Source organism: Anas acuta, chromosome 20 (genome assembly GCF_963932015.1).
Source record: "Anas acuta chromosome 20, bAnaAcu1.1, whole genome shotgun sequence".
NCBI lineage: Eukaryota > Metazoa > Chordata > Aves > Anseriformes > Anatidae > Anas > Anas acuta.
The window spans coordinates 3,276,537-3,738,656 of record NC_088998.1 but is presented as its reverse complement, the minus strand read 5'-3'; the positions used below and the strand labels follow the sequence as shown (position 1 = coordinate 3,738,656).

Below are 462,120 nucleotides of genomic sequence, written 5' to 3'. Positions count from 1 at the left end.
CCACCCACCCCAGCAGAGCTGGGGCGGGGAGGAGAAGGACCAAGCCCACCACGGGTGGCCCTTTTGCTGCAGCAGGTCCCACAGACGGCGATGGGAAGGAGACATCCAAGTCTGGCAGTTTCTGCTGGGAGCCAAACACAAGCAGCACAAGGCAGGGCTGGCTCCACGCTGCGGCTCCGTGCGCTGCACAGAGCGGGGGCTTCTTTCCTGCTGCTTACCTTGGAAAGCTGGGAAGCGCTTCCCTTTGCCCCCCTGCTGATGCTGGCTGCTGTGCAGGGCTGTGTGGCTGTGCAGACGGCAGGTGGCCGAGCCGGGCAGGCAGGCAGCTCCGTGTGGCAGCTATTAACCTGTCGAGCACGCACCTAGCGCACGGATCAAAGCCAGCAGAAGAGCCGCTGGCCAACGATGCTACCCGGCGCAGCCTACCCAAGCCAAACAAAACCGAGGAATTCGTCGAGGTTAGACATCCTCCCCCCTCGCAGCTGAAAGGAAGGTTCTGTATTTTCTCCCTGGAAACTTTGGGGAATGTAACCCTCAGGCTTTCAAGATAAACAGTTGTAGTCACAGCCTAGCAATGCTGGCAGATGGGCCCGTGGTCCGCAGCGTGCGTGCCCGCACGAGCGTGTGCACACACAGGGCCATTCCCCGGCTGTCTTTGCCATAGAGAAGAGGGAGCCTTGCTCCAAAGCCACTTGCTCTGAGCACCCCCCCACCCCGGGAGCTGCTTCCTCTCAGGCCCCTGTGCCCTGACCTTGCTGCACTTCGCCGTGCTGTTGTCTGGACTGTTGGAGGCTGCCCCAGCTGGGGAGAGCACCGAGGTATGGAGGCAACATTAAAAACGAGCAGGGAGAGGGGCAAAAAAAAACAATTGTCCAGGCTGAAGAGCTAAACAACCCAATTTTTTTAATTTATTTATTATTTTTTTTTCAAGCCTGAAGTTTTTAGCCTGTTGGCATGAAGCAGGGCAATGTCTCCTGGCTGCGGTCACCAGCTTTATGATGAGGGCAGGTCATAAAAACCACCAAACCTCCTCCATGCACATCTGCAGTGGGTGCCTGCAGGTACCCACATGGCAGCAAGGGCTGCACTGCCCTGGTCACACCACCCCTGCCCCTCTTTGTCCCCGAGCACCCCATAAACACCATCAGAGCAACATGGGGGAGGTTCCCTGCAGAAGCAGAGAAAGCAGCACCACGGGTCTGGCCACACTTCTAACATCCCTCTGCACCAGCCCTTGGCCATCCCAGTGGGCACCTCCTTACGGGCACCCCAGACCTGCCACAGGTTTGGGGCTCGTTGCTGGTGCCAACGGCCGCCCCCCGGGGCTGCCTCCTCCCACGGCGTGGTGTGGCCGGGAACAATCCCCATTGTTCCCCACGGCCATTGTTGTTCCCCAGCCACCATCCCCGGCCGGGCTGCAGCTGGCACGGTGCACAGAGGGGCCGATTGTTTGGGTTGCTGTGCCGCTGATGACACACCGCTTTGGGACAGCTTCTTCCCACGGCAAAAGGCCTCCTGAGTCAAGTGCTGCATTTGCGCCTTTATTTATTTGTTTGGTTTCTGTTTTTCCTCTTCTTTTTTAATTGCTTCATTGGCTGAGGCAGACTCTCCCGAGGCTGGGGAAGAGGCCAAGGGCACGCTGGAGGCTGCGCAGTGAGGGCTGCCCAGGTCCCTTCCAGGGGGTGCTGGGGACGGACAGAGCCTTGTGGTGACGCTAGTGGTTGCCAGTGGCTGTACCCGGCGATGTGACGGGTGCCTCGGTGGCCTGCAGGCTCACACCTTGTCGGGGGGGAGATGCAAACTGCACCTTGTACCTGCTGGGCCAGAGGCAGGATTCGCTCTCCAGAAGCTGAGCATCACTGATGTGAAGCAGTCTGTGCACTGAATGATGCAAAGGGGAAGGCTTCTGGTTTGTTTGTTTTGTGGTTGTTTTTTTTGTTTTGTTTGTTTGTTTCAAGCACACTTGGCCTTAGCTCATCCCTGTGATAAAGGGGAGCAGCCACCAGCTTAGAAGTGAGGCTCTTATGCCTCCTAAAAATATCTGGGGGAAGCACTCTGCATACAGGTAAACCGCAGGTAATGTTTTAGGAGTGGGGTCAGGTGGCCAGAGGTAACCACACTGATGTTTGGACCAGTCCCTCAGTCAGCTTAAATAAAATGATCGAAAAGTGGTGAATAAATTTTTAATCTGCAAAAAAATACTGAAATTTTGAATGCTCTTTTAGAGCACTGATCATCCCATCTAGAGAAAGTCACCTGGAAAGAGTCTTAGGACCTGTAAGACTGCTTTGACACAGTACTGCCTGTTGTACTCAAAAACCTCAAGCCCCCAGCCTTTGGCTGTGTTTTATCAGTGAATTAGACCAGTTGGAAATGAATGACTCAGCCTGGCTCACTTCACCTCCCTGGTTTGGGTCTTAGGAACCGAAAGGCTGAGGCTTTGTGATGAACAGCCCAGGAAAAGGTGGTGCAGGAGTTGCTGTGGCTGCTCCGTGTGTGTGTGTGTGGGCATGTGCGTGAGCAAGCGAGCAGGTAGGTGTGCACCTGGGTGTCCATTTGGTCTTCAGGTGCCCTCGTTACATGGAAAGATGTTTCTCTTGTACACTTGTGAGCAGTTTTTTTTACATGTCAGTCTCTGCATAGAGGGTTTTTGTAAGCTTCTACATCCTTTTGTCCAAATTGCTCAAAGTTGCTAACAGCTGCATTTTCCCATTACCACAATTACCAATGCCATACTTGTTTGAGAAGCTGTGGCTTTCAGCTGGGAGAGGACTTTGACGTATGAATCCAGAGCAATTTCCCTGGCTTTCATATATAATTAATGCAGTCAGCTCCTTTTGATTTAATGCAGCCAACAGGAACCGCATCTGGTGTCACAAGTGCCTAGCAGCCACTCCAGCGCGCGGGGCCCTCGGAGGGCAGTGTCGGAGCGGCTGGGCGGCACGGCCCGGGGGGCCTGGGGGGGTTTTAAGCCTCCCTGGGCTGGTCACCACACAGCAGGTAGGCTGGCATTATTGCTGCGGGGGGCTAAGGTAACAAAACTGCCTTCCTTGCTTGGTCTCGAGCAGCTTTAACATCTGCTGGTGGCCTGCTTGCAGGACACTGGCTTCAGCCCTTGCTCGATGCAGGTATCGATTTTTTTCCGCCCCTCCCTCACTATTTAGTGATTGATTTCCAGATAGACACATAAACTGGACATAGAAACTGTTGTTTTGATGGTGCCTTGCGATTGATTGTGCTCGTGTGGTTGTGCACAGGCAAGGCTCAGCGCTGGGCATCGCTCAGCAGCTGCAGCCCGGCCCAGCAGGAGCCAACTGCTGCTCGCTCTGCCCGTAGGTTGCTCCTGTCTTGAGGTCCTCATTAGTGCTTAATAGATAGTTCAACACACAGGCAATTGATTTATATATTGCTATAGACACAAACCATTTAATACACTGTTTATAGGCCTTTTTATCTACAGTGTGTTCTATTGACAGGGCTGTCTGATGTGCTTACACCCTATCAATAATGCATTGACCGCTGACAGCGATGGTATAGAAAGCACAAGGTGCTCTTGTTCTCTCTGTCTCGCACCCTGCTCGATACATAGAGAGAGGATTTTGACAGTTAAAAATGCAAAACGCTGTTTTACTGACTCACAGTATGACACCAACACTTAGGCCAGTGTAAAAAAAAAATAATTAATTTATCTCTGTCCTTCAGTCTATTGCCCCCAGATGTCCTATAGGCTGCGTGGTGTGGAATCCGTTTACTGTTCCCTGCACAGGCTCTTGATGCATGGCAGTATTACTGCCACACTTTTAAAGGTGGTGGCTGAGGTGATGCTTGCCAGCAGCATAACACCAAGATGTCCAACAGCACAATCGACCGTCGCAGCCCACCGCCAACAGAAGCAGATGCAAAAGGACAGGTGTAACAGCGACCGCAGCTGGCATTTAAGGCTCCTGCCCACATGCACCCGGCTCCTTGTCGTCTGCCCGTGCTCTCCGCCTCCCTGTCTTATCTGGGCGTCCCTGAGGAGTTAAATCATTAATGAGTCTGAGAGTTAACTGGGTTAAGGATGGCTCTCTTTAGGATCATGGGGTCAATAGCTGTCAGGGCTAAATGGCACCTATCCCGACTGTGCGTGCATCCCCAAAGTTTGGAGCTGTTGATGCTGAATCAATTCACATTTTAAATGCTGAATCAATACACACTTCTCAGCTACAGCAGCATGAGCCCTTCCCCTCGCAGCCGGCTGCTGCAGCTACAGGCTGGGGGCTGCACCACGGCCCCAGCCATGGCACAGAGGGTGGCAGCAAGCTCAGGCTCATGGCAATGGGAAATTGTGACCCTGGTGCCCCATGGCCTGGTGTGCCCAAACTGGGCACAAGGTTTTTATCACCACCAGTGTGGCGGTAGTGCTCAGTTCAGGCCTGGTCTTGGGGGGGAAGAGAGCACAGCTTAGGTATGCTCATGGGCTTGAATGCTTTCCTAAAGGCTCCCCAGTTGAGAAGACGTGGAATTCCTCAGGACAGATCCCATTTTGATGGCAAAATCAGACCCTCCAGTGGTGAAAGGAGCCCTTGGGCCAATACCATGGGCTCCAGCCCATGCTGCCTCCCTCCACCCAATGCTGCCACCTACTCCGGCTGCCACACCACCTCCTGCACTGCTGTCAAAACACAAACTTCAAAGACTCTGCCCCAAAACAAGGCATGGGACTCAGGAGGAGCACATGGACAGGGCGCCCCGAGCAGCCAGATGCGCTCACCCCCGGTACCCGGTGATGCTCGGGGCCGGCTCGACCGAAAGCAAACAAGACGTGGCAAAAGCAAGCGGTCCAGTTCAGAACTCTTTAATACAAGCTTATATTGTTTGTGTTTCTGATTCTCTGTTCTCCCAACATTTGGGGACATTAACCCTCATATGTGTGTGAGCATGTGTATGAAGATATATACAAAATCACACAGTTAAATATTTAAGCATACAAGGTATTATATATTTATATAATATAGAACTTTAGGGTATAGGAATCAACAATGGCAAAATATTTCTGATGAATCTGACATAACTTTTTTTTTGAGTGAAACATGACCTGTTTTTGAAAGACCAGAGGAAGTTGTTGTTTATTAAAAGAAAGAAAAAGACCTGTATAAAGAAATTCTGTGAAAATGATTTAAAAAACCTCATGAACCAAAAAAGGACAACTGTTAAAAACTGTATTGAAAAAAAAATAAATTAGATGAACAATTGTGTAAATATAAATTAAAAAAGATGACAATCTTAATAAATAAGCTTTACTATTTACATCTTTATATATTGCTTGGAGACTTAAATTAGATCCGTTAAAAAAAAAAAAAAACGAACGCAAAATAAAACCCAAAATCGGAGCAGCAAACGTACAGGCGTGAGGTACAGAATTAAGGGTTGAACTGTATTTTGCTTGTTTCTTTTTTTTTTTTTTTTTTTTTCTTTTCTCTTTTATACAGTAGACCAGTAGAATTCTTGTGAAAATAGATCCTCAGCACTTCATTGGAGTATTGGTTGACGTGGCTTCCAAAAGGTGCCAAGAAAGATTCCATAATAATAATAATAATAACCATAATAATCATAATAATTATAACAATAATAAAAAGATACAATATGATACATAAATATGGAAGAGCAGTTGGTAATATGAATACATTTTTCTCTAGACGAGATCACAGTTTTATTTGTAAATATTACATTGATATATATATATAATATTACACATATAATATTATATATATATCATATATATATTTATATATATATTTATATATATAGTACGGCTCAATCCTGCTCCCAGTGAAGTCAACAACAACAACAACAACAACAAAACCCCCCTGTTGACTCGATGGAAGCAAAATTCAGCCTATCATCTGCAGACAGGTACGTAATTACAGAGGCCGTACAATGCAAACTCCGCAATGGTTCCAATTCCCTCTTTAATTGCTGGTGAAATGTTTCGTTAAAGCCCTGGTTCTTTGCACTCAGAAGATGGAAACTGGTGGCTGAATTGTGGCCTCACCGAATGAATGAAAAACCAAAAGACCAAACCAGAATGGGAACCAAAGACAACTCCTGACTCGTTAGCTCTGCATCTCGACCTAACAGGACTAACAACACCAACAAGTAGCACCAAGACTCCTCATCTGTCACGTGAAGCCAACGCAAGCTCTTGTTACTGGCCTCAGAGGAAGCGATTATTCTTCTCATTGAATCTTGGATGTGTAGGTCCGGTGAAAAGGGGAAAAAAATCAGTTTGCCAAACTAAGACTTAAGCCCCACTTTGTTCTTCCTAAAGCAACCAGGGGTTTTCAACACTGGTTCCCCGGGTGGCAGGAGCAGCCCAACACCAAACCCTGACTGTCCAAATCAACCGTAGCTCCAAGAAAGTACAGCTTGGGCCACCTGGACCTGCTCCTGCCTTGGTCAAGCTCCCACTGAACTCAGTGGTCAAGGGCTTCCAGTGGAAAGGGGTCTATCCCTGGCAGGAGATGGCCTGACCTGGATGATGGGGTGGCATGGAAGAAACATGAAGGACATCAGCTCAAAGACCAAAATGGGGCCCACAACCATGAAGGTATCAAGAGCGTTGTCTAAACTGGGCACAGGGTACTCTCCCCGTGACACGACCATGCCCACCAGCTCTCACTGGGGCATCCAGGGATCGGGCAGGGGAGGGCAGGATGAGGCCGAAAGGCTGGTAAGCTCCACACCATCCAAAAACGTTAAAACAACAAACTTCCAGCTCTGAAACCCCCTTGGGCATCCCAGCCTTGGCTGATTTCACCCCGTGCCCTCCTGTCTTCTAGCTTGGCCTCGAATGGAAGCAACGGGCTGGAGCTGGGGAAGGGGATGTTGGCACCCTGCTTCCAGTGCTGGGGAGCATCTCCTGGCTGCTGACACAGCAGCGTGCTCCTTCCCCTCCTGCTCCCTCCCGCAGCTCTTCGGGATTCGGACTGTGCAGTGCTTCTGAGTGCAGTAATTAGAGCACAGTGAAATACTGGTTAAATGCGTACGTACAGTCGGATAATGTAAAAAATAAGCACAAATACACACTTAAAAAAATAATCTGGAAAAAAAAAAATAAACTCCCCCCCTCCCCCCCCAAACAACAATATACCAGGGGAAAAATACCTTAGCCTTAGTTCCTGGACTTATCACAAAGTACAAGGAAAACAAAACCAGACAATGTTATAAAACCTCACGGTACTTCTAGGGAAATCTACACTTAAGTATCTAGCTCTACTCAGCTGGCAGAATCAGTGTTTTCCTTTCAAACACACAAAAATAGGCTTTGTTCTTCTTGGATTTGGATTATGTGGGTTTTCTTTTCTCTTTTTTTTTTCTTTTTTTTTTTTTTCCATTTTCTTCCTCTCTGTAAAGCCTCACAATTGGTATTTTTTCCCCACTTGAATCAGTTGCAGCAAGAAACTTCTGTTGGCTATTGGGTTTTGTTTCTCTCTCTCTCTCTCTTTTTTTTTTTTTTTTGTCCTTTTTTTTTTTTTTTTTTTTTCTTAAACACAGGTAAAACCTAGAACAAACCGACAGTTACAACCAAGTGAAACCGGAAGGGAGGTAGCTGGAACCCGACTCCAAGAGTCCTCTGGTGCCATCCTCCTTTCTCAGCCTGGGGGGGACAGCGGAAGATGCAAGAAAAGCAGGAGGACACCAGCTCAGCCCATCTGCGAGAGGGTGGGGAGGGAGCGGGGTAGCAGCTGATAGGAGTTTCCCACCCCATCCCGCACCGTTCACCGCTTTCTGCTCCAGCTTGCCCTCCCGCTGGCCACGGAGCCCACCGGTGGCCAAGGAGGCCGGCTGGTGGCCCCGTGGGTGCAGCCTTGGCTCACAGTCTGTGGCAGAGATGCTCTTGGCACTGATGTGACCTGGACTTTGTAAGCAGCTAAATTGCATCAGCACGAGCACCCTCTCGTGTTGCCTCAAGCTTCTTGTTTGATTTCGCCCTGTGCCACCACCCGGGGGGAGGTTGTGCAGCATCCCTCTCACCTCCCACTCCATGTCCATCAGTCACAGAGGGTCTTCCCTCGGGACTCCACCAGGCAATCAAGTCCCTTACAGGGGGGAGATGCTGCAAGAACCCCTGTGGCCGTGCCCCAGGGAAGAGGCACAGGAGGTGGGCAGGCACCCGTGCCCCATGGTCCTCCTTCCTCACTCCCCTGGGAGCATGGTGCAGCCCCTAAACATGGAGGCCAAAGCTTTGCCTCAGTGCAATCTGTTCCTGGATTTAATAAGACTCAGAGCAGCGCTTCTGTTCATGGAGGAGATGGCCAGTGCTGACATGGCAATTGGAAAAAAAAAAATCAAATAGCAGCATGTTGAAGGCTTCCCCACGGGGAAGGGACTCGGCCATGAGCAGTTGCTCCCGGACTGTAGGAGTGAAGCTGAGGTGTGGAACTGGGAGAGGCCACCATCTCCCCCGAGCTGAGGAGTACTCCATCTCTGCGAGCAGAGGCTGGCTCTGGCCATGCAAAGTTGCTCAAAAGGGTCCTGAGCTCACAGGAGCCCACAGCAGCAAGTGGCACTAATGCTAACACCGACCTGTCTCCCGGGCAATGTGCTAGGTGGGAAAAGCAGATGGAAAACCTCCTCCATGCTGAGCTGCATAACGGAGAAAGGGACTTTGCAAACGGAGCTGCCAGCAGGATGCATGCAGCACCTGAACCAGGGCTCCCTGTGAGGGTGAAATGCAGGTGGTGTGGAGGGGCTGATCCTGCCAAGTGCCCCAGGCAGTGAGGACCTGATGAGTTGGCAGCCTGAAAGGCTTTTGAGGTTTGAGCTCTTCTGATGGGCTGGATGGCACCTGAAGCCAACTGCCTACAGAAAAGAGGAGGATGAGCAGATGAGAAGGAAGCAACCTTCTCACTAACACACTTCCATTATTAACCGGGGGGCAAGGGGCACGAGGGGAAGTTTTCCCAGGATCAGTTTTTGCTATTGCTCTCTGCTCCGGCGGACGTTTGACCTAACTCCGTGGAAGGAGCCCTGACGCCACTGTGCCTCCCTTCCCCTGCAGCCCTGCCTGGTGGGGACAGTCATCCACACAGCACCCATCGCCAGGCTGCCCTCAGGCATCACCAGGAGCTTTCCAGTGGAGAGCTCCTCGCCTTCTTTTGCCAACCGCCTCTCCAGGCCTCTAAATTTCAGCTTTTGAGATTCATCTCGGGTTTATTCCGACAGAGACAACCCCAAGGGTGGGTGAGAATAGCCTGGCTCTTTGCACCTACAACTCAGTCATTTTTCCATTTCCAGTTTTCCTACCTATTTTTACATCCATCTCCATGAGTTAACTGCTTCCCCTTACACTTATGTCTTGCTGTAGTGCCTAAATATTCAAACAAGCAAGAGTAGGAAAAAAATTTTCCATCCTGTCTTTAACCAGTAGATTGTACACGTCAGGAGAGTCCCAAGGAACAGACAGTATTAACACTTGGGGGGATGCCCTTTCGGAAACGTGCTCCTCCTAGCAGGAACCCGAAGCAGCAGGAGACAAGCTCAGGCCACGCTGGAGACATCTCTGGGATTTATGTGGGGTGGGTTGTAGCAGCAGCGACAGCACTAGATGCACTGGGCACCTCAGTGACTCAACGTGGTGAACCCTACGATGAAACGCGTCCCCAGGAGTCTGGCACAACGTGGGCCCCTCGGGGCTGAAACAGGAGGACGGAGCTATGAGAGAGGGAAGGATGAGGGCTGCTGCAGCTAATGCCCTTCCTGCTGGAAGATTACAAGCAGCTAAGCTCCTGGTCTACCAAAGGTGTCTGTCCCACAGGCCTGGAAGCTTAATACTGACAAATATGGCCAAAATTGTAATACTGTCTCCCCGTAGCACGTGCCTCCTCCTCTTCCCCCCTCCTAGGAAACCAGGAGCGTGAAGCAGTTGTTTGACAGACAGACCCCTAAGAGCGGGGTGGAGGAGGTTTGGAGAACCCCTTGATTGGGTGGAGATCAAAAAGCAGATTCCTTTGGCTGGCTGGTGTCCTGTTTTCTTGCCCCAATGCTGAGGAAGAGACCAGAGGGTTTGAAAGGCAGGTTGTAGGTAAGCTTTAAGGCAGACTGTTTGGTTGCATGGGGTTGTTTTCACCCTGTCCTGACACAGTAAGGAAACTAGTTGTATGGGACATAGCAGCAGGAGTAGCAGCAGCAGACATGCTCAAATGACAAGTGCGGGGGCGAGTTACCCTCTCTGCTCCTCAGAAGCAATCATCCACATTCCTCAATGCCAGTCCTTAGACTCCCCACTCCCTGGCTCCGCTGAGGGACCACCTGCCCGCCTCCACACAGAAACGTCCCCGCAGCCCTATGGCTTCCAGACAGGCTACAAAGGGGCTTTTTGTTTGCTTTTTGAGGGCAGGGGGAGAAGGAGGAGCTGTACAGAAAGGCCACTGCAGTCTGCTGAGCTCCCTGGCTGGAAGTAGCGTTCCTGTGAGGAGCAGATGCAACCCACGTCTCGAGCTGGCTGGGCGTCTGGCAAGTCACTTGCCAAAGGCACAGTCCTGTGGAGACCCCACCCCAACCTCAGTGCCCCGAGCATGAGATACCTTGGCATTCAGCATCAGAAAAGGCTCAGCCTGGAGTCCTCCAAGAGCACAGCCTCTTCCATGAACGGTCTGAGTTGTGAGTGCTGGAGAGGGGAAATTGTTTTTGCGTTGATCATAATCTCTCACTCTTTCTCTCTCTTTCTCTACTTATTTCTATAAATATGTGTACATAAATAGCTTGTTTCTCGCCTTAAATCTAGATATGAACTGTTCAAATTAGGTGGGCATAACATGCTGTTTTGATACATGAAAGTCTTCTCAACTTGACTCTTGGTTGTTTGTTTCTTGTCATCACTATTTAAGATATCGTTAATACATAAACCCCTACTTTGAGTTCTCCTTGGACAAAAATTAAAGGCAGACTGGTTGAATTCTAAGGGTCCCTGGTGCAGAAATGCCATCCAGTTGAGCAGCTAAATGTTAAAAACGATACCAAAAGGGATGTGGTGTCTCTCCTAGCCTGCCTTGAGCAGTGTGGTCCTCCATTCCATGTCGCTTGGCGTTACCCAAGACTGAAGCCACGGAGGTCTTTCTGGTTGTGCTCCTGGGCGTTGGGGTCCCGGCAAGCACACTCTCCTTGTAGGTCACAGGACATTGGGAAGGGAGTAACCTGAGGAAGGAAACCAAGGACACGTGAAGGAGGGGACACACAGCACCCTGGAGAACAAATGATACCTCTGGGGAGATCTTCAGAGATCAGCTGGAGCCTTCAGCTATGCTTACTTTGCATAGTGATTTATTTTAGTGCCGAGGCTTCAGACGAGCTACCTGTCCGTAAGAGAGAGTGCAAAAAGCATAGAGAAGAGCCTGCTCAGCTCATGCAGTCACTGGTCAGCAGATCCTCCCCTAACAGCTCATGTCAGGCACATGACCAGAGCTGTCTGGGAGACGTGTACTTCTCAGGCAGCCCTGGGGCTTTTGGGGTAGTTACCACAGTGGTAATTGCATTATGCTGCCAGCCTCTTCTAAGGAGGCTTCTTCCCCCCAACCCTACAAACATTAAATGACAGCAAAGTCACGAAAGCCTCATCACACATGACCAATTCAAATTATCACCAAACTCTAGGTTTAGTTGGTCCCAACTCCAGCCTCCCCTTGGCAATTCCCACCTCTGTCCCGGGGGGTTGGTGAACCCTACTCCTGGGCCATCGTCTCCCCTCCGTGAGGCCCCACTGAGCAGTATGGCCCTATGGCTTGGGTCCTGTTGCCATGACCGAGTTCATTTGTTCATTTAATTATGAATGTTCTTTATTTCAATTCCTCAGGGCATGAACTGAAGCAGGTCAGTGAAATGGCAGTCCAGCAAACAGACCTCCCTAAATACCTGTTGTGTTTAAGGTCAACAGATGCAGCTAACGGGCACTGAGGAACAGCAAAGGAATGCAAGTGAGAGACTGCTACGTGCAGATAAAATCTGGCCACGATCTCTCTGCAGAAGCGTGGGAAGGAGCTGAAACAATAGCCTGCAGTGCCTGGCTAGCGGAAGTTGATTTTGGCATATTGCATCACGGCATTTACATAAAGAAAAGGGGGTGGCAGGGGAACAGCATCTTGCTTGCCCTGAAGTGAATTCCCAAGAACTTCTCCCATCTGCGCAGGCTGAGCGAATGAATGACCTCATTCCCCTTCGTACACTCCTCCCAAGTCAGTGCCACAACCTGCTCAAATGTTCCCGGCGAGCGCCGCACGCGCGCTCAGCCTGCTCCCCTCGGCCCTGCTGCCACACGTTTGCTCTTTCATCAACACTTTTTTCTCCAGGCCATGAAGCCTGGGTATGCCTGCTCCCCGCGTGTCATCAGCGGCGCATCCAGGAACGCAGACCAAGCGCTGTGCATGAGCACAGAGCTGTCATTTCCCCCCAGACCTCAGCTGCGTGTCCCTGCATGTCCATCCGCAGCATGCCTTTCTCCTGACACACACCCGAGCGGGATGGCGGGGCGTGGGGCTTTATTTCACAACTGGGGAGCCTAAGGCAGGGACATGCTGACAGAGACATTAAATAGCCAACACTCATCACCAAATCAGGGTTTAGGGAGGCTCCTCCCGTTGCTTTTGCCTTCGTTCCCAGAAGACCTGACCCTCCAGGTAGAACGGGGTGATGACTCTTCATCAAGACGTGGCCTTGGTAACAGGAGCTAAAGAACCAACCTGTGAATAATCGGAATCTACCTTCCTGCAGATGTGGAGGTTGCAAAGAGCAGAGAGAGCCCAAAAGCTTAAAAACAAATGAATTCAAGTAACTGGATACTGAAGAAGTTTTAGAAATTGCAGAAAACAATAGGAGTTTAAGGGTCGCTTGATCCAACAGACGCCAGCCAAAGTAGGACTGTCCCATATCACAGCGTTATGAATATTCTTAGATAGGAAAATGGAGAAGTCTGTAAACAATGGGGTTTGGGGAGGAGGCTAAGGAGGGATTGTTTAATGACTGAATTAAAATACTGGAGAGAAAAAAAAATGATACATGAAAGAAAATGACTTTTTTTATTTTGTTCAGCTTAGAGGGAAACATTTTGGTTTAGATTATCTGCTACAGTTCAGGTTTGACCTTTCTCTCCAATACATAAAAATAAAAAAGGCTATTCAGAGCAAAAGTTATGTCTTGAAATAAAAAATTACTTCACTCAGAAAATGCCCAAACAAAACATGTAAATATGTCTTGAGTTTTCCCTTACTTTTATTTTTTATCCTGAATCACTCAGTTCAGCCTGGATTTGGCAATGCTTCTTACTTAAAAAATCCTTCCTGTTGTACAACGAAGCTACTGGTTGGAGGCAAGACCTGGGATCCTGGTTCTTTCATTTGTCTTGATCAAGCTTTTTCCTCTCCCTGGCCTAGATTCACTGCATTTGTCTCTAGCAGTCTAACAAAGGCAATTTAGCAGCTCCTGCGTTCAAAGGAGAAAGACAGGCGCACAGAGAAGGTGGATACGTATTTTGCATTGAACACAGGACAACAACACACCAGACTCAGGCATTTCAGTAAAGCGGCTAAAATTAGCCACGATTATCTTACTGCTCCTTGTCTCTGCTGCTCTCCATGCACGAGCAGGACAGTGCTATCTCTTGCTGGCACGGCGATCCCAGAAATGCTAACATTTTACTTGCAGGAACATCAGAGCCAAGAGCAAAAACCCTGCACGACTGTGTTTCCAGGCTGCCGGCTCTCATTCCCCTGACTTACTCTGTGGGCTGTGCTGAAAATGTGACCTTAAAATCCCAAACTGCCATAAGTCTGATGTTGCCTTGGAGCGCTCTACCTTCTTCGTTCCGTCTCCTCCCTACCCAAACAAAAGGTACATGTAGGAAAATAGATTGCTCCTACCTTGCAGCAAATTTCTGGGAAGAAGGAGCCACTAGAGAAGTGTCTTTCCATGTGGTGCCCTCTAAAACCCTCTGGCTTTCTGACTGCTCATGGACAGAAGCACAGAAGCTGTCTCTCTAGGGCAATACCACGGCCCCAAAAACAGGGCTGCAGCAGCAGTTGCAGCAGTGGGTAGCCTGATTGTAAGAGGGTTTCGTCCTGATCAGATTAGCCTTATTCACTTTATGTCCTTTACAGAATTTTGTACGAAATTTAATTTTTACAGTACTATTGTCCAGATAGATGAATTGTTTTGTCTTATGGCAGCAAGCTCTGGAGATCAGTTTTCTATTAATTGAAAAGTCAAAGATTTCTGTGGGCGATGAGCACATCCACAGTCACATTAGACAAGACAAAATTTGCCAAACACTTAGCAGTGACAGAGGGTTTCCACTTTAAATATCATCTACAACAAATACACATTTGAGGTCCCCAAGGATCTGATTTCCAGAGGTATTTAGGGACTCAAACCCACACATAGCATCTATTGGGATTGTCAGAAGTACCCAGTGCAGAGAAACCTTCAATCCCCTTTGAACAAGAACTGTCTTTTGTCTTGGGCTTGTTCAGCGATAGCCCTGTGGAGTACAGAGCCATGAACAAAGCTGCTGGATGTGCTAGAAATAATAAATACTGAGCCTTTTTCTGAATGATAGCCCATTTAGGTGTGGAACCCACATATACGTACTCCGAGACTAACTGCTGCTTTTCTTTTTAAATAGATCAGTGAAAGCCCAACTCATTAACAAAATGTATGACCTGCACTGAAATTTCCAGATATATCCATTGTAAAACACTATTAAAGAATCATCTCCTCTTCCTTTCACCTGCCAAGTCCTGCATTTCCCCTACACCTCCCCTTGTAGAAAACCTGGCTAGCACGTAGGAGGGCATGGAGGAAAAGCTGAAAATCAAGCTTAGGGCCTGGCTCGGTTATTTGATGAAGTACTGTAGGATATTGTCTCCACAGGCTACCTAAAATAATCTGAGAAAGACACAAGCGAAGAACAGAGCTCTGCATGCCTACACACTCTCCCTACACACGCACACATCTCCTGGAGGTGATCCAGAAACAAAGCCATGGCTTGGATCAACAGCACTCAGGAGAATGTGGGGCACACCTGAAGCACAGAGGACCACAGACCTATTTTTAAGACACAACAGGCAGAGCCTAAATCATGCCTGTCACCCTGGGAGCGTGCATGGTGCGGCACATCCTGCTCTGAACCTAAAGCAGCACCTGCAGCAGGCGCAGGCTCATGGGCTCAGCAGGAGGCTGGCAGGGATGATCCAGACCATCCCAGTCCTCTTATTTTTTGGCAGTGAATTGCTCCAGGAGCTCTGGCCACATTGCTGCAGGTGATGGGTCACCATGCCTGTGCCTAATTCACATGCCTGGGGTGTAACACTACCCGACTCCCAACTCGTCACCCACGTGGAGCAGAGTTTGACCCCATACCTCTGTCCTCCACCAGAGTATGGGAGCCCTGAGTGTCCTCAACCATGTCAGGTGACAAGACGATGGCCAGAAGTCAAGTTACTTTTGGAAATGGCAGCATTTGCCCTTGATGCCATGCTCTGTGGGAACAAAGGCAACGATGGAACATACCAGTGCCAAACTGGGATCCAGGTCATGAAAGGAGTCAAGGGCCACAAATCCTGGCTAAGCAGCACCTATCTAAAGAGGCTGGTGATATCCCAAGACAGATCCCTGCTGAGAAAGGCCAGTCTGTAGGAAACCTGTGGGAACACTGACAGGAGAAATCGCAGACAGGTACAGGGAGGGATGGGAAACACTTCTGCAGAGGTTCGGAGCTCATCCCTCACACATGCTCGTATCGCTTTGACCCGGCTGTACCTCCTGTCCGGGGTGGGCAGAATCAGGCCAGGGCTGGAGGCAGGGGGCTACCAGGGGAGGAGGGATGCGAAGTGTTGGGAAACAGCCTGTTGTTAGATTTCAGCTCTGAAGTGTTTGCGAAATCTCCCAGACAAGACGAACTGGAAATATGAAGACCCCGCAGCAGACACAGCCTCTGCGGCGAACGCGGCGTGTCAAGATAAGCGTGGCAGGCTGTGCTGAGTGTCGCGGCCCCGCGCCTCCCGAGACCCTCGGAGCTCAAACGCCGGGGAGTATTTTGTTCCCTGACAAGGCCCTTGTGGGACAAAAATGCATCTTGTAAGGTTCTTCCCAGGGGTTTTTGGCATTTAGGTCATAAGGGCTGTTTGGAGATAATGGAACAAGAAAGAGCCCCATTTAACTACAGGGAATGGTATGCAGGTTCACACCTAGGGCACCGCTTGAGAGGGCCTGGGAAAGGCAAAGATGAAGCTTGCGGGAAAAGCCCTAATTTTTTTTGTTTGTTTGTTTTCTGTTATTTGCAGCTCTATAAACCGGACTTTCCCATATGGAAGCCCCATAGAACAAGACATAGCTCAACCAAATCCAACAGACGCTCCTCTCCCTCCACCGGGTGCGAACCAGGAGCAGCTCCACCAGAACTGGAGCAACTGCAATGGCCTGAAGCCAGCTGGGAAGCTTGGGAAAGCCCTGCCGGCACGGGGAGCTGGGTGCCCGCTCCCTGCATCCCCGCCGAGCTCCAGCACCCGCCGGGGCTGAGCCGCGCGAGGGAGCCCACCACGTGCCAAACCACACGGAGCGCGAGCGCGGCTCAGTTGCGCAGTGATCAGCTGCGCTTCCTACCCTTGTGCTACTGATTGTGCAAACATGAATGTAATTAGTCTAAATAATCACCAAAGATTTAATAGCAGCCAGACCACCCAGCGGCCAAATAGCTGGCGGTGGAGCGGGGAAGGTTTGTTCGCTGGTTTTTGTAACACTTGCTAATGAAGTGAGGTCGGATGGCAAAGCAAACACCCTCCACGAGCGCTTCCCCTGGGAACGCTGTATGTTGTGGGAAGCCCCGCGTCCCTTGAAGCCAAGAATGTTCTCTCAGGATAGGCAGCATGTGCTACTACCATCCCTGCTTTTAATTTATCGCCGCCTGGAAAGCCTCCCCGAACAATTATGAAACCAGCCCTGAGCCCCAAAATAAGCTCCCATCACATCCAACCATGACTGAAAGCGCTCCTCACATGGCCAGCAGCGAGCCACTCACGCTGCGATCAAAAAGCTCCTGGGTAAGTGAGTTCACCCAAACGCCTGGGTGCTGCAGCATGCTTGGAGCACGCAGCAGCGCGGAGCCGCTTCCAGAGGCATGAAGCAACACTTCGCATTGTATCCGTCCTTCCTCCGAGCTCACCCGCCATTCATTGTATCTCTCCAGCTAATTATAGAGCTGACAAACACACCCAGCTGGGGACATGCAAGCAGTTGGGAGCAGCATCATGCCATGGACATCGATCCTTCTGGATAAGCTGACTTTCCTCGGCCAGGGTGGTCACTTAGGCTGCTAATTGTGCGAGCTGCCTCACAGCCACGTTCTGCCAGGGGAGCAGGACCTGTGATTCCCCAGGACAGGTCTGTGTTGCAGGGAGAGCTGGGCAAAGGCCCTGATTTCTCCAAAATACCAAGAGATGACTATTGCTGTTTTCTTAGGGGTGGGAAGGGGGCAGACCCCCCCTTTCCGGGGAGCCAGGGACAGGCTTGGGAAATCCCTGCTGGAGCCAGCAGCAGCCCTTCAGTTCAAAGCTCCTTTCTTTAGGCCTTGAATTCTCGGCCATAAAGTCTCTGAAGAGGTTTTGATAAGTTGCATATCTCGTAGATAAGCAAAGCTTTGGATGAATCCCACGCGGTTTTCTATCTACCGCAAGTCCTCATTTGTTTTCCGCCAAGGCACTTGCTGTTTTTCCTCTCCAAGGTGTTGGACAGAAATGTCAAGAGGCTGAAGGGGCGGCATTTGAGATGGGAATTTTTGCCAGGATGATTTTTCTTTTTCTTTTCTAAGTGCTACGGGCAAAGTGGTCGAGGGAAAACCTGAGCGATAACTGAATGAGACACGTTTTTCTCACGGGGGTTGCAGGTTTACCCCTTATGTGATGAAAAGAGAAAACAGAGAAGAAAGGCAGAAGAAAGTTTGCTTTTTCAGACAGTTTATGTTGGGGAAAATTTAAAGCGGCAAATTCCGTGTGTTTAAATTTGCAGGGACCAGACTGCCGGATCTTCAACTAAGCAAATCTGCAATTTGAGTCTGGAACAAAGTACGTAAGCAGAGCCTGAAGAGAAACATTTCGGATTTCTGTGAGGCCTTTCTAGACAGCCTTGCACAGGGAAAAGCTGTAGAAGGGAAGGAAAAGAGAAAAGAAGTGAAGGAGAACAGCGACTGGAGAGATTTCCTGAAACTAATCGGAAAGAAACAGCCATCTACTCTCCTTGGCACGCTGCACACCCCAGGAGCCGCCAGCCCAGAGGCAGCCAGCAATGCCCGGGTTATTTATTTTCCCCACTTCAGCACTGTCATGTATTTAATGTTTTAAAAAATAATATCTTCTTTTATCTGCGGCAGGGCACAAAGCAAGAAGCAGCTTCCTAGAGCAGCCAGGCAAGAAGGGAGCTGGCAACCTGTGCTGGGTCAGGAGGAGAGGAAGATGAAAAGGAGACGGGATTTTGTTTTGTCCTTCACGGAAGACTTTATCCCCTCCAGATACACAACAGAAGCTTTCTCTCCCTTGGAGGTTGGCCGGCAATGGCCTTCCTGTCTCTCAAAGCTGCTCCTGGGTCATACACAGGGCAAGCCATGCAGCCCTCTCCTCTGCCCCAACTGCAGACCGTGTCACCTCCCCACGCTCGGGGCTGCACCGTCAGGCACTGCAGGACGAGCGTCCCTGCTGCCCTGGGTGCTGCCCGCCGCTGAGCCAGCCCTGGCTTCTTGCCCGCTGCATGGGGACGCTGATCAATTAGCACATAACAAATAATTAAGCTGATGAATGTCTCTCTTTCCCGCATGCTGACTGCAGTTGCCTAGAATTTATGCACGGAATATGACTGAATTTATTCGCTGGTGTTTGCAGTGTTCAATAGAGGTCTTTAATGATTTCTTTTAAGCTCTCTGGACTGATTGGGAATAGTGCAGAGCAAATACTCATTATTTCCTATCTAAGCAACAGTGCTGATTAGCCAGTGGTTGGCCAGATAAGTCACACCGCTCTGCTCCCCTCTTGGTGCAGAAATGCACAAGGTCATTTGCTGCTAATGCTCAAATGCAAAGAGGAAACGTGGCCTAAGCAAACGCGGCATGGAAGCCTCTTGTGCATTTTCAGGCTGATAAAACCAGAGCAGAATCTGACATTAAATAAGAAGGCTTGAGATTAATGTGAATATGGGTTGAATCTTTGTGCTTTCAGACAACCCGGACTGCAGCACTGCGTGAGCCGAAAATGTTTTGGGGAGGGTGGTGGGAATGCAGTGTAACTTAAGTCTTGACAGTTTGCGGACATTAAAGATCTGAAGTCAGCTCTTACTTGACTGTTAGCTTCTGAATCTTCACATGATGCAATGTTAATCTTCAGCCCTTTCCTAAAATAACGTGCGGAGTTGCTATGTTCTGTTAAATGTGAACCATGTGTCACCTCAGCAATGGCTGCGACGGTGAAAAGATGATAAATCTCAAGCTTGTAAAATGTCCTGTGACATTTTGGGAGAAAAACAGGTGTTGCATAAATGTTAGACATTTATGGGTAAACTTGCAGGGGCTTTAAAAGACTGACACATCTGCCACATAGTATGTAACCCTGAAAGAAAAGGAGCAAAGCAGGCTCTTTCATGTGTTTCACTCTCTCTACAACCATATGAAAATACATCCTCATCTGGTATTGGAATTAACAGAGCTGGACTCGCCCCTCCCTATGTCTCCTCCAGGTTTTTGGCTTTTACACCCAATGTGTATTTTAAAACTGTGCCTGTTTAAGTAGGTGGCAAATTGTGCTGGAAGGATTTGGTATGCGGAGTATTTTTATTCAGCTCCCTTTTCTCTCACCTTTCATTGTTTTTCCCCTTGGAATATCTCCTGTAACGCTCCACTCATAAAGTTCTTCAAAGGCAGAGCTGTGTTTGAACAGCCTTGCCCAAAATCTGCTCTCCAGTCAAAGGCCTCAGACAGGAAAATAACTCATAGAGCCACGCTGCTGCCGCTGCAGGTGTCCCAGTCTGCCATGCAGTGCTGTTAGCCCCCTCTTTACCCAATAAATATAATACACTGAGACTTGGACTTCTTGCTTTTGGCCTGCAAGGCGCAAGGAGAAGGCAGTTTTCTCACTTCCAAGTGCCTTGTTTGGCCTCTGGGTCAAACGCTGGTGTTTTGGGAGAGAGGAGAAGCTTTGGAGAGCTGAATGCACGCCAAGGATGTGACAGGCTTCAGGAAGGGTTTCCCAGTGTAGTCAGTGAAAGTAGATTTACCCCCCAGAAAAACTCAAAACCTCCTTCTCCATGGGTGAAATGCACTAGAAGTGTGCCCAGCTGCCTGCCTCTGAACAATCTGCCCCTTGCGCCGGGCAGTTTTAGCACAGAAAACAGCAAACGACAGGGCTACAAAGCGCGTTCCCCTGCCTGGGTGGTCACCTCGTTTCTGGGTGGCAGCGAAGCAGCAGATATTTGCAGTGTGACTCGCCTGGCTGGTGAGTGCTCACGACTGCCTGGCCTGTGCAGACCCCACTCTGTCTCAGCTCCCTGTCCAGCAATAAATTTTGCTCCCAAACCTTACTCCTGCCCCTCTCCCCCTCGATTCAGCCCCACACCCTATGTGTTTCAGTCCTGTCTCTGCCCCAAGACACGTCCACTTCCCTTTCCCAGTGTCCCCAGATGGGCCAGATACAGCCCGCAGCACTGCACCAGCACAAGATCTTTGGCTGAACCAAGGAAAAGAACCCCCCCGTCAAAAGCTGTTTTAGAAAGGACAGTTCCCTACAAAGAGGTCTTCAGTCCCTCAGCTGCGGTAGAGAGAAGCTTCTTCCTCAGACTGGTAAAATGCATGATCTCATCGCTAAATCTAGGCTTCCTCTGTCTATTCTCAAGCTTTCAAATTTATTAATGTACATCAGATACTTAAAATAGCTGGATTTTCTTCATTCTGATCTACACTCAAATCTTGAAGATGAGGTAAAAATTGTTCATGCCAGAGGCTACAATTTTCTTCCCTTTCTTTGGGAAATAAGTTCAAAATCTATCCTGTTTAGAAATGTATGAAATATTGTAGTGTTTCAAACCACAAGCTTCATCACTCTCCTGTCTCTAACACTAGCCAGAAATGAGTATTAAAAAAAAAAAAAAGCATTAAAAATAAGGGGATGTGTAGAGGGATCCTTTTCTTGCTCAGGAATTGAGTGTTTTAGGTATTGCTGTGCCAGAAACTGCAACCAGATCACTGTGTTTAATAGCTACTGATGGACCTTACCTCTATGAATGTGCCTATTCTTGTTTTGACTTCAAATATATTTTGATCTTACTAATACTCTGTGGCAATGCATCCTGTCACTTAAATTCACACAGTGTGAACAAGCACTTTCTCTCATTTGTCTGGATCCTGCCTCCAGGTAACTACCAATTCACCCCTTAATTGCTAAGTGATAAGAAATGGAGGATTTTATTTACCTAAGCATCTTCTCTCCATTAAATTTTGATTTTATAAATTTCTGCCACTACTGATACTCATTGCTTCTTTTGCAAGTTTTTCATGTTCTAGTTGAGGTAGGTGGTTTCTCTTTGTGCAGAAGACATTTCCTACCTCTGACCAATCCTGCTGCTTTTCTCTGCACCTCTGTCTGTCCTACTCTATTGTTTTGGTGTGATGGTCAGAGAGCCATGTGCATGTGGGTGCACATGGAATGACGCACAGACTTGCAATGACATTTTTGGTTGTCTCTCTGCTCCTCTCTAAATTAATCTGAACTTTTAGTCTCCTTTTTAAGCAGTGATGGTGGATAGCAGGTTGGGCAAAAATACCCTTCTCAGTGTCTCTCTGTGAAGGTCTGTTGAGCACTAGATGCAAAATGGATGACCAACAGCTTTCCTGATGAACATACTCAAGAGTTTAGGAGGGAGATGGCCTTTGCCTATATCGCAGCTAGTGTTTATTTACAACAGAAATGAATGAACACCTCTAACTACTTTAAGGATGTGCCTTACATGGCATGGCATAAGGCAGGTTCTGCTGGGAAATGCACATACATATCAAGAGAGAACTTCAAAACAAACCAACAAGAATTGAATGTCAATAGTGAGGTGGTGCCTGGACTGAAGGTTCTTCTGAGACCTCAGATCACCTATTCTAGTAAAAATAAAATTTCTCTGGGCACAAAGCAACACTCCATGAGGAATTCCCAGGGAAAAAAAGAAAGGGGCATCCTTACCTTTTTGGTCTTGACTGTTGAGGCGCAGCAGTCCCCACCATCATAGTTGCAGAAGGCTCGGTTGTTGATGGAGTCACAGTAGTTGTCCCCCATGAAAGGCTGGAAAGTGAAAAAGCAGAGAGACTGAGGACATGGACAGGGATTAACAGTAATAGTTGCCAGAACAAGATGAAGCCTTGAAGGAGCCATATAGTTTGTAACATTACTGACTGCCCTGAAAAACAAGAGATAATTATTCCCCTCTCCTTTCAGAGCAGACAGAAAAAAAAGGACACTAGAGCCCTTGTTGGCTTTTCACATCCCACATAAGAAGATGCTTCGAGAATATTAATTTAACTAGGCCCAGAGAACAGCATCAAGGCATCTAAATTTGTGTCACCTTTTGATAATTTTAAGCTAACCTTCTGAAACTATGTGGGAAAAGAAGAAGGTTATGTATAGCAACAAAACTGGCTTGCTTTTAATAGTTGTACTTTCAACCACAGTTCTCCTAACTATGCAACAAGTGTCAGCAAGGAGGGTACAAACATATTTCAAAGAGAAATGGAAGCCATCAGAGCTGGGCACAGGGACTACATGCCCTCATCCTCTACCTAGCACTTACTGTGTGTGACCTTGGCCACGACATGTAATCTCCCTCCACTCCAAGTTTAGAGCTGGGATAATGGCAATTATTCAGAGGACTGTTGAGGAGAGCTATTAAGTAAAATTCATAAATCACCTTGAAAAAGAAAATGTGGTCACTAGTCTGTGCAACGTGATCGCCAGTCTATGCGCTGCACAGGCCCTGCATAATAATCATGATTTTTGAAGAAAAGGTTTGAAGTCTGGATCTTCATTACACATTGGAGTCCTCAAGAGACTTGCTTGGAAGTCAAGTCTGTGCCTGATGCTAAAAAACCACCATGCCATCTATGAGAAACTCAAGCAGCTCTGAAAGTTTGGAAAAATGGATGCTGATCAGAGAGCCCAGTCATATCTCCGTAACACTTCTTTCACTCGCAGGCTCATGGGGACATTCCCATTTTATTTGCTCTTTGGAAAATTCATTTGTTCTGCACCGAGAAAAACACACGAGGGACTTTCCTATAAGAAATCATCTTCACAGAGAGGCTGGGGAGGCTTGTGGAGGGTTCCTGGGAGGATTTAGCAGCAATTGCAGTACCAGAGATTTCCTGATGATAGACACCTGAGGAACTAGCAGCGAGAGCTCGCCATGCTCTCCCTAGAAAGAGCCACGGCCGTACTCGGATGTGTTGAAATGGACTCCGTGGAGTGGTGTGGATGCAAGCTTTTACTGCTGTTTTGCAGGTTTAAGGATCTCTATTATGGTATATGAAGTCCAGGCAATAATGGCAATATTGGACCAGGGCAGGACTACCAGGAAATGACTGACTAATTGAGTGTCACTTGTTTTGTTACAAGCAAATCCAGCAAATGCCAACAAAGAAAACAGAATTACAGGTTAAGAGTCCTATCCCTGCAAATTGGCTTAACTCTGCCAACTGCCACAGATTGACTCATTTGTATAGACAAAGACTTCAACTTGTAAAGGCCCTTCCAATTTAATTAATATACCATGAGTTACTAGGGAATTATTTATAAACAGATGGAGAGAGATTTTTATGCCAACCTGGTCATATTCAAAAAGGTGAACTTTGCTCAACCTCCCAAGACATTTCAATAGGCTTCTCCATGTTTCCCTCGTATTGCCTGGCCATGCCTGCTTGTTAAGAAAGTTTGCTTTAATTTTCCATGCTCACACCTGTAACCAACACCTACAAACACTGGAAAAGTACTGAGAGGAATTTATGGAAGAATTTGCCATTTATTCACACTGGCATAGAGTAGGCAAGTCCATACTTTGGAGGAAAACAATGGGACAAATAACATCTATTACGATTTGGTACCCAAATCCTCATTTGGGAGGCCCTGGAGGACTCGCTGTCGAGGGTGAGGTCTGTAGTGTAATGCATATCTCAGTGCTCCTACATTTTTGGAGGAGCCTTGTTCTCTCCACTAACTATATAGGTAGCCCAGGGGCACTACTTTTCCAATAAAACACCTAAGTTAGCTGCCTAGAAGTACGTGGCTGACTCATAAACCTCTATTCCTGCCACTAGGGAGCGACAAAAAATCACATTGCAGCAGTCTGGGTTACCACATTGATTGCCAAGAGCAAAATAACGCCCCGCTTGCAGCCTTCTATTCAGGGAACCCTCCGTAATGCTAAGGAAATTAATACATTAGGGATTGTATCAGCTTACTGGCCCAGTATCATTGACCTACTGGCATATTATTCCCTGTTTCCATAATCATGAAAAAGGCTTGGTGAAGACGGCATTTCTTCTGAAATCTTAATGCCAGAGAACAAGCTCTGGCCCATTCTTGGATCCTGGAAGCATCATGCTCTAAAAATGATGCTAGAGGCCATTATCAATTGTCTGGGCAAAGCCTTCCAAGATGATAGATTGTGATGCAGTGACACTGCTGAATGAATGATGAAAAGAAGGAAGTGTCTATTGATGCAGAGGGATCTGGCAATTAACAATGATGGAAGGAAGGAAAATGCTGAGAAAAAGCATGTCAGTAATAATGGCTTCTGGTAAATTATTACATCATTGCAAAGTTTGCCTCAGTAACAACTACCCTTAAACAGCAGGAGAACGGATACCCAATGGTGCATCAGCACCTGAATGGCATTTCTTAATGGTCGCTGGATGTTATTTTAGCTCTCTTTGGAGAATAGGGGCGCCCAGCCAGCCTGCATGAATGTAATGCGTGAGATGGCTTATGACATTCAAAGCACTGACAGCAGAATGCTTTTCATTTAGGGAGCAACTAGACAGAAACTATTACATTGTTGGAGAGTTATTACCCTCTTGGGCCCAACATTTGTATGCGAAGGAAACCTGTCTTTCACTTCAAGACAAATCATGCCGTACAGCAATGTGGTCTAGTGTTTTGTGTCAGATTTAGGAGTTCTGTGCCACGTTCCACCACTGTGGGCAAATAACTTCAATGCGCTTGTAAAACTGAGTGCGGGAGTCTAGTTGGTGCTGTATGAAGGCAGATCTGGGTTCAAGACACAGCTCTTCCAGAGCACGTCCATGCAACCAATGCCCCTGCCCGTGAGTTTTCCCACTTGCAAAATGAGCACAATGCTTCCTAGCCTTACAGAGATGCCCCAAGGATTGACTTCTTGAGGTGGGTGAGGCACTCAAGTTGTGGCATGATGGCAACCACGAGTGCCACGACCCAGAGAAAGGTGCTCCAGCCCCACTTAACCACTGGCAACATCTTAAGAGTTCTGACTTCACAAAGATTGCTGCCAGCAGAAACATCATTCTCCAAAGTAATCGCTTATTGCATATAAGAAGTAAGACTGTAAAAATATATAATAGCTAAAAATGCAACTACCTTTTTCAGATTTTTTTCTTGTTCAGATAGAGGCCCTTGGTGGAAGGATGCATGATTTGCTCACTGTCCAGCTGTTCTGTCCACCAAGTGGCATCACTTTTTCCTCTGTCATTCTTAAAGTTTATCTCCACACCAAAGCCTGAAGTCTAGCTTGCCTTGGAAAACATTGGTTCTTTAGCAAGATGTGGAAAACAAGTAAAAGCTTTTTGCAACTTCCCAGAAAGTCCCAAATCCTATGAATTTCTGAAAGTCTACCAATTTTCTTAAGCTACTTGATCATTCAGCTCCTGCAAGAGTCACCTCACCCAGCCATCGGTTCTAGGAAAATCACCAGTTTCAACACAGAGTGTCAGAACTGGTGCAGGAGATCTCAGTTTAATTGACAAGATGGTCAAAGCAAAAGTCTGTCTGCCCCACTTGAAAAACATTTCCAGCCCATGTGACTGCAGTGACCGCTACCATAACACTTAGAAGAGCTAGCAGGGACTGTATGAACTAATGCAAAAGCTCACCTCGCAGCCTTTGACACAATGAATCAGGGAAGGGTGAGGGTACCACTTGAGTCCTGCTGTGCAGACAACGCTCTGGAGGAGAGAAGGAAAAAAAAATCAAGTTAAGACAAAGAAATCAGTGTACAGAAAGTCAGCGTGCTGGTTCCTATGGCTCTCCTGTACCTAACCAATGAAGTTCAGTTCCTAACACCTCTTGTGTTCTCAGGACCTGGCTCTCCTCCAGGTATTTACAAGAAGTGTTGGACTTGACACTTGCAATAACAGAACATTTGAGAGTAAAATAATATTTAAGGTTTTCCTAAAATGTCATGTCCAATATTTTACTCATGGTGGGGGAACAAGGCAGAGAAAGGCAAAGGCACAGGTCCACTGTCCAGCTCCTGGGTAGGGAAGAGTCATTTTAGGAATTAATTTAGGGATTTCTTTGGTGCTGCAAAGCATTGCTGTTTCACTACCCATATCTGTGCTTCTTGAAGATGTAAACAGATAAAGGTGGACTTTTAGATACATTTTCGCACCATCCTTTAGCTCTTAAATAGAAGCACATCCCACTACACACCTTCAAAATAACCCCCAGAAAGGACAGCGTCATCTGTTTCACTCTATGAGCTTTATAATAATTTCTGCACTGACTATGTTTATAGATTTTCTGTAAGAAAAAAGTTGGAGTGCCTAGTTTTGGAGAAAAATGAGGTACCTGCCTACTCAAAGACACACCAAGGGCAGTCATTGTCTGCCTGCAGACATGGAAACTTAGATTTTAAGAGTGGATGAAACGTTTGGCCAGTCAGTGGAGATGGACGTCCAGTACCATGGACATCTAGGTGATGGGACTCCCATCCTTTCATCACGACAATGTTCCTTCTTGGGTTATCTTCCGCGGATGAAACACTACAACGGGCAAGATGAACATGCGGGTACTCATCAAAGGGCAGGGGCTGGGGTTGGATGAAGGCATGGGGAAGGAAGGAATTAACATTTGGGAAGACCTGACGCACAAGCCATCCCTTCCCCTGTTTATTTGAGGGCTAATTTAATCCATCTGCAGGGGAACCTCAGCATGTTTTCACAGTTTCTGTCATTTGAGGCTTACCTGGCGTGTGCTAGCAAAAGGACTTTTATACTATCTGACTGGGGCTGTTTATCTTTCCGATGCTCTCGGATTTTCCACTATTAGTCAAGCCCGGCTTGCCCCACCTGCCTCACAACAGGGCCCGTCTGTGTGAGTGCAGAAGCGGCTGGGAGAGGGGGGGACGCTGCTTGTCCCCCAGGAGGGAGGCTGCAAGGTGTAGGGGCCCTGCGGTGCTCCCCCAGTGTGCTCCTGACAGACAGCTGGAGATTTCCAGGCTGTTGCCTGCCACAAATGGTGAGATTTTTTTTCCCCCCTCTTCTGTTTATTTCACTTCAGAGGGAAAAGAAAGGAAACTTTTCTAGGTTTCAAAATAAACAAGGCCAGTCAACAGATCGGGAGGGGGGAGAGGAAAGGAAGCAGTTCAGGAGCCTTTGAACCAAAGTCTTAAACCAAAGTAGAAAAACTCAGGCATTTGCCTCCCGTATGTGAAGCCAGCCAATAAGGAGGAAAAGTGTACTTCCAACGGGCATCTCACATTCCCCTGGTAAGAAGCATCAATATCTACAAAACCTCTTGAACCACGTGGATGTGTATGAGCATTTGGAGCTAACAAAAGGAGTCGAATAGCTCTGAAACAGGCTCTTACAAAAGGAGGTTTCCAAGTGAGATCAATCCCTCAGAGAAGATGCACTGTTTCCCTGACCTTCCCAGCATCAAAAACCCAGCAGCTATTGCATTTTGTCCTTCCCCTTAGAGGAGCAGAAGGAAGGTGACACCTCTGCTAGGACGGTGCTCTCCTCAGAGCGCAGATCTCTGCTCTGCCTCAAGGTCATCTGAAGTCCCAGTGGCTAAAACAGCCTTTGGCTGGACGGCTTCCAGGGAAAGGGCGTGCAGCCCCAGGCTACAGCATAGGACAGCCAGTTGACCTTGCGTGAGATTAATCACTGGGTCAGTGGGACACTCACACAGCTCCTGGGAAAGGTTTCAGGTCCCAGCAGATAACCAGAGCATTTCACCACAATCACCACTCATCTCTTCCCCTCTCCGCGAGAGTCAGTGTCTGCCAAAAGGATTCAACTGGACAGTCATGCATGGGAATGTGGCCCAGTGGCTTAGTCCCAGTTACTTTGCCTTTTCCTCAGACGATTCTTTGCTAGCAGAGACTATTAGAGCTACTCCAGCTAGGTTCAATCCTGCTAAATTTCATGGAGCTGGAAGCAGAGTATGCTGGGGAATGGGCCTTGATCACAGTCCTGGCTCCCCTTGCTGATTTTCCAAACCTGAATTCACAGCACAAGGCCTGTTTGTACCCTCAGGCTTCTGCTGTGCTGTGTGCGGTGTGGCAGGGCAGGAAAGGGGGAGTGGGTAGAGGGCTGGAAATTTGAGAAATTGGGGAGGATTCGGGTTGCTGGGCATCACTTCTGCCTCCTGCAGTGCTAACAGACACAAAGGTGCAGGAGGGTGCTGTATCGGGCAATGAGATAGAGATAAATCAATGAACAAAAAGCAAGGAGGGGTGTAGGCAGTGCTGAGGCAGGAGCCTGTTAATGTGACCAGGATCCAACTGAAGGGAAGGCCACCAAAAGGTGCAGAAAGAGGATGGCAGGACCACCTCTGACACGTGTTGGGGGAAGCCCTTGGGGCCTCTCCCTCGGCGACAGTACAGGAGCCCCATCCCTCCACACACCGCCAGGCCACTGCAGCGACATGTGCAGGCCTCATGGCCCCCGCCTGCCCTCACACATCGGCTTCTGCAGCACAGCTGCCCTCCCGCTTGGCCATGGTGCCTTGTCTTTGCTCCTGTCCCCATCCCATAAACGCCATTCAGCTCCAGCTGTGGTTTGGTGGCTGTGACTCCATCTGCTGCAAAGGGAGAGGAAGCCGGGATGCGCTCCCACAGTAGGTAACAAAGAGCCAAGAAAGCAAATCAAGCTGTCATTTTCTCCTTGTGAGGGAAGACCTAGTGCCTCCGGTCACAGCGCTTCCCTCCCCATTGTGGGACTGACACAATGATGTCAACCATTTGTGGGCTGCGGAGGGGATTAGGTTTCCCCAGGAGAGGCCTTGGAGAGCTCTCCTCCACCTTAGATGGGCCATGTGTCCCCCGGGGCTGGAGCATGGGGACCGGCATCCGCTGGCCTCGGCTAACTCTCTCCTCAGGCACTAAATGAACGCGACAATTAACTGTGGGCTGAATGTCAGGGTGGTGAGGGGACCAGACGCTGCTGACAAGGGAGGGGAGATGTGGATCTTGGTGTCTGTGGCCTCCTGGAGCTCCACACAGTGCAGGAGCCCCTGTGTTCCTGAGCACTTGGTCCCCACACTGCCATAAATCACCTCACCGTGCTGTGACTCAGTTTCTCTGCCTGCAAAATGAGCCCCAAACTCACAGGAAGAGTTGAGGGGAAGCAAGGAGGAAAGCTGCAAAGCCTAAGATTCTGCAACAGATTCTGGTTGCTCTCGGTATTTAAAGAGAATTCCCCTTGATGTCTCCAGGACACCCACAATCCCAGGACTTCCAGTGTTTGGGTGCAAGACATAGGGGAAAACTTGGCCAGCAGTGGGGCAGCATCCCCTGTCAGCCACGCAGGTAGGCACAGCCGGGGCACGCAGACCCTTTTGAGGCTGCCCAGGCATGCACATGCTTGCAAAACATTTGACACAAAGGCAAGGACCCAAACTCAGACAACCTAGGAAATAAGGTGTCGGCAGTCACTGGGAAAGAGCTGTCAAGCTGTCCTTCTGAGACATTTCACTTTTTTCTCTCCACTGCCTTATAGTCAGTCTTGGCAGCTCTATCTGTAGGTGTCTTCAGCAGCTCACTGCCCCTTGCACGCACGCGGAAAATGGGAAATCACGGGCAGAGCAATGATTGCTCCGAACATGGCCTGCCACAGTGCAACAGACACACGAAAGATTTCAGGTGGCTTTTTGTTCCTGCTGAACATGTTGATTTGGAAAACACTGCAAATTTGCCCTGATTTCAGCAATCTGTTTCAGACCAAGCAAAGCAACCCAGCCTCAACCAATTCTGAAAAAAACACATTAATATTATGACACTTTTCTAAACAAAATATCTGCTGTTGTTGTTCCTTTGAGAGGACACTTAATTTCTAAGTTTATTTCATTTATTAAACAAAAAGATTAAAAATGCTTGGAAATTAAATATGAAGTTATGCTCAAACCAACATGGTTTTTCTCCAATTTTTTGGTTCACCAAAAATCACAGCAACAAAAAAAATCACTTTGGTTAGCAGAAAACATTTTTTTTTTTTAATTTGACAGAACTTCCAGCGAACCGAAAAATCAAGTGATTTGCACAGCTCTGCTCTAAACAACTCCCAGAGGAGGGATGGTTCCCTCTTCCCACTTTGCTTCCACAACAGCTGTTGCTTGAGCAGTCACACACAAATATATTTTTTTCTTGCCAGCTCTCCCTGTTTCATCTGTGCCTGTCCTCTCAAATATAGACCCCACAGACAGGTTCTGCCTTTATCTGCTGCTCATACTGCACTGATTTGTATGTTATTTGTGCCTGAAATTAAGTAACTAGAAGTGTTTCCTTTGTATTATTCAAGTACTTCAAGATCAACAAAGATTGCGTGTAAATGCAACCAGCTGGTCGCTTTGCTCATATGGCACAACAGCGAGCTGTCAGTGAACGTAAATAGAGACACATATTATTAATGATACATAGCATATTGCCATGGGGACCTTCCCCTAAGGCATCCCAGTCCCCATCTCCCCAGGGTCTCCACTGGCAGCAGCTTTTCCCCCAGCGTGGGCTCCCTGCGAGGCACGGCTCCCCGTGGGTGACATCCTCTTATCTGGGGAGCGGAACGTGATGGATGTCTTACAGCTTCAAAAAAAATCCCCTCCAGCATGTCTTAGCATCGCCCCGCCAGCCGCCTGCCCTTCAGGTCTGTCTTTCAGCCTGGTGCTGCTACTTGACAAGCAGAAAACCCTACACAACCCAGCCAGGCCCTGTCTGGGAGGACACAGCTCTGGGTCCCAAGGAGACAGAGCACGGAGCTGTTCTCTGCAGGCCCCAGAAGGTTCCTCTCCATCTCCCAGTGCAACTTTTCCAGCCCAAATCTCACCTACAAATTGCTTGTGGGTCAAACTTGTATCTACTCACAGCCTAAAGCTCCTGCAAGGTCCTCACCATCAGGGCAAACAAGGTCTTATTTACCACTGTACTCTTGGAAACTGTGATTTTGCCTCCATCCCTCACTCCCCTCATCTCCCCCTTTACTACTCTGTGTTTTCCCTGCTGCCTAATGAGCCCTCCAGAGACCTGCAGGTATAAAACTCGTTACAGCTCCCTCTGCGCACCCGCATCAATAAACGAAGGAGCACAGCAGAGAACGGGAGGGAAGCTGTCACTTTATTTCACCATGAATTACAAAACCACTTAAAAGTCTAGCACTCGGGAAAGGGCCAGTGAGAAATTGCCCCTAATACAGAGATAGGGGTTTTCTTTATGTTTCATGCCAGAAACTTGGCAAAGCCCAGGCTTAGGCAGTAATATAATCTCGGCGTCTGGAGTGAGTGGGAAGCTGGGACGGACACTATGAGCTTGTCGTATTCTCTGGACTTATGTTCCTCATCCCTTTCCAGGATTTATTCTATTGCTCCGTATGGCCCCGTATGAAATAGGGAAATATAAAGTGGTGGAGATTTTCAGAGCAGCTCGCTACCCACAGCCAAGGCCAGACTGAAAAAAATCCCAAGCCCTGGGTACACATTTAGGCATGTGGAGAAGCAAATAGATTGTCAAAGCTGCTCTGTATATACTGGGGCTGTGCTGGCTGCCTGCTCTCTTACTAAATCTAGCTCCAGCGTGCAAAGCACAGGCTGCGGCAAAGCTGGGGCCAACTACATAAAGGCAGACGGTGTTTGTACATGCACCACCAGCAACCTGTGCTCTGGTGGCAGGTGATGGATGGGCCAGCACCTTCTGACTTGCACCTGAGCACACCTGGGTAGGTGCCTACACCTGCAGAAACCCTGCACGTGCACAAGTGCCTGTTTGCAGGCATTTCAGAGCAGGAGGGCATGTTTATGTAGACGCATGAGGGTTTTCAGAAAGTGGTGGGTGTCTCCCACTGGTATCCCAGTGGAGACAGGAAACAAGCAGCTATTTGCTGCCAGTGGCATGCGTGTGTGTGGCTGAGTGTGTGTGCAAGGTGTTGTGCATGGGCTTGAGTGTCCCCACAGGGACAGGTGGCGCTGCCGTGTGCTGGAGGGTGCACAGGACAGTGCATTGCAAGTGGTGGATGTTGCCTATGCCTTTGCAGGGCAGGAGGAAGAAGTGGTGACCTCTGGAAGGGGCTGTGCTGAGCAGGCAGCTCTCGCATGTGGGCAAACGGGCAGGGGGAGGACCCAGCCAGCTCTGCTGCTTCAGGAAACAAAATATCCTCTGTATCAGCTTCTTTTGTCATCCTAAAGCAGTGTCGAAAAATCCAGCCCTGCCACCTAAACTGTACTGAAGAGGAAGAAGAGAATAAGGCCTGGCTAATGCGTGTTCTCTCATTTTCCATCACATTTTCCCGTGTAATGAATCACATTCCCACATCAGACCCTTGGAGGTGCTAGGTGGATCTGAGCACAGTGAACTGGGGCCTCTACCTTGAAGAGATTTTCACTGGCAAAGCACAGAAAGAAAACAACTTGGAGAAAAAGGCACCACGTTGCTAGAACAGCACACAAAGACACAATAAAAACCAGGAGTTCTTTTCCTGAAGGGCAGAAGAGCTTTCCCCTTATACTCCCCTCACTGGATGAACCACGAGTAACACTGTTTGCTCACTGCATGCAAACACGCAGCAAGGGATTAGTTAGTAAAATTGTCAGGCACTGACCTTCACTCTTTGAGGGTTCATCCAGTGTTGGATGTCTTGCACAGTCTCGTTCACACGCAGGAGGATGGGCTCATGACTGTGATCCAGACACGAGGTGGTACACTCTGCGCCTGCACACAAAATAGAGAGGATAAAGCTACAGCACCCAGCAAGCAGCTTCTTACCCTTCCAGCATCCTTCCAGCTGAAGGACAGGATTAGGGCTCGTTTTTCCTAAATTGCAATTAGCAGTCAACCATAACTATCACATATCTTCTAGCCACACACGAAATGCTGAGTACAAGCCTGCCTCTCTGCAGGAGACTGGGGGGGTGGGCAGATATTCCAGGGTCTTTTTATATGAGCTGCATATCTAGGTATTTCTCTGGCTATTAACTCCAGGAGGGGGGTCAGGTTTTGTTCTTTCAGATCATCAAGAAAATGTGAAAGTTTTTCCATTTCGACTGCTCTTTCAAGCAATGGGACTGATTAAGCTAAGGCTGCCGAACTCATCTCACCTATGACATGACATAATCCTCCCGCTTGATCTAGCAAATTTACAGACCTTCAATAATAATCTTTCAGATGGTGGCCAAGCCTAATGATACTGCAGGCGGGCTATCACCTAAGTCCCATAGTTGATAAGTACACAGAGAGGTAATGATGGCTTTGTTCACACATAAACCTGGTTTTTCTCTGATTAACTGTCATGCCCGGTGGGAATCATGTCCTTTCTTTATTAAAACATGCTGCGATACTCTGCGGCAATATCCCAGAGCCCTGTGGTGACACAACCGTAAGCCCTAGTGTGTTGGACCATTACCATTTCCCCCCTGGAAAATCACTCTTGAATGGCACAGCTGCTGCAAACATGTCATTAGGATTTCTGCACTCCAATCAGCGCTGGGGGAGGAATTAATCTCTGGGCTGGTTTGGAGAGCTGAACCTTTGGCTCAACGCACACCTCAGCCTGGAAGGGCAGATTAGGTGTCTGAGGAATTACCGAAGGTGTGTGGGATTCACAATGACCACGCCTGGATGCTATTATTTCCCGCACCTGCTTCTGCCTTCTCGCATCCTCCCTCGTGGAGGAGTCAGTGGGAGCAAAGCAGACCCTGTTTGGCCAGGGAGGCTCTGGTAGCGCCTGGGGTTTGTTTTGCTTCTCTAGTGCACGCGGTAGCAGCTCCATGGCCCCACTGGACAAGTGCCTGAAGACCTACTGCGAGCAAGTGGAAGGAGCACGCCTTCTTGGAAAGCCATCGATCAGGCTCCCGAAAACACCAAAAAGAGAAGAAAACCCCAACAACCTGATCCCGAAAGGTGGTGCTGGGTGAGCCTAACAAAGTGTGTGGTATGTCTCCATCTGCTGAGGATACAAGCCAACGGCCGCTGTGCCCTCTGCGAGCTGTTCCTTGTGCTCTCCAGGAGGATCCAGCCCATGATCCCCTTGCCTGCAGGACGGCTGCATGGCCTTGTCCCAGGACCAGGTCCTCCAGACCTCGCATCTGGGCATGGCACCTGCGGCCAAGCTGGTGGGGCTGGGAGAGGATGGAGGGAAGGCAGGAGCCCACTGCCTAGGCAGCTGCAGGCCCTCCTGCTCCCAGCTCCAAGCTCCTCTCTCCAGGCCAGAAATCCCAATTTCTCCCTTTGTAAAGCCCTGCCCGGCTCAGGCAGGTAACCTCATCTCAAGGGTAAAACGCCTTGCCACATTAAGAGTCGCCGCAGCCTGCTTGCTGCTCGCTCTGCCGCACTATTTACACTGACGGCGAGGAGCGGGTCGGAATTGTTTTGATATATGATCTGTAATTGGCATCGTTACAGAGCGGTGATCTCATCCAGGTTGTGTTCTCCTCCCCAGGGAGGGAACACAAGGCGGCTCGTGGTCCCTCACATGGCTGCGATATAATGAGGGAGCCACAAAACGAGGAAATTTCTCCAAGTTCAAAGGGGCAGACGGGGGTAGGGGGCCTGGTGGGGGGCTGCAGGAAGGGGTCTGGTGGGGCTGCAGCTTGTGCAGCTCCCATTGCAACCCATGCAGCAGGGAGACTTTAAAAATTGGGGCTGAAAATCCAGTTTTGTGTGTTTGCAGTATGGAAAGTATGCCTGGGTGACACAAAGTGAAGCTGAGCTCAGAAAGTACCCCAAAGCTCAACACTCCCTGCAGAGTGACCAGACACCCTAGGTGGAAGGGCAAAACATCCTTAAACAAGCTCCTAAAAAACAGCCATACCAAAGGGATTCTCAGCTGGTCTCATATTCTTTCTGGGGAGATGTGAATGATCCTGCTGCTGTGCTTCCCTGCCAGCATCCTGCCTTTTGGCAACTGAGGTGTGTGTGTGTACGTGGGATTGAAGGAGGGGGACATTACAAAACTGTAAGAGCAAACTGAGGTGCAAGATCTCCCCTTATTTTAGGACTGGATCTGTCTTTGGTGCAGTCTGGCTTGCTGGCTGCCCCTTAAAACCAGCTGGCCAAGAAAGGACACAGTGAAACTGGAAATGCCAGAAGGAGCAGGCAGTCAGCACGTTATGTGTCTCCCTGCCTCTACAGCATCATCCTTCCTAAAAGCAGCTCCCTATAAATCCACCCATAGCAGCCTCCCACTCAGGCAAACAGGTCCATAGGAGAAGGTGACTTGAAGGACTGCAGACTCCTTCCTTCCTCCCTCTCAATCCCATCCTCTTCCTCATCCCCTTCACTGCTGATGCTCACAGACCTATGCCGTAGCCGCCGGAGCACTGCAGCTTCAGGTGGCTGTTGAGCTGCGTGGGCAGGGCGCACTGGCCCTGCATTTCCCTGCAGAGATGAAAGGAGCCGCTCCAGGTGCCATCCTTCCGGCAATGAATCACGTTGCTTCCACGGCCCTGGGAACAAGAGAAGGAGATAGCGAGGGTGGTCACAAAAACGACAGCAAGGACAGCAAACAGGCTGGGGAGGGAGAAGCGGGCAGAGCCAAAGTGGGAGCAAAGCTCTGGAGCTGGGACAGGCCCCGGTTGGGACTGCCAGCCCTGGTGGGCAAGGAGGGGTTTTCTTCTAAGTAATAAATAAAAGGAAGCCTGTGCCACACACACATTCCTCTTCTGTGCAATGTGATGTCTTTACAAGGCTCTTTCATGGTCTCTACCTTAAAAAGAACACACTCCAGCTGCAATAAAGGTGCATGCACCCCATCTGCCCTCTTTCTTCCCGTTGAGAGGTCTGTGTTGACTGCAGACAACCTTTTCCCTCTTCCATTTTGTAACTAGTTGCATCATCTTTGTCTCAGAAAAGAAAGAATCCCCAATGGCCAGCTGAAGGAGGAAGGGAAGCGGGACACGAGCAGGGATGCTCAGCAGGGCAGAACATGCTCTTTAGAGCTTGGCTGCCTTGAATGACAGCGAATGAAGAGGCTGAGGCAGATATGCACAGAGGCAGGTGGAAAGGAGAAAAAAAAACCCTCTGGTGTGGGAATGGGCAAGGAATGGAATATGACATTTCTCTTATAGCAAAGATTTTCTGTACGATACTGAAGAGTGAATACCAAAGTCCAAGGGGAAATATCATGCCCTTTAGAAACAACAAAGGAGTGCACAGGCAATCTTTTGTCAGATCTATCCACATAGCATTGGGGATTTCTGCACAAGCTGTTCGGCAGGATCTGCGAGCCTAACTGCCATGGGGTGATGTGGGACAATCAACAGGAGGATGCCTGGGGTGGCTTGGCTCCAAGCCTCCCACGGTGACCCTGCTCAGTGGGAGAACCAGACAGGATCTCTGCTTCTCCTTGCCCATTACACATACCAGGCATGTTGCCTGCAACCTACCCACCCTGTTCTAGGAGACTGTGCTAGATATCTTTGGGGATATTTCAGTGTGCTGTCTATGCTGGGATCCCAATCCCAGCAGGGATGCTTGAGTCTTGGGAGCTCTTCCCTAGGTCCCACACTCCTTGTTGCAGAGGGATCTGCACAAGTCCCCGGTGCAGGTGTGCACAATTGCACAGCCTTTGGTGTTAGTGTTATATTTGATATCTTAATGCCTTTTTTTGCTCAGCTTTGTTGATGAACATAATATTTAGTGAGATACAAAGTGGTCTTATTGGCATACTGTGTGGGACCTGCATCCCCTTCTCTAGACATCTGGCCATTGCCAGGAGTAATAAGAAAATCATATGAAAGGATAATGGACCAGATGGACTCAGGGTGTGATCCAGTTTGGTGACTCAGCTAAGGGCCAGTTTTGCAGAAACTGATTAATTTAGATCTGACCGTTTACACGATTTGTGCGCAATATTCAGAAATGGAAGGCCCTTGCTCTGGGTGCTGGGGGAGGCACCTGCTTAAATGACCATTATGCTCCTGGTGATTAAGAGATGCCATATGCAGAGCTGAGTAATGATCTTTCAGCATGGTGACAAATTCAGGAAGAGATTGCTAAGTGATAATTGAGCACAATTTGCTGTTTTAGCAAGTGTGGTGCACTTCCATTGCAATTTGCATGCCAGTGTTCTAAAGGTGAGCCATGAAACCTGATTTATGTTGCCAGAGTTGGCTGTGTTTGAGGGTACTATTGTGTAGTTTCTGCAATGTACTCAGAGATCCCAGGATATCCATTGCTATAGTAACATCCTGTCCATCATTCCCTGACCTGCAAAATCTCTTGTGAAAATCCCTGCTGGGTTTCTTGCTTGGATGCAACGTGCATTATCACCTTATATAGCTGAGAGAGACTTAGTGGGGTTTAATCCTTAAATAATTAACACCTCTCAAGTGGTTTTGCCTTGTGCCAGGAGTTCTTCCTCTTTTTCTGTCTATTTTCTGGGATATCTGGAAATACCTTTCTCTGCAAATCCCCTTCTCAGGATGTTACCTGCTTCTTTGCTCAAGGAGCTTTAACAGCTGAAAAGTCACTACAATCTTCCCTTCAAAGAATGGAGACATAGCTGTATCTCTCACTTTGCACAGCTCACTTAATTGTTGCTGTAACCCTGATTCCACTGCCTGCCTCTCTTCACATCCAGCTCCTTTAAAAGCAAACATAAATCTCTCATACCTGTTGTCCCTCATGGCCCTGGTTTCCCTGCACTGGCACTGATGGTTTGACCAAGAGCACAAAGCCACAGATGCCATATCCCTGAGCTTCCCACCCAAACTGCACCCATGTGTGCATTTCACAAGTCTTGAAACTTCTCATAAGACTTATAAAAACACATCTTCAGGTGCTCTGATACAAAACCCCAGGCTCTACCTCCCATCTCCATGAAGTGGGCAGGACAACTTTGCAGGGAACAGGGGCAGCAAGTGCAGTTTTCCCATCTCAGAAGCCTCAGCGCTGTTTCTTCTGTAGTTGTGGATTTTAACATTTGGAGCAGGTATCAGAGGTGTTTTTCCGATCACTGGCACTATGGAAGGTCTGATCCCTTTTTCAGATGTTCTCAGAAATAGGACTAATATTAAAAGACCTTTGACAGAGTGCTCTGTTCTCTGCAGTGTGTACAGTAACAGCAGCTTCCACATCCCCACTTTCTCTTCCCAAATGTATTAAGCAGTAGCACTTCTGGGAGAAGTTACTCATCTCACAAACTATAATTACCTCTGGTGAGGTAAACTAAACATTTCAAACATGATATTAAAGACCAGACCTTCTCGTATCAGTGAACACAGCTCCTATGAAGTCAAAGGCAACACGCTGATTTATGCTGGATAAGGATCTGACCTCTGATGCCTTGTCACACCTTTGCAGCCACAAAAACCATGGAAGTTTACAGACAGTTCACTTGAATAGTGATAATCCCTATAAATGATCTATGGCATACACATGGTGATAAAGGGAAAAAGAAATGGAGAGAAAAGCAAGGTAAAACAGAAAGAGCAAACAGGATGAGCGGATGTAAGTCATATCCTTCTTTCATTCATTACTCTTTATTTCCTCCTGTACTAATATAAGACCAGAAACCATATTTGATAATGCCTACCTAGATCAGAGAGCCACTGACACAGATTTTTCAGCTACTTACTTGTCTAGAAAACAATGTCACTCATTGCTAGTCCTCTATGGGTAATAGTTAATACCACTACTATAGTCATAAAAATGATATTTCCAGGCTCTTCGAAGTCTCTCTCTTTTTCTACTTTAATTACGTATTTCCCTTCTCCATCTCTCTGTTTCTGGTCTCACAAGAGCTCAAGGGAGTTATGGCATTTGGTCCCTCCAAGATCAAAGTCCTTAGGGAACATAAGATAAAAACACACCTTTATGGGCTGAGATGGTCTGGATAAGAGACTCACCGACTGATTGTCATCATCTTCACACTTGATCCTGCACTCGCTGTTGAACTGGAAGCCATTGGAACACTGGTAGAGCCCGTGAAACTTGGATGGTGGAGGGTCGCAGGTAACGGGCACGCAAGCGCCTGGCAGCCACGTGCCGTCTTGTGTGCACTGGATCTTAAAGGCTCGCCTTTCCGTGCGGAAAAAAAAAAAAAGACCATTTAGTGAGTGGCTGAGTCAGCCAAGAGCCTCTGAGCTCTGCTAGCAGGTTGCAGGGGATGGGTGTGCTTGAGCTTTTAACACTTGGGGAACAAGTTGTGAATCTGCGTCATGAGGTCTCTGAGAAAAAATAACGATTATTTGCAAAGCTAACATTCAGCCATCCAGCCTAAACTCAACTCTTTCGGCCTTGGACATGTCTCCCCAAAATGCCACTTCCCAGGCTTGTGGACTGTGGTTGGTTTGAAGTGGGTTTGTGCAGAGTCAAAAGTATATAACAGCACTAACCCCTTCCCGCAGAGTTTCAAAGGGGACTCCCCAGGCTGCATATCAAAGGCTATTTCTAAGGTAAGGTCTGTTTTTTGAACATTGGCTACAATTTTCAAAGGAGCCTAAGGGAGTTAGGTGCCTATGTCCCCTTGATATGCACAGCTATCTGCATGAAGGCAGCATTCAGTGGTATTCTCTGTTAGAAACAGCCCATCCCTTTCCTAAAATCTTTTTAACCCATGCCTTTCTGAATCATGCTGACTGCATGGCATTACTATTGTACGTACTTCCTTGCTTTTCTGGAGGATCCAGGGACATGGTAACCTGGTTTGCATTTGTACTTGCAAAATGAGCCCACTTTGTGCTTATCTTCCCGGCAACGAGTAGTCTGGAGATCTGCATTAGGGACGATGGAGGGTGCTCGACACATCAGCTCGCACAGGGCTTCTGGAAAGGACCACAGCCCATCCTCCATGCAGGTCAAGTTGCTGTTGTTTCCTGAGAAGGACAGTGAGCAACATAACATTCAGCAGGACTGGTTGTTGTGGTGCTGTTTTTTTTTTCCACAAGTGTCATTACACCCATAATGTATCAACAACCACCTCAGTTGGCTTGACAAATTTAACTGTGTATGTCCTGTATATTTCCTTTTTCTAGATGATGGTGTTTGATGGTGTTAAATCATCAAGGACTCTTTTTTTTTTCTTTTATTTCTTTTCTTTTTTTTTTTTTTCAGGAGACAATAGGAAGACGGTGTTTATTTCAGGAAATGCTATAGCATAAGTGAAACCTCACTAGCTTTGCATTTTGTGTGTGTGTTTTATTTTTGTTTTTAATTTGTTCCTTATTTTGTTCTTCTCTGAAAGAAAGCTTGTTTCATACATCAATGCCCTCCTCTCTGAAGCCATAGAGATATCCACATTAAGACAGAGTGTTTGGTACCACTCCATTCTTCATACTGCTTCTGTGTTATATCCCTTCCCTGAATCTCTCCTTCTTACTTCAATTTTGAGCCTTTTGGAGCAGCATCTGTTAATATTAGAGTCACTACTCCAACACAATGAGGAGATGTTCTCAGCTGGGGACTCTCAGTCCGTGGGAACTACTGTGATAAATATGATTCATAATACTCATTAGAGACTCGTTTTCCTTAGGAAGCTTTCTTGACCAGCACCTCAAAGGTAAAAGGTACAATAGATCTATTTGCCTCTGCTATGACCTAGTTGACTTCAGAAGGGTAAGCTAAAAGTAGCCTACTCTCAGTGTATTTTGTATTCTTTGTTATTTTATACTGTATGTTAAAAAGGAATAAGCTTTTCCTAAGAAACAAAACACCGCTATGAGCCACTAACCCTTCAAAAATCCCTAATACTCTATTGAAATCCTTGAGCATTGCTGCAGGAACTCTTCTCAACCCACAAGGCATATTTTCAGCAGTCAGCCAACTTCAGTGTTATCCAAAATAATACCGACAAACTGCTAGCCCCAGAGCAATTCCATCTCTTTGAGAGAGAAGGAAGAGAGCTGGGACATTGACGCTGGAATTCAAAGAAGACGAAAACAAAAGGCTCTGGAGGGCTCAGGAAGGTATGTAGAGGAGCCCTCCTGCCCTATCCACAAAGATAAGAGAAGCTTCATTAAATCAGTCCTGGCTTTCTCCCTCCCCTCCCCAGTTGCAGATGATTGCAGAGGTATTTTGTGCAGAAGGGAGCTCTTTTTCTAGAGCACCAGCATGCTCCTCTGCTCTGACTCATGCAGCAGCTCTGCAGACCAGCCGTGGTGATATCATACCGCCACTGCAATGTGATAAGCTGTGACATTACCAACAGTGGCTGTCATGACGTCAGTGATTGAATTAGGCATGAGTCATCCGAACACCATTTTCCAGAAGTTTAGTGGCAATATCTATTAGTCATCACTGATGGCATACACCAAATGGTGCCTTTAGCTTACAACTCACAGTGTCTGGACAAAAGTGAAGTGATGCTAAACAAATGAGCTGCACCCCCTTACTTTGGGCTAGTCATAAGCTTTCCAGCTACCCCTGCCAGCATCACCAGCTGAAGCTCTTGTTGGTCATGGCTTGTTTTACTCTCTGATGCTCTGCATGAAAATTGCCATTCATCTGCTGGGGGTAATTTTACATTCCTCCAAATTGATTAGCATCAGTTAATCTAGTGGAAGGTGTCCCTGTCCATGACAGGGGGGTTGGAATTAGATGATCTTTAAGGTCTCTTCCAAACCAGACCATTCTATGATTCTATGATAATTGTTTTCACTCCCCTCTTATAAATAAATAAATAAATAAATATCAATCCAGCTATTTCCAATGAAAAACAGCATCCCTGTTGAAGATGACCCTCTGAGTGTATAAACAGAAAAAGGGAATTCTTTGATAAAAATCTTCCCTTTGAACAGCCTTAGCTTTCACTGTGGGCTGGCTACTTGTGGTTAACCTCCCAAGTCTGAATTAAAAGAATTGAGCAATTTGATTATATATGAAGAAATCAACATATCCTTTCACTGAAATGTGTAATACTTCACATGGCTCTTCTGAGATTTGCTGTGAATTTTAGCAGAAGATGTGATACCACATTTAGAAAATGAGTTTATACAGCAATTGTACCTGAGTCAACCACAGCTGTTAAGATTACTCCAGTGCGAGGTGACAGATTAATTTGGCTCTAATGTTCCTTCAAATTAACTATGATATCTTTTTGTGCTTCCTGAGGACCAGATTAAAAAGGGTAATGTGACAGTAAGAGAAAGAGTGGATGGTGCTGAGAAGATGATGGGGATGCTACCAGAAAAATAGCAGGGAAGAAGACGGAGGCGAAAAGGAAAGAATGCAGCAGAGTATGTTATTTTCAAGAAATAAAACTTGTAGAGACTCCTAAACAGGAAGAGAAGAGAAAGGTCAGAGGTAGAGCAAGACAAGTGTGGAAAAGGGGAGAGGTGATGGGTGGATTAGGAAAAGCAATGATGGGAGACTGCGACTGAGACATGGGATAGTCCAGTCTTCTCCCACCTTCCCAAATACATGGAGGAGGCATGGAAGGGAAACATGCACAGAAAACAGAGAAGGCATAAAAAAGGATGAGAGAGTTCAATATGATTTATCCCCATGACTTTTCCATGTTTTGGTTGTATGGAAGTAATATTCAGTATCGTTCCTGCCTAGCCAGCCGTGATCAAGCAAAGGTCAGAGGAAGGTAATAAGAGAGATGCAAAGGAACTTAGCTTCTAATATAAATAAACCTTCCCTAGACTCTCATAATTCTTCATAGTTAAAATATCATGAATAATTCTAAAACAACAGCAATAGTAACATGTATTACTCGTAGCAGTCTGTTAGCTGTGCAGCTATCCCCAGCTTGCTGCACGGACACCCCCGATACCTTTCAGAAGAGCAGGAGGTCGGCAAGTGAAGGAGCATTTCTTGCCAAAGGTGGTCCCCTCGCTGCAGTTGAAGGTGGCTGGGTAGACATGGTACTGGTCTGGGACACCACAGTCCACAGGCTCGCAGGTCACCTGCTTGTTCCACTTCCCATCTGTGCAAGTCATGGTGACGCTGGACTCCATCTGGAAGTAGACACAAGGCTACAGCCACCACAGCCAGCAAAGGAGAGATCAAAACTGCTTTAAACCTAGTAACAACCGTTATTTTTGTGTCTCACAAGTCAAGCAAACTGAAACCTGATGACCACCATCATGATGTGGACAGCAGCTACTAAAAACATTGAGGCCACACAAGAAACAGTGTCAGAGAACCAGTACGCATTTCTGCCACCAGCAGGGTGAAGGATCAGAGTGCCTCAATGTAAAAAGCACTACAAATAATCTGAACTCTTGTCTGCATCGCCTCCTGGGACGAGCCACGGAGCCTACTGCTCTGCCCCGTGACCGGAGAGGCGCGTGCGAGCCGGAGCCGTTTGGAGCTGACAGCTGTCCCCGATCCTCGCCGCCTTCGGCATGACACAGTCACCCCGAGCAGCCCCCGTGTATTTCTGAGATGTTGAATTCACCCTGGGGTTTGAAATGAAAGCCAAACTGGTGTGAACCCGGTTGGGACTCGTGTCTGAGGCCCTCCCCAGAGGTGTCAGCGGCCCCTGGGAGGAGGCCTGGGCCTCGGCCCGCAAAGGGAACCAGAGCCCTGCTGTGCTGGCACCAGGGACATGCACACTTGAGGGACAGACCTTTTCCTGGAGGATTTTTCAATGGCCAGACTCCAAAGCATCCTGCCCATACGTTCACCTGGCATTTGGTCCAGAAACTATGAGAGGTCAAATACAGAATTAGCACCTGTGCTCTGACTTCCCTAATGCCCTAATACTGGAATAGCTACACAGAAGCTACACTTCTCTGGATTTGAGGAATAATCCAAACAGTGCTGCAGACTGAAATCCTGACATGTTAGGAGGAGAGAAAGAGTCAGAAGTGGGGTAGGAGGGTGGGGAGCAAAGTAGCCACCTGTCCGAGGCTAAGACAAAGAATTTACTGGGTGACTGAAGGACAAACAGATGCTGGTAAAGAGAACAGAATAAATGACACATCCGCTTTCTGATTAAAAAGGGAAAAATGATTACGGTTTAGAGGTGAAGAATCTGAACACAGGACTCTTCCCCCCATACCAGAATAAAAAGAAAACAGAAAGCAGAAAAAGAAATGTGAGAAACCCAAACACAAGATATTGTGGAAGGGGAAGATACCGGCAAGGAATCTGACCAAGTCATACAGCAGCACTCCTCTGCCCCCAGGGAATATTTTATTCAGGGCTGGTACGCTCACAGGAGATTTGCACCGCCAACCATTGATCTAGCTTTATAAAAGGAAGGGGAATTTTTCTAGCACACATCAAAGGGACCTGGATTCCCTTTTTGCAAAAACACCCTAATGGTTTCAACAGAAGTTCAGACCTGTCTCCCTTTGATATATGGTTGCATTCAGAATGGAAAAAGCAGTCCCAGAGCTGAGAAACTGGACACTTCCCAAGTGGGCACAAAACCCCTTTTCTAGACCATGCAGTTTATTTAAACAGGGAGTACTGATGATGGAAAAAGTGTCTTTTCTACAAATTTAGAGTAGCGCATTTGGGGATTCACAGAGAGCTCAGGTGAAGTGACACTCCACATTCTCATTCCCAGCCATTTTGCTCCCCGCTGGCTACTAATTCTTTGTTCATCAGATCATTTGCACCATTAAAATATACGTATTCTGTAGATAGATGATGGCTTGAAGATGCCTGTGCTTTCAGGAAGTCACTGTGTAATTCTGATGGCCACAGGAGAAAGGGTGAGAGCATATTTCCATGTCTTCATAATTCATACACATAGCAGCATCACCACCACATTTGCACTCCAGGCTGGGCTGCTCCAGGATACAGCAAAGCCTCCATTTCCCTTAGCAGATGCTGTCATCAACCAGAGCTCCAGCACTGTGGCTGCTGGGTACCTCAACAGCAGGAGGTTAAAACATAACCAAGCTATTGATGACAGGGGCTATGCAAACACTAAGGAAAAGATGTGGGTCTTGCATTGTATCCTGCTGCATGCTGGCTCCACTCCGGGCACAGGAGCTTCAACTCCAAGAATTCACTTATTAGTCTTGGTGTGATCTAGTTTAGGAATAAATGATTGCTCCTTCTAGCTGATACCAGTTGCTGAAGCACAGTATGGTGCAGAAGGGAGTTTCCCTAATGACAGGGTTACACATCAGAGGCTGCTCTACAGCAAACCAAATAAACAGCTCAAGTTCAGAATCCAGAATATAATTCAAAAATTGAAACAGAAGCAATATCCGTGCATGACAGCCACACCTTACAGAAAATGGGCAAGAATGCTTAGCCCAAGCTAACACTTGGGAGGGCATGGTCTTTGTTAGCTGACAGCCTGCTGGAAATGCAGCGTGTCTGGGGCCACCCTCCTTGGAAGGGATCCCTTGTTACAGCTATACCACGCTGCACTTTATTTCTGCCACTGTTCTAGACCATGATGTGAAAAAAAATAAATTACTCTCCTCCACTCCATTTTCAACTTTTTTTTTTTTTTCCTCTCCACGGTACTTTCCCAATAAAACCACTAACCAGACTGGAAGAGTCACCTTCTTCCAGACCCACATGGCTTTTCCTCTTCCTGATACACCGGCAGGGCCATTCCCCCACAGAGACGCAGAGTCCATGTGGGTAAGACCCTGGCTTCTCAGCTTTTTCCGGTAATTTGCTCCACGCTTGTATGATGGAAGCTGAGGTTTTCAAGGTCAGACATAATAATGAAACATTTTAGAACACGTCTATCACTCAGCAGCACAACTTCAAGGAACAGGAGCGCATGCATTTCTGCAGGGGAACATAACAGAGCCGGCTTCCCCACAATGCAGAGGACTAAAGCCTTTAGTGCAGAGGACAACAGAAATTATTGCAGATCACACTGCCTTACAGCTTCTCCTTCTTGCAGTGTCCCACCTGAGGGTGGGCTCATTGCAGTGCCTGGATGCAGGGCCCCAGGCTGCTGTGCAGGACTCAGCTCACCCCAGCACCTCACCAGACCGTGGGGTATTTCCAATTAACTCAGTCTGAGCAGCTCTGCCTTCGGATCTAGCATCGGGTCTTTGTGGCAGCATCTGCGCCTGCCTTTGCAGATCTCCTATCCAAAGTCTGAGCGGGCACGTGCCTGTTTCGCCTGTCTGATCTGACAAGGTCACCCAGCTCACAGGAGTCCACACGAAGCACTTGGTTTTCTCATCTGGTTTATTAGCTGTCACTTTGGGCACTTTGTGCTGCTTTGACTGGCATCACAGTAACCGCTTCCCTTCATGTCCTGCCTTCCAAAAGAGGCTTACGCAAGGAGGGAGGGCGGACGAGAAGGAGAAAAGAAAAAAAAAAAAAAAGATAAAGTGAGCAATACAGTGAAGAGGATGCAAACTTTAACAAATCTGGTGTCAGAAAGATTTGTTTCTTGGGACTTTTAACAGCTTGGGAGAATTCATGTCTCCTTCCTGCTGCCCAAGATCCCAGTCGGCTCCTTCTTCAAGCGATGCTTCACGTGTGAAGTTTCCTCTCCTTAAAAATGAACAGCTGTGCCCTCCCCTCTAAGTATTCTTCCACTTCTGCCCACTACTGTGCCTCTAATTGAACCCACATGAGCCGTGCTTTCTTTTCCTGGCATGATTGATGATGCCTTTGCACAACATTAGGGAGCTGCTGGGTTTTAAATAACACCTCTTGACCAGAGCAGCAGTGGTGGTAGCTTCAAGGAGAGATGACAACAAGTAACTGAATGAGCAGGGCTTTCAGTGAAGGACAAGGGGGAGGAAGGCAATGAAAGACAAAGGGGGAATGGGGGAGAAAAGAAGAAAGAGCAATGGAGTTGTCAGGGGGGTGGGAGGACATTGGGAGAAAATGAAAACATCCCGAGATCTTCTTTGTGAAAAAGATACATGATGGCTTTGGCCCCATCAATATGCAAGCCCATTTTTTTTTGTTGCTTAAGTCCCTAAATGATGATGAGAGAGAGCCCAAGAGAGAGTAAACAGCTCTGCTTTTTTTTTTTTTTTTTTTTTTTTTCCAAAGAAAAAAAGAGCAAACAACTTCTTCTGCACATGGTGCTGATGTTTTTAGGGTTTGGTGATTTTATGGAGTTTAACAGGATTGGGAACAGGAACTTCTCAGAGAGCAAAGATGAATGAAGTTTTTGACCTAAGACTTATTAAAATGGTGGCTTCAAGAAGAGACAGAGGCCAAAAAGTGCAGGAACTGTCAGGATGATTTTCAAAAAAACCTTAGATGTAAAAGACTGATTTGAAATGTGACTTGTGCCCCTACATCTCTGAGGTGCTTTTGAAAAGTTTGCTTTTAATTCTCTGTTCATCTTTTTTCTCTGCCTTCCAGTGAAACACAAAAGACAAATGTGGTTCAGATGCTAAACCAGGGCATATTCACTGGTGTGTAAGTCATCCTCACCAACACGTAGTGGTCATGGGCCACTGATGTTCAGCCTGCTCTTTGAGACCTTGGTCCTCTCTTCAGTCCCCTTCCTACCCAAGAGTGTGAAACATCAGCATGTGCAAAGCCACTTTCCTTCATCCTCCTCGTGCAGCCCTCTGCACTGTAAGTTAAGTGAGAAAAAAGTAGCTCTAGTACTTCAAATAAGTCAATCAAGACAAATATCCACCAGAATGACAGCAGTGAAACAACCAACAGCTTTGTGCAAAGCTCCTCAATCACAGAATGAAGTCCCTCCGACCACAGATAACAATCTACATGTCCTAGCTCATCTCCAAACACTTCTGTTCAGAAGACCTGAAGCTGGGAAGCATTTGTGGAAGGAGCACAATGTAACTCAGTACTATGCAATACAAGGAATCCAAACCATGGATTCCAGACTTGCTCAGATAATTCATTTCCTGCATGCATGTTCCACAGGTTCTGGCTAAAAGCACCTGACACAAAGAAATTAAACTGGATGATATTGAAAGAAACTGTCCTTTCCTATTCAACAAATCTCTGAAGCACATGCATAAACTCCTAAAGCGCGTGTTTGAAGTGCTCTGCTGCCCATGGATATTTTTAAGACGCTTCGCTCCTTCCCTGCACAGCACAGAGCAAACAAATCCATAGGCCTCACAGTTTTTATTGGGAGAAAAAAAAAAAAAAAGTTGACAAGAAGTGCAATAGTAGATGAGGATGAGAGGAAGCATGCTGTAATAGGCAGTGAATCACATTAGCTGGGGGTGCTAAAATCCTCCACTCCTGTCATATGAATCTGATCAAGGCTCTGAAACCCAACTTCTCTGAGCAAAACCAAATACAGTTGGCTGAGCTTCCCCCAAAGGTACTTTTTGCGTTTAAATAACAGAGCGCTGGTGAAACATGTTTAGGCTGTTTTATTTGGGTTTGGATTCCTGTGTGCTCAATGTACAGCTCCCTTCCAACTATTTCCTGGTTCAGCCATTCAGGCTCGTTTGAGAACTTGTTTTCTGTTCTGTAAAAATGCTCAGCTGGAGCTGGGGTTCTGGTGCTGATGCCAATTAGGATGGAAGAGGCCCAGCTCGCGGGGTCCTGTATTTGTTTTGTAATTGAGTTGAAAGGGCTGACTCATTCCCCTCCTCTCTGTCTCCCCCCTCTGCGAGCTCATGAAGAACACAATATTTCACAAATACAGACAGGCTGCTGAGAGTGCCTGCCTGCCCCCAGCCCCAGATGTGCACGCTGCCCCGAAAACAGGCAGAAAGGTGCCGGTGGAGGCCACCACCACCCTGTCATGACACGAGCCAGCACTGCTAGAGCAGAAAGTACAAACTGGGGTGCCTTCATCACACCCCCATATCCCGTGCACTTCCCTCCAAGCAGCATGCTGAAGCTGGACCATGCTATGTGCACTCTCTGTCCACCTCTCCGAGGGCAAAGGACACACATTTTCTCAATGTTTAAGGAAATTTGTAGTTCTCCTGCATGTCCCACTCTCTGCAACAGGACAGGCTGCATTAGTGGGACTGATTATTATTGCATAGGGTAGGTAAGACAGGTAACACAACCCAAGTCATTGAGTGGGTTTTTGATGCTTTGGTTGGTAGAAAAAAAGTTTAGACTCTTCTCCCCCTGGGGATATCATGCATTTCTGCAGTGTCAGAGTATGGCTGGAAGCAGATGGACTGCAGTGCTGCAAAGGAGTTAAGATATCATTAGCCCAAACACTAGGAATAAACATGAGGAACTTTGCCCAGAAACTGGTTGTGTAAAAAACAAACACCACATCTCCAAAAAAACAACCCAAGAAACCCTGTTTGACTGGGTAGAGCCAGTGAGCTAGGAGAAGGCCTAAACACACATTTAAACATTTTGGGTTGAAAATCTTTAGGTTTGGGCAACAAGTAAGATTTTCTGACTATCAGTACCTCGTTCCATAGTCAGATGGCTCCTATTCTGAAATGAAACATTTGGATAAGGTCCTGTCCCAAGGCTGAGCTGAGATTTTGGGCTCTAGGCTGGGTTATTTCTCCACTTCTCCACCCCCATTTGCTCAACCCTCTTTTGTGGGTCATACAAAACCAGCAGGACAAACCTGGCTCTTGCTGAGATCATCGTCCCGCTGGACTTGCAAAATGTAGCCCGTCTTGCAGCTCACGTTGCACTGGGCACCATCGTACCACCCGCCACCAGTGCAGTTCAGCAGCGCATTCTCTATCTCCAGCTTCTGGCAGTCGGTGGCTTCGCAGGAGTAGTGGACACAGCTGGATGGGAGACAAGAAGTGGCATTTGAATTCAGTTCCTGTAATTCATTGAGAAAGAGAGCTGCTCTGACTGACAAAGCCGTCACTTGCCAGGCAGCAGGTAAAGGGATCGCACGCCGACTGCGGGTCAGCCAAGTGCTCGTCACCAATGAGCACACCCTTTAGCTATGTCTTGGGAAGAACTGGGACAGTGGTAACGGTGATGACAATGAAAGCAAATTACGGGTCTTGTGGCAAAAGGGAAGAGCCTGCCAAGTCTGCAGAATTACTTTCTGTTCTGCAATATTCACAGGGAGAAACAACACGAACAACAGCACTGTGGCCCTCCTACTCCTGTACCAACATGCATGTGTCCATCCCATGAGAGCAATCTCCCTCCAAGAGCAGTCCTTATGCCCCATCCAATTTAAAACCTCTGCTGAATTCAGGAGTGCCTGATATTGCTAGTGATAAGTGTGTGTGCATGTGTGTACGTGTGAGGACGGGTTTCTCTTATCTTTGAGAAATTCGATAGCAATCAACACATTCATTTTATTCCACTTCACGAGGAACACCAAACATCAGTTGTGTAGCTGTGTTGATAAGCTCTTATCAAGCTCAGCAGCATGCTGTCATTTCAGATCTCCCCGGCTGCTGTCCTGCCATCCATAAAATGTTTCCCTGGATAGAAACTCACTGCTCTCCCTACAGTGAATTATTCTAACGTTTAGCATAACTTGTAAAAAGAGGTTTTGGTTTTATTTTTGTAGACACAGAGATGTCTAGTAGACACAAAGTCTTTCACTGCTTCTGATGACCAGAGTCAAACATTATAGCACATGGTCAAATGTGAGTGTGGGGACAGTCCCCTAGCTAAAGGGCAATGAAAACACTGAGATGTGCAAAGATGTTTTGCTGGATTAGAGGCAAAGTTTCTGGGGCTAAAGATTCCTACAAAGTGATATGCCTCTGCTGAAAGGAAAACTAAATTTAAATTAAATACAGTTAAATTTGGAAGAGGGTCAACTTTGATTTAATTAACCATCGATGTGGGTAGGGAATAACCTGAAACACCAAAAGTTATAGAAGGAAGAGAAAGCAATGCATCACTAAACATATTTTGAAATGGATTTCAAGTAAGATATTCCTGTCTCCTAGAAAAAAAAAAGGTTAAAGCCACCAAAATCCCGTCCACCTTAACTAAGCACAGGACTTAGCATGTACCTGATGTTTTGCTGTGTTCAAAGCACTGTGCAGACATTATCTAATTAATTTTCATGACACCCTTGTGAGACACCTGGGCTGGTGTTGTTATTCCCATGTTACTGATCGAGAAGCACATCTGCACATGTCTCTGCCTGGCTGTATATCAGATTAAACGACAGTATTATGTCCTTCTACAACTCATTTCTGTCCCAGACTAGCACTCTAAGGGAAGTGCCCACTGCTTGTAATTTAAGGTTGCTTGTTCAGTGGCAGCCCTTCCCCAGAGTTCAATGGGCTATAAATAACTTCCACATTCAAACAGATCCTTATTTTCTCGTCTTGCACAAAATATTGCTGCTGATGGGACCGAGGAAGAAGAATTCTGCCTCTACATTGGCCAAATCAGCGTCATTGTATACAAGTAGCACACTGTCTACCAGCAGTACAACCGAAAAGTGATGCTCATCACAGAGCATGCTTATCCTGCCTACAGTAGGATCCCCCCCATGAAGATTTCATGCATGTTTTCCAGTCCCTGCAACTCACAGCCTGACCTACACATTTAAACTGCCATCGATTTCCCTTTTCACTGATCAATAGGCCCATCAACAAGGCAGGGGAAGAACAAGTGGAGGGTATATCCTAGTGCCCAGGTGGTTTCCTCTTGCAGAAAGATATTGAGGGTGAGCAGAAACAATGAATGATGCCACGTTGAATCCTCACTACATGTCCCAATTCCATCTGCACATGACGGCTCAGCACTATTTCATTCCCCTCCGTTTTTCAGACAGTGAAGCTGCCATATGAGTTCCTTCCATGCCAGCACTCCAGAGACAAGGAAGTTGACTCATTGAGGAAAAAAATGAACACCATTGCCAAGCCATTCTCAGAAGCACATATTGTGAACCTTGACTGCCATTGCAAAACATGAAAAATCTGAAAACTTTTTTTGCGCAAAACATGGAAAAATTAAATAATAGAAGATCTATTTCATTTAATATCTTACATGAACCAGCGTGCAACACATTGAAGTAGCACTGAATTCAGCCTTGAATGGCTTCAGAGGGAAGGATGAGCCTAGGAAAACCTGCGCAATTTGCACAAAGGGAAATCTGGAGCAACATCACGGCAATAAATGGCATTGCCTTTCATTTCCATCAACGTAAAGGAGAGAAAGAATCCGGTTTCTGGAGTTCAGATCAGGACACCAGATGAACAAGCCTGGGCTTAAAAGTCCTACACAACTGAAACGCCACAGACAAAGGCATTAAGAAACACTTATTGTGATGTTCTTCTTTCTGTTTACAAGTCCCCTTGTGGTCTTCTTAAATGGCCAGGGAACATTTTTAGCCACCCCCTCCAGGCTCCAGATTATGCCTCGGTTAGCAGATCATCTGGGCAGCTCTCTCTGTCTGTAACTCTATATGAATGACTTCAGTGACAAACAATACAACCATTCACTTTTTGTAAAAAAACAACCACTGCCACCAAATGTTTCCAATTTAAATATTTCTGGTTCTCTAGCTACTGGTTCCAATTTGGTATCAGCTACTGTCAGCCATAAATCCCAATGAATTTTGAAGTCACGATCCTGAATTGAGTTCTGCAAATGCAGAATTAAGGAGAAATGAATATCTCCAAGTAGGAAATTTAGACAAAGAACCCATCACATCCATATTACAGAACTGTGGGTTACAGAAGCTCTTGCATGGGTACTGCCACTTAACAGTGGTTAATCATCACATGTTCCAGAAACTATGCATTCCTTGGGACAGAAACAATATGGAGTATCTGAGAATGAAATCACTTCTATAACTTATGTTGCTTCCTGGCATGGGACAGCATATCCCACTTTTCTTGCAATCAAAATTGTGTGACTTCATCAAAACTGCCTAGTTGAAGTCTTCCTGACTCCCCAAACGCACCTGGGAATTGCTTGCAAGATTATGAGCTGGTCTGGATAAAAGCTAGGCAAGTGCATGTATCATTAATTGGGACAGATAAGAATCAAGTGTTGGTGCCTGGGATATTCTCCAACATTGCGTATTTTACTAGATCCACCTCATGATTCACCTGTTCCTCTTCTTGCTCTAGTAATGTATGATTCCCTAAAACAACATTTTTGCACCAAGCTGAGTGCAAGAAACAGAGAATTTCTTGCACGCTTTCCACTGCCTGCACTGTGTTAAAAACATAGATCAAGGCAGACCATTTCAATGATGCAAAAAGCCCTGAGCAGAGTTAGTTTCACATGTAGACTGAAGTTCTGAGCCAGTTCTTACTTTATTCAAATCCATTCTGCCCATCCCTAATCTAAATGAGCTCAGTCATTAGCCTCTAAATCTTTATTTCTCTGTGCCAATATTGGCCCCAGTTCAGCAAGGCACTTAAATATGTGCTTAACTTCAAAAGCACGGTTAAGTCCCACTGATAGATTTGACTACAGGGGGATGTAAGCAAATAGCTAAGGGCTTTGCTAAATTGGGGTCTTGGTGACACAATCCTAGAAACATTTGTATTTTAACATGTTTATAGAAAATTGTAACAATTAAGTGGAACTCTTCCTTCCTCACATAAAAACAAACCAGCACTTCCTCCTTCGAAAAGCTTACAGCAGCCAAACATTTTTTTTCTTAACCCTGGGGTCAAGCACTTTTCCAAGAACTCATCTTAACACAGTGCCCTAATTATTTGTTTCCTTAGCGACCGCCCTGACACATATATATGCATAGGTGAGCATAAAAACATACAGCATACACTTGTGGATGAGATGACTCCAACCATTGCCTAGTTTATATCAGAAAAACTTCCTTTTCCTCTGTTTAGGCCAGCCCAGGCTGCAGATCTGAAGCATCCTTAGGTTTTATTCTACGTTACCGTACAAACAATGCATGCACATGTGGCCTTCTGATGGTGTTTCTAACAGATGTATCCTTAGCGTGGGCTTATCCTCTCTGTCTGTAGGGAGGTCTGTAAAGACAAGAGCAGGTTCTCTCTCTCTAATCCACACACAGATGTACCATTCGGAAAAGCAAAGGCTGCCAGTCACATTACTTCTCGTAGCTTCAGAAGTAAAAAAGGTATGAACTGCAAACTTGGCAATGAACTTGTCTTCTTTGGATTTCAGATGAAATAAATTGGTCTTCTTGCAGTAACATGAAAACTCAAGAGAAATCTACACAAATCCCTGGGGCAAGGTGGGGACTGGTGAAGCCATGCCACTGGAAGAAGGATCAGGCCCTTTCATTTTGCATGCTTGCCTTCAAATCTGGTTCACAAGGGTGACCAAAAGAGTGGGCTCACCACCATTATGGTCCCCTCAGCGACCTCAGTGCAGTTACTATTGAATCCAACCTCAAGAGTGATCCCAAGAAAACTAAATCCAAACTGAGAGGGTCAGGAGTGCACGCAACCCTTGAGATTTACAGAAAACACCTGGTCCAACCCCAGGTGAGCTGTGGGGAAGGAGAGGCAGGGGCAGTGCTCCTGGGGGCACTGGCTCTGCCCTTGGCCCTGGGGGCTCCCAGTGTACCCCACTGCAGGAGCCATCCCAACCACAGGCCCAGGGGAGCCAGCAAGGCCTCAGAGCCCCACGCAGGCTCCCAACGTGGAGGCAGGGCCGGGTGCCGGTCCCCCTTCCAGAGAGCGTGGCGGCAAACAAAGAAATGGCATCGCGTTCCACTTTAATAAAAGCCAAATGATGCCGTTTGCCAATTACCAAAATGGGGCGAAGGTTAAAAACCCATTGAATTATAACACATGTCACGGACCAAAGCTTCTATGATTAACAGTTCTGTGAGAAATTCATTAATTTCACCAGAAGCAGGCTGACAGAGATTGTGCTTAATGACAGAACGCAGGGCAGGGGAAAGGCAGCCAAATCGGTAAAGAGAAAGCTGCATTAACTAACAAAAAAAGAGATGAGGAGACACGTTTTTTCAGTATAAAGAGGAAAAAAAATAACCCGACTTATAAAGGGTGGTTGCATTTGCTGCACTGCTGAAGATTTATCTTCATCATTTCTTGCTGGAGAAGCTGACAGCAGGAGACAAGAAGACAAAGAGAAGAGGCTGGAGTGGGCTCCCTCTCCCTGGGGCTTGTTTGGGGTGGCAAAGGGCGAAAACTCAGAGGCTGGAGCAAGGGCTGGCGATGGCGTGGGGCTGGGGCTGGTGCAGTGCTGGCCCCCCGCAGCTGTGAAACCCCCAGACAGACCCACTTACACTGTGCTATAGAGAGGCGAAGCCAAAACCTCTCCTGCAGAAGCCTTTTCTCAGCCGTAACAGTGGGTTTGTGCCGAGATTTAACAGAACAAAGAAAAGGAAAAGCTTCTCACTGCCACTAACTAGAAAGCACAAGGAGCTGCACAACGTGGGGTGTGCACGCTGGAGAGATGCAGGCAGAGAGACCCCACTCCTAGGGAAAGGAGGCTTACCTTACAGACACGGAGCTAATGGAGGATTAGAAAGCCAGAAACTCATGAAGTTGACAATTCTGGCAGCTGAACCAGGGTAGTCAGCACCAGGAGGCGTGGAGGAGGGGTCCAGTCCTGTGAAATGCCACCCAGGAGCAGCAGCCCTTGACAAGGACTGCCTTGCCAGCGATGGGGCACCCTGAGCACGTTTCCTGATTTCTGAGGAACAACTGTCAAAGGCAGCCCCGGTGCAACAGGTTTTCATGGTGCTCAAGTGACCATGGGGTGGGAAATTATACCTCTGCTTCTGCACACCCAGTTTCACTATCCACTCCACAAGCTAAATAGAAAAATAGTAAAAGTGTGAAACTAGTGCAAGAGAAGAACTAACTGGGCCACTATATGTGGTCTAAGGATGCAATGTGAAAATAAAAGTGTGTCATTTTTATAGCACATCTCCAGCAGTTAGGTAAACTTTTGCTGAAACAAAAAGAACTTGTTGTCAGCTGCAGCAGAAAAAAACAACAACTGGAAAAATACAACTGGAAAATACAGAGTATTTTTTTAAACTCTATAAACCTCTTCAGAAGGATGGAATGGATTTTCAAAAGAGCGAACGATGACTGAGGACAACTGCCTATAAAACTGAATGGGATTTTCACATTCAAGCTCCTTTTTCTCTTTTAAAATATTAGCTGTAATATATATTTTAAGAAAGAAGAATGAGTACATGTTTTATTTTCAGTTATTAAGTTGTCCCTAACTCATGGAAGTGATCCATTCACCCTCAAAATAAAAACTGTGCTAACATTTAAGGACTGACATATTTCTTTTCCCTCACATATTTAAAATCTGCACCCTTGCCTAGAAGTGCCTGTATCTGGCTGTAAATCCTCTCCAACCAAAATAATTCTCCTCGAAGAGAGAGAAATAATATCTCTTACAGAGAGAAGCCAAAAAGCAGGCAAAAATATCCATGTTTACCTAAGGAAAATGAAAGCGGTGAAGTTGATGCTTATACATAGGAAGGAAAGTTCCTTTAAAAATTAAATGAATAAAAAAGAAATCGTATTAAACAAACACAACCAGCATGAAAAAGGGAGTAGGGAGGGACGGGCAGTGTGGGACTGGTGCTGAGAGTGGGCCTGGTGGGCAGAACACAACCATGGGAGGCAGGAGAGGACCCAGCTGGACCTGGCTGGGGACAGTGGGGAGCCCTGATGTCCCCAGGGAGCAGGAAGTCCATACCCAGCTTCTGACCTGGTAAGGGTAAATGCAAAAAATCCCTCTCTCTATGTTCTACCTGGATAAAATTATGAAGGAAAAAGAAGGCAGGTGACAGCAAAGGGACCTGGCATTCGCCTGTTTCCTGGTTGCACAGCCTAACACACAACCTTCTCTGCGCCTTGCATACCCTTAGAGCTGCTTTTATAGAAGAAGACAGCACATGTGGTCACCCAAAATGATCCCACCACAAGGCCAGTTGGAAATTTTCCTCCCTATAGCACTGTAGTTGATGGAAAAAATCCCACTGATTTCAACTGGCTTTGGATCAGGGCTTTATTTCAGTCTCTAGTTCCTTGACTAACACAGGAAGCTCTATGTTCAATCCAGCATTGCAACCTGCAAGACCTAAAATGTTACTCTGAACGAGCGAGGCTCTGACTCAAGTTTCAGAGAGCAAGAGGCTGAGATGATTCAGTGTGTCATGAAAACAAAACACTACCAAGAGAAAAAAAAGAAAAAAAAGTTAAAAAAAAAAAGAAGCAAATGGCGGGTGATTCTTCAGATTGCTAAAGGTTGGTTTGCTGTGCTGCAGAGGCTTTCTGAAGCTTTGCCTAAGGGGAACACATTTTTTATTAAGGAAATAACTTTCTAAACACAGAGCACTTCTAATTTCATAAGTGAACAAATGGTTCAATTCCTACTGAAAACTTGAGAGGGAGGAATGTGGTCCTGTGTCGGAGCCCTCTCGAGCTCCCTGTTGCTTCTCACCATCTCCTTCCAGTGGGTCTTTCTTGCTCTGTTTCTGTCTCGCTCCTGCACTGGGATTTGGCCAAACTTGCACAACTAGACTTCTCATCTGAAACTTGATCCTGCTGTCTTTGGGCCTCTGAATTTATACAACCTATTGCACAGAACGATCAGACTCCTTGAATCTAGGTCAGAACACACGGACTGGATTGATTTAGCTATAGATATACTCCTTTTTTTTTTTATTATTTTCCCTTCCCTCTCCCCCTTCTCACCCTCCCCCCCTTTCCTGGAATAAAAGCAGGTCCTAAAAACATGCCAGAACATTATCAAAAAACCTGACAGCCTGCTTAGGAGGCTGAGCAGAGCTTTGCTGGGATATGCAACTTGTTTTTACTATTGCTGCTGCTATGGTATGACGACTGCTCACAACTTTGAATTCACAGCGGAAAAATAGATGATTCTTTCAGGGGTTTTGCTAAATTCTCCCCTCTTCTTTTCACTGCCTTGCTGAAAGGATCCATGAAGCTGCTGCACCAGAGGCCACGAAAGGTCACAATCTCTGTGGGATGCTGTAAAGCAGAGACTGAGAGGGGTTGGTGGTGATCTATTGATGTGTCTGTAATAACAACAAGAATAAAACGGTAGCCATAAACCTTTCATCCTGGGGGGTCCCACAGAGCTTTTCAGAACGGGGGCCGGATCCAGAGAGGTGCTGAGGGCCCTTCCCCAGCCGTAAAAGCACCACGAGCGCTGGCGGCCAGGCGCCCACAGCGCGGGGCTGAGCACCTTGCAGGACCCCATTGGGGCCCCATCGGGGCACAAGCATCACTTTGTCTCCCCACAAACGCTTCTGTGGGAGGTCCCCATAGCACTTCAGCAGCACAAAGCTGTTTAGATCCAGGCCGACGTGTGAGCGGCTGAAACGCTGCCGCATGGGGGAACGCACAGAGAGTTAACTGGCCCCAATTCCAAGCTTAGGATAAAGGAGGGAGGAGAAAGGAAGAGGAAATAATTCACTAGCAGTATCCTATGCGGGTTAAATGTCCCATCCATCCTGATCAATGAGAACAGTGCTGTTTTTTTTTTTTTTTTAAAACTGGCAACACAAAGGGGTCAGCAGGGTTCAGCCGCGGTGCCCCTCCTGCCTCCCCTGCAGCCCCGGCGCAGGCGGGCGGTGTGGGGGCGGTGGGTGGCGAGGCAGAAGGAAGCAGGCTGACAGGCTCACCTCTGCTCCGCCGGGCTGTAGGTCTGTCCTCGCTGGCAGCTGCTGATGGTGATGGGGTCGAAGTTGTGGAAGGAACGCAGGGCCACCCCGGAGATGGCCACAAACTGGGAGCTGAAGCTAATGAGGACAGCCTGGGTGTGATAAAAAGGGTGACTGAGGTCATGGATGACGGGGATAATCAGGGGATTGTTCCTGCAGCTCAGGACGTGGACACCTGCCAGAGGAGAGACAAGATCAGAGGAAGGGTCAGACTTAACACAATCGCTTCCCGAGGCCGTGGGCACTTCAGAAGCATTTCACCCATAGGAATGGCCCTATAGAGCTGAAAAGTTATGGTAAGCTGCCTGGAGGGGCTTCCCAAATCGCTCCAGAGAGCTTAGCAGAGAAGTATATCCCTCCAGACAGCTGAAGAAAGGCTGCCATTCTCTCTGCAAGCGCGGCAGGCTCTCAAAGCGGTTTCTTTAGACCACAGCTACATTTCTATTGTGCTCTGTTAAATCAGGAGCAACCATCACGGAGGAAGCGGAGTCGCGCTATTGTGAAACCAGCCTGAGAGGACAGTTGGAGCCTTTATCCCGTGCATCAAATGGTACCGGCAGGCTGGGTGGCTTTGTGCACCACGGGCAGCGCACCAGCGCCTTGTTTGTAGCTGTGCATGTCATTAGCACTCAACATAAAACTTTGTTTTTGCATCAGCTCTACGCCAAATGTGCCCAGTTTTGCTTTTCTTTAAAGGTTTTCAGCCTCGGGGTATCTTGCTCTTTCCTAAAAAGGGTAAAGATGGTCCTGGAGAGAGAAAAGAGGGTGATGGACCCTCTAAGGATTTTACAGGTGACCTTATTTGAGAATAAAATTATTGTGGCTCACGAAAACAAAAGTGTCTCAGGAGATCAAGGTACCCAGCAGCACCAGCAAGGTGCTGAGGAGACTTCGTAAATCCCCTTTCTTCAGCAGAGAAATGCTCAGTGACACTCAGGGAGAAATTCCCACCTTCAAGTAGAGGCAACGAGAATTCACAGGGGCCAAATCCATCTCAGGGGTAACTCAAAGGACAGACAGCTGTCGTTTGGCCTCAAAATCCGTTAATTCAGATCCACGGCTGGACTGCTGACTGCAAAGCCCTGCCTCGGCAGCTCCGTGGCACCGCTCCGAGGATCAGCTTGGCTCCAGCTCCGTTCGCTTCGCTGGAGCTCCCCCAGCAACGGCTTTGGCCCAGGCCCTTTGGCTACCCTGATACACTCACGAATTTGAAATAAAACAAATTCTATTTGCATGTTTAACTGGCTCAAGGATCTCTATTATTATTATTTTTTTCCAGTTCAGGTTTCTTGATTCAAAAGGGAAGGAATAAAAAAGTTTTCATTTTTCTCCTTAGAAAGTGATTTCCTGTGAATTAAGACAGACTTCTGACCACTCTCTTTAAACATCCATCTCCCACCCTCTACTTTAAAAAAATCTTGCTGTAATAATATAAAAAAATAAAACAAAAAAGTCAGCCTCTCTTTGTTTTGGTCTTTACCTGACCCTGAAATAACCTCCCTGTCTACTTGCCTCCCACAGGTCTTTTGATATCAGCTCCTTGTGGAACGGTGCACGTTTCTCACTTACAAACAGGTGCAGTTAATACTTGAAATCCCGGGTTCCCAAATTCCTTGGAAGTTTCTGCCTTCTCTGATGGAAAGCCAAAAAAGACCTTATGGTATGAGGCTGTTTATTCACTTCAATTTCATTCCTCGCACTCAGGTGGTGTCCACAACAAAACAGACCTCAGAGCTGCGCTGCAATTGCTGGTGCTTTCTGATCCTGACAAGGTGAACGTGAATGGGGGCTGAACAAGTCAGATTCGTTTAACTAAACTGCCTTCATTAGTAAAAAAAAAAACAACAACAACAACCAAGTACTTAAGATAGTACAAGAACCCCTGGCAGGGGTGTTAGAGCTGTCTTAGTGCTTGCTCCTGTAGCTCTGTATCTACATATTCAGTCCTCAATCCCTCTTGCAAAGCCTCCAGCAGCCAAAGCCCAGTATCTACAAATGCTCTGAATTAAGAGTACTGAGGTGTTTGGCATCCCAACCTCTCCATCTCCCACCAAGACACAAAAGAAGCTTCTCATTATTTTCTGGGAGTCCACATGGGAAAACGTTTCTCTGGCCAGGATGGGAAAGAAGTAATTCTGGATACACTGCGCTTTGCTCATGGGAGTGAGATTTAACACACCGAGGACCGATCAAGCTTTAAATTATTGCTTCTTCCTTTTGGCCGTACTTTCAGCTAGCCACTGACTTCTGCTTAAGGCTGGCCGACTGTCTACAGTCAGTTCTGCATCCGGTGCACGCCAAAGTTTGCATCTCAGCTGCAGTCTCTAGCTTGCCACGGTGATAATACAAAAACGTCAAATACAACATCCAGGAGAAGGGCTTAATGCTGCACCCAGAACTCAGACAAAACAGTGATCAGGAGCTCAGCCTGAGTGAGAACTGATGGGTACCCTACCTACACCTCTCCTCTGCTCCAGGAAAGCCTCCCCTGATGAGGTCAGAGAGGCTTTTCTATGATGAAGGCAGCATCTCAGCTGTGAAGATCTGCAGGCGTCGGTTTGAGCCATGCCAAACCCATGTTGCAACTTCGTCCAGGATTTCAAAACCTCGCCCTCAGTTTCCTCTTTGCTCCTCTTTCTTGTTCTCTTTCTCTCATAATCTGTCTGTCTGTCTCTTTGTAAAATGTCGCATTAAGTATTTGTTGGCATGCTCGTGACTCCGTCATTTATTTCTCAGAGGGAAAGAGCTATGTGCCACTGTTTTGCAAAAGGAGGAGCATAAGACCAACCCAGGGGCTCTGGCAAACTGGGAGCTATCCTGACTCAACCTGCACAACCGCTCTGAATTTCTCTTTGTTCTCTGACAGCAGACACCATACATACTTTCTTTCTTTTCTTCTACATCCCACGAACATTACGTATTACAGCGGACAGTCATCCAACACTGTCCACTGGTGTGTGTCTCTTCTTCTCATCACTAGGAGGAAGTTCATTTGCGTTTCAGCTTGTCAAAATTGCAAAGTTCTGGTAAAACAGAAAGCTGGGTGAGGGGGCTATCTTTCCTTAAAAAAACTGCTTTCAAGACGATGTGGTCAGCTTTCTTCCCAGTGGAAAAAAGGGCAAAGGAAGGCTAGAAAGGAATTATGCAAGCTGTGCCCTGACACAGAGCTGGGAGCTAGGGAGAACTCATTGATCCTGGATCTTAAATGCAGTTGTAACAATGCACCAGACACAATTTTCATGGGTCCAGGTACTTATGCCCAGTGTAGAAACCAAAATGTTCTGTCCCAGGACTTCACCATGACTAGCAGATCCGCGGCCTCTGCCAGGCATATTTGTCTGAGGCAATGAACCCTCCATCCAGCCCACAAGGGCCCTGGTGTTAGACTTCCATCAAACCTGCATTACTCTGTGTGAAAACTTCTGGCCTAGATGAACTGACATTTCTCATGAAGACTTTGTTATCCCAGAAAGAAAAAAAAAAATATCTCTGAGAGTAATAAAACCATCTCCTTGTAAGGCATCAAAGCATCTTGATGATGATTTTCTTACACTGGACAATGGCACTAGTGAATGGCCTTCTTCATACAGCTGGCTCAGCAGCCATCCCTGGAGCCCCTCCAGGCTTATGGGAGACATTACAATGAAGCTTTAGAAGATGCAGTTTCCAGGCCATTAAATAGCTGTGGAAACCTCCCTGCAAGCAGGACTAGATGTGGCCCCCTCTGACTGGGAAATCCAACCAACTACACCTTGTGAAACAGAAGTGTTTGCTGCTCCAGCTGGTACAGAACAGGGTTAATCTCTCACTCTCCACTACCAACAATTCATCTGTATCACTGTAAATGTCTCTCCAGGGGGGTTCTCTGCACGAAGCACTGAAATAGCCTTATTCTAATGGCTAAAGAGGAACTAAACACTTCTGAAAACAGCGAACAGGTGTGGAGAAATGTCTGGGAAAAATGATGCATCCTTTTCAACAGACTCCAGTCAAACTAAGGTCTTGGACAATTAAGCAAGCACTTTTTCTGTCTGATCCTGGAAAAACTAAGCAGGAGTATTGGTCACAGTTTGTGAATAGGGGTACCGTTAAACAAGCAATAAAAGGGGTGTGAATAAAATACTCTTACCAAGATCATGGCTTTGCTCTTTGGTGTCAAACAGCTGCACACCAATAGTCTCCTGCTTCTGATCCAGGTAGTAGGTGCCATCAGTGACCAAGTGAACGAGGACTGCCGCAGCTACCATTGGCTGGGAAAAATAAGCCTGGGGAAACAAAAGCCACATAGAGGTTAGGGTGAAGAACTGTGCTGCACTTAAAAAAAAAAGTAAGAGCAGGGCTTTTAAAGTATCGTGTCCTATCTCGAGTCACATACAAATCTTCTCTTCCATTTTCTCCTACATAAACTAGAGAAAATTTGAGTTAAACAGCCATGCAGCTGGAGCTGGAGCCTCTAAGAAACTCAACAGAACTGCCACAGAATGGGACTTCTCCACTTACTGTCTAGATCATGTTTAGAGACTGTTTTGCTATTTTGCACTAACCATACTTCAGAGAAAGGAGCCTCCTGGCCCTGGGAAGGCTGTCCAATGATATTTCACCTATTGGAGAAACTTTGTACATGCAGGCAAAGAGGAGACTTCTGAACAACATGTGTGCTTCTTACCTTCAGCCAGAAAATGGTCTGTGTCATGTGGGAGTACTGGAAGTTGGCTGTGCAGGGATACCAGGCATACTGAGAGACGCCATCGTTCAAGTCAATCACCTTCGTTCGACACGTCTGAAGGAGAAAAAAGAAACATCAAGACAGATGTAGATGACAGCAAGAAAAGAGTATGGCTGTTAAAAGTGGGGAAAAAACTCCAGGTGCACTACTAAAATAAAATAATACATGCTAATGACATTTCTAAACACCATGAGATTATTCAAAAGTGAAGTTTCCAGGTCTTCCACCTCAATGAGAAAAACTGAACCATAAAAAGGAGCAAAAGACTCACAGCAGTCGGATGGCAGCCAACAGTTTCCTCTTAATTTGGTACAACAAGGGCTTTGACAGCATTCAGCCCAACTGTGCTCCCACCCAAACGGACCGCAGCTCTTCCCACTGGAGTCGAAGTGACGATCACTTTTGAACATGCCAGCTCAAAGCACAGACAGTCTGCAGATGCTCTCCACAGTACTCAAGCAATGTCCTATTTAAACCTGCGTATTACTGTAACCCCAGGGAAGCCACAGATGGCCATATAAACTTGGAAATAAACGTAGCCAGGAAAGTCCTGTCTGTACAACCCAATTTAAGCAAACTTGTTTCTCGTTTTGTTAACTAGTTTCTGTAATTTGAATCATCTTCTTCCTACATCTACAGCACTTTCCATGGCAGGCGGCAATGGAATTATAAGCAAACTTCTCTTTTCAGTAAAGAACAAGCAGATGAATCCCAAATGCTGGCAGAGATGAAAAGCCCAAATTGAGAATGCCTGAATTTAAGTACCACGGAGTCTTGCAGGGCCATCACTATGTGAAAACAAAGCTGCAAGAAATGGTAGGATTTACCCTGAAACCGCAAAGCTCAGTGAAGCTGCTTCAAAAAAGGCATATGCATGACTATAGCTTTCAATCCCTGAGGAAGAACAAGGAAGGCAATGTCCACAACCCAAAAGGCTCCAGCTACACTAGAAGGATGCTTCCAGCTGAGGCTCTCAGAGCATCTGAAGAGTACCTGTTAAGATCCACACCACTTTGGTAACTCAGTGGCATGGAGAGAGAGGGAATTCCTCGTGGTCGTGACGCATATTGGCAAAGGAGCTATGAATGTAACTCAAGAGAGCAAACCTCCTCCAGCGGTTGTGCTAACCATGAGACCAGCCCACAGGGGAGCCCAGGGCTGATCACACAGACCACTTGCGTTAGGTGCTAAGTGAAGCCATATACTTTTGGGGACGTTATTAGATTTCTTTCCAAGACTGCAGAATAAACTGAGCAATCTGATGGTGATGGGCTGTCAGTACAGCTGCTCCCATAAGCAATTTCCCTCATTATTTAAACAAAAAGAAAACACTGAAGTGAAACAAGAGAATTAACGGAGGTGCTTTTAATCGGTCAAAATCCTATGCCCACTTGGTAACCGTGCAGGGAACTGCCCTCTTGGTCTCAGCAGGCAAAGTCAGGGCAATGCAAAGAGAGCCCGGGATGCCTCAGAACGAGAAACCAGATTGGCCAAAAGTGAGGTAATCACTTCTATAATCTGAGTCCCTCAAGATCCAGCACAGAGGAATCTATGGGCAAAACATAAATCAGCTTTAATGGGCTGGAAGAAGATTTTTAGTTTATTTATTTTTTAAAACAACTGGGACCGAGCTTCATTGAGGCTAGCCAGTGGATAGTGTTACATTTTACAGCAGAGCAAGGCTTTACATAAACTATCTTTGGCATTTGAAATCCAGTCCAGCAATTCGACATGTACTATTTCGCAATTCTCCCTTCTTGCATTTTCAGCAGCCTGTCTCTTGTTGGGAGCATGGTTTTTATTTTAATACCTCTCCAGCTAGGGAATTTATCTTACCCACATCTGCAATTTATATGGTCAGAGAGCTCTTTGACATGAACAAAGGTCTCATTACTTTTATATGATTTTGTTCTTATTCTTATATCTCCTCCTGCTCTATTGCTCCACAAAGGTGGTTGAAAGAAACAAGATTCCTGACAGTTGGTGCGTTTTAAGTGCCACATAATGGATGAGTGAAAACCCGTATTAAAAACTCACCCAGACCTTCACCAAAAGCTTGAATGAAACCCAAAATAAACCCCTGCTGAGGTGGGCTGGAAATCTCTGATAACTTTTAAATGCCTTGTTTGATTTGTATGTGTGTGTGTGTGAACTCTTCCACGTTCTGGTTCTGCCTCAGACCATTAGCAAAAATTTTAGCGTTGCATAAAGAGCCTGTGTTCAAGACTTGTGCAGTCGAGTTGTGCAGGCTTGGTAGAATGGTCTGGTTTCAGCAGGTTAGATAAGCTTCCTCCTGCTGAGGCTGATCCATTGCTGCTCAGGCAAGGAAATCAAAATAGCGACAAGGTAAAACAATCTTTTATGGGAAGAGTGCGTTTGAGAAGTATGTAGAAAGTCTACCAGGTGACATTAGGAGTGACTATGAGAGCCTCTTCTACACTAGATGCTACCCATCCAGCCTAGCTGGTGCAAAAACTTTCTCTGAGATTTTTTAATAACAACCTGATCGGATAAATGGTCCCAATAACCTACAGATTCCAGCACCTCAACAGTCTCAAAGACTTGTGGCAAATGCATCACCTTCTCAATTCTAAGCAGTTATTGAGTGCCACTCAACAACTGCAATGCCTGAGAATGACTTGCGAGGAGAGCAAGAGGTCTTTCATGCCTCTGCCTCCAAGGCATCTCTGGCAGATGTCGGCTGTGTGAGGGCACCTGGGGATGCAATAGCAGTTATTACAGTCGAGCAGTACAGGACAGCTGCGTTCAGAGGGAAGAGGAGGACACACACAAGAAAGGAACATCAGGGTACAAAAATATTAGAAAATGGCAACTAAATGCATTCCGATGGCCTGGAAGACAGAGCATCACCTCTCCTCACGGCTACAAATTCATGCTTATGAGAAATAAATTATTTCCTTAACTTCCTCCTGTTCGCTATAATGACGTAAAACAGCAGCTAAAGCACCTGACAGCTGCGGAGGGAAGAAGGGATAGCTGTACTTTTCATTTCAGGGTGTTACCAAATGCTAAAGTATTTGCTTTGAAGAATGATGGAATCAGGCAGGAGTTGAAACTTCACTCACTGGGGCTTGTCCAGGTTCTCAGTCCCACACAGCAGCTAGGAGCCATAGGAGCCTAATATCTGTTCCAAAGTATTTGGGGACTATTTGTGTCTACTTACTGGAAGCCCAAGTCATACCCCTCCCTAGAAAGCTGCTTTCAATTACAAAAGCTCATGTCTGTTCCTCTCAGAGGTTCTAATCCAGCTCGTCTCCCACCCACACATTTTGTACACAAACACTGAGAGACAGAATGAGCATGGCCAGAGAGCACTGTGGGATCTTCCCACAAGAGGGAATGCCTGGAGGATTCCCTTTGACTGATTTATACAGCCTCTTGTCAATCACAGGGACAACATGTTCTTCAAACCGCCTCTCCTGTTTTCCTTCTCTTACTCAAGGGGACCAAGGAATGTGTCAGCAGGAAGGGAAAAGTGATATATCAGGAGCGCTTAGTTCATTGCCACATCTAACACACATTTACAATTGCACTCAGCTCCATTTCCTCATAACATTTTCCTTTCAGGTAACATGGGAAAATTTGCTGACAAACAAATTTTGTAAGGCTTCCTTGCGAATGTCACCCAGCCATCCCACGAGCAGCGGCTCTGCACAGGTAAATCACAGGCAGCATCACGATATGTTCCACGGCCAGCCCCTACCATGCCAGAAGCGACGGTGGCTGCCTTTGACTTCATGCACTGCTGTGTTGAGTTGATGGGACCCTGTTGCCAGCAAACTACATGTGAGGGGTGGCTGATCATGAGGACTGGGCACTGGACAAGCTCTCAACACAATTGTGTCCAGTGCATGGCCCCATTACAGCCCAAATTGGCTTCTCCAGTCCTAGGCCACTGTCAGTAAGGTGAGCATGATACTGCCCCATGTCACAAACGTATCTTGAGGGTAAATGTTGGTAGTCACAAAAAGGTGCACAGAACTTAGAAGGAGATGGGACAAATAAGCACAAGCTCATGTGAAGGCCATGTTCCCACAGGAGTGGGTGAAATATGCAGAGATGACACCCAGCTGTGTCCTTCCCTTTGAGAGAGCACAGCCAGGCACCACAGGCTTTGCACACGCTGGTCCTTCTCATCTCTCACATTCCTCTATCCAAATAATCCTAAATGCAGACAGGCAAAGCTGCTATTCAAAGCAGGCTGCTGCCCTGCTCAGCTCTGGCATACGGCTGACTCTGCGGCTGGAGTGGACGTGCCTGTCTGCGTGCCCACAGGCGCCTGGAAACAGAGCAGATCTGCAGCGCGCAGAGCTGTCTGCTCCCCAAATCCCATCTGTTCCCCCATGGCGGGGCTTCCTCCAGACCATGTCTTCAAGCTAAGTACGGCTCTGAGGGCCATCGCAAGTGCTGGTCTGTCAGAGAGCAGAGAGCAACCTCCTTCTGGAGACAGAGCGGGGAGTGGATATTGTGTCCCAGACAATAGAAACATAGATTCACAGAATCATTAAGGTTGGAAAAGCCCTCCAAGATCATCTGGTCAGCCATCACCCTACTACTACTTTCACCCCCTAAACCATATCCCTAAGCACCACGTCCAACCTCTCCTTGAACACCCCCAGGGACGGTGACTCCACCACCTCCCTGGGCAACCCGTCCCAGTGCCTGACTGCTCTTTCCCTAATTTCCAACCTGAACCTCCCCTGGCACAACTTGAGGCCATTCCCTCTAATCCCATCACTAGTTATCTGTGAGAAGAGGCCGGCCCCCGGCTTCCCACCCCTCTGCAGTTGCAGAGGGCAATGAGGTCTCCCCTGAGCCTCCTCTTCTCCAGACCAAACACCCCCAGTTCCCTCAGCCGCTCCTCACAGGACTTGTGCTCCAGGCCCTTCACCAGCTTCGTTGCCCTTCTCTGGACACACTCTGGGGCCTCAGTGTTCTTCTTGTAGTGAGGGGCCCAGAACTGAACACAGCACTCGACGTGCGGCCTCACCAGAGCCAAGCACAGGGGGACAATCACCCTCCAGTCCTGTTGGCTGCACTATTCCTGATACAGGCCAGGATGCTGTTGGCCTTCTTGCCCACCTGGGCACGCTGCCTCTCCCCTCCTCTTATTGGGGACTTTGTCCCATTCACAAAACAGCAACCTCAAAACAAGCAGGAGCAGGATCCATTGGCGAAACCCACAGCACCACAGATTTGTGGTGCACACATCCTGCATGTGCAAGTGCATGGAAATACTCACACACTGGTATGAGACCTATGGAGGCACAAATGGGACATTCTGTTTGAAGATCCAGCTAAAGAACAGATTCCTATTATAATAATGAATCCTAATTAACCTACAATTTTTAGCTGGCTGTTCTGCAGAACGTTATTTATATGTAACTCAAGATATACCAGAGAATTCCAACCATGACATATGCATCATTTTAACATATCCCTTACAGATGAAAAGCTTCTCTCTCCACTGCCAGACATGGGGATGGACCATTACCCAATATTCTTAAATATTCTTGCATCCTAAGGTAAATTTACCCACGGATGAGAAGCTCCAGTGCAGTTGCTAAATATCAGAAAGGTTCCTGCCTGTTTATTGCCCAATATTATAAGGCAGCTTGACTGCCACATGGACACCACCCAGTTTGCCTACTGCAGCACAGACCTCCAATCTGTTCTGAAAGCTGTTGCACTGTTCTTCTCATTTAGGCTGGGAATTGGGTTGGAGTTACAGAAAAAATGAATTTGCCCATATTACTGAGCAGTGAACCATTAAAAAGGCCACCATTTGTGTTTCAACAAACACCTCGAAAATCAGCCAATTTCTAAGACCATTTCAAACTTCAGGAGGCCACAGAGCTCAGATGGAAATGGTAAACAACAGCCTTAGTTAAGGGACATCATAAATTTTGCTCAAGGTTTTCTTCTAGGTTCTGGTCAGAAATGCTGTAGGAATAACCTCTTTGCTAGTGCTCTGGATCTGGTATTTCAGTGTTCTGGATTTGTCCTGTCAGAAGGTTTGAGTCAACAGCTGATGACTAACTTAGAAAATCAGGTCATTCTGTGTTGGCCTCTTACATTTAAGGAAAACATTCCAAGTTACCTTTTCCAAACTCATCCATATTTTCTCTGTGCTTTAACCAAATTTACAACACTCCATTGTTGTAAAAACAAAATGAGAAAGAAATCCAAAGCCGAGATTCATCAGTACATGTTATAAGAATAAGATGATGGAACTGATGTCCTCCTTTTTTCAATAGCCTTCTTACCTTTTAATCTGCTTCGTCTTCCTCAACAACAACTCTCCCTTTCATCTGATGCTCATAAACTGCAGCTTCTACTCCAAACCTCTCTATATCCTCTGTGTCTGATTTGTTTGCAGTGAAATAATTTTTCTGTAGGGGTGCTTTTAAGGGGCAAGGAATGCATTTGAAAACACAGTTTTACTAAGTTTTGTGCTTTGTCTGTTTTTGCCTGTTTTCCTTGGTGTACTTAAAGGTCTGAAGGCAAAAGATGAAAAAGTACAGCACGGTTGCTTTTCTCCAGGACAAAAACATCCAGACAGGTGAGCAACAGAAAAGCATTGTCAACTGGAAGCTGATAAAACTCCTGGGGTAACACACTAATGCTATATTACTCCCAGACTCAGTTGGCTCAGAAATAAGAGGAAATCTCATCTGTCAATTTTACCTGTGTAATGAAGAACAGGATTTGGCTGTAGGATTGGGAAGCAGATTACGTCTGCTGCAGGATGAAGTAAAGCCCCATTGCCAGTTGCTGTGTCCAGCCTCAGCACAGCCCCTTCCCGTTTGAATCTGGAGTAGCTGATGGTGTCTGCAACTTGCAGACCTGGCATTCAATTAGCCTGCTACTATGGTTTTCTCAGCAAAGAACCATAACTTTCAGCTAAAACTTTGGCTGGATTTTTTATTAATTGAAAAGTGACCTTTCAGTGTGTGAAAATACCAAAGCTGATATGATGCTGGCATCACTAGTTTGCTTGCAGTGTGACACGATGATAAATGCCTCTACTCATACTGTAAAAATGATAGTGTATATTTCCAGAGAAATTTCCAGGGGTAGAGTGGTGGATGTGATGTAACACAGGGCTGTGGTACAGAAATGAGTAGGAGATGCAGAGACTATTTTGTTTTGTCATATAAATGGACTTAATTTCAGGAAAGCGAGTGAGAGCTACAGGGATGCTACATCAGATGATGGCCCAGATTGCATGTGTATCCAATGTGTGTTATTAACTTTAGCTTTCTCAGAAATGCAGTTATTTCACTTCCAAAGACTCTGTATGAACAATATATTTCAATTTTTAAATCATGCAGACCTGCACTCTTTGAGCTTTCCTTTGAATTTCTGTTATCTCCAAATTCAAAGCAAACTTCATTTAAAATGAGTGAGTTAAAATCAAAATCACATAATACCATAAACTTCACATGGTATACCCCAAAAAACCTGTAAATCAGTTCTGACTGGCCCTATCCCAAACCCACACTGGCTTTGACATCCAGCCAGGTGTAATCAAAATATCTAGGATGCTAGCTGGACCTGTGGAAAAAACAATATGGAGTTTTAATTTTACGGCAAAACCCTAACCAGATGATTTTCACATGGTTCAAAGGATCGTCCCAAAGACGTCAGTTGAGCTGGGGCCAGAAACTATACAACAAGAGCGAGAGAAGAAGAAATACTTGCGGTAACGGCATTTAATAATCGACTCATCTTTTGCACAAGCCCACAAGTACATGCTACTATCTGGGGCTCACGAGGGCAATTTGCACTTGCTGCCGCTTCCCTTGCCATTCAGCCATGCACACTGAGCGGTTGTGAAGCCAAGCGATGGCTCAAGGTCCAAAGCAGACAGAGCAGGGTCTTATACGAAGCACATGAAAACATAACCGAGCAATTTGCCTCCCATGTGCTGCCGTTTGTTTGTATCAGAGGTTTCCTTTCCTTCAGTACAGCAGCCTGACATACAGGTGCTGCTCTCCCACAACAGCATCTTCCCCCCAGCACTGCCAGGAGCTCACCAAGAAGGGCTATTTCTTTGAATTAGCCCCAGATTGCATTCTTCTGTTACATTCAAACTTACAAATACATCTACTGTTAGAAATAGCAGCCAAACGCAACCTGCTAGACAGACAGCACGAAGAAACAGCTCCCAAACGAGACCTCAAACCTCCAGTTTGCAAACATCACTCTCATTAAAGCTAAAAGACATTTCCAACCTGCAGCAAAAGCTCCTGTCTACAGCTTCCACATCGCTGCTCACCAAAGTGTGAAGGCATTATAGACTGATAAGTGCTTTAGCAGACTGTATATCCATCCACTGGAGAGCGAGGTTAAACAAATACAGTAGCCAGAACATTATTGTTGGCTGCACACTCGGGTTCCCGAACTGCCTGTCTCTAACTTGAACCAGCTAGGTCCACTACAGCAAAGCTCGCACATATCTGCGGGCCAAGGCTGGCCGTGGGGGGGCTGCGGCAAAGGAAAACAATCCCATCCCATAAGCTTTTGCCACTGATGACTAGAGCAAAGGCTTTTTTTCTTTTCTATTTTTTTTTTCTCCTTTGACTGGAGCTTTTCGTTTGGGAGCAGCTGGCACCAGGAAATCAAGCTGTCAAAGGCAGAATGTGCGCCACATATTGGGAGGATCTTAAGTGTATTTTTTTTTATTATTTTATTAGTGGATCCGACTGGATTCATTGTAGTTTTGCTGGTTTGGCACCCCTGCGAGGCAAAGCAGGATTGGGCTTGTTACAATCCACTTGGTAACATCCCCTCCTTCCTTCCCAGAGCTGGTCCTGTAAATTTGCTTGAATGAAGCAAGCACACAGCTCGTTAGAGAAAGACCAAAAGCAACAACAATGAATCCCTAAAGAATTGCAGCTTCATCCATTCAGAGTAACGTGCTGCTGGCTGGGGCGTACGGGGATGCTTGGGAGCACTCGGGCAACGCTTCGGACAGGGAGATGGGCAAACAGAAGGAAAATTAAGCCACACCTTTTTCAAGTAGCAAAGAGGAGAAAACCACAATGCTTGTTTTCATGCACCATAGGACAGACCCTACCTACCCCTGGTCCCACCTCCCCTGAGCTGCCCAAAGCGCATCTGGGGCCCAGCAGCAGCTTCCAAGGGATGTGAGACAATGCAGGTGCCACCAGGAGCTCAGAAGATGTCTCGCCAAGCTTTGCCTGTGGCTGGAGCAAGCAGCCCTGCAGTGGTTAATGTCAGCTGTGACCACATGATCGCCTTCAGGAAAGGTCAAAAGAGCGATTTTTCATTTGAAAACATCTGTGTGTTTAAAGAACAAAACTTTCTCATGTGCAGAAACCGAGGGGTTTCCAGCGCTTTTATTTCCAGAGTTAAAGTCATGCTTTTCAGCTTTGTTTAGGGTTATGTACCACGTAAACACACTGCAAAAACCGCACGCAACCCTCAACATGCTGCTCTTCCATGGGCAGGGAGAACTGGGGGTGCAAATTACCCTCTCCCCTTCCCTCCTGGAGCTGCTCAGCTTTCCACACCGCGCTCCCAGCAAGCCAGCCAGACACCCAGTTGCTGTCCTTCCCTATATGAAGATGTACATATGCCTCAACTCCTAAGGGGATAAGTCTGCTCCAGCCTGTCGACAGGCTTTAATTGGTTACATCCAGGGAGATGATGCATTGGGAAGAGGCTCTGAGTTTAACAGCGCCAGGGAAGGCTGCGGCAGCGCTCACAAGGAGTGCCGGTGCGGGAGCCCACTACAGTTCCATGTCAGTGGTCAGAAAGCCGTTTGGTTTCCTACCCAGCTCCTCAGCTCTACCTCAGCGTGTTTTAATTAAGGTTAAACCAGTCTGTGTTTTTTTTTTTTTTCTCAGTACCTGAAAACACAACTCATGGGATGTAAATCAGAAGGTGTCCCCATGCTGAGTAATGCCGCACCAGCAAATCCCTCAGAGTGTGCTGGACGCAGAGCAGCAGCCACTTGTTTCCTCCAGCCCACGCATGTCTGCATCCACCCAAAGTGTTGGTTGCAGGTGCCCGGGGAAGCCCACAGCCTTCCTCCAACCTCAAGGAGCCCTGGTTGCTCTGAAAAAAAACCAGCTCTAGCAGGGAGAACCCAAAGAGCACATGGAGCGTTTCCTCCTCGCGTGTGCCAGGCTGGCAGGGTTGGCAGAACCTCCTGGCTGCTCACAGGAGGAGCGGATGGGGGGACTGCAGCACGAGCACCACCTGTGAGAGCAAGCTCACAGCTTCTGCACCCTCACCATCACCACGGGGATGGAGGAACTCACCACGGCCAAGTCATAGAATAGAATCACAGAATTGTAAGGGCTGGAGAAGCCCTCCCAGATCATCTGGTCCAACCATCCCCCTACCACCACTGTCACCACCAAATCCTGTCCCCCAGCACCATGTCCAACCTCTCCTTGAACACCCCCAGGGATGGTGACTCCATCACCTCCCTGGGCAACCTGTCCCAATGTCTGACTGCTCTTTCTGAGAATAAATGTCTCCCAATTTCTAACCTAAACCACCCATGGCACAACTTGAGGCCATTCTTTCTAGTCCTTCCCACCACAGACAGCTACTGGGATAAAGCAGAGCTTCCACACAGTGAGGCTTTCCTTTTCCAGCAGATAAAGGTCACAGTGCACCAGGAAGAAATCTGCTTTGCAAGAAGGGCAGATTTTCAAAGATATTTAGATGGAGAAACGTGAAATGGAGGTCCAAATGGGGTCTTCAAAAGCACATGGCTCATTAGAAACCCAATGGCAGCTAGATGCTTAGGCACTTCTATAAATCCTAAACCCAAGGATTTGGATTAATTAGAAGTAAATGCCCAAACACATTGGAATTTGGCCTTCACTGCCTTCATAGGATGCTCATCATTGTTATTTTTTAAGAATCTAAGCTGCACAAAAGCACACCATTCACTGGGGTGGAACCCATGGAGGGGCTGGCCAGGGCTGTGGGCAAGTCACAGGGACACACCTGGTCACCAGATCAGCACCTCACAACCCTGGATAAATCATCTCCACCCCATGCTTCAGCTTCACTGTGTGAAAAGGGACTTGCTTGCAAGGGTTAATTACCAAAAATAGGAAAATAAAAATTAAAAAAAAAAAAAAGTGCCCAAAGTGCTAAGCATAAGGCTTAGCACAACGACCACCATGGCTAGCAGAGCTCTATGTTCTCCTGAAATGAAGGCTCCTCCCAGTCAGTAGGTACATGCATACGCAGATACCAGCACTGATCATGCAAATTACAATTTCCTGGAACCCATTAAAGCTTGCAACCAGACCTTGAGGCTACGGTGAAAAACCAGGGTTTCTGCTGGTACCGGGAGAAGCTGGGCACATTTGCCAAGCAGGGGAATCATGCCTGCTTAACGGAGTCACCGACCTCAAAGGAAAGAGTGATCCTTAAAATTTACAGACACTGTTTCCAAAAATGAGCACTAATTTGAGGTTCCTCAACAGCCATGGCTCTAACTAAGGCAGCACGGTCCAGGAAATTAGTGCAGCTCAAGAATTTATCCAAACGGTCCCTAAGTTTATTATTATTATTATTATTATTATTATTATTATTATTATTATTATTATTATTATTATAGTTATTTATTTGCAGGTGGGGACAGAGGGATTGACTAAAGAGACTTTCTGTTATGGTGTGCCTTCAGGATGGTGCTGGGTAAGCACTATCCTCTGAAAATCATTCCTTTTAGAGACATCTAGAGATGAACACCCCAAAATTGAGTGGCATTCAAAATATGAGGTCTCTTATGACAATGTGGGCTAAAATGCCTACAGTACTTCGAACAAGTAGTGCAGACAATCCTTCATTTAAAAGAAAAAATAAATTCTCTGCTACTGGCATGAGAAAGTTTACTTTCAGGCTTAAAGAAATGATCGTGTGGTTTTGAGGATGGCATTCCGTTCTGCTGAAGAATAGCACCCTGCCTGCCTGTATATCTGTGGCTTTGTAGCTACATTACAATCTTGGAGAGCTCTGTTTACATATTTTACATGTTTTCTTGTGCAGAACATGAAACCAAATTACATAGTAAAGGATGTTACGGTTTCACTCCTGCACCCTTTTCCGTTCTCTCCTTCCGATCATGTTTTAATTCTATCCAAAATAATTGTCTGGGTATTTTTAACCGTGCTCGATTGGCTGTCAATCCTTCGGGCAGGTTTATTCACTGTTGCACAGGGAAATCATGCAAAAGCTGGTGAAGCTACATGCCAGGGGGGTAGGGAGAAGACGGCCAGGGCGGGGGTGGGATGAGAAATGCCGAGAAGCCTTCATGCATGAACAAAGCAGACGTGTCGATGCATTTATGCAAAATCATTCGGCTCTGAATGGAGAGGGACCCAAGACAAACAACCCGGATGGGATGCAGGAGAGCTATCCCACGCTTATGGCTGGACATGCTCTGCATCTAAAGGATGGGGAGCAGCAGCAGCAGACAGAGAGACTGGCAGGTTGAGGGGCAAGGGCCGAGGAGGGGGGTCTCCTTTCAGAAGAGTGCATGCTAACGAGCACCGCCGTTGTCGCGGGGTCCGGCTTTCCAGCTCGCTGATGCTGGGGGGTCCAAGCTGTTTTCAATTACAGCGTGTAATCTGGGTGGGTGGCTGGGTGTACGGCAGATATGATCATAAAATGGTCAGTCACTTCCTAAAGAAGCACATAATCCTTCTTATTATCCAAGACAATATTCCTTTCTTGCCTTTCTTCTCCTCGCCTTCAGCAACAACAAACGGGATGGAATTCTGCTCTCGTTTCGTTAGCGGTGAGCGTCTCCTGGTCCTAGGAAGAGACAGGACCAATTTCCGGCACCTGAGGATTTTTGGTTTGACCTTCATCTCTGAAAAGGTCAGACCGAACCTCTCTGAGAGTACTGATGGCTGCTTTGCTCTCTGCATCATCCTTTGTTTCTTTTATCTATTTTCTGTACAGTACACAAAGGGAACACAGTGTACCAGCCCCTGGTACTCACTGTTCTGTTCCCCTTAGATGACTTGCATATGTGCTCTTGAAAAATTATTCTAAAAACTAGTGGGGGAGGGGAGTGGAAAGAAAAAAATCCCTTGAGTGCTTGGCAAAATTGCTTGGAATCTCCTCTGACATCTCATTGTGTTCTCTCTGTCCTCCCCATACACAAATCATCCAGAGGCTACGACATCAGGCATGGGGTCTGCTGGTTTACTACTGCCCTGAGCAGAGGAGCACTGAAAGGCATGGGGATGGGGGGCGAGAGGCAGGGAATCACTGAATCGCTGTTCTTCCTAGCAGGGAACAGGCAGCCAGGTGATGGGCAGCATCCCTTTTTCTCCAGCTGGCCCCGGAGCACCTTTAAGGTAATGCTCTTTCTCAATCAGCTCACTGCAACTAAGTCTTTTCAAGCCAGCCTAGCTAGAAATTTCATTTCTCTCTCTCTTTATATTCAGAACATTGGGATCATTTCTGAGCAGGAGGCGCAGCACAGATCTTTGGAGCATCCCTCACCTTGGTGCAAACCCTTTGTATGGACCACTTGCTCCAACAAGGCAAAGCAGCAATACAGACGTGAATAAAGACGAGAGGAAATCCCCAGGCAAATAACATCACCTCCTTTGACAAGAAGGTTGCAAAACCCAGCTTTCCCAACAACACAGGTGGGAAACAAGGTTTCTAGCTGTTAGAGCAAGGACTTGGTGGAATTGTTTTCCAGTCATTTTGCAATGGGAACAAGCCCGACTGCGTGAGGATAAAATCTGGTTAATTCACGCACCGGATGATGTGAGGAGGCTGACAAAGCTAACACACAGTGGATTTAACGACCCCGGAATCCATTCCAGATCTGTGTTCCCAGACACCGACTGTCAGCAGGCCCTGAACAGAGTTTTCTTCTTATACAAGATATGAACATTTCCCTTTTGAGATCTCCTGAGCTTCCTAGTCCTGGGGACACCTGGGCCCAATAATGCCCAGCGCCTGCAATGTCTCCGTGGGGAACTGAGGTTTAATTCTCAAACCGCAGCTTTATCTTTGTGTGCTCTGGTTTCCACCTCTATTAAATGGAACAGAAACCAGGCAATGTGGCTGTGATAAGGCTTAATTAATCCCTGTTCATTAAAGAGATATGAAAAATAGCATCATTTAAGACAAAGGGAGGCATGTTCCTCGGAGTTCCCCAGCCTGAATTTGCCTGGTGCCAGGCTCGTGGTGCAACTCCCAAGCCTTCAGGTGAAAGACCAGACTGTCTGGTCTGTAGTATCTGGGGGAAGACTAAAAGAGAGACTATGTTTTGGGCTCCCTTGTACTAATTTTAGACCTGGGGAATCTGTAAGCTAAGCTGAAGCCTTTTGGTGCACCAGCCGGTACTGGAAATGTGCTCAGACGAGTACAGCAAACCTACATTCCTCTTGCGGCGGCCTGTGCACGGTGTCCAGTTCATCTTTTTCCAGAACTGGTCTCTGATCACTCATGGTTCCTCCATTAACAGATTCTCTTAGTGGGATTTTGTACTCGACCTCCTGAGATTAGTGGTTCAAAGGCTGGCTAGGCTATAAATAACAGAGACATTTGCGAAGCAAATCATCTTATTAAAAATGGGGATTTTTTTATCCCTCTGACCACAACAAAACTCTTACCGTTGAAGAGCAACAGGACTTGGCTGTGAACTGGGAAGTTCAAAAAGGGCCACTTGCAGAGCTGACAGACACACACCCTCCCACTTCTCAGCAAGATCACCCCAAAGGAGAGGAATGGCTTCTCCATTAAAAGTTGCAGGTTTCCTCTCTTCCCACTCCTGTTCAAGATTACCCTATTTGTTGGCTTTGCTGGATCTTTGGGGAACTATCTTCAGAGTTATATTTATTAGTCAAAGTAAAACTGCGTGGCAGAGAACTTCATCATTTTCCTCTTCAATTTTGTCACAGTATTTTCTTACCAGCCTTGGAGCCCTCGCTCTGCCATGTTATTTCTTCCAGTACTCAGAATATTTTCGTGCTCTTGCCTTCTTCTTTTGTGGGAAATTTCAGACATGCTGCAATTCTAGACATCTTTCTATGGCCGGCTGAAGAATAGGTTTGTTGCAGTGAGTCTGGATGAGTGCAATTGTGGGAACTGTAATAGGGGCAGGAGGGGGCCTCAGTTTGTGGGAAAGATGTAATAAGAATCCTTTTCCACAGCTTCTTACTCCATGGCAGCCCCTGTGGGGTACCCAGGGGGAGAAGGGGGTGGGTTTGTCTGGGAACAAAAATGAATCCCAGGATCTGTGTGCCCAGCAGCCTTGAGGAAGAGTCCCCTTCTCATTAACTGTGCCTAAGCTGTGCAGCTTTTCCTGTACAGGAGAAAACCAGGAACTGGCAATGGCATAGGGAAGAAAAATAATAATAATAATAAAAATAATATATATATATATGGTGACTTAAACTAAATGGCTTCTGTGCGACTGGGAGGAAATACACTGAAAGACAGAGCTGCTGGGGGACTGCCCCTCTAAATTGCCAATGTAAACCCCAACTTCCAAGTTTTGAGCATGTGCTACTGTGACAGGAGGAACCAGGTCAGCAGTAAGCCACCTGCTGAGCTGTTAGTCCCTTCCTACACCTGTCTATTATAGAGGCCAAAAGTGAACTGTGGATGAATCCACTGGATTCCCACCAGCAAGAGGGAAGGAGAAATGGCACCTCCAGCCCCGCGGCCGGGCTGCACCCACCTCCCTCTCACCCAAACCATGGGGTCAGGGGTGAAGAGCCCTCCCCAAACAAGCCTAGCAGAGGCTTCCCACAAAGGCACATCTGTACAGATAAGACACGTAAAAAAATATCCAAAGCATTCATGCTCAGGACAACTTACTCCAGAAGGAAAGCGAGACTACCAAACATGTTAACACATCGGAACAAAATCAGTGCGCAGGGAGAGCACGGAGGCTGCCACTACATGACCTGAATCCATGAACCCTATGGGACAGCCACCCTCGTACCGTGACCTAATCCACACCATGCTCTCCTATTTAACTGTCCTCACCCACACATCTTCACCGGTGGCGACACAAGCGGGACTGCCCGTGGAGGCCATGAGATGGCTCCTTAAACTCACACGTTGCCAAGCCCAGGAGTGCTTATCTTGGTGGTAGGAGGCCACATCCTCCCCACCCCTGCTCGTAACAAGGTTGACCCTGACTGAGTATGAACTGGTCAGGGAAACAAGTCCCTGGGGACTTCCAGTGCAAAAAATAAAAATAAAATTTGCAGCTATTCACAAAACAGATTGGTCTGAGCGCCCTTTGTCTTTCTATTTATGCCTACTGGATCTGCCTGTCAGCTGGTATAAATCTGCCCAGCACTACTGCCTTTTTGTAGTCCTTGCCAGAGTACACCAGCTGATGACTTAATGCTAGCATCAATAATCTTTAGCACAAGAAAGGCCCTGAGAAATAAACAGTGCTGTAGAAAACCCCACACAACCAGTACATCAACACTGATAATATTTCACATGCAGCGGATGGCAAGGAGAGGCTGTTTACAAACTCACAGCAAGAGCAGTAAGGAAAAAAGTGGCCCAAGAGCATGCAAAGCCCTTATTGCTGAATTCCTCCTGCAGTCGATAACAGGTACTGAGCAGCGTCTGCTTCGAGACCTGCCAAGGATGCCAGATTAGAAATCAAACTGTAAAAATACCCTGTGATGGTGCTCGCATTTCCGTGCTGGTGTGATGCTGCTGACTGGTCCTCTTTGGCTTTAAATATGATGCTGTCAGTACTGTGAATATTTCTTAATCAGCACTGAAGAGTGGCTGCCAGGAAAGTAGAAGTGGCTGTCTATCAGTCTTGCTTCTGCAGAAAGAGCGATTGTTTAAAGGGGGGGGGGGCTGTGTGACCTTTCCATTTTTCAAATGTGTATCTGTTTGCCAAGACTGTGTCATTCTTTGTAAGCATTTTGTTGTTCAAAACAAATCTTATACTGTGTTGTGTTTTTTTTTTTTTTTCTGCTCCCTGAGTATGTTGCCATTCAGCAGCCTCATACTAACAAGTAACAAAGCCACATGTAAGATCCACCTCGCAATAACAAGCAAGTGCATACATCCTATTTCTAAGACACAAGCAACTCTGTGGAAACGGGCAACGTGTTAGCGAGCTCTGCAGACAGGCCTGGGGTGGTCAGTCTGCAGAAGGAGCCCTACAATAACAAGTGCACTCTGGCTTTTGCTCACAAACAATCCTCCAAGAGTAAACAAGTGCAGGCAGGCTGATATTGCTGAGCAGCACCGCAGCACCAAATGTGGTCCTCAGGAACAGCCTCTGCAGAACTACGGCAGAAATACAGGCATGCAGAGAAACAGGTCTTGAGATAGCTAAGGATGAGAAAACGTTTTAAATCGTGAAGGACATACTTAAAATGCTCTAAAGCACTTTGAGAATACCAGGGCAATTATGAGGAACAGGGATAGCTAACAAACAGGCAGCTTATGTATTCTGTATATTGCTGTGCACTGCACTCAAACATATCTTTCATGGCATTCCTGATGAGAAGCCAACACAAATGCCACTCTGATTAATCAGGAAACTACCCAGCAACAACATGAAAAGTTTGCACAACATCAGCAAGCACACAACCTACTCTGAAAGATATCTGGGTGAGGAAAGGTGCTCCTTTCATTAATACAAAAAACCCTAAGGCTCAGTGCTTGCACAGATAATGAAGCCAAACATGTTTACACACCAGTGATCATTACACATGGTGATTAGGGGAGATCTTAGGTTAATTTTCATCTCAAGCACTCTGCTAGCCAACAGAGTGATGACCTGCTGCCCCACCTAACCTCTCCAGAGTGACAAGTCAGGTGCTCTTCCACAACCTACAAGCCTGTCTTGTTCCTGGGGAAAACAAAGACTCTCAACATATATGATTAAAAAGGTCAATGAACCCCATACACTCAAACGGGTGTAATATGACCAGCTGAGCTAAAGCACAAATTCCTCTTGCTGGAAGTAAATAGCACACTGTTATCTCCCCAGGGGCCAGCCAATAACAGGAGGCATGTTCCCATTCACTCCACCAGTGTGTGATATGCTAGTGCTCTGCCTATAAATACAACAGCTTGGTTTTTGTTTTTGGTGTGCTTTTTTTTTTTTTTTTTTTCTTTTAACAAGGCTGTGACAACTTCATCTCATCTGGGTACAACAAACATGCTTGAATTGTGGCTACACAGCAGGGCTTTCTGTTGGGTGTGCACGTGGTGGTGTTTTCTCCACCACATGACCATATGTTGTATGGTCCTACTGCTCAGTGTGGCTGCATCTCTCCCAGTGCGTTAGGAGAAAATCAGGGCAGGAAATCCCAGTGGCAGCATGGGGACAGAGGACTTGGGGACATGCTCATTGAACTGCACCTGAACTGGAGACAGTGGGCTTTGGGCAGTACTACAGCCCAGGGAGCTCAAATGAGAAAGAAGCTAAGGCACTGGTAGGGGTGCAGAGGAAAGTTCCTTTTACAGTGTGAAATAATAAATATGACCATGACCAAAAGGCAATACTGGGCTCAGGATTCTGTCTTGGTACTATGCCAGCTAACCACGCTTTGTACGTTTAAAAATGACCTGGTCATTAATTTGTTACAGACTTGTGCTATGTGAACAAGGCCAAGTCTCTTGGATAAAGATGTTTTCTCTTGCAAGCCAACTGGAAATGCTTAGCGTTTACTATTCACGGAGAAATCTGCTTGTCATATCTGTGACATTGCATTCCTCTCTGCACTGCCCACTCAGGACACCTCCCTGACAGTTAGACTGCAAGAGCAACTTGGCTGCATCAAACCCAAAGTCCATCTGATCCACTGCTCTGTCTAGCGAGGGACATTGGTGGATGCTGAAGGTGGAATATACAATGTAGCTCTTGTATATGATGATCCTTTTCTTGCTGTATCCTCTAAAAAAACAACAAGCAATGCGGGCTTTCCTGAGTCAGAGTGTTGCATCTGGACTGTTGCTTCTGCATCGTGTACAGCCCTGTTTTCCAGGCATTTATCTAATGTCTTTTTGAACTCATTTGGATCTAATTCTCTCAGGGAGACAAAAGGTAAAGTTATGGTAACTGGAGCTATTTATGTTACAAAGGAGACATGTAAGAAAGGGGTTAAAGCTAATGAATGGCTTTGGGAATGGACGGGACCTTTCTCAGAATAGAACAATAGGGTGCTTTTATGAATCCGGGAGGCAGAAAACACAAAACTATTAAAAAAGAAAGAACACTCTTTTGTATTATTCTGCATTAGCCTTCAGAACTCATTGCCACAAGATAGCACCCTGTGCTGGCTATAGAGAGCCTGTCTAGTCTTTTAGGTGATGCTAGTTAGCCAGAGGTGACTCCTGCACAGCTTATTGAATCAAGCAGACCATGACTTCAGGCAGCGTTCAGATGGGTGACTGGAACTGAATTTCAACTCCATCACCACTAAACAGGCTCAGAAACAGGGAAATTGCTATCAGAAACCTCCTTTGGTGAAGTATCAGGATAACAGACAGGGGTAACATCACACATGAATGCTGACCATCTAGTTATGCTCATGACTGTCCTTGCTGGCCTCCACCTTCTAGGACAGGGAACAGCATCTGCTTCCCTTACCTGGGTTGCTGCTGGCTGACCGATGACCACCCATCCTGGACACTGCTGGTCACTGTGATGTGAGACGGAGACGTTGGAAGCCCATTGATCGAGGAAGCCTTTGGGAGTGTAAACGCCACAGTCTTTGATGCTGGTCATTTGCTCAAATTCCTCACATACTCCATCACCATCATGGAAATAGCACCTGCTGGGTTCATCTGCCAGGAGATACCAAAGAGAAATCAAAAAATGGCTACATGTCCATGGCCTAGTTGCTAGGATCTAGTAACACCAGCAGTGGTGCATCTGCCGGTCCAGATCACTGGGGAGTGAAAGCATCGGTCATTTCTGGCCAGCAGCAGGGCGCTTCTCAGAAAGTCAGTTTTTAGTCAGTTTTGTTATTGGGCAAAACCCTCAAAACATTTCTCAATGCGAAGGTTTTTCTGCTTATTTTTGTCTATCTCCATTTAAAAGGATGGAGACAGAAGAAAGCAGAGATCGAAAATATATGGAAAGACAATGTGGGTGTTGGCATAACTCCACTGCCTTGGGTGGAAGATAGCCAGCAGAGGGTCTGGTCTACAATGTTTCCCTTTTTGTTCTTAAAAGATATCTGCAAAACAACAACAGCAGCATCTGTGAATTTAGGGATGGCAAAAACTGCCAAGTTCACAGCCACGGGACCAAGGGCCAACCAGATCTGTTTATGCAAGGCACAGATACAGTCCACATAGTGTGAGGGTAAGCTTGCCACATCCACACACGGCTTCAACCAGCATAACTCAGATTTGACCTGAAAGGATCAAAAGCAGCAGGAGACTTTATTATCCTTGTCCATTTATTCTGTGGCTTCTCTAATGAGACTGCCAACAAAGATGCCAAATTTTTGAGGTTGTTTCTGTAACATTGGCCCATTAAAAACTGAACCAGGATCCATCTACTCTTTTCAAACAGACTGCATAGCAATAATGACTTTCAGTCATTAGAGTACTCTGTGAAATGGAAACCTTTGACCTGTTGGTATCCTATTTTGTATTGTATTATCATTGCCAGTCCCCAGAGGTATCCAGTTCTGACAGCCTGTTGTATTTTTGTCTGGCAAATAAGCCTGCTGAAAAAACGGTAGGAAATTAGCCAGAGCTGCGAGCTGGGCTGATGGAAACGATCCCTAAGGAGAGTCCTGCCGGTAGCATTGGACTATCTCGAGCTAGGTGTCAGAAAATCCAACGGCTGCTCAATTTTGAGCTACTTCCAAACTACTAAATCCCCTGTTTATTTTTCCTCCTAGTTTACACAGTGAAATACCATCATGAGCCAGAAAAAAAAATCAGTTTATTGCAATTCAATTATTTAATGACTTTCGCTCTTTTCCCCCCTCCCCTCCTCCCAATCCCCCGTGCAAAATTCTAGGTGCTTACGAGAGCGTGAACTTGAAAGAACGGAGAAGCCTATCAGGGAAGAAGGTCATTCTGCTTTCCTTTCATCACGACCTCTGCGGCCAACTCGTGTACGTGGATAACTGTGGGGAGCTGTGTGTTTGCCGGGCCAGCACTACGAGCTGGCGAAAATGAGCCAGCGTGAGCCTGGAAGCCATTCAGCCGTGTGAGCGCAGCACTGTGGCTGAGCTAATATTCCAGGGGTGGCCAAACTGCTTGACCCTACAAGTCACATCTTAAACTCTTCATATGGCCGGGAGCCACCAAACATATACCACACACCTCGAAGAGCTCGAAGAGCTCGGAGGAGCAGCGGTCGGGGGGAGAGCTTCACAGGCGAGGCTGACAATGGCTCCCCGGGGTGCCCCATTACTCCACGGTGGGAGAGGGCCGGGGTGGATGTGCAGATGGGCTCTAATGCAACCCAGCAGGGCCGGCCCCAGTGGCCCCGCTGCCCAGCCTCCTCCTGATGCCAGCAGGGCCCTGCTGCCCATCATCCGACACTGGCCCTGCTGGGAACACGGCACGGGAACTGCTCGTGAACCGTGTGTGCCCTCAGAGCCCCAGTTTGGGCATCCTCACTGCACACCTTATTGCTCCACAGGGTTTGTTGGTGCTGGCCCAGCGCCACAGCAGTGTGGGGTGGGAGAGACGCGGCCTGGGCCTGGTCAGCCCGAGGAAGATACAGAGCTCCGTGTAACGGAGGTTAGCTCTTGGTTCCCCTCACCTTATCCGTAAGCATCTCTTGCTCTGTGTGTCTCTGCAGAGAGCTGTCAAAGTGTAGGGCAGCTCTCTGCTGTGCCCAGGAACAGGGGGATGAAGCGAAGCAGCTCTCCCACCTCGCAGCTCTGTGTCCCACTTTGAGCGAGAGCCTCAGCAGAAATCTCTGGGAAACGCTCGGCTCTGGGAAGACTGCGGTCAGCAATCAAAAATCCTCAAAAACAAATCCCAAACATATGAAAATATCTATTTTTGGAAAAAGAGTTTCTTTGTCATTTAATGAAAAGAGGCTTATTTCCGTAAAAAGAAAAAAAAAAAAAAAAAGGAAAAGCAAAAGACCTACCATATTAAAAAGACCCAGCCTTCAGACCACGAACAGATGCACAGTCAGATAGACACTTCCAGTGACACACACTGGCACCCAAATACATCCTGCTACACACCCACACCGACAGAAGCACTGACACACAAACACATGTACGCTCTCTTTACACATCCCCGATGCAGCCACCCCACCGATGCAAACACATACCCAGAAACTCACAGCCTAATTTTAGGCACACATATTCAGACAGTGTTTCCCTTGCCTCCCTGAAGCATGGACTTATTTTCACGATAGGCACTGAAGTAAGCACAACATTTATATAGCCAACATACTCCTGCACTGGCTCCAAATGTTCCCTCCTAATGCGATGATAAACGTAATGGGCTTCTGATAAGATCATGTGTTTGGGATAAAAGAATACTCAAGACCTACTCCAATCAGATGACTTAATTCATGCGCACATGGATGGGAAGGCAGCCCTTGAATAGCTGTGATCCAGGCCAGTGTGTGATCCTAACAGAGGCTAATTTGTTCCTGATTATGCTTAAGACCCCAATAAATCTGTCTGCTCGGAGCCTGCAAAACCCGAGGGAGGAACCGAATGGAGAGACTGAGATGTCTGAATTAAATGGAGACTGCCTAAAAATGCTTAACAAAGCCTTACTGACCTGCATGGCCGCTCACCCTGCCGCCAGGTCTGCTGGCTGCATGGCCCCATGCCCAAAAACCGAGAGCAGATGAGGTACCTGCTCACCTCCGTGTGCTGTGAAAGATGGTGGGGGAAAGGGGACACGTCCCCTGCTCAGAGTCATGTCAAAGACGGGAACTTTTCCAAATCCTTCCCAGGCACTGACGAGGGGACTGAAGAGCCCACATACAGCCCACGGCAGCCAGCTCTTCCTCCCGCAGGTGCTGAGCACCAGCTCTGACTCCTGATCTGGGATGGGATGCTTGGTAGGTTAGAAGTCAGGCTTCACATTTTTATAAGCACAGTGAAAAGCAACCAGATTGTTTCTTCCAAAGACTGCCCTCACAAAACATAAACTAACAGGCTTCTTCCCTTTCCACCAGCAGTGTGAAAGATCAGTTGAATCTGAGAGTCCTACAGGCTCAGAGCTGTGGAGGGCAGTGTCAGGAGTGGTGTATCTGCAAGCATCTTTATTTCCACAGGGGTGCAGAAGGCCTTTTCTGATCTTTTGTTGCCTACTGTTACGTTAAATGCATCCAGGGCCTTGATAATACAATCTAATTCTTGTCTCCACAGAGCTCTATAGGATACAAAGACCTGATGAAGGCCATGGTGATGTGCTGGGCACTCACGCCATGGAATACGTTCATCAATACTGCGGACTTCTCACTTTAAAATCAAATCTGATTTGAGTAATGTATGGAGGAAGAGAATGTGAAGTAAATCTGATTTGTCCTCAAGGAGAAATGACTTCAAAAAATTAAAAAACAGTTGCCTGGAAATCCAGCTTAAACCTAGAACAGAAAAATGTCTGCAGGCGTAGCACCTGGCAGCAGGAGACAGCGTCCCTGGGGACTGACAACAGATGCTGGAGGATCCTGAGTTGAACTCGGGGAACGTGTATTCATTCAGGCAGTCAGAGCTCCTTTCCCCTGACAAAGCCATCACTGAAGGCACCAAAACGTCAGAGCCAAACCAAAGTCCCTCTCTTGCCCCTGTTTTAGGCTAGTGGAAGAAAGAAATCTCTGGTTTAGCAGAGAAATCTGTCACACCCGGGAATCTCTGAACACTACGTGGCAGCCATCAACCTGGAGAAGGGGGATTTGTGGGGGAAACATTGGCAAGACCTGGCTTGTTTCCTAAAATTGCCAATTGTAATTGGACTTCAAGATCTGGAACAACTGTGGGGCTATCGTGCATTGCACAGAAAATGATTCGAGCTCTGTTTGTCCTTGCCTCTTAAAGATGCTCAAGCCAGTGCAAAACACAGCGTTTTGCACCAAAATACAGCCCCTCCGGGGCTTAGAGATAAAAGAGGCACCAGGTAAGGAAGAGGACTGCGAGAGAGGCCAGGGAGCACCCACCAGACCCTGCTAGGGCCAGCAGGTAACTCCCCATCACCTGCCTAAAGCGAGGCCAGAAAAAAACAAGTGACACAAATCAAGTCTGAAACGCATCAGGAAGCAGACATGCAGGATATACACTTATCTGCGATAGGCAGCCTTCCACCTCATTAAAAAAAAAAAAAAAAAAAGAGAGAGAGAGAGATAAAGAGATCCACTTCATAGCACAGGGCACATCCTCCGATGAGGCTTTTAATGTCCGAGCTGCATGGTCAAAGTGCTGGGGACAGACACTCGGGGCGGCTTCCTGTTTTCAGCTAGGATGCAGTGATTGGCATCAGCATAGTCTTCTTTTGTGCAATAACTACAATTATTTTTTTTTAAAGGCCAGACAAAAAAAAAAAAAAAAAAAAGTATTTTTAAGCTCAGCTGTTTACTTAGGGATGCTTCCAACTATAACAAGCCTCATGCCACATAACTATTCGTCCGAGGGAAAAAGAAAAAAAAAAAAAGAAAAAAGGGGGGGACACAAAAATGCAGAAGCATTGTCTCAGAGTAACAAATTCTTGGAACAGAGTGAGCTTCACATTTTAACCCCTGAAAGGTCTGTCCAGACCTTGCAGGGAGGCAAAGGCATGCGGGCCCTTTTGGCTGTGGTGAGGGTCAGATCACAGGCTTGCCGAAGTCAGCAGCTTCTGTAGAAGTGGGATTTTACCCGTGTCACCTAATCAGCATCTCCAGCGCTGGTATTTGTGTCCACAGATGAGAAGAAAAGCACCCAGAGGTTTCTGTTGCAAAAGCAGGAATAACTCCAGCGCAGCTCACACGAGACCAGTGGCTGAGTGATCGCAGAACCTGCACCATTTGTTTCGGTGAGTGTTTCACCTTTGGCTTCAGTGGGAACAGGGTGAGTAACGTGGCCTGCTGCCAGGCTATCTGCTGATCTCTTCTCTAATACTGAAGAAGCCAGAGACAGAGATACTTCCTGCTGCATTAAAACAGTCGAGAGCTATTTTCCTTCCTGGATATCCTGATTTGCAAAGAGGAAAACCACCGTGCAGAGCTCGGGCAGACCTCTGCGAATAAAGTTGCGTATCAATAAATTGTGACGTTTTTCTTCAATGAAATAAAGCAGACACCTTGGAAATGAAGTAAACGTGGGTGTTGCAATCTACTGCGGAACATCCAGGGGCCTCGCATGAGGCTGTTTTCCGTACAATATGACAATCATGTCTGAGCATCTCCTGAACCTAGCGGGGCCGATATAACGCGCTTGCAGAGCACAGCTCCCTGGTAATTCAGCTGCTTTGTGGAAATACATTCCTGGGCTTGTCCTTTGTCTGGCGTGACTCGGCTCATCGGTATGATATAGCGGTCAGAGCACAATAATTATGCAATTGATCTGCGTGCTGCAGACAGATACAATTACAACTCGCTCACAGAGCCCGGCTCTGAAACTTGATATTTCACCTCCAAGAACACAAGCCTCTGTCACTTAAGAGAAAGGATATTTTGCATTGCTGGCAGTGGTAGGAAGACCTTATCTGCTCTGCGGATAGCCAACGGGAGCCAACACGGCCTTCCCCCCACGCCAGGCATGTTAGAGAAGCACTACAACGCGCCTCCTCTTCCACCTACCCTTGTTTCCCTCTCTGTGTGTTCGAATAAATCAGAAAAGCAGTGCTGATAATACTTCAGTATTTCCTCAGACTTGCACGGGCTTATTAGCTACGCTTGGAGACTGTTCAACTGAAAATCTTGAGATTTCTGTCGCACAAAGCAGCAACCGCTACAACCACAACAAGGCTGGCCGGAGCGGCCCTTTGCGACACCTGGCCCGCCTGCTTCAGAGGCTGGGAAGGAGCCCAGGAGAAAAACAAAACAAAACAAAACACAGCACACAACTTTGGTGCCACTCACTAAGGAAAACAAACATCTTGTTTGTGTGTGTGGTTGGATGTTATTGCAAAGGCAGGTCTTGTGCTCAGCATCATCCTCTGAGCACAGCAAGCCGCTGTTGAGTCACGGAGGATGCTCTAAGGAGGGAAGCATGACCAGCCGTGGAAGCCTCTTTGATCCGTAAAGAGAGTAATGCGAGAGGGATGCAACAAGCAGAGGAGCAATTCTCTGCTGGGCTCTCACTCTAGCCGTGTCCTAAACACCAAAGCTGGATTGAGCTGGGCTGGAGTCACTGGCCGAGAGAAAAATGTAGGCAAATGCCACCCCAGCCCACATTCTCCCCCACAAAAAAGCGTTTTGCTGCCTGAGATGCCTGCGCTCTCTTCTCTGTGGTTCAGCTGGCCCTGCTAAGACGGCACTATTAATGATGACAGTCTGAAAATCACTTTAAGAGACTTTATGACGATGCTGTTATTTGGCAAGTTACTAACTTGCCAAATGAGTGCTTAGACATTTTGGAACATGTAGCCACACTCCCATGAGCTGCAGGAAACAGTCAGCTTCAAAGTATTTGCCTTAAGCTGAAGGATTCACACAAATATTATCTGAATAGCTCCAGTCAGTAAATTAATTGCTATCCGTTATGAAATCCTGCTATAGATCCTCAGCTTCTTTATCGACAGCACTCCTTCCCAAGCTACTTGCTCAATGCTCTGCTCTTATTGATGTCCTGTGAGATGCTGAGCTTCCCTCGCCGGGCGGCTGGGTTTCTCCCATGCTGCTGTACTGCTGAGAGCCCTCTGTGGGGCCAGCCAGGGCCTATTTGGTGTTTGTGGGAGAAAACACCATTTGCTGCTGCGTGGGGCTGCGGTTTCAGCAGTCAAAGCCGTGTTCCCGTGCAGGGGTATGAGGAGGGGAGGGGGCCCGGCTGGGAGCGAGGCGCGCTCTCAAAGCATGCCCACAATGAATATGGATGGTCATCCATCAATTTATTTTAAGCACATTACTCCTCTGTCAGAAAGGGAAAAAAAGGAAAAAGAAAGAAAGGAAAGAAAAGACATATAAAATTAGGTTTGTGTCACTCATTTAACACTGCAATTTCCCCAGAGGATTATGCACCAAACAGAGATAGCAAGCTCATGAATATTAATCATTTCCCTGAATGCAATGCAGCCCTCCAAACAATAAGATTAGGGGAAAGTGCTATGCTTAATTTATGGATAATGGGAGAGGTAAAGGATAGAGCTCCCACAAAGGTAAGGCTCACAGCTGGAGGGAGAGGCCTCTGAGGAGGAGAACGACAGATCCAGATTTGTAAGGTAGCAGAAAAACATTTGGGGCCAAGCAGAAGCAAAAGAAAAGGTGCTAACAGAGCGTTGTCAAATTAAAATCATACTTCTCTCTGAACAACCACTGGTGACTAATGCTGCGAGCATGCCAGAAATCGGTGGTAAATTCAAGAGTTAGATATGTTTATTTTCTGTTTTCCTCTGCCCTGTGCCTTTATTTTGTGTTTCACATCCCAGAGGCCCCCGTCCAACAACCCACGGAAACATGTGCCTTGCTGGAAAGCTCGCCTTCCTCAGCGCGACTGCTCACACTTCGAAGGCAGAGGCAGTGCTGCCCTGCCTGGCTGCACAAAGCCTTTCGTGAGGAGTCCCTCATAAGCAAAGGAGATAAAGTACGGCAATAACAACACCAATAAGATGTGACTGAAAACCCCATAAATTACCAGGCAAACTTAAGGCGAGATAGAAGTTCTGCAGCTACTTTCCAGCCGGGTTTCAATGCGTCTATCAGTCTTTACTCATCTCTTTTCATATTAATCTCTCCCCCCCTCCCTTCTTTTACATTGATCTCTGCATCTTTTCTATTATATCCTTCTCTTTCTTCAGCACTGGAGAGCTAAATCAATGCATAATGCACATCACACTCAACAAAAGGAATGCAAATGAAAGCAGCGCTCTTTTTCAATGTCCGCACATATATCTGGGTGCATGTGTACGGTGTTTGTGTGTGGGAGAGTGCATACCAAGGACAAGGTGCTCAGCTGCTTGTTAGACACCCATTTCTCAACAGTCCACCGGGAACAGATCAAGTGCTAAAAAGCTCTGGGTTCACACAACTGCAAATCATAACTCTTGTGACCGGGGCCCGTTTTACATGGGATTCATCGGCTTGAACTTGGCTGGGATCCTCACTAATCACAAAAATCAGGTGTCCCGGGAGTGAATAAGAACAAGGTGGAAGGAAAGCAGCCAAGAGGTAGGAGAGGGGCGCATCCGTCACAGCGGACAAGACTCTGACTCGCTGCTCTCCTACGAATCAAAAGGCAAAGTGAGACTTCCCCGTGGGACCCAGGTCTGGGCAGAGGAGATAAAATATGGAAAATCTGCTAAGCAAGGGGAAAAAAAAGTAGAGATGATAAATTTCAGGATGGGAAGGGTGAGTGTACCACAGGACTTAAAAAAAAAAAAGAGAAAAGGAGCCCTGCCAGATGCTTTCATTAATTAATTAATTAATCTCACTGTCGCTCTTCAGCATGTTGCAGGAAGAAAACGCTATTAATCTTATCTGTTTTCTTTTACTCGGCTTTGTGTTCAGAGAAGGCCAGGACAGCCTGACAGTAAAGACCACACAGTTTTCTTCCCTGCCTCCCTCCTTCCTTCCCCCGCGCCCCTCCTCCCGTGGCAGAGCAGATTGATCCCCTGTTACCTGATTAGAGAGGAAAGGAGGAGGGAAAACAAAACCAAGGAAAAAAAGTCTAATTTTATTACAGGCACTAGCACAAAGTGTCTTGAGAGCCTTCTGCCATTTATTCAATGGAAAGTTGGACCAATAAAAAAAAAGCACATAAACCTCATGATCCTAAAAGGCAGACAGAGCAAGAGAGACAGAAGGACACCTGCAAACGGGCAGCCTCCATCCTTGGAGATAGCCAGCGCAGCTGGCCATGAGCCTGAGCGATGTGCTCCAACTTTGAAGCTGGATCTAGCTTTGAAGTTAGCCCTGCTTGGACCGGAGACCTCCAGAGACTCCTTCCAGCCGAAATTATTCTCTGATTCATGGCTCTAAATGTAAAGCTTTATGGTGATTGCTTGTTCTGTTGTATTTCTCTTCTATCAAAGGAGGTGACGTGAGGTCTCTGCTGTGGATGTGAGAAGCCCACTCGGGCTTTGCTATCAAACCTCCTGCTACGGGACCTCGGTGACGCCCCTTCGGTCCTGCCTTTGCAACCCAAATGTTTAGCGATTATTTTCTGCCATGTGGGACCCCATCCTGCAGACAATTTGTGACAAGCATTGCATTCACTATTGTGGTTAGATTTGCTGAAGTCTAAAGAATGCCTTGTGGTAGTTCAGAAACAAGCCTGGAAGGAAACATTTGCAAGATCAAACCCTGAGGCCCCAATTCAGCAAAGCCTCTGAACATGTGTTTGAGGCTCGCTGAATTCTTTGGTGAAGAGGAGTGATTCCTGGGGCTCTAAAACGCTACATAGTACAACTACAACATCACTGCAAAAATAACACTGTCTGAAATAATTACTTGTTGTCCTACAGGATTATAACATATGTCAGCCTCATAAACATGGAAATATATTACACTTATTTTTCTCTCCTCCTCAAACAGGGGCCCAAGCATTCTGTATTTTCCAAGAAAACATCCCACCAGTCTCAATGAAGGCTTTTGTTTGGCTAAAGACAGAGGACCCAGACTAATATTATTAGATTATGGAGAATGATGAATTTCTGTTCTTTATTATTATTATGTAATAAGTCCTGTCACTCACTTCCCCATTATTTTTATGCTTTTTCACAAGTCTTTAATGCTTGTTATGTTAAAACAGAATAAAAAGCTGTGCTCTTCATTTGCCCAAAAGATTCAGCAGCAGTTTCTCTCTATTTTTTACTGTCCTAATTCAAGACGGTCCAGCACCCATAGAGTCCAATAGGGCCTGTCTCACACGTATTTCCTTCTCTGCCTGCACCTTTCCCAGGGATTTGGTGAAGGCAACACCTCCCAACACAACAGCAGCCAGTCTGCTCCCACAGACCTGCCAGCACACGGAGGCCATCACCACCACAACAGTCACACTACCACAGTTGTACAGTCACACAATGAAACATTTTTGAAGACTGGGCCCATGCACCTTGCCACTGATTTAGTTAATTTGATTCGCCAACAGAAATCCTCACTTTTGGGATTTCACAAAGAACCGATTGGATTTCATTCACTTTTGTAATGCAGGACCTGTGCAAAACCACAGCCTCCTGAAGCTCATCAAACCCAAACAACTTGTTACCCCTGGGATTCCCCTTTCCTTTTCAACAGAAGCAAACCTGAAAAAAACTTTCCCTCTGTGATGACATAGAATTACCTGAGTTTATACGGCAATTACTCATTTTTTAAGTCACATTGCTGTCAGACAGGTTTTTTCCATACTCACAACCAGCTCTGCAGCTGGTACTGGAGATGAACACGCACACAGGGTCCTGCACTCACCTGTCACAACACCGCCGTGTGCTCCAAGGGTCAGGACTCCAGTGTGGGGACATGCTGGGAACACGATCAGCTCCTGCCCAGCCCACCCAGCCTGGTTTCCCTGAGAACCAGTGAGCACAGGGGAGGACCTGGCTGATGTCCTAACGTAAAGCTGGGATATGGCCAAAGCACCAACCTGGACCAGGCAACTCAGGCCTGCTGCTGAGCAGGGTGAGACACATGCAGCTGTACAACTACAACTCAAATCCTTGCCACAACCAGCCTTGGACTACGCCTGGCTTTTGGAGAATCCAAAACATTTGCTTTAGTGTTTATTTCACTTTCAAAATATTATGACTAATTTCTTTCAGTGTTTGAGGTCTAATTCAGCAAGTTACTTGAAACACAAACGTGACTTCAAGACCACCAATAGTCACAATTAGCCTTGACCATAAATATTCTCAAATTTCAATAGAGTGATTTACATATGGAAATAAGTACATCACCAAATCAGGCCTCAAGTCTCACTGCATGGGCTGCTGAAGTAAAAATGTAGTAGTTGAGACAAGCAGTCCCCAGCTTACCACCCAAGGGAAACGTGTTTCCTGTGAGATCCTTTATATGTTGCTCCAGCCACAAGAGATAATCATCAGATTGCCAAAAAGAGCAAATTTCCATCTTGCCAACATTGTATTATTTTGCTTAGGACCAATGCCCTGAGCTGCAGGCATGGGATCACTGTCTGTCCCATCTAGAGTATTTGCTTGGTTGATCTAGATAAGGAATCTGTTAAACCTCTTGGGAAAAGGCCAACCCTTCATAAACATTAACTTTGGTTTTAGAAGGTTTGCGTGCTTCATCCTTTTCCAGGCCTTGCTGAGTCCAGTTTGGGAAATGCAATCCCAAAACTCAAAACTGCCCCACACAAGGTGCTGCATAAATTGGTCTTTTCCCTTCTCTGCCCCCAGCATTCCTAGAGAGTTTAATAAATATGTAAAGCTCACAACTGCAGCCCTGCTATCCCAGATAGCTCGAGAATCTTCCGGCCATTGTGCTTACAGGTTTTGCTAATCAGAGCAAACCAGGCTTGCAAATGAAATCTGATTAAGTAGTTTTCACCTCTCAAAAAGGGGATTAGCCAGACCTTTGATCCTCAGATATTGATTTGCAACTCAAAGGAGGTGTGACCTCAGCTGGACTTGCTTCTGGTCTCAGTCCCTTCCCCTTTCACTCCTCCTCCTGTTTACCAGAAAAAATCAGTTCATGTCTTCTCACGTAGCCAGATCTAAAGCCTATTGAAACCAGTGGAAAGCCACCCACTGACTTCAATGGGCTTTGGATCAGTCCCACAATGGCTGACTTAGCCTTAAGTCCGAGGCTGTTTCAAAGCCAGCAGAACCAATTTCCCATCAAAATGACCAGAAGCTGGGAAGATATGTTCGCCTTTCAGACCTACAAATTCCACCTTTTTTCCCTCTTCCATGACAACTCTTCATCTGGAAATGCTGAAAATGCTGTTGATTTTTCCTTGCATTTTGCGTAGAGCTGTTGCCCACCGTGAGTGGAAAGGCTCTGAGACAGACTTACCGATGCAATTAAAGGATAACTCCTGCAGACAGAATAGGGAGCAGCCATCACCGTTGATCTTATTCATGTCATCACATTCTTCCCCCAGGTCTCTGCAGGCAGGGCACAAACGAGCAAAAAGGAGTCAGATGGCAAATGGCATCATCCCGATGATCACTGTAACCCCTCTGCAGAACCCCAAAGCCTTGAAATCCAGTACAGCAGCATTATGAGCCAACCCTGAAAACTCCTCTCCCTTCCTCCTCCAGCCCTGACTTTCATCATTCCTGGTTCACAAGCTTGCCTGGCCACTTCTCTCCTGCACATGTGGATACCACTTGCTGTTCTCTGATGAGGATATGAGCAACTTCCTTCATAGCTGGTGCGGCTGCAACTCAGCAGGTGGGGAGAAAGAGAACAGTAATCTCTGAAACCCTTTGTATTAAATCTGGAAAGGCCAGCCTGTGACCCCAGCACAGGAATAACAAGGTATGAAGCCCAGTGCTGGGCTATTCCAGGTGACAGCACTCAGAGGGGAGCAGTCAGCAGGGTGGTGTTGGGGATGGGGTCCTGCCTTGCTCCAGACCACACTGTTGCAGAGGCACGCGGGGAGAAGAGTGCGAACCAGATGAGAAAGGGGCTGCCACAGCTGCAAGTGGGGCCACAACCAACCAAGCTGTGACACAGTCTGGTTCCTGCTCGCTCCTGAGGCAGCTCAGCTATTGTTCGACGCTTGCTGCAAAGCCACAAGTGATGTTTTAGGAATGTGCAAACATAACAGTAGGAGAAAAGTTATGGAAAGCAAAATTAATCTGTCTTTCTCCACCTCTCTCTCCAAGACTGCCCTGGATTTATATGTTGTTTGATTGTTCTCTTTGATTTCCCTGCCTGTTGGGCCTCATCCTGCAAATACTCGCTGCCAGGTGTATCATCTGACAGAGTTGTGTTGTGTGATTGCTGATCAGCATTATTTAAGAAAATAATACTGTCTGGATTAAGTACTTGCTTGTTGTTACTTCCATCATGTAAATAATTAAATTATCTAATGCCAGGAAGCTTTGAAGCAGGTGGCCTTAAGGTCCAACATAGTAAAAGAATAAACCCTAACATAGTTGTGAATGATTGTTGTACATTTTCAGTGGTCTGGGGATTGGCAGCTGGTGAGAGGGAGGGGCTGACCGAGCACACGCAATTCCCAGCGCTCTCTCTCTAAGGCCAAGTCTATCACTTCCAAATGCATCCCAGCTCCAGTGATCGGTCGAAAAAGAGGATGTATCAGGAACCTGGCTGGCCAGATAGCAGGGGTTTTACCCTGCCCACCAGCTGCCAGGTACATGGGGCTTCATGTGTAACAACAGCGCCAAAGACAGTGTGAATTTTTCTAGCAATGCTCTACATAGGAAATATCATACAAATGTATATATATATGCAATATGCATACACAAACAGCATAAACAGCATATAGCGTACTTTCACATCGATCCTGCTGTCTGGACTCCATTATCTGTATCTCTGTCTGTATCTACTGGTGCCAGGATAGCAGGGCCTAAGTTCCAATTAAATGTCATCATCCTGGTAATCATCAAGCACATGAGTCATTATCTACAGATGAGAGCCGGCCTAAGCTAAGGAGACATCAGAGGTCATCACTTCCTTTCTAGTCTCGGATCCTGGCTGAGTAGATGTGCTCAGATTTATCTGTTTGCTCGCTCCAGACTTACGTTTGGATAATCCCGTCTCCGCAGTATCCACTTCCAGAGACATACACAAGCGCGGGGGAAGGCTCGCTCTCCTCTGCCCCGGAAACAATGACGACCTGGTACGTGTACGTGGTCCCGTCGCTCAGTTCCCTGCAACACAAGGGGAAACACTAAGTGATTGTACATCAAAGGCAGTAACAAAGGGTGGAGAAGGAGCTACTGAAATGGGGGCTGGCCACCAAAAAAGCAAGTCTTAGGTTGGCCAGGCCCTCAGAACATTCCTACCTCATTTTGATGGGAACAGTTTTTGTTGGGGTGCCTCTTTGCTGTGAGCACCGTCAGCACCCTGTATGTCCACGCTTGATTTAGGCCCGGCTCTGAGCACAAACAGGTGCAACTCGTGGCTATTTGACGTATAACTACTTGCTGATGACAACCATGCAAGTTGGGGCACTGGCGCCTATGCCTGGCCTTGTGCAGCGCCGAGTGGTGTGGTGCCAGAGTTACTGACCGGCAGCAGCGCCTCAGAAACCAGCCCCGGGCTTTGTGTGCTCGGCCTCAGGGCACTGCTGCTCCTGTCCCTCCACAGCCAGGATGGCATCACCTGCAAGTCGGTGCTGCTCAAGGAACTCCAGATACTCTGCAAACATTAATTACTTCCTCACCAGCCCCATGCTCAGTCCAACCTCAGCTGGGGCTAGTAGGAATTTACCTTTTGATTTAAGACAGAATTGGACCAGGGCTGTTTCAGTGACAGATAAATGTGTTATCTACTTTGTGAGGGTATTAGAACAGTAGAGTTTAAAAGGTTTCTTCATCTCCAGGACAGCGCAAATATAGGATCTGAACCATGGTACCAGATCACGGCATTACCATCTAAACATTCACATAAAAAATTATCAAACTGCTACGTATTTATGCAAAACCTTAATTGCTTAAATCCCGTGCATCAGTAAATGAGAAGTGATTTTATGTGTAATACAAAAATAATAAAAGCCTAATATAATAGTTTAGCTTGAACAATGTCTTTGACTTTATCAGAACTCAAAACGTTCCACAAAGAACCTCATTACTATCAGCCTCATTGTGCTGATTTGTAAAGCCACGGAGCAGGGAAGGCAACACGATTTGCCTGAAGTCATCCATCAGGCTGCTGGCAGAGCCCACACTGCAGCCCAGCTCCCTCCTAACCCATGCCAGGCCTCTACTCACTGCGCTCGTGTTGCCCCAATTACCGAGAGCAATATAGATGTCTTTCTGTCACAGGAGCTTGGGCAGAAGTGTGTATTAATGAAGTGTGTACTACGAAGAGATATATCTGCTACACAGAGCAACAAGCCGCTGAAGTAGGTATCAATGGACTGTAGTTACCGAAATACTCAAGTTCGCGAAATAACTACCTCCTTACAACATTCATTAAATTAACGAGCATGACTTAAGCTCCAGTACTACACACTACATTTTTCAACAATGCTGTTTCTGTGTGCTTACAACACAGGGATGCAATTCTTTGTTACCGCACTTTAAATTGGGGATAAAATGCAGTGGAACAAAACCACCTCACAAGTGTTTTCTTATTGCTTCTTCACCCGACTCCTGTCAGCAGTAGCCTGTAGTGCCTATTAGGTAAACTTGAGAGAATTCAGGCAGCACCAACAAGATCCTAGTTGCTGTACAGATCGGGGAGATATCTACCTAGATATTAGTATAAGTGTTTATTTAATTAAAGTGAAAATTCTCAATCTTCCACCCTAGTAATATCCTGAATAAAATGGTCCTAAGAGTCAACCAGAAAAAGAAATGACATGAACTAACTTCAGCGGCCAAACACACACTGATGCATAATACTGGGGGCTTCCTCTAGATTTCCCTCCTGGATAAAACCACTGATTAAGATGGGAAGCTTCTGATATATACTGATAAAGTGCAAGTAGAGGCAAGCTTTGATTATTAAAGGATGGCTATTTCTCAAGTTCTTTCTAAAAAACATAAAATATTTAAGATTAACAACTATATTTGCAAAAATTTAGATTTTGCCACTGAATATCTGCTAACCACAAAAACGTTCAATTCTTAGAAAAGACTTCATACAAATGAACAGTTCAGGCAGCTATAACAGCTACAAAATAAACAAACCAACAGTGCTTTCCGATGTACTGCGATGACATGCGCAAGTGTGAAACACTTGCAGAAGTTTTCGAATTCTGACTTTGTGTATGATTTCCACCAACAGGTGATGGACAGGCATTCAGCTCACAGCAGAAAGTGTGTCTCTGCGAGCGTGTTTTAGTGTGTGGGAGTGTTTGTGTATGCTTGTGTATACATGTAAGCAAACCGAAAACAGGAAAAGTTCACATTTGTTTATGTACAGGGTGGGAAGTTGGCAGAACATAATGGAAGAAGATATAGCACTAAATTAAGCACAGGGGAGAATATGGTGTTTATGAATTATTAGGTGATTGGAGATGAATGTGTATGTGGGTGAATAAGACAGAAAACTGGAAATGAATGCTATTAGGTGGGGAGAGCTCTGGCGTATTTACTTATATGGGCTGTGAACACACAACTCCATTTGCAGAGAGCATGCTACGCACGTCAGAGAAGAATGACTTCAAGCACTGTGGTCTAATCCTGTCACCTGCTCCCTGCTGGCGAGGGGAGATCCCAGCTGCAGCCTGCTGCGAACACAAAGCTCTTGGAGAAGTGCTACGCCTTCACAGGCTTGGGATCATTACAGTTTAGTGACAGAAAATAATTAAAAAACAAAAACAAAAACATACAGTGAGCAAAATATCCGATGCCTTACTCATACATTTCAGTATGTGTGCAGCCTGGCTTCCCTTACTTCTGCAAAACTCAGGTACAAAATAGCCACTTGCTGATTTGTGCTCACAATGCCCCATGAGCTCTGAATGTAATACCCTTGTCTTAGGCTGCAATACAGAGAAAGACGATGCCGAATGCTTAGGGACATACAGGCACTGCAAAACAAAGACAGGAATGGGAGACAGTGCCCCGTGCAGCCATGGCATGAACCATCACCGTCCTCATCCCTGTTCCCCTTCTGGACAGCCCAGCTGAGAGCAACCTCGCATTTCACAACCTCCAGGCTGTCACAGCCAGGGCAGGACCAACAAAGCGACCCGCCATGCCCAGAGAATGGCTGGCAGAGATAAGAAGGGGGAGCACGGCTGCTCCAGCATCACCACGCAGCCCCAGCTGGAGGTTTGCCTGGACTGGGGCAAGAAAGCCATGTCAGAAATTCAAACTCAAGCCACCGAGCTTTCAGCTCACCCTGGCCCAGTGCAACCAGCAGCAAAACCCTGATGGCAGCTGACTGTCTGACCTGGTAAATGTATGGCATCTGCAGCTACTCAGATTGTTAGCATTCCTTCACAGTACCCACATTTCAGAAAAATATACCTGCTAAAGGGAAGGTAGGTGCAATACTTAGGGCAGTAACCCAGTACCAGAGTGAGGAAGAAAGGAAGAAGCGCAGGAAGGAAGGGAAAAAAAAGAGAATTTATTCTCTCCTATATAGTTATGGAGCACCAAGGTCGATATTACAGACTCTATCTGGAGATGTCAGCAAGACAAGTGCTGCTCCAAGCGGTGATAAAAGCAAGATTTTGACCATTAATTTTCCCTCCCGCCTGCCCTCGCAGCCGATGGCACTGAGAGCGATAACACGCTCTTTCCACTCCGCTGTCAGCCAGGTCCGACACGCGCCGCCTTCACGCGATGCTGCTTAAGGAAGTGAGACAGAAGAACATCTTTAACATTAAGGATGTGAACAAACACTCTTTTAAATTTATATCTATGGTCTTTTAATGACCTTTTCGAGAACTGAGTAAGCCGCATTGATCGCTGCAGCTTCCGCCCGTGGGGAGGCAGTCTTATTAAAAAGCAATGACTCAAGCCCTCTGCTTAGAGGGGGAATTAGAGCGTGCCGTGCAAAATACCATGAGGGCTACTCTTCTGTCTGCTGTGGCAAGTGACAGATCCAGGGTCGGAAATATAAAACCTTCTAATTCTTTTCCTGTTTTCTCTGCAGAGGCCAGGCAGTTGAGTTCAACTTGCTGTGTCCTGTGGGTGAGGGACGTTTGCTTTCAGACTGCATGTTCCTGTAAACCAGGAACCTCTGGGAAGTAGTTTTGTACTCAGACCAAGGTGGGTTTAAAGGATGATTGAATTTACAGATGCAATATAGATGCCCTGCTGAACCTCAAGAGCCAGCAGACCTGCAAGGGCTGACACAGTCCCACCAGCTCTGTGCCCATGGTAGGGCTGCAGCACCCAAGGACATGGCATGGCTCTTGAGATGCAGTGAAAGCACTGGGGGAAAGCAAGAGGCTTGCTCCCTTCTCCCTACCATAGTGGCATACATGCTTTTCCTACTACAAATAAGAGCATAAAGTTTCTTTTTTTTTTTTTTTTTTTTTTTTTTTAACAGAACAGACTCCTGTTTCCAACAAAATTGAAAATATCCTTAGGGCTGATCCCAGTTTCTGCCCTATGAAAACATAAATGGCCATAAAGCAATGAAAGCAGACAGTGTTCCTGTTATTTAAGGACAAGATGACAAGGTCTTAGGCATCTCCAGCTAAATTATGTCTGTCAGAGGAACTGTTATGTGAAACATGCAAATCCTGCATCCCAACCATCCTCGCAAAGGACCCATCTTGCTTTGGTCTTAAATAGGCTCCAAAGCCTTGAGCCAAAAGACAGTGTTTCCTGAACAGCTCTCTGCAGCCAGTGTGAGCCCGGTCTGCCAACAATCCCCGTGTCCCTCTAACACCGTGTCCCTCTAACACCATGTCCCTCTAACACTGTGTCCCTCTAACACCGTTGCCTTTGCTCTTCTTCTCTAGCAAGGAAGCCTCCCTGAGCAAAACAGGAAATCTGCTGGCAGCAAATAGCCACAACTCCCATTGGCAGTGGTTGCAATGCTTTCGACCAGCTGCTCTAAGCGGGCTGAGTATGAGGATGCACAGCAAAGTTGAAGGTCTGCGTTGCCTCCAGTCCTGCTCTCCGCAGCCTGGAGCTGTCCAGTCGATTCTCCCTGTGCTGCTCACAGTCATGCACAGATACCCAAACACCCAAGGTCATCTACAGAGGTCCCGAATACCCCAAAAGTTCACTAATTCACCGCTCAGATATGGTTGGAGCCTCTCAGCCCCACGCAGTGACCTAGGCACCCTGCTTCTGGCTCCAAGGAGCTGAGCACTGCTCCCGTCACTGCTGCTCATGAACCTCTGCTGGGTTTTGCCTCTCAGTGATGCCACCGTGGTGTTTGCAGGATCCCCCGCCTTCAGGTGCTCCAAAAGCAACGGATAAAGAGCAACTCAGGGGAAGAGGTCATTTCAGGACAGATTCGCTCCCCGGCTGCCCTCCTTTTTCCTGCATTGCCATTGACTGTCTATATAGGACCATTCTTTCATCTTCTCCTCTCTCACACGCACTCCCCTCGCTTTGCCTTTCCTCCTTTTAATAAAAATGGCATGACAAGCACGGCAGAAGATAATGAAGAGAATTCCTGCCCGACTCTGCAGTTGGGAGAAAGGAGGGGTGGGATCCTGTAAACAAAAGAAGGACGGCAAAAATCCAGAGCTCTTGCACGGGCTGTTTTTTCAGCTGCACTCCGATCTCTGGCTGTTTGGATAAGCCCAGCAACACGGCAGGTGCAAAGGCCTCAGAACAAGGCTCCTGGCCCTCTCTGGCTGACTCAGAAGACATAAATACCTAGAAAGCAGCCTTGGAGAAGCTTTTCACTCTACCCCTGATAAGTTAGGTCCCAACAGAGGCAGTGGGTTTGCTCTGTGCCCTCTAGCTTTCTTTTATGATTTGCTCGTTTATGAGCAAACCGAAACAGCGCAGTGGAAGTATCAAGTGAGTGCCCATTGTCTGGATGTGAGGGTGGGGACTGAACAGTGGATTTCTGCTCCTAAGCCTTGCTTAAACATGGACTGGGCTTTTCCAGGGAAGAACAACAGGGCAGCATCGGGCCTGAACAGATAATCACAGGCAAACTCTTTCCGCTATGAGATTGCTTAGCTACCTGAAGGCCAGCATCTCAGGTGCATCAAGATGATGGCCAAATTCAATTTCTGCTTCCAGCTGTGTGAAGAAGGCATTTCCAGTAACACCTAACATAACCACCTCACCCGTTTCTGTGACACCAGAAAGACCTCATGCATTCAAGGTTGAAGTCAAAGGCTGACCAATCAAATCTGGTAGAAAAAGGACAATATCCTTTGCTCCACAAAATACTTCCACGAACCAAAGTCACCACCACCTCTCATAACTGCCACAAAATCCAAATAGCCACTTAACTATGTAGCCCTGCTCTTGCTTACACTGGTGTAAGTGAGAAAACTGAAGCAGCTTTAAAGACTGGAGTGAGACCCCTTGGGTTTAACCCCCAGCAGCTGAGCTGCAGGCCTGTTCCCCTGAGTTGTGCCCATGGGCACGTGCTGCCCCGAGCAGCTCCCCGCAGCACACAGCTCCCAAATCCCGGCTCTGGCTAGGACCTTGGGCACGCTGAACATTTGTCTTCAAACAGAACCCTTGCTTCTGTCCTTCATGCGAGAATCGTAAGTTTGTAAAGTAGCAAACATATAGATATACATGCAACTGATTAACTCCAGCAGGCTTTGATATAATCGTCCAAGTATTTGCCCTGGTACCAATTTAAAACACAGTAGCACATTTAATAAAAAACAAAGTTTGTGGCCAAGGCCTGAAAGATATTTCTTGATCATTGTTTTCTCTTCTTACAAGAAAAAAAAATAAACTTCAACAGTCAGTTTTCAACTTCCTTGGTTGAACAACAACAACACAAACAACCATGCGAATTTTTCAAGTGGATGATAGAGATGCAGGATCTAAATCAGATTGGGTTACAAACACCAGGGTAATGTAAATGCTAGGGGCCCGGGGCCTCACGTGGGTGTTTGCACCAGACAGGCAATTTCATGGCAGTACACAGGTTAAGTGTCGGAGCACCTGGTTGCTATTAGAAGCAGGGAAGGAGGGGGAAAATCTGTTTTGTTCAGTTCCTCACGGCTGCGATCAGACCCTAGGCTGAGACAGGAGCACTTCTCGATGGGCAGCTCAGGCCTGGCCGCTGCGGGAGGGAAGGCTCTGACGTTGGGACCGAGGAGGGAAAGATGTGGGCCCTGACCCACAGAAAACCCTCCTTCAGCGGCAGGAAATCAGCACATCGCTATTGATTTCCAGGGAACGGGGCCAGCATCCACCCCCCCAGGGCACTGTGCTCGGTGCACCGGCAGGCAGGTTAGGACAGGCTAATTGCTGTAAAGGCCATCATCGTCACCGACGAACCCTTGCCTGTTGCATCGTGCCTCTTGATGAGCAGCGCTTGATTACTCAGGCCCGTTAACGACGTCCGGGCCGCGCCGTGCAGCCGCCGTGAGCTCCCCACAGCAGCAGCAGCCCCGCAGGCTCCAGCAGCAGCACACACCACGTTGTTGCACAAGTGTCTGGAGCACAGCACGCACGGGGCTGGGAGCCCAGCAGCCACCCCTTGGCATGCCGATACCTCATGGCCGGACCTTGGGGTGTTTGGGCAGCTCCCTCAGCTCTGTGATGGTTCGCCAGGCTCAGCTCTCCTCACGGGAAGGTTTCTCCCAGCTTAGGGTCTTCAGCTTGGCAGGACAATGTCCTTCAGCTTCTCTGAAGCCAGAGTGACCTCCAGGACTTCTCAACAGGCCTGAGCCAAGACCTGCTTGTCAGGACTTACTACCCTCCTGTTCCTGTGCAATCCCCCCGAAAGGGTAAACCCAGCCGTGGGAGCAGCCGCTTGCAGTGCCTGCTCCAGAGGCTTCAGCAGCCAGGGGAAGTTATTGCGTCTATTTTCAGCAAGGCTTACATTGGGCCCCGAGCGAGCACAGATGTTTGCAGTTTTCTCGGCTTCCACCTCTACCAGTGCTCCTCACTGAAGCTCGGCCTCAGAGGGCACGGGCACAGAGGCTGCGTCCTCCCAAAACGCTGCTCCTTGGGACCAGGGAAGGGGCCTGTGCCTCCACGTGCGTATGTCAGAGACGTATGTGGTGCCACGCACGCCACAGAGCAGAGCCCACAGAGATGTGCGAGGAGATGAGGTGACTATTCCAAAGGAACATTTTGTCATTTCCCTCCTCAGGGGCTCTGTGTTTTGCTTTAAGCCACTTCAGATTATGAGAAATCCTACTAGCTGGTCTCCAGTGGGATCTTTAATGGTTTAATAACTGAACATTACTGAACATATTTCCACTAGCCTCTTTCTAAAATCCCATCATGAGCTAATTTCCTCTATTGTCATTACATCTGCAACTGGTCTTACATTTAAAAAAAAAATCTGTACCACTGTGAATAAATGATTTGGTTTATTGCACCAAGCTCTCAAGGCCAGTATTTTAAGTAGCGGCTGGTAATTTGGGGTGTCCAATTCCACACACCCTCAGTGGGGTACGATTTGCAAAGACTGAGCTTAATTTCCACTTTGCCTCTCATATCACAAGGAGATGTGGCAAAATTTTGGAATTGGGCGTCAGCGTGGAAATGCCCCACACCATTCCACATTTTAGAAGATCCTGGCCAAAAAGAGCAAGGTCAGGTTTGGGTGAAGCAACCATATCACGGATGCTTCGGGCTGGCACCGTGCTCAACGCTTTGCACACCATGCAATGAGGCACCCAAAGGGCTTTGCTTTGTCTGTCACTGTGTTATCCAATATGGTATTAAGGACAGCACAGATATGTCAGTATTACTTCCCATTTGAGGATAGCTTCAAGTTGAACAGAAACTTGAAATTTATTTCCTAGGAAAGTATTTTAAAATAAAGTGCCCAGGAAATGATCAGGCCAATAGGTCAGGAAAAGTAGCAGGAAAAAAAAAGCTGTACTGGCTGACGCTGCTGATAAAAAGGTAGGTAACACATTGCTGCTTCTTCTGCGGTATTTGAGGCTCACTCCAAGTTTTACAAGAGAGTTATTTTTAAATTGTTGCATAACACATGTCTGTCCAATATTTCTTTCCTCAATCAAGCAAAGAAAATGCATTTGTTATTCCTGGGAGATTTCTGGTACTTCTTATCTTATTCAGAGCCCAAAATAAAGATGCACACAAGGAGGCAAACATCAGAGAGAAATTATTATCCATGAGATAATGCACACCCTAATTTACCACATATCTGAGACCTGCAATAAATTATTTCACCCCGCAGGAAAAGTCTCATTTGACCTTCATTTTTTTTTTTTCCCTGCAGCTGAAAACTCTGCTACTACTTCTAGGTCGGGAGTTCAAATTCCAGCCTGGCTGGGAGCGATTAAGTATATCAATTTCTAATAGTATCTATTTGGTTAATAAGAGGACAGCAGTTAACATTTACTTTTTCAGGGACACAGGCACCTGGCTAGGTTGCAGTCTGCAGGTCTGATCTCTCTCAGGCTCTGTGCATCGCTCCAGCTCCGCTGCAGACATCAGTCCTACGCAGAGCAGTCCCCGGGGAGTCCCTGGAGGGAGCAGAGCTGTTCCGTGTCTCTCCTGAAGCAAAGTGTCACTCCCCAGACGGGGCAGCCGCTGTTTTCTGGCTATCCCCATGCTCTCGAGTCATTTCCTTGAGAGGCGACTGGGCGTCATTCAGAGCAATGGTGCATTTCGAAGTTAAACACAGCCTGAAAAATCACTCTGGCTGCCCCATTTCAAGATCGCAAAGCTGTGAAGATACAAACCGCCCTTACTACCTTATTCTTGCATCATGTGCAGCTGAGCCAGAACAGGAGCTACGGATTTTGCCAAGTGCCAGCTATAGCTACAGTGTTACATAAGAAACCGCAACAGCGAAGAATCACAAATCTATCACTACACTTGGCACCAAATGGCATCTTTGCACAGGCTTAGCAGAAAAACTGCCTACTGAATGGGCACAGACCATCAAATTGTTCTTTCTCTTCTCCAGGGCAGGGTTAAGGCAATTTGGCAGAGGGTGGTAAGGGAAAAAATTGCTGTATCTGTTCTGTGTGTGGGGTCAGGAAGCAGGTTTTATTTGTTCGCACAGATAACCTGGCACCTTTAATGAAGAAAGAAAGAAAGAAGGAAAGCCATCAGAATGTGGCTTCCAGCTGTCAAGTCACATCAGCCAAATGGAGATGTACAGTCCCTGAGAGCAGCAGCACTGCTAGCCTCTAACATTTAATTGTGAGCTCTTTGAAAGAATGCACCTGGTGTATTTTTTCTGCAAAGCACCCGGTGCACTACTGGCAGCTATAAATAATAACAGCCACTACCTCGGCATTTAGCAGCACAACATATGTGAAGGAAAGAGGCAGGAATAGTGGATGGAAAAGAAGAAGGTTTCTTCTCCCTGTTTTACCGGGCCCTCAGTGGACGAGCTGGGGTACGGCTCCTGCCTGGCACAGGGAGCAGAATGGGTCATCCCTGCTGCCTCCCTGGCCTGGAAGTCAGAGGTGAGGCCGCACTGTTTGGGGAGAGGAAAAAACTTCCCTAGGTGAGGATGCTGGAGGTGAGGATGCTGCTAGGGGAGGACTTGACTCCTACCAGCACTTTGCCTCTGTCAGCATCTTCGCCTCTGCAGGTAGACCAGCAGCCAGCTTCCTGCTGTTGGAAGGGAAGGTGTGGAGCAGGAAATCACCCACTATTTTTTTGTTTTTTCTTCTTGGGAAATTCTCAGGTTCATCAGGGAGAAGCACAGCGATCGATACCGGCTGCACGGGGCAGGAGCCAACAACGAACGCACCCAGCGCTGGCTGGGGAGCGCCGGGGAGGCGTTAAGAGGAGGATGCTCGCTGGCAATCTCCAGCACCTCTGCTGAACTCCGGGACTGCTGCGATGTCGTACACCAGCTGAAGATTAAACTTCACGACTTTGCCAAACTGACCACAAGCAGCTCCACTCCATTTGAAACTCTTCACTGACACGCGAAGGCTTACAGACAGCGAAAGCACGGCTGTTAGTCCAGCTGGAAAACTCAGGTCAGAGACGAATAACAAGGACTCTGGGTGAAAAACTAGGCAAGAACTAGAAGTGCTAGTACTGTACCTGAAACTGGATATTATAGGGGTAAGAGAAACCTGGCAGGGCACAGGGACAGAAGGCGGTTTGCTCCTTGGGAGATCCCAAAATAGTTTTGTCCATGCAGCACTGCACAGTAGTGACACAGTAGCTGCAAAGAAATGAGCAAGAAAGCATGAATAAAAGTCAATCTGTTCATGTTGAAGCTTGGTTAAGGCGTTTTTACTGGAAATGAGCAGTAGACTTTCATATGGATATAGACAGGGATCTCTTTAATACATTGCTAGAGAGAAAAAAAAACTGGAGAATTGTGTAATTATGGGAAAGAAACCTCCAAGATGAAGATTAGGGAATAAACACTTTTAATAACAGCAGGTCTTGTGAACTGCTAGAGGTGATAGAAGGCATCAAATACTTCTGGACCCAACGAGAAATGACACTATTTTGCACTTCTAGTAGCTGAAGTTGGTTGGATTGAAAGGAACACTGAAGTGTAATGGAAATTTATCTTTTAGTTACCACCTTGAGGTTAAATATTTGCAGGAATTAAATGTTTGTTAAAAATCCAAACCCCAAAATCCACTACCTGCAGATGACAGAGCTGGCACATAGACTCAGCCAACACAGAGAAGGATGGAGTTACAATGCAGGTATAAGTGATTTGCAGAACTGGATGTCTCAAAATGATGCATACGTTGGTTATAAGGAGGGTCGAGAAATTCAGAGTAAGTTCAGAGCTCTTCATTTCATGGAAGCAGTTGGTTGTATTTATTCAACTTCAAGATAACTCTGAACCACCAGTGGGGCATATCCACAAAAAAGCATATGAGGTTCTTGCACGCATCAAGGCAAGACACTTCCAGGATTGCTGGGTAAGTATTCACGCCGTTGCAGAAGGACATCTGGAATACCATATACAGTTCTAAAGCCTGTTGGGAATCCAGATGTGTAGCATGCCGGTATCGCACAGACAACCGAGCAGCTTTTGTAGATAAATCTGGGTGTGTAAAGTGCTTTCTTAACATTTCAGTCCTATCTTAGATACTCCCCAATATTTCCTGGCATATCAAGAGAGATTTGGCATGGTAACTGTGGAGGAGGGGTGAGCAGAAGATGATGATAATATGGGCTTCAGCTTTTGGTATCAGGAGAACATCCACCCAGTGATCTGTATCTTGTTTGGGTGGAAATATGGTGTTAATTATCTTCATGACAGATGGATCTGGCAATTCATTTCAGCTGCTTTAGATCATACATTCCTCTGGCTGGTAGAGCTTCAGAAAATAGAGAAATAGATCTTCAAGATGAATGTGAAGGAAGGAATGCCATAATAAGGACAGATGTTGCCATGAAATTTTAGTGTTGCATTCAGCAGGGCCTTAGCTTTACATATCATCTTTGTGATATTCATATTTTTTTAGACCTCTGTTCAGCTGGGCCTGTCTCATGTGAATGCAGCCTTCCTATTGAGTTGGGGGGCTAAAAGGCACACCACCAATAACTGGGTGCAGCGAATTCTCCCTCACCACAAATAGCCACTGCTGATTCTCCAGCCTCTCTGCCTGTTCGTATTTTAAGGAATTTAGCAAACATTTTACACACATTCAGACTAAGGAGTGTTTTCCATCTCCAACAACGCATCACCTAGGGTTTCTGACAAATCACATATCATACGGCCTCTTCTGATTGGATACCAAACAAGCACAAATGCCATCAATAACGCAAATTCTGAAACAAACAATGGTTTCAGATAAAGCGTGTGAAGTGCTAGGGACTCACGAACAATACCACAGCAAGCTCTCCAAATTCCTGCAATCTTGATGACGGTAATTTCCAAGTCATTCTGCAATCACTTCAAGAAGCCCTAGTGAGATCTGTATCCTACCGTCTTAGGTGCTGAGTTAAAACACAGAAAGTGGCATTGAGTTCGCAAGCTGAGCACTGAAGTGAACTCCTAACTCTAACAAAATATTTAAAAATACTTTAGTTGCTTAAACAGTAGCGGCACACAGTTGGTGACCAGTCCCCTCTATTATCAAGCAACTGAAAAGGAAGTAGGTGGACAAAAAGCTAAATCTGAGAAGAAATACATTTTCTCACACACTATATGAGAAAATACAGATTTCTCTCTCAGTCTCTTTGTCCTTTACTTTGAAGCATGAATGCAGCATCTCTAGGTGTCATTAGGTAAATAAAGCACTCATCAGTGTAGGAATAACTCGTAACAGGAGAGCATATTTGCTTCTCAGTGATGCTCAACTCTGCATAACCAAAACCAGCACCAGGGCTTTGTGACAGCACTCTAAGGCTACCTCAGTCAATGAAAAACCCTACAGGTGAACAGAGAAGGTTACAGAGATGACACGATCCACCATGTGTCCTCACATTTTGAGGTTTCCTATGAAGTCTGGGGCAGAAAAGTTGGAGAAATTTCCAATTCTCTGACACTGTAATTCTGACAACTTCCCAGAACTGCCCTGGGCCTCCCTCATCCTGGCCTGCCCAAGGGGAGAGCGCAGATCACTGCTGGCAACCTGGCTACCAGAAGGTGATGGGCTGTGCTCCCTGCTGCCAGACATGGTGATCCCTGGGGGCTGATGCCTCGCTGTGCCCGCGACATCCCTGGAGAGCCTCCCATCACGGGAGCTATCTTCTCACCGAGCTGTTAAAAGTCCATGGTGGCTCCAAATGAATGTGAGAGCACCTCGGTGACAGCAGAAGCCCTCCTGTAAGGCCAGAGGGAGGGCAAGGCGATTACCATGTTCACTGTTCCATCTTGCATGTTATTCCAAGAGAACCACCTCAGCGAGACCCTCTATGTAAGAGCACAACCCGAGCTTTGGATTACATCGTGAGCTGAGACTTGGAGACCTGCAGAAGAGGCTCCTTCCTTATCACGCGTGGCAGTGTGAAGACTCAGCAGTTCTGCGCTGCACCTGCCCTGACCTCTTTTTTCCCCCATTGATTTATTTCTCTTTCTGCTCTCTTCCTGGGCACTGCGTCTCATTTTGTATCACAAATACCAGCAATCCTGGCCCTCGGCTCTCGGTGGAAGCATGTGTACCTTGCCTGCTTTCTCTAGGTCCAAGGATAAGGCCCTGTTCCTTAGAAATGTTTGTTAGACTCTGCTCGAGCCAAGAGCAAAATTCAGCTTGAGAACAGAAGGTCTGGCATTATTTTGCATTTCTTAATAAAAGGTTTCCACTGTCGTAGTTATTTCCTCTCCTCTGCGGAGCACCCACTGCTGACTAGGCAAGGGCTATCCATTAAAGGCTGTCTCTCTCCTCACCTTAAAGAGAAGTTCCCTCTCTTTGACGGGAAAAAGGTAGGAGAAATTAATTTTTCTTTCAACATCACCACACCTGGGGAAAGGATCTTGCTCACAGATAACAGTGCAAGCAAATATTTTCTTTGGGAGAAAAAGAGAAAGTGAAGATCAAGGTCAGAGGAGGCAAGAGTAAAGATACTGACTGCCTTCAAAATAACCTTCCATAGAACATGTGGGGGTGTCATTTTATTTCATATGGAAAACACGCAAAGACATAAAAAGGAGGGGTAACTGGCTTGGGGCTTGCAGAGATAAAGGGGTTGCAACGTCTGGTTGCACAGATATGCCAAATTCCAGCTGTACAGAATGAGACAAACAGGCAGATGAGAAAGGCTGAGACACACTGTACTTAGCCCTACATATATGTGCAGGAGCACAGCCCAGCGCCCCTGTCCCTGCCTTTCCTGAAGCACCTTCCCCTCCTCCCTGCTTACAGAGCGTGTGGACGGCGGCAAGCCTATACACAAGATGCTCATGGAAAACTCATCTTGCTAAACTCATCTTGCTTTTGCCTCTTCCACAGATCCACCACCCCGTGCAGAGGTTCATGACTCTGCAGCTGTCGAGGAACGGCTGAGCAGCAGCCTGGACTCACAGCACCAGGCTACAGAGCTGCAGGAACCTCCAGCAGCGGAGGAGATGAACCAGCGCTGTGCACATATGGGTATTAGGATAAAAAAAACCATCACTCCGCTTTTCAAGATTTCAAACACACGCCAAAGTCCTGCATGAAAAACAGCTACAAGTGTTTAAAGAATCTGCATCTTTGACTCCTTACCCAGTGACTAAAGACTTCATTTTAGCTTTCCAAGTGTCTAGTCGGAGCTCACTGTCTGGATTTTCCCTGCAGTCCCTGGAAAGACGCAGGCACCCTGAGCCAGCTAGACTAGAGTGTTTGGTTAGGTTGGCTCTGCCAGCCTCCGGGAGCAGCTGTTTCTGTCTGCTGATCACAGGTAGAGCCCAGAAAGACAAACTTAAATTTTATGTCTGATTTTTAGCTGGCTATATAACTAGGTGCGACATGCAGACAGGTACAGTAACGTTACCCTACATGATTTATTCAATGCCACGCAGGAAAACTGCCATTTATCCCTGGCTACTGATTTAATCGTTAGAGCACCTTTTCCCTTCAGATGGCTAAAAACTAGAAGTCACCCACAAAATCATAATAAAAGACATGGGAATAGAGCTCAGAATACAAGTTGTGTTTTGGGCTTTTTTTTTTCATGTTTTATTATGAACTCAAAACTGGACCTGTTTCTGTGGGAACTTGTGCTAAGGTATGCAAATATTTCAAACCAAACCAGTCCCATTTTCCAATGTGAGTGGGCCAGGTTTCAGGCAAAGATGCTTTCACAGCAAAACCCTGGGAAAATTTACCATTTTCCACGTTTCCAATATGCCACTATTCATCTCATTTTAAGTGCCAGCAATTGTTGGAACAAGGCTACAACCCAAGAAAGCTCTTAAGCACATGCTTAACTTTCAGCACATGAGTAACCTCAGCAAGGTTAGGGGTTTTGCTTTTATATTCACTATTGTGAGCTACCTTGAATTTTGAAACCCATAGGGACAATTTGCATCTTCTGAGCTGTGTAATTGCACCATGAAAGGGATGGCAGCTCATGATTACTGAATTGTTAATTAATCATTTTTATTATATTTAAATATGCTTCAGAAGACCATAATGATGTATGCTTCCTTGATATTAGCTGTACTAATTAGATCATCTTTTCTAAATTAGAGTGCAGTTTTCTTAGCAGGTTTCCTTTTATCTGGTGTTCATTTTCAGAAGAGTTTCATGTTGTTCCCACAGATGAGTGAATCACTTCCAGGGAATCATGTTATGCAGAAGATGTTTTTCTTACTTCTGTAGAATGCCTATGGGTAGATCATGGATCTCCGCAAAATCATCAAATATTTTGAAAACAGGCTTTCCTCAACAATCATACATTCCTTGACTAGTTGAGCATAACTGCATCTGGGATGAAATTCAGTCCCTACAACAAACTGGCATATTTGACATGTTTACTGTGCAACACAGTCTGTGTTAGTGACACATGAAAGCAGAAAATGAAAGCAGCAGCTGAAATATGTTTATATACCTGAACATGCAATTGTATTTTTTGTATTCTCTTGTAAGGAGCGAATTTTTTGTATTCTCTTGTAAGGAGTCTCAATGCTCCAGCACAGCAATTCTGTCTCTGTCTCCACTGAAATATTACCTTGAGAAGATTTCTAAGGAAATTATGCCCATGTTACTCCTGAGGTTACATTAAATATTCAACTTATCAAAGCTCAGGTAGTTTGTGATATCCTTTCTGGTTAAGGAAAGACCAAATTTTACATTTCTGCACAACCAGCCAAGAAATTCCTTTAAAACTACCTAAGAAAAACCAGACTATTTCACCAGAATGTAATGTTCCTACCTTACAGAAAGAAACTATGACAATATCCTCTCTTGGTGATATTTGATATGTCTACCTAGTTTAAAATCTTAATATTCAATAGCAATACCAGACATCAACAGGCTGAGGAGAAGAAGCTATTATCTTTCTCTGAACAAGTCTCTGAAAGCAGTACTTACGTGTCGACAAATCTTCTGCTGAGGTTTGAGATGACAACTGGAGATCCGGACTGGAAAGGAGGATCCCGAACAACTTTGTACTGGATGGGTTTGCAGTCCGTGCACAGCGTGCTGTGGGGAACGGAGCTCAGCATGGCAGCATCGATTTCCAGATGCTCATCCAGCGTGTAGATCTGGATCCCGTACACCTCCTCGCCCACTTGCCTCACATCCAGCTTTATGGTCAATGGGATGTCGCAGAAGACGTTCTGCGGCCCAAGAGAAATGTTCTTCCCGCTGACAGTGAGCAACTTGATGTCATTCACCGCTCCGCTGGAGTCCCAGTCCGGGGAAACAAAGGTCACCCAGACTGTGAGGGACTCTGGAGTCAGGGGATAACGAAATTCCAGCTGCAGGTAGCAGCCCTGCGGCTCGGGACAGGCGGGGGGCACCGTGTGTTGGTTGACTGCCGAGTTGGGACTCCACGTTCGGACACTGGATTTACAAGGCTGCTCAACGTCAGGGTGCCCTGGAAAGAAAGAAGGAAACACAGAATGTGCATAACAGGACTGAGGGAACACGGCTTGTCATTGGCATTAGATTAATCTTGAAAGAAACTGGTGGTGTGAGAGCACATCTGTCCAGGGAGCTCATTATTTACTTGAGCAGAACAGGCACGGCCAGCATGTGGAGGAGGAACTTCATGCCAGCATCTTGTGGCTGGGACAGAGAGACACAAAGCCATTTGGAGTGCCCAGCAGAACCGACTCCAAACGACACAAACTGTGCCAGTGTGTCTGGTCCACTTGGTACCTTACCTTTATTTCACCTCAGTGCTCCTACATACCCCCCTTGTCTGTTACTCTAAAGTTTCACCTTTTTCTTGTCTTTAGCAAAGACAAAGAAAAGAGATTTTGCTGATTCCAAGAAGTTGTCGCGTTGTGTGGTTGAGAGGCAAAATATTCAGTTCACTCCTATGCCCTTTACAGGCTAATCCTGCACATTGTGTAAGACCCCTTTTTTTTTGGAGGCACAGGTTTGAGCTGGCTCTTTGCACTCGTCATGATGAAACAACAAGCACTTGTACTTTTACATTTCTCACCGTTGGCTATGTTCAACTACACGGGAGGTATTACTAAAAACTAATGAAAGCCACAATGCTTGCTGGGATCCCAAATACTATGGTAACATTACAATTTGGCACGGAGTCATGGACTGCAAGATCCAGAGAGGTCAGATGGGTGGAACAGTTGGTAACAGAATCCAGTGAGAGCTATAAATTCCCTCTTCCTTCCCAAATAATCACACAAAAAGGGAGCAAGCAGGACAGAGAGAAGACAAAGTATGGGAAAGAAGAAAGGGAAAAAAAAAAAGATAAAGAAAGGTAACAAGAGGAGAGAAATGCAGAAGGCAGAGAAAGAGAGCAAGAGAGAGAGCACAGCTGTTGGCAACTGAGGAAGAAAGCAAGATAAAGCACTGGGCAAACACGACCAAACAGGACATCACTACTAATTTAAAGAGAAAAGGGCAATGTGTGAAGGTTATTCTTATTGTCTGTGATCCAGTGAAGTGATAGAAATGTGCCTTTTCTGTCAAGGATACACAGCCCAGGGAATTCTCCTGTCCATACGAAATGAACCCAGGTGCAGAACGATTTCCTCGTGTCTCAGCCATCTCCTCAGAGAACCAACACAACTGTCCCACGGATGCACAGCTTTTATCGCTTCTCCCTCACCCGCACATACCCACAGCCCTCCTCTCCTCCTCACACACCACAGAGCTGTGGCGATGCCGCTCAGCCGAGCATCTGGACAGTCCGAAGCAGCGATACGCTCTGCAGGATGCCAGAACTCCATTTAACACCCTCGATTTTATTCCCCCTGGCAAGCTCGCGAGTACTCAGTGCGTAATCACTCAGAGCAGCGACAACCCCACTTAGCTCACGTCATCTCACAACGCTTGCTGCCATCCACGTGTGTTTGGCTGGGCCCGCCGATGACTTTCGCACAGATTCACAGCGAGCTGCTGACTGCAGCCCCCAGAAGGTGGGTTTTAACCCCACCATCTCGTAGCACTTTGGAAAAAATTGTGAGTGCTATTGTTGGCACCTTGCCGATAGGAAAATGGAGTTGATTAATAGCTCACGGCCTGGCAGGTTTTTAGATGTGGCCCCCCATTGGGCTCCTGCAAATTCACCTCTGCCAGTCCAAAATCTCTGCAAGGCTTAAACAGTGAATAATACTTTAGTAGACCAGGGAGTGATCTTCTGAGTTCAGGTGAGCTGAAGTCAACCACTGGTGCAGGGAACTGAGCGAGCACTCGTGCCTGCTGAGCGAGAACTGCTCTACCTGTCAAGAGTGGGAGCTTGACCATATTCTTGTACAGACAGAAAGCCTACATGAAATACTGTGGTTGAGATAAAGTCCTCTTCTTATATATTAGACACCTAGAGCTGAGTAAGAAATGCTTGTTTAATTGCAGGACAAGCTCAAAACGTTATTCCATGTAACTAGATTTCCCTACATGGCTGCATACTATGAAAATCATAAATATTTTTATTTAAAAGGAAATGATGGAGTGGTTCTTGTGCCCCTGTATACTTAAGTTCTGAAAACCCTTTAGCTTATGAGATTGTCAGCAGGATCAGTCATAAAAGAGCATTTCACACAGTCTCACATCTTGCCAAACACGAGCAAAATGCAAATGTGAGGTTTATGAGAATAAGCCAAATCCCATCTCCAGTCAGACAGCAGGGATGGCAGGTGGGGAAGGAGGTTTCACCCGAAACATCAGCCACATCCACAGCCTGGTGTGTCAGCACAAGTCTTCACCCATACCCCTGTGTTGCCCCTGCCATGGGGACAGAGACGTGAGATGCTTGCGTGGGGAGGTCAGCTGGGATCTGCAGCCTCTTGGCTGCCTGTTGCTGTCACAACTACAACTCGCCTGCCTCATTCCCTATTTGATCAAGACAAAGGGACCTCCAGACTCATCCTATTTTTAATCAATAGCAAGGCAGGCAGCGGGAATTCACTGAGAAATGCAGATACTGCACAGTAAGCAAGGGTATTTGCTTGGGTTTGAGTCAAAATCACAAACCCCTTTGCCTGATTTGTGGAGGTGCTCTAAGGTCGGTCTGTCTGTCTAGCTGGTGATGCTGCTGAGAATCCAAACAGCTTAGAGCTTTCTTGCTCTGAAGAAAAGGTAAAGAGTAAATCAGAACTGCCTGATCTCCTGTGCTTTCCCACAGTTGCTGCTGAGGAGTACGCAGCCTCTTAAGCAAGTGGCACAACTGGCTGGGAAAGAAGCACAAAATATCTCAGCCCGGGGGGCTGCACCCCACCGCACTCTGGCACCAGCAGGGCACTAGGAAGGACGCGTCCCCAGGGGAAGAGTTTTGTAGTGGGCACAGCCCAGGGGCTGTACAGAGCTGGGTAGCTGTGCAGAGTAACAATGCTGTGAGACCTCAGGGACATTAAATGAGAGCGACCAGGTTCAGAGACGCTGCAGGGACACGTGAGAAATGTGGTTTTCTGGTAAGAGGCTGGATGAGTACTACAAACCATTTTCCATGAGTGTTGTCTCAGGTTTTCAAATGAGTTCATTTTGGCCATGCTTATGCCTCTTTTGTATTCACTTTCCATGAACGTTCAAGCAGTGGAGATTTACATACATGAACACTTGCAGAAAGTGAATTTAAAGCTTGCATGCTTGAGCACTCACAGATAGACAATTAAAGAAGCCAGACAATGACTTAACTGTGCTATTTGTAACTCAGACCAAGTGCAAACAGGCAGAGATCTTGAATGTCAGGGAGTGTGGTAGTGATGACAGAAAATTACAGAGCAACAAATACCATACACTTTGTGTATTTTCTACCCTAAAGTGGAGACAACTTGTTAATGCAGTAAGAGGACAGGATTCCCAAATTTTCTTTCCAGAGCAATGGCACTACAGCAATTGAATGAGACAGATAAGGATCAGACTTCACTCTTCATAGTTAAGAATATGCAGGAACACACTGTAAGAAGAGGAAATTAAATGCAAAATGCAGCTGAGTAATAAATCTTAGAGTAGCTTAGTTTCTCTAGGAATGACGCCGCTGGCAAGACGTGCGAGATCTAGAAGTTTTCAAATCAGAGCTCGTTGGAGAAATTTTGACGGAACTGAGTATCTCAATGGAATACGCAGTTCTTTCAAAATCAAAACACTTTGCAAAATTCGGTTTATTTGGCCAAAATTTTATTCTGGAAGAGAAAATGGGAAGAAAGTTCTAACAATATTAGAACATTGTGTTTTGACATTTTTGGAAGAAATCGTTTTGCTTTTGCACTTTTAAACACTTTTCATTTTGGTATTAAAAGTTGCTTTTGCCCTAGATTATATACTAAGAGGAGATTTTTTCAAATGTCATAATTGAACTGAAGTTCACGAAGGAGGAATTATATAAGCTAAACAAAACATTCTGGCCAGCCTCAAACACTTTTTGTTTTTAATTTTCCTTCACAAAGAATTTCAAAAGTTTCAGGTTTTGTTCCAAACAAAATCAGGTTTCAAAGCCTTGTAATCGTTGGCGAGGTGGAAATTCAGTCTTTCTACCCTGCACTACAACTGCAAGCGATCCAAACTTCGCTAATCCTGTTTACTTGGTAATCCGGTCACACTCGGAGCTGGAGCGCTGCTTCCCAGGATGGAGCTCTTCCACAACATCCACTCAAGGGACAGGTGCACTCTGTGCTGTGCCCGGCAGCCTGGCCCTTGGATGTCCAAACCGGGGTGAGCTGGGGTGAACCACGGCCCCTGAGGAGCCCCTGACCTCGGATCTGGGCATGCAGGGGAGGCGGCACTTTGTCCACACATCCCATCCCTTCACGCAGCAGGGACACAACCTGTTGCACATGCTGCTGCGAGGACCAGGGAGGGATCCCGCGTGCCAACATTAAATATGCCACCATACTAGTTTACAGATTATCTTCTTTATAGATTAACTCCCGTGCAGTCTAGCTGCAGGACAGAGAAGCCCTGAATACAAGAAGAAATGTGTATAATGAGTTTGCAAAGCCCAGGCATTGATGTTTGAGTTCAATGAGCCTGTCTGTGTGTTTTCAGTGAAGTTTGGGCCTGGCGTGTGCTGCATCTAAAGGAATAGCTCATGATGGACAGACTGAAATAATTCTCTGCTCTTCCCAAACCATAACTTGTGGTTACTGACCTCTGATTCATATAATCTTAAATATACTCTACTACACCCAACTCCGTACATTATGGAAGGTATGTAGAGAGCAGAGTTAATGATGGAGATCTAATGGCATTGTACGACGGTCTCTGCAGACCATTTTCCTTCCAAGTTGCTCTGGAGAGGAGCTGTAAGCTGTGACTTACACAGCACCCTGAACTAGACTGAGCTTGATGCAGTCACCGGCATTCCTGCAGGTGTCCTTGCCCAAAGGGCAGTCTCTGCTCCTTCCAGCACGTCTGCTGGTGCAGCTTGTTACATCGCAGTACAAGCAAAGGCAGCAGAAATCGGGTCCAAATAAATAACATGCAATTCTTCACTTTTGGAATTGGAGTAGAAGGAGTAAACAGCTCCCCTGAGGAATTCATCTGGCAGATGTGAATGGTCAGTGTTTCTTGGCACTCCGCTGCTTTCTGAAATTCAGGTTCAGCTCCCGGAATTCATTTAACTCATGGGCAGGGCCAGAACACGGGGGCCAAACACAGGTATTTCAGCCAGGGGCATTACTTCAGGGACGCAGTGTATTTATTTGTCCTCTAGTTCTGTTCTTGCTACACGCAGGTACAGCCAGCCACCCTCTCCCAGAGGTTTCCACCTGCTCCGTGGCGCTCTTTTTTCCTCTGGCCCAACCTCTCCCCTGCCATGACTTCGTCCCAGCCCGTGACTTACCTTCTGCTTCCCGCGGGCTCCAGTGCCCCGAGGGATCACAGGGCATCGGGGAGGAGGCGCTGAAGGCGTACTGCACCAGGACTCTTCCTTCCACACACAGATCACATGCTGATCCCACTTCTCTAGGAGGCCAGGAAAACAGGAAAACACACCACCTTAGTAACAGCCGACTGAGCTGCTTATTCAACTATAGTAAAAACAGTAAGACTTAGAATTCAGTTCTACTTAACCCTCTTTACTTACAGCACTGACAAGAGTGTTTTCTGACCCTGATCTTCTATAGATTTGGGCTAACTGCTTGTGAAGACAGCATCTGTGTGAGTCCACCAACAAATACAAATACAATGACATCAATCTGTGAAACCACTCAGCTGTGTCTTTTTTTTTTTTTTTTTTTTTCCCTACCTACACCTGGATCAAGCCCTGACAAAGGAAATATGTGTTGTTTAGTGAACAGAGCAGAGAAACGGGTCGCAGGAGTTTTCAGATCTATTCCTGCTCACACCATGGATTTATTGCATGAACCTGTGGCATCTTCAGGACTGTGAGGGCCTTGGGCTTACCAGTGATTAGAGGACACAGTAAAGTCCCAGACTCTGCAAGCACCAGACAGAGCTGCTCTGTGAAGCACGACTTTGCTAAATGTGCAAGGACCTGCTTTTGGAGGTGTCTCACTGCCCCGATCACTGGAAGTCTGGAAAGGGGTGGGTTATGATCATACAGACAAGAACATTCCCTTAATCCTTTCCACAGGGGAAACTGGATTCAGTACCTGGCAGCCTTGGTACCAGCAGATGGCTCTTTTTGAGCTGAAACATCTTATGGCCCCATGCCATCAGATGGCATGACGTGGCATTGGGAAAGGCACTTCACTGCCCAACAGCAGCATTGCTTCAACTAGACAACAGGTCTGATACCAGATGCTGTCAGTAAAGCCCTATCAGCAGAAGCTGATGAACAGGAAAGCCCAGTTAAACACTGACTCACAAATATTCTTGCTAATACATTCAGAAGGTGAGGGTTTAAGCTGATGTAGACTAGTGTAACTCTAATACCTTCCCTAACATTAAACTGATTTATATCAGTTGAGGACGTGGCTCACACAGTTCATCCCTAAGGTTCTTTGGAGTCTCACAGTTTGGCACCAGTATGACCCTGAACGTGTGTTTTGATCCCAGAAACTTGTTTATTATTCTTAATTCACTGTTCTGCTTTAACGAATGATGCCCACCCAAAACAAACAAAAGAATTAGTGATCTTAAGAGAACAAATGCATCTAGGAAAGAACAGAAGTTTTAGGCAAACAATCTGTGCACTACATAGTGCACTCTCTAAACACCCCAAGTAAGGATGGAGTCAGCAATTATTATAATCAGACACACAAATTTCAATCATCTCCCATTGTGATTTATTTCAGCACAGCTTTGCAAAGGGCACTCTGATCCTCAGGCAGAAGAGGACAGCAAAGTTACCCCCCCAGCCCTCCCAGGCTGTGCATCCTTGTTTCCCTTTGGTGCTAGGGACGACACATGCTCAGCTGCTCTATGGCTTAGTATCTCCTATTTGTTGACAGGGATCTATTTGAAAGACAACGTTCAGTTGGCTTAATTAGGCGGAAGCGGGGATTGTCGACAGGGGAGACTTGGAATGAAATCAGTGGTAAAATTCGTATCCATTTCAGTATGGCTCGCCGCCACCCCTGCAAAGAGACAGTAAATGATTGAACCAGCAGACATCGCAGAGAGGGATGCACCTGCTGAAAACATCTGACGGGATGAAGTGTGGCAATGGGGTAGAACAGAGGAAAGGGAGGCAAAGATCTTCCTTGTATGATCTGTACCAGTCATAATGAACAAACCTGGGCATGCCGTGAGTAACTTCTCTGCTCTCTGTCTCACTTCACCCACCTGTATTATTGGTATGATGCCACCTCCCTATTTCACCTCTCAACCATCCATTTAGCAGTGGTTTAAGTGTTTAATTCAGCATGCCTAAACAGTATATCCAAAAAAAAAGAAGATCAAGAATCTGGAAAAAATGGGACCGAGAAATCAAAATGTAGGATTATTATCGTGCAGTTGTTTTTCAGACACATCCACCAACAGTAAGGATAGAAATCCCTGCAATAATAATATTTCAGTTTCTCTACAAAGAGACTCCTGCATTAGTGCTTGGTCCTGGATGAGGACAGGGCTTTGAAAGCCAAGTTTCCACAATTAGGACTGCTTTTTACTCAAATTAGCAGCTATACAATTTCATCACAGGCTGCCATGGTGGAAAAAACTGTAGGCTTATGGACAAACATTTCCTTTTACCAGCAAGGACTTGGAGGTAAGAGAAATCACAAGGAGCATCATGTGGGAAAGGCTATGAGCAAACTTTCTCTTTTTACTTTTCCAGTTTAGGAGCCAAACTCAACCCTGATGTAACTCCACTGGCTGAAAGGAGTTACACAGGGGATGACTCCTGGGTTAAAGATTTTGGTCTGCAGACTCTTGCACACAAATCCTGCAAACAGCCATGGATGTCAAAACTAATTATGGAATTGTATTTACAGGCTTATGAAAAGCTAAGCCAGATCCTTACACCTTATGTAGCCACTGACAGCAAGACAAAATGAGCATAAAATGGTTCAGAACGCTGTTAATTAGGAATGATAGCATATCTGACACCTTATACACCGGTACACATGATTTCCCAAAGTGCAGGGTAATGGAAAATCTAGACTTTGCTGTTTTCTAATAAACCAAGTACTGGGGAAATTCCAGCTTCTGAAGTTCAGAGCACAGGAGGAATTAATTCCTACAGCATGATATTCCAGGGAGGTGGATTCAAAACACAAAGATTACTAGTGAAAAACAAGCAATTCTCATCAGGGCTGGCATCAGTTTAGTGGGCAACCCCAAACCAGTAAAAATCTGTCATTCCTTTCAGTAACCAATGCCTGTTTTTGGACTAAATTATACCTGCTTGCTTGGAATTCAGTATCAGTGCCCTCCCCCCCCTCAAGGCACTGAAACTTTCCAGCAAGATTTAAGCAAGCAATTATCAAGCCCAGCCATCTAGATCTGGGAAACATACTGGCCAAAATATTTGCTTGCTAAGAATGAGATAGCATCAGATTCATGGAAATTAATACAGTCACCTCAATGAAAACTTGGAAGAGCAGATGCATTCAAAGTTTTCTGTCCAAGCAGAATCTGCTGCAGAGCCCTATTACAATAACTGTTTACATCCCGCCTACGCATATCAAACAGGAGGCGCATGAATGGATGCTTAGCGACAGCAGATGAACGCATCTAATACATGCAGTCAGGAAATGAATAGAGTTTTCTTCTTCTCACTTGTTTTCACTTGTTTTGTTGGCTCTATTATTATTTCATTATCACATATTATTATATGCGCATGTGACATTTTCATGCTTTTTTTTTTTTTGGTGTGTGGTTGTATGGGGAATGGCAACTATTCCAATCCCATAGGTAGCAACAATAAGAATAAATGCCTGGGTTTGATGTATTTTATTACTAAAGATGTGTAGAAGTCCAACCAGCTGCTGGAATTTAGGGTCAAACACATGCTGGCAAATTTATATGCAGGTAAATGACTCTCTGGAGCAATACAGCACCCATCAGCTGTATACAAGAACTAGGTAAGGAGAGTCTGCCAGGGAGATTTTACTTCTGCGCACAGCCAAGGCATGAGGACACAGGATGGGCACCCCTAGACCCACAAGAACTGTGACTTAGCAGTATTCTCTGTCCCCAGAGCCACATAATCACAGAATCACAGAAACACCTAGGTTGGAAAAGACCTTCAAGATCGCCACATCCAACCACAATATTCAGGGACATCACGTAACTTCTAGAACTGAGGCCTTAAGAGAAAAGCACCAAATGCTGTGGCAATGTGACACTTGCATTTAAGTAGGGAAGAGGCATGGGGCCCCTTACCCCCATGCTTCATCCCCCTGCAGCCACAGAGCTGTCGGGACCTCACCCACACGTACAGCCAGCCCAGGGTTACATTTTTAAACACAAGGCTAAGTTTTTCCTTCCTGACTTTCATTAAGCAGAGGTCACTGCCTATGCACAGCTCCAGAGAACAAAAGGGACTTCAATTGCACGGAGTGCACCTCCAGTAGCCTTGTAGTTTAGATCGGGAGAGGGCTTTTGAAGTGAAACTCTTCATCTTCCCCACCTGCAGTGCTCGGAGCAGTCCCAGAGCTCGGAAGCTGGACCCTGTTCTGCTGGGAGCCGCAGTGGAAGACGTGTCCCTGGACCACACCTGATGTGCTTCAACCCATGACATCCCAGCCACAGGACCAGGCTCGAGCTAGGCTGAGGCAAACACCCCTGAAGCCCCTACTGGGTTGACGTCAGGTCTTCATTAACGACTGTTTTGCGCTAGAGATCTACTTATATTGGGCCACAATGCTTGCTAATGTAGCCAGAGCCATTCAGCCTTTTAAGGCCCTTTTACGCTGTCAAAACAGCATGGAAGGGGCCTCCGAGCATTAGAAACCAGGCCCAAGGCACTCAGCAGTTGAGTATCAGTCTTCTGTTTTATACATGAATAGTCCCATTGAAGTGAATGAGTTTATTCATTCAAGTGAGGCAAGTAAAATTTGGGCCATGGTGTGCACTTTGTGTAAAAATATCTGCGAAGATTTACAGTATTCCCACACACAGATAAGATTATACTTGGCCAATTTTACCTCCTACTTGTCTTGCACAGTGACCCAATTTTGCGAATTGATACAGGCACGTATCTATCCCCGCACTGCCGGACACACGGGTACTGGGAGTTCAGCACATGGGCTGCGTTAGTCACTACAACACTCCCATCACACGTGTTTTGATTAATACATCAGAAGTTTGGGCTTGTTTTAGACAGGGCAATTTATAGATTTCAGTGACATTTTACAGTGGTCACAGCAACATTTCTCTATCTGTTAGTACTCAGAATCCCATTTTAACAAGGAATTGGATGCAAAGTATTTGGAACTGTCTCTTTAAATCTGTTCAGTAAAACAGCACACGGATTTGAAAACCCAAAGGATATTTTTTCTAGAAAATCACTACTTAACATATAACTCTGTTATGAAATTTTAGATTTAGCAGGCTATCCACTGTATGTCATTTAAGAAGCAACTAACTCGGGGTTATTAAGAACATATTGATTGAGTTATAAGAAATATGTAATAAAGACATATTTGGTTACATAACAATTAACTCTGCATCAGTGTGCTTTAAGAGGCAGATGGTATTTATTTAACGCACAGTCAGTATCTTCTGAAATCTAAATTAAATTGGAGAAACTTAATTTACCTAAAAATGATTATGGGCCAAAAAATTCTGAATTAATTTTCAGAACTTCACATAAGTCCTTTTCACCACATAGGGAATAAAAGGATTCAGATGCAAAACTGCAATTAAAACAAATACTGTTCAGAGCACAAGCCCCGTCTTTATCAACTCCTAATATAATTTGATTCCCCCACCCCCCATATTCATTTGCCATAAAAGTGGAAAATCTCCTCTGAGCAGAAAATGACAGCTATCTGCCTACTCCCATAAAGTGCAGGCTGGACACCGAAATGGCCACGTCGTCCTATCAGGGCTGGAAGGAGTTTCACCCGTGCTTAAGGTAGTGGCTTTCAAGGTGCTCTCTCCGAACAAAGCAGCAGTGCTGAGACAGCTGTTTGGGTGCTAATATGCTTGTAAATTTGGCCTCCTGCAGCATGCACTGCTACAGTCCTGAAGGACACTCAAAGTTTGTTCTCTGTAAAATAACAGAGCAAGATGTGGAGAGGAAAGGCAAACACCCAAGGTGAGTTAATGGCAATGCAAGATGGTTGATTATTTAGGAAGGGCTGTTACTACAGCACATCCAGCTCTGTGCTGGACACCCTTGTGTTTTGAAGACTGCCCAGTTGCTCAGCTTATGCCTGAGGCAGGGTGGCTTTGGCTGTGAACTGTTGTGTGGTCACCTCTTGCGCACAGCCGTGCATTCATTTTAATTCCTCTGTATTGGTACAATGGAGCTGCGAGCCATGAGCATGTGCACATACACATGCTGTGACATACACGCTCTGCTCATGGTGCAGCACAATGACTCTGGTAGGATATTCAGGGCTTTAAGGATTTGATTGTGCCTTGCTCAATTCCCTTCTCGGACCTGCAGCTCAGGGAAGGAAGCAGCATTTGTCCTCTCCCAGGTCCTGCACCTCCTGCCCTTGGGAAACTCCACTGCCCCCGAGCTCTGTGCTGTCATGGCAGTAGAAACAAGATTCCCCTTGTCCTTGGAAAGGAAACGTGTGAGAGGAGAAGGGGGAACATGCAAACAGAGCTGAAGCCCACAGGTACTCGTGAGCAGCAGTAACTGCAGGAATCGCAAGGCCAGAATTGCTGATTGAAAATTCCTCCCATAACATATGGAAAAAGATTTGCCTTTTACATGGCAAATCAATGGCTCTCAACAGAGTGCTACAGGCTGAGAAAGGCAGAGCAGAAAACAGATCAATAACCTCCTCAATATGAACCAATTTAAGAAAGAGCCTTAACCCAGGCTGAGTGTAGCACATGTTAAAGCTGCTCTGTAGGAGTGGGGCCCCAGGCTGCTCCCCTGCCTCCCCTTCCCCTTCAGTGGAGTGCAGGAGTACAGAGCAGCGTGTGATCACCTTTCAAAGAAGTGTCCATCGATGGGAGGAAACCACTCCAGGGTGACAGAGGCGGAGGTCCGAGCCACAATCTGGGGGGCAATTGCAATAGGAGCCGGCTTCTTCGCAGGCTGCCAGCTCTGGTAGACGAGGTCCAAGTAGCAGTGCATCCTGGCCACTTGGTTGGGCGTGAAGGAGTCGGTGCAGTCATCGTCTGGAATTAAAACAGAAACCGTATCAACCACACAGGAGTCACGGTGGGAGCAAGAGAGAGAATTACAGCCTGGTGAACGGGAGCTTCTCGCAGAGGGCAGGATGGGGCCTTGCAGCTTTCAAAAGTTAATGGCCTGTGAACAAATTAGCGCGGTCATCACTTGGGGAGGCAGGTGAAGGGAAAGAGAAGTTAAAAAGGAAAAAAATAAACCAATAAACGTTGCCTCCCTCTGGTTCGGGACACACATGAAGCACCTAGAGATCATCCCAAGAGAGGACAGACGCCTGGAGGTGATGAAACTCAAAGCCTCCATGCAGCACCTTCTGGTCAGGGCTGGGGCTACCAGTGGGCCTCTGGATTTAGAAGGATTTCACGTGTAAAAGAACATTGCTGAGTATCTCTGAGTGGATAAAAGGATAAAGGACAGCTAGTGCTAGGATAAACCAAATAAACCGGGGCTCATACAAACTGTGTGCAATGGACTTTTGCAGTTTTCTTAATTGAAAGAATCCAGAATTAAAAAAAAATAATAGTTAACTAACTCTTAAAAGTTCTCAAAGTTTCTAATGAACAAATAAAAATATTCTCAAAGATCAGTTTAAGAAAATAATTTATAATCACTGATTAACAAGGGAAAATTTTGGTGCAGTTGAATAACTTCCATCACCATTATGATTTTAATCTATTTCTGAAAACTGCAAAAACATTTTTGATATTTCAGATTTCTTATTCATTCAAAATGGAGAAATAAGTTGCTGCAGAATTTCCCATAAATATCCATTTCTCATTTCTTACTTCATCTGTTTTTCTCAAACATGGTTTGGCAACAAAAACACATCTAGTACTATCTGAACATCACACGATTTTACAACTGCAATGCCCTGGAGAAGTAGAAAATTACCAGTTCTCCATTGTGCAAATCACAGAAGGAATAAATATGTTATGCAAAGTCACCCAGCAAAGCTACGCTGAAGAACTTGATGCTAGCGCTTTAACCATTTTTCTGGTACTCTTCCCATCAGATGAACAGCTCTTGAAAACACAGTGTTTCTCCACGTATGCCTGCAGAGTTCCCAGCCCAGTAAATCTCAGTCCCAGATGGGACCGCTGCATGCTGCCGCGACACAAACAACAATGACAGTTTTGCACAGGTCAAGTACTGCGCTCTTCTGGGAAGACGCAGGTCACCGAAGGCTGCTCGAAGAGCTGCCTGCCTGCATGTAAGTCGGCGGTTTGATGTAATACCACTGCTAGATGCTCTGATGTCTTCAAGTCCATGCCCTGTAAAACTCAAAAAATATGAATTTGTTCTAGAGAGAAGTGTGAATCTGCTGGCTAATTTAAAAGCTTACCACATCTTCCCTGAGCCACAAGTAAAAGGAGTCAGCTTCGCTTGGGATCCTGCTCAAACGCCAGCCCCAAATGCAGTCCTGCTGCCACTGAAGGTGTAAGGACACCCCAGCTTATAGGCTCCCCTGTCTCTCACCTAATTTCACCGAGAGGTGAACCTCCCCTCATCAAACATGCATGAAAGTATCCACAAAATGCCGTGGTTTTGCAAAAAGCCGCTTTAATATGACATCTCTGGATTTCCTCAATAATTGTCAATGGCCTATCCCTAAGCATGCTGTAAAAACCATAAATATTCTTCACGGAAGCCCAGAAGGAGACAAAGGCCCTTAATAGCCATCATAAAGGAACAATAAAATATATATAGGACAAAGCAGTGAGACAATGGCACGGGAGAAAGATGACCTGCATTCTCAATCTGCTTAAACATCGGCACAGGCTGGGGGCAGGAGGGGGTGAGGGGGAGAGATGTTTCACTTACCACTCGATTTCAAGAAAGGTTCGAGATCCTCAAATGAAATTATAATTAGAGAAATTCAACACACTTTGCTGGGACGATTATTCCACCAGAATTCAGAAGCAGAATTCCTGCTGTTTTCATACAGAGTGGTCTAAAAGACTAGCCTTCCTTTTATTTGGGAACACCACAGCTAGGTGGACTTGTAAAAATAATAAAAAGCTTTTCTCACACTTCTTGATCTCCTAGATATTCTCACTTGCTATTTTGGGGAAAGAGAAGTTACCCTTTAAGTTGGTGCTTTGCTACAAAGTTGGGGGTGACTGGACAGGTGGATGTTGGATAGGCAGGAACAATGGGATCAAGTTGTATACGAGCAGCAAAAGAGGAAGGCAAGAAAGGCAATGTTTAGAGCTGCATGACCTCAACCTAGATGTTTCAAAGGTATTTCTACAGCGATTTGATATCCTGATATGATTTTTATTCCACTGGCAACAACAGAAAAGCAAACAGATTCATGCATGAGCTCTAGAGATACCTATCATGTCGCTTCACTTAATTTTTCAAGAAAAAAAAAAAGGTTTCTGCTCAGCACACCAGCACATACTTAGCTCCCAATAGCAGATATGCATCTCTGTGCTCTGCCTCTCCATCTCAACTCTCGAGACAATTGGCAAGGCAACTTCTCTTTGCAAGACGAGACCTCAGGGTTCTGAGACATGCACGCACCACCCCTTTTCACATACACACAGGCAGACTTGGTGGAGGGATATTGTAAATCTCAAGTGGCACCGAGTTATTTGTGTGAAATGACCAGCAGACTGTTAGCAGGCATGAGACTTTCTGCCCTGCCACATGCACAGAAGTACATAACACATTTAGGAGCTGACTCAGTGCTTGCATGCTTCCCCCTGAAAACACCTTCTAAACGAACAGAAAAATAAAAAGAAAACTAAACATCACGTTTAGCTAGTGCCATGAAGGGCATGAAAGCATTTATGTTATAAATCATTTCAATCTGTGCCTCAGATGACATTAAACATTTTGCTTCCCCACAGTTTTATTACAGAATAAGCACTCTTGTGACCTTTTGAGTGGGCAATCTGTGTTTCTGCCTGTAGTATTAAGGTGCCCTTCAGTGGCTATGATTGTATTGGTCCCCGTTAAAATGCTGTCGATACTGTCAGCTCAGTGTCACAGACCTTCAGCACAGCTAGACCCTGCGACCTGAGATAAAAAACACAAGCCCAGGTATTCCCTGTTCCTTCTGAGAAATAACAGGGGATCCTTCAGCTCCCCCTGAACTTCCTGGGGAGAAGCAAGGAGCCCACCCTGCCCTTGTCTGATGGGCAGGGGGTCACAGGAGCTCATGTCCTCTTTGTATTATGTTCTCATGGTAGAAGTGGTCCCTTCTAACTCAGGATATTCTGTGATCCTGTAAGTGCTACAAACCAGCGTCCCCAAGCAACAGAGCTGTGCCAACAGAAGCCTGCAAAACTGTAGCTACAAAATCAGGGGGTTGCTTAAAAAGCTTTTTCCCCTCTAAGCGTTGGTTTTACCACACTGGCACAGAGCTGTTTGCACTTCTAGAACAAATCAGCACACCATGCTGGTAGGCTTTGACCAGCAGAGCAATCCCGATCCAGGTGCTGTCCCAGTATTCACACCCTGATGAGGAAACTCAGGTGTGAGTGATGGCAGCTCAACTGCAGTGAATCTGCATCAAACAACAAACATGGTATTTGAACGGACAGAATGCACAGAGGCACGAGCTGCGTCTCATTAGATGTCATTCCCACAGTCTTGGTGGTATCAATATTCATCTGACACGTACTGTCTCCTGAGGAGAGGATAAACAACCTCTGAATTTGAGTTGTGCAAAGATTCAGATCAGGCGTCAAGGTTCCAGGAAAATAGGGTGTCAAATTTGCTGTAAAGCCTTCAAGAGCTCTTTTTTAATGCTTGCCTCATTTCTGTCCTCCCCCAAGCCTTCTACCTGATAATCACATGAAACTATGTAAAGTTGGAGAAAACTCAGAGAAGAAAAACAACAGAACTGGAAGGATTTCCTGAGGCCATCACATTTGGTCCCCATCAAGACCGGTCCTATACCAATGGACACACATGTCAGCAAAAAATCCTATACGAAATGCACTGCAGAAATCAGAGCTGATATTGCTGTTCTCAGTTCCCACCCAACCACAGACACCAGCAGCAAACTGAGGAAGCCCACGTACCTGCATAGCTCATGAAGTTACTGAAGGGCGTGTTTAGGAAGCTGTGAAAACCACACGTATCGTTGCCAGGTCCCGGATCCCCGCACAGCTTGTGCTTAGGAGCGGGGTTGGTGTCACTGCAGAGGTCTCCAGTCTCGAAGGAGGGCTCCGTTTCCATGCATGGATCGCTGCAGGAGAGGATCTCTGAGATCCCCCGGAAGACATGGTAGAGCCCCAGGCTGTGCCCGATTTCATGGATCATCGTGTGAGTGTGGCCAGGAATCCCATAGAAGGAAGGATTCAGCACGATGCCACCTGCAAGGGGAAAAGAAAAGAGCTTCTACATTTGTCTTGACTTCCTCAGAACAGCGAGAGGAAGATTCACCAGCAGCTCATGGGATCCTCTATAGGATGTCTTTGCACAATCAAGCGCATTGCCTGCTCAGAGGAACTGCACAGCAAGGTCTGACCTCATCCGTAATCTGGGACCCCAAGGATGAGGAATCATGGGACAAAGACCAACGTCCTAAACCAAAACCACGGTGAATATTGGTCTGGGCAGAATCATTCCACTTCAGCACACTAAATGATCTGAAAATGCACAGTATGAAATAATTGTACATATGATTTTTTGAGTTAAAAACCTACACACAAAATTGAGCATAACCAGTGGAAAGACCAATATTCACCGTGGTTTTGGTGCATTTCAAACCATGCAACACATTTGAATCAAGCATCAAACAGACTGTACCTGGAGCACTCTCAGTGTGTTATTACGCAGGGTAAATGTAAAATACAAACCCACTAACTTCTGAAACACCCTAAAATTGCACTAAGTTGCACCAATATTTGCAAACTAATACCTGGACAAAGAAAATGGAAAACACCCAATGCTGGGAAGGGGGAGATATCTGTGGGGTGTGCTCTGATCCTGTAGACAGCTTTGAAGTATCTGTCAGAAATACACTCTGCTCATATACTCAGGCAAGCCTAGTTTGATCTGAACTGCACAGTCCGCTAATGAATATGCATAAGTCTAATGTGTCAAAAAAAAGAAATCCTGGAATGTGATAATTCTGAAAAAAAAAATAAAAAATGCATGGTTGTTAAATATGTGCAAAGAAAGCCAATGGTGATTTTTTTTTTGTTGTGTGAATTATGGGATGTGTAGATAAGCAAATAGTAAATTTGTGAGGATTTATAGTATATTGAATTAATCATAAGCATTATATTTTTAGCTCTGTTAGATGTACCTTTGGATTTATTATATGCTTCATATTTTCTTTATTTAGCTTATTGACCTCAACTTTTCCAAGCCTTTTATTTAAAACTATTTGTATATATTACCTACCATGAGAACAGGAGACTGCTTTGTAAAACTAATAGCAGGAAAATAAATCTTGGGTATGGTACACTAATAATTTAGTGACAATGAGGAGAGAAAAGGCTTTGGCAGGAGGAACTTTATCAGTGTCTATAGCACAGGGAAGATGAGATCACCAGCTTCTGATGCACCATAGATTCTTCATTCTCATCTGCCTGGAGTCTTTTGTTGCAATAACCATGGAATTACAGGAAAATAAAACTGAGAAGACTCAAGAAACCACCTAATCCAGCTCTCAAAACAACACTGGACCAACGAGGTCTATGCCATCCCTCACATATATTGGCCTAAATGTCTCTTTATAACCTCTGATGATATGACTGCCCCAGCAATCAATTTCAGCACTCGTTATCCTTACAGCTGCAAGGACTTAACTCACATCTAATCTGAATTGATTTTTTTGGCAATTTAAGTTCATGACTTCGAGTCCCGCTTCACACCAATACAGAGAGCAGACCGTTCTCCTCCCCTTTCACCAGCTTTTGTGAGATCATCACCTTCCTCACTCCAGGCTTTTTTCCTTGAGGCCAAATAGCCCTAATCCAGTCAACTTTTCCTTGTAGCTCAGTTATTCTTGACCTCCCTGTTTGTTCTCCTTTGCTTTTCCCAGTTGTCTCATGTTTCCTTCAAGTATGGGTCCAAACATGACCCAGTGCTCCAGCTTTAATATTACCAATGCTGAAGGGAGAGGAAGGACCACTTTGTATGTCTTGCAAGGACACAGGCACAGACAGCAAGAGAGAAAAGACTTCCCCTTTGCACCTAGGCACATGTGAACACATGCACACAGTGGAGTCACAGGTGCATGCATAAATATACGGTTAGTGTAAAGAGTTGAACAGCAAATTTAGATAGACACAAAAGAGTGAACAACATTACTCACACTGCAACATCATGCCTACTATGCCACATTCAGAGCATGGGTGTCCTTTTCACAACACTGAGCTGCCTCTCACACTGGTTCTCCACAAGCCTCATCAGCTGTATACAGACCTCCAAGTGTGCAGCTACTGAGCTCCCCATGTTCCCAATGTCCTTATCTCCCCTTGATCTGATTCATACTCTGATTCCTCCACAGCTTGGGCTCTACCCAGCTGGAGCCACTCACACCCAGAGAGCACCTTGGTGCATTGTGCTGTGGGGGTCTCACTCCCCAAGACCCTTCCAGAGTTTGTTTTTAAATGTTGGGAGTACTGGTGAAATTCCCCAGCAGGATGTGCCTTCATAATAAAGGCTGGCTAAACAGTTCTGGCATTGGACAGCCCTGAGGCAGCTGGAGAGGGAGATTTTATTTTTGCCTTTGTTGAAAATTTATATTTTTCACAGCTGTCAAGAATCTAAATCAATTGCAGTTTTACAGAAAAGATAAACTCCCTCACCCAGACAATCTCTATCCCAGCCTTTAGATCTGCACCACAGGACATATTTCATATTTTTTATTAAGTACATATTGGATTTATAGAAGAGAGTAAAAAAGATTAAAGATGAATTCTTACAGACCAAGCACAGGTCTGGGAGGGCTATTATGACAGGAAATTATGGCCATTATTTATTTATTTTTACTTTTTTTCCACTGCAAGTCAACTTCAAACTGTTGGCTAACGTCTTTTTTTTCTCTCTTTGGTCAATGAATTCTGTCAATACACTGTAGGAGCTGAATTTAAATTGTTTTGCTCAGGCATGATGTTGACAATTAGCTTAACGAAGTGACAGAAGAACTCATCAGGGCTTTGGGCAAGCCCCAGCCCTCTTGCAGAAGGTTCTTCTTGGTGCTCTGGAGTTCTTCCCTTGTTCTCTGCTCCCTCCCATGGCGATACCAAGGGAAGCTATGAAAATACTCATTTAGGGGTGAATCAGATCTATTCCTGCCTTATTTCACTCCAGTAGGAACAGCAGGGATGGTGTTTCCCAACAGCAACCAGAGTTGCTGTGGGGCTGGGACAGGAGTAGAGGGTTGCGGTACTACAGAGAGAAATCACAGAGGCATGGGGGTTGGTTGACACTGGGGTTAATATATTTCTTTGTTTTTGCCAAAAGATGTTGCCATGGAGAAAGCTCACCAGTGGGCATTCACAGCTCCTTCTGTTTCGGGTGCTCCCAGCAGGAGCCCGTGGAGATGGGGCTGGAGGCAAGGCAGAGTGGAAGTGGCTTCACTTCCAGTCCTGCTCAGCAGGAGATTTTGTCTGGATGTGTGTCAGTGCGGCTCCTGGGAAGGGAAGTTTGCTCACACTTCTTCCAGAGCAGCTGCAGAGCTGGATTTCATAATAAAATGCTGACTAACAGAAGTAGGGCAGCCAGCTCCAACTGCTTGGTCTGACCATGGAGCCTCTTGGCTACAGAGATAGGTGACTATAAAGAGGTGTTAACGTCGGGGTTTGGGGTAATGCACTTCTGAATACAGAAAAGTTGTAGTTCAGCCTTCATAGCTTTAGAATATATGTTTAGTATGCTTTAGAATAATAAACACCATATTTGCTGTCCTCTTCTGGGCTTTATATTTGCCACATCTTTTTTTGTTTTGCTCAGTGTGGGCTTGGATAAGGAAAAAAGTGGCTCAGCCTTTCACAAAGACTGAACATGGCTGAGGCTGGACTTCATCCCCAGCCTAGGAAGGTCTAGACAGGGTGGAGAATCATCTGGAAAACTTGTAAGAATCCTTGCTCTTGTAAAGATGACCAGATCAGGTTTGCAGCCTGAGGGAGGTTGGTGCAGTTCAGATAAGTACACACAGACTCAGACGGTGCCTTCTGAACCTTTTGAGGTTTGCATGACATTTTGCAAGGAAGACAGATCCAGAACCACTGGAGGTGTTAAGGCCACGGGTCATTTGCTAGGTTGCATAGCTTTGTCTGGACTCCTGGGTTCCAACAGCCATGGCCAGCAAACTACGTATGAAGCATGTAGGCCAATCTGCAGAGTAGCAAACTCTTCCCAGTTCTACTCAAGCACGTTAGAAATACAATCTCTCAGCAGTTTGCTCTTTTGCACATTGGTGGAAAAAAATAGTAACAAATGTTAACTGTAATCTGAAAAGAAAATTAATTGGACACTTACTAAGTGATGAACTAAGGATCATAACACAACAGGTTAAGGTTAAAAATTCACCTTTGTCTGTGTTCCCTCACCTATCCCCCCAAGTCTTCTTTGCAAAGTGCTCTCATGGAGTGAATGCCCTGTAAAGTAGCTTCACTTAAAAGGTGAAATACTTTCAGCTTGACATCATCTACAAATACCATAATATGCTTTGGGTTTATAACCTAATATTTTCCTGGTTGTGAGCCAGTATCTGGGAATCGTGAAATACTTTTTTTCCCCTGACTATATATTAGAGGAATGATAAGAAATCAGAACAGAGCTTAGCGCATATTTGTCTTTCCTTCTTAGCGCCTCAAAAGAATGCTTTACAAAGAAGAAACATCTTTATCACTCACCTAGATGCATCAAGGCTTCCTTGTCCCAGGGCCAAGTTGCCACTCCAGCCAGCTCTTCCTCGGAGGAGTTGGCAAAGAAGATGTTGAGGTGTGTGGATCCATCCAGCTTGAGTATGTTCTTCAGTTCATTGACATCTAAGTATGCTCTGTAAAAAAAAAAAAATAAAATATATATATATATATATAATAAATTTTTTTCTAAAGGTAGCACAAAAAGCAACAAAGTATTGAAGAAGTTCTGCAATCCAGGCAAAGATCTTATAATATCCTGTGTATCAGTCACCCAAAATATTTTAATAACCCACTCCCAAACTTCAATTACTTTGCATTCATATGGTGAATCTCATCTGAGGACTTCCAGCCATTGCTTAACCACAGCCACAAAATCCAAGGTAAATACATAAAGCTGTCCATATTCCTAAGATAAGTATAGGAATCTATTTATCATGAGTGTAATTAACCACGTATTATGGTCAGTAAATCTTTTTATATCAGCAGTTACCTTGTGCATTTTCTCTAAGCTGTTCCGTGTTTTTACCTATAATTCTCCTCCACAATAACAAGCTTCAGGTCTTTAGTCTGGCACCAGCTCGTGACACTACTCCTTTGGCACCAGCAGCATTATTTGTGCTGAGATGCACCAGGTCTAACCCTGACACAGGATGCTTCTTAGGGAATTGCTATTTTAATTAGTTTGCTATTTCCAGCAAACAAAGTTGTAACAAGGAGAAGGGAATAAGCAACACAAGGTTAGATCTGCTGTATTTGAGTCTTGCAAACTAATAACGTAAACCAACCAAGCCTAAAAACAGGCAAAAATATTACAGGCAGGCAACATGCTTCCATCCCAAATTCCCAATTACACAGCGTTAAAAATGTGGAAAAATACAGATAAAAATTAGTCTCATTAGAAATCCCTTAAGGCAGAACAAGTGGGTCATGCCTGTGTTCAAAGACACACTGGTACGTTCATCAGCTTCTGGCCTCAGACCAGGAGGAGAGCTGACCAACAGAGGGGGAATTTCTTTCTTCTGCTGCCCCCCCCAAAAAAAAAGAGCCCTGGGAGAAATACTCTGAATCGTAGCACTGCTTCAGGATCAGCCTCTCTTCCTAATAATGTGTCTCCCTTCTGCCTTGGGAGACGGACCTAGTGTGCCTTGCAAGAGATTTCCCATGGAGTGGCTGGTCCCCTACCATGACATTCCAAAGGCTCCTTAGGTGCCTCAAGATAAGCACAGTTTCTTAGCTTTTGGGACATCAGGAGGTTACAATCTGCTTGTGGGCAAGCAAAGCCAGTCTCTTAAGCCACTAGACAGCCACTAGAATTACTTTTGGCACTCCGCGAAAGAAGTAGACATTGTCGATGCCTACAGGAAGAGCGACTCGCCGAAGCGCATGCCCTGGTGCTGCGCTGGCTTCAGTGGCACTGCGAGGATCTAACTTGGAGCAGAGCTTCAGAAAGCCATTAGAGGAAACCGCTAAGTTCTCTGTCTCCAGCTCACATTGCCTCTTGATACTAGGTGCTGTAGTGAGACCTAAAACATGGATGAGTTGTGCTGTCTTCACTTGACAGGTGGAAATAATGGAAAGAAAGACCACACTGTGTCATGCATGGTTGACCAGCTTGTTAGGGAAGGACACTGTTACCGTTTTGAGCAGTTTGTCCCTTCTTCCTTAAGTCCCCCTTTCCATCTGTGCATGGGTACAGATTCACGGAGCTTGTACAAACCAAATGCACTTGCCTTCAGTAAGGTTCCTCGCATACTTTGCAAGGCTTTCGTTCCCAGAAGGGTGAAAAAAAAAACAGGGGAGTTGGATCGGCACCAAGATCTTTCTGTCCTTCCCTGGAGGACTCCCCAATGGAAAACACATTCATATTTCCACAATAGCTTCCCCTGCCACTTGCTGAAGTCATTGCCTCCAAAATAGTTCATGGTTGGGTGTCCCCAGGCCCTCGCTGACTCATGGAGGAAGACGTACTCTTTGGGGACACCAATGGAAGGGTATGTTTCCATTCCATACAGTGTTTATCTTCCAATCAATGCGGATGACATCCTGAAGGACAGGTCAGCTCTGTGACCCTTTACAGATTTCTCATCTCTCCACTGTTCCCAACACATCTTCTTAAAATACACAGATCTTTCCCTCCAGCTTGTTCTGCAAGTATCTGTATAATGATCTGTGGCCGTGCTTAATCTATTTCCAGGATCTTCTTTGTGCCTTTGAAAACATCTTTTCCAAACATGGGCTCGTAGTTAAGTGTGTCCATGAGCAACAGTTTGAAATTACACGAGAGCTAATGAGCATTTCCAAATGAAAGTGTAAGCGTATCGGGGGGGTAAGTGTGACGGAAGACGTGTGCACGTGCAGGGACAATGTGCATGTTTGCACACATGTCAGCATCGGGGAGAGAGAGCAAAAGTGTAAGAGAACGTGAGAGCAATGTGATACTTTGTGCAAGAGAGAAAAGCACAGAAGCAGAAGCATTGCGTGCCCCTGAGTAGAAAAATGTTTGTGTTTTGTATCACTGTGGGAAGGAAGGGCTCGCCGTATGTATTTGAGGCTGCAGTTGTTGACTCTGGATACAGATGCTTTATTGCCTATGCAAATCCCTGTAGCAGTAACTACAATCACACTCCCCTCCTGAGATTACCAGTTTTATCCTCGCTCTTCTCTTATGGTTTCAAATTATTTAAACTGATATTTCTTTATTCTCAGCTGTCGTTTTGCTTATTTTTAAACAATCCAATCCCCACTTAAATCCTCGACGCACGGCCACAATCGCTCTCTCAGTCAGCTACACGCAGGCTGTGTGCTCCAGCTCTAGGGCTGTTCTGTATACGGGTTATTACTGCAGACAGCATTTAACTAATTGGCCGGTGATGTCAGTGCATCACCCAGGCTGGATTCATGTCTTATGTAAAGCCACTGTAATATGTCACTTGGACTTTACGGTATTTCTCTGACCACTACTTCTCCGCTAGAAGGCAGAAGTCTGCGAAGGAGCAGAATATGTTCAGATGGTGTAAGGGCAGAAGGCTATGAGGGTTTTTTTAGGAAGGGCTCTGCACAGGAGTAGGTGTAAACAGGCCATGCTTGGAAGAAAGTAAATGCAACCCCCTTTGTAACAGCACTCTGCAACCCCCAACACATAAACATGCTAAAGCATTTAGCTCAGGCAAATCCCTTGTAAGCATGTGAACATGTGCGTGCATGAACGGAGGTGTGAGTGTAAGCAAGGGTTTGGGCTGTGCACACATGCGAGCCAGCCAAGAGTATGTATGCAAAGGAACGTGTGTGTGTAAGAGATAAAAACATGAGCTGGAATTCCATCCTCTCCTTCCTCCCCATGTTTCTAATAACCTCCCATCCCTATCCATCATCACCACATTCCTACACTCAAGGAGGCATAAATTAACTACTTTTGCAGTTCATGTCCAACTCCGTAGCCGCAGGCAGCAGACCCAACAGTTACCAGGTCAAAATAGTTTTCGGTTATTGCGTTGGACTGGGCTGACTCCCCCCTGCTGCTGCGGCTGCTTTGTTATCAGCCCAGGCTATCTGACCCAACGCAATCTGCGAGCATTGCTTACACTTCTCAAGGTTATGTGGGTCCCCTGACAGAGGACATAATGTCTGTCACATGGGCTGGTGCCAAAGAGAGCCAAAGAGCCCAGCCTTTCCAGCACTGCCAAACTCGCATTTCAAAGACATGAGTGCAGTCTTGGAAAGGGATCAAAGCCTTTCCAACTGTCATTAGAATATTTCCTTTATGCATCTCTCCGTGAGTGCCAGCAACATATTTCATAAAATTCATTGGCTCGAGATGGTACCTCCAATATAAACCTGAATGGGGAACTGTCAGGGCAAGTCTATGTGGAAAACAAAACAAAACCCAAAGCACAACAAAACACGTGTAATTCCTGTAATGGAAAAAACATACGATGCTGTGAGCGTGCCTAGCTCAAGAAAGCCTAATGAGCCTATTAGTGCATCATAAAAGGTCTCCTTCGCTGGAATCTGGTTTAGACATAGAAATTCTATGGTCTGTTTAAGGCCATTTGGGACATCGTATCAGGCAACATGCACATTCCCACCCAGATCTTTTCCCTGACCTATTTGTCCAATGCAAAGCTCGGGTTTGTTTTTTTCCTGCGCTCTGAAAGCTGTGCTGTACGGCAGCTCGTTCTTACCCAGGAAGCCCCAGCCCTCAGTCAGGAACAGGCATCCCCTCCAGCGCTCCAGTTTCAGCCTAATGGAGCCTGTAGCTCACCCCGCAGCGCCTTGCCACCGCCCCATCCGTCACACGAGCCATTATCCCCGCGCCTGTCTCATCTGTCAAGCCCATTTCCTGGCCATTCGGGCAGGGGCTTCTACATGGCAGGACGTGTTTTCAGGTAGCGAGGCGAAGTCCCTGGCCAGCAGGCTTGTCCCCCATACCCATAGCCCCATCCGGCCAGGGGGAGCACTGTGAGGAGCTCCCTTCTGCTGGCCCTCAGCTCCAGAGCCAAACCCAGCGTCAAACCTCTGCCCTTAGCTACACATACGTCTGACAACAGCTTTTTAGCTCGGTCGGTATCACGTATCAGGTCCAATCATATTAAATCCGGCCCTGGTCACTGGCGTGGAGCAGTTCTGTACATGGCTGGGAGCTCTCCCTCCTCCCCCAGGTTCAGCGCCGCAGAGCAGCTTGCCCTGACGCAGCCACGGTGCAGCCTCTGCACTCGTGGCTGGTTTTGCGTGGAAGCCCTTATTGTTAGGAAATGTTTCCTACTGTTTGCTCTGAGTTATTCTCTATTTGACTTTGTTTTGTTTTTATTCCTTCAAAGACAAGTGTCACTTTACAGCAAAAACACAAAAGTACTTAGGACATTATTTGCAAGACCCCACACAAACAAGGAGTAGGAACTTAGTTATCTGCTCACCGTGGAGTTAACTTCTGTGTTTTTTTTTGTTTTGTTTTGTTTTTTGTGTTTCTTAGGAATAAAAGGCATTGCATTTCACTATCTAAAACAAAACAACAACAAAGCAAACCAGCACTTTCTTGGGAAGCCAGCCTCAGCCTCCCTTTCTGCCTCCTTACATACAGCGTCCCGTCCCTCACCTAGCGGGTTCAGCACATGGCAGGGCACAGCAAATCTCCTCACGAGGACCCCGTACATCACTCTCCTTCCCAAGACCTCGTGTTCCTTCTTTCATTTGGTGCTCTCAGAGAACTGGCAGCCCTTAAAGCACGACATGTAATTTAGCAGGCATGGAGGAAGCTTTCCTGGGCAGCGCTGGCGGCACTCACAGGCTGCCCGTGACAGACCTAGGGGTGGCTCCCAGCACGGTGTGCCCAATGCTTCTCAGCTGTGTCCCCTTGGTCCTTCTGGCTCTGAGCTCGGCCCAAGGACGGATGCTAGCGCACTCATTAAGGCAGCAAAAACCACAGCAGTTGGTGTGTCGGGGGCAGTCATCAAGCCATGTGGTCAAGCAACACGGGGGACCCAAGGTTTTAGGGTGCAGTGTCCACCTAGAGATTATTCAGTATCTGCAGTGAGCAGCAAGGACAGTTCTGAGATAAATGATGTGCTTCCTGAAGATAATGGCAAGAGCCATGGCTTAACAGCACTGAAAGCTGACCTTGAAATGGGGCCATTTGGCAGACGCACGCAATTACAATTTAGCTTTTCCCCCTGTGATTTCTGAGTCTCGGGTAGTCAGACACGGGGCTCGTCCTTTGGAGATGCAGTGTTGGTGCCAGCGTATGAGCTGCCTTTTGCCTTCTGTCATGGAATCACCGAAAAACAAGTCCAGAAGGGATGTCCAGAGCCCACCACTGTTAGCCCAGCATCCCACAGCAGGAGCATCTCCACCAAATTTGTTGTTATCTAGCTCAGACCTAGAACTGCACGTGACAAGGACTCTGCAACTGCCCCAGCACCCAGCATCCCAGCCAGCACCCAGGTCTCAATACCTCTACTGTCAGGAAGTTTTTCTCAAGGTCTACCTGAGTCTTTTTTGCTGCAACAGAAGTGACAAGTAACTGTGCCATTCTCCACCGAAAGGGAGATACGATGATTCCCTTCTGCTTTACCAAATTACTTATTTCAAAGCTCTTTACATCTATTGCAAATCACCTTGGTTTTAAGCTAAACCCACCGTATGTCTTCAGTCTGTCCCCACTGGCCATATTTTTAAGACCTCTGGTCATTTCTGATTTTCTCAGCTGCACTCTCCATATCCTTCTTAAAGGCTGATCATCAAAGGTAGACAGTCCTCAAGCTGAGAGCTTACTAGTGCCATACAACTGCTACGTTCCTCCTGTCTATCAGCTCCATCCTGACATAAAATACCCAATAGAGCTTTCAGACCTACAAGTGTTCCTACTGCTTGTTTGTTTTCATCTAAAGTGCTACAGCTTTATCAAAAACCTGAATAAGAAAGGACAACCCACAAACCTCCTTTAGCAGTGGACTTCCAAAATTTTTGTCTGACCTCATGTTAAAGATCTGCCTTTGTTGGCAAATTTAATTTTACTCCTCATTTCAGATGGATTGTCATAAATCATGTGAAGCAGGAAGTGTGCCTCATCTACATTTAGTTTAGTGTTAATTTAAGACACTGGTGTAAGTGTAGTAAAAGTCATGATAATTTATTGATAAAGGTATAAATCTTTCAGTGATTGGGAAAGAGCCTGAAATAGAGTGGAGCCAGAATATTACAAGCGAAAGGTTTTCGGTTCCCGCTTAGATCCAGATCGCTGCCTGTATTCACACTGACATCCAAATGTCTAACTGTAATCCTGACCGCATCCAAACCAGGCAGTCAGTAGGTCATGTCCAAAAGCATAAATCGCAGGCACTGTCAGCACATGTAGGCTTGGCAGCTTGTAAAGAATTTTGGTTTATCTGCTGCAGCAAAATGTCCTCTAGAGCCCCCAAATCTGATCTCCCGTCACAAAGAAAAAGGATGTTTGTGCAAAAGGAAAAATAGCAATAAGGATCCAAGAAAGGTCTTGGCATAATTGCTGAAATAGAGAACTAGCTTCTCGGGTAAATTTGGTAGCCAGTGCTGAACTCTGTATCGCTGCAGCGATGCTGTTAGCATGCTCCCAGAGCTGCCTAGAGCTGGACCAGGGGTTTGGACACCAGTGGCATGTCCTACACAGAGAGCCATCCCTGAGTAAGACACATCACAAAATAAAAGCCGACATGGTTACAAAAGTCTGGGTGTTTGTTGATCCTAGGTTGTCCTCTTTTCCAAACTGAATTAATTCCATCATTATGTTGGTGACTCAGGCTTTACTCACCCCATGAAAAAAAAAAAAAAAAAACAGGAAAAATATAGAAAAAGATTTTTACTGTCTAAAATATGGGACTCATTTGGGTCTGGGTTTTCTTTATCCTGGAACAGAGACTGAGAGCAGCTCCTTGGTCTAAAGTAGCAATTTTTTACAATTGTGAAGTCATCAGTTTAATTTTATTTGCCTTGAAATGCTGGCTTTCCAACAGCACTTCTAGACAATCCTAGAAATAAGCACATTTCTACTGCATGCTAAATCTATAGGACTGCAAGGAAAAAAAACGAACAAACAAATGTATACATAAAGGAAGTGATTGGCTACCAAATTCTAAAAATCAATATTATCATCCATACAACCCCAACGCTGCACCCCTGCTCAGCCCTAGCAGACTTTCTGACCCAAAGACGGCTAATAAATAAATGATAGGGCTGCATTTCATCCAGCTGCCTATAGATAACTCCTGGATGTTGTAAATGCAGCATCTGCTTCGTGGCCTGAAGCACAGCAACAGGTTGGAACAAACCTGCCGGCTGGACTGCTCCGAGCCTTGCTCTGGGTCCTCTTTCGTTTCGGTTCAAGTGCGCTCGCACTTTGAGCCAACTCCTGTTCTCGCTGGGCTGTGCACGAAGCATCAGCGCTGACTGCGATGTATTTGCTCCAGTAAATCTAGAGTTAGTCAGAGCAAAATTTGATTCTCAAAGTGCAGCTTCAGGTTCAAATCCAAAATCTCAAAGGAAACCTCAGTTGAAACAACCAATTTTTGCCCAATTTCTGGCCAACGCAACTTGCTTTTTTAAGGAGGGAGGCGGGTTTCCTCAGATCTCCACACGGATTCTCTCAAAGGTTTGTAAACCCTTGCCAAATCCTTCACAAACCTGGGCTCAGATTCAGAAATACAGTGAAAACAGATTTTTTTTCCCCGGCACTTTTGCTGCTGGTTCTGGCCAGGATAAGAAAGAGTAGAGGCTCAGGGAAAAAGAATGGGGAAAAAGATGATGCAAAAAATTTTCAAATGTCAAACATGTTCTGTCTGGGCTCTGGGCGAAACTTTGGGGTGGCTGTCAATGCACTTATCCCCCTCTTCCTTTTATCTTCCCTGGCTTCAATGCCTGTTGCTTGTACCAGAGCCCCCCACCCTTATATAACCTTTATATAGTGTTATATAGAGTTGCAGCGCTACAGACCATAAATATGTGATCCCTGAGCCTTCTTCCTTCGCGAGGTTTACATCCAAGAACAGAGGAACATTTGAGTTCACTCGTGCAGCAAGAACCGAAAACCCCTGTTTCCTTGCACAACTATAAAAAATAATTAAGCTAACCAGCTCCCCAGACCTAGGAAAAGATATGCTGGCCAGCCAACTTGCAGGAGGAGAAAAAAAGAAAACAAAGGGAAAGCCTTGGCAAAGAGAATTGCGATCTTACTGTACAATTAACTTCTGAGACAGTGAGTAGGATTAAAGCGTGGAACATTTCAAGAAACATAGCTTTAAAACAGCAAAGCATTATGAAGCATATATGCACATTTCACAGACCTTTGAAATCAGCAACACTGGCAGGTTTATTTGTTTTGATTGTCTCTTTTTGTTTCTTTTACTACTTTGGGATTTTTCTCTCTCTCCTTTTCAAGCCTAAAGCCAAATGACCCATGAGAAATGTACTGTAATTTGTCTCTTATCCATCCCTCATCTCCATCTGATATTCCCTCTGCCCTGGTTACCCTGATGTTTTTCCAGACTCTACAGGCTGAACCATTGCAACAAGGAGAAAAGTCAAACGATAAAGAAAGAAGTGGCGTAAGGATATTTTCAGGAACCAGTTGTTAAAACAGATTTCCTTTGCCGCTTTTCCGAAAGCCCTTTTGGCTGCAGCAAGCCTCATTCATGTATACTCGAGACTTTAAATCAGTATAGGAAGGTACATATACTTCGGGCTATTTTAACCATCAGTTATACCGCTTGGCACTTCCACAGTGCTTCCCCTCTGGGCCTCAAAACGCTTCCTAAACATGAAGAGAGAAATTCCACTCTGGTCAAAGCCCTGACACAAGCCCTCTGCACCGCTCCAAATCCCGTCCAAGGGCTTAAGTGGTGCTAAAGTGGGACAAGAACCCTTGCGCTGGGCCTCCCCTCAAGAAATGTCACCAGGGCTGAAGAAGCTATGAAACGGGCAAGCAGAAGAATTTCCTTTGTCATGCAAACACCAAAACAGGGGTACAGAAATGCAATAATTTTCTCAAAGGAACGTAACCGTTCAGCGTGGCAGCTGGGATTAGAAACTCCATCTCGTGTCTATGCTCTTTGATACCGTGGATCATCTTTCTTTTATGGAAGCGGTGATTTGTGTTACTGATCCTTCAGGTTTTCTGCTGGTGGCCACTAATCATATTTTACAATCCTTCCCTCTTATTTTACAATCTTTTACTGATATTTTACGATCTCCAAGAAGTCCTAAAGGTCTGGTGCTCAGCAGATGGAAAGTCGGAGTTCCCTCCGATAAGCCGGTCCTTCCTGAATCCCTTGGCTTTGCTGTTTCGAAGACGATGTAGCACATTCAGTTCATAAACAGATTTTCTCGTGGAACCAGGGCTCTGCTTTCAATGAGTGAGCAGCCACCGTTCTAATAATATTTGGCATTTACATACCACCTCTCATCCCACAGAGCTTCCAAGAACAACCAACAGATACGTGCATAGCACACTGCACAATAGTTCAAGTAAAGGACATTTTGGTTTCAGTCACCAGAACAAACCTGATTTTTTATGAAAAGCACCAGAGACCAGGAATGCAGCCTGTCATCACTCTCTTGAATCAGGTCAAGAGTTAGGTAGAGGCTCTGTTAATCAGACTGGAAGCCAGAGATCAAGAGGAAACTTGAAGCTTTGACACAGAATTTCCTTTAATTATAGGAGCAGATCATAGCAACTCTCTATATTAGAGATGTCTAAGGATTTCCACTGTTAATATTCAGCTCCAGCCTTGTCTCTCTCCTCCCTACCCTTGTGGCTCTAGGGTCAGGCTTGAAGTCACCTTTTCAGCCAAGAGCTTTGCTGGCATGACCCTTAGGACTCCAGGCTGGAGCAACCCACGTTTGGTGCTTTTGAAGCACAGGGGAGCTCCACATGCCCCCTCTTTAGGGTACACCCAAAGCATGGGGTTACCCTGCTGCACCGATCCTGCCTGCGCTGGGCTCAGCAGCACCCACCTACACTGACTACACATGGAAGGGCAAAGACCATGCTGGGGTGAACCCCCAACCAAGGAACATGGGTGATTTGGGGGAGCCAAGCACAGGTCAGGCTGCGGAGTGCTGTGGTCTCAGGGTACTTGCAGTTAGCTCACCGTGAGTCACAGCCCCTTTGGAAAGGGGCACCTCACGCCATCCCTGCAGGGTGTGCAGCTGGGACCTCGAGGGGTCCGGATGCCGAGCTGCTCCTTTAGCATCTCCTCTAATTAACATGCAGCAAAAAATGCAGGATGAAAAAAGAACAAGATCAAATTCTTTGCTCCTTTCATCTCCCTTTCTGACATTAATCCTCCCTGCGCATAAACCCCGTGCCACGAAGTGAGATATACATTGCTATTGGAACAAAAAGAAACTTGGACTCAGGCCGACATCATCAAAAAAAAAATAATAAAATCATATATAACCACAAAGGACCCAGCATGTTTATTACAGATACTTCTGGAAATGATGGGCCAAAATAATCAGCCCAAATATGCATCTTGCAAAACATCACTTTTTCTTTGGAGATGCCGCTTCTTTTCTGTTTTTGTTTTTATAACTCATGAACTTCCAAATCTCATTTCTTAACCTTCTGGCAGGGCTGTGCACAAAGTTGGTCCTGCTGCAGTGGGCAGACCATCAATGGCTTATATTTAGGATAATCCCAATTTTCCTCTTTTCTGAGAAAGAAATGAAAACCCGACTCGAGTGAGACTGGTTGAAGTTTCCTCGTTTCATCTTATGCAGGAAAGAGCAGGAGACACCAAAGTGAGATTGCAAAGAACATCGTCTGGTGTTGGAGACTTCACTCCAGGGAAACCAAGAAAACCTTACACCCTGGCACTAAGAGCCTCAAGTTTGTGAGATTTTTTTCTCCCTGTTTGAATGAAGAACTCACCAGCTCTTTTTATTTTCTCTTTTTTTGTGGGGGCTACTGGCAAGTCCTACCCGTAAGTCTCTCTCTCCAACAGCAAAGTCCTTAACATGTTTTTTAAGAAAAAATAAAAAATGAATAGTCAGATTCAAATATTATGAGATCCGTGAAAGCTGGTTACACTTGTTCTTTCCCAGCAATGAAGAGATTACAAGGAAACAGAAAATGTCAGTCACTGAAACAGAAATTTCACAGAAGAACATTTAGCTTTGAAGTTCCCAGAATCCACAGTAAATTGCCAGGTGATCTGGCAGAAACACCAACACACCTGCAACTGAAATAGTTCAGAGCTGCAGAAAGAAAATACTGCGGACAGTATGTTTTCTAAATCCAACTTTTTATTTTTAATTTTTTTTTTCATTTTGTATTCCTGTTCAGTTGGAAGACAGAAAGAAAGGAAAAGAAGGTGAGGGAGAGAGGACTAAGTAGATGATGACTTCGTCAAGCGACTACTGTTGGGAGATGGAACATGAGGTAGCAGTGGCTGTAACAGCCTTCGCTAAGATAATTAACTCATTAACATCAAAACCCTGCCCCTCATTTCTCTCTGCTGAGCCCCTGACAAGCAGCAGCAGGAAAGATGTAAATGTGCCTTTTCCAAGCGCTCGGGAATTATCAGTCTTCCTTGAATTTAAACCTCCCCAGGACCTGCATCTTCTGCAAAGATACAGGGTAAAGAAAAAGGCATGGTGTATGTGTGCTTCTGAGACTGGACATTTCTTGAACTGAAGGATATGTCAAGCAGACAAGGTCCTCTACCCCTTAAGGAAATGGGGCAGCAGACGCATCAAAAGCTGAGGTTATTGGGTGGATGGGAGGACATTTATGTTGTCTCACATATGGATCTGCTAACACGTACAGCACAACACAGGCTCTATCAGACCAAAGCCTAAGACTGATTGTAAGCATTCCCTGGAGGACACATTTCCCAAGACCCTACAAAATTGGACTGGCAGATTATGAAAGGTACAATACTGATCCAGCATGTAACAGTAAACTAGAGGAAATCATACCCATATATTTGGCCTACAGACATGAGTGCAGAAATTGCCTGTTTTGGCACCACAAGTCTGTGGATCCACTTGAATCAAATACAGACCCCTAACAAAGGGCTACGAGAAGGCAAAGATCTGTTATCCATTGTCAGATAGTAAGACGAAAGAGGGAAAACTGATTTTCCTTCACTTCTATACCAACATTTGCCACGAGTATCCCCACGGTAGGCAGGCCATGCCATGCAGTCTGACTTCCTCATGACACTTCACCCTCCGTCACTCAACTTGCACATTTCAACCAACTCCCACCCTGGCTTACTGCAATAATTTATCAGTAACGTGTCGCTAACAACTACTGCAGGACTTAAGATCTTGATGACTGCTAACCTAGCTCCACAAAGGATCCAGCAAAAATTGCAGGTTGTCATTTTTGTCCACTGATTCCCAAACACAGACCCCTAATTATACAAACCTGAGTTTATAAAATGTATTTCAGCATGAAATCTCTTGTGTCTACTTGTCAGAGGCCGAGAGGGAGAATTCCCTCACTTCTGCAGCTCCTCTACAGCCAGCTCAAGCACATCTCAAGAACTTTGCAAAGTCTGAGATGTTGCCTCCTTCACTTGGGCTGGGGGCAGAGGGAGCCCCTGCTATCTCCTGCTGACCATTTTTTTGATCAAAAACTGGAAGTTATCTGGTAATCATTCCCAGACAACTCTAAAAAGAATTTTTTGTCTGATGAAGACAAAGGTGAGCCTGCATTTTTAAGGCAAAACTAGACATTCTGAGGCAAAAAATACATGAATGAGTCTATCCCCAGAAGTAAAACTATCACAGGAACTCTGAGCAGATGAGGAGGAAGCCAGGAACTTCTGTCCCTTATCTGAATCCAAGTGGGAGCAGAGGGGATGTTAAACAGCATAGGTATCTTCAGGCAAATTGGGAGAAACACTGTGATGTGTCTGACAGAAGCATTTTACTCTGTGTTTGGAAGTTTATCATGACCGATCAATTCTGGAAGAATTAGTGAGTGAGTTCTGGTTTTTGGCACTGACACAGCAGTGGTAAAAAGGCTGGAGGCAAAAGGGAAGTAATTTTCATAATGCTGTGAACTGTTGCCATCAATCCTTACCCAAAACATTTCTTCCACTTACTCTAGCGCAGTGCAGTTCTGTAGGAGCTCCCCTCTCAGCTATTGCCCTTCGTCTCGGGAAGGCTCTCGACCTCACTCGTGCTCTGGATGTGGAGACCCAAGCCAAAGACCGAAGTCTGTTGGAGTTCAATCTTTCTACGGACTTCAAAGAGCCTGGGATGCGTAACTTACTCCAGACAGAAAGCATAACACACATTTGGAACAATATTATACATGTAAAAATAGAGATGATTGAATGACTGCTAAGGAATGCAGTGTGATGGGGAAGCCTGATGTAAATCGTGCGTGGCATTTACATACCTATTTTCAGCCTCTAGCCTCGGCGCTCTGCATCCTAGTGGAAGCACCTACCTCCGTCCTTCCATTATAAAGACTTTAAGATTTAATTCTCTGAATCGTGCCTCTGCTGTGTGTCTATCCCTGCTGCGAGCAGATGGCATGACTGCTCCCCTAAGGAACTAACTGAGCAACAGCCACAAATAGCCAAAGCTTCGCCTCAGCAGTAAAGGAAAGTTGCAACTACACGTTTTGGGAGGAATCAGCAACACACAGAATTAGTCCTTACCAGAAACCAAGCCATACATGAAACTAAAATAAAAGCCCTTAACCAGAAATACCAAGTGCAAACACAGTAAGGTATTTTGCATAATGTCAATGCCATTTCATAATACATCTCAGGCGTTCTTCTGTTTGTCTCCATTCGTGCCCACTGGGATTGAGGACAGGAATAGAGCATCACCAAGCTCATGGAAATCAGATCACAGAAAAATGCTCTTTTCTAAGTGTTCTCAGCCAGCTTTGCAAACAGAAGCGGTTCAGGCAGTTTGGAAACATCTTCACATCTTCACGCTCCACAGTGCTCACTTGAAACAAACTGCGCTCTGGTCTTTTGGAGGTCTACCTCTCCTCCTCAACAAACAAATGCAACATATTTCTTTATTTACTTAGAATTTCTCACCAATTAATCTTTCCCTATCTCATTTTAATTAAACAAAACAAATAAACAAATCAAGTAAATGCGGAATAACTTAAAGCAACGCTTTTCAAATGCAAAGGGCAATTTTTGATACCCACACACTGCTGATAGTCAGTGGGTCTTGTTTTGGGCATAAAATTCCTTTTTGTGCCTTTGGAAAGTGCACAGAAATTGAATAGAAGATGACAGTAACGGGTCTATTAATTGATATCCTCTGGATTTTCTGTTATTTAATCAATGTCTGAGCTCTGACTGCAAAAGAAGCTTAAATTGACAACCTCATTCCTTTCTCTCAGTGCTCCCTAGCCTGTTTTCTTCAATACACAGCTACTGTTTGTGAGCCTGACAGGGGCACAAGTCTCATTACATCGTATCACAGAAATTATAAATGACCCGATAAACAAAGAGGCAAGTTCCCAATCAGCTTGTTCCTACCACACAATGTGGAATTCTGCACATTTTACCCCTAATCCCGCATCTGATCAAACTGCAATGTCTTCAGGGTCAGGAATGCCTCTGCTTCCTTTTGGCATTTCTTTCGCAGCCTAATCAAATCTCAGAAAAGCCGATATTTTCACTCCGTGTGTCTTATCTTTATCCTTACTATAATTTGTGCTGCTCAGCTCTGAAGAAGTAATTCAGCAACATACTTCATGTGATGGAGCAAATCATTAAGGGAGCAGAAACGCTGGCAAGGCCCGAGTAACAGATTAAATCCCCTTCTTGGCATATTCACTTTTACTGTGTCTTTCAGTGTAATTTCGACATGGAATTTTCCTAGCATAAATCACACAGGTTTCCCTCTTCCCCTCCACACCACGCTGCGTAGCTCTGTGTTTTGGTAAATCTCATCTATTAATAGTTGCCCTCTGTGGCTATAAAAAAATACCTCAGTAGTCAAAAGCCAACCCTTGCTAGGGAGCAGCTGTGGATGCCTGAACGCACACAGGACCCAGCATCGCACAGCAAAGCCCTTTCTTGGCTCCCTGTCAGAGCAAACTGATTAAATAAGGCCATAGTCAAGCTAACGGAAAAGGAGCCCCTTCCCTGCAAGAGGAGGGAGAGACCGACTCCAGCACCAGGCTGGAGAAACATCAGGGTATTTCCATTTTCTCGCTGACATTTTCTTGTTCTTTTTTTTAACTTAGCAAACCCCCCTCGCGTGTCTTCCTCGCTCCACCCTTCTGCCAAGTCCCAATAAAACTCTCGCACTTAAAGAAGTAGAACAAAAACGTCATCGCACTAGCACCAAAGGTCGCGGGGTAAATTTTAAGGTCTAGTCTACTTTTTTCTGTTTGATTGATTTAACTGATTAAAGCATTTCTGCTCTTCCTGTGCTTTCAGCAGCATCCTGGGTAACTCTGGGGAAATTCAAACCAACCAGCTGTGATCCGTATTACAAAGTCAGGGCTGGAAATACACACGAGGATGTTGATGGGGCCATGCTGCAAAGCGTGAAAGGAGAGGAATATTGTCTCCTGGTAAAGCAAGAACAGGCTTTTACATGTCGGATTGAGACGTATTCAGCTCAGCAGAGGATGCAGGGAATTTCTCGTCATCTCAGCACCATAGGGTATCTGTCCCATCGCAGCGGAGCTCCTGGTGACAAAGCACCTGGTGGCAACAGCTTTGCTCCCCAATTTTTCCTTCGAATTTTAAGTTCTTGCAAATCCCTGGGAACTGCCAGTTTCCAAGGACTTCCACACAAAGTCTGCACGATGCCAGAGCCATGGGGTAAGGAGCTGCAGGGAGTACGGGAGCCTCAGCTCTTCTGGAAAGCAGGCTCGAGCTCTCAGCACTTACGCCACACCTGGTCTGAAGCTGCAGGCACTTACAAAGCCAATGCCACGTAACTTCAGTGCTTTTTTCAGATTTCCCAAGGGATGTTTCACTAAGATAAATTCTCCCTGCAAAGCTGATGGGAATGATTTGAAAAACGAAGTCTTGCGCTGGGGAAAACGACTACCACAGCTTCTCATTGAAGTCCTCAATTTATTGACACTACAAGGACGTAGCATGAGAAGCAAATTTATTCCATATTATCTACTGTCAGTACAGCTCAAAAGATGAATTTTGAGGCAGCAGAAAGAATTTTATTTTCTAAAGCCTCGTAATTCAACTCTGCCGAAGCTGCCCTCACACAAATCTGCGATGACACATCTTTTCAATGTCTAGGGCCCAAATTATTTTTAAAAGCACTGCAGGTAATTGCCATTGCTGTTATTCCAAACCACTGCTATTTCCACTGTTTTACTATCACTGATGTAACCTAACAACTGGGTTTATTCTGCAATTATTGAATTAAGGGAAATAATATATCTCATAACAAACAGCTCATGCCTCAATGGCTGTTAGCAGATCTCTAGGTAGAATCTTCATGAGACATCCACTGTTCCCAAGCTCTGTTATACACTACTCAAACATCTGGGTACCTTCCAAAATAATTGGTCTGCAGGGTGCAGATTTTATCAGTATTTTGCACTAGGGTGGATTGGCCACAGGAGTCTTTAAAACAATGGTAGAAATAAAAAATGCTGAACCCTAGTTCTCCTGAAGAATTTTAGAAAGATCAAATTAGGCCAAAATCTCTAATCTTGATTTCAGTGAGGTCCCTTTTTAGCAGGGGTCCCTTTAGCAGGGTCCCTTCTTTAAAAGAAAAAGGAAATTAAAAATGAAAAACAGCACTAGGGAAAAGTTAAGCATGTACTTCAAATTCACACATGCCAGGAAATTTAGAGTTAAAGGTGAAACCCCACCCTAAAGAGCCCCATACTGGAGGTATTTTAGCGAACAAACACAACGTGTTCTGAAATACAAAGACCCGGTAGGGTGCACTAGGTATGGAGTTTCAGCCTTCACTCCAAATTTCCTGGCTTTTTGGAGGTTTATTAGACTTTCATACCCCAAACTTTTAAGTACTCCAAGAAGTTTCCTCAGCACAGCTCTCCCTGATCCCTTTGGAAACCGGGAACAAGCGCTCTGATGGTGTAGCCACCCACCCATTATTAATGAACCGGAAAGCCCTTTCTTGCAAATTTATGCTAATTTGGGGTGCTGAAATTGTGTGCAAACTGGGTAGTTTCAGTTGAATTGCTCTGAGAAACTCCAGAACCGCAAATGTGCAAATGTACTCAGAACAAAACTGAAGGACAGGATGCCAGTGACCCCAGCAGAGCAAGTGCTCCTGATCTTCCTCTGCCGTGTGTGGGTCCCATACCTCCACTTCAGCCGGCACACACGGAATTGTTTCTGACAGCGGCGTTTTGTGTTCCTGGCGAAAGCACCCTGCCAGGTTGTGGGATGGGGACTTCTCAGTGATCTTTGCACAAGCACATCTTGGTGGTGGTTAGTGGCAAGGTGACAGAACAGCTCCACAGTGCCCTGGCCCTGGGGTGTCTGAAGGGCCATCAGTTCTTCGTGCTGCAGGTACGAGGAGATAAACTGTGAAATTCCCTTCTTGCCCTGGGTGGGCAGAGGAGAAAGCCTGTACTTCAGGACCGAACTGCCTTGGGGAAGAAAGGAAAAGAGAATAGGGAGGAGGCAAACAGGGACTTAAAGCATCAGGAGCCGGTGCCAAAGAAGTTCAAGCAAGGGGCAATAGACACTGACTGTTCCTCGCGCTATTGCCTACAGATCTGCCTCTGCCTCCTTCAATCTTGTCCAGGACCTTCCTCTTTTCCCTCACCTTTCCATTTACTTAATCCCCTCTTCACTCAGTTCCAGCTATCAAATTTAAACATACACACACACACAAATCCCCTGCCACACACACTCCTTCTCATACCTCTGAAATCCTCCAACAGGCCAACAAACTCAGAGCGGAAAGCCCACAAGAAATCATAAGCAATAATTTACCGAGACAAACCTTATTTTATAGATTAACTGATTAATTTGGGAAAAAAAGGAAAAGACTTTAAACTCGTAAACCCTTCTTTTTAGTCTTATCTTTTGTCCTTACACTATTAATTGGCTGAAAAAGGAGACATCCTGCCTTCCTCCCACAAAACCTGCCTTACTTGCGAGCTGCAGCTCTCCCAGCTATGTCAAGAACATCATCGCTCTGCACATCACAGCACAGCGTTATCTGTTCTGCTTGGAACATGCATCCCTTTTCCCAGTCCTTCTACCATATCTCCTGAGGCTACAAACAAGTCCTCTGTGGCATAAAGGCTATCTTTCTACCCCAAAACATAGACTACTTGTAGCAACTGCTACTTTCTGAGTAACCACACTTTTGGGTTGGCTTTCTCCCCCAGCACTGAGTTCAAATACTGGGCAAAGGCAGAGCTGCTTGGCCAGTATCAATGCCTGCACTCACATCAACATTTTCAGCTGAGACTATATAAAGAAAAATCACCTTATTCTTCTCACCCCTTCTCCTGAACCCTGCGAAGCCCCCACGTGAAGGCAGCAGAGATGCCGAGAGTCTCAAGTGTGGCTGCACAGAGCGAAGTCCCCCAGGACACAGCACAAGTCAGCATCCTCTCTCCTAAAACATTTCTGTACATTTCCACAGGCAGCAACAGTGAAGAGATCATTAGGAAAAACAAACAAACAGCTGAAGTACTGTTTGTCCAAATGCAGCAACCCACGTGAGGGGCAAAGTCAAATGCATTGTGCTCTCGGATGGTATAAATGAGCACTGTGGAGGTTGCTGCTCCGAATTTCCTCAAAGGGCAGCTATGGATTGCATGAAATGGATTTAAATTCCTATCAGGAAAGAACTCTGAAAGATAGGATTGGAATTGCAAATGGAAGTATTGCACCTGGTTAAGCTCGGCACAGAAATAGCCTGTACTTTGCATCTTTCTGCGTGAAAGGTGCAACCTCCTGAATTTACAGAAGGCTTTGGTTGCCGCTAATTAAAAACGCAAGGGGCACCTCACACCTACTGCTGACGAGAGCTTGCACCCAAAGGGATACAGGAGAAAAATGGGGTGATTAAGCACAGCCTCACAGCACTTAAAGAGGCATTTTGGACATGATCAAACTGAGGGGGGGGTGTGAGAGACGGTGTAATGTGCATTGATCAGCAAAGAGCATAAAGCAGCCTTATGCAGACTGCTGCTTCTCAGAACACGCAAGGGGATGAACTCCACCTTGTTTGTTTAAACTGAGGCTGGCGAGGAGTTATGGGGAGCATCGGCGGTGTCTGCCGGGCAGCCAGGTCTGCAAGACGCAGTGCTGCAGAGTCCTTGCTGAATCCGCAGACTCTGTGCTTGCAAATCTTCCAGGTGGGGTTCCAGAGCCAAATGGGTCTGCATTAGCACTGGAGAGTATAATAATACTTTAATCTATTGTCTCCCACAAGGATTCTTAATGATCTCTGATAGTTTACTCCATAGATTTTATAGGCTGTCTCTATTCCAAGCATCCTGCAGTTTGACCAGACAATGATCTTTTTAAATAATGGATAATGTCCATGAAAGAAACCATGAGTCCTATGAGTCTTGGGGAAAAAATGTTTCTTGAAAAATACCATTGGAAAAGATGACTGTGGGTCAAGCTAAATCGAGCAAACTCCTAGTGTTTCTAGGGTGTGCAGTTGTAGATGTAGGAATAGTTTCTTTAGCACTGAAGTCCTGTCTATATCAGAATTCAATACTAGACTTATAAATGTCAGTTGCTAGCATGGGAACAGATGCAACTCCTCCCAGCTGATTAACATCCCTGACATCTGGAATAGAGGACAGAATAAACAGAGAGAACAGAGGATTTCCTGTTGGGACTTGGCTTTTGGGTGCAAACTACCAAGATACAGCAACTCTGTCCTTGACAGTGTTATCTCTCCACCTTTCAAACAGCCCTGGGGCTGGTAACTAAAGAACTGGACATATAGCACTGAATCCCTAGACAAAAACTCGTATATTTGCTATATGTCTCTCTGATACCTGTGTGAATGCAGGAGTCCTTGATGTCAAGAGCTGCACAATGGCCTCTTTAAGGCAGGGGATTAAGTCCTCAAGCTTCCTGAATTGAACAGCTTTGATGAATTTCTTCTGTTCTTTTTAGCGTTTTGGATTAGGCTGAAATTAATTCTTCCTTGGGAATCAAGGAGTATTTCTTATAACTCTCTTAGCTCCTCAAAAAGGGCATTGCGAGTGCCTCCCTCCTCCAGAGTAAATTGACCGTGTTTTGCAAAGAAGCCTTGTGAAAAGGTTTTCAGTGGAAGAGAAGGAACAAACAGCAAAGAAGTTAGTGTGATCAGAAGCTCACGGAGGAGCGATGCAGTTAGTTACCTGCCTGAGGCTGCGGCTTAGCCAGACCCCTCTGGCTGTTAACAGTGTGCCCTCCACACAAGGCCCTGCCATAGCCACTGCTGCCCGAAACTACGGCAGAAGCTTCTATGGATTGTTCAGATGTCCAGTTCAAGCCTATTTCACGTATGCCCAGAATGTGCCACTGTCCTTAATCTGGAGTGAGCTGACGTGATGCAGCGTGGAGCTGTGCTGAGCTGTGTGATAGCAGAGCTGGAGGGGCCACAGAGAGGGGTGGCAGCAGCACAGCACCAGACCCCAGCTCTCTGCTCCGTGTTGCTCCGAGCCCACAGGCAGGTAATGCAGACAAACTCAGGGCCCATACAGCTCCTCTCTGCCCCTTGTTTTGGCGAGCAGAAGGGCTGTGTGAGCCTCAAGGGCACACGTGGGGATGTTGAGAAAGCTCATCCCCAAGGTCACTTCTTCTGGGAGGGATTTCCAGCAAGCATTCAGTACTTTGTCTGAATCGAGGGAGTTTGAAGACACTCCAGTAGCTTCTACTGTTTCAGGAATTTCATCAGCATTTTCCTAAGAAGTCATCAAGACGAAGGCTTTCTTATCTGGATATGCAATCCTGTGGTGAAGTCTGATGTACAAACCCAGTATTACATAAAAGGAATGGTTCAGTTAACCATAGTATGGTGCAAGAATTTGCCACATCAAATGGCACTTACAGGGGATGATTTCCTATGATCCCTTGCTGTTTGTTTCAAGTTGTTTTTTTTTTTTTTTTTTTTGAAAAAGAGCCATGGTAGGTGTCATGAGCTAAAAGTCTTCCCTATTTTGTAACCAGCAGTATCCCAAACAACAAAAGGAATGTGCCTTTCTGGCAAGTATGTCTATCCTTGCTCCTTCCTTTTGTACTGGGACACGATGTATGATCTTAGCATGTTCTCATCTTCCCAGAACTACAGAAACAAAGGAAAGTGGAACAATTTTTGCAAATCTTGTGCTGGGACTAAATACATTCTGTCCCACTCTCATGTAATTAGTAAAAAGAAGTTAAGCAGATGTCTCAGATAAAGCCTGCTGTGTGAATAATGATAACCAGTCTTGTTTTTCTTCCCGTAGGCTATTAAAGAAGACGAGGGATGATCTAGCTGGTACCACAATGCTTACAGCTTTCTGCTCTGCAGCTCCCAGAGCAGAGTCCCCATCCATCAGCACTGTCCCTCTAAACTGTCCCTCCGGCAAACTTTGCAGATGTGTCACAGTACTTACATTTCTATGCACCAACACTCCAGCTACCCGACTGTGGCACAACATCTCAGCTTTGGAGGTGCCAGAAGGAGAGGTTGGACAGAAAAAATGCCTGAGAGCTGCACCACAACAGTGGCTGAAGGACAACACCAAAGTACCTGAGCACTTTGTCCAAGGTGCCAAAGAGATCGCAAGAAACTTCTAATGCAGATTGGAGTTGTCTCAAAATTACTCTGGTACCATCATGTCTGTGATTGCAATTAGTCAAGAAGCACGCACAGAGTATTTTGCTCCAAGGCTCATAGCAACTCTAGGAGATCCCAGGATGGAGGCTTGAAGGACTGGAACTGAGACAGCCACACTGAGACTGATACACCAAGGAAAGCGACAGGAAATGAATCCATCTCCTTTCGGGGATGAAGAGGCACTGAAGAGGGTTCCTGTTTATAACAGCATTAATCAAGCATTAGCGCTTTTTGGTTGATTCCAAAGAGCAGAATTACTTCAGGAATAAACTCCACATGGTGAACAGCTGGCCACAACTGCAGACACTAAGAATACAGAAGGAACAAAACCCAGTCACATCTAAAGATCCCCCGGTACCAGGGAAGACTGAAGAGTCTTTATAGCACAAAGCTCAGGGAACTTTTTCCTGGTACCATTTCATCTATTTCACCTTACCTCCCCCTTACCCCCCCCACTTTATTTGATGCCTCACCAGACTGAGGGTTAGTTTCCTTTCCTTCTCCTATTGTTAGATTGAGCTTTGGCAGAGGAAACACCTGGAATTAGATGTGAGCTCTCAGTGGCTGTGGAGATGTCTTCATTGATGTGGTGCAAGGCCTGCACTAGAGGGGACTGAGGCCTCTGCCAAAGAAAGTGATGACAAGAGGGGCTGGTGATGCAAAATGGGCCCAGATGGTGCCAACTGAGTCACACATTTTGACTGAGTCAGTAATTGGCACAGAAATTGCTCTCAGGGGATGGTGCTGAGGGCAATGCCAAAGCCAAACACAGGGTTTGAATCTTCCCCCTTTTAGTCAATGAAGGCTTTGCTGACAAAACCACTGCCCTAAACCTGTATTCATTAGCCCAAATGCTCAGAGGTCAGCCTTTCAAACCTCATTGATCATGTCTACAGACCCAACTGCTATATTTTGCCATACTGAGTGTGAACACCCATCACAGTGATGGGTATGAGCTCAGGCTGAGCACGTTGGCCAGCAAGGAAAGGCTCCAGAGAGATGGACTACCTTCTGCTGACCTTGGCTTCACTGCCAATGATCGAAGCTGCGTTACAACTTCTACGCAAAGACAAATAAATGAAATCTAAATGTTGCAAAAAAAAATCTTTGGAGGAACTACAGATTTTCTCAGGCTCTATGTTGTGGAAAAAGATGTTTAGGCCTCCCTCACCGACTTAGGCGTGTCACAGAGGAGATGCTTCTCAAGCCAACGTGAACATACAGAAGATCTGTGAGCTTAACACCATGAATGCGACTTCTCCAGACAAGTTCAGCAAGGTGGTTGCCTCCAAAAAGAACATACAAATGCGTATGAAAAGCAGGTATGCTATGTTAAGGTAACTTCAAATTTTTGAATTAAATTCCTTGCCTGGGCTTGTGCAAGACCAATCTGTGCAGCAAAGAAATTTCATTTGGAATAGAAATATCTCTGCATGTCAGAATAACAATAAGGCACAGTCTTAAATCTGAAAACTAGAATTTAAAAGGCTTTTCTTGTTTCATTTTGTATGGGTATTATGCTGGTCACAGTACAAGTGATAAAAGGGTACTATCAGATTAAAAATAATGTATTTTTCTAAAAATTGTCATAGCTGTTATAACTAACACCTCGAGTTCTCAGTGTTAAAACAATCCAATTTGCATTATGCCTTTGATGATATTTGCTCAGTTGTGTTCCTCTCCAGTTGAACAGTATTAAAAGACTGGTATTTTTCCTTTCAATATTTTCAATAATTAGTGTTTAAAGTAGCTCCTCATTTGAGCTTTGTTCACTGGTAACTGAAGTCCAGCTGAGCTATAGGGATGTTTTTTAAAAAAAGCTCACTGCAGTTTTTAAAAAAGAAGAATGGAAGCATTTCTTTGCAGCTTAATTATGTGTATTTTAAGCTCCAGTTGAGATGACAATGTTGTTTAAAAACTTCTTTCTACTAAGGAAGTTACAAATATAGCCTGAATTGATATAATTAAAGCAACTCCAGAACAGCTCATACTTTCCTTCTTAACCTGAATTTCAATGTTGACAACACAGGGTGTTCTGACTGTCTTATGGTTTTCCACCATGACTCCAGAAATTTCCCCCAAAAGCTTTAACATGGGATACAGATGACAGAATTTCTGCAGAGTTCTGCAGAATTTCTGACAGAATCTTCTGTGTGTTTATATCACTAACTCATCCACAGGAAACATTTTTTTTTTAATTGAAACATACTGACTCTTCTCTGAAAATACCCAAAAGCACATTGAAGTAATTGTAGCTATGATCTTCTCAACTGATTGAAGTTACTCGGGGATGACCCTCTTCAGACTACAACACGAAGAGGCCATTAGCTAAGCACCTCATGATTTTATAAACTCACATCCATCCACAGAAATCTCCTCTCCCACTTGTGATAAAGTGGCATTACATTAAAGGTTGGACTAGATGATCTTAGAGGTCTTTTCCAACCTGAATGATTCTATGATTCTACCCCTGCTTTCATATCTACATAGAGGAACACAGAAGAATTCAGTCACCCACCCAACATGTGCAACAGCACTCCCAAGAATCTGGTACCCACCTCCCTCCTCATAACCCCTGGACTCAGCAGCCCCTCCACAGCAGTGCTTATTGAAATCAGTACTCACATAGCATCCAGAATATAGAATAACCTACCTACCTCCAAAGGTACCTATAAAATTAAAGTATACCTAAGAGTATTTGTGTTCCGTGCCTGAAGGGCTCTTCACTCTCCAAATACATATGAGCTTCCCATGGCATATAATCTTCATTCTTAAGAGTCTCTGGTTAAAATTATCTGTGCAATACCTCAACATACTGCTCATAACCAACAACTGATGGGTCTTCTGACAATGTCTGTTTCAGTCTTTAGTGCTAGCTTTGTTTAGTCTAGATAGGGAAAACCAATTCAACGGCAAGACACTGTCAAGACCATTACTGAGATTGCATACAGGTAATTGCAATGTGAGCCAAATACTATGGAAAAAAATAAATGAAGAAAAAATGCCAAAGCCTGTAATGTCAATAACATAATGGTTCAGCAGCCAGCAGGCTGATCAATACCTAGACAGATATTCATTAATATGAACATAAAAATCTCATTTAAGAAATTGCCTACCTGTAAGGAGAATATGGGTCAAAGCATGTCTTGGTAACTTCTGTTATCTCCGGGTTACAGCATTCCCCACCATCAAAGTTGTATCTCTCGTAATTACAATCCATGTCACACACACCGTTCTGCTTCTTCTTGTTGAAGAGCGTGTGGCGCACGTGTCGGCAGTCTCCCCCGTCATAGCCAGTCAAGGTGTGGTTGCACTCGGGATCACAGTTCTCATCCCCGATCTTGCTGATATCGCAGTTGGCCAGGATGAGTCGGTGGCGAAGGGAAGAGTTCTTCACCTCCAGCACCTCCAGCTCCCAGGTGATGTTGTAGCGGCTGAAAGCCTCATTTAAATGCTGATGCTGGAACTCGATCTGCTGCTGGCTGACAGTGGGGTTCTGGTGCTTGTCATCGTAGAGGTTTACCACACGGTAGCGAACTATTTTGTTACGGCGGAAGCTGGGGAGCTTGTTGTAGCTGGCAATGACGTCCGTGTTGTCACAGACTGTCTGTCCGCAGAGAGGAGGCTCTAGGCTGGTATCCAGCAAATAGCCATGATGGTAGCTGTACTTGTTCTGAGGACTGCTGCCATCCTTCATGGGAGACCAGGTGTTTTTCACATTCAGTAAACTGTCTTGAAGAACTAGCTGAGGTAGAGGCGTGTCTTGTCTGTGAATTGCCTGGCCCATGTCCAACAAGATCTCCTTCTGAGACCGGGCTGTCCTCCAGAGGCTGAAGTGCTCTACATAGCCCCGATAGTTCTGGTTCAGGGCATTTCCTCCAACCATGAGCACCTTGCACTTCAAGGTCAGAAGACTGAAGATGCTGCCCACTTGCTCTCCACTTGTGGCTACCTGGGCACCATTCACATAGAGTTTCATCAGGTGCCCATCGTACGTGGCAGCCAGATGCACCCACTGGTTGGGGAGGTAGCTGCGATGTGCTGCAATGGTGGTAACTTTGCGAGCACGGTCCGTCTTCAGAGAGAAGAAATAGCGGGGGTCTCTATTCCCCTGGTCACTGACGGTGTTAATCCCCAGGACCCATCCTCGGTCACGGGAGGTGTAAGAACATTTGTCATAAAGTCCTATGTGCCCCCAAAAAAGAAATATGAATAAATAAGGATGACAGAATAAATAAAGAATTTCGTCTTTAAATTGTATAAATCTCTCTCTCTCTATGTATAAACACACACTCACCTATGTACATTACAAAGTCAGCATACACGAAAGGCATTAAATCATCCAGAACGTGACTGTGGGAGGTCATGTTAAGACTTGCTATTAAAAGTCAAGATTTGCCAGTGGCATGTATGAATGGGATTCCCCTCGCCTGAGCGAAGACCAAAACCCTTTTGCAAACTCTTATCGGCACAAAGCTGTACTGTGCATTCTGTCTTGCCTTCATTCGAGCCATACTTCACTGGCTGAAAATGCTCTCAAGAGGCAGTCCTTGGTGGCCTCACTGACAGCACTGCACCTTCCATCTAGCCAAGGCCCACCAGGGGCAATAAGCATGACATCTAACCACCACACAGCTCCAGAGACACCGAATGGCTAGGATAACCTTGGTAGGATCAAGTGACCAAATCTTGCAGAGAGCAAAGGCATCGCATTCAGGCTGCCTTCAAATTCATGCCCATTAAAAACCAGTAAAGAATCAGCCTGCACTGGTACGCACCAATGTACCTAACGGTGCTTTGTGCACCCTTGAGCACAAAGCACAGATCTACACCCAGAGAGCTCTCCACTGGTCCTCAATTCCAAAAGATAAGAGCCCACTCCTTCCCAGCCTGGGATATGAGGTCTGGCAAGTCAAAGACATACATTTCCATCCTTTGGTTCTCAAAGGCCATGGGCTGCAGAGACCCCTTGACTGAAAAAATAATCGTTAGAGCCTTCAGCGCCAATGGCCTTCCTACTATCAGCACGTAGAACGCGCTCCTTCCCCCAAGCCTTCCCTTCCAAAAGCCTAAGCGAAAATCATAAATCTCTGACAGTTCAGTCCTCATGAAAAGACTAAATATCCCCTTACCTCACCCCTGCACCCTAACCCTCCCAGCACTACAAGCAAATAACATCTTCTGCTTCTGACTAAGTTGCTCAACAGCCATCTGTTAACAATCACTCATTAACAGTGCAGTCTTGTCTAGTATCAACAGAGCAAAGGTTACAGGAGCATTCACTGTATTTTTCCTCCCCTCTCCCAGCACCCACCTTCCCCCTCGCTCCTCACACCCTTCCCCTTTCCTCCTCCTCCCCCCCGCAAAAAAGTCTTCTGATGGGAAAGTTAAAAAAAATTTAAACAGGGCTTTTTTCTGCACGCTGGTATTTTGCTAGGGACTCTGAGCTCCCCCTTTTCCTGTTGCCTTTGGAAGAGAGATCCCAGGGTTCGGAAGGTAATGTGTTTATTCATCTGTAGGGCGCACTCAGTTCAAAACCTTCTTGAGACCAGCTTCTAGTTTATACTGCTACTTCTGATCACGGGAAAGGAGAGGAGGAGGAACAGGGAAGGAAAAAAACAAATATGCTAAAAAAAAAAAAACGACATTTGCTGGGATGGATGTTTACCTGAGAAATTCATTATATGAAAGCCAAGCTACCAGTGACCTTCTAGAGTCAGGGATCTCCTGTTTTTTGAGGGTTTTTACATCTTCTTTATGGAATAAATACTTTTAGCAAGCATTCATTTTTGAGATGTATTAGAGCCCATAAATGTCTGCATTTTTATGAATCTCAAATGAAGGTATTTTCCAATGATAGTTTCCAAAGACAGTTGGCAAATTCCAAATAAGCCATAAACAAAGAAGTTATAAAAATGAGACATAAAAAGTTGCCATCCCAGTATAGCAGGCAGGGGTCTCTGGCAACTGGGCGAGGATGGAAACAGTTGTCTCTGGGTGTGAAGAGAAACCAGCGGCATTACAGGAGAGACACAAAGCTTTCCTCTTCTGGGACACTGCCTTCTATTGATTCTCCCCCCTGCCCCAGAGAAACATTTGGACGTGCCCTATATATAGGTATGGCATCCATGCGAGCCAGGGCACAAAAGTGAGGACATGGGATGTTCCAAAATATACCCAACTCTGGAAAATTAAAATTCTGTGGGAGTCCATATTCTGTTTCAATAACTTTCTCTTATTGAATATCTTTTGTTTCCAGTGTGGGAAATACTGAAGAAAGAGAGTAAAAGCGTATCCTATAAATGGAACCCAGCATGAAATGAAGCCACCTCTCCTGAAAGGAGACCTTTTTATAGGTACACTATGATCTCATCTTATCATAATAAGACCATCAGAGCTGGTCAGACGTTTTTTAACAGAGCTTTCTCCTGCCACCTTTGCAGCCCAGCATCCGAATTCTCCAGGCCTGCAGGCCCAGGGCAGCTGCACACGCAATAGCTGCTCCACCTGTGTCTTACGGCATCCAAGCTCCCTGCTGTCGGACGGAGGGCTGGAAGTCCTGGAACAGGCTTCTGGGGTCTCCAGCTCTGAGGAAGTCCACCATACAGTCTTTAAGGGTCAAGTTTTTTGGCTTTTTGTACTGACCGGGGCTGGAAATATTCCCCTAAAGAACTAATAAATTATTGTGGAATGGAAATTCAGTTTCCTAGCCAGGATTAAAGAACATCTTCCTCTCTCTCTGAAGTGCTGCATGATGCTAGTGATTGACCTCAGCTGAACAGATGGAGCTGCTGGAGGAATACTACAGAATAGTAGCAATCCTCCCTTGCCTTTGAGCATTTAAACCCTGATGTGATGCAACGTGTCTTGAGTTTGGCTCAAACAGCTGCCATCAATTCAAGATTTACAGGGAGCCAAAGGAGGGCAGAAAAAGAAAAAAAACAGCGACAATAGGGACACCACTGAACATGCCAGTATGAAAGCTGCTGAACTAAAACAGTCTACTATTCCAGTTCCTTACATTTTCTAGTTTAGGGCAAAGGTCATTACTGAATCCATATGTCGCATGCAGTATTCTTTTCTCAAACTTTTACTATTACATACATCCAACTCTTGATGAAAAGATGGATTGATCACAATACCTTCAGCAGGAAGACTTGTTTTATTCTTAAGAGAAAGGAAAAAGAATACGAAAAGGGATGAGAAACCCGCACTCCCTATAACTTGCACAGTCGTGCCATTTCTTTATGACCTTCTTTTGCTTGTATATGCTGTACCTACTTTCCCAGTCCTTCGCTTACTTTTGGCTTTAGACTACGAATCCTCCGGCTAAGGGAGTGTCACTTTTCCGTTTTGTCCCCAGCACAATGAAACTAATTTCAGCTGGGACTTTGGATGTCATAATAAAAGAATTTATTACTTCTTCTATGACAACTAATAAGGGCAAAACCATTGGATGAGGGACATGTGAAATAATTGCCAGAACTTCTGAAAACTGAATAATTTGATGTTTTCACAATTTATTTCAATTTAGTAAAAGGTTCCATAGCCATGAGTTATTTCTTAGACATAATTAAGAACATTTCAAACAAGAAGAGGCCTCTTTTACCCCAAACAAGGCTGTTTTTGAGTAAAATCACCCCCTCACAATGGTTGACACTGAATTTCAAAATTCAGCTGTGACCACAACCAACATTTACATGAAAAACATACAGAGTTTAGATGCTCATTTACACGGGGAATTCTTTACAATAATGTGTCAAAGGACATTTTTAGCTACTTGGTGTCCCTTAAGAAACCAAGAGTGGTGTAAAGAGGCCTCATGGTAAATGAGACTCAAGCCAACGACTGCAAAACCACAATTTGGCGAATATGCCTCAAGTTTCCGAGCCAAGAAATGGTGCGAAATAAAACTGATGTTTGTTTTCCCCACAGCAATTAGATTAAAAAAATATGTACAAGTCTCATACAGCAGCAAACAGTTTTCCTCACTTCTGCTTGCCTTGAGTTGCTAGAAAGGGATGGAGCTGCAGCTGAGAAGAATACTGACAGCCCTTCTCACCCCTCAGTCTGAGTGATTTTTTTCCCTGTAAAGTTCCTATTCCTGAAGCCCGGAGGATTAAAACAGAATTTATCTTTTATTAAAAAAAGAAGAGGCACTAGTTCAGCTTTCCAGTAAGAGTCATCGGTAACCGTCCTTCCGCACAGAAGTGAGTCACTTTTCAGATGGCTCCGGAGGAGCGCGAACACATCGGGATGCCACGTTCCCGTGGGCTGAGACAGGGGGGGCCTCCAATGGCCCATCGGGCTCCTTCCACCCCATCGTGTTTGTCCCATGCCGGAACAGTAAATTCCTAAGGCACCGAGGTACTGAGGACTGCTGGAAGATTAAACCCTAAAGGCCTGGTGCCAAAAAGCAAATAGGGAAAACCAGAAGTACAGTCTCTCTGCCTTTTTTTTCTTGCAAGTGAAATATCAACTGCTCCAGAATACAACTGCTCATCACACCTGAGCTCCCCCAGGGAGCCCCAGCCATGATTTATACCTCAGTTTGTTCCCAGGCCTTCACCGGGACTGCAGAAGAGGGGCCTCCGCGCGCAGGACCCGTGCTCTGGGCTCATGAACAGCCACCCTGGGAACAACGTCCTGGGTGAGGACACGAGGCTTTGCCATAACTGAGCTCTGTAACCGAGCTCACGATGCCGAGGTTGGAGTAAAGGATTATCGGGAGCAGCCCCAGAGAAACAGGGACGCACTGCTAGAGGCTGTAGCTGCTGGAGGCGTAAGAAGCTCTCTCTGTGGGCACAGCTTGAAAGAAGAGGCCGAAGTAGCCCAAGCAAGCTGCTGTAATCCATTTTAATATTATCAATAACAGACTCCAGACCTCCCCTGGTTGCCTCAGTGCTGTTTCTTACATCTTGCAAACAGCAATCTTTCCACTAATCAGCCCAGCCATTACCTAAGAATTTATTTCTTTACGCAGAACAAAGTTTCGCCCCTTTGCTGAGCAATAGGAAGGGAAGGAAAAAAAAAAAAAAAAAAAAGAGAGAGAGACTTGTTATGCTTTATTTTCCAGGAGCTGAGGCTGGGGGAAGGGGAAGAAGGAGGTCAGTTCGACTTTGAACACATCAGGTGTGCTGTGGAGCCCGTCACAGCCGTGCAAGGCAGAACGGAAAATAGTGCCCCGCACTTCTGAAAGTTGGCCGTGCCTGTTTTGCTGGGAGACTACAACCAGAGGTGACAGGACTCAGTTATGAAAGGGGAATTTAGGTCAACAATCAAAGCTGCAGTCAGGGGGCCCAAGAACAGGGAGCTAAAGGTTGGGGCTGTTTTTTTCTTTAGCATGCTTTAATCGTTTAGTATCAAAGCACAGAGGAACGCTTGAAAGAGCAAATATTCTACAGGAACCTATAGAAAGCTTTTATCTGGCCAGAGGAAAATAATTAAAACCGACAGATTTGGGTTAAGTATCCCCATGTTCCATGCAATTGGATAAGTCAGCGAAGATCCACTGGAGCAGTTCTTGAGTTCTGCACTGGATATTTCATGGTATGATGTTGAACCCAATATAGTTTTACAAAGGGGAGAAATAATCTCTCCTTTCCTTTGCCGTGCTTCTCCCAGCCCCCAGCTTCCTTCCATAATAGTTAAATAATTCAAAGTCCAGAGTACTTAAGGCAACATCTCTGTCTATACCATTTCCAACGCAGCTAAGAGGCCTCCTGAGGTCACCCCCTGAGATGAGTTGTGTCTCAGGCAAACCACCTGAGACTTGCTCAGGTGGCAATATACTACTTAAGTGAGGAAGAAGGGGATGTTTGCTGCTGCTATCAATCTAGCTAAATTCAGACCAGATATTACCATTTACAAGCTATGCAGTAGGATTCAGATCCAAGACGGAAGGATGGAGTTCTTTTCATTTTAACATGAAAGGCAGGAACCTCATCCTGTAGAAAGAGAAAGCCTAATACAGCTATGACTGTCTAATGTTGAGAATGTGGTACAAGGCTCTTTGCAATACCAGAACCTTTATATCATTGCCATATAGCATTAAGTTAAGCACATATTCCGTACCATTTCTCAAACTCCCAGCCACTCGCACACTCAGCAAGACACCTTGAAGCCTGGAAGCAGGGAGGTGAGAAAGGCTAAAACAGCAAACATGAATTTGTAGTGGCTTGTTAGTTACAAACATTACACAAATCCCTCCCTTCTGATAAGAAAAACATGTAGGCTGCAACAGAGCAGCCACTGGCATGGACAATCATATTAGTGACACTTCACTGAGCCTATTGTGAGAATATACCCGCTAATAGTATATAAGAGCTTACTGCAAACAGATCTGCTAGGCTGGGGTTAGTGAGAAATTATTAGATTGTGAGGGATTTTGAGGTGTAAGTGAACATACTATGCTGCCTAACCAGATGGCACAGAGCAGTGAGCTTCAGCCCTTGCGGTAGTGTAACAGGGTCATCCTTGGACCGGGTACTGCTTTTGCAAGGGCTTCTTTGTATACAGTATCAGCATAAACAAGTATTAGTGGGAAGGTTGGCTTCTTATCTAGATCTCCCTAAGCATTTCACAATAAAGCTGCAGAACCAGTGGAGACTGGTACTTGGTTAACAAACTGTGGCTGTTTATGATCCAATAACTACGTTTGGGTGGGCTTTCTGATGGATAGAAAAAAGCACATCCTTCACAAGGGTCAAACTTCAGGCCCTGCTGTAAAGTCTAGGAGCCCAGGAACATTTCACAGAACAAGGGTAAGAATTTTCTAATATCTGCAGAACAATTTATTTCTCCTGCCTTGTTCTCAGAAACAACCAAATATTTTGGGCTGAAGCTTGGAAAACCAGTATGTGTCCATGTTATTAGAGATACGCATAACACATGCACACACAGGGACAGTATTAAGGTAGTATGGGCAGTCCTTGCTGGGATTGTACTTTAAGTGATCAACTCTGCAGCCACCAGTATGCTCCTTCTGGGAATCACTGGTGTATGCCATAAACACGGAAGGCTTTTCATCAGGTTTGATTCAGACAAGAATCAGGTTGGTGGCTGCCAGTTTTAGACAATTTAGTGTGGTCCACTGATAATAAAGCAGTTTGGTGTTCATGAAAACCCAGATTTCCTTCAAAATGGGAATGGAAAGCGCTCAGTAAGTTTGTTGGTCTGGCTTAAAGTTACCTGAACACCTTTCAGCTTTAAAGCTTACCTATGTTCACTGGTCAGCAGACCCAGGTTACGAATTAACCATCCTATTGTAGCTCAGGCAGCGTGTTCACCTTTAGGGAAGTTCAGCTTTAACATCATTCCCACGTTAAAAGCAGATGTTGCAAAACATATGGATGGATACGTATCAAGAGGCATGAATGAAAATCATCCATCTCTCACAGGCACATGCAAGTAACACTTGCAGAACTGGAGGCACACACAAACCTACAAAGAGGACAAAACACAACAGCACACCGGTGGAAGGGACGCTCTATGCACACAAAGGACCCAACAACGTGCTTGGTGGCACATACATTACTCTGCTTCCAGGTCTCCTCCTCCTCCCTGTGCTATTAGCCAAATACTGATTAGCTATCAAAGCTCTACTGACAAATTTACTTTTGTGCATGCTAACACAGAGTGGCTTTCCTCCCTTTTCTAAGATATAATGCTTGAGAGCAAACAGAGAATCTTCTATGGAAGGGACAGACACGTAACACCATAACTTCCAGGCAATCTAAATGATAAAGTGGTATTTCTGGGCTCCTTTTAGAAAACAGCAGAGAGAATTGATCATAAACTGGGTCAAGATAGGTCAGCATACCTCAGAGCAGATCAGATGGCCAGAGCATCCCAGGAGGAAATGTTCTCCTGGAAGGATTATTAGGGGCACATCTGTGCCATCAGATGACCGTGCACAATACCCATCGGCTCACTGGGAGTTCAATATGGCATTTCCTTTCACAATGTGCTTTGTGCCTGACGAGCACTGCGAGTCAATCAGCGGCAGCAGTGGCCAAGCCCGTAGCTGTGCTGGAAGACCTCCCGACGTGCTGCCCCACCGAACCCTCGCGACGGCCAGAAATGCAGAGAGGCGAGGAGCGGAGGTCTAGCGCGAGATTGCTTGCGGTGCTGCTCAAAGTACACGGCCAGAGTGGAAGGGGGGACAACAACACAGCTTGTTTTGCTTTTTAGAATTCCCTTGTCACTGACCTTTACAGCAGCTTTAGGGCAGCACTGGAACCAGCTGAGCAGTTACTACTCCCAGCTGCAGAGAGAAGAGCTTTTACACCATTGCACAATGCATGTGTGTTTGGGGGGAGGAGGTTAGGGCGAGAGAACAAAGAAGGAAATCTAGTGGCACCTAAATCAAACATTATGATCAATGAGGGAGTGGGAAGAGAACCTGGGGAGTGGGAACAACCTTACAACCTTTCTGGGATCAGACAGATGGCCAACATCCACATTATTACAAAAACAAAACAAAAACAAAAAATTCCATGAATGCAAACTAGGGCACCCTGCAAGGAGACTGTAAAAATCACATCATGATAGCTTAGGCTTGTCTTTGTAATTGAGGGGCATTTCCACATGAAACAGTTCTAGTTATTTAATTGGATTTTGAGAACATTCTTGGGCAGATACTTTGTGAGTGCAAAACTGAGTAGTTCCAGTGCATTTACACTGATTTATACCATGCAAGATCTTGGCCTCTGTGAGAATTAAATCTCTTATTGCAAAAGTATCTCAGACCTTATCCAGACTCAAATATCTTATTGCATCTGGCTTTCCCATATGACTGCATCTTTCCTATACTTAATAGAAGCAACCGAGGAATATGCCAACCTTAACAGAAGTGTTTCAGATGCAGCACACAGAACAGCGTGCAGTAACAGCAGACAGAACAGAGCTCCCTGTGCCTGTTTTCTGCTGTCGCTTTTAAAAGGGATCCGGGCCCTCTCTAATCATGACTATTTCATGCCTCAAATTCCCCGCTCCATACTTGCATACAAGTTCCAAACCCATACACAAACCACAGAGATATTTTTGCTTTCTAGGAAACATCCTGCTGAAAAAAACCTGCCTCTCTAACATGATATAACTACTATAGTATGCATTCCAGATAGGCTGTAGTCACCACATACTAACTTGAGTATATAATCTTAGAGCTCCATTTTTCTGCTCAGTTTGAATCCAATGCCATTTGTTTGGGCATGATTTTCCTCCTGGAAATACCTGAGCCTGTATTTCTGCAATACAAATATCAGTGATCACTTGATCTGTGAGCACAAATAAACAGACATCTGAAAGAAAAACCTCACACAAATACTAGCAGTGTCTTAGAAGTGTACAGAAACAAATTCACACCTATTAAACCGAAGGCTGGAGCTGAAAATTCAGCCCTTAATTCTTAAAGGACAAGATGGGACAGCGACAGGCAAACCTCCAAAAGGTCATAATTCTAGCTCACTTTCCATGAGCGTTGCCAAAGTCAAATGCTTCTCAAAAGTAATTGACCTTCTCAAGCCTGCAGAAATGGGAGAAAAATGTAAAAGAAACAAGCTACCTTGGAAGATTTTTGGCAATTCTTGTGTTTAGCTGAGCAGCAGGAAATATCGTATGTCCAACCTTTCTTGTGTTATTTCAGCCCCTTCCACTTTGGGTTAAATCTGGAACCAAAGAAATGAAGACTAACAAAGAAGTATGTACATGGACTATGTTCTCTGCTCATGTGCTACACATCCATGTGCATGTGGGTTTGAGCGAGCAGGCTGGGACATTTGGAGCTTTTGATTTTCAGGAAAGGTCTCCAGCTGCGGATGGCTTGTGTGAAATTAGCGTTCTGGAGCAGACTGTCATTAACGTAGGTCTGTGTCTGCAACTTGGCCAAAGTCACAGGAACAGGTCGCTTCAGCATACAGCCAACAAACCTGAACAGGATTCAGCACTGCTGCTCTGCCCCAAGACATGGACAGACCACGCAACAAGGAGATGACAAACTAAAGTCACCCCAAGTGTATTCCCTGCCTTCTCATTCACTTCTTTGTTTTCAACGGCTGTTGCTGTGTTAGCTCCACAGCCCTGACATTGTCAGGAACTGTGCTCCAGCTTCTGTGCCCAGGAATCCCTACAAAGAGCTAGAGGTGAAATAGTGATTAGAAATGTAATTTAGAAATACTCTACCGGTTTCAAGGAGAACCCATGGATATACTGGAAAATTAAAGGATTAGAAGTCAGCATGCTACTGTTTGCTTCAATTATTTAAAATCATGGAATATCCCAAGTCAGATGGGACCCGCAAAGATTATTGGGTCCAATTCCTGGCTCCACACAGGACTCCCTAAACATTTAGCCACATCTGAGATCATTGCCCAAGTGCTCCTTGAGCTCTGGCAGGCTCGGTGCTGTGACCATGTCCCTGGGGATCCTGTTCCAGGGCCCAACCACCCTTTCAGAACCTTTTCCTGATACCCAGTCTGAACCTCTCCTGACACAGTTTCATGTCATTCCCATTTTTGGGGTATTAACTGAAACCCCCAAAGTGATATGACATTAGAAGCAGTCAGACAAAAATATGGCTCAGGACAGAATTAACTCCTCTTTAAAGAAGAACTTGCAATTTAGTAAAACACTGCTTTTATGATTTAAAAGAACCTAGTGACAATATTCCACCATCCTACTTGGAAAGGCTTTTCAATGCTGACTGCTTTCATGGCTAAAAGAGGGCATCTTCTCTCTGCTCTGAAGCTGCTTAGTCCCCGTGTGCATTCATTGGATTTTTCATATCCTCTATTATTAGATTTCCAAACTCCAATCATCAGATTACTGTTTCCTAACCATATACTTAAAGATCACGATGATCAAGTCACCTCTTAATCTTCTTGAGTCAAATACTTTAAGACTTGTTACAAATCCTATAATTACTCTCAAGATTGTTTTTTCCTCTAAATCCTCTCTCATACAATATCCTTCTTAAGCTGTGGACACCAGAACTGGACAAACTACTCCAGCAGCAGCTTCCCCATTGTCAGCACCAGGATAACACAACCTCCCCGTCCTGTTCAATGCTTCTGTGTTTACAAAGCAAACGATGACTCTAAACCTTTGGCCGCAGCATCACATCGACAGTTCACATTCAGATGCTTTATCTACTCCGACACGGCGCTACTCCTACCCAGTTAGCTTCCAGGTGAAGGATCCTTCCCCCGGCAGCCAGCCTTTCTGTACGACCTGCCTCCTTTCTATATGTATGACTTCACATTTGGCTTTACTCTGATGCATACTGTTTGCATGTTCTCAATTTATGAAAACACCCAAATGAGAGTCCTGTGTTGGTCATTGTTTACCACTCCCTGAACTCTGCAACATCTGCAAAATTTATCAGCCCTGATTTTATGTTTTCTTGCAGGTTGTTGACAGAAAATATTAACTAGTAAAGAGCCAAGATTGCATTGTGCTGAATAGGAGGGAATGGGGCCAGAGTCACACTGTTCAGGCAACAGCTCTGTTTTTCAGTAGGGGAAAACAAATACCTGTGATAATCACGAATACGAGCTTACACAAGTCAAGAGAAAAAGATTGGACAAATAGATAAGGATGAGATTGGCAAGATCTGCCTCTTTTTCTCTCTTCGGCACTCTACAACCTCAGTTCTCTCTTTCGAGCTGCACAAGGCTGCAGGGACCTGGTGTGACCCGGGCCAAGGGGACTGCTGGGCTGAGCATTTCTTTCTTTCAGTATAGCGGCGTGGCATTTGCCGTTTACCACATCATACATGATCAAAGAGCTGCGCGGGTGTTATTACCTCTTCCTTACACACAGTGTCCCTCTGAGGACTGCTGAGAGCCATTATCCCACCTTCGCAGATGCAAAGGACAGAGCTGAAGGCACCTCAGAGCAGCTGCAGAGTAACTAAAATCCCAGAGCAATCTGTGCACCTCCAAGCGCTCTGGCCCAGAATAAGAAGCCTGAATTAACAGAAGAGGGAGCCTACTTCTCTCAACACAGCAGTTTCACCACTGTCTAACCAAACACCCTTTCTTTCTCCCAAAGCATCTAATTTATTGCTAAAGGAAATTGCTGTTCTCTTCCCGAAACCACCAGCAAAAAAAAAAAAAGGGAACCTTTTGCAACTGCCTTTGTTTTCCTCTCTGCCAGCGAGTCTCTGCCTCGCCTCTCCTTACAGAACATCTTGTTGCAGTGCCCATAACATCCCCATAAAAACGTGTGCCTCGTCAAGCCTGCCCTGTCACCAGTGTTTGACAAGTGTCAGAGAAACCCCATAAAAGCCAGGCTGCAAGCTCATCAGCGCAAAGGACACCATGTGTTGAACACATTGACAACTCTCAATAAACAACGTCTCTGCCGAACAGCTGGTTGGGCTGCTTGGGTTTGGAAGAATGTCGTCCACATTGCCTACTTACGTGCGTGCTCCTCGGTGATGCACTGAGGATCCTGTGCATGGGGAGCGGAAATACGTCACTTCCAGAAGATACCAAAATGTTTTTTTTTTTTTTTTTTTGTTTTTTTTTTAATGTATCTGAACAGAAGTTTAGATCCCGATTCAAGGTTTCTGGCCCACTTCAGTACTACAGATGTGCAATAAAGTGGTGGCTTCTTGATACAGGCGCAAGAGACGTTTATCCCGAGGGAGGGGATATGAGAGGTGATGGTAGGAAGAGCTGCTCTAATCTCGTTTCCTTCTTCCCTCTCTCTCATGAGATACACAGATCCCATTTCATATAGTGCTTTCTTAAGTACCAGAGCACAGAAATGGTTAGAGGGCATGCTCGCCAAAACAGTTTGGCCATCACAGTGGGTCAGACACCACACGGCTGGGGCAGAAGGGCCCCTGCCTCTCTGCCTCTGCCTTCAGCACTTGAGACAGAGGAAAGTTCGGTCCAGGGCTCACCTCCCTACTGCTGGGACGTGTGTCCTCCGCGAGTGCAAGGGCTCCTGGCCCACCTTTGCTGCCAAATCCCAACCCTGCAGACACCAGGCCAGAGAAGAAACACAGATCCCCGTGCAGCTCATTTGGCCTCTGAGATGCAGCTGCTGTTGCTTCTCTCTCTGGCTTGTTCCATGGAGCCTGCAGGTGTTTGGATACGGCCATTTCCCAGTAAAACTGGTGGTATGCTGATGTTTAAAATAAAATAAAATAAACCCCTAGTATTACGGCGTATAGCTGAAGACCACCCCAGATTTAGCATTGCCTCTGGTGAGACACAGAATGTAAACAGTCTGTTTGATTAAACCATCCCGAGCAAGAGGACTTTGGGGAATTCCAATCTTTCCCAGCTCAAAGAAGAGCAGAAGATACGCTGGTACTCTGCTCTTCATTAATTCAGAGCTCTTCAAAGGGCAAGAACGAAGCACACAACTTTCCTCCTAGGACAAACTGTTGATAGTTATCCTGGAATTCTTGGAGGAAGCTCACCAGTATAAATCAGGTCCATTTTCCCCCCTTCTCTTTTTAATCTGTTCACAGGCAACGAGATTGTGCAACAACTGATAAACTCTGCCCATGCTGCGATGCAAAATGCTCGGTTCTGATTGTCTCCCCCCTGCATTAGGGTGGGAGGTGGAGAGACCACACTGGAACAGTCTTACAGATAAGGCTATTAATTACATGCCAGAAAATATTTGTACAATAAGAGAAACTGCTCTTCCAACAAAAAGCAACAGATAAGACTACTTGAAACCATCACATTTTAAGGTAAAGAGATTCTGCCAGCACTGGAGACCTTTTGTAATACATCTAAACTTTCGAGGCTCCTAGAACTAAAGGCAGGACCACAGCTTTCACGTCTAGAATACCTGGGAAGGCTCGCGCATCCCCACTTGCCAAAGGCACTCACTCCTTTTAGAGGAGGAAGAGGGGGAGCCTGGGGCAGGAGCACTGCGCTGATAGCACAGCTCTGGGTGAGCAAGGAACCACAACCCTACCAGTGCAGCCTCCCCCACTCCCACAGCTTTTCTTTATCTCATCGTTTTCCCATGCATCTTGAATAGCCAGAGAGGCTTTCAAAGGAGGATTCCAGTGTCTCCTGGAGGGAACCAACCCCCTAATTCCCTTACCTCCCATCTGAGACCACCAAGGTTCAATCCGAAAAGCACAAGCCAGGAGAAGTCACAAGAAAATGATCTTTTGCTTGGGTTCCCCCTGTGCTGGGGGGGGGGGGTTTAGGGGGCCTCTGGAGCAAGCGAAAGCATTTTGTGTTTTCCAGCTGACAGCACCATTACCATGCCTGTCTGTCCTTGCTGCAGAGCTCACGGTGAGTGCACAGCCCCGTGTTAGCTACTTCCTCGGCCCCTGCTCACCCCTAGCTCCTTACACCGGTGGCCCAGTGAGAGAGATGCGTGACACCAGATATATCAGCCATGTGCTCGGACTACAGAGCAGGATAATTGTCCTTTGGGCTATTTTAGTCCTTTTACAGCCTTTGCACAACTCCCAAGCAACAAACAGTATTGCCAGGAGCCAGAATCTAGATTTCAGTGGGGAGAAAGGTAGAAGAGAAGAGAGAATTGGTGGATTTATCAACAAGGAATCCTACAAGTTCATTCAAGCTCATCCCCCTGCTTGGGGTTCCCAAAAACTGCCCAGGCTGTTCATTATTCTGAAGCAGATTGACGATAGAATTTGACTCCCTCTTTTTTTTTTTCCCCCATTTTCCACGACAGAGGGAAAAGAAGAGAAAGACACACAGTCAGACAGGCTGACATCTCATCAAAGCAATTCCTACAAGCAGATGTAGAGTAGGAAACATTCAGCAACCCTGCTGGCTCCAACCCACAGCCTGGACCTGAGTGCCTGGTTGATTTTCATTAACTAACTTTTCTTCCTGTGAACTTCCTCTGAGGGTGTTTGTTTATAAACAGAGGAGGGGATATTATTGCTGGAGATGGGGCAGTAATGGGAAGGGGTGAAGGAGTTTACAGCCACAAGACTGGAGAGCAGGGTTTAGAAGTGTTTGTTGCTGGAAACACAAAGGGCTCACTGTAAAAGTGGTATATTGCCTAATGTTACAGCCTGGAGGGAATATGATAGGTATATGCAGAACATGCTCCAAAAAGTAAAAACAACCCCGCATTGTACAAAGACATCCCACTGCATCACCGCGACCGTTACACACCCAAACTAAACCATCCACGGCAGCGACGGTGGCTGGAGGCTGCTCTCCATGATATCCATTTCTCTCTCAGCTGGTTCCTTTTCCCCGTGGCACGCTCCCTGTCTCGGCCCCAGGTCCTACACGTTCACCCGCCTGGAGCAGCCCCCTGACTTCCTCGCCAAAGGAGTAACTTTAGGTTTACACTGGTGCGCTCAACAGCACAATCTGGCTTGGACTCCTTACCCTTCCCTCTGCCAAGTACATGTTTCAAAACTGTGTGCGTAATGCATTTAGTTAACATTTGCTTTTTCTCCCAGTACTCCTTTTCTCCCTGAACATCTCCATTCATGAGCTACAGCACGGGAGGCTTCCAATTCTTGTCTAGCTCATGCCGAAAATGATTCCCATTAAATTATCACTGGTGAAAGGTGCTGTTTTGACCTCGGAGAGGCTGCTCTGTTTATCCACAAGACAGATGCAATGTAAGACAGTAGTAATGCAAGCTCCTGATCTCAACCTTAGCACCTCAGTCTTTACAAGTGCAGATGCTGCTGAATTCAGAGCAAAACACCGTTCCTGTGGATCATACAATGCACAGCTTCCCTGCTGGAGCTTCCAGCAGAACTCCTGGTTGTCCAGCCAAGCACTAGATGATGCCCCCCCAAAACAGTTACTGGGCACTAAAGTACAAAGCCCCTTTCTGCAACCATTCATCTCATCCATATTTAACTTTGGGGAAAATCAGTTGGTTTTGCCCTTAATTAATACCTTTGGCAATATAGTGCCAGGTTTTCAGCAATTCTCAGGAAATGCTTAGCAGCTACAACTTACATGTTTTACAAGCAGTTTCAGCAAGTCGTCATATTAATCAATGTGAAGATGTTATCAAAAATAGCACAGTATTCCAACTCAAACTGACGTACCCTGAGCTGAGGGGCTCTGGTGATACTTGCTCTCCTCTCCCACTTTTGGCTGCATACACGGCTCCCCTTGAGAAACGCAGTAACTCACACTGACTCGCATCGCCAGCAGGTCTGGATCAGAGAGCTTAATTCAAGACCATCTCATTTTCTGCCATGTCCAAAGAGCTCCTGTCACAAGTGCCAGCTGGTCTCCCTTCCTCACCCACCCTCATGTTGGCAGTGTTTTCAATGGTCTGACGCCTGGTGAAGGACTTCATCACCACCACCATCAGCTCAGCACAGTAATAACCCACCGAAGAACCATCGAAAGCTACAACAGCCTACATAAATTAAAGAGAGTCCACTTCACATGGAGGACAAGCCAGGCTGAGGAATAACCAGCATCACCACTAAAAATGGGCTTAACAAATAGCCAAGTCTGCTGGGATCCGTTTCCAGCTCCATCTCAGACACATCAGAGCATCCTGCTGTACCTCAGTTTCCCTGGCTTTAAGGACAACGCTCTCTCACGCCTGAGAAATGTATCACCACCATCAGCAGGATGTTTGGAGGCAGTTACCAGGACTACAAAACTGCAATCGTACTGCAATGATAAAGGAAAACAACAGCGCTAGAATACATTAGGACAGAAGAAAAACAACCTACATTCAAAACTAAGCAACACTGGTAACAGCAAAGGTCTGTCCTTTCCATTTCTTTCCCTCACAGTCTTAAATAAAACAAACAAAACAACGGTGATAAGATCTTTCCTCAATCCAGTGGATGATCTTTGCGAATATGCTTCCAACACTAACAGCAGAGAACAGGCATGGAAGGAGAGGCAGGAGGAGAGGAGCCTGCAGCTGATGCTTGGTGTCGGGAACAGGCCTGCTCTTCTTTCTCCCAGTTCCATGACGACAGAAGACTCCAGGGAATCAGATGAGGGAGGGGAAGATGGGTCAGAGGAGAGAAATCCATATGGGAAAGTGATTTAAAGCAAGTAAAGAGACAATAAATTACATAAGGAGATGGAGGAAAAACACAGCAGAGGGGATGAAGGAGAAGAGATAAAAGGGCCCTGAGTATCACTCAAAAGGAAGACTCAAGGAAAGCCTACCAGACCCCAGGAGTTAATCAGCAAAGAACAGAGTGGTTTTCTTCTCTAACACAGCAATTCTTTTGCTTTCTTGAGCTGGTATCATATCTCTCAGATGCTGCTTCACCAGGCCAATTCCAGATGCTTCTCAGTTTCACTTCACCCTCACTCCCTCTTTGTGAGAACAACTGCTCGCTCCTTGTTTGTGCACGGCTAGGATGGATATTAAACAGAACAATATCAATAATTCCCAGAAAATATGCATGAGCATATGCCTGACTCAGCACACAAACACACAACTTGCTTACCCTCCGTTCCCACAGCATTTCCAACACCAGTTGGCTGCAGCTACCAACCTGGGAGCCACCCTTGGTCTGCAGGGAGGGGACAGCACCCTTGGATGGTGAAAGAAAAGGAGAACTACGGAGAGTGTGGGGTTATCCATGGCATGCGCGTGCTAGGGAGGAAGAAAACTGCAATTGTGCAGAGCAGGAAAAAGGGAAAGACGGGGGAATCAAGGACACCAGATAGTAGAGAATAAGCCGAGACTATGATGGTGATAAGAGAGGGTGGAGGGATTGGACGGGAACGTTACACACTTACATCACCCAGCAAAACAGAAAACCGGACAGCGTGTTTTCAATAAGTGCTCGTTTTAACACTGAAAAAAAAAAGGAGAAAGGTTGAAAGAGACAGAGGCCAAAGTGGGATTTGGAGTATAGCAAAAACAACTAAAATAAACATGTCCCCTTCCCCTGGCCAATTTCTCTGACGTTAAGGCTTTGCAATTTTTCTTCTCTTGTATCCAAAGCAAGAAACTACAGCAAAATAAAGGATGTTAATGCAAGGACCACAGAAGGGTCTGGGACACAGAGGAGGGATGCAAAAGACACTCTGAAATCAGCGCCTAAGCCAGAGTCAGCCAAGGTCAATGGCATTTTTAATGATCTTGAATAGGTTTAGGATCAAATCCATGCATAAATCTAACAACATGAACCCATTCCCATTCTCACCAAGGGATAATCAGAGTTGTGTCTATGTTTGTTCACATTTTTAACTACGACACATACTGAACCTACACTTGGTGCTGCCAACTTCATGGATATTGAATGTTCTTAACTAAGCAAATTGTTCAGATTGCTATGAACAAGGATAGGATGAAGAAAAAATCTGGGATAAGATGTTCACTTTTAGTCTCTTTTTAACTCCTTTTACTTGTTTTCCAGAGTTCTGCTCTGCTCGTGTTCAGAGTAAGAGCGCTTTGACTTTATGGATGGCTGTGGGGAGAGCAAACTTTATAAAAGGCACTAACATCAAATCAAAGCAGTTTACAAGAACTGCCACTTGTGTCAGAATATGTAGGGAAATAAACAAGCTGTTTTTCCTTGATCATTGGAGTTTAAATGCTCTATTGATCTGGGAAAAAAATCAAAGGTGCTTTTGGAAATTGTGTGTGTATGTGCATGCATGCTCACACCAGAGAAAACGAAGAGAAGGTTAGGGACAAGCAGAAATTAGCAGAAGACCAAGCAAGCATTTCTTCTGCACAGAAAGCTCAATTAAAACTAAGAATCACACCCAGGCGCCAGCTACTATAAGGTAGAGAAATGTTCATAAAGCAACATAAGGTCAGAAGAAAGGTACACCTTCATTTTTAGAAGTCTCACTTTTGGACAAAATAAAAATAAAAAAAGGACAGCACATGCCTTGTTCTGTGCCTAGAACACACGAACCAAATGCTCAAAACCAAGGAAATGGAAGAGTCCAGGACACTTTCCATATATGAAATAGAAGAATTAATATATAATGAAAGATTAATATATAATACATAATGGTTAAATGAAGGAAAAGGTGATGTTAGACTAGCTGATACAGTTGGGAGAAAAGTGTAGAGGTTTTTGATCAAACAAGACTTTTCTGATCAACTTTCAAAATAATCTGGAAGAAGCAAAAATGCAATGATGTGAATGTGTTCTTTCTTCCTACAATGGGATGGAGGAACTGCCACACAGATGAAGATCAGAGAAGGGTGGGAAATATTTGATATAATATTTTTCTCAGGAAAACGGGAAATTAATCAAAACAGACTATCTGTGGGAAAGGATCAGTTTTGGCAAATATTCTAACTTAAAATTTCAATAGAAGTTTTGTAATTGTCAAAACACCTGATTCTTTTTTAACCTTCCGAAAATAAGAAAGCTGATATCTTTTACCAGAAAATGTTTTCCTTTCTCATAGTTAACACTTTTCTAAATCAATGCTTTGGATTTCTAGGTACTTAAGATGTTGTCAATCTGTCCTTCTCTCTTCCTGTCTTACATTATAGTGGTGACTCTGGGTCTTAGCTAAAGGTCTTTGGTTTATAGTAGAGTGCTGGGAAATTTTCTGTGGCCTGTGCTGTATCAGAACCTACAAAGTGGATATTCTGTGAATGTTTGGACTAATTATCTACTGTTATATCCCCGACACTGCAGGGGACTAAATTTGGCAACCCAGGTGGTCCCTTCTCTGCTTGTGCTCCTATAATTTCTTTCAGAGAAAAGAAAAGAGGAGCTGAAAAAACAACAGCTAAAATTGGAAGCAAAACTATTATACGGGAACATTTCAGCTGACCCCAGCCACGGAAGGGTTTATTTTTGTTTTTTCAGTGTGTCTTTTTGAAAAAAGCCACTATAATTTGGCTCTCAATTCTGGCTCAGGCCAGCCTGAGCAATGGAAATCCAAGGTGAAAGTGCCCAGTTAATCCCCTGGTCCTGAGAGCACCTAACACCCACTGGTCCTGCAGTATTTTTATGCTGAAGCTGCTCAGGCTGGCATCCCTCTTGCGACAGACCTGAGGAGCTCGGCACCTCTGTGTGGGCCAAGCCAGAGCGGGCTCCAGAAGACATTTCTCCACCAGGGCTCTCTGCTCCATGCTGCTGGCACGTCCCGACCACACAGAACTGGGGTCTGTCCCAGAGGCCAGGGAAGTGCCCACCAGCATTTCGGCTCTTCGCTGGTTGAGGCACCCAGCTGGGGATCGCCCTCAGCAGAGGCTAGTGAACACAAGAGTCTCAAGGGTACAGCGCCAGCAGACTCCTGCACCTGCTTTGGAAGCAGAGACCTGTCCCGATCTTCATGAGAAAGGTGAGAGGCACCTACCTTTGTGAAAGGGTTTGGGGTAGGGGCCCCATGCAGCCCACATCATCCCTTCCAGCTACTCCAGCATTCGGTGAGACCTCTGGGATTTGGGATTTAGCACATCCCTCACTATGCCTCACGTGACCAGGTTGGTCGGTGGTCTCCTCCGCATCCCTTGGTGTGTCAGTGGCCTTGGGACCTCCTCAGCCACCTGCAGCGTTCCCCCAGCATCATGTGAGGAGGTGACATGGGGACCTGGAGAGCAGCTTCAACCCGAGGCGATAACTTCTGGGCATCTGGGTCCATCTTTCTGCGATTCTTCAGTGTTCGAAGGCTCTCTGAGGGCTTCCTCTCACTCTCGCCACTGAGGCCCTCCCACTGCTCTGTGCTTCTCCAGACGTCTTCCCCAAATCCCTGCAGAGAGCCCCGCTCCCGCAGTCCCTCCGAACACCGGCCCCTCAGCCGGCTTTCTGCCTCTTGCAAGCTCTTCTAACTGGAATAGGCTGGCTTGAAATAAATCAGGACAAAATGAAGTTTGGGGAGTCGAGCTCAGCCTGGGACACAGCTCCGTGCCTACAGGAGGCAGCCATACATCATTTAGGAATCTAAATTTACCATCCTTCACACATAAAGAGGCAAACTTCCCTCTTTTTTTTTTTTTTCTTTCCTTTAATTACCATTTAATTGAATAGAGCAGCCCACGAGTAAGTGCTTTAAGAAAATAAAACATGTTCGTCAGACTGTTCTGAATCTGGTGTGCAGCCGGTTGAATGCGACCAGTTGAAATTGGAAGTCTTACGGAAAGAAAAATCCTTTTTCCAGTTCCCGTTTCTGACTCTTGTCCCAGCTTCTGCAGGCTGGAGGAAATGAGCTGCTCAAACGCAAATATTTAGCAAATGACAAGCTACGCCGTATTTTTTCAGTGGCCTATTAGTCACGGCTTACCCGGATCCGTAGGCACGAAGTGGCTGATCGTCTGAACCCGGCTGCCGGGAAGCTGGAGGCACGGGGCTACCTCTATCCCTGGGGGCTGGGGACTGGGGGCTTGTCACCCATCGCAGCGGCCGTGCAGATGTGTGAGACCCAGCCCTGAGGCCCAGCCGGCGTTGTGCTCCTGCCCCTGGCCCATGCTAATTAAATCACAGGCCTTGCATTTGGCTCATTCCGTAGTCCTTCATCTCAGTACTTCGTAACAGATCAAAACAAGCGAATCCGTGTAAGGAGGCAACAGGCTGTTGTAGATGAGAACGTGCTGCATTTTCTGCCTGCCTATTATTTTGATGCCAGTGAAACTGTGTGTAAACTCTGTGTGAAGAGCCCCTCGAGCTCCCAGCGCACCTGCTACGGGCATCGGCCCTGGGGACAGGCCCCGGCTCCCTGCTTCCACCTGAGCTGTATTAATGCAGCACCAGACTCCAAAACTCCAGAAGTGAACCAAATGAAACCAAAACCCAAACGTATATTCCTAAACCCTGCAGAGGGAACGGACTTATGCAGTGTCAATTACATATCTGTATAATTGCCCAATTATTGGCCCCCGACACAGATGTTTCTCAGTCTCTCACACGCAAGAGCTGCGGCTTTAAGTGAGCTCCACTGTGCTGATTTTGGCGTTTCTTTCCCTTTGGATTCTGCTGCAGTTTTATGTTCACCAAGGACTGAAGTTGGGAAAACATAGGCACTCCCTTACATACGAAGCTTTATTAAGTTGGGATCATGCTCTCTGTTGGCAGGCAGAGGAATAGAGAGACAGAGGAGAATGAAACTGGGAAGGGAAAAAAAAACAAAACAAAACACAAATAACTTTCACTCTTCAGAGCAGGCACGCCTTCTTACTCCAGCTCCCGCTGCCGATCATTCATCCCGCTCCTCTCAGCTCCCAGCCAGTAAAGAGTCAACATCTCCTTCCTATGAAAACATGAGCTCTCCTGCTCCTGAGCCATACACCAGAAAACACACTGACAGGGACTCTGGAGGATCCTGTTTCTCAGGATGGGGTCGCATTTCCACGGTAGAACTGAAATATCTTTGATTACAACAGAAGCAAGGTCAACGGGGCTTTGAAGCGTCTTATTTTTGCATGGCACGCGTATTATCTAACTTGATTACAGTCCGGACCTTAACTCCTTCGTTCACAACTAGGGATGCATGCAAAGGCTCGTTGGGGGAAAGCGCGCAACCTTGCATGATTAATACCATGTGCACACGCGTGTATTTATAAGAGGGATGTACTGTGCTGTGTGGTAGGTACGCACATCCAAGGAGTGTTTGTCCAAGAACTATGTGGCCCAGGGAGGGACCCAAGTACGCACGAGCTGAGAGCTGCCGCCGCTGGAGCCGCACCGCAGGAGCCGCACAAACGAAGCCCAGCCCAGCTCCGAAAATGCTGCTGAGCTTTTGCGTAACACAGATCAATGGGTCAGACTTCTAGTTTCCCAACAGCTTTCCCTGACAAATGCCAGAACAGATATCAGTGAAGTCAAACAGGGCAGCAATAACATCACTGCCAACCAGCGTGAAAATTGGCAGAGCCTGGCACCAAGGACTGCCTATCATCAGAGACAGGGCATGGCCCGGCGCAATGACGAACCCACTTAACAGCACTGTAAAATTAGCCATTTATGAAAACAAATTGAATACTGCAGCAGAGGGTGACGTAAGGAGAGTTGGCTCCAGACAGAAACAGAAACTCCTGTAGCCTGGATTAGCAGAAGAGCTCCTTTCTATCAGGGCTCAGGCGCAGGAGCTGATAACAACTCGGGTCCTACATGAGATTTTTAACAGACGGGCAGGCTTCCCCCACAGGCACGCGTGGGGCTCCTACACAACTCGCAGTGACTACTTGCACGCCAGGCAGGAACGAAGAGCAGCAGGGAGCAGAGGCAGAGGGTGGGGGGCAGAAGGCAGACGAGGGTACAAGAAGGGCTCTGGCAATGAGGTGTCCTCCAGTCGGTCCTGCCCTCCCCACCAGATCTGCAGTCCCACCACGTCCCACTTTTCAGAAGTTGGGGAGAAACTCGCTCCTGGCAGCGTCTGCAGACTGACCTGCTCCCTGCCCGCCCCCAGCACCCAGAAGGGCTCTGGGTGTCGGCGGGGTCCTACAGATGCGGCGTCAACAGCAGAACAGGGCTCCTGCGTCTGTCACATCCCAAAACAGTGAAAATGAGAAAGCCAAGCGTTTTGGCAGCCAGAACCCTTGATTTCCTCATTGAGGGAAGCGTAATCTCTCCCTAAGCTTGCTGCAGGTCTGGGAGGCTGTGGTGTGCGGAGGATACTCCGAGTGAGTTCCTCTTGGACCCCTTCCAGGTGTTTACACACAGAGCCAAACCTGGCTCCTCTTCAAGAGTGTGTGCGAGGGGGGAAGGGGGAGTTTAAAAATAAAATAAAAATCACAAAGTCCTCCCGAGCTGAGCTGCAAGCTCAACAGTGCTAAACTGGGACATTTATTTTCATTTTTCACAGTGGAATGTTATTTCCATGCATAAAATGGGTCAAGTGTTTTACACAGGCAACAAACCAACCTCCCCCATCCAATTAAAGTATTTTACTACAAATGATCTTTGTGTGTGTTTGTCCAGGTCCCCTATTGTATGAATTACAGATACTTGCACCTAAGACGGACACGGGGTCCCAGGTGCTGGATTAAACACAAACAAACACACGGAGCGCATTGTGCCACTGGCGAGATCTGTGCAAACCCCAGTGCTGCCCGCCCTAAGTTGAAAGGGAAGCACTTCGAGCCCTGGGGTTTAAGTTAAGATTGGGAAACAGAAGAGTGGAGCATGAGAAAGCCAGGGGAAATAATGCAAGTAATAAACTATTTCTCCTATGAAATTGCTCGCCTGGCTGTCCTACTACAAGCAAAGGGGAGCAGCCCTTGCCCGGCACCTCCTGCCCACACACTGCGTCCCCCTCCCCACCAGCGAGCCGAGCAGCTGGGACTGGGGAAAGTTAAGGAGCCGCGCTGCCGAGTTCATCTCCCTTTCTGTTTTCCCCAGGACAAAGCAACTTTGCCGAGAGGCGACAGTGGCGTGGGTCGGGGACGGGGCAGAGGAGGCGGAGGAGATGGCAGGGGGCCGGTGGCAGGGCAGCGAGCGGGGCTGGTGGCCACGGTACCCGCGGCACAAGCATCCGCCGCCTTCTCGTAGGAAGTGACTCCGGTTAAAGGGAAAGGGGAAATCCTCCCTGTCTCTTTAAGGCATCCTAGGACATGGAAACTTCGTACTTTCAGGGAATCTCCTTGCCAAAAGAACTGTAAAACATGTCTTCCTCCCCCCCCACCCCACCCCTGCCCGCTCCTCTTTCTGACTTGTTTTCCTTTTTTTTTTTTTTTTTTTTTTTAAGGGCATTTCCATTTTCTATGACTTCCTTCAGAGCAAAGATGGATGTGGCGACATTTATAAGGGTTTGTAACCCTCCGAAAAGTATCCGATTTCACGACAACTTCGCTGCACTTTATCACTAAAGCGGGGAGAGGGAGGGAGGCGGCGGGAGGGAGGGGGAGAGGGAGCGACCGCACGGGAAAAGGACCCAAATTCATGATGGGCTCATAAAATTTAAATAAGAAAAGTGCAATATCCCTCATTATTGTTCAGCTCAGACAGCTTAGACTGGTAGCTGCTTTTAGTACTAAATGGTTTTATAGGGCTATTTGACCTTACAATCATTTGTGTTACACTTGCCGTTTCTAAGGGGAGACAAAAATACTCGACATCCTCTAGCTGCAGCGCTAGTCCCAGCCCTAGCTGAGTGTCGAGGGGTTGGGAACTTTATAAACTCATTTGATTCATTTGAGGTTTCACAATAGCCAAAAGTTCCTTTATAGCTTTTTGGAAACCACATGCTAACATAGCATCTAAAAAGGTAACAGTGAAAGTACACTAAAGAGCTAATAAAACTAAGGAAATCGTAGAGGGACCTTCCACATACATTTCTTTGCAGCCACACACCAGACATACATTTCTTTTCATACATGCATACAAGCTACTTTTAAAAGCTCTACTTACAGTTTTCTGACCTGCAAATGAGTTAAAAACCCACCGTAAGAGCTCTCTCCCCTGTCTGCATCTCAATCCAGACAGACAGAAATACAGAAACTACCCAGGATACTGCCATTTCCCTATGCAAAAGTTTACATAACTTTTTCTGCGAGCATATACTTTCAGCCAGTTTGCCGAGCTCCACTATTCCCCCGAATATATATATAATAAACACAGCCGTGCATGTTTACACATGCACTCCCGTACGCACGTATGTTGCAAGGCACACGCACATTTAAATGCACACACACACACACTACACACACGCACGCCTACAGCTGGCTGCTCTGCCGGCTCCCGGAACGTAAAAGGGATGCTGCAGCCCCAGGCACGACGAACTACCTACCTGCAATGACAGCCGGAGATCTCTGTCCTCCTTCAGCTTTCAGCCACACTTGCAAAGTGAAGGCATCTCGGGGCAGCTCAATATCTGCCTTCAGCCGCAGCTGATCACCTTGTCCACTGAAATAGAGCGCCCTGCTCGGGGTAAGGGACTCCTCTTCGTCCTTTACCTCCCGCTGTTGCCTCCTGCGGGGGACATGCCCAGGCTCCAGCCCAGCAGTGGAGCGCCTTCCTCGGGCTAACCTGGTGGCACAGGTGCCCGGGGCAGTGTAGAGGAGCTGGCGGCTGTGCCTGGTGTCCCTTCTTGCCCTGCGGGAGCGCTCGTCCATCCCACATTCGGGTCCACTGGCTAGGGCTGTACAGAGAAGCGCAAGAGGCAGCAGCAAACTCCAGAGCTGCATTTCCAATCTTCCCCCCCCTTCTCCCCTGCAAATCCTCCCGATCTGCCAGCTTTGGGCTCCTCCTTGCCTTGACTTTCTTCTCTTGTTCACCCTTCTTGGTATTTGCTCTTTTTATAACCCTTCTCAGTTGCTTTTTCTTTTCTTTTTTTCTTTTTCTTTCTTTCTTTTTCCTGCTTATAGATTTTTTTTTCCTTAAAACAAATAAAAATAAAATAAATCAAAACTCCTTCTTGGTTGAAATGTATTTCTCTGTTCTTCCTCCTCTATCTGTCTTCTTCTCCTCTATTCCTCCACAGCTGGAATTCCTCTCTCTCTTCTTTTCTCTGCTGGATTTTCTTCCCTTTATTTTTTTTTTCTTCTTAAAAAAAACACACACACACACTCACACACACACAAAACAAAACAAAAAAAAAACAAAACAACCCCCCCAGCTTTCTCCAAGACTCAGACCCACTGATTTCCCTCCCCCCAAAAGATGCTCTAATCTATTTATTTTTTTGGCCTCCTTTATAACATAAGCCACAACCCCCTCCTTCCCCCCAACCTCCCCCCCTCCCTTCTTCTCCACAAAATGAAAGAAAAGAGAAAAAGCCCCTCAGAAGATGAGTAAACAAGAATATGCTAATCTACTCTAGGGTGCTCCACCTTCCCAATTGAATGATTCCCATTAAAACTGCAGGGATCATGACTAATCAATCAGCTTGAAGGAGCAGATAGCTCCAGAGGTTCAAACACTTTTGCTGTTTTCTTTTTTCCCCCTTCTTCTCTCCTCTTCCTCTTTCCCCCTATCACTTTCCCCTCTCTTATTTATTTTTTTTAAAGAAGACAATCAAGATGAATGGATCAATGTGATAAAAATCCTGCACCCCCCTTTTTGCAATCTCCCCAGCTTTCTTTCTCAGTCCAGTCCAAAACACACATTCCTATTTTTTTTTCTTGGCAAAAGAGAAAGCTATTTCTCCTCTCAGACTCCCCGTTGCACTTTGCTGGTAAACCTTATGCTCCTCTGCAGCACATAAAGAGTCTTGAAACTTGAGTCTCAGATATTTTTTTAATTGCTTTCTTTCTTTCTTTCTTTTTCACTCTCTCTCTCTCTTTTCCTAATTCTTTCTTTTCCTCTTATTATTTTCTTAAAGTTATGCAATCAGCCAGGCTCCCCCTTTTGTGGTCCCCCTCAGTGCAGTTGTGTGCAGCTAATCCAAATGTTGCATCAAAAGGTCCCCATCGAATCATCAGGAGCTAAAAGGAGAGAAGCTTTTTGAAGAGCATTTGCCTTCCAGAAGCTGTAGCAACAGAGCAGGATTTGGCTTTTGAGTGCTCCCAAAGACTCCTGTTTTGTTTTTGAAATAATAATAATAAAAAAAAATAATATTAATTTTATTGGTGGATTGAGTCAAAAAATCCTCTCTCAATATTGCTAATTTTTCAGTCTAAAGAATTCAGCTCCCCTGGTTTCCTTGGCTTAGTTGTAGCCACAGGTAAGATTCTGGCTGCTTGCTGGTTTGTAGATCTCTGTTTCTGAGCTGGGACGTTTCTTTTTTTTTCTCCTTTTTTTTTTTTTTTTTAATATTTTTTTTTTCACTCTTGAAAGATCTCAAAAGCTCCCCCTGATGGCAACAAAAAGGATTTTTCTAAGTACTTAATAAGTGGAAATGACTTAGCAGTAGCACAGGCTGAATCTACTGGCCACAATTCCATTCAGAAGAAGTGCAGCAGAACTGAGTGAAGTTGCAGTCTCAAACCCAAGAATTCACGTCGCCCTCTTCCTCCACCTCAAACATGACGATGGCCACACCATCCTGCGGGCTTCGAACAGAACTCACTCCGGAGTTTTCCTGGGACTGTAACCTTACTGCTTTTGCAGATTACCCTGTTAGGATGAGCTTGTTACGGCTACTTACACTTCAAATATATGTGATAAAATTAATGAATGCAAATAGTGAAATGAGAAAGAATTGTTGCATACTCTCAAGGCTTCTGGGAGAGGGCTTTTCAGCTCCTTACTAATTTGCAAACACTCAGGAATGTACAATTGGCATCTGATTTTCAGAGATGTTGCACATATCCACAGAGCCCCACAGAAGTCAACAAGAAGCGCAGCGGATCGGCCCCACAGACCTTCCCTCCACAACAGCTCGACTTGCAATAAAGATACACAACACTGGCAACATCTACAAAGTTTGGAATACAAGACCTCAAAGCAATTAAGCCTCTCAACAATCAAGAGGAAATTGTTAGGTAGCAAACAAACTACACCACGGCATAAACTCCCATAAACGTCCTGAAGATCTCAGAGGGATGCAAAAAAGCCACTTATGCATGCGTGCCTGCTCAGCAGAAACAACTTAAGATCAGAGCCTGTGTATTCCACTTTGCTATTATAATTTAACACATAGAGGATACTGCAAATCAAACGAAAAATCACAAAGTCGAAGTGAATGGGCTCAGCTTCAAATAAGAACTAAACCAGGAAGAGTCTTGATGCCCAGGACACTGCTTGCTCCAGCTGAAAACTCCCCCAACATCGATGGGAACTCTGCCCATGCCTGGAAGAGCAGGCTCTCTAGCTTAAATAACACAGCTTCCAGTTTTTCCAGTGGAAAAAGTTAATTCTGCAAAATCCAAATTTTTCTTAGGGGCATTATGATTTGGCTGCAATCATTAAAGAAAACAATTGAAACATTTCAATTCGATGGCACTGCAGCATTTCGTTTTGAACATATTTGACCTTATACTCTTAAAATAGCGATGGCAAAAGCAAGTGCTTCACTGTTACCAAAACACAACACGTCAATGCCATGGGTTATAATTCCATTAACAAACTCAAGAGTATTCCAGCTACAGAGGAAAGGACCAAATCTTTACTTTCAGTATTTACGGTAGACAGAAGAAAGTAGGAAAAGATGAGATTTACCTCTTGAGCACAAATTAAATGTTCAATCAGTTTTACTTCCAAGACATTGCAAAAGCATGAAGGAAATGTGGTGCTTAAACGCTTGAGTCCTGAACGATAAAGAACAGAGAGTGGAAGAGTGATGTGATTTTCGGAATAGGGAGTAAATCTGGGATTCCTTAAGTCCATGGGTCAGATCTAACTTCCCTGACAACAGATGAAATTCTACCCTGCACAGATGGACATTTATTTTCTGCTTAAGCCAGTACTTAAGTGATGTACGGGCCTTCTGGCAGGGGGGTTTCTACCCAAGGAGAATAATCCTCCTGTTGAACTCGAGTGGAGTATTCTCCTAAGTAAAGGGAGCAGGATATTGTCCTGCATCTAGAGATATTTTCACTAGAACACGAAAAAAAGCACCAAACCCTAGATACATGTATAGAGACAAGAATTAAAATAGATATTTATGATATTATGCCAAAAAAATAGCATTGAGCTACATGCTGCATGCAGTCATTATAAGTAGAAATACTCAGCAGGAATCTTAGCTGAAGCTGCCAATAACTCCCAGGTTCAAGACTAGAGCTGAGTGAATAAATCATAACAAATAATGGTTTTGTCAAATTTTGACTTTTTTTTTCCTCCTATTTGCAAGCAGCCTGCAAAACTTCTCAAATATGTTTGAAATTATATGCCCATTTCTCCCTCATATTTAGTCTTTCTCCAAGGCCAATTAGCACACGATTTGCTGTAATGTACACATTTTCACATTTGTTCTGCGGTAATTAGGCGAGGAAGTCACACAGCATTATTTTTGGCTCCCTGGGGGTCAGGTTTAATCACTCATGATATAGTAAAATTACTAATTCTACATACGATGGGAGATTCCATAGTTTGCAATACTTTTCTTAAGAAATGGTGTTGGATCTTCAAATACTCACGCAAAGGTCAATTAAAAACAACGTTTCTTGAAAGGCAAGCTGAACAGTCTGCCAGTTACGGCTGAATTGAGGCCCTACTATTTTGAGCAAGTATTTGTACATAGTTCTCCTCGCTGTGCACAACTCCATCAATCACAGCAGAGGTTTATATGGTTTTTACCCCTCACCGATATCCCAATCAAGTCTCTCCGAACTTGGCCTGGGTTGACGATGGCTGAAACGCAATCCAACAGCGGCTCTGTTCAGAATCAGACAGGGCCCAGACACCAGATTTTAATGCAACGTGTTGGATTCAGGGAATATTTTATGCAATCAACAATGGTATGATAGGAATCACGCTGCCTCCACAGAATAGCGAGGAATGAAACCCAAAGAGCTGAGAACGGCTTCAAAGCAACAGGGATTTGGGCATTCCAGGTTGTGGATCCCATAAAACCCAACACCTCACTGGAGACAGAGCCACGCGCTCGGTGTCCAAAGGGCGAGACAGGAACTACGTGGAACGTGGCCACAGCCCCTCGTGAGCCCAGGAAAAGGCAGGAACACTACTAACTGAAGAAACAACAATAAAAAAATGCCAAATATGTTCAATCCTGGAAAAGATTTAACAGAAGACCTAATTTGGACTCAGTGTAAATTTGCCAATTTTTTTTTTTGTAAATGTTTTCACTATCTGTTCTTCCTCCTCATATTTTCAAAAGGACAAACAATTAAAAGCCTGTGCTCTGCCTTTATCCTCGCACTCCATGCTAATGAAAATCCTGAGTTTCTGGGTGCTTTGCTAACTATCGCCTGCATGTTCATAATGCCACATAACTATGCTAACTTGAGCAGGAATCAAAACACCAGTACTACATTTCCTTTATTAGTGGGTAAGAGACTCTCCTGCTGCTGCTCTCCCAGTTGTCCCATGTGTGAAACACACACTCTGGTACTTTACGTCAATGAAACAGCCTCATGTCAATTTGAAATATACCATTTAATCCAGAAAAGTTTACTGAACAATTAAAAACTGCAATAAATGACAATCAAGACTAAACACATAATTGATGGCTTTATGAAGGTATCAGTAATTTTATAAAGTAATTTGCAGTCAGTGGCTATAAATTTCTATTTAAACCTGGCATACCACTCTTTTTTGCCCTGCAGAGAGCTGTATTACCTAACAATAGTGATGCCTGTTCGCCTGGAATTCAGTTACTTTATCCTTCAAATTTCCCACATGAAATATCGTATTTCCAGAAAACTTACATATTCTTTGTATTTTTTTTTTCACCGCATTCTTGAAATACATTCTCGGGGGTTGGGCTCTAATCTCTACCCTACAACATTGTGGTGAGAGCAAAAAGAGATGCTGCTCACCGTGGAGGACGTAAACAAAGGGGCAAAACCTTCCTCCTCAATTAAACCACGCAAATATTGCTTATTGCTGTGGTCCCACCTGAATTTGGACTGCGTACTTCATTTCTGGGCATTGGAGACTGGCTGTGCAGATTAAACCCTCACTCAGGTGTGAAGAGGGAACCACCAGCACCTGGGCTTGCTTGTCCACACCACAGCCCCACGGCCCCACACACACTTTGGGGACACACCGAGCCTCCAAGAGCAGCCCCAGAGGGTCCCTGTGGGGTGACTCCAGGATCAAGCCCCTCGCCTCCCACCCTACAGGGCCACATCCCGACAGGGAGAGGGAGGCCGCTTCCTAACCCAGCAGACTGATGGGGGCAGCAAAATCACAGCCTAAAGGAAGAGATGCTGAGCGGAGGAAGGACCTCCTGGGCCTCAGGAGTGCCCACAGGCCCGTGCCCACCCCTGGGGCTCCCCCGCGCACCCTTGGTGGGGCCGAGCTCCCCGCACCCTCCTGGCATCGCCCTTGGATCCGAAGTCCTCCTCCTCTCGCAGGGGTTTAGAAACCCAAGGAGGACACAAATGCTCTTTGCCTCACCTTCCCCTCCGGTTTCGGGAGGCTGACAGACAGAATGCCTCTGTTAGAAGTCTGTTTGCCCACGGATTTAAGATTCTCAGCTGAAATCGCGGTGTTGAAGCCCAGAACTGCAGAACACTCTTTTTATCGCTTCTCTACTTTTTCCCCAACGAGAAATTTCTGAGGGGCCACGAAGAGGGAATATTTCATGCTGCCCTTGAAAAAAACAGGTAAAACCCAGGACAGTACCTAAGCTTTTCCAGGTTTTCCAGAATGAGATGTGAGTTTCCAAACTGTCTCACTCAAAAGCTATGGATCCTCCACTGCTTCTGGAGCTGGCTCAAATGCTGCTGAAATTCTGGTAAATACCTATTCTGCCTGAAATCCTGCTCACGTTAGCATTTTAATACATGAGTTTCTATGAGCTACTTGGGGAACCTGGCTGGGAAGGAAAGGGGAACAAGACAAGCAGCTGACTGCCCATGAGGGGAAAAATTCCCCACAATTCGCACTTCCCAGTAATTCGCAAATACTGGTAGCTGGTTTTTGAGATCAGCCAGAGAACTGCACAGCACCATATCTTTATTCACCCTTGAACATTTTCAGCTTGCTCAGGAGAAGAGATTGTTTCACTGAACTAAAGACCTACCAGACAGCGCTGCACAGCCAAAATGCTGTACGAGGGGAAGATGGGGGCTGGCTTCTTACAGCAGGGTCCCCTGCTTTTGTAAGCATGTGGGGCATTAGCAGAAATGTCCCACCAAACCGGCACATGCCCGCAAAACAAAGCACACCGCTGCAGTTGCTGCTCATTAGTCACCGCCCCATTGGCAAGTCTCAGCCAAGAGGTCAAGGACTGGGCGAGCTGTGGAGCCTAAACTATCCTCTTAGACCTACTGATGTTTTCCCCACGAGATAAATAATGTGCATGGGTGCAGTGAGGGATGGGGGGAGGCCGCTTTGGGAAGGCAAACGGGGCCTCTGCTAGCTGGGTACCTGTTCAGAAGATACATGGAGGTCATCAGTCTTCCAGCGCTCTGCTTTGACATCTTCCTCTAGCCATACATCACTTTTAAAGCATTAAAGAGAGAGAGAGGTCACTTCCAGGTGTCCTGGGGAAGCAGAGGGCGGCTCTCCAGCACCTCATGCCGGGTGGGCAGGGGCACCGGTGGCTGGGTGGGCCCAGGGGTGCAGACAGGGACTCTGCCCGCGGCCCCCTCAGCTCCCCCAGCTTGCAGTCAGCACATTGTGGTGCTTTATAGAGGAGCCTGAACTGCTGTGACAGCCAGAAGGGAAGCATGGTGCTGGCACACAAGTACATGTCCTGAGAAACAAGGAGCAGGACTCAGACAGATGGGAATACATGGCCCAGGAATAGTCTAGAAAATCCAAACATATCAAGCCATGTTTTGGTATTCACAGGCATCGTCTACGGGAAAGTTTAACATATCTAAATGTTTTTCCTAAACTGAATTTCTGCTCCAATGCCAGTACTAACAGGATTAACAAGAGAAACCTGTCGTGTCTTGCTATTGAAAAAGATAATCAAGCAAGTGATAAACAAATTGATCAGGAGAAAGACACCGTGTGCCATTCTACAACGAGACAGCCAGAAGACAGAATTCAGAGGAAAAACTTCTCTCTGCAGTTGAGAGCAATTCACAGCAAAATGGGATTTCCCCTCCCTGCTTTCATTTGAATGGCATTTGAAAAACACAGCTGCGAAGTGCCATGCACACAAGGTATGAAGCCAAGCGGGGAGCCCTCCCAGCCAGGCGCTCGCAGCCTTCAGCCTTGTCTTCGCAGCACACGGAGCCCAAAGTCAAGCCTTCAACTCAAATGCTCCCAAACCTCCACAGGCATCCATCCTGTCCCACCTTGGGCTTTTAAGGTGACCTGTAAATTGGCGCTGAGAGGCAAGCTTCTGCCCCAAACTGACCCAGGAGGCTACAGCAACACACACATGATGTGTGCAGTGTCCGAGCCCACCTCTGCCAGCATTACACCCAAGCCCTGAGCGCAGAGCAAGGCGACCACCCACCTGCCTGGGAGATATAACCACTCCTTTCTAAACATGCTTAGCTCCAGACTTTGCAATGCTGCACCACTTTGTCACACCCCTGCACCTGAATCAAGCCCTTGAGAGTCCTCCTGCAGCTTCCTCACCATGCATCCGGCTGCCTCATCTTCCTGCGCCCCCCCCCCCCCACAGTGCTCTGCCACCAGAATCCACAAATATTAATCGATCTGTCAAAAGAAAGTTCAGGCAAGGATGTATTAAATCAAAACATTCCAGTCATACCTCCCAGGCTTCTCAGTACAACCGAGATTCCTCAAATACGGTTAAAAAAAAAAAAAAAAAAGACAAAACAAAACCAAGAAGGAAAGAGCAGAAAGGGTGGAAATAGAAACCAGACAGATGAAAAGCAGAAGGAAAAAGAAAACCAACAACAAAACACAAATAATTTGGAGGACAGCCCTCACTAAAAGCTGCAGTATTTTTTTTGTTGTTGTTAAAAATTTGGCATAGGTGGCTTTCTGTGATATGTCACTGCATGACATAAATACTATATAGCGAGCATTATAGGAAACGATTGCCATATGTGCGGGTGGTGGCAGCCTGTGCTTTCCCCGCCACCCCCTATTGCTTTTGTCTGCACTAAAACTGCATTTAAACTAGTGAAATCCATCTCTATCTGTCTTAATGTATAAATACATTTTCGGCCAAGACCCACCACTGGCTACAGTTGTATGGCAACTCTCAATCGAAATGTCTAAGCAAGGTTTTGACTTCATCGTGAGTTCATTGTTAATGCATTTAACAGGATTTTCAAAAATTCCCTTTGCTCTTTGAGGTGATACCCGGTTCTCCAGTGATAGGTAGCAGACCCCGCTGCTGCAGTGCTGCTTGCTAGTGAGTGTCAAACCCTGTTTGCCCACTAGCACAGAAAACAGAAAACATTGTATGGACAGCTATAAAAGCTGCAGAGAAGTGGATCTGAGGAAAGCATAACCTGGTTTGTACTGGAGGGTATTTCATGTATCCTCCTCTTAGGACTGCTTGCTGTTGTGTGAGGACATCGGCATACAGAACGGGCACACTATAGGGACCGGGCTCTTGTGACCCACAGCAGTGGCAGCTCAGATACTCTGCCTAGGCAGGTAGCTCAACCTACGAGTATGTGAATGACCTGGTTAAGAATCTCAAGAAAATAGAAAATTCCTCAGGAGGCAAAAACTAGAATTGAAATATCAAAATTTATCCTGTAGCGAAAAATAGCCTCCTTTCATTCCTTTGCTACCAGGGCTTTAAAAAAGAACGAGGAAAAAGAAAAGTGTATCAAATGGAAACCCAAATAATACATGAAAACATTCTCCAAAACTAAATAGGCATAGAATCACAAAGCCCTGTATAAATTCAATAATATTCATAGAAAACATTTAAACCTACAGACTTAAACTTAATTTTCTAGAGTACATTTCTATAGTGCAATACAAATCTCATTAAATTCCGTAGTTCATGATATTTATACAAAAAGGTACCCGCTGCTATTAAATGCTATATGACCCACCCAGAAAGGTTAGAAACTCTTTCTGGGTTACAAAAAAAAAAGTTTAGACTGATTTTAATTTGATCAGACTTGTTTTCAGAATAGTGCACTGAATAGTTACTATGAAAAATAGGGCGGCTTTTTGTCCACAAATGAAATCAACTTTGTTAGGAGTATTCACAATGTTTCAGCCCTAAAATATCATATGCTCCAAAACAGTGCACGCTTTGTGCCAAATAATGTCTTGCCAGGTTTTAATAGGAAATGATGTATGTGGAGTCTACTGCAATTACTTCATGGGGAATGTGGGCAGTTCTCCTGCTCAAGGTGCGGGGTTGGTGAGTCCCGTTGTACAGGTTTTGGGGCAAACTCAACAAAATCAAGAACTATACGGGCATATTGGTGCCTACTTTTAAAATTATTTCGGTACAAGCAAAGGATTTAAATAAGAATTGATACTCAACTGTTTTCCAACCTTGTTGAGTATGACCAAGGCCGTTAAGTTGATCTGATATTCTGAAAGCCTTCTGCGATGTGATCTGTTGGAAGTCATCACGACTCAAAAGCTTACCCAGAAAACTCCCAGGAGGTAGCAGAGGGACCAGGACAGCAGTGAAGCACACAGAACTTTTGCTGACATTTGTCACACAAGCTGAAGCCTTTGGTGTTAGTATCTTTTGCCAACACTGAAGTCACCAAGACTGCCATCAGAAAAATGCAGTTGAAAACTGAGATTGATTATCAGGCTCAACAAGCAGTACTTTAAACCACATCCTACATTGGGTTTTTGTTTCCTTGTTCCACTAACTTGTTCCACTAACTTTTAATAAGGATGATTTTAACAATGGCACAAAATTAAGAGAGAGAGGGAAGAAGAAAAAATGCACAACTGTTTATTTAGATTGGGCCACTTTGTGAATTTTTCTCTTAATTTTGTGCAAAGATTGGCTTTAAGAAGAAACACATTTCTGGAATTGGGAACCTACAGCATGGTACTGTGTTCAGGACACCATGCCAAAGTGTCTCTTTAATTATTTTTTAGATGAATTTTCCTTGTTCTCAGCTAATGGGTAACAGATCATGTCGCAAAAATATTCCACATCCCTATTTATCCAGCAGAAGAGAACTTTCTCTAAAAGTTTTCAAGGAGCTTAAAGTGTACAGTCAGAGAGTTTTCAGAACCAACACCTGTTTGCTGTAGACATCTAGTTCAGGCTCGCTGGAGCCACATTCAGCCAATGCAGATGCAATTTAACGCTAAATCCAGGGACAGAATAAACCTGCTCGGGCGATCAAGGTGTTCTTGATCCTTAAGACTACTGAATGCATAAGAATCAGCTGATACTCCTGAGTCATCGTCACGCAGAAGATCTACAAGAACCCCCAACACAATCCACTTTCAGCTCTAAAGGGCATTGAGGTCCCTGGCAGGAGTCACAGTGGGAAGCTGGCAGAGGAACCCAGCTCTCGAAGCTCTCGGCTCCCCCAGGTTCAGCCTGGTGCTTCAGAAACCACTGCCAGAGCAGCACGTGGGCAAGGGAGAAGGACAGACCCAGTACAAGGGGCTGACCACTGCCCCAGCCAGCCCAGATCCTGGGGACAGGACGGGATCCCCTCCCCGCAGGGAATTGCACTTTTCTCGAACACGAGTCCTTCCCAAAAGGGCTGCTGAAGCCAGCCTGCTTTTTGTTCTCAGTAATCACTTTACCAATATTTCAAAGGCATTATGTAACTGAAACGGTGTAAAGTTATTGCTACCGACATTGTCAATAAATCATTAACATTTCTTAACAGGAACAGCACAACTGTTCATGTCACGGCTGTCTCATTCACTTTCAAATCAAAGCTTTCAAATTAAATATTCATTTAATATTAAAATATTAATGCAGTCCCACTGTTTCTGTAACAAATATTAATTTCTTATGGCATTTCCAGGCAAATGCATATATTATAAACTTCATCTCCCACAGGAAGGCCCTCAGCCTTCCCCTTCCCTCTCTCAGCATTATCCTGATCCTGGGCCAGGAAGGGACTTTGAGAGAACGAGGAGGGGCTGCCTGAGGAAGGGGAAGTAAGGTGGATAATTTAACTTAAAGTGTACCCCATTCCTCCCCTCCCACACAGCCTCCCCGCCCTTAGATCAGGATATCGAAGGCTGCCATTATATCTCCCGCCTACAGGATGAGTCATTCATACATTCAGCGATTCCTGTTGGAAAAAAACAGTGAATGCCTCTGTCACCAGAGCCCATTACAGAAATTAAACTTTGCAAATCATCAGGGAGGGGCAAGATGCAAAGCCTTTCAGGGTGCATGCCTGTCTCCCAGGCCTCCGTAGAGGCAGAACTGAGCTGACCATCGGCTTTTCCAGCCCTATGCCTACGGCAGGCAGCATGCACATACCCGGTAGGAAGCAAGTCAGAGGAACTGAGCACTCCTCTCTTCTTTTCCCCCAGTGGCTGGTTCACCTGAGGCAAAAAGGCACCGATGGCAGTCGGTAGTAGCTCTCCCATTGCTGTACCACAGGCCAACACCTGAGGGTTGCCTGAAGAGCTCCCCTCATCTAACACCTCCAGCTCCTGCCGGCTGTCCCTGCACGCTGTGGGGCTCCCTGGGCTGCAAAGAGCCTGGAGCACCATGAGGAAAGCCTCAGGCTTCCAAGGCCCTCACTCCAGGGGAAGCAGAGATCCCGAGCAAAAGCTAACATTACTCACTGAGAAACGGCCATGATATATCCCCATTCAGAGCGGCTAATTTTCTACACAGTTTACTATAATTACTTCTGGTGCTTGTAGCTTCCTTATCCCTCCTCCTGGGACCATTAAGTCTAAGTTACTCTTGTACAGAGTGTGGAATAAAAGCTCTTCAGCCTTCAGGCTCTTTGGTATTTTCTCTCACTATTTCCTTCTCCAGTTATGAGGAATCTCTTTCTGTTTTTGTTTTTACAAAGTACCTCATCTGCATAAAATTCATTCACACGCACTGTTCAGGGGAGGGGAAATCGTTCCTCGTCTCAGTTTGCCAAGGGCTCCAGACCTCCCTTTCTCCATGTATCAGCCCAGGAGCTCTTTGGATGGGATTAGCATGGACAACAAGCTTCTGACAGGAGTGGACACAGGTTTCAACAGAAACACTCTGGCAATGGACACCATCAATTGTTTCAGATTGGTAGTCGGACACGTTTTCCCCTCAGTAAGAGGGGCAGGAGGTGCTTCCCTGGAGGTACCACGTCTCCTTATGCCCTTCTCACCCCTGGTGCTCATGGCCTGAGTGCTCAATGGGCTGCTGTCTCCATTAATTCTGAAGACTACAGGGCAGAGAGCTTAGATTAAAATCTGTTAGCGCAAAGGAGATCTCACCTTTTTTGTGACTTGCTGTCACAGGGCAACATGCAGGAGCCATATAATCACCTACAGATTAAAATAATGGAGGACTTTGACAGGGCTAACCTCTTACCACTGACAGAGGAGTTTGGATGTGTGGCCTGCCTGAGGTGGGGTTAGGGTGTTCGTGCTTGGCAATCTTTCTTTCAGTGCCAATGCCATACAGAGACAATATTTTTTCTGAAAAGCCTGCTCTTGTGCAGAAACCAGTTTCCCATAGGTGGCCTATGAACCCCTGGCTACTCACAGGCATGCCTGATGAACCCGATGTTGGAAACAGGTTTCCTGGAAGTCCCAGAAATCTGGTACCAGGGTACAACCATCACCTCCAGAACCATGGGGACCCACTGATTCGGTCAGGCAAAAACCTCAGCCACCCACCACCCCTCCTCTCACAGCCTCACCATTCTCCTTTCCTTCTCAGCAGCCATCTCCTGCTAAACCTCTCCTGCTAAAACTTGTTCCTTTGCTTCTAGCCCCAAATGTAATGTTCACCTCCCCTCTTCTTTCCCCATCTGTAATTGCATCCTTCTCCTCTCTTACTGTCCAACTCCTTCAAGTTCATTTTCTTTCTCCCATTACTCTCACTTTCCATTCTCTCCCCTCATCCTTCCCACTTCTAAATAGTACCTGCCCTTCTTTATCTACCACTTCATCCTTTCTCCTTCTAAAGAAGCATCCAGCTCCTGGAAGCATTCATTGCCTATTTTACCTCCTCTCTGTAAAATACTTCCTGAAAAAAAAAAAAAAAAAAAAAAAAAAAGACGCTACATAAAAATAAACTATATTCATTTTTGAAAATCCCTGTGCCCATTAAACCACTGCACTCAGCTGAGTTTTTTTTTACAGCATAAAGCCTCCTGCAGTCCCATTATAGTTGACTAAGAATAAAACATGGTTTGAAAATAATCCCAACAAGTCTACCATTGCTGATTTCCTCCTGTGCTTCTTAACCCACTACAGAAATCAACATATTAGAAGAAGCACTCCACCCCCAGGTTTTAAGGACAGCGCCCAAAGGGGAAAGGGGAAGAGAAGGCATATGGGATGGATCCTGCTGATCCCACCAAGCTGCTCCCAGCCCTTGAGCAATGCAGAGAGCAGATGCAGTGCTGCCAACCGCACACCTTGCCCTGTGCCACAGCACCCAGCTGCACATCTGCTGCTGCTGAGGACACCTCTGAGTGACAGCAGTCAACCAGAGATTAGGGAGGGTGTATCCAGGCCTCCAGAAGAGACACAAGAAACTGAAACAGAAGAAGTACAGGAGCAGCCTCAGTAGCAGACAGCAGTGGTGGAATGGGCCCCAGGCCTGGCAACAGGGACATGTGGCCAAAGGCCCAGCGGGGCCTGGCTCCACGGCCGTGCCTTGGGGTGGGTGTGCAGGAGGAAGCAGCATGGACGTGAGGCATGAGTCAGGGCCACACCTCGCCGGGGGCTGTCACCAGCCTCTGACACTGGCATGCAGGAGGACTCCGGAGACAGTGGGAAGGTTTTCTGGGCTCTGGCCAATGAAGAGAATGCCGCGGAGGATATTAGGGTGTTTTTCTAGAAAAGGCTGAAGGCAGAAGCAAGGTCTTTGCTCTGGCTTCCCTTCTTCCACACCCCCAAAATGGATCAAAATGGATCCCAAGGTGGAGGAAAAACTTTGAATGTGCAGTCAGTAACTCCCTCTCCCTCCTTCTGAACAAGTTATTTTAAAATACTAATAATTGCGTTAGGGATGAGCACATTTTCCAGCTATCCAGCTTGCTCTCCTTCCCTAATGCTGACACTTCAAATAGGCTGTTATAGAGTTATACCATTACTAGATTAAAAGGATGTTGCAGGCAGCCTCAATTATGGATTCAAGTGATTGCATTAAGTGAAAAAATCTCCTGAAAATATTAACATTACCTAACATAATTCTCCGCAGTCATGGCATGCTGTACCTGCAGGAAGGAGAATTAGAAAAGCCCTACATCCTGTATCAGGAGGTGGAAAGTGTTGTCCCAAAGTTTGCTTTACCCCTATTTGATGATGCTCAAAAAATTTCATACAAGAGAAACTCGAGATGCCCAGCAAAACCAATAGTAGCAGAGACTTGGACCCTTTTCAGCTGATGTACTTCTATTCCTTGAAAAACAAACATTAAAAAAAAAAAAAAAGCCACCAAAACAACAAGGCCCTAAAGAACTACCAGCAGCATAAAAAGTCCATAGGTTCACACTACATCATAGCAGAGAGCCAAGCAGGGCAGGTATGGGGGTATTTAGGTTTTCCCTTATTTTGTCTTTCACCAAAGCTTCTCTTGCTACCCACACCAGCTCTCAACCTGTCACTATCTTGAGATCAGACGAGGTAAAACTTTTCCCCTGCCTCCCCCCAGATGCCGAGCAGATCAGCACGTCATGTCAGTGTCACCGGCTCTGCTCACATTCTGCGGACAGCTCTGCTGCTTTCAGCATCAGTAATCCTCTCCTCCAGCTATTAAATGTATAGAGGCACTCTTCCCTGTGTTCTGCTATCCAAATCGGTGCCTACCTAGAAGCCTTTAGGATATCGGGGCACTAATACCAGATCAATTAACAAGAAGCAAAATGTACAATCTTTAACCAAAGCTCACTTCCAGGCAAGGCTAAAACGTAGCCCCGCTCTGCATAATGTGCACAGTGTACTGTTCCCTACCTTCATTCTCCAGCTTTTGTTCTCTAGTTTTCTCTACTTTGCTCATTTCATGTCAAATTAGGTATATACTGACATTTTCCTTGGGAGATCACTTATGACCACCAAAAAGTTCAGAAGTTTGTGTTAAGGTCTCTTTCAGATGTTCAGGTGTTTTGCTGCCTCTGCTCTCAAATTCTTCAAAATTCTTCAGCATTCAGAGGAGAACTGGAAATCTTTCCTAAGATTTACCTTTGCTTCCTATATCTTACATACGATGCCATCAGAACAGCCTCTGACATGACACTTTGACACTCCTGGTGCTGTGAAGACAGGAATCACAGAGGTCTACAGAATCTAAAGCTTTCTGAAAAGATAACTCGGATCTCCTTCAAAACACTGGGGTCACAATGTGTAGTGAGTTAAGCCAAAGAACTGAGGGAAAATCTACTTTTTGTTTCTCCAAAATTGTGTCACTTGTCCTTAGCCTGCAGCCTGCAAGATGGACAGAATTATATATTCCTATCATTTGTGCTCTGTCTCAGATCAGACAGGCTGAGGATGATGATGCATCCTCAAGAAGCTGCCATGGCAGAGCTGTAAGAGTTATTACAGTGACAAGTGGCTACTGCCTGGCCACTACCCAGGAGAAAGTTTGTGCACTGTAAGCTATCTAATAAACTAAGCAGGATTTTTCTTAAAATTAATCAGGGCTACTGTATTTTATAGCCAGGTAAGTGCCAAATATATATTCATATCAGAACCTGACACTTCACACAGTATACAAAGTCCTAGGCCCTAAGTCTTTCAAATTTTTACTATTTTAGTTTTTGCCTTATCATGTTTTCTTTAAAAAAAAAAAAAAAAAAAGCCATCTGTTGCAATTATAGCAATGAATTACACCACCACAGATGGAAGAAAATTCATAAGGTTGCAGAGTCAAGATTTCAGTGATTAGGAAATCCCTGAATTATGCTTGATTGTGCAATCAAAATTTGTTCCCCATGTGCACACACACTAACAACAACCTCCTGAACGCCGTGATCACATGCTCTTCCATCACATGTTGCTTACCTCTGCCTCACTCAAGGCACAGATCTTTGCTCCAGGAATGAACCGGGGTGGAGAGAAAATGAAGCTTTATTTTTTGCATGTGAGCACAGCACAGCAGAGAGGTCTCTTCTTCTGCTGTGTGTTGGTAGCTCAGGTGCAGGAGCTCCAACACCATGCTACATGCACACCTGGAGACAGAATTAGCTGCAAATGTAGCAACAGCAAAATGCACATCAGCAGTACTGCAGGGAGGCCCCCACTATCAACAAATGTCAAGTCTTTTTCTGTGGAAGTTTGAGAGTTTCACGTTGAAACAGCTGTGAGTTTGTTTGTTTTGTTTTTTGGCTTTTTTTTTTTTTTTTAATGGGCAATACAACATGATTTCCTCCCAATTTGTTCCTGGAAAGAGAAGACTAGCTTGGCTCAAATGTTTTAGGAGATGAACCAGCAGGGAAAATTTCAGCCTGAATGAGTAACTGAAAAAAAAAAAAAAAAAAGTCAAGGTTTTATGTAAAAAGCATTAGAAAACCGTAACCTTGGTTGTTACTTCTCATATGGCCTAGATGCAGAAGTAGCTACACCTGAGGGCGTTCCTTTTTAAGTAGGTCTGGGGTTTACATTGTTTGTTTTTAAGCCCTAAGTGAAATGCTGGACTAATCACATTTTCTCTTGAAGCTATACAAAATTAAGCAAACAGTTTTGGCCAAAAGAGATGGAAAAGAACAGAAAACAAAGCTTTTGAGAGTCTGAACGTTTCGGTTCCAACTTTTCAAAATGATGGGATTCAGTTTTTCACTCCATGTGAAGTTTTGAGACCAATTTTACCTCCATTTACTTTTAAAGCACTGAGCACCTACATTCAAAGCTTTATTTTGAGCTGCACAAAAATTGTTGTCTAATCTGAAGCCCTCCACTTCTCGAGGAGAAGGCACTTCATGAGGTGGTAGTGACAAGAGGCCACGAGACATATGTCAGCAGAGCTTTTCTGCAGGCTGAAATCTCTTCTGCGCAACATCCGCAGGAGTCTCTTTCCAGGAGTTTTTGGACCCGAGCAAGGCAGAGCAAAGTACTTCCAGGGCTCTAGTTATATGACACTGCTTTATAGCTCTGTATGGTTTGGAAGATGCTTTCCAGAGATGTCCTCCTCAAACATGCAATCACTGTTGACTGCATTAACACGTCTACATTTGGCTAAATGGTTGGTCCTAGGTTCCTTCCTGTGGTTGTTGCATTTCCTAGAATCATTAAGGTTGGAAAAGACCTTTAAGATCATCTGGTCCAACCATCCCCCTACTACCAATGTGACCCACTAAAGCATGTCCCTAAGCACCATGTCCAACCTTTCCTTGAACACCCCCAGAGACAACGCCAACCAAAGCCAACCTCCATTTGCAGCGTTCACTTTGTAGGACAGTGCTCGGCAAGGACATTTTGGATTTTGGTTTACGTCTGCAAAGCGGCAGAAGACTGGGGAAAGGCATTGTTGAACCTGTTTTTTAAAATCATACAAGTTCAAAGAAGCATGGAGGTGTTTTCCCTGCCCTTGGAGCAGCCCAGGGACCACTTCTTCCAAGGGTAACTTATTGCTCCATAAGTTATTTCAGAAAATGCATTTCTTCACTCTGGGAGGAGGCAAATTTCCCAAATTCATTGCCCAGCTCTACCATCTAGTTTCTAACTGGGCCTGTTGAAAGCATTTCTCACGTTGCAGAAGAGAGGTCAGCTCTAGACCAAGGGAGGATGCTCATTCCCTTTGCCACGCAGGAAACACAAGTCAGATTGTGCTATGCTATCAATAAACTCAGTCTATTTTTTCAGGAACAAACTATAAATTTTTCCAGCAAGTGCACTTATTATAAGTTTGTTTGCCAAGTGGAGTGGCGTTGCCTCCCTCCTTGATTACGGATAAGTAGAAGTGTTTTTGTTTTAAATGGGAGAACAAATGGAACAGATTCTCCGGCCATCCAACCCTCACAGGCACCTCTGGTATGAGGTTTATCACTCAGCATAGGTGAGGGGGAGGAATTAACACTTTTGGACGCCCCTTGTTACAATATGGGCAGCTGATCATTATACAAGATAATCCACAATGAATTATCTTTGACAATGTTTTACAAAACCGTCACAATGGTATGCAAGTCAGAGAAAAAAGCTTTAGGCCAAATCCCTAGAAAACATAAATTGATTTATACTGGAGGATATGCCCCTTTGTCTCGAGCATACAGAATTATTCATGCCAAATCGCTTCATAGAGAAGTTTGGGCTTTTTTCCTGGTGCTGGACAAGTTACTTAGAGACATGGGTTTGCTGGGTCCTGCATAAGAATAAGCTCTTGATCAGAGCCAGCCCCCATCTAGCTCAGTATCCTGCTCCTAACTGCGTCCAGGGGGCAAAAGGGAGCGCCTGAGCCAGATGAGCCTTCATCTACAGGACAGAACTACAACAGAGGAGGCCTGAAGGTAAACCAAAACCCTCAGCTTCATCCCACAGGGAACGGGAGCAAAGTACCTGCATCGTTATGTGGGTTTCTGTATCGCTAGTCCAGAGATAACTGATTTCATAGTTCCCTAAGAATTGTTTGCCATGCATTCATTTCTACCTGCCACCTCTCCTAGGTCAGTACTAAAAGCACGTGTGCACGTGACATGCAGAGCTGTGGGCAACCCCTTCTGGGATTTTAGATGAAATACCTGTACTTCCCTGGCAGAGTTGAAAGAAAGCATTACCTGTTTCTCTGGTCTGGGACTGTAAGAAACATTCAGAGTGGGATTCCTTATCTACTAAAGTTTCTGAAGCCGGCCTGAAGGACGCGGGCTCAGTTTCCTTGAAATAGCACACAGCGTATTACATCAGGCTTGTGTCTGTCCCAAGCTGAACTACAGAGTAACTGGAGAATGGAAAAATGCTGCCAGCACCCAAGTTACATGTTGCCACCTCCCACTGTAAGCTCCTTATCTGGGAAACGCCTTGTCAGTCAGATGGCAGAGCCTCAGCCAAAGAGCCCGCATCTCCCCCGGGGCCCGAGGTGCTCGGAGCACCCCAAAAGCACCCCAGCGTGGCTGCAGAGCGGATCCAGGGCACAGCAGCCCTTGCACCATGCTCAATGACTGAGTGCACTGATGAGGATCACCCGTCGCAGGCATTGGTTGCGTTGCGTATAATGCAACAGGACTCTGATAAGCAGGGAGGGGGAGCGAGCGATTTTGCCATCAGAGGGAGTAAAATTAGCTTAGGTGAGCACGTAAGGGTGTCTGGCTGGCAGACGGCCTGTTGCAAATACAGCCCAGTGAGCTCGGCTCCGCGGCCAAGAAAACAGTGGGATTTGTATTTTAAAGTGCCTCGTTAGATCAAGTGCTCGTAGCCAAAGCTGAGAGCAAGTTGTAGGGGGAGGAATGGGGTGGTGGCAGCTGGGAATCTGGCAGCTGTGTGATCTCTGGGGGCTACAAATGAACATGTAAATTTCTATATTAAGCAGCAAAAGCATCTATTAGAGTAAAATTGCTCCAGCTTAATTGTTAGATAGGCATGTTTGTTAAAATACAATTTAAGCAAGATCATATCGTTCTTCCTCACTCAAGGGTGTACGCTCGATAACGTCGTTTGTCAGCAACTGCCTATTATGTTAAATAGCTGAGGAATTGCTGGATATCTTTCTGCTTAGATAATAACATTAAAGTTTCTTGAAGCATTTTAGAAGTCTGACTAATCTCCCTGTCTCTCTATTTTATTTTTCTAAAGTGAATTTAGTGCTGGTGAAAGGTTCCAGATTGACAGCCCTGGAGACAGGAGCTGATTGCTTACCCACGTACTAGGTACAGCCCCGACAGCTGCAGCACGCATCCCGCTGCCTCCCAGCCACCGGCTCCTGCACCTTTCACTGTCACCTGGAGCATGGCCTTGCTGCACGTGTGATGGCGAGGGGCAGTTACACATCCACGGGTTTGTCAGGCTAAGCTTCCAGTTAATCATCTGCTGGAAAAGGCAGCAAGAGCCGAACTTAGGCTTACCTCCAGCCTTTTGACTGCTAAGAGGGCCTCGGGACTTCAGGCCCACAAAGTGATAGGAGAGAGCTGCTCTGTGTGGCTCACTGATCTCCTGAGAAGTGATGGCCTTTGACCAGTCCTTCGCTCCATGCAAAGCAAACGTCCACAGCCTCAAACCAGTCTTGAAGTCCAGGCCTTGAGAAATGCCCGCAGCCGAGAACTGGAAAAGGCGCACAAAGTAGTCTTTGACTGAAACCGCCCCAAAGCACAGCTGGAGCCAGCCAAGCAGCAGAGGCTGGGTTTGCTTGCCACATATGGCAGAAAGCACCTGGCTGCCTGGACCATCATCAGCTGGCAACAACGTTCAGAAACCACCAAATCGAGCTGCACCGGAATGACAACAGGTACAGGAAAGGTGATGATACGTGGCACTAAAGCTCTCCAAGTCCCTGACTCACAACTTGCTGTTCAGCTCTCGTTACCAAGCATTCCCCCTTACTGGAAGAGGTATCAATTTGTAGGAAGAACATCATATTGCAGGAGACACGGCAACGTGGAGGTAGACACTATGCTGAGGATGTAAGGTAGAAATGGCACCTCTGAAAAAGTTCACTGAGCTAGAAAAGTCTTCTGAGTGCTCCTCATACTGCACCGTCAGATTTTCTCCTGGTAGCACTCTAAAGGTCTACTTTGGCATATGTGTGCAAAAATCAATGGAGTCATCAGTAAATCAGTGCAGTGCATGGGGCAAACAGACAAAGAAGCAGAAAATCTAACCAAAGTGGGTAGATCTGCCTGCCAGCTTAAATGAATGAGGATCTTTTCTTTGGCTGTCATTCCTGTGCTCATTTGTAGGAATGTTATTGGTCTTTGGATACAATCGTGGCAAGCAAGGAGGTAAGAAACTAGCAGGGGCTGTTACTTCTTCAGAGAGGACAAGGCCTTTCCTGTCTCCAGCTAACGGCCTCCAAACATCCACGTTCAAGCTTGGCTTAAGCAAGCTTCCTACTGTATTGTATTGGGGTAATTTCCAGCATCAACTCTTCCTGACAGCCAGAGTGAAAAGCCATCTATACTAGATAAATGACCTTTAGTCAACAATTCTGAATTTGCTCTTGAGAAACTCTGTAATTGTTGGAGGAGGGAGGAGGATAAACCACAAGCCTCAACAAGGAGGAAGGTTTTACACAATAGTTCCTTGTTTTCCAAAATTTCCCCAAACAAATATCACACTGGCAAATTCCATTCTGTTTTGGCTCTCAGAACAACATCTACATCCCCAGCCCTGTGAAGACATAAGTGCATTCTTAATATATATATTATGATTGCTGTTCCATGCAGCTCCCAGGATGTGAAGTTTTGTTTGTATGCAAAACCATTTACAAAATTGTTTTTTTGTCCTCTTATATGCTTATTCAAATGAGCTCAGACATTATCAGTTCGATTTCCTACCATGGGAATATTACAATTGCAAATATTTTCTCTTTTACTCCAAATATTGACTATTCCAGGACACAAAGTGAAACTGCAGACATTTTGGTTATAGCTCTAAGCAATGCACATATCCTAAGTACAATGAGCTGAGCTCCCTCCAGTCTCAAAACTGATTTGGCTCCCACACCTCTGCAAATTAGGCTGCATATTTCCATGCTCAAATAAAAAATAAAGTGTAACTTTAATGCTTAATGTTTAAACAAAGTGTTTAATGTTTACACAATAAGTTCTTTTTTCTAAATTTAAACTCTTGCCTAAGTAAGACAGAATATAGTAATGGGTGAACCTCAAACCATTGGAAGGTCAGGTCCAGTTCAGAAGCTTATCCAAAACTCTTTTGTGTTTAAAGAAATTGGCTTAGAGACTTGCAAGAACATGAGTCATCTGGATGCAACTGTGACTTATAGGCCATCAAACTTTGAGTGATGGTCCCCAAGTTCTCTTTCTGATCACCAATTTTGCTATTGCTTTCAAATTTAATGATGCTGAGTCACACCGATGATAAAATCTTTGGAAAACCAGTTTCATCTGCCTGCAGAGCCAGAGCCAAATGTAGGTCTGTCTGAGCAATGCCCCGATTTGCTCCCATCTCAGCCTATGCCAGTCCACCCTGGAACATTCCCTGAGGCCTGGGCTGATGCAAAGGTGATACAAAATTAATAGATTTGCATCTGACTCCCCAGTCCTCCCATTACCAGTGGTATTCCATAAAGGCCCTAAAATTTCACCTGCAGCACCTCTCTGTCAGCTCGGTTTATGCTAAGAGCCACAGGAAAACGTCAAATCAAACCTTGTGGCTAAGGCAAGATGTAAGCAGTTGATGCAGCAGAATTATATAAACTCCTGACAAGTACATTCACCCAACCTGCACCCCAGGGCTGGGTAATGCACCCTAGCAAGAGCATTTTTTTTTCTCATGACTGAATGTATGTCCACAGTAAGGAGAAAGGATGCTCTGCAGCCATCCTTAGGGACTTATCTCTAGAGAATGCAACATCCAGAGCCTTAAAAGGCAGCCGTGGGCAGCTCTGGGTGATCTCAGGGGCCTTCGGAACACCAAATGCCACTCTAGTTCTGTTAAAACTCACATTATTCACCATTAATCAACCAGGTTGAGGCATCCCATCTCATTTTATCTGTTTATTGTGGGATGAAATGATCCACCACAAAATCACATCAGCCTTTATACACTAATAAACAATTTAAATAGTCTTAGCTCAATAGTCCAGAAATAATAACCATTCCTATCATTGAGGGATAAAGGAAGACAAGAGAAGTTAATAAAAAGGGAATAACCAAGCTTTCTGGAGCCTAAGCAGAACTTGATACAGCTCAGAGTTTCAGTTAAGTCATGGTCTTCAGCTTAATTCTTAGTGGAAATAAACCTAAATAGTTAACTGGTGCCACTGAGTCGTCAAAACCAAAAAAAAAAAGGAAAAAAAGGATTTTGCAGCTGAAGCATGAGTCCGTAAACAAACACGTTTTTTAATTTTTAATAATAATTAAAAAAAAAAAATCAAAAATTAAAAACCCAACTGTTTAAACAACAAGGCTGTATTCAAGGTCACTGATGCTCATAGGACTCTTGACTGACACGATCGTCTCCATCGTCATTGCTCTGCCTGAATGGAATCAGAGTTCCACCGGCGCAGCCTCACTCCCCTGCAGCCGTTGAGCTGGGGGCACAGGGCTGCGATCACTCGCACGCCTGCAGACGTGGTGAACCGGCTGGGGACAAAGTCTGCTGCAGTGGAAATTTGTCCTTAGGTACTCGTGTTTTCAGTGATATCACTCCAAACAGAAAAAGACCAACAGAGAGACAGAATTTCAGAAAAAAATGACTGCCTTTAAGTAACAGCAGTAACTTACACCCAAATCATCCATCATTTATGACACTTCTTCAGGAATTTCTGGACTCATTCCTGTCACAACTTCAGAAGAGAAACCTGGGCTATGAAAGGACATAAGCTGCGTCCTCTGATGGCAACGCCACAGGGATCAAATTCAATCAAGGGAACCCAAATAACCTATTTTTATTCCTGCAACTTCTGGTAAATTTTATTTCTGTGACTTGAGGTGATTATTTTTCCCTTTTGATACCATTTTCAGTGCATGCCCTTCATCTCCCCTGTGGAGCCAGCCCAAATGTCACAGAGACTATTAATGGTGTGTACTTAACACACATACTTACAGTATGTTCATTCTCGGGGAGACTAAACATTATTGAAAGGTTACAGCATTTATTTTGATGTGTGTCTGTTTAACCAATTCAAGCAAATGTTACACAAACACAAAATGGGCTTTCCTTCCCTGTCCCTCACCAGCCGTCCCAAGCCATTGATTTTTAAACAGAAATCCTTCCTCAAATCAATGGGGAATTTAAAACCTGATGTCCCAATATGGCACATGGGGACAGCTCAGATGTACAACAAACAAATATATGAAGAAAGAAACATTTCATCCTTACTCCCTTTAGCCCTACCAAAGCCAGTTGCCAGTTCAGTTTCTACCAACTTCTGATTGATTTCAGGGGCCACCTCTCCAGCTGTAACAGGAGGAAGAACCAGGAGCTGGGTTCCTCACCATTTTGCTTCTCATGTCATGGATGAGATTTGGATGGATTTCTTGCGATTCCTAAGGATTTCCTGCTTTCATGGGGACTGGACAAAACAGTCAATAAATACAGCCCTTCCTGTGGCTGTCCCTATCAAGGAGAACAAGCACGGAGGCAACAACAAAGCTGGATATACAACACTGGTTAGAATTTAAATGTTCACATCATCCCAGCAGCAGGAGATAGCTGCAGCAGGGACCTACCCGTGCATCCAGCCTTTCCAGTCACCACTCACCTGCACACGTGGGATTAATTGTCTCTGCTATAGCTACTAAAAACAGTATTGATTCTTACATGGTATCTCAAGAGAGCTAGACCTTCAGGAAAAAACAAACAAACAAACAAACAGACAAAACAAACAAGCATCCCCCTCCCCCCCCCCCTTCATTTCAAACTCTATAAAATCACAAAGATTTAGTTCCAGGGAGCCCCCCAGCACACCTCAATTGACTGCAAAGACAGTCCAGGGCATATGAGGCTGTAATGAAGTCCGGCAGCTCTATTTATCATGTGGCCCCGTTCCACCTTGTTTTTACCTTACCTCAGGAGCTGCTGTGGGAGAAAACATCCAGTGCCATCCAAACACAGCGCTAGCGTGAGCACTGGTCACACCAAGCCCGAATCATTAAGCAGCAGCAGCAGCAGCTGATATTCAGAGAATTAGGAAAGCTAACGAGGAGGTGCCCTCAGCATACATCCCCGGTCCAAAAATACAACCTTCCACTGTCAGCCACCAATTAAAGTCCGTGTCTTGTCTTTATGCCGGGAGAAATCAGTCTGACTGGACTTCTTCACCAAAAGGTCAAATGTGAAAATAAACCAAGGCGAACGGGGCTGTCCTTTCCTCAAGCATCGCACTGCTCTGACACCTCGTCCTTGGGCTCCAAGCTGCCCTTTTTGCTCAGAAACTCATCTTCTAGGACACCTACCACTCGCCCCTGGCTTCCTACCCACCTTCTAGCTGCTGGCCGGCGCAGGCATCTGCCCAGGCTCCCCCCTGACCCGGAGAAGCTGGAGCAGCAGGAAGGTTTGCAGCTGCGGGCAACCTGGAAGTGGTGTCAGAGGCCTCGTGGCTGGCCTCTTAATTGCTCCCAGCGAGCCCTGTAATCCTACCTGTGCCTTCCCCAGATGGAGCAAGCTGAATCCTGGGAGATGTTATGGGGTGAAGGAGGAGCCTGGAGTGAGGGCAGTAGAAGCAGAACAAGAGAGCAGCCGGTTCTCCATCTCAGTCACTCTTCCTGCTCCCTGCAGTGTCCTCACGTTCACACCCGTCACATCCCAGCCCTCCCAGTCAGTCAGACTGGGAAGCTCCCAGTGCGCTGCTTCCAGCCGAGCAATGGTGGAGGAGGGAAGAGGAGAGGTTTTGTGCCTCGTCTGAGCACAGCAATCCTTGGTCCTCAGGAGACGACCTTGAAAAGAAATGCCCTTCCCGGGGCAGGCAGCCCAGTGATGCTATGGAAGGGAGCTTAGCAGCACTCGCACAAATAGCCATTGGCATTTTCCTATTGCCAAGACTGCAGCCTTAAAAATAAGTAAATAAAATAGACACCTTAGACTGGGCAATATCATCACTCCTTTGCCAATCCTGAGTGGTATCAGACAAGGCTGCATCCTCTGCTACCAGAGAAGAGGTCACTGGGGCAGTGGTCTCTCCCACCACTTCCACATGGAAACACCATTTCAGAGTCCTGCTGGGACACAGGAGTCTTGTTGGGGGATCAGTGGGTTTCACAGCAACCCTTTCCTGCCACAGCATTTCATGCTGTCCTTACTCAAGGGCATATGAGGTGGGCCTGTGGGGACACCCCCAGCATAAAGAAATGCCCTCCTCTCACCCTAATGATGAATGAACCACGAAGCATAAATTCTTCAACCAAGCTGGAATGAAACAGGAACTATTCCCAAATGTGACACCAAAGCTCTTACTGAAAGTTTAAAGTTAAATATTTTCATAATTCATTTTTCAATGTCATGCCACCTCTGCACTAATTACTTGTGGCTGGGATCCCGCCTGCCCAAATGTTCCAGAAAGCCACCAAGACTACAAGAGAAATCTTGGGGGGGATTCTCACACGGCAGGCCCACCGGCACAAGACACAACAGAGGCAGATGTGCTCCTGTAGAGGCAGCCGGGGCACGTCCTGGACCTTTCCCAAGGCAGATCCCCAGCCCGTGGGGCTGTGCCCCCTGCCCTGCACCCCCGTTCGCAGCAGGGTTGGCCCCGGGCAGAGCCTGCGTCGTGCGGCGCGCAGGGCCCTGCGGGGTGCTGTGAGGCCGTACGTGTGCGCAGCTATTTCGGCAGAGGCCTCAAACAGCTGCATAGTTTCTGACCATCTCAGCACAACAACCCCATGTCAATACGCGGAGAGGAATGCGGAGACCTCAACGGTGCCTCTCGACACCCATCTGTTTTTTAGAGTCAACTTCCCTGAACTCCTCTGCAAACTATTAGCATGCCGAATGTCCAGTTGAGGGCTATGTTTTGTGTGTGTGCTGTAATTCCAAAGTAAACTCTTTTGCCTCGAGAAACATGCAACACAATAAACTAATTTGAGTTGAGCTTAGTTTAATCTTTCTGGGCTTTTTGTTGTTTTGATCTGATCCCAGAAGTGGAAGTCTGGTTTAGGTATCGTGTTTTTGTTTTGTTTTGGGGTTGAGGGTTTTTTTTCCTCTTTCTGGGATTTGCTCTCCACAAGCCAGATTCCTGGATTTGACAAGTTCTGTTTTATGCTACTTACACTACCACCTGCGCAGCCGGAGAGAGATTTAAAAGGCCGACTTCCCTGTTGGTAAAAGCAACAACAAGCAAACACAGAGCTGCGTTCAGGACAGGCTGAAAAGAAATTTGCTTCCTTTCTTCATATTAATTCACAGATGTGTCCTTCCCCATTTTTCTATACCCTACCCTTGTACCTGCCAAATCCTTTTCCTCTTCATAATGTGCTTGTTTCAACCCACAGAAGCTCTCCTGTCATATTAGTTTTGTTTAATAATCCTCTTTTGTACGCTTACTAATTAGCTCCTGCCTGAAGACGAGGTGACAGGGAGCTACAGTTGCCCAGGCTGCTTCAGGGACACTGCAGTGGCCGTTTCTGCTGAGCATCATCTCTGTTCAATCTCTTCTCTCGCCAGGCCAGGAAGATCTAGAGACCACAGCTGTCCCGTCAAGAGCCCAGTGATGTAATTTGCCCGATATTCAGGCAAAAAGAGGCCAAACTCCACTGACCGGCGAGGTGACTCACGTTGTACGCGACATCCTGCGCAGGGTCGAGAGGAGGTTCAGGAGGCCTGATTCAAAATCACTTGTGTGGCTCAACAGACCACAGCTGAAACAGGAAGGGTGGAGAGCTGAAGCGACAGAGCAGAGCAAGGTTTCGCTACATGCAGCAGCACCAGCCTGGATATTTAGGAGATAAGCCTAATGTACACACTTCTGCTGCAAATTTTAATTTTGGAAAACCAAAGGTCAAAGGATTGGAAGTTTTTCTCTGTTCCAAGGAAGGTCTGCCAAGCACTACTGTAACAGCCCAGCTTTTGAGTACATTACAGGCACATTAACGGAAAAGGAAAAGTAATAATAATAAAAAAGGAACAAGTAATCCCTTTGTATAAAAATAAAAGCAAATAATGCACTGTAAATATAAAAGTTATTTGGAGAGGTGAGATCTGACGTTACAACTCAATGGGATTCTCCAATAGTGTACAACTCAGAGAGCTTAGAAAAAACAGTGTTTTCTTGACTTCTCATTCTTTCAAAGTTGTATCATTCTTTGGTCAGTAAGGCAAAAATAAATACAAATTAAGAGGCCAACCATTTCCAAAAGGTAACTGGGACCCTTCCTTCGATCTGTGTACCCTTCCCTTCCCACTACCTCCAGGTTTTCTCCCTCCCCATGCAGAGAAATCAAAGTGAGTAAAGCACACCGAGATGCAAGAGAACGAGGTGACTAAGACCTGTAATGTGTAATAATGCATCTGTGCTGTAACCAGACATAAACCTTTTAAAATTCAAATAGGTGACTCAAAGCTATGGAGACCTTTCCATACAGCAGACAGAACAAAATAATAATAATAATAATTAAAAAAAAAAAAAAGACACTAGGATATTTCAGTAAAAGTATTTCCATTTAAATAAAGCTGCTTATTATTGTAATTGCAAAACGGCTCTGCAGTTCAGTTTGGCTTTGATAATGAGGCATTGAGTTAGAAGCATCCTGGACACATGCTGCCTTGATTTGACATTTGTCTCCATCCAAATCACTCCATCTTCACCCACTGGAGTAGAAGAACAGACTGTTACTTCAAGCCACTGCAAATTAGACACCATTTCCAAAGAGCCTCAATTTTATACATAAATCACAATTTCTTGTAGATATTATCTTGCTGGTTGGTCTGCAGAGGGGGAAGTGCCACAAGGTAGGAGGAGATGTGGTGACTCCTGCACAGCAGGTAGTGCATAAACCAGGTACTAAGTATGACTTGCTCACGTCTGAGCTCTCTGTAGGACAGAAACCCATAACTTGTGCACTCAGTAGACTCCAGCATAGCTCATACAGCAGTGAGTGGCAACTGGTGCCACAGTGACAGTTTCACAAACCAGATTCTTCTCCAAATATCAACTCTCAGCTAACATGGCTGTATGAAGACCCACACCCACTAAAAGCAGAGGGAAGAATAATTGCATTCAGTATCAGTTGATCAAATAGGCCCTAAAATACCTTAAAAAAGCAGTATAATTGAATATTCAGTCTACGGTTGACAATGGATAATTCTACATCAAGGTACTCCTGGAACGCAAGAATGTAAAATATTCTGCTCCAGGCCTAATCTTCATTAGGTGCCTTGGGCTAAAAGGAAATACTTTTTAGTTCTGTTACAAAACATGAATAAACAGAAGCCATGGGTTACAAAAAGTGAAAACTGAGTAGGAATTCCAAGATTTACTCCATTAATCATAAATTACTAAGAAAAACAAAACATGAAAGAGCTCGCTCTGTTTCCTTCGTTTTTTTCAGAGCAGTAGCAGCCACAAAACCTAGGAGCCAGTGACAAAATAGCAATGATCGTGTAAGAAATTGCGTCTAGGATGTTCATGGTTAGTTGTTCATTGGGATGGCTCACTTCCTAATGGAAGGGCCAGGTTGTGCAACAGCTTCCTAGCCAGGGAGGGGTTCCTGACGCAGTGGCCCCGCTGGTTTTGGTGGAGCTGGCAGACGCCCATCATGAGGATGAGGGGCCCTGGATCTGACCCATCGGCTGTGATTCAGGCAGTTCGGCTTCAGCTGTCCTCCTGGGAAGCTGCGCTCAGATTGTCTGAGCTGGAGGTGGAAAAGTCCAGTGAGATTGTCCAGCTCGTCTTCCTGCCAGTGCAGGTTTGTCTCCAAAGACGTTTTCTAGGATTTTGTCCAGACAGCTTTAAAAAAGCCCTAAAAAGTGGGATTCCACCATCACACTGCAGTGAATATTTAATAGCCCGGCGCCCTTTGCTTGTAAGCTTTCCCTGATAGCCACATTTATTTCATGTTGTTCCTATGTTACTCTGCTATTTGTAACCCCAGACTGCTCCCTCTCTGGCAAAGAGATGGCACAGAAGAAAAACTCAGTGGGATTCACCTTGTGCAGTGGCTTGTCCTATGGTGACAAGGTTTATCCCCAAAGGAAATAAGAACAGAATTTCACTCACCGAAACTGAATGCCCCCTGGATCTTTATGTTCATAGCAGCATTTGGTCATCAGCTCAGCAGATCAGGAAAGGTTCCCCACAATTGTTTTTTCAGTATTTTTCTATTTATTGTCCCTTGATTTAGGAACATTTGGGAGATTCTGTCCTGTTCTTGCTCCCTCTTTTCCATATTTGCAGATTCTGTATTCCAGTTATATTACACACTCACCTTATACATCTATTTCTTCTTCCCTTTACTCCATAGGCTTTCATTTGGCTATGTCAACTACTCTTTTTTTGTTTTTTTTTTTCTTTCTTTTTGTTCTAGACTTAAGGTTTGCTCCCAAGAAACCAGTACTCACAGAGTAGTGGACTCAGTCTATTTAGGATCTCGTTATCACGTTTCTCACCACAGCACTGTAAGAATCTTAAAATTCTTTCTGATAAATAATGCATTCTAGCAAAATATAAATCCATTTCCTTCTATTAGCTACAATTACAGCCTAAAATAGTAATGGAGGTATTGGATTACTAAAGCAGCCGTGCTTTCATTAAGAGCATTCACCATTCATGTCACACTTTGAGCCCAAATAGGATAATTTCATGTTCACCTTTGCTTTGGTCATCATCTCCCTCCACTTATTGGCACTGAGAGGTTTACCCGATTTGCTCCTGCACTCCTTCCAGATCCTCACAGGGGCTAATGACTGAATGAAGCCTTCCTTTGCTGGGTTATTTAATACCACCTGGGCATAATAAATGGGAAATCCCAGCACTCTTTACAATATTTGCAGCACTGGGCCACTTTTACGACATTATTACAACTAGAGCATTGTTGTACCTTGGGATTTTTAGAGAGGTCTCACTACTAGGAATTTTCTCATGATACTCAGACTGAGTTTTACTTATTTTCCTCCCTCTGCCTATAGGTTTGCCTCTGTTGGCTCAAACTAGACATTTCTGTTTTGCTCTAGTATTTATGTGTTTGAAGATAGTTATCATATACCTACTTAGTCATTTTAAACCAAGCGGCCATATTTAGCTCTTTTTAATCTTCTAGTCATAAATCATCCTGCCCTGGTCTCCTTTGCCAATGTCAGGAATGTTTTTCTATAGTTTCAAAAGTGAAATATGCCTCTGTTAGAAAATAGCTGCAGAGAGAAGAAAAAATGGATTCAGAAATAAATAAAAAAAAAGAAAAACCAAGTATCCTCCAGCAGGTAAAACTCCTATAAGTCCAGAGCCTCATGCCTTAGGTTCCCCACTGCAAAATCCTTTAAGAACCTCAGAATTAAGCAACAGCATATCAAAATACCCAATAACGCACCTAATCATTCATGTCACTTCTGACCCTTGCCACTTGGGATCAGGGCATTTCCTTCCTTGCACTTTGTTAAACGTGTTTTTAATCTGCTAAATTGCACAACAACATGGCACAACGTAAATGGGCGCATGACCCAAGCGATTTTTAAAGGACTTTATTACAAAAATGGTTCTTTCCCATTTGGCCAGTGAAAAGGGCTGGGCCACAACTTGTACTGACCTCGTGTAGGCTATGAGAAAGGGAAGGAAGTCCCCAAACCCTATTCTCACATTGCTGACCATGCACCCCCCTCCAACTGCCTTCAATCACCCGCTGCAGGAGCAATGACACGTCTGTCCTGTGTTTCCCCAAGGCAAGGCACCCTTCGCACGACGTGCACAACGTGTCTCTCTGGGAGGCAGAGATGCTTCTGCATCGCTCTGCCCAAGCCTGGCCTGGCCCCCAGGATGCACAAATCCATACTGCACACATGCCTGTCTGCTCCTCAGCTCCTCTTCCAACTTTTCATCCTCACTTTTCCAATGGGATGGCAGTTAGGGAGCAGAGTTCCCAGGTAATTACCCTGTAAAAGAAACCACTTTGTTTCCCTTTTTTTATTATTATTATTTTTTTAAGAGTTAATGCAGAGGACTTCCGTATGCAGTCAGCCAAACACTGCAGAACAACTCTAAAAGACAAAACAAGGGGTTTCTTTTCTTAATACATTTCTCCCGCTGTTCACTTGTTTATAGGATTCAGTCACTCTCATCAAGCCAAACCTGGCACGACTAACTCCAATCCCACGTTCAACAAAATCGCTGCTGTGTTTATATATCCAAGGGGACTTTTCAGAGAGGGAGAAAAGCACCTCCAGTATGTTAATTCCTAAGGACTCAACAATTAATGAACTAATCTTATTACACGTGCTGGGGGCAGAATCCTGGTAGATGAAACCTGAGCCAATGAATTAAAGTCTCAAAACTCCTTTGGCTGCATAAACGTGCTTTTAATTTCAGCTAACCTTTCAATAATAATCCTTCAGGATTTTTTTCCATGATGTTTATACTTTCTGAAGATATGTGACTCCTCTTGGATACAAGCTCCTTTGTTATTTTATTTCTTGGAAATATTTAGCAATGTCCCAATAACTTCTTGTTAAAAGTGTATTTGCTTTTCCTGTCCTGAAGGTTGTAGCTGAGTTTTCCTCTCTCTATGGAAGGCCCTTGGCTTTTTACTGATTTTTTACTGCTGGGAGTAAACAAATAGGAGAAATGTTTGCCATATGTTGACATAATGGTCACTTTGTGGGAGGGGAGTCGAGAGGAAGGTTGCCCCCCTGACATCATGGTAGAAGTGCCCTTTTTCCATGGTTAAAGGTGGGTAAATAAATTATGGTAAATAAAAACCAACTTGAACTTTCACTAAGGACTTCAAAGGAAACCTATAACCCGTATGGTTACAGAAGCTGAAAAAAGTTGAAAAAAGACCCATTAGCATTCCACACGTTTAGGGACATTGGTCAGAAAGACACTCTAATTATGAGCAGCTTATGCTCACACAGGGACAACTCCCACACAGACTCTCCATAAAAGTCACTTTTTCCTGTGAGTACCTTAGATGCCACAGTGGTCAGTAGTAGAGGAAACACAGGGGTAGAGAACCCGGGCAAACTCTCAAATCTACTCCTACCTCTGCACTTTCCGTTCAGTTTAGATCCTTAATAGTCTCCTTTTATTTACTGTTTGTATTTCGCCCATGAAAATGGACACAATCCTGTCTTTTTCTGTCATTTTCATAGATTTACATAATAAATGATGACTGAGCTAAGAACTTGTACCAGAACATATTGGTTGAGTCACCAATTAGTCTGCAGCCATGGTCTTTATTTGAAACAGTTTGGAAGTTTACTCTGGAAGCATCAAAGAGATTTTAGTGTCTTATTATTCAAAGTAAGTTACGGATGAATAGTAAACATGAACAACTCACTGCCTTGACAGTCCATTAAAAATCAAAAAAATTCCTTTGCAATTTTATACTGAGACAATTACTGCCATGTACAAGCCAGTATGATGGGAAGGATCACCGCTTTCTGGGCCACCTAGTTGGCTATGAAAAACCTGCTGGGGAAGAATCTGTGGAGAGATCTTGTCAAACTTTTCCTTATGTTCTCTAGGTTCTCATTGAGATACCCAACAAAATGTAAAATGCTTCCTTTTTCTTTTTCAAAGACAAAGCCTATTGCAAATTCAGAACATGGCTGCAATTAAGTGGATTGGTTTGCAAAAGATAAGCAACTTCCCCTACTAACTGAGAAACACCAAAACCCTCAGGCAAAAAAATGCCCCTTTCGAATCCCTGCTCTGATGAGATAGATGCACGCACACACCATTTTTGTTTCATTTTGGTTTGGTCAATACCTTTAGATAGCCTACATTTACTTTACAGTTCCTGGCCCTAACTCTTCCGAATGTGAATTTTAAACATTTTTTGAGTTCTGCTGTTCCATTTTTCAACACTGGTAGATAAGTACGCAACTTTTGGACACAGCCATGAGAGAATCTAAACACCAATCATTCGGAAATAGTTAAATCCTAGGATAACAGAGAAGCACCTGACAGAGGGAGGGGGAGGAGTGCCAGGGCAACAGACATGCAAGTGATCATCCATTGAAATTCTGTTGACATACCCATATGGGCACCTTGCCTGCTTTGATGTGGTTTAAGGCCCTAAAATATAAACTTTCATGAAGAAAAATGCCATGCCTTTTGCAGAACAAAGCCCTCTTCATCGTGAGAATGGAGAAAATACAGCCGTACAGAAAAGGTCAGGTGCATGGAGCTCTAGAGCAGTCCCCAGGCACATCACAGGCAGCAGAAGGGACCTGGACCCTCTTGACGGCCAGCATGGCTCAACACAACCCCCAGAAAGCCACAGCCGTGTCTGCCTCCCCACATGCCGTTTGTCTTTCTTGCCTACGTAGACCCAAGTATCAGTGCAGAACTAAGGAGCTGGACTCGATGATCCTTGTGGGTCCCTCCCAACTTGGGATATTCTACTTGGGATATTCTATGACTAGATAAACAAGGCCCAGATTTCTACAGAGACTCCAAGATTCCATTGCGATATGCGTTTTAATAGCTTAAAAAGCCTTGCTTTGGACTAAACACTACCCCACAGGTGCATTCAAGATTTGCTTGACAATTAACGAGACTTGTGTCTTCTTCACAACTTATAACTTTTCCACAATAACTTCTTCACCGTCTTTGGTCAAGTACTAAAATCATGCTAAAGGGAAACGGAAGAGATTCCACTGACATACGTGACACCAACACGCTGCTACCTCAACCGGCCAGGGCAACAGCAGCAGGGCAAAACTCGCCACCACACATCACAACCACACTGGCAGCTGCAAGGAGACTGCCTCGTGTACTAGCTATCCTCCCCTCGCCACGCTTCTTTTCCCAGCCATCTAGAAAATATCCCATCCAATAACACGCCTCGCCAACAACGTTTACAAATAATTCTTTCAGGCGGGATGGCGGGGGTGCCCGTGCTGAGCCCCACTGCGGGGGGAGCGGTGGTTTTTGTTGGCAGCCCCAGGCCTGAGCCCCTCGTGCCGGGAAGCCCCGGGGGGGTTGTGGGCTAACGTGAAAGCAAGCACAAGCCTTGGCAGGCTCGCGGCTGTCGATCTTCCTCCCAAGGCGCGTGCACGCAGGTTTATTCCACACGCCGCTGTTGGCTATTTCAGCTATTTTTTCCCCTCTGACTCCCCCTCTGTCAGCTCTATAAAATAATACGCAAGTATGTGATACCTCAGAAATTGGACAGAGTGGTTGCAAGAAAAAGAAAAAAAAAAAAAGGAAAAAGAAAACCCGCTATTTTACATTCTCTGGAAAAACGGGTTATAGATTCTATATTTAAATAAAGGTTAGAACAATAAAGCAGCAGGGTTTTTCCACAGTAACTCTCACCTTCTCAGACAGCAAATGCTGAGTAACTCCATGGCCCTCCTCGCCCTCCCGCATCCCACACCCGGCCCAGGGGCTCCGGCTCCCCTCCTGTTTACTGAGTGTCTGCAGCCACGCTGGGGCAAGCCACAAGGCCGCTGTTTTTTGGAGATCGTTCCGCTTGTCACTGGGCTAAAATAAAAAAAGGGGAGGGAGGCAGGAGCTGTTGCCTGAGCGTGGGCCAGAGGCTGAGGAGGGCCTCTGCAGGGCCATGGCCGCCATCTCCAGCCTGGCCCGGCCGGGTGCCGCCGTGCTGACAGCCGGGAGCACGGCAAAGCTTTGCTGCGTGTGCTTGAGAGGGGTGCTGCCTATTTTTAGGCAGCTGGAGTTTCCACGAGGATTCCTAAATCTCTAGTTTCATTAGGGCGTGTGTGCTTTTTTAAGAACAGGTCATTTGAAATTGCGGTCACATCGCTCTGCTTCTTTCCCTTCCAGCGCGAGGCTTGCGATATAAATAACAAGCCTATTAAATAAACGTGCGAGCCTGTCGTACGATGCAAATAAGACCTGGCCAAGAGGCTGAAGCCGGGGTGATAAATGAGGGCAATGGTGGGGTATGGCCTGGCGAGTGCTGCTGCCAAGCGGCCCACGTGGGCCAGCATGGTCCCTGGCGGTGGCCAACAGGTTCAGCGATGGGTCCGTGCCTGCTCAGGGCAGTTTTTCCCAGGCTGCAACAAAGTCAGATTTAACCACTCGAGCCACTCACGGTCCAAGCCTGTTTCCCATATGCACACAATTCCTATACGCTTTGAAATAAACAATATACATTAAAGCCAAGCTCTCACGCCAAGCCCTGTGACGCTCTCGCTGCGGTCTCCCAGTTGTAAGCCTCTCAGCACTCCCAACTGCCCAGCGGCTTGGCCTGACAGCTCACTGGCGTAGGCACTTGTACACATCACCCTCCCGACCTCATGATGGCAATCCGCCCCCTTCCCACCCTCTCAAGAAATAACTTTTTTTTTTTTAACCCTGCCTGACAAGGCTAAACTGTCTACTTACCGTTCCCCACACAGCAGCAGCAGCTGGGAGCATCTGGCATGGGACATATGGAATTTAATTTCCCGATATTTACATAGATTGAAACAATTCCGACTCCAGACTTCAGAAGGCCTGTTGCACCAGACCTCAAGGCAAAAGCTTTCAGTTCATTTCATTTTCCTCCTCTTCTTTTGGCGAATGAGCTGGGAATACCAGTTTAAAGTCTGCACGGGCTTTAGGATGTTGAAAGATACTCAAGTCCTTGATCTACAAGGCTTACAGGGTAAATGCTGCTTTTTTGCTTCTGGGGAATCCAAAAGGACTTTTAAGAGCCCTAGCCACTTTAAAAATATCTTTTTTCAATGACCTTGACTAGATTTGAAACAGCCCATTTGAGAGTTCTGCACATGTGGCTATAGATAAAAGTTTCTTTGTAAAAATAAAATAGCTAAAGGCAAATATTCAGTCATATGGAGGAGAATGAAAAGGGACATGTCTAGTGCTGACTGCAGGGCCAGCACTGCTGCTCTGCTGCTGTAGAGCAGAGAGTTAAACCAGGACATGCTCCTGAGCAGGACAGATGCTATAAGAAAATGGCAAAGCGAAATGTGGCTAAAACTCTGTACTCCTCCAAAGCAGTTGGTTGTCTTTGCTTTGCTGGTCAGTTACTATCCATGACATTTCCAATAATTGCAGAAACAGAGACTTTAAAGGTGATGGAGTCCATTATCAACAAAGAATTGCCAGGGATGGCAGCACACCAGTCCAGCTTTGCAAAATCCCTCTCGTAACAACACTTGAAGAGAATGGCTTAAAAAATCCCACCTCGTTTTAAGGAAGCCTACAACAGATCCATCAATTAGAAAAACAGATAGGATGCTTGTCTTCTTTATGGCTGCAAGTGACCAGATTTTTCAAATGGCACTGATGCAAATGTGAATACCAGCACTATCAGTCACAAAGCTCCTCCACTGTACAGCATCTGAGGACCTCACACATAGCTGTGCAATTTGCCAGTAAAATCCCAGTGGCTGAGCTAGAAAGATACTATGGTTTCCTGGGAGAGTTCATCCAACAGAAAATATGTCTCTTACTTGGTGTATATGCATTTTTTAGGACAAAGGTAATTTTTTTTTTTTTATAGAGTGCATCAGGATGAAGCCAAAATGGGACTGGGATCTTCAGGCATTATTTAGATTCCTAAGCTCAAAACGGCAACATGAAAACTCCCTAAAGGTACCTCACTTGGTTCCTTTGAACTCCCCGAGCTCCTCCGGTTTTTGCTTTGCTTGCTCAGCTGTTCCATGAAAAACGCTTAAACAACCCTGGAGTTGTGGCTGGAACTCAGGTCTCCTACCACTGGCAAAGACACTTTTTACAAGGCCCCAGATTTTTTTCCTCCTCCTCATCCAATGACTCTTATATTCTTATTAGGAGACCAGTAAAACTAACTCCAGCACTGGAAAATGCACCCACTGCAGAGCAACCAGTTCCCTGGGCAGACATCTTTCTTGGAAAGAAGGAGACTTGGGTTTGAGTCCTCCCAGGCAGAAGGGAAAACTCAATCTGGGTCTCCCAACACCCTGGCTGAGCGCTTGGACATAAGGCTGCTATGTAGGAAGGGGTTACATTGGGCAATCTGACCTACAGTGAAAACCAAGTCTTCAGTCTTTCTCTCAAAATGACCTTCTCTTTGATAGCACCATTGTTCAGATGCGGCCATCATCAGAGACGATTTGCAATGCACAAGGCAGATCTCTGCTTATACTAAATTAGAGCAATTGAGACTGGAAAGTTTAAAATCCCTACTCCTAATTGCTTATTTAACTCGCTTGTTAAATTTGATTTTATACTTGTGTGCCAAAGGATCTCCTTGTTATAGACTTCTAAAAAAATCTAATAATATATAGTGTTTTAATATTGGGTTCATTCAACTTTTGTTACTCTATTTAGAGGACCTTATTATACTTTTATTGCTATTAAATAACTTTATTCTCCTTATGATTATTTTACAGGGCTCTAGATAGCTGATCTGGATGCTGTCTTATTAACTGTACCAGGTGGTAGAAATGCCAATTATCCTCTTTAATATCCGTAATTCAGACTACATCGCAAGGCTGACCTCAGCATCTCTGATGCCCCAGGAGGAACTACATTATATCACTGAGTAAGGGGTCAGAGATGAGAGAGCTTTTGGCAAGGGACTTTCACTGTGCAGATGAAAGCATACTGATTAAAAATGGTGCTTCCTGCATAACATTGCTTTTCTCACACTTTCCAAACCCACAAGAGGCTGCTTTCTAAAGATGGGTAAAATGATCCCTGTATGGTTTATGTAATATTTGCTGCGTAGTTTTAGGATTTGTCAGGACGAAAGATACTGTAGTATAGTTAGGCTTCAGGACAGGTTGTTCAGCATCCAAAAGTAATTGGTACTGAGAAAGAATAAAAAGATGGTGAGATGCCTCCAGGCTGCTCTAAATTGGGCTTCAGAATCTGTATATGGGATTTACACAGTCTCTATCAGCTTAGTTCCCAAACACTTTTTATAGTGTTAATACATTTGTTCTCACAAATCCCCAGGAGGTAAGAATTTTAAAAAGCAAACAAATCAAGAAGTCAGAGCACACTGGCTGAGAATGAAACCCTAAGCACTGTGAGAGCCTCTGCTCTCCCCACCTCATTTGGGGTGTTTCAAAGAGCAGAGGTAGGTCTGAAAATCAGGTCCCTTCAAAGCATCTTATTTGTAAGTCTCAGCAGCTGAACCACTTCCCTTTGTCCCTCACACATCCATAAACAGATGAAAATCCCAGCCAAAGACCCTACAGGCCATCTGTGGTAGGGCGGGGAATGAAATATCTGTGTCCCAAGCCAGAGGCCCCTTACCCCTTCCTCCCATAGCTCCATGCAGGATGTCCTGGCAGCCCGGCCACTCGCTCTGGAAGGTGTCACACCACTGGGAAACCCCAGGGCAAGTGAGGCAGAATCATCCCCCAGGTGTCCCCAACACCCGCTGCTTGTCCAAGAACAAGGAGATATATAAGACATATATACGAGGACATACGTAGGACATATATGTAAGGACAGCTTTCTGAAAGTTCTCAGCCCCAGTGTAGACATGAAATGTAGACTATTTTCACAAGTGTTCAGCATGCAATCTATTGAGCTCTTTTGAAAATCTGGACCTTATTTAGGTGAGTAAATGAGAGCCAAGCTCTTTTCAGAAAAGAGGGTTTAATAGGAAAGTCTGCCGCCTCCTATTCTTAGGCCCCCGAGTAAGTGGTGTGGGTTGCGGTGGGAGCGGCTGGTGCAAGGCCGGTGACTCGTTCTGTCATCCCAGGAGATCCTATGGGTTGCTAGAATGGCCATGAAAAGCCAACAAAAAATTGTGCACAAACAGAGCAGACAGCAACAAATCAGCTTCACACTAGAGCAAACGCTCAGGGAAAATGTTTGCATGGTTCTAGTGTGAACTGGTTAAAAGTCAAACCCGAGTGCTGGTCTCCTGGCAGCTAAATCCATATTACAAAATCCCATTGCCTTAGTTCACTTCAGAATTGTCTCAGCTACTCATTCCTATATCAGTGGGAAATTTGGAAGTGACTTTGGATTTGCAGTTTCCTTTTGATAAATGTATTAAAAATACCAATATAACAGCTTTTTATATCATAATAAAAATACATGGAGGATTAAATCCTGCCTAACTCTTGCTGACTTGGAAGCAAGTTTGCATGCTTTCCTCACATCCAGATTCGATTACACTAACTCTTAATGTACAACTTTGCCAGAAATGTTTTTATTAGAAGAAATTGCACTTAGTCCAGAATGTGGCAGAAGGAATGATCTCTGGCATGCGCGGTAACAGGCCCTTTACACCAATCTGAGATCTCTACATGGGTTTCTAATTTCAGCTGGAATTGAGTTGAAAAATTGGGTTTTGGATCTGCAAGAAATTGGACATGATTATAGGTAATGCTGGACTTTGGAAGTCTTGGACAAAATCTTTGGCCAATAGGCTTTTTGCATTATATCCCTCAGCTGAGAAGCTCTCTGCCAGACTGTACTCACATTCACTCTTGATTTGCCTCCTCTTGTTCCTAGTGTGTATTTTATTCCTTAAAACAACTTCTCAAAACCCTTTCTTTCCCAAAATAATTTAACTGCATCTGGAATTGTACTATCCTAAACCATTTTAAAAAGTATTGATAATTTTGAGAAGGACTTTAAAATAGCAGCTGTGAAAGATAATGAATAGATGAAAAGGGATTGAACACTTGATGGTCTTGTTTCTTTTTTATTGGCTCACTTTGTAGTACTACTACTGATTGACTACTTAATCAATCAGCCTGACATATTTCCAGTGTCTTTTTTTATGCCAGTACCATTGGTATTATTAATAGCCAACATAAAGTGAACTAATAATGGTTTCAACAGTAAATGATGATTAGTGCATTCACCCTTCTGTCAGGTTTATAACTTTAAATAAAAAGTACTTGAATCATTCCCGTTGCCTTGCTGGAAGTCAGCAAAAGCCGAGGGATTTTATCTCCATGCATCTGCGTAGTGACTCCCCATGTGTTCCCTGGGGCCCATGGACAGATGTACACTACCACTAAAAGGAGAGAGCTGTGATGCGAGACTAGAATTAATGCGGGCAGGACTGACAGCCATCCAGTTCTGGTGGTTTGACTCAGTTCTACACCACTGAAGACTCTGAGGAGCACAGGCTGTAGGATCTGTAAGTAATTTCAAGAATCAGGCTGGGAGTTGAGATTAAAGTGAAGGACAGACTGAGGTTTCTGAAACCAGCCAAGAAAGCCTAGGTCTCAATCTTGCGAGATTCCCAAGGCGGTCAGAAGACACTTCAATTACGTGATCAATACAGTTTCAAAGAAAGCGCAGAAGCCAATATGACTCTGAGAGCAAAAACATTATTTGAAGGGTAAAATGAAATCCTGTTGAAGAACATGAGATCCCTGCTCTACAGAAACCAGTCAATGCCTCCTCAGTCTCCTACTTGTTAAGTTTAGAAACATTTGAAGACATTTGAAATAGAAGTGCAAAGACAATAAGCAAACATTCCGCAGTTTCCCAGGTCCCTCGGAAACTATACAGCAGGACAGAGAATCACCTGCAATGAATTCATCCTGGTGAGGCAAAGCAGGTGTCTGAAACATTGCACTGCTTGCTGCAAAATCACGGGACTCCCGTCACACAGAACAACACTGGCAAATGTTTTGTACCCTCCCTTCACAGGCTGTTGTTTCCTTGGACAAATTAAGGAAGGTTTTCTTTTTCAGTAAGAAAACTCTGGAGCCAGTATGAGAGAGACATTAGAATGAGATGGCTGCAGGGATAAGTACATAACCTATCCTGTCTTTACCAATTAAGGTAATATTTCATAATTACAGCCTAACCATCAGAGAAGATGAAGGAGCAAGAGCAATGAACCCTATTGATATTTATTTGCTTTTCAGAGAAAAAGCTGATTTATTGAAGCAAACATTTCAGTGGTAAGTTTTAGCCATGCTGTTGTTTTAGAAGAAAATCAAGATAGGATTCATGAATATATTCTAGAATGCCCTCTAATGTGATTAAGCTACATGTGGAAAGCCTACACTTGATTCAAGGCTTGAATAAAGAAGGACCCTGACTTTGAATCATCTCAATCCAAGCCACTGGACAGTGATAGTTTGGGAGGGTTGTGATTACATCCCTCCCAACTCCCCTGTCCTGAAAATGTTAAAGTTTTAAATCAGCGAAAAAAGGAAAACAAACAGAAACTAAAAAAAAGAAAAACACTTTTTTTTTTCTTCTTTTTGTTGAATTGAGTTCTTATTTTCTGGCCAACTGTAACAAAAACATTGTAGAAGTACATGAGCAAAGCCCAGACTTTCCAGGCTGGAACACGGAGCTGGGCCATCACAAATCAAGGCTATCACAGTTGTGTCCCTCCTGCAGCAGACAACTGCAGTCATTTAATCACTTGCAGACATCTGTCACTCTCCATCCTAAAAATACTGTGATTTTCAGCAATTAGGTAATGTCATTGTGGTATAATGCAGAAGGGTGCTATCAGCAGGAACAACTCCTGAGAGTAAATACAAGCTTGAGAGGGAGGGGAAATTTAGTTGATAAGGTTGGAAAAAGACAAACTGGTAAAGAAGGGCTTTTCTCTGGTGTGCAAAGTCCTCTGGCTCTGGATTCCTTATTCTACATTTTTTTCTGTTCTGTCTACCAGAAAAGTAGTCTTTATGACAGACCTTACATCTAGAACAACCAGCTCCATCAGACACACTGTTCTAAACCAGTCCCACCAAGTCCTTGCACAGCAGAACAGCCAAAAAGAGGGAGACACACAGCCCCCGAGGGTGTTGCTCAGGTTTTGAACAAAGCAAGAGTCTGTGGAACTTCCACCAAAATTCAACAATGTCGGGGTGCCAGCTTTTCCAGGTTCCTTGAAATACTCCTACTAATATATTTCACAGTACTCTTCCCTTCACATTTAATTTCTCTTGCCCAGAGTAAGTCCCCAGCTACATTTTATGGACTAGAGGTTTAAGGGTAGACACATCCAACGGAATGATAAAACACGTCCCTCCCAAGGTGTCCCTAATTCCCTGCATTTACAGAATGAGGACACTGCAGGTTTTTATTGCTGATGAACTCCAAGAGCAAGAAATTTTCTCTGTACTTATTGAGAATGATAAAGATGCAAGTGTGATTATTAATGTGCATCTCATGCATTTGCAATTATGCAAATGCACATGCAAATGAAGCACAACCTTTGGGCTCCTGTCATGTTGCCAATGCTTCCCTCTGTGGCACAAATTTTGGGTAACACTCCTCACTTTAATAGCAGGTCTTACACTCAGGGCCCTGATGCTGTAGAATTTTGAGCATCTCTCCACCAGCCATTAATGCCAAGGGGCTCCCTTAGGCTTCAGCGCATCCTCGAGGCTTTTCAGACCATTCCCAAGTCTCAAAACTTCTCTGGGGCAGGTCAGGAGGTACCAACCTCACCGCTTGCAGTGGAGTCTTTGAAGTAAACCACAGATACGTGAAGAAAGGCAGTGAGCAGTGCCCCAGTTTGCTGGGTCTGTAATCATTCAACTGACTGTTTAACACCGTGGCTCACAGCGGAGCTAGAGAGTTTCCCCACCTTTCTGTTTAATTAAAGCACAAAATGTAATTGGTAATTTGTTTGGAGGTTCTCTTGGGATGCTGAACTGCAGACCTGCTAAGGGAGCCAAGGCGACGCAGTGTGTGCACCGAGGTGGATCTCATCCGAATGCACCTCGCGGCGTGCTGCCTGGGGCGCTCAGACGCAGCTCTCCTTCCTGGCTACCTGGCCCCACCAGACCTGCTGCAACAGAATTAACCCATCTCTGAAAGGAAGGAAGGAATCCGTGGCTTTCATTCCTCACCAGCCGTGCACACCCTGAAAATCTTGATAAATGAAGGGGTTATGGACTGCCTACAAGACTGCTGACTGTACATCCAAGTTACCGTACTTCCACCACCCCGGTGAGGGGAACCCTGCAGGGACAGACCATGACCCCACAACATCTGAGCAGCAACAGGGCCGGGAGCACGTCCCAGGCCACATTTCTCAGCCCCTGAGGGAGATGGGTGCCCTAAGGGATGTGGGCTGAGCCTGGAGCTGCACCCTGCCCTCTCTTCCACTCTTTAATCAGGAGCCCAGGTAGACCTAACGAAGGCATCCCATGGCATCACACTGCAGGTACAATAGACTTGGAAGCCCACTGTTTCTTCCAGAAGTTGTGCAATGCACAAAGAAGGTAATGACCATCTCTTGTTAGGCAGAAACAAGAACTCCTCTGACTTACAGCCACCCCTCTGGCTTGGTGGCTGCTCCTGAACAGGGGCAAATAGAGAATGCCAGGAACAAAGGGAAAGTAAGGAGCAAGGAGGCACATGATGTGCTGGGTATTTTTCCCTGCAATGCAGTCTGTGCCCTGCATTCCCTCTCCTCAAGAGATGTTGAAATCCAACCTTGATTTGAATCCCATCAAAAAGTGCTAAATAAAACTCCCAGATCACAAATGTGCGCAAAGAAAAGCATTGCATGGGAGTACTTGCAAGGCAAGGTGACTACTGCCAAGCAGTCTCTGTATGAGTCTCCTACACATCCAGCTCCTGAGGATCATCCCCCAGAAGATAAACTTTTTTTTTTAATTAAAGGAAGACAGGGAAAAAAAAAATCAAGAATCAAAACAGGGGTTAAATACAAAAAGGCCTAAAAAATTTAACTGAGCAAACATTTGGCAGAATATTTTTAAACTTTCTTTGGTGACTCTGGGACTGCAAGTGTGGGTGGAGGTGGAGTGTAAGCCCTGAAGAAATCCTTTCCCAGCCAGTTATCTGCAAGGCAATGTCAGTGTGCAGAGTTTTCTACTGTGCTCAGGACAGCAAGGGACTTCAAGTCCTGGCCAGGGCCAGGAAGGATTGTGCAAGCGTCTTCCGGACTGCTCTTGTTGCCCCTCTCAGCACAGCAGTGGTGGACCAGTCCCCCAAATCTGTGGGATCAGAAGCATGCAAAAAGTTTCTTTTTAAAGGGACCTGCATCTGTGAGGAGCTCAGCTCCCAAAATATCCTCCACACTCATGCCTAGTTCCCAACTCATGCATTTCCCAGAGGTGGGAATCTCGCTTTGCTTCTTTCAAGCCTGTAAAGCCATTCCTCCCCTCACAGTGCTGGGGTGTCTGGAAGGAATCTGCCCTGCTCCCCCCATCACACCAGCTCAGGTAAGAAAACCAAATCAGCAGTGGCAAACAGAAGGAGAGGAGCTAATCCACATCCTTTGTACAATCCTCCCAATCCTCTCAATCACCTTCTATTCCACTCTGCAATTCAGAGCGAGGGCAGTGTAATCCCTGCTTGATCACAACTCCTTTCTCCTGCTCTCCACTGGGCCTGGCATGCTGGGTGATGCACAGGCTTGGGGGAAGGAGAAAAATGGAGAAAAACGAGCCAAGACTAAAGCAGTCCTTCTCACAGCAAAGACCAGACACGCTGCTGCAAACTGCTCTCATTTAGCCAGGATGGTGTCTTCCTCAGCTATGCAAAAGAGTTGAAAGGAGAACACCGTGCACCAGCCAAAATTCTTCATGTAACAGGATGTCATCACAAAAGCAAAAGACATCAGAAATGTGCCAGATGACACCAGAATTTGAACTCTGAAGTGCTGCTGCATTGGAACGCATCCCTCAAGATAGCCCCTTGGATCGACGTAGACCAGTGTGCGTTGAGAAAGTTGTTGTAGGTTGAAATTCAGAAGAAACTGGCTCCGTCTGCTGATATACTTTGTTGAGTCTACACTTCACAAAAAATGCAGTGGCACCATTCAAAGCATGAGCAGCATAATTCATCATCAGCAAGATACCGTATATGCTCAAGTAATGGACACAATTTTACCCTCAACAGCCCAGGTGCAGCAGTTGTGCATGCCTGCTTAAAAATGTCAGAAATCTATTGCTTGCTATAAATCAGGACTGACGATTCTGTAGAGGAAAATATCTTACTATTACCCTGACCATCTGGGTACCCAAGTCTATTCCAACTCCTGTTTTGCCTGGGTCTCTTAGAAATATATCACAATTAGTAGGGAAAAAATAGGACCAAAACAAAACAAAACAACAAAAAATAAACACCGCAGATTTTCAAAGCAATTACAGGTCTAATTCTCAAGCACTTACAAGTCATTGTCTGAACTGGGTTTTGAAACAATTTCAGCAACAGAACCATCAGGAAGCAGATTTTTAGCCCGTGCAACTAACTCCACTAGTTGAAGCATTTTTCTTGTCTGAACAAATAGGAGAGAGTGCTGAAACCATGAAGAAATACAGATGGTTTCAAAATCTGGGTCTGGGAAATGCTGAACGTCTTTTCATCAAAGTTGTCCTTTTATAATATTTGATAGAAAAAGTCAGAGCATTGCGCTGAAATGATCTTTGTTGTGTTTGAGACATGTTTGATCCCCCCCGAGCCCCAGCATGCTCTCAGGAGACAGGTTGGAGGGATGCTCACTCACACACCACCCAAGGGGGGTGTTTGGCTCCCCACTGGGACGGCGCCTCGCCTAACCGGCACCGCCTCGAGGACGTTGCCGGAGCAAGGAAAAACTTCAGCAAGTGGCACAATGGCAACTCCAGCTCTGCAGCTCTTCCACGTCCACTTTCAGAAAGGAAAAGTAACGAGCCTGGGAGGATGCATTACCGCAGGCACCGGTTCCTCCATATGCATGTGAACTCAAGTAACCTCTTATTCATCCAGGCCCTAAAATAGGAAGGCACAGTTCTGGACAAGCATATTGATCTAGATTCCTGTAACTATCCCTTTGAAACACAAATAAACTATTGTTAAAAAAAAGCCAACAGATCTCAGTGTGTGCTCTGGTTCCTTTGCAATGTGTACTATCTGACTACAATCCATCTTGGCAGTGGAACAGCTACGCAGACGTTCTTCTGAGCCAGCTCTAATGCAAAGGGATGCCAAGTATGTCTTCCCTTTTGTATTTACAGTAACAGCTTCAGCTTTCCCCACCGCTGGGAGTGCTGTTGTGGATCAGCTGGCAAAAATACACTTATCTGAAAGGACCACTGCAATTCCACTTGAAGCTGAACTGTTTCGCAGGGGTTGTCGGCGGGGACCTTCTCCCACATTAATCTACAGCGAGCGATGCCGCGGTGCCGCGGCCGGCATGAGCCTGTCTCTGCCTCCTCCCAGGCTGGACGACCTGCTGACAGACCGCTGGCCTCCTCCGCTCGGCTCTCACACCGCTCGGCTTTTGCAGGGAGGCTCCCTCGGGTCTGCCTGAGGCGTGCCAGGAACAGCGGGGCGATGCGTGACGGAAGCGGGGCCGCAGACGTACTGGTGTGCGGACGTCCCGGTGTGCGGACATACCAGTGTGTGGACGTACTGCTGTGTGGATGTACTGGTGTGTGGACGCACCAGTGTGCGGACATACTGGTGTGCAGACGGTTGTGTTGAGCAGCGCTGAAGGCCCGGCAACACTACACTGCTTTCAGGAGCCACTGAGGAGTGGGAGAGGACAGGGGATGCCCACACAGCATCCCTTCCTGGGGGAGCAGGATAAGGCACAGGAAGGATTTAGCAAGCAACCCACACACAGGGCTGGTCCATGGCAGTAATATTTGCCAATTGTAGGGTTGCTTCATATTGCAAAGCCAAACCAAGGTGTCTCCGACTGCCTTCACCCTCAGAGCTGCCAGTGCAGCACTGGGAGAGAGACAGACAGGCCATGCGCTTCCATGAAGACTGCCGGTATCTGAGTAACAGAAAGTTTTGCTGCTGCTGAGCTTAACTACACTCAAAACAAGAGCTAGAGACCACTTTTCCACTGCCTTGCACTGTGGTAGACCCCCAGGTGTCAGCACTGCCCTAAGCAAAGCATCTAACAGGGCGCAGAGGACAGGCCGAATGAGTGGGGTGCTGAGCAGGACTACAATTGCCATTTCTCACTCAACAGAGACAAGCAAATCTGCTCTGGATTTTGAGGGCACCCACCACTCCACGTATCTTTTCTGAGGTCTTACACGTCCACGACAGCCTGGATGCCAAGGCCTGACCATCCATGTCCTTTTTGGCACTTATACGAAGGAATGAGACAAATCCTACAACAGCATGAGCAAGGCTTACTGCAGCCCTGTTGTATTCTTCCTCTTTGCCACATCTGCCCAGTTTAGTTTTACATTCTCTCTTAACAAAATAGACAGGGAATGCATTGATTCATAGAACCAGACTCATGTAGGTTGGAAAAAACCTCTAAGATCACCTGGTCCAACCTCTAACTGAGCACTACCAAGTCCTCCTTGACACAGGAGCTGAAGGAAGGAGAAATCTTTTTGTCTTTCTCGGAAATATTCCTGGGTGTCAAAGCTCTGACAGGTCGGATGGGGCTTTGAGCAACCTGGCCTAGTGGCAGGTGTCCCTGACCATGGCAGGGGGTTGGAATTGGATGATCTTTAAGGGTGCTTCCAACCCAAACCATTCCATGATTCTGTGACTGTGTGACACGAGGCAATCACTGAAGTCTGTGCAAAGAATTTGCAGGGAGCAACTTCCCAGTGGTAACAGTGAGCACAGCTTAGAGAAGTTTGGAGCAGTGTAAATATGAGACCAGAGCCCATGTCCTCTCCCTTGATACAAGGCACAGCCACCCCACGGCTGCCCTGTTGTATAGAATAATGCCCAGATTTTGACACAAAGCAAAAAGCCTCACCAGGAGTTCAGAGGGCTTTTTGTTGTTGTTGTTTTAAGGTGATAATTCATGTAAACAAACCACCCCCCACAACCATTTAACATATAACATATTATGCCATTATCCTAATTTATATTTTGTTAAGCCTTAGGGGATTTAGCTGAGAACGCAGATCCATTGCAGCAAGTGCTGTAACAAGCCACAGTAGAAAGCAGTCCCCGCTTCAATGAATTTACAGTCTGAACAGACAAAAGACAGGAGAAAGGAAGAATTATTCTCCAGGCCCCACCAAAACAGCCAATAAACTTGCCCCCACTTCCTGCTGACTTGTGCTCCAGAACGTCAGCTTTCATTAAAAAAAGCAACAACAACAAAAGACATTTCTAGCTCCTGTGGTTGTAAAAAGACTCTTGAAGACATGCTAAATCAATGCAATCACATTTACCCAGCTATGCAGATGACTCTGGAAAGAGACATAGCCATTCATCTCTGACAGGGCCCAAATAATTACAAGTTTCTGCAGCCACAGAGTTCTCCGTTTCAGTGCAGCTTCTTTCAATCCTTACAGCCCTGCCTTCCTTTGTCCTACCTGAAATTGTGACTTATCCTCCTGCTTTCGGACCCCAAAACCACGTTACTGTGCACCTTTCTGATGCTATTACAGTCGGCTACAAGTTCTGGGCTCCTGAACTGGCATCCTTCTCCCATTCAGCACTGCACGGTTATGAGAGGGGAGTCTGAAGGGAACTGGAGCCCAGGCCCAGAGGAACAGGCCAAGGTGAACGTACAGAGGAAGAAACAAACCAAAACCAACCACCACCATCCACAGCAATGCCTCCTCCCCAAAGCGTATGCCCATGAAACAGCCAAAGCCTGGGGGACACAGGGAATTTCACAGAAAGGCAACAAAGCCACCTTTACTGCATCATTTATGTTTGTACTACCAAACACATGAATCACCCATAAGCATCCTCGCTGCCAGAAAACTTTTGGTGTGACTTTGAACAGGATGCCTATGAGCATCCTCCCTGCACAGACAGAAAGAGCTCACGCGACTTCAGAGTTAGTGTTTGACCAAAACCAGATCTTCCTGAGTGGAACCAGCAGTGTATCCACTACGCTATCCCTCTCCCACAGGACATGGTGCGTGCTGGTAAACCTTCCCACCGATATGGTTACACACAGGGAAAGCACAACAGGTCTTCAATAACAACAACAAAACAGACCTGTCTTCTCCCCTCGTCTTGAAAGGACACAGCCAGTCAAGGTGATGATGGGAACACTGCATACTTGGGAACATGCTGGAGCTTTCACCACCTGCTGGCATTCTCAAGACAGATCTAGCTCTGAAAACTGCACCTCCCCTGCCAGCAGGAAATAAATCTTGTGGTTTTAGAGTTGGAGAGTGAATCCATATTCAGTTAGGAATTTATGGTGACTTTATGGATCCCACAAATGCTTCACTACCACCATTTTCTGGAAACTGTACAATTCCTGCAGTTCATTCACTGCATTCAATTGCCTTTTTTCAGGGAAGCACTTCTAATTGCTTTTTTACAGATATGGGTTTCTGTAAAGAATAGAACATGGTTCATATCGTATAAAATGTTACCATAGCCTTTTCAACTATATATAGCTTTTATAGCTAGTTTTAATTTCCCCAGAGTATTCATCCCAAAGGGTTAAATCCATCCCTCATGTAACTCCAATGGCTTCACACCAGAGTGTATTTTACGCAACAATCACAGCGCTACAATTCAAGCAACGTTTTCTTGTACCATTTCTTCCATCTCACAAGGGCCCTTTCCTTTCAGCTGCAATGAAATGTATGGCAGTAAGCAAATACCTGTGCAGTCTGCACTGATTTACAGATATCCAAGCACTGTTACCATCCCTTACGTCCCCATGGCTGTTTGTTTGTTGTTGGGTGGGTATATTTTGTTTTTAATATCGCATTGGATTGTTCCACTCTTTCCCTGGGAAACAGTTGTACACATTTCTGCAACACAGACACTGCAAAGCCAGTATCAATTTTCTTCCTTTATATTAGCCCCTCTGGTACCTTTACATTAACCCGGAATGAATCACTGGCCTCCCAGTCATTTCTTGCTACACGCAGTTTTGAGAAATGGCATAACTCACATTTCAGAGAAGGCCTGGTTTCCGCAGACGTGCTCCTCAACTGCCAAATAGCTGGTGCAATGGCTCATGCTTCCTCTGCACACACATCCACCGGACTCCCAGACAGCCCCTGGCAACTTCTCTGTTGTTTCTCTGAGCTCTGCTCTCATGTGCCGGCGCAGAAACCCCACAACAGCTGGTGCAGCACACCCAGGGAAGAGTGAGGTGGCTCCAGTTGTCCCACCAGTATTATCTGTCCCACCAAACAGGGGCAGCTCGTGCTATCAGTTTTCGTGGCCAGCTCCATGTCCTTCTATCCAAACTGTTCATCTTTTTCCTGAACCGACTCCGTTACCCTGTACAGAAAGAGAAAACGCGCATGCTTACTCTGAATGCTTTGCAATGCCCTGAGCAGAAATAAGCTCCGTACCAAAACCGAAACAGACAAAAAAAAGCACACACAAGCAGAGCCAACATTTAACTGTCCATCCATGGCAAACTCTATGTGAGCTAATAATATAAAGGAGCCTGTAAGTATGTGTTGGACCGGTGAAATGTGAGTTGTGTTCAAGGCTGGGCCAGACTCAGATGGATGAGAGAGTCTTTAACCCATCGGAAAATCCAGTGCTCAGCGTACCCTTCACAGTGTTTAGGGAAATAGGGGAATACAAGGGACATGTTTGTGACCTGGGGGTTTGAGTCCTGCCTGATACAGCAATGTACCCTCTTCTCACAGGAGACCTGGAGCAGACAAAAGTACTTGACGGTCAAGCCTGAATATTTGTCTTATTCCTCTGCATTGCCACTCTGGAAAGACCCATGTCAGATTTGCTGACTTCAGCATCTCTGCTGAGTCCTTCAAACCCCCAAAATTCTTCCAAGATACCTTATTCCCTCCCTAAGGGAACAGTAGCAGCACTGGAGAGAGACCAAGAGACCCTAAGGCTGAGAGGCGTCTAAAAGGTGCGCTGCTGTGGTCCAGAAAAAAAAAAAAAAAAAAAAAAAAAAAAAAAGAAAGAAAACTAAAGTGATTATTTAAGGAGCAATAAAAACAGTGAAAAGAATTAATTTTAAATAATAGGGCCTAGAAGGGAAAAGACACTTTTTTTTTTTTTTTTACATCTTCCCAGTCAGAATTATCCTGTTTTCATCAGTCATGCCCTCCATCCTCAGAAGTGTTGTTGTCCTCAGTTTATTCATGAGAAACTGGGGCATAATAGAAGTTGTTTTTGAGAGGTCATGCAAGGTTTGTATGGCAGAGCAAGAATAAAATATTTACAGCATTAAACATCCAGTCCTTTTCTCCTTAAGGCACCAGCAGGCTGAGAGGTATTGACTTCTTACAGCAAATCTGTCTTGACAACTACAGTAAATCTGTCTCACGACAAGGGTGTTAGGATCAGCCCACTACAGTACATGACATAAATCTATCCCTTATAGTTTGAGGAACAGGTGTAGATTTGGGTATTAAAAGCATGGAAATCTCCTGTTACAAAACCCCAAACCTCATGAAACACATCTGTTTCATTTAGGGTTTGAGGTCCAGATAGCTGAGGTTCACAAAAACTTCGGTTGGGGTTAGTTCCGTTCGGAAAAGTCAGTTTGGAAAATACAAGATTGAGATTCACAAAGTGCAGTTTTGGTCTGTACACTAACATGAATTTTTTGTTGCCTTTGGACAACTGATCCCTTGACCATCACACCCGAATAGGTGCCGTCTGGTCTCCTTAGCTTGTAGGTTCTTCATGGGGAGGACCATCTCGACCATCTCTACAGGAATATGCAGTGCCTGCAGATTTCAAGCCCTGAATAACATCTGGAAGTCAGATCACTTAAAATACAGCTTAAAATGCCATCAGACACACTCTGATAGCCTGCACAACTCCAGTATTAGCTAAGGTTTGATTTGTTGTTTGCTTTCTCCGTGACAATTCTGGCTGGGATCCCATGGAATACGCCCGAGGTCTGCCGATGATGGGGAGCCAGCATGAAGTGCAAAACCCCAAATCCCTCCATCCGTGCTGGTGCCACAGCTCCCCATAGCCACACTCTTCATGAGCCCACCTCGCCTACACCGCTCACGGCCACAGGCGATGCACGTCCAGGGGGTGGCTACGAAACAAAGCCCAGCATACTTGAAAACGAACGTGTTAACCAGTAATTCAAGCCGCATTAAAGGGCCAGTGTGAGCTCTCCATTGGCAATACACTGCATACATTTGTCAACCAAACACAAATCCATTTGAATAGATTTCTTGTGGCCTGTTATTTATGAGGGGAAAATATCCCCTGGTCTCTGGGCTGATGAGAGCCCATGCTTTCCTTTCTAATCTTAACTGCCTATTATTAGCAGCCCCAGTTATAGAATGCCCCTCTGCCTTGTATATATTCCAAGTACCCCCAGTTTTCCACTCGGCATGGGTATGAGGCAGGGGAAGACACAGAGCACTCAATTACTGGCATTTCAATGTGCCTTTTGCAGTTCACTCCTACACTTGGGATAATCTAATTACACAGGGCAGAAACCTCACCCAACCATATATTTTCCTTAGACCCTGTTGCCACCAGTTACTTTTACTCCTCATTGAAACAGAGTCCCCCTCTTTTTTTATTTCCTTCTTTCTTTTTTTTTTTCCACATCGTTAAAAATTTATTATTTAGACTGATGATGACATCATCTGGAAAGGGACCCAGGCTGTGGTCATCAGGGCCTTTTTCTGCATTACAGAGAAGCAGTTTCTCCTCTCTCCCTTGCAGATCATTAATTTTTAAAATAGAGCTTTGCTTTAAATATATACAGCTCATTTTGCTTTCGGCTGATGAGTCAGAGGAGCTGTCTTTCACCCAGGTTGGGTGCCCCCCGTGCCATGCTTCCTGCCCTAACCAGCAGCATGTCCCCTGATGGAGCCCCGGCTCCAGGCCTCTTCAAGGAACAGAGAGGGTGTTTCTGTGTAAATAACCAAATAATTGCATTTGCATCCACCCAGCTTTGTTCCCCGGTCCATCTGGAAATGGCCTGGCCCTGAGGTCCTCCTCCGGGCTAGAAGCTCATGGGCTTTGCCCTCAGATGTTTAAGGGAAGGCTTTATAATATGGCTTAGCAGTAGTATGGGCACAATTCACCTCACCATGCTGAGCTTTTGTGGTAACTACACCATGAATCCTGCACCACTCCTGTGCAAGCTGTGGTCTCCTCTCCAGAGAGGACCAGAAGTTAGGTGTCTGGGTTGTCTGCAGGATTACTCAAGGGATTAACAAAGTAAACACTAACCGTGGGCACTCACTGCTTCTGTCCTAGACCGTTTAGGTGGAGAGAGCAGGTACGTGTGTGGGAGCAGCAGGGCTCTGCAGGCTGGCTGGCAGCGGTACCAGCACCCGAGGTGGCACCCAGAGCCCTCAGAGAGACGTCGATGCATCAAGAGATGTAGAACAATGGGACAGGCACCTCGCTGCAGGATCCCAGATGGAGCAGGCAGAGCCTGGCAAGGAGGAAGCTGCAGAGAATGTGCCTGAGGAATCCTTGCTGGGAACACCTCTGTCCCTGCAGACCCCTTCGCCCAGACCTCACCTCGTCAGGAGCAGATCTGGGTAGCGCAGTTCTGCATTCACCCACTTGAACTTTAATCCATCCCTAAATCAAAGGGCAGTAGTTGCAAAATGTATTACCTGAGGGCAGGACCACGGTTTTCATCAGCTGAATGTATTTCTTCATCCCTGAGCATGCACAAACATTTGCAAGTATTTCTCTTACTGAAGGCAGTATCTTTCTGCTTGCTAGATCCCTCAGATAAAATAGGTTTTATCACCCCCATACACATCTGGGTATTCACAGAAGCATATGGGAGCACGATGGATGTGCCACCTTGGAAACATTTTGACATTGTAATTTAGGAGGAAGGGACAAGGCATGTCTTATCTGAATGAAGATGCAGGACACATTCAGAGAATGGGGATGTAAACACCACTTAGATACCCATCTTAGCCTAAATTACTAGACTAATCTCTTGAGACTTCTTGTATATTTGTAGGAGAAAAAAAAAAAAAAAAGTACTTTCAGATGGCAAGTTAGAGAAGAAACTTAATTTAGAGGCACTCTCCCTCCATTGACTGAATGGAGAAAGAAAGTGATGGAGGGAGCCTCCTAAATAGGCTGCAATCCTTATAAATAGCTGCAATCAGCACAGAGGAGAGTCACTCAAATAAGTGTCTGACCAGGGCAAGGTGTTGCTCATCCAGCACAGCGAGAGCTGCCGTGGGTTCTTTAATGAGCACAAGTGGCTTCAGCTTTGGTTTTACATTTACTCCAAGCACAACAGCAGTCCTCCAACTGGGCTGGGGCACAAGTTCAGGACAGGTCCATGAAGAACAGTGCTCACCATTCAATGGTCTCCAGCTATTACTTTCTTTAATGCCTTGTTTTTCACTGAATTTTCCACATCCTAGGACAAGCCCGTCCCTTAGCTTATGAGCTCTCAGAAGCTACTGAAATCCTAGCATGGTATGCATGGATTCAGATTTAAGAAAAAGAATATGACAGTCCTTTATAATGTCATTATATTTTCTGTAGCTGTTTAGTCAACAGGAGGGCTGTCAAAGTTTGTACACGGAAAACAGTGTCATGCAAAGCTTGTCAGAAGGATGTGAAAATTCAGAAGGATAAACTGGCTGTTATGTGGACTTGTGCTATAACATTTACTTGGACTCAGTGATCCAGTAACACAGTTCACCAAAATCCATCAGAACAATCCACAGTGCCTTGCTCCCTCTCAAAATCATTGCTCTCCCCTCCAGCTCCTCGACCTGACCACTTGCAGGTCCAAAGCTCCTCCTTACCCTTCAAGATAATCTATGGAGCACTGAGGAATCCTTCCTTTAGGGCTGAAACAAACATAACAGACAAGAGGAGATGGAACAAAGAACAGAAGTAGGCATCACAAATACATTTCACTGCACCTACATGGATTTGTAACTCTAAGAAGTATTCTTCTGACACAATTTCTCTAAGGAATGGCGAGGGCTGAGAAAGAAGGGTAAAATGCTGTGTGGTCATAAATGGAAAAAAGCAGCCTGGAAGACAACCTCGGGGTGCAAGCAGGCTCTATGCTATGGAAATATTTGAGGGGGGGAAAATCTCAATTTCAAATTACAGCGGGGAGCTTGCTTCAGAAATCACTGCTTTATCTCCACCTTTCATTCTCCCGCTCACTTCCCAAGCTCCAACCCTTTCCTAGCCCTCCCGTTGCCCCCATGGAGGGCGGCCGTGCCTCCCCACCACTTCTCCTGGTCCGGCCCTACCGTGGCCACCTCCTCTCCTCGGCCAGTGGCCTCCCAGCGGGCCTCAGCGTGCTGCTGGAGGACAGGACGGCTCTATACACAGCAAAAAAAAAAAAAAAAAAGAAGTTAAAATGAATTAGATTATGGTCATATTAATTCAGGGCAGCCGCCCAATCCTTTCATTAGCTTGATTCTCCGGCTACTGTAGCAATCTATAAATGTTATAAGCTTTAAATGCTTTCTGTACTTTAAGCTTCATAGGAGACTACTACTATTAACAGTTACACAAGTCGGGAGGAAAGGGGGATGCTATACGGGGTTATATATGAGCCTGTCACGGCCGTGAATACACAACCTTATGCTAAACATTCCCAGAACTCGGGAGGAGGCTTCCAAACACTTCACAGCGAACAGCTCCCAAGGTGACACCTCAGGTTGCGTTTCGAGAGCAGTCAAGACCCCCAGTGGTGTGTGAAGCCCCCCCACCTTCCTGGCCATTTTCTGCCTCAGAAGGAAGCCCTGCAGGACGGTGACCAGGCCTGGCACACCGAGCGACTCAGCCTAACCCTTCACGGCGCAGCCCAGACAACCACAGGCGTGCGGTTTGCACAAAGTCCCTTGAACTTCTGAACTCTACTTTTTTTTTCTGTTAGGTGGGGAATTAAGTGGACTTAGTCACACAGAGCTTCAGTCAAGGGTCTTTGAAGCCCTGAGCTGGCAGTGATAACGCTTTGTGTGTATGTGCGGGGAGGCATTTCTGCCTCTCAGCCCTGAATACCACGTCCTGTTTCTCAATGAGGAACAAAAAAATAATAACAGGACTGAGGGCAGCAGCCTTCGTATGGCAATGAAATCACTTCTTCCTAATCACCATTGGAGCCTCAGCAGCAGGAGACCATCAGGTCACAACCTAATACCTTTTCCAGTCATAAATTTCCAGATATCTCCAGTAACAGGTCTGATCTCCGTTTACTGGAGCTGGGCTTTTTTTGTTCATTTTTCTCAGAACAGCCTTATGGAAGAGCGGCTTCTTTACAGGCAGTACCCCGAATTTATAGAGCTTTATCCCTGCCACTGACTGACCATTAAATTCCGTATTTACATCTATAGCCAAATGGGTAAACAAGCACATACAGTAATTTCAAAAGTCAAATCTCCATTAACTTTTATGTAACTGAAGATGAGATGAAAGCACATAGGCATCGAGCCTAGCTTCGGCGTGCTTTCCAGGAATGAAACTATGCTGCTTTGTTACCTTCCATAAAGAGGATCAGGAGGAAAATTAGCATTAGTTTTGCTCCCTTTTTATAAATGAAGAGTGTTTTTCTAAGCCAATGTTTTCTCTCTACCCATGCCTGTGTTACCTGCCTGTGCCCGCTCTCAGCCTTCCACCTGCGCAACAGAAAGTTTCACAAAACCAGAATAGGATACGTTTCGTAACCAAAACACACAAGAGCAAAAGGGGAAAAAACAGAAGCACTTGCTCACAGTAATAGCTATTTTCCTTTCCTCTTAAAGCAACACAATGAAGCAATTACTGCACGCTATACTTCCCCGGGCTGCTGCAGCCAAAGCAATTGGCTGGGCGGCGTGGAGGGGGCTGGAGGTGTGGCAGAAGGAAAAGAAACAACTCCTACCAGATATGATTCACTAACAACAAAAACATCCCCATGGTACCTCTTACTTTTCGTAGGATGAGGACAGGTTTTCCACCAGCAGGCTTTTCCGATTAGAGGAATTTTTCTGTAATGGGATTGATGACATAGGTGTCAGTATGAAAATAGGAAGGATCTCAAAGGTTACAGCTAAGCTGGGAGTCTCCTTCCACCTGAACCGCTGCAGATTCTCAGAAAACTCCTTGTGGTCTCAGGAGGATGCACCAGATGGGAAACCCTCTAATTTACTTGAGAAAGGAGAACGTGTTCATGGGCAATTATCTCTCTGGAATTAAACCGAATGGAGGATATATGAATAAACACAGAACGGCCCCCGTCAGGCGAGCCACCGTGTCTCGCACGCACACGCACCGTCTATTGCCGGACACGTGGAACGAGGAACTGACGGATGAGACCAAGGAACACAACATAAATTAGAAATAGATTAAAGAACATCATGTAACTGTGCTCTGTCTCCAGGCTTCAAACTGTGTGAATCATCAGACCCACTTTATACATGTATATTCTAAAACATGGTTTTAGTTCTGATGGCCTTTGGCACACAGCTTTGGTATGAATGTGCCTGTAAATTTGCATTTGTTTTAACAGTATTAAAGGGGGAATTGGCAGCAACTTCTACATTTAGCTAGCTTGGCACTTTCTTTTATAAAGATTCTTTAAGTCTTTTTTTAGAAACTTAAAAAAATTATATGAGACACCCTCTATAAAATTAAATTGAAGGACAGGCATGTGGGAGAGAAATACTATTACGATTTTTCTCCATGTCAGCAGGCTCTAATAGCTCCATGTTTTGCATTATAACACACGAGCGTTTGTAATTGTCTCTCGCAGAGATGAGCATTTGATGAGACGTAGCGCTGAGGTTAGGGGTGTCAGAGATGCCTGTCTGTTATCCTGGGGAAGCTTTCATAATAGGCAGGTTGTTGTACCTCGGTAGGGAGCCTAATGCCACAACACTGAATGCAGTTAAAGCTCATGTTGGTCTGACAAATGACTAAATTACAGTATAATACATTTGAAGCACTATTTCAATATAAAGTTACATGTTTGTGCGACTTTGACTTGCTCATGCTCCTTGCAGCTCGCAGTGTGCACAACCAGAGATGTGAGTGGTACGTCTCAGAGCCAGATTTTTTCAACCATCAACCAGTGGGTAGCATTCCTGTAAACAATTAAGCAGATGACTTCTTCCCAACCAAAGCTGTACTACCACAGCAAGTGGAATGATCGTTTTACACCCAAAATGTGCTTTGGATGAATAAACAAAGAGAAGCATGAAACTAAAATACAAAATGTTAATATTGCCTGACTTTTTTTTTTCCTTTTAATAGATAACAGAACAATGTCAAAAAGCATGAATAACAATTTAACTGCCCTTTCAAATGAATGAATCAGCCATAGGATAAGGGTCTATTAATTCCAGATTTCTAGTAATGCATAAAACCAGATCTAGATAGAATAATTCATAAAGGAGAAACAACACCCATGGCATTGGCAGGAACAGTGCATGTTGTCAAAAATGGCAGGAAATTTCATAAAACTGCTACAATAAAATAGCTCATAATAAAGACTTTTATCTTATAAAAATACAAGAAAATACACTGAAACACAGAATTTAAAACTAAAAAATATCTTTTATGCCTACATTTATTTTCTATCCCATCTGAAATTGTTTCCAAACTTGTTATAGTGAGGAGTTTGAGAGCGGAGGAAACAGGAAAACATTTTCTTACTTTTTTCCTTTCTCCAAATCTCATACACTTGATGGTATTTAGAGAAGAATGAGGAATTTGTATCAGCTCAGTCCATCAATTACAGACCAGTCAGTCTAACCTAAACTTGACATTTATCATTTGTGGCTATTCCACCCCAAAGCAAGTGTGAAAGACATGAAAGCTTCTCATTCAAACGAGTAGACATCTTATATACACTTGTTACTGCAAATGTGGTACCTCAACTGAGCAGCAAGAGTCACACTCGCCTGTTAAAGCCATTTAAGAGCACGTTACCCACTAACATCGTATTGAAATGTAGCAATATTCAGTTCTGTCTTAAAAGATGTGCTGATTCATTGATGCTTATGCTTTCACTTCAATAACAAATAGCTGGGTTTTTCTCAAATAAACACATACAAATAAAGCCACCCTTTATGTCAATATATTATGTTTTGTGTACTTAATTTTCATGCCAATGGGAAAGATGTTATAAGAAAAGTAGTTCGAGGATGGTCAAAGAGAATTGTAATTAATCTGCCAGAAAGAGTTATGGTAAATATTATTATTATGATTATTAATGATTTGTAAAGCACTGTAAATCTCCATGACAGTAATTATGATGCTTTGTATATATAAATTTGGCATTCCGCATATACAAGCACTTGGGCTTGAACTCTTCCTAGATCATTAGGAAATCAGAGGTCATATCATCGGTCACTTGAAAAGTAATTTCCTGCAGATTTGCAGGCAATGCTCAGATTTGCCCTCTCTGTAAAAAAGGTATTAATGATTTCTCCCCAGGCAAACAAGCTGAGATGGAAGCTGCGATTAGCAGCCTTTTAAGTACAGCGACCCAGAGCTGCAGGAGAGCAAGTGAGGCCGGAGCCCCTTCTGGGTCACCATCAGGAAAACGGGCTGGGTACAGTCTGCGGGACGGGGAAGTGGCGGGTGGAGGGCCCACGTTCTGAACATGCTGGTGGAGTTTCCAAAGATAAACTGAATCTGTAGAAAACATTAATCTTTAGGGGCCTCCTCTCAGCTTCGTGTCACTTAATGTATTGAGAAAGGCGGTGGGATTGAAATGATCTGTCGTTCTCATGCTAATCCTCCGTGCGGAGGAAACTCTCCAAGAGTGGGGGTCTGCTCCTTCCCAACCCCCCGTTCTCAAGGCAATGGCTCAGGTTTTTGGAAATCTGTGACTCCAGGTAGGGAATTCCCACAAAGCACAACTTGTTATTAAAAGAGGAGAGAGGCAGGTTCCTATCTCCTCTTGCAGGGGATCAATAACCTTTCTGCTGGCAGCGGTTCAGCTGCACTTGGTGCTCTGCCCTCTTTTTCGGTAGATTCTTCCTCTGGTGATAAGCAAAAAGGACATTACAAGTCAATTCCATCGAAGATTAAATCCAAGTCTCCTCTGCTCAGCCAAATAAGCAGTTTCTGCAGTCTAAATGCCAGACAGAAGCAATTCACCCATTCCGCCTCCCCTGTCTTTCATCCCAGCCAGGAGCACTGCTCCCTGCGTGCTGGTGGGAGCACCCATGGGAGCAGGGTGTGCTCAGGGGCCAGCAGCTTGCAGTCACCCAAGTGAGAACTGCTCCTGCAAAGCCATGCACACTCGCAGGTTCATCCACCAGTGGTGTCTGTGAAACCAAGTAGCAGGATGGACACTGAATCTCCCTGCTCTACACTGGCTAAACCAGGAGTGCCCACTCAGGCTGGGCTCTGACATGACGCTATTTCTTGATCAAAAAAAATACAAATCCTAAAACCGCTAGGTGGGCTTTATCCACCATATTATGACTAAGTTCAATAGCCTTGCAAGTCCAAGCCTTGGAGTGATGGCTTTATGGGAACATCAAAAGCAGCGAGGGCCAGACCAACCCTCCTGGATGCGTGCACACTTCTCCTACAAGGAGCCGAAAGCGGCTGCAGGCGGTGTCCATTGGGAGCTTCCCAAAAGAGAACCCTTCCTGAATTATGAGCGGGCCCACACACGCACACACTCAACTTCACAGTCCATTGCTTTCCCAGGAGCGGAGTCTGTGCTGTCTGCACCAAGGCAATATATCTCTTTATGGCCTGCCAGTGACTTTACAGAGAGATAAACAAAGCTTTTAAATCAAAAGGAGACGGAGCAGAAGAAAAAAGTTTGGCACCCCAGAACACGGGCTGCTATTTATTTTTTAACCCTTCACAACAAACAGGAAAGCAAAGAGTTTCTTGTGCAGAATCTGCCAGCTGACTGCCACGGGAGAAACTGGAAACCCAAGGGTGGAAATTAAAAGAATTCTCTTAAATTTTAAAATGTATGGCAAAATCTCTGTTCAGAGAAGCATAGGCCTATGTCCATTCAAATTAATCTGAGAAATGGATATGCCACTGAATTGAGCTGTAGGACAAGCAGTCTTAAAGTACAACGTTTCTTGCTCTGCTAACCAAGGATGTGATGTGAGACTTCTTTGCCTCACCTACACAGATTGTCAGCTGCTGGGGACGGAACAAGGAGGAACATCTGCTTTAAGCATGTAGCACCACCACCAAGAACCTCATAAGAATAACCACCAAATCATCACATATTGTCCTGAGCTGCTTTTAAACTGTGGAGCCTTTTGGTCAGATAATAGCAAGCAGGACCTTAGCTCCATCAACGTCTGGATTTAATCACCTCAGAGTTGAGTGGAAAGTTGAGTTTTCAAAGGAATAAAAATGCAGAGCTGCTGTGAGTAGGGATGCACCAGGAGGACCCCAAAGCATTCTGGTGACTCTTTTCATATGAAAGTTTCATCTTTTCTCCACACCATAACCTGTTTCATGGATCTGGGTCATGGTTTGTATACGTGGTACTGGAAGAAGGACTAAACAACATCACTCCCTCTTCACAGAGAATCTGAAAACTCCTCCACCTTTTCACTGAATGTGAATGTGTTCAAGGCTTCCCTCCATTCCCTCCCAGAAAACTTCTGTTTGTACAGACATAAACTGCTTGCATCTCAAGAACAAACCCAAATCTTGCCCAGAAGCTACTGCTGTACTACATTGAAAAGAAAGCTTGTGGGGACAGATTTCACAGGATCAGGTCATTCAACTTCAAGCAAAAAAAAAAGAGGGTAAGAAAGGGCTTGGGGCTACCCATGCATTCACATAAGCCAGGATCTGCTTTTTTCATATCCACTAGACCAAGCTAGATACTTTCAAGTGTCAACACAAATGTTTTGAAAATCCACACATTTGTACATGCAGAAGGGCTATCTGTGTGAGCATGCACAGGCCAGTACCTTGTCTCCAACTCCCTGTTTGCAGCCAGAGGCCTTGCAGCTACACGAAGGGATATTTTCTAAGAAGGCAAATTCTTTCACTAAATTGCGGGCCCATACCAACCAACGTTACATCCACCTTCTGAATCCTAGTCCAAGCCAAACTGCTTAAAAAGGCTCACTTCAGGTCAGCCTCTTGCACAAGGTGATGTGCAAGAACTAGAACAGGAATGAAAAATTACAAATTCTTTCCCACCTGCCCCGATGCTCAGAACTTTCTCTTGCTCCAACTGCACAGCAGCTGAGCCCACCAGCTTCAGCAGAGCTATTCCTGATTTACACCTACGTGGAAGTCAGAGGCCAGAAGCCCAAACTCAGTATAAAGCAGTATAAAGCTCCCTTGGCCATGGCCCTGAATCTCACCACAGCAATCACAGCATCTCAGCACAAAAAGACACATTTCAGTACTTCTGGCTGCTTTCACAATTCTCCTCACCCATGACTCTGAGTGCATGAAAGCAACTACATATTCTTCTGATTTTTTTTAATTATTATTTCTACCATTTGGGTTTTTTTTCCTTGTGATCACAGCTGAACTTCCTACTGGCCCAGAGGGAGCAGAGAGCAATAACTTTAAACGGCCTCGTAGATGCAGCCATGGCCTGAAGCCAGCACTAATTTCCAATCTTGCTATGCTGAAGAAAGAGGGTGAAAAAAAAAAAAGAAAAAAGAATGAAAACCAGAAAAACCAGAAATATCACTTAATGTTAGTGAGAATTGGAAAGTCCTGTTAGTAGTTTCAGCGACAGGTTTAAATTTCTATTAAAAAGAGAAGAAGAATTTGGAATATCTGTTTAAAATGAGAGTGAATATTTTTCCTTAGACACAGAACATCCTTGTGACATTCAGGTCTTTGCGTACAGCAGGCAGGATGGAATTTTACTGACCAAATAAAGCATCGTCACTACTTGAGTACAGCAAACATTTGTAAAAACATATTAAACATGTCATAAATTAACTGAATTTGGGAGCCTGTAAACACTCACTTGAACTCGCAGTTCTTTGATTTCACCAGCATATTCATTTATCTGGATACTCAGAGGATCCCGTGTTCATCCCTTAACCCACAAAAGCATTGGTTTTTAACTCCTTTTGTATTTTCTAAATTCCTTTGAGCATATTTGGACTACTTGCCATTCCCCTCTGTGACCATGGATGAAAATTAAGAGCACCCAGCAAAAACCAACATTTGGCAACAGCCCGTTAACCCATCTAATGCTTTTACCTCTATCAGGGAAAAAACACATTTACAGCAAGCGCCTGTCCAGACTGAGCCAAACTTTAAGCCACACAAGGAACAGACGCAAATAAAAATAAAACTCCAAGAGGAACCTTGCAGGGAAGCACAGCATTACCCACGGCAACACCCGGCCCAGGGGACGCAGACACACTTGCAGGGAGCGCTGTGGCCACAGCCTCCGCCAGGCGAAGCCTGCAGCAACGATGTGCTTGGAGTTTATTGCCACTGAGGCCTCAGTGCACCCTATCCAAAGAGAAACTTCTTGACAAATTTTTGGGGTACAGACTCTGAAATGTGGGTCTGTAGCATGAGCTCCCTGCTGACGGAGAGGAGAAATGATGTTTCCTAACACGCTGGTCTATGCTATGGTCAGGCCATGCTGTGGGCCGCACTGCACAGTAACATCCCCTCAGCACAAGGCAACAGGACTAGAAGGTGCTGGAAATCTTATCTCCACATGTTCAACCTTCCCATCCAGCAAATTGGATTTGGTGTATGGCCCTGCCTGCACCGTGGCCAGGATTTCTGTGTGAGCTGAAGGAAGGGCTGAAGCATGACCTGTCAGAGTTCAGCAGAATACTGTAAACATAACACAAACTTAAAGATAAACTGATGGGGAGGGGTTGGTAGTCCAGGTTTGGTCTAAAGGGAGTTACACAAAAAAATGTAAAATGCCCAAAGGTGTGAGGAAATGAAGAATTTGAAAAATAACAATTAATCCTGTAATGTCAAACAAGGGGATGAAGAAAAGAGATCCCGTGCCCTTACACTTTGGTTTCATCCTGTGTTGCTTTCAGGCTTTCCAAGTTCACTAGAGACCTCTACAATAATTGACTTTTTGTTTAGAGGTTGCTTGTCTTGCATTCCCTGGAGAAGGCAGCAATGCCACACTATCTATTTTAATCTCAATAGCTGGTCCTCAAGGCTGCAAGGCATCCTAGTGCCTTAGGTGATACAGAGATGAATCAAGATTCTTAAACCAGAGCCATTAGACCCAATGTCTAATTTTAGGTGAAATCATCGGTATTAGGTCCCAAAAGGCTGCCACTAAAGCCAAGGAAACTGCTGCTACTGCTTTCATTGCAAAGTCTTCCTATTTGCTTATGGGTAATCCTGGTGAGCATTAGATACAGAGCCAGAACAGCAAACCAGTAAAAACATAGCCAGAAATACCCAAGGAATTCCTTGGAACACAGCCGTAGGGGCTATGGGGACAATTAACGTTGGGTGACAAAGCGCAGCTTCATTGTCAAACACACAAGCTTTGCTCCACCCTCCATTTCAAGTCCTCAATAGGAGACCTATTTCCAGACATCTAACTCCTACTGAGTTTTCATTGATTTGAATTCAAACTAGTGCCCAGACAGCAGTGGAAGAATACAGTGCCTTAAAAATTTAAGTGCTTAAGTATCATTTAAAAACAGGGTGAACAATTTCTCAGGCACCCCAGGTCCCTCTGAAATTGAGCTTTCATTGCCTGCTTCCCTTGTTCTTGACCTAATTGACAGAAAAATGACTAAAAATCTGGGTCAGAATGCCTAAACCTCCCACACGGACACCTCACCCCAAATCCCATAGCACGAAGGTAGACAATGCTGCCTGTAGAAGCCACACTCTGTGGCAGCAGGCTCATGGCCAGCATGTGAAGATGTGCCCATAGGAGCAGATGTCTCCTCCTAACGTGCACATGCATCTCTTCCCCAGGACGCTGACTGCTCCTGTTGGTCTGATGCCAAAGATCCCCTCTCGTGACACCCCCCCTCTTTTTTCACCTCCCTGCACTTGGGGTAAGTTGGGAGTAATTTTTGTGACTTCGGAACTGCCTGGGTACAATTCTAAGTAGAATCTAGGTCATTATGTCAAAATGAACTGCAGGTTTAAAAAAAAAAAAAAAAAGGCACAACAACAAGCAAAACACCCAAACAACAAAAATAGTCATAATTTCTCAGCATTTTATATCAGCTGTGGGCCCATGCAGAAACTGAGGCGATTTGGTCAAAAACCAGATGTTAACTGAGGAGACGCATCCTGCACTGCAGGTCCTTGGCAGTAATGAACAAGCTGTGCTAAGAGTTTTGTGGATCTAAATTACCTTCAGAGGAAAATTGTCCCTGAGAGCAAAGACTGGAAGGGATTTGGGGCAGGGACCAACTCAATTGCTCTTTGTATAGGGTGCCAATGCCCAGACACGCAATTCTTAACTGCTAACAGTATGTGGAACAAAAGAAATAGAGTAAGGAAAGATCACACAACAGAGAGATTTTACATAGGAGGGTTGGAGTTAGTCAGACTCCATTCCCAGTCCTGCCAGGCACCCTTTAAACATCACTTGAACACTCTGAAAGGTCTGGTTCTGCATTTAGCAAGGGGAGTCTCATCAGATGGCCTCACCTCACCGGAAAGCTTGCAAGCCTCTTGCTTTGACTGTGCTTTGAGATCCCCAAATGAAGATGCTCAGCAAGAACAGGCAAGATGACAGACTACAGATCATCCAGCATCAAGCTTCTACTTGAAAAACAACACTGAGAAATACGAGAGATGCTGCCCTATAAAAGTGTGAATGAGCAGAGCCGTACCTATCGCACAGCCCTGTTCAACCAGAAGCTCACCCAAAGACAGCAATGTTTTTTGGGGAGACACCTCTGGTTTTTTGGAAAGCAGCCCATGCAGGTCTGTGTTGTGCCAGGCTGATCTGAGGCCTGAGGGGAAAAACGGTAATTGTTTCTTTTATTTTTCATCTCCCCCCTACATCTCACTAACAGCTTCGGCTGCAGCCACATTCTATTTTTTCCCCTTACAATTGTTTCAATAGATTCTTTATGGTTTATGGGTTGGTTGGTTTGTTGGTGTTTTTTCTTGTGTGTGTGTGTGTGTTGTTTTTTTTTTTTTTTTTTCCCCTTAAACCAAAGCCTGAAATATGCTCTGAATTAAGAAAAAGCTCCATGTCACTTGGGATTGGACTGCTGCTGAACTGTTCCGTGTGTGTGTGCGCGTGTGTGTGCGCGCAACCTCCTGGCCAAAAATGCCTCAGGGGCTCTCCCTAACTGTTGGGGTCCTAAAAAGGGTCCGCTTTTCCTGATTGGCCTCCCTCCGACACGGCTGGGGGGAGAGCTTGGGGGGAGCGCTCTCCACCCCCACTAGCACCACGCTCCCTCTCTAGCACATCTGTCCAAGCTTGCTCACTGCTGGCCCTTTCCTTCCCCATATGCTACAGGCATTTTTGGCCTGACTGAATCCTTAGTGCATTAAGCAGGAGGCCCCTGGTTCAAGAAATCTCCCCCACTTATAACATGGAGAGCAGAAGAAATGGTGTGTGCAGCAGAGGGGTGAGAAGAAGGGATCAGCGAGGGGGAAAGAAAAAAAAAAAAAGTGTGCGTGGGGAGGGGGAACATCTCGCCTGTTATCTTTATCGGAAAAGAAGTCCATTCACTGCGGGAACATAACACGTAGCTTTGGCTTTTAACCTTTCCTGTTCCCCAGGCAAAGTGTGAAGGTGGGATCACACAGGCTCGCTGTGTGGAAGCACCGATCCAGAGGCAGAGGTCTCCTTGGTCCACGCAGGCTCTGTCTCCAGTTAGGGCAGTTTATTCTGGGATGGTGCAGCTGTGCAGCAAAACAACACACTTAACACACACACACACACACACACCAAACAAGAAACCTTCTGGATATTGCTTTGTTTGGTCCCAGGTTTAAGACTGGAATTTGGGAACTGGTCGGTGCAGCTGGAAATCGTCTTGTCTGGCTTGCGCTGGGCCAGCCCCAGCGAGGGTCAGGCGCAGGGGCAGCCAGCAACGCTGCGCAGCCGCCCTCACACCTACGTTCATGCTACCTAACAGCATCTCAGCCCCCATGGCGTGAAAAACAGCAACCCCAATGCTAAACGTTCAGATCGGTGGTGCCTTTCCCGAGGCGAGGACCAGCTCTTGACATTCGGACTATTGCCTCCTGCTGCCCAGATGCACAGAGCAGCACCTCGGGAGGGAGGACGGGGTGCTGGGAGTGCAGGATGGCTGCCAGCCTCCACTTCTCTGCTTCTCACTAGGGTGATCACCAGCAAAAACACTGAACTTCCAGTACCCAAGTATCCTGCACGCTTTGTGCTGCTGTTCCAAAGTGACTGTGGGCATTGGGTTGTAACCGCAGCCATACTGTAGCTCGTTCTGTTGTACTGAGCTAGCTGGGCTTCACAGGGGCCGTGGCATCCCCAGGGAGAGGCAAGCCCGAGCAGGGTAACACAGCGCCAGCCCTGCACTGTGCCAGCTGGCCCTCACCTGGAGAAGACTTCCCATCAAGTCAGTACAGACTAGTCCTGAGGAAATGCTCAAAAGGCACTTTGGGGTGAAAGAGCAGCAGTGTTTGGGACTTTTTTGTGGTTTGTTTTTGGAAGCACCATGAAATACCAAATGTGGCCCGCTATAGGTATTTGGCCTTTCTGGAGGCCACTCCCATTTACGCAAAACCTGTGTGCTACTACTGCAATTATGTTACCTTCACATCTCTTTTACATTTCTGTAGTCATGCATGAAAAAACAAACAGCATATTATACCATTTATGCCCTTGCAGTTGCAATCTAGAAAGAAAGAGGAAAAAAGGAAGCACACCCTAAATTATCCCTAGTTTCATCAAGTAGATGTTCATCAGTCTCAGGAAGCTGTAAGTCTCTGGGGCTCATAGACACTTTGACAATCCCAACCTCTATGGACCTATGTATCAAAAAGTCACCTGTGATTTAAACAGGGAGGGCTCCATTTCCATTCACCTGTTAGCAGTGAGCTTGGGAATGGAAGGGTGCATCTGCACCAAGGCATCACTTCCACCTGGTCACAGTTCCCTCACAGTCAGCTGTAAATAACAAACCATCAGTTTAAAAAAAAATGCATTAATCACTAATCATGGCACAATAAGGAAGAAAAACCAAACAAAGGCAGAGAACTGTATGAGCACCACCAAGGAACTGCTGAGGAAGACTAAGATCATATGGAACAATTACTCCCCATTGTCTGCTGTCCAAATAACCACAGATGAGACAGGCACAATGCCTCTCCCAGAACATGAAGGATATTTCAGTTAAAGGACACTTGGCCTGGAGATTTCAGTTTATATAATATATGAACTAGAATAGCCTTGATGAAACTTCATCTACTTTGTTCCTCACCTACTGTAAACCATGCACGAGTGTTGAATGAATAAAATCTTTCATGTTTATAAGAACTTTGATGCTTCTAAAGCCTAATCCCTCTGAAAAAAACAGGGTAGGTAAACTATCAACACTCCATCCACCTGCCAGTTCCTAACATTTTATCCAGTCTAATCTTGAAATGCATTTACCCTTACATACTAAGAAGTAAGGGCCAGAAGACACCCAAAGCTGCAATCTAACTTTTTCCCTCACAGAGGGCAATATAAAGTACTCCTAGACCATTCCTCACAGATGATCAACTTTTTTTTTTTAAGACCTCCAAAGAAGCAGGCCCAGTAACCTTCTCACACAGCTTATTTTAGCACTGAACTTGAAGCTAGAAAGCTTTTCTTAATATCTCAACTCACACCAATTATTTTTCTCCTACTCATTGCTGCTATGAAGAACAATTCATCACCATTCTCTTTCTAGCAATGTTTTACATATTGGAGGAATGTTATCACATCCCATCAGTCTTCCCTCCTCTAGACTAAACAAATCCAATTCTTTCAATCTTTCCTCATAGGTTGCGTTTTCCAAACCTCTTATCATTCCTATGGCTCTCCTTTAGTCTCTCTCCAATTTGTCAAGATTTTTCTTAAACTGCACAACCAAAGCGGAACACAGCCAAGGCTGTACGAAGGTTGCCTGAAAAGCAAAGTTTACCCCTCGTCTTTTACCCACAAGTCTCACTAAAGCTCTCCATAGCATGAGTTGTCTTTTCTGAAGCAGTTTTATCACATTATACCATATTCAGCTTATGATCTTCCAGTGCCCTGCATCCTTAATTGTCTTAATTTGTAAATACTGCTTCCCTTGCGAAGTATTTTCTGTTTCTCATTCTGTTCTGCACTTGATTTATTTCATCAACCATTAAGATTTTTCTTTTTCCTTTTTTTTTTTTTCCTGGCATTTCAGGTTGCTAATTTCAAATTACCAGGTACTAAAATCATTTGCGTTCTGTTTCTCCTTTCCAAAATGCTGCAGTTCTACCCAACATGACCTCTGCAAATTGTATCAGCATGCCTTCTCTATTATCATCCAAAAGAGTGAAGTACTGAGCACTACCCAGCCCTGTGGGCAGAGCCTAGAGAGACCCCATTTGACATCCCCTCCCACCTTGACAGGAAACTGCCCCTATTTACTTTTTGAGCCTTAATTTACAGGTTAGTCATACACCCACATTGTAGCAATTTGAAATAGAGGACATTTTTCTACTTCTTCAACTACGAGTACACCACAAATGACAGCATGCAAAGCTGTACTAAAAATCAACACACATCCTATCTACTGCTTGGTTTTTATTTACTAGTTCATCTGTCCTGCAAAGAAATTGTACTGGTTTGACATGATTTGCTCTTGACAAATCCATATTTGCTGTTTCTTATTAACTTCTTATTCTCTGAGTGCTTGTAACAGCTAATTCTAGAAACTTTTGGGGTATTGAAGTGGGTTTTACTGTTCCATAATCCCCCTGGTTCTCATTTCCCCCTATGTAAAAATAGGCTCTATGTTTACCCTTCCCCGGGCCTCTGACTCTACCTTGGTCATCTGCGAACTCTGAAAGATAATCTCTGATCGCTCTGGGATTGTTTCAGCTAGATCCCAAAGTACTCCAGGGTAGATTTCATCAGGCCCTGCTGAATTGCTGAACATCTAAATTATCTACATTTTAGCCAGCACAGTCTTCTGCTATTTTAGATGATCCCCTTGTTAAAACTTACTGCATTATTATACAATCACAATCAACCTTTTTTTGAAGAAGCAACCAAAAAAGGCATTGAATACTTCATTCTCTGTATCATTTGTTATTTCCTCTCCTTCCTTTTTAAGTAACAGACTAACTATCCTATCATTTGCAGTTTTTATGTTTGCACTTATGTTTTTAAGGGGGTTTGATTCAGGGACTGATTTATGGGGAGTAAAGTAATGCAAAAGCAGGATCTGTATTATCTAGAAACTGAGATACCATGAGCACGAGTCGATGCATAATTTTTGGCTTCAAAAATAGCTCAGAGACCATTTAAAAAAGACAACATTTTCTTGGATATTAACAACGTCTAAATAATATTAAAAAAATGTGCAAAAGCTTCTGCTTTCCTTTAGGAAAGTTTATCATGCAACTGGCCTACTCACGACCATGTGTGCATGCTTGTGCATTTGTGTATGAGCTGATGACCAAAAGCATTTTGAAAAGCAAATTTAAATGCTAATATGTTCAATAGATAATTTCTCATCTGACCAAATTAACTCCAAAGACGTTTTCTCCACAGATATCAAAGAAAGAAAAGAAAGATGATGACAAAAGCACACAATGCACTTTGAAAGCAAAATAACTCAAAGTACTTTTTTTTTTTTTCCCCCTAAGTGTGGCCATTAACAAGAGATCCTTGGAAACCCTGCGGGTTTTATGGAGTTTGATGAGCTCTTAATTAGAAATGGCTGAAATTTAAGCTGAGGACTTCTGAAAGCTGTGGCTGGAAGGAAACAGGAGACTTGCTTCTGCCTGATTTCCTACTTAAAAATGGGCTTATGCACAACTTCTAATAAAGCAGCTAAAGATGATAATGCTGTATTGGACTGGTAGCATAGGGCCAAATGTTTCTGATAAAACACTGACTAAAGAGAATTTCTTCCCAAACTCAGACCAAAACAGACTTTGATCAGAGAAAAGGGTAAATGGTTCAGAAGAAGGTTGGAAGCATCAAGAAAGGAAAGAAGGGTAAGGCTGGGTCAGAGGAGGCCAAGAAAAAAAAATAAAAAGGAATTTGAGAAATGGAAAGAGTCAGGCAATCACAAAAGCTCTGAAAAGTATCTGGGAAAAATTCCCAGAGTTTCAAAAGACATCTAGGTGCCTAACTCTCTTTGGAGGTCTCAGCTAAACCCTTAACTGGTGTAAATGAATGTTGCTAGAGTGAAGGCATTGGAGACACTACTGGTTTCAAAGGCAGTTTTGCTAATTCCTTCAGACATCTTATAAGCAGGAAAGAAATCTGACTACTGAACTTTGCTTGCCCGTAGTGGGATGATTGAACATCCTCTGTCTCCTCTTTATTAACTCGTAGATACAGAAACCAAGCTGCAGCACACCTGGAATCGCTGCGATCCTCTGCACACTCACAGGACCTACTGCATACGCTTTCAGGAGCTTTGAGAAAGTGCCCTGAAAGAGCTGAGGCTTTTTATCTATTTCCAAGTTGTACCTGAAAGCAATACATTTATCTCTTGCATATACATCTTAACTGTTTGCCTGTTCTTTGAATTTCAGGCTGCATTTGATTAACTCTGCAAAATATTTTGGGATGCAGTCAGGCTGGAACAACATATGCAGAATAGATTATGATTATGCAGGGTGAACCAGATCACTGAACATGAGACAGATTAGCAGCTATACTAGACAGACAATCTATTTAAGTCTTCTGCTTTTCATTGTGATTTAATTGAATTAAAATTTTCTGTGTTTTTTTTCTTTTTCTTTTTTTTTTTTTCCCAGTGTATTACTTGGAAATAGGATTTCTTTTCTATGTGGAAGATTAGTATTAGTATTTAAGGATGTTCTGGACAAAAGCCCATTTGTACAAATCGTTGAAGAGCTGCACTTGGTACTGTTCGGGTCTTTCTTTATCTTCTGATCTTCTTCACTCTTCCTATAAAACAATTGGACACTCGAGCTGACTGCGGCATCTCCCTCTAATCAGGAAGTGTGATGCTAAGGAACAGGACTCCAGATCTGTATCCAAACACCGGTGTGCCAGGGGTTTGCAGGAGGAGAGGGTCTGTTCACTGCCCTTACCAAGCCCTGTCCCATGCTGAGCTCCTGGACATGGCTCTGGGAAACGCCGTGGCTGCAGGCAGGCTGATGCGGAGCAAGCTGGGGGGAGCCATATGAATTGCATGACAACAGCAGAAGCGTTCTCCTGAAGCTTTTGATTTTAATTGTTTACTTCAGAAAAGTGGAGATAAGTATCAGCAGCTGGACACGGGGTAAATCGCAGCCACAGAGCTTGTGTAAATACTGAGGTTTCGGAAGAATGAGCTTATGTCAAGCAGCTTCGGGCAGGGAGCAGGCCAGGAAAGCCCTGGCTCGCTGGGGAAACTCCTGCTTCTCGTGCCTGTGGACATGTCCGAGCAGGCCCCATCTCACTGAGGTTAAAGCCAAACACATTTCTGCCTTCCAAAAGCCTGGCCCCTGGCTTGAAATCGGCGTGATGAATCAGAGGGAAGGAAGGATTAAAGATGGGAGGGACTCTTAGGGGATGGTGACCTGCTCACTGCAGGACCTGAGCCCACACCTCGGCCTCAGCTTGCCCACACACCGGCCTCTTGGCCAAGGCTGAGCGAGGAACCAGCCCCACGCTCAGCCCGTGCAAGGAACAGCCGAGTGGTGTGGTTAGTGAGTGTAGACACACATGTGAGGGGAGGGATGGGAAGAAAAGAGATGAGAAAGTGCTCTCTGGAGTCCCCATTTTAATTAAAGAGTACTCTCTAATGAAATAACCATCAACAAAGCTGTCTTCCAATTATGAGGCCTCCCCTAACACTTCCAGCATCTCTCGTGGACGCTCCTGGAGTTTTCTGCACTGAGCGAGCCAAAGCCCCTTGCTCCCTCCTGTCCCCATGGCCTCCACCTAGCAAGAGAAGGTTCCACAGGAGCCCAGCACAGTTCGACAAAAGCAGGGTGGGTACATTCATTGGAAACCAGGGGGCAAAAAGTAGAGAAAAATGGGAGTCGGACTCCCAGTAAAAATCAGTGGGAACTGGGGAGTCGGTGTAGCTGCCCTCCACACCATGGGGGTTCACCTAGGGAAGACTGGGGCATTGCGAGGTAAAGCCAGATTATATGAGCTATCGGTTATTGGTTTTCTCTCTGCTACAAAAGACCTTTAAGCCTCCTTTACAACTTCATACATGTGAGTACACCCCTACACCTGGCTACAACTCCTCTCTGAAATCCAGAGGCGTTCATATGAGAGTAGGGTCTCCCAAACGGATCCTGTTTCAGGTCTTCCCCAGTCTAACATTAAAAAAAGCTTACTTAATTGTTTCAATTTCATAAAATCTCATTTTATTAGAATTTCCAACATCCCCTGAGATCATGGTGGAATTAAGCTTTACCTGTCTGGCAACACTGATTCCAGTATCGTGCAATGTACTGGGTATTGCAACATGAGGGGAAATAAATCGGCTCCTTTTATATTTCCGATCAGAAGACAACAGATAAAAACTGCTCTGTGTACTTTTGGGTACTGCAAGACAAATCATACCCCTTCATTCAGAATACACTTTCTGAAAAAGTTACTTTGGCCTGAAAGGTTGCTTTTTTTTTTCAACATTATTTTACTCAAGAGCTTTATACTAATTGTTCTGATCAGCAATAACATCTTCTGTTTTCCCATTTTATGGACATTATGTAAAGTAAAAGGACAATGAAGTAAAATGGATTTTGTCAAAGCCACCAAACCATTACAAAAGAAGATTCATTGCATAATGGATGCCCTTTTCCCCATAGGGACAGAAAAATACCCTGGCTTCAGCCTAATTTTTTTGTTTTGTCTGTTTGATATCTGATGCCTACCAGAAGGATTTGTAAAGAAACCTAAGGCATTTAGACTCCAATTTAACGGGATTTAAGCATTTACTTCTGTTGGAAATGTTGAAAACAATATACTAAAGACGAAACGAACTACTGAGTTTTAATCACCTCCAAACTTGATACCTTCAACAACAACGCATTGAAAAACAGAAGAAAATTATGGGGCTGGAAGCAACAGAATGCAAATGAACCCTTCCATGCCCTGACTTTCCAAAACATTTCAGACTATTAGTTCTCAATAATTTCAACTGGTGCTGCAATTACTAAAGACTTCTGAAAGTCAGCTGTCAACTTTTAAAGTGTTTTCTTTTTCCTATAATCACAGATGGTTTGGAGATATGGCGGTTCTAAATGCTCACTTGAGGAACCTGAAAATTTCAGAAATAGATTTTAAAACTGACAGTCAAATGGTAAGTTTTTAAACTATTCTGTAAGGCTAGGAGATGGCAAAAAGAAGAGATCAGGGGAGACAATAAAAGAGAAAATATGAACAGGCTTTCTCAAAATAACCAGAGCTCGGTGGCAGTAACTGGGGAATAACAGAACCTACTTGGTGTCTGCATCCGCTACTTTTGCCTTTACTCTTGTTGAGTAGTAGCATTAGTTTCACTGAAATCAATCAGCCTGCCTCTGGAGTCAGCTGTTATTTAATTTCACTGAAGGGAAAGGGCAGAATCAAGCCAGCAAATACTATCACGCTTATAGATATGTTTTGTTATGTTACATGAGAAATAGTAGCGTGGGACTGTTGGGAGTTTTCAGACCGATAAAGCTGTTATCGTATTTCTATTTTTCACTGGGGAACTGCAGCACCAAGAGATCAAGGTCATATTTAGTAGAGAGAGCTTAAGGGGTGTTTTACATATGAATAACTTTAAGCATATGTTTAAATGTTTATCTGCAGTAGAGTATCTATAAATGGCCTAAGACAAGACGGATCAAGCAAAGTCCACAGCAGTGATCACCCGTGAGCCCCAAGTAGCAGCTCAGGGCTGTAATTACAGAACCATCAATTTTTTGCAATGATAGCTCTATTAATGTCTTCATTTTCTCATCCTGAAAGATCATTTTTACCCCTTATAGTCCATCTATCAAAGGAAAATAAGGGGATATGAGTTGCAAGTCCCTCTCTACTTCTTACCTAAATACAGCCTCTTAGCTCATTAAGAGCATCACACAGTCCTAAGCTCCTCATTTTAACAAGAGATGAGAGTTCTACCTGAAGTGCTTCAGTGACTCTCTCAGACAAGTCTGAAGCTCTCGAGACTAGTGTTAAATGCACCGGGTGTTTCTTTTGCATTACTCAGGTCCTTCAAGAAGTCAGGGGGAGAAATGAATATGTATTCTATATGTCAGCTAGTTATATCAAAGCCTATCGGTGTCTAATTATGGAAAACAATCTGCCTATGTGAAGTTAACGGGGAAAGCTCTAAACGGATGTTGATTAGAGAGTGCCTCTGTAGAGTACTTTTTGAGAGGTCATTTTGCTGAGTTTAGATTGAGATGGATGAAGGTGAGGTATTTGGCAGTGAATTGCATCTTTGAAGTGAATGACGAGATCAGGTTCTAGCATGGAAGCACAGAGGTTGCAGTGACATTCATCCGCAAGGGAGGCAAGTGGAATTATTAAGAGAATGAACAAACTAATTTGCAGGAGCAAGAAGCCCTTCTGAAGTGAGTGGCTGTGTTTACTTTAAAGGTGCATATGAACTTAAAGGTTAGTCCAAGTCAAGCAAGAGAAAATTAGTGAATATTTTGCTGAAGGTAATGGCACAGAGGGGATACTTAATAATTTTCAATATAACTCTTTTTACGATGAGCTTTTACTTCAGATTAAATTTTTCTTTACCTCAAACAATATTCATTATGGTGGATATGTTCCATTAAAAGTTCTGCGCAGCCCTGAAGGTATGATCCAAACTCAACCAGTTTGACCAAAAGAGAGGGTGTTGCTTTTTTCTTCATCTGCCCCAAAACACTGACTGAAAATAAAGCATGGCATTACGCAAAAAGATGTGCACATGATGGGCCCAGACCATTGCTGCTCAAAAATGACAGACTTGCCAAGCAGAGAATATGACCCGTGTATTCAAGCCTTCGTGGAGATTGAGCCTGAGATTGAGCAAAGGAAATGCCACTAGTTCCTCTTTCTCAAATGGTGTTGGCACTCCTCGTGACAATCCCACCAGATTTATTACATCTCTGAAAACATCCTACTGTGCTTTATACCTCCTTGTGGAATAGCCACAATTTACTGGTAGCCATAAGCCATTAGGTGGATATGGTCCTTCCTCTTTCTCTTTGATTTCAACAAACAAAAATCCAATGTACAACAAAAAGCTGCAGCTAGGAACTCCACTGAGCGTTTGACTGTAAATGAAACCCTCAGTAGCTGATTGCTTGGAAGTGAGAGCAGAGGTTGAAAAGTAAATGCACTTTGTCCAGTGCACAGCATTGCTAAAATAATTTCTGACAGCCTGTGCCAAAGCACTGAAGTCAACAGACTTGGCTAATCCACTGTGATAAATGCAACAGTTATAAAAATAAATACCTTCAAAAAGCAACTGGGAGTTGGCCAACACAAACAATCAGAAGAAAGCCACACTTGTCGCCCCTAAACCTTCAAATAGCAGAAAAACTTATCCTTCTAGTGACATTTTCTAACAAAATGTCACGGACAGGCCCTGCTTGACATCCGCCACGGACACCTCACTTCCAAATAGCCTTGTTCTGCTCCGAAGGACCATCATAGGGTACCAGCTGTACAGATTTGTCTTATTTCCGTGGTTTGCTTTAGCCAACCGTCACCAGCTCTAAAAAGCACCCAATACTCAAACTGTTCTATAGGACCTTCTGTTTTCTTTCTTTGTTGCTTGGCATTGTTGTCACTTCATCACTTATAGAAAGATGGGCAGAACAATTTGAGTTGACTTCTGAGCCCAATGCATCAACACCAGGAGAAATAATGACTCCCATACTTACAACTTCTGCTCTATTATTTCATACAGAATGGGGAATGAAAATATAGCTTAACTAATTTTTGGCAATTTAACTTTTAAAAAAAAAAAAATTAATGCATTTTTTTGACCATTTAACTTACATCAAAGCATGTTTCATTAAGGACAGAGGAAGAATTGCCATGGAGAGAAATGTATAAGGGAGAATAGTGAAATGCAAAATATATCTAAGAAGTGTCCTTTCCTTTGGCCCACTTCCCATGGAGCCTTTCAGTCTAATTTATTTGGTACTGCAAATCTCAGAGAAGTCAATGGTCTTCTTTGCAACTTCTAGAATACGCCAGGAAAGAAAGATGCAAGTACTTGTAAGGAAATCCTTGAATTTCCTATAGCTTTTTATGCAGTGGTTTAATGTCTAGACTCTTTCTTGGAATGAAGGCTCTGGATCATTTTCTTTTTTTCCCCCAAGTACTGCCCTGCATGACTGCAAGGCAGGAAAAGCCAGCATCTCAAACTATTCCATTGCTTTCATTACATTTGTACCTCGCTTTCAAACTTTGTATAGCAGGGTTATGTTGTAAACATAAATGCATAAATGGAAAGCTAAAAGGCAATTTTAATCAGCATCGATTTTACATTTTTTTCACTAATTCTGCATTTAGTAAACCTTCACCATCTCACAGTTAGGCCTTCCATTTCTGAAGTTAGGTTATAAATCTTTTCATACAGATTAGGCTGCAGCTCTCCATACAGATGAGCGTTGCTCATCTCACACTCATTCTGCTTTCAGAGCAGGTACACCCAGATTTTGCTCCATTACAACCATTCCAGTTCAGTCTATGACATTCTGTTGCCATCTGTGTATCACTGTGCATCACTGGCCTTGCTGCAGTCCTACTAACACAAAGCTTTAGCTGTGCTGGTTTTGTAGGTCCATCTCCGTTCTTTAAGAAGGTAATAATTTACTACATTTTTCATTAAAGAGAATTCACTCTTGAGTGCTAGCAACGCCTGCTTTAATATTTCAGAAACAAGCAGCCTCTGCACTTTAATCCATTCCTGGACAAGGTGCAGTCTGCCACCAACAAAGTTATGTGATTGACAGCACAGCCAGTTGCCTTTGTGCTCCAGCTCAAATGTGCTCCCTTCTGAACTTTAACCATTGCTTCCAACTTCGAAGCCAGAACAGAAGGGCTTGGTGATGCTAGCAGGTAGCACATTATACCAACAGTGTCCATTGAAGTTAGAGCTGAAAAAATCACCTCCCATCGCAGACCTAGAGTGAATTCTCCATAACCCTGAACTCCATCTCCGTAACCTCAGCACTGTTACCCAAACCAGTCGCTTCTGCACACCACGGTCCCCATCCTGTCTGCAGGAGGATTAACACACTGCGCTTACACCAGAGTAACTTCGTCCTGTAAAGCAGTTTTATAGACATCAGCAGCTCTGGTGTGACTGCACATCCACAATAGGAGCTTGCAGTGATTTAACTACCGGAGGTTCCAAACTATTCTTTAATTTAACCACAGCTTCCAAGTTTAAAGTAGAGAGCAAAGTCATGGTGGCAATGGCAGAACAGTGCTTGTCAGGCAGCCCTAAATCTGCAATGCATTAACCGTGGTTGGAGAGAGCCTGTTTATTAATTCATAGCATAGGTTCACAGAGTTATTGTGTATTAATCTATTAAGACGTAGAGTCACTGGTCTAAACTTCAAGGAGCGTGGGATCAGCTAGAGAGCGAGTCCAGTACCTAAGGCAGGGATGAAAATGAGAAGCTTAAATTTGAGCAAATTTGGGTCAACTTTGGTGGAGGTACACACGCTTTGGCACTGCTGCTTTACTCTGTTTTAGATCAGCAGCAGCAGAGCCAAAACTTTGCAGAGGTTTTTCAGACATTTAGTCTCCCTTTAGTCATGGATCGTTATCGTAGGTATTAACACTGAAATAGGATAATGAAGTTATGAAAGGCCAGCTCAAGTTATCTGCCGTCCATAATGCGCTCCATCAGATGAGCCAAAGTGACAGGACAGAGCCTCAGAGCACTTCATGCATTATGGATCGCTGCTTGCATCTCGCAGGCACTGCATTCTTACATCACTGCTTTACAGGAGGCATGAGACAGGAACTAATGTATGCGTGTCTTAGCACAGTATGTAATGCAGTGAAGTCCTGACCTTGTTCAAAGTTACTAAGTGCTATTAATATATATAATGGAAATAAATATTAGCCTTGCTTTGCAGATCGAGCAACCTGAGACACAAGGCCCCTAAGCGATTTGTCAGGACCAACAGGGTGCCAGGTATCCTGACAATTTCTTTTATTCTAAGCACCAGACTAGTTCATTCCCATCCATCCTAGCGCTCCTGCAGGGAGGAGGAGAGGAAGAAAAAAAAAAAAAAAAAGCATCCCCTCTAAAAATGCTCCTGCTTTATCAGCAAAAAGAGGGTGATAACAAAACCAGCGCAGGCCAGACAAAAGCTAATTGAAGCATATGGGCTCAAGCAGATACTTAGAAGCACAGCCTTAAAATAGCCCAGCAGGACTAAGGGATGAATCTTCTTCGAGCACTGCAACAAGGAACTGGCAGTCAGCAGTAAGGCTTGAAATGAAGCACGATAAAGCATTTCCAGGCAGGTCAGGCACCTGCTTCGGACTTTCTGAAAGGACAATGTGGTCCACTGTGCTGAAAGCAGCAGAGGCAAAGAGAACATATCCCTAAATCACTCTCCTACATGAGATGGCTGCCTGAACTTTCCAGTGGGCACTCTGAGTCCTACCATAGCCTTGCCTTAGAGCCAGCCTCAAATATATGTATGAGATCATGGGTATGGAGGTGCTATTGATGCTGCACTGAAGTGACCTTCTCTAGAACTTTGAATTTAAATGGAAAACACCATAGGCAACCAGACAAGAATTTGACACACTGCCTGGAGAGAGAACAGACTGTTTCAGTGCACGCAAGAGGAATGCTGTATGGCAGTAAGTAATAGGTAGCATCCATTAGGCAGGATCTCTTTGGACACAGAGCTGGGGGATAAGTTTTCAGTGTGACATTGAATTCTTCAGACACTGTAGTAGGCTTAGCATCTTTAAAGGAAATTTGCTCAGAGGAATATAAGCCATTTCCAAGCATGAACAGAGTACATTAAAGCACTGACTCAGGCTTTGATTCAGAAAAGCACTTAAGCACCCTTCTTGTAAAGGGATACTTTTCGGTGCTCGGACCTTGGAAGGGAAGGTGTATTGTGGTCTCTTTGGCTCAACGCCACACATCAGGGCATAAAATAAAGCTCAAACTAATGCAATTAAGGAGGAATCCTTCACAGTGGACATACTTAATCCATTACTGCATGCTGCAGCAGTTCTTGCACCTAAGACTGGCCATTCCCCGGAGCAGCACACTGATTAGACAGGGGAATGACCCATTTTGATGAAGGCATTGTCTGAGATATTTAGTAAAATACTTTTGCTTTGTTCTGTGAATTTGAAAGTGATGACACTGTTCTTCAGCTGTGATAGGCTAGCATGCGTTTATAATCTGTCACAAGGAACACTGCACATGAAAACAACTTCCATGGGCTGGCAAGCTTCTTGCCACAGCACTGATGCGCAGGAGCCTCAGGGGACCGAATTTTGCATGTGAGAACAGCGGTGTGGGAGGGGGAAACACACAGGTAGAAAAGGCTTGACTTCATAAAGAAAATGTCTGGACTTGAAGAAGGAAAATAAGCAAACCAGAAAGGGGAGGAGGACCAAACATCACACTATTTCACAGCTGGCTGAACGGTTTTGGGAAAGAGATTAAAAATAATCTCACCAAAATTTATCTTTTTTAAATTGTGCCAAAACTTCAAAATAAATAAATAAATAACTACAACAACCTTTTGATGCTATTCATCTTTACCATGAAAACATCACTGATACTGATACCAAAGACTCTAAATCACAGACTCATTCATCTTGCAAGAAGCATTCATTTGTAATTCTACAGCATTTTATTTCATGATGCACTAGTAAGTGTTTGGTAGTGCATTTTGCAATAATAATAAACTAAAAGCAACATGAGACTAAACTAAAAGCAACTGTAACTTGGCTGTTAAATCTTTTCTTGAAAATGCTGTGAGCTTGCCAGAATATTTGGTGAGAGATGTCAGGCTTGCAAACTGACATAGAAAGAATTAACCAGGTTCTATTATATACTGCAGATTTTGCTTGTAGCTATTCCTTATGATCCATCTGCCTAACTTTTTGCAAATGTTTTTACTATAAATATTATTGCCATAATATTCTTATTGTGGGACACCTATAGTTTTAGTTCAAATCCCAGACTGGATTAGATCCTCATCTTTCATGCTGTAGACACAACTTTTGCACGTACCTTCGAACTACTACGTAGACTTAGAGATATTATTCAGTGCAAGAAAATACAATGGGTAAGCCAGGAGAATTGCTTCCTTTTAGATGAGAAAACTGATCTTCGGTGTCATGGCCAGGTTACATCAGGAGTTAACAGCGGAATTAGTTATTCCTATTTCAGTCCCTTAATGACGCAATCATCCTTCTTGCCAGTTAGCTCTCCTTATAATTACAGTGTACAATGACGCATGTTTTAAGATTACAGACAAGCACAGAGCTAATATCATGTGAAGTGATCTGCTGAGTAACTGCATCAGCTCTCTCGAAGGCAGTCCATCTAGGGATGTACTCAGAAGTGCATGGCCAGGCTGGGTGTAGGTGAACAACCAGCAGAACTCCTAAAAGGTATTTGCAGCCTAATCCATGCAGCTTCCTTCCCGGTCACAGCTCCCCAGGAAGCAGATAAGGCCCTCTCTGAAGGGTGAGATGGGTAGTGCAGCACTTCCCCTTGGAGCACTGGTGTAAAGTCAATGGATATTTTTCCATTGAAATTAAGAAATTCAGATTTAACCATGTCCTGGAAAGCATTCAGAATGAGCTTGCTCGTCTGTCATCACGAGCTGATCCGCCTCTCTGGCTCATTTCACATCTCTGTCTTCATACTTGTGTGACTGAAATTGCTTCTGGCCCTGGCTGCAGGAGGAGGACAGTTTGGCTTTGAGTTCCTGATGCTCCATCCCCTGCTTTTGAGCATACATGAAAAGAGAGAGCAGCACAGCCAAAAGCGATGCACTGTTCTGTGAGCAGGGGGACCTTCTTACACTAGTGAGAACATGCCTAGGCTCAATCTACCTGCTGGCAAGAAGCATCAGCTTAACAGTTTTTCCAAAGTCAAGAAAACAGGTAATCCTTCCTTACTGTCGGCATCGGCCTTCAGCTTCCTGAAATACTGTGCAAAAATATTAGCACTAATTTTTTAGATATTGGAGCAGAACAAGGGGTTGGCTAGACAACATCTTGAATTCTTTTTCATCCCCCCAGTGCGAGGACTGCACGCCACAGAAAATGGCTCAAGCTCTCACCCTCACTGCCCTCTGATACTTTCTTCAGCCTCCAGACACAGACCTCCTTGCAACTTAAATTTACAGCTCCTTGTCCTATTCTTCTCCACGGATAACATTTTTGCCTTGCAAACACAAGACTTCTGCGCATTTGAAGACTTATATCCCCCTCTTGCTCTTTTCATCTCAAATGGAATGAGTTTAGTTGTTTGGGATTTCCACAGCAGCCACAAATTCTCTTTGACCACCCTGCTGACTCCTAACCCAGCTTAACTGGGAAAACTGGAAAGAAAACTTTTCATAGCATTGCCGTGTTATTAAGGGCTTGTCTTTTAAGGGCAATGTATTTGTTGTCACTCAAGATGCTGCCAAGGGTCTCTGCAGAACAGTTTCTTTCTGACTGAACTTTAAAAAAAAAATCTTCATTTTTCCCAGTTGGTCACCTGATGATTAATGGCTATTTGTCTCCTTCTGTAAACACAATGAGCAAACATTCATTGGCAGTACTGCTTACTGGAACTACTTGATGTGCAGAAAACAAGAGATCACAGTATTGCTAGAGGATGTAGATACCATAATAAAGGCTGAGCCAAAATCTATTGAGTGCTGCAGGAACACAGGGAAAGGAGAGCTCCTTACTAAAATATCCAAACGAGATACCCGAGTCAGAAAAGACAGGATATGTAAATATCACCATTATTGCCATTTTACAAGTGAAGAATGGAATATAGAAGTGTAACACTTAAAAGGCAAGCAGGGTATCAGGCAATTTCCTAAAAGGACCTCAGCCTCAATGAGTTGCTCCAGAGGTCTGCAGAGTCTCAGATCAACACTTCAGCCATGCTCCTCACAACCATTTACCACTCCAAGGGAAAATCTATTTCATACTTCATGAAAAAGCCTCTATTTTCAAAGACCAGAGGGGCTGTGAAGGCCATAAAATATATGAGGACTACAATGATGACAAAACGCTTTTGAAGCAGTGAAAGGTATGAAGGCCATCTTGGGAAAGACCTGAGCTAGGATCATGCTCCTTGTGTCAAAGAAAACTCTTGGTTTACCTGCCAATTCTCATGTCCCCAGTTATTTGTACTTTCCAAAGCTCTGCAAAGCAAGTCCAGAGTTTCATTATTTATTTATTTGGGATGCTGCATGTCACAGTGACACATTGAGAAACTGGCATCTGCAATTTTCACATGTCAGAGTGACTGTAACTTGAACTGACAAAATAAATTGCAGTTCACACACTCCCACTGACTTTGTTATGTCCCTGAAGCCCTAGGCCTATTTTTTCAATTAAGATCCCCCCTTCTGCCATCCCCCCTCTTCCTACTGCAGAAGCACAATGAGCAGTGGGCAGGAGGGAACGTGACTTCCACAGCTGGCAGCAGTTGACTGGGAAAGGCAATGGCATTTCTGATACAGAGAGCAAGCAATTCTCCTTGGCTTTTTAGGAAAAGGGACACGTCCTTATTCAATCAACTACTGCCACCAAACCTTTCAGACTGCACCACGTCCAGGTGTGCAAAGGATGACAGGCTTGTATCGGCTTTGCTTTAGTATTTTGGCTCTCAACTTTGTGAAAGGAGTTGGGTACTTCTACCAGGATACATCAGTTCTCAATTAAAATCAATGGAAGATTTCTTAATCAGGAGATTTACTTGATCTCCTGGTCAAGGGAATGCCAGACGTCTGGGCAAGTAAGAAACTATATTAATCTCCCTGAAGCTGAAATGAGCATGCCATATGCTGGAAGGGTGGGCAATGAAATCTTACACATGGGAATATCTCATCCCCTGCATTGCCCAGCATGGGAAAATACTTTTAAATAGCTGACAGCCCCCCTAAGTTTGTGCTCTCCCAGCTCTCCTTTGCCCCATTCCACGTCAGTAAGCCTGAGCCATCACCTCACTTCCGACTGCGACCTTCCTTCTTTCTTGTCCTGTCACCATGGGCATGGAAAACATTCCCTTCCCTTCTCTGCAGTGGCGCAAGCCAAATAAAGCAAGCAGCAACTATTTCAAGCAGCAGAACTAGTACAGCTCATGAGGCAATGCTGCCTGACTTTCTTAGTCCTGTGACAATTATACCTTGCCTGAGCCCCTGACTTGGATTCCACGTCGTCTTCATTTGGTAAAATGCATCACACACTCCTAGGTGCTACCGAAGGAAAACATATTTTGTTTAACAGTCCAGGTTGACCCAAGTTGTTCCTTCATTTTGTAATCCTTTCCATCTATTTGAGCTGTATTTGGAGCAACAAAACCACATGTGGCTTGCATGACATTTAATTGCAAGTACTTCACACACTTCTAAATTCCTTCCTTTCGTGTGCAGCACTACATATTTAGTCAAGGACGTGTTGGGGAAGGTCAGTAGGAGGGGAGAGAGGGAAGAGAAAACCATCTTCTAATGCATTGGCCATTCCAGAAAGAGCACTGCTCAACCACAAGAGCTAGTCATATGTATGAACAATTCTATATTCCTGCTGGCAGAGCTGCAGGGGTGAACTCAGTTATCTAACGACTGCACTTACCAGGCAGTCATCAGCTCGGGGACGTATCTGGATGTCTCGTGGCCTAGGAAGTTATGAGAACACAACATAATTGGATTACAAATGGGGTTATTCGGAGGCTTCAAGGTTTGCGGGAGTGACTACCTCACCAAAAATTCTCCTCCTGGGCTACGAGACTACAAAGAACAACACGGTTCTGCCTGTCCCAGATGAGCTGTGAACAGTACAGCAATGAAGGGAGTGAGGGAAGGAAAGAAGAAGGGAGCCCAAAGTCTCTGTAGAAAGGCACTCTAAAGCAGTGGAATATAAAGTACAAAACTAATTAGTGGTATTTAGCTAATGCAATTATTCAGTCAAGTATATGAGAATAGTTATTGTGTTTCCTAATTGAATGATATGGTCAAAAACACAGTAAAGAACAACAGAATCCATGTTCCTCCACAGCTGTGCCCACACCTCAGTACAGCTCAGTTTCCAGCTGAGGAGTACTTGCTTTTCATCTCCAGCTCAGCTATCACCCCAAGATTTCTGTGCTGTCCACTCTCCTGGTTAGCTTTTTAGGGGCTGGTCAGGAGCCTGCAAACTTGCTTCTATTTCACTCCTATATTTAAATGGACTGGGCAAGGCAGAGGATGCTGAAGTAAAATGGGAACAATTCCTTTCTATAGCAGATTTCAAACTTACACTTGGTCCAAAATATTCAACCCCCCTCCCCCCCGGCATTCCCCTAGAACATAGATATTAACCTCAGAGTAACTCCTCTCTATACCCCTTAATCTCACATTCCCAGAACCTGCATCTACCCAAAGAGAGCTGCTTACACGCTCCTCTAAATCCCACTCCTGGATGCTCTCACAGCCAGATGTGTCCACACACATATGGATCTGCTCTGGTCTGATTCTGCCCTAATTTCCACAAGACAAAATGGGAATAAAGCCTTTTCAGTCAACTGAATCTTGCACAGAAAAAGATGAGCATTAAGAACGATGTGTTCTGCTCTCCAAAGGCATTAAGCACGAACTCTCTAACAGCAGATAAATTGGGTGTTTAACAGGGAGAAGAGTGCATGAGCAGAGACAACTCTGAAGTGTCAATGGGAGCTCAGCACCCCTTGGGCATAGATGCCCACATCTCCTGGCATCATTTCAAGCCATGGAAATGAAGCTTTCTTCTTAAGAGGGCATCGGCAGGGCCTTTGAGACTTTTGGTTTCATGCTAAGGAAATCAAGGGTAGCAGTTGCTCTGCCTTTAACCCTGAAGTCAATCTACTGAAAGCAGAAATTAGTAGCTTGACAGCTGATGAGAGTGCATTCCTCTGCATTTACACAGCAGGTAGAACAAAAATAGCAATAGTATAAACTTCTTCCCATTGAGTCACTGCTCCTCAGCACCCTCCTGCCAAACACCTGTGGGCTCTCCCTCTGATGAGCAAGGCTTCTCTAAGCTTTCATCCACCCCCTGGCAGGGATGGTGGATCTGTTGGGGGTCTACAAAGGAGAACCAGAGGAATAACAAAAGCCCAGGGTGAATGCACACAAACTTCCATATGGGCAGCTTGAGGCTCTTGAAAATTTCAATAGAGCTTTTGGGGTCAGTGTACCACTGTTTACTTACCCACTGCTCCCTGAAGCACACAAAAAAACAACCTCTCTTTCCTCTAAAGCCCTTGCTCCTATAAGACAGTGTGAACTGCAAACACACAATACCGAGAAACCAAAACAAATCTCCTCTTCAGGACTTTCCAAGAAAGAGTGGTCCAATTCACGCAATTTCACTATTACTACAGCCGCTGTGTTTCGAAAATGTGCTTAGGTGTTGGCAGCCATCTCAGCTCTTTGTAGTTTGTCAGCAGGTTAAGGATTTGAAGACCAAATTGAACCTTTCAAAGTCGATGACATTCCAGATGAAGGCCTTTGCATCTGAACTCAGCAACACACACTAGAAACATTTCAAGGAAAAAAATGATTTGTCAAAAACAAACATTTTTCAGAGGTATATGTGTATCAGCAAAGGCACAGAGTTTCCTCCTGCCCTCTAATTCAAACTAAGCAGCAGTAGCTGAGTGATTACAATACTCAGATTTGTGCAGGTTGAAGACCTGTCTTGCTTTAAAGAAAGCACACAAATTTAAGTACTTGCCATGGGATGTGAATGCCCTGACAACCAGAAAACACAGCTTATTGGGCTGGAGAGCCCGGGGAAATAGCAAAATCCCTTCCAGGGAATAGAAGAAGTAAGGAGGAAAAAAAAAAAAAAAGAGAGAGAGAGAGAGAAAGAGAGAAATCGAATTTGCAATGCTACATGTTTGAACCTCTGTGTCACCAGGCTAGACCTTGTGCTGTTCAGCAGGAGGACGGTGCTCCCATTAAGAGAGGGTTCAGTAAGAACTCAGCAGGGCTGAGACGGCCCCAAGGAGCTGATCAGTAAGCAGCGACACGCACAAGAGAGATCCGGTCTTTACTAGACTATATCTACCAAACAGCCTCACATGTATTTTTCCAAGGTAAAGGAATTTTTGTTTTTCCACCCTAATACAGTCCCCATTTTTTGTCCATCTCCTCTGGAATATTAACAACAGCCATCACTACAATATAGGTCTCTATTCTGGAGAGCTGGGCTTGTGTCCACTGGTCTCCAGAGATCCTGCTAGAGCATATTATTCCTTCCCCCACTTTTCTTCTGGAGCAGAACTGATTGAAGAGTGAAAGAGAATTTCAAGGTGAATAAAAACCCTGTGTTAAGCATGAGGTTATACACAGGGGTTGTAGTATCACAGCAGCCTTGGAAATGCCCACGAATCCCCAAAGCTTTGATTTCAGCATTAAGTAATGCTGGCCTGAACATTCATCCGGAAATGTGCACTGCACAGAATTTTTTATGTCTAACTTTTCTTTTTCAAAAGGTTCGCTTCTCCCTTCAGGTTGTGAGACTAAAAAAAAATGCCAAGAACATCGGATTCACTATTCGGGTCAGTCCAGTAATACATCTCTTCTGGCACCCTGCTGACAGATGAGTCGAGCCAGCACCAGCTGCTCCCGCGGTAAATACGAAACTCTGCAGTAGGCAGTTATGAAATAACCTTGGTAAGAGGAAGTTTCTTCCTAGCCTTATCCTAACCCCTATTATTTAGTAGTTGGCTTACACCCAGAAGCACATAGCACCCAGGCGGATGCATAGACCCTTTTCTAAATTATCCTAACATAATTAGATGTTCTCATTAGCCTTACATACTTCTGCCATGGTCAGTCATCCCATAAATCAAAATGCCAGCTGTTTATTTACATGTCAGGGGCAGAATATTCACAATATTTAACAAATACTTGATGTTTATACTCCATCAGGCCTCCCAGTCCAAGTCTGACCATGTTTTGAACACAGCAAGAAGCAGTTTCTGCTAGAGCAGGAAAATAAACTGGCCACTCTGAATTCCAGAGCAGCATCGCCCCTGCTGAGAAAAGAGGCAGGTGAATATTTTGGGCAAGGGTAGCTGCAAAGACAAGCAACTGGAGCAGGGTTGGTGTTTCCCACACTTCCTGGACTGACAACATTTCTGTACACCTTCGTGGCCACCTCACCATGGTCTTGGAAATTAGTTTCACAGCCTGGGATGGCTGAGCTATGGGAGAGGCTCCACTCAGCACAATAACCTCAAGGCAGATACTCACGGAAAACAAAGATAAGTTTATGGACAACTGGTCAAGCAAACATGGCTGAAGACACTAGGAATATTTTTAATAAATGTTTCTGAAAAAAGATGGTCACAGAAGAAATCAGACATCCAAAATATTAAGAACTCCTATGCATATGTGTGCGTATCTGTATGTATGTGCCCTGGCTTTCTCATCCAGGTGAAAATAATCTAAGCAAAACCTCAGGATGTTTTTCTCCACTGTCACGTACGTGTTAATGCTGATGAAAACTTCTCGTTGCTTTCCTCCTTCTCAGAAAAGAGTTAGGACAAGGGTATTTCTCTTGCCTGGGGAAATACACTGTGATTAATCTTCCATTTATCTGCAAAACTCATAACAAACACTTTTAGAAGCTTTTGAGCAAAAGCTAGCCTTTTCTGTGTAATCTGTCTTTCATTTCTGTTCCAAACCAAAGGCAAAAATAAAACTATTTTCACTTTCTTCCCCCCAAAAGATAAGATTTTCCTTTTCTGGCCTGGTGCTCCCCCACTCCATTTAGCACTTGTTTCCACTGCTGGGGAGATCTGCCTTTCAGCAGAGCTACTTTTCCTGGTTTACATGGAAAGTATATACAAAGGCAATGAGCGCTGATAAGAACGGTTAGGACAAGAAAGGATTCACGCAAATCTCCCAAATGCTTTCTTACTTCATCTGGACTCAGCAGAGAAGCAAACACCTTTGAAAGCCCTGCTCCATATCTTCCCACCCCTAACATAAAAGACAGAACCCTGAATCACAGTAAAAGCTGGGAAGTCCAGGGAAAATCCAGATACAGCACACTCAATTCACCTTCCTCGTTATAAGCAAACAAATAACATGTAAGTCTTTGTTTAGCTTCCAACCTTTGCTCGAGGGTTTAGCTTCATTTCCTACTGCCTACAATCCCTTCAGAGTGCCCAAAGTTTATCCAAATTTGAATCTGCTCAGAAATCAAGGGAGATGTGACTGGGGGAGGGCAGAAAAGGAGAAGAAAGAAACAAGCTTTCTTCAGGATCCAAACATGCAAGCTGAAACAAAAGAGCCTGCGAGGTGACACCATCACCTTTCTCACAGCTCAGAGAACTACCTTACATCCCAAAGGCAGGAGGGGAGCAAAGCAGCAGCTCTGAACAGCTCAAATGTATTTGCAGATGCTGAACCAGTTTAAACTCTTTGTATATATTGTGATCATAATACAGCAAATGTCATGCTTTCTCCCTCAAAAGTGGAGGCCTGTGAATTGAAAGAAAAAGCCTCCTTGCATCTCCGGGTCCTACAAACAATTTCAGGGTGGCAGTACAGTTTTATTTTCCAGGTCTCCCACCTTCCTCAATTCACTGAACAACAAGAGATGTTTTCCCTTTAATCTGCAATGCCACCTTGTGGCTATAAACAATGAGAACATTTGAAAGACATCAACATTTAAACAAAATTCTAGGTCACTTTGACCAGGGATGAAAACACCACATCTGGAAGAGAAACACCTGCTGCAGAAGGACAGAGGTCATCTGTAGATGCCTGCGTTTTCTTGAAGCTGGTGTCTGATCTGCATGGGCTTCTGCTGTCCAAATTCGTAGTGTAATACAGACAAATAATTCATTGCACAGGCCCATTAGTTGCAGTGGCAGCTAATTTCATTGTCCCATGACCCTATGCACTGCTAGGAGGCAGGTGGACAGACTGTCTCCCTGGAAGAGGGATGGAGACCGATCCTTTCTCCAGATCCTTTCTTTCTTATTTCCTGTGAACCTCTCATGTCAGATGTCCAGTGCGGCAGCAGCAACTGAAGCCCACACCCAGGTTTAAGCTAAGGCACAACGCTCCCAGCCCAGAGCAGACATCTTCTACAAGCATCTGGAGATGGCCTGAACACCTCCAGCATGTGCTGATACCTTCCAACTTGCACGTTCATCGCTTCTAACAGCGGGGCTCCCTCCCACCATCAGAGGATATCCCACCTGCATAAGCAGCAGTCACAGACACAGCAGCTTTCAGCTGCAGGCTACAAAATGCCTCAAGCTCCTCTCCTCACAGCCCTCCTAGGTGCAGGCTGTGCCCACAGCCCAGGTGGGCTCTGGCTTCCTCCCATTCCCTTTAAGACAGGCTGAGGGACACCCATTTCTTTAGGGATGTGTGCCTTCCTAAATAGCTCCTTCAATCCAAGATGGAAACGTCCACAATCTTTACCTTCTTGTACTACGCTGAGATCCCTCTGGACTGGAAAACCTGGCTAAATTCAAGTTGGTCACTGTTAACCTGAAGCAGGTCTCAGTATCTAAAAGCCTAGCACGATCAGCAGATTTTGGCTGAAGACCTCAAAGACTTGAAATAATTTAGCACGTCTCAAAGTCCCCCTTTGAGCAGACAAGTATTCTTCCCATCTCACAGCTGGCAGGCCAAGGCACACAAATACTAAACCCTTCTGGGTAGGGAGTAGCTGCCCTGCTATGCACAAAAATTATTGTATTTTTAAGCTTTAAAATACGATTCTCTCAGGCAAATTAGGAGCAGCTGTCCCTCCCTGGGACAAGTTGGCTTCTCACAAATATTTGGCATTTATCATGCTCTTGTCCTTCGGCCACTGGGCTTGGTTTGCAATTAGGCCTGATTTTAAGACTGAAAAACCAGGCGATTGCTTTGGGTTGCTGGGGCAGGAGAGGTAGTGCACACCGAGGCATTTGCAGAAGCCAGATGGAGTGGCTCCCACCTCGATTTCACCCCAGATCCCAGGCCAGTGGTGTTTTCACTGCCTATTCCTGGCATCCTGTGGAAGGATGCCTCAGGGCAGAAGCCAGAACAGACCACATACACACACACACCTCACCCAACAAGGGCCTGCCTTCACCTGCTTTCAACAAGGCACACATGAATCACCTGCAGAGGGGTTCCCTTCTCCTTGGGGGGCAATCTGCAAGTTAACTTGTGGGACTGAGCATGAAGAAATCTCTCCTCATGTTCTGCTATCAACTCTATGGAGCCAACAGAAGACAAGATAGAACTAAATACTGGCCTAGATTTATCCCACCATACTTCATGCATTTACAGAAGCCTTTAAGTAGGAAGTCCAGGAGGTAAAGCCTAAGGTAAGCCTTGTAGATCCCCACTCCAATCAATAAAAAGAAAATAGCCCTCCTGAAAGTAATTAAGATCTTAGATGGGCTAAGACAATGTTTCCATAACTTACATATGATGTCACTGAGATGCTGCCAAAGACCATCAGTCTTGATGCATAAATCTGCTGCTGCTTCTGCATCCACAGGACCCATTGCCATGTTGCACAAAGAAATTAGATAGCTTTGATGAGATTTTTGGCATGTTATTCTCACACTTGTTATCTCATAGGTGTTTAAAAAAGGTTGTTATATAACTTGTTCATACACTTTTCCAGAAATTGATGTTAAGTTTGTGGATCTGCAGCTGCACAACTCTTCCTTTTTCTTTGTTTCAGAATACTCGCTGGACTAGCCTTTTTCCCAGGCTTCTGAGTCTCTCCTTTGTAAGTTAACCCCACTTTCAGCACTGAAATATCTTGGTTTTTTAAGTGTTCTAAAATTAAATTATTAATTCCAACCTATTTGAAAACACCTGAATTATCTAAGTTGGCCCTAGCCCCTTTTCACAGATGTAGGTTGGGACCTTGCTGCTTTACAACTATTCCTAATTACAGAAATCATGTAATTAGCGTTGAACTTCATATGAAGAAGAGACATTAAACAATTATCTTCAGTGCTGATGTATGCTGATAGCTTTCTTTCCCGATTGTACAGCAGGACAGCCGCTTGTAACAGTGATACAGAATGATATCTAGTTTCTGCCAATGGCTCTTAAATTATCTCTTTATTTAGTTCTTTGGCCTTTCTGATTTTGTCTGTGCTCCCACTACACTTGTGTTCTCATTCTTGGGAGCCTGACCTAGTTTCCTTTTTGCATGTTTCTTTCTTGCATTTGAGGTCGATGATGAACTCATGATTAAACCAATTTAGTCTCCTACTACACTTTCTGAATGGGATAGCTTGAACATGTGGCCTTATGACTCCCTACAGGTCTGCCAGCTTTTCCCTTTGCCCAGTCTCTCAAGTGATCTTTTCTCCCAATTCTTAGAGTACTAATCAAGTTAGCTTGCTTTCCTGAAAGCTTTTCTTTTAATTTTATTTTGTGCTGTGATTTTTCACTAATTAAAATTAGTGAAAAATTGCCTTTAAACCCCATGTAAAAGGCACGTAATATATCAATAAACATTTTATCAGGACTTTATTTACATTTACATATAATATATGCTTAATAAAAAGCAGCAAGTAGAAGAAAAATACTGGCTGTTCATCAACAATAAGAACAGATTCTATGGACGCCCAAGTACTTCAGTTTACCATTAGATTATACTGTACAAACACAGTATTTGCCAAATCCATTAGTTAGGCAGTATGAATTGAACAAATAGCTTCAAGTTGACAATGTGTAGTGTTTTGGCTAGAAGAGATGTCTACCCAGAAAAGTAATCATTTATGCATCTAACTCAGTGCAATTTTGAACACTGGTGTTTGAAGCAAACTGTGCAAGCACAGAGGGGAAAAATCCTAAGTAATTGATCTAATTAATCAATTTACCAATGCTGGTTTTGCTGAGCATCTTAACTGGAGGTGCGGTGAATTTTAACGATGCATGTAGTGCACATTTGTTCACCTTCAGGATACAATGAAAACACAGATCGCCATCCACAGCAGTGAAAAAAGCCAGAAACATGAATAAATGATTCTGTACCACGTTCTCACCTTGTGAATTGAAACTAAAGCATGGCCTTTCGCAAACTATTCACTGTCAATTAAAAACTGAAACACGAGGATCCATGTTACTGGTCTCGCTTGAGTGCTTATTACCTTGTCATCCTGCTATAAAGCAAATAATCTCATGAGCTGTAACGTATTCAGTAATCACACGCTACCTGGAACCTGCCATAATGCTGTAAAGAAAGAAAAAAAAAAAAAAAAAAAACCACGAAAGAAAAGAAAACCAAAGCTAGGTGAATTCTAGCAAACAAGGCAAGGATTAGGGAGGCTGTGGTCTCAACGTGGCCCTCTCTGCCCCCTCAATTTTCCTTCCCGCTGGTCTCCCAGGCTTTCACCCCCTCCTGGCGCTGAAGCATTTGCCTCTCCAAGAAAGGAACACTTCATCTCTCCGGGAATTAATAATCAGCAAGATGCTGATTTTAGATATTTCTCATTTACTGTGATTTTAGGCCTAACTCCCAGGTTGAGTTCCCAGTTTTTTGAGACCCTGAATTAAAAGACAGCGAACAACCCATTCTTCCTCTACCTCCTTGTCTCCCCTCCTAAACTTCTGACTTAACAAGTGGCCTGATTGCCACAAGCTAACTTCACAAATAAAAACATCGCTTCCACGTGGTATTTTCATGTTTTCCCTGCTTTCTGACAGAATGCCCTCACACCTTATTCATGGTTTCCCTCACCTCTGGCCATATCACCCTTGTCTTCTTTTTCCTTAGGGAGAGGGGCAGCCAGTTATCATCCCCAGGTTTGGTGGAGCCCCAGACAAGGATCCAGCTTCACAATTTAGGTAGCCTGTGTCACCACCGAACTGGAAGATTTCCCATCTTCCTACAATGCACTTCAACAGCTTAATAGTTCAGGTGGAAAATATCACAGAAGCAGGAAGAGCAACTGCTTTTTCTCACTTATTCTGTGATTAAATGTGGGTGCCAAATCCTGGACAAATAAACGAGGTCTTTGGATAAAGAAAAATGGAGGGCCACTCAGCTTGGCTGAAATACAGATGTTGTCAATGGAACATCGAAAAAGTTCATCTGGGGATAATATACAAAAGTCTGTGCACTTCACAGTCACTGAACGTCCTTTAGCCTCCCCGAAGAGGTCAAGATGAGATCGACAAATAATGCCATTCCAGCAAATGAGTGTGTGTATTTTTCCCCGTGTTCTGTTGTTGTTGGGTTTTTATTTTTTTTAAAGGAGAAAAAAAAAGTCTTGGATCAAGCTAGTAAGCTCTCTTGTGCTTAGTACCACTATGCCCCTATTCATGCAAAGCTTGATTGGGCTCAGCCTCCCAGAGACACCTGAAGGGGATGCTGAGATAAGACTGCCTTGCCATCCCCCTGCCTCCCTTACAGTGAAATACAGAGGAAAACGAAGCATTAATTTTGAAACCTTCAGGAGAATGAAGCAAAATAGATTCACTTGTCAGTAATGTCCGTACTGATTAATATAAATGCATGTGGTAGCTGATATCACAGAGCACTATGTGGATTTATTTACATAATTATTTGAGAACTCACCCTCCTCCTTGACTTTGATGCTTGGTACATATTTATTTACACAACACTGCACTGCCAAACAAGCCAAATGCTTTCCAGAAAGACATCAGAAGAATTACAATTGTTTGAACAGTGGTTATTTCAGGATGATAAAAAACAAACTCGACTCAAATCCATTTAGCAACTGAAGCGCTTTCCCCAGATCACAAACAACGCTGCCGCTGTCCTTGCGTGGTCACTGACCTTGAGTGGCTCTGCAGTCACCGACACCGCTCGGGAGGAGCTGTCACAGGTAGAGCTCAGGAGGAAGACGGCCACGGTGCTAGCAGCGACGTGGGAGGGAGGGGGCTACGGACAAACCCTGACTCCAGCAGGGGTTACGGATGTGCAGGAAAGGATGAGAGATGTTCCCTCACATTACAGAGGATAAAGAGATGAGATAAAGAGATGCAGGCTGCCTGGCTCATGTGAGCATGTCCTTACCACAGCTGATTTGCAGACATTCAGGACCCAGCCAGGTGCACCCAAACCCTGATTTCCATCAGTGCTCAGGGTGCTGCGAGTCACCCACTGGGCTCCTGCTACCCTGACAGCCATCACTGCCACCTTTTGGGGCTCGGCACCTTAAGCAAGTCAGCCCACAAGCATCCCCAACCAATGAGGGGTCACAGCACACCCCGAGCACCCCAACATCCCTCACCAACGAGGGACACAGCACACCCTGTACATCCTCCAGCACAACTCAGTGCCCTTGCTGTGCATGCAGCACACACCCCAATGGGCCACAACGCCACATGAGCACCACGTCAAGCCTGGGCCCCTCCTTGCCAACCAAAATGGGATGGGTGAAGCTCACAGGGCTTCTGTCCAGACATCGTGACCACCACCCTATTGCGTCCCTGTCGTGAGGCAGTGAGAGCAGCAGCTAGTCCAGCGGTCACCTGATAAGTCACTATTTTTATAACTTTTCTCATTAGTTTGCTAAAAAAAATAAAAACTACTCTCAGATGTTGAATCAAGCAGAGGAAAACAAATGTTAGCTAAACTTTCCAAAGCTTCGAAAGGTATCAGTTGGAGTTTTTGGCAGGAAAGGCTCTGGTTTTACATTCATCTGGACACAACATGTTTTTTTTCCAGATCCTAATTGATCACTAGAGTTACTCAGCACACAAACAATGCCTGTTGTTTTGGAGCTGATTTCTCAACCTATTATGCGTATTCCTGTTTACAAACAGTGGCTGCAGCATGCAGAAAATCTGCAGGGGACTTGACTGCACCCACTTAACTCTTATGCCTGCCTGCATGCAGGCAACCCTGAAGAAATTTTCCATGTCCACACTGAGTGTCTGCAGCAGAAGCAGAAACCAAACTCAAAATACCCCAATTGCTGCTCCCCAAATGGCATCGGGTTTCTGTAGGGGGTAAGTGGAGGAAGGAGCTAAGGCGAGGAGGGGAGGTAATACTGCAGTGCTTTCAGTAATCATAACTTCATTGTCATAACAACAGGAGATAGCAACATGTGTTTTAAACATGTTCCCCAGTTTACATTCTGGAGCATACGTGACTCCCAGCGTGCTCCTCTGGGGACAAGACAACCAAGCAGGAGACATCAAGAAACACAACCTGGAGCTAGAGAGACGTTAAGCAGCAGGGAACAGAGTGGTACCTACTTGTGAGAGCGTGAGGTTTTGGCTTACACAGAATCACGTGCCCACGGTTTTATCTTCAGTTCGGATTTGAACAGAAGTGTTCGAAAGTAGAGTGTGAAAAATCAGCCAGAATCATGAAGTTTTGCCTGGCTCAGGAGAGGGATCAAATTCATGTAAAATTATAGTTCAAATTGGTTTCCACCCAAGATCATAAATCCACCTAGGTTTGCCAATAGGATTGTGACTGTCAGCAAATCCTTTCTTTTGGCAATGCTGGACAATTTCAAAAGCTTCAGAGTAAAACTCTGAGGGTTTGCCTGAACCATTGGTCTTTGTGTGAAGAGAAAGGTTGAAGGCCAAGGAGACCCCTCAGAACCCTGTGCGCCCCCATAACGCGCCCACGTTGCCATTACCATGGCCGGGAGGTGGTCTCTGGGGCACTTCTTCATTCTCATGGCAGTAAGCTGTGAGCACGCTCTGCTGCAAGATGGGACTCAGTTTGGGGATGTCTGACATTTGCACTAGAGCTTCATCCATCTCTGCTTCGCCACTGGCGTCTCACCTGAGCCAGCTATTCAGGTACGTCAGCAACTGACTTCACACCAGAATAGAAAGGCACATTTTTTAACCTCTCTGAGGTCCCGTGGCTGTAAATAGCATCCTCTAAACCCCAGGTACTGACTTCCACCTAGGTTAGAAAAAAGCACCTTCCCCCACCATGCCAACCAGGCCTTACGAATTTAGCCGGTGGCAGAAGCCAGTCCCTCAGTGAGGGAAACACAGACTGGGTCAGTGGGGAAAAGGTGTCTGGAAATGAAGGGATGATGAAACAAAATCATTTCTTAGAGCTGCAGGGACTTGCTATTTTGCATGCACCATACGGTGGCCCAGGGAAGCAGCGTTCACAGTAGTGTTCTTCCTGATAAGTGGAAAGGGCCCCTCGTATTTCCACTTCTTTCTGCAGTTTAGTACATGGGGGCTGAGGCTGTGACCATGACCTCAGCTGTCTTACAATGTTCCCCCCATGGGGTAGCCCCACGCTTATCATTTAAGCGAGCATTAAGTCTGCACGCAGCTCTGTGCATTGAGAAAAATCCCAGCACACATTTCTCCTCTTCCACCCAATGCAAAACGGGGATTGATTTTGCTCCAAGCAAGGAGGAACACTTGGAATATAATGAAGTTGGAAAGGGTGGAGTGGGAGTACAAAGAGATGAGTCCAAGCTCAGCATGACAAATGGTATACAGGATCACTTGGTTTTATTATACACTATCAAATATCTGTAACTTAAACAGCAGAGCTAATAAGCATGCCAATGTATATATTTACATTGCCTGAAATGTGCACAACCCTGTACAAAAATTAGAGTGCAACTGTTATGATCAAGCCATTAGAGAAAACAAAATCAATCCAAAGCATAGACCAGCTCTGCTAACAAGCTCTCTGCTTTGCTGGCTCCCCTCTCCTTACTAGAAACTTTTCAGCAGAGCAAAGCTTTTCTGATCTCAGAATGAAGGAACTTCCTCAGGAAGCCTTAAGAACTAATTGTAATGGAACTTCATCTAGCTAAAATACAAATAAAATAGCAGTTGTGAGAAATACAGACCGCAAACCAGCATCTGGGGTATGAAGGAAGTTAATTCCGTTCGTATTGATGTAAGGGTGATGAGACTTTGAGGAGTGCTCTCAGCAGTGGGCATGCTGTAGCTACCTCCTCTCGGTCACCTGGAGCGATTTCTCGCTCTTGCTGTTAGATCTGGGCAAAAAAGGTTTTCAGGATTTTGAAGATTCTCCCTCTCTTCCCACCCCCATCCTGAACCAGACAAAAAAAAAGTTGGAATTGCAGAAAGTTTGTATGAGTCAAAGAGCTAATGAGGAAATGGAGAAAAAGATGGTTTGGGTAAAGTGAAATGCTCTCCTTTTAAACTTTAAAAATATCCTGTTTTGTTTTAGATCACTTTTACTTGCAATTTCTTTCTCTAAAATTAGCTTAATTTCAAGCTATTATATAATTTAGAATTCGTTATTGTTGGATAAAAGAATATCTATTAAAAAAACAAAGCCTTTCTCATGAGAAGTTTGTAATGACCCAGATTATTCCTGTCCATGAAGATATTAATATTTTTACTGAATATTTTCCAAAAAAACAGTTCTGCCCATTTTGTTGGAGAGCTCTTCACAAGCTTCAGATGCTCAGTTGTGCAGCCTACGTGACCGTTCCATTCTTGCAGATTTTTATCTGCATTAAGTTATTCCTACAGTGTGAACCAGCAGCCTACCAATACACCACTCATAAAAAGGATTTTAGGGGACTGTGTGTTTGGAGGCTGACCTGTTGGAGATCTGCCGTAGCCAGGGAAGTTCAGGACAGCCAGCACTTCCCTCAGCAATGCTGCTCTCTCCTACTTCAGCCCTGTGAGGATGACCACAGCCCTGCTGTTGGACGCTGCCAGGCTGCCTGACACTGCTTGAGCACCGGGGATAGCAATGATGCCTAATACCAACGTGCAAGTGCAAATTCAAATCCATGGGGAAGAACGTGCTACTTTAAAGGTGACTGCCTCTTAGGCCAGTCAAGAAAAATTCTTCCAGGCTCAGAAGATGGTTTAAATGAAGCACCAAGTACTTGACAAAGAGACCTTGGAAGACTGAGACGTGCCCCTGTCTGATTGCAGTTTGAGCAGTACGACTGAAGACATCCTGGACAGATACTTGGCAGACAGAAACATGCATCCAATAATTTACATCTCCTGAGGATCCACTTCTCCTCTACTGTCATATCAGCTGGGGTAGAAATAAATTTAATGTAAAGAATAAATTTGCATGGTATTTTTATCTGGAAAGACCCCAGCGGAACTTGTTTAGCACTCTGCCATCAAAATGTAGTCACCTCAAAGGTCAAACGCAACAGCTCCTCACGTACACCGACAGGAGATGAAGTTTATCAGGTCCACTACAAAATTGCATGGAAAAGTCACGGTAGGAAGAAAGTTTCTGCTTTCTGGAACTTAACCAATATGCTGGGACTAAGTCCGCACCATTTGTAAAAACATTTTTGCTACCCGGAGGAAGAATTTTGTTGATATAGTTTCCCAGGACAATTCCAACCACCAGATATGTCCTGAACAATACTATAACATGCTCTTGATACAACATCAAACCACGAAGACTGTCTTGCTGCTCGGTAACTCTTGCTCCTATCACCGGGTCCACAGTTCATTCTGCAGACACCTTCCATCCAAGTTCTCCACCAACCATGTTTCAGGTTCAACTGCAAGGCAGGCAAAACTCCACACACTTCCCCTGGCTGCATACATATGCCAGCAGGTGCTGGAGCTGAGATTTTCAAGATGCATAAGATGTTTTTTTGGGTAATGTAAAACCTCACGTGAAAATCTCCAGCTTCACCAGCAAGCTTTAGAGCCCTCAAATCACATTGTCCAAAAAGAGGCATCCAGTGCATTTTAAGGACAAGGTGTTTTTACCTGAAACATTGAGTGATCTTTCCACCACATTGAATTATTAAAAGGCTTATTGCGCAGTTCCTGAAATGAAACAGATGACTGACCTCTACAGCATCTCCAACTAACGTGGATTCAGACCAGTGAGGTCAACTAAAAATCGCTCACGCCCTTTACATTCTCACAGCTCATTAGGAAACGCTACTGAAAGAACCCCACAATGTGTCAATGAATGGTAAAGGAATTCACACACAGAAAAGAAGAATATTAGGTAATTTCATGTGACCATTATCCTCGAGAAGTGCAATTACTAGGAAAGGGCATATGCTGGCTGCCTGCTGACATGTACTGTTCCTTCCTGCTTAGCATTAACATATCCATTGCTTTTATTAGGCAAATAACCAGAGATGCAATTCAAACGTGGAACTCCATTTTGTTAGATATTACACGTACGGATATCTGGGTATCTGTAATAGTCCAGCAATTCAGAGACACACTGAGAAGCACTGCAGGGCTCCCACCCCCATAGCAGTAGTGCCTACTGGTCACTTAAAACACAGCTTTGTTTCCACAGATTCATTTCCTTCGACTTCATGGGTCATATCCACCTATTCCTCTATTACTGAACTACCTATTGTCTCTCTGATACAACAACATTAAACTCTACAAAGAATTTTGCTTTATCTTGATGTTTAATGACAATGAGTAGGAGATGAATAAAATGAATATCTGCAGAAAGGTTAATTTGCCAAGTAAAGAAGAAGTTAGGTTTATATTTTTGCAGAGAAAAATGTTCAGTGTCTGCAAAAACAGAATTGTATTTTCAGCAGATTCATAAATGTAAACACTTGACATGTTTGACTCTCATTTTTTTGGCATTTCCCTTGGATTTTTCACAGATTTAGAGTCAAGAACCAAATTAGTCACTAAGCCATCCATTCTGAGCAGCTGCCATGTAGATCTTGCCCATGAAGAATTTCATGAGAGCTGGATTAGGTCAAAATGAAAATGTCCTGATATAACCTTAGTGTAGACATCATTTAGATAACTGTAGTTCTAGTTTGAAAGTTTAACTTTCTCACAAGTATCTGAGAGTCTGGTATACCAAAGCCCCCACTGCAAGATATATAGCTCTTTGAAATATTGCAAATATGGTTTCCTAAAACTTGTTTTCACAGTAATCTGAGTCCCCTGGTGATACATCTAACAAAAGAATAAGCACTAATAGCCCGTACTTCCATCCAGCCTAGCCATTATTATAGCTTTTTAGCTATAGGGTACTTATGAAGTTAAAGTTTAATAAATGTTTGTTAATGTTTAAAATTAAGCTAAAATGTCTATTCAACAGCTATCAGCTGCTACTGATACCAATTCCAGAGCTTCGTGATTAATGCATACAGGGTTTTTATGACCTTTAATTCAGATTCTGAATCGCTGTTTGATTTGGCCATTGTTACCATACATTTTTGTTGGCTACTCACAGATCATTTTACAGTTTTGAAAGCATTTGAGAAACACCAGTTCTCTATGCAGAGCAACTCTACTTAATTTTCATATTAACCCTCTTTTAAGAATCTAGTCTACTTAAATTTTGAAGTGCCTGAAAGGCAACAAGGGACAATGATTGTTATTACATAACATTTCTTTTGCCCAAGTGCTAGAAATCAATCAGATCAGGATTTCCACAATGCTAAGTACTGTATAAATACATAATAAATGAAAGTCCGCATCACAAAGAACACATCTTCTGAAAAGACGACACATGCATAAAGTCTGCTGAGGCAGCTCTGCCTTGGGCTAGTCTCGGCAGAGGTGAAGGACCAGAAATACATTTAGCTCAAACCAGAAATTGTCCGCGAGAACACATGCAGGTTTATAAATATGCTAATACATTAAATTGTTTCACTATCATACCAGAAACTGGAGAACCTATTGAGAACAAATGAAAAACTGCCTTTCTTCAAGAAAGAATAACCTAGCAATCATATACTGCACTCTTATCGCATTACTTAGGACTGATTTTACAAATGTCATGAAAGAATATATTGGGATAGTCAGTATGGAATTACACGATCAATATCTTGAGTGCTATGTATTTGGTATGCAAATGTGCATTCGAATATACACTTGTGCAGCACTCGTGGTTCCTTATGGATGCACAAGCCCCTTTGGCCACAAATCTGTATTTCTTCACAGATCAGCCACGTAATGACCTTTAGTCAAACTTTGTGCTCGTCTCACTGCTGGTAACGGCACCACAGCCGCATCCCACCAGACACAAACTCTGCCCTCCTGGTCAGAACCTCTCTGAGCTGGCTTCCAAAAACACCTGAAAGGAAAGCTGCTCGGGACAGCTGCACAGGTGAGGGCACTCCACAGCCAAGCCAGGCAAGCCACAGAGGGATTATGCCATGCTGGCACCACAGTGACCTGCAGACACCCAAGAGCTTTCCTCCAGCTCACTCACGCACATGTACAGGGCAAAGTCAAGAGAAGATAAGCTCCTGGTGGCTCTAGAAGAGGCTCTATGTCAAGCCGTGACATGGAGCCTGAGGCCATCCAACCCTTACATTAGGGCACGGAGCATTTTTTGCAAAAGCTACGCTGGATTATCCACTTCACCAATTCCTAAATCCACATTGGACTCCCACTACCCCTCACCTCTCCCCAGGATTTGTCCCTGACCACGGAGCGTCACCTCACAGAGCTACTGCAGCACATGCTAGAGATCGGAACTGACTTTACTGTGATGCTTTTGGCTTTTTGAGCCTTGACTTGTTTATACCACAATACAACATGCAAGTTATCCAGGGAAATACATAAATAATCCTCCCCAAATAGTGTTTTTGCAAGAGGGAACATAGATGCCAGGATCTCTATGAAAAATAAGTTACTGAGACACAAAGCAGTGCACTTGTAGGAGCAGTGTAGGAGAAACTCTGAGAAACTATGTCACCGCATTGCTCTTTGGTTTTGGGCAGGTCCAAGTTCCCCTCCCAGTTCTTGTTTCACTTCTAAGCATTTTAAGGCTCTCTTGCACTAGATGGAAACAATAGTCAACATACCAAAGTCCAGATTCCCAGCTGGGACTTAATGATATTGTAATAATCATCTTAATACTAAGCGATGTTATAACACAGAAATTCAGCACCGTGGCTCTTTCCCCATCCCTCGAGGTACCCAGGCTTACAGATAAGAGGAATGTGGGAATTCAGCTCTTCAAACGTCATGTGTCTCATTAAAGTAATAATTTATAGTCTCTCATTAGAGAAAGTGATTTTGTTTTAAATTGTTGTGCACGAGAAAAAGCCAACTATGACCAAGGGAATTACCAAAGGTTACGTTCGCTCCTTTATGCACCAACTCCAAGCGGGATTAAATTGCCTTGATACAGATTCAAATTTAATTTCAGAACAATGCATCATATTTCTCTGTGCAATATCAATCTGAAGAAAATAAATTATAATAAGCAAAAAGGATATAAAAATATGGTATCAGATATGACTTGTCTCCACTTCAGCTGAATGACTTTATTGTTAGTCAAAGAAGCAGTGAGTCATTTCTTTCTCTCTCCCCTGAACTTCTGACTCTGACACATTTCAGTCGCTGATGCAGGCGGATGGAGCTCTGGGTAAGTCCATCTGCCTCTCCTGGACAACCTGGGGGCTTTGATCAGGATTACAATGACGGCAAGCTTGCTGGTGCTATTTAGTCATCAAGTCACGCACTCTCCCTATAGCCATAAATCTGACCGGAGACACTCTGTGAAGAGTTGACTTGACTAGTTCCGCATACAATTGGTACTTTTCCCCCACTAAACAAAAAATACATGCTGCCAAAGTATGCCATCTGTTTACTACTGCTGAAGAGAATAATAATTTGAAAATGTGAAGAAGTACGTTATTCTTTCCTAACATTTCTTCAGGCTCAGACTTTATTCCCGACGCCGTTCAGCACCCTCTGAGAACTACGCCTGATCACCCTACAGTGCAGCGACCTGCTTGCAGTACCCGCAGTGTGACCCTCGTGTCATTGAGCTAAGAAAACCAAGCAAAACCAAGGCTGGTTTTGTTTCAGACAGTACTGTTTAGTTCACCTGAGGACAGGAGTGATTCCTGTGCAGCCACCTACCAGAAGCCACCTTTGCTCTGAAAGCTACCCGAGTGAAACTTGTCTGTCCCAAAGAAAATGCAGCTCTGCTCCTGTTCTCTGCTACAGGGTATTAGTTTAAGCCCAGTAATTCCTGCTTTTAGTTTTCCTTTCAGCCACAGTTTCGAGCTTTTAGCTATGGCTTCGATTTCTACTAACAGCTGAAATTGTGTCCATCAGAAGTGGAGCTGCTTCAGACAGAATTGCTGTGGGATTCAGTCAATTAGGATGAATTTCTCTTGCCTAAGAGAAGCAAGAATTTCACCAGACGGTGTCTGAGACATGCTCATTCCCACCCCCACAAGCCATGTGCCATGGAAAAAGTCACTCGGCACAAGTTGCCTCCTAAATCAGGGTTTACACAAATGTTGGTGCTGGATCCCACTATTCAAAAGCAGCATTCTCACATCGTTGATGGCTTTTTCATGCAGGTGAAAGAGCAAGGCTCACAAAAGAGCAAAACTAACAATTTGCACCCTGCGAGGGTCATGTAAACACCCCTGCTGCAGGGATGGCACTCAGCTAACGTCCTTGTTGCCTGCACCTGCCTAACAGCCCTCTGCTTATTTTTCAGCAAACATGCACTATCTCAAGGAAGAAAGAATAATTATTTTTATTTTTAGTTCCCTGTATACTCAGGTTACTATAGGTTATTGCAGAGTGAAGCTCACATCATACCAGAGATGGCTGAAATTGTTTTTCAGAATAAATAGTTTTCTTCTGGGGAAATAAAGTGCTTTTCCAAACACAGCTTTTTTATTTTGTGGAAAATTGTTGACACCATTTAATTCTTCCATTGGGAAGAAGAATTACAACCTCAACTCCTTGAAATGAAAGTGCAAAACTCTGCAACGGTCTTGTGATGCTTATTTTGGATTGTTTTGCTTTTACATGCTCTGACTCCTCCTTGGGTTTTGTTGCAGGTGTCACACGCAGATCCCCGCACAACCTGTGGTCCCTGCTGACAGACACTGCCCTATCTACAGAAAGGGCACACGGAAGAGAAGGATTAACCTTCAAGGACAGGCATGATGTGGCATGTGTGTTTGGAAGTAACAAGAATGTGTGTCCAGCTCTAACACACCTCTGAAGCAATTTGCTGGGTCAGGACATGGAAAGCTGAGACTCTTGGAAAGACAGGAATGACCGGGTGATGAATTGGAGCCCCGTACACGACAATTATGTGCATTAAAAAGCAGCGAGGTTTTGACTGGCTTGCCAGGGTCTGACCCTCAGCTCAGGATCCTCCAGAATAAAGTTTCACATCACACACAGACCCCATACAGCTCTCAGCACAGTCTAGCACTTGAAATGGCTTCTCAGTTTTGGTGCATTTTACAACAAAGCACGTGGAGAAGCTCCTGTGCTGACTGCTGCTCAGCTCGGGAAGGCCCTGGAGCACCGGAGCAGCAGCGATGCAAGGTGCTGGGAGCCAGGCTGGGTCTGCTCTGGCCCATCAGTGGATAATCAGCATTACAATGGAGGAGATGGTCACATTTTAAAGCGAAACAGAGAATCGCAGAGCAAGCTTGCAAGGGAAACAAATATTTTAACTAACCACACACTGCAGTGCCAAGGTGCAAATGGAAGGGGCCTGACACACATTCCAGCAAGATGCAGCAGGTCGGGCAACAGGGGAAAAAACTGCAAAAGCACTAAGCCTGACAAGATACAGAATGTCTGCTTCTTCCCAACAAAGCAGGGACCTGCCCTTTGGAGCCTTACCTCAAACCCTCTTTGACTCAGCAGACTGCTGGGTTTGGCACCAAGTCACACGCGGTAGGGATGGCAGCTCGCAGGCAGGATGACGTGCCTCACTCAGCTCTTTGCTCATGGCTGAGGAAGAATTTGAGCAAAACATCCAGAAGGAACAAACCTGCACGATGCTCAGAGTAGGATTTCCCTCCCTCTTGCTGCTGTGTTCTTTCTTCTTCCCTTTCTTGCATTCAGAAATACCGAATATGTATATTTAATAAGAATACAGATTTCTAAAGAACTGAGCGTGCAACCATTTTTTTTTTTTCCACCTAGGAACACAGCAACTGCTGTACTAGCACTGACACAAAGGAGAATGCTTTTGAAATCCAGCTGCTGGGAGAGTCAAATCAGTACTACTTTGACCATAAACGCTGCAATTACGTCTTTGGGTTGAGCATTAGTGCTCACCTGAAAAGCCTGGGCATGGCGGGGATAGCGTGACTGCATAAAAAATCCACTGCTGCAGCTAGCTGAGCTTGGGGGCCAAGAAGACATGAATGTTTCATCTCCCCACAGCCCTGGAGGACAGGAACCACACGTAGGAGTGCCGAGGTGGAACTTGCGCTGTGCATCTGTAAATGAACATCGTGTTCAAACCTTCCGCTGCTCTGGAGGGATCTGCAGGAAACCAGAGCGAGTCACAATACGGGGGGAGATGTGCTGTTGCTGAGCTTCTAAGCTTATGAGATGGCTTCCCAGTGTATAGAGGGATGCCAAAGAAATAAATTTCATCTTACAAGCCTGAAGCTTGACCTGAAGCTTATTAAGGTCAGTGGGAAACTTTCCACTGATCTCTGAATTTTGATCCAGGTACAGAACACACTAGTCTCAAGCAGCCTTGCTATCGTTCGTTTTTGCAGTTACAACTACACATTTAGAATTATAAGTTGTATTTGTTGGTTCCTTTTGATCTTCCTCCACCAGAATGCCACATTCTTTTGGTAGAAAAGATGGCTTCCAGATTTTTCAAACACTTTGTTCAAAGGAAAAGAAAAATTTGAAAGTTTTGACTTGAAGGGAAAAAAGCTGAAAAAAATAAAAGTTTATGTTCCTTTTTAAAATGCCCAAGCATTTGCCTGAAAGGTCCTCCTAAAACATTCTTGTACTTTGAAGCGTCATGTTGGAGATACTGGTTCAATGCTTAAGTACCAGAAAAATAGACTAAAGCATTGTTTAACACATCATTAATTCTGATCAGAAAAGGAAGAATTAGTCGAGCTGCTGGGGAAGATTCCAGTAAGCAAATTGAAGAACTTCACTCTGCTGAGATTTCAACCCAGCCACTTGGGTATCACTGCAAAACATGCACCACTTGCTTGGCATACAAATAAATATTTTTTCTTTAGAAAAAAAATCAGAAAAATAGATTCAGTCTGTGCATAATGAAACCCTAAATCTGGAAAGACAGGAAGGGGAAATGGGTGGGAAGAGAGATAATTCTATGCAAACAAAAATATACATCAAGTAGCCAGGAAAATGTTCTGAGTTTCGAGAAGAACAGAGGGCCAGATCCTCAGCAGAGATAAACCAGCCCCATTCCATCAAAATCAGGGCAGAAAGTGAGCTATTTGCACCAGCTGCCAATCACATCCACCAACCAAGCTCTCAACCAACTTGTATTTTGGGTCCTACGAAAAGTTTCCTCTTGGAGTATAAAGCCTGTATTTATCCATTGGCCTTAGAAAGTATGCACAGCTGTGACATAAGTAACCCCTGCTCTGTTTTTAAATGTATGCAAACATAAAACGAAGAAGAAAAACGACATTAAAATAATGTTAAGGATTTGGCTTGGGGCCATCAAAGCTAGGACATTCCAAGTTAAAGCTGAAACGACATCCTTAACCTTAACTCACCCCATTGTGCCTGGGTATTGCAGCTGCTGAAAGGGGAAAATCAGAGCGGTTACAGTCTGGCGTGTGAATGAGTGCTGAGGGACTCTTAAATCCATGATTATTTGGCTGCTGCACACCACGCACTGGATCCACGTGCTAGCAATCCTTATGCAATCTTTGCTGGGAGAGGAAAAGAAATATCCCTCAGGCTGCATTTGCACAGTGACGGGACTTCTGGAGAAAGTAAAAGGGCCACTTGTTTTAATTAATGCAAGATCTATACCTGGAGGATGTGAGGAGCAGCAAGAGTTTGAAGAGCTCACCCAGAATACATGTGATCAATGCATGGACCAGAGAACCTCCAGGCAGGAGGTGAGGGTTCTGAAGCAGGTGAATACTTCACCGTTCTGTGGTTTCTCATTCAAAAACTTCTCGGTAGAAGGTCTTCTTGACAAGAAAGGTATGCCTTAACAGAATACAGATTATTTTTTTTTGTCATTCAAGGTTCAGTGCAGCAACCCGAAATCTATTGAAAGTCAAAACTGGCTTTGTTTTTGGATGTAAAGTTGAGGCACTGGATAAATTGAGAATTTGGTTGAACTAGATTTTTCTTTTTACAAAGTTGCTAGGTTGGACACAGGTTCCTTCCTCTCCTCCTGTCTTCCCTCTCTCACCCTTTTTTTTAATCCTTCCGTCCACCTCTTCCTTTTCTCTCTAGTCCTAAAATACTAGAAATAAGGATAGAACACAGAAAAGAGAAGTAAGAATAGAAGAAAGACTTGCAACACAGAAATCCTTCAAGTCCATATTTAGCCAATGCCACAGGACTGCCTGGAAGCTGTAGGTAAAAGGAATGATAAAAGCCTCCCGTACATGAACATCTGCATGCACACAAATAACAACACACAAATATTTAAAACTTAGCCTAATATTTGCTTGACTTGAATGATAAACAACAGTAACAAAGCTGGTCAAGACAGTCACTTAGGTTAAAATAGCAGCACATCATCAGGCTGGGGGGCTACCAAGGCTCTCTCTGGCATATTTCTTTAATTTACCACTGGCCACACATACAGACATGCCTGGCGATTTAGCACATCCAAAAAGCACTCAAGTTATTTGAGACAGTGACCAAGAGTTGGTAGCAAAAGTGCAAAGTGTTACTGTGATAATCTCCAGGAACTTATTTCTACATTCAGCTGTGCCATTGTTTCAAGCAGACCAACAGCACTATTGCAGTGTGCTACACCCCCTGGTAGAACCCTTGGCCCCATTCTCTCTTTTGCTTTGAGATAGAAGAGATCTCTTCCCAAAGACTGTATTTTCCAACTGCATTTTATTTTGCAAGAGAGTGCAAAATAAAACGTACAAGCATTATTTTTATAGAATGTACTACTGAGCCTCCCTGCTCCACCAGGGAAAGAAAATAGCTGACTTGGTACAACAACCTCTTCGTACTTCTCTGCTTGCACAGAACCAGGAGATTTATGCCTGGGTAAACTCAGCCCTGATCTTGGGGGTGAGAAGAGACAGGGAGAAATGGAAAGGCCTAAGAGCTTGGGTGTTTTGCTTTGCCACGGCCTCCACATGGATCATGTCCCTCTGAACACTGCAGCAAACTGGAGTAAATTAGAGTGAACTACAGAACGGGGAGAGCCCAGGTACCTCCATTGTGGTCCTGCAAAGAGCAAACCATGCTTCAAATGGCTTTTAAGTGACTAAAACCAGAGATCTAGCAAACTTCTATAACAAGGCTAGTGAAATGGAACTGAAATGCTCACAGACAGCTTCAGAACATCTTACCACCATGGCTTAGTTTGTTCACTAAGGCAGCCTCCACCATCTCAACCTCCCAGTCTTTCTCAGCTGCTGCTGAGTACACTTCATTTCTATATGGAAGCAGTGGAATGTCACGAGGATGGATTGCAATAACAATTTATTCACAAAAAAATAAGGCCCATTGGAAAATACTGATGAGTAGTCATATTTAACAGCCTGGCTATTATGTTTGATTAAAATACTGTGCAAAAATATTAATTGGGCTAGTTACATAGACAGCTTTATGTCCTGCAGCAATTCATGTAATAACAAATTGATTTTTAGCTATGCAAGACACTGAACTGAAAAAAGGAGAAAGTGGAAATAGCGCCTGAATGCATTATGTATCCTCAGTCTGAAGCCATAATGTATGTGTGGCATAAATGCTGCAGAGGAACACAGAACGGTTCCTTCAATGGGAGAACGAAGCCTAATTCATTTACTGCCCTTTGAATATTTAAACTCCTCCATTTCACATTCACGTCATTTCACTCTCACTAATACTAAATGCTGGGCAGACTTTAATATTAAAACCCCCAAAACTAAATTTACAATACAGCTACAAGTTAAAGGAGCTTTTATAAGAAATGCCTCCAGCTAAAATAAGAGACAGTTGTATTTCAGCTCCTAACAGACAACTCCACACAACCAAAGTCACTTCCAAAGATAACAGCACCTTCTACCACTCTTCACAAGCAAAGCCAGAAAAAAGGTTATACAGATAGAAGTTTGATTCGGGTCCCTAAATCAAGTCTAATAGGAGTTTTGTACTATGGTTTCAGTAGGATCCTGCCAGTTGTGTGTCAGGGGGTGGCTGCCATGCAGAGACCCGGCAGATTGCTGGTGGGGAGCTTGCAAATGTTGTTTAACGTGCCCATGGGATGCGGGTCGCCTATGCTGCAATGTTGGCCAGGCTGTGCCCAGAGCCACACACACCAGACTGACCTCTTGGGGTAGCAGTGCACACTCACAGATCAGGGCATCACAACATTTACACCCCGATGCAAGTCCTTTATCTGCTGGGGAACCCAGCATCAGCAAGACTGCTCCAGACCTTAACCCCTGAGAGCAGCTTAGTGACAAACCCACCACATCCCAAGGGTGGGAGATGGATGAGGAGCAACAAAAAAAGCTCCAGGATTCTGCAGCATTGGTATTACAGGAAGAAACAAGATGAAAGAACAAAATGGCATGTCCTGGGTAGAAGACAGATGCCTTCCCACCTCACCAATACACATACCCCAAAAGTGTCTGCGCTTCTGATGATGATATGGTTCTGGGAGGGGAAACAATGAGACTTGAAAGGTAAAGAGAAGAACAAGGGCATTCAGACAAAAGTGAGCACTCGTGAAAGCTGTCACAGCTACTTAAGAAATTGAAAATATTTTCCATCTTTGTCTGAATGATTTCCATATTTTAATTTTTTCCCCAATTGTCTCTGAGAAGGATACATAGCCACTGACTTCATTTGGGCCTGAGGAAATAAGAAGATGGTCAACTGTACAGCATAGCTCTGATCTGATTAAGACATACTTGGGATACTGAGTATAAGAATTTGACAAGAAAGTCTGAACACGATGTTTGGATACATTCACATGCTCAGAGTACTTCTGCAAGCTCCTGGCTTCACTTTGATGCTTGCACTGAGTTCTGAGAATGACCAGCTTGTTTAAGTACCTTTATACTCATTATTTCCACTTCCAACTTCTGCATAAAGCAAGAGACAGGTTCAAATAATCAGAGTAGTGCTACAATTCATTTCAGCAAAATAGAAAGTACAGGAGAGAGCCTTAAGACAGTTATATTAACCTAAAAATGGGATTCAGGCACAAATATACACTAAGGGAAACCCAAGGTCAGTAAAATGGGGGTCTTGACAAACTGGAGCAAAGGCAGCAGAGTAAATAAAAGAGCGGGTGAGTACTAGAGCAGATTAGCCAGAGGGACTACACAGTCTCCATCTTTAAAGACACTCAGACCACAGTGGTACGAGGTCCTGAGCAATCCCACCTAACCCCAAGCTTAGCCCTGCTGTGAGTGAGGGGCTGGACCAGAAACCTTCTGATGCTCCCCCTCACAGCCAACCTAAGCTATTCTACAGTACTACATTTCATCTTCTATTGAGACAGCATTTTTTCCTGTGATAAGATAGAGTCAGTCTATTATTCACAAGTGAATAAAAAATTGCTATGCCTTGAATATGAACATGATTAAATCCCCCAAACCAAGTCCTTCACTATGTCACTTAGCATAAAGCAGTGCATCTGACAGTGAGTATGTTTAACAATTGCCTGTGGAATAAGAATAGTCCTCATCGTGGAATTTGATGTCTTTGGTGATGCAGACAGAACACACAAAAGGGATTGAGAAGAAATTGGCAGAAAAACTCAACTTTAACACATTCTTCCCAATGGCACAGTGGTTAGTTCAGATCCTCCCTGAACGGTGATTGCCCAAAGTCTTACCAGAATGGGCAGCCACTGGTTTAACTTCAACAGCAAGCAGACACAAAGGTAGAGAGTTTACCCAGCAGGTAGATGTTTCTGGTGGTTCAGCATCTGAAGAGTTTGGTCAGAAAGCAAATGGTAAAACTTCTAGCATTAACACTGACCTGCGGTAAGCCTTCGCATACAGCTATATGTGTAACGCACTGTGCAGAAAAGGAATGTGGTGCTCAGCGCTTGTTGCACAACCTCTGTTTCCTACACCCTCCTCCTCAAGTAATGCATTCATTCCCCTGAGGAATTTTCCAGTCTGAGGAGCAAAACAAGCCAAGAATGTGTTAAAACAGGTGTTTCAATCAGCTCTGGGTACAATCCTAGTACAACTGAGGTTAAAAATATTTGGGAATGATGTAATAAAAAGATAATAAGTTTTTGCTGTATATTCCCCTCCACCCACGTAGTAAGTCAGACTAAGAAGGGGTTGTCAGTTGTTCTCTCTTTTCATAAAGCACATGCTTGGGTTCAAGGGCCAGATTCAGCTCTGACTTTTGCCAAATTAAGCTAGAGCAGCCCAGGATGATGAGGACTCAGCAATGGCAAGTCCAGGCTTTGAAAGAAGAAGGAAGTTCGCGATAACACAGCACTGTTTGTGTCCACTCCCACGGTGGATGTTCACTCCAAAAGCAGTAAGCAATAACCAAAAAAGCATATGCAGTTGGGAAGCTGTTTCATTAGCAGAATGAGGAGGCAACCAGGCAAACATACCATGCCATTCATTTCCAGCCCCTGCACGCTTTAGCCTCACCAGTGATGCACATCCCTTAAATGAAAGCTGATCCTCTCCCTCTAGTTCTATTTGTCATGCTACAGAAGAGAGGTGCTGCAAACTGGCCTGCTTAACACAGGAACGTGCTGCAACACACATCACTACAGCTGCTATAAAAATCCTAATAGCGCCTGACTGATGATCTCTGTAGATGCAACTTGGGAAGAATAAGAGCTTTTCATATTCTCTCTACCTGTCACTAGAGATTAAACCCTTCTGGGCTTGCAGTCAATTTTCCTGGGGTGTGAAGTTTGCTAGCAAGTAAAAGTGTACCCCAAGATCAATACAGAGGTATTACATGCATTATTACTGCTCTATTTGTTGCCTCCGTCAACTGTACTATTATGTGGTTTGTCATGGCAAACTGCTTAGGGAGACTGAGCAAAAAAACAAAACACAAAAGCCTATCCCAGCTGAAATGAAGGCTGTTAATAGACAACTCAGATCATTGCTATCCTGTATCTTGATCTTAAGAAAGACCAGACTGCTTCACTTGGAAAATATCACATCACCTTACATTCCGCTCTCCCCAGCTATAAATCATTGTTTAAGACCTACCTGATTTACATTTGGAGAGCATCCATCTGTCAGACTCCACATCTCCAGCACCTTTTATGCCAAACACCCCCAGGTGTTCTTATCAAATACTCACATTAACAGCTCAATTAATTATGAGTTAGCCAGATCTAACAGGCCAGCCTCTAGCTTGGCAGGCATCCGATGTTCAGATATCCTACCTATGCAAACTCTACAAAGTCAAGTAAATTCAAATTCCAGAGGGCTCAGATCAATAGCACATTAGGATGCTGAGCTTATCTCTTCACTTGGAAAACTCATGAGAAAGGGAGGAGAATCTGCTGTTTGTCAATTCATCGATGGAATTAAAATAGAAAAACAATTCACTAGATCTTAACTGTTTGGTATGTTCACAAAGGATGGAAACTGGGAGGCAGAGAAGTGCTGAAGTCCACAGAGCAGCAAGCAGTGCCTGCTACATACACATGTTAGAACCACCACATGGATGTAGCCTTTTCCAGCTGCTCAGTATCTCAGAGGACAAGATACTTCCCGGCAAGCATGGAATCTGCAAAGAAGTTTGGCCACCCAGCTCAGCTGCTCTCTTTGCAAATCTCAGCCTAGCTACACAGGGAGTCCCATGAGGAGACTGATGATAAGGCACCTTCACCAGCCTTTGTCACCTAAGACATGTTCCTAGAGGCATTTCTATGTTCACCAAAGCTTCATTAACCAAAGAAAACCATGTGCCGCCTTCTGAGCCTTTCCCATTTGTTCTCTAGGCTAATGATGCTGGGGGGGATGTAACACAACTCTCCTCCAAATGTGAGCTCTGTACGTGGGATGACATACGAGTTTCTGCAGATACCTACTGCTTGTTGTTTTGGGACCCTTAGAAACCTTTCATGTTCACATGGTTTCAGATACCCTGTGTATCTGAAGGTCAGATAGGAGGAGGTCAGATAAAAGCCAAAATATTAATCCTGGCTGCAAGGAAAGGGGAGGAAAAACACACATTCTGATATAATCCTAAAGGTCCTCAGCAGTGCAGAGTTCCAAATCTCAGATGTCTTTTGAAGTTTTAGGATCTTTTCCAGCTACTGCTTATAATTACTTGAACTTTGACTAATCAAATGTGTCAACTACAAATTTGTAGTTCAGTAAGCCCATGTGATTTTTGATTTTGTTGTTCTTAATGCAATAGGCTTTTACTTATTTAAACCTATATGAAGAACTGAGTCACAGATGCCTCTGTAAGTGTAATACTTAGCATTTATGGCAAATAACACTTCCCAGCACATTGCAGGCAAAGACTAATCAATCTTCCCAGCATACGTATGAGATAAGAAAGCATTATCTTAGTAATGCATTATTGGTCAGATCTCACCCGCCTACAAGTACTAAGCAATATTCCTTCATGCTAGTCATTCCATCTAATTGCACTCAGAAAATGTCAGAGAAAATCACAACTGTTTATGCATTTGCATAATCAGTTAATTTATTTGTATTGTACCTCTCAATTTGCACAAACTAAAGATAGGATTCTTGTGGGAGCTTAAGGGACAGAAGAAGGCACTACCTATGACCGCAGCTGATGAGCAGCCACAGCAGCAGCTGTCCTGGGACCTGCACAGGCTTTGAATCCCTCATGGGCAGCCTACAGCCTGCTTATCTGGGAACCACACTTCGCATCCCAGGGCACCAAGCAGCTGAGCGTATTCAAGCTAACGTGATCTGCTGCTGCCCAAAGAGCACCCCTTGACCTCAGCTGAAGCTGATGGACCTTGTGCAAACCATGAGTCCAGGCCCTGTGTGGCCTTCAGGCCTGACCGGAGGCAGCCTGGGCTGCCGTGCTTCCATCTCTCCCTGGGATGGAAGCGCCAGCCTCAGACACACTCTAGTTCCCAAACTCCTCTATTTCAAGGCAGAGACCAACTTCCATAAATTACCCATCTGTCCAGAAATCTGGAGAGGTTGAGGAAGTCTGCAGGCAAACAATCATGTGCTTTGTTACAGTTTGAAACGTCTCACCAGGCCCCTCCAAACTCTCTCAAGGTCCTCAGAACAAAGAAAACACAGCTCTTAACCAGCACGCACAGCAAGTGAGGGACGTTCCAAGGTCAAAGAAGGATGCTGTGACAGCCCCACCATCTGAATCCAAGGCACTGGGCTTTGCTGCTTTGACCACATCATCCTTATTTCCTATGTTTTGAAGACATTGATATTTACTCTTTAAAAGAAATCATACACCAGTGTACTTTGTTGGATCTGCCCTTCTGACTCACCCTTGCCATCACCAGCTGCAGGCTGAGATAACAGAATGAAAGATGTAAAGACTGGAAACATCCAGTGGGTCTAAGGTATTTTTATGGCCAAGTCTTGCCAAAATCCCCAATGGGTGACTCAAAAATATCAGCTCTACCATCGCAAAGCAGGGCACAACAGAGGCATCACACCCGCCTTGCCCTGAGAAAGCTTCCCTGCCTTAGAGGCAACAGGGAGAAAGAAGATCCTCCACAGGGTGATCCAGAGCTCCAGTGGGTTCTTAAATCTCTTTGAAAAAGTGCATTTCTGATAGCAGAAGATATGGTGTGTCACAAACATGCTGATTCCACCAGAAGTATCAATTTTGACTGCAACAGGAAAATACGTCAAGTGAAATGAAAATGAAAGGGAAAAAAATTGTTAAGTTTAGCTTTTCCTCATTCTTGGTTGTTTGTTTTATGATGCATCGTCTGTTATGATCTTTCACTAAGAACCTCCACTTCATCCACAAAGCCTTTCGTCATGGTTGAAAGTACTATGGTAATTGTTTTCCTCTTCCATTATCATTTATCTTTTATAAAGAGGTGTTAACTATGACACTTGCATTTGAAAGGCAGTTTTTCTTATTGAAAGCTTAGCTTCAGAATAATGGGAAAGATTAGCATGCCTTTAAATTGTCTCATTTCTTTACAAAAACATGACAGATAAAAGATTTCACACAGCCAATTCACTCATTCTAAGTACTATCTTTAATTAAACGAAGTAGAGCACCTATGATTCTTAATGGATACTTGAGTTTCTCATCTACAGATTCCTCTCAAGAGCCTCAAGTTTCAGTTTTCTGGTCTTAACACATCCTCTGGAAAACAGTCAGAGCTTTTTACAAAGCTTTGGAGTGACAAACCAAGTGATTTAAGGCCAAAAACCCTTTTTGAAATGAAAGAAATAGTCAGGAGCTTGTGTTTTTCTTCTCTTCAGAAGACTGTGGTGACCACCAGTGAGTCTTCCCTCCCCACCGCACCCTTTATTTAAATTCTTTTAACCAAAAACATCTGAGTAGAAATATTTCTAAATTACCTTTTTCTTTTCTTATTTGGGGTGTTTTGCTTTGTCTATGGGAGATGAAAATGGAGGCTGTGCCTCTTCAGAAGCAGCTCAGTGCAAACCCTAACTTGATATATGAGGTCTGTAGAAAAAGAGAGATGGGAATGTGATTCACCCATGTAGCTTCTCCAAGGCAAATGAGCAGCACACTTCTTTCGGCAATTTTGAAATCCCCAGGCCTACTCAACACAAAAAAACAGTGCAAAACTATTTGTCACAATGACTTGTAAACATAAGGAGACAAAGCGAATGATAGCCAGGAAAAATGTGATAAAGTGGAAGTTGTGAATTACTTTTATGAAAACAAGAAAACAAGCACGTTTTACATGCTTATAGACAGAGTGCACATGAATGGGAATCACTGTTTATATGGCAACAGACTTTAAAAGATGCTTCATGCATCAAAGCACAATGCCAATGCTTTTCTTCAATGGGCATCAGGAGGGTGAGATGCAAAAGCTCAGATGTAAAATTGCCTGCAAAATGATTTCAGATACAGAAAGCAAGCAAACAAAAAAGGCCATCCTTTTTCCCTACCCCTTCAAATTTATATCCACAACAATATCCTTGAAGGTCGTTTGTACAAAGTAGGTCAAGTGTTTCAGACAGACGTATGATGTTCAAGGGGGCTCTGTTTGTCTCAGTGCATCTTGGTTTCTGCTTCATGAACATTTTGTTATGCCGTTCTAAGGCATGATGCACTATATTTTTGTTAACAATAGGATTACAAAGCACTGGAACTGTAAATGCTTTGGAGCAGGGGACATCTCTTTTGAGTTCATACAGCACCAAGTACAAGAGGGGTTTTATCCACAGCAGAAGTTGGGCAGTGATACGACATTAACAAACCCTGATGTCCTATATGAGTCTGATTTCCAGAAGCAAACACCTGAAGCTGCCATTAGCATAATGGACCAGCATATTATTAATTTTTCTCATGCTTGCAGGGAGCAGAAAGGCCTCCACATCATTCGGGTGGCTGACCATGCCGCGAGGACAGACAACAGACCCAGGCCTGGAGCCGCATCATCCTGCTTGGAGAAATTTCAGAACAGCCAATGCACTGAAAGTACAGGGGGTTGATTTGTGACTGCTTAACAACTACAGAGGCATTATTCTGCTTGCTTCCACTTCTACAAGAGGGATTGGCATTCCTTCTGCTTCACTTAAAGCCTAGAAAATGACAAACCTACCCATTGCTGAGCTCTCAGTTGTTAAGCAAGCCACAGTTCCAGATAAATAATGTCCTTACAAGGGATTAGAAAGAATACATTAGAGCAAAATGAAAAAAAAAAAAAAAAAAAAAAAAGAGAGATCTGGAAGGGCGGTAAGGCAGGAGAATCATGGTAGGTTGGACTCCAGTGGATTGATGGTGATTCCTCTTTTAATTTTCTTCCATTCTTACACACTAAGAATTATTATCTATTAAAGCATGGGATTCTTTTGGTGAGCTCCCCAGTTTTATATGTATTTCTTGAAATTTCCTTCCAGTTTCTGTGGAACACACACAGCAAAGCAAGGAATCGTTCTTTGCATGGTGCTGGATAGTGGTGACAGCAGCAAACTGTGCTCCAGGACAGAAGCCACCCTTTGTGGCTCAGCTTTATGTTACTCTGCTGCCCCATGTGCTTACCTTTCAGCATAGCAAAGGGCTCGATACCCATCCTTAAACTGCAACAGCACAGGCTTACAGCAGGGAAAGGGAAAGAGTAAGAGCCCTCTGGATCTCTGCAGAGGTAGCTAAGTACAACAGGCTCACAAATCGCCAAAGGGCTGCAGCTAAGCCCCATGATTCACCTTGAGACAGTATACTCTCTACCATGGGCATCATATTCTGTTTCAGAGAGACCATCTCTGTTAACATATATATATATATATGTTAACTGTTATTAACACCATTATTACCTTAGGACATGCTTTGGATTGAAATCTCAAGAACAAATAAAGTCTTTGCTCAGATGGATGTTCCATACAGCTTGTGATTCAATTACACAGCACTGATCATTAGGCTCACAGACGTAAAGCATCTGAATATTCATCCAACCCTTATGCCAGTTTGTCTGCAAATGGCCTGGAAGACTTTCACATCCAGCCTTTAGGCTGCCTGTAGTGCCTGCCCTTCCCCTCGTACCAGGAATGCCACAAGAATGACGGCTGCTGGCAAAACTGAAAAGCAACAGAAGAAAGGAAAATAGAAATAACCACAGTTGTGTGAAACTCAAACAATCAGAACAAAATAATAATAATAATAATAATAATAAAAAAATTAAGCTTTGTATCAGTCTTACTCTGTAAGACACTGTAACTTTTTTTGTTATATGCATGCTGATTCTTCTACTCCATACACCCAGCCTGGTGCTACCCCTAACGCCAAGTCATCGCTGTTGCGGTTCAGTAGCAGAGCAAAGTCTCAGTTCTGGGAGCCTTGGGTATGGTAAGACTGAGGAAGCTGCCTAGCATAGTTTGAGCTCTGGATGAGAGAACAGGATGATTCCCAAGCCCCAGAGGAAAAATGTGAACCTTCACCCATGAAAAGGAATTCCCCTTCTTAATGTACAGTCTGTGGCGAGAGTCCTCCACCCTGATTCCTGGACACTGGCAGCAGGCTGAGGGCCAGCATCGTGCCTTGCCATGGCCTTTATATGGTCAACATGGGAAATGACTAATGGAAACCACCACTTCTGGCTTCTCTCAAAAGTAGCTAAGAATAACAAATAGCTATGTCAATCCCCAATTCTGACTGGAGTAACAAATACCCCCAGAGAATAAGAAAATATGAAAACTATAGGGACAGATCAAGCGGATTCCCCTAATGACATCCCAGTTCTCCTTGGAAATTCTTCTTTTTTTCCAGAAACAAGAGTCACAGGGTAAACATGACACTTGTTTCAATGGTGCCTTTCCCCACTGAAAATAGACACATTCCTGTAAGTCCCTGAAGGAAATAGAGAAAAAAATAAACACACACAAGACGTCAGCACTCAGGGACAAAGGGAATTTAACCAGAATGGGATATTTGTAAAGGAAAATATATAGGGAAAAGGACTTCGCCTCTGACCTACAGCATCTTGTTAAGAAAGATGGTAGCTAGAAAAGCACCATCATCTTCCTACAATGGAGTCAAGGATCACAGAAGACAAACAGAACAAATTCTATTGAAAATACATCTTCTGGAGAAGGTATCAGAGAGTCCTACAGATATTGGGAAAAATCCCCAACTGTGGCCAGTTGGCTGCTGAGATGTTCTCATCTCAGGGGTGTTTTAGGTTGGATATTAGGAAGAACTTCTTTACTGAGAGGATTGTTAGGCATTGGAACGGGCTGCCCAGGGAAGTGGTGGAGTCACCATCCCTGGAGGTCTTTAAAAGACGTTTAGGTGTTGAACTTAGCGATATGGTTTAATGGAGGTCTTGTTAGCATTAGGTCAGAGGTTGGACTCAATGATCTTGACAACCTAGACAATTCTGTGATTCTGTGTGCTATGTTTCTGCTCTTTTCTCCCCGTGTACCCAGGTGCCATTGTGGTGCTGCCGGCGTGCAAACCTCATGGGCTGCTGTGAGCCATAACCATAGTGGGGGCAAGGAGGAGATAAAGCCGTGCCTCTGCCCTCCCAAAAATCAAGGAGCACCTTGCACAATGCAGCTTTGTGCCAGCATGGCCCACCATCGTATCCTCCCCTGAGCAGTAAACTCTCAGTCCGGTTGTATTTATTCTACAAGGTTATCCCACCATGAGCAGCTCTGCATACATCACAAAAAGCACGTTTGTCACAGAGCCAGAAAACGAGCATCCCTTACATCAAAACAAGTATTTTAGAGAAGTAAACAAAAGCTGTGTGTATGAAAAGAGGCAAGATAGCCCCCTACAGCATCCCCAGGCAGAGGAAATGAAAAAGCAGAAGTAGGAGCTATTGTTGAGCCTCCAAGGGTACACACGGAGCACGGCCAGCTCTGCAGCAGGGCTGGCAGGGCAGGGACTGCAGCACGGGCACCACGGAGCAGCCTCCCCTCCTCATCCTGCGGATCCCGTTATGTTGCAAATATTACTATCTGATTTCAGCTTGGCCCAAGCTGCTAAAACAGGGATTCCAAATACATTAATCTTCTCTAATAATATGTTTTCCCCGTTAATTGCAGGGGATGACATTTTTATAAGCATTGTTCAATCGCGGCGCTTTTTCATAATGGAAAGCGTTTTTTTCTTTTCCTACTACGCACATCACCAAGCTTATCTGCTTTGCAAAGACGAATAGCTGAGTCAACCCTGCTGGGATTCAGCCCTCTAGGCTTAAACATCATGAGTGCTTCCGTCTCCCTCATTATCTAAAACAATTAGTAGAGAGAAGGAAAAGGCAGCATTAGAGCTGGCAGTTTCCTAGTCTCGTCCCTTGGTACGACGTCTCTCAGAAACCCCTGTATTGCTGTGAGCTGGTCTTAAGCCACGGATATTGGATCCAGACACTGATTCATATTGCTATCAATTCCCCAGCTCCAAGCTGGTCAGAACAAGTGATGCAGTTCAGACACATCAATAAAGTAGACCTGAAATGAAGTCCTTCATTTCAAATCTCTCTGGCAAGGTCCATGAAAAGTTCAGGGGAAGGGCTTTCTGATCCAGTGCACTGCATTTGTCTCTAACGTGTCTGCATCAGGACAGCTAAGAATTCAGTAATTTCAAATCCGAAAAGCACCCAGATTCCAGGGAGGTACAGCTGCAATTCAAATGCAGCTTATAGCCCAGAAAAATAACTGCAACAGCCAACATATTTCTGAGACTTTTGCCCTCTTCTGTTCAGCAACAACCAGGTTCACTTACAAAAGTCTGTATTCAAGTTAGGAATAAAATAACTTAGTCTACAGCCTAATAATCTTGATTAAGTGTATGTTTAGGGACCTTGATGCTTTGATAAAAAGTGAATTTTAAACCCATTTAGAGCAATAAAACCACTTACGTAGTATCTTTCTTGGAAGCCTGAATCATTGCTCAAGCTAAGGCTGATAAGTATATCGCTTAAAATTGCCTCTTTCTGCATTTAGAGTTGGTAAGTACAAAATAGCAGCTTCAATAAAGGATTTATGTCCAGGTATAATTTGCTACCTTGGCAACTATTGTCAGAAGAGCATCAAAGGGATGCCGCAAAGTTTGTCAAGAAAGGCCATCAATCCTGAGAACATATTTCATTAACCTCCCCGCTAGGGTTGGAACAACTGGGTTCCTTTGTAACTTATTCTGAGATTTCGGGGAAAAGGCTCTCAGGGTGGACCTTCAGCTGGAAGGTGGCAGGTTTTGGGGTCTTTCTGCTGGACTTGGGACCACTGGACAGTGTGTTACCTTTTCTTCAGAAAAGGGCTGATGAGGCAGTGAGCAGGATATGGAGTTGGCCTGTGGTTTGCTAATTCTCTGCAGATTCCCCAATCTCTTTTATTACCAGGACTTAAAGCTGCACTACACAGAGCCAACAGGGATTTGAACTTCACTCAGCAAACCAGCTGACTTTGATGGGAATTACTTAAAGTTCATGTAAGGGCTGTAGGACTGAACAGAAAGAGGGGAAAGAGTGGAGGAGGATATTACATTTTTGGATATAAATTGTTGGCTAAAGAACATATGAGATGTGAATAGCCACTAAAGAGCATATTCAGGCTGCCTAGATTTCTCTTGAGTCCCTTTGCCTCTTGGCTGGCTTCAAACTCAGGTCTTCTGATCTTCATTCAGGTCTCCAGAGGCTTTCAGTAGTGCCTGGATTTTGATATAGCCTAGGCAAAGATGTAGGTAAAGTCTAAATTCTGAATAAAAGCCACAGTTGATCACTGTTCCAGCCTCCCCAGGAAGAGCTGTTTACTCCCAAGGGAATGCATAAGGGTAGAACCTTTAGAGATTTAGCAGCACACCCTGCTTAGCAAGAAGATGAACATATTACCAGTCTGTGCAGCCTCTAATGTTTCGGGAGAAACTTCGTTATGGCCATCCTCATGCTAATTTTCACATGTATCTCTTTGCTTCTCATTAGAATTTTTATTTTTTTTTGATAAATGAGTAAAACAGCATTGATATCACCATCTGTTAGAGCATCAGAAGAGAGTGGATTTTGTGCTTGTGCTGATAAACTTCCACAGGAGCTTTGTTACGGTGGATCTAACCAGAAGGGCAGATCTGGAAGCCCTGATTCACATTGAGCCATGGAACGAGACTAGTTTAGGTGCAAGGTACTGCGGGTGCTCATCATTACCAGGTAGAAAGAGATCAGAACAGACGATGAACAAAGTACAGGAAAATATACCAATCAGAACATTTTAACTGTGGTGCTAACCTTCACATAAAGGCAGACTCAGGTTTCACATAAATGCACAGGCAGTGATCCTTAGCCTATGGGGGCCACAAGCAGCAGCACCAAAACACAAGACAACACGCAAGGAATATGCAACTCAGCATTCCTGGTCAGCATCAGCTCTCTCAAGGCTTTGTGAGTAACAGGAGGCTTGAGAGCCAGGAGTTCAGGGCCACTTTTCTGGAGCTTTGAAATAATATATTGCTTTAGGCAGTTTTACATTTCCCAGTTTTGATTCCCAGCCTGAGTAGAAAGCACTGAAAGTAAGGAAGACTAAAACAAGTGAAGCTTAGCACTGTGCGTACATTATTTGCCAGATGCTTTCCAATAGTTTAAGTAGATGAAACCCAGCTCTGAGGAACTCAGTGAAACAACAGATAGGCGTATGTTACAAAGAGAGGAGAAAAAGGTGAATGTATTGGCTTCACAGCAATCACCTTTGTATGAGTCTCTATAGGAATATATCCATCATAATCATAGGGGTGTTTGTACATCCTAGAGCAAAGATATAAAAGGTCTGCTTGAGTACAAAAAGCAGCAAAGCAGGACTCACCAAGATGAACCCTGCACAAAGACTCAGATTCACTTCGTGCACCTCACACTTACATCTGGACTACTAAGGTGTAGCTCTGCCAGCCCTGGAGCTACCAGGACAAACAGCTGTGCTGTTTGCATGTTTGCTTCCAGAGCAGAGTCCCTTTCAACACGGACAGAAAACATAGCTTGTAGGAACTGCACTAACCCAATTTTGCAAACTGTTTGGCTTACCTTGAAGTAACTTGTTTTTCCATCCATACTTCTCTATCTCAGCCTGCAAGATTTGGCTTTAAAACAAACAAAAAAAAAGACTGAACTCAAACTGTCTTTTCCTGCCCATTCTGATATATAAGAAGCCTCCGACATCATTGAAAGCCTGCCCAGCAGGTGGATTTAATGCTTAGCAACAAAGACATTTCCCTCTGGTGCTTGATGTGTCTGACACCTCTGCCAAGCAGCAGGTACAGAAGCATGTCTCTTCCCTGGACCCTGGAAGCTGTCCTCCTCGCCAAGAGGAAAAAGGCTGCTGAGAAGGGAGAGCTGAGCTGGCCCACTTCGGTAATCAATGCTACAATAGAAGTTCTGGCCTAGTTCCTGGCAGAGACACCGCATTGCACCTAGATGCCAGGGGCTGCTTTAACTGCTCGCGCTCACCGGGTCCTTCTTGGGATGTTTTAGGGGAACTATCAAGACATTTGTGCAAGACACAAGTGCATTTCCCCACAGGCAGTGCCACTGTAGAAATAGTCATTCTTCATCCCTTCTCCAGGACACGTGCCTTTAGAGGAGCCACATGTGGTGGAGTTGCCCTCTCTCAGATCTCTGGGCTTTCTCAGGGCAAACCAACTTCAGCCGACTGCCAGCACAGACTGTCAGTGCTCCCAGTGTGAGAACATACACAGATCTGCCACTGCTCTTCCTTTTATTTAATTACAATAATAATTATTTAGGAATAGCAGTACCAAAAGCAGGTTATGTAGCTACGCAGCCTGTTCGTGCTTGTTTTACTGCAGAGATCAGTTTCCCGGTTACCTTTTTGTCTCACAGGAGGCATTTTCATGTGGCTGGAATTAGTTCGGAAAAGTTATTAGAGGCTAAAACATAGCCTCCCTGGATCACCCAGGCACCTACCCCACCATCCCCACACAACTCCCTCACTTTGCCAGCTGAGCAGCCCAAACTCACATTTTCCTCACTGCACTGCTGAGGGGGAGGCACAAATGATCCTAAACAAAGCAAAAGATTACACCTCAGTTACAATGGGAACATGGAACCAACATTGGGCTGGTTGTTTTAAAAGATGATGGAGAAAGATAGAGGAAGCGTTTGCACAAATTTACATTAAGATTTGATCTTTTCATGCAGAAGCACACCAAGTTGCAAAGAGAACTACTGACATCCAGCACATTTTTTGTGTACAGGCTTTCTCATGAGCAAGAGGTGTGAAAATACACTCATTTCATCTCATTAGTGGTGGCGCTCTACTCCTTTCCTGAGGAGAGGATCATTATCAATAAAGTACTGCACCCGTCCTTATCGACAGAGTTATTCCCTTAGGCAAGTTTCTTTGAAGATGGAGGGGCTTCATGCTCCTGTTTGTTGTGGTGTGCAGCACAGCAGCGATGGGAAGGAAGAACCTGATCGGTAATAAGCTTCACCAACATTTTTCTCCAAACATCCAAATTAGAAGGATGCTCTTTGGAAGATGGGACATTTCTCAAATCCCAACCAAAGCTCACAAATAAACGTTGACATCTGCAAGAATGACCAACAAACGCACATCCAGCCAGCCCAGCAGGACGCCAGCTGTGCAAATACCACCCAAGCTACCTTCAGCAGACGAGACTGACGTTGTTCTGTGCAGGAACAGGAGGAGGGCAATGCAATTGGCCACCATCAGAAGTCACCAGAAATTCATTTTGTGCTGTAACCCAGCAGAGCCCAAGTCCGCCAGTCTTTATGAGCTGCTGCAAAGTTAAGGAAGATTCATCTGAGAAGACTGAGAAGGCCTGAGCAGCATTTGATGTCTGACATTTACAAGTCATTAGGTCTCTGTAGTCTGCTTATGGATTTTATAAGCCAAGCTGGAGCACAAATGGTTTTAACTGAGTTTTGTAATGTAGTCATACTAAAGCCAAAAGAAAGGGTCTGCATTTCAAATATTAGACTTCCAATGAAAAAGACATTTTCTCTTTTAAGCTTTCTTCCTCTCCGTTTTTAAAATCCAATAAATGAATATACACGAAATAAGGCTGATAGTGGGGAGCTATCGATTCTAAACAAGATCTGACTGAGAAAAGAGCTAAATGGGTTAGAGAATAAGAAAATTGATGTCTGAGGCCTCAGACAGGCACATTTCCCCAGAAATGTAGCTCAGGCAGGTAATGCTAGGACAGAGACAAGAGTGTCTGTTTTTCTCTACCTGCCTTGTCCTTACTGTGAGGTGAACAAAATTTAGTGCTGCCTCGCACTTCAGCTGCAGTGTCAGTTTTTTCAGGCTGGCCTCGTTCACATCAATTACAGCACTGTTCACGTATGCTCAGGAACCAGCACGATGAAGCCCTAGGATACTCACAAACTATTTATTATGCCTCACTCTCCTTCCTGAGCCCGCTTGTCAGTCAGTGTAAATCAGCACAGTTTCCCCAAAATCAGGGCTGGAATTTTACCCCAGAAGCAATATCCAGCCCTTGGTCCATGGTGGGTACACACAGCTCCTCATCATCACAGACACTTTCACAGGGACCAGTTCTGATCTCATTGGCATCACAGGAGGGCAAAAGCAACTCCCTTAAAGCTGGTGGCACAAGTTCTCAGCTGACACAAGTCACCTCCTTTGAGTTACATGAGCTATGTCTGCAGAGCAGCAGAACTACATCAGCATGAGGGTTGAAGCAGGGTTATAACACTTGAACTCCTTGCTTAAAAAAAAAAATCATCTGTATCCCTTTATCATTCTGTGTTTGACAAGTGGAAGGCTGGGGGGATAATATCTGCATTGCCTAAAGGCCCTCTTCTTCTACAAACTCTCCTAGGAAACTATCAGGTAGCCAAGAAAAATTTTAAGCTACCTAAATTACTTTCAGACCTGGTTTTGATATATGGTATGGAGGTCTCAATGCTGAAAGTTGTTCCACTTTGTTTCTCAGTGCAGAGAGCTGTTCCAGTTGTTTTTAATCAAACTGCTTAATTACAAAATGCTGGGGGACTTACTGCTTTCTTTTTAAGTTTGCTCATTAATCTGTGTTAGATTCTGCTCAAATGAATTATGGCACCAAGCCAGTTCGCTTCACAAAACTAACATTTAAAGAAGTAAATAACTGAAAATGGTTAAAAGGCATAATTATTTTTGTAATGCAACATCTAATTAATCCGTGAAGCTCACTGAAACAAGTGCTAATTGAAGAAAATACCTTAACAAGATTTTCAAAAGGAATGATTAGACATGGTTAGGAATAGGAATTTTGCCGTGCCAGTAACTGAAATCAAGCTGCAAAGTCACTTTCACATTTCTATATATAAGCTAACCGCAGGCTGGGGCTGAGAAAGGGCTCTGTCTCCCTTGCATGAGCAGCCTGATGCAACGCGTTGGTTGTTTGCATCTGTCCGAGGCATGACATGTTAGCCATTATCAAAGACAAGGTCCATCTAATCTTGTATCGTTCATCTGTTTTCTTGTGGCAGTTCCAATATTGCTGTGTAACGTCAGAGGAATGTGATAATGAATAACTGACTCATGATGAAGCCATCATCTCAAAAGCCTTCTATGCAACTAAATGAATTAGTGCTTGCTATGAGCAATATCTTGATGTGACTAAGCTCCCAAGATAACTCAACCGTTTACCCATTAGTGAAGCAAACTGGAACCAGCCCAGAATTAAGCCTCTGGCAGAACACCTTCAAGGTAATTTCCCCGTAGCAAGCGTGACAAGCATGCCCTCAAGAGATGGGATCTCTTAAAAGAAAAAAAAAAAAAAAAAAAAAAGAAAAAGAAAGAAAAAAACAGCAGTTACTGAAGACATGGTTGAAATTCTGGCTTCTCTGAAGCTCACAGAGTTCTACCATTTCACATAGGTCTTTAAAGCAGGTTACCTATACTGAGACTTGGGAAGATGTGATGCAGGAGTTTAGGAAACCTGTGTGCAAAGAAACATTACCTCTTTCCTTCACATCACCGTCAACTACCTTGGACATTTTTCTTGCCCAGGATATCTGCTTGTACAAGATACCCATTGCACCTTGCACACATTGCACATTCCACGGTGTAGAAGTGGATGTGGCCAGTCCTTCACCCTGTGCTTCTCCCATGACTCTGCAGACTTAGTGCCAACTCACTTTTCAAGGAGAAGAGGAAATCCTCAGTAATTCCTGAATATCTGAAAGCAAAATAACTATTGCTGGCTTCGAGGATTCATTTTTATTTTTTGCTCAGGAGATTTTCTCCATATTCAAATTCAACTAACTAATCAAATTTTTATAGTAACCATAACAGACAAAAGATCAAACCTGCCTCTGGTTCTGATTTCAGCCACATTCAGCCGATTACTACACTTCGTTGTTGCAAGCCAACTATTATGACACAGGAAAAAATATTGAAGTGAGTTCCAAAAAATCTTAGAATATGCACCCAAAGAATTAGCTATTTTCCAAAGGAGTAAACAGAAGACAATTTTTGTTTATATAGTAAATATTCTGGAAATAAATCCACAGAATTTATGCTATACTGTCTGAAAAAAAGGTTATGACAGATCCCCGGTATATGGTTTTATATGCATGTAAATGGATAGCTAGAGATGCTGCAAAACAGTTTTTCAAGAAAGATGAAGTAAATCCGCTGTCTGGACTTCTTATTGTCTTATTACATTTTTCAGTTCTTTTTTCCACATCTCTAAGAAATTTTTTCCTTATGATTTCTGTCCCTCAACTCATTTCGTCCAACGCCGAGTGCTAGAACAAGTGTTTTTGCAGACAGTGGTTTTCTCTTCCAGCACCTCTTATCGCCGCAGCGCTGCCTCCATGCGGGCCCCCCGCCAGCGCCGCTCGCCTCAGCCAAGGCTCAGCAGCCTCCAAGGGTGGCGCTCCCACAGCCTGTCTAGCCGGCCTGTCCTAGGCTTGAGCTTCCTTCCTGCTGAAAATTGTTTTCCTAATATTCAACTTGTGGCCACTGCCCCCTTGTTTTATCATCTGGCACTGCTGACATCTCCCTCATCTTCGAACCACTCTCCAAGTAGCTGTGGAGGCCGCTAGGGCGCTGAGCAGGCCCCTCTGCCCAGCTCTGCGTGCTCCTGGCCACCTACGTGCTGGGTGCTTGGTGCTGGCCTTCCCCCCTTATTCTTGGGGAAATGAATGGAGAAGAATGGGGCAAACTTGAAAATTAAGGAAGCAATTTTTTGTACTTCAACAGGCACCCCCATCCCAAAGCCGGTATGTCATAGCAGTTTCCTCACCTTGGATTTGGGCACACGCCTGATCCCCACAGCCTGTCCTCCAGCTGGCTGTACCTGACAGCTCTGCCAATTGTGTGTTATCACATTACAATTGGAAATTATGCTGCCATTGGATCACCAAGTACCCAATTCATTCAGAAAAAAAAACAATGCAATACAACTGAAGTAGAATAAATTAGCCTTTATCCCAGTTTTGTGAGATGGGCCTTTTACAGCTGTTACATTAACATCCATCTGGCTATGGTATTTCTAATGCCATTCACTGCTATCATTTTAACAGCGACGTTCTCCTTTCATCCAAATGAAGGATTTGTGTGGGAACAGCTGGACAGCCGCACGCCGCGCCCGCTGCAGAGCTCCCTCAAATCACAACACGCGCAGGAGGGTGTATGGCTTCGTGTGCCACTTGGAGACTGCAGAAAGAAACCCAGCCTCTGTCCAGAAAGCTTGTCGTGGTTTTGCCAAACCAAAAGGCTCGAAAGTCACAAAGCCAGCCCAAAACCATGAGATTGATTTATTCAGATGGTTCATTCAGCAACTGCTAAATAGGAACAAGATGCTGATGTACCTCAGTGGTCTGGGCTTTAATACCTCACAAGTGACACTGAAATCATCCTCTCAGCTCTGCCAGCGTTTAGAGGTGGTTTTAGTCTTACTTCATAGATGAAGGACTGGGTGACACATGAACAAGGCCCAGCAATGCTGGCAAAGCGGAACCTTTGCTGATTTTAAGCTGCCTGAATTCAGAGCTGTTTGCCACACAGCCCTTCCTCCTCACTGCCTCAGCTGCTGTTGATCCATGGCACAAAAGCCACAAGAATGAAACGGCAAGAGAAAGGCCTAGGCTGGATGGTAGCCTCACATACTTAAAGACCACAGAGCAGAAGATGCAGAGGTTGCTTTGATTTACAGAGAATGCTTTGCGCTAAACAGAAAGGTTTGAAGGGGCAGCTGCACCAAAGGTTTGTAAAAGGTTTTGTGAGACCTTCACCTCAACCCACCCACACAGAGCTCTGCCAGCTTTGTCTCAGCACAGTGACCCTCCTGGTCCCTGGCAACCTCATGCAGTGACCAATGCCCACATATCCCAGTGTGCCACCGCCTGATTCAATGCTGGGACTTCTGAGGCACCTCTTTTTTGGATTGCTTGCCAACCTCCTCTCCCTGATATAAAACAAGACATACTGTAGAGATTATTCCTATTAGCTGACCTTAAAGGCGCTAAAGCAGAATGAGGACAGCCCACATTCATGCTTATAGGAGAGCCAGTTCCCAAGACCAGACTGCTACTGGTTTCTGAGTTTTCACTTCTCACACAATGATTAGCATTCCCCTTTCTTCTGACAGCATACAGGATCTTCCCATGTTACCAGCACTTTGGGACTGGTTTGGAGTTATCAGCTCTGTTCCTTCCTCAGGTCATAAGACAGAGGAACTGAGGATTTGTTTTAGTTTGTTTTTTAAAAATTAACTTTTGATTTTTGGAGGTGTCTTCAACATTGTTTGAATACCTTATTTTCATTTGCATGGAGTTATTCTGCTTTTGCATCAGAATTCATGAGAGCTTAGGGAAACAAACTGCACCAAGCCAAGCTCTGGGTCCTGCTTTTCTCCTGAAAAAACACAGGCAAGTCAAGCCAACAGCTGTTCCAGAAGATTCACCCCCCATCATGCACAGGCTACATACTAGGAACCAGGTGTCCCCTCACCTGATCCCTAGCCACATGTTATTTGCAATCTGGTCAAAGGAGCCACACTCTCCCCAAACGGCAGCCCCATGGCAGACCCCACATTAGCAGGAGCACTGCTGACATACAGCACACAGCATTTTCAAGAGCACTGTGGACAACTACTGCTGCATTAATTATCATGTGAGAGCCCCTGTTCAAATCAATAAGGATTATAGCACAAGTCTTAAAACTGTAGTAACCAAAAACCTGTTTACTGTGCATTAAGTGATGGCATTTACCCCGTGTGGCTCCATCTCTCACCCTCTTCTGACCTCCAACACACTCACTCCATACATATCAGTTTGTTACTGAAGAATTAAAATTCAGTTAACATTCCTGGAGTCTTCAATCACAGTGCTCAAAAACCCTGCATATCTCAGCAAATGCACTCATCTTCCAGTGCTGTGATGATCATGATTTTTATTTTTATTATTTTAAATGTCCTTGCCAGTTTCCATTGCAAATCATGCAATGTCTGGTAAGCAAATGAAAGGGTAGAATGTTCTCATGCTTGGGAAACATTCAGTGTGGGAGAAAGTTTCTTAGAAGTAGCTGCACTCTTTTTCTAAAAAGAAAATACAGTACATACTTGGAAAAGAATGAATTGAATAGAAAAGACGACATTAAGACATGGGTGTATGGAATATTTTGATGGTGGCCTTCAGAGCTGAAGATGTTTCTCTGCTGCACTGGTAACGGAGAAACATCTGGACAGAGAAGGAAACAGAAAGGAGCCTTTATTACAAGCCCTGGTGTCGAAAGAGTGTTTACTTGCTAAAGAGAATACAGCGATGTTCTCTGCCCAGCTCATACAGAAAGTCCTTATTGATGCCCTTACATTATGTCTGCCGCAGGCAGATACACACAAGCTCCAAACTAAACTGAGCTGATAGAAATAAACTTCACCTTTCATGCATGGCTTTGCACAATACTCCAACTGTAGCCTCAGCAGATGACTCGGTTAGGGATCTTACAAGACTGGGAGCTGAATTCCTCAGCTGAACTAATGTTGGAGGCTAAGGCTACCAGATGAAAACCTTTCCCTTTTGACTACTTCAAGTGCATAACCCTAAGCAGTCCCTGAATTTTAGTAACCAGCAGTTGCTTTTTCACTTGGTAACCCTTAACTGCACTGAGCCTGGGACAGCAATGGTATGTGTCGGTACCTGCTACACCGGGCCCAGTGCTAAGGCTTTTACAAAACAAATCTGAGCTGAAAGATCTTTACGCAGCACACTGCAAATCAGGACTAGAATCTGCATCATAGTCATTTACATTAAACTGAGTGCAATCATCCACAGTCCAATTTAGCAACACTCCAAACTTCTGCTTTGATGGATGTGACTACGACACGCAGGGCAGCAGAGAATCATGTCTGAGCTTGTTTAGACACTCAGAACAGAACAGCATGGTACAGGTTTAATGATGATTGTATAGAGACCTATATCGCATCTCTCCAGTTCCTCCCTAATTATAACCAGCATATAGCTATCTCTATATATATAATCTATACCGTGAATGATAGGCTGACAAAGAAAAAACAGAAGACTTGAGATCTGTGGAAGTTTCAGTTTGGCATCTCTCATCTGCATGAAAAATCATATTTGAGACCATAAGCAGGGGGTGGGTGGGTGTTTTTTTTTTTCCCCCTATTCAAAGAACTTCTGAATAGGATCAGCTTTGGGAGCCAAGCACAGGCTAAGAACAATTTCACATAAATACAGGAAGAACCGATGACAACACTTGGGAATAATCACAATGAGTCAAAACTGCAGAAGTCTTCCCAATGCTGCAGGATCACTTGGAAAAACAATCTCTCATTTTCCAAAGACAGTAAGTGATGATAAACGAGGACACATTTATTAAGAGGGAACTTTGCATCTAGTTTTCTTCTCTCACATCACAGCAGAGGATGGGGTCTCTGGGTGCTGAACATTTCTAATGCAACAGTCCCAATGCATTCATGGGACTCAGATGTGACTAATGGCCTCGTTGACAGATTCGTTTAACACCTTGAAGGACTCTGCAGCTCCAGAAAGGAGAACAAGCAGAAGGATACTAACTGTAAAGGAAATTTGTCTTCTCATTCAACCTCAGCTTGCAGAGGTTCAAACAGGAGAGAATGTGTGTGCCTCAAGGGAAACTCTTAAGAAATGTGCAATTAAAACCGTATCTGTGTGAGTGCTGAAGGCTGCCCAGTGCCTCAGCCAGGGTGGGCACAAGCTTCAGGCAATCAAAAGATTTTCTCCTTTTAATCCAGTTAACAATGCATGGGCCAAACCAAAACCCAGTAGCACAAATGAACGAGGCAGTTGGCAGCCCCACGGAGCTTTTCTTCCTACCATGGATTGCCACTGTCTTTTTGCACAGCATTCATCTCTTCACCTTGGTTTGTCTCACTTACAGGACGATCACACTTGGTTCCCATACAAGACTACTGTGAATTGAAATTCATTCAGGCTGGCTGAGAGATGATATGGGAATGTAAAGCATTCTCCACGCCAGAGGAGCCTGCAGGCAGGCTTCAGCAGACAGCCATGTGCTAAGCCGGAGTAGAGTATGCACAGGAGAAGAATTACATTTGGGTGGTGGCACAGGGGAAATTATGAAAGCAATTCAGAAGCATTGTAATAAAGTACAATGCACTGTAGTGCTGCTCAAATTCAAAACAGGAATAAATTCTTTCATATGTTAAGTGCTCCCCGAAGTACAGAGCTGCCTAAAGCACGAGGCCCTGTATGGGGGCACCGTGGTACACGCTCAAAGCTGGGCTTGGGTGTATGACACACAACTGCAGCTGAAATTCAAACTGACATGCCCAGGGCTCCTTAGCTGTCTGAACCACAAAAGCCAAATTAAACATTGCTTCAGCTGGAACTTACCCTTTGTACCTTTAAAACCATTATATTAAAGAGCAATGTCATTTATGAGCTGGCCGTGGGGAAGGGCAGGTGTCTGACACTGAGAAATCATTTCAGCTAGGGGTGATAAATCCAATCTATAAACTGAAAGCCTCCAAAATGAGCTCCACATTCAATCCCACCCCTCTTTTTTTTTTTTCAGCTGCCTTCACTGGGACTGATGCTGAGCTCCAAACCCAAGCAACCTCCCTTAGTGGCAGTGGCACAGCTGTAACACAAGGTCACAGCAGCGTGTCACTGGCAGCCTGCTCCAATACCTGCTGAACTCAACAGAAACCTTTCTATAGGCTTCAGCAAGCTTTGGTTTACTCCCTAGGTGACACTGCATGTCTTTTTAAACCTTACAGTATCAGGCAGTTTAAAGTGTTATTTTATCTGCAGCCAGCTTGAGCTGACTTCTCAGCAGGAATCTCGATCCCACCAACAGACCTCAGAGCCTTCCACTGTGAAGCAGCAGAGATCACATCACCTGGGGGCTGTTTTAATAATCACATCCTTTGGGATGGTTCAGGGAGACTCCAACAGCTAAATGCCACAAAGATCACCAGGGCAGAGAGGATTATCTCCTTACCTCCTAGAGACCAGGTAGGTCACAAAAATATGCCCAGGCTGGTCCATCATTGTCACCTGGGCAATTAGGGGGTGGGAGGGCACATGGCCACTGAGCACTATGTCTTCATAAGATATGTTTAACTTAAAAAATAAATAAATAAATAAATAAACAAACTGTTTCCACATCCGAGTAGCTCACATCACCTTCAGTGTGTTCACATCCTGTAAATGCTCGTGTATTTCAGAATGAAGTCTGTTTCAAAGGCCTGACAACCACATATGGCACTGCCTGTTAGCTCACGTGTCCGAGTGCATTTATAGTGCAGTAAGTTTACTGCCTCAGAATGTCTTGTAGAAACAATGTGCATTTTCTCCCTTTCATTAACAGCCTAAGCCAAAGTTGACATGACAATGATACAGGAAAAAAACAAACCAACATTTCTGTCTAGAAACCTAGGGGAGCGATCTCTTAACTAGAACTGGTAGCAGGCGAGCAGCAATAGCAGTGATGTTTCAGAACATTTCATAGGAGGACACCACAGCAGCTCCAAGTTCCTCTCTCCACAGTGCTAAGGGAAGGCAGATGAGAGTGGCTGCCAGGCTCGCCTGATTGTGCAGGTGGCAGGGCCAGAGGGATCTGCCACAGCTCATCACATCCCTGCTGCCCCAGCAACAGCAGACCTTGCTCAGCTCTGAGAAGTGCCCAGCCTGTCATGTACCAAACCAGAACCCTTTTCCAGCAAGAACATCCCCTGCATGGAAGTTTTTTCAGAAAGATTTGGGCTTAATTTTTTCAACCAGAACTTTTTAATATCTATGCTTTGCTGTTAAATAGCTTTTCTGCAGCGATGTTTGCAAAACTACAGTCACTGTGACAACGTCACAGACAGTGTCACCCTGAGCACACTTGGTTTGTAAAACACAAACCACGTGTCAAACTATAATGTTGAAGGAGACTTCTGCCCACTGCTCTGAGCCTCCACACTTACAACTGAGTGGCATTTTTAGGTGTCATGCTGGGTGTACATTGTGCCCATCTGCAAATGAGTGGTCTCATTTCCTTACATTTACAACCTGCAAAAACCACAAATAAACTTCAACTTTATGATTTTCTTTCCAGTAAACTTCAGATTTGTAACTTGGCAGAGGGAGCCATTGTATTTAACCACCTGTGCAGACATTAACTAAACACTCAAGCTTAAAACTGGGAAAACACAAAGTGTTAACGCTGCTTAGATAGATGCTTGGGTACCTTCCAAATTCTCTTAGCGAGACAGGTTGTGAGTGTGGAGCACCTTCATAAAGGCTCTGCTCTCCCATACTGCAGGATGACGTGGGAGTGCTGCCTTGTGCAGGAAGATTTATGGTGTTAGAGCTGTCCCCAGGCAAGAGTCACTGCTAGGAAAGGTGCACACGGGGCTTTGGGGAGGTCACAGCCTCTCCCCGTGCTGTGCTTACTTGACAAAGGTTGCTCGCAAGCTGGAAGCCAGAGATTTCAGAGCTAACCCCAGCAGGGGTTTCCACTTGTGTTATTCTTAATATTTCATTGGAAAACACCACCAGGTCTGAACAAAGCAGCAGCCTTGTTCTGCCAGGTGCTTCACACGCTTTTAGTAAGTGGTTCTATCCCAAAGAGTTGTAGCTTGTACTGACAACGAACAGAGGAAAAGCTTTGTTAACCATATTTCATAGGTGGAAAATCGAAGCCCAGATGGAATGAAGTGACTTACTAATGGCCACACAAGTCACTGGCAGAACCAGGGTCTGAACCCAGGTACACCAGTTTCAAGATCCCTGCCTTTACAACACTATCCGTAGCTACGGCTGGAGAAATAAAAACAAGAACTGGCTGCAGGAAAACACTGAAATTCTTCCAAGCTAGAGACATAATACAGAGGAAAGCATTATAGCTGCAAGAAAGGCAAATCTATACCATACCCTGGCCCTCTTGGACTCTTCCCAAGCCCTTGCAGTTGAACACTCCGGGGACTTTGATTTCAGAGTTGTCATGTTTCAGTTAATTGTCTGTTTTGTTAGGCTCTGATCTGTCTCATTTCTTCCATAAAAACCACAGCAGTGTATGTTGTGCCCACCTAGGAACTGGGTACATGCAGCATTACCTTTAAGTCTGAGTCGCTTTTACAGGGGCAGCGTGAAGCCCCTAAGTGTCCTTGGCATCAACAGCACCAGGCTCTGGCTGGACCGCCCCAAACACAGCCCTGCTGCCCTCTGCATCACCAGGAAAGCTCCAGACCTGTACCAATACACAGGACTTCCCCATGAGCTGGGGCCGAGGCACAAGATGGGCCTCTGAGCAAGAAGCCCCCGCTAACTGGTCAGCTCAGAATCAGTACAAATAAACCAACATTGCTCGAAAGTGAGATCATTGGCAATTTATTCCTGCCCGAGCCCTACCAGAAAGAAAACAGTGTTTCATGTTGGGGCTTTTTTTCTCCTCTCTCCCGTTCTCATTTCTCATCTCTTTGCTATTTCCATGTGCTTCCCACCACACTGTGATTAATCTTTTCTAAGGCCTAGGGGACTGGAGTAAAGAGGTAAGTCAGACTGTATCAAAGACCCTACACAGAGGCAGCCAGGATCTGCCCCAGCCTTTGTGGGGCTGCAGCATTCCAAGAAACATTTTCCATCCTCAGAAGTTATAGAGAGTCAGAACTTTTACAGCTCATTAGTAAATCATTAATGAGATATTCCCTTTACCTCTCAACAAGCTCCTTGCTTCCCTCCCCCAAACCAATCCTAAAATCCTCCAGTGAAAAAGAGCATTTTGTTTTCAAGGCCCTGTAAACGCCAAACTCCTTTTCTTCCACTCCCCAGCGTGCTTTCCAAGAGCTGAATTCAAGCCCCACAAGACTTCTGCCAGGGAGTGGTGGAGCTGGAGCCAACCTGCTCGACGTGAGCAAGGACATCACCACCCCGTGCCACGCAGGCAATGTGCCTGCATCCCAGCTCGCCAAAACACACCAAACTGAAGACAAAGCCTCACTGAAAAAGCCTGTTGGATATCTGACTCCAGCAGGGAGCCTCAACCTACACGAGGAACCTGTCAGTGTGGCCATCGGTGCCAGAGTGAGAAACAGGTTCCCCTTCTGCAATGTGCCAGCAAACACTTGGCCAACACCACAAACATCAGTGAGAGGAGTTTCCAGCAGCACTGAGTGCACCTATGTGATGAAGGACCTGGAAGCACAAGTGTGTTAGAGAAACAGGCCTAGAACAGGGCTAGAGATCCTCCACTGAGAGATGTGTTTTCCAAAAAACAGATAAGAGTTTCTGTGCAGGGTTAGAACACTTGTCTGAACTGCTCGAAAAGAAATGGGGTCCTGCCAAGGGACCTGGTCCAAGTCTTCCACTTTATTTACAAAGATTCAGGCTCTCCATCATATCCAAACTTCACAAAACTGCACTTGGGTTTATGAAGCAAACGTTTAGAGAAGTTGTCACGTGGCTTCTAGTTTTCTTTTGACTTAAAAAGGAGTAAAAAAATCCCCCATATGTATCTCATGGCATGTTAGCACTTATTCCTACCCTCACCATGTTGGAGTAGACTTGGAGTATCTGCAAACATTTAGTGTTTTGGTATGCTCATTCTTCCAAAATTATCAATAATCTCGAGCTATTTGTCAGTATCCCTGAAGTCTGAGCTGCTGACACCTTCTGATTGAAAACAGAATTCCCTCATGAAGAAAAAAGTCTGTCCTCAGCCCGAGAGAGAAGTCAGAGTATAAGGTTGCTGAAAGATGAGAAATAAAAGCAAAGACCGCTAAATGTTATATATTTATATATATATATATATATATGTAATATCATAGGGACTATAGTACTTGGCCATGTTTTAATGTATCACTGATAATAACGGGGCACGTAAGCACTAATCACAAATTAAAAGGTATCAGTGCCTAGAAGATAACTGGAAATTGAGAGTACAATTTTAAAACGTTTTAAATTGAAATCCAAAACAATTGCATTCCACTTAGATATGTCTGAAAAAGTTAAACAAAATTTTAACAAAAATATCATTGTCAGTACCAGAATATTTCACACAGGACACTGCCTCCCTTGATGCTACCTCTCAAAGTCTTCCAGACATTCTCTCATGCCTGAGAGCCAGGGGAATACAAGGTTAGACCCTGCCTAGGACTTTAAGTTTTGCATGGGGCAGGCACCTTAACTTTGGTTATTTATAACAACCAACCTCCCAACAACAGTGCAGTAGCCACAGATGCCCCATAGACTAGGATCTTGCATTCGTTACATCACTTCTTAGATTCAAGGGGAAGTCAGCGTGACACATGGATGCTGTTGTGCACCCCAGGAAGGACTGCCTGGCACACAGGTCTGCTACTGAAGAGTGATGCTGATCTGAGGCCCAGCTTCAGTGACGGGACAACAACCTTCTTCTGCCCCTGCTTCTCCCATTTCTGCTTGTTTTCAGCCAGATCTGGGCCTCAGCGCAGGCAGTCAGGCCTTTTCTGTAATACTGGGTTATCAAGACCTTTAACAGCACAGGGGGCTGGAGATAAAGCCTGGAAGATGATGTCTCTTATGCATTCAACAAGGTCAAGGGCCGGGTCAGCCACCTGGGGCACAACCACCCCACACAGCACTACGGGCTGGGGGCAGAGAAGCTGGAAAGCAGCCTGGCAGAACGGGACCTGGGGGTGTTGGTCCACAGCTGGCTGAACATGTGCTGGCAGTGTGCTCAGGTGGCCAAGGAGACAAACAGCAATCCAGTATCAGAAATTGGGTAGGCAGCAGGGTTAGGGAGGTGATCCACCCCCTCGGCTCTGGTGAAGCCGCACCTCGAGTGCTGTGTTCAGTTTGGGCCCCTCACGACAAGAAGGGCATCAAGGCCCTGGAGTGTCCAGAGAAGGGCAATGAAGCTAGTGAGGGGTCTAGAAAACAAGACTTGTGAGGAGCAGTTGAGGGAGCTGGGGTTGTTTAGCTGCAGAAAAGAAGGCTTGGAGGAGACCTTACTGTGCTGTACAATTACCTTAAAGGAGGCTGTAGTGAGGTGGGGACTGGGCTCTTCTCTCAAGCACCAAGTGATAAGCCCAGGGAAAATGACCTCAAGTTGTGCCAGGGAAGGTTTAGGTTGGATATTAGAAGTTTCTTCACTGAAAGAGTTGTGCAGCACTGGAATAGGCTGCCCAGAGAAGCGGCTGAGTCACCATCCCTGGAGGTCTTCAAGAAACATGGAGATGAGGTGCTTAGTAGCATGGGTTAGTGGTGGACTTCAGTACTAGATTAACGTTGGACTAGCTCATCTTAGAGGTCTTTTCCAACTTCAACAATTCTGATCCTGGCAGTGTCCAGCATCCATGAAACAGACTTCCTAAATTTTACTTAAAGGCTGAACTCTGCAGATTCCCATAGTAATGAATGACCACAGACACTTCAAGTCAGAACAAAAATATCTTTGAGATATTTTACTTTTTGAAGAACATTAAGATGGCAGCTGCCAGCTTTTTTTTTTTTTAAAAAAAAAAAAAAGAGATGGACTGCAGAGGTGCCCTAGCTCTTGAATGGAAAACTACACAGAAAAGCAAAATACCTCTCTACTTGCCAAAGTGCAAAGAGGGAAACCAGACAAGATTGAAATCAGCAATTTTACCCTGACAGTAACATCAAATCTTTCCTAATGGAACCACATGCAACATAAAAGTGATCGATTGCCAGGATGCAAGTGTTCTGGTTGATTTCAAATCAGCTAATTCTAATATCAAGGTACAACTGGGGGAGCCCTTGTTTATGTACAGCACAAGTTACATCCTGAACAGCTACTTGGTGGAAATGGAGTTCTTACTCTTGCCCTCAACATTCTTTGGAGTTTTCCTGCTTTAATCTCCCTGCATTTTAATAGAGGTTGGATTCTGCAGTCATCACCCGTAAAGACAGGCTTAAACACTCCTGTGCCCAAAGAGTTGGCAGCAAGGGTGCAGCAACCCCACAGTGCTGGTGGAGGCATCGAGAGCAAAGCCTTTTCAGGTGGGTTGCAGGCTGAAAGGACAAGGTCCAGTCCCATCGCTCAATGTCTGTGGTGCTCTCCATGCCCAGCTCCCTGCCCAAGGGCCCAACACATCACCCTGAGACCTGTGCCCCTCATCCTGGCCAGGACAAGCTGCTCTGTGGTCCACGGCAGCAGTGGCAGAGGCCACGTGCTGAAGGCACAAACATCGATGCCACCCACACTGTATGAGCAGGCCAAGTAGAAAGGAGATATGAAGCTATCAAGGCAATCAGTAGATGCCAAAATATTAGCACAGAGGTAATAACAAAAGGGTACATTAGGAAAAAAGTTCTGAATTAGACCACGATTATGCAAACCAGATGAAGCAAGAACAGCTACAACTAGTTAACAGCCAAGCAAAACCTCCCCATTAAGAGAGATTTGCATTTTGCAAGGGCCCAGAGAGACCTATTTTTCTATTTTATTTCTTTAAGCATCTTTTTGAGGGAAAGGGTAATTTAGCTCAATTTTTCCTTGGATTTTTCTTTAGTGAGCACAGTCTTTTTTATTGGGAAAAGAATAATCTTTTCAGGAAAGTTATTAAAAAAGCAAGCCATGTATGCTCAATTAAAATTTTAAATAAGATATGAATTCATTTGCAAAATGTGAAGCGCTAATAACCTTGGCATATTTTAGTCAGCTGCACTTTAAGAACAATCCTCTTCTCCATGAAAAGCATTTTATATAAACAACTTAAATCAGCTCTATTAGCAGTTTTAGAAACAGGGATGTGGTTATGAAGACAATTCCAGCCAGAAAAGGGCAGACATTTGTAGAGGAAAATTAAGGGGAATGTAAATCATTTTCCAATAAATATTCCATACAGAATATTCAGTTCTGTGATATACAATACTGTCTTTTTCCAGAGATACTGCCTTCCCTCCCTTGTGGATGCTGAAAGTGATTGCAGTATTAAGTTTCAATTGATTGTTAACAAAACCCCAAGCCTGTTCCTACTTCTGATTCAATCCACTTAGAATAGCAGGCTGAGCTTTTCTAATCTTATTTTAATTTTCCATGGGGGACTGAGCATCCAAAATCCTTGAGAGGGGGCTGGAAGTTTCAGCTGTAGGATGCAACAACCTGATTCAAAGTCAATGGAAAAAGACTTTCATTTAAACTAGGTCCCTAATGGTCTCGGCGCACTCTGGAAATTGCCCCGAATTACCATCTTACTCATAAAGCAAAATATCATTCTGCCCATATCAGACCTCCAAATATAGTTAACGCTCAGCCTTTGGATGAAAAAGGATCACAAAAAACAGCCTTGGGAGCTGTGTCTCCCATTAGAGCTGCGTGTTAATGGGCAGCACTGCCTTTCTTCAGTTCATTGTTACTGATGCTGGTTTGGGGAGCCCCTGGGCCATGCCACCTTTTGAAACTTGAGTTCTGCATCTCCAGTAACTGCCTGAATCCTAACCTGGGGATGTTGTGCCTCCATGGACTGCAGGGAAAACACGACAACTGTTCCCTGCTCTGCCTTACCTTACCTGTTCACCTTGTACCTTCGCCTTTGTCCTGCTCTGCACCTAGTGGGACAACAGAGTTCCAATTTGGGCAGATTCACTATTCTTTCACTCATTTTCCCCTTCCAAAACATCCACAAAATCAAAATAACAAAACCAGGCATCCCAAGCACTTTGGTTTCTTGAGTGCCATCCACTCAGGCCTGTTCCTGTAGGTCTCATGCTGGCTGTTCAGCCCAAGCCCTTCCACAGTTGCAGGCATGCCACGTGGTGTGCAAGCAGGAATCTGGGGATGGGCAGATGTCTGGGGACAGCCTCAAAAGGCTTGTTCAAATAGCCCACATCCTCCTTTAAAATCAGCCCCTTAACCCGCAGTTTAACATGCCTCTCCTGCCCTACCTTCACTCCCTTCCTCTCTGCATGCCTTTTTTTCTCTGCAGCTTCGACATTTTCAACATTAATGGGATAAATACAGGAAATTCCTGCTGCATGTTAAAACAAAGTGGTATTATAGCAGTGTTTCAGACCAGCATATCGAGCTCAGGATAAGGATCCATTACAGCCTAGTGCTTGACCCTTTACGCAACTTGTGGTACACTACAAAATATACAATAAACACAGAAGTCACATTTCTTGAAATACGAGAAATTACTCAAGTAGACCAGCACCCTAACCACCCCACGGCCAGCACCATCCCGTACCTCTCCACTGCAGCTTTATTCTGCAGACTTCATGAGAAAGATGTAAACAGCAGGCACTTATTCTCTAACCAACCAATTTGGCCACTTTGTGATCATTAACCCAATGTTGCTGGGTCAAGATTGCACACAAATTATTTCTTCCTTCCCCATTCTCCCCTTTTCAGTCCAGATGTACGCCAGGCTCTGAAAGCAGACATTTCCCCCATTCCCCAGCCTCAGCTGAGTACAAACCAGCCCCGCTCACTTGCTGCAGCACCTCAACAAGATACATTCCCAAGATCTAAAAATAAGCTTGTTAGATTATTTGACAGTCCAAAATTAAATGAAATTGGAAGTAGTAATTATTTTCTTGATTATTTAATACAGTCCAGACTTTTATCAAAATATTTTGACATGAGACGATTTGTGAAAATAAATAGGCAATCAGCAAGTCATTGCTAACGGAAAAGTTTTTTTTTTTGCAAGGAAACAAGTATATATTACCTGTCACTGCCATGTGAAAGTCATGCTCTAAAAGATGATGTGTTAACAGCACTTGATCTAGAAGACAGCGTAACAGAGAGAGCAACAGTCAGTGTCACACCACGTACAGCAGTCGCTGCATTGTACCCAAAGGTTAGCAAACATTTAAGAGTTATTGGGGGTAGAGACTGGAGTACAAGTCTGCTTAGCTTGAAGAAAGCCCTTACCATTAGCCTAAAATCAGTGAAAGTCACATTCATCCTTCCCCCTCCTTTCTCAGCCCAGAAACTCTGGGCAACCTAACCAGGGGAGTTAGAGGGCACTTGCTTCTCAAAACATCTGCATCAAGCACAAACAGGGGGCTTGACCACACCGTGCCATCTACCAACTCAGCACTTCAAACTAAGCAAGTCTAGGCAACCTCAGTGCCCTCCTTCCTCCAGACAAGGCACAGGACATCCCCCCTCCAAGCCAGATGTCTGCCATAGCCAGCTGTGCTCATTCTGCCCTGCTATTCGTAACTTGGAGTCAGAGTGACATTAGTGCAGCATTTCTTGCTTCACATCCAGGTAAGCCATACCTTTCAAAATCCTACTAAGAAGGGTCTTTGGATCTGCAATAAATCAGCTGTTTAGTGTTAGCTCTGAAAACATCATACCAGTTTGTTACAGCACAAACAGCTGCTATACTTGCCTCCCCCTGCCTTTTTTTTTTTTTTTTTTTAAGAAGAGGAACAGCATATGAATTGGGTTTTATTTACTTTAGGGATAACATTAGCATCATTTTCCTATGCTTGCCTCTTTTTTGGAACTAGCTTGCATAACATTTCCTAGAAATATGCTCCATATGCACACCAGCTAGCTCCACCAACTGCACCAGGGCAGCTCAGAGGCAGGGGGAGGAGGGAAGCATCCACAAGCATTTGTTAACACCAACACACACCGAGATGGGCTGTGGCTGAGCCAGGTGAATTGTTCCAAAACAGCAGGACAACTCCCATCAGACTTACACAAACTAGGTCTGGAAAGATTACATTCAGCACAGAAAACACACACCTCAATTTGGAAAGGCCTCATTTAGCATCTGGTGTGGTGTGTCAGATTCCATTTGAGATACTGGGCTCCGGAGACCAGCGGGAGAAAACAACACACTCCAGAGTACATGTGTAACATGAGGAGTTAATCCCACACAGGCATTCATCTTTTCAAAGTATATATTTCTGACAGTTTTGGAAAGCACGCTTACAATTTCCATAATGTTTGAAAACATACAGACACTTTCTCTCCGTGTCACAGCGTCTTGAACTTCTGAGGCCCTTTTCGTGACACCATAAACTTCTCTTTGGAAGCACAGTATGATGTCAGAGGATGCAACAGTACAAGAGGTGAAGAGGAAAGCTGTGGGAGCATTCAAATAGCTTTTTCTGGCCTAAAAAAAAATAATAAAATAAAAAACTGGAGCTTGATCCAAGAACATTTTGTTCATTTGCTATACAGGGGTGCCTTTTGTATGAGCACAGACTGTTTTGTGGACTCTGGTCCTCTGTAGTCACCATGAAACAGAAAATATACAATGAAGCTAGTGATGTGTTATCATCTAAGACTTCTATGAATGCTATTTCTGTCTTATGTTCACAGTGACTGCTGGTCAAATGTTCATCGACAACTTGATAAAAATACAGAGTTTTAAAGAATTATCGTGGATATTTATAGGTTATTTTCTTCTCTTATCTTGTCTGCACAGTTGGCACAATAATGCTTATTAGCGTTCAGGTTTAAGTGCATCTTCCAAAACAAATAGCTGCCTTTTTTTTTTTTTTTTTTTTTTTGAAGCTGACGGTTTCTCACATTCATCAGGGTTAAAAATATCCATATTTTTAATAAACACATACACTTTGATATCATCCAGGTAAGCCAAACAAATTTTACGCAAGCATAAGTGAACTGCTGTATCCATCACCTTCAGAGTCGACTTGTGCTATAGTTCCAGCAAAGATTTAATGAACAAATCAAATTTGATGCAAGCTTTCAGAAGTTTTGCAGTTCTAATCAGCAAAAGAAGCGTGCTAGATAATTACTGGAGTGTTGAGCTGATACTTATCTCTGTAATCCCCCAGATGAAAGAACTAGATTTCACAAGAACAGTCTTTATATTTAATACCATACACAAAAAGAGACAACACTGATTGAAGGCAAACATCAAGATGTTAATGAACACCAGGCTATTTGCGCATTCAGCCCTGCGAAACATATCCTACGTGGCCATATTTGTGGTCACCAGGATCAGGCTCAGAGGTAGCAATGTTGATTTGTTCTTTTCCACCTCCTTTAGCACCATTTTGCCCCACCTTTTATTTATTCAACACTGTTCAGCGTCTTTTCTCCTTTCATCACAGCGTTTTCTGCTGGAAATCATCATTTCAGCAAGCAAGAGCTCACAAACAGCAGCACACACCTACACCACTGAAACAAGCCTAGGACCCACTCAGGGCACTAAGAAAACCGTGCCCATCAGATCAGCTGCCTTAAGGTTTCCTGAAAATATCAGTCTGCAGTTGGCAGATAGCTCTTACCCCAAATGACCACAGTTTCAGGAAGTTTACTAACCTGTGAACACAAGATACCTTAACATCAAACAGCCTTAGGAGACCATTATTTTTACTCATTTTTAATCAGTTTAGCCTGGCAGATTCAAAACCTCATTGAAATTAAACAGGTGCCTAAAGGTGCTGAATGTATTTTGGATATTTTAAACTTATTTGGAAACCCCAAGTAGAGCAGAGCACTTCAGCACATCAGGTTTAGCAGCCACCTTCCATTGTATTGTGACATTGATATTCACACCTACACAGGCACGCAAATGCTTCTGATTAAAAATTAAATATAAATGAAACAAAGCAGCTCAGGAAGAATACGTGGACTGTTAGCAGTAGAACATGCCTCCATATGCCAAAGGAAGAAAAGCAGAGAACAGATGGCTTTCTTGCTTTGTCTTCAAACCGCTATCGTACTTACACTACTTCATACTTTGGGTTAATATTTTTATCCAAACTCAGTGATTAAAAATAGAGACAGACGGAGGATTACGGAGGATTGTATTTCATTCTATAATTAGGCAGACACAATGAGGTGAGTTCTCAGCATGATACAAAGGAAAATAAAGCATCTGCAGCTCCATTAGTGATTTCCTATGCACATGGGAATAACTTTTACTCCAATGCATGCAATACAAATGAGAATTAAAAAAAAAAAAAAAAATCAAACCCACAAAAACATCCCGAATTCACTGTGTTATTAACGAAGAAATACCACAAGGCCTTCTTTCATGACAAGACTCTTCCATGACTTCAAGCACATTCTTGTGTGCTTGATGACTTGGAGAATGAAGAAATGGACATTATTTGAATGCTAGAAACAACTATGGACTTGCACTTTTTTAATGGTTTGGATAAAAGGCTGCCATATAACTAGTTTTAATCTGAGTTCAACTGAGTTTTTATAACAGCTCAACAACCTTCATGAATGTTTTGGGCAATGGGAGCATCACTGGATGAATGCTGACTCCATCAATGTCCATGGTGAGCCTGGGCCACTTCAATGGAAGACACAACCAAGAGGAAGACATGAGATCCAGAAGCTGACTTCTCAATAACTGCACAGAAAGCAAAGCAATGCAGTTCTCAGAAACACACAAGGCTCTGTAAACAAGGAGCAATCCAAGGGCTAATCTGCTGAGATTCACAATGCCAGGCACAGAGCAAGCACAGAAAGGGTCATTTTCTGGCAAAACACTTGAGACTAAATTGCATTGCAGTAATTTACTGCAGCAATTTTGATATTTGGAGTCTCAGACACAGAACACGTGCTTGTATGACCTGGTTCAAGGGGCACCTCCCACTACATCAGGTTGCCCAGGGCCAAATCCAACCTGGTCTTGAACACCTCCAGGGATGGGGCATCCAAAGCCTCTCCGGGCAACCTGTTCCAGTGCCTCACCACCCAGACTGAAGGATTTCCTCCTAACATTTAATGTAAATTTCCTCTCTTTTAGTTTAAAACCATTTCCTCTTGTCCTGTCATTATCTGACTGAGCATAAAGTTGCTCTCCATCATTTTTATAAGCCCCCTTTAAGTACTGAAAAGCTGCAATGAGGTCAGCCTGGAGCCTGCTCTTTTCCAGGCTGAACAGCCCCAGCTCTCTCAGCCTTTCTTCAGAGGAGAGCTGCTCCAGCCCCAATCATCTTTGTGACCCTCCTCTGGACACACTAACAGCTCCACATCCTTCTTGTGCTGGGGGCTCCAGACCTGGATGCAGGGCTCCAAGTGGGGCCTCAGAAGGGCAGAGCAGAGGGGTACAATCACCTCCCGCCCCTGCTCACCACCCCTCTGTTGATGCAGCTCAGGACTCAGTTGGCCTTCTGGGCTGCAAGCGCACATTGCTGGCTCACATTGAGTTTTTTGTCCACCAAAACCCCCAAGTCCTTCTCTGCAGGGCTGCTCTTAATGAGTTCTTCACCCAGTCTGTCCTCATGTCCAGGATTGCCCCAGCACAGGTGCAGCACCTTGCACTTGGACTTGTGGACCCTCATTAGGTTCAGGTGAGCCCAATTCTCAAGCTCTTCCAAGTCCCTTTGGATGGCATCCCTTCCTCCCATCATATCAACTACACCACTCAGCTTGATGTCATCTGCAAATTAGCTGAGGATGCACTCGATCCCACTATGTCATTGATACAGGTATTAAACAGTCCTGGTCCCAAGACAAACCCCTGAGGGACACCACTCATCACCAGCTTCCACCTGGACATGAAGCCATTGACCACCACTCTCTGGATGAAGCCTTCAAGCTTACGCACTGAATGGTCCACCCTTCAAATCCATCTCTCTCCAACTTGGAGATCAGGATGTCACATGGAACCACGTTGAAGGCCTTGCAGAAGTTCAGGTAGATGACATTGGTCAGTCTTCCCTTGTCAACCAATGCAGTCACTCAATGGTAGAAGGCCACCAGACTGGTCAGGCACAATTTTCCCCTGGTGAAGCTGTGCTGGCTGCCTCGGATCACCTCCTGGTCTTGCATGTGCCTTGACATTGCTTCCAGGAGGATCTGTTCCATGATCTTTCCAGGCACAGAAGTGATGCTTACCAGTCTGTAGTCCTTTTTTTGCTCTAAAACAACTTGTGTTTTGTGAATGATGGCAGAGTGATGGCAACTCATTATTGCCAAAACAAAAAATACAAATCAGGTGCCAAAAATAACACTAGGTCTGTTGTGCTCAGCATGAGTAGCAGGAACCCACGGCTGACGTCTAAACAGCCACGGCAGAGGGTGACAGCCAGCCCAGCAGCCCAGGCAGGGTGTGTGCATAGGACAGGACCTGATGATCTGGCTTTTCCGACACACTCACTCTGCTCTATTTACAGCGAAGTAAAACGGCCTCTCATGTCCCTTCCTCTCCCCTCTTAGAAGTGCAGGAATTGCCATGGTGACTGCCTAGTGGCCCAACAATTTAATATCCTGCCGTCAACAGTAGCTGGTACTCAGTGCTACAAAGGAAAAATACAACTCCGCAGCAGGCTGTTACAGAACAGCTAGTCAAGAGGGGAAGTTTCCTTCTAATCCCCTTGCCATTTGATATTGGCTTATGGCTTCAGTAGCAGCAGACTCAGACCTTGCCTGCGGAAGCATCTGAACACAAACACAGCATTAAACATGGGCTTACAGACACCAGCTCCAGTCTGACAGTGACGGGAGTGTTCCCACACAGGAGCTGTACTCCTGAACAGCAGCAGTGGGGTCCAAGTCACAGGGGCTTCTTTCCCTGCAAGAAACAGCTTCTGTTTGCTTCCCCACATCAACAAGAACAGGCCTGACACGACACAAATACAGGTGCAAACCTGAGCCTGCCTTAGTCGAAGGGGCCTAAATCTGCTCTGAACAGGCCCACAGATTTCCTGGGAGCTGCCGTACCCCAGATAACGGCTACCCGTGAAGCAGGCAGCGCCCCTCAAGATGACATTGAAAGCTGGAGTGGCTGGGGGTGGAATTTGGTGCAGTTACCCCAGGCCTCGGCCTGACTTCAAGGGCTCAGTGCCCACAGCAGGGCCCCATTCCCCAAAGCACCCAGCAGCACTACAAATTCTGATTTCTCCGGGAAACCTGGAATTGCCTCAGCACCAACACTGATGGCCCAAAAAGGCTTGAACAGTACCCGATAGCCTCGTACAGACGCTCTTCTGGAGCGAAACTGCTTTTCCAGTTGTGATGGAGGATTCTCTCAGAGAAATAAAGCAGCATATGGAAAACCCCCAGCACTGCATGTTCTCATAATTTTTGGAACACTGTAAATATTTGAGTCAGTAGATCTTAATCCATAAACACAGCTGGACTCAAGAAACAATGATGGTAACTTATTATAATTTAAACAATTGTGTAACAAAACAAACCAATGATAATCACTTTGGTTTTCTAAGGACAATAGGCGCAACCTTTTCACAAAGTTAACATGATGGTACATGTAATTACATAAAAATAAACTTACATATGCTAAGATAAATTATTCTCAGCTTTTAAAGAACACTGCAGACGAATGACAGTAGAGGGGAAAAAAGCTGTATGGTGCAAAGCCAGCATTTCATATAATGTACAGAGCTGGAATGGTAACTGCCAGCCAAAGGACATCCCTTTTCCCTTCTATCCTCTTCCAGAACATATTAGTTTAATTGCTTTATGACCAGGAACATCATTCCCCTAAGTTCACCCTCAATGTAAGCCCTTGTGCACACAGTTTACATACAAAGAACTGGTGGCTGATCTCTGCTGTGATTAAGGAGCAGAACATTTATCCAAACTACATAAGAACAGACCTGGGCAGTCAACTCACATTTTAAATAAATTAAGGGGGTTTTAAGTTCTTTCCTGAAAGTTCAAATAAGTTCAATTCCATCTTATTTCCATTGCCTCTTTGCATTTTCATGAGTGTTTGCATTCAGCAATATAACCTAGAAACAGAAGTAAACACAATGTGGTTCAAATCTACTTCAGAATTGTCCTGCGCTGGGTGCTATTCTGAAACTTTTACCAGGTCAGAGAGACATAAAGCAGATTCAAGTAAGACCAAAACACCCAGCCAAGATAAAACCTATGCAAAGAGAATAATCTGATTACAAACATTTTCTACAAGCAAAATACTGGTCACGGCTATAAACTCTATTATTTCTCTAACACCAATGTGAAAGAACTCCAGCCTTCATATTTTACATTCAGTTATCATGAACTAGTAAGATTACTACCTAAACTCCTAGAATCCACAGAGATCAAACGAAAACTGTGAATAAGGGCACAGCTTTGTCAAGTACTATAGATGTCTGATGGTCCAGAACCACAGGATTCATATTACCAGAATTTGGTCCCTTTGCATGCACCCCTTAGAAGTCACGGTGGATAAACCTGCAAACGAACTACATATATGCTATGAGCCCAACTCCTGGCTCTTGTTGAAGTCAGAGTCGTAAAATGAGAAAGTTGTCATCTGAACTAACTCCCTATACCAGGAAAAATTTTAGTCCCAAAATTTCTATTTCAAGAAGAGGCACATGAGCAAAGCAGCATATTTTCCAGCCCTCTCCCTTGCACCGAGAGACAGATGAGCCATATTAACTGAAACTTTCAGAAAATCAAGTATGGAAAACGTCAGCCCTACAGTACAAGTCTGGCAAAGTTATAATCAACAAAAATCAGAATCTTATAATAGGAACTGACAGGGAAATTCTAGCTACTTGTGCTGCTTATAAATGCTAACATTAGTTGGGAAAGGGATGAAGCCACAAAGCTGAGATCCAGTTCTGGTTTAAAACTTCCCCAAGTTTTCAGGGAATATGGATAAAGGAGTTCAGCGTTGTCTAGGTGTAAGTGCAAATCTTTCAGAAATAATGAGAACATCTATGAATGGTTAAAGGTTCAATGGAACTCTTCATTCAGATTAAAACTATTTTTTTCAATAAAGAAAACCACAATAGAGGAAGATGAGTTGAGTTCCTGACACATGACCCCCTTAAGTCAGCATGCTGCACTTCACTCTGGAAATACTGCTTCTGCTCCATTTGAATATTTAAGAGTACACTTTTTTAAAAAGAAATAATAAATCTAGGACAATGACCACATTAATCCAGACCCCATTTGGCAGGGTCTGCCAAACAAGCATTAACAGCCATTTATGCAAGTTCCTAAATGGGAGATCATTCATTGACTTGCAAATGATGTCACCATTTAACGATGGAATATTTCTTTCCTTTTGTGGCTTTGCCACCCTATTTCTGCAAGGCTGCCAGGTAGGTAAACAGAATTCCACTTAATCTGTCTGCAACTTAAAAAAACAACCTACAGCTTGTCCGTTGAGGCCAGCGTTTTCAAAGATGAGTGCCTAACATTGGCCAACTAAATCCAAATTTAGGAACATAAATGAGTACCCTATTTTTTTTTTTAAAGCCTTTAAATAAGTATCTTATGCTCCACAGTGGTCCTATTCCGTGCTGTTTTTCAGTAAGAGCCTCAGGGCAGGAGGGGAGAGAGAAGGGGGACATTGTGCTATCTGCATTTGTCACCTCCCAGTGTCTTCCAGACTCCAGTTTACCTACATACCAGGAGGACTGGCCGGAGAACGCTAATTCTGCTCCACTAAATCCTTCACCAGTTTGAAATTTAATTTCATTCCACATCACTGGTACAGCACAAGAACAGTTTTGCAAGAAATTTAGAGGGAGGTGAGATAGTGACTGACATGGCTGAGAACAGGCTCCAATCTGCTTTAATCAGAAAAGCAGCTCCACCTTATCCATCGTCCCCAGCCAACAGCTCTGTCACGGGGCTGCCCCAAACCTGAGGAAGCTTCCTGATGAGTATTTCAGGAAAACTTATTCTTCCAGCTGGCTTAATGCTTTCCACAAATGGGAGACTTCGAACAGTAAACAAACTTTTAATCAAACCATTCTTGGTTATCTCTATTTATAGGACAGAAGTAGTTTTCCTAGTAGATAAGTTTGCCAGTGCAATCTGGGATCTGACAACATGACAGCACGGCTCCAGCGCCACCACCATTAACAAGAAGTCAGACGCGGGAACATTTTCTCATCGTGTTCTTCACAACAGATCTGTGGTGAGGGCTCAGGGGAAAAGAAAGGAAGTTGCTTGAACTTTGAGAGTAGGAATGTCAGAAGTACTCACCCTACTCCCACTGGGGTCAGCAGCAAGAGAATAGGCCAAAACTTTCAACAAAATTTTGCCTTATATGTATCAATTTCAAGAGGCAAGAGACCGAGTAATCAAAAGATGTCTCCTCGCTGGGCAACTGTACCTAAGCCCTGGTAGAAACCCCTTCCCTATCACCCATCTAAGATAGGGATGGGCTGCAGATCACCCCCCAGCTTCTAACCACCTTGGCACGAGTCTCCATTCATCCCACCTCAAGCACCAGATGCAGCCGTCCAGCACCTTGGACCCCTTCAATTTGAAGGGTAGGGGCCAAACCTCTTCCAGTGTCAGGATACATGCACCTGTGTGCCTCTCAGCTATAGTAAGATCCCAAGGCAACCCTCACCCAGCACCAGCCAGGTCCCAAACAGTAAAAAGAATTAATGCAGATATTGAAGCATCTTTGCCCTCTGCCACATGGATTCTTTTAAATCAATACCATGAGCAGAATCTTGCAAGCACCAGCCCAATTTTATGCGCAGAGGCACACAGCAGAGGGGATAGTACTGCTGATTTCAGTAGGATCAAATGCAGTAAGAGACTAAAATTCAAGAAAGAGCTCATTGGGCTTCAAAGTTTGAGCCAAAGCACTCTTGAGCCAATTTTTTTCCTCACTTTCTGTGGTTTAAGTTACCTAAACCCAGAGACATTACAAACTGCACCAAACAGTTCCAGTTGAACCTAACTTTTCAATTCCTTCATTTCTTCTTTCATTTCTCCTTATTTAGTCTTCCCTCCCTACTATTTTTATCATTATTAGCATCAGAAAGAATGACTCACAAAAAAAGTGCATAAATAGCTACTTATGTTACAGGTCAGAATCTCTCAATATTTTCAATCTTCTAAATGACTGCTGGGTCTCAGTTTGTTATTTCCATGTAGTGCACCCAGCATACAAGGCAAAGCAAGTTTGGGCTGCGTTTTTTTTATTTTATTTTTCCCTGTTTGTTTTTCCACACTAAAATAATTAAAGGCAAAACAATCAAGGTTGCTCATGAAAAATTGTAAAAAGAAACAACTTGGGACAATACAAAATTACAGATTTTCAAGGAACTCATAGTAAGAGCCCGTTGAAAACAAAGTACCAAAGAATAATACTTGGAATAGAAATTTTCAAATACATTTTGAATACATTTCAAATACATTTGAAAATTTCAGGTTGGAAATCTGAAAATAAACCAGTTTCAGCTAATTTACTCCATAGCATCTATGCTCTAATTTTTGTTGTGGATCTTGAAGCACACAATCTGTAAAAATTTCTCAATATTTCTATGCTAAAATAGGTCACCAAAAGGCAGCAGGCGTTATAACCTATACCTCCGTATGCTCCAAATCCTGTGCTTTAGCAGTTCGACTCTGTTTAGCCAACCCTTAATCTCAAGCATAGCTTGTTTGTAAGCAAGATTTAACAAGGCTGAAGCTGACCACACATTTAGAGTTCATTTGTATCTTACGTTCCGAATGCATACACAAAGCATCTTGGCCCTGACGCAGAATTAGAAAGGCTGCTGTTCCTAACAGGATGGTCCAAAATGAGGCACGGGCAACCCAAACCCCAAGTAGGGGCTACTTCATCTCCTGCTTCTGTGGGGGCTGCAGTTACCTGACACAGTCACTGTCCCCTCTGAAGCTGGCTGAGCTCTCAGCTAACTCTTCTCCCACCTACTCCGAGGAGACTGCACTAGCTGGGACCACAAGGCTGAAACCAGGAAGGTGCAAGGTGGAGGGTAGGGGTGGGATAGGATCTCAGGGCAGCAGAAACCCCAGTACTCAACAGGACCGTGTTCCGATTTGTGAGAACTACCCCTTAATGCTTATTCCAAAATGATTTACAGAGGTACAGGGGAGATGAAAACTGAACATTAGTGAAGAAAAAAGGAAAAAATACATTTTCGGTTGATTTTTGAGAAGTCAATGAGAAGAAAATATGGAAAAGTTGTTCCATATGGCAGGAATTTACTTCAGGAATTTCATTTAATCACATTCTTAGCAAGATGTTTTGATTTGGATGACATACATCAACTGCATACTTAAATTAACAGTCCTTCCTACTGAAGCAAATGTAAAGCTCCCAGGAGTAGGAAAGGGTCTCGGTGCTTTTATTTTAAGTGCAAGTACAGCATGTATGGAGCTGACAGTCCTTTTGTTATTTCTCTTGAGAAAAAGCAATGATTCAAGACATGCTGCGAGAACGCATCCACTCTGACAGCAGCCTGCAAGGCCATTTGCCCGAGTCCTCAGTTCTCTGTGCAGAGCTACCACAGCAACCACCTACTCCCACAGCCTACCTGCAAGGTACAATGGCTGGATCCCAACTGCCTTGAAAATAAATGTGATAGGGTGAGAGAGAAGGAGAACCCCAGGAAAATACAAGTGTCCTAGCTCCTGTTATCTGATTTCAGTTCAGCAAGCCCCCGGGGCACTTGCCTCAAGATAATTCACCAAATCAGCACCCCACAGGAAGGTCAGTAGGATACCCCGGACCCTTCTCTCCAGGCTGAACAACCCCAGCTCCCTCAGCCTGTCTCCACAGCAGAGGTGCTCCAGCTTCTGCCCATCCTCATGGTTTCCTCTGGGCCTGCTCCAGCAGGTTCAAGTCCTTGTGCTGGGGGCCCTACGGCTGAACACAGGGCTCTGGGGAGGTCTCACAAGAGCAGAGGGGAGCCATCACCTCCCTCACCACCCTGCTGGCCAGGTGCAGCCCACACCATGGTTGGCTTTCTGGGCTGTAAGTGCACTTTGCTGGCTCACATTCAGTTTTTCCACCCAACAACACCCCCAAATCCTTCTCCTCACAGCTGCTCTCTGTCCATTCATTGCCCAGCCTGTATTTGAGCTCGGAGTGCCCTAACAAGGTGCAGGATTTTGCACTTGGCTTTGTTGAACTTCATGAGGTTGACACAGGCCCGCCTCTTCAGCCTGTCATGGTATCTCCTGGTGGCATCGTCTCCCCACAGCACGTTGGCTGGAGCTGTATTCCTATGGGCATGGCATGCGAGGCCCCCTCCAAAGTCTCAAAACAGTCAAACAGAAGTCTGAGGTTTTAGCAGTGTGGGAATTCCTCATTTCACCCAGCTTTCTCCCACACTACAACCATTTAACCCACCTCTCAGTAAAACCTGACAGTTCTGAGAAAGCAGTTTCATTAAATGCAGAAAGGCAGTACAAGACAAGCGAGGTTTGAGAGATCCTACCTGCCTTAATTTTATTTTAAAAGCCTGGGAGGGGAACACAGATGAAGAGACAGCGCACGAACAGGTCAGGATCAGAATTATAGCACAGATTTTCTACATTTCAAATAGACTTATCTTTAAGGCCATAGCACCTCTCAAATACAACATTAGAAGTGAAGTTCTGCAGAGGGGTTTATTAGGAGTTGAAACTCAGTTTACACCTAAAGCACACATCAAAGTTCTTAAAGACATTGAGATTTTCAGCCACCTCCAAAACACTGCAAATACAAACTATCTTCTCGCACAGCTTCTTCCTGCAGCTGTACTCTGAAGGGAGATATACATACACATACAGGTATGTATATTAGTTATTAGAATAACTGTAATAAGGCCTTTTGTTTGGCGACTGTCTATTTCTAAGAAGTGAAGCATGATGAGATTTAGCTTGCCAGCTGTGCGTTTCACTTTCCCATATCCCCAAACAGAGATTTAAAATAGCCTGTTTATCAGATGTGTATCTAACTCATATTCCACTGTGAGGTCTAAAAAGGAATTTCCATTCTTACAAATGTCCCCCTTGTGGGGCATTACCGTCTGTTCTGATCATTGTAAAGGGTCCCTGTTTCCTTCTAGTCCAAAACCCACTGAAGCATTTCTTTAATGACTATAAAAAAAGGCTAGAGGCTTTCTTGCCTTAATTTATATACAAATACATTACCAATTAAAAGGTAACTGTGAAAAATAAGGCTGATAATGGAATGCCTTCTGCAACCTGAACGGGAGCATTGCTACCATGACATTGAAATAATTAGTTAATCTACCCTCTAATTTGTCTCAATTTGCACTAGCAGAATAGAAGCTGCTGCCTACTTGATTTCTCATTGAAAACAGTGGTAGGAAAACAAAGAATTTTTCCACCACCCACCCATTTTGCGCATAAACTTTTTCCTTCTTTCCACTGCAACTGTAAATCTGGAATACAGCTCCATGAAAGCGAACGGAGTTAGACTCCAGGTTCCCTAATGAAAGCAGAATTTGGCTCAGCACCACCAAAGTACACCGAAGTCGTGCATTTGAAAATGCCTTGTGACCACTGCCAGCCTGCTGCCTGTGCTCTTGTTCCACTGCCAGGTTTAGCTCAGCGAACAGTTTACAGTAGACAACTTGTGTTGAATGGACACCTCTTTCTTTTTTTCCACCACCACGCTTTACTTGCAAAGGGTTTCTGATAACTTCATCATCTCCCTGATTACTGGCAGATAAAAGGCAGATCCCCCCTCACCCAAGGTGCAAGATGGAAGGGAACACACCTGCATTGGAAACACAAGGGGGGAAAAAAGAAGCTCAAGGCAAAAGCCTGTACCTCAGCAAGGCTCTTGGTATGACACAGATGCACATTTCTACCAGGGATCAGCTATTTTACTACCCCATACGTAGCCAGATACATGACTAATTCAGAACCATTAAGAGATGTTTTGGAATCTGCATGCTTAAAAAAGGTGGGAGAGAACAAACTGATGAAGATCTTATTTCCTGTTAGTTGCAAACTTTCACAAAGTACATCATGTCTTTTTCAGAAACTGTTTACCTGCATACATAAGACATGATAACTTATTTCCCGAATCGATCTCCATTTTGATTGCTTCCATGAGATGAAACATCATTACCCAAGAAAACAAGTACAAAGTGTACAGCTCAGAGCAAGCATTTGCCAAAATATTAGCCTTCAGCACTTTTTAAATAAACATAAGGGCATGAGATGACCTTTAAATTGCTTCTTGACACATACTAAATCTACAGAAGTAAGGGAGATTCTCTGGAAAGAGCTGTAAATTTTGGTATTCACAGTGTATTTTTAGCATATTCTAAGAATATTTTGTATACTAAAACAGTCCTGCATGCAGCAAAAATTCAGGGATCTCATCAGGCTTTGGAAGCCTAGGACCTAGGTTAAATGGCAATCAAAGGAGGATGGATGGATGGCTTGAAGCAAGCAAGAAATAACCACCAGAAACCACCAGAAGCTAATCAGAGTTTGCATCAATAGGGTGACACCCTTCTGTTACCCCCCCTACACACACACACCCCTCATACTTTAAAGCAATAATTGAGGATTAATTAACAAAGGTCCTTCTCCCAGACACCCTCCTCTACTTCTGAGACACAAAGCACAAGGGCCAGGTGACAGCAGTCTGAGGTGCAGACACTGAATTGGAGCAGTAAGCCAGGAGAAACCTCCCCGTGCTCCCCACAGGTGATTTCTGGATCCAAATGGATTGTGGGTGGCAGAAGGAATTATCACAGGAACCAGAAATGCCAAGAACAGCATAAGGAAAACAAGCAACACAGATGCTGTCTGGAGAGAATTCCAAGAGGCACTCTGCAGCTACAGGGTGCATCAGTTGGACCCCATGCACGCAGTGGGGGATCTGCTGAAGACTTCTGCTTAGCACACGGAGCTTGCCTCAAAATTAAGATTTGTTTAATTGGGAATGAAAGGGGAAAAAGGATTGCACATGGTATCTCCAGGATGAATACAAAGAGCATTCTTTCTTTCGTACCATGGGTGAAGTGCAATGAACAGCAAATTTCACAGGGCAAAGTTCAGCCTAGCAGAGCTCCATGTGGTTTGAGCTGCACCCACTTGCACCATCCATCATTGAATTTGGTCACAGCACCACGTAAACTGTTTGTGAGAGGTGCAAAGAGGCATCTCGTAACAGAGGTGTGATGGTGTAAAAACATCACGGGCTTACACACAAGGCAGATGGAAGCTGGATCCAGTAGGTACAGGTGACTGCAAGTATTTGCCAGCTCAGGCTAAACTAGATGGGCTGAACATCACATCTAAATGAAAGGGACATTAGCGCAAGCCTGAAGGAATGGCAGACAAGGACAGAGTAGAAATCAAGGAGAATTTGAACAAGGCTGCATTTCCTGGACCATGGCTACCAACTCTGGAGAAGTAAGGGGCACAATTAGCAACTTCCAAGCTATTAATTGTATCGCTTCAGAAACCAACCCAGCACTGTGAAAACCAAGGCAAAGTCAGCAGGGTTAGACACCACTCACTGAGTGCACAATTTTTAACAATAAAAGTGAACTGCCAACACACTTCTCCCTATTTCTCACTCACACGCGTTCCCTGCAAAACTCATACAAAGCTTTCAGAGCCTGGAGAGGCAGGCTGCTTTGTCACACGTTCCTGAATAAATCAAGAAGTTGTTCTGCTCTCATTTTTTCTGAGAGGAAAAGTGCTGACCAGAGATAATTGTGCATTCAGTGTTGCCCAATTCAGTCTGTAGCAGTGACAAGTTCAGCGTCTTCTCACCCTGTCATCTCCTAGGGGCAATTCCTGGTAGGGAGCACCAGCAGCTCCCTGTACCAGTTTCCATGGATCCTCCTCTGGAGTATCTCTTTCCCCGAGCACTACACTCGGCAATTTCATTTCACAGAATGATGCTTAAGAGTAGGTCACTGCAATATAGATACTGTGTGGGCATATTGGTAGTAGAAATGAACAATTGAAACCTGGACTTCGATTGCATACAACCCCAGCCTCCAGCCCTGTCATTTGTGACACTTTCAGTGGCACGGGGGAAGTAAATGCTTTAAGCAGAATGACAAAAAATTGTTTCACAGCTCTATTTCTGTCCTGTGTAGCAGACTCCATAGCAGGCAGGATGACAGAAAATCCCCTCCCAAGGACCTCGCTCAGTGCTGCCATTGCAGACCAGATCCAGCTCAGGGACCGCATAGCCTGCTAAGGGGGCATCAGTAACACACACAGCCATGAAGTTAAGGCAGAGAATGTTTTGATTGTTAATTCAAGATGCTCTCAGAGCTCTGTGGTGACCCAGCTGGTCATTCCTGCTCTTGTTTGTCTGAGCAGAACAGTCCACAGATCGCAGTGGTTATGAGTAAGCAAGCAAGCATGTGTGCATTTTTGTTGACAGCATCTTCCCAGAAATGATCACAGAACCCGACTGGTACTCACGAGGTCTCACCCTCTTTAGATTTTTTTTCAAATACATTATACATATGTATTTATAAGTCTCATTTCAGATGAAAGCTGTTCCTTCTTCGTCAGCCTTCGATAACTTCCTGCAGACAAAGACGTACAGAAGCTGCTGCTCAGCACGGGTGCACTTCTTGCACGTATTTACGGATTGCAAATAGTGTTCTCCTTGGCCACATATTTCCACCCATGGGGTGATGTGTTTACATACGCTGTGGTACATGATCAGGGATTACTTGGGATATACTGTACCTCTAATATTCCAAACCCAGCATGCCACATGCTGGGAACCAGGTAGCCTCAGCTGTTTGACTTCTGAGAAACAGCTCCAGATGTGAACATGTTATCTTCCCTTTTTAGAGATGACTCCCCCCATGATTCCCTTTTTTTCCCCAGAAATGCGAAAACTAAACTTAGCAGAGAAATAGAAAATAGAAGAAAATTACTGTTTGTGCAATATGAAATACATTCAGATAAACCAGGAAAAAAACTACCAAAATAACTACAAAATTTGTAGTTCTCTGGAAAGACCAGGGCCTGTTTATTGGAGAACGGACCAACACATTCCTCACACATCAGGATGCCTAAAGATGGAAGCAGGTAAATTTAGATGGTTTTCATCATTGCAGCCCCTGTATTTTTAAGCCTCTGGTAAGACACAGCTGGAGATATTCAGACTGCATCAGGGCTTAGGAGATCCAACAAGTGAGGCAGGAGGTATTTCAGAAACACCATCCTTGTGCTATGTAATTTTCTCCCACAGTAACGGTGCCCTTCCAACCATTGTGCTAATGTGTAGGCCACTCACATTGTGCCCGAAGTAATTCCTCATGGAAGATGGGACCTTCATGTCTGGGAAACTACAGAGCCTCAGATACTGAGCAATGCACTCATCAATACAGATCCTGAACACTGTTCAGTCGTGCTTTGTTTCCTAGATAACACTGACACAGATGCCAATGATTTGCCCAACCCTACAGAGCTCACCTGTCACCCTTCCCTGCCCCAGCACATTTCTGAGCAAGGCCACAGCTCTGCAACACCAACCGTCCTGCTGTGCACACAAAGGCAAAGACAGGCTGCCTTCAGAAGGCGTGCTACAGGGAGAGAATCAGGGTTTACTTGCCTTCTTGTCTCTATCACCTCTGTAAGTCCAGAAGACTTCTGCCTCCTTAATGAAGTTTTAGGGAGTTGAAGAACTTTGGAGGCCCGATGGTCCTTATTATCTCACCTGGAGGCCTGAAAAGCCAGTATCATGACTTCTGACTGATCCCACAGCACAGTTTAACTAATGGCTTACTGGAGACTTTATCGCACATCCTACACTTAAAATCATTGCTTACCTAGAAGCTGGAGTATGCTGTCTACCTCTCACCTTAATTGCTTAGAAATGCTGGTGTTTTCAGCCAAGTGAACTGGCAATAAGCACAAGAGAGGATTTAGAAATAAAAACCGATCCTTTGGGGAAGGCAGGAGCCTGGCCCACCCCCTGCAATTGTTGCTAAACACTCCGGGATCCTCAGAGGGCAGCTCAGTCACTGCCATGCTAAGGGAGAGCACAGCTACACCCTGCTCAGAGCTAATTAGGCTGAGAGGAGTCACTGCTGGTTCTGTACGAGACATGAGTGGAAGCAATAGATCAAACCCGGATCTTGAACTCCGGTAGTAAACACGAGGCATATCCAGGAGGAGTTGCTGGCAAGCCCAGCACCCGAGGAGCAGGGGAATGTTCTCGTGACCCCATCTGTAGGCATCCCAACAGCTCCTCTGAAATTTCACAAGCAAGGGGATGTCCTAGATAATGGATGGGAGCCCAGCTGCCCCCAGATGAGGGAGTTTCCTTTGTGCACAAGTCCCCGAGTTATTCCAGCAGCATCTGGCAGCGACGCTCTTGTTAGGGTTGCAGATCTATTTATAAAGCCTGATTGTTCGTTTGGGGACAGCTCTTGGCATACGAGGCCTCAGGAGAGCTGAAGCGATCTGGTTAACAAAACATCCAGCAAACTGGGAAATCAAGCCTGCTTTTGATTTATAATGCAGCAACTAAAATTATGATTTGCCAGGCTCATTTTGGCACTCTCATAATTCAGCTACAGTTCTGATTATTTTTAAAAAAATAATAATTAAAAACCCACCAAGTTTAATTACCATAATTATGGAAATACTGAGTGAAAAGGACTCAAAAATAATGAGACAAACTCACAGCTCCAACTCCGCCAATTAGCAGGATGTTAGGTTTGGGAGACAAGTCTCAGCAAGGCAAAAACTCCTGCTGCAATGGTGCCAGCAGAGAAGGAACAAACCCACCTAGCGTCTAGGTTATATCACAAACCTATTGCACCCTCTTGTGCTGAGGTGTCAGCATTACTTTGGCTTGGCTGCCTCAAAACTGATTGCTCTGCAGCACTTGACCTTCAAAAGCAGCTCTCCTGCAGCACACTACGGCACTGCACACAGCAGCAGCACGTTGAGGGCTCCTATGGACACCCAAGGAGCTCATTTTCAGGGCACGACTGAACATCGCCAATTTCCAGGCTTCTGTGGGGCCCTTGAAGCTCTCATAGGTGAGCTCAGATCTTTGTTGAATTCAGACAGTATTGGGAACTCTGTAAAAGTCACTTGGCGGATGTAACATCCCATAAATCTGCCTGGCCAGAGATAAACGGCACCTTTTCTGGGATTTCTAGAAGGGAAAATAAAGCTAAGCACCAATAAACACAAGGAGGATCCCTGTAAAACATGAGCAATTCTCCAGCACTAAGGCCTCGGGGGTAAGGGTATCACATCCAGTGCAGGTGCTGCATTTTAAGCAAAGTGCAGAACTGGAACAAGTTGAGAAGAAATCAGCAAGAATAAGATGTCTAAAAACTGAGAGACAAGGCCAAATGATCAGGCGGTGTCCTGCCTAAGAAGGACATTTTCAACTAGACAAGAGGGAACTAAGTTTCTCCTCTCCACTCCTGGATGACAGGATGAGGAATAACAATGCTAATTTGAACCATGGGAGACTATGGTGAAATATTAGAAAGACAAAAATCTCTCCAATCAGTCTGTGAAAGTACTCCCTCCCTGCAAATTGAGAACAGATTAGGCAGATATGTCAGGAACGACCCAGGTAGAGCCGATCCTGCCTTGAAGCAGAGGGCTCAATTACACGATTGCTCGAGGTTCCTCCCAGGCTTGTTCCTATTGCTTTCAGCTCTGGAATTGTTCCTCTCTGATTAACACCCAGGCTTGTTTTCAGAGTATTACACACAAGCTTGTCCAACAGCTAAACACAGAAGTCAGTCTCTGGCAGTCGCATACACAATCCCCAGCACGGTCTGCATCTCCTGCTGGTAACACCGGCGGCAGCACTAATTTGCAGTTTCTGATCACTGAAAACAAAGCCTTTCTAAACATTTTGCCATTTTCAATGCAAGTTTCAGGCTAGGTTAAAGCTGGTTTGCTGTGGTATGAAATATTATCAGACACAAAATCCACAGAGCGACCACCACACATGTCTGAATCAACAGAAAGCAGGACGCTGAGCTGCTGCTGGCAGCGTAGTGCCACAGCCTCCTTTAATCCTGGCCCATTCCTTCCCAAGGATGAAATCTAAATATCCTAAATAAAGCTCAAAAAAAGGGACAAGACCACCATAAATTCATCTCTGGAACAGAGATGACCTTTCCAACACCTCCTCTGTGAATGCAGGACTGCTGCAGGAGGCATGGGGGATCTGTTAGCGTTTGCTGTGCTGATTGGGAAGCTTCCAAAGCATCGTTCTGGGAGGGTAGGACGGGCCTGAAACAATTGAAACCAAATTGCATGAATCCATGAATCAAAGCACTTGCAATTACCATTTCAAGGCAGGTGAAACAATAACAAATAATGAACAAAGATGTTTCAAGTCTTTGCTGATGCACTCTGTGCTTACTAAAGAAACTGCTAACTGGACACATTTTCAATAGCGCCAAGGTGATTGCCTGCGATAGCCCCAGTTAATCAAGTCTTTGAGAAAAATGGGGATGTAATCTCCTGTATTGTAAAGTAGTATTTCAAATCCCCTCCAGCATCCAATGTAGCTTTTATGGTCTTTGCTTAGGTTTAGACCAGAGGCCACTTGAATTCTATGGCAGGGTGCAATCTGGCCCAAACAGCACAGCCCCTTTAACTCCTCAATATGGGTTAAAAACCACACAGGTCAGGAGCAATCCATGCAGGTCTCACTGTGTGGGTTTACAGCATCCTGCATGAAGCTCTCTGCATTGAAGACTTAAGGTCTTGACAGGATTTACATAAAATTTTATTACAGATCAAGACTCTTTAAGTGTTTTCTGTATTATTAGAGTTCCTAAAAACACAGGCTTCTCCCCCATAAGGAGGTATCTGCACGCTGATGACAGGTTCCTCTAAAACTCTCTCAGCAGCTCCTCAGAAGTGGTCACAAACCACAGGTTGAGCAAGTGGTTTCAGTAATTTCCGTGTATGCTTTTCTTTGGGTCTCAATCCATCTAACCCTGGCCACAATCCACCTAACCCTTGTAAGGGGGCATCTTTCAACCTTCCTTGGGGCATCTCAACAGGAAGAGCTGCCACCCACAGCCAGCACCACGGAGGCCTTTTGGGGTTAGGAGGAAACCTCTGACAAGGCTCTGAGGTCAGCAGAAAGGTGATATGGAGGGGAGGCTGAAGCACCAGCTGCAGGGCAATCAGCACTGCGCCCCACGCAGACACAGGGACTGCCACCCAGGAGGGCTGGGGGACAAAGTCTACCACCAGGCTGTGCTGAAGGCTCCAAGGTGTGAGCAGATGTCTTGGTGGCCTCCAGCTGCCAAAATGAATGGCTCTTTTGACTTCTCAAATGCGATATAAATGCAAAGGCTTGCTGCTTGCACTGTCGAGGTACTGCCGTTCCCTAACCCCTTGCAGAGGTTCGTTTGAGCAGTGCAAGCCATTTTGCAGCAATGATCTGTCCAAGCTGTTTTAGTATTGGGCTGAATAGAAAGCAGCAGCCTTAAGCTGCAGTGAGCTTTTGGCTCAACAGGTACAGAAACCCAGCAAGCACTGCTCATCCCCTAGTCCTCCCAGCTCAGCCTTGCTATTAAAGCATTTGCTAAATCCCCTATCAGCAGAACTGGAAGCCATATAGGTAAATGGAAAACAAAGCTGGCCTTTCCGGATGAGCTGATGGAATAGGAGCGCTTGCCTGCAGAAGAGAAAGGGGAGGGGAACTCGCTAAGCCTTTGGCTCCAGGGAATCCACGGCTGGATGATTTCTGGGCACCCATCCTGCTCTTGTTCTCCTGGAGTCATAGGGCATTAAGTTCACGTCCGTGTAGAGCTCACGCTACTCTGGATCTGGTGACAGCGACGCCCCGGCTAGCAGAGAGCTCCTCTGCTGACAGGCAGCTGGGTCGGGACCCAGCCACGTCCCTGCCGCAGCCCCTCAGCGCCTGTTTGCCTTGGCCAGGCCTGCAGCAGCAGCTGAGCTCGGCGAGGTGCACGTCGAGCTCAGCACCACTGCAGCCCAGGTTCATTGCTGGCAACACGACTCGTGCTCCAAAGATCGCTTGCTCCTCCGTCCCCTGAGCAGGGGGGAGGAAAGAGGGAGAGGAGGAGCGGACAGAAAAGGAAGCTGATTTTCACCGCAGCTGCAAGCTCCGGCTCTAAACTGCTAACCCCTTTGCTCCTTGGAAAGCTGACTCCCAAATCCCTAGGTGTTTCATTATCTCTTCTGCTCCCTCCCCGAGTTTCTCTCAGGTAATTGTTCCCACATAGCATCTGCTTCAATCCGAGCCAGCTTCCTCCTTCACTGAGGTTTTCCAGCACAAGCGAGGCGATGGCTTTGCTTCAGCTCCCTCGATCCCTGCATAGGCAGTAAAAAGCCTGAGAGGCAAATAAGCGAGTTTGTGCAGGGACCAAACCCATTCCCAGGTAGGCTGAGAACCAGCAGCCCCATGGGAAGCTCTCTGTGATACCAAGACACAGACTGTGCACACAAACAGACCGTACCAGCCGGAGAACGTGACCAGACGCAGCTGAACTTGCCTCGAGCCCCACTCACATGTTCTGCTGAGGGATTCCTCCAGGGCCAGGAAGAACCAGGGGATCGTCAGCCCTGCATGGCAGTGATACAGCGGTGGTCTCGGAGAAGGCACCGTTCTGCTACGAACAGCAGTCAAAAGGAGCTGCGAGAAGTTGCATCTTTGGTCCCAGTTAGGTCATCGCAACCCTCACAAGACAACAAGCGAGGGATCATGAGCTCATCCCTTGGCAGGAAGGGACTGACTGAAGCTTGCAATATTCATAGTAATTTGGGTAATTTAATGCAGAGGGTGAAGTTCTCAGCCAGGGTAAATCAGAGCAATGTCAATTTTGCACTACTGAAGCACCTGGGTTAGCCCATTAATAAGAGCTTAACTTATTTTTAAAAATGTATTCTGTTCACCTTGAAGATGACCCCTTTAAAATGTTTTTTTTTTTGTTGTTTTAGGCTGCCATAACTGTCAGCTAATTGCTAGCCGGTCAGTGTCACAGAAGGCAAAGTGCTCTCCATCATCACTTTGTCTGATAAGACCCAGGTAAGTGCAAAAAAGCACGGTTCAAAGCTATTTTAATCAAGTTGTTAGGATGCATGCAGATAATCATGAATCTCAACTGGCAACTAACACTAAAAATAACTGACTAGCTTTTTAAAGTGTAGTGCTGTTCGCTGGGCCAAATTCAATACTGCTATAAATTCCTGGAAGCACCACAGCAGGAGATGTATCAGGGATCTCAAGCCTTTCCCATGAAAGGGGATCACCGGGCAGGAACGCTTTCATTGCTCTTGGCATTAAGCGAAGGGTAACGCTGAAGGACAGGGCACTACAGCCGAGTACCCACACAGACCGGGTTATGAATACTGTGTATTCAAAAGGGCAAAGAGACAACAGAGCAGTGCAATACAGGCACTGCAATAAATATTCCCATTGATCTATTCAGGCAGCATTGTTCCTATTGAAAGGCAATAAGAGATCATACTCTGGTCATGGACGTGCCATGAACTTCCCAGAATCTGAGTGTACATCCCTGACTATGCCCTTTGGTCCCCATTTTCTTCCACAGCTCCTTCCCCAGAGGAACTACTGCTGAAGCCAGAAGGCTCGTTTCTTGATGCAGACCCAGGGAAGCCCAGCATCTTGTCCTAGGCTAGGTTCTGGGAAGACCATGCTCTGGATAGCTGTTGTAGCAGCTTCAGGATCACCTCCCTGAGGAGAGGAACACGGTTCTTCCCCCATTGCCACCAATCCTACATCAGCAGCACCCCATCTGGAGCAAAATCACCCCCCGATCACAAAAATATGAGGTCCAAAGATTTTATGCTGAGCCTGAGGCTTACAGCCATGACCTACAGCCACCACCGTGCCTGCGAGTGATTTGCTTTCCTAGGAGCAGGCTTTCGGACAGGCTTTTAACCTAAAGTCCAGCAGCTGAGTAGGTGGCCACTTAATATCTCTAGGTACTTTCAGAGAAGATTAGGTGAAAGTCCAAATCTAGGTTGACATTCCCTCTCTCTGAGAAACAGGCCTGCAATAAATAAGGCTGTGTGCAAGTTGTTGTTCCTGCTAGAGCGCTCTGCGCAGCCACTTACTGCCAATATGTTCCTCATTAGCACTCTGGGAAGCTGCGAGTGCACAAGGCACTCTGTGCAGCCCCATTTTTATTCTCTTCTCAAACACATGGAAACACTTTAAAAGTAAGAGCCTTGGGACCTGTGCAAGGGCGACAAGTGACAAGATGAGAAGAGGAGACCAGAGCCAGCCCCTTACAAATTTGAACCATCCAGTCTTTAATCCACAACAACCAAAAAATTGATGCTAAGCAAACCTAGACCTTTTTCAGAAAGTAGATTACATGTGTAATGGAAAAAATATAGGCACGGGGAGTCTGGCCTACAAAAATTGGTTAAAGTTAAGAGCCTTCACTTTGCTTTCCATGATTAATGGAACTACATGCAACTCAGTCAACATTTCCATCCCCTTCTGAGCCTATTGAGAGCTCTTTTTTTTTTTTGTAAAATGGAATTTTAAGACTACATAACATTTCCATAGCTTACAGTAATGAGGTGATCAGCAGTTTCCCTCTTCAAATACTATCTACCTCTCAAGAAGCAGGGAACAGAGCAGTATTGCCCTCATACCTCCCACTCTGGGCAACATTTCCCTGCAGTTCCATTTCAGCAAGAGGAAAGGCGGGATCCTTGCTTGAGCAGTGCCACAAGGCATAGCACAGAGCTGGCCTGGTCCTTGAAGAAGGGGAAGAAGGTGGCATCCCTCTTTTGTTAGGCCTGATGCATCACAGGGATGCCCAATCCTCTCCCTAAGTGAAAAGAGGCTCAACACAAGCAAATTCCTACTGGAACAGTTGAGCCCTAGCACTGAGCAAAACAGAAGCAGGCCATTAGTGCCAACCCCACAGGACTGTAAGAGTTAAAGCTGTTGGAAGAAATGTGTGTGTGCGCTTTCATGCCAGTGGAAACATAAGAAAAAGCCTAAATTCTCCACATTGGCACAGCAGGTTCAGCTTTGATCTCTCAGGAGGTTCATTTCCTTCATTAGGCTTTTCTTAAAATTCACTTTATGAACCCTTTTCATTTCCCTCCTGCTTTCCCTCACCCCCCCCCCAGGTCCCCAAAGCCTTTTTAGATTCATTTAACAAAGGGGCAGGGTGGGGGAGGAGAGCCTCATTTAATTGCCACTAACCATTACCTGAAGCTGCTGGTCATGCACAGGGACGCTGGAGTCATTCCTTGTGCAAGGCACAGGAACCAAAGGAGGGAAGAGCCACACCACGGCAATAATAAACCACTGACAGGAACAGAACCACAGAGCACTGATGAAGGGAAAGGTGAGGGAGCACAGGGAGATCTGCAGCACAACTTGGATGACCACTGCTGCAGAAGTACTTACAACACACACGCCCCACACTGTCCCCTCTGCTTCATCTCCACTCAGTGCTCAGTAGCTGATCAAAAACCAGAATCTCACCCCATTGTGTGTGTTGCACTGCACACAGAACACTCACTCACTTTTTTTAAATAGGGAAGCTATAAGGTCAAAAAATCCCTGCCATGAAGTTTAGAGAGGGGTTTTCTTTTTGGTTTGCACCCAACTATTCTCAAGGCTCAGTACCAAGGTGATGACAGCATTAGGGCACATCATTTACAGCTGCTCTTCCTGTTAGGGGAGGCAGGGGCACAGAGGGGCACCCTTTGAAATGCCTCCCCCTGCCAACCCCAGCCAGGAGAATTTCAGCACAGCTTCTATTCCTGATGGACTCCTTAAAAAAAAAAAATAAAGTTGTGTACACATCTCACGGCTGACCTGTGTGCAAGCTACAAGCCAGTGGGGAGATCACTTCTCCAAACAGAGGGCTGCATCCTTCCCAGCAGCACATCACCTTACACCACAAAAGCCTTCCTACAGCAGGGGATGGAAAGGTATTGCTGCTGCCTGGGCTGCTGAATCCAGTCCCCTGCTATTGTACTCAACTGGACTGTGTAATTCTATTCACAGGCAGCAGCTTCATTTTAACAGTAGTTTGTGGCTTTACCCCCACTATTCCTATTAAAAGCTTAACTTCTTATGATTATCCAGTTACTTGGAGTAATTTAAACAATGAAACAATCCAAGTAAATTGTAAGACTATTCACCAGCTCATTTGTGTAGATGAACTTGGTTAAAGGCCTTGGAAGCAGATATTGTTCTTAATGAGAAAACTGTGTCCTGATTCCTGCTGGGGCTGTAGCGAGCCCTCAGGGCTTGTCCTCTGACTTAGGAGGTAGCAATCCCCGTTTTGCTCTCATCCCACTTCTACTGGAAATAAAAAGCTGCAGTTTCTGCAGATTTTCCAAGGGACAGATTCTGACCTCAAAGGAGCATAAACATGAATTCATGCAAGGTTAGTCATTTTTTCTTGTTTTAAGCTAGAAAACTAGACACCAGTCTTGATGGTGCAGAGATGAGATTCTGCCCTGCCTTTTTTCTTCTGATGTTCACTTAATTCACTGTAACATGAACACAACTGGATTTAACAGGACTCAACAACTGCAATAGCTCACAGGGCATTTTTCAGTCCTGGAAACACAGCCCTCTACTTTTCTGCTACATCAACCCCGGGCCTCCCTCAAGCCCAAACTCAATTTCAATTACATTTAACAAAGCTAGGTGAATGGGCAGCACGAAGTCAGATGAAGTTCAGTGCAGACAAATGCAAGGTAATGCACTTAGGAAAGGATAATTTGAACTGCACGGGGAAAAAAAAAATCAGAATGCTTTTGAGAGATAATCATCTGCTGTGCACAGAGATGGAGGGAACTGAAAAGACTATAATGGGAAGAGATGGTGAGTCCTTCCTTGGGAAGCTGCTCACCACAGCTCACAGTAATCACACTCACCCTAACTCTTGCAGCACTGCAGCAACAGAAGAGCTCCGAGATCAGAGACTGCAGGCAAGTAAGGCTTGAATGGAGTTCGAGTCTGGCGAAGTACGGGCGGGGAGGCATGAAAGAGCAGCTCCTCGTGCACCTGCGTCGCAGCACGCCAGGGCGTTCTGGGTACCTGGCTGCAAACTCAGGGCATGGGGACTGCTCTCCCCTGGAAAAGATTCAGTTCAGACCTCTGAATTACAAAGCCTTGTACAGATTGCACATTAACCACTGCTGAACAGGAGCCATAGATGTGCTCACAGTGTCCAGGATAGGATGCTGTATCTAAGAGCTCAGTCTCTCTGCACCTGTGCTGCCTTACACACCAACTCTCCTCCCCCAACAGCACAGATCCGAGCCCCAAACCCCTCCTGTGCTGGGGAGACAAGCCACAGCAGACCCGACCACCCAGAATGGCCATCTCCAGCCAACAGCCAGTAGAACAAAAGCCAGCCAGAAGCACCATGAGCTCTCAGTGATGCCACCTAGATCTGTTTGAGCAGAAGTGCCTTGGCACACGATTTGTCCCGGAGAGCAGAACCACTGCTGCCAGCCCGTGCCCACACACCCAGCAGAAAAGCTCCCTCACCCGGCCTCTATTCCCATCCTGCAGGGCTGGGGACAGCAAGCTCTTGCCCTCACTCCCTGTCCAATGCCTTAAACACCAAGGTCTGTCCTTGCAAACACCTCAGGGGGTCAGGAAGCAGAGATTTAGGGAACGCAGAAACTTTCAGGAGCCTGCAGAGCTCCCGGATCAGACAGAACACCAATGCTCAATGCTCCGCTAGCCACCCCTGCCTCCTGCAAACTCCCAGCCCTCCAGGGGAAGCCGGGGCTGCAGCCCCCACGGAGATCTCCCCGGCTGGGAGCACATTTTGTGAAGTGTGGGGCCATCTGATGGCAGCAGCAGGCAGCACCGCTCCGAGCGTCCCGCCCGCTGCACTGCTGTGCTCCATTCATCTTCAGTAATTGAATGCATGCCCTAGGGGGGTGCGCTGTGCAGGGGCGAGAGGAAGGGAAGAACAGTATTTATATTTGTCTTCCCAGATTTAGTTTGTCTATCTCCAGCTATTTTGAATGTCATGGGGAGTTAATGAAGACATGTTGTGCATCTGCAATGCATGGAACAACTTCTCTCCTGTCTTAGCATATTAAATTCTTTCTTACTTACACCAGGAGTTTCAGGGAAAGAACAGAAGATAAAAGGAGAGCAGAAAGATGAGACTGTAGAAGAAAAGGAGGAAATTCCCTTTTTGAAGTTTCAGATCTCCAAGCTGCATCACACATTTTCTGGCCCCTTCTTTATCTTGGCCTTGATCAGAGATGTCAACCCTGGAAGAACTGTCACAGCCTATTCAGCAGGACACAGAAACACCCTCACAAGCACCCCATTAAAAATCAGCTTCCACTCCCCACAGCAAACTCAAGCCAGGGTGAGGGCACACAGCACAGGCACACCATGGGCAGCACTTTCACCCACAGTGAGTGGCACATCCCCAGCTCTGTGCAGCACATACCTGCAGCCACCAGAGCTCCCTCCAGACAAAGGCCAAAGCCACACAGCAAGACCTCAGAGCTGCCACCAGCTGCAGGTACCGCTCTACAGCTGCTGCTTGTGGGTGCTGTTCCTGTGCTACAGTCAGGGAGCTGAGGCAGACAGCAAGGGCAGGCTCAGATCTATCACTGCTTTCTACCCTCCAACCCCTGTCAGGAGACAATCCTTGGCTTAGACCTCACCAGCCATTTCCAAGAGAAGGGACAAGGCAGTGGCAGAGAAAAACCCTTTGCCTAGGACATCCCTTCCTCTGCTCTCCCCTCTCCCAGGAGGCAGAGGCAAGAGAACAGACTCGCCTTGATCATGGGGCTCTTCTCTTCAAAATTAAGATCTTCCCTTTCCTGGCACTTCCCATCCTCTTTCCCTGAGGCAAGATCTGGCACACCTTAGATGTTCTGGTTTGGCCTGAAGTTTTATTTAGACTGCTCCTTGCTTTGGGGATTCTCTGTTTATATCATCGGAGGGTGTTAATAAGGGCAGAATGGTTTCCAGATCCACACCAGCTGACTGGATTTCCTGAATCCACGCCATCTGTAAAAACAGAAATGTTCCCTTCTCCTTGTACACATAAATGCATTAAGGCTAAACCTCCTGGGGCAGGAGTACAGGAGAGGTTTGGACTTCTGGCCAAATGAAACCCAGCAAGCTCTGGAACGAGGTGCAGAACTACCATTTTGAACATGGAGGCACATCCAAAGGCACGCAGGATCCCATTGCTCAGTGGAGCGGGCAGAAGAGTTTGACATTTTAAAAAAGCACACGAAGGAATTTCTGGCACCTTTCTCAGACACATCTGGCACCGGCCACCCTCAGAGAGGCAGGAATATGCAAACTCAGGCCCTGGCTGGTATTACAGCACTTGCATATCCCCATCACACAGCTTTTCCATTTCAAGCCAAGCTTCTCTGGAGCCATTCTCTCACCAGCCACACGACAGCAGTGCCCTGACCAAATGCCTCAATTACACGGAAAGGCAGCAAGGCAAGAAGGGCCCTTTGGAGACAGGATGCATGGGGTGCAGTGCCTGAATGCGCAACCTGCTTGTTGATAGCCCAGGGTCCATCAGCAGGCAGATTATTCCTTGTGAACCTGATGACACCTGCTTGACACCGACTTTCCAGTCCAGAATGAGTTGCAGGCACCAAACTGGGAACCGGGAATCAGACGTGGCAGCCACAGGTGCCTTTCGCCCCAGCTCACCAGGTTCACACAGAACCCGTAACTTTATCTAGGCCCTGGCACGCGGAGGTGAACGCTGGGCTGAATCAACTTGCTGTTTCCACTACTTGTTCTCCACATCTGAACATTGCCCAGACTCTTCGGAAGGACGTGACAGCCAGCAGCACAGCCAAAAACTTCATTATTCTAATACACCAGTGCAGAGCTCAAGTGAGAGCAGGCTACAGCAGCGAAGCAGTGGGCTGAACTAACACCAAACAGTGCTGAAGCACCCACCAAGAGACAGGCAGAGGGGGGTCAAGGAGCAAAGCCCCCTAAATGGGACTTGCACACACAGGGGGTGTCAGGCACACTGACCCAGGGGCTGTGAAGGAGCCCCCAGGCCACATCGTTACACTGTGCTGTGATCCAGCCCCGCTGGGCAGTCCTGCAGAAGGGAAGGTCCCATCCTGCCACTGCTCCTCACCTCCACCCCATCACAGCCCCACTGACGCCCGCACCAGCCAGCTCCACTCCCTGACCTCAGGCTCAACCACAGTACATCCTCTCACCCCACATTGTTTGACAAAGCCAGTCCTGTCACAAGAAGGGATGAAGACAGCAGTTGAACTGTAACAGCAGTGAGTGGACAGCATACAACATCTAACGAGTGCTCCAGCTCACAGGGACTCCTCGTTGAGCAGAGGCACATGCTCATCCCATCCCCATCCCTCAGCATCCTAAAACACACATCTCATACAGCTACAGTAGTGCAGAGGATACACAAAACATTAGCAGTCCAATTAAGTCAGAGTTTGTTACAGCATAAAGCTACCCACACCCCACAAGCTGTGGGTGCTCCTGACACAGAAGCATCTTGCACACAGTATTGACAGCGATCACCTCATGGACATCGCTGCTGCACTTTGCAGGCATTACAGGAGTTGGAGGCAAAGCAAACAGAGCTCTCAAGTGCACAGAGCCCATGTATGTGCTCAGAACAAGCCCAGGCACCTGCTGGGTGTTTGAGGGATTTCACTGTGTGGCAGCATAAATGCTGCAGTACTGATATGTGCAAGGTCCTCAGTCCCAGAGGCTCTCAGAACTGCAGCTTGGCTCCTGAAATAGCAGAACTGAGCAGCATTACTTTAACAACTGGTTTAGCACTTAAGTATTTACCTCAGTTAAAAATAGCAGCTTGCTACATCTTACTTGTAGCATCAAACTCCAAAGTTTCACAACTAAAACCCATATTCTGTAGCTTCCAGAAGACTGAGTTCATAAATAAGACTGAGTTCACAAAGGCAGCTATTTCAAATTCCAATGCAATAGATGAACTTCATTATAACTGTATATTTTACCTTCATTAACAGAAAATCTGACAAAGCAGCTGGACTTCAAGGACTCTGAAATCCATGACATACCTAAAGGCAGTAAATTTGAGAATTCAGTGCAGTTTGCTACTCTGTATTTTGTGTTCCTTATAAAGGGCCTTGGAAGATTGTAAGTAATGAACTACATACAATAGCAATGGACCATCTAATCCCCAAATCCTCTCTCCAACAATAGCCAAGAACAAGTATTTTCATTTTCAGCTTCTTTATGCTTTAGCCAGCCTCCCAAAAGTCACTTTATATGGTTTATGGTTTAATTGAAGTTTAAGTATTCCCTTCTGGGGTTTGCTTTTTAAAGAAGCCTCCAACCTACTAGCTTCACTGCATGTGTAAAAAGCTTCCTCACCCTGTTCTTATGCTAAGCAGCTTACTATCAATTGCAGTATTGTGACTTCAGCCCTGCCTCAGTCTCACAGTATCATTTATGTAGGTGAGCACAGAAGTAACTGCTGTGATGGCAGAAGCAATGATCACTTTTCTATCCATTAAAGTATTTCACTGCTTCACACCACTGATTTCTTTAAAATAATTAAGGGCACGGAAGAGGGGAGTGAGCCTCTTTAGACCCCCACAAGTACAGGCATCTTCCAGCTCTTCCATGAACCCTTCCAAGGGGGGATCCCTCACAGCAGATTCAGACACATGACAGTCATCTGCTACAGATTATATTCCCAGCTCAGCCCTTCATGTGTCACAGAGCTCAACAAGCTTGTTGAGCTCTTTAATGGCTGTCTTATATGCAGCACCCAGCACAACAGGCATTTACATTATATTAAGCTCACTAGATGATATCCTAACAAAAATGTGTTCCAGCCCATACAAACTGGACAGATCAGGAGAGAACCACAGTGGAGAGCACTGCAGAGCTAGCTATCAGCTTTAACTTCTCTCCCTTCCCCTTAAAACCCACGGACAGACTCTCAGAATAAAGTAAGCCGTTTGCTGAATCTCCCTTATCTTATTGTACATCAATTTGCTGAAACATTCATGGGATCACTACGCATTTCATTTACCCTTAAGGCCAACCCCTCTGCTTATTAAATTAAGAAGATGAATGAGAGATTTGCTCTCTTGCTAGCAGCCCAGGGGATTCATTAGTCAAGTAAATGATTGCACTTGCCTCAAGTTATGCTACTGCAATGTTTGCAATGTGTCTTCTGATCTCAGCTCCCCATGCACTTTTTGGAAACAAGGTTGGCTTTCAGACAGGTCACATTTAATTCCGCTCATTTGACTTCAGCAAATGGAAATAAGGGCCTCAAACTCACTATCCTCTTCCCTACCTTCGCTCAGCCCTCCGAATTTTTCACAGAACAGACACACAAGGGGAATCAAGAGCTCCATGTAAGCTACCAATATTCATCCCATTTGTCTGTATCAAGTGCAATTAACGTTTTAGCATTGACAAAGTGCGGATTTGGGTACAGTGACACAATGCAGTAACAGAACCACAGTGGGCAGAAGGGAGCATTTCCACCCAGCATGTTAGACCATTAATTAAGCACTGAGTTAACAGTTAACAAGTTCCCTTTGCCACTCAGAGAAGAGCTAACTCTGAGCACCTGCATCCACAGGATATCAGCATTTCTACACATTATATCAGGAAAGCAGGAAGAGAAACAGCACTTCAGCAAAAGGTGAGAACTCACTCCACTGTTAGATTGCACCAAAGTGTTAAGGGTAAGAGGGACTGGACCCAAATGAGCTCCAGGGAATAGATGGCCCTGACTTTGTTGGACTGTTCCATGAAAGGCAAGCTCAGGGTGAGCAAGGCTTTCTCGCACAGCTGGGTAAGCACTTCAACAGCTTGATAAGTGGCTGATGGAAGAGATACCCTCTGGTGAGCTACATGAAGATAAGCAAATGGAATATCGAGACTCACATTTCTGCACATCTTCATTTACAGGTTGTGCTGTCTTGTATGCCAACTACTGGGAACAGCCTTCTGTCTTTGATATTAGAGAAACATTACAGCAGAAGGCAGCTTCAGGGTAACAGAAATGCAGCAAAGCATACTCCATTTTATAGGAACAACAATAGCAAGAGCCAGGGTACCTGTCACTCCACACAACTCAAACATGCCCAGGTGACCCTCCTGCACTCTGCTACAAAGCTGCACAAGGCAGAGACATCAGGCACTGGGAAAACTGCCCAGTTCTTGAAAGTTTCCCAGCAAATCTGTAACCAGAGACAAAAGACTTCGGGGCTGCTCTCTTTCCAGCACTGCACCTAAGTAAAGCACCAGGCAAACACTCAGAAAGGCACATTCCCATGAAATGCATTGCTGCTGCAGTAGAAGGGATGCTCCCCACAGCCAGGGGAAGAAGAGTGCGTGTACCACACAGATGTACAGGGCAGCAGGCAAAAGGCATGGACAGGCCTAATGGCAATGAAAAGGGAATTAAGATATCTGAGCTAACATCACAGTCCTCCCTCCCCTCCCCATCACCAGTGTGTTTATTTACTTCCCAGCTCTGCAACAACTTTCTCACCTGACCTTCATCAAGTCATTTATCCTGTGCCTATAAATAGAGTAACAAAGCAATTCTGCTGCATGTGCAGAGCATAAAGGTTTTAGCCAGGACTGATTTCACTCAATTAACACATCAAGTGCTAGCACAGCAAAAGGCACAATGTGAGGGTCCTGGTGTAAAGTAGAGAACAACAGCGAAGCTTGTTTCTGCTTTCTCACTAATTTCACCTCAAATTTTGTTCAAACTGTGTCTAGTCCAACAGCTACTAGTTAAATGAAACCACATATTAAGGCCTTACTGTGGGGTGAAGCTGCATTGGCCTGTACCAGCATCAGGGCACAGCCCATAACCAGGTGCCACTCCAGGCAAGGACAAGAGCTGGTCTGCCAAACCCTGACACGTTTCTCCCAGTGCCCAAGGAGCACACCCAGGACACACGGTAACCTCCGAGCAGCAGGCACCATGGGTGGCTGCAAACCTCCATCTCCTCTGCTTGCTGCAAAGCCAGTCACAAATCCTGCTCCCCCGTTTCTCTGGTGGTTGTGTTAGCTGCTAAGAGCTCAGGCACCCCCACACAGAAAAGGCTCCTAAACACAGGCAGGTGGATCCACAGGACAGGAAGCACAAGATGGGAGTTACACAGCCTGTGCAGGGTTAGGATGCAACATCCCTTGCCCTAAAAAGCTAACTGTGCTCTCACAAACCACAAAGCTGTCCCCAAACCTACTACCCGAAGCTAAGAGACACCTCCAAAGCCATGCTCCAGCCCCGAGAGAAGAAACACCCGGGGAGGTTAACGGGGGGCCGGCGGGAGGGCACATGGAGGCCTCCAGCCACCCCTAGCCCCCTCAGGAGCCCTTGGGGGTCCAGCAGCTCGTGGCTCCCCCCCAGCTCCATCCCTACCCCCCTCAGCCCGCAGCACACAGCCGCGAGGAGCTGCCGCCACCTAGCGGGCCCCGGCGCGGAGGAGCGGGGTGAGGGGACGGGGCCCAGCCCCACAACCCCCCCCCCGCCCCTCCGGGGCCTTACCTGGAGCTCCCCGCGCTGCCCGGCCTCCAGCCTCGTCGGGGATTTTCCCGAGGAAAAGCCGCAGTCCCCAGCACAGCAGGAGCACCTTGGGGCCAGGTCCCACGCTGGGTCGGGTGCCTGGTGCTCACCTCGTTGTGTCCCACATGGAGAAAGCTGAGCACATCCCAAGCCTGCCCTTAAATACTTACTGGGCCCACCTGGACCCACCCCGTGGCCCTTGTGATGTAACAAGAGTTGGACTTGATGAGCCTCGTGGGTCCCTGCCCCCTGCAGCTGTGCTGTGATGCTAAGAGGAGCCTAAATGCCATGGGGCACTCCTGGGCGTGTGGTTATCCCTGCTGAAATAGGGGACAAAACATTACACTCAAGTCTGTACAGGGAAATAAAAGGGAAAGGTCAGGTGCCATCACAAAAAAAAAAAAAAATAAAAGGATGAAAATAAAAGGAGGCTGCTCTTGATAGTAGGATCCTGAGAGAGCTATGTGGATGCAGACAGCGGAGGAAAAGTCAAAAACAGAAGATATAAATGTGCATAAATGTGTTACTTCTACAGAAGTACTTATGTGTTATTTCAAACGAGTCCATGTCTGCAGTTTTGTGCAGAGTACATTTGCAAGGGCTCTTCTGTGTTCCTCTGCATGAAATCTGCACGGCATGGGCTTATTCAAAAGGCTCTTGAGATTACTTTCTTATCCTGAGTGCATGGAAGGGATTTGTTCCAGGTACAGAGCATTAGCTACAAGTCTCAAAATTCAGTAGCTAATATCACTAGGAATCAAAGTACTTTTAACAGGACTAATGTTAGTAATTTTAGGGTGTCTTCTGAGGAGAGACATAGAAGGAACTGCATGGATTTAGACTAAAGTCTCCTCTGCAGCTAGTGGAAAATTACAAGAAATCTTCCATTATGTTGTGTTTAATGTCTGCAGTGTGATGCTTTGAACATGCCAGGACATCACTGTGCTCACAGCACCCAGTCAGATGATCACTTCTCTGACTGCGACTCAGTTGGGGCGCATTCAGGGAGTAAAGGAGATCTGCAGATTACGAGGTTGCTCTGCCGTGGTCTGCTACTGGCTCACATGTCCCTCCTGAGACACTGACACTGGCTGACAGAGGTGGTTTTGCTGCAGGCATCAGTGCAATATTGCAGTGCAGGGAGGTTCTTTTGCCTTAGCACCATCTCTGTGATGGAGTTTTGGAAGCAGTGACAGCAACGCCACTGGGTGTTTCAAGAGTAGCCCTGATAGTACTAGGTGTGAAGCCAACTTCAGGCTTGTGTTGTGGTGGTCTGACACAGCAAAGGGACACCCTAGTGCAAAGCCACTGCAGACAGCAAAGTTATGAGTAAAAGGAGTGAGGTTGCTCCAGGAGTTACATGGCTGCACTGACGTGCACTGTGTCCTGAGGCTGAAGCTTGTTTTGTGAGATAAAACCCACAAGCTGGCAGACTTTTTCCTGGGGTTGCATCCTACCTTTCACATCCCACTAAAGGATGAGTGCTAACAGAAACTGTCCGTGTGCTATTAGCCAGGCAACAATTTTGTGATGACAGTCAGAGACTGAGAACAGAACTTGGAGACAATTCCTGATTCCTCCAAAAAGAAAAGCAACCTAGACCTGGTGTAACCCAGTGTACAGCAACAGCAGCTGCTTACTTCTCCCTAATTCAGGTTGCCTTGAGAGTCTCAGGTGAGCTGTAACCAGATCACACACACATCTTTACTCCAGTTGCTCTTGGAATCTTCCAGTGTATTGCCAGCTGGCTAATGTGAAAGCCCAGCAAGGAGGGGGATGCTCAAATTGCCACCTTGCCTGGGGACTCAGTTTTTGGAAGCTGACACCACCTCAGTTCTCCAGATTGTCCTTGGAGTTCCCTCTCCTCACAGCTCTCCAAGCTCTGCCCGATGTGCCCTCGAGCTGTCTGCTCTGTTTTTGATAGGCAATCTGTACAGTCGAAAAGGTTGATCACACTGCTGTAATTAAGATGATGTCAATTTGGATGAAATGACTTTACTCATTTGCATGCCTGTTACAATCATCATCTCTGCTATGACAGCATTTGCCTCTGAAGCTAATGGAAAATCTCTGTTAATGCTGAGCTGTCCTGGAAGTGGTGGGAAATCAGGTTCCCACTATGGAGGCAGCGGTAGGGGTTTATGCAGTGTGCCATTTTGCCCACACTGACATGTCCTCACGTGGGCAAAAGCAGGAGGAAAGTATGTAATGAGCTTCAGGCAGCACTTGAAGGCAGCAGAAAGAGGTCAAAGCCTTTCCCTGCATCATGAAGGTGATGCAGGGCTCCTGCTCCCTGAGGACCCACAGCAGGCCTGTTCGCATAAAAGCTGTCTTCTGCTTCTCAAAGACAAACACGTGGTTGGTGTTTGCACAGCATGCGCCACGATGTGGCTCTCCTGTGTACAAAGTCAAGAGCCAAGCAGCAGCATTGCAAGGGGGAGAGGGGTGAAACATCCTTCTGACCTTGTGCTCTGGACGACAAATACACCATCTCTGCTATAATCTGAATGCAAACATCTAAAGCAATTGCTGCCAGTGCACCAGGCTGGGAGGGTGGCAGAGGGGGAACTGAATTAATGTGAGTGGGTTGAACTGAGTGTCAGGCATAATAGGGCCATGTAACAGAAAAGAAGTCAGTGGTTTGTAATGTTCAGCAGAATAAAATCATAATACATTACAGATGCTATTATAGATAGCCTCTATCTGCTTTTTATATAAATGTCTAGTTACTGATATTTTGGAGAGATGCTGGACTCAGCATGTATGGGCCTTTGCAATTTCCAGCTCCAACACAGTTCAGCAAGCAAGTCAAAGGAATATTCCTGGCAAAAATACAGCCATCTCCTTGGTCTGTTGATCCCTTTCTGTTGCAGTTGTCTTCCTCAATAAGAGCTGAAAAGCTTTCTGAAGCTTTCAAGTTTATGTATAGCTCCTCATGCAACCCTGAGCCCATTTTGGAATAATATCCACGTTTATAGCTCCTGTCACAGAAAGAATAGCCATGATTTCATCTTGTTAGGAATGTTTTAACAATCTTCAGTAATACACTGATGTTTAAATTGAGCCTTTGGTTTCATGTTGTATGTGTGAGAGTAGTGTCTATCTGGTAGGCATGTCACTGCTCCCCAGACCTGTAATCATCCAGTTCATGTACACAGCGTCACTGATATCTGACATAGCTACAGAAACAAAACCTCTCCGCCTGCCTGCAGGCTTTTTTCCTGTGTTGAGAGTTGAGCTACTGGTGACTGTTGTGAAATTTCAATGAACGGGTAGGACTGGAGAGCTGTACTGGTCCTGGGGATTTTGAGAGCTCTCATCCAGTCTCACCAGTAAGGCTGGACTGACTGAGACTGCACAAACGTCTGTCCAGATTTCCATCACACATGATGGAGTCACATGAAAAGTGAATACAATAAATAAAGAAAAGGAAAAAAAAATACTTTGTGTTTTGTTTTGCTTTGCTTTGGGGTAAAAACCTGGCAGGCTTCCATCATCTGAGCACTATTATTCATTACTAGGCGAAGGCTTTGTTTGTATCTAAGAGCTGGTCTGTGAAAACAGCTCACCCTGAGCTGCACAGAGCAACCTCTCCAGCTCCAGCACACAGTGCCTGGGGCTTAATCCCAGCTTCAAGCCCTATGGTGAGAGTTTACTACATTACCATGAGATTTCATTTTACTGTACCTATTTATTAGAAGATGAGAACCCAGGTTTCAGTCTGGATCACTAGGGCAGATGTATTCTTACCCAGATACAAACTCCACACCTGAGGACTGTGTGGCACGTGGCTGACGCAGACACAGTGACCTCCCATCCCCTGAGCCCTGAATTCAAACTCTCATAGATGAGGAATGAAAATGGGATTGTCTGTCCTTCATCATACAGCACAGGAGAACCACTTTGGTCTTCACGGGCAATATCACCATTCATCACCTTGGCCAAGGAGCGTGGCACAGAGGGGTATGGGTGCTGCAGCTGCAGAGGTTTGCAGTGGGATTAATGCCAGCATGTCACCGGCACTGTGTGAGTGGGGCTAGAGAAAGAGAGGACATCTGGTGCATGGACGGGTGGATGGATACTGGCACGTATTTTTATGCCATCCCTTATTTTCACAAGCTCAGCAACATGCACAAACATAGTGAGGGAATATGAGTGCTCTCACCTTTGTGAGGATGGGTTAGTGTGCTGCACTGTGCAACTCACATTCCTTCTCCATCCATCTATCCATCTTTTTCCATTTTCATCCCTAAAGTCGGTTCACACACACTGGCACTTGCTTATCTGCTTCCAGTTGCCACCTGGAGCCCCCCTTGTAAAATTACTTTTTTTTTTTTTTTTAATGAAAGACAGTGCTGTGCAATGTCCAGAAGGTGGCAAGCTTTCAATGCGTATTGCTCTGTGCTTCCACTCGTTCCCCCAAAGCAGAGGCAAGCCAGGATTATGGAAACCCTATTTGCTCATGGGCTGAGAGGCTGTGTCCAAGTATGTGTGTGTGAGACAGGGAGACTTGCCCGTGACTAATCGGCAGTGTCAGTGACAAAGGAAACAATGTCCTGCTACAGACAGTCCCAGATAACAGGCAACTCGGCCTGTTATCCTCCAGAGCAAGGCACTGGAAACAATAGTCAGAGAGACTTGGGCTGCAGCGTTTTCCCAGGCTTTCTGAACACACTGAGTTCGCAACAGCATCCTGCTCTAAGAGGTGAGTCAAATCCATCTCTATCAAAAGAAAGCAAAACCCAGATGGTCTTGAGAAAGTCATGTTCTCCCTCCGCAGACAAGCACACACGCTTTAACTTCCTCCATCCATTCTGTTTAGTGGAGGCTGTGTTTAGTCACACAGACGTATCCCTGCAGGATGACAGCAGAAATTATGTTTCTGGGCATATGCTGCACTAAAGCAGGCAATCGTGTGTTGTACACATAGAGCTGGGTGCCCAAGTACCCCGTTTTGTTTTACAGAGGACCTACTCTAGCCATCCTAATGATCGATGGGTTGTGGCTCTGGAGGGGGAGGTCAGGCAGCAAGCTTTGTGAGCAGCTGGCCCATTGACCTGCCAGGCTGTCTACATCAACTCGGGCAGCTGCTCCTCCGGCTCTTTGCCTGTTTAGGCTTTAAACTCCTTGGTTCAGGCACTGTCTCCTATGATATACTTGTCTGTCACAGAGCCTGTGACATTCTGGTTCTGTTTCAAGGTTCTGAACATCACTGGCAAGCCAGGGGGTCCTGGGATGGCAGCAGAGCTTCGTGGCAGGTTGCCCCAGAGCCATGCCAGTGCCATCTCCTGGATGAAGTCCTCCCCTGTAATGACTGAATGTGCTGCTAAGAAGAAAATCTTCAGAGCCATTTTTCAGGCTTTCCTAACACTGCAACACCAAAGGCAAAGGAGAGGAGTATATATATATATATATATAATATATATATAATATATATATAATATATATTATATATATATATATTATTATTTTTTTTCCAGACAAGCTTAAGTTTGGAATATGTGAAGTTAAAAAAAAAAAAGCAAATAACCTCAGTTACCCAGGTGACAGCAAGTAACACAGGGGCTGTTATTGCTGCTCGGGTCAGGTGCTAACTGTGATTTCGGATCAGCTTACAACAAAGCCTTGGCACTTGTTCTGTTGCTCTTACCTAGTGAATGCAACTTTCAGGGTAGACAGTTAGCAAGAGTAAGACAAGCATGACAGCATCCCTCCTCCAGCTCAGCTGGCACTGCAGCAAAATAAATTTCCCCTGAGTACCCAGATCACGTAGGTGTGGTGTTGTTTCAGAGCTTTTATGGATTCAAACATTTTTTTTGGCCACTTACAAGAAACACATGGAGTACAGTTCTGGTTACCTCAAACATCTTCAAAAAGCACCATGACAAGAATCCCTTTTATGCATCCCTGCTTCCTACATCACCCAAAATGAGGAATAAAATTATATCTCCTTCTCTATTCTGCCTCTAACCTAGTACAGGTTGCTAGTGACTTCACCAAATACAGAAATGGAGGTGGAGATGCTCAGACATATTATTACAGCCTTTATGAGTATTTGGGGGTTCATAACTGAGCATAATACAAAATTAATAAAACCTACACCGTGGTCTGTTATTCCCTTTGCAAAGCCCTTCCTGCAGCCACAGAATTCATTTTCTTTAGATGATCATCCTTTCTGTAAAACTTTGACCCTCACTCATTTCTATGAAATCTCTCCTAGGTGGAATATGTATTTAAATGCACTATTTGAAAGATTAGCAGGGCAGTCCAGAAGGAATAGCTGCAAAAGGGCAAAGAATTGCCCTTCAAATTACCATGAGGAAAAAAAAGAAAAAAAAGAAAAAAAAAGAAAAAAAAAAAAAAAAAAAAAAAACAACTTGAAACCAGCATGGACATCTTTGTAGGACAACTTTCACCAGAGCTACTTCCAACAGCCCCTTCCTGAGAGCGCTGTTAATCATGGCAGCGTCAGTCTTCTGTTAATTTTGCCAAACAGTGGTAAAACAGACAACACCTCCTACTCAAGAGCTCTCCTTTGTGGAGAAATCTCTCCCAGTTTTCAGGTTGTAGACGAGGCACATGGGAGCAGCCCTGACACCCCTTCAGCAGCTCACGAATTTCCTCCTGTGCCTGGAGGGCTTTGAACATCTCTTACTGCTACACAAAAGTGTGAGACACGGGGAACAGGATCACTGGAGGTGCTCTCAGTCTAGGGCAGGTGCTCTTCTACGTGTAACCAGGAGCAGGAGGTGGGAAGGAGCTGGGCTGGTGGGACTCTGGCCTCCTGTCACTTGAAAGTCTGCACTTTCATCTGTTATTTGGTCTGGCTCTCTGCCTGGGGAAATGAACTCTGAGCTTTTTCCTAATAAATACACAACTGATCCAAGTACCATCATCAATTACTGACAGACTCATCAGAGACATTAGCAGATGGGATTGCACTCAGAATTAATTGTCCTCACTGAGATAGCAGTCCATCCAAACCATCTGAGGGAAGTCAGCGCTGCCAATTTATAATGAAAAATGTAAACAGACCCAGACAGGGAACACTGAATATGTGGTTTAAATGTAGCAGCTCAAAGGTGTCTGGGAAAGCCCAGGTATCTATGCCTTCTCTGCATCAACATTTGTCCAGGCCCAAGGGTGCTAGCCAGCTCTCCAGGACTTCTGCAAAAGAAGCCAGGGTAGAGCAGTAGCTCAGACCAGTCTGTGAGTACCTGGGAATCCTGGAGGAATGCCCACAGTGCCTGTTTAGATCGACCGCAGCGTTTGTGCCAGGGGAGATCAGCACTCTGTGCTTACTGTACTCACTCTATTCAGATTAATCGTGCTGATTCTGTCTGGAAATCCCAGTGGGAATTAACTAGTGACCTCACTGCCTCGTCCCTTTGGTTACAGAAATCCAGGCCACTGACATCTGGTTTCCATGCTTCAGCCAAGAGGCTAGTAGGAACTTCCCTGTTCAAAGAATAAATAAAGAATAAATAAATAAAGTTAAAATGCCAAGGACACCTTACCACAAACTGGGATTACTGTCAACTGCTCTTACTGCACATTGCTGGGCCCAAATCCATAGGAATTTAGGGACTGAGAGACCAAATCCCGACAACCTCTGTTACGAGTGAAGGAAAAGCCCCATGTCTATTGGGCATGCAAATTTCTGACAGACATGAAACTTAAACTTGGAATTCTGTTCAAAATGGGTTTAAACCCACTTCATCTGATACACAACTATTTGCTAGTCTACAAATTGTATCCAGTAACTGAAATTTATTTCTGGAGTGCTCTGGATTTTATAGACTAAAAACAATGACTTCATGGTAAAGCAGTATTAGATATTAGATTCCTGCATGAAATATTACACGATGCCATTTTTGTAATTTCCTCCTTGCTTGATCTTGATAACATAGTCCCCCAGGCACTGGAAAGCCAGAGAATATATGCCAAGTGGAAGAGAGGGAAAAGTGAGAGTCGCCAGTAATACAAAACACAATGAGGGAAACAGTGTTTGGGTGACTGCTGTGTGATAGGGAACATTTTGTCTCCTTTCTTCATCAGTCATTCATAGTGGGGAAGAGATAATAGTTTTGAAAAGCTTGGAAGCAATTCTTAGAGCTGCTTTGAACCAGCTTCCAAGCAGAGCTTTACTCGTCTTGTAAATCCCTTCCTCTCTAGAGTTTTAAATTCAATAGCAATGACAACAGAAAAACAAGTACCTCCAACTAACCTTCATCATTCAAGAAGTGGACAGAAAGCAGGAAGCATGGCAATATGGATTATATTTAGGTTTAACCCTTTCTCTGCCAACAGTGAAGTGCACCAAGGGATTCTGCACTCATTTCTGCTCTGATAGTGGTATCAATTTATTCTTTTGCAGTGAGGCTATTCAGAAGAGAGAACTAAACCAAAAGCCGAGTGACTCAATAGTGCAAGATGTTGACTTACATCTTTTCTTTCCACAGACGTAATATGCTCAAGGAAATTACATCTGGTTAAAATGCAAAATTTCTGTCTATGAGGAAATTTATGCATGGTTCTAGCACGCTTCACAGAAGAAAAGGAGCAGTCACTGCCCTGCAGAGTACAGGCTTAATGCACACGCATTTCTAAGCAGCTATCTGGAAATACGTTTGGGGCTGGTGCAGTGTTTCTGCATAATTGTTTATACAAACCCAGTTAGCTGCTGGCATTTCATAGTGCTGCAAAGATACCTCTGGTGAATGCAGACTTATCTGCCGTAGAACAATCTTTAACAGCTGTTAGAAGCGCTGTCTTTTATTAGCTGCATGACTCCATAACGCAATAAAATGACATCCTCCGTATACAAAAAAAAATCCTCTTGATGAAAGATGCACCACAGAAAATGAAACCAGAGAGACTACAGTTCTGTGCCTTGTACTGTTACAAGACAATGAAGAATCACAAGGCAAATTCTTTCTGTATGGCCCCCAAAAGGCATGTCTCTAATACAGAGAAGGCCAGGTACCCTTCTGCCTAGTGGGCAAGGTCTCCAAAACCATCTTACAATTCTAACTGCCCAGGTAAAGTCAGTTACATATCCAGGTGTTTGAGAGGTTCACTGAGAAATGAGAGGCCTCCACCTCACTCATTTTTTAAGATCTTTAGTACTTTTTAATTGACTTAGCCGAAGTGCTGGTAAACAAGATGGAGAGAAGACACATGAGGATTTAAAAACAGGCTCAGACTTGAAGTGACAGTGTAAATTTATACTCTGTTTTCATTCCCTTGGGCTAGTGTATTTTCCTGCATTACTTCCTACTATGCAAGTGAGCAGGTACCTCTGTGTAATGGCACATGTTGGAAGAGGCTTGAGTGAATCAGTGATATGAGAAACTTGCTGGGGATGAGCACATAGCCAAGGGTCAGCATATTCCTAAATTATTAATAAATGCCTTCCAATTAATCTGCCTCTGCACATGCAGTGATTCAGGCCTGAATGACTTTGGAGAGCTCGGAGGGTGAATCACAATTCTTTGTTTTCTCTCTTGTTTCTCTTTCAGTGAATCCTCCTGAGAAGGTGTCAGCTCTCCTTTACTTTGGATGGGCCTTTTTGCTGCTCCCGTTGACTGCAGAGGAACTTCAGCAATTCAATTTAACAGGATGGAAAAACTTACTGTTTGCATTTTCAAATATTTCTTCAGCTTTGTGATATTATCACAATAATGAGAAAGGTTGGAAAGGTTGAGAAAGGTTTGTAAGGTTCAGAAAGGTTTCTGGGCTTGAAACCAAGTTTACATCAAGTAAAGAAGTCACTGCTACCTGAACCTTGTTTTGGTTCTTCCCCACCATGGACTGCCCTGGTGATCATCCCTGGGGATGCTGCTGAATGGCCTCCCAGAACTGACACCAGCTCCCCTTAGCAGTTCAGAGCCATACACCTGATGTGGCATTAAGTCCATGGAAGAATATTGTATCTTATAGCCATGGGCAACCAACGCTATTACTTGGTTGATCCATACAAATTTGCCTTCTGCATGGAGAAAACATTAATTTTCAGCCTTTTTAGCAAATGCACTGAGGAACAGAGATGTTTTCCCAAAGTTTGTCTAATGCATTGTCCACAGAGTAGATGGAGTAAAGATGCTATAGTAATAACAGAAAAATCTGGAATGAAAAACAAGGCCAGGGAGCCAAATAATAAGCTAGATACCATGTGGAGTGAGAGATGTCAAAAACAAAGCTGAGAGTTCCTGCCTTTTTGAGTGTAAAGGGAATTGAGGGTTGGATTTGAATGCCAGGATCTCTGGTACAATTTTGGTTCCTGGTCCCACGAGGTGAAATGAGAGTCATCTGGAAGTTTTGGAAGCTGTGGGCGCGGCACTCACCAGGAGCCGGTTCCCAACCAGGGAAATGTGCTCACAGTGTACAGAGTCCAAAAAAGTACACGGCCTGGCATTTCTTTCAGCCTTCACTAGGAATGGAAAAACACCATTTTAATTTGTGAATATAAACAGTTAATGATTTTTCCTTTCACTCTGCAATGTCTATCATTAGCAATTTAGATCTTTAGAGAATTAAAAGAAGTGAACTATTTTGCATTTATATTTAACTGACAAACTCACACTGGCAATCTGTAATCAGGAACTCGATATAAAATTATGGAGGGGTTATTTTTTAATCTCACCTCCTGCCTACACACTAATTGAATAAATAAGAGCATCAGAGGGATTTTTTTTTTAATTAACTGTTAATCCAAAAGTGCACACTCATAAAGTCTTAAAAATGACCAATATTAGTGTTTGGCATTCCTAAAGTGAATACTGCCTTAGTCCAGCCTTAATCTACATTGTTTTAAGAGTGGGTCTTTAAACTGTGCAATTCCATATCCAAAGACAGTTAACAGAGAACTTACCCTTTACATCGAATTGAAGACAAGAAATCCTACAGAAACAAAATGCTAAGCAAGAGCATCTTTTTCCTTTTTTTTCAAATGACTGATAAACCTGGCACGGAGAAGTGGAGGGAACAGCTTTACATCCAGCAGCAGCTCAGAGCCAACGCAGGGCAAAGAACAGAGAACTTCAGATTTGCTCTTGACGGGACCATCCCCACAGCATAGGGGCTCATTACACAAAGAGGAATTTGTGTGTGTGCTTTAAAGAAGCACGTGAGAAAAAATGTCATTGCCTACTCAGGCTCTGGCTGCAAAAATCTGTTCTTTGAATGCAGCCACTTTTAAAGTAAATCAGGAACTATTACAGCAATGTTACATCCAAGTTTAAGAAAGATATATAACTGCTGGAGTAAATTGCTACTTTACAGGCAAGTTATATAGTTTCAGTAAAAGTTACAGGGATTGGGGATGCTGGTGTTGAGGGACTTGGCTTCAATCCTTTACCATGAGCACGATGATTTATGTGGACACCAGGCAAACTTTACAATAAGAGACTGGCTTGGAAGCTGAAATGGTGGAGGGCAACTACTAAAGCTAAAGCAAGCTTCCCACAGTAATGAGGGCTTTACTTGGAGGAATTCCATGAGAAAGCAAAGCGTGGCGAGATCACATCCCAAGTTGAACTGATAGAGGCGAGGGAATCCTTCTACAGCTGGAGGCTGATCTATACATATAAATATGTGAAGTCACAGCTTCCATTAAAGTCTATCCATCACAAGCATCTTGGCATGTGATAACTCCTCTCAGTCTGAGTGATTCATAGAAATGACCCCGTTTTCACCAGCAAGGGAGTTTGTGCGAGATCTTCGCATGGAAACTGGCAACACCAAGAGTTTAGCAGAGAGATGGAAATAATGTACCAAGTAGAAAAAAATGTGGGGGAGGATGTGTGCACAAAACAGTTTGGGAGTTTAGGAAAATATCCAGCCTCCCACTAAGTTGCTATGGGGTAATTAATGAAATGTTTCATTCTCTCCAACGTTTCTTCCAACCTCTTCCTCCCCAGGGGCAGGAGCTATCATCAAAGAACGTTTTCATTTGGCTCAGTAGGTTAATAATGATGGATGGTTTAAAAGGAGCAGGCTTGGAACCCATCTCACCTCTCACTATGAAAATTAATCAGAGTACGGCTGGCCAAAATGTAGGTGGAAAGGAACACAAAGCTTCTTTGGTGTCAGCTGGCATACCAGTAAACAATACGACTCAGTACGGATAGTAGATAAACTAGGAGCTGATGATGTACTCATCTGCTTCTATTTTACTTGGCCTCGCTGTTTCTTGTGAGCTGATAGATCACCTGCCAGTCTGCTCACACCGTGACACTCCAGCTAGCAGACTACTCAGTTTGAAGCAAGAAACAGGGGAAGATCAGTTGGAAGAAGCCCAAAGAAAAGCAAGAGGAATTATCAGAGCTCTAGAAAATGTGGCCTGTGATGAAAGATTAAAAGACTTGGTTTATTTAAGTCTGGAGTGGAAAGGCTAAGGAAAGACATGATAACAGTGCTCAAATATGTGGAAGGTAATTGCAAAAAGAAAAGGAATAAAATATTTACTGAATCTATTGTGATAAGGGCAATAAGTCATAAGTTTAAAGTGTAGCTGAGGAAATTTTTATGAGACTGAAGGGAGTGCACAGGAATAGCTAAGCTGCTGAATAATTTGTGGAGAGAAACTGGATTTCCCAGTGCTGCAGGCTTCTGAGAGCAGGCAGGTCACCCTGCTGCCTGCAGGCAGTACTTTGGGTATTGTGGATGCAACCTTGAGTCATGGGGGCTGGCTAAACAATTTCTTGTGGCCCTTTTCTGACTTTTTCTACGATCTGTGATAAAAATTTCTTCTATCACTCCAAGTGAAGGACACAGGAAAAGCAAACTCATTAGCAAGAGTTGATGTGGAAAAAGCAACTAGATACTTAAAGTCCGAGGCATAGCAATCCCCAGAAAGTCTTAATAAAATCATATTTGTACTGGAGACTGCAACTTAACCATCAGATAAAACAAGTGAAGGGTTATTTGTAGCATGACTAGAGACTGGGGCTAAGGGAAAATTAATGTTCCACTCATTCATTTTGAAAATATTCTCATTAGTAATTGCCCCATTTATACTTAGAGGAAAACAGAATGTTCAAATTCCTGGCAGCAAAGCACTTCCCTAGTTGCAGATAAATATTGATATTGGCTTTAAGTCAGTTTACAAAAAGAAATTAAAAGAAAACAACAGCTCCAGTGATGCCTCTCGGGCCTTGAAGCATCGTTTGAGAAAATGTTTAGCGAGTGTCATTCTGCAGAACACTAAGTGAAAACTATTCATTGTTAATATTCTGATTAGAGGCATTCAGGAGAAAGACCCTGTGGAGCTGGGCTACTCCTGCTGGCAGTCCTCAGCCCCCTGCCCGTCATAAGGGACACAGCACGTGTACAAACTCACAAGTGAGCATTTTCAGACTGCATTTCACCACTCTGTGAGTGCTTCCATCTTCAGGACTGATGCTTTTGCTTTTCTTGGGAATTTGGTAGAAATCGAGGGTGGAAATACAGGGCCAAATGCAGAGAAAATGCCTGAGAGGACTAAAGGGATCAACACCTATGCTATAAATACCTTTCTGCAGTCCCTCGGGGGGAGCACTCCAGATCCAGTCACACAACATCTGTGTCCTAATGCACCGTCTCAGAGAGCTAATGGTGTGCAATGGTATGGAGATGCCTGGAAAGAAATAGTGAATTGTAATAGTTTCCTTTATTTATGCTTAGACATCTGTGGCTTGGCTTATATGGGTTTGGACCTCAGACTGTGATTATGCTTGCAGGCAAGATGGTGGGCTGAGCCTGAGTAAGGTTTACATGGGTACTTGATCTTTTATATCTCCTCCCTCACCCATAACCAAGTTAGCAGCTTTTCAGAAGCCAGTTTCTTCCAGCAAGCTGTATAGTACACAGCCCTTCCAGCACATAATGTTCCTCTTCTCTGCCAGAAAATAAATAATAATAAATTCTACTACTACTCCTACCACTAATAACAATAATAATAATAATAATAACAATTCTTACACTTTGTGACTTCTCTTCCCTGAGCAACTTCTGTCCAATTTCTGACTCTGTCCTACTGCTGGGTGTTTGTTCCATTTAAGCACTTTTTCACTGAACTCCAGCCTTCAGGCCCACAGCAGTCCTTTTCCCTGAGATGAGAAGCCAGAAGATCCTACGCACTCTCAAAAGCAAATGAGCCATAGTTCTCAGCAGATGGCAACAGGTCTAAACTTGGTAGCTGCCAGGCTGCAGATTTGCTGGCTGGCCATGCTCCCATCTCCCTTTCACAGGAGATGGGGTCCACCTCCAAAAAATAGTGGTCCACTACATAACTTAAATGCACAGAATTTTAAGCATGAATTCCATTTAAACTAAGAAAAACTTTATGAAAGCAGATTTCAGCCAAGGAGAAAAAGACCCCTTGACTCCGTATTTGACCTGAGGTGATTATTTTGTGCATTCTTTTTTTTTAATTTTTATTTTTTGCTAGTGCACTTCATTTATCTATTGGGAATATTTGGCAGCTTCAGTTCTACGAGTGATATGGGAAATAGCTGCAAAGAAAATAAAAATGGCTGAAGTTATTCACAAACTAATTGCAATCTAATGCCAAGTCCTTAATCAGTGACATCTCATATTCTGTGCTCAGATTCATTCTTTTTTTTCTGTTGGGGAAGGCCCAGATTTCCTGCCAGGGCGGATGTCAGAAAACATGACAAAAATGCCCATTTAGCAGGTACAAAGTCATGCTATCTGCGGATCTAACATGGACTTGCTGTTATGCCTTGGAAAAGTCAATTGCTTCCCCATGCCTCAGTTTTCCCACTGGCTGTATGGCAATAATAGCACAGCACTACCTCTGGACACCAGTGTGCATTTCTCTGACATACATTTGTCTGACATATACTCTGTCAAAACCAGTAGGAGTCCAGATGTCTTGAAGGGACATGAAGTGCTGTTAAAGAAGCACAACTGGCTACCTGACCTGTAGATGATTTGCCTAACCTTCCAGCCACCAATACACAGATGATTTGTTCTGGTCCCTGGGGACACTGATACTCAGGATTTTCCACTAATCACCACTATAAGGTTAGCTCAGAAAGTCATTCTGTGAGCAGGAAACTACATCAGACCTTCTGGCTAATGTCCTTAACTGCCTTTTGCTTTTTTTAGTGTCCTGACCGGACGTGTGGAGGAGAAGACACAGTTTGGAAAGACAGAGCAGGACAGCACACGAGGGAGGCAGGGGCAGTCAGGAGACAGGGGTTTTGCTTTCCTGCTGCACCGCCTGACCTCACACACATCGCCCAACCTCTGCCTCTGCTCCCACTCCTTGGTGCATAGCTATCGGACAGCTCTTCCCAGTGTGGGCAGCCACAAAGCTCGCTCTGGGGCTCAGGGACCTTAAAGTCAAGGAGGACTGCTAAGATTACCTACTCCAGCGTTTTGTGTTGGCTGAGCCATTGCATTGAAACAAATAATTTATGTTTGTTTAAAATATCTCTTCCAGCAAGGCATCCAGGCTTTGTCTGAAAGCATCCATCAACACAGAAGTTCTCATGCAAAGTTCTTCAGCTCCATATCTGTTTGCTGCTTCTCTCTTTGCTGAGTAACTGAGCTGCTCAGCATGGCCTAGGATTTTTTTTTTCCAGGAAGGTACTTATGTAACATATTTACTTCACCTCTCAATATTTTCTTTTGCCAATAAAACACATTTAACCAATTGATGTTCTTGTTCTGAAGTGTTCTCTCAGCCTTCGTGGCAATTCTGTACCTTCCTTTACAAGTTTTCCCACTTCCTACAGCACCAGAACAACGTGCCACAGCAGGACAGTTTTGCAGTAGATGCAATGGCCCAGGACAGAAGTGAGGAAGGCTTTGTGGAGAGAAATCTTACACTTTACACTTTATTAGAGAAACTGACTTAGAAGGAAAAGTTCTCACGCCCATGCTATTCTTTGTTTTTTGGGTCCTAGACTACTGACGTACAGAGGAACTGAATCACCCTCATAGTCCCACTGTTGATCCCCTTACTCATAAGCAAGAATTGTATTAACTTGCCTTGTCTCTTTGAGAGACAATGGCAGACATTTGGGCTGGCTTATCTGCTCTGGCCCTTGCTTTCCACAAGTTGCTACAGATACCCGAGGCAACATGCTTCAGGTTGTGACCTTTGTTGGACTTTTGTTGTGACCTTGAACAGTCCTAATGTAAACCAATAGCAAATAAAGGATGGGAGAAAGGCTCTTTAAAGACTGGTCCAGCTCTTTAAAGGGGGAAAGTTTGTCCTAGCAGAAAAGTGAGATTTATTTGAAAGATTTTAAAATGTGTACTGAAGACTTTTGACAACTGATTTTGGCCTGAAAGATGACATGAAATTCTGCTGTCCAAAGCTGTCATGTCATCTGTGGTTGTTAATCTCTTCTGGAGCTCCCTGAAACACATTTTAATCTCTGGCATGCCCAATATTCCCTGGTGTTAGTCTCCAAACATCACTTTTTTCCTTCTGATTCATCCCTTGGACTTGTCTTATAGTTGAAGCTAAAAATGGCTGTGCCCTGAATGAGACAAGCTGCTGTGCAGTGTGGAGCAACTCCCAAGTGTTGGTTTGAAATGTCCAAACAATGAAGCAACGAGTGATGTTGGAAGCTCACGGGAGAGGAGACCACCTCCACCACCACTGGCCAACACCCTCAGTGCTTTTCTCTATAACCTGTAGCACAGAAGAGATACTTCTGTAAATGGAGTTGGTCAAGGGTATCTGCTTGAGGAGAAGTTCCCCTATTTAAGAATTAAGAAAGGTACTAATTGAATGATGTTTTGGATCCTATTACTGGTTTCTGAATTCAGCCACTGTCAGGAGGATATAACTGATGCAGCTCCTGTGTAGTTATGTATGGGCATCACAGCATTATGTTCAAGCTAACAAACTGATCCAAAACTGGGAGCCCTGAGAATATGGTACAGAGACTCAGAGAACTGATCAGCAGCTGATAAACTAAGGAATCTCACAAGAATCATCCCAAAGGCATCCATCATTTTGGCAGAAATCTGATTGTACAGGCTTTGGGGAAAATACTTTCCTTACAGACAATGTAAAAAGCAACAGGGAGAGAGGTGAGTTTGGGCTTTTGTCAGTTTTTTATTGTATTCTCAGTCCAGGGGCAAAGCTTTGATCTGTCTAAACCAGTTCATTTATTACTGCTATGAAGACAAACTGAAAGATTTTCACTCTTTCCTAGGCTACCTTGGTGTGTATGTCTTCTGACTCCTGACATGCATGTAATTGCCACATCAGTAAATTCTGCAAATGTGGCTGCTCGCTCAGAACTCCGTCCTAAGCACTGGAAAACTCCTGCAGCCTGAGAAATATAGCTAATAGGATCCATCTGCTTTGGAGACATTTTTAATTCCTATGATTTACTCGTTAATTTTCTCTTCTCTAATTACACACAAACGTTAGTGAGGGAACTGGAAGAAGAGAAACGGGGAAAAAAAGAGCTGGCTGGTAGGGACCGGCTGCACTTCGTGTTGCCGTCACTAGCCGGCGTGATCCTCACAGTCATTGCAACACAGCCTGGGCCCCGGCTCTTTCTCAGAGACGGATTGTGAAATGAGGAATCTTTTTCAAGAAAAATAGCAAAAGGGAGAATCCTGATAGATGAGGGTGAATTGTGCCCTAAGTCTAAAGGTATTCTCAATGGGCTAGGTGTTATTACAACTATTAGCATTGTTATGAGGCTCTGAATGAATGGACCAACCCTCGCCAATTCAGACCCATGCACCAGGACCTGGATGGGGAAGAGGATATTCAAGCAACAAAAAAAAAGCAAAGTTATCCAGCAAAAAGGTGAGCCGGAGAGGCAGCACTAGCCCCTGTGTGCCCTGTGCCCCTGCAGAGACGTGCTCCCTCCTCCTGCCCCCTGCCAGGCCAGCAACCTGCCCCACAGGGCTGCAGCTGCACTGGGTGGCACAGCACAGCTTGGTGCCGTGGGGGAATGTGTAGATACTCCAAGTGTTTGCGTTTTGGAGTGGGGAAACAACATACAAAGTCCCCAGGATCCTAACCTAATTTAGTCGCCTGTGCCTGCGCTGGCAGCTCCCTGCCCAAGGCTGCATGCAGAGGACGGTCAGCAGCTCCACGAGGCATCTGGCACAGAGAATCACAACATTTTCAGGCAGTTGCTTCAAAGGTCCAGCAAACCAGTTGTACAGCCAGTTTCAGACACACCGAAGTTATGCCTGTGCTCCACGAGGGACACAAACTGATTCTGGAAATATCTGTTCACCTGCCCAGACCCACTGCTGTGCAGGTACCATGCAGCATGTCACCAGCTGCCTGCAGCACTCACTGCGTGTCTCTGACTCCTTTCCTGCCTGAGCTTCTCAGAAATGGCAAGCAAACCGCACGCAGGCAAAATGTGCATGTGCAGCAACGTGAATGCTATGGTTTGACTTTCCACAATGGTAGGGGTTTGCCTCACACTCACTTTCTGTTCCTTTGAGCTCTGTGTTTAGTTATTTCTTGGTTTTACCTTTCCTGGCTCCACTACTGAGGGACCTCCACCACCCCCCACAAGGCTCGGGGTCTCCCACAGCTGCTGCCCCTGAGGGGCTGCATGAAGCCAGGAATTTAAAAAAGCCAAATTACCTAAACCTGAACCTGCTGCAGCCGCTCCTGGAGTTAAGGCTAATTCCTGAGGGCACCACTCGACTACATAAAACCTTTACAGGCACAGAACAAGATGAAGAAGGAAAACAGTGACCAGAAGAAATCCTTTCTCTGTTTTCTCAACTTATACAGGTGTTACCCGTGTATTTCCAAAAGGTGCTGGGTAGCTCTGATAGCCTTTATCAAAATCCTAATAATTAAGAAGCAAACTTTTTCTTTCCAGGAGAATGTGGGGCCAAATTTTAGCATCCTGGTGCCAGCAGCTGATCGCCAAGTCACACAGATAGTCAGGCAGATATCCACTTCAGAGTTATATTACCATTTCTTTTCATATATTTCTGTATTTTTGTAGGTTTACCTTATTTAAGTTTACCTTATGAGCACAAATACACTCATGTTCACTCCTTTGATGAAAAAGTCCTGAAACCTTCATTTTGTCAAGATGAAACATTGAAATAACAGATCTAAGGACTCAGGCACACCAAGAAGCGGCAGTGTCAGCTGGTTTGCACCCCCAAAGGAGGGGTACGTAATCCACAAAGGTTTCCTCAGATTGCTCTCACATTCCAGCAAGCACAGAGCCAGTCATCATCCTGTACCTTGCTTTCTTGAAAGGAATTTAGGCACCTCATTTCCATGGATATCAAACAGTTAGGTACTGAAATATCTGATCTCACCTGTGAAGTCTGCAGCTGAACCTAGGTATGAACCGACTCTTCCCAAGCACCATGACCAGGGAAGCATCCTCCCTTTGCTAGCTCTGAAAACATTACAATGGCATCTGGAAAAGAAAAGCAACAAAAGCAACAATCTGGGGAAGTCTGTGTGATTTTAGGTTACTAATAAAAATATGTGATAAATTCACTTCAGATTATTAGCCACGTTGTTTATGTGAGCTAGCCATTAAAAGAGATAGCTAAAACAAGGAAAAAATCAAAAACACCAGAATTTTGTATGAAAATTATTTGTATAATCTTTTTCCTGGCTTTATGTTGTTTACATTTTAAATGTTATCCTCCAATATTTTATTGTTAATTTTACTACTTCCAATTTTTAAATTCCACCAGCAACAAACCAAGACAGACCACACAGGCTGCATTTCTGCAAGCTCCATTTAAGCCATTCTGCCTCCAGTTCTGAAATCCAAAAAGCTGACGAATTCCTCTCATAGCCCTACTCCTGATTTTTAACGACCTCTCCGTGATGCAGGTGTGAACTACGAAGGTGTTTGATGTCACGGGTTTATGAGGCCGTGATTAATAGGCCAGGCAGAACTGCAGGACCCAGGAATGCTGCCTGGCTCCCAGGCCCCAGGTCTGGGCCTAAGCACTGGCAAAGCTCCAGCGCTGTGACGGGACCAAGTCTCGACCCTGCTCAGCCCTTCCTGCACTTCAGTTTCCATGAGAAGAAACTCAAGCCTGTACACTTAGAAATGCTCTGGAGTGTGCCTGAACAGGCCCCTGGTGAGGACAAGAAATGCAGTTTATTGCAGGGCACCGAACAGAGGCAGCCATACAGTCACATAATCAGGGTATAAGTGACATTAACACCATTTCCTCGGGTCTGCATTTCAACACTTCCTCTTCCATCCAAGGGAGAGGTGAGGGCAGGCTGTCTAGACACAAATTAGCACATACTCGTGGCTCTACCTCAGTGGCACAGACTCGTATGCACTGCCATATGGTTGCAGAAAGCACGGGCCAAGGCAGGGAGCAGGAGCCAGGTGCTGAGCTCATTCATGCCAATACTCACCCGTATCACCTGGGGCCTCTCTGCAGGCCCTGGTTTGGTGCATGACATGAATTTTGAGCTCTGGAGTCATCAGTGGCTCTGACATGTGGCTGACAGCAATGCCAGCAAGGAGATCTTCCCTGCTGCCCTCTGCCTTGATAATTGGTTGATTACTTGGGTAGAAGAAGTCAAACCTTTCTCATCTTCTTTTACAGAAATCTCTTGCCCAGAGGTCTCGTAGATTTTCTATAATAGGTACTGAAAACATTTTGGCTCTATCCATTCTAGTAGCCAATGTGTTTTCAATCCCGCCTGAAGGGGAGTGGATGTATTTTTGACAAGTGTTGTTAATAATGAGTCATTTTCTAGTGCAGACAGTCTCTTGGGTTTTAACCTATAGCTTTCTTTTTCACCCCACTTAGTTCTTCCCACGTGCAAAGTCATTTGGCTCTGCAGAGGCCCTGTCATGGTTATTTATGTACTCTGGACCTTTGTTTATTCCTCATCTCTCTCCTAGCACAGCTTGGTTCTGCATGGGAGTATCCCCAGGCAGAAAACAAAACACTTCAAAGAAAAGACACCATTATCTTCCTCCTCCTCCTATATGAGCTCCCTAGGTGGACTTTGCAAAGTCTGCACAGTTCTTGGCAAGGCACCAGATCAGTAGGAATATAAAAAAAACATTGACTTCATACTTACTACATCTTTGTGACATGAAAGCGCTTCATTTTCAGTGTTATATTTTCCCCTTATGTTTTCATTCTTCCGTTTGCATATGGAGAATTTGAGCTTGGAGGAGGATCTGAAACTCGTGTCATCTCTAGTCACTGTAAGACACATAGCACTATCTGGAAACTGCACACGTTCACACCCTGCATCCCACAGCCAGATACAAACACCTCTCTGCAGAAGATGCGGTCCATTTGGTGCCCTCACCAGGAGCATTCCCACTGCCCTAATACTCGAGGCAAGCGGGTGATGCTCATTCTGCCCTTTAAAGCACACCCCACGTCTTAAGGCTCTCTTGTTTATCTAAAGTTGCATGTTGAGACAAAGGCTGTATTAGACACTCTGGGTGGGTACAGTGCCTAAAAAAACAGAGTTCCAATTTCTGATGGGATCTGGGTGTTTCTATACTATAAATAATAAATAGCAATTACAATACAGGCATTTACAGAAATATATACCCATATATATACATATATACTTTATTTCCTCAACATTTTTTCTTTGTTACTATTTGGCAATGCACTCGGCAAGGAAAAACACAATTAGAAATGCCCTGTATTGTGCCAAGAACATTAAACAGTGTAATGAGTTTTTTTGTATATATGTGGTATTTCACTGCTGTTCTTTACTGAATTGAATGACCTGACTAATAGTTTTTCATCAGTTCTTACAGGCAAGTCTCGTGATTTCACTCTCTGAGTAGCAGTTGGATTTTAAGAGCTGGAAGACTCAAATCATATTTCCGACATTAGGTATTAATTGCCCATCTGTGGTTAGGTGCCTGTGGGTTAAGGCAACGTAATTCCTTGTTCCTGAATGAAATATCTGTCACTGCCAGTCTGCACTGTGATCTCAAACAGTTTAAATCTTCTACAGAAGATAGAGCACAACACCATACCCATAGCTGCTACAGACAAGCAGAACACTGAAGAACAAACACTCACCTAGAGCGTGTATCATGGTTCCCGCTTTTTTGCATTATGCGACCAAATGAGCATGGTCCCCACGAAGCTGGGAGAGGACTACGCTGCACTGGAGATAGCTCACGGTTCAGAAATGACTGCAGCTTTGAGCACGCTCTCCCCTGCTGTCTAGGGTTTGAAGACCGCAGTGAAAATGAATGCAGGTCAGTGAGTCAGTTGCTTGAATTTCTTCTGTTAACCAGTTATGGGAACGTCCACACGCTTCAGGGCTTCACTTTGCACAATTTCCCTGTTGAAAATTGCAGAACTTGCCTTGCACACTAGTGGTGGTGTAGATACAACTGTGAAGGTGGTATATTTCCTTACTTCACAACAACAGGAGACATCACAGAGTGTGGCTACTTCTTACACTTTGAAATCATAGTATGACAAAAGAACATTAGTGCTGTATGGCTCCATTTTGGAGATGAGGTTTTCTTTTGAAATGTAACCCCTCAGCCTCAGGAGAGGATGCCTAGTTTGTCCTACAGATGCCTGTGCTCCAACTTCTCCTTGGCTGTTTATACACTGTCCTTTGTATAGGCACCGAGCTCACTCCTGCAACATGTTGAGTGCCTCCTTGTAGGCGCTGATAGCTCCATCGTGTCACTGTCTGCGATGGGAGGGAAACGGTGCAGGCGAATGTTTATGGTGCCATAAAAACCAACAACAGTAATGAGGTGGTGACACGAGCAATACAATCTCTGCACCACTCCCAAGCTGTGCCTCTGTTCAGCGGATTCATCATCACTGCCTCCCTGACATGGCACTCCCCCAACTCTCTGGAAGGAAATCCTCAACAATCATTTCATTAACAAGGAACAAAGTACCAGCTTAGAGATGAAGGTGCTAATTGTGTCACATCAGCAGCCAGAAGAAACAATTCCTCTAGGATCACACACATTAATCTTCTGTGGCTGCTGGTCAGAGTGAGAGGCATTCCCATAGCAGTGATGACAGCTGCTATTAAGACAGCAAAATACTCTGCAAGCATGGCCATTAATGCTGCCAGCCAGGAAGCTGGGGATTCACATCTCCGTCAGATCTCAGTCTCTGGCAGTTGCTTGTTGGATAAGCATGAGGTGATAAAACAGAACACCTTGCTGAAAGGAAAAGAAATGTAATGGCTTTCCATGCATGGACTGCTGCACTGGTGAAAGAGAGGCTTGGTTAAGCAGCACAGACCTGACTGGGTCACACTTTCTGGTCCAAAGCAACTCCATATGATGCTGTCTCAAGGTTTTTTGACAGTGCTGATGAAGATAAAAGATAAGGATAAATTATTATAATATTAATAGGATAACAGATAAATATCACTATTTTTACGATGTGGCTGCTGGAACAGGGATGTGCTCAATTGTGCATCTCTGTAGTGAATATTTTCAGGGAAAGAGCTTTGCCTGCTTGTGTTTACATCCTGCCCTCACCAACTGGCATCTGAGCATCACAGAAGTGGTGTTTGGAAATGATTTCTGGGGTACCTAGTCCAGTCTCCCATTTGTCTATTGGACTATAGCCAGCACTAGATCAGGGCAGCCAAAGCTGAAAGCCCCAGGGCACAACTACCACACAGCCTATCCGGTAACCTCTTTGCTGCACTATCTTTCTAGTGTTGTTTTCTGCAAGGCCCAGTGAAAATATCCTAACCCATAACTTGTCGCTGAAGCACAATGGAAGTGAAGTAACCAAAGACAGCAGATTTGGTCACCCAGCTCTGCACGAGTACTTACTTGAAAGGCAGGACCTCAGACCCATCTCCCATGTACTCCTCCTCACGCTTCTCAGCAAATTTGCCTTAGAAAGGCAAATGGGTGACTCAGCCCTGCAGGCTGGCAGAAATCTACGCCTGGGAGAACAGCATTTCCAATTCCATCCAAATTTCATGACCCTTCCTAGGGACAAATACCTCCCCTCCTCCCCACCCTGGGGCCTGACAGTGTTCCTTAAACTCATGACAAGGTTTAGGACTCTGTCACCGTTTTTTCAAGCTCCACCAGAAAAATTGAAAACATTGCCAATCTTCTCCTTTGCAAAACTTCCAGTTAGGCATATTCTGTGACAAGGAGTTGGTGTTAAGTGAGGAAAGAGCCCAGACTGCCATGCCAGGTGCCAAAGCACATTGGGGATGCGACAATAGCTCAGCCACAGAGTGCACAAAGACAGTACACGTCTGGCTGGAATCAAAGCCTGTTCCTTCCCTGAGCTGGCAGCTTACCTTCATTTCCTTCTGCAAGACCCTGACTGACCTCAACACCGTATGAGCCCTTGCCCCATCTCCCTCAGTTGGTCTATCCATCTCTTGGTCTGAGACACAAATAGGCTTTCTTGTGAATTAAAGGTTCCAAGAAGAAGAGAAACTTGCTGCATCAGTCAAATTCCTGCACTTTTCCTTTTCTAACTTGTAGCTGGGCAAACATCCATAGAGTCCAGTAGCTAGACAGCAAAAAGAAGCAGGGAAAGAAGAAAGGTAGAAAAGAAAACAGAAAATGTATGAGTTAAAGTTACGAAATAGAGAACAGAGGATAAAGTCTGGCAAAGTGAGTAAGGGACTAGGAATAAAGAGGGAAGATAAGGGGACAAGAAGAAGCTTTGAGAAAAGTGGCATATAGCTTCTTCCTGGAGAGCAACCATAGATTTAGATTTCACTATTAAAAAAGGGAATCAATGGCTGGCCCTGAGCCTCACGCTGGCAGCCTCTGCCGTTCTGATCTCAGGACTAGCATCTGTCAGCAATTTTCAAGAGGAACCATTAGAAATCACAACGTTTAATAGTTTGTCTTGGCCCCCTGGAATTTTACCACCCCCATCAGCTACTGAAAAAAAAAAAAAAAAAAAAAAGCAGGGGGTTGAAAGGAGGAGTGGGGAGGAGAGTGGAAGAGGAGAAGTGAAAACAAAATGGTACTTGTACGGTTCAATGCGTGCCTCTCCCTTTCCCCCTGCTTATATGCCACATCCGCAGAGGTGATATATAGATGGTGGTTTTGGCCTCATTCCTGTGAGCTCTAACAACACGGATGCTGGTTTCGAGGAGAGCCCCGGGCTGGCTGGAAATTCCCGCTGCAGGCAGCCCTGCTGGGGAGCCTTCCCGGAAGCAGAACAGACCCAGAGATTTACAGCGCTCTGCAAAGCAAATTGTTCCTGACACTCCTGACACAGAGTGACTTGTGGGCATCTCTCACATAAATCCGACAGAAAGAGAGATGTAGCGCTTCCCAGAAGTGGATCAGTCACACAGCTACCACCAGACGATTTATTCCATCTGTTCTTCTCCCCGGATCTCTAAATAGTGAACCACAAAAGGCAGTGTGGGGAGCGGGGAGAGGCAGGAGCACTTTCTCAGAGCACTTCGCCAACCCTGGGCATGGGCAGTGCGTGGTGGTCAGCCCCGGAGAGGGCACCTGACAGGCACAATAAAAAGATTTTTAAATAAAGCATCTTAAGGGCTGGTCCTGCTTGGCACCAATAAACCAGTGTAACAAAACTGAATGAGGAAAACAAATCATTGCAACGAGGTTTGAATACTTTTCTACATTTCTACAGTGACAGAAGTGTGAATGGAAACCAATGTGCTGAAGGAGTGACTTACGTGGCAGCTGAGGGACGGGCTGTCATGCTGGGAAGGAACCCAGTAACTGAGAAGCACCAGAATCAGGCGTCTTTGGTTCATTTTTCTCTAAGTGCTGCCTAAATCCAGCCTCAAATATAAAGCTTTTAAATGTAAAAGCACACAAAAGACTGCAGGGAGTTTCAGGTTCGGATCTGAACTCCGATTATGCTTCAAATTCTGTAACGAGCTTAGCATCCCCTGTATGCTTCCTAGGAGGTGAGACGGGTTTGTGTCCACTGAGCTTACGCAGCATGAGCCTCATGCTCTGGTACCTGTATTAGGCATACAATGTAACTAGGAAGCATTTCCCTTCTGCACCTGCTGCTTTATACAGAACTTGCCCTTTCTCTGCAGTGCTGGAGCTAGCAATACCCAGGGACAGGCCGTGCAGGAGATACACCGGTAATCCTGGCCTCGGTTACATCCCGGAGCTGCCCAGTTTATTAAGCCTACAACCAGAGTGGGAGGCAGGAGGGAATTTTGTGAGATTTTTGAAGTGAGATTATTAAGGAGGGAGCACTAGGGCGCTTTTACTCTCCTCGGTGGCATGGGATTTAGCCGTGCTTTGGGGTTACTTGCAAGTTTTATCTGACAAATTCCTTGACGCGGCGTTAAGACCTTTGTGCTCTCTCCTATGCCATGTTCTGGTTATAACTGTTGGCCTTTAACAATGTGATTTATGTTTCATGGCTTTGGGAGGTATTTTGTGGTTTACAGAGACTCAAGGACCAGCTGGACCTTGCCAGTCCCGTGCTTCGCCAGACTGAGGAGACAGCATGCTTGTAGGGGTTAGGCTGAGCCCTCAGCACTAGCTGTGAGTGACAGAGAAGAATATGGACTTTGACTTGGCATCCCCAGAGACAGCAAACTGTACCTCGAGTCCACGTTCCTCTGCAGCAATGAAATGCATTTGCCCACAGACCTTCTGACTTTTCAGTGACATTTTGCTAGGAAATGGCTAAATACAGAGATTTGATAAGTTGCTCTGGGGCAGAAGGCCATGTTACCACTGTAATCATTTGATTTACACTTCCTGCACAAAGAATCCTGCTGCAGTTTGCAGATGACCCCCAGGACCCCAGCCTAGCATCTCTCCTGACCTCAGAAGAGGTGAACACCTTCATCAGCTAGTGGGACAGATTGAGCAAGGAGTGAAAGAAAGACCCTGGGGAAAGATCTCTCAGTCTGTGCTTAGTTTACAGAGACTTAAAAATCTTCCAAACAGGGAAACGCCAAGTGAGTTTTAAAACCTTCCAAACAGGGAGAGCTCAATGAGTTTTTCAGATCCCCTGGACGCTTGAATCATGTGCAAACACAATGTGACTTGCAACATTTCATAGCCCAAATTCCAGCAACACCATAAAACAAAACCCACTTTTATATAATATTTCCACACCAGGGACAGGGTGACAGACAAGTGACAGGGCAGATAAGTTTAATAAGACCATTAAGCAGTCAGCACTGTCTTGGCTATGAGATCTTGATTTGTCTACACATGAAACATTCATGACATTTGGAGTCTAGCTGAGTTATAGAAAAATGTCTACGATAGGCCAAATTACACTTGGCTACCTTTAACCTTGGACTAGGTTTCCACACAGAGAAGAGAGGAAGCTGTAGGTACCAGACTATTTTAAGTTACTGAAGAGATAACCTCCCATTTTATACATTTAAATCACATTTGAAAGATTCCACTATGTTTTATGACTTAACCCTATCTCTATTTTCATCACCAATTAGCTAATCGAGTCATCTTTTAATCTTTTTTTTTTTTTTTTTTTTCACTGAAAGAAAAAAATTGTTTCCTGGCTAATTTGACACCACTCAAGATTTTAGAAAGGAACAGAGGAATCTTAGCATCTGTTTTCACATTGCCTTGACAGGGACAGACCTCAATTAAGCATCTTATTAAATGTGCCTCCTCCTGCTTTATATCAAGTCCCAGTGCTTTTGCTGAAAGTTAAAAATGTGCACACATGCTAACCACAGACTTCAAGTCCAAAGGTGGCGGAGCTGTCAATAAAGTAAGAAATACAGATTAGCTGCAAAGAAGATGGATCATGGAAACTAAAAGAGATTGTGGCAGCTTGGCTAGTATCTAGGAACACTTTAGATCCAAGTATATTTGGACATCTACTGGGGGAAGTTATCTAGCACAAAATATTCTCAAAATCAGAGCCAACTACTTTTAAATTCATTTGATGCTTTTTCCATGTTGTTCATTTTGCCATAACTGGCTGATTTGATTGATGATGCCCTTTTAGTACTCTTGCAGGTACCTCTGACATCCAGGACCTTCCCACTGCTACAGTTAGGGCAATTTCAGTTATATGCAGGAATCAATCAGCCTATTTGGACACATGAAGAAGTAAAAAAGTAAATAATAAAAAATGATCTTGAGTTTTCCAGAATCATTTTCTCTCTTCCAAATGCTCAACATTTGCAAAAGATTTGTATAAACACAGAGCTTGTTTTTCTAGACCAAATCCGTGTGCCTGCTACAGTCTGTCCACCGATTGCCCTTGAGCTAGCCCCTCAGCTACCACAAACCAGCTTGCACTAAGGAAGTCAGTAAAGCAGCATTGCTTTACACCAGGCAAAGACCTGGTCCATCATGTTCTTCCTGTACAAATTCCTGTTTGTTCAAATTGTTTAGACATCATAAATGCTTGCCTTCTCTCTTAGAAGTATGCAATACCTGAAGAGTTTACAGTTTCTTGTCATGCATAAACTCTCTCCCTCTGGAGCCGTAAATGTTTGATGCCTTCCAGCAACTCATCTCTGTAATCAACTCAGAGAACATTTTTGGATAATGCTGTCATATTTCCTAAAACAAAACAAGTAATTCAGAGCAGCAGATAAATTAATTTACTTTAGAATTGATTAATTTACTTTGTCTTGACTTCAGCACAGCAATGCATATCAGTGTGGGCCCAGAGATGAAGGCTGGCTATATGCAGCACTCCTTGCTGGGTACAGCAGAGCAATTTCTGTGGAATTTCTTTAACTTTCTCCTTCCTCAGAATCACTTACTGAAATTTTTGTTATGAAGCAGATCTTTCTTTGTTTCTGTGAATTTAAAACAGAGACCTTGAAGAAGAGAAACAAACTTGAACCAGAAGTCAGCAGATGGAAGATGTATTGTCATGTAAGTGCCGAGTCACTGAGAGGAGTCCAGGAAAAGCAGGTGTATCTCTTTTCATGAGCATTCAAGTAAATGCTAACCATGCTTTGGAACAGAAGGCATGCTCCACACGGCTGGAACCGATGCCTGCAGAGTGTCATGAGTTGAGGTTTTGACCTCCCTGCATCATCAAGACCAAGCATTTCATTGAGTTTAAGGAAATTAAGCTCAGAACATCACTGGAATTCAGGGATGTTAGTTAAGCCTAATGGGATATTTTTAGCTCATTTAAAAGTCTATGAAATCCTGGCTGCATAGAGTTATCTGTTTGTTTATTGCTTCAAACCATATTTTTTGCTAAGGATTTCAAAGAGCACATTCTATCTTTCACCCCCAGAAGTGAGTGACTTGCAGTGGAAGATCCTCTCTTTTCACAGGTCACATAGAGGAGGATGACTAGCACCTTGGGCCTGCTGGTTAAAATGACAGAAACTTGCTCTTTACCCACAAAATTTTCCAATTCCACCGGTGAACTTCAGGGAGAGATTTTGGCATATATCCACCAAGAGCTAGCTCAGGAAGGATGGCCCCACATTACTGAACACAGCTGGAGCGTTAACCTCTGTCTGCTCTTCACTGCTGGCTCCAGCCACTGGTCACCAAAACCAACCCTTCAAATCCCTGCTGATCCACCTCCGTGCAGAACCAGCTGCCAGCAGTGGCTGGAGCAGACCAAAGCACAGCAGGAGCATCCATGGGCACTGCAAAACTTCTGTGTGGGCAGCATCCTGTGGATACATGGTTAGATGCAAATGAGGACTGGTAAGAGACTTACAAAAAAAGATTTGTAACTGTACTGTGGACACAGTGGTTTCAGGCATTCCCAACAGCTTCCTGAGTGGTTGCAACCAATATGGCAAAAAGTAAACGTGGTAAGATATCAAATGAGGTCCTCAACAGCAGACAATGAAAAAGACTGTGCTGAATGATGAGGATGGTATTCACCGCTTTCCTTCAGGAACCAGAAGCAAATATGAAACTCACTGTTGGTGCAAATATCCTAAAAAGTTTGTGAAAGTGGCATAGGAGTGCAGTGCAACATAAAACACATGGGAAGTTGGCCGTATTCAACAGAAATATTTTGATACAGACACCTCATCCAAGTCCAGGTCTGGCAGAGCGGTCTGCCAGCCAGTGGTGACAAGGAAGGTCTGTAGAAGCCATGAAGGAGCCTCTAGGTCACCACGTGACCTTTAAGGATCTTTCAGAAATTTGTTTTGAATCAGGAATACAAAAATAAAAATACTTTCCCCCTCATCTGCACAGACATATCTTCATTGTGTGGTTAATACAGGTGATCAGTACTGCGGTTAATTCAGCTTTGGTAAAAAGAGTTACCCCAAAATGCAGGTCGTGGCTTCCCACTCACACATTGCTGGGATAACGGAGGCATTTCCTGGAGGTCTGCAGCCTGCAGCTAGCTGGTGCTCCTGGATTCCATCCCCCTGGGACTTAATACAGCTGTGCAGATACAACTAAACACTGGAGCTGGACAAAAGTCTCACTGAAAACAGCCATTGCATCAGGAGGCATTTGGAAAATGTGCCCTTTAGATTACATGGCTTTACAGTGTCCTACCCTCATTTCTCTCTTGGGGATGCAACGGCTTCTTAAAGTCAACTGAATCACCTAGTGTCACCTCTAAAATGATTATTTAATTTGCCTAGGATATGATGTAAGAGGAAAAAGTGTGAGAGCAGTCTGAATCATAATGTAAGTTATTCCTTTTCCCCTTTTCCCTGGAAATGATGGGTCAGATTCTGTCTCCCAGCCTGGAGTAAAACTTTGCACTTCGTGGCAATTGTTGTCTTGCTCTTCACAAAAACACAGTGTGGTCCTCCACACAGCAGCAGCTTGCAGCGTGTGTGAAAGAAAGCATAAGCAGAGCTGGCAGGAGAGAGAAAACAATGCAGGAAAGCAAATTCTCCTTCCTCATGGGATGAACAGCACAGCCTGCACAACAGACCTCCTAGCCCTGTCCTGCAACCACACCATAATCTCCTCATGTGGTCTCTCTTCATAAAAGTCTCTTAAAAAAGAACCAGCTGAGGAAGTTATTTTGCACACATACCTTTTAAAACTCATTTAGCTACCATTCACCTCCTTCCCTCACACCCATCCTGTGAAACTGCCTGTCCCCTTATCTCTAGGGAAGCAGGCTGCTGCAGAAATAGAAACTCCATCATAAGCCCAGATTATGTCAATTAATGTAGACCCACTGGCTTTTATGGAGGTGCACTAACTTACAACAGCTGAGGGTACAAAGCTATTGACACTCAGCAAACTACACCAATTCTTAAAGGAATGGTCTGAGCCTCAACCTCAGGATTGTCCAAAGAGATTACAAAAAGCTCTCTGTCGAAGACAAGTGGGGGTGATACTATAATGAGATTATTCCCACCAAAGAGGCATCTTCTGCATGAAGAGCAGGGGCCAAGAGCTCCGTGGCTGTGGGAGACTCCGTGGAAAATCTCTTCCAGCTCCATTGTGGGTGGCAGAAACAAATTTTCTAGGTCTGAAGTGACCTGAGGTTTGAAAAATGCTAAAATTTGCACTTTTATACATCTGCTATGAGATCACCAGAGGCTGTTGATTCATAGATAATGAGGCTGTCTGATACCTGCTCCTGGATGAGGGTCCCCTGGGGGAAATCCAGAATGGAGGCGCTAAGGAAAAAGCAGCCCTGCAGCCTGTGGTTTGGAGCTTTCCCTGAGACACAGCAGTGGTGTCACCTGATAGCCAAGGAGCTTTATGGTGTCAGTTTTCCCTGCTACGTAATGGTGGTATTAAAAAGCAGAGCAAGCAAAAGAATCGCATCACATTTGTACAATGCTTGTGCTCTATTTTAACTCAACGTGCAGCTCGTCAGCAGCAGGATACAGACAGGGACTTCTGCGTATGACATTTTCCTTTTGCCATGTACAAAATGAGAACTCTACTCTGTGAAGAGTCTAATGGTGTGAGAGACAACACAGAAATTAATCCATTAGAAACCCTTAAACATTGGGAAGCATGGCTGCACATTGTGATCAGCAGCAGGAAAACAGGATCAAGTCTTAACTTGTGCTGGTGGCAGAGTCAGCAAAAACACAAATCCAACACAAGTCTGAAATCACATTCACCAGGTGGTTAAAAGGAAAATTCATTTTTTAACTGAGGAATGTTCTTTGAATTTGCTAAAATGTGAGCAAATGCTTCCAAGCAAAGTATTTTATTTGGGTTTCGGAGAAACACTGGTTTGTTCAAACCTAAAGTAATCACTACACTCTGCTTTCTGGGGAAAAAGAAAAAAAAAAAAAGAAAAAAAAAGCGAGAGAAAAAAAAAAGCACATCACCATCAATATCAGTGGTCTACTCTCAGAACTGATGACTCAGTTCCCGTACAAAAGTGATTCACAAACTGTGAGCAAAAGTGAACAAATCTCTCCTTTTACTATAAGAACAACCAAAAAAAGTGGCTGGAAGGAAGGTGCCAATGCTCTTCTCCTGGTACTACTTTTGAGCACTTCACTTCTCCGTAATCACTCACTGCACCTATCCAAGCCTTCATTATATTGTGGTGTCCAAAATCAGAAGTGACTAGTCAGATTCATTTAAGCGGAGGTTGTGACTTCCCGGTTGTGGTCACAAAGCTAAGCAACTCTAAGAAAACATTTTCAGCTCTAGCTTCAGACTTGGGTCTAACTTGAATTAACCAGGAGTGCAGACAGGTCCTGGCCAAAGTCAACCAAGACACGAGGGAGGGAAGAAATGAGAGACGGTCTGGAAAAGTTTAGCTGGATGGAGCTTAGTGTCCAGAAAGTGCTGGGGATGCAGACTGGGATCATTTATATACATCAGAGAGATGTCAGTAAAACTTCAGTTTTATCCTCTAAACCCTTGTTGCCCATTTCATGACAACCATTAGCATTAACAAGTCTAAACAAACCACCTTATTTTGAACTTGTCCTTAAGAGTATGTCCCACACCCTTTCCCAAACTGAATCGCTCCATTTCTGGGAAATGGTCACCAGAATTTGGGCCACAATGGCACAGGGAGAGAGGAAGAACGCTGCCTTGTCAGCGTACCCTCACCTCTGAGACATTGCCAGCACCTAGACACAGCATTTCTTGGAAGCAGAAAATGCCACAGCACAACTGCATATACCCAAGACTGTAATTAAAGAAATCCACCAGCACCCTGCTGGCAGCTAAGAACATGAGCAGCAAATTGCAGGCTTTAATGTGAATCAGATGGAGAGTGTTTTGATGTATTAACAGGAAAAAAGACAAACTTACGCAGAGGTAGAAGCTAAAGATAGATCTGACCAAACTGACAAAATCAGCAGTGCACTGGGTTAGACACACCAGTGGTATGGAGAGGAGTGTAACGATGGGAAACCTCCTTCCCAAGGAAGACATCCCAGGAAGTGGGACAAGAGCAGTCATATAGAAGCTCTTGTTCACTTCGGATCTGCCTCTTCCAGAATTCCTGTACTCCATCATCCTCTTAGCAAAACTGTCTGTGAAATGCTCTGCACTTTGGCACTGAAGGATCTCCTGACGCCACCGGTTCCAGACGGACTGGCTTTGAGAGCCGCAGTCCTCGTGAAGGGAAGTTTCAGCAGCAAAGCCTTCCTGGGGAAGAAGTGGAAGAGGGCAGGGGAAAAAGTTGTCTGTATAAGGCCTAAAATAGTAATAGTTTTACTGTAAAAAAGAATGGAAAGGAAAATCTGCAAGTCAATGAGAGAATTCACACGTATAAATAGAAAAAGGCAGATGTTAATGAGTCACTGCTCGCTCAGAGCAATCAGACATTTGCCTTTTCTTTGAGTCATTGGCACGTCCTGCAGCAGCGGCAGTGGCCTCTTGACATGAACCTTTTCAACAATTCATTACTCATACAGTGTCTCTTCCAGCCTTTTAAAGCTCCATGAAGGGCTGAATAACGTGACATCATCTCTTGTTCATGCTGTTCCTTACCTGAAATGCATGAGGGCTGCTGGGGGGATTCGCTTGTGTGGACGAGCAGGAAGAAACAGAGCACGTAGCGGGGCAAATGCCGGGCACTCAGGCAGACAAGGACTCCCCTGCTTGCAGTCTTCATTGGGAGCTCTGGAACTGGAGTTCTTCATCCTCAGCACAAAACCTAGGGCACTCATCGGTCACGAGCAAAGCCTGTGCAGGCTAGAAAAACATCAAAAAAGGTGTGAAGTTGTCAGCTCCTCTGTAAAACACCACCTCCTCACTTGAAGTATATTGAAGCAGTTTTCAATAAAGCTATGAAAAATGTGTTTCTTGGTGGCATCCAAGCAGGCACCCAGAGGTGCTCTGGGGTCCAGATGTGAAACTAAAGGGATGACACCACAGGGGAGGAGAGAGGCACTAAGAGAGAACACAAAACTCCCAATGTGCTTCCCAGCTGCCAGGCATGGTGGTCTGGCCTGGCAGTTTGGTGCTAAAGCATTAATCTATAGATGGAAGTTGTGTATCTGTAGAGTGTTTTGGGGGCTTACTTTTTGCAGGATTGTTTCAGGCTGGAGGATAAGTTGTTTATAACGTATGAACATAGAACAGACTCTATAGTGCTGGATAAGCAGGCATTAAAAAAAAATAAAAAAAAAAAAAAAACAGCAAGGAGAAGTGACCTATTGAAATCATATGTTACTTGAAAATTGTATATTTCCAGGCCAGGTTCCATCAACTCCACTCCCTTATTTTTTGGTCTGGTTATCACAGGCTATCTCAAGGTTCTCCTGTCTGCCAGATTTCTGTGTGAGCTTTCCCCCTCGATGGCTTGCTGTGAAGGACAGTCAGTCTTAGGGTATCTTTGGACTACAACCACAGATTTAACCTCAAACCAATGTAATTTTTCTTTCAGAGCATTTCTCCCACCCTACAATCATGCTTAGCTTCTTTCCCAGGGCCATGATACGGTGATGTCAGAAAGAGGAACAATTTGATTCACAAGGGCTGAAGGTGGCAGTAGTACCCACTAGCTCTCTTACTGCCATCATCCCAGACTGTCACAAAGAGGTGCTAAAAATTAAATCCAAACCATGTCTAAACCCTGAATGCAGATGCCCAATTTAAGCCAGTCTCTACCCCAGAAGTCACTCCAATGCTTCTGAGAAATGCATAGTAGATGCCTTAAGGAAATAAAAGAAGGAATTGTTCAGTTGTGGATTTCATATCAATTTTAATAATACAGAACTATGAGAGAAAGATAAAAGATGTTCTGTGGCTAGTTAGACCTGTGCTTTGGGATGGAGAGAGCTTTGATCTTAAGGCTTCCTGGAATGAACAGACCGATGCCGCTTTTAATGCACAATGAAGTAATGGTTTCTTTCTGTAGGGTCTGCTTACAGAGAAGAAAAGTTAGGAGAAAGAAAAGGTGATTTAAAAAGTGAAATGTGAAAGCTAGCAGATTAAAAGTAATAAATTGCTTCTAACACACTTTCTAGCCATCTAAAACCAATAAAGCTCTCAGAAATGCATTACCCAAATTATTTCTAATATGTTGAGGTGAACATGTATTTTTTACCCCAACCTAAAAACTTGGGATAAATTTAGGAATACTGCCATCTGCCCAGCAGGGAGGGTGAAGACCAGTTGTGGGACAGATTGGGCAAAGACGTTTGGACACATTGCAGAATGCAGTGTTATGATTGCCATTTCAGAACAGGGTGTATCTGAGGTTAGGTAGAAATTTATGGGGAAATCTGGATCCCCTGTGAAAGACTCTAGAAGAAAACATGAGACAGAAGTTGGGTAAAATAGGTTCTTTCCATCTCAGAGCTGCACCCAGACTAGTTCTGGCAGTTACACTGTAAGAACAATTCAACCCAGGGAAAAGGGTCGTCTCCCAGTGGACCCTTTCAGGCAGAGAAAGTGAATTGTTTTTGAATGTTAGCACTTAATTACTCCCTCTGAAAACTGACAAACATCATCCCAGACTTGTAATTGCTTTAAAACTTTAGCCAACTGCCATGGGGAAGAGGTTAGAAGACCATAAATACTGGCTGACAAAATAATGGAATGGATTCAAGCTCCTACGCAAAGGAACGTGTTGGGTAATATCTCCCTGTGACTTGGTTCTGACTAGAAATGAGCTTTATTCCAATTATTCCAGCTATTTGCATCCTTGGGTACTGATGAAAACAGAATAGCTTAGAAATCTTGCAAATAACCAAAAGATAAATATCTCCCAGCATCTCTGGGGAACCAGAGACATTTGCCCTATCAGTTTCCTCAGAATTTATAGACTCAACCTTTGCAGACCCTACAGCTGTGTTCAGCAGTATCCAGAAACTCAGTTAAGAACAAGCCTCGGTGTAGTAGGTAGCGTAAAATGTATGTGACAGCCAAATAGGTGCTTTTAAACATCTTACAGTCTAAACACGGCAGGGGTGGGGGGGTGGGGGACCCAAAACCAAGGGCACAGGGAAGGAATGAAAAACAAATGAGGCTGAGATAGATGATTTCCCCAAAGCTTACAAAGGACAGGAGCTGTAAGGAGGTCTTAACCCTAAGTCTACCTCCATTTTCACATGGAAACTATATGATCCATGTAGGAAAGTCATAAAAGTCGCTGGTATTACCTGACTTTTTCAGCTGAAACCAGAGGTATTCTACCAGACTGCATCACCTTCCAGCTTGGATCAGCATTCAAATGTTACAGGTTTCACCAACAGATCTGACCATTTGTGACGTTAGGTATTTTGGGCATCCAGATATAGGCATAAGCAAACTAGAAAGGTTTTGCCTGCAAATGTGGCTGGATTACCTGGTTAGCAAAGCAGCTGTGCAAACATTATGTCTGTGATTTGGAGATCTGTGTGTGCTTGCGAAGTACTCTTTGGAGACTAAATTCTCCATTGCAGTATTACCTCCAACAAATACACATTGTTTGTGGAAGGAATGGACTGCAGGAGGGACACAGACTACAACACAATCTTTCAACTCTAGGTAACCACACAATGGATTTGAAAACAATTTCTTTGCTATAAAGGAGTAACTTGAAGGTATACACTGTGCTGCTTTTGTGGAAACGTCCATGTCACCTCAAACACTTCAGTAACAGTCTTAGAAAAGAACATTAACTCTTATTAATTGGTACAGAAGAGGTTGCCTCTAGGCCAGCACAGAACTGAGCCTTGCAGCCTCAGCAATCTTTTGTTCAGACCCAGTGATCAACCCTTTCAGAAAGCAGGCTGAGCTTGTCCAGCCCTGCACCAGGTTGGCACCTTTGAGGCTACCTGAGTGAAAAACCAACAAAACTTTTCTCCATTTGCTGTTGTTCCCTTGCTTTTGAACCAGGGAATGTCTGAGAGTAAAAGGTGAGCCACAGATGTGGCTGAAAGCAATGCTGTGATCGCTCGTCTGCCCACGATTTAATTGCTGCTTTAGTTACAGCAGATCTGTAGCAGACACGTCTGGTTTTGATTTAGAGTTATCAGTGAGACAATAAACCACACTAACTGGTAGGCTATTAAACAGATTAATTGCTTCGTTGTTAGAACAATGCACAATATTTTTAGTCTGATCTTGCCTAATTGTGATTTCTATCAACTGAAAGTTTTAAACCCCAAAATGAAGAGGTTCAGGTTCTGCTATCCCATCCCTCATGTTTTCCTTCCAATCAGTTTCCACATCTACTTTTCTCTCTTAAAATAATTGGGACATTGCTTTCCTAGGAAGGGGTCAAAACTCCAGCAGAACCAAACACTGAAGAAAGGGGCCTGTTAGTCACAGGCTTAGGTGTCTGGAATAAAAAAATCCAAAGAACAAACAGCAAAGTAACCTGGGCACACTGTTGTAGAGTTCAGCAGGGTGGCTGGCAGGAGACAGGTGGAACCAAATGTTTCAAGGCACACAACCAAAGTCAGTGCTTTTTCTTTGTTGTCTGTTTTTTGTTTTGTTTTGTTTTGTTTTGTTTTGCTTTTGTATCCAAAGTCCACAAACTAAATCCTGGGATGACTCACGGTGCTCCTTTCTGGTCAAGAATATAAGAAAAAAGTCAAAAAAGCTTATTCACATGCCACTTGGAAGTGGACACTTCAAATGAACATTAGTTCAAACTTTGGAGAAGATTCTTAAAGTGGACGACCAGCACGCCCCAGCAGTACCTACAGGCCTTCCCAAGGAAGCATCAAATTTACCTTGTTCTGGTGATGACTGCAGAAGAAGGAATCCTTGAGATTTGGTGTTGGCTGAAGCAAAAATTGCTGACCTGACTTCTTACAACTGCAGTAACTGAGTGTGGTCTTTAGGAATAGGCTTCTTGAACCATCTTAAATGAAAACAGCCTTCTTAGCTCATCTGCAGACAGTTTCTGTGTCCTACATTTAGCTCAAAAGATTAAACCATGAGAAAACAGACAACATGCCAAAGTGGTTATGAGAAAATTTATAGGGACATTTCTTATCCATAATCTGTTGCAAATAAAGGGAGCTGCTTCTCCTCCCCTTACCAACCCCCTGGCTGACTGACTGTCAGAAGCCATCCATTCTAGAGCAAGATTTTCTCAAAACTCTGATAGAGGGAATGAACAAAATGGCTTCTCTCAGCAAGCTTCTGGACTTTATAACTCCAGAAGCTGGTGTCATTATGAGTATTCTCAGTGCTACCTCAAGGTTTCACTGCCCTCAGTGAAAAACATCTCTGTGTCTCCTTATGGCTTTTGGTGGTGGGCAAGAGCTGTATTCATAGCCAGGAAAGCAGAGAAGTGCAAAAGCTGTGTACGCTGGCTTTTACTTTTCTGTTTCTCAGGAAAAGTGGCCAAAGGTCCAGTAAATGCCCCCAGAGCCCTGTATCTCTAAGCATCAATGAACCCTACATGAAAAAATGAAGCTTTCTCAACTGCTCGTAGTGAGATGGAGAGGTGGACTCTTTTTTTTTTTTCTCTTTTTTTTTCTTTTTTTCCCAGGAGCATGGGGAAAAAGCACAAAGGTTGTAGAACTGTTGTCACACAATAACTCTGCCACGGATGTCCCTAGAGCCCAGGGAAAATGCAGAGCAGGACTGCAGGAGCTGTAAGAGGCCTCCTTGTGAATTATACCACGCTGTATCCCTTTTGGGTTTCCATCCCTCAGGAAGGAGACAGATTAGGAGGAAGCAATATATTTCTAACAAAGATGTGCTGGAAGAAAACCAACACAGATAAGAATTTCAGAAATCTTTCTTCCCTTCCACTCGGCAACTCCTACTGAGGAGGTGTACCTTTCCATTTCCTATGCTTCACCAGGTTACCTCCTTCAAAGCTATTCTGAGCCTCTTCTGGTTCTGCCATAACCACACACTATCCCCCTCCTGCTATGAGTTACTTCATTTATGTTAAAAAAGCACCCATACTCTGCAGTGAATTAGAGCTGCAGAACAATAGAAACTGTAGGGCTCCAACTTCATCCCTAGAAAAAGTCGCATGCTACATGAGGAAGGGTTTGCTAGAAAAGAAAAGATGATCTCATAGCCCTGGCTATTGGATACAGACTTAAGACTTGGTATCAGCTTCTACCACCAAGCTCGCCGTCACACGAAGCTAAATCATTTCATCCAGGCTTTTCACAGGTGGCCACCTACACATTCTTTCTTTGACCCAGGCCCCAGGAGCCTGATATGCAGAAGCACTAAGTACTCGCAGCTGCAGCTGAACTCAATGGGAGCTGGGAAGAAATAATGTGCTCTATACTGCTAAATGCTCTGAAGAAAAAACAAGCATTAGGGATATCTCAGTAAGCATCCGAAAGTTAGGGATTACTTACGTGCTGTGTCCCCATATCCCCATCAATCCCATCATATCCAAGTGCAATGGAAATGAATATAAGAGGGCTTTTAAAATACCAAAATGCAGTAGTAATGGGTGCAACAGGAGGAAAAAAAAAAACTGAGAATGGACTTGAATATTATCCAGTAAATAAAGCGTGCAACTGGTCTAAACAACAAGGAGAGCAGTTGCTCATCCTCATCATGGGCAGCTCTGAGTCACATGGAGAGAAAACTACCCATGGTTTCTGACACTGTCTCATGATGCACACAGAGAGAGGGACCAAGTTCAAGTTACTCAGGAGCTTTGATTCTGACTTCTCCCAACTTCAGGAAGTTTAGCCTTTCAACTTTAAACACACTCACATAAAAATAACTCAAAAAATACATGTAGTGGTGGGACTTTGCCACGCTACAGACATTGAAGTAAATGGCAGTTGTGTAGGTAGGTCTCTTAGACAACTCCTAAAGTTTCTAGCTTTAACATTTTTTTCCTTCAGGCACAGTGGGAAGAAACGAAAGATGCCCATCAGGAGAGTGAGGCTGCAGTTTGATTAACTGCTCTTTCACTGAGCTCATGCATGGCCTCTGCAAAGCAGAAGAGAAGATGCACAAAGGGGATTCAAATGACAAAGCTCAATGGTGCGGTGCCCATCCTTGGAAAGCCTGGGAACAGCAAAGGCAAAGAACTCTGTCTTGTGTGGTTTTGAAGCACGGAATATGTGATTATTTCTAATCAATGGTTAGAGAACAACTCCAAGTTGTACAACAGTGCGGTGCTGTGCCTGAAGAGCATCAAAGCCACACGTCCCATCATTCTGCACAGACTCTAACCTCAGGGTTAGGACACTGCAAGAGCTTACTACACAGTCAGATTTGGTACACTGTCACCCTTGTAGGTGAATCTGGAACTGAGACTTACACTTGTTACTGTTTGAAAGCAATTCTGAGCTCCTTTAAGCATTTCAGTGTCTGAAATATGGATCTGCAGCAAAACCGAGAGCCGATACAACCATCACATTGCATGGCCTCCTGGCATGCCTTTGTAGCATGTTTGTGTACAATTTCCTGTTTAGTAAACTTTGACTAATCATGTTAGTTAAACTGTAGCCTTCCACAGATAGTGCACAGCATTTAAAATAATCATCATCAAAAAATAAGTCAAGAGCCCAAAGAGGCCTACTTGCTCCAATTATTTCTGAGAGCACTCTGAATTAAAATTGATGTTCATACTTAGCCAGTTCTCGTTAGCTTTCCAAAAACAGAATTCCAAAATGCTTCCTCACAAAAATCAGCCCCTCTGACCTCTGATCACTGCATCCCCAGACGATTTCCATGATGTCAATGCAAGCAAGTCTTAAATGTTCTCCAGGGAACAATTCTTAGATTGATACTTTCCATCGGAGATACTCTGTGTTTGCTCTGAAGATTTAGAGAAAACAAGTCTTTGTGTTCTCTCACACTCAGAGTTAAGACTCTTCAAAACATTAAATGAAGCTCAAGCAGTTTGTTGGTCACGTTACTTGCCAGTTACTTTTTAATTCATTTCTTTGTATGCAAAAATAAAACCTAGAATAAAACCCCAATGCAAACATACTCATTTTCTATGCTGGCAGGGTTATTTTCTCATGCTTGCAATAGCCGAGAGACCTACTTTCAGGTCAGGTCTCAGTGCCTCTGTGGGAGGAGGAACAGCCGGGATGCCAGCACTACTTTGGAAGGGGCAGTGGTCTCAATGACAAATGGAGACATAGAAAGACAACGTGCTTAATAGCATAGTGGATGGTACTAACAGTCAAAAAATTGGCAAGTTTGTCAAGCTGACTCTATCTTTAGTGGTCATAGGTTGAACTCTTTCTCATACGGTCTCCTACTAGTAGGGCATTTTATTTCAGCCTTGGAAGGATGGGGAGCCCATATTCGTTGGCAACTCAATTGCATTGGCTTCTGTGAATTTACGCAGGCAGTGAATTTGGATCACTGTGTGGAAAAGACACTGCTTCCCCTGAGTAAATATTATAAAAAGGATTAGCAGGAAGGAATCCCCCCTCTGAAATGCATTGGAAACATGGCGCATCTAGGAAGAGGATCTTAAACTTGGCAAAATACCCTGTAGTAAATGCTTGCTTGCGCCAGACTTTATGCAACCGATTCAGTAAAACAAACAAAAGTCCATTGGATTTGTTTTCTTCATTTCTTTAGTTTCTTCTCAAGAAAAGCAGTATGCCTAACAAGAGTAGACAACAAGCTACATCCCATTACCTTTGTTCCAAGATAAATCCTATGCTGGTGAAATTCGCACAGGCTGCAGCTGAAGGCTTCTGTAGAAAGCAGACTCCCCGTGTGCCTACTGCTGCCTGCAGTTACCATTAATGTCATTGGGAGTGCTACTGCTGTGAAGACGAACATTCAGCTCCTACTGCTTACCAGTCCTCAGCCTTTTCAGAAGGCTGGGCTATTCCTATTATATCTAAATTATCCAGACCAGAAAACGTCATCCTCACAAGAGTGGAATCCAGGAGTGTGCTGATGAGGACGCACAATCCAGTGCAGCATTTCCAAATGAAACTTTCTTGATCCTATTTTAGGTCTTATTTCAACGATAGTCTTCGTAAGTCTGTATGTCCTCAAATGATATGAATTTATAATGAAGTCTTCTCACTTATTGGCTTTGGGAACTGACGGCAGCTCAGCGACCATTGACAGTGACTTCAGGTGATACCAGAGTGCTTCTTCATACCAGCCATTTGTGCAAAAAGCCAAAAAATCTAAGGTCCTTGGTCCTCTTGAAATGAATCATCAGTGTTACTATGATAGTAGGTCATCACTGCTTGTTAACAATTAGGCTGCCACATGAACAGCGTTCCTGTTAAGAATTCATTTACGTTCATAGCTTTTGGCATTGCTTATAAAAAAAAAAAATCTTTTAAAAAGTGTTAAATACAACAAAGAGTCTTAAAGAATGTATGGCACAGCTGGTGGTACCTAAAGCCCCATGTAAGCGAACAGTAGAAGAATGAGGTACAGCACAAAGGCAATCCTAAAATTCTTTAAGTCTTACTGTACCTGCCAGCGGTAAAACAAGCATGTTGTGGGGGGAAAGGAAATACTTGGTTTGCTCAGTGGCTCCAAACAATTGCTACAAGCACCTAGAAATGCTTAGATTTCCCAGTGACTGCAAAAATGCAACAGACACTTTTTTGGTAAACTTTATAACCACAAAACCTAGAAAGACAGAAGCTTACTGGCTAGTTTTTAATACAATAAATAGAAAAAGAGTAGATACAGCTCAGATAAAAGGCTTTCAAAACTTCAGTGCTTCTACAATATTTATGTTGGGATAACAGGTGAAAACTTCAGCCATTCTGGTGAAATACGAATATGCTGTCAGAATTGGTCTTGTAACAATCTATTGCTAAGGAAAGAAGATAATTTTTTCTTTGTACCTGAATTTACTCTCCTCATTTTCAGACCAGAGAACCCTGCAGTAGCAAGATTTTAAATGGATGTTTCCATCTATTTCAGAAGGTTTCAATTGCGATTTTTTAATGCATATAAAAAGACCTTTTAGTAAGCTTTTATAATTCATCCTAGCTGTTCCCTCTGTATGAGGATTTTAAGATGCTGCTTGCTGCACTAGTGAAGCAATCTGCATGGCATTAGATCTCATCTTGCTTAAAGATGCTGGGTTCACATCAGCTCCCATACAGGTCTGTTCCCAAACTGGCTCTTGGCAGCCCAGGACAAGTTCTCCTCAGTTGTCTCATACATTGTCATAGTCCCCCCATCATGATGACCTTTATTTTCCTCCCACACATTTTTCCCTTGGGACCTTCTCCCACTTTTTTCCATTTTGTAACCCAGCTCTGACAAGGATATACTTGTCTGCAGGAAAACCATGGCCATTGAACTGCCTCTGTTTAGGCAAAGAAGTGTTCTTTCTTTCTTGTTTCTTTGTGCTTTATTAATTTTTCTGTATCGTGATAATGACCTGTTAACCTGAGCGACAAAGAGGCCTCTCTTGTGCACAAAGACACACTTACAGTCTTCTCCAACAAAGAGTTACCAGTGGAAGTGCTGTGTTTATACACACAGGCTCAGCTTCTGGAGAAACACGCTGACTTCATTTCTCTTCTGTCTGCAGTACAAGCAAGGCACGTTCCAGTTGAAGTCAAATAATCCCAGAAAATCCCTAAAACTTTAGACTTTCTGGAGGAGTATTGGAACATCCCCAAAGGCAAGTAGAGGGATTTTGCAGTGCATTCCAATACTCATATGAAAATGATTTGGGGGAAATACACACAATGCAAACCACTCTAGCAATTATGAGTCTTCCAGAAAAGAATTCCTTCAGCTTTACGTTTCTTAGATAAAAGATTTCAAAAATAGCAAAGCATTATAACCTCATTTTAGGGTTATTTGTTCTGACTGGTAAAAGTTTTGATGCACTGTCAGGTGAGGTAATGGCAATGTGGTCTGTCACGAGCATATAATGGAGTTTTGGTTTCCATGTTTCTGTAGGCATACATTCAGGCCTCTTCTCTCCCCATGTGTGTCTATTTAGCTAGCTAAATATCAGTGTCTTGGTTGTCCCCTCAAAATGGCAGTTTAAATCAGGAATAATCCTAGTGAAATTACTACATAAAGCCAGTATAAATGGAGAATCAGGCCTTGAAAAACAGGAGTGAGGTTTGAATTTGTCACAAGACAACTGCAACGGGCATGTGATATATGGCTGGATCAGAGGATTCTGAGAGCCTCTTCTCCCTCCAAGTACTTAAAACAGAAAAACTGGATCCCAACTCTTTCACAGACAAAGCAAGCATCTTAATTTGGCCTTAGAAGATTCTTCCTGTCAGACAAGAGAGCTCTGTACACACACTATATGGAAGTACTAATAAAACGAGAGATAGTTTTAATGATTTTGTTACAAGGAAACAACATATGAACACTAAAGGGAGCCAGCAATTGTTTGGTGGCCTTTTAAAATTATGCTGTTGGTTTCACCCCATTTCTTTAGCAGATACATATCCACATTAAGCATGTGCAAAGTATTCTTACAGAATTGGGTATAGGCTCGCAATTCCAGGGTTTTTATTTTGGTTGTGATTTTGAAAAACAGGTCAGTTTGGCAAAAACAAGCTGTTTTGTACAAAATCTATTTAGCAGAAATGGAGTTCTTTTACAGAAAATCCTGCGACTCACGCAGGCCAACCGCATATCACAAAGCGACCTTCAGAACTGGGCAAAATGCTTTGTCCATAACTTGCTAGGTGGCTAGAATTTTTACACAGCATTTGGGAGATAACTAGAACTAAATAATTACATGCTTTCCAGATTAAACCACGTATCATCTTTCTGCCAAGTCCTTTATCTAAAATAATTATTCTTTTTTTTGGGGGGGGGGGAAACAATGAATCATGGTTTTTAGTTTCTATTCTATTGTTTCATTCCTTCCTGCATGATAAATCATGAAGACTTAAACTATTTTGTACTGAAAGGAGAAAACTTAGTGAGTTTAGTTTCACCTCTATTCACAGATTTCATTTCTCCATTTTAGTAGTCTGAAAGCCGTGCTCACACCTCAGGATAGTGCCTGATACAAGAAGCTACTCTACAGTAGAGGAGCAAGGAATCTTTTCCTTCATTTCTACCTAAAGCTGTTCCACTTTGAAGCCAACATTTACAGTTCTTCAGTTAGGCAAACAAGGGAGTGAGGGTGACACGTTGCCTTGTGGTTGGAAAAGGAAATTGCATCTTGATTGCACAGACACCAGCTCACTTTCACTGGAAAAGACCTTCTTTCAAGATATGGAAGGGGATGAGATGTAAAATACAACCTGTCCTCAGTGTTTCTTGCCTTATTGAAGATAATAGCGCCCTACTTAGAGGTTTTTCTTTGTTTGTTTGTTTGTTTGTTTGTTTATTTTTCCTCAAGATGCTGGAGCATGTCCAGAGAAGGGCAACGAAGCTGATGAAGGAATTTCTCCACCGAAAGAACTGTGCAGCAGTGGAACAGGCTGCTCCTAGAGTCACCATCCCTGGCGGTTTCCAGGAAACATGGAGATGTAGAGCTTAATAGCATGGATTAGTGGTGGACTTCAGTACTAGGTTAAAAGTTGGACAAGATGATCTTAGAGGTCTTTTCCAACCTGATTGAGTCCATGATGATTCTATGATTCTTTTCCCTCCTTCTAATATCTGAAGCATCAAAGACTTTCCATGCAGTGTTTATACAGAACTGCAGCACTTAATTCTGCATTCCCAAATCCCTTCTGGAACTTGGGTCATGGTACCTACCAACAGAAATGATTTAAGAGGACACAACTGGCAAAAACAACTAGCAAGAAAGAGGTAAGCTGCCTTTAAAGTGTAATCTGAGTTCTTATGATATAACCAGAAGTCTGCCCTGGCTCCTGAACCTCATGAAACACTTCATTCTCATCATGTTGAGACATGACACACATTAACCAAAGCTTCATTTAATCAGCTTAGGAACATGAATAAGGCTAAAAGAAAAAACAGCTTCCACCAGTCCATTCCTAAGAGTTTTTGCTTTCTAAGAAAAATCAGAAGAGTAATTCCCAAATCCCCAACACCTCACAAGAAGGATTTATCAATCACAGACATTTAAAGGCATACTTCTCAGTGGTAAGCACACTACAGTACACTAATTCTTTAGATTGTTCTAGGTCTCTCAGACTTTACCTTCAATACGTGGCTCCTGTTCATGTGCATTTTAGCAGCATGCATCTGAGAGGAATCAGTTGGATCACCAAGGATGCTTCCCTGCTACTACAGACACTGAATGGATACACTTTATAAGTTTAAGTCCAATAAGCTCATGAGCATGCAGGCATAGATATCCAAATGCTTTCATGGTCTCTCTGCCAGGGTGCAGCAGTGTCAGCTGCTTCCAAAGGGCTGAGGAGCCAGCAGCAATCCTGGGACCCGCAGGACAGAGGCCTCACCAGGTCCCTAACAAGGTGAGCAGGGCAGACCAGAGGGTGGAAGCCAGGTTCAAGGAAAAGTCCCGATCCTCAGACAAATTTATAGCAATGAAGCAGGTTCAAGGCCAAGCCAGAAGCAAGTACAAACTGGTGAGTCAGTGCTAGGTTCATTGGTGGTGGCCAGGGTCAGACAGCCCCAGTGATCACAGACAGGTCCATAGTGATAAGGCAGATTTGAAACCAAGCCAGGAAATCACTTCATGGGTCAGGATACGGATCTATGGGGTCCATGCCTCAGCATGGCTGTGTCTGAGCTGGAGACCAGGATCCTACAGCTCAGCTTGAGCTAGGCATAAAGTCCCATGGGTTGAGTGTTAACTGACCTTCTGAGTGCATGGAGGGGGCAGAGGCCACCAGGGCTGGTCAGTGCTGTCAAGGCTATGAGTGCCCTCAGGGCCCTGATACCCTCACAATTCCTATGCATATTTCTTCCTCTTTACTGTCTTTTCTGTGGTAGCCCACAGCACTTGCAGAGGGTACATTGCCCTGGAGAAACCTTTTCAAACTGGGATCTTACACTGAGACCTGAAAGGGACCAAAAATAGATACTACCTTATCTATTACTGCGGGAGGGAACAGCCTCGGTGCTGGTGGCCTGCCATCATCATGTTTTCCTTGCTGTGCTTGAGGGCTTGACCCTGAGCTGGTCAGAGGAGCACAGCTGCAAGCTGCTGGGCTGCCTGCAGCCTCTGAGACAACCCAGGCCTGGGCTTTTGGTATCTTAGGTCAAGAGCAAGACAGGTCATGGAGCCTGCTGAGTATTAGCTGTAGCGCTGCTCTGCTTAGTAAGCAGGTTGCAGTGCCTCTTAAGCGATGGTTTCCCATGATCTGTGACTCTGAGGCAGCCTGCCTGCTCTTGCTACAGCATAACTGTCTTGTGGGGCGGTGGAAGAAAACAAGTGAGTTTCAGAAGCATGAAAGGAACATCACAGTGAAGCTTTCAAGACCTAGTGTGAAAAATAACAGAAAATTCCCATGGGGTTAGTATATCAATAACATGTTACCGTACAATCCATATACTAAATGCAGCATAGCAAGCTGTCACAGTATGCCAAAGCAGAAGTCAGATAGTGGCATCTGTACAAGATCATGTTTCCTCAGCAGTGACGAGAGCCACAAGCATGTGCTGAAGAACAAAGGTGACTGTAATGGGTTTTGTTTACAAAACAGCCCATGGAAGTAGCGTAACCAAGTCCTACTGAATCCTGATGGAATCTGCAGGCCTAATTCCCTTATGCATTTTTGAGGATACCAAACATGAACAAATTATGTGAGACGACAGCAGCAGAATACTTAACCAGTGAGTCTACCCACTATGTTTTTCCATTCGCCCAGAGAACTTTTGTCGAGGATGTTACCCATGCTGTAATTCACTCCTGGATTTCCTTCCAGAGTGAAATACTTCATTAGCATTTTGTATTCTTAAAAACTCCAGAATGAGCATTTAGATATTTTAACACTGATTCCTAAAACAAAACAGGAAGACCAGAAAGATGGGACTTCTGTAACCAGGGAAGCGATCTGAAGGTGACTGCGAAGATGCTGGGTCAGACTGTTGCTAGTTATTCCCCAACCTCTGAGACAATCCAATACTTTTCCTTCCTGCTGTAAGCGCTCCATGAACATACTTCTTGTTTTCAAGGAGACAGTTTAATGATAAATCAGGTACTACTGAGCACAGATTAAGAAATCATTATCCCATCCTTCGTTTTCACACTGGAGATCTGGCTGAATGTACCCCTCCAAACTATATCACTACTTCAAGGATAAGGAAAAAGAAGATGTCACCATTGCAAATATGAGGTGCAGTCCACTGTGTTTTGACTAGGTTCTAAGAGATCAATTCTTCAGAGCTGCCTGAGAATTTCAAGGTTCCAGCGCTGTCTGATGATGAGTTTTGTTCTGGACAGTGCAGGAAACTCGCTGCTGTCACCCTCAGTCCCCTCCCAGTGTGTCGGTACCACTCCCTCCAAAGCCACACACTGACCTGGCTGAAAAAAATCCCTAAACAAAATTATTTTTAGGCTAGATCACTTCAGCAATCTTGTTCAGAACCACGTGTGGACAGTTGCCTCAGCGCTACTGAGGGCAGTAAAGCGTAGCACGCAATTTGAAATTTCTTCAATGAGCTTTGCTGCCAGAGAAGATACATCTGATTATTTATTTATTTTCTAAAACTGAATGGGAAATGGTGCCCTGTCTTTCTGCCTTGATCTCTCCTTATTGCTTGTTGAAAATGTTAAATAAATTATACACTCTTTCTGTAGAAAAAAATCAATGCAAAGAGTAGAAATATTAATGAATTTCTTGATCTTACAGTCTTCAAAAAAGCCTGCATGTTAGGCCAAGTCAACTTTTTAAAATGTCAAGTGCTGTTCTGCATTAATTAAATATATTCATTTATATTTGAAAATATAGAAAAGAGGATTAAAAAAAAAAAAAAAAAAACATGATGAAGAATTATCTTTTTTTTTTTTTTGGAGGGGGGGGTGGGATGGTGTGAGTGTCTTTCAGTCTGACTTTTGTCCAGAAACTCCACAAAAATTTGTTCTGTAGTACCTGGGGGTTTATAAGCACTCCTACCATAGGTCATTTTTTTTTTTTTTTTTTTTTGTTATAACTTAAGTTCCAGTCAGACTTTTAGGTGCCTTCAAGAGAGCACTCAGTTAACCCTGAGAAGTTTTTTTTTTTTTTTTTAGGGACACTACAGCACATTCAGCACTTAGTTTCATCTTGGCTCTGCACTAACCTGACCTTGTGCACAGTGACTCCCCATATCAGATGATGGATGATCCTCAGGCCTTGTCAAAGCTTATGCATCATTCGCAACCAATTATTTCTGAAGTGCTGTTAGCGAGCAAACTCAAAGAATCTTTTTCCCAAGCTGCCCTTTCACCCATGGCCTTGGCAAGCTGTAAGTGGAGAGCAGTCTGAAAGCCTCTTCAGCTAAACTGACACATTCCAAATGGATATTCAAGAAGAAACTGTTTATTTCAGTTTGAAAACTCCCTTTTCCAGGATCTTTTTCTAATAGAATTTGTGGTGCCCAGATGGTTTCTAAATTGAAACGGATTTCCTCCCCCTGCTCCATCTCCCTTTAATTCTCTTTTGAACATACTGAGAGACTGAGATAGTTGCAAGTGATAGCTAAGACAAGGAGACTGCAGTCTCAGGGATGGAAATGAGGCAAGGCACCCAGTTTACGTGCTCTGGGAGACTGGCCTCCACAGTAAGACACCGGGAGAATGCCAAATAATGAGGTCAGCAGTTGTACAGATGCCTTTGGTTTGGGGCCACACATGACATATCATATATAACTGGGAGGTTTTTTGTAGGTTCCTCAGAAGCGGGCCAAATGGTGCTTACTGTAGTACCCAGATGCAATCATTGTTATGTCTTTGACCAGACTGCCATGCTGCCTGTCACTTTGAAGACTTTCACTATTGTTAGAGCATTTTTTCCCCTTTTCACAATGAACTTCATCAGTTTTTACAGTTATTCTGAATAAAGGACAATTAATTCACTGCTGGACTCCAAGAGCAAAAGATACTCCCTCCACCTACCCCTAAAAGACTGCATTTCTCTTCCCCAAACACTTTTGTCAGGGAGAGAAATATTAACCTACTTAATATATAAGCACAAAATACATTCCTGATCTGCAGCTACTTACACAAGAAGTGACAGCCTGCACCAGGAATTTAATACTGTGCTCTTGGGCTGCAGTCTAGCATCCCTCCACTTCAGCTGTTTTTTTGTTGATGTTGTTCTGTTGAAATGGAATATCTGCTACTTGTTTCTAAGAAGTCTAATCTCAGGATTTAAAATAAATTGAGTTTGGCTTCTTTTTTATCCATGTTAAGACATCTTTACTGACCACTGGAACTTCTGAAAGCCACGCTGGCAAATTTGCCTTTTCTAAAGATGTCAAGTGAACTTGACAAATGAATGATGGTTCCTTAGCTGTACAAGACCACTGAATGTGGGAAATTCTTAAAGGCTGGCAAATTTGATGTCCTACCCTAGGACTGAACAATCCAATGTCTGAGGTAGACACCAACCAACTTTTATAGGATCATACTATGCAGGAAGGAAATCCTCCAGATTTTTCTGCAGGGTTAAACCTGGATAAGACTCGTGAGGACTACTCTTTTAGAATGCGAATTCTAAAGGAAGCTTTGATACTTACAGATCAGAGTTCCGCTACATCAGCAGTTCTCAACTTCACAGAACAAACACGAAAGAGAGACTCTCTCACAAATACCCATCTTGCACTTCATTGCAAAGAAAAGGTACTGCCTGGTTATGTACCTACTTTCCCTAATGCTGATACAAGGAAAAAGGTGGGGACAAATTCATACAGCTTTGCTAAAAGTCTTCCTGATTTGCTTTCAGAATTTTCCTTCAGACAGCAAATTACCTCTCATGCTTCAGGGCTGCCTCTAGGAGTTTGGGAGTGAGCATGACATTTAGCAGCTCACGCACAGTTTTGTTTCCTTCTGCTAAATCACATGCTCTATTTCCAGCTGTTTCCAACTGGTCAGAGTAGAATAGTTCTCAAAGATGGTACCGTGGCTTTACTAGTTGTTCTAATGTATCAGCAGTAGTCTTGATCACATGTCAAGGCTTGCCAGGTTTAGGACTGAAAAGAGATTTTCTCTTAAGGTACAAACTTGGCAGTGTTCCTCTGCCCCAGGAGGTGCAGACTACCTGCCCTGAGCTAGGGCACCACCATCTAGGCTTTTGATAGTGCTGGTGCCTGTTCATCTGTTCTGCAACACATGGCGTGTTGCTTCTCTGGCTTAGAAGTGGTGCAAGATGAAGAATCAGGAACAGTATGAATTTGTGAAACGATGGAATGTCTTATTAGAGGATAATAAGCCACTGAGCGCATTCTTCCATTCCTCTGGCCAATTTAATTTTGAAACATTAAACATTATTGGCAGACACAAAAAGACAGTGTAGGTAAATAATATCGTTTATGCCTTGGTTAATTAACTGCCTGAAGCACCACCCATGAAGCAGGCTATTCTTCGGAGTCCTGACTGAAGCAAGGTTAAAGGAGTATTTTTTACATTACCATAATCTAATATGTGAACAAATGAACAGATACTGCATTCAGGAGAGCTGTAGCAAAATAACTGTACTGTTAATGGGAGGTTGACTGGATAAATGCCAACATCTTCACTGCCCTGAAAACAGAAGAGTAGAAAACACACATATGAAATTAAACTAATGATTTGTGTGTCTCAGAGGCAGGTATCAGTAGAAGGAGCCCCTAGAAGGCACAAATAATGAATACACTGCTTGTAAGGGAAGTGTTTATTTCTCCTTCTAGTAGGAGGGTATTTCATAAAAGAGAACATGAGAATCTGATATTCCTCCAACATTTTGAGAGGCTTACTGATGATCCCCAGAGGACTGTCTGTCTGCAGGGAAGTTACTCAGTGAGGGCAGCAGGTATTCCTAAAGGCAGCTGCATTTCTAAGCAGGTGGGCTGCTACGAGCAGAGATCAGGACTGGCAAACTTGAGAAACTAGTGACTGAAAGCGTGCTTTGAAAAGCAGAACAATCTGGGGAAAAACGCAGCTGGAGAGAGATGGGTATAAAGTGGTGTGATACAATGGCTGCAGCCAAGTACAGAAGACAAGTTTCCAGAAAGTACAGAAAATAAAAAATTTTGCAAGGTGCTGATTAACAGGAAGATTGTTTTGTACAATGCCGTGCATCCATCCCAAGCAAAATCTACCAGCTAGCTCAGTACAGCTGTGTCAGTCAGCCTCAGAGAAAGAAAATAATGCAAGTGGAATGATATGCTAATTGGGCTGTGGAATGATATGCTAATTTCATTACCTCCTACTAAACTGTGGACAAACATCTTTGCATGCCATTGTGCTATGCTATACAGACATCCAGCATCTGGTTTTATCTCATAAGCCTAAAAAGTACCCCAAGGAAAAACATAAATCTCCCCTCAAGGAATTTCCCTGTAGTCTCACAGACTGCCTGTAGTGCTGAATACAGCAGGGAAAGTGCAGGGGTTCAAACACTGGTGGTTACAGTCAGTAACACTCAGCTGTTACCTCTCTCTCATGCATGATTTTGACCTGTACCATTGAGCAGCATTCAGGACAACACGAAGACTCCGTTCTGAGAAAACCAAGTTCCAGGACCTACTCGGTAACCCAAGTAAAACTGCACGAGGCTGATTTCCTTACCTTAAGCACCTCCAGGAACTCCCAGCATGCATTCATGGCATGTTCCAAGGCATACAGCATTTTGTGCTCGTAAGAGATGAAAGAGAAAGAAAACACCATTTCGATGGGCTGCAACACAGTTCACACACTGCTCCCACCATCTTGAACTGTAAAAAAAACATACAAAAAGCAATAACTTTGTGTTAGAGTCACATACACAGCAGAAATCTGGGCTGTACTGTGGGAATGTGGCCAGTCAGTGGCTTCTGGCATCTGGAGCAGTGATCTGCCCACAATTTGCTTCGAAAGGAACAGACCCTAAATCCATAAATTTACTCTGATACAGGGTGTATCCTGATTCTGCAGTCTGGTAGTACAGCAAGGTTTTCAGGATTCCCAAATTAATAGACGAGATTCTGCCAATGTGTCCAGCCTGTGTTGCAATCCCATAGCACTTCCTAATGTTTTGTTTTAATCAAACCAAAAAAAAGCCTCATCAACTGCAATTGCATGAATTTAGATGGTCATGGACCATTCTCACCCCAGCCCTAATTTCTCCCTCTGTTCAAGCAATTGTTAAGAAGGAAAAAAAAAAAGTGCCCACCAGCAAGTTTCTTCCTGAGATGCCTGCAAGGAAGGGTTCCTGACACCTCTGTTTCATGGCAACCTACAACCTGACCTTATCTTTACATTGGCAGTATGCTTTCATGCCTAAAGATGCGCTCAGAACATCCAGCAGCCTATAGCTGTCAACAGTGTTCTTAACACAGACGTATGATCAGCACATCCCCAAACAGACACATCCCAGCCTCACATGATGACCCTGAAATCACATTAGGAACAGATTAACGCATTGTCGAGAACCACAGGGAGAGCAATGTTCTTTACACGTGTAGAACAGACACTAGAAAACCAGCATGTCTGTGGGATGAAAAAGGAGAATGGAATAAAAGAACTCTTTGAATGGCCATAAACCCACTAATAACTGTAATATTAGTTCACAGGAAAGAATACTTATGATATCAGAAACCACCAAGCCATCTGTTTATTTTAATATTAAAGAAGATCTTCCCTAAAGGATGCGTGAGCATCCTGCAAGGACTCCCAGAGCAGCTTCAGCCAGCAAGGCAGGCGGCAGCAAGATCCAGTTACCCAACCACAGATCGCCTGCAGACAGTGAATCAGCCTGCAGAGATCTCTGCTCAGCAACTCCCGGCAGATCGGTGCCGCTCACTACAGCCCAGCTGTGCTCACGGGAACCATCCAGGGTCCTTGTAGGCTGGGGATGGCTGGGCTGGGACTTAGGCAGAGCACAGAGCCCCCCCACCAGTGCCAGTGCCAGAACATTTGTTATCTGGGCTAAGTGAGCACAAGTGGATGGTAATTGTAGATTATCCTGCTGCAGGTTAGCCTGTGGTGATAGTTATAACTGGTACCCGCACAGACATGTGCTATTCTGTGGTCTGAGGTACTGAGGTACATTTAGAGGGGATCTGGGGTCTGGTGTTAGCATCCCATTCTTCTGGTCTGTTCACTCACCAAGCAAGACGAGAACAAGTCAGCTCACTCCTGGTTCGACTGAGTCAGGCTACTCCATGAACGAACTCAGACCTACATCAGAGGCTGGTGCAAACAATTCCTTCAAATTATAGATAAAACTCCTGGTAAAGCCCTCGTATGAGTTACGGATCACTGATACCTTGAACATGTGCAAACAGAAGGATTTAAAACCTTTGGTTGTTAGGCAGTCAGCCCTTACAGACAAACCCAAGTGTGCTGCCAGTGAATGGCCCTCATGTGCCACGGTGACAGCCACAGTCCCACGGGCACAAACCCTGCTCAGCACAAGGACAGTGACTTTGTGCTTCAAACTCACTGTGAGCCATTGTCATTAGGCTGTGTCTCTGTATAGGATAGTACAAAAACATCTCTTCCATGACCCCATAGAATGAAACAGCTCTATGAGAGAATGGCTGGTGGCAGGATTAACAACTGTTCCTCCTTCGCCTCCTGGGTATTTTAGGTAACTGCAGCCATGCCCATGCTGCAAGGCAAACTGATTCAAGCTGCTCAGTCCTCTGCCTAGCTCTCAGCACAGCTCCATGGACAGCTGATCTAGCACAAGCAGCGGTAGATAGAAGAAAAACAGAAAAGAAAAAAAAAAAAGGTATGTTTTGCTATTCTGTGCATGAACTGGAAGAGGCAGGAAATATTAAACAGGAAAGGACAAAGAAGAAAAGCTGCACTTCAGCTGTCGCTGTTCTGTTTTGCTGTCATTGGGTTTTCATTTTACAAAGCAGTCAAAGCAAAATATATTAAAAGGAATAAAATGCAGATTTTTATTCTCTGAAAAATGTAAAAAAAAAATAAAAAAAAAAAAAAAAAAAAGATTTATTTGGAAGGAACAGACAAAAGGAAGAAAGAGCCCCACACAACAGATGTTAGTCTAGTTGGTTAATACATTCGCATACTATAGCTATGAGTACGATGTGGTAATCTCCAGGTTAAGTTAATTAATTTTTGATGTCTCCCCAAGGCAAGCAAAAGCAGAATGAGCCTTGCTGTTGATATAAATAATACCCCTTGAGGTTGTTAATGTTATGGATTCTGGAAAGATACTTATTTTCATTTGAGAGAATACACACATCATATTCAGCTGTGGTGAGATGTGCAAGGTTAAAGTTTCCAAAAAGTACTTTTTAATTAAAAATTACGTTGTCAAGATCCTCTGAATTTCCCAGTAGAGAACACTAAATAGAGTCATAGCTCTCTGACAAATGCCTGAGCATTTACATATCCCCTTTGAATTAGCAACATCCAAGGCTTGCATTGTTTTACAGAAAGATCTTTTTTGTCAGATACTTCTTGTATTTATGGCATTTCGAAATACCTTGTGGCATGCAGAGAGCACGTCAGGTCACAGATGGAGTGGGTATTTTCATGACCCCTTGTTTGCACCAAGCTTTCTCTTGTGCAGAAAGAATTCAGCTGGGTTGGTGTTTTCTACAGGGCAAACTCCAAAGCTCTTCCACTTGGTCGGCTTAAACAAGGGTGTTTTTTTGCTTGTTTTTTTTTTGTTTTTTCTCCCACAGAAGTATGCAGAACTTAATTTCTAAAGACAGTGGGTTTTTTTTTGTTTTTTTTTTTTCTCCAGGTAGATGCCTGTATGTTCTTAAATATTAAGCTCTTGTTAATTTATTCCCATCCAGTAGCTGCCAACCCCCCCCAGCTCCCTTCAGCCCACCAGTTTTATTTTTTTCTTTCTTGTATGAGCCCACTCAGTTGTATATTCATAGCCTAGATTTAAGCTAATTCATTTTTCTCTGTAGCATCACTCCCTACAGGTACAGTTAAGACCACTAACTTTATTAAGGTCAACGAGAGTCATGAGAGTGAAGTCCTCATATATGAGATGTTACTGTGGTGAAGGCAACCATCACAGCTACCTACACGTAGCACCAACCCAAGCTGTGCTGGGAGCTGGGCCGTGGGCTGGGAAGAAAATAAACCCTCAAACCCTCACTAGCCTGCTGCTTGTTTTGTGCCAGTGAGGATGTGCAAGCTCGACGAGAGCTAGTACTTTACACAACACTGCAAAGTGCAGATACAACTGCAGTTTCCGGGATGCCAAAGATTTTACTGAGTTTTCTTCTATAGCTGGTCTTCTCCAAAGAGAGCAACCGTGTCAAAACTTTGTTTTTGACTTCAGAAGTCAAAGTGACCGTCATTTTTAGGGTAGCTTGTAGGTCAGAATGAGGAAAGAGGACACTTCAATCCAGCCTACAGCACTTCTTCCTGAAGAACAGCACAACCATTTCACAGCTGCACGTCTCACCCTGTGGATATAGGTTCCAGGTACAACAGCATACAGAAGTCTGCAAGAGCCAACAACTGATATTTTCATTATCATATCAGTCCCATTTAGTAATATATTATGACTTTACAATATCTGTCTGGTCTGATCCTCCTCTTCCATAATGGGAATAATCCCCATCCTCTAACACCTTAGATTCCAGAGCCTTGTTAATGTCTTATTTTGTGTCAGCCTGGTTCCAAGGCAATGCTAATGTTCCTGGTATGCTAAGACTTCAGGAAGACAACCTCTGGACTCAGGGAAAACACCTTTTATTTCCAGGATGGCAGAAACATGTCTCAGGAGTATTAAAAAACCAACCAACCAAACAAACAAACAAAAAAAACAAACAGTCTCTCACCTCCAAAAAAAACAGGTGGAACACGTTTTTACTTCAAAAGGGAAAATTAAGGCAGGAGTGAACTTACTGCCCATGGGGCTGAGAGCACTCAGTACGCTTGTTTCATGAGAGATGTAGTAACAGTTTTGTTTGCTGAAATAAACTCAAAAATAAAACCCTTCACTGAATTCATGGATCTATGATAGATGAGCTGCTAGGGCAGCACTGGACTCTGGCACTGAAAGACTTACAAGCAGCACATCATTAACATTCAAGAGGAAGCTACTGTGGAGCTTATCATTCCATTGCACTACAACGTAGCAAGAATAGCCTTTTTTTTTTTTTTTTTTCTTTTTAAGAGTCTAGAATTACCTGAAATAAAGGTATGTATGTCAAAAGTATTCAGTTATGGGATTATGTCACATCATTTTTTAGAAGCACCATCAACATGTTGAGTCTACACTTATTTTCATTAATAAAAACATCAACTGTATAATGAAAGTTAAAAAAAACAGAGCTTTTCTTGCAGGGCCAAAAGTCACGTAAACTGGAGAAATGTATATATCTTGGGAATAAAGGCTGCTTTGAACTAACCGGGAAAAAAGATAAAAGAAAAACATTGATGATAAAGAGTTGGATAACAAAGTGCATGAGAAGGAGACAGCCTAGAGGAAAATAACGCAAGGAAATATCTCCACATAAACTTTACGGGGATTTTAACTAGCAGAAAATGTGAATCGGTTGCTTGCAAGCATAAATGAGCACAGCTCCCCTGACTTCAGAACTCCTGACATACTACTTGGGTTTAATAAAGGAAAATGAGGTGAAAATACCTAAAAGCCTTGCTCCACTCATGTCAGTGCAATGTTTTAAATTGCTTTTTCCTTGAAGCCAGAATTTCACTTGAAAGTTTCTTGTATTTGTACTTATCAATAGAAATCAAAAATTGGCAGCAGAAAGCATGATCTGAGCATCCTATGGCCAGAGATACCTCATCTGCTGCCTCTGCACCTTTGGCAGACAAGTACATTGCAAGTAGGGAGGGTGTGACGGAATACAGCTACAGAGCACAACATTTTAGTCCTGGCTGAAGCAGGTACCATCATTTGGGACTTGTTGAAGCTGTTGCCACCTAGAGTATAATAAAAGTCTTCTGCAGAGGCTGTTCAGAACGCTGCTCTGCAAAGAAGCACAGGGAGCTTTAAAGGACACATTTAGCAAGTGTGAAAACAGCACACAGTCATACTGCAAAAAACCTCAGTGAAATTCATTTCAGTTGTAAAATATGTATTCAGGCTACCAGGCAGGATGTTACGGCTGTCACCATTACAGCTTTTCAGCCTGGATACCACTAACTAATTGGATTACAGCTAGGTTAATTACAACTGTCTGTTCATGATGCAGTTGGATCTCCCAGCCGCTGTGTCACAACCGAAATTACACTGCCCCTCCATGACTTCCAAGCAGTAGAATGACTGAAAAAGCTTTGGCTGCAAAACTGTCACTTTCCATTGAAAATGGGCTTATTATAACAGGAATTAAAAGAAAAGCACTGAACGAGAATGTAGTAAACAAGTGAGAGCACACAGTGATTCTGTCATAGCAATCTGAAGCAACTCCGAACGAGAGCTAAGCAGGGCTCACCCACTGTACAAGAGCACAAAGACCAGAAAAAGCAGTGTGATTTTCTAAAGACACATGATGAAACATTTCCTTTTATTGGCTGCCAGCTTTACTAACTCCCCAAAGGCACTTCTCTGCTAGCCTGGCTCAATCAAATGCTTCCCAGCTGAGGACAGCACCTCTCTAGACAGAAGGATCATCCAAGGCCTTATGCACAAAACGAGGATAATATCTCCCAGAACTACCAAAAGCCTAAAAATTGTACTGATTGTTTATAATACTGCAGTGAAAGGGAATGCAAAGGAAGAGGTCTGTAGGCAACTCTCCCACTTTCCATTCCTAGTGAACTTTCTCAGACACTCATCCTGCCTCGTTCACCTCAGAGCACTCAGCTTTAGAGGTTTTTATAATAAACATCTTATGCAGAGGCTGTTCAGGATGCTACCCCAAAAGCACGGAGCAACACCAGCTACCACAACAGGGTACCGTGAGTGACCACTCTATCAGATTTAATTACAAACTCCAGGCTAGCACACAAAACTGCAATGAGGACCGCTCCTAACTGCAGACACCAAGTTTGGCATGTCAGGCTTTGTTACGAAATCACTCCATCTTTCTGGGCCAGGGTGGTATCCGCAGTAACTAGCTTCGTTTCCAATCCGTATCCAGGGATTATTGTAGGGAATTCAAGGACATGAAAGAAATGGAGAGATGGGGTAAGAAAAGAGGTTGGCATGTAGTTTTTTGTTAAAAGTACATTTTCAGATCATATGGCTTTAGAAACTACAATATCAGTAGAGAAAAAAAAAAAAAGTCTTTAATGTTAAATTTCCCGTCAAGATTCAAGTGAGCGTTAATGCTGGCCGCTTCTCTTCATTCCTTCCCCTAACTTCCAAGCTGAAATGTCAGCTCAAACTATTTACAGTCCCTCACTTTAGACTTTCCTAAGGCACGGTCAAAGGAACATTCAAATTTCCATTCCATCAATCCAAAGAAAAACAATCCCAAACTTTGGATGTGTTGGACACAAGGATTAAAACTGTGTACTGCTTACACGTCTCCTCGTTTTGTCTAAAACAGAGGGGTTGGTGCCACGCATGATGCTGATGTGCTTAAAATCTAAGCTATAAAGTAACACTGATGACTCTAGAGACCAAAAAAGCTTATCAGGTGTTTTTCTGTAGGATATGTCACTGCAATCACATCACTGCCCTCACATGGTGCAGAAACATTCATCTCTGCACCATTTTCAGCTTGCTGGAATGCAGAGTCCATTTGGACTAAGAGACCTAAAGAAGCACAGACAACCAACGGTCCTTGCTTGACTGACCTCCCTAATTTTCAGACTTCTTTCATTTAGCAGTGCAGATGTACCAATCGCAAGTGTTTTCATGAGACTTGTACTATTTCAAATGGTTAGTGGACCATCAGTCAGCAGCCAGCTCTTCTTGCCAAACAGCTTGTAGCCACTGCTGGAAGATTTTTGCTGGGACTGGTTTGACTGGGATCCTGCAGCATCAGGACTAGTTTAGGCTTAGCACCGGTACTGCCGAGTCTAGAACATGCTGTCTGCAGGTACTTCAGAACAGTGAAAATGAGAATGTAACCTGCAAGTGTAACAGGCAAGAGACTAGAAGCAAAATCAGATGGATTTCATACAATCATAGAAGCATAGGATATCCTGAGTTGGAAGGGACCCATAAGGATCAAGTCCAACTCCTGGCACCGCACAGGTCTGCCCAAAAGTTTAGACCATGTGACTAAGTGAACAGTCCAAACGCTTCTTAAATTCAGACAGGCTTGGTGCAGTGACTACGTCCCTGGGGAGCCTGTTCCAGTGTGCGACCACCCTCTTGGTGAAGAACCTCTTCCTCATGTCCAGCCTAAACTTCCCCTGCCTCAGCTTAACACCATTCCCATGGAGAACAGTGTCCTATTTTCTTTCTTTGCTGAGCTCTGGCTCCTTTTGCTGCCTTTGGGCTTCCCCACAGACTGACTGAGCAGACATCGTACCTTATTCACCCCCTTTACTGCTCTTTCCTGTATTTCATGGACAATTTCATGGAAAGAAGGGAAACCAGAAAAATCTCTTCCTCATCTTCCTTGCAATCTCCTCTGTTTCTCCTCTCCCCTCTGTTAGCATAAGGCTTCCCAGTGGAAGAGTTGGAACCTCTGGGGATCTGTGAGGAGCTCTGCAGAGCTGGGAAGCAGGTGCCAGCACAAACAGGTTGTGTTGCAGGAAGAAAAACATTTAGCAAAGAGCAAGCTGACAGTGTGTACCTGGCTCGTCTGGTGGAGTTTCCTCTGCTTTGTTGAGATACAGAATCCCAAAGCCTAGGTTTCCAAAGTCAGCACAGGTTGTAACATGGGCACTGCTACAGAGGACAAACCTCTCAGTACTACTGCAGGTCAGGTCAGCCATCAGGGAGCTTCTTCTCAGTGCAGACACCCAGCACTGATGTTTGACTATAAAATTATGTTTTTCCCACCCCCTGCTGTTTCCCTCTGCCTTCACATCTGTGGTCTTATCTGGACCCACGCACTTTCACCATGCTGTGATAAAAGGTTAACATAAGTAAATGGCAAACCCACATTGCTGGCAACACGTGTTGAGTGAGTCACTCCTGCTATAGCAGCCGTTTCCTTTAAAGTGGAAAGAAAGAATATAACACAGAAATAAGGACCCAGCCATTGAACTTTCTATAAATAATTCCTCTTCATTTTCTATCACCAACTGTCTTGAACTCCTTGCTCTCTCCCCCGCCATTGAAGTTCCCAGCCCCTGGTTCTAGTAATTTGTCAATGAATTGCAAAAGGAACAGCGTGAGTCATCCCAAGCCCAGACAAACAGTAGCCTATGGGGAACCTTCTTGCACTCCAGAGGGGAAGATTTTATTCCTTGGCTTTAAAAACTCGGTGCAATTAGAACAGGAAAGGGGAAAAAACAGCTGTTCCAAACATGATGTCAATGTTTCCACTACTTCACAGGGAAACCATGTCCCCCCTCTGATTTTAAAGATGAAATAGTAGTGCTTATTTTCCTGTCAGTTGTATGTGTGTGAGGAGAGGGGAGGGAAGAAGGAGAAGGATTTGCTGGCTTTTTACCTAACTATGAATATATCAAGAGTCTGCATCAGCTGAGAAGTGGGAAGCAGCTGGAATATATCTGGAGGGAGCACAGCAGCCAAGCAAGCTCCATAATGGAAAGCTCCCTGCACTGAAAAATCCTGAGATGGCTCAAACCTCCCAGTTCTCAGGGAGCCCTTCTCACTTCCTGAAGTGTGACAGATTAGTCAAGGGTTAAAAAGAAGAAAGTGATCTAGGTGCAGAATGGCCACCTAGCTATTCAACACCAAGAATACAGCTGTTTTCCATGTCTCCAGGTTTGATAAACATAGCTGACAAAAGAGTGGCTAGGATATGTGGTACCTACCTGCACTAATCAAATCTGAGCCCCAGCTGCACCAAAACATTGCAGCACCTTCAGTCCTGGGCTGCTAACACTTTGGGGAGGCACATCAGTCAAGGCTGATGGAAGAAGCCAAAAAGTGAATGTTGGGGATCCAACAGGTCCACAGACCGTCCAACGTCAAGCTTGCGGCTTCTCGGTCTGAGGTTATTTGTCCTTCTATTTCCAGGGAGAAACTGGTTATCACCTTTATGAACTTTTTCCATCCTTTTTTAAATATAAACAGAGTGCAATGCTTAAATCCCTGTCTGCATCTCTTCCCTCTCGTCATGCGAAGTTTAGCAAGGAATGTGATTTTTGTTTATAGAGGTAAGGAATTAAATCCATGCCTCAACTTGACCTTGGCTGCCCTATTCCATTAAATACCATCCCTCTGACATTAGAAAGAAATCATGGAGCAGAGGTAAAGCCTCTCAAACACATCAAATAGCAATTTGTATTTAGTATTTTTGCAGTTATAAATGGCTTTCCGTCAGTTTGATACTGACTTTGCTTCTTTCAACATAAACAATACTCAGTAATCCTCTCTTTCCAAAATGGCTTCTGAAATCAGATTTCGTCCTGCCTCTCAGGGCAGCAGCTGTGGTGCCTTGCCCGCTCCAGGAGCAATGCGACATACGATTCTTGGTTTATTCTGCTATAAATTATGAAGTCATGGAAAACTGTCAGAGAACAAGACACATGTCCTTGCAATGTAATACTGCCTCCATAGTCATCCCTGTGGAGGCTGAGCTACAGGAAAAGATTTGGGAAGAGGGGAAAAACATCTTTCCCATCAACAGCTGGATTCAGACACTACCTGTTGCTCAAACTGCTGGCCGATTCAGCCTTCTTCTGTGGTTACATTGAAGTAACCCTGGCAAGGATAGTGCACAGGGGACTTTAAACCATTTGCTCAGAAATTTTCATCAGGCACAACATGATCCATTGTCCCCCACTTGCTTTATATTAAGGAAAATCAAAACCAGCTTATAGCAAAGGTTAAAGTATAGACATGCTTAACACGTAGCTATCGTCATCACTCCAAAAACGTAACAGCCACATGGAGAAAGGCAGAGCAACTGTGGAAAATATTTGCAGTTGTAGTCATGCAGTGTCAGTAACAAAGGGAATGATGTGTCCGCGCGGCGTGGTACTTCTACCGTGCTGAGATGCCAGAGCAGTCGCATGCAGGGCATAATCTGTGATTCAGTTAGCCTTCTCAGGCTAAACCTGTCTCTAGGAAAAGGGCCAAGCTCAGGAGCTTCAAACTCTTCACGAGGGGATTTGTACCTCTCAGGAGGTAAGGTTTCTGCTGGTGCCAGTAGGTCACCTACTCTCATTTATTATCGACAGAGACCCCAGGGCAACTGCTGCTGTGCCTCAGTCAGAGTAAGACCAATCTCCATACAGTCTGAACTCTCCTCATACAGTTTAGGGTACTTTGAATAAAGAAATTAAATACTCTAACAGGTCTGTCAGAAATAACACTAAAAGTACAGAAGAGAGCAGGAAAAAAAGGAGGACTCGCTGACACTTAACAGGAGCATTGGTGTGTGGGGCAAGGGAGCTCCTCCAGGCCCTGGGCAGTACAGTGCAAGTAGTAAGAGGAGGAAAGTGAGGAAACAGAAGGAAGAACAGGACTTTAGATCTAGGAGAGAAGTAAAAAGGAGGCACAGGTTAGATAACAAATACTTTTGAATCCCAAATATGTAAACTTCTGGTGTTTTCACCCTTACACAATTGAGACAAACCATATTTCATTCCGCTTTTGATGACCATCTCTCAAATTATGTCCCAAACAATGGCTTTTACTACTGCTTCAAAGAGTCAGATAGGAAATCCCTGCTACAGGAGATTATTTTTACCCCATTTTTTTTTTTTTATGTAGAATGAATTATTTTTCCCCCCATTATTTCCATAAGATCTGGAGTTTGCAAGAACAACTTATATAAGAACTGGCATAGCGCAAAGGATAGGCGTTACAATTTGGGGGGATCTGAGTACAGTCATTGCTCCGTTCAAATCCTCTGACCCTGGAGTGGAAACTGTCACGTTCCCAATTCCTAAGGACCATTCTGACTTCTTTTTTCCTCTCTAGGAAATCCGCTTTTGCATATACATATACATATGTTTGCTTGTGACAGCTGCCTCTGGTCCTCCATCCGTTCAGTCCTCTGTGTTACATCCACAATGTTCCTGAGAGCACTGAGTCCCTGTGGCCCATTAAAAGCTGAAGTGTGCAAACAGATCTGTGGGAAGCTGTTCATGCTTGAGGACAAACAGAGTCACTAGGAAAGCCCTTGTTGACCCATTAACGCCAAACCCATCCCATGCCGAAACATGTAATTAGTCCAGATAACTAGTACTGGAAGCTATTTCCCTGGGAAGTTTTGAAAGCCGTAACGAAGTTAAAAAGCATGAAAAACCAAAGAAGAAATGCTGTTTCACATTACTGAACTCACTGTCCTTGAGGGTGCGCACCCGAGAACGGCAACCCAGCAAGAAACAAGAAGCAGCTGAGTTTAAACAAAACTCCCATCATGTGACTTTTCACTTAACAGTGGTGATTACACAATTGTTGTTCTGTTATACAAGCAAGCCGACTCTGCTGCCTGCAAATAATCAAGTTAAAGTCTTGAAGGTCCAGAGCTGTAAACATCCTCCCCATTGGGAGCCCAAAGATCTTTCTGAAAGGAGCAGTATGGATCTCGTTATACTAAAAATATCCAAAGTGATTAGATTTTATTATGGGTAACATCTTTGCCAAATCTCCTCTATAAATCTAGTTTGTTCCTAAAGATAAATAAAAGCCCAAGCTACCAATCTGGTAAGCATAAGATGGGCACTACAGTAAAAGCCTTCTGTGGATCAGGGCAGTTGCATTTCACAAGGATTTGCTGTTTTAAATTGTTAGCGCCTTCATTTATCTTTCTTCTCACAAAATGAGCAAAACGTACTGTCCAGTTTCAGCTGACTCTTGTAAAGGGTAGCATGAAAGGAAGCAGAGGAAGATCAGTAGTCATAAGAAACCCAGTGTTTTCATCTCCTTTGTTGTAGTCCCGAAAATTGCTCAAAGAACAAAATGGATGCTGAACTCTACATTCGGGGAGCAAAATGCATCCGTTACATAATGGGACCTCAGCACATTAACATCCAAATGAATTTGTAGATAGCTGAGACACAGAAGTACAGTAGCCATAAAAGTAAAAGCATTTTGATTTCCTAGAGAAAACGTGATGATTCCGAACCCTGCATATCACCAAGATTCAAATAACCACAAAAAAAAAATAAATCTCCCTGTAACAGCTAGCATGAATTCAAGTGATTTTTCTTCAGAACAATACCCAAATCCTTCAACGGCCCTACTAATCCTAGTGGGAGGGAAGCTCTTCCCAACCTTTACCACTACCCTGGTGTACCAAGGTGATATACTGCACACACACTGTATACGTAGCGCTGCATGCACACCTCCGGCAGAGGAGGTATCTTACCCCAGCTTGAATTCCCTTAGCCTTATTCCTAAACGCTAGATCATTTCACAGCCTTGTTGATCAGCCTTAATCTAAAATAGTGTCTCTGTGCACAGAAACTCTAATGCAGACTGCAGATGCTCTCTTAAGTTGGTCCCAGCAGGCTCAGCAAAGCCCAGCTTCAACTCTGATCACAAATCAGTATTCAGCCAGCTCAAAGCAACAAGCTGACCCTCACCAGGTTTTCCTTACCTCTCGTTAAAATCGGTAGCAACTGAATACCTAATAACTTTTAGACAGCCAGCATAAAATCAAAGCAGCCTGCGGGACAGCAAGAAATTGTACAGCAGTACTCTCATTCCTCAAGACTCCCTCTCCTCTAAACAGAGTAAAGTCAAAATGAAAATCCAACCTGGACCCCTTTTCCACAGAAGTCTGTCCAGAGTTTGTTAGACCCTTATTGAACTGGTCGGTGATCCTAGGTTTGCTGCTGAAAGCAGAATCCAGGTTTTTGAGATTCAGCCTACCTCCTGCATGATTTGCACAGTTCCCCTAAATATACCCATAAATAGAGCTTTCAAAAATCTGCAGTGAAACTCCTATAAGGGAGTGGAGTCCGGACTGACATAAATCTCAGAAAACGTGTTTGGTTCAGATGAGCCTAAAAGAGTTTAAACTCTGAGCCAAATCTGTTTAATCTGGAAATGTTGCTGGAAATCTCATAAAGTCAACTTTCTTGAAAGATTTGTAGTACTTCCTTATTTTCATGCGGTCAGAAATTACTATTAAAAAAAATGTCTTTTCATGCTATTTCAGTATTTTAGCTTTATGTTTGAGCCAAAATCAAAGCTGTTTTAATTTTATTTTCAATAAGCTCTAACTAGCCTGTAAAAAGAGGGTAGCAATTAGATGTGGGTTAATATATTGATTTGTTCCATAACCCTGAACACAGAAGTCCTATGCTTTTCGCCCCCTTTTTAAATAGTATTAATCAACCATGTTTCCACTTTGCCAAAGTTTTTAATTGGTGTGGCCATGGCAGTCCCCTCTTGTCGGGCTAACACCCAGAAAGGTGTAGCCCTCTCCAGCTTAGCAGGACCCTGGCTGCCGTGCTGCCTGCCACGATCAGCCACATCACGGCCACCTCCGAAAAGCCACCAAAGTCTGCCCAAAGCACACGTGGCCAAGAGCATCCCAGTGGCTGCTCTGCCCTCAGAGGGAACCTCTTGCTCAGCAGCGAGTGCCTTGTTACTCGCTGCAATTGCATTGTCAGATGCAATTCTCTGGTGCCCATCGACTTCAGCAGGCCTTTCATCTGCCCCAGATGCCTGCTAATGAAAAGGGGTTGCTGCTCCTTCTGCTGAGGCCAAAAACTGAGTGGCAGCAGCGACTCTTGCCAATTCCGGATCTAACTCTAGGAAAGTTGCATTTTCCAACCCCACCAAAAGAAATGCCTGTCACATTATTCATACATGTGGTCTCTTACCATATGAGGCAGGCTGAGAAAGGGAAAAGCCAATGTTAATATTTGCACAACCAACCCAGGCCAGGATCAGAACAAGTAAGACAGTATGTCCCTGAATCTTGCAGCAGAGACCGAGCAGTGAGAGTAACCTTTAGGCAGCTGAGGGGCTCCCAAGGACGATCACTCATAAGCTTTAACAGATTTTGGATCTGATTTCCGCAGCTCTGCAATATGGTGTGCAGACTGCACAGTAACAGTTGTGCAAGGATGCCACAGCAGTACCACAAGTCCAGCTGTATGCCGTAAGAAACAGAGAGGTGCTGGCAGCACTACAGCATCAGAAGCATCTGACACTAGTCTTTTACCACCAGGTCCTGCTACTCCCCTCTGTCACCCGTTCCCTACCCATATCTCCTCTATTCCACGGCAGTGGGGCGGGCACAGATGACACCAGACTGCTCTCTCCCTTCCCTTCCCCATGGACATGCCTCCCACTCTGGCATGGGGCAGAGGTTTCCTGCACGCAGGCTCACAAGGAGGTGGCAGATGTGGATGGATAGAAGGGCTTTTACGATGTGGTGCCATAAAATAAAGCATCCTGCTCCCGCCCCCACTCCGTGAGCATGGATCACACTCATTCTTCTCAATTTCTATCTGTCTCTGAAAACGTAGCCAAAAGCAAATGGATCTTCTACTATATAGGAATGTTCTGGCATTTGGAATTTCTCCTTATGAATAACATACTTTTATTAATAAAGGCCTATAGCAGAAGCATGGCGCCCTCCTTAACAAGGATAATCAAATATTGGAGGGAATACCTCAGAGAAATACTGAGAAAGCATCTGCGTTTCTAAGAAAATCATCAAAAAGAAAACACTTTATTCAGAGAAACTCCAGGATATCCATAGGATATTCTGGGGATTACACATAAGATTTGAAACTAGAAACAATAAAGCAATTTTCCCTCAAGCTTAGAAGGAAAACTATTCCAAATTGATTTAAGAGAGGGCAAGGGCTCTAGAAGTAAATCCATGGCAGTGAACTCCAGAATGTGTCAAGAGACCAAAGCTGGCAGAAAACATCATAAGATCCTACCTTTGGTGCCAAAGGAATATTCCAGTTTTGAAATGCACAGCTTGGAAAAATCTGCTAGATTTTGTAAAAGATGCTTTGGAAAAAAAAAAATAGTTGTCCCTTCTAGCCATATTTCCAACCCCAAAATTCATTACTGAGCAGACCATCTTACAGAGAAAAGGTATCACCCACCCCAGAGGAGTCTGGAAGGTGAATCGAGAAAAGGGTGCAAACAAGTGACTTTGCACTGGGGGAGTTTGGTTTGGCAAACAAGTGCTAAAAGAACATGATGGAGATGCTCCATGGAAAGAAAAAGAAAGAAAATTTAGGGAATTCTAGGAGAGGGTTAAAAGACTTTCAGATGAAAAGACAGGGAAAAGGGGTTGGCTTCCCATTAATCCAACTCTCTACCATAGCATGCTGTTTGGCAACACAACATGCTGGCATAATATTTGGAGTGGCATTCATGAATATGAATGTTAGGAAGGAAGAAAACAAGGTAAAAAAGGGCTGTTGGCATAAGAACATCTTGATGTAAAAGTTTAACGGCCTTGCTCACAGCTTTCATTAATAAATGGCCATAAGCAGGTCTGTAATATGATAAGGATGGAAATGAGAAGGATTTTAACCACCACAGAAATGAGGTTGTGGAACAGCCTCCTCCCAGCAGCAGCGGGACTCGGTCTTGACTTGAAACAATTCATCTTGATGCACTTACAAATGCCATTGCCATGTGGTTGCCTGAGAGGCAGAGCCAAGACATGACCCTGAAAGTCCTTTCCAGCCTTTTTTCCGAGGTCCTCCAGCAGCACCGTGGCAGTCAGTCGATGTCTGTGTTCTTCTCAGCATGAGGCTGCCCCTCATCCCAGCTGCCCCGACTGAAGCAAGGCATGTTCACCAGCTGAACAAAAACCAAAGCCATTTCTACAGGAAATGGACCAGCCCTTCTTTCATGTTTGGATTGCAGTATCTGAAGGCCTATCATCCAGCAGCCAGCACCACTTTCTTTGAAGCCCGCAATAAAATGAATTTTAGCAACAGGGCGGGCCAAGTTTCAGATGTTACACTATTTCCACAGCTAGATTTCAATTTCTTTTTCTCTAAAGGTCAGAAATAATTAGTGTCATGGTCTTGCCCATGCCCATCCCAGAAATGATCCCTAGGATGATTTGTAAAATTTGGATCCGCACACCACTTTGGCCTCCAGCATTGCCCACGACTCTAATTGAACCTAAGTACTTCATCAAGACCACGCACGAACATAGCTTGCTTTGCCAAGGGTTACATCCTTAGAGCCTCTTTGCCATGGTCAGGCAGATAATGTTTTCCCTTCACGGGGTAGATTCGAAATACTTGATCTGTTTTTCTCTGCGCACTCTGCTCTCATCAGAAAGTTGACGCCAGACGCTGGGTTCCAGCTCCAGGCCGGGGCCTGTAGTTCATGCACCACCACATGAACACTGGGCAGCCAAATGCCATTTCTTTACGTTGTAGCTAATTCAGCAGCTGGCTTTCTGCCACAGAGCAATAGGCAACAGCCACAGTAAACTGCATCTGGACTTGGAGCCATGTGGGAGCTGACAGGAGGAGATGGTCGAAGACCCCCCTGCCAGCAGCTCAGCAGCCCTGCTCGCGGCTGGAGGCAGCTCCTCCTTTGCCCAGCCGCTGCCTAGGGCTCTCCTTCTCCAGCATAAACACCACTCACTTGTCCCAACAACAGTGGGGTGTACCCCAAACTGTCTGGAGGACAAGGATTCAGAAACAGCGTCCTCAGAGTGGACATTAAAGGAAGATGCCTATGTGGAGTTACCCTATTCTTTGCATACTCCAATGCTGCAGAGCAGAACTTGCTCTCACTAACCTCATTCATGATTAAGAGCCCAAACAATCCTATGATTCTGTGAATACTTTACAACACTTTCTTCCTTGCTTTGAGGACCTCAGATGAAAACAACTCAGTACATCTGATTTCGTAGCACAAAAGCAAACAAGCAAACGAGCAACTTCACTGCTTCTCCCCTGCAGCAGATAGCTGCTGGCTGACTTTCCAGTGCATCAGTAAGTCTCAGCTCAGGAGGATTTAAAAGCAATCAATACAGATATTTAAAAATGTTTTATATAAGATCCATCAACCATCCATGACTAACACTTTTTATGACAGAGATCACTTAACAGCTCTGCCCACAGGAGGCAGAGGCATGCAGTTTGGGCCTAAGCCCGTTCTCAGAGCATGCCCATCAGGCACTTCAGCCCCAAAGGCCACCAGGCTCAGAGTTCCACAGCTCCAGCAGTGATGTTTGGAGCTAGCACTATGGTCAGGCTAACAGACAGACAAGCCTGGAGGAAGGAGGAGTACTTCTCCCTTCTCTTAGCCCCAGGGAATTTCAGACCATCTCAAGCCAATTGACATCTTGGTGGAACTTTGTCAGCAGCTCATTGACATCTGCAGGCTCACAGCAGCAGCCACTGGAACTGCTCATATCAGCAAAGCCCCCTTAAGGCCCAAGGCTGGATTTGCTGGATGAAAATGACCAGCATGTGATAGGATGAAGGACCTTTTCTCTTCAGTTAAACACTGATTTTTATTAACCAGCACAAAAAAAAAAAAAAAAAAAAAGATACAAGAATTTTTTGATTCTATTGCTGTTCTAAGTATGAAGAACTGGAAAGAAAATACTCACATTTCCCCTTGGGATAAAACCCTCATCTATTTCAGAGGAAAAAATAAAACAATTTTCACGAACAGATGAAGAAAATTCAACACTGTCTTTGCACAAAGGAATATGTCAATATTTTAAAGGACTTTTTGCTGTTTAAAATGTTTTTATTATAGTAAATTCTTTTTAAGACGGGGCTGGAGAGGAAACCCACATAAGAATGTTCTTCATAATATCCCACTGATTTGAAAGGCTCAGATTTTCTCCCCTACAGATTTGGTACTGGTATTAATTAACATCATTTTCCAAGAAATACTGGAAATCTTGTGTTCCTAAAAGCCTTCCAATGACAGCAAGTCCACATGCCCCTAGGCTATTCAGTGCCTCACTCTCCTTAGGACATTTTTTTAAATCACTAACCCTAAGATTTCCTTTCCTGTGACTTATGCCTTTAACAAATATTCTTATTTATACTGTACATGGAGAACAGCAATCTTTTGCAGCTAGCATATATTTGTAGAATATTATGTCTCCCTTAGAGTTCCCCCCTTCACATTTAAGGAACCATTCTTTCAGCCATACACCAAAGGTCATGGCTGTTTTTAGACTTTTGATCATTCTTGTTTTTTTCCTCCAAGGTTCCTCCAATTGCTCTTCATCTTTCCTCAAGTGTTTTGCCATTCCTGAAGTCCTGCTCTCCAGGAGGCAAGAAGTCACAGATAAAGGAGATCTGAAGACAGGGAGCAATGAGACAAATAAAACTTCAGAACAAAACTAGTAGCAGGAGGATGTTTGCTCACAGTACTTGCTACAGTACAACTTCAAAAACTCATCATTATGAAGTAAAAGTTCAGGTTGCTTATCTTATCTGAATGTATTTGCACATTCATAGCATTGAGTCAAAGCCTCATTAACCACGGAGACCAGCTCTATGAACTTCTAAATACTAATTGCTTTACATTCTTTGAAATCAACAGTAGATGAGGTTTGGCTAAGTCAATCTTTTATTTTTTGGAAGTCTGTGCCATTATCCCTCCCACTGCTCTCCAGTTTGCAGTTTATCAATGCAGTTTGTCTTTCCTGATTTATTTTTCTTTAAAAAACGTAGATGATGTGAGCAGCCATTACAGAGTCTTTACTATAACTGGGGAACAGGAGAGGCAGGGGCAAGAAGAGATGCACAACATAGTAAGTTGGCTGAAAATGCAGTGACAAAGGACAAAGGGACTAGATCTAAATAAAAAGGAACATGGAACAAGCATCAGGGAAGTCACACAGCATCTGGATTTTTTTTTCTCATTTTTGAGATTCAGGCAATTGAGAAAAGCTACAGGATCAAAAACCACCACATATATATCTAATGCCAATACCACCAGGTTTCAGAGGAAAAAAAAAAAAAAAAAGCTAAGGGACTCCATTTTGACCTCAGGATGGGTTTTCTCTCACTACTTATTTGTTTCTCTTCTGAAAATAAACCATTCTTCCTCCAAAAAGGCAGGTGACGATTAGGCAACAAAAGGTGAGACCTTCTTAGGGGTAAGGGAATTGCAGGCATTTCACAGCAGAGCCTTACCATTTACATGAGAAAGATCGGTCAAGTTGGATGACATTAGCACATGGCTACCATCCTGCACCACATGCACTCTGGACGACAAATCCCATTACATTTAGGCAGCACATCAATCATACCAAGCTTGCGCCATGAAAGACGAGGAAGAGGGGGCAGAAAAAAGCATTTCATATCAAGTTCTGCTTTCCATCTGCTAAAGCCATTTGCAGAGGCATCAGTCACATGCTTAGATCTGATTTTGTTTCCTTAATGGGACTGTTTAGCATAACTGACTGTCAAGTGGGATGTCTGCGTGTGTGGGGACACACTCCTGAAGGAACATTATCTATAGAGGAGGATTAACGTAAACAGCTATGCAGGATCTGGTGACCCAGTGACTCACCTTACTAACCAAGGAGCCCAAACACAATCATCTCCATCAGCCTGAGCTGCATCTCCGAACTCCCTGTGCATGGCTCCTTATTTCTAAGTTTCCATTCACCATTTCCAGAAGGTTGATATATTGACTAGAACAGAAAGAACTGTTTTCAGTTCTTTTTCTGAGTCAGAGTAAACTTGCCTTCAATCTAGCTCACTGATTCACCTTCCCTCCTGCCACCCCCGTGTGCCTGCGCCCTGGCTGACCACAGAAGTCCATTCCAAGCTCCTCTCCCAGCCACACTCAATGCCAGTTTTACTGGGCTCCTGTTCATAGCCTCAAGGCAGGGCTGGGTCACTCACAGTGTGGTGTTTTTTCTCTCTCTGCCTCAGTTTGCTGATAAAAAAAAGACCAGCCCAGTTGAGCAACAGACTTTTTCCCTCCATCTTTCCAAAGTGCCATGTTGCATTTCAACTTTTTCTGAACCAGCTGAAAGCTGGGTCAGGGAAACAGCCATGTATTGCTGCCCCCTCTGCGTGTCTGAGCTCAGCAGGCAGTGGTTTCATACAGCACCTTCCCTAGATACCAGGAATTTATACTATATAGCAGACAGTCAGCCTACAGTGGTATTGAGCAGGGAAAAATTAGATTCACTTGTATGTGGATTATCACATTAGATTTCACAGACATATGCTGATTAGGTAGTGTTTCACATCCATTTGTGCTTGCTTTTGCATAGGAACAAGTAAATGGGTAGCCGGCAGCAAAAATGAAGCCAGTTATGTGTTATTTCTATGCATATTTATATCATACATTATTTTTTTCTGATTATCAGTAATGAGAGGCTGAACAATCAGAGTAATAAAGACTGGCTACTACAAAATATTTGATGAAAATACAAGGGAATTCATCAGTTTCAAACGAGATGCCATTTGCATGAAAATGAAAGCAGCAGTAATTCCCACCAGAAAATAACAGCTCTCACCTCCTCCTTTTTTCTGCAGTATAATCATTGCCACTTATTCCTTTTTGCTACGCACTGTAGATAAGGAGAGAGCTCCATTACCCTGCGTTGTTTAAACTCATAAAGAAATGCGTCTTTGCACAATGAATCGTTCCACTCACACAGCAGGGCACGGAGGAAATCTTCCCCTGTACCCTGCCCGGGGAACCCACTCCACTCTTCCCCTCTCCCAGAGAAGGCAGCAGCTCAGGCCCAAGGAGCGAGGCCAATCCAAGACCAGAGCAGCCCTAAAGGCAGCAGCCATGGGGTACAGCCCACACCCCACAAGAATCCCCTGCCCAAAAGAATCCCCCACTCAGTCCATGGTGCAGCAACAGCGAGGCAAAGCACGTCTGTACCTGGAACACCCCACACTGTTGTTCCTGTCAGTAGCAGCATCCCGTGCAGCCCCCCACATCCTGACACAGCACAGGGAGCCTGCCCACCCCTGGGGTGCTTGCAGCAAGGGGAGCAGAGGAACACCAGGGGAGCCTGGCACTGCAATCTGGATCCAGCTTAGGTGTGCTGGCTATGGTAAAGTTGCCCTTTCCATGTACAGATCATAAAGTGCCATGTGTCAGTGAGGAATAAGCCTGTGAAAGCCCTGGGGGCGTGGCTGTACCCAGGTCACCCTCACATCTTGGAGGAATTTGAAAGAGGCAGGAGAAAAGACATCCTTCAGCTGCATGTTTTGGGGAAGGAAGAGCCACTTGAAGCCATCTTTAAGACACTGAGTCAAATGGAGCCTGTGATGGGAGCTCTAGGGTGGAAGCTGTAAGGACAGCAAGCGTTGTGAAGGCACCCTGGTGGACTTTCCCTTTCCTACTCCTGGATTTTGCCTTTCATCTTCAAAAATATGATTAGAGGATTCTCTACTTCCCTCAGCAATCTGCTGTATAGCAGATCTCTAACACATGCATAGCCACTTGAATGTGTCCCTGAGATAAAATATTTATAGCCCATATGCAGGCCATCTGTGTGTGCACATGCATTTCTAACAAAGAAATCACAAGCAGAGATAAGACAGCCTTAGGTAAGAGCATCTGCAGCTCACACTGGCCCTGGGAAAAAGCCACCTAGAGATCTTACGACTGCACATCTTATAGGTAATAAATACACCACCAGAAATTACAGACCTCATTAGAATTTACATTGCCTTGGGGAACTCCCAAGAATTTGGTTCTGGGTCTTTGCACAGCTAACAAGACCTGGCACAAGTTTCCTAACTGCACATAGATCTAGATTATTGCTCAGGAATAATCTGTTTTTCCCAGTCTGCCTTGGTTCCTTGATGCTCTTTCTTCACAAACTACATCACCCTTGAAAGCATTCTACACTGGGAGAAGTCTCCCATTTTAAATATATCTTATTTATACAGAATGTGAGTAATTAAAGCAGAAGTGGAACCCTTTAGATAAACACAAGCCAAAAACTGTTGCTATAAACATGCTTGTGGGCTTTCTGCCTGCTGGTCTCTTGAGCCAAACTGCTTTATTTCTACACTGGGACTCTTTTTTTTTTTTTTTTTTTCTCCAAAAGATGTACACAAAAGATGATGCACATCCAACAGTCTTCGCAGGATGAACTGTGGATCCCTATGGTGTCAGTGATCCTTGGAAAGGGGCAGACTTTGCTGAAATTCTTTCTGAAATGGAGAAATCCTTCCCGTCTTTGTCTGCACTTTTGGAAAGTCCAAATTAAACAGTTTTCCCCTTTTCCCTATTTCTTAATGCTGGATTCGTTATGTCAGAAATCTGCATTTTTATTCACTTGGTTGTTTGAATGCCCTGTACCCCATAAAGAGATTCTCACTGCCTACCTGAAGTAGTAATGCACATTAAATGTAACAGATCACCTTAAAGTGCTTGTCCCTTCGTTGAGTGTAATACACGTTAAACACTCCACTTAGGATTAATGTCAATTTGTTGTCTATCTTTTATGCCAAATAATGTAGTTCAAAGCTTAAGCATTGTACAGAACCTGTTTTGTACTGAGGTAAGAGATATGTAGCTTGAAGATACACAGCTAGTGTAAACCAAGTGAACATGCAAAGGCATGGATGAGCAAACCTGGTATGAATTTTAAAGCTATCTCACTGAATTGTTTAAAATATCCATGAAAATATTTTAGGCAATTAAGATATCTCAATGTTTTTGAAAATCTTTGAAAATATTTACAAATGATTGTGCTCACCTTGTTTTCCCTAGCTTCCTGTATGCTTTATGTGAACTTATAAGGTAAGTGAATGGGCTAAAACCTTATCCCGAGCAGAAAGAAAACACAGACCTGAAAGGAACACAAGAGCCTGTGAACCAGGTTGTCCCATTTCTCATCCTTCCCAATGATAATCAAGACAACCTTGTAGACAGATGGATTTTTAACAGGGACAAATCAGGTCAGATGAGAGAGGATCTAGGAAGTCGTGTAGTCTTCATTTAAAGTCCAACCACTAAATCAAAAGGGCATTCTACAAGGTTAGAATCCAATTTCAGAGATGATCTGGAGCCAGTCTAAGTCAAAGGAGCCAGGTAGTTGCTTGCATAAAGATCTTACCATGAGCTGTCTGAAAGTGATGTAGAGTTTACACAAAAGCAGGGTGCCCAAATCTGCAAGAATTAAATCTATAAAGCATTTTCTTGCCTTAGAAATTTTAACCTTTGTGCTAATGATACAAGTAGTGATCAAATGTAAACTTTGCAAAATCTTTTTAATGTACAATTACAAACTAATGAGTGTCTTAGATGGTCCACAGATGCAGCTTTGGGATGAAAGTCCAATGCAAGCCTGTTTACTTCAGCTAGTAATAGTTTATACAGAGAGCTACCTCCACAGCTGAAGGTGCAGAAAGATTTCTGTCTTACTGTCCTAAACATTGTTTTTGTTAGCAATTGGTCTTGTTTATTTCCAACCCACAGTTGGTTTTGCTCACTTATTTTGAGGAATTTGTAGGAAAATCTCTTCAACCATTTTTCAGTTAGAAGAAACAACTATTGCCACATACTTTCCCCCACACAAATACCTCGTAAACAGCTGGAACTTTTAAGCACTGATCTTGGCCAGCCAATAGCTTTGTCAGGGATGTTTGGAGATATTAGACATGGCTACAGTGAGTCAGTGTTGCATTGCCCAAGCATTAAAAATATCACAAGATTGCATTCAGTCATTACATTGTTTGTTTTTTGGTTACTAAAAAATTAGGATGCACACATTCAAGATTTCCTCTATAGCTGTGACACCTAGAATCAGGGAAGAGATTAGATGTTCATATACAAATACTGTGGTTCAACTGTTAGGGCTATATGACAAAACCTCAGACATTCAACATATGACAAATCATGAGCTAGCAGTGTAGATGCAATGCAGTTGGTGGAAGAGAAAGTTAAATAGATGAACTTTAGAGTGCTGTTCACTCCACATATCCAGAAATTAGACCGTATTTAGCAGTTTAGTAAATAATATGTCACACCCACTCTGCCACTTAGTTCATACTTAAAGCCTATGAAAGACAGAAGAGTTGCAGGAAACCCTCCTGAAGGAAAGAGAGTAATCTAGGATACCTAGCTAGGACTAGGACACTTGGCAGCACCAAAAGCATCCCTCAGGTAGCAAGGGAAAAACACTGTAAGAATTATGCTGCCACACTTGCAGCATGGAAAGGCTTCCAGTACAAATGACATCTTTTCATAATCTTTTAGACAGTTTTCTTATTATCTGAAAGTGTTTTTTTCTTGCTATCTTTTGTGGATCATTTATTACTTGTTTTTTGTTGATGTTTGTTTGTTTACTCTTTTCACTTCTAATTAATGATTGAGGAAGAAAATGCTCTCAGGGCTTAAAATTTCTATTTGCAATGATTGAGCTGGGATAGGGACTTCATCTTTGAAATTCATTAAATTTGAGAGGGACCAGTAGTAAAAATAAAGACAACAATGAACTGCAGGGAATGCTGAAGTTCTTTGCCAATTCACCTTGAATTTAAGGGATACTTTTGGTCAAAATAGTTAGGGGAAAACTTTTGAAAACATCAAAATGCTTGTGTTATGTTTTCACCCTGATTTGCTTCATAAATGATTTTCTTCCCATCTGTTCCACTTTGGAAATAAGTATATATATACTGACTCAAAAACAATGCTTTAAGTCATTTTTTTTAATGCACAAGCTTCAATAACAAAAAGATTCGAGTCCAAGAGAACTGTTATAGAGAGATGCAAAATAAATTTTCTTGAGCTGGTGGGAATAAAACAAAAGACTATTTACTTTCACCTTACTTTCCTTTTGAACTTTGCAAAGGAAATTAAAAGATTTTTTTCCCACCTTCTTTGAGTGGTGATATCAATACAGAAAACCATTACATCCTACCTTTCATACCTCTAATGGCTCCAGTCAGATTTGTGCTCTCTTCTGGGAAGCACGCCCTTAAGACACCATGACTTAAGAGCACAAAGATTCCTGTTCTTTTCCAAAAAAAAGAGGCATTTAGCCTCCCAGCCCACCCAGGAGCACAGCTCTGAGGCCTCCCCTTCCATCCCCAGGCTCAGGAAGAAGGCACAGCCTGTTAACACAGAGCTGGCCATCACAGGCAGCCCCCCAAAAGTCACTCACCTGCCAGACAGGGAAGGCGAGCTCGTGTTAGCACACATTGCGGTAGATGTGCTGAGGAACAAAAGGGAGGCCACTAAGCTGTTTGTCTGAAGCAGGACTTCCACACTTGGTCAGTAAATATTTTCAGAGCAGGACTGTGAATATTTGGGGATTTTCTTGAGGTGCAGCTTTCTGTGTTCCTGTCAGGCAATGCTGAGGGCCAGGAGCCGGCCCAGGCCGGGAGCAGGGATGGGATCAGCCCCAGGAGGGGAGCCAGGGCCAGGCCCAGCCCAGGTTGCACCTCAGTGACGGGGCTGGGCCCAGCAGCTCTGCCCCAGGGCACAGACCAGCACCCTACAGCAGCACTGGGGCAGGGACTGCGGGCCCCAGGTTAGAAAGGGACCTGTGAGGCTCATAGCAGCTGATCAGGGCTGCAAGAGCCTGGTAGCACCCCCAAGCCCTCACAGCACAGCCCTCAATTGCTCTGACCTGCAGAGCAATTGAATTTTCAAAGCTGGGGAGTGTCGGTAGTTAACAGGGGGCTGGGAGCAGCCTGCTTGATTGGCAATAATTGCAGCACATTAAACCCATACACTTCCCCCTTCCCCCCTTTTGCTTTTCTTTCCTAACATTCTTGTTTCTGAAACACAGCACTCCTGTAGGTGACAGAGATGGGCACTGACTGGGAATCTAAAAATGAAGTGCATTATGTCTGAACGTCTGTTACTCCACTTATGTGTAAGCTGTGGGATAGGCAGGTTTTCAGTGTACAAAATTGTAGCAGCCTTTCCCTTTCCTAAAATACTGAAAAATACTGCTTTGCTCTCTCACTTTTTGTTAGTGAGACTGTTGTACTGCACTTGTTCTCTAAGTTTTAATTTGCTTAGAGTCCTGCTTGCTGTGCCTTTTTTTTTTTTTTTCTTTAAAACAGTTTAATATGTATACAACACCCCATGCAGGACAGTTTTCTCTCAAAAAGCCTTACAACCATCAGACCTTTAATTAAAATAATAGAGAATATGACAAGTTCATGTGTGAAGGTCTATAGTCCTGACTGTTTCTAGGTACTTAACCTTCTCTACTGGACAAACTCTACTTAAGTAAGGAAGAGGTTAACAAGCTTGTTAAAAGGCTAATTATCCTCAGTCAATTATACCTGAAGCAAGTGGCAGTGTTGTCTCCTTTTGGATTGCCAGCAGAGGACAAGGCTTAGCTTAAAAGGGAATAGTAGGAAAGCTGACTGCTGTTTTGTGGTAAGAGTTACTGCCTGAATCCAAGAAAAATTGTTATGCCATCCCTGTAATAAGGTAAGCTGAAGTGAAAGCTGTGGATTTGGCTAGCTGTAATTAGCTGTGGCTTATTTTAAGAGGCATGGAATGGCCTTCAGACAAGAAAGTGCTGTAGGCTTGCAAGGATGGACTAGAAGAACTCCTTCAGCAGCTGTACTATAATGAAGCTGACTTTTTTTCTGCCTTTCTCAGAGGAGAAAAGTTTTTTTTGTTTGTTTGTTTGTTTTTTTTTTTTTAAAAAAAAAAAAGCAAGAGAAGAGAGTGGTATAACAATACTGACTCTTGTGTAGTGTGGTTGGGGGGAGGTTACTGTGGACAATTTCATGTCTGAAGATTGAAGTTCAAAAAATAAAGTGAGGTGGAAAATAGAGGTGTGTTAAATCACTTTACTTACATGTATATGAAACAGTGGTGTTAAGTTTAAACTAAATTGTCTTGAGTGTCTGTCTCTAGGGTGTACAGAAACCAGAGGAACATAAATACTGCCTGTCCTGTGGTGACTATATCAAGGCCCTGAGTGCACAAGGAGGCTGTTAATGGCCCGTATCAGCTTCACCTCTGACCTCCATCCCCACATCCCCTCCCAGGGCCCCAGAAACCCTATTCAAGGTCAACCCTGGACTTCCCAATTCCCAGACCAATGTTTTAGATGTGTGTTTCTAGCCCTACCTCTTGGCTAGACCTTGGACTTGTGCTGGAGGTAACTGCTCTCTTGGCAAGGCTCCTTGTACGTGTGCCTGTTGTTTGTCTCTAGTCCTGTTTTTGGCAACGTTGCTCGGATGGACTTAGCACCTGTGCTGTAGCCTTCCTTCAGGCCTTTCTCTTGGCCTGTTTTCTTTTTTTGTTGCTGATTCTGCTTTGGGCAGTAGCTGACCCTATTGTTTCCTAACAAAGCAGTGGAGATGTGTTCTTTCTAAATGTCTTCAGGGGTTTGACAAAGGTGATCTTTTAATACTTTGAAGTCATGTTGGCTTTATAGTGTCCTTCATAGCAATGTGCACTTAATGTTGTGGCTATTCCTTGTACAAAACAGCTCTAAGACACTTTATTTTTTTCTTTTGTGGAGACTAGAGGAAGCTGTTCTTATACATGTATGCTGCTCATCTCTGCTTGGATTCCTCTTTTTCGTTCCTTCTACATTACACGAGACAGCAGGTAGGAATATGCAGCCAGATAATAGTAACTTATTACTGATCTGTCGCATTTGCTGGAAAAAGTCTTTCCAGCTAGCACTATAAATTGAGCATTTCTGTCTTTTCCTTGCTTTTAGTGGGATGAGAATAGCACTGAAGGGAGGCAATGCCATATCTAAATTTCTTAGTAGTGTGTAGTGAAAGATAACATATGTAGAAGTATTCTTCTTTTACTACATAAGATTTGATTGTGGCTATGTGACAATTAATGGTGTAAGTTGTTGCATTCTTTCTTCCCCAAAGTGAGTCTCCATATCTGTCTCAGCTCATAGTGCAGAACTGAGTTTTCAGTTGAGAATTGATTATGGTTGTGATTCTTATTCCTCTAAGTCTGGGAATATACAGAAGAAATGATGCTTCTCCTTATTCTTGCTTTCTGTACCTGCTGCTTCCCTGAGGTAAAATAGGTTGGGAGATTCAATTACCTGTTAACCTTTCTAGAATTATAAACCTGATGAAATCTTATTCTGATACTTTCCCAGATATTCCAGGGTATTGTTTATAAACAAACAGGGATGGAGGGCTAGGAGTCTCCTAGGTATGAGGAAAAGGAATCCTGTGCTAAATTCAGTAATTTTGGGGTTACTCATAATGCAGTAGTATTGTAGGGCAGAGGAATGTATGTATGTTATATCACAGCAAGGTGTATTTTGAGGAACTAATTTATCATTCTTCCACTCAAAGAAATGCTCCTTTTCTACAAAGGAAGAAGAAAATTAAAAATAGATGCTAGCTTTCACTAGGAGAAAAAATCATGTTTCTGGCAGTAGAAGCTTAGACCTTTCAGTCCTGACTGCTTGCCTCTCTATCAAAAGCATATGAAGAAGCATCTGGAGTCAGAATCTGGTACCAAGTCTGCATGTGTTGTACAAGATACGTGGAGGTATTTATGCCTTTCTCCCAGCCTGTATAGGTGTGCAGTGTAAACGCAGCTGTCCTGTACATAGTCAATAACTTTGCTGCAACTGGCTGTGGTGAATCCTGTTTTACCAGGTTGATGGTTCTACTGGTGTTGGCACATGTGAAATGAAGTACAATGTGTTGTGCAGTAGTGCATGAGAATGTGACTCAGTGGGTATTTGTTGTCCTCTAAAGCCATAGCAGTACTAATTGTTATATGCTAATATTGCTAACCATAGCAATACCAATAATGAATTATTTTAAAGAACAACCTTCCCCAGCCTGTTTGGCCATCCTTATGCTGACCTTAAGTCTTAAATACAGTGGATTAATCAGTCCTGCAGGTAAAGAGACCACTTTTCCTTATGGATGAATTATTTTAACAACCTGCGAATTTACAGTTGGTTTCCAAGTATAATAGTCTGTTAGCTTTCAGCCATGCCATTTGTTTGGATATGAGCAACTCTAGCTTTATGTTAAAGCTCAGTTAAGCACCTCACCTTCTTTTGGGCATTCTGAAGAGTTTGTGGTGATAGCAGACTATATACTCTCTCTTGTTAGTACATCATTTAATATGTTCAGGTTAGCACACTTGTGCATGTTCTGAGGGAATTATCACCTGAAGTCACCCTTCAAATAACAACTTTTCAGGGAAGTATTGTGCTGTTGGAAATGCTGTAGCAGTAGCAGTGAATGCTTGCAAATCTGGATTTTTTTTTTCAGTTCCCTGATGGATGGAGTTAATTCTTTGTCAGACATCACTTAAATGTGTAAATGCACTAAAATAAGCTATAAATGGAACACTAATCAAAGGTTGTACAATAGCCTTCTGCAAAAGGCATAATTAATTACTTGTAATGGAGATATGTTGTCTAATCAGGAGGGGAAAACTGAGCCTTGAGCCTTAGAAGCAGAAGCTTCCAATCTAATTATTCTGTTTGTATTTAGAGATGGAAGGGGAGTCTAGCACTTATAACCAGTCATGCTTTGAATGTGAAAACATGAGTATGGCTGTTTTTTTGCAAATGCAGATTGCCTCTGGAAGGGACTGACTTTTGTTAATGAAAACACAGCTCTAAAGCCCACAAAGGCAGAACATTCCCTCCCTAGGCTGTTTTGTAGTTATTTAACAATTTGTTTTTGTTCATTGAACGTGAGATAGCCCAACAACAAAGCTGAACAGTTAATGTCTATAAGTCACTCTATTGCTTGTAGAACTAGAATTGAATCTGACTGCTTGTCAGCATCCTGTGGAAGCTGGTAGCATAGGCCCTTAAGTATTGCAAGCAAAACTCTGACGAGTCTGCAGAGCGAGCATCTGAGTTCCTTTCCATCCCTTCCTAGGGAGTTCTTGCTGTCCTGAGCCCTGGTCTGCATGGGTCTGGTGGTGATGTGTACCACAGTGTGTAGTCACAGTGAAATTCAGAGAAGGAAAATCAAATGCTGTGTATTGCCTGCCTGGGTTCACTTTTCTAGTCTGTTTATCTGACAGAAGTAGGGAGAATTGTCTGCTTTGCTGTAGATGCAATGGAGAAACATGCTGAGGATGTGCTTTCCCCAGAGCATAAATATCTTTCTGGTTCTTCTACTAGATCTAAACCAGTAGTGCCACAGCAGTTGCCAGTCAGTTTTTCACATTCATGTTGTGATGAGTCTCTAGCTCTGAATGATGTTTGTTTTCATTTGAGAGTGATACTCACTGCAGTGAGGATTACTGCTGCGAGTAATAAGCACCGAAAACAGTAAAAGCAATTTCAGGGGAGGGTGGGATCCTCATACTACTTGTATAACACTAAAAGGAAAGATAAAGGACATGTAAAATGCTCTGCCTGGTAGCATACTACATAAGTGTTAAATGACTGTGTGTGCAAGGTGACAGACTGCAGCATCTGTGCTGTAAATGCACTGAAATTAAATGTTCTCTTCCATTATTACAGTAACTCAGACTGCAAAGAGTAAAGTGACTCTTCCTGGCTGTGTAGGGTTCTATAAACAGACATCACCAAAACTTCAATTGTTCGATTACCTTGGGTATTGAACACTAATACAGCACAGGCAAGTAGCAATATGTCTCAGTGTGGACTGGCTTGGGATATTCAGTTTATATCTTATGCTGTACCTTGCACACAAGCACAACAGCAACTGAAGTCTGAGACTAGGTCTGCTTATGTTTCTAAGAAGAAATTGGTGTTAGTCATCTAGCTTGGTTTAGACAGCAAAATTGGGGAATGCTTCTTGGTAGCACACTGGTTGTGGCCTTGAGTCCCAGACTCTGTGTGCTGACTTGCATCTGAGAATGTGGCTTCAGGCCCTTGTTGCATCCAGCCGTTATACTTCCATAGCCGTGGTAGTGTCTGCTTCCTCACCAGGTCTTCTATACGCTAGGCCTGGAGTGAGAGTTTCCCAAGCTGAGCAGAGAAGAGGCTGTTGTGACTCAAGGTCATGTGGGAGGAGATGGAGTTAGGCAATGGCATGGAATGCATCCTGGATTCCTGCTTGAGAATAATATATGTAAAATCTTGTCGGGGAGGGGGTGGCAGCAGTAGCAAAGGTATTTTAACCTGGCAGCAGTGACAGAAATTACAATTTTGATGCATTCATTTTAAATGAGGCTATTAAACAGAGTATGATGTACAGCCATGCCGCAGATATAAGAAGCTAGACTGGCTATAATACAATTTTGTATGAAAAGGGTACACAGAGCTCAATTGGAAAATCCTGACTTTTATTACAAACTGGTGGGTGTGTGATGTTTTATAAATTGATGTTTTATAAATCTTTCTAGGAGGAGCACAGTATGTTCTTTTGGGACCTGTATCGCTAACACAGGGAGTTGGAGACCTGTTATTTTGAATTATATTCTTTGGTTTCTTTCATTATGTTGGTGGCAATTTTGGCAAAACAAAGTCTGTATGCAACTGAATTTTCTTAAATATAAACATGAGAAGGTGGAAACAATTGTTTTTCAGGCTGTGGTTTCTTATTCTCATCCAAGTTCAGAGGAAGGCTCTAGGATGCTCAGTGCTGCTGGCTGGAGCGCTGCAGGGTTCAGCCACAGGCTGGATTCCCTGCCTGTGGAAGATGCTGAGGACAGATCTGCTATCATCTCTCCCTGTTGAGAGGTTCCTGCTGCTACAGAGTTAAGGCTACATGTATGCTGCTAGTTGTTCCAGCTGGGAGCATTTGCGTGTGCACAAAAGGCAAGGAAAAACCTAAACCAGTTCTACATTCTCTATTTTGGAGGCTTATTTACTTAACAGCAATTGGAAGGCTGATGTTAGCAGCAAATCCACTCAGCTCTTTAGCGGTGTATTAATAATAAGGTGCTCCTAGTTGAAACTAAAAGCTGGAATGCCAGGAGGCAGCAGGGTGATTACCTCTCTGTCACTGGGCTTACCAGACTTCTTGCAAGGTGCTCGTCTATGTGCGATGGGCTTTCCTGATGTGCCTGCTCAGACAAACGGGAGGAACTTCTCAATTCATAAGTTCAGAGAAATTGCTTAAAGTTCATTCCAGAAAAAGAGTAATGTCTTCTCATTGTTTGTCCTAACTCTAGCCTGACACCTTGTCTTAAATTTTTTCCTCCTCTGCTTTGTCTCCTCTCCCCATGGCACATCTATATCCACCCACGACCATGTGCACAAATGACTGTGTGCAGCTGTGAATTTACCTTCTGGCTGGGATTCACTGGGCTGCCAAGCAGCTTGCGCAAGAAGTGCTGTTTAGCTGGGGCAGCTTGTCAGCAGTCATCAGAAATTCACCTTCGTTGGACCCAATGATCTCTTGTGGTCCCTTCCAACCCCTACAATTCTTTGATTTGTGTCTCAAAGAGCCATCACTCCACCCAAGATGGCCTGGTGGAAATCCGAAGGATAAATAGAGTAGTTGATATAATTATTTGCAGGTTGCTTATGTTTTCCAGCTGTGTAGTTGGTGAGGGTTTTGTGCAAAATTATGGTTTAGCACAGGCAATAGGGTCACCTTGGTGACCCAGAATCAATACAAGCTTCCCCCCAAACTCTGCTGATCCTGATATTTCTATAGCTAATTGCCGTAATTACAGTTAAGTTTTAGGTAGCTTAGGTCTGCATCTTTCATATTCATCCTTAAGTCCAAATAAATTCAGTTTTCTAGTCAAAACACATAGAAAATGCAGCCATTCAGGTGCACTAATAATCTGTGCTTGGAAACTTTGTGGTGACTATTTGGAATTTTTTCCAATACTGCAATCAACATATTTTTCCCACTTGAAGAAACATAGAACAACTACTCAAAATGCATGTGGCTGGTTTTGTTTTGTTATTGTGTTTTGCTTTTTTTTGCTAATAGGGTTCTGGCCATCACATCTAGATATCTAAGTCTTCCAGAACTTTGTCTGGCCTTGGAACTGGAGCTCTTGGCCAATTATTAGCAGAAAGAAATGGAAAGTCAAGAGAACAAAGCACACTTTATTTCAGTATATGTCAAGTTCAAGGGAGCAAGTTTAGAGTTTTCTTTGTTAATTGGCTGCAGGAGGTGGTAGACGGAGTCCTTTTTCTTATCAGTGATGCAAGATAGATTGGGAAGCAAGGTGCACCTTCTGCCTCCTGCGGTCTTCATGTGCGTGGCATTGCCATATTGGAAGGCTTTCATGGACTGCATAAGAGGTTCATAATTAGGAGAAAAAAGTAATTATTTTTGTGTCATTTCCCAGCCTAATATGAAGAAAAGCAACCTGTATAAACATAAACAAAATCCAGACTATCCCCTTTCTGAAGATGTCCCCCTGATAGGCACTGTTGCCATACAGCACTGATGCTTTGACCTGAAGAAGGGAGGTCCCCTCCTGGTGTCAGTCACCACGACACTGATGGCCCTGGTCACGGTCTGTCTGAGCAGCGAGCCTTGTGCACAAGCAAGGCTGCTTAATCCATCTTCAATGTTACCTGCATCTTTTCTCATGGCCTTGCCCCCCCATTCCTAGTGGGTGCAGCATTGGCCACTTCCAGTAGCGCTTCCCACCTGTGCCTGCTGGTACTGGGTGGGCAACTGGTGTGGGGCACACCTGGCTGGCTGCTCGCACGGGGCTGTGCCAAAGCTAGCTGTGATGGATGAACAGGGGTTGCTTGTGGTGTGCTGGGGTTTGGGAGCTGGCCATAACAAAGGCCATGGCAGTGTCCTGACCTTATAAGTGAAGAAGGCTAGAAGGATGTTTGGAATTATGAGTGTGCTGAGGTGCGGGGAGGCTGAATAATCTGCTCTATGCTTTCTTCCTGGCTGTTAGATCTATGGGGTCGCTATATAGCCTCCTTCCTATGCTGTTGTGCACAACTTCAGAGGCAAAGAATGGCTAAGATCAAGGCTTCAGTCAGCTTAGTAAAAACTGATTTTGCTCTAAGTCTTTTCATTTTTGGTGGCAAAGCAGCCATTCTTCATGCGCTGTGAGGATTCATGTGTTACTTTGCACCCCTCGAGGAACAGCTGATAGAAATCTTGTCATAATTTGGTCTGGACTATAAGGCACAGTTCCCATTTGGTTATTTTTTGTCTCCCTAAACTCTGCCTCCAATGCTCAATATCTGTTGTTAGACCAGAATCGGGTAGAGTTCAGAAGTCGATAACATCTGTGTGAATGTGTAGAAAACTCGAGTGTGTTGCCATGCAAGGTTAAAAGTACGTAAATGAATTGACTGCCGTGTAGGAGGCTTTTGCTGAAGTGAGAGCTGTGTTTTGTTTCACGCTGCTGCTGTAGAGTATCCTACTGTCAGGTCAGCTCTTGCTGGAGCATTGACAAGCTTTGTGTTCTTCCTCCATGCTAAGAAAGGTTACTTGGATCTCAGTTGGAGCTGAGAGTATCTGGTGAGTTTCTGTAATGGGTAAATCCAGATTTAGAAAGATGAGTGTTAGAATATGCCACCCGGTGAAGGAGAGGGCTGCTCTCCATCATTGACCTGTGGTCTTGGCAAGCACAAGTTTGTGAATTCAGATTTCACTGTGGAAAGGCTGATGCTGCTTCTGTCTCTTATTTCTGACTTTATAGAAATTTAGTCACTTCAGGTCAGTGTTCATATCACCTTATGCTTTATAACTGTGATGCACACCTAGATATATGCAGAATATTTCTGCAACATCACAGCCATCTGGGCATCCCCTTGCCTTGGTTTTTAAGCCAACAACATTCATATGTGCAATTTTGGCTTTTGAAGAAGATTATAGTGCAGGAATGAAGTACACTATCTCATGCTGAGTCTCCAGTTTTTCCTGGCATGGATGAGGTAATTTCCATCTGGTATGATGCTTGCACTGGTCTGCAATTGTGCTTACAGTTGCTTCTATCCCTTGCCTTTCAGATGCGGTGGTGGTATGAAGAGCAAGGACATCTGCTGCTCAGAGTACTCCTCGCTGGACTCCCTCCACACCTGGCAAGTAATCAAGGGTTGTTGAGGGAGAGAGTCAGAACTATAAACTATGGATCAGTGAGTGCTGAAAGGGTTTTGTGGTGTGTTCTTGTTTGTTTGTTTTTCTACATATTTAGCCTGGCAGGATTTTCAGATGGACAGTAGTCACAAAAGATGTCAGTTTCTGAATATGGCAAGGATCTTACTTCTGAAAGGCATCTGCCTCTGGTTATCTCTGCTTACCTGGTGCTTTCTTTCCTTTCTGAGATGGAGGAACTGAAAGGACTTCAGTCCTTTCCAGGGTTGTGAGGCATTGGAACAGGCTGCCCAGGGAGGTGGTGGAGTCACCATCCCCGGAAGTTTTCAAAAGACGTTTAGATGTGGAGCTTAGGGATATGGTTTAGTGGGGACTGTTAGTGTTAGGTCAGAGGTTGGACTCGATGATCTTGAGGTCTCTTCCAACCTAGAAATTCTGTGATTCTGTGTGATTCTGTGAACTGTCCTTTAGTGAAGTATGCCCTAGGCTCTTATTTTTAGCAGTAGATAGAGCCCCCAAGGCTCTCCAGGCTTCCTGTAATAAACATTTCCAAGTTTGTAAAACAAAATTCACAATGAACTGGATTGAATTGGATTGCCTTCCATGAGCTTGAAGTCTACCACTGATTCAATGCTGAGGCTTTAAGAGCTGTTTGCTAGGCCTCTCTGAGTGATAGTTCGTAGCTCAGCTGTAACATTTCAGCCTAATGGTAAGCAAAAATGAAGATGAAGGGGAAAAACAGAGAAAGGATGTCCTCTGTAGATCTGGAATCAAAAGCTGAAGCAACAAATGTTGCATGTGACCCTGAAGACACCTTAGAATCTGATGAAGTTTGAGGTTGCAAGTTGTCATGATTGTTATAGCAGTCCAATTAGGATCTCAAGTTATTTTGGTAGTGTGCCTGAAACTGGAGGTTCTTTTTATTGATGTCCTAGTGGAAAAAGTTAAATGACAGAAGTATTGTGAAATTAGCTTCTTGCTGCATGATGGAGACTTGTAGCTACTGGAATGGGCTATGGCAGTATCAACTCACTGGTGTGTTCAGTGCTTTTTCATTTGTTTAGATTTTTTTTTTTTTTTGCACTTTAATATTAATCTATAGAACTAAGCTTGAAAAACCTCTTTGAACAGAGACTTGATTTGAGAGAAATGGGACGGCACCTTTTCTCAGCAAGAAGCCTGGCTTTCTGTTTTGTTGCATCAGCCTTAGAGCAGTATGGTTCAAGTGAGCACCACGGAGAAATGGGCTTTTGGTGGCTCCACGCATCTCATTCCAGCCTGACAGAAATATGTGAAGGGAATGTATCTGCACTTCGGTAACAAGGTTTTTAGGCTTGAGGTTTTTAGGTGAAAGCTCAAATAAGGCATTTCATACAAATTAATGTAGTCAGCCATAATAACAACAAATTTATGATCCTACAAGGAGTGAAATAATGACCAATGGTTTAACTACATTAAACCAAGGGAAAGCACAGCTCTGTTCTAGGACACCAGACTCCATGTTTTCTTACTGTTTTTTTCACACCCATGTTTCCTTAGGAGGTAATGCAAACATGACTTGATCAATGCTTAATTTATTGCCCTAGAAATAGCACTGGGGATCTGGCACTGAATCAAATGTGTGTGGAGAGACAGTGTTTTTATGCTTAACATGAGTGGAAATGATACTTTTAATATATGTATGAAAGAACAGGGACAGGAGGGCTGGAGTTTCCATTAACCACGTTGACGATATTTTTAAGAAGCTGTCTGGAAGATCCATTAGCTGCTGTACAGCTTTCAGGAATTCTTAGGACTGTTAAAACATCCCAGTGCTGTGACCCCGGGGCATGCAGCATAAGGAAGTGGAGTTCCTTTGCTGTAGCAAATAATTCATTCCCGTCTTCCTGCTGAGGGGGAAGAGGGAATAGCTGTAGTGAAAGATTGTCAAGAAATCTGTGTTCCTCACACTGCTGAATTTAATCAAGGATGTTGGTGGCAGTGTGGAAATAAGGTTGGGTGAGAGCTGATAATATTCTTAGGATGTGACTGAAGTCCTTCTGCTTCCAAAGGATGCAGCCACTGGTGACTAAGTCAAATGTGAGTAGGACACCTGTAACTATAATTGCCTAGATGAACCGATTAAAAAGTGCCCATATTGCTCAAGCTTCTGAAGAATCCTTCCCAAATTCTTTATGGGTAAGGTTTTTTTAGGAATGAGACCACCTGTCACTACAGAAGGGTTTCAGCAGCAGCATCTGAATCTGAGCACAACTGGCATATTACAGGTTATGCCAGGCTGGAAGTAGGGAGTTTAATTGCATCCATCCTGTCAAAATCTGGAGCTACTCGCTAGGAAGTGATGCAATGCAAATGTCTGATGGTTAAAGGGAGCCAAGCCAGTAAATCAATTTGAGATCTGGCCCTCAGATACTCTGAGTGAATAGTTGCATCAAAGGAATACGTTTTCATGGAAGCTAGTCGTAGGAACACTTAGTGATGCAAACTATGACACTAAAAAGAGGCATGTGTCCAAGATGAAGCTCTGAATTTGAGCTGTCTGCAGTTCTAAGTATTAATGAAGAGCTTGATTCTGATCCGAGGTACGCTTCTACAGCCAGTCTCTCTACCTCCAATTTCGATAAAGATTTAGTTGCTAATTACTTTGTATTTATGAAGCCTTTTGTGTAGAACTTCTGATATCACCAGTTCTCAGCCAATTGCATGAAGAATGAAGAGCCTGATTCCAGCTCTCAAGTAGGAGTCTTCTGTGTGTGGTAGGTACTCAACAGGTCCAGCTGGGTTGGAAGAGAACACAAACCAGGAAGAGTAAGGATGCAGTCCAATGGCCGGGTAGCAATCCATAGCTTGCCTGCTAGGATTAAGCTTCTTGTCTGTGTTCCTCAGCTCTCCAGTTGGTAACTTCCACGTGTATTTGTTACCTGGTGAAACAACTGGAAAAGATTTTCAGATTCCCAAATTCCATTGCATTTCTTGATTGACTAAATGGGGAGCTATTAGCAGCAAAGAGACACAGGTGTGTTTTGGTGGGATCTGTAAACAGATGCTTAAGATGGGGTGTGGTTTTAATTGCAAGTCCTGCTATTCTGGGAAATGCTTGGCAGCATGTGTTTGAAGTACATATTTGTGCTGAAAACAAGGAAAAGGGGAGTGAATTGATACAAGCTGAAGCTAAAAAAGTTGCTTGTTTTTTTTTTCCCCTCTTTGACTTGAAAACACAATGTAGTTCTAGAGTAAACTGCCTTTGCTGAAGTCTGTAGCAAAAATAAGCAAAGAGTTTATTGGAAAATTTCAATGCCAAGGGAAACAATGGTACAATTCAGCTCTCCTGAACTAATGATGAGCAGACTGTCTAGGCTACTGATGTACAGACTGAAGAGACAGACTTGGCACTATAGGATTAGTTTATCACTTGTCAGTGTACGTCTCTGCTGGTGTGACCTGAATGCCCCATGCTAATTCACACTTTCTTGATGTATCCTTAATGAAAATTCAATGTCTGTATCTTCAAGCAAAATGAACTGCACTGCAAAACTGTCTGTCTAACAGATACAGCTCAAAGGTCTTGCGATAACATACACTAAATCGTATGGCTGTTACAGGGAATATATAGCTGAAGTCCTTTCAGACAGTTCTGACTAAAGTTTGGGTTTGAGAAAGGCATGTGTGGTTTGTAATCGGGGAGAAGAGATGCACTGAAATGAACAAGGCTTCTCTTAAGTCATTAGCGTATTTTCTTGGTGATATATTGATTCAAAAAAGGGGAAGGGGGAAAAAAGTATTTTCTGTTGCATTTCCACTGGCTCTAAGAAGGATTCTTGTTCTTAGAGTTATCCTGCTCTTCCCTGGGCTCTGTCATCTCTTTGGAATAGTGGGTGCTATGCAAAGAATCTGTTACCTTCCAGTTCTGAGATCTCTGTCCTGAGATCTTGTGCCAGTTGTCTGACTTCCGTGTCACCTTTATGTTTACATAAATCTGGTTTATTTGACTTAGGGAAGGGTCCCTTATTTCTATAAAGGAGCTGTTCATAAAACTTTGAGGTCAAAACTTGGCATTCTTCCATATGGGCATATGGGGTGTGTTTTATGTCAGTTAAATGATGTGGATGGTGGTGTCTGGGCAGAAAAGCAACAGGTAGCTGTCCTTAGAGCAAGTGGAACACCTCTAGGCTATGAAAGGCACAGCACCAAATCTGAGGAGCTACATCTTTTGTTCCAACTGAAGGCTGTGGAGGGCTGTAACAGCTGCCTCTTATCTCACAATCAAACATTTTGAAGCAATTGAGGGAAAGTATTTATGCTACTGGACAGTTTGTTTAGTTGATGATCCTTTTTCTGGTTCATATTTTTTTCCAAAGAACTGAAAATGAGTGACGTATGTGGCTTATTATAAATAAGAAATACATGACGTCTCTTGTCAGTTAGAATTAGTAATGCTTCATACTGCTCTTGAGTGATTTAATGAAACCCTCATGTGTGCGCATCAACAGAAAGTAAACATTGATTAAAAGGAAAAACAAGAAGCTGCTTCATCTTGCTCAGTTTAGCTTTAGATAGAAAACAACATCAAGAAAAGACCAATCTGGAGGGGTGGACTAGGGTGGGAGCATGCTTCACTGGTTTCTAAGAAGCTGTAAAAGTGAGGTGAAAAACAGCTACAGAAAAAATATTGTTTACAAACATGAATCCACTTCTAGACAGCCTGTGTCACAGAGCAGAAGTCACAAGAATTCAGCGCTACTCTGAAAAGGGGAGGTTCAGTAGCGGTATTAGATATGGGAAGGATACACCACTGCAGCTGGACTGCAATGCAACAAACAACATCAAATTTGGATATTCCTGGAGGCAAAACCAGTTGGAATTTGGGAGAGATACTACATGGGTTTACATATTTTATTTTTTGTTTTTTTTTGTTTTGTTGGGTGCTTGTGGCCTTGTTGACTGTGGTGGGATTTCTTTAGTTAACTTCTCCTTTCTGTCTGGATGTTCTTTTTGTAATGCTTCATGCCCCTGCTTCTTCTGCTGAGTTGGTATTTCACCAGGTCCTTCTCACCAGTCATCTCCTGCAAGCTCCTTCCACTGAAAAATGCTTCTGTTCTGAATTGGTACAGGTACTGAATTTAGGAAACCCTCACCAAATCAATCCTGTTTGCTCACTCAGCAGTGAACCTAAAGAAGGTGTAGCTTCCAGAGGCTTGCAGTGTGGGCTGACTGAAGATCTAACATGTAAAGCAAGTAATTTCTACAAAACTAAGACATTGTGTCAGGGGAAAAAAAAAAAAAAAAAGCTTTCCTAAGGCCAAACTGCAGGTACTCTGAAAGCCTAATCCAAAAGAAAATCCCTAGTTCTCTGCTGATTCCATATGTCCAAGTGCCTGTCTCATTCTGGAATAAGGTGCTTTGGTCCTAAACAGTCCTGGGCAACTTTGACCTTCATGGTCTGTCTGCACCTAGCTTGGGGTATGTAAAAGGTTGACAGCTGGTTTTACTTTTGCCTGGCCAGCCCCCTCAGTTCAGTTTGTTTTTTAATTCCAGAGCCCTTAAATGGGGTGCTGGCATAACAGTCCCTGAATATCTTTGTAGGACATTGCGTTCTAATGAACAGTTTACAACCTGGTGTTGTTTTCTCCCTAGCTGGATGGACCTTTGTTCTAAAGCAGTGTGGCATTTCTTCTTTGGCAAGTTGTTTTGACCAAAATGAACAAAAGCATTGAAGGCTTCTTGAAGGTTTTTGGCACATAAGAGTACCTTTGGAGTTTAAGAAGGGGAGCCGGACAGTGGGTAACTTCTCTGGAGAAAGCATTGACTTTCTGAAGTTGCTCTAGAGATTACCTGATCTCAGGTAGTCCTAGGCTCTGCTCTGATTTCACTCATAGTTGTGCTATTCCCTGATATTTTGGATGTCATCGAAGATGTACCTAGGTCCCAGTTACTAGTAAAGAAATACAGTTCTTATAAAATAGAAGTATTTCAGGGAAGGGTAGGTCTTGATAGCAGAAGACAGAAGGGGTAAAAAAAAAAAAAATTGAGAACAGATGGAAAATAAAGTGAAAGCAGGGAGGTTAAAATCAGCTCCCATTATTTTTTGTGAGTGTTCCAAGAACCGGGATAACTTAGAACAAGTAATGGATTTTTGTTGAAGTTTTAGCACATTGGCTCTTGAAAAGCTTCATCTAGTTCTATTTTAATTAACGTTTGGAGGCAAATACAAAATCTCTAGACACAAAACCATTAAATGAATCTTGTGTAATCCTTAGGAGTAGGTATAGCAGAACTTTTTTCTCTGGCATCTTCTTAACATTTAATACTTTCAGCTTTGAGGAGATGCCTTGTTATAACAAACTTGATGTTTCTTCTCTCTTGGAAGTTCCTTCAGGTTGTAAATTAAGTGTGCTTTATTTAAGGCTCAAATGGTATTCTGGGTTAAAGCAGTTTTAATCTGTCAAGGATGTTTTTGTTTTGCCAGACCTCTTTATTACTAGTATTTCTCTTGCTTGGAAATTTTAAAAATTGTCTCTTTAAATATACAAGCTAGTTTCAATGTCTAAACTCTGCAGTGAGTGATGCAATTCTTGCTCAGACACTTAATACTTGAGACCTACTATGCTTTTGTATTTTTTCTGTAGAAATAAGACTTGGAAAAGTTCCTACAATACTGATAAAAATAAACAGATAATCTGGTAATAAGTTTTAATATTTTCTTTTACACTTACTGGGTGTGGTTGTTTCAAGTATTGCTGTAGTTTGAGAGCAGGATGGACAGAAAGGATACTTTGGGCTGAAGAATGATTTCAGCACTGCTCAAATAGTTTGTGTACGGTTTTGTGCGGGTCTGTATTGCTTACTAAAGGCTTCCGATCCTGTTCATGCACCAAAGCACTCTGTAGTATTCAAATAACTACAAAACCCAAGGAAGAATAGACAGAACTTCGTTTTGGCATCAGCCCTCTGGGGCTTGCAGAGGGCCTTTGAGCTGCTGCCTGTCCCGCTCGAGGGGATGCGGACAGCAGGATGTTTCCTCTGTGTTTCCCCTGCACTGCAGGGACTGTTTGTGGGGGATTTTAGTTACGATACTTAGATACCTGTAATGAAGTGGGCTTTTGTGGAGTTTGAAGACTACAGAGACTAAGGATAAGAATGAAGAGGGTGAAGGTCAGGCTTTTGTCTTACAAAGAAATTAAATGCACAAATGTTCCCAGTGCTTTGGTTCCCTTGGCTGGTAGGAGGCAGAGCCTGGCTAGGAGACCTTCCTCAGGCTGTTGCTTCTGTTGGGCATCTGACTGGTACTTAGGGGTCAGGAGGTCTTGCTGAAAGCAGTGGTATTTTCTGCCACAGGCACACACTTACTGCTTCTCCTTGGCACCCCAAAACACAAGTGCTGCTGCAGCTGGGTTTGGGGGCCGTGGGTGTGCAGAGAAGAGCAGTGGTGCAGGGGAGCTGTGCAGTGTGGTTTGGCAGGCAGATGGACCTTGAGTGATGTATGCCTCAGGATTAATGCTTCTCACTGGTCAGTGTGACTAACACAGCTGTGAAGACCTCAAATCTTTCACTTTTTTTATAAACTTGTTTTTGTTCATGATCTGGCTGTTGCTCCAAAATAGAGCCCAGAGCTTCAAAGTGGTGCTGAGGGGTAGGCAAGGCAGGGTGGGACCTAGCTGTAGTTACAGCTCAGTAGTTGTTCTTCTCCCCAGCTTCTTAAAATCCTACTTTCTTGTAGGATCTGTGTCTGAGTGCTGAAGGCACAGAGCACTTCTTCCCC

At 44.7% G+C, this 462,120-nt stretch overlaps 1 protein-coding gene and 1 long non-coding RNA gene across 8 annotated transcripts; both read right to left on the bottom strand.

Moving 5' to 3' along the window:
- Nucleotides 1–4,821: 4,821 nt before the first annotated feature.
- PAPPA (pappalysin 1) lies at nucleotides 4,822–389,221 on the bottom strand. Of its 7 annotated transcripts, XM_068656712.1 has the most exons (26): nucleotides 388,365–389,221; nucleotides 387,391–387,518; nucleotides 385,638–385,741; nucleotides 379,861–379,965; nucleotides 239,018–239,352; nucleotides 161,308–162,376; nucleotides 135,920–136,065; nucleotides 131,126–131,419; nucleotides 126,889–127,081; nucleotides 120,210–120,331; nucleotides 114,326–114,833; nucleotides 97,398–97,526; nucleotides 95,698–95,789; nucleotides 83,239–83,435; nucleotides 63,546–63,659; nucleotides 63,009–63,144; nucleotides 58,841–59,054; nucleotides 49,874–50,042; nucleotides 43,214–43,397; nucleotides 40,103–40,313; nucleotides 39,345–39,516; nucleotides 35,795–35,942; nucleotides 33,101–33,210; nucleotides 26,165–26,236; nucleotides 22,233–22,331; nucleotides 4,822–11,178 (listed from the first exon to the last, which is right to left on the bottom strand). In XM_068656712.1, exons 6-26 carry the CDS (start codon nucleotides 162,168–162,170, stop codon nucleotides 11,071–11,073), a joined length of 4,281 nt encoding a protein of 1,426 aa, XP_068512813.1. In that variant the 5' UTR covers nucleotides 162,171–162,376; nucleotides 239,018–239,352; nucleotides 379,861–379,965; nucleotides 385,638–385,741; nucleotides 387,391–387,518; nucleotides 388,365–389,221; the 3' UTR covers nucleotides 4,822–11,070. The 7 variants fall into 7 exon arrangements, with proteins under 7 accessions (XP_068512813.1, XP_068512812.1, XP_068512815.1 ...); XM_068656711.1 differs by lacking the exon at nucleotides 379,861–379,965; XM_068656714.1 differs by lacking the exon at nucleotides 387,391–387,518.
- Nucleotides 389,222–399,364: 10,143 nt separating this feature from the next.
- Nucleotides 399,365–445,038, bottom strand: LOC137842545 (uncharacterized). Its single transcript, XR_011089102.1, has 4 exons — nucleotides 444,587–445,038; nucleotides 419,142–419,287; nucleotides 400,136–400,339; nucleotides 399,365–399,790 (listed from the first exon to the last, which is right to left on the bottom strand). It is a non-coding gene; the product is annotated as an uncharacterized lncRNA (long non-coding RNA).
- Between the last annotated feature and the right edge of the window lie 17,082 nt (nucleotides 445,039–462,120).

Coding starts and splice junctions, on each gene's coding strand:
- PAPPA (XM_068656708.1), bottom strand. CDS start 188,203: ATGCAGCTCTGGAGTTTGCTGCTGCCTCTTGCGCTTCTCTGTACAGCC. Junction 162,377..187,806: donor ATCTCCGGCTGTCATTGCAG/GTAGGTAGTTCG, acceptor GGGGGCACATAG/GACTTTATGACAAATGTTCT. Junction 114,834..120,209: donor GAGCCCGCGGGAAGCAGAAG/GTAAGTCACGGG, acceptor CTTTCTTTCCAG/GGCACCCTGACGTTGAGCAG.